This window comes from Ranitomeya variabilis, chromosome 3 (assembly GCF_051348905.1).
Source record: "Ranitomeya variabilis isolate aRanVar5 chromosome 3, aRanVar5.hap1, whole genome shotgun sequence".
In the NCBI taxonomy this organism is placed as follows: Eukaryota; Metazoa; Chordata; class Amphibia; order Anura; family Dendrobatidae; genus Ranitomeya; species Ranitomeya variabilis.
This window is the reverse complement of record NC_135234.1, coordinates 393,811,833-394,388,548: the sequence shown is the minus strand read 5'-3', so window position 1 is coordinate 394,388,548 and position 576,716 is coordinate 393,811,833. Positions and strand designations below refer to the sequence as shown.

General features: G+C 44.8%; 4 protein-coding genes, 3 long non-coding RNA genes and 5 other non-coding genes across 17 annotated transcripts; 11 read left to right on the top strand and 1 right to left on the bottom strand.

Annotated features, from left to right (window-relative positions):
- The first annotated feature begins 114,814 nt into the window (after nt 1–114,814).
- Nucleotides 114,815–248,308, top strand: LUZP1 (leucine zipper protein 1). Of its 2 annotated transcripts, XM_077296096.1 has the most exons (5): nt 114,815–115,371; nt 202,315–202,370; nt 229,867–232,937; nt 233,262–233,432; nt 247,573–248,308. In XM_077296096.1, exons 3-4 carry the CDS (start codon nt 230,007–230,009, stop codon nt 233,403–233,405), a joined length of 3,075 nt encoding a protein of 1,024 aa, XP_077152211.1. In that variant the 5' UTR covers nt 114,815–115,371; nt 202,315–202,370; nt 229,867–230,006; the 3' UTR covers nt 233,406–233,432; nt 247,573–248,308. The 2 variants fall into 2 exon arrangements, with proteins under 2 accessions (XP_077152211.1, XP_077152212.1); XM_077296097.1 differs by lacking the exon at nt 202,315–202,370 and having other exon boundaries at nt 115,181–115,371.
- On the top strand, nt 144,388–150,239 carry LOC143816105 (uncharacterized). Its single transcript, XR_013223888.1, has 3 exons — nt 144,388–144,557; nt 146,951–148,549; nt 149,040–150,239. It is a non-coding gene; the product is annotated as an uncharacterized LOC143816105 (long non-coding RNA).
- On the bottom strand, nt 244,361–336,493 carry LOC143816108 (uncharacterized). The gene is made up of 3 exons (XR_013223889.1): nt 336,374–336,493; nt 244,445–244,474; nt 244,361–244,380 (listed from the first exon to the last, which is right to left on the bottom strand). It is a non-coding gene; the product is annotated as an uncharacterized LOC143816108 (long non-coding RNA).
- KDM1A (lysine demethylase 1A) lies at nt 319,782–354,607 on the top strand. 4 transcript variants are annotated; one of them, XM_077296101.1, is made up of 19 exons: nt 319,782–320,273; nt 330,112–330,277; nt 332,229–332,362; nt 332,448–332,526; nt 332,939–333,031; nt 333,392–333,498; nt 333,671–333,752; nt 333,951–334,045; nt 341,669–341,811; nt 342,126–342,216; nt 342,969–343,103; nt 343,622–343,695; nt 343,886–343,997; nt 344,079–344,211; nt 349,280–349,467; nt 351,449–351,563; nt 351,768–351,895; nt 352,636–352,782; nt 354,070–354,607. In XM_077296101.1, exons 1-19 carry the CDS (start codon nt 319,983–319,985, stop codon nt 354,247–354,249), a joined length of 2,493 nt encoding a protein of 830 aa, XP_077152216.1. In that variant the 5' UTR covers nt 319,782–319,982; the 3' UTR covers nt 354,250–354,607. The 4 variants fall into 4 exon arrangements, with proteins under 4 accessions (XP_077152216.1, XP_077152214.1, XP_077152213.1 ...); XM_077296099.1 differs by having other exon boundaries at nt 319,812–320,273; nt 330,112–330,283; XM_077296098.1 differs by having other exon boundaries at nt 319,812–320,273; nt 330,112–330,283; nt 333,951–334,051.
- Nucleotides 354,608–398,935: 44,328 nt separating this feature from the next.
- On the top strand, nt 398,936–406,894 carry LOC143816104 (uncharacterized). Its single transcript, XR_013223887.1, has 6 exons — nt 398,936–399,068; nt 400,652–400,688; nt 401,696–401,744; nt 403,275–403,306; nt 405,210–405,251; nt 406,583–406,894. It is a non-coding gene; the product is annotated as an uncharacterized LOC143816104 (long non-coding RNA).
- Nucleotides 399,097–399,233, top strand: LOC143764104 (small nucleolar RNA SNORA16B/SNORA16A family). Its single transcript, XR_013213064.1, has one exon. It is a non-coding gene; the product is annotated as a small nucleolar RNA SNORA16B/SNORA16A family (small nucleolar RNA).
- LOC143818664 (small nucleolar RNA SNORA44) lies at nt 401,476–401,608 on the top strand. Its single transcript, XR_013224657.1, has one exon. It is a non-coding gene; the product is annotated as a small nucleolar RNA SNORA44 (small nucleolar RNA).
- On the top strand, nt 402,845–402,915 carry LOC143818679 (small nucleolar RNA SNORD99). The gene has a single exon (XR_013224670.1). It is a non-coding gene; the product is annotated as a small nucleolar RNA SNORD99 (small nucleolar RNA).
- Nucleotides 405,062–405,132, top strand: LOC143818678 (small nucleolar RNA SNORD65). The gene has a single exon (XR_013224669.1). It is a non-coding gene; the product is annotated as a small nucleolar RNA SNORD65 (small nucleolar RNA).
- LOC143818658 (small nucleolar RNA SNORD49) lies at nt 405,299–405,369 on the top strand. The gene has a single exon (XR_013224652.1). It is a non-coding gene; the product is annotated as a small nucleolar RNA SNORD49 (small nucleolar RNA).
- A 52,145-nt stretch (nt 406,895–459,039) lies between the features above and the next one.
- Nucleotides 459,040–525,735, top strand: LOC143816103 (cell cycle control protein 50B-like). Of its 2 annotated transcripts, none has more exons than XM_077296094.1 (8): nt 459,040–459,177; nt 469,799–470,025; nt 475,800–475,904; nt 483,753–483,860; nt 504,344–504,434; nt 508,835–508,978; nt 511,498–511,701; nt 523,929–525,296. In XM_077296094.1, exons 2-8 carry the CDS (start codon nt 469,813–469,815, stop codon nt 524,111–524,113), a joined length of 1,050 nt encoding a protein of 349 aa, XP_077152209.1. In that variant the 5' UTR covers nt 459,040–459,177; nt 469,799–469,812; the 3' UTR covers nt 524,114–525,296. The 2 variants fall into 2 exon arrangements, with proteins under 2 accessions (XP_077152209.1, XP_077152208.1); XM_077296093.1 differs by having other exon boundaries at nt 459,165–459,278; nt 523,929–525,735.
- A 23,585-nt stretch (nt 525,736–549,320) lies between these two features.
- ZMPSTE24 (zinc metallopeptidase STE24) lies at nt 549,321–576,312 on the top strand. The gene is made up of 10 exons (XM_077296092.1): nt 549,321–549,537; nt 562,658–562,804; nt 564,210–564,296; nt 567,233–567,349; nt 568,194–568,346; nt 568,430–568,571; nt 570,625–570,788; nt 571,400–571,510; nt 572,859–573,002; nt 575,702–576,312. The coding sequence occupies exons 1-10, from the start codon at nt 549,436–549,438 to the stop codon at nt 575,924–575,926; spliced, it is 1,392 nt and encodes a 463-aa protein (XP_077152207.1). The 5' UTR covers nt 549,321–549,435; the 3' UTR covers nt 575,927–576,312.
- Nucleotides 576,313–576,716: the final 404 nt, after the last annotated feature.

The following is a 576,716-nucleotide window of genomic DNA, read 5'->3' as shown; positions in this document are numbered from 1 at the left end:
AAGTCCCCTGTGGCTGTGGTGTTTTTGTAAAAAAAAAAAGATGGGGGTCTTAGGACGTGTCTGGATTTCAGGGAGATTAATAAGATCACTGTTCGCAATCCTTACCCCTTGCCGCTAATTCCGGATTTGTTTAACCAATTATTTGGAGCCAAGTGGTTCTCTAAGATCGATCTCCGTGGGGCATATAATTTGCTGCGGGTAGTGATGAGCGAACGTGTTCACTCGAACCTGGTGTTCGATCGGACATTAGGGCGTTCGAAGGTGTTCGGTATTCGGCCGAACATCTCGCGGTACTCGAGTGAAATCTCGTTTTTGTTTTTCTCATTTTTGGCGGTTTTTCAAGGAGCCAATCATGTTAGGTGAGCCTTCTAAGCTACTAGCATGACGTAGGGACATGTACAAGACGAGAGCAGTGAGTGGCTGGCCAGATCAGGTGACCTGACCAGCCAATAGACTGCTTTCATTATGTTCGGCGCTTTCAGCCATTTGCAGTGTGAAAGAGCATAGGGACAGACGTGCTGGGGGGACTGGGAATTGATAGGGACTAGAGCAGGGACAAAGACCAGAATTAATCAGGCAGGCAGGGTGCAGAAATCAACAGCCCTTGTCAGGGCTAATCTACGTTTACTACTACTAGTCCTCTCTTGTATTTGCTGGCTAGCTGTGTGGCAGCTGGGACCAGGAGTGCAGCGGCCGCCATCTTAGCTGCGCACTCACTGTCTCAGTGCCAAGTCTCAATCTCAGTCTCCAAGTCAATCTTTATAGGCATTAGGCAGGGATCGTGTGTGCATTAGGCTGGGCTTTATAGTGCGGCGTCCGCCATTTTGGGCGAACGCCGCACTATTAGAATATCGGCTGCTGGATGTTCCTCAGACTCCATTTAGCCTCCAGCACACGCTGTCTGTAACCTCATTTGTGCTGCTGTCTGGGACTTGTAGTGCCTCAGACTCCAGCACACGCTGTAACCTCATTTGTGCTGCTGTCTGGGACTTGTAGTGCCTCAGACTCCAGCACACGCTGTAACCTCATTTGTGCTGCTGTCTGGGACTTGTAGTGCCTCAGACTCCGTAGAGTGGTACAGCACACGCTGTCACCTCATTTAATAATAATAATATTAATTAATAACAATAATTAATAAATTAAAAAAGGAAATATTTGCGGCCTAAAAATAAAACCGCATAAGATATAAAAATGCATTTTTGAGTGATACAGATATACCACACCTGGCCCAAAAATATTTGTTTAGCGTACACATAAGCGCAGTGTACAGAATACGCAATTCTGCCACATATATAGTATATATATATAGTATAGAATACCCTACATTCTAATCCAAGGTTTTGTGTGTCCAAAAAAACGCATTAGATAAAAATTGCATTTTTATAGCACGCCATATCTAATAGTTAAAGAAATAAAGGGTATTTGATGTGAAGAAATACCACAAATATAAACACAGTTTTATATCTGTTACTGGTACCCAAGTTTTGTGGTTCAAAAATACGCTCTGTATTTAGTGACTAGGCCTGTTGCCAGATTTGTGCACGCCATATCTAATAGTTAAAGAAATAAAGGGTATTTGATGTGAAGAAATACCACAAATATAAACACAGTTTTATATCTGTTACTGGTACCCAAGTTTTGTGGTTCAAAAATACGCTCTGTATTTAGTGACTAGGCCTGTTGCCAGATTTGTGCACGCCATATCTAATAGTTAAAGAAATAAAGGGTATTTGATGTGAAGAAATACCACAAATATAAACACAGTTTTATATCTGTTACTGGTACCCAAGTTTTGTGGTTCAAAAATACGCTCTGTATTTAGTGACTAGGCCTGTTGCCAGATTTGTGCACGCCATATCTAATAGTTAAAGAAATAAAGGGTATTTGATGTGAAGAAATACCACAAATATAAACACAGTTTTATATCTGTTACTGGTACCCAAGTTTTGTGGTTCAAAAATACGCTCTGTATTTAGTGACTAGGCCTGTTGCCAGATTTGTGCACGCCATATCTAATAGTTAAAGAAATAAAGGGTATTTGATGTGAAGAAATACCACAAATATAAACACAGTTTTATATCTGTTACTGGTACCCAAGTTTTGTGGTCCAAAAATAAGCTCTGTATTTAGTGACTAGGCCTGTGGCCAGTTTTGTGCACGCCATATCTAATAGTTACATAAAGAAGGGGTATTTGATCTGAAGAAATACCACAAATATAAAACACAGTTTTATATCTGTTACTGATACACATCAGTTTGCTGTAAACCAAGGTTTGGTTGCATAAAATACGCTCTTTACCGAATAGTCCTTTTTGCAACACGCAATATATCCTCTGTTTGGACAAATAGAGTGTATTTCACCTTCATAACTAGCTTTTCTAGCATAACCTTTACAATGGTGAACCCCAGGGGTAAGGGACGAGGACGAGGACGTGGTCGTGGGCGTCAAAGTGAGGTTGCAGGCAGAGGCCGTAGTCCTGGGCAGGGTGACACAGTACCTGCTTCTGATGGAGCACTGGAACGCCGCAGAGTACCCTTTTCTAGCTTCCTGTCCCAATTTACAGTGTCACGTGGCACACCCCTATTGGATCCCCAGCAGTGCGAACAGGTGATCAACTGGATAGCGGATAATGCATCCAGTAGTTTATCCACCGCCCAGTCTTCCACGCAGTCCACCAACGCTAGCCAAGGGAGTGGACCTCAGGATCTTTCAGCTCAACCTCCTCCCGCCCAGCCTGGCCCCTCCTTGGAAATTAGTGATTCAAATCCTGCATACTCCCAGGAACTGTTTTCCCAACCCTTCCTAGATTCACAAAGCACTGCTGAGCAGCAACCTGACCAGTGGGTCTGTCCCGATGCCCAAAATAGAGAGCTTTCCCAGTCTGTGGGTGATGAAAGTGGGGATTTACAAATAGTCTGTGGAGAGGTGTCTGAGGATGAGACACGGGTGTCAGACAGTGAGGTGCTTGTCAGTGCAGTAATTCCCAGGGGGGAGCAGGCTGATGAATGGGAGGAGGAGGAGCCGGTGGATGATGAGGTGACTGACCCCAGCTGGGTTGTTAGGCCTAGTCAAGAGAGTGCTTCGGAGGGGGAGGCAAGTGTAACATCAGAAAACGTTGCAAGAGGTAGACGTGCGACCAGAGGGAGAGGCAGGGCCAGAGTAATTTCATCAGACAGAGGTTCAACAAGTGAACCAGTTTGGTCGAGGCCTCGGTGTTCTAAAGTCTGGAGCTTCTTTAAAGAAAGTGAGGAGGACCGACGGACTGTGTTGTGCAACCTGTGCCACACCAAGCTCAGTAGGGGAGCCACCACTAGCAACCTAAGCACTACCAGCATGCGCAGGCATATGAGTGCTAAACACCCAACTCATTGGAATCAAGGCCGTTCACCTCCTTCTGGTCGCACCGCTGCTCCTTCCCCTGTGTCACATGCTGGCTCTGCCAGTAACTCCCCAGCCCAGGAGCCCGGCACCAGCGACTCCCGCCATGCAACCACCCCTGCACCTTCACCATCCCCCCCACAATCCACCAATGTGTCCCAGCGCAGTGTTCAGCTGTCTTTGCATGAAACATTTGAGCGCAAGCGCAAATATGCCTCCACCCACCCACATGCACAGGCCTTAAATGTCCACGTCTCCAAACTCCTGAGTTTGGAGATGCTGCCCTACAGGCTGGTGGAGACGGAGGCATTCCGCAACCTGATGGCGGTGGCTGCCCCTCGCTACTCCGTCCCAAGCCGCCACTATTTTTCTCGATGTGCCGTCCCAGCACTACACCAGCACGTGTCTCAGAACATCAACCGTGCCCTGACCAACGCGGTTACAGAAAAGGTCCACTTAACCACGGACACGTGGACCAGTGCTGGGGGGCAGGGACACTATATCTCCCTGACGGCACATTGGATTAATTTGGTTGAGGCTGGGACAGAGTCTGAACCGGGGTCAGCTCATGTGTTGCCCACACCCAGGATTGCGGGGCCTACCTCGGTGACTGTTTCCCAGGATTACTATACTTCTCCCCCCTCCTCCTCCTCCTCCTCCTCCTCCACAAACACCACTTGTAAATTTCCATCCGTGGACACGCCACCTTCAGTCGGCAGCTGCAGTCGCAGCAGGACCGCAGTGGGCAAGCGCCAGCAGGCGGTGCTAAAACTGCTGAGCTTAGGTGACAAGAGGCACACTGCCCAGGAGCTGTTACAGGGCATGACGGCTCAGACGGATCTTTTGGCTGGCGCCGCTGAACCTGAAAGCAGGCATGGTCGTGTGTGACAACGGGCGTAATCTGGTGGCGGCTCTGCAACTGGGCAGACTCACACACGTTCCATGCCTTGCCCACGTGTTCAATCTGGTGGTTCAGCGGTTCCTCAAGACCTACCCCAATCTGTCAGATTTGCTCACCAAGGTGAGACGCATCTGTGCCCATTTCCGCAAATCCACCACTGATGCTGCCACCCTGAGGGCAGTGCAACGGCGCTTACAACTGCCAGCTCACCGACTGTTGTGCGACGTGCCAACGAGATGGAATTCCACCCTACACATGTTAAACAGGGTTTACCAGCAGCGCAGAGCCATTGTAGACTGTCAGATGACCACTTCCACCAGAACCGGTAGTCAAGTTAGTCAGCTTCCTCAAATCTACAATGAGGAGTGGACGTGGATGTCTGATATATGTAAGGTGTTAAGCCACTTTGACGAGTCAACACTGATGGTCAGCGGGGATGACGCCATAATCAGCGTCACCATCCCGCTGCTTTGTCTGCTGAAAAAATCATTGCTCAGCATGAAGTCTGAGGCGCATCGATTGTCACAGGAGATGGGGGAAGAAGAGTTGACTGAGAGCCAGAACACCAGCCAGTCTGTTTCTCAGAGTGTAACTGAGGAGGGGGAGGAGGAAGATGAGGATGAAGAGGAGGAGACTGTGGGCGAGACTGAAGACGGTACCCATTCCCTCTTCTCAGTTCAGCGTGTTTGGGCTGAGGAGGAGGAGTTGGAGGAGGAGGAGGAGGAGGAAATGGAGAGTCGGCCTGTTGCGGAGGGGGAATTCTTACGTGTTGGGACTCTGGCGCACATGGCTGACTTCATGTTAGGCTGCCTTTCCCGTGACCCTCGCGTGAGAAAAATATTTTCCACCAGCGATTACTGGGTGTTCACCCTCTTGGACCCCCGGTACAAGCACAACTTTTCCACTCTAATTCCTATAGAGGAAAGGAGTATGAGACTGCATCAATACCAACTGGCCCTGGTGCACAAGCTGAAAATAGCCTTCCCATCTGACACCGCTAGCGGCAGAGGACGTGGTTCTGAGGGCCAACAAGCGAGGGAGAGGAGGGGAGCAGGCAGCTTGTCAAGCGCTGGCAGAGGATCAATCTCCAAGGCCTTTGCCAGTTTTATGTCACCCATGCAAGAGTATGCCACCAATCCACAGTCTAGACAGAGTAGAGGCGAGATTTACAGAAAGATGGTGAAGGACTACCTAGGTGACCATACCAACGTCCTGCATGATCACTCTGCTCCATACAACTACTGGGTTTCAAAGCTGGACACGTGGCCAGAACTGGCACTGTACGCCTTGGAGGTGCTGGCTTGCCCTGCCGCTAGCGTGTTGTCAGAGCGGGTCTTCAGTGCAGCTGGTGGCATCATCACCGATAAGCGTACACGCCTGTCAACTGACAGCGCTGACAGGCTGACGCTTATCAAGATGAATAAAGCATGGATTTCTACAGATTTCCACTCGCCACCGTGTTAAAGCAGCTCAAACTGAAGTCTGTCATGTCACCGTGCCACTCTCCGTGCTGACGCTGCTGACGCCTCCACATGCTGGGTCTTCGCTACCTCCAAACTATGTAATTGTGCCACTCTGTGGCCTCAATGTGTAAGGAATGATGCTGCTGCCGCCTCCTCAAGGGTCCGTCACCGTGCCACTCTCCGTGCTGACGCCTCCACATGCTGGGTCTTCGCTACCTCCAAACTATGTAAATGTGCCACTCTGTGGCCTCAATGTGAAAGGAATGATGCTGCTGCCGCCTCCTCAAGGGTCCGTCACCGTGCCACTCTCCGTGCTGACGCCTCCACATGCTGGGTCTTCGCTACCTCCAAACTATGTAATTGTGCCACTCTGTGGCCTCAATGTGTAAGGATTAAGGAATGATGCTGCTGCCGCCTCCTCAAGGGTCCGTCACCGTGCCACTCTCCGTGCTGACGCCTCCACATGCTGGGTCTTCGCTACCTCCAAACTATGTAATTGTGCCACTCTGTGGCCTCAATGTGTAAGGAATGATGCTGCTGCCGCCTCCTCAAGGGTCCGTCACTGTGCCGCTCTCCGGCCTGATGCTGCCTCCGCATGCCGTGCCCATAGCTGCCATGCTGTGTCAGGCTCAATTTCGGTGTGTTTCACCTGCTACCTCATCAAAGTGGGTCACTCTGTCACCACAAAGCTGTTGGCCATAATTTGGCGTAATGGTGCATTTGGGCAGCCTCAGAGGCAACTATGCATGCTGCCCCTGCTGTTTCCTGTCCATTCCAGTGTTGTTTCCATCATTTTCTGAGCTTCCCAGGTTTTTAGGCGACCTTCCCTGTGCAGAGCTTTGGTCCCGCTGAAAAATGTTCGAGTCTCCCATTGACTACAATGGGGTTCGTTATTCGAAACGAACACTCGAACATCGGGAGATGTTCGACTCGAACAACGAGCACCCGAACATTTTAGTGTTCGCTCATCACTAGCTGCGGGTTAAAAAAGGCGATGAATGGAAGACAGCCTTTAATACCCCGGAAGGTCATTTTGAGTGTCTAGTTATGTCTTTCAGCCTTACAAATGCTCCGGCGTTCTTTCAAAATTTCATTAACGACATCCTGAGGCCATTGATCGGTAGGAGTGTGATTGTTTATTTCGATGATATTTTGATCTATTCGCCCGATCTGGAGTCGCATTGGCAGAGAGTCCGTAAGGTTCTGCAGATTCTGAGAGAAAACGCACGCTTTGCTATACTGGAGAAATGCGAGTTTGCGGTACAGAAAATTAGTTTTTTGGGGTACTTTGTTTCCAGTGATGGCTTTGAAATGGACCCGGTGTAGGTTCAGGCGGTATTGGAGTGGCCTAGACCTGAATGCTTGAAGTCGATTCAGAGATTTTTGGGGTTTGCTAATTATTATAAAAAATTCATAAAGAATATTTCTGTTATCGCAAAACCCCTTACTGATCTGACTAAGTCTACGTTCACATTTGCGGTCGGCGCCGCAGCGTCGGGCGCCGCAGCGACGCCGCATGCGTCATGCGCCCCTATATTTAACATGGGGGCGCATGGACATGCGTCGCACTTGCGTTTTGCGCCGCATGCGTCCCTGCGGCGCCCGCGTCCGGGCGCAGAGGACGCAGCAAGTTGCATTTTTGCTGCGTCCAAAATCAATCAAAAAAAGGACGCATGCGGCGCAAAACGCAGCGTTGTGCATGCGTTTTGCTGCGTTTTTGTTTGCGTTGTGCGTTGCGGCGCCGACGCTGCGGCGCACAACGCAAATGTGAACGTAGCCTAAGAAGGGTTCCAATACTGTCCAATGGTCCCCTGAGGCTGTTAAGGCTTTTAAGCATCTCAAGGAGAGGTTTAGCTCTGCTTCTGTTTTGATCTAGACAGATGAGACTAAGCCCTTTCTGGTAGAGGTGGACGCCTAATCAGTAGGAGTGGGGGCTGTTCTGTCCCAGGAGGGAAAGGATGGGGTGCATCCCTGTGCTTTCTTTTCTAAGAAATTTTAAGAAGCGGAGCTCAAATATGATGTTGGGAACCGAGAATTGCTGGCTATTAAGCTTGCGTTTGAGCATTGGCGACATTTTTTTGAGGGCGCTAGACATCCTATACAAGTCTTTACTGATCATAAGAACCTGATCTATCTGGATGCTGCAAAATGTTTGAATTCCCGTCAAGCTAGATGGGCATTGTTTTTTGCCCGGTTCCATTTCTCTGTGACATATATCCCTGGGACAAAAAATGTTAAAGCTGATGCTTTGTCTCGAAATTTCTCCCCAGTGGTTAATACTGAAAAGGAAGAATCTATTCTGCAGAGATGGGTGGTGGTGGCAGCACTAGGTTCTGAGTTGGAAAATAACATTCTTAAAGCCCAGGATGCGGCACCAACTAACACTCCGTATGGGAAATTATTTGTGCCTAAAGCCCTGAGGAGAGCTTTGTTTACGGAATGTTATGAGTCTTGTTTGGCGGGTCATCCAGGGATTGCCGAAACAAGAAAGTCGATCGGTCGGAGATTCTGGTGGCCGGGCTGACTAAGAGAAATTCTCAAGTGGGTGCGTCAGTGTACCGTGTGCGCTAGGTCTAAGGCTTCTCATGCTCCGGTGGCAGGGTTGCTTTGCCCTTTAGAGGTTCCTAGTTCTCCGTGGACACATCTTGCAATGGATTTTATCACCGACCTGCCGGTCTGAGGGCTTTTCTGTTATCTGGGTTGTTGAGGACCGGTTTAGTAAGATGTGTCATCTGGTCCCGTTCAATAAATTACCCTGCACTAAGACACTTGCCAGGGCATTTGTGAAGGAGATTGTCAGACTCCATGGTGATCCCACGGACATTGTCTCCGATAGGGGACCACAGTTTGTGGCTCGCTTTTGGCGTGCCTTTTGTGACAGTCTTAAGGTTCATTTGTCATTTTCGTCGGGCTATCATCCGCAGTCCAATGGACAGACCGAGAGGAAGAACCAGGATGTTGAGCAGTTTTTGAGATGTTTTGTAGTAGACAATCAGGAGATGTGGTCAGAATATCTACCATTAGCGGAGTTTGCTCTCAATAATCATGTCTTCTTCGGCTGGGTGTTCTCCTTTCTTTTGTTGTACTGGGAAGAATCCATCTTTCCGTCCTTTTTCTAGGATTGGGGAGGCGGTGCCTCAGGAGGAGAGTTTTTCTGGAAATTTGGAAAGGGTTTAGACCACTGTGCGACATAATCTTAAACAGGCTAATAAGAGGTCTAAGAAATATTTTGACAAAAGAAGAAGTGAGGCAAGGTTTGTTGTTGGGGACATGGTTTGGTTGTCCTCTATGAATCTGCGTTTGAAGATCCCTTCTAAAAGTTGGGGCCAAAGTTTGTAGGACCTTTCAAAGTGGTTCACATTGTCAACTCGGCAGCGGTGAGATTAGACATTCCTTCGTCCTGGAAAATTAATTCAGTTTTTCATGTATCTTTGCTGAAGAAGGTTGACACGCCAGATAAGGTGGCTATGCCGTCTGCTCATCCATTTGATGAGGACTGCGAGTTTGAGATTTCACGCATTCTTGATTCCAGGTAGCATAGGGTTTCGGTCCCGAGGACAATTCCTGGGTGAAAGCTGTGGACGTCTCAGCCTCAAGGTTAATTAAGGCTTTTCACAGGAGATTTCCGAATAAGGCCCGGCCTAGAGAATCCGGGGGATCCTTGTTAAAGGGGAGGTACTGTTAGAATCTGTTTAGTTTGCGACTATCTGCCATTTTCTTGCGGAATTCTGGCTGCTGGTCTTTTTCCTCTGGTGCTGGGTTTGTCTTGGGTCAGTTTTCCCCCTTCTACCTTAGTCCCGTGTTGCAGATCCGTAACAGTCACAGACAGGGATCGTCGAACGGTGTGCTGCCTACCTGGTGCTCGAGTCCGACACTGCTGATCGGGTTGACAGATTACTGGGAGGGGCTGGTGAGGACCCAGCGGTCATGGTGCACATTGGCACAAATGACAAAGTTAGAGGTAGGTGGAAGGTCCTTAAAAATGATTTCAGGGAATTAGGCTGCAAGCTTAAAGCAAGGACCTCCAAGGTGGTATTTTATGAAATACTGCCTGTACCACATGCCACACCAGAGAGGCAACAGGAGATTAGGGAGGTTAATAAGTTGCTCAAGAATTGGTGTAGGAAGGAAGAGTTTAGGTTCCTGGAGAACTGGGCCGGCTTCTCAGTTGGTTACAGGTTCTACGCTAGGGACGGGCTGCACCTCAATGGGGAAGGTGCATCTTTGTTGGGGGTGAAAATGGCTAGAAGGTTGGAGGAGTGTTTAAACTAGGGATTGGGGGGAGGGTATTCATTTTTTAGGAGGGGAAAATAGTGCAGATGGATACCTGGGCACAAATAATGAAATTGGGGGTGGCATGGGGGTGGGGTTAGAACAGTTAATAATTTAAGAAAGAATAGAGGTACAGAGAGATACATAGTGTATGTATACTTGTGCCAGAAGCCTCGCCAACAAAATGCAGGAATTAGAATACATTTTGATGGAACACAATTATGACATGGTGGGGATATCTGAAACATTGCTGGATGAGCGCCATTACTGGGCTGTTAACTTGCAGGGCTATAGTCTGTTCAGAAATGACCGTAGAGATAAACGAGGGGGAGGTGTGTGCCTATATGTACAATCATCCTTAAAACCCATCCTGTGTGATAATGTATGTGAATCTAATGAAAATGTAGAGTCCCTGTGGGTGGAGATAAGGGGAAGGGGAAGAAATAATAAATTACTAATAGGGGTTAGTTATAAGTCCCCAAAAATAATGGAAGCAACGAGAATATCCTCGTAAAGCAAATAGATGAAGCTGCGACTCAAGGAGAAGTCATTATTATGGGGGACTTCAACTACCCTGAAATAGATTGAGGAACAGAAACCTGCAGTTCCAGCAAAGGTAATAGGTTTTTGACAACTATGAGAGACAATTACCTTACACAACTGGTTCAGCACCCAACAAGAAGGAGGGCACTGCTAGACCTAATATTAACCACCAGGCCAGACCGCATATCAAATGTAAGGGTTGGGGGTCACTTGGCTAATAGTGATCACAAAATAATAAGTTTTCATGTATCTGTCACGGGGAGACTAGGTGAGCGAGAACCCCGGAACAGCTAGATAAAATCGCCATAAAAACGCCAATGAGCAAATAGTGGTCAAAAGCGGAATTACCGCTGTCTGTCGAACGACCTGGTCTGAACAGCGTCCGACATGACAGTACCCTGCCTTCTACGAGGGACCCCAGGGCCCTCACGGCTTATAGGACCCGGCTTGTCTGGATGGCGACGATGAAAAAACCTGACCAGCCGATCCGCATGAATGTCCGAGGCTGGTACCCAGGACCTCTCCTCAGGCCCATAACCACGCCAGTGTACCAAGTACTGTAAAGTGCTGCGCACTACATGAGAGTCAACCACCTTGGAGACTTCAAACTCCAAATTACCATCCACCAAGACTGGAGGTGGCATAGGCGCCGCGTCCACAGAACCCACCACCTTCTTTAGAAGAGACCTGTGGAACACGTTGTGTATCTTATACACTGTAGGGTTACTGGGTTAATGACGGCGGTGACCCTAAATGGACCAATAAACCGTGGACCCAATTTAAGGGACGGTATTTTGAGTCATGTTTTTTGTGGATAACCACACCCAGTCATCCACACTCAGGTCCGGACCTGGCACACGCCTACTGTCAGCCACACGTTTGTACCTAGCACCCACACTCAACAGGCGCTGTTTCACTCTCCTCCAGACTGATGACAATTGTGCTCCTAACTGGTCCTCCTCCGGAACGCCGGAAGAGCCCCTCTGACTCAAAGTACAAAATTGAGGATGTAGCCCATAAACACAAAAAAACGGAGACTCCCCAGACGACTCCTGGCAGTGATTATTGATGGCAAACTCAGCCAAAGGAAGAAAGGTAGACCACTCCTCCTGGTTATCAGATACAAAGCAGCGTAGGTACTGTTCCAAATTTTGGTTCATACGCTCCGTCTGACCATTTGACTGAGGATGAAACGCCGAAGAATGAGACAACTTGATCCCCAGCCGTGAGCAAAATGCTTTCCAAAATTTTGCCACAAACTGAGACCCCCTATCAGACACGATGTCAGACGGAACCCCATGAAGTCTGACCACCTCCTGCACAAATATCTGAGCCAGAGTCTTAGCGTTAGGCAGCGAAGGCAAAGACACAAAGTGCGACATTTTAGAAAACCGATCAACAATCACCAAGATGACCGTGTTCCCAGCTGATGAGGGCAAATCAGTGATGAAATCCATGGAGATTTCCGTCCACGGCTTACTAGGTACCTCAAGAGGAAGTAGTGTGCCAACAGGACGGGAGCGGGGCGTCTTAGCCCTAGCGCACGTGGTACAAGCTGACACGTATGAGACCACGTCCTGTTGGATCTTGGGCCACCAAAACCGACGTGACACCAACTCCAAGGTACCTCTAACCCCTGGGTGGCCAGCCAGGACAGCATCATGATGCTCCACCAAAACCTTTAAGCGGAGATGAAGCGGTACAAAAGATTTGTTGATGGGAAGCTCAGATGGTACCTCCTCCTGAGCCTCGGCAATCTCAGCCTCAACCTCGGTAGTGAAAGCCGAAACCACAACACCCTTTTGGAGGATGGGTACTGGATCCTCCCGAGGTTCTCCCGCCGGAAAACACCTGGAAAGAGCATCCGCCTTAGTGTTTTTAGACCCTGGTCTATAAGTGACAGCAAAATTGAACCGCGTGAAAAACAATGCCCAGCGAGCCTGCCTGGGGGACAGACGCTTGGCTGACTCCAAATACAGCAGATTCTTATGATCGGTAATAACAGTTACCTGATGTACCGACCCCTCCAAGAAGTGTCGCCAATCGCCATTCCTCAAAGGCCAACTTAATTGCCAACAACTCCCTGTTGCCGATATCGTAGTTACGTTCGGCGGACGACAGTTTCTTGGAGAAATAGGCGCACGGACGCAAACCACTCAAAGATGAGCCTTGAGATAGTACCGCCCCCACACCAACCTCAGACGCATCGACTTCCACAACAAAGGGTTTTGATACGTCTGGCTGCACAAGAATGGGGGCTGAAACAAAACTGTTCTTAAGAAATTCAAATGCGCGCACAGCAGCCTCAGGCCAAACGGAGAAATTGGTACCCTTTTTAGTAATGTCAGTTAGCGGCTTAGCAATGATGGAAAAATCCTTGATAAATTTCCTATAGTAGTTAGAGGAAAGAAATATATCTTTGTACCGTGTTAGCCAGTAGATAGAAAAATATTTAGAATTGAGAGTCCTCAGTGGTTGATACCTTTTAATGGCTAACTGAAAAGATGGTAACAAATTGCAAGCTTTCGAGACTACATACGTCTCTTCATCAGGCAAAGACTAAAACAAATTCTGAAGAATCACATATTTATGCACAACATAGTATAGAGAAAAAAAAAAAAAAAAGGGGGGGGGAAAACCATGGATAAGCCAGGTGACATGAAGCAGAATTACCATGGGTGATAAACAGTTACGTCCATAAATATTGGGCCAATTCTTAGATAAGGATTGTTTTATTGTCCTATGATTAGTGTTATGATCCTTAGTGACAGAGGATCACAGATAGGACTAGCTAAGTTACTGAACATAGAACGAGCTCTAGGGAGGTGGTAACTGGACTGACCGCAAAACCTGATCCTAACCAAACACACTAAAGGTAGCCGGTGAACGTGCCTAAATTCCTGGACGTCTCGACGCAGCCTGAGAAACTCGCTACCCCTATAGAGAAAGTAAGACCTCACTTGCCTCAGAGAAATGACCCCAAAGATATAGGAAGCCCCCAACAAATAATAACGGTGAGGTAAGGGGAAAATACAAAACGTAGAAATGAAAACAGATTCAGCAAATGAGGCCCACTAATACTAGATAGCAGAAGACAGGCAGGGAACTGTGCGGTCAGTAAAAAACCCTATACAAAATATCCACGCTGAGAATTCAAGAACCCCCACACCAACTAACGGTGTGAGGGGAGAAACTCAGCCCCCTAGAGCTACCAGCAAGCAAGGAAATCACATATTAGCAAGCTGGACAAGGACAAATAAATAACCAAGAAACATATTGAACACTGATGAGCAAAAAATAACCAAACAGAAACTTAGCTTCTCTTGGAGAGACTGATAGCGAAGGAATTCAGGAGTGATCAAAATAGCACTGAATACATCGACAGCAGGCAACAACTGATAGTCCAGGAGAGCTAAATAGGAAACCAGCTAACAGATAACGAGACAGCTGATCCAGCCTCAGACCTGCAGAATGACACAAAGAGCCACCAGAGGGAGCCCAAAGACAGCACTCACACAGTACCACTTGTGACCACAAGAGGGAGCCCAAAAACAGAGTTCGCAACAGATTAGGGTCTCTGTTGTGATGACCCCACATGGTCTGATGGGCAAGTTCCTTAGTTAATGTAAAAAGACATAAATCCATGTGACACATTCATTCCTGCAGTTAGAGTGTCAAAGGTCATCATCAGTTTATACTCCCAGACTCTTCTGTCTTTCTGCGATTTGAAGTTACCTTTCAATACAAGTAATTTCATGTCCATAATCTTATGATTTGGGAGACAGAAATGTATTGCCACAGGTAGATCCATTCTTTTTTCTCTTATTGTATGGCGGTGAGAGTTCATCCTTGTTCTCAGTTTCTGCCCTGTCTCCCCCACATACAGACCCCCAGTTGGACATTTAGTACATATTATTAAGTACACCACATTAGAAGTGACGCAGCTGAAAGTACCTGGTATCTTGTATTCCTGATGTGAATTGGGGATCTTTATCTTGTCCGTGGCAATTCTCCTGGCAGAACTCGCTCCACTGAATTATGTCCTGAGTTTTCCAGTCAATTACCGGGTTGTGCATAGACAACCAAGGAAAACCCAAAACCACCTGAGCAGGAAGATTCCTGAGCACCTTACATGTAACCCGCTCGGAATGTAGAACTCCAATGTGGAGTTTCACCTCAGCCACAAATTCAGTAATCTCCCCCTGAGAGAGAGGAGCAGCATTGATGGTGACCACGCGGATAGGATGAGACAGTTTTTCAATCCTAAAACCTGCTGTGCGCGCAAACTCCTCATCAATGAGATTTGTGGCTGAACCACTATCCACAAAAACAGTAATTGGCAGCTCACTGCCAGCGATGAAAACCTTAGCAGGGAGCATGCATTGAGAAACCACCATGGAGGATATACATAAGCTCAGATTGGTCTCCTCCACACCCTCTGAGCTCAGAAGTTTTCCGCCGTTGCGTTTTTCTTAGACAGCAGAGGACAGATGTTAATAAAATTACTAGTTTTACCACAGTAAAAACAGGCTCCCTGCTTCCTGAGCTCAGGGACTCGACGCTTCACATGTGACACCCCTGCGATTTGCATAGGCTCCGTGGGCTCACCTGCAGCAACCTCACGTGAACCTAAACCCTCTCCCATAGGCGGTGTCTCATGCTCCCCCTGACACAAACGGCGCTCAATGCGGACAACCAGACTCATAGCGGAATCTAGAGAAGTAGGAGTCTCGTACATCAGAAGGGCTTTTTTAACCCTTCCAGAAATCCCTAGTATAAACTGACTCCGCAATGCTGGATCATTCCATTGTGTATCGATCACCCAGCGATGAAATTCAGAACAGTAATCCTCTGCAACTCGCTCCCTCTGGCGAATAGTGCGTATCTTAGATTCTGCTAGAGCCATTCTGTCAGGTTCATCGTAGATTTTTCCAAGAGAGGAAAAAAAACTCTCCACAGAGTCAAATGCAGCAGAATCAGATGGCAAATAAAACGCCCATGCTTGGGGATCCCCGCTTAACAATGACAACACCAGGCCCACACGCTGAGCCTCATTACCCGAGGAGATTGGGCGCATGTGCAAATATAGTTTGCAAGCTTCACGAAAATAAACAAATTTACTGCGTTCCCCAGCAAATTTTTCAGGCAAAGGAAATTTAGGCTCAGCAACTCTTCCTGTCGCTCCAGCTTGCACATTAGATACTGCTAGTCCCTGTTGCTGTACTGCCCCCCTCAACTCAGTGACCTGTAGGGACAGCGCCTCCAACTGGCGGGTTATGGAAGTCATGGGATCCATGACAAACACACACAAAAAAAGAAACCCCTTTTTTTTTTTTGGGGCCGATTATAATGTCACGGGGAGACTAGGTGAGCGAGAGCTAATAACCCGGGCCCCTGCAATTTCCCTCAGACTAGGGAAATCCTGACTAACCCTCTACCTGGAGTTTACACTGATGGTGTGCATGTCCAGGCCTCGAACCTCACCCTGTCTCCTGTTTCAACCCTAGGCTGAAACCTCTGCCCACCACCCAGTGAAGAGGTAATTCACCAATACCCACAGTTAGCACAGACAAGGATAAAGGAAAATATACACCACGCCGCAGTCACTCAGGAATACACTATAAATGTGCAGGGCAAAATAAATACAAATATAGGAAGGAGTAAATAAGACAAAGGAAAATACACCACCAGCAACGAATCTCCAACAACCAGCTCTCCACTCCAGACCGAGATAACAACGCACAAGACAGAAGCTATAATCGGTGACGCCCAATGATCAGGAGAGCTATTTAAAGGCAATGGGCATGGCCCAGCTTCCAATCCGAGGATCAGGTAAATTAACCCCGGAACAGCTAGATAAAATCTAGCCGACGCCAATGAGCAAATAGTGGTCAAAAGCGGAATTACCGCTGTCTGTCGAACGACCTGGTCTGAACAGCGTCCGACATGACAGTATCCTTTAATAAGATGTGTAGTAGAGGGGTTACAAGGACACTAAACTTCAGGAAGCCAATGGATGAGAGATGTTCTTGGTGCAATTAACTGGGACGATATCCTGAGACATAACAATACACAAAGAAAATGTGAGACGTTTATTAGCATCCTGAATAGGACCTGTGCAAAATATATACCATATGGGAATAAACATGCTAGAAATAGGAGGAAACTAATATGGCTAAATAGAGCTGAAAGGGGCGCAATAAGTGACAAAAAGAAAGTGTGGCGCCCCAGGGTCCTGGTCATCACAGTAGCATTGCTTTCCTCACGAGGAGAGTGATGTTATGCTTGAAGGCAAGAAGGGATAACTGCAACCAGGTACCACAAACATGCAACACATTCACACTCCAGGCCACCAGGGGGAGCTTTTGATCCTACTTGCTAGGTGACTCCATATATATATGCAGCGCCCCAGAGTCCTGGTCGTTGCAGTACTGATGCCCTGCCGCTAAGGGGGTTATGGTACGTCTGATGGCACTGAAGGAGTTCACCTGACCAGGTATCACAGACACCAATACACTTCACAGTCTGGCCTCCAGGGGGAGCTAAGGGTACTATGTATTAGGCCACTCCTCACAATCTGGTAAAACTGGGGGTTGGATAGGAAGTTAGACAGAAGCTGACTGGGAATCGAACAGGCAACACCCTGTGGCAGAGGGTGTTGCGGGGAGAGACTCAGGGGGGTCCCTGTCAGGGGTGGGATCCTGGCAGAGACCTAGCGAACAGAGAGAACGTGGCAGTGCCCTAAGAAAGGACAAGAAGCGAGGTATATTGTGCTGAGTGAGAAACGAGATCAACGCAACAAGGAGAAATACCAGTAGGAGTCGTGCTGTAAGACGAGGCAACATCCTACTGAGGCGCGTAGCCGGTGGCCGGAACGCCGAGGAGGTACTAGGCTCCAAGCAGTACTTCAAACCTATGGCAGGACAGTCAGCTATAGGCGGGCTGTCTCACACCAATCACCTACGAAGACATAGGGGGCAACCAGTGGAGAGGGGCGACACTAGGGTCCCGGAAGAGCTCCGAGCCTACCCGTCATACGGGTGCGTCCTAGCCATATCATCTGGGGGACAAAGAAGAACATCAGAATCGAGTTGTGAGGGAACACGAGAAACAGACACAACAGTTGTGGGGACTATCCCGTGAGCACAGCAGGGGAGGACCGCAACACACAAGCGCTAGAAGGTAGGCACAGATTTCCACCTGCAAAGGGAACTCTGGAGGTGCCATTGGACCGGCCGGACTTGCGCAGCCTGGTTAACCGTATTCCGGACTGAGGATCCTGAAGCCTTCAGTAAAGAGGTAAAGAGACTGCAACCTGGTGTCCTCGTTATTTACTGTGACCAGCACTGCACCGCACTACCACCACCATCCACACCTTTCATTGGGCGCCCCTCAGCAGGGTCACGGACCGGGTCTAGCCACCATGACAACCCCAGAGCAGAGACCTAGAGGCCCGGTACCGGGTACCCCTCGGCCCTGCGGCAGTGGGGGCGCTACAACTCGGCGTCACGAACAGGATCTACTTAAGCCTGAAGAATCAGGTCATGTGTGCCTTGGAACTGTGCTTTATTATACTTGGACTGTGACTTATTGCAAAGACTGTGGATTGCCATTTGCTGCCAAAACCAGCCGCCATTACAGCGCTGAGGAGAGCGCAGGAGTAGAAGAGGGGCGTGGAGTAGGCATGGACCAGCTGAAGAGCGCGAAAGACAATGGCCGCCCAGTCTAAACATTTCTGCATCCTGAGGCCGTGTCCGTCAGCAGCCGAGGTCCGCCTTCTCATCCTCTTTGGAGGGTGGAGACCATGGAGACGGGGCCGCCCACGAAAGAGACCGCGGGAAGAAGACACTGGAGAAGGAGCAAAGATGGCGACGCCGGGAGTACCGCGTGGGAACGACCCGACCCAGCATGAGGCTGCACCACCCGACACAGCCCCAGATGCCCCATCGTTGCAGGGACTGGCCCTTACGGAGTTACCGACGGGCAGACCCAACTGGCCGCCGTCTGAGGAGTGTGTGGCCGCAGCCGAGGCCCGGCAGATAGCACGCCGCCTTGAGGCCGACGCTTGTGTGATCGCTCGGCTGGGTCAGCCTACAGAGGTCCGCATAACTCCGGTGTCCCCTGCTTCCCCCATCCCGGCAGCGGCAGAGTGTGAGCTGCAGGCACAGGGCCTGAGGATCCTGCCGGAGGCAGAACACCTGCGGTGCCTGATGACAGCATGGCGGAACAGACCCCAGCCTGCAGCCCAGGTCGATCTGACGAGCGTCGAAGAGACCCCGCCGTCACACTGGGGTGTTGTGGTGTCCTTCAACTCCCGGAAAGGAAGGGGAGTTATTCAAGAGATCGGGGAGCCACTACAGGTCCGTGTTGACCGAGAAGAAGTGGAGCCCTGCGGGGGAAAATACGATTGCGACCTGGAGCCTGGCGACGCAGTGATCTATACCCGGTGGAGGAGGGAGATCGGCTGGATGGCTCGGGGCGTCCAGCGGTGTGTTGCGCTCCAGGCCGCTGCCGGAACGTCCGAGGATGAGCCTCCTGCGGGAAAGGTGACGGAACCCGTCCCCGCGGAACCTCAGGAGGTCCGGGCCCACCGCGTGCCTCTGGGTCGCGCTCGCCCACAGGCAAAGAGGGCATCCCGACGAGGGATCCTGTCGTTGCTGGAGCCGGGACCGGTCTTTGTTACACCAACGCGACCCGTTGGCCGGGTGAGGCCCGGAAGGAGACCGTCCCCTGCGCAGCCAGAAACTGAGTAAGCAAGAATGCTTCATTATATGTAAATAGTTAACTGTTTGTCCTCTTGCTGCTATGACCCGACCAGGGTAACTCTTAAAGGGATCCCTTTGTTTACCCGGGATCCCTTCTTCTGCTTTTTTTTTGTTTCCTGTTTTATTATTGTTGAAAGAACTGCTGGATCATGAACACTGCATGATTACAAACTCCTTGTAAATAGTTTGCACCTTCTTAAAGGTGCCCTCTACTGGTTTTACAAAAGAAAGGACTCTTTGCGAAGAAACTGTTCCTGGAAACAGCATCGGAGTCCTTGCTGCATACGGACTTGCAGCTTGAGAAGTTGCACTACCTCATAGAGACTTGGTCCCTTCTTAAAGGGGACGTTCATCGATAGCACTTAAAGTATAATGATGCCTTAAGAGAAATAGTGATAATGCTTACATGTAAAGTTATATGTAGTCAGACAGTTGATAGTAAGAAATGTTTAATGATGTTGCTAGAAGAATGAGGACAGGAAGTGAACCCGTACGGGGTTAGTCGGTGAGTCCTCCTAGGAGCCATACAGAGATGGCTCGGTGATTCTGAACTGAGAGATGGAAGATAAGTTCTATACTGTGTATAGCAGCAGAAAGGCAGTAGGCCCGGGCGGAAAGGGGCGGTCCTGCAACAGAACAAGAGGCAGTAGGCCTGGGGCAGATAGACAGGCGGTCCTGCAGATGTAAAGGTGGAACGTGAAGAAAAAGTTGATTAGCCTTATAATGTTTTATAAGAAGGTCTTTAGTGGATTCAGCGTGTACGTCCTTAAAGGCAATGTTAAATTATTGTTCAGAAGTTTGCACTAAGTAGAATACCCGGTTGGTTAAGAAAAGTTATTTATAGTACGTTCTTTAAAGTATTTAACCATGTTTGAAACGTTCAAGTGTCCTCACCTCCCATAAAGAGAAGCTCTGTTCAAATTTGCTTATTGTTATCGCATTTCAAAATTGTATGTCTTTTTGCTGACATGTATTGTTGTTTTCTTCCCAGTCCAGGAGTACTGGATTTAACCGGGGGGAGTGCAGCGCCCCAGAGTCCTGGTCATTGCAGTACTGATGCCCTGCCGCTAAGGGGGGCTATGGTACGTCTGATGGCACTGAAGGAGTTCACCTGACCAGGTATCACAGACACCAATACACTTCACAGTCTGGCCTCCAGGGGGAGCTAAGGGTACTATGTATTAGGCCACTCCTCACAATCTGGTAAAACTGGGGGTTGGATAGGAAGTTAGACAGAAGCTGACTGGGAATCGAACAGGCAACACCCTGTGGCAGAGGGTGTTGCAGGGAGAGACTCAGGGGGGTCCCTGTCAGGGGTGGGATCCTGGCAGAGACCTAGCGAACAGAGAGAACGTTATGGGACCGCGCCTGCACTAGATAGCGGCGGTGCCCTAAGAAAGGACAAGAAGCGAGGTATATTGTGCTGAGTGAGAAACGAGATCAACGCAACAAGGAGAAATACCAGTAGGAGTCGTGCTGTAAGACGAGGCAACATCCTACTGAGGCGCGTAGCCGGTGGCCGGAACGCCGAGGAGGTACTAGGCTCCAAGCAGTACTTCAAACCTATGGCAGGACAGTCAGCTATAGGCGGGCTGTCTCACACCAATCACCTACGAAGACATAGGGGGCAACCAGTGGAGAGGGGCGACACTAGGGTCCCGGAAGAGCTCCGAGCCTACCCGTCATACGGGTGCGTCCTAGCCATATCATCTGGGGGACGAAGAAGAACATCAGAATCGAGTTGTGAGGGAACACGAGAAACAGACACAACAGTTGTGGGGACTATCCCGTGAGCACAGCAGGGGAGGACCGCAACACACAAGCGCTAGAAGGTAGGCACAGATTTCCACCTGCAAAGGGAACTCTGGAGGTGCCATTGGACCGGCCGGACTTGCGCAGCCTGGTTAACCGTATTCCGGACTGAGGATCCTGAAGCCTTCAGTAAAGAGGTAAAGAGACTGCAACCTGGTGTCCTCGTTATTTACTGTGACCAGCACTGCACCGCACTACCACCACCATCCACACCTTTCATTGGGCGCCCCTCAGCAGGGTCACGGACCGGGTCTAGCCACCGTGACAACCCCAGAGCAGAGACCTAGAGGCCCAGTACCGGGTACCCCTCGGCCCTGCGGCAGTGGGGGCGCTACATATATATATAACTGGCAGTCTGTAGGGAGAGTTAGTTGAGTCTTGCTAGGAAACAGACTCGATCAGTCTGAGGCAGAGGCAGAGGAAGGTTTAACGGAACTGTGCCGCCGCAGTGCAGCAGTTCCTTGAAAGAGACATTTAGAAGGCCGAATTGATTGCAGCGAACGTGCAGGAGAGCCAAGCACAGGAGAGAATACCAGGGGAGACCAGCCCCGAGCAGGCTGCCTCCTTCTGAGGCGCAGAGACCGGTAGCCAGAACACCAAGGTTGTAAGGACCTCTATGACTTGCATCAGAGACCGGCAGGACAGCTGAACTCCAAGTTACCTGTCCGACCTAACACCCAGGAGACACGGTGGCACCCCTCAGAGGCCGGGGTGTGCTAGAGTCCCTATAAACAGCCTCAAGCCACGAGCCATACAGGTTAGGTCCTATCCTATCCGGGGGACAGAGAGAGAGATAACATCTGTGAGGACCTTATGTGAAGCTTTAAGCAGTAAGGGACTACACCACCACGGCACTAGAGGAAGGATTTTGATTTCCACCTGGGTAAGGGGACTCCTAACTTGCCTTCAAGCTGGCCAGACCCTGCCTGCCCTGTGATTTGATGCTCTGGACTGTGGATGCTGAAGCCTTCAGTAAACCAACGTAAAGAGACTGCAACCTTGTGTCCTCGTTCTTTACTGCACTTCTCTCTTCCATCTACACTATGGGAGCCCTGGGGATACACTTCACCTGTGGTTAGTTATACCATCTAGCTGCCATAACATCACCCCAGAGGACCCCTTAAAGCAGCGTCGGTCCCCTTTGACCAAACACCACAGGTGGCGCCACGAACATAAACTTTATTCCCCTTAAAGAGCTTCCCCTTTAACGTTCATGCCCAGGGCCAAGGACCGGGTCACCACCCTGACATCCCCCTGTGATCCGCAGGACCTGGTACCGAGTACCCCACGGCCCTGTGGGCGCATCAACTTTTGGCGTCACGAACAAGATGGACTGACCCAGCAAATCGGGTTATGTGCGCCTAAAAGACTGAGTCTAACCATGCTATATTGAGAGACTGTTTACTGTGAAAGACCGCCAAAACTGCTGCCAAAATCGCCGCCATTACAGCACCATGTGGCGTGCAGGAGGAGTGGGGCATGGAAAAACGGCGCAAAAGTAGTAGCCGCCCCCCACAGATACTATTATGTTCGCGAGATATGCCCATCAACAAAAGAGATCGGCCTCCTAGTCTGGAATGGAGGGGGAAGGAGAAGAGACCGCCCAGAACAGGAAGACGCCGAAGCAGACCTGGTTGGCAATATGGCGAGCGGAGGTCACCCGGAGGAGGGGGAGAAATCCCGCAGCTACTTTGACCAACTAGAGGAGCAAAGGACCCCGTCGTCACCGATGGACCCAGAGGTTCTTGGCGTAGAGGTGGAGGAGCTATGCCGTCAGCTCCGGCGCTCGTGGTACCGCGAAACTGCAAACATCAATGAGCAGCAGCGCAGCCGACCCCAGGAGCCCAAACCTGCAGGCACCGGAGACACTGCGACGGCAGGTAGGAACACCTACCTGTTATGACCTGGTGGTTAAGGAGCAACATGGGACGAGCTCTGAGGAGGTGGTATCTGTACTGACCGCAGTTCCTAATCCTAACACCAACACTAGAAGTAGCCGTGGGATGTTCCTGTCACTCCCTAGACACCTCGTCACAGCCTGAGAACTAACTACCCCTAAAGATGGAAACAGAAAGCTATCTTGCCTCAGAGAAAACCCCAAAGGAAAGATAGCCCCCCACAAATATTGACTGTGAGTGGAGAGGGAAATGACATACACAGAATGAAAACAAGATTTAGCAAAGGAGGCCAATTCTAACTAAATAGACAGGATAGAAAAGGATACTGTGCAGTCAGTATTAAAAGCTAAAAATCCATGCAGAGTTTACAAAAAATCTCCACACCGACTCACGGTGTGGAGGGGCAAATCTGCTTCCCCAGAGCTTCCAGCTAAGCTGAATATATCATACAGACAAGCTGGACAAGAAAAAACACATGAGCTGAACGATTAAGTCCACAGCAAGTGGACAACCAAAAGAAAAGCAATGACTTATCTTTGCTGAAATGGACAGGCTATCAGAGAAATCCAAGGAGAGATCTGAATCCAACCAAGAAACATTGACAGCTGGCACTGGCTGAAGACTAGAGCCAGGCTAAATAGCAGAGCCAGGAGAGACGATCAGTGGAAGCAGCTGCAATGCTAAATCCAAGGAGCAGCAGTACCACTCAAAACCACCGGAGGGAGCCCAAGGGCAGAACTCACAAAAGTGCCATTTACAACCACCGGAGGGAGCCCAAGAACGGAATTCACAACAGTACCCCCCCTTGAGGAGGGGTCACCGAACCCTCACCAGAGCCCCCAGGCCGATCAGGACGAGCCAAGTGAAAAGCACGAACCAAATCGGCAGCATGGACATCGGAGGCAACAACCCAAGAATTATCCTCCTGGCCGTAACCCTTCCACTTGACCAGATACTGAAGCTTCCGCCTCGAAAAATGAGAATCCAATATCTTCTCCACCACATATTCCAACTCCCCCTCAACCAACACCGGAGCAGGAGGATCAACAGAGGGAACCACGGGCACCACATATCTCCGCAACAAAGATCTATGGAAAACATTATGGATGGAAAAAGAAGCTGGAAGGGCCAAACGAAAAGATACCGGATTGATAATTTCAGAAATATTATAAGGACCAATAAAGCGAGGCTTGAACTTAGGGGAAGAAACCTTCATAGGAACATGACGAGAAGATAACCAGACTAAATCCCCAACACGAAGCCGGGGACCAACACACCGACGACGGTTAGCAAAACGTTGAGCCTTTTCCTGAGACAACGTCAAATTGTCCACCACATGAGTCCAAATCTACTGTAACCTGTCCACCACAGAATCCACACCAGGACAGTCAGAAAGCTCAACCTGCCCTGAAGAAAAACGAGGATGAAAACCAAAATTACAAAAAAAAGGCGAAACTAAGGTAGCCGAACTAGCCCGATTATTAAGGGCAAACTCAGCCAACGGCAAGAAGGTCACCCAATCATCCTGATCAGCAGACACAAAGCATCTCAAATAGGTTTCCAAGGTCTGATTGGTTCGCTCCGTTTGGCCATTTGTCTGAGGATGAAATGCTGAAGAAAAAGACAAATCAATGCCCATTCTAGCACAAAAGGACTGCCAAAACCTAGAAACAAACTGGGGACCTCTGTCAGACACAATATTCTCCGGAATGCCATGCAAACGAACCACATGCTGAAAAAACAATGGAACCAAAATCAGAGGAGGAAGGCAACTTAGGCAAAGGTACCAAATGGACTATCTTAGAAAACCAGTCACAAACCACCCAGATAACAGACATCTTCTGGCAAACAGGAAGATCCGAAATAAAATCCATGGAAATATGCGTCCAGGGCCTCTCAGGGACCGGCAAAGGCAAAAGCAACCCACTAGCACGGGAACAGCAAGGCTTGGCCCGGGCACAAGTCCCACAGGACTGCACAAAAGAACGCACATCCCGCGACAAGGAAGGCCACGAAAAGGACCTAGCAACCAAATCTCTGGTACCAAAAATCCCAGGATGACCAGCCAACACCGAACAATGAACCTCAGAAATTACCTTACTAGTCCATCTATCAGGAACAAACAGTTTCCCCACTGGACAGCGGTCAGGTTTATCAGCCTGAAACTCCCGAAGCACCCGCCGTAAATCAGGGGAGATAGCAGAAAGAATCACCCCCTCCTTGAGAATACCAACCGGCTCAAGGACTCCCGGAGAATCAGGCAAAAAACTCCTAGAGAGGGCATCAGCCTTCACATTCTTAGATCCCGGAAGATACGAGACCACAAAATCAAAACGGGAGAAAAACAGGGACCATCGAGCTTGTCTAGGGTTCAACCGCTTGGCAGACTCGAGGTAAATCAGATTCTTATGATCGGTCAAGACCACAACGCGATGCTTGGCTCCCTCAAGCCAATGTCGCCACTCCTCAAATGCCCACTTCATAGCCAACAACTCCCGATTGCCGACATCATAATTACGCTCAGCAGGCAAAAACTTTCTGGAGAAGAAGGCACACGGTTTCATCAAAGAACCATCAGAACTTCTCTGAGACAAAACGGCCCCTGCCCCAATCTCAGAAGCGTCAACCTCAACCTGAAAAGGAAGAGAAACATCCGGCTGACGCAATACAGGGGCAGAAGTAAAACGACGTTTAAGTTCCTGAAAGGCCTCAACAGCCGCAGAGGACCAATTCATCACATCAGCGCCTTTCTTCGTCAAATCGGTCAGGGGCTTAACTACACTGGAAAAGTTAGCAATGAAACGGCGATAAAAATTAGCAAAGCCCAAAAATTTCTGAAGGCTCTTCCCAGATGTGGGTTGAATCCAATCATGAATGGTCTGGACCTTAACAGGATCCATTTCTATAGCCGAGGGAGAAAAAATGAAACCTAAAAAAGAAACCTTCTGAACTCCAAAAAGGCACTTAGACCCCTTCACAAACAAAGCAACAAAGCATTAGCACGAAGGATCTGAAATACCATCCTGACCTGTTTCACATGAGACTCCCAATCATCGGAAAAAAACAAAATATCATCCAAATATACAATCATGAATTTATCAAGATAATTCCGGAAGATATCATGCATAAAGGACTGAAACACAGATGGAGCATTAGAGAGCCCGAATGGCATCACAAGGTATTCAAAATGGCCTTCGGGCGTATTAAATGCTGTTTTCCATTCGTCACCCTGTTTAATACGAACAAGATTATACGCCCCTCGAAGGTCAATCTTAGTAAACCAACTAGCCCCCTTAATCCGAGCAATCAAATCAGAAAGCAAAGGTAAAGGGTATTGGAATTTGACCGTGATTTTATTGAGAAGGCGATAATCTATACAGGGTCTCAAGGAGCCATCCTTCTTGGCAACAAAGAAGAATCCAGCTCCCAACGGTGACGAAGACGGGCGAATATGCCCCTTCTCCAAAGACTCCTTTACATAACTCCGCATGGCTGCAGGCTCTGGCACAGACAGATTGAAAAGTCGGCCCTTAGGGAACTTACAGCCAGGAATCAAGTTAATAGCACAATCGCAGTCCATATGAGGAGGAAGGGAACTGGACTTGGGCTCATCAAATACATCCTGGAAATCCAACAAAAACTCAGGAACTTCAGAAGAGGGGGAAGAGGAAATTGACATTAAAGGAACATCACTATGTATCCCTTGACAACCCCAACTAGTCACAGACATAGATTTCCAATCCAGCACCGGATTATGCACCTGTAACCATGGAAAACCCAGCACAACAACATCATGCAAATTATGCAACACCAGAAAACGACAATCTTCCTGATGTGCTGGAGCCATGTACATGGTCAACTGTGTCCAGTACTGAGGTTTATTCTTGACCAATGGTGTAGCATCAATCCCCCTTAAGGGAATAGGGCTCTGCAAAGGCTGCAAGGAAAAACCACAGCGTCTGGCGAACTCTAAGTCCATTAAGTTCAGGGCAGCGCCTGAATCCACAAATGCCATAACAGAAAAGGATGATAATGAGCAAATCAGGGTAACAGACAAGAGAAATTTAGGCTGTACAGTACTAATGGTAACAGACCTAGCGACCCTCTTAGTACGCTTAGAGCACTCAGAAATAGCATGAGCAGAATCACCACAGTAAAAACAAAGCCTATTCTGACGTCTGAATTCCTGCCGTTCTGCTCTAGTCAAAATCCTATCACATTGCATAGGCTCAGGACTCTGCTCAGAGGACACTGCCATATGGTGCACCACCTTGCGCTCGCGCAGGCGCCGATCAATCTGAATGGCCAGAGACATTGATTCGTTCAAACCAGCAGGCGTGGGGAACCCCACCATAACATCTTTAAGGGCTTCAGAAAGACCCTTTCTGAAAATTGCTGCCAGGGCATACTCATTCCATTTTGTGAGCACAGACCACTTTCTAAATTTCTGGCAGTATACTTCTGCCGCTTCCTGACCCTGACACAGAGCCAGCAAGGTTTTTTCTGCCTGATCCACAGAATTAGGTTCATCATACAGCAATCCGAGCGCTTGAAAAAATGCGTCTACATTAAGTAATGCAGGATCCCCTGACTCAAGGGAGAATGCCCAGTCCTGAAGGTCTCCACGCAGCAGAGAAATGACAATCTTCACCTGCTGAATGGGGTCACCAGAGGAACGGGGTCTCAAAGCAAAAAACAATCTGCAGTTATTTTTAAAGTTCAAAAATTTGGATCTATCCCCAAAAAACAAATCAAGAGTAGGAATTCTAGGCTCTAAAACAGGAGTCTGAATGATATAATCCGAAATACCCTGTACTCTAGCAGCAAGGTGATCCACACGAGACATCAATCCCTGAATATCCATGCTAGCACCTAACCACTGAGCCACCCAGAGGTAAGGGGAAAAAAAAAGACAAAACAGGCTGCAAAGAAAAAAAAAAAAAAAATGGCTCAGAACTTTTTTTTTCCCTCTTTTGAGATGCATTCAACACATTGCCGGCCAGCTGTACTGTTATGACCTGGTGGGTAAGGAGCAACATGGGACGAGCTCTGAGGAGGTGGTATCTGTACTGACCGCAGTTCCTAATCCTAACACCAACACTAGAAGTAGCCGTGGGATGTTCCTGTCACTCCCTAGACACCTCGTCACAGCCTGAGAACTAACTACCCCTAAAGATGGAAACAGAAAGCTATCTTGTCTCAGAGAAAACCCCAAAGGAAAGATAGCCCCCCACAAATATTGACTGTGAGTGGAGAGGGAAATGACATACACAGAATGAAAACAAGATTTAGCAAAGGAGGCCAATTCTAACTAAATAGACAGGATAGAAAAGGATACTGTGCGGTCAGTATTAAAAGCTAAAAATCCATGCAGAGTTTACAAAAAATCTCCACACCGACTCACGGTGTGGAGGGGCAAATCTGCTTCCCCAGAGCTTCCAGCTAAGCTGAATATATCATACAGACAAGCTGGACAAGAAAAAACACAACATGAGCTGAACGATTAAGTCCACAGCAAGTGGACAACCAAAAGAAAAGCAATGACTTATCTTTGCTGAAATGGACAGGCTATCAGAGAAATCCAAGGAGAGATCTGAATCCAACCAAGAAACATTGACAGCTGGCACTGGCTGAAGACTAGAGCCAGGCTAAATAGCAGAGCCAGGAGAGACGATCAGTGGAAGCAGCTGCAATGCTAAATCCAAGGAGCAGCAGTACCACTCAAAACCACCGGAGGGAGCCCAAGGGCAGAACTCACAAAAGTGCCATTTACAACCACCGGAGGGACCCCAAGAACGGAATTCACAACACCTACCCTGCCCTGGTAGCTGAAGAAACCCTCCTAGTGCCCATAGACGCTCCCCCACCACCACCACCCGACCCGGTGTGTGACCGGCTAGAGTGCGAGCAACCCTGGGAGACCTTGCAGACCCCTGATGCCCCGCTGCAGCCGATGAAGAAGACACTAAACATCCAGGGAGAGTGGGTAACCTTCCGGTGGAAGCACACCAGCACCGACCTGATTACGTTCCCCGGAGAGGCCCAAGCGGAAGCGGAGCAGGTGGAGGTCATAAGCCAGGAGGAGTACCATTGGCAGCAGGCACTCCAACAGGAGCGGGAGGATAGGGAGCAGGAGCTCCGATGCCAGGTCGCGCTCAAGAGAGAGACTTACAGGCAAAGGTTGGGCCAGGAAGGTGGGACATGAGGACAGGGGCCCGCGGAGACAAGGTACCATGGTCACATTCCACCTTAAAGCCGGATGGGGTTTATTAAAGAAACTGATCTTTATCCGGAAGTATTTGTTACTAGACGGGATGTGGAGGCTCACCTAATGGAGGGACACCCGGACAGGGACCTCTACCCCGGTGACCATGTCACCTATACTAGACACTGGGGAGACAAAGGGTGGTACGCCCTACATGTGCACAGATGTGTACCAAAGGTTCTGAAATTGCCCTCTCACGACCTTGAGCCATCACCACCAATTGCTCCACGTTGTCCGCCAACGCCCGCACCTGGCAAGGTGACTTCCACATCCATTCCCCACAGAGCACCCATCATCCTGTGCTCAAGATGTACCAGAACAATTATTGAGCAAAAATCCGTGGGCACTCAGACTCCCATCCGGAGCCTGGATCCGCTCTATGTGGTACCCGGTAGCCGCCCATCTCCGCAGGGGCTACCTTGGACAATGCCACAGCTAAAGTAAAGTGAAAATTTAAGCCTAACTATGAATAGTTAAAAGTTAACTTTTTGCTGCAAGTTCCAAAAATGACTGTTATAAAAAAAAAGTTTGTTAAACCTGACCAGGGTTTCTACTTAAAGGGGTCCCACGTTTAAAGGGATCCTATGTTTATTAAAGTTGCATTTTTGCTTAAAGACACTTGAGTCATGGACAATGAATGGCTCACAAACTCTCCATTGTAAATAGTTTGCACCTTCTTAAAGGTGCTTCCTACTGGTTTTACAAAGGAGCTTTTAAAAAGAATGCTCTAACTTTACGGTGCAAGTTGCTTTGTTTTACAGAGACCTGAAGAAAAACCTGTTTGGCGCGCCAGGATTCCAGGTCCAGATACACGCCTTGTAGCCCGCCTAAGCACAACGTTGGGGATTAATGACGGGTCCCTCGCATCGTTGCTGCTGTTTTAAAGTTATTGATTGACTTGAGTATTTATTGCACTACCTCAGTATTGAAAGACTTGAATGTTGACTTGTCGCACTTTGCTAGTTAGAATTATATGTTGCATGATGGAAATTTAATATATTAAAGAGTTAATATAGTGAATAAAAATAAAATTGAGATTTGAACTTAGTATTGTATACAGATAGCTATGAAGATATCTCGTGATGCACTTTGAAATAAAATAGTGAGCTCGTGGGGGTTGGTTGAAAGTTTTGAACTTGAATAAAGAAAATGTTTGTTTTGCACTTGAAGCCTTAAGATAGTATACCTGTAGCGGGTAATAGCATTTCATAGTTAGTTAGTTATTATACTGTTTTCTATCCTCAAAAGTATGCATACCATGTAAATAAGTTATTGTAACGTTCAAATAACGTTCCCATAAAGGGAAGCTCTAGTTTATGTATTATTAATTTGTTTCATAAGTTCATAGCACTTGTATTGTATGTCTTTGTGCTTATCTGTATTGTTGTTCTACTTTTCGCAGTCCGGGAATACTGGATTTAATGGGGGGGGGGGGGGGGAGTGTGGCGCCCCAGGGTCCTGGTCGTCACAGTAGCATTGCTTTCCTCACGAGGAGAGTGATGTTATGCTTGAAGGCAAGAAGGGATAACTGCAACCAGGTACCACAAACATGCAACACATTCACAGTCCAGGCCACCAGGGGGAGCTTTTGATCCTACTTGATAGGTGACTCCCCATATATATATATTACTGGTAGTCTGTAGGGAGAGTTAGTTGAGTCTTGCTAGGAAACTGAGGCAGAGGAAAGTTTTACGGAGCTGTAACGCCGCAGTGCAGCAGTTCCTTGAAAGAGACATTTAGAAGGCAGAATTGATTGCAGTGAATGTGCAGGAGAGCAAAGCACAGGAGAGAATACCAGGGAAGACAAGCTCCGAGCAGGCTGCCTCCTTCTGAGGCGCAGAGACCGGTAGCCGGAACACCAAGGTTGTAAGGACCTCTATGACTTGCATCAGAGACCGGCAGGACAGCTGAACTCCAAGTTACCTGTCCGACCTAACACCCAGGAGACACGGTGGCACCCATCAGAGGCTGGGGTGTGCTAAAGTCCCTATAAACAGCCTCAAGCCACCAGTCATACAGGTTATGTCCTATCCTATCCGGGGGACAGAGAGAGAGATAACATCTGTGAGGACCTCATGTGAAGCTTTAAGCAGTAAGGGACTACACCACCACGGCGCTAGAGGAAGGCTTTTGATTTCCACCTGGGTAAGGGGACTCCTAACTTGCCTTCAAGCTGGCCAGACCCTGCCTGCCCTGTGATCTGATGCTCTGGACTGTGGATACTGAAGTCTTCAGTAAACCAAGGTAAAGAGACTGCAACCTTGTGTCCTCGTTCTTTACTGCACTCCTCACCATCTTCCATCTACACTACGGGAGCCCTGGGGATACACTTCACCTGTGGGAACTTATACCATCTAGCTGCCATAACATCACCCCAGAAGACCCCTTAAAGCAGCGTTGGTCCCCATTGACCCAACAGCACAGGTGGCGTCACGAACAGAAACTTTATTCCCTTTAAAAACCTTCCCCTTTAACGTTGATGCCCAGGGCCACGGACCAGGTCGCCACCGTGACATCCCCCTGTGAACCGTAGGACCCAGTACCGAGTACCCCACGGCCCTGTGGGCGCGTCTAAAGCATTAAGAGAATTAAAGCAAGAAGGTAGTGATGAGGCATTAAATAAATACAGAAAATTAAATAAATTCTGTGAAAACCAAATCAAGGCAGCAAAGATTAAGACAGAGAGACTCATTGCCAGAGACAGTAAAAATAACCCCAAAATATTCTTTAACTACATAAATAGTAAGAAACTAAAAAATGATAGTGTTGGCCCCCTGAAAAATAGTCTGGGTGAAATGGTGGATGAGGAAAAAGCCAATATGCTAAATGACATTTTTTCAACAGTTTTTACACAAGAAAATCCCATGGCAGACAATATGATCAGTAATAATAAAAAAATTCCCCATTAAATGTCACCTGCTTAACCCAGCAGGAAGTACGGAGGCGTCTAAAAATCACTAAAATTGACAAACCTCCAGGCCCAGATGGGATACACCCCCGAGTACTGGAGGAATTAATTACAGTCATTGATAGACCATTATATTTAATCTTTAAAGGCTCCAGAATAACAGGGTCTGTACCACAGGACTGGCGTATAGCAAATGTGGTGCCAATATTCAAAAAGGGGATAAAAACTGAACTAGGAAATTATAGACGAGTAAGCCTAACCTCTACTGTGGGTAAAATTCTAGAGGGTATTCTAAGAGATGCTATACTGGAGTATCTGAAGAGGAATAACCTCATGACCCAATACTAACAAGGGATTACGAAGGACCGTTCCTGTCAGACTAATCTGTTCAGTTTCTATGAAGAGGTAAGTTCTGGACTGGACCAAGGACACCAAGGACGTGGTGTATATGGATTTTTCAAAAGCTTTTGATATTGTGCCACGCAAAAGGTTGATACATAAAATGAGAACAATGAGGATAGGGGAAAATAAGTGTAAGTGGGTTAAGAGCTGGCTCAGGGATAGGAAACAAAGGGTGGTAATTAATGGAGCACACTCGGACTGGGTCACAGTTAGCAGTGGGGTACCACAGGGGTCAGTATTGGGCCCTCTTCTTTTTAACATATTTAGTAATGACCTTGTAGGGGGCAAACAGAGTAGAATTTCAATATTTGTAGATGACTCTAAACTCTGCAGTGTAATCAATACAGTGGGGGACAAATGTATATTACAGGAGGATTTATGTAAACTAGAAGCTTGGGCTGATAAATGGCAAATGAGCTTTAATGGGGATAAATGTAAGGTCATGCACTTGGGTAGAGCAAATAAGATGTATAATTATGTGCTTAATTGTAAAACACTGGGCAAAACCGTCAATGAAAAAGACCTGGGTGTAAGGGTGGATGACAAACTCACATTTAATGGCCAGTGTGAGGCAGCTGCTACAAAGGCAAATAAAATAATGGGATGCCTTAAAAGAGGCATAGATGCTCATGAGGAGAACATAATTTTACCTCTATACAAGTCACTTGTGCGACCACACTTAGAATACTGTGTACAGTTCTGGTCTCCGATGTACAAGAAAGACATAGCTGAACTAGAGCGGGTGCAGAGAAGAGCGACCAAGGTTATTAGAGGACTGGGGGGTCTGCAATACCAAGATAGGTTATTACACTTGGGGCTGTTTAGTTTGGAAAAATGAAGGCTAAGGGGTGATCTTATTTTAATGTATAAATATATGTGGGGACAGTACAGAGACTTTTCTAATGACCTTTTTACTCGTAGACCTGAGACTGGGACAAGAGGGCATCCTCTACGTCTGGAGGAAAGAAAGTTTAAGCATAATCACAGATGCGGTTTCTTTACTGTAAGAGCAGTGAGACTATGGAACTCTCTGCCGTATGATGTTGTAATGAGTGATTCATTACTAAAATTTAAGAGGGGACTGGATGCCTTTCTGGAAAAGCATAATGTTACAGGTTATATACACTAGTTTCCTGGACAGAGCGTTGATCCAGGGAACCAGTCTGATTGCCGTATGTGGAGTGGGGAAGGAATTTTTTCCCCAATGTGGAGCTTACTGTTTGTCACATGGTTTTTTTTTTTGTCTTCCTCTGGATCAACATGTTAGGGCATGTTAGGTTAGGCTATTGGTTGAACTAGATGGACTTAAAATCTTCCTTCAATCTTAATAACTATGTTACTATGTTACTTTGTAACTTAACATCAGCACAATTTTTAAAACATAATTTTTTTTTGTTAGGATGTTATAAGGCTTAAAAGTTGACCAGCGATTTCTCATTTTTCCAACAAAATTTACAAAACCAATATTTTCAGGGACCACCTCATATTTGAAGTGAGTTTTGGGGGGGTCAAATAACAGAAAATACGCAAAAGTGACACCATTCTAAAAACTGCACCCCCCAAAGTGCACAAAACCACATTCAAGAAGTTTATTAACCCTTCAGGTGCTTCACGAGATCTAAAGCAATGTGGAACAAAAAAAATGAACATTTTACTTTTTTCGCAAAAAATTTAGTTTGGAACCAAATTGTTTTATTTTCACAAGGATACCAGGAGAAAATGAGCCACAAAATTTGTTGTGCAATTTCACCTGAGTATGCCAATACCCTGTATGTGGGGGAAAGCCACTGTTTGGGTGCATGGCAGGGCTTAGACGAGAGGGAGCACCATTTGACTTTTTGAACGCAAGATTCCCTGGAATCAATGGTGGGGGCCATGTCACGTTTGGAGACCCCCTGAAGTACCTAAACTGTGGAAACCCCTCGATTCTAACTCCAACCCTAACCCCAACACACCCCTAACCCTAATCTCATCCCTAACTGTATTCCCAACCATAACCACAACCATAACCCTATCCACAACCCTAACCCCAATACAACCCTAACCCCAACCCTAATCCTAGCCCAACCCTAACCCTAGCCCCAACCCTAACCCTAGCCCAACCACAATCCTAGCCCAACGCTATCCCTAGCCCAACCCTAGCCCCAACACTAACCCAAGCCCCAACCCCAACCCTAAGCCTAGCCCCAACCCTAACTCTAACCCAACTCTAACGGAAAATTTGAAAGAAATACATTTTTTTATTCTATTATTTCTACCCAACTAAAGGGGGTTTGATTTACTATTTTTTTTTTATTAAATAGAACCAATACAAAAATTGCCTATTGTTGCTGGGTGACCGGCCTGCAGATCTCGGCGGGTGCACTTCTTCCCGGGAGAAGACGCCGGCGGCCAGGGGACAGGACCGAGGGAACGCAGAAGGGTCCAGAGACACTGAAGGTACCGAAATGGGCTCCAGGGACCCCATTTCTCTCTCCTCTGATGTGCTAGATCACATCAGAGGAAAAATTAAATGGGAAATCAGACTTTTTTTTTGCGGTCACCGTTATTCCATGAATAACGGTGAACTCAACACTGGGGTCGGTAAAAACAAACCCAAATCATGTTCTCCGGGGTCTCAGGTACCCTTGGTAGCCGAGACCACAGAGAATTTCTGACGCTTATACACTTATTTCTCGGCGCCGTTAAAAAGAGGCGCTGAGGAATAAATACCTTTAACTGCCGCCGTTAAAAGGCATATTGGCAGTTGTTAAGGAGTTAAAAACTGCATGTTGTGTTTACGTGTCTTATCGTTGTCTGGTGATCTGAAACATTTAAGTGTGAAAAACATATATACATGTATATAGATTTTCTGACCCTTCAAATCTCTTGTTTTGATAGTGGTGTGGTTCACACACACACTTGGCACTTCTTTTTGCTGGGAATACCATGGTGTTCAGATTTTTGGCTCCAAAATCTCTTTTTCCTGGCACATTACAAGGCCAGAAGGGATAGCTGCTGAGAAGCGGGGCGCCATTTGTGCATATTATAGGGTGACAACCTCCGCTGCAAGGCAGGGAGAGTATAGTAGCTGTGCAGTGTCATGCACTGTTCCCAGGCTCTTCTATGTGTGCTGATTATTTTGGTGGTGGTGGTTCTATTCTGGTTTATTCAGTTTTTGGTTGTTTGAGATTGTAATAAAACTATTAAAAGTTATATTTTGTTATATCTTTAAAGTACAGAGTTTTTTACGGTAAAATAATTTGTGATTAAATATTTGTATTATGGTATCCTGAGACTGTGAATTCCTGCTACCGTTGATCAAATTCTTTTGTTCCAAAAATTTGCTATTGTCATCCACATAGTTTAACCTGCTTTGGTTTCCAGAGACCTAGGAATTACAAAATAAGTAAGGAATGTGGTAAGGGACATGGAAGTGGAAGTGCTGATGGCAGTGCACACAGATAACAAGGACGTGGGACAGGTGCGACTGTGCCTGTTTGAGTACAAGCAACATTCCTATCCACAACACATAGTTTCCTGTCCCACTTTGCAGGGAGGCATAGGACACCACTTCTGAAGCCAAACCATTGCGAACAGGTGGTTGGTTGGATAGCTGATGATGCTTCCAGCATGCATGCCAGCACCACTCAGGCTTACACACGGTCCAGTCTCTCCACCCAAGAGTCTGGATCACTTAATTCTCATCCTGATCCTCCTTCCTCCCACCATGTCAAATCCCAGGAGACCAGTGACCCACACTAGGAGCTCTTTACATCATAATTTCTTGACTGTGGCCTCTCACCCTGCATGTGTAAACTAAGAGAAAGAAGGTAGGCCTTATGAATGGGAGTCACCACCAAATCAATATAAAAAACAGCTTTATTTAACATGTATATAAGAGACAGAACACTCTAAAAACATTTAAAAGAACAAAGGGATATGAAATACCCCCATACTTTCAATCAGCCCAAAATAGGGCAAACCGCACCTACCCTAAACAGAGTATAATACACATGCCCAGTAGCTAAATAGCAGCGTGGTAACATAGCATAAGTGACCCGACCAGCCCCATACAATCATTCATGTATTAATACCCTAGGGGCAATCATGGCCTAGTAAGCACCCTGTAGAAAATGTGCCATAGTTGCCACAAATGAAGCGATTAAGTGAGGAATATAAAGCCAGCCATGTAGGCGGTATAAGCCATGCAGTAAAGATGGATATGAAAATAAATATGCTGACCAATACCCACCACACATGAAACCGGCCACCTAGAGTACATAAATCAACAGTGGGATGCAAAAATAACCACATCCCATGGGTAACGGTATCAGGCAAAGTCAGGCAAGATCAATGGGGCATGTGTACTCTGAGAGAGGAAAAGGTGTGGGCAGCAGGCACCCAACGCGTGTCGCCACACACTGGTGGCTTCGTCAGTTCACCCCTGACGAAGCCACCAGCGTGTGGCAACATGTGTTGGTTGCCTGCTGCCCGCACCTTTTCCTCTCTCAGGGTACACATGCCCCATTGATCTTGCCTGACTTTGCCTGATACCGTTACCCATGGGATGTGGTTATTTTTGCATCCCACTGTTGATTTATGTACTCTAGGTGGGCGGTTTCATGTGTGGTGGGTATTGGTCAGCATATTTATTTTCATATCCATCTTTACTGCATGGCTTATACCGCCTACATGGCTGGCTTTATGTTCCTCACTTAATCGCTTCATTTGTGGCAACTATGGCACATTTTCTACAGGGTGCTTACTAGGCCATGTTTGCCCCTAGGGTATTAATACATGAATGATTGTATGGGGCTGGTCAGGTCACTTATGCTATGTTACCACACTGCTATTTAGCTACTGGGCATGTGTATTATACTCTGTTTAGGGTAGGTGCGGTTTGCCCTATTTTGAGCTGCTTGAAAGTATGGGGGTATTTCATATCCCTTTGTTGTTTTAGGCTACGTTCACATTTGCGTTGTGCGCCGCAGCGTCGGCGCCGCAGCGCACAACGCAAACAAAAACGCGGCAAAACGCACGCTAAAACGCTGCGTTTTGCGCCGCATGCGTCCTTTTTGGCCGAAAGTTGGACGCAAAAAAAATGCAACTTGAAGCGTTTCTTGCGTCCAACGCTTGCGGCCATGCGGCGCAAAACGCAGCACAACGCATGTCCATGCGTCCCCATGTTAAATATAGGGGCGCATGACGCATGCGGCGACGCTGCGGCGCCCGACGCTGCGGCGCTGACCGCAAATGTGAACGTAGCCTTAAATGTTTTTAGAGTGTTCTGTCTCTTACATACATGTTAAATAAAGCTGTTTTTTATATTGATTTGGTGGTGACTCCCATTCATAAGGCCTACCTTCTTCCTCTTAGTATACATTTGGCACTTGTTCAGGCCTTGGTTTGAGTCCCACCGACCGTGGTGCCCCCATTAACTTTTGTTTGGTATACTCTCACCCTGCATGTTACAAGAGGGAAAAGAGGACATGTTTAGTGATGCACAAAACGTACAGCAGCCATGGTCACTAGAAGATGATGGTGGGGAATAGAACATTTTTGTCTAAGGAGGTAGTTGATGATGAGACACAGATGCCCATAGGTTAGGTTGTTGTTAAGCCATCAAGTGTGGAGGACCAGGGTGCAGCGGTGGAAGATGAAGTGGCCGATGACGAAGTCATGCATGGCAAACCCAGAAGTGCTGAGGAGGAGGGATCGCCAGCCCCAAAACAGGCAGTGGGGTGATCAGAGGGAGAAGGCAGGCAACTGTTCCACAGAGCACCGACAATTTCTCCGTCAAAGAGTTAGGTGTTCCCCAGTCTGGGACTTTTTTAAAGAGAGTTCTGAGACAATAAAAAAGAATTTGCAACCTGTGCCATGCCACGATCAGCAGGGGCATTACCGCTTAAGAGCTTAACAACCTCCAGTATGATCAGGCACATGTCATCTAGGCACCCAACTTGGTGGGCTGAACGCCTGGTTTCACAATTGCTGCCATCAGGTGACACCACTGCTTCTTTCCCTGTGCCTGGTGCTTGCCGATCCCTGTCCAAGAAACTGGTGCAGATACCTCCTGCCCTGTACCTTTCCTTGAAAATTCTGAGGCACCATTATCGGGCACTTCCAAATCCTTGTTCCAGCACAGTGTTCAGCTGTCCCTACCCCAGGCCTTGGAACAAAAAATAAAGTTCCCAGCCAGCCACCCACAGGCCCAAACTCTAAACAGACACATTTCCAGGTTGCTTGCCTTGAAAATGTAGCCGTCTAGGCTTATAGACACAGTGAATTTCCCTCCGACTCATGGAGCCAGCCGTCCCTCAGACAACAATATTTCTCTTTGTGTGGTGTCCCCGCCTTGTACCAGAACATTACCCGTGCCCTTACCAAGGCACTTACTGTGATTGTCCACTTAACGACTGACATGTGGACAAGCACTTGTGACCAGGGACACTACATTTCCTTGATGACACACTATGTAAACATTGTGGAAGCCAGGACTGAGTCCCACCATGGCATGGCACATGTACTACCGTCACAGAGGATCAGGGTTCCGACAACTTCTACCCCATTTCCTGCACCCCCTCCTGTTGCTCCTCATCTTCATTATGTGTTATCTCAGGGCACATAGTCCACATTAGCCGGAAACTGGAAGCTCTGCAACACTTCCTCAGCGAAGAGGCAAGAGACTCTGCCGAAGCGAATTTGTCTAGGAGACACACAGATCTGTGGCTCATATCGCTAAACCTACAACCAGGCATGGTCGTGTGTGATAATGGGTGTAACCTGGTGGCGGCTGTGAAGCTTAGCAAGCTCACACATGTACCATGCTTGACCCCAAGTGCTCAACTTAGTAGTTCATCGGTTTCTGAAAATGTATCAAGATTTGCCAAAGCTTCTGATGAAGGTACACCACGTCAGCACCCATATCTGCAAAACAGCTACAGTTGCTCTGGCAGTGCTGCAGCAGCGCATGCAAGTGCCAGTTCACCAACTAGTGTGCACATGCTTGCAAGGCTTTGTGAGCAGCAGAAGCCAGTTGTTGAATACCAGATCAAATACACCCATCAGTATTCTGGTCAGCCTCCGCACATAACAACTGGAGAGTGGGCATGCATGTCTGACATTTTCACCAAGACTTTGAGGACTACGCAAAGAAAGTGAGCGGCGATTATGCCATAATCAGCACAACAATCCCACTTTTATGCCTACTTAAAGAGTCGCTGATGACAAATAAACATGAAGTTTTTAATGCGGACCAGGTGGAGAAGGAGAAAGACATGAGACAGGGAAATACTACCCAGCCCAACCTCATCTAATCTGCTCAACATGGATTGGGTAACAATGAGAAGGTGGAGACTGAGGAGGAGGAGGAACAGGAGCTGTTTTCTAGCACAACAAAGGCTAATATCCACACAAGATTTATCCCATCTCTCCTATGTGGATGGGCTGAGGAGGGGAATGAGGATGAAGAGAGAGAGGAGGAGGAGATGCAGAGTCGTCATCATGGTAGAGACAGGTAGGTGTTGGCTATAGGGAGCTTGGCACATGTGGCTGACCTTATGTACAGCTGCCTTTACCATGACCCTAATGCTATATTCATCTTTGCAAAAAAAAAACCTCTCCTTCCTGAGACGGAGAGGTCTACTAAAATGGTTCTATTACAGAGAGCCATTGTGGAAAATATGTTGAAAAAATTCCTCAGAAGAAAACCTCTCCTGCATCCTCACCATAAAATTCAATGTCAGAAATTTGCAAAAGGACAATTGAACAAGCCTGATGCATTTTTGAAACAAGTCCGGTGGACAGCAGATGTTAAAATAGAACTCTTTAGTCACAATATTCAAAGGTATGTGTGGAGAAATAAGGGCATAGAATTTCAGGAAAATAACATCTCGTTAACCATTAAGCATGGGGTCAAATCAGTCATTCTTTTGGGGTGTGTGGCAACAATGGCACAGGGATATTTCAAGGGTAGAGGCAAGAATGGATTCAATTAAATTTCAACAAATTCTTGATGCAAACAGAACACCATTTGTAAAAAAGTGGAAGTTGAAAAGAGGATGGTTTCTACAAATGGATAATAATTCTAGACACTAGTGATGAGCGAGCATGCTCGCCACTACTCAGTACTCACCCGAGCATCTCACTGCTCGAGATGCTCGGAGCTCGCCAAGTATTTCCAGGGTTGCTCGGCAGAAGCTCGGGTCCCCACCCTGCATGTTTGGCGCTCTTTAGAGAGCCAATGAACATGCAGGGATTGTCTACCACACACTGTAATGTTGCAGCCATGTTGGTTGTGGTATCACAGTGATTAGATGGCCGCACAGCCTCATCAGGTCTATATCAGACATGGCACCGCCATGCTTGTCACAGTCTACTATGGAATCAGGCAGTGTGGGGAGAGTTGTTGCTGAGCTAGGGAGAGATTTGCTTGGTTCTTACTTAGTGTGGGTATACCATATATTATACACATATCCATCTCAACTTACAGTCCTTCTGAGGACTAATAAAGCTGCATAGATATCAGGCAAGGTGCGTGGCAGGGGATGGGGAACTGGACGTGATGCTGCATGCAGAGGCTGAGGACGTAGGCAAGCAGAAATTGTGCCACAACACCCACATCTTCTCGCCCGACCTTCCTGTCCCAATTACTAGGGGACTGCAGCACACCACTATTGAACTCAGAGCAGTGTCAAAAGGTTGTTGGTTGGATAGCAGATAATGCTTCCAGTCACTTTGCCATCACCACCACCACCACCCTGTCTTCCGCACGGTCAAGTCTCAGTAGCTGTGAGTCTGGACTGCATATTCCACATCCTGATCCTCCTTCCTCCCAGCCGAGTGCCCGGAGACAATGGATCCCACACTTGGACACTCCGAAGAGCTGTTCACTTTTCCATTTATAGATTCAGGCCTCTCACCCGGTTCACTTGAAGCAGGGCAAGAGGAGATGGCATGTAGCGATGCCCAAATATTTGAGCAGCCATGGTCACACGAAGGCAACAGTGCGAAAGTGTCACAAGAGGTGGACGATGATGAGACACAATTGCGAGAAAGTCAGGGGAAGGACCAGGGTGCAGAAGTGGAAGACGAGGTGGTGGATGATATAGTAACTCACCCAAGCTGGCAGGAGGACATGCAGAGCGAGGACAGCAGCACACAGGGGGAGGGATGCGTAGCACCCCAACAGGCAGGAAGAAGCAGTGTGGTGGCCGCAGACAGAAGGCAGGCAACCATTCCCCATAACACCAACACAACAGAAGTTGCCAGTCCAGCTGTTAGCTCTTCCTGAGTCTGGTTGCTTTTTAAAGACTGTGCCAATAACCCCCAAAAGACTATTTGCACCACCTGTCAGGCCAGCATCAGCAGAGGTAGCAAAACTACCAGCCTGACCACCACTCAGCATGATAAGGCACATGGCAGCAATGCACCTGTCTTTGTGGGCCAAACCCCAGGGACCAGGAACAGTGTCTGCGGGTGACACCACTGCTTCTTCCTCTGTTGTGCGTGCAAGTCAATCCCCTTTCCATGGTGCATGCGAAGATGCCTCCTGCCCTGCACCTGTCATTGCACACAATCAACTAGCACCATCAGCAAGCACGTCCTTGTCCCAGCGCAGCGTTCAGTTGTCCATACGCCAGTCCTTGGAATGCAAGCGCAAATACACAGGCAACGCCCCACAAGCCACACTACTAAATTCACACATTTCTCGACTGCTTGCGCACAGAATGTTACATTTTAGGCTCATGGAGACGGAAGCTTTTCACAATCTGATGGCGGCGGCCATCCCTTGGTACAAGGTCCCCAGCCGCCACTATTTCTCCCGGTGTGCCATCCCCGCATTAAACAAGCACGTGTCCCACAACATTAGCCGTGCCCTCAACAATGCAGTTACTGGGAAAGTCCATCTAACCATGTACACGTGGACAAGTGCTTGTGGGCAGGGATGGTATATCTCGCTGATGGCACACTGGCTTAACATAGTGGAATACGGGACCCAGTTGGACCTTGGGATGGAACACGTCCTCCCCACGCCAAGGATTGCGGGACCTAGGTCAATCAGGGTTGCCCCCACAGTCTATAGCTCCTGCACCTCATCTTCCTCCTCTTCAGCCTCCATCTCCAAAATGACCACATCTTTCACAAGCTGGAAGCACTGCAGCACTGCCTCAGCCAAGCACCAACAGGCTGTGCTGAAGCTAATATGCTTAGGTGACAAACCGCACAATGCTGAAGAGTTGTGGACAGCTCTGAAAGAGCAGGCAGATCTGTGGCTGACACCACTGAACCTAGAGCCAGGTATGGTCGTGTGTGACAATGGACGGAATCTGGTCGCAGCTCTGAGGCGAGGCGAGCTCACACACGTACCATGCCTGGTCCATGTGCTTAACCTCATGGTTCAGCGGTTTCTCAAAACCTACCCGGAGCTGCTGGATCTGCTTGTCAAAGTGCGCCACCTGTGTGCCCATTTTAGAGTCAGCTACAGCTTCCGCCATCCTTGCCGTGCTTCAGCAGCATTTGGAGCTTCTGACTCACCGACTGGTGTGTGATGTCCCCAAGCATTGGAACTCTACACTGCAGATGTTGGAAAGGAATTGTGGGCAGAAGAGGGCAGTTGTTGACTACCAGCATCAACAAGGCCTTTGGTATTCAGTTCAGACTCCAAACATAAGACCTCAGGAGTGGACATGTATGTCAGACATATGTACCATCCTCCAAAACTTTGAGGACTCCACCAAGATGGTGAGCAGCAATGACGCCATAATTAGCATCACCATCCTGCTTCTCTGTGTTCTGAAATGCTCTCTGCTCACAATCAAAGAGAATGCATTGTAGGCAGAGCACGATGAGATGGAGCAAGGAACCATACAGGGTGATTACACACAGCCCAGCCTCATCTCATCCCAACGTGGGTCAGGTGACAATGAGGAAGAGGAGGAGGAGGAAGAAGAAGAGCTAGTTTCATGCGCTATAGACGGTACTACCTGCACAACAGTAATACCATCTGTTCAGGGTGGATGGCCTGAGGACAGAGAGGAGGAGGAGAGCATGGTCAGTCGTCCACTTGGTGAGAACACGGAAGTCTTGCCTGTTAGCAGTCTGGCACGCATGACTGAATTTATGTTACGCTGCCTTTCCAGTAACCCTCGCATTCTCAAAATTTTGGGTGACAGTCATTACTGATCAGTGACACTTCTAGACCCATGCTACAAGGAGAACTTTCTATCTGTTATTCCCGAGGCGGACATGTCTACTAAAATGGGACAGTACCAGATGGCCCTTGTTGCGGAATTATTAAAAAAATTCCCATCTGAAAATGCTGGCGGCAGAGGTCACAGTTCATTGGACAACCAAGGAGTACAGTCGAGAGCGACACAACTCCAATCCAGCAGAGGCAGGGGAACACTGGCAAAGTTCTGGGAGAGTTTTATCAGTCCCTCCCATCGCACAGGCCCTGAGGCGTGGGGTACTCTCACAAGGAGTGCAAAGTTTGGGAAAGTGCTGAGGGAGTACCTTGCTGACCGTACCAACGTCCTCCGTGATTCCTCTGTGCCTTATAATTATTGGGTATCCAAGCTGGACACGTGGCATGAACTGGCTCTCTACACCTTGGAGGTCATGGCCTGCCCTGCCGATAGCGTTTTGTCAGAGCGGGTTTTTAGTGCCACTGGTGGAATTATAACGGATAAACGCATCCGACTGTCAACTGAAAATGCTGACAGGCTGACTCTTATGAAAATGAACAAGGGCTGGATTGAGCCAGACTTCTCAACACCACCGAATGATAGCAGCGTACCATAAACTCAAATCCAGTCTCTTTTTTTGGAAGGTCTATTCCCATGCACCTCTTTACACCCACACATGGGTATACCCTTCCTGATTTTGGCTATTTGCTCTTGTCCTCCTTTTCCACATCCTCCACCATATCACCAGGGTGACCATTGTCTGTGATGCAACACCCACATAATTTTTTTAAAGGGTGCTTATGATGCCCGTAAAACAAAAAATAGGTATACAGTATGTTCATGTATACCCCCCAGGGGTAAATGTTTGTCAGCCCATACACTTTGTGCATGGGCATTACAAGTATAGGAGACCCTATGGGAACATTTTTTGATGAGGCCCTCCTCCATGTCTCTTCAATGGGGTATTGGAGTGCCTCCAAATTTTTGGCAGCCCTTGCATTCATTGCATAGGCAAACACTATGGGGGACCCACTTCCTAATAATGGGAACATTGTTTTCAGGAGGCCCTCCTGCACGACTCTTCAAAGGGGTATTGGGGTGCATCCAAATTTTGCATATGCAATTGGAGCGCCCCCACGTTAAGAGCAATGGGGTACTCGGCACCGGGTCCTTCGGTTCGGGGGATGTCACGGTGGCACGACCCGTTCCGTGGCCCATTGAGGGGCATCCAATAAAAGGAAAAGTTTATATGATGTTCGTGACGCCACCTGTGGTATTCGGTCAGGGTGACCGAAGCTGCTTAGGGGTCCGCTGGGGTGATGTTATGGCAGCTAGATGGTATACCTTCCCACAGGTGAAGTGTATCCCCAGGGCTTCCCAAAGTGTAGATGGTGGATGGTGAGAGGCGCAGTAAAGAATGAGGACACAGGTTGCAGTCTCTTTACCTTTACTGAAGGCTTCAGTGTCCACAGTCCAGGGCACCGGATCACAGGGTAGGCAGAGTCCTGCCGGTCTGAAGGCAAATCCAGAGTCTCCTTGTCCAGGTGGAATGCAATAGCCTTCCTATGCGCACAGTAACGCAGTAGGTCCTCATTTGCTTAAGCTCTAATAAGGTCCTCACTGTTATTACTCTTCTCTCTCTGTTCCCCGTGGTCGGATAGAACAAAACCCGTATGACTGATGGCCTGAGGCTTGTTTATAGGGACCCTAGAGATGCCCCAACCCCCACAAGTTGCCACCGTGTCGTCTTAGGTATTAAGGTCTGGCAGCCAACTTGGATTTGACTGTCCTGCCAGTCTCTGAAGCAATGGCGTAGAGCACTTTACTCCCTCGGTATTCTGGCTACCGGATCGCGCACCAGAAGGATGCAGCTCCTCTCGTCTACTATCCTCTCTGGTATCCACTTGTTGCTATGCCTTCGTTTCTCACTCACTGCAATACACTTCCTTTCAATGTCTCTTTCTTGGGATGCTGCCGCACGTGGGGCAGGCGCAGCTCCGTGGACCCTCGTCCTCCACAGACCATAGTCTGGATCTGACTGTCTGTAAGAAGCCCAGTCAGCTTTTGCCTAACTTCCTAACCAACCCACCAGTTTTACCCCACTGTGAGGAGTGGCCTAGTGGATAGAACCTTTGCTCCCCCTGGTGGACTGGAGTGTGAAGTGTGTTGTGTGTTTTTGTGATACCTGGACAGAAGATCTCCTTTATTGACTTCAGACGTAATATCACTCCCCCTGGTGGAAGAATGACATTACTGCAACGACCAGGACTCTAGGGCGCTGCACAATAACAGTGTTTAAAAATGGGAACAACAAAGCATAGCTGGCTGATGGCTCTCTATGAATAGTGAGGGCCGAGTGCTGGCCCTTTAAGAATACTAAAGGTTACCTGATGGCCCTATAAAAACAGGCTTTGTGACTTTCAGAGTCCCTCCTTCATAAATGAAAAAGGATGTGTGTCTGATGATGTGTTACACACCACATGGCCAGATAAGTTGTAAAATGTTAAACTGAACATTTCCCATTGAATGCATTTGTCTTGGTTCAAAGCAATGCTAAAGTTGAAAAACGCATCAAAAACGCTACGTGTGAACATAGCCCAAGGTGTGTTGGAGCATTTTTGTTTTTGGTTATTTATTTTGCCTTATATACAAGTCATTACCATGGAAAGGATGTTTCTTAACATATTTCCCAGGAAAATCCATTTTGGTTTTGTTTTTGTATGTTTTATTGTGAGTCTGTAAAAGTGGCGCAAGACTCTGACAACATTGTTCACAGCAGTGACCTGAGAGTCAGAAATGCTTCCAGGAGTCTTCCCGATGCTGTTCCCATGTCATTGAGCACTGTTACCATCGATTTCCGCTATTTGTTGTCCCTCTGAAGACTGCCAGGGGGGCCGCCGGAAAAATGCTTAAGTTTCCCATAGACTTACATTGGGCTCATTGCTCAGGTCAAGCACCCAAGCATTCCAATTTGCTCGACCCAAGCAACGAGCACCCGAGCATTTTAGTGCTCGCCCATCACTACTAGACACACGTTAAAATCCACAATACACTACCTCAAAAGGGTCAAGCTGAAGGTTTTACAATGGCTCTCAAAGTCCCCTGATCTGAACATGATTGAAAACCTGTGTCTCGGCCTCAAAATAGCAGTGCATGCAAGACAACACAGGAATTTCACAGAAATAGAAGAATTTTCCAAGGAAGAATGGAAGAAAATCCCTAAAAAAATAATTGATAGACTCTTAGAGGGCTACAAAAAGCATTTAAAAGCTGAAAGTTATACTGTTAAAAGGGGATGCTACTAAGTACTATAATTTCATCTTCATCTTGCTAAACTTTTCACAATAACAGTAATTTTGACTATTGGTGCCCAAACCTTTAAATGCCTCTGTAATGTTGCTTTGCATTTTGTTGTAGAATTCTGCAACTTTCAAATCATCTGAAGCAAATCTATTCAGATGAATGAAACCAATTGTTGATCAGAAATGTTTGCAAAAAAATAATTCATTATATAGCTACTGAGCAAGTAGCAATAACGGACCAAAATTAGTTCAGAAAAGAGAAAAATCTGAATATTGCCACTAGTTATCGCTTGATAAGTATTTGATTAGTACTGGCCCATGACTGGATCAAGAAAAGAAAGGTGATGTAAGAAGAATGTTATGGTGTTCCATGTGGACAGATATTGGCAATGATTTAACCCGTTAGTGACAGAGCCAATTTGGTACTTAAAGACGAAGCCAATTTTTACAATTCTTACCACTGTCACTTTATGAGGTTTTAGCTCTGGAACGCTTCAACGCATCCCACCGATTCTGAGACTGCTTTTCATAACATATGGTACTTCATGTTAGTGATAAAATTTCTTCTATATAACCTGTGGTTATTATGAAAAAAATGGAAATTTGGCAAAAATTTGGCAATTTTCAAACTTTTAATTTTTGTACCTTTAAATCAGAGAGTGGTGTCAGACAAAATAGTTAATAAATAACATTTCCCACATGTCAACTTTACATCAGCACTATTTTGGAATTTTTAAGGTTAAAAGTTGACCAGTGATCTCTAATTTTTCCAACAAAATTTACAAAACCATTTTTTTTTAGGGACCACCTCATATTTGAAGTGAGCTAGGGGGATTAATATAACACAAAATACCCAAAAGTATCACCATTCTAAAAACTGCACCCCTCAAGGTGCACAAAACCACATTCAAGAAAATGTGCAATTTCTCCTGAGTATGCCAATACCCCGTATGTGGGGGGAAGCCACTGCGAGGCTCAGAAGGGAGGGAGCACCATTTGACTTTTTGAACACAAAATTCCCTGGAATCTATGGTGGGGGACATGTCGCGTTTGGAGACCTCCTGAAGTACCTAAACAGTAGAAAACTCCCAATTCTAACTCCAAACCTAACCCCAACACACCTCTAATCCTTATCTCATTCCTGACCATAACCCTAACTACAACCCTAAACCAAACACACCCCTAACCCTAATCCCAACCCTAAGCATGACCCTAACCTCAAACCTAACATACCCCAAACCCTAATCCCAACCATAACCATAACCCTAACTCCAACACACCTAACCCTAATTCCAGCCCTAACCCTAACCACAACCTTAACCCCAACACACCTCTAACCCCAACCCTAAACATAACCTTAACCACAAACCTAACCCCAGCACACCCCTGACCCTAATCCAAACCCTAACCATAATTCCAACCCTAAACATAGCCCTATCCCTAACGCTAACCCTAGCTCTAATGCTAACCCTAACACTAACCCTACCTTTAGCCCAACTCTAACCCTGATGGAAAAATGGAAATAAATATATATTTTTTATTTTATTATTTTTCCCTAACTAAGGGGATGATAAAGGGTTTTTTTTTTATATTTTGCTCACTGTGATAGGGTCCATCACAGTGATCAAAATGAACCAATAGGAAAAATTGTAGCCAGGTGCCGGCCGGTAGATCTCGGTGGGCGCACTGCGCATGTGCCTGCCATTTTATCCCAGAAGAACACACCGCAGGCCCGGGAGACATCACGGGAGGATGCAGGGACTCCAGAGGTACAGGGGGAGCGATCGGGGAACCCTATTTCTCTCTCCTTTGATGTGCGATCACATCAGAGGAGAGAGAAATTAAATGGAAAATCTGACTTTTTTTTACGGTCGCCGTTATACTGTGAATAACGGCCATCGCAACACTGGGGTTGGTAAAAAACGACCCAAATCATGTTCTCTGGGGTCTCAGCTACCCCCCTTAGCTGAGACTCCTGGAAAGTTCCAACTCTGGGGGGCGCAATACACTTAAACCTCAGTGCTGTTAACCCCTTCCCGACCCATGACGCCACGTAGGCGTCATGAAAGTCGGTGCCAATCCGACCCATGACGCCTATGTGGCGTCATGGAATGATCGCGTCCCTGCAGATCGGGTGAAAGGGTTAACTCCAATTTCACCCGACATGCAGGGACAGGGGGAGTGGTACTTCAGCCCAGGGGGGGTGGCTTCACCTCCCCGTGGCTACGATCGCTCTGATTGGCTGTTGAAAGTGAAACAGCCAATCAGCGATTTGTAATATTTCACCTAAAAAAACTGGTGAAATATTACAATCCAGCCATGGCCGATGCTGCAATATCATCGGCCATGGCTGGAAACACTTATGTACCCCCCCACCACCACCGATCTCCTCCCCGGTCCTCCGTCTGGTGCTCCGCTCCCCTCCGTTGTCCTGTCTGCTCCCCCGTCCTCCTGCCCGCTCCCCCCTGTGCTCCGATGCCACCCCTGTCCTCCGGTCCACCTCCCATGCTCAGATCCCCCCCCCTCATACTTACCGGGCCTCCCGGTGTCCATCCGTCTTCTCCATGGGCGCCGCCATCTTCCAAAATTGCGGGCGCATGCGCAGTGCGCCCGCCGAATCTGCCGGCCGACAGATTCGTTCCAGGTATATTTTGATCACTGTGATATAACCTATCACAGCGATCAAAATAAAAAAAAATTGTAAATGACCCCCCCCCCTTTATCACCCCCATAGGTAGGGACAAGAATAAAAAAAAGAAAATATATTTTTTTCTTTTTCCACTAGGGTTAGGGTTAGAACTAGGGTTAGGGTTAGGGGTAGGGTTAGGGCATGTGCACACAGTGCGGATTTGGCTGCGGATCCGCAGCGGATTGGCCGCGAATCCGCAGCGGATTGGCCGCTGCTAATTCGTAGCAGTTTTCCATCAGGTTTACAGTACCATGTACACCTTTGGGAAACCAAATCCGCTGTGCCCATGGTGCGGAAAATACCGTGCGGAAACGCTGCGTTGTATTTTCCGCAGCATGCCAATTTTGTGCAATTTTTCAATAGGAATCCACAGGTGAAATCCGCACAAAAAAAACACTGGAAATCCGCTGTAAATCCGCAGGTAAACCTTTTACCTGCGGATTTTTCAAAAATCGTGCGGAAAAATCTCACACGAATCCGCAACGTGGGTACATAGCCTTAGGGTTAGGGTTGGAATTAGAGTTAGGGTTGGAATTAGGGCTAGGGTTGGAAATAGGGTTAAGATTAGGCTTGTGGTTAGGGTTACAGATAGGGTTAGGGGTGTGTTGGGGTTACAGTTGTGGTTAGGGTTGGGATTAGGGTTTGGGTTGGGATTAGGGTTAGGATTAGGGTTAGGGTTGGGATTAGGGTTAGGATTAGGAGTGTGTCAGGGTTAGGGTTGTGGTTAGGGGTGTGTTGGGGTTAGGGTTGTGATTAGGGTTATGGCTACAGTTGGGATTAGGGTTAGGGGTGTGTTGGGGTTAGTGTTGAAGTTAGAATTGAGGGGTTTCCACTGTTTAGGCACATCAGGGGTCTCCAAACGCAACATGGCGCCAACATTGATTCCAGCCAATCTTGCGTTCAAAAAGTCAAATGGTGCTCCCTCCCTTCCAAGCCCCGACGTGCGCCCAAACAGTGGTTTACCCCCACATATGGGGTATCAGCGTACTCACAACAAACTGGGCAACCAATATTGGGGTCCAATTTCTCCTGTTACCCTTGTGAAAATAAAAAATTGCTTGCTAAAACATCTTTTTTGAGGAAAGAAAAATGATTTTTTATTTTCACAGCTCTGCGTTATAAACTTCTGTGAAGCACTTGGGGGTTCAAAGTGCTCACCACACATCTAGATAAGTTCCCTTGGGGGTCTAGTTTCCAAAATGAGGTCACTTGTGGGGAGTTCCTACTGTTTAGGCACATCAGGGGCTCTGCAAACGCAACGTGACGCCCGCAGAGCATTCCATCAAAGTCTGCATTTCAAAACGTCACTACTTCCCTTCCGAACCCCGACGTGTGCCAAAACAGTGGTTTACCCCCACATATGGGGTATCAGCGTACTCAGGAGAAAATGGACAACAACTTTTGGGGTCCAATTTCTCCTGTTACCCTTGGGAAAATAAAAAATTGTGGGCTAAAAAATCATTTTTGATTAAAGAAAAATTATTTTTTATTTTCATGGCTCTGCGTTATAAACTTCTGTGAAGCACTTGGGGGTTCAAAGTGCTCACCACACATCTAGATTAGTTTCTTGGGAGGTCTAGTTTCCAAAATGGAGTCACTTGTGGGGGAGCTCCAATGTTTAGGCACACAGAGGCTCTCCAAACGCGACATGGTGTCCGCTAATGATTGGAGCTAATTTTCCATTCAAAAAGCCAAATGGCGTGCCTTCCCTTCCGAGCCCTGCCGTGCGCCCAAACAGTGGTTTACCCCCACATGTGAGGTATCGGTGTACTCAGGAGAAATTGTCCAACAAATTTTAGGATCCATTTTGTCCTGTTGCCCATGTGAAAATGAAAAAATTGAGGCTAAAATATTTTTTTTGTGAAAAAAAATACTTTTTCATTTTTACGGATCAATTTGTGAAGCACCTGGGGTTTTAAAGTGCTCACTATGCTTCTAGATAAGTTCCTTGGGGGGTCTAGTTTCCAAAATGGGGTCACTTGTGGGGGAGCTCCAATGTTTAGGCACATGGGAGCTCTCCAAACGCGACATGGTGTCCGCTAAAGATTGGAGCCAATTTTTCATTCAAAAAGTCAAATGGCGCTCCTTCCCTTCCGAGCCCTGCCGTGCGCCAAACAGTGGTTTTTACCCCCACATATGAGGTATCAGCGTACTCAGGACAAATTGGACAACAACGTTCGTGGTCCATTTTCTTCTTTTACCCTTGGGAAAATAAAAACATTGTTGCTAAAAGATCATTTTTGTGACTAAAAAGTTAAATGTTCATTTTTTACTTACATGTTGCTTCTGCTGCTGTGAAACACCTGAAGGGTTAATAAACTTCTTGAATGTGGTTTTGAGCACCTTGAGGGGTGAAGTTTTTAGAATGGTGTCACTTTTTGGGTATTTTCAGCCATATAGAACCCTCAAAATGACTTCAAATGTGAGGTGGTCCCTAAAAAAATGGTTTTGTAAATTTTGTTGTAAAAATGAGAAATCACTGGTCAAATTTTAACCCTTATAACTTCCTAGCAAAAAAAAAATTGGTTTCCAAAATTGTGCTGATGTAAAGTAGACATGTGGGAAATGTTATTTATTAACTATTTTGTGTCACATAACTCTCTGGTTTAACGGAATAAAAATTAAAAATGTGAAAATTGCGAAATTTTCAAAATTTTCGCCAAATTTCCATTTTTTTTTCACAAAAACTCAAATTATCGACCTAAATTTACCACTAACATGAAGCCCAATATGTCATGAAAAAACACTCTCAGAATCGCTAGGATCCGTTGAAGCGTTCCTGAGTTATTACCTCATAAAGGGACACTGGTCAGAATTGCAAAAAACGGCCAGGTCATTAAGGCCAAAATAGGCTGGGTCATGAAGGGGTTAAAAAGCGTCCCTGTGGTTTAAGTACCATTATCTGCCTGTTAGGACTGGCGGAACACACCAAGTTTAAGATGTAATGGTATTAGGTGCGTTCGCAGTCCGAGGTCCACCGTGCAAGTGAAAACCCTGCTGCTAGTAGAGACGGACGATATGGCGGTACAATATGAATACACACATGGGTTAACTTCACCCTGTGTGAAGGAAGCGAACCCTGTTGCGTCACAGGGCCGCGGTACCGCACCAAGAGCGCAAGCAAGGAGTCTCAGAACTCAATCCCAAGACTCAGGATTTGAGTTCATAAAGACCTCATGCGCTCGACACCGCTACTGGGGTGTCAGAGAGACAGAAATAATATTATTTAAGAAGCATGAGAATGCATGCGGTGCCGCACTGGCGTACGCCACTAACCACCCAGGCTTGGGTCAGGAAAGCGCAGAGAAAGCGCACGGCGCTGCACAGGCGGTCACAGCAATTAGACGCTGTAATGTGTGTAACGTGCTGATGGCTAAGTCGGGTGCTAGATAGCAATCATCCACCTTCCGCGAGCAGTCATACAATAGGGAGGGGATTTTAAAGAACGACTTTCACTCACAACACACACTCGTTTACAAAAAACAATACTAGCGCATGGCCGTGCGGCCATGCGAGCCTTAAATAGTTGCAGCACGTTTAGGACCTTCAGAGAAGGACCAATGGAGTTGCTGCAGTACCTGAGCATGTGACCCCAGATCTCCACTGAGAGATCTTGCCCTGGGCATGCTCAGAGTGCAAAGCAGGACTTAGTCCTAGCACCTACAAGGACCTTCAAAGAAGGACCAATGACCTAGCTGCAGTATCTGATCATGTGACCCTCGATCTCCACTGAGAGATCTTACTCTGGGCATGCTCAGAACGTGCAAAGCAGGACTTAGTCCCAGAAGCGTCTGCTCGCCGCTGCCCAGCACTGACTTCAATGGCAGAAGCAGGAAATGCAGCAGTAACTCTTAGCACAGAGTCAGACTGAGCGAGACGCTGGGATCGACGTCCCCGCTGAGCAGGTTCCACTGCGGCCGGAGAAGAATGGGAGACCGCAGCGGAGATGGCCCAAGATTCCCCCTGTGCAGAGGCAGGAACTCGACCCCTAACATTACCCCTCCTCCTTGGGCCTCGCTATGTTCGAAGGCAGCAATGAGCTGCGGAGCCTGAATGTGCTCAACAGGCTCCCAGGACCTGTCCTTAGGGCCATAACCCTTCCAATCCACCAAATAGAATTTTTTTACCACGTACCACCTTGTACCCCAAAATAGTGTTCACCTCGTAATCATCCGTAGACGAACCCGATGTCCCGGCAGATGACTCAGAAAACCGGGACATGTATACGGGTTTCAAGAGGGACACATGAAAAGGTGTTGGTGATACCCAAGTGTGGAGGAAGGGCCAGACGGTAGACCACAGGGTTAACCTGTTCGAGGACCTTGAAAGGCCCTAAGTAGCGAGGCGCAAACTTAGGCTACTTTCACACTAGCGTCGGGCTCGGCCCGTCGCAGTGCGTCGGACCGAGGTCACCGATGCTAGCGTTGTCTCCGCCGCACAACGGGGGGCAGCGGATGCATTTTTCCAGCACATCCGCTGCCCCATTGTGAGGTGCGGGGAAGTGCGGGGAGGTGGGGGCGAAGTTCCGGCCGCGCATGTGCGGTCGAAAAAAGCGGACCGTCGGGAGCAAAAAACGTTACATGTAACGTTTTTTGCTCCCGACGGTCCGCCACAACACGGCGCAACCGTCGCACGACGGTTGCGACGTGTGTCAATGCATCGCAAATGCGTTGCTAATGTTAGGCAATGCAGAAAAAAACATCCTGCAAGCACTTTTGCAGGATGCGTTTTTTTGGCAAAACGACGCATTGCGACGTATTGCAGTTAACGCCAGTGTGAAAGTAGCCTTAGTGGACTCAACTCGCAGCCTGATGTTACGGGCGGAGAGCCACACCAAGTCGCCAGGAGCAAAAGTCGGAGCGGGGCGCCGATGTGCATCGGCGGAGGACCTCATTCTCTCCTTGGAAGCCCGAATGGCATCCTGAGTTCGATCCCAAATGTCCCATGCCTCCACAGCCCAGTCTGCCACCCTGGAATCATCGGGAGACATGGGCATGGGCACAGGTACCCGCGGATGCTGACCATAGTTAAGGAGGAATGGAGTCTGCCCAGTGGAGTCAGCTACAGCGTTGTTCAGAGCAAACTCCGCCCACGATAGCAAAGATGCCCAGTCATCTTGCCTAGCAGAGACAAAATGTCGCAGATATATGACCAAGGTCTGGTTGGCTCTCTCTACCAACCCATTCGTCTCGGGATGATAGGCAGAAGAGAGATTTAACTCAATCCTGAGAAGATGACAAAGCTCTCTCCAGAACCGAGACGCAAACTGGGGACCAGGGTCACTGACAATTTTGTCCGGCATACCGTGAAGGCGGAAGATATGTCTAATAAACAACGTTGCCAAGGCCCGTGCAGAAGGTAGCCGAGGAAGCGGCACCAAATGCACCATTTTAGAAAAATGGTCGGAGATTACCCAAATGACTGTACAGCCACAAGACTTGGGCAAACCCACCACAAAGTCCATCCCGACTATCTCCCAGGGCCTGTCTGCCACCGGCAGAGGGTATAACAAACCAGCTGGCCGTTGTCGAGGAGACTTATTTTTGGCGCAGGAGACACACGCCAGAACGTAATCTCTGACATCTCGGAGCATATGCGGCCACCAGTATGTCCTCGCCAGCAGCTCAGATGTCCTTTTTGTCCCAAAGTGTCCACCCACCCCGGAGGAATGAGCCCAAGAGAGAACCTCCGGTCGCAGATTGATGGGAACAAAAGTCTTGCCCGAAGGCACTGACTCTAGCGAAACCGGAGCTACGGTTCTCAGACTCTCCGAAGGGACAATAAGCCGAGGCTCCTCCTCCTCCTCCTCCGTTGAAACAAGGGAGCGAGAGAGAGCGTCAGCACGAATATTCTTCTCCCCGGCGAGATAATGGAGAGTGAAATGGAACCAGGAGAAGAATAAGGACCATCTGGCCTGACGAGAATTCAGCCGCTGGGCTGTATGCAAATAGACCAAATTTTTGTGGTCCGTGAAGACTTGGAAGGGAAACCGCGCTCCTTCCAGAAGATGTCTCCACTCCGAAAAGGCCAATTTCATTGCTAGAAACTCCCTATCCCCGATGGAGTAATTTCTCTCCCCTGGTGTGAAGGTCTTAGAGAAGAAGAAGCATGGTGCTTCCGACCTTGAGCATCCTTTTGATAGAGGACTGCTCCAGCACCAACGGATGAGGCATCCACCTCCATTAGGAATGGCTTATCCACATCGGGACGATGTAAGATGGGAGCGCTAGCAAAATGAGACTTTATAGAAGTGAAGGCCTTGGAGACCTCTTCCGACCACAATTTGGGATTCGCTCCCTTCTTGGTGAGGGATACCAAGGGAGCTACCAGAGTTGAGAAGTGGGGAATGAACTGGCGGTAATAATAAAAGAACCCCATAAAGCGCTGCACTGCCTTAAGAGAATGGGGCTCTTGCCAGTCCATCACAGCCTGTAGTTTGGCAGGATCCATAGCCAATCCCTGGGCGGAGATGATATAGCCCAGGAAAGGTAAAGACTCCTGCTCAAACATACACTTCTCCAACTTTGCATAAAGAGAGTTTGCCCGTAGGAGGTCGAAGACTCTGCCAACATCTCTCCGGTCGGAGTCAATATCTGGAGAAAAAATGAGAATATCATCCAGATAGACTACAACCGAGGTGGAAAGCATATCCCGGAAGATGTCGTTGACAAAGTCTTGGAAAATGGCTGGGGCACTACAGAGCCCGAAGGGCATCACCAGATACTCATAGTGCCCATCTCTGGTGTTAAACGCCGTTCTCCATTTGTCCCCCTCACGGATGCGAATCAGGTTGTAATCACCCCGCAGATCTAGTTTAGTAAACACCCTTGCTCCCCGAAGCCTATCGAAGAGCTCAGATATCAAGGGCAAAGGATACTTATCCTTAACGGTGATAGCGTTAAGACCCAAGTAGTCTATGCATGGACGTAGTTCCCTATTCTTCTTCTGCACGAAAAAGAACCCTGCCCCAGCAGGTGACACTGACTTCCTGATGAACCCTCTTGCCAGATTCTCTTGAATGTACTGAGACATTGCCTCCGTCTCCGGTAGAGATAACGGATAGACTCGACCCTGGGGAGGCTCAGCACCAGGCAAGACATCAATAGAACAGTCCCGATGGGGCGGAAGGGTCTCCGCCGCCTTTTTGGAGAACACGTCTGCATAGGACCAATATTGCTTGGGGAGAGAGGATAGATCTGCGGGTACCTCTGTAGTAGCAACCTGAACGCACTCCCTCTGACACCTACCCCCACAAGATTCACCCCATCCCAGAATTCTGCCTGAGGACCACTCGATGTCAGGAGAGTGGTACCGTAGCCAAGGTATCCCCAACAGGACCTCATCAATTCCCTCAGGAATGACGGGCAGAGATATAATCTCCTGATGGGATGGCGACATGGACAGAGTAAAAGGGATGGTCTGGTGTGTTATCTGTGAGGGCAGTGTCGACCCATTCACCACTCGTACCGTTACTGGTTGAGGTAGCATAACCAGGGGTATTGCGTGATGTTGGGCGAAGGCAGAAGACATAAAATTGCCCTCCGCCCCAGAATCCACGCAGAGCTCTACCGAGTGGGAGGATGAGCCTAACGTTATTGTCCCCTTAAAGGACAATTTGGAGGCAAACGTCGCCGTGTCTAGTGTACCTCCACCTACTACCACTAGACGCTGACGTTTCCTCGACCGCTGGAGACATCTGGTGGCAAGATGTCCTGACTGCTGGCAAACATGACAAACCTGGAGTGCACGAGCGGTCCGGGACTTAGATCCCGCTCGTGACACTTCCATGGCCTCATGTGACTCAGGAGCCTGGACTGGAGATTCCAAAGGTTTGGCGAAGGTGGGAGCCAGCCGAAACCTTTGCCTACACTGGGCTCACTCTAACCTCCGCTCGTGAAAACGGAGGTCAATACGAGTGGATACTGCTATTAATTCCTCCAGTGTGGCGGGAATCTCCCTAGTGGCCAGGGAGTCCTTAACATGGTAAGCCAGCCCCCTCCAAAATATAGGAATAAGGGCTTTATCCGACCACTCCAGCTCAGATGCTAGGGTGCGGAAGTGGACGGCAAAATGGCTGACCAAGGACGAGCCCTGAGTCAATGCCAACAGTTGGAGCGCCGTATCATGGGTGACACGAGGTCCTAAAAAGACCTGTTTCAGAGTGCTCAGGAATAACGGAGCACTCTGCACCACATGATCGCCTCGCTCCCACAGCGGCGTAGCCCACTCCAACGCCCTGTCCGACAGGAGAGACACGATAAACCCCACCTTTGCCCGCTCTGTAGGGAAACCAGAGGCCAGAAGCTCGAGATGTATAGAGCACTGACTCACGAAACCCCTACAAGACTTACTATCACCAGAAAATTTTTCTGGTAGCGGGAGGCGAGATAGAGTCGGTACAGGGGTGCCAGTGGACAAGGTAGCTGCAGCCATGCTAGCAGCCTGAACAGCGACAGCAGTGACATCCACAGCTGAGGTTGAACGCTCTAGAGCCGCCAACCTTCCCTCCAGCTGCTGGATGTACTGCTGTAAACGCTGATCGTCCGCCATTTACTAGCCAGACCTTGGCGCTAGTATTATGTTAGGACTGGCAGAACGCACCAAGTTTAAGATGTAATGGTATTAGGTGCGTTCGCAGTCCGAGGTCCACCGTGCAAGTGAAAACCCTGCTGCTAGTAGAGACGGACGATATGGCGGTACAATATGAATACACACATGGGTTAACTTCACCCTGTGTGAAGGAAGCGAACCCTGGTGCGTCACAGGGCCGCGGTACCGCACCAAGAGCGCAAGCAAGGAGTCTCAGAACTCAATCCCAAGACTCAGGATTTGAGTTCATAAAGACCTCATGCGCTCGACACCGCTACTGGGGTGTCAGAGAGACAGAAATAATATTATTTAAGAAGCATGAGAGTGCATGCGGTGCCGCACTGGCGTACGCCACTAACCACCCAGGCTTGGGTCAGGAAAGCGCAGAGAAAGCGCATGGCGCTGCACAGGCGGTCACAGCAATTAGACGCTGTAATGTGTGTAACATGCTGATGGCTAAGTCGGGCGCTAGATAGCAATCATCCACCTTCCGCGAGCAGTCATACAATAGGGAGGGGATTTTAAAGAACGACTTTCACTCACAACACACACACGTTTACAAAAGACAATACTAGCGCATGGCCGTGCGGCCATGCGAGCCTTAAATAGTTGCAGCACGTTTAGGACCTTCAGAGAAGGACCAATGGAGTTGCTGCAGTACCTGAGCATGTGACCCCAGATCTCCACTGAGAGATCTTGCCCTGGGCATGCTCAGAGTGCAAAGCAGGACTTAGTCCTAGCACCTACAAGGACCTTCAAAGAAGGACCAATGACCTAGCTGCAGTATCTGATCATGTGACCCTCGATCTCCACTGAGAGATCTTACTCTGGGCATCCTCAGAACGTGCAAAGCAGGACTTAGTCCCAGAAGCGTCTGTTCGCCGCTGCCCAGCACTGACTTCAATGGCAGAAGCAGGAAATGCAGCAGTAACTCTTAGCACAGAGTCAGACTGAGCGAGACGCTGGGATCGATGTCCCCGCTGAGCAGGTTCCACTGCGGCCGAAGAAGAATGGGAGACCGCAGCGGAGATGGCCCGAGATTCCCCCTGTGCAGAGGCAGGAACTCGATCCTTAACACTGCCGCAGTTAAAAGGCATTAAGGGGTTAGGCGTGGCCTAAAAATGCATTTATTTAGACTGGCCTATCACCCAACCTCACGTACCTAACTATCCACATTTTGACCATACAACATTTTCTTCAAAATCATGACCATCATAGCATCAGTTCACTCACCCTCCATGCACTTAATAGCCACCTGTGTCTGTACTGTACACATACTGGTTGGTGACCGGTTCATGCAGCGTTATGTGCATACCTTATTTAGTATATTTTGGCTGTACCATACAATATAAGCACATTTTATCATTTACCTTTCCTGTCTCCCCTATTTCCTCATAGATTGTAAGCTTGCAAACAGCAGGGCCCTCACTCCTTTTGGTTTCTGAATTATGTGTTTTTTTTATAATTACAGGTAGTCCTCGACTTACGACGTTGATCCGTTCTTACACGGCGTCGTAAACCGAATTTCGATGTAAGTCGGACCATACATTCATACAGTACTGTACCATAATAACGGTACAGTACTGCAAACACTTAGCCTATCCAAATACCTATCCTATCACAGTACCCTACATAATTAGGGTGTTATTGCGTGCAGGAGACTAGTTTTCCTCGTGTAACCGGGTACAGTGTACAGTACCGGACTCTATTCTTCTGCCACTGCACGTAGTTGCATGTAGTTCGACTTACGACGCAAAACCGTGTAAGTCTGAATGAGGCGTCGTATAAAGCGTTGTAACCACGAAACGATGTAACTCGAGACCGTTGTAACCCGAGGACTAACTGTACTTTATTGTCTGTACAAGTCCCCTCTAAAATGTACAGTGCTGCGGAATATGTTGGCAATAGTGATGAGCGAATATACTCCTTACTCGAGATTTCTCGAGCATGCTCGGGGGTCCTCAGAGTATTTTTTAGTGCTCGGAGATTTAGTTTTTCTTGCCGAAGCTGAATGATTTACATCTGTTAGCCAGCATAAGTACATGTGGGGATTCCCTAGCAACCAGGCAACCCCCACATGTACTTATGCTGGCTAACAGATGTAAATCATTCAGCTGCGGCAAGAAAAACTAAATCTCCGAACACTAAAAAAATACTTGGAGGACCCCCGAGCATGTTCGAGAAATCTTGAGTAACGAGTATATTCGCTCATCACTAGTTGGCAACATAAAAATAAAAATTATTATTATTAGAGGATATTGCGGAATGGAAAAACATAGTCTACTACACCATTTGATATGTTATTTTAGGATTATACAGACTTATACTGGATGAGAAAGACCAAAAGAGAGTCCTTTTGGCCTGTCAAAAGAGCTCTATGGAACTTTGCAGATGTACACTCTAAAGTTGAAGATAGAACATGAAATGTGGAGGTCTTGCCTAGGTTTTGTGAGATAAAATTTTCAAAAAGAAATAAAATTAACGTTCAATGCAAATATTCTAAAATATTCTAAAACCAATACTTCTGTATGCATTACTTTTTAAAATTACTATTAATAAAAAAAAAATGTAAGGCCATAAAAGGTTCCTGTAGGGCTGTACAAACATGGCATAATAATCATTACAATCATTAGAGACAAAAGTAAAGTGATCTTTGCCCAAGCCAATTTCCTGAAATGCAGCATAATGTGCTCTTCATCTTTCCAGTCACGCCACCAACAGTGTTTACAACAATAAACAGATGCATTTAATTTATGGTGTCTGAATTTACTATATAACTGCACACAATACACCGCTAAGTGCAAAATTAAAATTTTAAGCTACCATCTATTATAATTACTGCATACTTGTGCAAAAGTAAATACAAAAATTCTTGGTTCTTTGCACAGACCTTTATCCCCTTTCCGACATTGGGCGTAATAGTATACCGATGTCGGACTCCCTTTGATGTGGGCTCCGCCGCTGAGCCCACATGTTTCCCGGTACATATCAGCTGTTCTGAACAGATGACATGTGCCCGGAATACCTGCGGCTATTAACCCGTAAAATGCCGCTGTCAAACGCTGACAGCGGCATTTAACTTGAGCTCCCGACCATCGGGTCCGAAATTCTCCCAACAGTGACCTCATCACGTGATCGCGGGTCAACGGTTCATTGGCATGACAACCAGAGGTCTCCTGGAGGCCTCTATGGTTGTCACTGCCGGATTGCTGTGAGCCCCACCCAGTGGTCGGCGCTCATAGCAAGTGAGTAATTCTACTACATAGAGGCGATCTGATCATCGCCTCTATGTAGCAGCAGATTCTAGTTTCCCATGGAGACTATTGAACCATGAAAAAAGTAAAAAAAACAGTTTAAAAAAAAAAAATGAATAAAAGTTCAAATCGCCCCCCTTTCGCCCCATTCAAAATAAAACCAAACATACACATTTGGTATTGCCGTGTTCAGAATCGCCAGATCTATCAATAAAAAAAGGATTAACCTGATCGCTAAAGGGCGTAGCAAGAAAAAAAGTCAAAACGCCAGAATTGCGTATTTTTGGTTGCCGTGACATTATATTGAAATGCAATATTGGGCGATCAAAAGATCATATCTGCACCAAAATGGTATCATTAAAAACGTCAGCTCGGCACGCAAAAAATAAGCCATCACCCAACCCGAGATCACGAAAAATGGAGACCCTACGGGTATTGGAAAATGGCACCATTCTTTGGGGGGAGTTCGGAGTTTTTTTTCACTACTTAGATAAAAAATAACCTACACATGTTTGGTGTCTATGAACTCGTAATGACCCGAAGAATCATAATGGCCGGTCAGCTTTAGCATTTAGTGAACCTAGTAAAAAAGACAGACAAAAAAATAAGTGTGGGATTGCACAAGATGACAACAAATTGAGACACTATGGATATCGGAAAAAAATATTTTTCTTAACAAAGTTTGGAATGTTTTTTCACCACTTAGATAAAAAAGAACCTAGACATGTTTGATGGCAATGAATTCAAAATGACCTGAAGAATCATAATAGCAGGTCAGTTTTAGCATTTAGTGAATCTAGCAAAAAAGCCAAACAAAAAAGAGGTGTGGGATTGCACTTTTTTTGCAATTTCACCGCACTTGGAATTTTTTTCCCATCTTCTAGTACATGACATGGTAAAACCAATGAAGTCGTTCAAAAGTACAACTCGTCCTGCAAAAAATAAGCCCTCATATGGCTATATTGACAGAAAAATAAAAAAAGTTATGGTCTGGGAAAAAGGGGAGCAAAAAATGAAAATACCTCCGATAATGAAGGGGTTAATGTCCTCTCTTCTTTTTCATGGCTTTCAGATTCTGTCCTCTGTTTTATGGCATTTATTTAATTAATGTAATGTTATCAGAGATTTGAATATACAGTTTCAATATAATTGTAATCTCAAAGTGTCTTACAAGCTTGGTCAATTATTCAAAGTTAGCGATGACAGTTTGATTCACAGCTATCGGCACCACCTTGATAGCCAAGATCCTGTCAAATCTTACGCACCTGGTTCCAACCAATAAAGAAAACGCAGGGACATGGCACCATTTACAGATTAACTGCATTAATATTCTTCATAATTTACTTTAATGTGACAAAACAAACTTGTAGATCAAAATAGTGAGGCATATACAGTGCCTTGCGAAAGTATTTGGCTCCCTGGAACTTTTCAACCTTTTCCCACATATCATGCTTCAAACATAAAGATACCAAATGTAAATTTTTGGTGAAGAATCAACAAGTGGAACACAATTGTGAAGTTGAACAAAATTTATTGGTTATTTTAAGTTTTTGTGGAAATTCAAAAACTGAAAAGTGGTGCGTGCAATATACATCACTGGTGGGGTCATATACATCACTGGGGCAATATACATGACAGGTGGGGGATATACAGCACTGGGGGCGATATACAGTACTCAGTGGGATATACAGCACTTCTGGGGCAAATGCAGCACTGGGGAATATACATATCACTTGGAGCACATACAGCACTTGGGGAGGGGGTGATATACAGCACTGGGGGGGGGGGGGCAGGCATCGCCGGGGAGGCACAGATCAATGGGTGGGGTTTATAGATCACCGGGGGGGACAGAGATCACTGGGAGAACAAGGAGATCACAGGGGGGCACAGAGATCAAGGGGAGAGAGCACAAGGATCACGGAGGGGCACATAGCTGGGGGCCACAGCGATCACCAGGGGTGGCATGAAGATCACAGGGGTGCACACAACTGGGGGTCACAGAGATCACAGGGGCATATAGCTGGTGGGCACAGAAATCACAGGGGGCATATAGCTGGGGGCAGAAATCACAGGGGGATCAGAGATCACAGGGGGTACATAGCTGGGGGCACCGAAATCACAGGGGCACATAGCTGGGGGCACAGGGATCACAGGGGCATATAGCAGGGGAGGGCACAAAGCTGGGGCCACAGAGATCACAGGAGGGCACAGAGATCACATGGGGCCACATAGCTGGGAGATACAGAGATTACAGGGAGGCATATAGTATGGGAGCACAGAGATTATATTGGGGCACATAGCTGGGGGGGCACAGAGATCACAGAGGAGCACATAGCTGAGAGGCACAGATCACCTGGCACAGAAATCACCAGCAGACAGGCACTGAGCTGCCTGCAAGGAGTTCACTCTGGACTCTCTATCAGCAGCTTCTCTTCTGGGACAGGAGGACAAAAGAGCATTGGGCGGTAACCCTGATGACAACATGATTCATGTGCAGGCAGCGTTCTGTAAAGAACGCTGCATGCAATTAAGGGTTAATGGGCCGGCAGCTGGCAGGATACGGTTGCCGCTCGAGCATTGTGGCCCGCGGGCAGGTCCCCCACCCCTGATTTAAAAGGACTACATAATTTAGATCCCTATAGCCAGAAAGTATGTTTGAATATTAATAATGTCCATACATAACCAATGCTCACTCTATTGTTGTAGAGGACTATCATACCATTTGTGGCCTCGTATTGAGATGGTAAATGTATTAAGACATCATTCATAAATGCGTATGTCAACTGTGAAAGAGGATTGATCTCACCCAATTAGTCAGGTATACATGCCCCGCCAGAGGATTAGAGGTGCAGTCAAGCCTCAGACTTATCTCCCATCTCCCGATGCGTTTCATCCGTGTGGACTCATCAGCGGTGTTTTTGCGCCAGATCTCCTGGTTGATGCCAGTTTTATTATTCTCATTCTGCTATATCGGATCTTTATTATTTGGGCTATTTATTCCCTGCAATTTAATATAATTATTCAGGAATCCCCTACATTTAGTCTTGTTGGGATCATGATACCCTTAGGGTATGTGCATACGTTGCGGATTTGCCTGTGGAATTTTCTGCGCAGATTCTGCATCTCTTGGCAGGAAACGCAGCTAAAAATCCGCTCGTTTTTGATGCGGATTTGTATGCGTTTTTGTAAGCTAAATAAACATCTATTATTTAACACAAAAAAATGATTTGTAAAGTCATTTCTTTGTCCAACCTCTTCTTTTACATACTCCATTGAATACTATATCATCACAAACCATGTTCACATATAATGTACACATAACAAATATAAGTGAACATCTATACATTGATAATAAAATGGTACATAAAGAGTTAAATAAAGACACACAAAATCTGCATTAAACGCAATATCTATTTAATTTTATTTTATTTTTTTTAAAATAGGGAAAAAAATTAGCCTGGGCTCCCGAGCAATTTTCAAAACCAGAGAGGAAAAACCAGCGACTGGGAGCCGATGTTTATTGCCTGGGAGGGGGTAATTCCCATGAAGCTTCCCAGGCTATTAAAGGGAATCTGTCACCTCATTTTGGCCTGATAAACTGCGGCCACCAAAATCAGGGGATTATCTATAGCATTCTGTAATGCTGTAGATAAGCCCCTGATGAAACCTGAATGATAAGAAAAACAAGTTAGATTATACTCACCCAGGGGCGGTCCCGTCCAATGGGCCTCACTGCAGTGTGCAGGCGCCGGGAAAGGTTAGAAAGGCCCGGCGCCTGCACACTGCAGTACTTTATGCTGCCCTCAACAGGGCAGATAAAGTATGCCTGCGCAGGAGCCGCGACAAAAAGCAAAAGAAGAGGATGTCATCGTATGAAGATGGGAGGCGCCGGACCTGACGCCCATCGGACCGCACCGCCCCTGAGTGAGAATAATCTAACTTGTTTTTCTTATCTTTCAAGTTACATCGGGGGCTTATCTACAGCATTACAGAATGCTGTAGATAAGCCCCTGATGGTGGTGGCCGCAGTTTATAGGGTGACAGTTTCCCTTTAATATCAGCTCACAGCTGTATACTTATCCTTTACTGGCTATTAAAATAGGGGAGTCCCCAAAGAAATGATGTTGGGTCCCCCTATAATTAATAGCCAGATAAGGCTATGCAGACTGCTGCAGGCTGATATTAATTAATAGCCTAGGAAGGGCCCATGGAAATTGCCCTCCCGGCTACAAACACCATCTCTCAGCCTCCCCAGAAATGGTGCATCTCTAAGTCTTACAAGCTTGGTCAATTAATCAAAGTTAGCGATGACAGTTTGATTCACAGCTATCGGCACCACCTTGATAGCCAAGATCCTGTCAAATCTTACGCACCTAGTTTCAATCAATAAAGAAAACGCAGGGACATGGCACCATTTACAGATTAACTGCATAAATATTCTTCATAATTTACTTTAATGTGACAAAACAAACTTGTAAATCAAAATAGTGAGGCATATACAGTGCCTTGCGAAAGTATTTGGCTCCCTGGAACTTTTCAACCTTTTCCCACATATCATGCTTCAAACATAAAGACACCAAATGTAAATTTTTGGTGAAGAATCAACAAGTGGAACACAATTGTGAAGTTGAACGAAATTTATTGGTTATTTTAAGTTTTTGTGGAAATTCAAAAACTGAAAAGTGGTGCGTGCAATATACATCACTGGTGGGGTCATATACATCACCGGGGCTATATACATGACAGGTGGGGGATATACAGCACTGGGAGCGATATACAGTACTCAGTGGGATATACAGCACTTCTGGGGCAAATGCAGCACTGGGGAATATACATATCACTTGGAGCACATACAGCACTTGGGGAAGGGGTGATGTACAGCACTGGGGGGGGGGGGGGGGGGCAGGCATCGCCGGGGAGGCACATAGATCAATGGGTGGGGTTCATAGATCACCGGGGGGGACAGAGATCACTGGGAGAACAAGGAGATCACAGGGGGGCACAGAGATCAAAGGGAGAGAGCACAAAGATCACAAAGGGGCACATAGCTGAGGGTCACAGCGATCACCAGGGGTGGCACGAAGATCACGGGGGGGGGCACAGAAATCACAGGAGGGCACATAGCTGGATGGCACAGATCATGGAGGGGTACATAGCTGGAGGGGACACAGATCACAGGGGGCACAGGGATCACATGGGATCACAAATATCACAGGGGGTACATAGCAGGGGAGCACAGGAATCACAGGGGGCACATAGATTACAGGGGGTAGAAAGCTGGGAGCCTCAGATCACAGGGGTGCATATAGCTGGGGGGCACAGAAATCACAGGGGGCATATAGCTGAGGGAAGAGAGATCACAGGGGGAACAAACATCACAGGGGGCAAAGAGATCACAGGGGTGCATATAGCTGGGGGGCAGAGATCACAGGGGGGCATATAGCTGGTGGGCACAGAAATCACAGGGAGCATATAGCTGAGGGAAGAGAGATCACAGGGGGAACAAACATCACAGGGGGCAAAGAGATCACAGGGGTGCATATAGCTGGGGGGCAGAGATCACAGGGGGGCATATAGCTGGTGGGCACAGAAATCACAGGGGGCATATAGCTGGGGGCAGAAATCACAGGGGGATCAGAGATCACAGGGGGTACATAGCTGGGGGCACCGAAATCACAGGGGCACATAGCTGGGGGCACAGGGATCACAGTGGCATATAGCGGGGGAGGGCACAAAGCTGGGGCCACAGAGATCACAGGAGGGCACAGAGATCACATGGGGGCACATAGCTGGGAGATAGAGATTACAGGGAGGCATATAGTATGGGAGCACAGAGATTATATTGGGGCACATAGCTGAGGGGGCACAGAGATCACAGGGGAGCACATAGCTGAGAGGCACAGATCACCTGGCACAGAAATCACCAGCAGACAGGCACTGAGCTGCCTGCAAGGTGTTCACTCTGGACTCTCTGTCAGCAGCTTCTCTTCTGGGACAGGAGGACAAAAGAGCATTTGGAGGTAACCCCGATGACATCATGATTCATGTGCAGGCAGCGTTCTGTAATGAATGCTGCATGCAATTAAGGGTTAATGGGCCGGCAGCTGGCAGGATACGGTTGCCGCTTGAGCATTGCGGCCCGCGGGCAGGTCCCCCACCCCTGATTTAAAAGGACTACATAATTTAGATCCCTATAGCCAGAAAGTATGTTTGAATATTAATAATGTCCATACATAACCAATGCTCACTCTATTGTTGTAGAGGACTATCATATGTGGTGATACGCTACCTGAGTGTGTTGGGGGACACTCGCTTGGCATGGGATTTAAGCACTCAGGCACAATTTCTCCACTTAAACAGTCTATTCCGGTTTATTAAACGTCAAACCATAACACAAACAGTTCATTATTTACATCAACGGAACACATTAACCATCGCTAGTCTGTTCCAATGGCAGATCCGAGTCTGACCGTAACCCCTTGTTACCTGGATTTACCTTACAGGAGCTCCGGCTCCATATACTGACTCCTGCCAGTGCTGGTACACAGGGGAAAGCTGCCTCACTGGGATCACCATCCTTGTGACCAGGGCACCTCGGGTAGTCCAGACCCACAGTAGGAACTGTAGCCTCCCCAATACAGAAGCCGTCACAGGTTCTGTAGTTGCAGCCTCTCCATGTGCTTTCAGGAAGTCCAGTCACAGGCACTTTCAACACACAGGCCATCAGTCCATGATCTTACCAGGTGCTTGCAGGACTCCAGTCCAACCCAGGACAATCCAACACCTCGTCCACTAAGTCCACGGTCTCAGGTGCTTCCAGGAAGACTCCACTCACAGGAGCTTCTAACACCGACCGTCCAGGACCTTGCATAGGAACCATGTGACCCACACCCTGGTCACATTACATACCTGTAACCACTCCCCCTGGGTGGGAGTGTGGGTGTGTGGCTAGTCTGACCCTCCCATCTCTCATAACTAGCCCTGCCAATCTCCCATTACAGTTCATTACATGCACACGTGGGACTACAGGTCCCAGCACACCAACTTAACTTCAGACTGACAGCGCAGAGTGACCTCCTCTGCGACACACATACCGGCCATTTATAATCCTGCCGGACTTTCTCTCATCACCATTATGCCTCCAAGCGCATCTTGAAACGCACACAGCGCGCCCCCTGGCTGTAACATTGGTCACTGCACCACATACCTCCCGGGGTTCCGATACCGGGAACCCACGTTGCCTTTGATAGGCCTCCCCTGCCCCCAGCAGTCAGTTTGCCGGCCTTGTGCTTCAACCCTTGAGTCACCACCTAACATTGGTCACTGCACCACACATACCATTTGTGGCCTTATATTCAGATGGTAAATGTATAAGACATCATTCATAAATGCGTATGTCAACTCTGAAAGAGGATTGATCTCACCCAATTAGTCAGGTATACATGCTCCGCCAGAGGATTAGAGGTGCAGTCAAGCCTCAGACTTATCTCCCATCTCCCGATGCGTTTCATCCGTGTGGACTCATCAGCGGTGTTTTTGCGCCAGATCTCCTGGTTGATGCCAGTTTTATTATTCTCATTCTGCTATATCGGATCTTTATTATTTGGGCTATTTATTCCCTGCAATTTAATATAATTATTCAGGAATCCCTTACATTTAGTCTTGTTGGGATCATGATACCCTTAGGGTATGTGCATACGTTGCGGATTTGCCTGTGGAATTTTCTGCGCAGATTCTGCATCTCTTGGCAGGAAACGCAGTTAAAAATCCGCTCGTTTTTGATGCGGATTTGTATGCATTTTTGTAAGCTAAATAAACATCTATTATTTAACACAAAAAAATTATTTGTAAAGTCATTTCTTTGTCCAACCTCTTCTTTTACATACTCCATTGAATACTATATCATCACATACCATGTTCACATATAATGTACACAAAACAAATATAAGTGAACATCTATACATTGATAATAAAATGGTACATAAAGAGTTAAATAAAGACACACACAAAATCTGCATTAAACGCAATATCTATTTAATTAAAAAAAAAAAAAAGGGAAAAAAATTAGCCTGGGCTCCCGAGCAATTTTCAAAACCAGAGAGCGAAAGCCAGCGACTGGGAGCCGATGTTTAAAGCCTGGGAGTGGGTAATTCCCATGGAGCTTCCCAGGCTATTAAAGGGAATCTGTCACCTCATTTTGGCCTGATAAACTGCGGCCACCAAAATCAGGGGATTATCTATAGCATTCTGTAATGCTGTAGATAAGCCCCCCATGAAACCTGAAAGACAAGAAAAACAAGTTAGATTATACTCACCCAGGGGCGGTCCCGTCCAATGGGCCTCACTGCAGTGTGCAGGCGCCGGGAAAGGTCAGAAAGGCCCGGTGCCTGCACACTGCAGTACTTTATGCTGCCCTCAACAGGGCAGATAAAGTATGCCTGCGCAGGAGCCGCGACAAGAAGCAAAAGAAGAGGATGTCATCGTATGAAGATGGGAGGCGCCGGACCTGATGCCCATCGGACCGGACCGCCCCTGAGTGAGAATAATCTAACTTGTTTTTCTTATCTTTTAAGTTACATCGGGGGCTTATCTACAGCATTACAGAATGCTGTAGATAAGCCCCTGATGGTGGTGGCCGCAGTTTATATGGTGACAGTTTCCCTTTAATATCAGCTCACAGCTGTATACATCCTTTACTGGCTATTAACCCCTTTACCCCCCAAGGGTGGTTTGCACGTTAATGACCAGGCCAATTTTTACAATTCTGACCACTGTCCCTTTATGAGGTTATAACTTTGGAACGCTTCAACGGATTCCGGTAATTCTGACATTATTTTCTCGTGACATATTGCACTTCATGGCAGTGGTAAAATTTCTTTGATATTACCTGCGTTTATTTGTGAAAAAAATGGAAATTTGGCGAAAATTTAGAAAATTTCGCAATTTTCCAACCTTGAATTGTTATGCCCTTAAATCACAGAGATATGTCATGCAAAATACTTAATAAGTAACATTTCCCACATGTCTACTTTACATCAGCACAATTTTGGAACCAAATTTTTTTTTTGTTAGAGAGTTATAACGGTTAAACGTTGACCAGAAATTTTACAACACCATTTTTTTTAGGGACCACATCTCATTTGAAGTCATTTTGAGGGGTCTATATGATAGAAAATACCCAAGTATGACACCATTCTAAAAACTGCACCCCTCAAGGTGCTCAAAACCACATTCAAGAAGTTTATTAACCCTTCAGGTGTTTCACAGGAATTTTTGGAATGTTTAAATAAAAATGAACATTTAACTTTTTTTCACACAAAATTTATTTCAGCTCCAATTTGTTTTATTTTACCAAGGGTAACAGGAAAAAATGGACCCCAAAAGTTGTTGTACAATTTGTCCTGAGTACTCTGATACCCCATATGTGGGGGTAAACCACTGTTTGGGCGCATGGCAGAGCTTGGAAGGAAAGGAGCGCCATTTGACTTTTCAATGCAAAATTGACTGAATTGAGATGGGACGCCATGTTGCGTTTGGAGAGCCCCTGATGTGCCTAAACATTGAAACTCCCCACAAGTGACACCATTTTGGAAAGTAGACCCCCTAAGGAACTTATCTAGATGTGTGGTGAGCACTTTGACCCACCAAGTGCTTCACAGAAGTTTATAATGCAGAGCCGTAAAAATAAAAAATCATATTTTTTCACAAAAATGATCTTTTTGCCCCCAATTTTTTATTTTCCCAAGGGTAAGAGAAGAAATTGGACCCCAAACGTTGTTGTGCAATTTGTCCTGAATACGGTGATACCCCATATGTGGGGGTAAACGACTGTTTGGATGCATGGCAGAGCTCGGAAGGGAAGGAGGGCCGTTTGACTTTTCAATGCAAAATTGAATGGAATTGAGATGGGACATCATGTCGCATTTGGAGAGCCCCTGATGTGCCTAAACATTAAACCCCCCCACAAGTGACACCATTTTGGAAAGTAGACCCCCTAAGGAACTTATCTAGATGTGTTTTGAGAGCTTTGAACCCCCAAGTGTTTCACTACAGTTTGTAACGCAGAGCCGTGAAAATATATATTTTTTTTCACAAAAATGATTTTTTAGCCCCCAGTTTTGTATTTTCACAAGGGTAACAGGATAAATTGGACCCCAATAGTTGTTGTCCAATTTGTCCTGAGTACGCTGATACTCCATATGTGGGGGGGAAAACCAATGTTTGGGCGCATGGCAGAGCTCGGAAGGAAAGGAGCGCCATTTGGAATGCAGACTTAGATGGATTGGTCTGCAGGCGTCACGTTGCATTTGCAGAGCCCCTGATGTACCCAAACAGTACAACCCCCCCACAAGTGACCCTATATTGGAAACTAGACATCCCAAGGAACTTATCTAGATGTGTTGTGAGATCTTTGAACCCCCAAGTGTTTCACTACAGTTTATAACGCAGAGCCGTGAAAATAAAAAATTTTTTTTTCACAAAAATGATTTTTTAGCTCCCAGTTTTGTATTTTCCCAAGGGTAACAGGAGAAACTGGACCCCAAAAGTTGTTGTCCAATTTGTCCTGAGTACGCTGATACCCCGTATGTGGGGGTAAACCACTGTTTGGGCACATGGCAGAGCTCGGAAGGGAAGGAGCGCCATTTGGAATGCAGACTTAGATGGATTGGTCTGCAGGCGTTATGTTGCATTTGCAGAGCCCCTAATGTACCCAAGCAGTAGAAACCCCCCACAAGTGACCCCATATTGGAAACTAGACCTGACAAGGAACTTATCTAGATGTATTGTGAGAACTTTGAACCCCCAAGTGTTTCACTACAGTTTACAACGCAGAGCAGTTAAAATAAAAAATCCTTTTTTTCCCACAAAAATGATTTTTAGCCCCCCAAATTTTTATTTTCCCAAGGATAACAAGAGAACTTGGACCCCAAAAGTTGTTGTCCAATTTGTCCCGAGTACACTGATACCCCATATGTTGGGGTAAACCCCTGTTTAAGCGCACGGGAGAGCTCGATAGGGAAGGAGCACTGTTTTACTTTTTCAACGCAGAATTGGCTGGAATTGAGATTGGACGCCATGTCGCGTTTGGAGAGCCCCTGATGTGCCTGAACAGTGGAAACTCCCCAATTCTACCTGAAACCCTAATCCAAACACACCCCTAACCCTAATCCCAACAGTAACCCTAACCACACCCCTAACCCTGACACACCCCTAACTCTAATCCCAACCGTAAATGTAATCCAAACCCTAACCCTAACTTTAGCCCCAACCCTAACCCTAACTTTAGCCCCAACCCTAACTTTAGCTCCAACCCTAGCTCCAACCCTAACCCTAGCCCTAACCCTAATGGGAAAATGGAAATAAATACATTTTTTTAATTTTATTATTTTTCCCTCACTAAGGAGGTGATGAAGGGGGGTTTGATTTACTTTTATAGCGTTTTTTATAGCGGATTTTTATGATTGGCAGCTGTCATACACTAAAAGACGCTTTTTATAGCAAAAAAGTTTTTGCGTCTCCACATTTTGAGACCTATAATTTTTCCATATTTTGGTCCACAGAGTCATGTGAGGTCTTGTTTTTTGCGAGACGAGTTGACGTTTTTATTGTTAACATTTTCGGACACATGACAGTTTTTAATCGCTTTTTATTCCGATTTTTGTGAGGCAGAATGACCAAAAACCAGCTATTCATGAATTTCTTTTGGGGGAGGCGTTTATGCCGTTCCACGTTTGGTAAAATTGATAAAGCAGTTTTATTCGTCGGGTCAGTACGATTACAGCGATATCTCATTTATATCATTTTTTATGTTTTGGCGCTTTTATACGATAAAAGATATTTTATAGAAAAAATAATTCGCTTTATTCTGAGGACTATAACTTTTTTATTTTTTGCTTCTGATGCTGTATGGTGGCTCGTTTTTTGCGGGACAAGATGACGTTTTCAGCGGTACCATGGTTATTTATATCCGTCTTTTTGATCGCGTGTTATTCCACTTTTTGTTCGGCGGTATGATAATAAAGCGTTGTTTTTTGCCTCGTTTCTTTTTTTTTCTTACGCTGTTCACTGAAGGGGTTAACTAGTGGGACAGTTTTATAGGTTGGGTCGTTACGGAGGCGGCGATAATAAATATGTGTACTTTTATTGTTTTTTTTTTATTTAGATAAAGAAATGTATTTATGGAAATAATATATACAGTGGGGCAAAAAAGTATTTAGTCAGTCAGCAATAGTGCAAGTTCCACCACTTAAAAAGATGAGAGGCGTCTGTAATTTACATCATAGGTAGACCTCAACTATGGGAGACAAACTGAGACAAAAAAATCCAGAAAATCACATTGTCTGTTTTTTTATCATTTTATTTGCATATTATGGTGGAAAATAAGTATTTGGTCAGAAAAAAACAATCAAGATTTCTGGCTCTCACAGACCTGTAACTTCTTCTTTAAGAGTCTCCTCTTTCCTCCACTCATTACCTGTAGTAATGGCACCTGTTTAAACTTGTTATCAGTATAAAAAGACACCTGTGCACACCCTCAAACAGTCTGACTCCAAACTCCACTATGGTGAAGACCAAAGAGCTGTCAAAGGACACCAGAAACAAAATTGTAGCCCTGCACCAGGCTGGGAAGACTGAATCTGCAATAGCCAACCAGCTTGGAGTGAAGAAATCAACAGTGGGAGCAATAATTAGAAAATGGAAGACATTCAAGACCACTGATAATCTCCCTCGATCTGGGGCTCCACGCAAAATCCCACCCCGTGGGGTCAGAATGATCACAAGAACGGTGAGCAAAAATCCCAGAACCACGCGGGGGGACCTAGTGAATGAACTGCAGAGAGCTGGGACCAATGTAACAAGGCCTACCATAAGTAACACACTACGCCACCATGGACTCAGATCATGCAGTGCCAGACGTGTCCCACTGCTTAAGCCAGTACATGTCCGGGCCCGTCTGAAGTTTGCTAGAGAGCATTTGGATGATCCAGAGGAGTTTTGGGAGAATGTCCTATGGTCTGATGAAACCAAACTGGAACTGTTTGGTAGAAACACAACTTGTCGTGTTTGGAGGAAAAAGAATACTGAGTTGCATCCATCAAACACCATACCTACTGTAAAGCATGGTGGTGGAAACATCATGCTTTGGGGCTGTTTCTCTGCAAAGGGGCCAGGACGACTGATCCGGGTACATGAAAGAATGAATGGGGCCATGTATCGTGAGATTTTGAGTGCAAACCTCCTTCCATCAGCAAGGGCATTGAAGATGAAACGTGGCTGGGTCTTTCAACATGACAATGATCCAAAGCACACCGCCAGGGCAACGAAGGAGTGGCTTCGTAAGAAGCATTTCAAGGTCCTGGAGTGGCCTAGCCAGTCTCCAGATCTCAACCCTATAGAAAACCTTTGGAGGGAGTTGAAAGTCCGTGTTGCCAAGCGAAAAGCCAAAAACATCACTGCTCTAGAGGAGATCTGCATGGAGGAATGGGCCAACATACCAACAACAGTGTGTGGCAACCTTGTGAAGACTTACAGAAAACGTTTGACCTCTGTCATTGCCAACAAAGGATATATTACAAAGTATTGAGATGAAATTTTGTTTCTGACCAAATACTTATTTTCCACCATAATATGCAAATAAAATGATAAAAAAACAGACAATGTCATTTTCTGGATTTTTTTGTCTCAGTTTGTCTCCCATAGTTGAGGTCTACCTATGATGTAAATTACAGACGCCTCTCATCATTTTAAGTGGTGGAACTTGCACTATTGCTGACTGACTAAATACTTTTTTGCCCCACTGTATATATTTTTTTACACATGTGGAATTTTTTCTTTTTTACTTTGTCCCAGGGGGGACATCACAGATCGCTGATCTGACAGTTTGCACAGCACTCTGTCAGATCAGCGAGCTGACTTACAGTGCTGCAGGCTTACCAGCGCCTGCTCTGGACCCGGAAGTAGTCTCTGCAGGACCCGGATGCAGCCCCACGGCCATTTTGGATCCGGGCCTGCAGGGATAGGAGGTAAGAGACGCTCGGAGCAATGCGATCACATTGTGTTGCTCCGGGGGTCTCAGGGAAGCACGCAGGGAGCCCCCTCCCTGCGCGATGCTTCCCTATACCGCCGGCACACTGCGATCATGTTTGATCGCAGTGTGCCGGGGTTTAATGTGCCGGGGGCGGTCCGTGACCGCTCCTGGCACATAGTGCCGGATGTCAGCTGCGATAGTCAGCTGACACCCGGCCGCGCTCCCCCCGTGAGCGTGGCCGATCGCGCTGGACGTACTATCCTGTCGGTGGTCATACGGGCCCACCCCACCTCGACGGGATAGTATGTCCGATGTCAGAAAGGGGTTAAAATAGGGGAGTCCCCAAAGAAATGACGTTGGGTCCCCCTATAATTAACAGACAGATAAGGCTATGCAGACAGCTGCAGGCTGATATTAATAGCCTAGGAAGGGGCCATGGAAATTGCCCTCCCGGTTACAAACACCATCTCTCAGCCTCCCCAGAAATGGCGCATCTCTAAGATGTGCCAATTCCGGCAGTTAGTCTCTCTCTTCCCACTGCCCTGTAGTGGTCGCATATGGGGTAATAGTTGTGGGGTTGATGTCACCTTTGCCTTGTGAGGTGACATAAAGCCCAGCTTAATAATGGAGAGGTGTCAATAAGACACCTACCCATTACTAGTCCAATAGTTGTTATAGGTTAAATAAAGACAAAGCCAGAAGTCTTTTAATTAACCCCTTAACGACCGCCGATACGCCTTTTAACGGCGGCCGCTAAGGGTACTTAAACCACAGCGCCGTTAATTAACGGCGCTGTGGAAAAAGTGAATAGCGCCCCCCAGAGTCGGATTTTCTCTGGGGTCTCGGTTACCTGGGGTAGCCGAGACCCCAGAGAACATGATTTGGGGTTTTTTTACCGACCCCGAGTTGCGATCGCCGGTAATTAACCGTTTACCGGCGGTCGCAATAAACCCCAAAAAACGCGATTTCCCATTTAATTTCTCTGTCCTCCGATGTGATCGCACATCAGAAGACAGAGAAATGGGGTCCCCGATCGCCCCCGATACTCACCTGTCTCCTCCGGTGCTCCTCGTGGCTCCCGATGGGCGCCGCCATCTTCTTCCGGCAAAAAAATGGCAGGCGCATGCGCAGTTCGCCCGCCGGCCGGCACCCGGGAGATCTTTGGGGTCTCGGCTGCCGGGGGTAGCCGAGACCCCAAAGAACATGATCGGGGTCGGTTTTTACCGACCCCTGTTTTGCGATCGCTGGTAATTAACTGCTTACCGGCGACCGCAAAAAAAAAAAAAAAAGCGATGTGTAATTGTGTAATTCTCTGTCCTCTGATGTGATCACACATCAGAGGACAGAGAAATAGGGGGATTCGGGGACCCTACCATACTTACCGGTGTCCCTAGGTCCTCATGTGTCCTCTTCTGGCCGCCGGCTTCTTCCTCCGGTAAGAAAATGGCGGGTGCATGCGCAGTGTGCCCGCCATGATCTCCGGCCGGCATCTAGAGGAGTTGGGGCTAAATTTAGGGTTAGGGTTAAATTTAGGGTTAGGGTTGGGGCTAAATTTAGGGTTAGGGCTGGGGCTAAATTTAGGGTTAGGGCTGGGGCTAAAGTTAGGACTAGGGTTGCGGCTAAAGTTAGGGTTAGAGTTGGGATTAGGGTTTGGATTAGGGATACGTTTGGGATTAGGGTTAGGTTTGGGATTAGGGTTAAGGTTAGGGTTGGGATTAGGGGTGTATTGGGATTAGGGTTAGGTTTGAGGTTAGGGTTGACATTAGGATTAGGGGTGTGTTGGATTTAGGGTTCTGATTAGGGTTATGGTTGTTTTGGGGTTAGGGTTGCGATTATCCTTAGGGTTGTGATTAGGATTATGGATCGGGTTGGCATTAGGGTTAGGCCTCTTTCACACTTCAGTCTTTTGGCATCAGTCTTAAACCGCCATTTTCGTCAAATAGCGGATCCGCCATTTTTTTTTTGGCGGATCCGCTATTTTCCCATAGACATGCATTAGCGACGGATTGTGGCGGATGGTCGTACGTTCCATCCGCCATGCGACGGATCCGTCGAGATTTGGCGGACGTCATCTAGACATTGACGGCCATTGTAACGTTTTTTGTCTGTGCCGAAATGGCGATTCGCGACATTCCAAAGAATGGCCGCCTATGGGTGACGGATCCGTTGTTACCGTCATTTCGGCGGATCCGTCGCCCCAATCTGCTTTTTCAATTGCACATGCTCCAAAAAGTAGATACTTTTCCCAGACAAGCCCCAAGTAACGGATCCGTCAAAAAAACGGATCCGTTAGAACCCTTTTCTCAACAATTGTGACGGATCCGTAGATCCGTCACTATGTCGGAGCTGACTGACCCCAAACAACTGAAATGTGAAAGAAGCCTTAAGGGTGTGTTGGGGTTAGGGTTGGAGTTAGATTTGGGGGGTTTCCACTGTTTAGGTACATCAGGGGGTCTCCAAACGCGTCATGGCGCCACCATTGATTCCAGCCAATTTTGCGCTCAAAAAGTCAAATGGTGCTCCCTCCCTTACGAGCTCTGCCGTGCACCCAAACAGTGGTTTACCCCCACATATGGGGCATCAGCGTACTCGGGATAAATTGGACAACAACTTTTGGTGTCCAATTTCTCCTGTTACCCTTGAGAAAATAAAAACTTGGGGGCTAAAAAATCTTTTTTGTGGAAAAATTTTTTTATTTTTATTTTCACAACTCTGCATTATAAACGTCTGTGAAGCACTTGGGCATTCAAAGTTCTCACCACACATCTAGATATGTTCCTTGGGGGCTCTAGTTTCCAAAATGGGGTCACTTGTGGGGGGTTTCTATTGTTTAGGTACATCAGGGTCTCTGCAAACGCAACATAATGCCCGCAGACCATTCTATAGCTACGTTCACACTTGCGTTGCGTCGGGCGCAGGTTCGGCGACGCATAGCGACCCATGCGTCATGCGCCCCTATATTTAACATGGGGGTGCATGGACATGCGTTGTCTTGCGTTTTGTGACGCATGCGTCTTTTTTGGCGCACGCGTCAGGGCGCAGAGGACGCAGCAAGTTGCATTTTTTGTGCGTCAAAAACTATGCCAAAAATGGATGCATGCGTCACAAAACAGTGCGTTTTGCATGCGTTTTGCATGCGTTGTGCATTGCGTCGCCGACGCAACGCCCAACAACGCAAATGTGAACGTAGCCTATGAAAGTCTGCATTCCAAAATGGCATTCCTTCCCTTTCAGCTCTACCATGCGCTCAAACAGTGGTCCCCCCCACACATGGGGTATCAGTGTACTCAGGACAAATTGGACAACAACTTTTGGGGTCCAATTTCTCTTGTTACCCTTGTGAAAATAAAAATTTGGGGGCTTAAAAATCTTTTTTCTGGAAAAAAATTTTTATTTTTATTCTGCATTTTTTTATTTTTATTTTCACAACTCTGCATTATAAACGTCTGTGAAGCACTTGGGCATTCAAAGTTCTCACCACACATCTAGATAAGTTCCTTGGGGGGTCTAGTTTCCAAAATGGGGTCACTTGTGGGGGGTTTCTACTGTTTAGGTACATCAGGAGCTCTGCAAACGCAACATAACGCCCACAGACCATTCTATCAAAGTCTGCATTCCAAAACGGCGCTCCTTCCCTTCCGAGCTCTGCCATGCGCCCAAACAGTGGTTTACCCCAACATATGGGGTATCAGCCTACTAAGCATAAATTGCACAATAAATTTTGGGGTCCAATTTCTCCTGTTACCCTTGAGAAAATAAAAAATTGCAGGCTAAAAAATCATTTTTGAGGAAAAAAAAAAGGATTTTTTATTTTCACGGCTCTACTTTATAAATTTCTGTGAAGCACTTGGGAGTTTAAAGTGCTCACCACACATCTAGATAAGTTCCTTAAGTGGTCTAGTTTCCAAAATGGGGTCACTTGTGGGGGGGTTCTACTGTTTAGGCACATCAGGGGCTCTCCAAACGCGACATGGTGTCCGATTTCAATTCCAGCCAATTCTACATGGAAAAAGTAAAACGGCACTCCTTCTCTTCCAAGCTCTGCAGTGCGCCCAAACAGTGGTTTACCCCCACATATGGGATATCGATGTACTCAGGAGAAATTGCACAACAACTTTTGTGGACTAATTTCTCCTGTTACCCTTGTGAAAATAAGAATTTGTGGGCGAAAAGATCATTTTTGTGTAAACAAATGCGATTTTTTATTTTCACGGCTCTACTTTATGAACTTCTGTGAAGCACTTGGGGGCTCAAAGTGCTCACCACACATCTAGATAAGTTCCTTGGGGAGTCTAGTTTAAAAAATGGGGTCACTTGTGGGGGGTTTCCACTGTTTAGGCACATCAGGGGCTCTCTAAACGTGACATGGCATCCGATCTCAATTCCAGCCAATTCTGCATTGAAAAAGTCAAACGGTGCTCCTTCTCTTCCAAGCTCTGCGGTGCGCCCAAACAGTGGTTTACCCCCACATATGGGGTATCGGCGTATTCAGGAGAAATTGCACAACAACATTTATGGTTAAATTTCTATTTTTACACTTGTGAAAATAAAAAAATTGGTTCTGAAGTAAAATGTTTGCAAAAAAAAGTTAAATGTTCATTTTTGCCTTCCACATTGTTTCAGTTCCTGTGAAGCACGTAAAGCGTTAATAAACTTCTTGAATGTGGTTTTGAGCAACTTGAGGGGTGCAGTTTTTAGAATGGTGTCACACTTGGTTATTTTCTATCATATAGACCCCTCAAAATGACTTCAAATGTGATGTGGTCCCTAAAAAAAAGGTGTTGTAAAAATGAGAAATTGCTGGTCAACTTTTAACCCTTATAATTCCCTAACAAAAAAAAATTTTGTTTCCAAAATTGTGCTGATGAAAAGTAGACATGTGGGAAATGTTATTTATTAACTATTTTTTGTGACATATCTCTCTGATTTAAGGGCATAAAAATACAAAGTTTGAAAATTGCTAAATTTTAATTTTTTTTGCCATATTTCTGTTTTTTTCATAAATAATCGCAAGTAATATCGAAGAAATGTTACCACTAACATGAAGTACAATATGTCATGAAAAAACAGTCTCAGAATCAGCAGGATCCGTTGAAGCGTTCCAGAGTTATAACCTCATAAAATGACACTGGTCAGAATTGTAAAAATTGGCCTGGTTATTAAGTACCAAATTGGCTCTGTCACTAAGGGGTTAAATAAAACACAACACAGTTTTCCCATATTTATTATACAGCTAATCTATGTGATGCCCTCGATCTCCAGTAATAAAAATAAAATAATAAACCAACACAAATAATCCCTGTTCCGATGTCATCCATTTCATAACGACTGTCCCACGTCGATCTCCCCTATACAGCAGTCACATAGGGAGATGTGACTGCTCTACAGGGCCTCCGGCGATGCACTGACAGGAGGTAATGGCTCCTGCAGTGCATCACTGAAGAGGTCACCGTAGTTCATGCTCTCACTTTACAGCATCTGTGAGAGAGAATTTTCTCACACAACGTAGCCGGTGACAGCATGAACTCAGGTGACCTCTCTCCCGGCGGCGGAGGGATACACCACGGGTGATTACCTCCGATCAGTATATCGCCGGAGCAATGTAAAGCGGTCACATCTCCCGATGTCACTGTTCTACATGGGAGATTGTCGTGGGACACTCGTTATTAAATGGACTATGGCAGAAAGGTTGGTTGGTTTATTATTTTTGTTACAGGAGAACAAGGGCGTCGGGGACTAGGTGTTTGGTGAGTATGTACTGTATGTTGGATATTGTACGTTTTCTTTTTTTTACTATTTAACACATGCATCATCTGATGGGACTACTGTGCCATCATCGGCTAATGCTGTCACTGTTCTATGTGACAGCAGACATAGCCTGATGGAGCAGTAGTCCCATCAGACGATGCCTGGTTACACAGACCCATACACACCAGCACACACAGAGACACACGCAGATAACTGCACACAGACACCCTCACACAGACACGCACACACACACACACACAGGGACACATGCACACACAGAGACAGACTCGCACACACACAGACACACACATCTTCTCCGCTCACACATAGTCTCTACCCACACACACAGTCTCCGCCCACACACTCTTCCTCCTCCCTATCTGCAGCGTTTCTCACACGCAACTCCACAGCAAAACCAGTCTTTTTACATCAGTGGTTTTGCTAAGGATTTGACTGACTCAATGGAAGTCAATGGGTGCATAAACGATGTTGATCTGCAAAAAGAATTGACATGCTGCGGAAAATAAAACGCTGCAAATCCGCATGTATTTTTCCGCAGCATGTGCACACCAATTCTGAATTTCACATTGACTAACATTGCTTGTGCACTACACTGGGGATTCCCATCAAAATCCGCAACGTGTGCACATAGCCTTAACTATTCAGTGTATCCACATTCGGATAATATATATATAAAACACTGATTATATTAAAACAGCGAAACACAGCTCAGTAAGTGACACATCACTATAATCAGGATCTCATCAGGATCTCTTCACTTACATCATGTTGATCTCAGATTACATAGCAAAAACTGGGTGACAGATTCCCTTTAACCCCTTCACTCCCCAAGCCAGTTTTCACTTTTATGACTAGGCCAAATTTTACAATTCTGATCAGTGTCACTTTATGTCGTAATAACTCTGGAACGCTTCAACGATTCCTAGTTATTCCTGTGACATACTGTACGTCATGATAGTGGTAAAATTTGTTCGATATGACTTGCGTTTATTTGTGAAAATATCAAAAATGTGGCAAAAAATTCATAATTTTCAAACTTTTAATTCATATGCCCTTAAACCAGAGAGTTATGTGACATAAAATAGTTATTAAATAACATTTTCCACGTGCATTTTATATATGCATAATTTTTTAAACATAATTTTTTTGTTAGAAAGTTAGAAGGTTTAAAAATTCATCAGCACTTTCTCATTTTTACATCAAAAATTACAAAAACTACTTTTTAAAGAACCACATCACATTTAAAGTGACTTTGGCCTATATGACAAAAAATACCCCAAAATGACACCATTCTAAAAATTGCGCCCCTCAAAGTGCTTAAAACCACGTTCAAAAAGTTTATCACCCCTTTAGGTGCTTCACAGGAATTATAGAATGTGGGGGGAACAAAATTAACATTTTACTTTTTCACAAAAATTTTATTGAGCTCCAAATTTTTTATTTCCACATGGGTAACAGGGTAAATAGATCCCAAAATTTGTTCTGCAATTTCTCTCGAGTATGCTGCTACCCTATTTGTGGGGGGAAACTACTATTTGGGCGTATAGCCGGGTTTGGAAGGGAAGGAGCACAGTATGACTATTTGAATGTAAAAATTGATGGAATTTAGAGAAGACACCAGTTTGCACTTGGAGAGCCCCTGATGTACCTAAACAGTGGAAACCCCTCTCAAGTGACCCCATTTTGGAAATTAGACCACTCAAGGAATTTATTTAGATGTGTGGTAAGCACACACAGAAGTTTATAACGTTGAGCCGAGAAAATTAAAATCATATTTTCCCACAAAAATGGTTTTTTTTCATCCACAATGCTTTCTCACAAGGATAACAGGAGAAAATGTGTCATACAATTTGTTCTGCAATTTCTCCTAAGTACGCGATACCCAACATATGGAGGAAAACAACTGTTTGGGTGCACTGTGGGGCACCGAAGGAAGTAGCGCCATTTATCATGTAACATGCATGTGGATAAGGGCTGAGAAGGACTGAGACCCAGCTAATGGACAACCAGGCATTGGGAACTACATGAATGTAATGTCCAGCTCAAAAAAGAGGGAGGCCACACTTTTATTTGCACAAAAAAATGAAACAAAAAAATCTATAGAGATAAACTGGAATATAAATTGGTATGCATGCAAGAAGTAGGCGCTTGTTCACACTGGCCACTAAACAGACAAAACCCAAGATGATAACATGATAAGCAAATTTGGGTTGGTCCTAACCTCTAGTATTAAAACCTTACCAGTTGTCAAGTGACATAGGATGTTATGCAGCATGTAAAGCTGACGAGGATGCAATGACTCCTTTCCATATTCAAAAGTATTCGCGTCTTTCAACACTGCAGCGCTGGGACTGGGGCAGTAAAAGTGATCATCTGCCTCCCGTCCCAACGTGCATCGGCTTGATGAGGTCAGCACGCTGTTGACATCATCACACTGCTGCCAGGGCAGCACAGGAGAGATGTCGGGTACTGGTAAGCGCTCCATGGAGGAGCCAAAGATTAAATGTTATGTTATTTTAGATGAGGGGCCAGGGGAGGGAAGGGTTGTGTTACTACGATGGCATTGTGTGCGAGGATATCATGTGGGGGAGATATTACATAGTAGGGTAGTGTGGGGGTATATTTTGGAGAGGGGCCATGTGGGAGGATATTATACAGATGGGCACAGCCATGAAATTTTATTATGGCATCTGCACTACATGGAGACAAAAAGGATGGGAATTATTCCAATCAGAGAAGATGTCACCTCTAAGGTATATTAATAATAATAATCTTTATTTTTATATAGCGCTAACATATTCCGCAGCGCTTTAGTTTGCACACATTATCATCACTGTCCCCGATGGGGCTCACAATCTAAATTATTAGTATAAATTCATCATTTTGGTCTTTGGTATGTGGGAGGAAACCGGAGTACCCAGAGGAAACCCATGCAAACACGGGGAGAACATACAAACTCCTTGCAGATGTTGTCCATGGTGGGATTAGAACCCAGGACCCCAGCGCTGCAAGGCTGCAGTGCTATCCACTGAGCCACCGTGCTGCCCTTAGGTATCTAGATGCAAATGTTTATTTGTGATACTGACTAGGTCTCATCAGTATTGTGGTTCCTGTATGGTCCGGAGTCTGATGATGGCTGGTAACAATAAGTCCCAGCATCTCTTGCCATTTTTAAGTACATACTGGGAATTGTAGGTTCATGTGATACAATTATACATGAATCTGACCTGACATTACAATTGATCACTGTACGAAGCTTGGTGCTGCATTCATGTACTGATAGAGGTTCTTTCGCTGCTTTCATGTACTAACAGTATTTCTGTTGCTGCATTCATATACTGACAGTGTTTCTTTTACTGCATTCATGTACTGATGGTGGTTCTGAGGCTGCATTCATGTATTGATGGTGGTTCTGACACATTCATTTACTGACAGTAGTTCTGGCATCACATTCATGTACTGATGGTTGTTCTGGTGCTGCAATCATGTGCTGATAATTTTTCTGATCTTGTACATGTGTAGCAATTGTAATGCAGAAGTGTTCACACAATGCAATAAAGAGGCAATGACCAAGATTAGTCCAACTTAAAAGTCTTTATTTTCAAAACTCAAAGTAAAGTTAAACGTTATCTTCAGGATTGCAGCCACGTCATCCAATACAGTCCGTACCAAACCTGTTGTCGTGGGCGACTGCACCACTGTATCACTCACAATTCCTCGCCCACCCCAGCACACGCATACCTACCACAATCAGAAATATACATGCCATTAACCCTCATACACTTTCAGACTCCCTACACTCATCATTGTCCCCATTCTCCTCTTTTTCCTGTCCTGATCTGGCTGTACACCACTACAATGACACTCTCAGAAGCACCCTTGACCAAGTAGCTCCCCTCACCCTCAGAACCTCTAAGCACAGTAAAACAGCCCTGGCTCACCTTGCAAACTCGTTTTCTCCAGCGATGCTCTAGCAGTGCTGAACGCTTATGGAGGAAAACTCGCACACCAGAAGACTTCATCCACTTCAAATTTATGTTAAGAACCTATAACTCTGACCTTCACCCCAAACAGACCTACTACACCACCCTGATCTCCTCACTATCCAACAACCCCAAGAAACTTTTTGACACCTTTCACTCAATTCCTCAGGCCAAAAGCACAAGCCCCTATCACAGACATTTGTGCTGAAGACCTGGCCTCCCACTTAATATAGAAAATAGATAATATCTGTCAGGAAATCTGCTCCCAGCCGCCAAGTACAGTGACTCCCATCCCTCCCTGCATGTCCCCTGGCTCACTCTCCACATTTGAGCCATCACAGAAGAAGTCTTCAGGCTCCTCTCTTCTTCTCATCTGACCCCATTCCCTCATATCTCCTCCAGTCTCTCTCCAGTCGTCACTACTCATCTAACTACAATCTTTAATCTCTCCCTCTCCTCTGGCATTTTCCCATCCTCCTTCAAACACTCGATCATTACTCCATTATTAAAGAAACCTGCCTCGACCCATCCTGCACAAACAACTACAGACCAGTCTCCAATCTCCCCTTCATCTCTAAACTCTTCGAGCACTTTGTCTACTCCAATGATTCTGACACTGTTTTCTCATGACATATTGTACTTCATGTTAGTGGTAAAACTTCCTTGACATTACTTGCGTTTATTTGTGGGAAAAAATGGAAATTTGGCGAAAATTTAGCAATTTTCCAACTTTGAATTTCCATGCCCTTAAATCACAGAGATATGTCACACAAAATACGTAATAAGTAACATTTCCCCCATGTCTACTTTACATAAGCACAATTTTGGAACCAAAATCACATTACCACATCACATTTGAAGTCACTTTGATGGGTCTATATGATAGAAAATACAAAAGTGTGACACCATTCTAAAAACTGCACCCCTCAAGGTGCTCAAAACCACATTCAAGAAGTTTATTAACCCTTCAGGTGTTTCACAGGAACTTTTGGAATGTTTGAAAAAAAAATGAACATTTAACTTTTTTTCTCAAAAAATTTACTTCAGATCCAATTTGTTTTATTTTACCAAGGGTAACAGGAGAAATTGGACCCCAATTGTTGTGCAATTTGTCCTGAGTATGCTGATACCCCATATGTAGGGGTAAACCACCGTTTGAGTGCATGGCAGAGCTCAGAAGGGAAGGAGCGCCATTTGACTTTTCAATGCAAAACTGGGTGGAATTGAGATAGGACGCCCTGTCTCGTTTGGAGAGCCCCTGGTGTGCCTAAACAGTGGAAACCTCCCAATTCTAACTCCAACCCTAACCCCAACACACCCCTAACCCTAATCCCAACCCTAACCACACCCCTAACCCCAACACACCCTTATCCCTAACCACACCCCTAACCCAAATACACCCCTAACCCCAAACCTAACACACCCCTAACCCCAACACACCCCTAACCCCAACACACCCCTAACCCTAATCCTAACCCTAACTATACTCCTAACCGACACACCCTTAAACCAACCGTAAACGTAATCCAAACCCTAACCCCAACTCTAGCCCCAACCCTAACTTTAGCCCCAACCCTAACCCTAACTTTAGCCCCAACCCTAACCCTAACTTTAGCCACAACCCTAACCCTAATGGGAAAATGGAAATAAATACTTTTTTTTATTTTATTATTTTTCCCTAACTAAGGCGGTGATAAAGGGGGGTTTGATTTACTATTTATGGCGGGTTTTTATGTTTGGCAGCTGTCACACACTAAAACGCTTTTTATTGCAAAAAAATATTTTTTGCGCTACCACATTCTGAGAGCTATAATTTTTCCATATTTTGGTCCACAGAGTCAGGTTAGGTCTTGTTTTTTGCGGGACGAGTTGACGTTTTTATTGGTACCATGATCAGGCATATGACATTTTTTGATCGCTTTTTATTTCGATTTTTATTAGGCAGAATGAACAAAAACCAGAAATTCATAAATTTCTTTTTTTTTTTTGGGAGGGGGCGTTTATATCGTTCCGAGTTTGGTAAAATTGATAAAGCAGTTTTATTCTTCGGCTCAGTACGATCACAGCGATACCTCATTTATATTTGTTTTATGTTTTGGCGCTTTTATACAAAACATTTTTTTATAGAAAAAATAATTATTTTTGCATCGCTTTATTCTGAAGGCTGTAACTTTTATTTTGCTGATGACGCTGTATGGCGGCTAGTTTTTTGTGGGACAAGATGACGTTTTTGGCGGTACCATGTTTATATGTGTTTTTGATCGCGTGTTATTCCACTTTTTGTTCGGCGGTATGATAATAAAGCATTGCTTTTTGCCTCGTTTGTTTTTTTACTGTGTTCACTGCAGGGGTTAACTAGTGGGACAGTTTTATAGGTCGGGTCGTTATGGACGTGGCGATACTAAATATATATTTACTTTTATTGTTTTTTTTTATTTACATAAAAAATGTATTTATTGGAACAATATTTTTTTTTTATTTATTTAGGATTTTTTTTTTTACTTTGCCCCAGGGTGGGACATCATGTTATAGTGTCAGATCACTGATCTGACACTTTGCACAGCACTGTGTCAGATCAGCGATCTGACAGGCTTGCCAGTGGCTGCTCTCAGCAGGCGCTTGCAAGCCACCTCCCTGCAGGACCCGAAGGCCCTCCGCGGCCATCTTGGATCCGGGGCCTGCAAGCAGGACGCAGGAAACGCTCCGAACGCGATCATATCGCGTTGTTTCGAGGGTCTCAGGGAAGCACGCAGGGAGCCCCCTCCCTGCGCGATGCTTCCTTATGCCGCCGAAACGCTGCGGTTTGATTGCAGTGTTCCGGTGGTTAATGTGCCAGGAGCGGTCCATGATCTGTAATAATCAGCAATCAGCTGACACCCGGCCGCGATCGGCCGCGCTCCCAGGTCACCTCGATGGGATAGTACGTCTAATGGCAGAAAAGGGTTAAGGACACTGCCCTCTCCTGGTTCTCTTCCTATCTTTCTGACAGCTCCTTCAGTGTTTTGTTCGCTGGCTCCACTTCATCCCCTCTTCCTCTCACTGTTGAGGTACCTCAGGGCTCAGTCCTTGGTCCCTTCTCTCTCTACATGGCCTCAATTGGACAGACCATCAGCAGATTTGGCTTTCAGCACCATCTTTATGCTGATGACACACAACTATACATGTCATCCCGATATTACCTCGCTGTACTACAGAATGCCAGTGACTGTCCGCAGTCTCCAACATCATGTCCGCCCTCTACCTGAAACTCAACCTCTCCAAAACTGAACTTCTCCTGCTCTCGCAGTCTACTAACCTCTCTAAATCTGACATTGCCCTCTCCGTGGGTGGCAATATAATAACACCATGGCAGCAGGCACGCTGTCTAGGTGTTACGTTTGGTACCAATCTCTCCTTCACCTCCCAAATACAATCTCTTGCCTGCTCTTGCCACTTACACCTAAAGAACATCTCTAAAATCCTCCCTTTTCTCAGCATGGAAACAAAAACCCTCACTGTTGCCTTGATCCACTCCCACCTGGACTACTGTAATGCCCTGTTAATTGGCCTCCCCCTTACTCCACTTTCCCCTCTCCAGTCCATCCTTAATGCAGCAGCCAGGGTCGTCCATCTGGCTAATCGGTACTCAGACATGTCCGCTCTTCGCCAGTCGTTACTATGGCTGCCCATTCACTACAGGATCCAATTCAAAGTACTTGTTCTCACCCACAAAGCTCTTCACAGTGAGGCACCCCCTTACATCTCCTCCCTCAATTCTATTTGCCTAGCCGATCGCTGCTCTCTGCTAACGACTTTCAACTAACCTCTGCACTAATCCGTACCTCCCACTCCCGACTCCAATACTTCTCCCGCGTTGCGCCAATCCTCTGGAATGCTCTACTGCAAGAAATTAGGACCATCCACAACTTGCAGTTTTAGGCGCTCCCTCAAAACACATTTGTTCAGAGCGGCCTATCACGTTCTCTACACATTCTCTAATCAGAGTAATTTTATGTGTGTGTGTGTGTGTAGCCCAGTCACTAACTCTGTCTATCCCCCACTCCCTCAAAATGGCTGGATCATCATTGTAAATACAACCTGTACTTTGTATCTCCCCACCTCATTGTAGATTGTAAGCTCTCACAAGCAGGGTCGTCCTGTTTTGCATTAATTATTGTATTGTTAACATTGTTACTTCTGACTGTTGTGTTTGAAACTGTTAAACTGTAAAGTGCTCCAGAATATGTTGGTGCTATATAAACAAAGATTATTATTATCACTCTTGAGTCAGTTGTGTTGCCTTCTCTGGCCTGTGTTCAGTCTTTACCCAGACCTGTACTACAGTTTCCTGCTCAGATGTTTGAAAACACACTGACACACCCAAAGCTAAACTAAAAGTTTAAATGGGATTCGTGAACATCAGCCATCAGACACATCCCACTACCAATCCTATAGGTCTCCAAAAATAAAAGTCCATGTCACGTTGTTGTCCCAGGAAATAGATCTGGATAAACATCCAGTCCTATACCTGAGTAGGAACTCTCCTCCTGTGAAAAGAACTATGCCATTGTAGAGAAAGAGTGCTTGGTTATCAAGCTGGCAATTGACACTCCGAGATACTACCTGTTAGGCCGGAAGTTCAGGCTAGTGTAAGATCAATTGCCCTTTAGATGGATAAAGGAAAAGAAGGGGAAAAATGCCCGGTGACTAGGTGGTTTCTAGCGCTCCTGGACTTTAGTTTTCATGTGGAGCACAGGCCCAGGAAGCTACATGGCAACGCAGATACCCTGTCCAGGTTTCACTGTCTAGAGAGTGAAGGTGCCAAAACCACCAGATTTGGGCGGGGGGGAATGTGTGACAAAGTCAATGGTAAGGTCAATGGAAGCTATTAGCTTCGGTGATTTCAACCCAGAAGTTTCCTCCAGCATATTATGTGTTGAGAGGGATTAATCGGCCATTTAAAGGGCTGGATTTTTGTGAACAATAATAGATGGGGATGTTTTCCACCTTATCTCCACGCCAGGATGTGGTCTTGGGTTTAAATAGTCATCCTCCTGAGGCATTCAGAGTTGAGTAGGGCTGGAGAGAGAACTCCAGTGCTTTTTGTCCTGTGAAAGAAGAGCTGAACCAGTGTGTGGTTGTTAGGGTACTGTCACACATTGAAATTTCGATCGCTACGACGGTACGATTCGTGACGTTCTAGCGATATCGTTACGATATCGCTGTGTCTGACACGCAGCAGCGATCAGACACCCTGCTGAGAATCGTACATCGAAGCAGATCGTTTGGAACTTTCTTTCGTCGCTTGATCACCCGCTGTCATCGCTGGATCGTTGTGTGTGACAGCGATCCAGCGATGTGTTCGCTGGTAACCAGGGTAAACATCGAGTAACTAAGCGCAGGACCACGCTTAGTAACCCGATGTTTACTGTGGTTACCAGCGTAAACGTAAAAAAAACAAACAGTACATACTCACATGCCGGTGTCTGTCCCTCGGCGAAAGCTTCTCTGCACTGTGTAAGCACCAGAGCCGGAAAGCGAGCACAGCGGTGACGTCACCGCTGTGCTTTCCGGCCGCTGTGCTTACACAGTGCAGAGAAGCACAGCGCCGAGGGACAGACACCGGCATGTAAGTATGTACTGTTTGTTTTTTTTACGTTTACGCTGGTAATCAGGGTAAACATCGGGTTACTAAGCGCGGCCCTGCGCTTAGCAACCCGATGTTTACCCTGGTTACCCGGGGACTTCGGCATCGCTCCAGCGCCGTGATTGCAACGTGTGACAGCAGTCTACGACGCTGGAGCGATAATAGTACGACGCTGCGACGTCACAAATCGTGCCGTCGTAGCGATCGAAATTTCAATGTGTGACAGTACCCTAACCCTGAGCAGGCGGATCTCCACAGATGCAGAGACTGTATACCATTTTGTTTTGCTCTCGTTTTTCCGGAAGGGCTGTATATTTTCACTTTGTGTTGGTCTATGCAACCTGTATAATAAAACAACAGAAGAGTTAAAGAGACAGTGTACCTGTGTATATCTCTGTGTGCAGCTGAGTGAGCCGATCTACCACACTAGTTACTACTCTGGTCAAGGGAATCTTTTTCAGTGAAGCTTGATGATTCCGTAAAGTCACCAGCTCCTACACCATCTGCTCTTTTTAGTTCCTGGAAGCAGATTTTCACAGACTTTGAAAACTATTCTTTGAGAGACCATAGGCTAGGCTGTCTCACAGGAGGCTGTTTACAAAGAGTACGGCAGTAGCTGGAGGGTTAGTCCTGCTGCAGCTGGTGACATTGGGGGAAAGGTGGTGGGTGGAGCAGGTGACAGAAGGGTAATTAAGGTAGAGTATGAATATAAAGATGGCAGACTCTTTGGGGGTGGCTGGGACAGGGTAGGGTGGGATCCTTCTTTTTATCCAATTTAAGTGCCGCTGGAGCTGGGATTACTTCCTGCTGGAGCTTTCTTCGACTCTTAAGCCAATGTCTTTTTCCTCTCTCTTTGGCTAGCTCTTTTACACATGGGATGGCTTGTACAATGTTCTGAAGAGGTTGCAGGTGGTCTTTTTCAGGGATCCTTGATTCCATGTTCTGTGACCCAGCAAACCTTGAAGGCATCCTATACAGTCCTATATCTCGTGCCCTTTGTTGCCACATTTCTTGCATTTTTGTGACATGTCTAGTTAGTAGATACGTCTATAAGAATTGCCCAAAGGAACGTGAGTGTGTGAGGGATTCACAAAGAAACATAAACTTTTTTTTCCCCACTGTGTAGAACAACTTCAAACAAAGTTAGTGGAAAGAAAATCGGGGCTCAAACCTTTCACCGCCTTCCAATACCTTCTACAGATATTCATTGACACCGCCATGTAGAAGATCTTCATGAAGCTTTGACTGATTGAGGGTTTTCAGGCTTGGAGAAGCCATGGTCCAGTAGCTTCTTCTTGCAGAATGTGTCATTATACATGTTTGGCAACCTTCCATCCATTTTCTTAGGCTTCAAGTCTGCTGCTTGGTAGAACCTCATATTGATCTTCAGTGGGTTGTGGGCTTTAGAGGAACCTTGAGAGGACATGTAAGTGTTGCCTGAACATTCCTGTTTAGCCATGGTGCGCCTAATGCCCCATTTTGCAGACTGATGTCAGGCCAGTAATGACCATGGATCAACTATATTAAAGTTGTTTGGAGCTCGTTTCTTGACTTGTGTAAATGGTTTAGAAAAAGCATTCCAATCCTGTTCTCACACACAGTACATGTTACAAGGAGCGATGTACTGGCGGTAAAGATGATTTTTATGCATGCATAAAAATCCAATAACCGTCCAGGTTCCACCACTGTTACATGTTTGTCAGGGAGACGCAACTCTGCTGCCTCCAATTGTCAGGGCAATTATGCAATTGACTGAAGAGTAATCATATAATGGTAGAGTTGGAAGGGATCTTCTGGGCCATCTGGTCCAACCCCCTGCTCAAAGCAGGATTCACTAAATCATCCCAGACAGATGTCTGTCCAACCTGTTTGAAGACTTCCATGGAAGGAGAACTCACCACCTCTCGTGGCAGCCTGTTCCACTCATTGATCACCCTGTCAAAAAGTTTTTTCTAATATCTAATCTGTCTCCTCCCTTTCAGTTTCATTCCATTGCTTCTAGTCTTTCCTTGTGCAAATGAGAATAAAGATGATCCTTCTACAATGTGACAGCCCTTGAGATATTTGTAGACAGCTATTAAATCTCCTCTCAGTCTTTTTTGCAAGCTAAACATTCCCAAATCCTGTAACCGTTCCTCATAGGACATGGTTTGCAGACCAGTCACCATTCTGGTTGCTCTTCTCTGAACTTGCTCAAGTTTGTTGATGTCTTTTTTAAAACGTGGTGCCCAAAATTGAACACAGGATTTTAGATGAGGTCTAACCAAAGAGAAGTAGAGGGCAATAAAGATTTCACATGATCTAGACTGTATGCTTCTGTTTATACCTCCCAGAATTGCATTTGCCTTTTTTGCTGGTGCAACACAATGTTGACTCATGTTCAGTTTACGATCTATTAGTATACGTAGCTCTTTTTCACATATGCTGTTGCTTAGCCCTATTCTTCCCATTATGTATATGCTATTTTTTTAATTTTTATTGACGTAGTACTTTGCATTTTTCTCTGTTAAAAACCATTCTGTTAGTTGCTGCCCACTGCTCCAGTTTATTTATATCTTTTTGAATTCTCTCTCTCTTCTCTAGTATTAGTTATCCCTCCTAGCTTTGTGTCATCAGCAAATTTAATCAATGTACCCTCAATTCCTTCATCTAAATCATTAATAACGATGTTGAACAATACAGGGCCCAGGACAGAACCCTGTGGTACCCCACTTGAGACATTCTTTCAACTGGACATGAGACATTCTTTCAACCAGTTATGAATACACCTAACAGTTGCCTTGTCCATTCCATATTTAGTCATTTTCTCAATAAGGATGGTGTTACTTTGTCAAATGCTTTGCTGAAGTCAAGATATATTATATCTACAGCATGTCCCTGATCCACCCAGTCAGTGATTCTGTCATAGAAGGAAATTAAGTTAGTCTGACATGACTTATTCGTTTCAAACCCAAGCTGACTCTAGTAAATCACTTCATTCTTATCCAGGTACTTACATACATGTTGTTTAATAATTTGTTCAAAGATCTTTCCTGGTATAGAAGTCAGACTCACCGGCCTATAGTTCCCTGGGTCCACCTTCTTCCCCTTTTTGAAAATAGGAACAACATTTCCTTTTCTCCAGTCTTCTGGGACTTCTCCTGTTCTCCAAGAATTTTCAAAGATTATGGAGAGTGGTTCAAAAATTTCATCTGCTATCTCCTTCAGTACTCTGGGGTGTAATTCATCTGGACCTGGAGACTTGAATTCATTTGTTAGCTAAGTGTTTCTTCACTTTCTGTTTATAGATATCCTGGATTCTTCTATTCCTTTAATAGGACAGTGAAGATCAGTTGATGTTACATTTCCTTTCTGAGAGAAAACATGCAAAATAGGAATTTAAAAATTCGGCCTTCTCAACATTCTTTCTTACCATTTCATCATTTTCATCCTGTAAAAATCCTATAGCATCTTTGACTTTTCTTTTACTTTTGACATATCCCCAAAATCCTTTTTTATTGCTTTTGATGTCTCTTGAGTCTTCGTGCCCTGCAGGTTCTGCAGACAGCATTATATTCTTCTTTAGATATGCCTCCCTCTTTCCATTTGATAAACATTTCTTTCTTCCATTTTAGCATGTGTTTAAGTTGGTGATGGATGGATGAGGCCGCAACTGCTTTCACTACTAAGCCAGTTATTAGGGAAGGCATAGTGAGCGAGGGGTATATACACCTCTGATTCCGAAGCATAGAATGTGTGTGAGTGTATGTACAAGCAGATTGGACACCTGGTATGGCTTCAGGGGTGCGGTTTACAGAGCAAGGGGAACAGAGCTATTACATTTTATATATTTAATCCAGAAAGGTAGGCAGCATTTATAAAAATTAAATACAAAGATGATGCAAAATGGGAACAAAACAACACAGTATATTCAATTACATAGAATAGAAAGATATAATGAAAGAAAATTACTAAACTGGATGTTGCAGGAATGGCTCATCTTTGTGGAGGTAAGCGCTCCAATTAGGAAAGTGAAACACTTTCTCAGCGAACTATGTCTTCCAGAATGAACAAATGACCAAACCCAAATTCTGCTTTTTATTAGATGAAGCTTAAGCCTTTATACCTCCCCTTGATGAGTTCATGTGGGGGCTAGTTGTGGGATGTTCTCGGTTGGTTAGAATTTTATGAGATCCTTAATTTTCAGGATATCTTTACCCCCTGAGGTCCTAGATGGTAGATATTGTCATCATGTTTGTTATGAAGATTTCTCTTGTACATAGAGATGAAACATGGCATGGATAACATTCAAACCAATATTAAGTTGGAGGGGGTTCTGCTGACCTTACAGTGATGTGAGCGAATGCGTTATGTACGTTCCATAGATGTGACGCTGAAAATACAGTTGTGTAAAAAAGTGCCCTCTTCCTGATTTCCTATTATTTTGCATGTTTGTCACACTTAAATGTTTCAGATCACCAAATAAATTTAAATATTTTTATATTATTATAACACAAGTAAATACAAAATGCAGTTTTTAAATGAAGGTCTTTATTATTAAAAAAAAAGAAATCCAAACCTACAGGGCCCTGTGTGAAAAAGTGATTGCCCAGCCACTCCTTAAAACATATATTAACTGTGGTTTATTAAATCTTTCAGAAGCCGAGTTAAATTTCCCTAGCCACATTCAGGTCTGATTAATGCCACACCTGTTCTCAATCAAGAAATCACTTAAATAGGAGCTGCCTAACAAAGTGAAGTAGACCAAAAGATCCTCAACACTTAGGGTATGTGTCCACGTTCAGGCTTGCTTCAGGCTTTGGTCAGGATTTTAAGCAGGTAAAATCCTGACTAAAAATGCACCTGAGGTCACTGGCAGGTCACCTGCGGTGTTCCTGCGTGTTTTGCTCATTGTAGCAACATGCTGCGTTCTGAAAAAACGCAACGCATGTGTTTTTGCGGGAAAAACGCATGCGTTTTTTAATGCACAGTGGAGATGGGATTTCATTAAATCCCCTCCACTATGCTGTAACATCTGGACGCTGCGTTTTTGACGCTGCGGCTTAGCGCTGCGTCAAAAACGCAATGTTTCCTGAACGTGGACACATAGCCTTAGATATCATGCTGTGATCCAAAGAAATTCTGAAACAAATGAGAAGCAAAGTAATTGAGATCTATCACTCTGGAAAAGTTAATAAAGCTATTTCTAAAGCTTTGGGACTCCAGTGAACCACAGTGAGAGCCATTATCCACAAATGGCAAAAACATGGAACAGTGGTGAACCTTCCCATGAGTTGCTGGCCGACCAAAACTACCCCAAAAGCGCAGCGACAACTCATCCAAGAGGTCACAAAAGATTCCACAACAACATTCTCACTTGCTTGAGTGCTCATGATTTCATCATAAAAAGAGACTGGGCAAAAAATGACCTGTACGGCAGAGTTTCAAGACAAAAACCACTGCTCAGCAATAAGAATTTGACACCAATCTCTCCTTCACCTCCCATATACAATCTCTTGCCACTTACACCTAAAGAACATCTCTAGAATCTGCCCTTTTCTCACCATGGAAACAAAACCCCTCATCATCACCCTGATCCACTCCCGCCTGGACTACTGTAACGCTCTATTAATTGGCCTCTCCTTTACTCGACTTTCCCCCCTCCAGTCCATCCTTAATGCAGCAGCCAGGGTCATACACCCGGCTAATAGTTACTCAGACGCGTCCACTCTTCGCCAGTCGTTACACTGGCTGCCCATTCATTATAGGATCCAATTCAAAGTAGTTGTTCTCACCCACAAAGCTCTCCACAGTGCGGCACCCCCTTACATCTCCTCCCTCATTTCTATTGGCCTAACCGACCACTGCGCTCTGAAACAACTTTCGACTAACCTCTGCACTAATCTGTACCTCCCACTCCTGACTCCAAGACTTCTCCCGCGTTGCGCCAATCCTCTGGAATGCTCTACTCCAAGAAATTAGGACCAGCCACAACTTGCACAGTTTTAGGTGCTCCTTCAAAACACTTTTGTTCAGAGCGGCCTATCAGGTTCCCTAATCAAAGTAATTTTATGTATCTCCCCCATCTCATTGTAGATTGTAAGCTCTCACAAGCAGGGTTGTTTTATCTTGCTTTAATCATTATATTTTTGTTAACACCGTTACTTATGACTGTTGTGTTTGAAACTGTTTAACTGTAAAGCGCTGCAGAATATATTGGGGCTATATAAACAAATATTATTATTATAATAACATAAAGGGTTGTCTCAGTTTTGCCAGAAAACATCTTGATCATCCCCAAAACTTTTGGGAGAATACTCTGTGGACTGATGAGACAAGAGTTGACAAGAGATGAGACAAGAGTTGAACTTTTTGGAAGATGTATGTTGCATTACATCTGGCGTAGAAGTAACATCGCATTTCAGAAAAGGAACACCATACCAACAGTAAAATATGGTGGTGGTAGTATGAGGGTCTAGGGTTGTTTTGCTTCAGGACCTGGAAGACTTGCCATGGTAAATGGAAACATGGATTCTGCTGTCTAACAAAAAAATCCTGAAGAATGTCCGGCCATCTGTTTGTGACCTCAAGCTGACGTGCACTTGGGTTATGCAGCAGGATAATGATCCAAAACTCAACAGCAAGTCCACCTCTGAATGGTTTAAGAAAAACAAAATTAAGACTTTGGAGTGGCCTAGTCAAAGTTCTGACCTTAATCCGATTGAGATGCTGTGACATGACCTTAAAAAGGCAGCTCATGCTCGGAAACCCTTGAATGTGGCTGAATTACAACAATTCTTCAAAGATTAGTGGGTCAAAATTTCTCCAGAGCATTGTAAAAGCCTCATTGCTAGTTATCGCAAATGCTTGATTGCAGTTGTTGCTGCTAAGGGTGGCTGTTGTGAATTCCGTTCTCGGGCTCCCTCCTGTGGTCATGAGTGGTACTTTGTGAGTTCTGTTCATGGGCTCCCTCTGGTGGCTTTGAGTGTTACGGCTGGTCTGTAGCTGGACTCCAGCTGCCTCGTTTCCTGCTAGGCTTGCTGCCTATTTAACTCCACCTGGACCTTTACTTGTTGCCTGCTGTCGTTGTATTCAGTACTGGTTCAGATCTCTCTGGGACTTCCCTTGTGACCTGTCTCCTCGTGGAGAAGCTAAGTTCATGCTAGTCTATTTTTGCTCATTGCTATTTGAAAATGTTTCTCAGTATATGATGAGTTCAGTCCAGCTTGCTTATATGCTATTTGATTGCTAGCTGGAAGCTCTGGGGTGTGGAGTTGTGACCCTCACATCGTGAGTCGGTGTGGGGGTCTTTTTGTATTCTCTGCGTGGATAATTTTTGTAGTATTTTATACTGACCGCACAGATTCCTTGCTATCTTCTGACTATTTAGTTATTAGCGGGCCTCATTTGCTAAAACCTGTTTTCATTTCTATGTTTGTGTTTTCCTCTTATCTCACCGTTATTATTTGTGGGGGGCTGCTCTCACTTTGGGGAAAATTTCTCTGAGGCAAGTGAGGCTTTGTTTCTCTCTAGGGGTAGCTAGTTTCTCAGGCTGTGAAGAGGCGTCTAGGCCGAGTCAGGTACGTTCCACGGCTGCCTATAGTGTGTGTTTGATAGGATCAGGATTGCGGTCAGTAAAGTTCCCACATTCCCAGAGCTTGTCCTTATTTTCGGTTACTTATCTGGTCAGTTCATGTGTTCCTAACCACCAGAACCATAACAGTACAGCAGGCCCGTAAAGTGTTAATGCATCGCAAAAGAGGGATAAGAGAAGCTCTGAGGTTTTTTTTTTTTCCTCTGCAGTGTGTTTAGCCTCTCTCCTCCCCTTAATCTCTGGGTGGTTCAGGACTCAGCTGCAGATATGGACATTCAAGGTCTGTCCTCTTGTGTGGATCAGCTCGCTACAAGGATACAAAGCATTCAGGATTATGTAGTTCACAGTCCTATGTCTGAACCTAAAATACCAATTCCTGAGCTGTTCTCTGGAGATAGATCTAGGTTTTTGAATTTCAAAAATAATTGCAAATTGTTTCTTTCTCTGAGACCTCGTTCCTCTGGTGACCCTGCTCAGCAAGTTAAAATTATTATTTCTTTGTTACGTGGTGACCCTCAAGATTGGGCATTCTCCCTGGCGCCAGGAGATCCTGCATTGCTAAATGTGGATGCGTTTTTTCTGGCGCTTGGATTGCTTTATAAGGAACCTAATCTAGTAGACCAGGCAGAAAAGATTTTGCTGGCTCTCTCTCAGGGTCAGGATGAAGCAGAGGTTTACTGTCAGAAGTTTAGGAAGTGGTCTGTGCTCACTCAATGGAATGAGTGTGCCCTGGCAGCGATTTTCAGAAAGGGTCTTTCTGAAGCCCTTAAGGATGTTATGGTGGGGTTCCCCACGCCTGCGGGTCTGAATGAGTCAATGTCTTTGGCCATTCAGATTGATCGGCGTTTGCGGGAGCGCAAACCTGTGCACCATCTGGCGGTGTTTTCTGAACAGAAGCATGAGTCTATGCAATGTGACAGGATTCTGACCAGAATTGAACGGCAAAATCACAGACGTCAGAATGGGTTGTGCTTTTACTGTGGTGACTCCACTCATGTAATCTCTGATTGTTCTAAGCGCACAAAGAGGTTCGCTAAGTCTGTCACCATTGGTACTGTACAGCCTAAATTCATTTTGTCTGTTACTTTGATTTGCTCTCTGTCATCCTACTCTGTTATGGCTTTTGTGGATTCAGGCGCTGCCCTGAATTTGATGGATTTGTCATTTGCCAGGCGCTGTGGTTTTATCTTGGAGCAATTGCAATTCCCTATTCCACTAAAGGGAATTGATGCTACGCCACTGGCCAAGAATAAGCCTCAGTACTGGACTCAAGTGACTATGTGCATGACTCCTGCACATCAGGAGGTTATTCGCTTTCTGGTGTTACATAATTTGCATGATGTTGTCGTGTTGGGTCTGCCATGGCTGCAGGTTCATAATCCAGTCCTGGATTGGAAAGCAATGTCTGTATCAAGTTGGGGTTGTCAAGGGGTACATGGCGATGTTCCTTTGGTGTCAATTGCTTCTTCTACTCCTTCTGAAGTCCCTGAATTTTTGTCGGATTACCAGGATGTATTTGATGAGCCCAAATCCAGTGCCCTACCTCCTCATAGGGATTGTGATTGTGCTATAAATTTGATTCCTGGTAGTAAGTTCCCTAAGGGTCGACTTTTTAATTTATCTGTACCAGAACATACCGCTATGCGGACTTATATAAAGGAGTCTTTGGAGAAAGGGCATATTCGTCCGTCCTCGTCACCTTTGGGTGCAGGGTTCTTTTTTGTGGCCAAGAAGCATGGTTCTCTGAGACCCTGTATAGATTATCGCCTTCTAAATAAAATCACGGTCAAATTTCAGTACCCTTTGCCTCTGCTGTCCGATCTGTTTGCTCGGATTAGGGGGGCTAGCTCGTTCACCTAGATAGATCTTCGAGGAGCTTATAATCTTGTGCGTATAAAGCAGGGCGATGAATGGAAAACAGCATTTAATACACCCGAAGGTCATTTTGAGTACTTGGTGATGCCTTTTGGGCTTTCTAATGCCCCTTCCGTGTTTCAGTCCTTCATGCACGACATCTTCCGAGAGTATCTGGATAGATTTATGATTGTGTACCTGGATGATATTTTGGTCTTTTCTGATGATTGGGAGTCTCATGTGAAGCAGGTCAGGATGGTGTTTCAGGTCCTGCGTGCCAATGCCTTGTTTGTGAAGGGCTCTAAATGTCTCTTTGGAGTCCAGAAGGCTTCCTTTTTGGGCTTTATTTTTTCCCCTTCTACTATCGAGATGGATCCAGTTAAAGTCCAGGCCATCTATGACTGGACTCAACCTACATCGGTGAAGAGTCTTCAGAAGTTCTTGGGCTTTGCTAATTTTTACCGTCGCTTCATCACTAATTTTTCTAGTGTGGTTAAACCTTTGACGGATTTGACTAGAAAGGGTGCTGATGTGACGAATTGGCCTTCTGCGGCCGTTGAGGCCTTTCAGGAGCTGAAACGTCGGTTTTCTTCGGCTCCTGTCTTGCGTCAGCCTGATGTCTCTCTTCCCTTTCAGGTCGAGGTTGATGAGATTGGAGCAGGGGCTGTCTTGCCACAGAGAAGCTCTGATGGCTCGGTGATGAGACCATGTGCTTTCTTTTCTCCCTTTCAGGTCGAGGTTGATGCTTCTGAGATTCGAGCAGGGGCTGTCTTGTCACAGAGAAGCTCTGATGGCTCGGTGATGAGACCATGTGCTTTCTTTTCTAGAAAGTTTTCGCCTGCCGAGCGGAATTATGATGTTGGTAATCGGGAGTTGTTGGCAATGAAGTGTGCATTCGAGGAGTGGCGACATTGGCTTGAGGGAGCCAAGCATCGCGTGGTGGTCTTGACGGATCACAAGAATTTGATTTATCTCGAGTCTGCCAAGCGGTTAAATCCTAGACAAGCTCGTTGGTCGCTGTTTTTCTCCCGTTTTGATTTCGTGGTTTCGTACCTTCCGGGCTCAAAGAATGTGAAGGCTGATGCCCTTTCTAGGAGTTTTGTGCCTGACTCTCCAGGAGTTTCTGAGCCGGCTGGTATCCTCAGAGAGGGGGTGATTTTGTCTGCCATCTCCCCTGATTCGCGGCGGGTGCTGCAGGAATTTCAGGCCGATAGACCTGACCGTTGTCCACCGGAGAGACTGTTTGTCCCGGATAGATGGACCAGTAGAGTTATTTCCGAGGTTCATTCTTCGGTGTTGGCGGGTCATCCTGGGATTTTTGGTACCAGGGATCTGGTGGCCAGGTCCTTTTGGTGGCCTTCCTTGTCGCGGGATGTGCGTTCCTTTGTGCAGTCCTGTGGGATTTGTGCTCGGGCCAAGCCTTGCTGTTCTCGTGCCAGTGGATTGCTTTTGCCTTTGCCTGTCCCGAAGAGGCCTTGGACGCATATTTCCATGGATTTTATTTCGGATCTTCCAGTCTCTCAGAGGATGTCTGTCATCTGGGTGGTTTGTGATCATTTTTCTAAAATGGTCCATTTAGTGCCCTTGCCTAAGTTGCCCTCCTCCTCTGATTTGGTTCCGCTGTTTTTCCAGAACGTGGTTCGTTTGCATGGTATTCCGGAGAACATTGTGTCTGACAGAGGATCCCAGTTTGTGTCCAGATTTTGGCGGTCCTTTTGTGCTAAGATGGGCATTGATTTGTCTTTTTCTTCGGCCTTCCATCCTCAGACGAATGGCCAAACCGAACGAACTAATCAGACCTTGGAAGCTTATCTGAGATGTTTTGTTTCTGCTGATCAGGATGATTGGGTGACTTTTTTGCCATTGGCTGAGTTCGCCCTTAATAATCGGGTTAGTTCTGCTACTTTGGTTTCGCCTTTTTTTTGTAATTCTGGTTTTCATCCTCGTTTTTCCTCAGGTCAGGTTGAGCCTTCTGACTGTCCTGGGGTGGATTCTGTGGTGGATAGGTTGCAGCAGATTTGGAACCACGTAGTGGACAATTTGATGTTGTCACAGGAGAAGGCTCAGCGCTTTGCTAATCACCGTCGCTGTGTGGGTCCCCGACTTTGTGTGGGGGATTTGGTATGGTTGTCATCTCGTTACGTTCCTATGAAGGTTTCCTCTCCTAAGTTTAAACCTCGTTTCATTGGTCCTTATAAGATTTCAGAAATCCTCAATCCTGTGTCATTTCGTTTGGACCTCCCAGCATCTTTTGCCATTCATAATGTGTTCCATAGGTCATTGTTGCGGAGGTATGTGGTGCCTGTGGTTCCTTCTGTTGATCCTCCTGCTCCGGTGTTGGTCGAGGGAGAATTGGAGTATGTGGTGGAGAAGATCTTGGATTCTCGTATTTCGAGACGGAAGCTTCAGTACTTCGTTAAATGGAAGGGCTATGGTCAGGAGGATAATTCCTGGGTTGTTGCCTCTGATGTCCATGCTGCCGATTTGGTTCGTGCCTTTCATTTGGCTCGTCCTGATCGGCCTGGGGGCTCTGGTGAGGGTTCGGTGACCCCTTCTCAAGGGGGGGGTACTGTTGTGAATTCCGTTCTCGGGCTCCCTCCTGTGGTCATGAGTGGTACTTTGTGAGTTCTGTTCATGGGCTCCCTCTGGTGGCTTTGAGTGTTACGGCTGGTCTGTAGCTGGACTCCAGCTGCCTCGTTTCCTGCTAGGCTTGCTGCCTATTTAACTCCACCTGGACCTTTACTTGTTGCCTGCTGTCGTTGTATTCAGTACTGATTCAGATCTCTCTGGGACTTCCCTTGTGACCTGTCTCCTCGTGGAGAAGCTAAGTTCATGCTAGTCTATTTTTGCTCATTGCTATTTGAAAATGTTTCTCAGTATATGATGAGTTCAGTCCAGCTTGTTTATATGCTATTTGATTGCTAGCTGGAAGCTCTGGGGTGCGGAGTTGCGCCCCTCACATCGTGAGTCGGTGTGGGGGTCTTTTTGTATTCTCTGCGTGGATAATTTTTGTAGTATTTTATACTGACCGCACAGATTCCTTGCTATCTTCTGACTATTTAGTTATTAGCGGGCCTCATTTGCTAAAACCTGTTTTCATTTCTATGTTTGTGTTTTCCTCTTATCTCACCGTTATTATTTGTGGGGGGCTGCTCTCACTTTGGGGAAAATTTCTCTGAGGCAAGTGAGGCTTTGTTTCTCTCTACGGGTAGCTAGTTTCTCAGGCTGTGAAGAGGCGTCTAGGCCGAGTCAGGTACGCTCCACGGCTGCCTATAGTGTGTGTTTGATAGGATCAGGATTGCGGTCAGTAAAGTTCCCACATTCCCAGAGCTTGTCCTTATTTTCGGTTTACTTATCTGGTCAGTTCATGTGTTCCTAACCACCAGAACCATAACAGGTGGCTCAACCAGTTATTAGTCTTAGGGGGCAATCATTTTTTCACACAGCTCAATGTAGCTTTGGATTTCATTTTCCTTTAATAACAAAGACCTTCATTTAAAAACTGCATTTTGTGTTTACTTGTGTTATTTTTGTCTATTATTTAAATTTGTTTGGTGATCTCACACATTTAAATGTGACAAACATGCAAAATAGGAAATCAGAAAGGGGGCAAAAACGTTTTACACAACTGTATATCTCCCACAAATATCAGATCGAGGCAAACCTCAATATTCATTGTCAGATCTTTTGGATCTCCTAAAAGTGAACCCGCAGAACCACGACAACGAACCTCCCAAGGGTGAGCTGGCCTGGTGGACCAACCCCAATACAGAGAGCATTAGGGGCAGGCCCAAGGGAGACTATTGCCGCAGCTGATACCGGGGAACAGGAAGTAGGAGAGAAGAGATGCGGAAGTGGCAAAGGCGGAGACACAGGACAGAGTGGCAGCGACTGAAACACAGAGTGGACTGGATATGGCGGACGCCCAGGACAGACAAGGTATGGCGGAGACACAGGACGGGCAGGATATGGCTGACAGACTGGATATGGCGGAAACACAGGACAAGCAGGATATGGCGGTGACACTGGACAAGCAGGATAAGGCGTAGACACAAGACGGACAGTATCGCACTGGAGAGAACAAAGCACAGAGGGACCTGGGTCAAGTGAGGACAAATGACAATCAGGCAAGGAGCAGAGGAAGGAGATACCTTAAATAGACCGAGTGCTGCAGAACTTCCGGGTTGAGATCCTCCAGAGTCATAGAGAGGAGGAAAGGAGCGTCTGCAGAGCAGAGGAAGTGCGCGTGCGCAGAAGGAGTTGGAGAGATGAGTGTGCACGCGCTCCCGACGGGAGCCAGGGAGCGGCGGCGAAACAGGAGGAGTAGAGACCGGAAGGCGCGCGCACACCGCAGGAGCGCGCCGGGTAAGTACGTCAGCAAACAGAAAGGTGAGTGGCAGGCGCGGCAGAAGGAGCAGCATCAGATGCGACGGCGCGTAGAGGCGCTGTGACAGTACTCCTCCCCTTACTCCCCCTCCCAGAAATAAATCTGGCTAAAATCTGAGGAGCCTGAATGTTTTCACGGGGCTCCCAGGACCTCTCCTCGGGACCAAAACCCTTCCAATCGACCAAAAAGAAAGTTTTACCTCTGGACCTTTTCATGGCAAGAATATCTTTAACCTCAAAGACATCTTGAGCGGAGATTGGTAGAGGTGATTGAGCAGAAGCATGGAATTGATTGAAAACAACAAGTTTCAGAAGAGAGACGTGAAAAGAATTGGGAATGCGAAGAGAAGCAGGAAGTTTCAGTTTGTAAGAAACATCGTTGATATGAGCCAGAACCTCAAATGGACCAATGTTTTGGGAACCTAATTTATACAAAGGAATCTTAAGACGAATAAACCTGGAAGCCACACCTTATCACCAGGCCGGCATAACGGAGAGTCCAAGCGTCTTTTGTCGGCATGTCTTAATTCTATCCTGCGCCTGCTCTAGGGCGGTTTTGGTCTCCAGCCAGACCCTAGAGAACTCCTCGGACAGAAGATCGGCTGCCGGCACACCCGAGGCAGGAAGTACCGGCAGAGGGATACCAGGATGTTGCCCATAAATGATGAAGAAGGGTGATTTGGAAGAAGAGTTATTAATGTGGCTATTGTACGCGAACTCGGCCCACGGAAGCAAATCAGACCAATCGTTGTGATGAACGTTGGAAAAATTACAGAGATAAGTCATTAGAATCTGGTTCGTGCGCTCAGTTTGTCCGTTGGTCTGAGGATGGTAGGCAGAGAAGTCCAAAGTAACATTCATCAGTTTGCAAAGAGCCCGCCAGAACCGAGAGGTGAATTAAACTCCTCTATCAGAAACTATGTGCAACGGAAAACCGTGAATCTGGAAGATATGAGCAATGAAGATTCTCGCCAATTCAGGAGCGGAAGGTAATCCTGGCAAAGGGACGAAATGAGCCATCTTGGAGAATCGATCCACGACTACAAAAATGACCGTATGACCAGAAGACCGAGGAAGGTCGGTAATTAAATCCATAGCGATATGCTGCCAGGAAGCCAAAGGAACTGGAAGCGGATGTAGAACACCGGAGGGCAGATGTCTGGGAATCTTGTTTCTTGCACAGGAAGGACAAGAGGCGACAACTTTGAACACCTGGAAAAGACGGCCACCAATAGTGGCGCGTGATGAGAGCCAGTGTCTTCTTGTATCCTACATGGCCTGCTAGTTTTGAGGCATGGCCCCAACGTAGGACTCGACACCTCTCGTTCTCCTGGACAAAGGTTTTACCTGGAGGTACGGAAGACATGCTGACCGGAGCCACAAGAATAATTTTGTTGGGGCCCACGATGTGTGCCGGCTCCTCCTCAACATCGGATGCGAGAAATGACCTGGACAAAGCATCGGCTTTGAAGTTCTTGTCCCCAGGACGAAAATGTAGTTCGAAGTCAAAACTGGCAAAGAACAACGACCATCTGGCTTGTCGAGGATTCAATCTTTGTGCCGAGCGGATATATTCCAAATTCTTATGATCTGTGAAGATCTTAAAAGGGTGAACAGCTCCTTCCAACAGGTAACGCCACTCCTCCAGCGCCAATTTTATGGCCAATAGTTCCTTGTCACCGATGACGTAGTTTCTCTCCGAGGCGAAGATTTTGGAAAAGAAGCCACAAGTAGCCAGATGTCCGGAAGAGGATCTTTGGGAAAGTACCGCACCAGCTCCAATGGCAGAAGTGTCTACCTCAAGAATGAAGGGCTTGTTCACCTTAGGCCGACGGAGTACAGGTGTAATAATTATAGGGGATAACTCAGGAGACTCTCTGCGTGGAACAAGACTACAGGACACAGTTTTATAAGTGGCAAAGTCTATATTATCACACGGTGATTCAAACAGGTGCAGAGAGAAACTCAAGTCCACAACACTTGGTGTAAATATTAAATGCAGCTTAGCAGTCTATAGGGAACTTCAGAGGAAAATGCATTCACGCAGAAAGTCTATGAAGCACAGTTATTCTTGAGGATACTTGACACGAATAAGGCTTCTTTCACACTAGCGTCGGGCTCGGCCCGTCGCAGTGCGTCGGGCCGAGGTTACCGACGCTAGCGTTCTCTGCGCCGCACAACGGGGGCAGCGGATGCATTTTTCCAGCGCATCCGCCGCCCCATTGTGAGGGCCTAAGGCTACTTTCACACTGGCGTTTTTTGTCCTCCGTCGTAATGCGTCGTTTTGGTCAAAAAACGCATCCTGCAAAAGTGCTTGCAGGATGCGTTTTTGGTCCATAGACTAACATTAACGACGCATTGCGACGAATTGACACACGTCGCAACCGTCGTGCGACGGTTGCACCGTGTTGTGGCGGACCGTCGGCTGCAAAAAACGTTACATGTAACGTTTTTTGCTGCCGAGGGTCCGCTTTTTCCGACCGCGCATGCGCGGCCGGAACTCGGCCCCCACCTCACAATGGGGCGGCGGATGCACTGGAAAAATGCATCCGCTGCCCCCGTTGTGCGGCGCAGAGAACGCTAGCGTCGGTTACCTCGGCCCGACGCACTGCGACGGGCCGAGCCCGACGCTAGTGTGAAAGTAGCCTTAAGGTACCGTCACATTTAGCGACGCTGCAGCGATCTAGACAACGATGCCGATCGCTGCAGCGTTGCTGTGTGGTCGCTGGAGAGCTGTCACACAGACAGCTCTCCAGCGACCAACGATGCCGAAGTCCCCGTGTAACCAGGGTAAACATCGGGTTACTAAGCGCAGGGCCGCGCTTAGTAACCCGATGTTTACCCTGGTTACCAGTGTAAATGTAAAAAAAACTAACACTACATACTTACATTCCGGTGTCTGTCGGGTCCCCCGGCGTTCTGCTTCCCTGCACTGTAAGCGCCGGCCGTAAAGCAGAGCGGTGACGTCACCGCTGTGTTCTGCTTTACGGCCAGCCGGCGCTGACACAGTGCAGGGAAGCAGAACGCCGGGGGACCCGACAGACACCGGAATGTAAGTATATAGTGTTTGGTTTTTTTTACATTTACACTGATAACCAGGGTAAACATCGGGTTACTAAGCGCAGCTCAGCGATGTCTGCGGGAGATCCAGCGACGAAATAAGGTGCTGGCCTTCTAGCTCCGACCAGCGATATCACAGCAGGATCCTGATCGCTGCTGCGTGTCAAACACAACGATATCGCTATCCAGGACGCTGCAACGTCACGGATCGCTAGCGATATTGTTGTTAAGTTGTTCAGTGTGAAGGTACCTTAAGTGCTTGTTTTAGTCCAAACACAGATAGATATGCTTATAAGGCAGTTCAAAAAATGTCTTAGCTCAACCAGGAAGGCCTGGGTGATAATCTCAGGTTTAAGCAGAGCAGCAACAGCTTACATGTCCAGCAAATGCAGATGGAAGTAAACACGAGCAGCAGATGAAGGTGGATTACTGGAAACTGGTGTATGCAGCAGGAACTCACAGCAGAGTAGCAGGATCACCACACAGGTTCATAGGAGCAGGTATATAGCCAGGGAGTCACCAGAGTCAGGGCTGGATGCAAGGCAGAATACTCTAGCACAGACTGAAGGCTGGGGTGGAGTTTTATAGCAGGAAGACAGTGCACATGAGACCAAAGACGCCATCTTGGAAAAGGGCAGTAATGCACGAAAGGTAATAAAAATGTTCAGAGTCCTGACAACAGGAGTCGAAGCAAAGGCTTGTTTTAGAGAGCGAAAAGCATCTTCAGCTTCAGAAGACCAGATGTGGGGGTTGGACCCCTTGCGAGTCAAATCAGAAATTGAGGCGACCAGAGTGGAGAAATGTGGGATAAACTGCCGGTAGTCATTTGTGAACCCAAGGAAGCGTTGGATAGCTTTTACTCCCTGAGGACGTGGCCAGTTAAGCACAGCAGACACTTTTTCCGGGTCCATTTGCAAGCCAGAGTCAGAAATTATATAGCCAAGCAATGGTAGCGAAGACTGCTCAAAAACGCACTTCTCGACTTTGGCATAAAGACGATTCTCTCTAAGACGAGACAGCACTTGGCGGACATCCCTTCTGTGGGAAGCAAGATCTGAGAACACCAAAATGTCGTCTAAATATACACCACCACACAGGAGTAGAGTAGATTGCGGAAAACATCATTCACAAACTCCTGAAACACCGCTGGAGCATTACACAAGCTGAAAGGCATGACTTAATACTCATAGTGGCCATCTCGAGTGTTAAAAGCGGTTTTCCATTCGTCTCCAGAACGAATACGGATAAGGTTGTACGCTCCGCGAAGATCCAATTTCGTGAAGACACAAGCTCCCCTAAGACGATCAAACAACTCCGGAATAAGAGGTAGCGGATACTTATTCTTTATCGTGAGATTGTTAAGGCCTCAGTAGTCAATACATGGACGAAGAGAGCCATCCTTCTTTTTGACGAAAAAAAACCTGCACCAGCTGGAGAGTAGGACTTGCGAATAAAGCCTCTGGCTAAATTCTCCCGAACATATTCAGACATAGCTTGCGTCTTGGTGGGAGACAACGGATAAATTCGGCCTCTGGGCGGTGTAGAGCCTGGAACAAGATCGATTGGGCAGTCATATGGACGATGCGGTGGCAAGATCTCTGCTTCTTTCTTGTCGAAGACATCCAAGAAGGACCAATAGGGGGAAGGTAAACTGGAGGACACTGAATTAGACGGGAAGAATTCTTCAGCAGAACTGGCCGCAGACAGTTACTCTGACAAAACAGTCCCCAATGCAGAATATCCCCAGACCGCCAGTCAAGATATGGCTCGTGAGGCCTCAACCAAGGAAGTCCAAGAAGAATTGTGTGGGACAACGAAAACAGCACATAAAAGACTATCTTCTCCCGCTGCAGGACTCCTATTTGAAGTTCCAGTTCTTTGGTATCCAAAGTAAAGAACTCCTGCAGGGGTTGGCCGTCGACCTACGCAATCTGCTGAGGAGTCTCCAGGGACCTGACCGGAATACAGAAGTCTCCTAACCGCCTCGAGTTGGATGAAATTCCCGGCCGCCCCAGAATCTATATAAGCTAAATCAGAAAAACGTTTAAAACCCAGATGCAAAAGAACAGAAAGAGTCAGGGGTTGAGAGGATTCAGGGACACCTAGGGAGACCTCTCTTACCTGTCCTAGGTGGAGGCCTTTCCCGGCCTTAAGGGACAGGAACGCAGAAGATGAGCTGCACTGCCACAATAGAAACAGAGACCTTGGGCAAGTCTTTCCTTTCGGCGCTGCTCCACCGGTTTGAGACGATCCACCTGCATGGGCTCCGGGACAGAAGTAGCAGAAGACGACACAGGACGAGGACGGGAAGGACTCATAGCTGAAGGAAGACGAGGAACTCTCCGATCTCTAGCGGACTCACGAGTACGCTCCTGGAAGCGTAGGTCTATGCGGGTTGCTAGAGATATAAGATCCTCCAAGGAAGTTGGAGTATCCTGGCCCGCCAATTCGTCCTTAATTCGAGACGAGAGCCCTCGCCAGAAAGCTCCCACCAAAGCCTCATTATTCCATTCTAATTCGGACGAAAGCGTGCGAAACCAAATGGCATACTGACCCACGGAGAGGGCCCCCTGGTGAAGGTTGAAAAGTGACTCGGTGATAGAAGCCAAACGACCCGGTTCATCGAATACTTTACGAAAAGTATCTAAAAAGATGGAGAGTTGAGAAACAATAGGGTCATCTCGCTCCCAGAGGGGGTTTACCCAGGCTAAGGCCTCTCCCTCTAAATGGGAAATCAGAAAGGCCACCTTAGCTCGGTCAGTAGGGTATTGCAAGGAGAGCAACTCAAAGTGGAGCTAGCATTGGTTCAAAAAACCTCTACATAACTTAGGATCCCCACTGTAACGTGGAGGTTTAGCCAAGCGAGGCGACGGATGAGGAGCTGAAGCCTGAGAAGGAACAGGAGCGGAAGACTGAAGGGCACGAAGACGATCATCCACAGATGCCATGAAATTTAGGATGTGGACTTGAGTGTCGCGCTGCTGAGCAAGCTTCTGTTGGAGACCTGCCAGCTGCGGAGCGCTTCCAGGATCGGAAACCTGCAGAGACGAGACTCCATGGATTTCAAAAAGGACAATCCTTGATTGATTCTCACGAAAGAACAGTAGCTCCTTTTGGGTAGGAGACGAGGTACCAGCGGGGTCCATGGCCTGATTGTACTGTCAGATCTTTTGGATCTCCTAAAAATGAACCCGCAGAACCATGACAACGAACTTCCCAAGGGTGAGCTGGGCTGGTGGACCACCCCCAATACAGGGAGCGTTAGGGGCAGGCCCAAGGGAGACTATTTCCGCAGAAGCTGATACTGAGGAACAGGAAGTAGGAGAGGAGAGACGTGGAAGTGGCAAAGGCGGAGACACAGGACAGAGTGGCAGTGACTGAAACACAGAGTGGACTGGATCTGGATATGGCGGAAGCCCAGGACAGACAAGGTATGGCGGAGACACAGGACGGGCAGGATATGGCGGACAGACTGGATATGGTGGAATCACAGGACAAGCAGGATATGCCGGAGACACTTGACAAGCAGGATAAGGCGTAGACACAAGACGGACAGAGTATCGCACTGGAGAGAACAAAGCACAGAGGGACCTGGGTCAAGGGAGGACAAATGACAATCAGGCAAGGAGCAGAGGGAGGAAATACCTTAAATAGACCGAGTGCTGCAGAACTTCCGGGTTGAGATCCTCCAGCGTCATAGAGAGGAGGAACGGAGCGTCTGCAGAGCAGAAGAGGGAATTGCGCATGCACAGAAGGAGTTGGAGAGAGTGCACACACGCACCCGACGGGAGCCAGGGACCGGCGGCGAGACTGGAGGAGAAGAGACCGGAAGGCGCGTGCACACCGCAGGAGCGCGCCAGGTCGGGTAAGTACGTCGGCGAACAGAAAGGTGAGTGGCAGGTGCGGCAGCAGGAGCAGCGGCAGATGCGACGGCGCCGTGACATTCATCACTGACCATTGGCTCCAAAAACTCTGGGGTCCAGTGCATCAGAGGAAGCTCTTCCCTTCTCAGCCTCTGAGAACAAATCAAATCCAGGTTTAGTGTATAGCTCCCAAGTATATATCATGTTGCAATTACCTGGTCACTGCAGGAGGCCACTACTCCTGTATATGGGACAGTCAGAACAGTGAGCGCTCCTGTATATGGGACAGTCAGAACAGTGAGCGCTCCTGTATATGGGACAGTCAGAACAGTTAGCGCCTGTATATGGGACAGTCAGAACAGTTAGCGCCTGTATATGGGACAGTCAGAACAGTTAGCGCCTGTATATGGGACAGTCAGAACAGTGAGCACTCCTGTATATGGAAGTCAGAACAGTGAGCGCTCCTGTATACGGGACAGTCAGAACAGTGAGCGCGCCTGTATATGGGACAGTCAGAACAGTGAGCGCTCCAGTATATGAGACAGTCAGAACAGTGAGCGCTCCTGTATACGCGACAGTCAGAACAGTGAGCGCTCCTGTATACGGGTCAGAACAGTGAGCGCGCCTGTGTATGGGACAGTCAGAACAGTGAGCACTCCTGTATATGGAACAGTCAGAACAGTGAGCGCTCCTGTATACGGGACAGTCAGAACAGTTAGCGCCTGTATATGGGACAGTCAGAACAGTGAGCACGCCTGTATACGGGACAGTCAGAACAGTGAGCATGCCTGTATACGGGACAGTCAGAATAGTGAGCACGCCTGTATATGGGACAGTCAGAACAGTGAGCACTCCTGTATATGGGAGTCAGAATAGTGAGCGCTCCAGTATATGGGAGTCAGAACAGTGAGCACGCCTGTATACGGGACAGTCAGAACAGTGAGCACTCCTGTATACGGGACAGTCAGAACAGTGAGCACCCCTGTATACGGGACAGTCAGAATAGTGAGCACGCCTGTATATGGGACAGTCAGAATAGTGAGCACGCCTGTATACGGGACAGTCAGAATAGTGAGCGCTCCAGTATATGGGACAGTCAGAACAGTTAGCGCCTGTATACGGGACAGTCAGTACAGTGAGCGCTCCTGTATACGGGACAGTCAGAACAGTTAGCGCCTGTATATGGGACAGTCAGAACAGTGAGCGCTCCTGTATACGGGACAGTCAGAACAGTTAGCGCCTGTATATGGGACAGTCAGAACAGTGAGCACTCCTGTATATGGGACAGTCAGAATAGTGAGCGCTCCAGTATATGGGACAGTCAGAACAGTGAGCACTCCTGTATACGGGACAGTCAGAACAGTGAGCACGCCTGTATATGGGACAGTCAGAATAGTGAGCACGCCTGTATATGGGACAGTCAGAACAGTGAGCACGCCTGTATATGGGACAGTCAGAACAGTGAGCACTCCTGTATATGGGACAGTCAGAACAGTGAGCACGCCTGTATATGGGACAGTCAGAACAGTGAGCGCTCCTGTATACGGGACAGTCAGAACAGTGAGCGCTCCTGTATACGGGACAGTCAGAACAGTGAGCGCTCCTGTATACGGGACAGTCAGAACAGTGAGCACTCCTGTATACGGGACAGTCAGAACAGTGAGCACTCCTGTATACGGGACAGTCAGAACAGTGAGCACTCCTGTATACAGGACAGTCAGAACAGTGAGCACGCCTGTATACGGGACAGTCAGAATAGTGAGCACGCCTGTATATGGGACAGTCAGAATAGTGAGCACGCCTGTATACGGGACAGTCAGAATAGTGAGCGCTCCAGTATATGGGACAGTCAGAACAGTGAGCACGCCTGTATACGGGACAGTGAGCACTCCTGTATACGGGACAGTCAGAACAGTGAGCACGCCTGTATATGGGACAGTCAGAATAGTGAGCACGCCTGTATATGGGACAGTCAGAACAGTGAGCACGCCTGTATATGGGACAGTCAGAACAGTGAGCACGCCTGTATACGGGACAGTCAGAATAGTGAGCACGCCTGTATACGGGACAGTCAGAACAGTGAGCACTCCTGTATACGGGACAGTCAGAATAGTGAGCACGCCTGTATACGGGACAGTCAGAATAGTGAGCGCTTCAGTATATGGGACAGTCAGAACAGTGAGCGCTCCAGTATATGGGACAGTCAGAACAGTGAGCACGCCTGTATACGGGACAGTCAGAACAGTGAGCCCTCCTGTATACGGGACAGTCAGAACAGTGAGCACGCCTGTATACGGGACAGTCAGAACAGTGAGCACGCCTGTATACGGGACAGTCAGAATAGTGAGCACGCCTGTATATGGGACAGTCAGAACAGTGAGCACTCCTGTATACGGGACAGTCAGAATAGTGAGCACGCCTGTATACGGGACAGTCAGAATAGTGAGCACGCCTGTATATGGGACAGTCAGAACAGTAAGCGCTCCAGTATATGGGACAGTCAGAACAGTGAGCGCTCCAGTATATGGGACAGTCAGAACAGTGAGCGCTCCAGTATATGGGACAGTCAGAACAGTGAGCACTCCTGTATACGGGACAGTCAGAACAGTGAGCACTCCTGTATACGGGACAGTCAGAATAGTGAGCACGCCTGTATATGGGACAGTCAGAATAGTGAGCACGCCTGTATATGGGACAGTCAGAACAGTAAGCGCTCCAGTATATGGGACAGTCAGAACAGTGAGCGCTCCAGTATATGGGACAGTCAGAACAGTGAGCGCTCCTGTATATGGGACAGTCAGAACAGTGAGCGCTCCTGTATATGGGACAGTCAGCACAGTGAGCACGCCTGTATATGGGACAGTCAGGAGACATCACTGTTAGCAGATCCACAAGACCCTCAGTCGGCTGACAGCTACCTAACGTGTATGGGGGTCTTTACACAAGTCTATAGATTTGTGAATTAGACTATTTGGGTCACCCTCGGCCTCCACTGCCACATCCCTCTTCTACCAAACAGGCGCCAAAAGTAAATGACTTCCAAATGTCACCTCAACTTCTTGCTGACTGGATCCCACCATGTTCTTCCTGATAACACGCCCCCCGGGAAGTCTCCCTGCGCTCTCCTCACGCCGCCCGCTCCCGCGCTTTTACCTCACACTCTCAGCCCTCCTAGTCCTTTTACTTCATCACCTCCACTTCTGCCTGTCCTCAGTCTCGTGTTTCTGCCCCTTCCTCCCTCCTGCCCCCCCAGCATCTCAGCTCATTTCCCTGTCTCCCCGGTCTATCCCTTCCCCTGTGTCTCCCCGGTCTATCCCTTCCCCGGTCTATCCCTTCCCCTGGGCGCTGCACGGCTCCGCCTTCGCCGAGTAAACCCGAGAGCTCGGCCCAGCCTCTCCTTATATGGCCGAGGACTGACGGCAGCAGTGTGGAGGCTGGTCTCCGGGAAGGGAAGCCCACCTTACATTGTTACTATCCCCTGCCTGGAATGTGATGTCTGTGCCCTGCACTGCAGGGAAGGGAAGAGAAGGGGGAGACTGAGGATCTGAGCAAAGGAAATCGCTGTACTAAGGGACTTTACTCTCTCCGGGCTGGGATTGCTGATCGCTCCATGGCGAGGTAAGGAGCTGGGATCTGCAAGGGATCTGGACGTGATCGCTCCAGTTTACTGGGTGGATCGCTAAGACTAAGTTGACTACTTCCTATGCCCTGCCACTCCGTGTCCCAGCTGCAGTCATTGCTGCACAGACTGGATCTCTTCGGATCCAGAGCAGCCACAATGGCAGAGCTCACTTTCTCAGCACCAGGCTTTATGAATGGTGAAGCCTTTGTGGTCGGTGTGCAGGAATGTGATGGATCGTGTGCTATGTGCAGAGGTTAGTGGGGGGGATGACTGCAGTAACCTCATCTGCAGTGGGGGAGATCAGGTGGCTGCTGGCAGCACTAAGATCCCTCGGAGCTGGGACTCCTCATTCTGGATGGAGGAATTCTAGGCATTCAATGGCAAATATCTAACCAGGCCATTTAATGTAACCATTAACTAATTAACCGCTGTGAGCCTTTGCGGTTCATCATTTCCTCTCCCTGGACCAGGAGGAGTTAATTCCCTAGAAGGGGCTTGGCTACCATTAGACCATTATGAATTCCTTATGCTGGCTTTGGCAACCTTCAGGGCTCTGATTATAAAAGTCACTTCCTTATTGATGTAATTTTTTTTTCCTCCCCATAATTTGTTTTATTTTTATGGCGAGGTTAGATAGGAAGTGTGGTCGTGTGTGGAAGCTACACGTAGCGTGTTTGTGGTGGATCGGTAGGGGACGTTTGCTGCATTAATCTGCACGCGCTCCTTGAATTATCTTTGCTCATAACCTGGAAGAAATGGTCAAGAATAAAGGTGCGCACCGATACATTCTCACCCATTATGCTGCATCTGAAGCATCTGACCCATATTCAATTATCCCACCCTAAGGATAGGCTATATGGTGAAACTATGTAAAAATGGGGGAAAAAAACCTCTAACCGGAGTCTGCATCAAGGTCATTTTCCGGTTCATCCCTGCAGTAAGATTCAGCAGAAATCTAGCAAATTACAAGTAATGGGTGTCCCTTTAAAGGTCGTCCTAGTGTCTCCATAGAAAGCCGAATAATCAAATAATTATTAATGCTTTCCACTGTAATTTGGATATTAATCCCACACATCAGCCTTAATCTCCTCCGCAGTGTAATGCTTACATGAATTCTGCCAGTGTGTTGCTCAGAGATTGCATTTTCTCTGCAGGCCGAAGATAATAGGTCCCTATGATGCCGCAGCGAAAATGTGATGTATGAGGAATCGGAAAGGCTTGATTTTTTTTTTTTTTATATATAACGCGCACATGTCATCTATGAAACGAAAACATGGCTGCTATTGATTCGTACACTATACCTTCTATTGACTCGTACACTATACCTACAAATATTGTATGTAAAGTTGTTCTCTACTGTCGAATTCTAATTACTCAGTACTGCAAAAGCTGATGGACACCCAGTGTCCCCATCATTTCTTCCAGAAGTGTTGTGGCCTGACTTTTATAGTCTCGCAAAGTAAATATGGCTATCCATTCATCAATAACGGGATCTAGGACTATATAACTAGGCAAGAAGTATGAGAAAACTGGAGAAGAAATCTTGTGTACAATCACACAAAGCTTTTTAATGTTGGAAAAAGAGAATCGGGTGTTGATTTGTCAGAATTCTGTCGAAATCTGAGTCTGACCCTTTAGGGTATGTGCACACGTTGCGGATTCTCTGCGGATCCGCAGCGTTTTTTGCAGTGCAGAAACGCTGCAGATCCGCTATTGATTTACAGTACAATGTAAATCAATAAGAAAAAAATGCTGTGCACACTTTGCGGAAAATCCGCTGTGGAAACGCTGTGGTTTAAAAGAAGTAGCATGTCACTTCTTTTTTGTGAATCTGCAGCGTTTTTGTACCCATTCCATTGTAGAAAACCGCAGGGGTAAAAACCGCAGGAAAACCGCAGCAAAAACGCACAAAAAAACGCTGCGGAAACGCACAAAAAACCACAGGTGCGTTTGCCAGGAGAGACAGAATCCGCACCAGAAATTCCTAAGCCTAATCCGCAACGTGTGCACATAGCCTTATTATCTCCCACAGATTTTGAGTTTGAGCTGCTGTAGGTTTGCATGTATCTGTAGGACATGGAGCATGTGGTAGCATGCTGCAGTTTCTGAGCAGAATCCACGTCAATGAAGGATGGGTAGCTTATTGACCCGGTTTTCAAGTGAGCGGTTAAAGAATCGACGCCTGTATAAATGGCAATTCGGCTCTTTGAAGATAATTTGAGTTATTCCGTCGGAGATCCACAAACTATGAAATCTGAGTTAGGCCGGAGACACACTAGCGTATCACAACCGATGCGAGATGCTAATGCTGTGCTGCGAGCGTGAGCCGAGTCTTGGTGCATTGTGCTCCAATCCTCTCGCATCACAGAATCACAGTACAGGTGCCAAGGTGACGGAGAAAGTAATTTCTCTATCTCCTCCATTGCCGGCCTCTGAAGGAATCGCACTGCACTCGGTTGATCTACCATTAACCATTTTTTTTTCGATTAGATTGCACTCGTCCGATTACATCGCAAGTGGGAGTGAGCCCTTAAACTTTAACATATTTACTTTGCGAGACTATAAAAGTCAGGCCACAACACTTCTGGAAGAAATGATGGGGACACTGGGTGTCCATCAGCTTAAAGGGTTAAGGCTTAAAGGGTTATTCCCCAAATCATAAGTTTTCCCCTGTTTATAGGATATAGTAATTGTGCACACTTCACCTCCACTCTATTAGGCTACGTTCACATATGCGTTGTGCGGTGCAGCGACGGCGACGCAACGCACAACGCAAATGTAAACGCATGCACAACGCAGCGTTTTGTGACGCATGCGTCCACTTTTGCATGTTTTTTGGCGCAGAAAAAACTGCATCATGCAGCGTCCTCTGCGCCCTGACGCATGCACCACAGTGACGCATGCGTCACAAAACGCAAGTGCAACGCATGTCCATGCGCCCCCCATGTTAAATATAGGGGCGCATGACGCATGCGTCGCCGCGGCTGCGCCTGACGCAGCGCTAATGTGAACGTAGCCTTAAAGGGACTCAGGTCAGTACAGTACTTGGTGTGAACACTCATTCTGTGCTGACAGCCCCTACCAAGACCTGTTCTCGGGATCAGTGGAGCTAGGTTTGAGTGTGGAACCCCAGGTATCAGCAAGCTCTCTCCTATCCCATTGATGGGAGCTAAACTTATGATGTTGGGAATATTTTGTAAATAAGTTTTTCTGCCCTTTTTTTATGGCACTTAGTGGCCAGTTGGCCACTATAATTTATCAGGGACATATTTCTCTACCAGCTCGTTCATATGACTGTATTTTTGGCCCTAGTGCTGTCCGTGGACCAATATTATTCAATGGGGCAGTACAGATGAGCATTATGTTGTTTTTTTTGTGGTTTTTTTTTTCCAAATATGTGTGTGAAAAGTGCAGCATATACTAGTTTTTTCAGTAAATCAAATGAGACCCTCCTATTCAAGTACATGGGTGTGTGTGTGAAAAAAAACCCACAGTATAGCATCTGATTTTTATGGATACATTGCAGTTCTCTAAGGCTACGTCCCCCCCCACGGTCAGTGATCGGCAGTGCTTTGGACACAGTACATGTCTAGTGTGTCCAAAGCGCTGCCGGCTTTTGAACGCAGGTGATTCTGCATATGTTCATTGAATCGTGCTGAATCACAGCGCCCAATACATTGTGTGGATGACATTTATCTTGTGGAGGCTCGTGTCTCCACAAGATAAATAGACATGCTGCAGTCTGGAAAGACACGGCGCATGTCTGTCTCAGCATGTAAGCCGCTGGTGTCTGTGCACACATAGTGGCCATGGGATTTCTTGAAATCCCATCCACTATGCTGTATCATTTGGACGCTGCTGATGTACGCAGCATCCAACTTGCAGCGTTTACTGACTGTGGGAATGTACCCTAACAGAGAAATGTAAATCATTTTGTAAGTGATTAATGGTTGCTGATGTACGAAACTGACTGTACATGGGTGACAAGTGAAAAAAAAATCAGTTTTCATAATGAAACTCTGATTTTTTTTTTCTTTTTTTTACATGCTTGTTTGAACCTGCCCTTTGAAAAGGAAAAACAAATGTGTGTTGCCACGTAACAAATCTGATTAATATTGTTAATAAAACTTAACGAAAAGGCTGTTTCATGCCAGTTCCCATACACATGCGCATAGTAGGCCAAACCTGTCAAGTTTGTGGGAATGTGCAGAGGATCTGTAAACGCTGCGGGTTGGACTCTGCGTACTTGTAAAGCGTCCAACCCGCAGCTTTCAGCTGTTACAGCATAATGGGTGGGATTTCAAGAAATCCCATGCCCACTATGCGTCCACAGATGCCCACGGCTCACCCGCAGAGATGTACATGCAGTGCGTCTCTGCAGACCGCAGCATGTCGGTTTCTCTTAGGGAGATGAGAAATTTCACCCATACAATGTATTTGACGCAGTGAATCAGCACAGTTCAGTGAACACATGCGGATTCACCCGTGTTCAATAGACGGCAGCGGTTTGGACGCTTCTGACATGCGCTACCAGTTTCGGATCATCAGCATATAACTTTTTAACTATTTTGTGTGTATGGGGAAGATATATATATATATATATATATATATATATATATATATATATATATATATATATATATATATATATATATATATATATATATATAGTACAAAAGTTTAGACACACCTTCTCATTTAAAGATTTTCCTGTATTTTCATGACTATGAAAATTGTAAATTCACACCGAAGGTATCAAAACTATGAATTAACACATGTGGAATTATATACTTAACAAAAAAGTGTGAAACAACTGAAAATATGTCTTATATTCTAGGTTCTTCAAAGTAGCCACCTTTTGCTTTGATGACTGCTTTGCACACTCTTGGCATTCTCTTGATGAGCTTCAAGAGGTAGTCACCGGTAATGGTTTTCACTTCACAGGTGTGTCCTGTGTGGTTTACTAAGTGGGATTTCTTGCCTTATAAATGGGAGTGGCCATCATTACTTTAAGAAATGAAGGTCAGTCAGTCCGAAAAATTGGGCAAACATTGAAAGTGTCCCCAAGTGCAGTTGCAAAAACCATCAAGCGCTTCAAAGAAACTGGCTCACATGAGGACCGCCCCAGGAAAGGAAGACCAAGAGTCACCTCTGCTTCTGAGGATAAGTTTATCCAAGTCACCAGCCTCAGAAATTGCAGGTTAACAGCAGCTCAGATTAGAGACCAGGTCAATGCCACACAGAGTTCTAGCAGCAGACACATCTCTACAACAACTGTTAAGAGGAGACTTTGTGCAGCAGGCCTTCATGGTAAAATAGCTGCTAGGAAACCACTGCTAAGGACAGGCAACAAGCAGAAGAGACTTTTTTTGGGCTAAAGAACACAAGGAATGGACATTAGACAAGTGGAAATCTGTGCTTTGCTCTGATAAGTCCAAATTTGAGATTTTTGGTTCCAACCACCGTGTCTTTGTGCGACGCAGAAAAGGTGAACGGATGGACTCTACATTGCCTGGTTCCCACCGTGAAGCATGGAGAAGGAGGTGTGGGGGTGCTTTGCTGGTGACACTGTTGGGGATTTATTCAAACTTGAAGGCATACTGAACCAGCATGGCTACCACAGCATCTTGCAGCGGCATGCTATTTCATCCGGTTTGCGTTTATTTGGACCATCGTTTTATTTTTCAACAGGACAATGACCCCAAACAGACCTCCAGGCTGTGTAAGGGCTATTTGACCAAGAAGGAGAGTGATGGGGTGCTACGCTAGATGACCTGGCCTCCATTCACCAGAACTGAACCCAATCGAGATGGTTTGGGGTGAGCTGGGCCGCAGAGTGAAGGCAAAAGTGCCAACAAGTGCTAAGCATCTCTGGGAACTCCTTCAAGATTGTTGGAAGACCATTTCCGGTGACTACCTCTTGAAGCTCATCAAGAGAATGCCAAGAGTGTGCAAAGCAGTCAACAAAGCAAAAGGCGGCTACTTTGAAGAACCTAGAATAGAAGACATATTTTCAGTTTTCACACTCTTTTGTTAAGTGTACAATTCCACATGTGTTAATTCATAGTTTTGATGCCTTCAGTGTGAATTTACAATTTTTATAGTCATGAAAATACAGGAAAATCTTTAAATGAGAAGGTGTGTCTAAACTTTTGGTCTGTACTGTATACATTATAATATATTTATTTTTGTTTAAATTTTATCCCAAAACAAATTTCAGGTGAGACAGGATCTGGCATATATGGCAGTTTAATTTCTTCCTGACTTCCTTTATTTCAATAATTATTGCTGGAGAGGCCATCAGTAGGAGACTGGTGGAGATCCAAAACTTTTAAAAACTGCTCAAACAGTGGCTGGAATTCACCGATGTATGGGACAGAGCACAGCAGATCTGTACAGTGCCGAATGGCCGCTGCCTGATCTTATATTCATGACCTATCCAGTGTATAGCTCCGCAATTGTTCTTGTCTTTTGACAACCCTTTAACTACATTTTACTAAAGCCATACATCTGTACTTTATTATGGCTATACAGGTGCTTCTCACAGATTAGAATATCATCAAAAAGTTAATTTATTTAAAGGGAATTAGAAGAATTTACAAAAAAACACCTGCAAAGGCTTCCTAGGCATGTAAAAAGGTCCTTTAGTCTGTTTCAGTAGGCTCCACAATCATAGGGAAGACTGCTGACTTGACTGATGTCCAGAAGGCAGTCATTGACACACTCCACAAGGAGGGTACGCCACAAAAGGTATTTGCGAAAGAAGCAGGCTGTGCATATTAATAGAAAGTTGAGTGGAAGGAAAAAGTATGGTAGGAAAAAGTGCACAAGTAAACGGGATAACCGCAGCCTTGAAATAGATCGCTCTGTTTGTAAAGTCTCTATAAAATGAGTTTCACTTTTTGTATTGAAGAACTGAAATAAATTAACTTTGATATTCTAATTTTGTGAGAAGCACCTGTATGTTCTTTCTTGAATTTAAGATGGAGATCTTATAGGGATTCTCTGGACTGAAAAGAAGTCTGCCGCCAAATCATAAATGCTAACACTGTTCATGACAACAATATATTAAGCAGCTCGAGAGGGTGGTCAATGGAACACTGAGCACAAAGTGGAGGTGAATGTAGTCAGCATGTGACTGCAGTTGAACATATCTCATACATGCTGTCATGTGACCGCCCACTCACTCTGCCAATACAGGGGAATTGTGTGTACATTGTACGCCGTTGCGATTTGCCATTCGCACAGAGTGACTGATGACTTTTTCAGTTTGGAAAGTCCCTTTAATGGAGCCAATTCTCATAACTTTCCTTTTATGAAAGCCCCTTCTACAGGCTCCATATGATCACAAGGAAGAGTAGCTCTATACAAGCGGCTTCTTATAGGGCATGCTTGTTTGTTTTGTTTTTTTTCTATACGAAATCTGAGTCATGTAGAAGCCCCTTGCACTCAATTAGGGGTCCAATTATAGCTTTGTGAAAATTAAAGCAATTATTACAGCTATGTGCATAAGACCTTATTTAATTATCTTTGAATAATATCAAGTCACTTATAATTCCACTTCTTGCAGGTTGCAACAAAAATGCCACCATGTATGTAAAGTTGCTGATTATCAGTGCCGATTTTAAACTTATGTGCTGATTCATCGTTCCCCTACTTTGGACCCTTTTCAAGGGGATTAGGTTTTCTTTTTCACTTATAGTACTTTATGGTTGGTGGTGTGCTACAAAGTCTTTGGAGAATCCTAAATAAGAATTGCTTTTTACCTTTAGCTGCCAGCGAGAAGCTGGGCACACTTGTAAATTTTCTCTAATAGAATGCTATGTTGGAAGGGACCTCTTTGGTCATCTGGTCCAACTCCCTTCCCTGCTCAAGGCAGGATTCACTAAACAATTCCAGACAGATGTCTGTTCAGCCTCTGTTTGAAGACTTCCATTGAAGGAGAACTCACCCCCTCAAGTGGCAGCCTGTTCCACTAGTTCAACCCCCTCACTGTCAATTTTTTTTCTTCTAATATCTAATCTGTATCTCCTCCCATTATTTCATCCCGTTGCTTCTAGACTTTCCTTGTGCTATTGAAAATAAAGCTGATCATTCTACAGTGTGACAGCCCTTGAGTGTTTTTCTTTTTTTTTTGTAGACAGACAGCTATTAAGTCTCCTTTCAGCTTTCTTTTTTGCAAGCTAAACATGCCCAAATTCTCTAACTGGTCCTCATAAGACATTGTTTGCAGACCAGTAACCATTCTGGTTGCTCTTCTCTGAATTTGCTCGTGTTTGTTGATGTCTTTATTAAAATGTGGTGCTCCGAACTGGACACAGTATTCCAGATGCGGTCTGACCAAAGAGGAGTAGAGGGGGATAATTACTTAATGTGATCTAGATTGTATGCTTCTGTTAATGCAACCCAGAATTGCTTTTTTTTTTTTTTTTGCTGCTGCATCCCACTGTTGACTCATGCTCCAGTCTATGATCTTTAAATATACCCAAGTCTTTTTCACATGTGCTGTTGCTTAGCTCTATACCTCCCATTCTGTATATGCATTTTTTTTTCTTTCTTGCTCAGATGTAGGACTTTCGTTTTTTAACAGGGAGAAATGCATTTAGTTGCTGCCCACAGTTCCAGTTTTTGATCCTTCTTGAATCTTCTCTAGTATTAGCTATCCCTCATAGCTTTGTGGCATCAGAAAAATGTAATAAGTTTACCCTCAATTCCTTCATCTAAATCACTGATAAAGATGTTGAACAATAATGGGGCCAGGGCAGAGCCCTGTGGTACCCCACTTGAGACATTCTTCCAACTGGATGTGCAGCTATTTTTTGACCACTCTTTGGGGCCGATCATTAAGCCTGTTATGAATCCACCTAACAGTTGCCTTGTCCATTCCATACTTGGTCATTTTTCCAATAAGGATGGTGTGAGATACTTTGTCATGCTTTTGTGAAGTCAAGATATACTATACTGTTTTTCCCTGATCCACCCAGTCAGTGACTCTGTCTTAGAAGGAAATTAAGTTAGTCTTGCTTGACTTATTAGTTACCAAACCATGTTGGCTCTGGTTAATAACTTCATTCTCCTCCAGGTACTTGCATACATGTTGTATAATCTGTTCAAAGATGTTTCCTTGTATAGTAGTCAGGCTCACTGGCCTATAGTTCCCTGGGTCCACCTTCTTCCCCTTTTTGAAGATGGGGACAATATTTGTTCTTCTCCAATTCTTAAAACTCTGGAAAGTACTAAGTGCTGTTCTAAGGCTACGTTCACATTTGCGGTCGGCGCCGCAGCGTCGCCGCATGCGTCATGCGCCCCTATATTTAACATGGGGGCGCATGGACATGCGTCGCACTTGCGTTTTGCGCCGCATGCGTCCCTGCGGCGCCCGCGTCCGGGCGCAGAGGACGCAGCAAGTTGCATTTTTGCTGCGTCCAAAATCAATGAAAAAAAGGACGCATGCGGCGCAAAACGCAGTGTTGTGCATGCGTTTTGCTGCGTTTTTGTTTGCGTTGTGCGTTGCGGCGCCGACGCTGCGGCGCACAACGCAAATGTGAACGTAGCCTAAAACTTTCATGGGGAAACCTCATTCACTCAGCAAAATTCTGGATCAATATTTGTAAACCAATACCAAGAAAAGAACCTACACATATTCCGTATATTATAAAGATTTGCACTGTGTTTATGTTCTGTTCTGGATTTGGGCTTATACTAGAGACCAGAATACTGCTATGTGAATAAGTTATTTTTAAGCTGGCCTTTTCTCATTATTTTAACCAAACATCTGTTTAAAAGTTTTCATGAATGCTCCAAGGATGTATTGGCTGTTTTCTTGATAAATAATCTTATGTATATGACCAGCTTAAAGGTTTTTTTCCAATTACAAAATATAGATGACCCATCCATATTATAGGCCATCACTATCAGATCGCAGGGGGTCCTACACCTGGCACCTCTAACTATCAGCTCTTATAATAAGCTTCAGAGGCTAAATGTAATCACATTGAACAGAGCTGCAATTCTCAGCTTCATTCAGTGTAATGCAGCTGCTAATAGGTAGCGATTATCAACTGTTCATCTTGAACGGAGCTACTTTCAATATGTTTACATCCGGCCACCTTTGGAACATATGAGCTGGTCGGTGGGGGTGACAGATATTGGACCCCTCAACATCTGTCTGATGACCTGGAGTAAGTCATCAATATCTTGTGATCAGTCAACCCTTTAAAAGCTTGATGTTGAATAACATTGTAATTGGTATCCCACATGAGCAGCATGGATGCCACCTGTGTCAGCATGTCAAGTCAAGAGAAACCGGAATATTGATTCCAAAGGTTTCGGACAGAACACTGCAGCCACAATTCAATATACAAACTGTGAGTGTGTTTAAAGGGAATCTGTCACCCCATTTTTGGCCTATAAGCTGCGGCCACCGCCATCAGGGGCTTATCTACACTGTGTTCCAAATTATTATGCACAAAGAGATTAGGAGTGATATGGTTAGAATTTTTTTGTTTGTCATTTAAACTCATTGATGGTGATGTGTGTCAGGGCTCTTTATATCACTGAAAGCAATTGCGGATACCTGTGCAAATTCGTTTGGCAGGTGTGTCCAAATAAAGGCAAGACTACTTAAGAAGGCTGTTCCACATTATTAAGCAGCCTACATTTTTTTGCCAAAATGGGAAAGAAAAAGGATGTGTTGGCTGCTGAAAAGCTACAAATTGTGGAGTATTTTGGTCAAGGCATGACTACAATCAACATTGCCAAGACACTTCATCGTTATCATCGCACAATCAAGAAGTATGTAGATGATTCCCAGCACACACGTGTGCGTGCTGATAAGGAAAAATTGAGGACTCTTTCCAACAGGCAATTGCGTAAGGTTAAAAGAGCAGCTGCAAAAATGCCTTGTCATAGCAGCAGACAAGTTTTTGAAGCTCCTGGTGCCTCCAACGTCCTCAGAACAACAAGATGCAAGGTCCTTCAGAGGTGCGTAAGCCATCCTGTTGACCACCTCTATCCACTGCACACAAGCAGAAACGGCTCCAGTGGGCCAAACGATACATGAAGACTGACTTCCAAACTGTTTTGTTCACCGATGAGTGCCGTGCAACGCTCGATGGTCCAGATGGATGGAGTGGAGGATGGCTGGTTGATGGACACCCCATGAAAACACGGCTAAGGCGCCAACAGGGAGGAGGTGGAGTAATGATTTGGGCTGGAATCATGGGGAGAGAGATTGTCGGCCCCTTTATGATCCCTGAAGGGGTAAAGATGAACTCCATAATCTACGTGGAGTTTCTAAAACAACACTTCCTGCCATGGTTCAAGAGGAAGAACCGTGCTTTCCGCAGCAAGATCATTTTCATGCATGATAATGCACCATCTCATGCAGCAAAAAACACATCTGCATCTCTGGCTGCTATGGGCATAAAAGAGGACAAACTTATGGTGTGGCCACCATCTTCCCCTGACCTCAACCCCATTGAGAACCTCTGGAGCATCATCAAAAGGAGTGTCTATGATGGCGGGAGGCAGTTCACATCTAAGCAACAGCTCTGGGAGGGTATTCTGTCCACATGCAAAATAATTGAAGCCGAAACCATCCAAAAACTGACAAATTCAAGGGACTAGAGAGTTCAGAAGCTTCTTTCGAACAAGGGGTCCTATGTGCAAATGTAATATCACCTAGAATAAAGTTTTCACTTGAAAACTGTTTGATTCCATTTTGTAATAAGCTGATAATGCTTATAACTTCACAATTGGCCATTTTTTTGTTCAAAATAAAATAAAAAAGGTTGAAAACTCTGCTGTGCATAATAATTTGGAACATGCATTTTGAGTGTTTATTTTTTTTTTTTAAAGATACTGTTTTCATAGGCAGTTTGTTCCAAAACATTGCAATTATACTAGAATAGTAGATGACTCGAAAATAACAATGACTGCAATTCAGATAGGTAATTTAGAGAAAATATGAGGAAATATTATTTGCATAATAATTTGGAACACAGTGTACAGCATTCTGTAATGCTGCAGATAAGCCCCCGATGTATCCTAAAAGATGAGAAAAAGAGGTTAAGAAAAACAAGTTAGATTATACTCACCCAGGTGCGGTCCGATGGGCGTCGTGGTCCGGGTCCGGCGCCTCCATCTTCATAAGATGACATCCTCTCTTCTTCCTGCCGCGGCTCCTGTGCAGACGCACTTTGTCTGCCCTGTTGAGAGCAGAGCAAAGTACTGCAGTGTACACTCGCCGGTCAGGCTGGAAAGGTCAGAGAGACCCTGCGCACTGCAGTACTTTGCTCTGCCCTCAACAGGGCAGATAAAGTGCGCAGGAGCCGCAACAGGAAGCAAGGAAGAGGACGTGACAAATTCCCTTTAATTAGGCAGACTAATTTATTCCCGTCAACCTGATGGTTTATATAAAATTAGCCTTAAAGGTGTATGTCAGTCTTTTAAAGCATGGACTGTTGATAAATGCTATATGCAATGGAGACAAGATATATAATATATATTATGGACTGCCAGTTTCAACCCAAATCTGATGATTCAACTGTCATTTGTCCTATGTGTATTGTCACAAATGCTAAGTTGAGGGTGCATAATTCTTCAATTAGAGCAGGAGCCAAATTGGTGGCTTGTTGAATTTCATATGTCCAATCTTTTGCTTTCAAAGAAGAGAAGTCGCTGCTAAGTGTTTGACAGTCTTATTCCTTTTCTCCATTGCATGTGTATGGGAAGGTCAGGAGATAAACCTGTCAGTGGAAGGAGTATTGGGCTGACCGCCATATAAGATGGATTACCACTTTCAGTCTTTTTTTTTTTTTTTTAATTTATTTGGCCTCATCTGTGACTGTGGAGCCATGGGCAGGTGCGTATAGCATCTATAGCAGGTGCCTGACCGTTCCCTTTTAGTTTAAACATAATACAGATCTTGTAGGATATATATGGTTCATATTTGCTTTTATATGCTGAGCTACAGTGAATGACGGTCTTTATATTGCATGCAGATTCACGCACACACGACTGATATAGTTAGGTATTCCACCTTTGTATACACACCCTGTGCCTTCAATAAAAAATGTGTATGTTTTAGGGTGTAACCATCATTGACTCAGGCGATGCAAGGCAATTGCTATGGAGTTTATTTGCTTCACTTATTTAGTTAATCAAACTTTCATTTTGTGGTGATGTAGGATACGGTAAAACTTATTACATAAAAAGACCATAAGTGATGGTGTTCAGATAAGTCAAAGAGGAAAGAGGGCTTCCGAAGACAGCAAGCTGGATCCCATGAAAATGGGAGGACTGCCTGTAAATTGCACACCTGGGGAAATAGGAGTCTCACATTTGATGAGACTCGAGTCATTATTCTAAAAATTTGTGTCACAATAACTATATAATCCTGATCCTAAATGCCTGAATACAGTAGGACTCATAAGCTTTCTCAATTTCCATCTACCCAGCCTTCCTGACTTTTGCAGCTTGTACAGAGCAGTGGGAGAACTCAGTAGCAGGAGATACTGAAAGCTTGTCAATCAGGCTAGTTGGGGAGAGATTCCATTCAAACATAAACGCACCACAGCCTCATCAGGTCTGAGATGTATTCAATAATAAATGCAGGGTTCATTCCATCAGATCTGCGTTAAGGGGTTTGCATACTCTCTAAACGTTGGCCAAACCCCCCATGTTTTAATCTGAAATTACTGACTGTACTTTTCTTTTAAAGCGGATCCGTCACCAGATTTCACAATACAAACTGCATACATTATTAAATAGAGCCATAAGAAATGATGAGACTGATGCACCTGTGTTGAAAATTCATGGCTGTATAATTCTGATAATAAAGTGAGAAGTCCAGATAAAATTTACTTTATAGTGTATGCCGTTTGTAATGTGAAATGTGCTGACTTTTTTTTTTTTCCGTTTTAACTGCAATTAGTTTTTCCAGCAGATGGTAAAAAGACTTCTAATATAGTGCCTCTTTGTGGTAGCCCGTCAGAAGACTGACAAGGTGTTCACTACATAACCCCAATGCCCATTTTGTAAAATTTCATTCACAAGCTGGAAAAAAAGTAATTTTTAAGACAATAGTGAGTGCCATATGATAATTACTGCATATTATTGTAGTCATTTATATGTGCCCTAAAATAATAGTAATGAAAACTTAAACCCGTTCCACAAAAAAGGTCTAAGCAACTACATTGCCTAAAGAACAAAAAAGGCCTCTGGACCCAGCCAAACTGTTCTCCTGCTTTGCACTGAGGGGCAAAAACCCTAAAACGATTGGTTGTAAATTTAGCTTCAGATTTTCGCTTCCTATACTAAGTTTATAAGAATTGCTGCTTCCAACAGGTAGCACTAAAGTTCCTGACCTCTTCCTCTGAAGTGGCTTGCATATTGAAAATGATGTACCATAATCTTAATATTTCTTCGGTATCTGTTTCCCAAGAGTTTCTAGCTCTTATATGTAACTACCCATAAAGTGTTAAAATGCTAATATACACTATACAGATTGACCAGTAGAATAAAGATAATGGGGCTTGCAATTTACTTGATATTAGAAATCCAGTGTTCTGAAAAATGTGTGTTTGTGATAAACATTTAAAAGTTTTTTTGTTACTGCTCATTGTCTGTTTTACCTGCCTCATAAGCAATTAGTGCAGTGCGTACAAGTTCTTTTCTATCGAGCTTGTAAGTGCTGCCCTGGAGCCTGCCAAGATCGACTGCTTTACTGTCCCTGCACTTCTCTGATGCCACAATTTTTGTTAGTGGCACAGCTTTTCTGGCCTAAATTTTTAAGGAGGAGTACAGTGCTCTCCTGTCAAGCAGAAAGCCAGCTGAAAGGAGTAGTGGGCTTCTGCTGAACAGGATGATGCAACCATTTAAGGTGTAAGACCTATGGTTTTGCAGGGTTTAGGTAGGTTTCAGACTGGAGCTGGGATCTGTTTCAAAGAAGAACTCAAATGTGCAGCATTGCCAATAGGTTCTCTCCTTTGACAGAGGCAGTTATGTATTTTTTGGGGTGGGGGAGGGAGCAATATTAAGCATTTAATTTTCACATTAAGAAAGTGCATGAAGACTTCTAATCTTGTCAAACTGGTTCCCACAATGACAGGAAAGGTTAGTTTCTTACAGCACAAACTTGATTGCTGGATTATTACTCATCACACTTTTTAAAGCCTGATTTGTCCTAGATGTTGATTGTAAATGAAAAGGGTGGAAATTTTTTTTTTTATTTGGGATTAAAAGGTGAACCTCGAGCCTTGGGCAGTTAGCTCAATCTTGATTACGTCTGAGTAGTAAAAAATACATCTAGAGACCTCCTAGAAATTTGCTTGCACTTCTGGTCCCACTCCACCTAGTAAACGTCACTTGTGCACCAATCTTCATTTCTTTAGATCATCATGTGTTGCTAACAAAATTGCCAAGTATCCCCCCCCCCCACACACACACACACATTTTACTAATTCCTAGTAAGTTGCATAGATATTTATACTTGATGAGTAATTACAGTATAAAATGCCACTTTACAACAGTTTTTTTCCTATTAGATGTCAGACAGGTCCAGTCACTGTTAATGTCATAGGCTGACTGCTAGCCATAAAACCTGGTGATTGAAGCAATAAGTTATAGAAATTCCTTATCTTGTCACCATTGTCAACGGAACAAAGTCCTCTCCGTGAATAATAAAAGCCATCCTGGGGTATCATTTGCAAGAAAATGTTAGGTCCATGCATTGGGTATTTATAGTTTATTACTGATGACTATGCATTCTACACTTATTAAACATAAAATAGACACTCACACCTCATAGTCCTTGGTGCGTACATACTTGAAGTTAAAGGGAACCTATCACCCCGTTTTTTTCGGTATGAGATAAAAATACTGTTAAATATGGCCTGAGCTGTGCATTACAATAGTGTAGTTTGTGGACCCCGATTCCCCACCTATGCTGCCGAAATACGTTACCAAAGTAGTCATTTTCGCCTGTCAATCAGGCTGGTCAGGTCGGATGGGCGTGGCTTCTTCCCCCAGATATTGCGTAGTTTTCCGTTGGTGGCGTAGTGGTGTGCGCATGTCCAACGTCCCCAATCCTGCACGGGGGGGTGAAAATAGCAGCGATGTCCGTTATTCCATTGGTGGTCGGTGGGCGCGGCCATCTTCCTTTGGCCGCGCGTGCGCAGAAGCGGCGCTCTGCTGGCCGCGGCTTCAGGAAAATGGCCGCCGCGATCTCCATCTGCGCACGCGCGGCATCCCGCGGCCATTTTCCTGAAGCCGCGGCCAGCAGAGCGCCGCTTCTGCGCACGCGCGGCCAAAGGAAGATGGCCGCGCCCACCGACCACCAATGGAATAACGGACATCGCTGCTATTTTCACCCCCCCGTGCAGGATTGGGGACCTTGGACATGCGCACACCACTACGCCACCAACGGAAAACTACGCAATATCTGGGGGAAGAAGCCACGCCCATCCGACCTGACCAGCCTGATTGACAGGCGAAAATGACTACTTTGGTAACGTATTTCGGCAGCATAGGTGGGGAATCGGGGTCCACAAACTACACTATTGTAATGCACAGCTCAGGCCCTATTTAACAGTATTTTTATCTCATACCGAAAAAAACGGGGTGATAGGTTCCCTTTAATAAGGATGATGTATAGTCAGCTGCAACTTTTGTTATTATTATTATTATTATTATTGTTTATTCAATAATAATACTTCAGGAAGGATAAAAAAAAATCCCATCTGTTTTGCTCTCCAATTGAAAACCCACAGTAATGTGAACAACATGCAAGGATTGTCATTTATAATGATTTCTTAAGGTGACTGTTACAGGATATCACAATACACATTGCAAGCTTTATTAAAGGGAACCGGTCACCCCCCAAAATGTAAGGTGCGCTAAGCCCTCGATGTAACCTGAAAGATGAGAAAAAGAGGTTAGATTATACTCACCTGGGCGGTCCGATCCGATGTGTGTCGCGAACCGGTCCAGGGCCTCCCATCTTCATATGATGACGTCCTCTTCTTGTTTTCACGCTGCGGCTCCGGCTCCAGCGTACTTTGTCTGCCCGGTTGAGGGCAGAGCAAAGTACTGCAGTGCGCAGGCGCCTGGAAAGGTCAGAGAGGCCCGGCGCCTGCGCACTGCAGTACTTTGCTCTGCCCTCAACAGGGCAGACAAAGTACGCTGGAGCTGGAGCCGCAGCATGAAGACAAGAAGAGGACGTCACTGTAAGAAGATGGGAGGCCCCGGACCGCGACGCCCATCGTACCGGGACCGCCCCTGGGTGAGTAAAATACAACCTCTTTTTCTCCTCTTTCAGGATACATCGGGGCTTATCTACAGCATTACAGAATGCTGTAGATAAGCCCCTGGTTCCGGTGGCCTTAGCTCATCTTCCATTTTGGGGGTGACAGGTTCCCTTTAAATGATCTTAGACTTGATGAGGCTGGTGTATTTAAAGACCAATGTCAGAATGACTACATAAGGTAGTCTCCTCACACTTAGCCTGATTGACAACTCCTTAGTGTACTTCCTCCATTCTGCTGAGATCAAATTCAGCAAAAGTGCTGGCGCTTCCTAAGGCAGAAATGTTACCCCAGTCCCCAACTAGAGTAGTATTTCTGGCGAGGCATATGCTACTGAGGAGGTGAGCCAAATTAATCAATTCAGAGCATTGTACTGCATCATGTGCTGTTCATTAAGACTGTTGTGTGCTACGCCAATCTTAATCAGTCTTAATCAGTATATCTTTTGCCTTGGCCCGTAGCAGGATTCAGATTCAAACAGTTCAGTAATGCTATATATTGTTCTCCACGATCCCCTTGTTTGAGAATAAAGAGCAGTATTCCATGCCTGTGTGCTGTGATGCATATGGGAGATCTAATAGCAGTTAGGCTGGGTTCACACTGCGTTGAATCCGTCCGTTAAACGGACTACGTTACACCGCGGCATAACGCGGTGTAACGTAGTCCGCTAGCGCCGCCATTGACTCCAATGTCGGACGCATCGCTAGCGCACGCCCACAATGGGCGTGCTTTCACCAGCTCAGAGCTAACTGTAAAACAAGTCATGGAAGGGGTCAATAACCATGGACCTTCCCAGTCTAATAATATCAGTCCGCAGCTGTCTGCTTAGTCTTTGCTGGTCAGTAAAAATAGGGGGAACCCACTTTTTTTTTTTTTCTTTTTTTTTTTTTTTTAGGGTCCCTCTTTTTATTAGCCAGTAAAGAATAAGTAGACTAACACCAGCTCACAGTGGTCTTATTTTCTTTAGCTGGTTATTAAAAATTGGAGGGACCCCATGCCAATTTTTTTTTAATATTTATTCCTTTAAAAGGTGCCTGCTAAGCTCCACAGAGCATATTAAATATCTGTATATAGACTAGCTTTATCAGTTAGAAAACTAGCTTTAAATTGGAGATTACAGTATGTAAAAGATGATGATGATGATGATAATAATGTCATACAGATGCTAATTGAGGAAAATTTGCATTGTAATCGCATGACACTGGTCCTACTTTTCTGGATCAACATCAGTCCAATATTTATTTATTTTTAATATACATACGCTTGCGTGACTCTAGCCTAAGGCCCAGATTCATCAAAGTGATTAGGCCAGAATTCTAGAGTAAATTGCTTTGAAAATTTACTAAATTCATGCCAATTTTGTCCACTTTGGCCAAAATAGATGGAGCTGGAGTAGGACAAGGGCACCTCCTAATACATGACGTGCTCTTCTAATTCATAGCTAGCTTTGGCGTTCCTTACACTCACTGCACATCTTCCTCCAGTCCCTCTTACTAGAGTAAAGGTACCTTCACATTAAGCGACGCTGCAGCGATAGCGACAACGATGCCGATCGCTGCAGCGTCGCTGTGTGGTCGCTGGAGAGCTGTCACACAGACCGCTCTCCAGCGACCAACGATGCCGAGGTCCCTGGGTAACCAGGGTAAACCTCGGGTTACTAAGCGCAGGGCCGCGCTTAGTAACCCGATGTTTACCCTGGTTACCAGCGTAAAATGTAAAAAAACCAAACAGTACATACTTACATTCGCGTCCCCCGGCGTCCGCTTCCTGCACTGACTGAGCACCGGCCCTAACAGCAGAGCGGTGACGTCACCGCTGTGCTGTACTTTCACTTTCACTTTACGGCGCTCAGTCAGTGTGGGAAGCGGACGCCGGGGGACCCGAAGGTGAGTATGTATTTTGTTTTTTTTTACATTTTACACTGGTAACCAGGGTAAACATCGGGTTACTAAGCGCGGCCCTGCGCTTAGTAACCCGATGTTTACCCTGGTTACCAGTGTAAAACATCGCTGGTATCGTTGCTTTTGGTGTCAAACACGACGATACACGCCGGTCTGACGACCAAATAAAGTTCTGAACTTTGTTCAACGACCAGCGATATCACAGCAGGATCCTGATCGCTGCTGCGTGTCAAACACAACGATATCGCTAGCCAGGACGCTGCAACGTCACGGATCGCTAGCGATATCGTTTAGTGTGAAGGTACCTTAAGAGGCATGAGCCTCAAACAAATCTGGGCCAATAGGTGCAATTGTTAGTTAACACCTGCAAGGCTGCTTAGGTGATATTGTTAATTTAGGCTGAAAGACTCCCTTTTATATGTGCTTTTAGGTATGTTTTTGCATGACTGTGCACATCCTAGGAGGTAGATGGCCAGTGCTTACACTAATATCTATAAAGGTCTTATTTCTGGCAATGTAGACCTTTCCTGATCCTAGAAATATAACATCTGACTGACTCATTTTAGCAGTGGTCAGTTTTATTTAGGGGTAGTCCAAAAATATCTGATGCCCACTGGCTAATGTACTAGAAATATGTTTCTAGTGTGACCTCTGGACGTGCGACCAGGTTTCTCTTGTGTGTGTTTTTTTTTTTTTTTTTTTGTTTTTCTTCCGAGTCTAAATGTTTTGTAATATAAAGGAAAATTTTAAGTTTCAAACCCCTATGCCACTAGCCAATAGCTGCAATGTCATCCTTCATATCTTTAGGTGGGAGAGCAACCTTTTATCATCCATTTTTATTTCTGTGTTTTCGTTTGTAAAATCTGCATTGCCTACTGCAGTGTAACGTTTCTTGCTGAGTTGCGTTTTTTTTTTTTTTCTGTTTCTCGTCACTGCAGTAATCATCTAGACTTTGCCTTTTGCATTAATTATGATCCCAGGGCTTAAGTTCACAGGGTAGCTGAGAGATCAAGCAGTGTTTTATGCTAGGTTTCAGTGACACTGGCAAATGATTTGGGCAAATTAGCATTGATGCTATATGTTAGATAATAAATCTTCCCTCAGTGTCATGTGTACTTGATTGGAGTCAGTTTGGATCTGACATCACTACAAAGTGATTCGGGTTATGTTTAAAGAGGATCTGTCACCATGTAAAAAGTGGTCCGATTATGCTCTCATCTCAAGGGCTTGCTAACTCGAGTGTACATCACTGTGGAGTGCTATGCGATAAAACATCACATAGAATAACTCTGGTCCGAGTTCTATGGGACAGCTCAGATGTGCAATTATTTTCTCATGCCGATTCGGGATGAGAACAATCTCGGCATGCGGTGTTTACATCCGAGGAACAGATTGCACTCACACACAAGTCTATGGGTGCATGTGAAACTTCGGACTGCACTCCAATGTTATCAGAGTGCAGTCCGATTACCGCGGATGAAGGCAATAGAGAAGCTGGAGAAATTATTTTGCTTCCTCCGCACCTGTGCTTCTATAATCACATGCAAGAGAGTTGGTGCACAGTGCATGGACGCTCAGCTCAAACTTTAACCAGAGTTTTTGAGCCTAGTGTCATTTGCATAATCTGCCCTGATTCTGCTGCAGGAGACAACTTGTGCTTGTGTGATTCCAGACTCATCCTGCTTCTCCCCTGAGTATACCCTTTAGCTGTATTGTGGAGGATTCGGCTTTCTAGTGGCTTTTCTGATACGTAAAGGCACAGGGTTTTTATATCAAAACAATAAAGTTTATTGTCCTTCATAAACTTTACAGCTGAAAAAAAAAATAAAAATGAAACTGCCTTTCTTCAGCACAAATTAACAAAATAGTCCTTTTCTCTGGGTAAGGCAAAGTAGATCAAATGGTTTCACCAACTTAGTATTACAAGCACTCCACCATGAACGGTCTTGCTCCAGCACAACACATGGTCTGCTGCATGTTACTAGGAATGTAAAACCCAGACTGGATGGCTTTGTATGCCATAGTTAGGGTTTTGAACTGGAGCCTCTGGACAATAGGAAGCCAGTGAAGGGCTTGGCATAGGGGAAGATGCTGGGGAATAGCGGGGAGACAGGTGGATTAGTCGGGTGGCAGAGTGTAGGATAGATTGGAGTGGTGCTAGAGGGGTGGCCAGAGAGTAGGAGGTTGCAGTAATTGAGGCGGGAGATGATTAGGGCTTGCACTAGTGTTTTTGTGGTTTCATGATCAAGGAATGCGTGGATCCGGGAAATATTTTTGAGTTTGAGATGGTAGGAGGAGGCGAGGTCTTGGGTATGTGGCTTGAAAGAGAGGGCAGAGTCGAGGATCACCCCGAGGCACCAAGCATGTGGGACTGGGGAAAGTAAACAGCCATTGAGCTTGAAGGATAGGTCTGGTGGAGGGGTAGAGTGAGATGGACAAAACAGAATTCATCATCTTTCCCCATGTTCAGTTTAAGAAAGCGAGCAAAAAAGAAGGCTGAAATAGCAGACAGACATTGTGGAATTTTGGTCACTAAGGAGGTGAGGTCAGGTCCAGATAGGTAGATTTGCATGTCATCGGCGTAGAGATGATACTGCAAACCATGAGATTCTATGAGCTCTCCCAGGCCAAAGTTGTAGATGGAGAAAAGTAGGGGTCCTAGAACTGAGCCCTGAGGAACACCGACAGACAGGGGGCGAGATGAGGAGGTGGTGTGAGAGAGGGAGACACTGAATGTTCGGTCTATTAGATATGACGAGATCCAGGATAGGGCCAAGTCTGTGATGCCAAGAGATGAGAGAATCTGTAGCAGGAGGGAATGGTCCACAGTGTCGAAGGCAGAAGACAGGTCCTGGAGAAGGAGGACAGAGTAGTGCCGCTTGCTCTTGGCGGTTAGGTCATTGGTGACTTTAGTTAGGGCAGTTTCAGTTGAGTGATGTTTTCGGAAGCCAGATTGTAACCTGTCAAAGAGGGAGCAGGAAGAGTGGTGGGAGGACAGTTCAAGATGGACATGCTGTTCTAGTAGTTTTGAGGCATAAGGGAGAAGAGATATCGGGTGATAGCTAGACACAGAGGATGGGTTGAGGATGGGTGTGATCGAGGCATGTTTGAAGGATGAGGGAAAGACACCATTTGTAAGTGAGAGGTTGGAGAGGTGTGTTAGAGCTCAGCGACCCTGGAAGCCCATCTTAGATCTCTGGTCAGCCAGGGCTGCCTGTTGATTGTACGAGTTTTGCGATGCGTGAGGGGGGGCGGCTGAATCAAGTGTTGCTGTTATTGCGGTGTTATAAAAAGTGGCAGCAGAATCTGTGTCATGAATTGAAGCTATGTCTGTAAGAGGGAGAAGGGACTCAGAGTGATTGTAAATTGAGGTGTTTGAGATTTCTGCAAGGGTGGGTGAGTTTGTGGAGCGGAGGTTGCGCACTAATAGAGGAGAGGAAAGAGAATGTCAGTAGGTTGTGGTCAGACAGGGGGAGGGGTGAGATTATTAAGGGAACAGGCGGGCGAAGATGAGGTTCAGCGTGTGGCATCTTTGTGAGTGGCCGCAGAGGACCATTGAGTGAGGCAGTGAGCGATAAAAAGTTAGAGGCAGCTGAGGTAGAAGTGTCAATGGGGATATTGAAGTCACCCATGATGATAGTGGGGATGTCAGCAGAGAGGAAATGAAGTAGCCAGGTGGTCAAGAAAGGAGGAGATGGCTAGTTATGAGGGGTGGTAGATGACCGCCAGCTGGAGGTTGGAGGGGGAATAAATGCGGACGTAGTGCACCACGAGGGAAGAATAGCGGAATTGGGGTAAAGGAGCAGGTATCGGACAGGAGCAAGCCCACTCCTCCATGTTTTTTGCTGGGGCGAGGGGTGTGAGAGATGGAATCCGCCACAAGAAAGTGCAGCTGGAGAGGCTGAGTCAGATGGGGTGAGCCAGGTTTCAGTGATGCCAAGGAAGGAGAGTTTGTTGGTGATGAAGAGGTCATGGATAAATGACAGTTTGTTGCTCACAGAGCATGCGTTCCATAGTGCTCCAGGTAGGGGGACCAGGGGAGTGAGGGTTAGATGAATGGGAATGAGGTCGTCATCATCATTTCGAAAACGTGTAGAGGATCATGGAAGAGGGTTGGAAATGAGTGTGGAGATCTGTTGAGGAGGGCCAGGATTTGGGGATATGTCGCTACCAATGAGGAGAGTAGCAGAGAGAGCGTTAGAAGGTGGGAGCAGGATAGGACATGATGCGGCCGTGTGTGTCTGGAGAAAAAGGATTGTATGTGGAGGAACAGTTTTGAGGAGGAGGTCAGATGGCTGGGGAGGATGGAGGGAGAAATGACTAGTTCCGTTCTAGGTGGGGGGATTACAGGATGTAGGAAAAAATAAGTATTATGAGGGTGAAAGTTAAAACAATCCGAAGCATTGTAGTGGTTTTATATTGTGTTACCTTTATAGACAATTCTAGTCTAATTCAGAGTAGTGTAGTTAGAAATCTGTTATTTGAAAGATGTCTGGAGCAGACGCATGGCTCTGAATATATCTGGAACTAAGACCACTCAGCTGTATTTGTTCACTCTCATGTCTCCCACTGCCATGAATGTACGTCACTGAATAAAGAATTGCACTAGGAATGGTGAGTGCTGCCTTTTTCTATTTTATGGACATGTATATAATCTATATCTCAGTATACGCGAGATATGTGCTTTTTTTTAAATTTTTTTTTAGTGTGGCTAATTTTTATGATCTGCGCCAGTGGCTGTTCCTCTCAAGTTACTGTAATTGTGCAGAGAAGCCTAAACACGCGAGAATCCTGTGAGCAACTCTCCTCGGTCGGAACCATAAAAAGCAACTGTAAATAAATAGACCTAGATCTAGAACAATATGGAAGATTTGAAAAAAATAAATAAATAAAAAAAATAATAAAATGGGCGAGCAGTGGGAATAAAAGCGTAAAATCTGACCATGTGCACTGACAATAGGCCTTCTTTAAAGGGAACCTGTCACTCCCAAAATCAAAGGTGAGTTAAGCCCACCAGCATCAGGGGCTTATCTACAGCATTCTGTAATGCTGTAGATAAGCCCCCGATGTAACCTGAGAGATGAGAAAAAGAGGTTAGATTATACTCACCCAGGGGCGGTCCGGTCCGATGGGCGTCGCGGTCCAGGGCCTCCTATCATCTTACGATGACGTCCTCTTCTTGTCTTAATGCTGCGGCGCAGGCGTACTTTGTCTGTCCTGTTGACGGCAGAGCAAAGTACAGCAGTGTGCAGGCGCCAGGAAAGGTCCGAGAGGCCCGGCGCCTGCACATTGCAGTACCTCAACAGGGCAGACAAAGTACGCCTGCGCCGGAGCCGCAGCGTGAAGATGAAGATTGGAGGTCCCGGACCGGGATCAGGACCGCCCCTGGGTGAGTATAATCTAAGCCCCTGAGGGCCCGGTGGGCTTAGCTCACCTTCGATTTTGGGGGTGACAGGTTCCCTTTAAAAAGGACCTGTCACCAGGTCAATATTGGCCAGTTTTTTCTCTCATTTTATTTCTGCTGGTCCCAGTTACTACTATTTTTGTATTTTGCTTTCTCATAAATTTACTTTTCGTTCTTTAGTACTACTGTTTTTTTTTTGTTTTTTTTTTTCCTTCCGTCTTTGCCAAGGAAGAATGGCTCAAAGGACAATCGTGCTGAACAGTCTAAAAACACACTCCTTTAACCCATTCACCCTGAGCCTGTTTTCGCCTTCATGACAAGGCCAAATTTTTCAACTGTCATTTTATGTGGTAATAACTCTGGATCCCACTGATTCTGACATTGTTTTTTTTTTTCGTGACATATTGTACTTCATGATGGTGGTAAAATTTCTTCAATATGACTTGTGAAAAAAGCATAAATCTGACAAATTTTGAAAATTTAGCAATTTTCAAACTTTTAATTTTAATGCCCTTAAATCAGTTATAAGGGTTAAAAGTTGACCATTGATTTCTCATTTTTACAACAAAATTTACAAAACCATTCATTTTAGGGACCACATCACATTTGAAGTGACTTTGAGGGGCCTATATAACTTTTTTTTTTTTTTTACACTATTCTAAAAAATTCACCCCTCAAGGTGCTCAAAACATTCAAGAAGTTTAACCCTTAAAGTGCTTCACAGGAATTAAGGGAATGTAGAAGAAAAAAACAAATCTTAATTTTTTAAATTAAAAAAACTGTACTTTAGACCAAATTATTATTATTTTTTTTTTTCACAAAGGTAACGGGAGAAACTGTAAACCAAATTTTGTTGTGCATTTTCTCCTGAGCATGCCGATACCCCACATGTGGAGAAAAAACACATGTCAGCGCTTAGAAGGGAAGGAGCTCCATTTGACTTTTGGAGGTTAAAATTGACTGGAATCATAAGCGGACAGCATGTCCCGTTTGGAGAGCCCCTGATGTGACTAAACAGTGAGAAAAAAAAAAGTCACCCCATTTTGGAATGTAGATTCCTCAAGGAATGTATCTAGATGTGTGGTGAGCACCTTGAAACCACAAGTGCTTGAAATAATTTTACAACTTAGATCTGTACAAATTTGAAATTGTTTCCCACAAAAAAAACCTTTCAATTTTCACAAGTATAGCTGAAGAAAGTGCCCCCAAAATTTGTTGTGCAATTTCTCTTGATTACAGATACCTCATATGTGCTTGACAACTTCTTTTGCGGCACAGTGCAAAGCTCAGAAGGGACAGAGCGCCACATTGGAGTTCAGATTTTGCAGGATTGGTTTAAGGCTGCCATGTCACTTTAGTAGAGGCCCTAAGGTGCCAGTACAGCCGAACCCACGCAACTCCACCTAAGGAACCCCATTTTGCAAAATACACCTCTCAATAAACTTCACTAGGGGTGCAGTCATCATATTGATACCACAGGTGGGTGACAGAATTTTATACCATTGCAGACTCCATATACAGAGCTCCTAAGTGCTAGAGGAGCAGAATCTCCCCCACCCCCTCAAGTGAGCCCATTTTGGAATTTATCTACAAGTGCAGTGACCATTTTGACTCTGTAGGTGTTTTCCAGAAACAAACAGCAGTGGATTTTGCTGAGTGAAAATTGCAATCTGCCATGAACATCTTAGTGCACAGCTCATGCTTCTGGCGACAAAAAACCCTGTCAATTAGGCAGGTTCTCATCACTACAGAAATGCCAAACGCAGACGCTAAATATGGTTTAGGCTCATGAGGGAGAGGGGCATTTTGGATTTGGTAGCACAGAATTTGCTGGATTTCTGGATAATGTAGGGGTGAGTTGCTTTCAACTTAAAGGACTTTGTGTTTTTAACTCCTTAGAGTTCTTTGACAAATGTATGCATGGAGCCGCTACACACAAGGCAGATGCCAGCTGTGTTCCATAGCCAGCATCTGCCTCTTAACAGCAGCCCATCTTTGCTGTTTTAACTCCTGAAATGCTGCAGTCAATCACTGATGGCAGCATTTTAAGTGCATGATCTGACCCTCGCATTTGTTTGGGTGCCCACCGTCCCCTTTATGTGACTGCAGACTCTTGAATACCCCCAGCACACGCACTGTGCTCTGCAAGGATTTGCCGATTTCTGAGCTATTGTAGAATTTATAATAAATATCACTCATATAATGTAAGTAGTAAGTGAAATCTTTGGCATCTTACTACCTATATTTCTCTGCCATATCTGTTCATCATGAATCGTGGCATTTGTTAAAGGGGCCCACTGAGACTTTCGCCTGGGGCCCACGAAAACCTGGAGCCGGCTCTGATGCTACCCTTCAGTTAGGTCATCTAATCACATGGTAACCTCGAGAGAATTACTTGACCTTGTGTTCTCTGAAGGAGATCACCATCTCAATCACCAGAATTGCCTTTGTGATGCAATTGCATGGACTGTTCCGCAGAGAGGGTAAATGGGCCTCTCAGAATGTCATATCAGATATAATGTGGGAGATCATAGATCAGCCGCCAGACTATATACTTATAATTAATAGCTTATTTAGAAGTATATACAGTTGTGTGAAAGTTTGCCCCTCCCTGATTTCCTATTTTTCTGCATGTTTGTCACACTTACTGTAAATGTTTCCGATCACCAAACAAATGTAAGTATTAGACAAAGATAATACAAGTAAACACAATACGCAGTTTTTAAATGATCTTTATTAAGGATAAAGAAATCCAAACCTATATAGCCCTATGTGAAAAAGTGATTTCCCTTTAAACCTAATAACTCGTTGGGCCACAGCAACAACTGCAGTCAAGCGTATGCGATAACTGGCATTAGTCTTTTACAACGCTCTTGAGGAAATTTGTCCCACTTATCTTTGCACAATTGTTGTAATTCAGTCACATTGTAGGACTTCCCAGCATGACCCACCTTTTTAAAGGGAACCTGTCACCCCCAAAATCGAAGTTGAGCTAAGCCCACCGGCATCAGGGGCTTATCTACAGCATAATATAATGCGGTAGATAAGCCCCCGATATACCCTGAAAGATGAGAAAAAGAGGTTAGATTATACTCACCCAGGGGCGGTCCCGCTGCTGGTCGGTCCGATGGGAGGCCCAGGACCGCGACACCCAATCTTCCTAGGATGACATCCTCTTCTTGTCTTCACGTTGCGGCGAGGGCAGAGCAAAGTACTGCAGTGTGCAGGCGCCGAGCCTCTCTGACCTTTCCCGGCGCCTGCGCACTGCAGCACTTTGCTCTGCCCTTAACCGGGCAGACAAAGTACACCTGCGCCTGAGCTGCCGCATGAAGGCAAGAGAAGGAGGATGTGATCGTAAAAAGATGGGAGGCCCCGGCCAGCGACGCCCACCGCAGCGTAACCGCCCCTGGGTGAGTATAATCTAACTTTTCTCATTTTTCAGGTTACATCGGGGGCTTATCTACAGCATTCCAGAATGCTGTAGATAAGCCCCTGATGCCGGTGGGCTTAGCTCAGCTTCCATTTTGGGGGTGACAGGTTCCCTTTAAAAAGGTGGTTCATGCTGGGAAGCCCTCCAATTTGACTGAATTACAACAATTCTGCAAAGATGAGTGGGCCAAATTTCCTCAAGTGTTGTAAAAGACTAATTGCCAGTTATCGCATACGCTTGATTGCAGTTGTTGCTGTGGCCCAACCAGTTATTAGGTTTAGGGGGAAATCACTTATTCGCATAGGGCCATGTTTAAGTTCATGCTACAACGTCTTAATTGGATTAAGGTCAGGACTTTGATTAGGCCACTCCAAAGTCTTAAGGTACCTTCACACTAAGCGACGCTGCAGCGATATCGACAACGATGCCGATCGCTGCAGCGTCGCTGTGTGGTCGCTGGAGAGCTGTCACACAGACAGCTCTCCAGCGACCAACGATGCCGAAGTCCCTGGGTAACCAGGGTAAACATCGGGTTGCTAAGCGCAGGGCCGCGCTTAGTAACCCAATGTTTACCCTGGTTACCAGTGTAAATGTAAAAAAACAAACACTACATACTTACATTCGCGTCCCCCGGCGTCCGCTTCCCTGCACTGTGTAAACGCCGGCAGTAGCAGGGCACAGCGGTGACGTCACCGCTGTGCTTTGCTTTCCGGCCGGCACTGACACACTCAGTGCAGGAAGCTCTGAGCAGCAGCGCGGACGCCGGGGGACGTGACAGACATCAGAAGATGAGTATGTAGTGGTTTTTTTTTTTACTTTTACAATGGTAACCATGGTAAATATCAGGTTACTAAGCGCGGCCCTGCACTTAGTAACCCGATATTTACCCTGGTTACCATTGTAAAACATCGCTGGCATCGTTGCTTTTGGTGTCAAACACGACGATACACGGCGATCTGACGGCCAAATAAAGTTCTGAACTTTCAGCAACGACCAGCGATATCACAGCAGGATCCAGATCGCTGCTGCGTGTCAAACACAACGATATCGCTATCCAGGACGCTGCAACATCACGGATCGCTATCGTTATCGTTGTAAAGTCGCTTAGTGTGAAGGTACCTTTAGTGTTGTTTTTCTTAGGGTATGTTCACACGATCCTGATTTCAATCCTTTTTTTTTTCAGGACAAAAACCGCAGCTCTTGGCAGAAAACGCAGGTGCGTTTTTGGTCCGTTTTTGGTGCGGTTTTTTATGCAGTTTTCTCTGCAGATTGTCTGTGTTTGACACAAATAAAGCTTTAACTGCAGTGGGGGAAAAAAAAAAGAAATGATGTCATTTCCTTGTCCAACCCTTTTCTTCTTCCATCCTCCATTTTGGGACTAAACACCAAAATGAGTGGACGTGTTTTGAATGACAGCGCTCCGCAGAGTGCTGAGCGTAGGCCAGATCACAGCCCGCGGATCCAGCTCTATCCAGCTATTTAAGTCTATGTTCACATTTGCGGTCTGCGCCGCAGCGTCGGGCGCCGCATGCGTCATGCGCCCCTATATTTAACATGGGGGCGCATGGACATGCGTCGCACTTGCGTTTTGCGCCGCATGCGTCACTGCAGCGCACGCATCCGGGCGCAGAGGACGCAGCAAGTTGCATTTTTGCTGCGTCCAAAATCAATCAAAAAAAGGACGCATGCGGCGCACAACGCAAATGTGAACATAGCCTAAGTGCCACGTATTTAAGTGCCACATATCACGTATTTAAGTGCCACGTATTTCAGTGCCACGTATTTCAGTGCCACGTATTTCAGTGCCACGTATTTAAGTGCCACGTATTTAAGTGCCACGTATTTCTTTGCCACGTATCACGTATTTCAGTGCCACGTATTTCAGTGCCACATATTTCAGTGCCACGTATTTAAGTGCCACGTGCCACGTATTTAAGTGCCACGTATTTAAGTGCCACGTGCCACGTATTTAAGTGCCACGTATCACGTATTTCAGTGCCACGTGCCACGTATTTAAGTGCCACGTATCAAAGTGCCACGTATCACGTATTTCGGTGCCACATATTTAAGTGCCACGTATCACGTATTTCAGTGCCACGTATTTCAGTGCCACGTGCCACGTATCAAAGTTCCACGTATCACGTAGTTCAGTGCCACGTATTTCAGTGCCACGTATTTAAGTGACACGTGCCACGTATCAAAGTGCCACGTATCACGTATTTCAGTGCCACGTATTTCAGTGCCACGTGCCACGTATTTAAGTGCCACGTATCACGTATTTCAGTGCCACGTATTTCAGTGCCACGTGCCACGTATCAAAGTGCCACGTATCAAAGTGCCACGTATCACGTATTTCAGTGCCACGTGTCACGTATTTAATTGCCACGTATTTAAGTGCCACGTATCCCACGAAGATTTTCCATGGAGAACAGACACATCCAGAGATATGTCTGCTCTCCACGGCTGCAGCAACACACTGACAGGAGCCATAGTTCCTGTCGGTGTGTCACTGCGCATGCGCGAGCGAGTTTACCGGCGGTCATTGACCCCGGCACTCTCACTTAACGGCAGTGCTGCGTGGGAAAGTTCAACGCAGCTGTACTGCTGTTAACCGAGACGCCGGAGCCATTGAACTCCGGGACAGTACGCGATACACTGCTAGGAGCTTCGCTCCTGGCAGTGTATCGCCGGAGAGCAGCCGATCGGCGTGGGACACTCGTTTTATGGATTCTGCGGACAGGGAGTATGGATTTGATTTTTTATTTTGTGATTTTTTTTCCTGGAGGATCGAGGGCTTCGCCTACAAGTGTGCTGTTGGTGAGTATATACTCTATGTTATGTGTTGTATGTACTGTACTGTGTGTCATGTATGTGTATTGTGTGTGTTTTGTGTAACTTTACAACTGTGCTAAGTCGCCGGACACAGGGACAACTCTCCCATCCTAATACCGGATGGGATTAGTAGTCCCATACGGCGACTTAGCACAGTGGTGGCACTAGCGTCGCATGGGGACACGCGCACACACACACACACACACACACACACACACACACACACACACACACACACACACACACACACACACACACACACACACACACACATACCAAATCAATCACGATCCCCATGCGACGGTATGCCTCCATGTCTCTCCGCCCAAGCACTTCCGCCCACGCACTTCCGGCCGCTTCCCCGCACTTCCGGCTGCAGCGGTTCTGCACCACAAACCGCAATAAAACCCGCAGATATATTTTTGATCTGCGGGTTTTACTGTGGGTTTGACCTCACAATGGAGGTCTATGGGTGCAGAACCGCTGCTGTTTCGGGCAAAGAAGTGACATGCTCCTTCTTTTTTCCCGCAGCTATTCAGCGCGGCTTTTTTTTTTTTTAATTCAGGATCATGTGCACAGCGGTTCCTGTTTTCCATAGGGTACAATGTACTGTACCCTGCATGGAAAACAGCTGCGGAACCGCAGCGGCAAAACCGCTGCGGTTCTGCAGTAAAAAACGCACTGTGTGAACATGGCCTTAAGCCGTTCAGAGGTGGACTTGATGTGTTTTGGATCGTTGTCCTGCTGCATAACTTAGGTGCGCTTCAGCTCGTGGTCAAGATCAGATGGCTTAAATTACCCCAAGAGCGCAACAATGACTCATTTTAGTAGGCTGGTCACTCCTGAAAAGGTTCACCCCTGATACATGTTTTCAACATTTGTGGATATTGCCTTGCGCTGGCGTGTACTCCGGAGGACCGAGAATGAACTTCAATCCAATATTGCGGCCAGCATGCAGCCAGCGGGTAAGGAAAGGGTGAATCAAACACCCGAAAACCCCGCCCATATGACCCAAAACTGGTCCCGCCAAATTGAGGTGACAGGTTCCCTTTAAGTGAAGGCAAACCCTTTCACTCAGGGCCCTGTAGGTTGTGGATTTCTTTTTTCCTTAATAATAAAGACCTTCGTTTAAAAAACTGCAGTTTGTGTATACTTGTGTTTTCTTTATATATTTAAATTTGTTTGGCGATCTGAAACACTTAAGTATGACAAACATGTAAAAGAATAGAAAATCAGGAAGGGGCAAAGGCTATGTGCACAAGTAGGAAAAGTGGTGCAGAATTTTCTGCACAAAATCCGCATCTCCTGGCAGAATCCGCAGCTGTGGATTTTGTGTGGTTTTTATGCGGAATTGATGCGGATTTTCAGCGGTTTTTGCCACTGTGGATTTTTATCATGGAGGGGTGCAGAAACGCTGCAGATCCGCACAAAAGACGTGACATGCACTTCTTTGAAATCCGCAGCAATTCACACTGATTTTTCCGCACCATCTGCACAGCTTTTTTTTAATCTCATTGATTTACATTGTACTGTACATCACAGTCTGCAGCGTTTCTGCGCGGAAAAATCCGCTGCGGATCCGCATTGTGTGCACATAGCCAAACACTTTTTCATACAACTGTATAGGGAAGAATAAGAGCACTGTCCTCCCCAGCATGCAGCTATGTTACTGTCTTTAGCTGGTCATGCGATGATGTACTGATGCAATATGGGACTTATAACCTAACATAGAGGAATAAAATGCAGGATGAATGCTAGCAATCAATATGGTGGCTGACTCACATGGATGTATACATACTGAAAATAAGTGAAGTGCAGATCGTCCCCATCAGGTGTAGTTAAACACTCATAATTTTATTTATTTTTTTTGTCCCTTCTACAAGTAGTCTTAGGACAGCTGGGTGACCTGGAAAGTGTAGTGGCAGCCATATCAGTTGTCACCCAGTTCTACAAATCAACATAGCTGTGCAGGATGACCCCCCCCCCCCCCCCCCTTTTCATTCTTTCAATGCCTATTATACATGTTTATGCTACTTTTCTTAACAGAACTAGGAGAGCTCAATTTTCCAATAAAGCCTGATTGCTTTCATTACGTAATATGGACTATTTTTGTCTTTGACAGCAGATTGTAAGGGCCAGAATATATAATCTTAAGCTGGAAAATGGTAATATGGCCAGCCTTGGTTTTCTTCTCCTAGGCTTTTGTAAAGGTGTAGTAATGATGCTATCTGCAAGGAATGTGCTATTTACAGTACCTGAGAAGGTGAAGATTCACTGGTGGTTACCAGATGGCTTGCTAAGGCTACGTTCACATTTGCGTTGTGCGCCGCAGCGTCGGCGCCGCAACGCACAACGCAAACAAAAACGCAGTTGCGTTATGAACAAAAAACGCAGCGTTTTGCGCCGCATGCGCCCCCCCAAAGTATAGACAATTTTTGCATTTTTTTTGGAAAACGCATGCGTCGTACAACGCACCACGACGCAAGTACTTGCGTCGTCTGCGTTGTCAATGCAAATCAATGGGAAAAAAGGCGCATCGACGACGCAAAAGCGACGCAAACACGACGCATGCGTTTTTTAAAAAGTCGGCGCCGCAAAAAAAATGCAACATGTTGCGTTTGCCGCGCCCTGACAGGTGCGCCCTAACGCCGCATGCGGCGTACGACGCACCAAAACGCATGTACATGCGGCGCCATGCGGCCCCAATGTTAAAGATAGGGCCGCACGACGCATGCGTTTTGGTGCGGCGACGACGCTGCGGCGCACAACGCAAATGTGAACGTAGCCTTAGCAATACACAGCTACAGACAAACCAGAAGATTCTTGTGGTTCGTAAAACAGTGAAATTCCCCCCCAGGCAGGTACTGTTTGTTTCTTTAGTTGACTCGAAGGAATGTCTCAATTATTTGAGTTGAAAGCAAGTCGTTTAAGAATTATGTTTTGGGTGTCTCGCACAGAATATCTTGCAGCCGTTAATTTCAAGTAAAATATGTAATAAGTACTTTGACTTCTCCTGTTTGGAGGCGTTGCTGCTATCATAGACAGTTTTATTCCTTTCTTATACCATCTGTATGTTATAAAACTCATTCTTCAGCAATCTTTTAATGTTTCTTGAGAACATTTCTTCCCAGATATTTGCGTGATACAAATAACAAAATCTGCTTTGCTACATTTCTTGGACTGGCAAATTACCGTACTTAATATCTGGCCATTGTTTTCCCATATAACGCAATTAAAGGAGTTTTCCCACAATCAAAAGTTCTTTAATCAATAGATCTTGGAATAATAATAACTTCCACAATGGGATGTGTTTAACCCCTTTCTGACATCAGATGTAATAATCAGTCCATGTGACCTGGGCCTGTTTGACCACGGATGGATTATTACATGTGCGCGATCGCCGCTGGTTGTTAGCTGATTCTGACCCCTGACACCCGGTACTAAGTGCGGACCAGTCACAGACCGCTCCAGGCACTTTAACACCTTCACGACATACGCCGTACTAGTACGGCGCATGTCGTGTCACCCCCTTTGATGTGGGCTCCGGCGGTGAGCCCACATCAAAGTCGCGACATGTCAGCTGTTTTGTACAGCTGACATGTGCGCGCAATAGCTACCGGAAGCGGTAGTTAAATGCTGCTGTCAGCATTTGACAGCAGCATTTAACTACCGCTTCCGGCTGCGCGGCCGGAAATGAGCTCATCGCCGACTCCCGTCACATGATCGGGGGTCGGCGATGCATCAGGATGGTAACCATAGAGGTCCTTGAGACCTCTATGGTTACTGATGCAGGCCTGCTGTGAGCGCCACCCTGTGGTCGGCGCTCATAGCAAGCCTGCAATTCAGCTACATAGCAATGATCATCAGATCGCTGCTATGTAGCTGAGCCGATCGAGTGGTGCCAGCTTCTAGCCTCCCATGGAGGCTATTGAAGCATGGCAAAGTTAAAAAAAAAAAAAAAAAAAAAAAAAATGTTTTTAAAAATATGAAATTTTTTTTTAAAAAAAAATATAAAAGTTTAAATCACCCTTTCGCCCCATCCAAAATAAAACAATAGAAAAATCAAACCTACACATATTTGGTATCGCCGCGTTCAGAATCGCCCGATCTATCAATAAAAAAAAAAATTAACCTGATCGCTTAACAGTGTAGCGAGAAAAAAATTAGGAACGCCAGAATTACGGTTTTTTGGTTCTCCGCGACATTGCATTAAAATGCAATAATGGGCGATCAAAAGAACGTATCTGCACAAACATAGTATCATTAAAAACGTCAGCTCGGCTCGCAAAAAATAAGCCCTCACCTGACCCCAGATCACGGAAAATGGAGACACTACGGGTATCAGAAAATGGCACTTTTTATTTATTTTTATTTTTTTTTAGCAAAGTTTTGATTTTTTTTTTTCACCACTTAGATAAAAAATAACCTAGACATGTTAGGTGTCTATGAACTCATAATGACATGGAGAATCATAATATCAGGTCAGTTTTATCATTTAGTGAAGCTAGCAGAAAAGCCAAACAAAAAACAAGTGTGGGATTGCACTTTTTTTGCAGTTTCACCACACTTGGATACTTTTTCTTGTTTTCTAGTACAAGACATGGTAAAACCAATGGTGTCGTTCAAAAGTACAACTTGACCCGCAAACAATAAGCCCTCACATGGCCATATTGACCAAAAATACAAAAGTTATGGCTCTGGGAAGGAGGGGAGCGAAAAACAAAAACAAAAAAGGGCTGCAGCGGAAGGGGTTAATCCCCAAAATGCTGCGATTGGACACAATTGCAGCATTCTCGGTGCCGGCAGAAGGCTGTCAGCCCCTCTGCCTTTAGATTGGACTTCTCCCGACTAAGCGGTCTTAGCAACCGCGATACGCGTTGAGTCCTCTTGCCATTTCGCCTTGTTCCCTCCACTGGCCGTTCAGGTTATTCTCTCATCATCAGGTCATACTTGGGCAATACTTTTGCTGTTTTGGCTGTGGTCACTTCAGGGTTTCCACGGCTGTGGGACCTTATTTACCCGCATCTTCATTTGCAGCATTATTGTACTTTGCATTCGGGCTGGTGCGACTTTGCGCTTGGGGCAGCAGGAACAGGAAAAGACCTAATGATGGAGTGTCTTTTGTATTGGTTTTAATTGTTTTTAGCATTGTTACCAATAAAGCTTGTCCTTTTTTCACATATCTTACTGGTGGTGTGCAGATTATGTAGTGGCTTCTTTTCTTCTTCTTTATGAGACCCCACAGCATGATGCGGGGTCCCGATCGTTGCCATGGTGACTGGATGTCGTCATGACTACATCCGGGTCACCAGAGCTAGGAAACATACTGATCATGCACAGTGCATGATGAACAAGTTTGTTAGTGCAGAGCTGACAAGTTTCTGCAGCATGGGGAGGCTGCTGCATCTCCATACTGTGGAAGCAATCAGTGTGCAAAAAAATGATTGTCCCACTATGGGACAAAGTTTAAAAAAAGAAAGAAAAAAAAAAAAAAATTTAAAATCAAAAGATATATTGATTAGATCTAGAAATAAATATTTGAATGAAAAAAAATATGTATAAAAACAATAAAAATTCACATATTTGGTACCACTGCATCCGCAACGACCCGGCCTATAGAACTATCCCACTAGTTAGCCCCTTTAGTGAACACCATAAAAAAAAATTTAAAAAAAGACAAAAAAAACAATGCTTTATCATCATACTGCCGAACAAAAAATGGAATAACACACAATCAAAACGACGGATATAAATAAACATGTTACCTCTGAAAGCGTCATCTTGTCCTGCAAAAAAACAAGCTGCCTTACAGCTCCATCAGCAAAAAGTTATAGCTCTCAAAATAAAGGGATACAAAAATATTTTTTTTCTCTAAAAGTTTTTGTGTAAAAGCGCCAAAACATAAGAAAACTATATAAATGAGGTATTGCTGTAATCTTACTGACCCGAAGAATGAGAGTATGTTTCCACCGTCAGGAATGGCTCAGTATTTGCTCAGGATTTGACGCAGATAAAATATGCATCTGAGGTCACTGGCAGGTCACAGGTGTTTTTGATGCAGGATGCGGATTTGTATGTGTATTCTCCTTCTGTACTTGTGTGTGCGCTTTTTTTTGCTCATGTTTATTGTACTTGTCTATATTTGCCCCTTTTCACATGTAAAGCGCCATAGAATAAATGGCGCTATAAAAAGGTCTACTAATCATAATAAAAAATACAGACTATGGATGTTTCGCACTGCGTGTGCTTCCACTGGCCTGTATTTGTTAACTTGCATGTCTCGGGAGCGGAGCATGCGATTGCATGTATTGCTCCGCTCCCGAGTGTCGGCGGCAGCGCCGGGTATTAAGATGCGAGACTCGTCCGAGTTTCTCGCATGTGTGATCCCGGCCTTAAATACAGAAACACGCACACACACAATCTGCGTTAGGCCGGGGTCATACTTGCAAGAAACTCGCATGAGTCTCGCAACTCAATACCCGGCACTGCCTCTGACACTCAGGAGCGGAGTGTGCAGCTGCATGTATTTCTATGCAGCTGAACGCTCCGGTCCGAGTGCCGGCGGCAGTGCCGGGTACTGAGGAGCAAGAGTTGTGCGAGTTTTTTGCAAGTGTGAGCCCGGTCTTAAATGCATTATCTGTTTAATTTCAAAAGAAGGGAAAAAAAAAAAAAAAAATGACGTGAGCTCCCGTGCAATTTTCTGTGCTAGAGAGGGAAAGCCAGGGACTGGGGCCAATGTTTATAGCCTGGGAAGCTGGTAATACTCATGGATCTTCCCAGGCTATGAATATCAGCCCGCAGCTGTATACTTGGCCTTTACTGGCTATTAAAATAGGGGAACACCCCCCCCACACACAAAAAAATGACGTGGGGTCCCCCTATAATTAATAGCCAAAAAAGGCTATGCAGACAGCTGCAGGCTGATATTCATAATCTAGGAAGGGGCCGTGGATATTGGCCGCCCCTTAGCTACAAACACCAGCTCACAGCCGCCCCAGAAATGGCGCATCTCTAAGATGCGCCAATTCCGGCTCTTAGCTTCTCTCTTCCCACTGGCCCTGTAGTGATGGCATATGGGGTAATAAGGGGTTAATGTCACCTTTTGTAAGGTGACATTAAGCTGGCTTAGTAATGGAGAGGTTTCAATAAGACACCTATCCGTTACTAATCCTATACTTTGTAAAGGGTTAAATAAACACACACATGCAGAATAAAGTATTTTAATGAAATAAAGCGCCACACATTTTTCCCATTTTTATTATACTGGTAATCCATGCGACGCCCTCGATCTCCTCCTGAAAAAAATAATAAACACAAATACTTCCTGTTCAGACGTAGTCCTTAATAACAAGTGTCCCACGACGAGTCCAGCTCTGCTACATCTGGATGCCTGACATCCAGACATAGCAGAGCTTGTAGATGAGCGCCGGAGAGTTATCTCCGGCGATCACCTACACTCTATTTCTCGCTTTCAGCTGACTGTGAGAACTAGCCTAGTGTGACCTGAGAATCCCCGGTCACGTGCACGGCAGTTCTCGCAGTAAGCTAAGTTATCGCGGGAACTGCTGTGGACACAGACTTCCGGTGGTGTGACAGGTAAGACATTATGTAAATTAGTAGACATGCAATGCATAGTAAGCTGCGTTTTTGCAGTTATTACGCATGTGAGTAATCATTAGATGCGGTTTTACCGCTTCTAATGATAGTCTATGGGAAATTTACCTTGTGGGGACAGAGCGTCTCCGCATTGTAAATAGACATGCTGCGGTCTATAAAGACACGCCGCATGTCCTAATACGCTGGTCTGCCGCCTGCATCTCCGAATGCATAGTATAGATGGGATTTCAGGAAATCCCCTCCACTATGCTGTAACATCTGGACGCTGCGGGTTTGACGCTGCGGATGTGCGCAGTGTCAAACCCGTGGTGTATACTGCCCGTGGAAACACAGCCTAAAGCTGCCTTATCATTTTTTACCACACACAGAACAGCATAACCCTCCCCCTCCCCCCCCCCCCAAAAAAAAATAAAAATAAATAAATAAAATTCTGAGTTGCTATTTTTTTATAATTCTGTCTCCCAAAAATCGGAATAGAAAGTGATCAAAAAGTCATGTGCCCGAAAATGGTACCAATAAAAAGTCAACTTGTCCCGCAAAAAAACAAGACCTCACATGACTGGGCCGAAATATGGAAAAATTCTAGCTCTCAAAATGTGGTCATGCAAAAAGTGTTTTGTTTTTTTTTTGTTTTTTTTTGCAATAAAAGGCGTCTTTTATTATGTGACAGCAGCCAAACATAAAAACCCAATATAAATCTGGTATCGCTGTAATTGACCCGACCCGAAGAATAGTTGCCTAATCGCTTATACCACACGAGAAACAGCGTAAAAAGTAAATAAAACCAATTCTTCACCTGCTGTGGATTTTTTTTTTTTTTTTTCATTCTGCCTCCCAAAGATCGCAGAGAGATAATCGTATACATGTGCCCCTGCTGTGCACTGTGTAATGGCTGTCTGACCATACAGGGACATGGTCTGATCATATCACATCAGGACATTAGCGCTGTAAAGCAAAAATGCTACCCACTGAGCCACCGTGCTGCCCACTTAGGCCAAATGGCTCATTTTAACATGGTTTAAAGCCTCCATCATCCATTCTGTCACATAGGATGGCAAAATTTTGATTATCATTGTTTGAATGTTAGCGGTCCAAAGGATTTTACAATCATGTAGTCTATGGCAAGCTGTAGTTGGTATGTGCGTTGCCTGTATTTTCTATCTGTATGGTATGCTCACAATGGTCCTAAAAGGCACAGTGTCACATCCTTCTGAAATGCAGACAGTCTTATTTTATCCCTGTTGGTATTTATGACCCTGTAAATGGCACACAGGCTGAAGTGCACCTAAGTCAATAATTCATCTGTCTGACCTGTGAATCTTGTGACTAAACCTCCTGTTTCCTACGGTGAGAGTGAGCGAGGACGTCATTGTAGAAATATAAATTGTATAAGGGCTCATGTCCACTTGCGAGACATACGTCCGCGTCTTGCAGGTTAAAACCCAGCTCTGGTGCCGGAACTTCGGAGCGGAGCGTGCAGCTCCATGTGTTGCTATGCGGCCGCCCGCTCCGCTCTGGAGTGCTGGCGCCAGAGCTGGGTTTTAACCTGCGAGACACGGACGTATGTCTCGCAAGTGGAAATGAGCCCTTAGTCTCATTTATTTGTTAGGGAGATTCTTATAAAAATATAACACACTGTTCCTTTAAAAAATAAAAAAAATAAAAATTCTTGCTCCCAACGTAACCACTGATCAGCCATAATATTAGAACTTCTGACAGGTAAGTGATTATTTCATAAATTGGAATGTATTTGTCAGCATATTAAGTCTGATGTGTTGGATGTCAAAAAAGTAGGCAAAAGCGAGGATCTGAGCGAATTCAGGGGCTAAATTGTGATGGCTGCGCACCCCCAACACCCACCCTTCCCCACAGCTCCATTTCCTCAGATTGTCTGCTGTGTACACACACTGGTCTATATGGGAGGCTGACCTGGAAGTTGGTGTAGGGCAGATTGCTATTTTGGCAATGGCAGAAAGATTATCTCTGGTAGTTTACTAATCTGTGCTTTATAAATGGTTGATTATTGGGTAATTCCTGCACATAAGCAGAGGAGAATGAGCCGTAAGTAAGTAGGTGACAGAATGGTCACTTTAGAAGGGATTTTCACAGTTCAGAAGTAACTATAAAGTACAGAAGTTTCTATAAATACCATCTGCTCTGCTAGAACTGTAAGGGTATGTGTCCACGTTCAGGACTACATCCGGACTGGCTGCAGATAGACCGCTGTGTACAACCGCAGCGTCCAGATGTTACAGCATAGTGGAGGGGATTTTATGAAATCCCGTCTCCACTATGCGTGCGAACACGCATCCGGCGGCCCTGCGTTTCCAGACATGCGGCGCGTCTTTTTAGAACGCAGCATGTCCGTTTACCTTGTGACGCTCCATCTCCGCAAGGTAAATCACAGGGCCCTATGCATAGGGTGCAGAGATTCCGGATGTGTGCAATGAACACATCCGGAATCACCGTGCGTACAGAAGGGGGCGGCGCTTTGGGCGGAGCGAGTTTTCCGCTCCGTCCAAAGCGCCAGCAATCGGAACGTGGAACCTTACCCTAAGGGCTGTCCCACACGTCCAGATAATTCCGGTACCGGAATAAATCGGTACCGGAGTTATCCGTGTCCGTGTGCCTGGGAACTCACGGAGGCCATACGTGCGGCACACGTGTGCCGCCCGTATGGCGAGTGGGTACCACACGGAGCGTGTGGTACCCACTCTGCATGGTGCTGAAGCTGCGATTCATATCTTCCCTGCAGCAACGTTTGCTGTAGAGAAAATATGAAGAATAGTGTTTAAAATAAAGATCTATGTGTCCGCCGCCCCCCCCCCACCCCCTGTGCGCCCCCCCCGCTGGTCAGAAAATACTTACCCGCTCCCTCGCTGCTTCCTGGTCTGGCCGCGGCTTCTCCTGCATGCGGTCACGTGGGCCCGATCATTTACAGTCATGAATATGTGGCTCCACCTCCCATAGGGGCGGAGCCGACTATTCATGATTGTAAATGATCGGCCCCACGTGACCGCATACAGTAGGAGGCGCGGCCAGACCAGGAAGGAGCGAGGGAGCGGGTAAGTATTTTCTGACCAGCGGGGGGGCGCACAGGGGGTGGGGGGGCGGCGGACACCTAAATCTTTATTTTTAACACTATTCTTCATATTTTCTCTATAGCAAACGCTGCTACAGGGAAGATATGAATACCGGCTTCAGCACCATGTGGGGGGGACAGCGCTTACTGTAGCGCTGTCTCCTGCACGCACACGGACCCCAGACGGAGAATGTCCGTGTGAGGTCCGTGTTTTACGCGGACCCATTGACTCTATTGGGTCCGTGTAAAACGTGCGCTCCCACGAACACTGACATGTCTCCGTGTTTGGCACACGGAGACACGGTCCGCAAAAAATCAATGACATCTGCACAGATGCATTGATTTTTATGGGTCTACGTGTGTCAGTGTCTCCGGTACGTGAGGAAACTGTCACCTCACGTACCGGAATCACTGACGTGTGAAACCGGCCGGTTACTGTAGCGCTGTCCCCCCCACATGGTGCTGAAGCCGGTATTCATATCTTCCCTGTAGCAGCGTTTGCTATAGAGAAAATATGAAGAATAGTGTTAAAAATAAAGATCCATGTGTCCGCCGCCCCCCCACCCCCTGTGCGCCCCCCCGCTGGTCAGAAAATACTTACCCGCTCCCTCGCTCCTTCCTGGTCTGGCCGCGCCTCCTACTGTATGCGGTCACGTGGGGCCGATCATTTACAATCATGAATAGTCGGCTCCGCCCCTATGGGAGGTGGAGCCACATATTCATGACTGTAAATGATCGGCCCCACGTGACCGCATGCAGGAGAAGCCGCGGCCAGACCAGGAAGCAGCGAGGGAGCGGGTAAGTATTTTCTGACCAGCGGGGGGGCGCACAGGGGGTGGGGGGGGCGGCGGACACATAGATCTTTATTTTAAACACTATTCTTCATATTTTCTCTACAGCAAACGTTGCTGCAGGGAAGATATGAATCGCAGCTTCAGCACCATGCAGAGTGGGTACCACACGCTCCGTGTGGTACCCACTCGCCATACGGGCGGCACACGTGTGCCGCACGTATGGCCTCCGTGAGTTCCCAGGCACACGGACACGGATAACTCCGGTACCGATTTATTCCGGTACCGGAATTATCTGGACGTGTGGGACAGCCCTAAGATGCTGCTTTTTTGATGCAGAAAAAAACGCACCAAAAGCTCATCATGGGAACATAGCCTATTCCTGATAAGTCTATTAATCCTCTGCAATATTCCTCACCTAGTGACAGCCCTATGTACCTGCATGATGTAACTAGTGCACTGCTGTGCCCAAAAATCCTTCAGCATTATTATGTGGCCATATCTCTAGCGACCCAACTATGAAATTGACTTGGTATTTATGCCGCTCACATAAAAAAAAAAAAAAAAAAAAAAAAATGAAATTAGAAGGCTTCAATTCACACATGGCACAAATGCAATTATGAATCAGTAGTATAAAAGCTAGAATTTGGCTATGTGAACACATTGTTTTTGCTGCGTTTATTTCTACAGGCAAAACCTGCTCTCTTGGCAGTAAAGAAGCTGCTTAAAAAAAAGCAGGTTTTGCCACCGTTTTGGTGGCTTTTTTGTTTCTGCATTTTTTCAGGTACATTTGGTCTCTTGTGCATGTTGATAACGTTTAGTGCCTGTTTTCTGCACCTAAAATGCAGCAAAGCCTGATACCTGCGTTTTTGTACTTGTTTTTGATGGGTGAAAAAACGCTGACAGAAGTGACATGCTGCAGATTTAAAAAACAGCAGGTTTCCAAATCAGTCAGGGAAAAAAAAGTGTGTGCATGAGATTTCTGAAATCTCACAGCTTTTGCTGGTACTGTAAAATGCAGCTTTTAATTTAACGTGTGAGCATGGCCTTACAGTATACAGCTCTGAACATTTTGCAGTGGTCTCTTAATTTTTGCCAGTTTGTCAGATTTTTCTCTTTATAGGCATATTTGACTAAAATGTAAATTGTTCTTTTATTCTATAAACTTCTGACAATGTCTCCGAATTTCCAAACATTAAATTTTGTTTTTATTTTCGAAAATGAGAAATGGTCAAAATAACAAAAAATGCATTGCTTTCAGACCTCAAATAATGCAGAAATCAATATTTTGTGGAATAACCATGATTTTTAATCACAGGTTTCATGCGTCTTGGCGTGCTTTACACCAGTCTTTCACACTGCTTTTGGGTGACCTTATGCCACTCCTGGTACTAAAATTTAAGCAGTTCTTCTTTGTTTGATGGCTTGTGACTATCCATCATCCTCTTGATTACATTCCAGAGGTTTTCAATGGGGTTCAGGTCTGGAGATTGGGCTGGCCATGACAGGAATTTGATATGGTGGTCCTTCATCCACACATTGATTGACCTAGCTGTGAGGCATGGTGCATTGTCCTGCTGGATAAACCAGTCTTCAGAGTTGGGGAACATTTGCCTGAGCAGAAGGAACCAACTGTTTTACCAGGATAACCTTGTATGCAGCTTGATTCATACGTCCTTCACAAAGAACAACCTGCCCAATTCCAGCCTTGCTGAAGCATCCCCAGGTCATCACCTATCCTAAACCAAATTTCACAGTGGGTGCAAGACACTGTGGCTTGTATAACTCTCCAGGTCTTTGTCTAACCATTAGATGACCAGGTGTTGGGCACAGCTGAAAATTAGACCCATCAGAGAAGATTAACTTACTCCAGTCCTCTATGGTCTTTGGCAAACTTCATCTACTGAAGAAAAAAAGGGTGTCACTCACCGTTTCTAAAATCCAATCTTTATTGTGACGATTTAAAACATCTTCCGCAGGGGGTTGCAGAAAAAAATCGGACGACGGCCGTTTTGCGCTCCCTTGCGCATCTATGGGTCCTGTTCAAGGGAGCGCAAAATGGCCGTCTTCCATTTTGTTTATTTTTTTTCTCCATTCTACACCCAACCGCTAATGTTTTTTAAATCCTCACAATAAAGATTGTATTTTAGAAACGGTGAGTGCCACCCTTTTTTTTTTTTTTCCTTCGGTATATGGATTTATGCAATTGCTTACAGGGTTCGGCACCCGTGAATCCGAAAGGGCAATGCATTTGAAGTGGTAATCGCTCACAGTGGATATTTGGGCTCAGGTGTTGCAGCGATGCAGAATTCTTTCTTCTATAGTATTGACTTTGGCAAACATCAGCCTGGCTCTCCTTTGCTTTTGATTGATGAAAGGCTTTTTTCTAGCTTTACATGACTTGAGCTCTGCCTCTAGGAGCCTGTTAAGAACTGTTCTTGCCGTGCACTTCACCCCAGCTGCCACTTGCCATTCCTTTTGTAGGTCACTTGATGTAAGCCTACGGTTGCTGAGTGAAATTCGAATAAGATGATGGTTATCCCTGTCAGTGGAGAGTCGTTTTTAAGGCCCAGTCTCACATAGCGAGATCGCTAGCGAGATCGCTGCTGAGTCACAAGTTTTGTGACGCAACAGCGACCTCAGTAGCGATCTCGCTATGTGTGACACGTACCAGCGATCAGGCCCCTGCTGTGAGATCGCTGGTCGTGTCGGAATGGCCTGGACCTTTTTTTGGTCGTTGAGGTCCCACTGACATCGCTGAATCGGTGTGTGTGACACCGATCCAGCGATGTCTTCACTGGTAACCAGGGTAAACATCGGGTTACTAAGCGCAGGGCCGCGCTTAGTAACCCGATGTTTACCCTGGTTACCAGCGTAAATGTAAAAAATAACAAACAGTACATACTCGCCTTCTGATGTCCGTCAGGTCCCTTGCCGTCTGCTTCCTGCTCTGAGTGCCGTACAGTGAGAGCAGAGCGCAGCGGTGACGTCACTGCTGTGCTGCGCTCTCACTGTACGGCACTCAGAGCAGGAAGCAGACGGCAAGGGACCTGACGGACATCAGATGGTGAGTATGTACCGTTTGTTATTTTTTACATTTACGCTGGTAACCAGGGTAAACATCGGGTTACTAAGCGCGGCCCTGCGCTTAGTAACCCGATGTTTACCCTGGTTACCCGGGTGCTGCAGGGGGACTTCGGCATCGTTGAAGACAGTTTCAACGATGCCGAAGTCGTTCCCCTGATCGTTGGTCGCTGGAGAGAGCTGTCTGTGTGACAGCTCCCCAGCGACCACACAACGACTTACCAACGATCACGGCCAGGTCGTATCGCTGGTCGTGATCGTTGGTAAATCGCTATGTGAGACGGGGCCTATACCCTCTGCCGGTCTGTTGATTTGTTGTCCCAATGTCTGCTGCTTGACCTTGTTGTAATGGACTGCCATCTCAGAAATGTTAAGGATGGAGGCAACATGACGTTCACTGTGTCCCTCTGCTAGTAAAGCCAGAATTGAGCCCTTCTTTCCCTCACTCAAGACTTTAATTTTCAACTCCTTTGGCATGGTTAAAAGTTATTTTTTCATTCCTATTAAGGTATGTTTCCACGTTCAGGAAACGCTGCGTGCTTGACGCTGCGTAGAGCTGTAGCGTCAAACACGCAGCGTCCACATGTTACAGCATAGTGGAGGGGATTTCATGAAATCCCATCTCCACTATGCGGTAAAACACGCAGGCGGCAGACCCGCGTAAACGGACATGCGGTGCGTCTTTTCAGAACGCAGCATGTCTGTTTACAATGCGACGACGCTCCGTCGCTGCGCCGTAAATTTTCCATAGACTATCATTAGATGGGATAAAATCGCATCTAATGATTAGTCACATGCGTAGAAACTGCATAAATGCAGCTTACTGCGCATGTCTGCCGGCACATCTGTCCCGCCACCAGAAGTCCCTCGTCCACTGCAGTTCTCGCGATAATTTGTTATTGCGAGAACTGCCGTGCACGTGACCGGGACTTATCTCCGGTCACTAGTCTGGTTCTCGCAAACAGCTGATCAGCTGTTTGCGAGAACGCTGTAGTGTAGGTGATCGCTGGAGAGTTATCTCTGGCGATCATCTACAGGTTCTGCTACATCTAGATGTCAGGCATCCTGATGTAGCAGAGCTGGACTTGTCTACACTGTGTGCACATACACCATACAACATAAACTATGCGAAAACATGTGGCATGCTACAACATGTGACATGCAACAACATGCGACATGCACCATGCAACATACACCATACAACACATACATACAGTACATACATATAGACATACAGTACATTAAACATAGATTACATACTCACCATCACTTGTCACTTTGATCCCCGAAGCCAGTGTCATCTGTAAAAAAATATTAAAATAATAAACAAACACTATACTCCCTGATCCGCAGAAATCCAATTAAAACGAGTGTCCCACGATGATCTCCCGTGGAGAGCAGCAGCATCAGCTGATGCGACCACTCTCCAGGGGCTCCAGGAATACAATGAAGGAAGGTATCCTTCCGCACTGTATTCCTCCGCCACTGTAAAAAATAGTCCCTAGTCTCACTTGTGGCATTGCTGTGTGAGAAAGTTCCCATGCAGCAATGCCATAAAGTGAGACCCTGAACTGAGGTAACCTCAGTGATGCACTGCAGGAGCCATTGTCTCCTGTCAGTGTGTCACTGGAGGGCCTGTAGAGCAGTCACCAGATGTCACTGTTCTATAAGGGAGATTGTCGTGAGACACTCATTATTAATTGAACTACGGCGGACAGGTAGTATACGGTTTATTTTATGTTTTTTGCAGGCGCTGAAGTATGGTAAGTATGGTTAAATGAAGAATATTAAAATACTTTTTTCTGGCTGTGTCTTTATTTTTTATTTTTTTAACTCTTTCACTACACTAGGATTAATAATCCATTATTAACCCGGCTTAATGTCACCTTACAATAGCAAGGTGACATTAACCCCTTATTATTCCATATCCCACCGCTACACGGGAGTGGGAAGAGAGGGGCTAAGTGCCGGAATTGGCGCATCTTACCGATGCGCCATTTCTGGGGCAGCTGGGGGCTGGTATTTGTAGCCGGGGGGGCAATATCCATGGCCCCTCTCTAGGCTATGAATATCAGCCCACAGCTGTCTGCGTAGCCTTTCTGGCTATAAAATATAGGGGGACCCCACGTCTTTTTTTGGGGGGGTCCCCCTATCTTTATAGCTAGTAAAGGTGACGCAGACAACTGCGGGCTGATATTCATAGCTTAGAGAGGGGCCATGGGTATTACCCCCTACCCAGGCTTCAAATATTGGCCCCCGGCCGTCTGCTTTTCCCCTCTGGCGCAGAAAATTGCAGGAGCCCATGCCATTTTTTTTCTCATGGTTGTTTTTTTTTTTTAAATTAAACGTTCATTCATAAACATTGGCCTTGCTATTACATATCTTACTATATTACTAGATGGTGGCCCGATTTTAACGCATCGGGTATTCTAGAATATGTATGTATGTATGTCGCACTGTGAGTGGGGGTTAAATTCCGTGCCATTATCACTGATGTAATATATAATGATGTAGTATATAGCACAGCCCACATAGTATATAGCACAGCCCATGCAGTAGATAGCACAGCCACGTAGTACATAACACAGCCATGTAGTATATAGCACAGCCAACGCAGTAGATAGCACAGCCACGTAGTAAATAACAGCCCACAAAAAGAATGAAAATTAAAAATAGTTACATACTCTCCTTCCGTCGTCCACCGAAGTTGTCCCGCGCCTCGCGATGCGGCCGGCAGCTTCCGTTCCCAGAGATGCATTGCGAAATTACCCAGATGACTTGGCAGTCTTTGCCAGAGACCGCTAAGTCCTCTGTGTAATTTCGCAGTGCATCTCTGGGAACGGAAGCTGCCGAGAGCATCGGGAGGAGCGGGAAAGCTGCGGATGCGACGGAATTTCAGAATAGCATGATTTTTTTATTTTTTTTATTACTGTTACCATTATATCTTTTTACTGTTGATGCTGCATAGCCAGCATCAATAGTAAAAAAGTTGGTCTGGGATGGGGAGCAGGGAGGGGCCAATTCGCAGCCGGACTGCCGGCCGCGACCAATCAGCGACTCGGGATTCCCGTTGCAGACAGAAAGACAGACAAACAGACAGAAGTACCCCTTAGATGATTATATAGATAGATGGATAATCTATCTATAGATATATTTATAGATGGATATATCTATAGATGCATAGATAGAACCAAGCCCGATGTTTAGTATTTCTATCTATCTATCTATCTATCTATCTATCTATCTATATATATATATATATATATATATATATATATATATATATATATATACTGTCTATAGATATATCTATCAATAGATAGATCTATCGTATCTATTATCTATAAATATATCTATTATCTATCCCATATCTATCATCAATCTATATCTATTATCTATCTATCGATCTATCTGTTATCTATCATCTACCTGTCTGTGTGTAAACATTCTTCAATGGAATATGTAAATGAAGAGGTTGGACAAGAAATGACATCACCCTCTTTTATATATATATATTTATATTTATATATATATATATATATATATATATATATATATATATATATATATATATATATATATATATATATATATATATATATATATATATATATATATATATATTATTGAGCTTACAAAAACACACACATCCGCATGAAAAAAACGCGTCAAAAAACGCAGGTTAACTGCCAGTGACCTCAGGTGCAGATTTGGTGGGGATTTTACCTGAGTCAAATCCTGATGCAATCCTGAACGTGGACACATACCCTTACTTTTGGGATATTACTAGCACTTGTCTTGCCATCCAGCTTGTCCTATTGCGAGAGGATTGTGAACACCACAGCAGGGTTTTTTTTTTATACTTTCCTTCGTTAAAGGGAACCTATCGCCACCCCAGGCGTTTGTAACTAAAAGAGCCATCTTGTGCAGCACTAATGCTGCATTCTGTCAAGGTGGCTCTTTTAGTTCGGGTCCCTGCAAATGCTGAAATAATCGCTTTTATAATGTGCCCCTCATACCTAAATTTGTCGGATTACACACGGACCATGCGTGTGCATTGCGAGAAATACGCACCGGTGTTAGAGAAAAGCCGGTAATTCAATTGCCGGCTTTTCATTTCTCCTTCCGAAACCCGACATGATATGAGACATGGTTTACATACACGTCCCACGATGTAAATCCATCTGAAGGGGTTAAATCATTTTACAGCCAGGAGCTGTGCTAATGCAGTGCTCGTGCCTGTAAAACCCCCGGGGAATGAATGGAGTGCAGGGGAATGTCCTATAGTTCCCTTGAGTCGCGGTGAGGCGCCCTCTGCTGGATGTCCTCATGAACTGGAGCCTTGGATTTTTCCCACGCTCGAGTTCATATGAGGACATCCAGCAGGGGGCGCCTCACCACGACTCAAGGTAACTCCAGGTCATTCCCCTGCAATCCATTCATTCCTGGGGGTTTTACAGGCACGAGCACTGCATTAGCACAGCTCCTGGCTGTAAAATGATTTAACCCCTTCAGATGGATTTACATCGTGGGACGTGACTGATCATCGGAAGGTATGGGATATTGTTGTTTTTTTATTTTTCCTTTGTTACAGAACGAGGGTCTTCAGCTGGATTAAGAGAATAATAAAATATTACAACACCCTGTGTCTTTATTTCATTAAAGGACTTTGTAATAATGTGTGTGTGTGTTTTATTAACCATTTCGTACTATTGGATTAATAATGGATAGGTGTCAGAATTGACGCCTCTCCATTATTAATCTGGCTTAATGTCACCTTACAATAGCAAGGTGACATGAACCCTTAATTAACCCATATCCCACCGCTACACGGGAGTGGGAAGAGAGTGGCCAAGTGCCAGAATAGGCGCATCTTCCATATGTGCCTTTTCTGGGGTGGCTGGGGGCAGTTGTTTGTAGCCAGGGGGGCCAATAACCATGGACCTTCTCTAGGCTATTAATATCTGCCCTCAGTCACTGGCTTTACCACTCTGGCGGAGAAAATTGCGCGGGAGCCCACGCCAATTTTTTCCGCCATTTAACCCTTTATTTTACAAGCTACAGTGCCCAAATTTTGCACATACACACTACTAACAGTAGTGTGGAATATGCAAAAAAAAAAAGGGATATTAGATGGTTTACTGTATGTCTCACATATCTCGCGCTGAATTAAATATAAATACGGCATATGTGTGTGTGTATATGTATATGTGTATGTATATATGTATGTATATATATATTAACGAACATTTGAGCACATAATTCCATTAGATGTCAGTTTTGCAAGCCTGCGAGAAAATATCGCAGTACGGATGCCACACGAATGTCAAAAGGATCATTTGATGCGAGGAAATTGCATCCTCGCACTGCACACGGATCACTGTTTTGGAAACATTTGTGCGATTCTCGTCTGTGAAAAACGGACCGTTTTTTTTTTACACGTTGTGTGTGTCCCCGGCCTAAGTAGAATAATGAGGTGTACTCTGGCTGGAATGCAACTGACACTGGAATGCAATCTCTGTCAGACATGTAGAGAAGCTGATCTTTATAAAACTGTGCAGCTGTCTCTCAATTTTTGCCAGATGTATGTGTGTGTAAAATGTGTGTGTAAAATGTGTGTGTGTGTGTATATGTATGTATGTATGTATATATATATATATATATATATATATATATATATATATATATATATATATATATATATATATATATAATATTATACACTAGCTGAAGAGCCCGGCGTTGCCTGGGCATAGTAAATATCTGTGTTTAGTTATAGCACCTCACTCATCTTATCTTATGAGGTCATTTCGACCTCACATCTGTCATTTTCCCTCACTCCTCTCATTTTGCACTCACACCTTTTCATTTTCACCTCAGTATATACATGTTTGTCATCTCCCTTATATATAGTATATACGTCTGTCATCTCCTCCTGTATATAGTATATACCTGTAAGTCATCTCCTCCTGTATATAGTATATACCTGTAAGTCATCTCCTCCTGTATATAGTATATACCTGTGTCATCTGCTCCTGTATATAGTATATACCTGTGTCATCTCCTGTATATAGTATATACCTGTGTCATCTGCTCCTGTATATAGTATATACCTGTCATCTCCTGTATATAGTATGTACCTGTATGTCATCTCCTGTATATAGTATATAGTATATACGTGTGTGTGTGTCATCTCCTGTATGTAGTATATACCTGTCATCTCCCCTGTATATAGTATGTACCTGTATGTCATCTCCCCTGTATATAGTATATGTCATCTCCTCCTGTATATAGTATATACGTGTGTCATCTCCCCTGTATATAGTATATGTGTGTGTCATCTCCTGTATATAGTATATATCTGTATTTCATCTCCTCCTGTATTAGACCTCGTTCACACGTTATTTGCTCAGTATTTTTACCTCAGTATTTGTAAGCTAAATTGGCAGCATGATAAATCCCCAGCCAACAGGAAGCCCTCCCCCCTAGCAGTATATATTAGCTCACACATACACATAATAGACAGGTCATGTGACTGACAGCTGCCGTATTTCCTATATGGTACATTTGTTGCTCTTGTAGTTTGTCTGCTTATTAATCAGATTTTTATTTTCGAAGGATAATACCAGACTTGTGTGTGTGTTAGGGCGAGTTTCATGTGTCAAGTTGTGTGTGTTGAGTTGCGTGTGGCGACATGCATGTAGCGACTTTTGTGAGAGGAGTTTTGTGTGGCGACATGCGTGAAGAAACTTTTTGTGTGTCGAGTTGCATGTGACAGGTTAGTGTAGCAAGTTGTGTGCAGCAAGTTTTGCGCATGGCGAGTTTTGCGCGCGGCGAGTTTTATGTGTGGTGCGTTTTGAGTATGTGCAAGTTTTGTGTGAGGCAACTTTTGCATGTGTTGCAACTTTTGTGCATGTGGCAATTTTTCCGCGTGTGTAAGTTTTGCGTGTGGCGAGTTTTCCATGAGGTGTTTTGCACGTGCGCCTAGTTTTGCATGTGGCGAGTTTTGAGCCGCGACTTTTGTGTTTCGACTTTTATGTGGCGAGATTGGTGAAATGTGTGCTGAGGGTGATATGTGTTCAAGCACGTGGTAGTGTGTGGCGCATTTTGTGTGTGTGTTCATATCCCTGTGTGTGGTGAGTATCCCATGTCGGGGCCCCGCCTTAGCAACTGTACGGTATATACTCTTTGGCGCCATCGCTCTCATTCTTTAAGTCCCTCTTGTTCACATCTGGCAGTTGTCAATTTGCCTCCAACACTTTTTTTCCTTTCACTTTTTCCCATTATGTAGATAGGGGAAAAATTGTTTGGTGAATTGGAACGCGCGGGGTTAAAATTTTGCCTCACAACATAGCCTATGACGCTCTCGGGGTCCAGATGTGTGACTGTGCAATTTTTTTGTGGCTGTAGCTGCGACGGTGCAGATGCCAATCCCGGACACACACACACACACACACACACACACACACACACACACACACACACACACACACACACACACACACACACACACACACACACACACACACACACACACACACACACACACACACACGCAGCTTTATATATTAGATATATATATCTCTATCTAATCGTCTAAGGGGCATTTCCGTCTTTCTGTCTGTCTGTCATGGAAATCTTGCGTCGCTGACCAATCAGCGACTGGCACACGAGACCGCTACGTTATCGTGTTGCGAGACCGCAATTCATTCTTGGGACCGGAGCATCTCGAGGAGCATCGGTAAACGCCTGGGCTGGATCCAGGGGCCGACGGAAGGAGAGTATATAACTTTTTTATTTGAATTCTTTTTCTTTTTAACAGGGATATGGTGCCCACATTGCTATATACTACGTGGGCTGTGCTATATACTGCATGGGCTGTGTTATATACAGTCATGGTCAAAAGTATTCACACCCCTGCAATTCTGTCAGATAATACTCAGTTTCTTCCTGAAAATGATTGCAAACACAAATTCTTTGGTATTATTATCTTCATTTAATTTGTCTTAAATTAAAAAACACAAAACGAATTGTCCTAAAGCCAAATTGGATAAAAGTCCACACCAAACATAAAAAAAGGGGGTGGACAAAAGTATTGGCACTGTTCGAAAAATCATGTGATGCTTCTCTAATTTGTGTAATTAACAGCACCTGTAACTTACCTGTGGCATCTAACAGGTGTTGGCAATAACTAAATCACACTTGCAGCCAGTTGACATGGATTAAAGTTGCCTCAACCTCTGTCCTGTGTCCTTGTGTGTACCACATTGAGCATGGGGAAAAGAAAGAAGACCAAAGAACTGTCTGAGGATTTGAGAAACCAAATTGTGAGGAAGCATGACCAATCTCAAGGCTACAAGTCCATCTCCAAAGACCTGAATGTTCCTGTGTCTACCGTGCGCAGTGTCATCAAGAAGTTTAAAGCCCATTGCACTGTGACCTCGACTAACATCCAAACAAGTTCAAGCTGCCCTGCAGTCCGAGGGTACAACAGTGTCAACCCGTACTATCTGTCGGCATCTGAATGGAAAGGGACTGTATGGTAGGAGACCCAGGAAGACCCCACTTCTTACCCCGAGACATAAAAAAGCCAGGCTGGAGTTTGCCAAAACTTACCTGAAAAAGCCTAAAACGTTTTGGAAGAATGTTCTCTGGTCAGATGAGACAAAAGTAGAGCTTTTTGGGCAAAGGCATCAACATAGAGTTTACAGGAGAAAAAAAGAGGCATTCAAAGAAAAGAACACTGTCCCTACAGTCAAACATGGCAGAGGTTCCCTGAGGTTTTGGGGTTGCTTTGCTGCCTCTGGCACTGGACTGCTTGACCGTGTGCATGGCATTATGAAGTCTGAAGACTACCAACAAATTTAGCAGCATAATGTAGGGCCCAGTGTGAGAAAGCTGGGTCTCCCTCAGAGGTCATGGGTCTTCCAGCAGGACAATGACCCAAAACACACTTCAAAAAGCACTTGAAAATGGTTTGAGAGAAAGCACTGGAGACTTCTAAGGTGGCCAGCAATGAGTCCAGACCTGAATCCCATAGAACACCTGTGGAGAGATCTAAAAATGGCAGTTTGGAGAAGGCACCCTTCAAATATCGGGGACCTGGAGCAGTTTGCCAAAGAAGAATGGTCTAAAATTCCAGCAGAGCATTGTAAGATACTCATTGATGGTTACCGGAAGCGGTTGGTCGCAGTTATTTTGGCTAAAGGTTGTGCAACCAAGTATTAGGCTGAGGGTGCCAATACTTTTGTATGGCCCATTTTTGGAGTTTTGTGTGAAATGATCAATGTTTTGCTTTTTGCTTCATTCTCTTTTGTGTTTTTTCATTTAAGACAAATTAAATGAAGATAATACCAAAGAATTTGTGTTTGCAATCATTTTCAGGAAGAAACTGAGTATTATCTGACAGAATTGCAGGGGTGTGAATACTTTTGGCCATGACTGTACTGCATGGGCTGTTATATACTACGTCTGTGTTATATACTACGTGGGCTGTATGCTACTTGGCTGTGCTATATTTCTCTGCTGTATCTGTGCATCATGAATCGTGGTATGTGCATATTTCTCTGCTGTATCTGTGCATCATGAATCGTGGTATGTGTTAAAAGAGGGGGGCCCACTGTGACTCTTTTGCCCGGGGCCCTCAAAAACCTGGAGCAGGCCCTTGCTTCACTGATTGGTCACGCCCGGCCGCGAACGATCAGTGACAGGTGCAGTCCGGCCGCGAATTGGCGCAGAATTTGAACCACGCTTCGCTAATTGCTCACTGCCGGCCGAATCCTGTGTATAAATTGCATTATTCTGGAAACTTCATAAATGAACTACATACACATTCTGCGTTAGAATCGGGCCACCATCTAATAAATATATATATTATATATATATATATATATATATATATATATATATATATATATATATATATATATATATATCTATTATAAAATCTTGGTTCCAGAATATGGAAGCCAATATTTTTTTTTCTTTTTTCCTTAAAAACATACTAAAACTTCTTTGAAACTATAAACACCTTCATCATACCAGCCTGCCTTCATCATACCAGCCTGCAGAATAAAATTTAAAGGGAACTTTTCGACAGGACTGTGCTCAGTAAACTACAGACAGTGTCAGGCTGTAGTTGGTGCTGTTAGTGATTAAGATGATACCTGGTGTGATGAAGCCTGTGGGGGTCTTCATGTGGTGCTCTGCTTAGGTATTCATCAGTATGGCTTCTGACAGGTCACTGATCCCTCACTGACCTGCCTCCTAGCTTACATAATGACTATAACACTGGTCAACGCAATTTTTCTGGCAAAAGGTTTTAAAACATATTTTAAGTCAATTTTGGCTGCTGATTACGAATATGAACTCCGTTTTTGGCTATCATATCAGGATTTCGGGATATTTTTAATTTTTGATGAAAATTACCCCTAATGTTTTATGATAAAAACAAATGATTTTTGGTACTACATTTTGTATATTTTTAATCAAGGAATAACAAAGATTACAAAGTTAATGTACAGCAAATCAAATATACTTACAGAATTAAACTACAAAATATAAAAACACATACCGTATATATATATGGCACACAGATGAATGACAAATGGCAGTTATTTGAACTTTCTTTTCTTGGGTGATCTGTGATGTACAGCTTCTGGGTTGTCTCTCATCAAGCTCCAGCAATAGTCAGCCATCATATGTGAGACCCACTGGCCTTGATACCGTTCTTCCATTGTTTTAATGTCCTGATGAAAACGCTCCTCTTGTTCCTCGCTCACATCCCCAAGGTTCTCTGGAAAAAAGTCCAAATGGCTGTATAAATTGTGAATCTTGATACTCCTTCTACGTCCAAGATTTCTCAGACTCATTAGTAGCTCTTCCACAATCTCTTCATAGTTGTCTGCTTTCTTATTCCCTAGAAAATTCTGCACTACATTACAAAATGCATTCCAAGCTCTTTCTTCTGTCTCATTCATTGATGTGCTAACATTTGGGTCTCTCATTAAGTGTTCTTATTTGAGGTCCATCAAATATTCCAGCCTTTTTCTTCTCTTCACTAAGACCAGGAAAAGTTGAACATATATAGTTAAAGCATTCTCCACTGTGATTGAGAGCTTTGACGAACTGCTTCATCAATCCAAGTTTTATGTTTAAGGGAGGAAAGACAATGTCCTTCCTATCCACTAGAGGATCATGGATGACATTCTTATCGCCAGATGCCAAACTGTCGCTGAGGCCATTAAGTTTTCACCCAATGCTCTGCTGTAGCTCTCCTGGCCCAGTAGCACAGAAAACAAGGGTGTTATCATAACAAATGGGAATTATGCATGTTCAAAGAAAACAAAGATATTCTCACATTTATTGGGAGACTAAATGAAAACTAAATTTACCTTAGTGAACCGTATAAACTGGCACTTTTCATACACTACTTATATTTATCATGGAATTCATGAAAATGGGCTATATACCTATAGCTCAAAAACGCGATGTGATAGAGAAATTATAAGATCAGATTTGAATTCAGCACCCTCAAATTAGTCTAAAACTGTTCTTAAAGTCCATGCCAGAAAAAAAAATTTTTGGGGCCAGTGTAATAAATACACCTACTGGAAAGGGGAACCAAAAAAAAAACCAAAACACACAAACCTTCTGCAGGGAGGCGCCAGCCTTGGCACCTGGGCTGCAGCATAATCGCATGGTGGTCGGTGCTCATAGAAGTCAGCAATTCTGCTACATACAGGCGATCTGATTGGATTGGACCGCCCCCAGGGTGAGTATAATCTAACCTCTTTTTTTTCTCATCTTTCAGGTTACATGGGGGGCTTATCTACAGCATTACAGAATGTTGTAGATAAGCCCCTGATGCTGGTGGGCTTAGCTCATCTTCGATGTTGGGGGTGACAGGTTCCCTTTAATTAGTGTCTTGAATATGGTTTTGCGCATCTTGAGGGGTGCAGTTTTTGGAATGGTGTCACTTTTGGGTATTTTTTGTTATATTGACCACCAAAGTCCCTTCAAATAGGAGGTGGTCCCTAAAAAAAAAATGGTTTTAAAAAATGAGAAATAGCTGGTCAACTTTTACCCTTTTTATATTTTTTTTTCTTCTTTTTTTTATTTTTTATTAGGATGTTATGTTTCCAAAATTGCGCTGATGTTAAGTAGACATGCGGGAAATGTTATTAATTAACTATTTTGTGCGATATGACTCTCTGATTTAAGGGCACAAAGACTAAAAGTTTGAAAATTGAAAAATTTTCAAAATTTTTGCCAAATTTCCATTTTTTTTTTTTTCATAAATAAACACATTTCATTTCGAAGAAATTTTACCACTAACATGAAGTACAATATGTCGCGAATAAAGAGTCTCAGAATAAGTAGGATCCGTTGAAGCGTTCTAGAGCTATCACGTCATAAAGTGACAGTGGTCAGAATTGTAAAGGTACCTTCACACTAAACGATATCGCTAGCGATCCGTGACGTTGCAGCGTCCTCGCTAGCGATATCGTTTAGTTTGACACGCAGCAGCGATCAGGATCCTGCTGTGATATCGCTGGTCGTTGAACAAAGTTCAGAACTTTATTTGGTCGTCAGACCGGCGTGTATCGTCGTGTTTGACACCAAAAGCAACGATACCAGCAATGTTTTACACTGGTAACCAGGGTAAACATCGGGTTACTAAGCGCAGGGCCGCGCTTAGTAACCTGATGTTTACCCTGGTTACCAGTGTAAAATGTAAAAAAAACAAACACTACATACTTACATTCGCGTCCCCCGGCGTCCGCTTCCCACACTGACTGAGCGCCGGCCCTAAAGTGAAAGTACAGCACAGCGGTGACGTCACCGCTCTGCTGTTAGGGCCGGCGCTCACACAGTGCAGGAAGCAGACGCCGGGGGACGCAAATGTAAGTATGTACTGTTTGGTTTTTTTTACATTTTACGCTGGTAACCAGGGTAAAAATTGGGTTACTAAGCGCGACCCTGCGCTTAGTAACCCGATGTTTACCCTGGTTACCCGGGGACCTCGGAATCGTTGGTCGCTGGAGAGCTGTCTGTGTGACAGCTCTCCAGCGATCAAACAGCGACGCTGCCGCGATCTGCATCGTTGTCGCTATCGCTGCAGCATCGCTTAAGGTGAAGGTACCTTTAGAATTGGCTCAGTCACTAAGAGGTTAATGATCTTCCGGAGCATTCTGAAATGTATACATCATTTTTTGTTTTATGGTTGTCTGGTTATAATATGTGTATAATTAATGTTCTCTTCTGCATTCTTGGGTGCATTACACAATCCAGTTTTTAATGAATTAAGTTTGAAACCAGCAGAAAGTCTTGTTTTAACATGTTTTGTTGGAAGTATTTCTACTGTTGACCTGTTAACAAGTAATTATTCAGAATATTGAAAGGAGTGTTGCATGTTCCAACACAGATTGCTCTGCTAACTGAAAGTAATTTGGTAAGTCTCTGTACATATTTGTTCAAAGTAATGGCTTTCTTTAAAAAAAAGATAGAGAGAGAGAGCGAGCGAGATACATATGTTAACAATTAGTAAAATGACCTTAATTCAATTTCTTTGTTAGGAAAACCCAGGTGATGCAAATTTCCCAGCTATATTATGAACCCAGCCTCCTCTAACCTTGTGCCAACAAACAGCAGCCTTTGGTTTTTCTCAGCAGCTGCTAGCACTCTGAAAATAAAAATGGTGGAGGCTAACAAAGCAGGAGAAGGCCATGACAAGATAGTAAAGTGTTTTCAAGTTGCCGTTTCCTTAAGTCACTGTGTCTCTGAAGGCATTTAAAGATGAGTATTTCATGTAGATGTGTTTTTTTTTTTGTTTGTTTTTTTTTTTTCTTCTCTTCATTCCTATGATTTAGCAACAAGAATCTGCTCAAAGCCATGAAATGCCATTTTTGTTTTTTATTTAAATTTCAGGAAAACAAATTCTTACTCATACGAACATCAGTGGATTTCTATACAAATGAGTGATGATCAATTCCAAGAGCCTCCTATATCTCCATGTGAATATAGCCTTATACACATTAGATGATAGCCCAGTCCTGCCGAGATTGGCACAATCTGATCTTCTAAACAGATGACTATATCAATCTGCTCATAGTATTGTAGGCTCCACACATACAATTCAATTATATAAGAATCTTACAAGACCCAGATACCACAAAACGTTGTCATAGAAATGGCTGTGACACTTCATTATTGGTAATCATTTTAATAACCAGACTTAATCGCTTCAATGAATCATTAGTTAATGACAAAATATGTACAGCAAATCAGCTTGGTAATTTTGCTCTAGCATGTTAATAAAAAATACAACAAAATATCCACACTACCTGACTTGCTGCACTATACGAACACTGATTAGCTATTTGTCTGCTGATCAGTTGTTTTATAGAATGTTTGCATCGGCAGACTGCACATATGTCTACAGCGATCAGAAGTAGCGATGGATGAACTCCAGAATACAGCATGAGCGCGCAGCTGTGATCGGAAGTGTCAGCTGATGGGACTACTGCACCCATCAGCCCATGCATCCTGCTGCTAATAACTGAGAGCAGGAGCCGCTGATGGGAGTATTCATTAGCTGGCCCCTGCATTGTAAATAATAAACAAAAAACCACAGCATGGGTTCTTCTGTATTTTTGATAACCAGCCAGGCAAAACTCACAGCTAGGGGCTGCAACCCTCAGCTGTCACCTTCAGCAAGGCAGGTTATCAAGAATAGAGGAGTCCCCACGCTGTATTTTTTAATTTAAATTAATGGGAAAAAAAGACAAGCTAAAGCTGACAGCTGGGGGCTGGTAAGGGGCCATGGATATTGCCTCCCCAGCCTAAAAATGGCAGCCCGCAGTTGCCCAAAAAAGGTGCTTCTTTTAAATTCGCCAATTCTGGTGCTTTGCCCCCCCCCCCTCCCCTCCCCACTTGCCTTGTAGAGGTGGCAAGTGGTCTGGATGTCGCCTTTTGTTTTGTCAGGTGGCATCAAGCATTACTAATTGAGAGGTGTCCATAAGACAACTATCCTTTACAAATCCTATGGTAAATAAAGACACAGCTAGAATAAAGTATTTTCGTTGAAATAAGTAAAAAGTGTTTTGTTTTAAAAATAACAAACAGTTGTACTCACCTAACGTCTATTTCCACTGAATAAAGCAAAAATTTAAAAAACGTATTCCTCACCTCTCCGTTTTGTCATATGCTGTAATTCCTGTTTGGGGTGATGAGCAGTTTTCAACCTAGACGGTGTCAAGATGCGACTGTCCAGGCTGAGAACCACTGGTCAAACAAAAATAGGAGAAAAAGGAGCAAACTGATTACGTCCGCTATATTGATGACATCATTTTGTTGTGGGACGGGCTGGCCTGTCAGCTCAAGGATTTTATGAGGATGTTAAATGACAATACCTTTAACATTCGTCTTACATACACTTTTGATGAGAGGAGGGTTGACTTTCTGGACGTCCGTCTTAAGGTTGATGGTGAAAGGTGCATCCAGACGGACGTATTCAGGAAGTCTACCTCTGTTAATTCTTTGCTACACGCTTCTTCAGCTCATCATCCGTCCACAGTGAGAGCCGTCCTGGTCGGACAGTTCCTTAGGATGCAACGAATATGTTCCACTGACTCCAAATTTGAGGTACAGGCCTCGGACCTTAAACAATGTTTTTTTGGCCCGTGGCTATAGTCACAGATGTGTCAAAACTGGGTATGATCGTGCAAGGAAAACCTCACGTAATATTTTGTTACATCCAGTGAAGAGGTGTAAGGATGTGGGTGGCGATGGACCAATCCGGTTCATCTCCACCTACAACCATGAATGGCACAGTATGCTTGCTATTCTTAATAAACACTGGCCCGTCTTGGGGGCTGATTCCACCCTGAGGGCCTCCCTGGATAACTCTCCCCTGATGACTCCCAAAAAATCCCAAAATCTTGGTGACTTACTGGTTAGGAGCCACTACGTTCCGGCTCCGTGCAATCCCTTTGGCACTAGTGGTCCTCAGGTTGGATCTTTTTCATGCGGGCACTGTCTTGCCTGCGCCAATTTTCTATGCTGCTCTTCCTTTGTCTCATCAGATGGGTCGAAGGAATTTAAAATCCGACAACCTATTTCTTGTGATACTTCTAATGTTGTAGATTACGCCACTTGTTCGTGCCCCAAGATGTACGTGGGTCTTACCACAAGAGAACTGAGAATACTGGTGCGTGAGCATGTGCGGGACATTGGCGCGGCCAAGACAGTGTCCGATATTTCGGAGTTGAAAACAATCCCCCGTCACTTTAAGTTATATCACAATAGTGACGCAAGAATTTTGAAGGTGAGGGGGATCGATGCCCTTCACTTGGGCATAAGTGGAGGTGACAATAAAAAAAACTCCTCGCACAAATTGAGACAAGGTGGATCGTCCAACTAGATACCATGACACCGAAAGGTCTCAATGAATCTTTGAGTTTTGCCCCTTTTTTATAGTGTTCCCAATACATATCTCTTGGCTCTTCAGCCTCCTGTTCCCACATTCCCCATGTCTATTAACCCCTCTGATGTGTTTTCGTGTTTTTAATTTTATTTTAATATGATTGTCTTTTTGTTTATCTAGTGGTTGTGACTCTGCTGATCTATAGCGCTTTCTTATACTTCTTTAGCCCTTCATTTGGACCAGAAAATTACCCTTGACTTCCATTACGTTATATGGGAAAAGCACAGCCACCACAGCGATTGCGGATGAACTGAATATTTGCCATCTGTTAATGTTATCTGTGATGCCATATCATGTGTGGTGGTTCCTCTGCCATTCTGGCTGTTGCTCACTTGCATGTTTGGATGGTTGTGTGCATCGCGCTGTGATCTGCCGTTTCCTGTCTGCGGGTGGGCGTCTTTATGGTGTGCGCATCGCTCCGTGGATTTTTCCCCGGCGCGTGTGCACTTTCCATGACTCCTTACCCGCACTCCAGAACCTGGCGGCCGCAGTACGCATGTGCCGACGAAAGCCATCCTGATTGGCCACATTTGGTCATGTGACCAAGTTCACCGGGTTATTTGAAGGTCCTGTAAGGGCCTGAGGTATACTCCCTTGAGAAAGCGGCCCCAAGTAGCCGCGAAACGTGCGTCAGGACCCTCCATCCGACCCCCACTTGTTCCCACTCATCTGCTGGTAAGCATTGCACCTTTTGCTAGTTACTTCCTCACTTTAAGGATAAAGTAACACCTGTCTATCTTTCATATAGTCACTTTATGGATGCATGCTGACCTCCAGGTGTCCACTTTTGGATGCACTGCTCCCTCAGGGTTATGGTTTTTGGACCTTTATATTATTTTTTCAGGGACTCATGTGCAATGTGAGGTGGTGATAGGTGGGGGGTGGGGTATATAGGAATCTGTATTGTTTATGGCTCTTTATGTACTGTTGAGATGTTTTATCTTTTCTACGAATTAATAAAGTTATATGACTATTTTTACCGGATGTAATCAGTTTGCTCCTTTTTCTCCTATTTTTGTCTGTTTATTGGAGCTGAGGTTGTTTGAACAGGGGATGCGGATAATTTGTGTCGCTACCCCTGTTCTCAAATATGTATATGGGATTTCTGTTGCTCCTTAGAACCACTGGTGACTGAACTGAGCAGTCTCCGTGACTATCGGTGACGTCATAAAGGTTACTGCCGGGCCCTGAGGCTGTGTTCCCAGCTGGGCTGAAGTGCAGTGACCTTGGTGAGATCCCCACTAGCACAGTGAGAGAGTCTATGGCTATGTGCACACGTTGCGGATTAGCCTCTGGAATTTTTTGTGCGGATTCTGCATCTCTTGGCAGAAAACGCAGGTGCGGATTTCTTGCGTTTTTACCCCTGCGGATTTCTATAATGGAATGGGTACAAAAGCGCTGCAGACCTGCACAAAAGAAGTGACATGCTACTTCTTTTAATCTGCAGCGTTTCCGCATGGAATTTTCCGCACCATTAGCACAGCGTTTTTTTTGTTTTTCATTAATTTTCATTGTACTGTAAATCACTTGCGGATCTGCAGCGTTTCTGCACTGTAAAAACCGCTGCGGATCTGCAGGAAATCCCTAACGTGTGCACATAGTCTCACGGTGCAGAGGCGAGTTCACTGGGAGAATTTAACTTCCGTGAATTTGAACTGCCTCAGCTGCAGCCTGTTACAGCCACGGTTCCCACGCTGTATTTTGACCTGTTGTGATTTTACTGCCGATCAGAAGGGGTGTTTGCTACACTGTCATGCACATGAGATCGTGGCAAACACTGGATGTTTGGGCCTCCCATTCAAGTAAATGGAGTTCTGGTCCCAGAACCCGAACTTTGTCTAACTATTTGGCCGGACCCGAATATCCAGGTGTCTGCCAATCTCTAATCAGAAGTAGATTGTTGTGTGAGCATAGGCTGTCATTGTGTAAAGTGGACGTGCTGCCGAGAACAATGATCTTTTAGGCCATGTGCACACGTTCAGGATTTTTCGCGTTTTTTTCGCGTTTTTTCGCTATAAAAACGTGATAAAAACGCGAAAAAAACGCTTACATATGCCTCCTATTATTTACAGGGTATTCCGCATTTTTTGTGCAAATGTTGCATTTTTTTCCGCGAAAAAATCGCATCGCGGAAAAAAAAGCAACATGTTCATTAAAAATGCGGAATTGCGGGGATTCCGCACACCTAGGAGTGCATTGATCTGCTTACTTCCCGCACGGGGCTATGCCCACCATGTGGGAAGTAAGCAGATTATGTGCGGTTGGTACCCAGGGTGGAGGAGAGGAGACTCTCCTCCACAGACTGGGCACCATATAATTGGTAAAAAAAAAAAGAATTAAAATAAAAAATAGTGATATACTCACCCTCTGATGGCCCCCGAAGTGTTCCCGCCTCTCCGGTGCATGCTCTCTCTTCCGTTCCTATAGATGGTGTGGTTCAGGACCTGTGATGACGTCGCTGTCTTGTGATTGGTCGCGTGACCGCTCATGTGACTCACGCGACCAATCACAAGCCGCGACGTCATCGAAGGTCCTGAACCACACCGGCATCTATAGCATCTATGGAAAAATCTAAGATAACTAGAGATCAGCGGACCTGTGGAAGTTCTAGTAATGGTACTCAGCTTAACTTTTGGTCAAAGTTCAGTTCAGGTACCAGAACTTTACCCGAGCTTGAACATTTGAAAACTAATCCCAATTAAATCTATGGTGACCCTAACTTTGGACCTGGGAAAAATTTCTCTGTGTCCCTTTCTTTCTCTCTTTCTTTTTCTTTCTTTTTCTTTCTTAATCTTTATCTCTTTTTTTTTTTTTTCTCTCGCTCTCTCGCTCTCGTGTTCGGAGTTCAGCATTGGACACTAAGACTATGTGCACACCTTACGGATTTGCCTGTGGAATTTTCTGTGCTGATTCTGCATCTCTTGGCAGAAGACTCAGGTCAAAATCTGCTCGTTTTTAATGCGGATTTTGTGCTTTCTTTCCTGCGGATTCTGTGCAGATTTCATGCTTTTTTTTTTTAACCCTGCGTTTTCCTATAATGGAATGGGTGCTGAAATGCACAAAGAATTGACATGCTCCTTTTTTTTAGTCCGCTGCAGATTCCGTGTGGAATTTTCCGCACGATTAGCACAGCATTTTTTTTTTTCCCATTGACTTACATTGTACTGTAAACCACTTGCAGTTATGCAGCGTTTCTGCGCGGGAAAAAACGCTGGGGATCCGCAGTAAATACGCAACGTGTGCATATAGCCTAAGTGGCTGGTATGAACCCCGAACTTTAAAGTTCGGGTTCTCTCATCTCTAGAGATAACTTCTTTAACTAATCCTGCTGATATTGGCAGTTTTGTCTGGTCTAATATGTATGGGGCTCTTTATTATATAGCCTAAACTCTGGCAGACTTAAACGCAGATCTGTAGAACCATTCTTCTTCTGTTAGCTGATTCGGCTACTTTGCAATGAAAGTATGTGAATCGTTATTTGTGGTTGTTGCTCCTGCGAGGTAAAAATGGTAAAATCCCTTAGTCTTCCAGCCCGCTCACCTGCCCCTTCCCCTTCCATATTCCCCAAAGCCAGATCATACAGTGGGTCCACACCTGACCATTGCGTATCATTTCTTAAATGTAAAATACAACTGTGGTATGTCTTATGATTGATATGTCTTCTGAAGATTGTGCATTGTTCCAGTGTTCTCTGCAATTTATTGTTCTTGCTTTTATTGGGACAGAATATGGCAATCCTAAGTGAGGCTTTACAATTAGATTTTTCCTCGCAGTCGCACAGTAAAGCAGTTTATTGAAAATGCAGCAGTAGTAGTTGTTCTTTTAAGGTAGAATCTCTTACATTCTCCGTGACAACAGTGGAACCCATTAAAAAGGGGGCGGTGTTGAGAAAAGTATTTGGCAAGAGTTTATGGTTTACATTTAACATGTGGCTTCAATGTTAACATTGTGGTAGGAAAGAACATATGAAAATGTACGGTGGATATTTATGCAGTTACAGATCTTTATCCCTTTACCAGGCTATTTCCCTTCATTGTCCATATCGCTTCTTGTCTTTTGATCTGGTATTCGTTGGGTTCTTTCGTGATCGTTGAATAGATTGAACAGTAATCGAGTGATTTATAAAACAAGTGCCCTTTTTGACGTGGATACTAGCCATACCTCACTGCTCACCATTTCAGTGAAAGAATCAGTGTCTATATTATAAGCCTCACGCTCTGGTTGGAATGGAAGGTATGCTTTGTACAGTATGTCTTAGATGTGGCCGCATTCTTGCATCCCTTAAAGGATCTCCGTTAAACAATGTGTAAAAATTCATTATACTTTGGTACTAAAGAGGACAGTGTGATGGGTTTGTAATTAAACTATAGCGGCTCTGTATGGGTTGGGCTGACTGTGCTTACCTTCTTTGTTTTAATAAAGAATCGCCAAGATTAAGATTGTCTACATCTTTTACATGGTCATTGCCTGAGTTGTTTTAAAAGCGCTCTAGTTCTGTCCAGTGACCACTTTTGTGAACTCAGTGGAGATTTGGGACCATGTAGATCATGCCATACATGTGTTGACAAATATCTATGGAGAATGATGTTTGTGCGCCAACCATGCTCAGATTATTACGTGCAGCTTGCTGATTCCATTGAATATACATCACTGCATAAATGGCAAGACTATCTAGCTTGAGTATGTATAAAAGCCGCGGAGACACCATCACGTGTTACTCAACGCAAGCAATGAATAGCCAGGTCTTTCACTGGGAAGGAACAACCACGGGAAGGGCAGCATCCAATAAAGGAAAACCACCTATGCCAAAACATGGTATCCATCCACAGACAGCTGTTTCGGGGTATTTAGCCAGTTTCCTACTCCACACTGATGAGGGGCAAATACCCCGAAACAGCCGTCTGTGGATGGATACCATGTTTTGGCATAGGTGGTTTTCCTTTATTGGATGCTGCCCTTCCCGTGGTTGTTCCTTCCCAGTGAGAGACCTGGCTATTCATTGCTTGCGTTGAGAAACACGTGATGGTGTCTCCGCGGCTTTTCTACATGCATTTGCATATTTCCCTTTAGGGATGGGGGCAGTGATCTGGATCACTGCGTTGAGAAACACGTGATGGTGTCTCCGCGGTGTTGGATGTTTTGATCTCCCCGAGGTCATTCATCCTTATGTTTATTATCTAGCTTGAGTGTCACAGGAAAAAATAGAGACTATAACTAACTCTCCTTCAATGTGTATAGGATACAAGTCTCAAATCAACAGAACCTGCAGTGATCATACATAATCTACAGTAAGATGGAAGTGAATAATGTGACTTACCTTTTTAGGGTAAAATCATCCACTTTATTCCAATGTTAAAGGGTTTATTATTTTTATTAGGGACTTTTATTTTGTAAATGGGGCTAAGAACTATCTGCCTGTTTTGCCCAGTGCCGATTTCTTCCGGCTCAGAGCTGTCACAGACAACTCCTGCCAGCTATTCAGTAGCTTGTATTGACATCACATCGACAGGGCAGCATCTTCCCTTCGGATCTGCTTTGTTGATAGGGCGTTCCTGTCTGTTAAGCTGACTGGCAGCGCAGGTCCACCTGTCAAACTGCAGTCATCCGGCAGTCAATCATCATGACGTTTGCAGTGTCGCACTGTCGTCAGAGCAGATCAGAAGAGACAGGTGAAGTGAAGCAGGGGAACCGCCGGCTGAGCCATGAGGGATCATCCCCGTGCAGAACAGGCAGGTAGTTAGCAACTACCTGCCTGTTTGTTAGTCCTTAGCCCAATACACAAATTTTAAGTCCTCGATAACCTGTTTAATCCAATTTATTCTGATATTATCAAGTTCTTGAACATCTTTCAATTTCTGTCTAGATCTAGTGTCTCACTGACGGATATGAACATGACCTTTCACATACCTGGTATAAATTAAATGAGCTTGATTTATATTCAGCAAAACACATTTGGTATTGATGTGGGCACTTTCTGCAGGCAGGATTCCCTTTTTTTTTTTTTTTTAAACTCCACAATACAGCAATTAAAGAGCATCTGTCAGAAGGATCAACCCGCCTAAGCCACCAATATCTGCATGTAGGTTGATGAAAATGATATCTGAGAAACTAGGTCTTATTACAGAGTAATCCACAGTTTTCTTAATATGTAAATTAGTTGAGAGGGCGGTACATGTGAGACATGTAATGACTGACAGTCTGCTCTCTCTGGTAGCACTCCTTCAATGAAAATAAGCTGTAGATTCTCAGGGAGCTCTGTGTCCAGCCCATGGATCTTATTGGATTGAAGATGTATCATTTTATTCAATTTTAGATTACCTGTGTGCCTATATAGACTGCTTAAGAGGGTTGATCCTAATGAGAGACTGACTTTTATGTGCTCATTCAGATGTGTTTCCAGTTCGACTTCTATCTATGTTTTCAGAATAATAATGGGTACAAGTTCTACAGGGTAGTTCACTTGTTTGTGTAGTTTTGAGGAACAAAGTGGTCTGTACAAAATTACGGAGACTTTCAATTTTGTTCTGAGCTTTGGAGCAATCTTGCAATTGCACGTTTGTGTCCACGAAAAAAAATTGAACTTCACACCGAGATTCGTGTGATGTTTGTTTTTCATGGACTACTTATTGGAAACAGCTTAAAAAACCTGTGTGTGTTTATATCTTATCGGTGATTTTTCTGGAATAGATAAAATGGTCTGAGTTTCAGCAGCATTTGTGGTCTTTAAAATCTTTGATTTGAGGGGAGGTTTCATTGAGGGATGTCCAGCTTGCACCGACTTTTATTTTCTGGTATATTTTTTCCTATTACTTCCTCTTTGACGCTTCATTTGAGAATTTTAGTGCATACTGGGATACTAAAGCCAAGCTTCATCAGGGGGGAGAAGGCTGCGGTCATTGTAGTGGCATCTGTCCCCTCTCTGAAATAAAGCCTCATAGGTGACCTCCATTTCAGGCTCTGGGCTAATGCTTTCTCTACTAAGCATGCGTCACTTGTCCATTCTTATGCATGCTCAGTAGATTCCTGTCACTGTACACTGTTCTTTCCAGTGCATAGTGACAATGCTCTCTCTCTCGTCAGAAGTGACAAGCTGGCAGAGTGCACTGTCATTGCACAGTTTAAGTAAAGGGCAAGCGAGTAGAGACCAGTGCCATGCCCGCAAGTTACATAATATTTGTCAGTTAGTGACCGGTAGGCAGTCATGACCGCAAGTATGCAATAAGCATACTCCTGGTCACAATCCAACTAGACTGTTTACCAGCATTGCTCAGTACACTTGCATTGAGACAGGCCGTACTCATCTAGTCGTACAGGAGGAGTATGCATACTGTCACATGACCGCTGTTTGCATCACTGACACCAGAGAATTCTTGCAATGCGCGATGTAAGGGTCACAAGTCTGCAGTCACAAGGTCACTGTAAACTTTTAGTTTTACACCGGACATCTGTGAAGATGGTGCTTTATTATGTCCTCCCTGTAGCGGGAATACATACATTTTGGCAATGGTCCATCTGAATAACTAAAATATTTGAGACCTACTCGGGACTCCATAGTTTCTAATGATGGATGGGAAAAAGAGTCCTTCTGGCGGTAAGGTGTAGAGTTGACACCTGCCACTATGAAATGTTTGCTTTTCTCAGTTGTGTTCGTGTCTGTTTGCTGTTACCGTCTGGTTGTGCTGCCACGTCACTCCTCATGGTATTGGAGCCCGTGTTTACTAAACAGTCTCCGTGATGTGTAGGGTCGGCACTACCGGCTCACCTCCACCGGGGACTCTTCTTACATTGCTCTAAAAATACATGACTTAACTCATTTATTATTGATGGAAAGCTGAACTTGAAGGCTGAGAACTTGCTTTTCCTTTTTAATAGACTCCTTCAGTGTTTGCTATGTATACTTCAGGCTCGCTCCGATATGGATTGATCTTCTCTTAGTTTTTATGTTCTTTAAATATGCAACAGATTGAAATACAATAGTTTTAAGTGTTTAATAACTGCCAATCTAAAAACCGTTCAATTATGGCTTTTTAGATTGTGTTTTCTGATCATATTGTTAATAATGTAAATTTATCATTGTGCATTGATTTTATTAAAACTTCCAATAACCCCGGGCCTCTCCTGAAACCTATAAATGTAGGTTTATTAACGTTTAGTGTTGGTTAGATCAGGAGCAGAATGAAGAACCTGCTACTGTTACATATAATTTGGGAGTACTTCTACACCGATGTGCACATAGGCTGTGATTCATCATTATTGGTGGTGGGGGTATTTCCAGTGTGGGTTTTTTTGGGGGGTGGGGGATTTTTGCGATGGTGCATCACATTAATTGCACAACATTTGATGAATTTGCACAAATTCTCACATGGTTATTTATTTTTTTTTTTTATAGAGTAAAATGTTGCATAATCCTTTCTATAAGCCAAAATCTTACATGCTAGCCTTCATCTATTCTTTTTTTTTTTTTTTATTTCTTCTAACATTTTTGCTACATGTTAAAAAGCATGAAGTGATAAATTGGATCCTGTCAGCGGGCGGATCCCCCAAAACATGTCCTTTAGGGGTTGTTTGTCCCTAGATCGACTTAAACTATTGGCACCTGAAACTATTAGGGATATTGTCAGCGCACCCCCACCCGCTAGTCAACTACTGTCCCTGGGTAACCCTAATTAACCCTAATAGATGATAGATGTAATAAAACAGTAAAAGATGACTATAAGGGTACGTGTCCACCTTCAGGATGGCCGGCGGTTTGGATGGAGCGGCATACCCGCTCCGCCCCCTTCTGTGACGCGATGATGCCGGATGTGTTCATTGCACACATCCGGCATCATCGCACCCCACACATAGGGCCCTGTGTTTTACCTTGCAGCAGAGCAGCGTCACCGCTAGGTAAACTGACATGCTGCGATCTTAAAAGACGCGCCGCATGTCCGGAATCGCAGGGTGGCCGGGTGCGTGTTACCACGCATAGTGGAGACGGGATTTCATAAAATCCCCTCCACTATGCTGTAACATCTGGACGCTGCGTGTTTGACGCTGCAGCTCTGCGCAGCGTCGAACACGCAGCATTTCCTGAACGTGGAAACATACCCTAATGGTAAGCATAAATGAAAAGGAAATGAAAAAGTACTTCTCTGATGTTTCTATTACCTATAGACTGCCTAAGCGGGACTGCCAAAATCACTAATAATTTTGGGTAAGGTAGGCAAAAAAATGCATACAAACGCATGCACACGCAGCTTTTTTTGCCGTCATGCGTAAGCTGATGCGGATGAGAAAAATTTGTTAAACTTGCGTTTGCACACGTTTTTGCATGCGTTTGCACATGCAGATGATGCCCTGCGCACATATACGCAAATGTGAACTTACCCCTTATATAGAGGGTTAACCCCAATTTGGTTTTGGTTTGATTTTTCATTTGTTCATAAATTTTAATGCATGTCTAATAATGTATTTTAATAAGGGTTTTTTTGTTGGTTCCCTGAGCTATAAGCAATTCTTGTTTTATGAAGTGATATTGGGCTAAAACATCTGAATGACCAAATTTAAAGTCCATAATTTTATTAAAGCACAAATTTGAATAAGCGGAAATAAAAATCACTATTCAGGCCGTAATGCCTGCAGGCGTTCCAACCAAAACTCTGATCAGGAGACCCATGGTCAGTCCGTGTATGGACTGTGAAAAACACCTGTGTGAACCTGATCTGATGCGTGATTACTTGGGGGACCACAAAAAAAAATAATACTGAACCTGCCCACTAGACTTCAAGACCAAACATGTGCTGGTAGGTGTAACAACTGGTAGGCAGAGATATATATGCTTCTCCTAATATTCAAAAGTGTGTGTGTGTGTGTGTAATAAATATAAATATATATATATATATATATGCTTTTGAGGCTATATGGACACGTCAGGATTCTTTGCATAAATTTCCTGTACAAAACCGGACTTTTTCTGCAGGATATCCGCATGTGTTTTTCTCAAGTTTTTTTGTGTGGATTTTTCACGTTTTTTTCCGGAGTTTTCCAATGCATTAAATAGTGGGAAATCCGTGAAATATCCGCAAAGTTAATGAACATGCTGCCTTTTTTACAGTGATGTGCTTTTTTTCGCGGAAAAAAACGCAACATGTGCGCAAAAATTGTGGATTGCATTCTATTAATAGGATGCTTAATGGATGTTTTTTCGCGGTTTTTATAGCAAAAAAAACAGAATGTGTGCACACAGCCTTAATATTTGGAATCCTGCAAAAAATGAGTTTCCCCTGAAGGTAGTATGAGCACAGCCAAAGAAAGATGGGTTAGTTGTGCTGCGGTATAGCTGTATATCCAGTATGCAGTGTCGGACTTGGGTGACAAGGGCCCACCAATAACATTGACTTTGGGGGGCCCACTTTTCACCTGCATGCAAATATTACACTACCTTCTTTCACAAATATACCTATCTAATATATAAAGCTGAATGTGTGTATGTCCGAGATTGGCATCTGCACCGTCGCAGCTACAGCCACAAAATTTTGCACAGTCACACATCTGGACCCCGAGAGCGTCATAGGCTATGTTGTGAGGCACAGTTTTAACCCAGCGCGTTCCAATTCACCAAACAATTTTGCCCCTATCTACATAATGGGGGGAAACAGTGAAAGGAAAAGTGTTGGAGGCAAATTGACTGCCAGGAGGAGATGGCATACAGGTATATACTATATACAGGGGAGATGATATACAGCTATATATTATATACAGGAGGAGATGACATACAGGTATATACTATATACAGGGGAGATGACATACACGTATATACTATATACAGGAGGAGATGACATGCAGCTATATATTATATACAGGAGGAGATGACATACAGGTACATACTATATACAGGGGAGATGACACACAGGTACATACTATATACAGGAGGAGATGACACACAGGTACATACTATATACAGGAGGAGATGACATACAGGTATATACTATATACAGGAGGAGATGACATACAGGTATATACTATATACAGGAGGAGATGACACACAGGTATATACTATATACAGGAGGAGATGACACACAGGTATATACTATATACAAGAGATGACACACAGGTATATACTATATACAGGAGGAGATGACATACAGGTATATACTATATAAAAGAGATGACACATAGGTATATAGAAGAGGAGATGACATACAGCAGGTATATACTATATACAGGTGAGATGACCAGTAGGTATATACTATATACAGGGGAGATGACATACAGGTATATACTATATATAGGAGGAGATGACATACAGGTATATAGTATATACAGAAGAGATGACATACAGGTATATACTATATACAGGAGATGACATACAGGTGTATACTATATATAAGGGAGATGGCAAACATGTATATACTGAGGGGAAAATGAGAGGTGTGAGGTGAAAATGAGGGGTGTGAGGTGAAAATGAAAAGGTGTGAGTGCAAAATGAGAGGAGTGAGGGAAAATAGTGGAGTGCTCGGAAAATGACAGATGTGAGGTCGAAATGACAAGTGTTAGGGGGGAATGAGAGGAGTGAGGGGGAAAATAAGAGGAGTGAGGGGACAAATGAGAGGTGTAAGGGAGAAAATGAGAGGCGTGATGGGAAAATAAGAGAAGTGAGGCGCTATAACTAACCAGATATTTACTATGCCCAGGCAACGCCGGGCTCTTCAGCTAGTATCTCTATATAATAATAAACTGGGTAGCGTGGTTAATGAATGATGAGATGCTGCTTTTTTCTGTACAGAGTGAATTATGCCAAGTACTGCCCACACCATTGGGTTGGGGGCCCAGATCTACACAGGGGCCCACCGGGGGATTCCCCTGTTACCCTGTGAGGCAGTCCGAGCCTGCGTATGCCCACCATTTTATTTTGCCCACTGTAAATGGTTGGCTTGCACTGGTTCACACGTGTATCCATATAATGGTTTTTAACATTTTTGCAGATCAGAAAAATTATTCACTTTGATGGTATTAAATCCAAATTTTGATCAAACTATTGGTTGACTGTCCAAATATTTTGAGAATAATTAATGTAATGTTGCTGCCCAGATATAGAACACTTAGTTTGGCTCATGTGCATTATAGTTTTAACGTTATGTAATGTACGTGTCCGCTTTTTACTGCACGGCTTTTCCTCTGTGTAATTTGCTTGTAAAGCATATACGCTGACATTATTTGTACCTTCCTCTGGTACTAGCAGCAGCTAAGCCACTAACTCTGTAAGCCCGCTGCCCGTAGTACCAGGTCCCCTAGTCTTCTCCAGCATTATTATCCGGATGGCCACCAAACCATATTGCTCGCTCGTTTGCTGTCTTATCGAAATTGCATAATGGAAAGAAAAGAACCAGGTTGTATTTTTTTTTTTCTCTTTGTAGAAATATATTAAATGAAGATCCTAAACCAAACCTTCAAAACACCGAGGTCTGGACTTTGTCTGGCTCCGTCTGAATATTCGCTTTGTTTTCATTTAGATAAACTGTTCTATTTTGGTCTGAGAAAAAGGAAATGTCTTGATTTGGTTGCAGACTTTGAGCACAGACTTAAATTTGCAGCCGTCCTTCGGCAGGCCAGTAAGTTTCAATCATTTTTCGCGTCTGTCTAAAAGCGAGGAAATGGACCTCTAACTTAAGGAGACTAAACTTCTCGGCGTTACTGTACTGATTACGTGGCCACAGATATGTCACACCTCGCAGCACATCCTATTGTCTGCTGAGTCACTGCCTTCTGTGCGTTAAAGATTAGCCGTTACCGCTGTCATATATGAAGACTTTTTTCTGGGTCCAAGTACACCTCTTGATAATGTGTCTGATTATGGCCATGCCATAAACCTGAAGGATTGTGCAGGGAACGATAACATGATGGAACTATGCTCACCACCTGGTCCTACTTCCTGGTGCCACATAAATGGCGCCTGCACTACATCGGCCTCCATGGTGGTCTTCTCTTAATGGTATACAGCTGCACCTATGCCCCAGAATTGCACCAGCTATTTCAGGCTGGCGCAATGACCTCTACCTACAGGTGACCGTTTCCTTCAGTCAGGCCTCATTGTGCTAGCTCCCAGTGGTCGTGCTCACTACAAGTTTTGTTCCTTCCAAGGCATAATGCACACAAGCGGATTATGGCTGTGTTCTAAAAAGCGGAGATATTGATAGTTTTCAAAGGAGGCATACTGTGCCTTGTGTCTAAAATTCCATGTTTTTTTTTGTCCATTCCACAGGGTTTGTGCTCTTTTTGCATTAAAGTGGCACCGTATCAAGCGTGAAACCCCCTTTTGAACAACCTTTTACTTGGGATAGTATAATGTTAGTTCTGGCCATAGACAGGGAATCTGCCCCACCATGGTACAACTAGCCACATTGAGGCCCTTACGTACGTACGTGATTTTTCTCATGTGTTACAAAAAGAAACGTCGTTCATCAATCTAAATTCCCTTTTGGGGACAGCGATGATAAAGTGTGCAAACTGTAAAGCGCTGCGGAATATGTTGGCACTATATATAAAAAAAAATTATCAGATTTTCATGGCTGTTTGGTGAGTGTCTTTACCATCAGTGGTTTTCATTCCCCATTCATCCCATAGAATATCATGGGTACGAGCACTATCCGTGAAAACCACAGATGCCTTTTGTCCGATATAATAGGCCATGTACACGATCCCTAATATATCCTTAACAGCCAATTCATTGATTCTCGTTCTTTGTTCTTCTACCCCTAAGCTTGTTAGAAAATCTGTTAGTAAAGCTCACGATGTCCGGAGACTTGATTGATCTATTTACTACATATCATTTCGGACCATATTTACCATAGGACTCACAATGCTGATTTACTTTACTGTAGCTGGTGTTTTGCAAGGACATTGAGCATAGAGTGGGCTAATATAAAAATAGTGAAGGGATACAAAGGATAGAGCGAGGGAACAATTATCCATTCAATGCCAAAGTCAGGTGAGTTGTCAGACTTTTGTTTTGAGATGAGCAGATGGTGCGGCATCACCCAAGGTATGCCTGGAGTCCTCCGCGCAGAGCGGAGAATGCTGCTGAAATGAAGGTGTGAGGAATGATTGCACTCATCATTGTCCTGTGACGCACTGTTTTCTAATGACTGTTACACAGTTACTTGTTTTTCACTTCATGTCTGTGCAAACAATGAGCCTTGGGAGTGGCCAGACTTCCTCTGGCCCACTGCCTCTACAGCTGATGTCTGCACACTGCTTTCAGTTGTAAAAACTCTTCTGCTTTGGGAGTCTTCACCATACTGGTCTGGTCATGTTGTCTTACCCAACACAATTGGGTTGTGATTTGTAACCCCTTAACGACCGCCAATATGCCTTTTAACGGCGGCAGTTAAGGGTACTTATTCTTCAGTGCCTCTTTTTAACGACGCTGAGAAAGAAGGGTATAGCGCCCCCCAGCTTCTGAAAATCTCCGGGGACTCTGCTAACCCCGATTCGGGTCGGTTTTTACCGTCCCCAGTGTTGCGATTGCCTTTATTCACCGAATAGCGGCGATCGAAAAAAAAAAAAAAGTCAGATTTTTTTTTTTTGTCCTCTGATATGATCTAGCACATCAGAGGAGAGAGAAATGGGGTTCCCCGGCACCTCCTGCATCCTCTGGTCCCGTCCCCCGGCCTTCGACCTCTTCCGGGAAGAAAATGGCAGGCGCATGAGCAGTGCGCCTGTCGAGATATGCCAGCATCCAGCAACAATAGGGTCTACCACAGTGATCAAAATTAAAAAAAAATAAATAAATAGTAAATCAAACCCCTCTTTATCACCCCCTTAGTTAGGTGGTAAGAATAAAATTTTGTATCTTGTTTCATTCTTCCGTTTTGGGGTTACAGCTAGAGTTAGGGTTGGGGCTAGGATTGCAGTTGTGGTTAGGGATATGGTAAGGGGTGTGTTGGGGTTAGGATTAGGGCTGTGTTAGGGTTGGAGTTAGAATTGGGGGGGTTTCCACTGTTTAGGTACATCAAGGGCTCTCCAAACGCAACATGGCGCCCACCATTGATTCCAGCCAATTTTGCTTTCAAAACGTCAAACGGTGCTCCCGCCCTACTGAGCCCTGCCATGCACCCAAACAGTGTCTTTCCCCCACATATGGGATATTGGTGTACTCTGGAGAAATTGCACAACAAATATTGTGGTCCGTTTTCTCCTGATACCCTTGTGAAAATAAAGTGTTCCAAAGTAAATTTTTGGTGAAAAAAAGTAAAATGCTCATTTTGTTCTTTCCACACTGCTTTAGTTCTCGTGAAGCACCTAAAGGGTTATTAAACTTATTGAATGTGGTTTTGCGCACCTTGAGGAGTGCAGTTTTTAGAATGGTGTTACTTTTGGGTATTTTCTGTTATAGGCCCCCCAAACTCACTTCAAATGTGAGGCGGTCCCTGAAAATAAAAAAAAATAAAAATGAGAAATGGCTGGTCAACTTTTAACCCTTCTCATGTACAGCACCATGGAATCAATGGTGCTATATAAATTAATAATAATAATGTCCTAACAAAAAAGTAATGTTTCCAAAATTGTGCTGATGTAAAGTAGACATGTGGGAAATGTTAGATATTAACTATTTTGTGCGATATGACTCTCTGATAAGACTCTGATATGACTCTGGCACAAAAATGTAAAAGTTTTTTTAAAATTGCAAAATTTGTCACAAACTTCCGTTTGTTTTTTTTTGTTTTTTTCATAAATGCAAGTTATATCAAAGAAATGTTATCACTAACATGAAGTACAATATGTCACGAAAAAAACACAATCTTGTAATCAGTGGGATCCGGTGATGCGTTCTAGAGCTATAACCTCCTAAAATGACAGTGGTCAGAATTGTAAAAATTGGCTTGGTCATGAAGTACCAAATTTGCTCTGTCACTAAAGGGTTAAAGGGTCCAACCTCCCAAACGGAGAATGTCTTGCTTTGTTGCATCATCTCACATGACGTCCAGGTGCTAAATGTAGATGTTATGTATGCAGGGGCATGTGCAGTACTCTTCAGAGACCGCAACACATTGAATGGAGGTTCACCGTATTGACTGTACTGCACACCGGGCAGAGGGGACACTTCTTAAGAGGTTGTCTTTACAGCAAAGAATAGTTTTTAGTTTTCAGAAATTTAATTGTGATATGAGATAGAGGATCAAAATAATGCAGGGGATTAAATGGGTTCTCCGGTCTTAATTTACAAGTCTGCAGTCACTCTGCAGTGAATGTGAGTCCTCCCATTGCACACACTACATGCTTGTGACCGTAATCTGCATACTACCGGCTACATTCCGACTAGACTCTTAACAGCCTTGATCAATACACTTTCATTGAGTGTGGAGACGCCCTAAGGTACCTTCACACTAAACGACTTTGCAGCGATAACGATCCGTGACGTTGCAGCATCCTGGATAGCGATATCGTTGTGTTTGACACGCAGCAGCGATCTGGATCCCGCTGTGATATCGCTGGTCGTTGCTGAAAGTCCAGAACTTTATTTGGTTGTCAGATTGGCGTGTATCGTCGTGTTTGACACCAAAAGCAACGATGCCAGCGATGTTTTACAATGGTAACCAGGGTAAATAGATATTTACCCTGGTTACCATTGTAAAAGTAAAAAAAAAAACAGTACATACTCACCCTCTGATGTCTGTCACGTCCCCCGGCGTCCGCGCTGCTGCTCAGAGCTTCCTGCACTGAATGTGTCAGTGCCGGCCGTAAAGCAAAGCACAGCGGTGATGTCACCGCTGTGCTTTCCGGCTGGCGCTTACACAGTGCAGAGAAGCAGAACGCCGGGGGACAGACACCGGAATGTAAGTATGTAGTGTTTTTTTTAACGTTTACACTGGTAACCAGGGTAAACATCGGGTTACTAAGCATGGCCCTGCGCTTAGTAACCCGATGTTTACCCTGGTTACCCGGGGACTTCGGCATCGTTGGTCGCTGGAGAGCTGTCTGTGTGACAGCTCTCCAGCGACCACACAGCGACGCTGCAGCGATCGGCATCGTTGTCGATATCGCTGCAGCGTCGCTTAATGTGACGGTACCTTTACAGCGCACAGTGTCTGAGATGTGAGGGATTCACAAGTCTGCAATCACAACGATAGGAGAATGGAAGTGTTCTAGTCCTATGGTATCGTCGGCAGAACAATCGTCCCATTTATTCTCATAGGTAACCATGCAATTTCAATGTCTTGTGACTACTACATTTTGTGATCTGACCTACAAAACCTAGGGTAACCCCCCCCCCCAGTTGGAACATAATCTGCACTAAATGACCCATTTGCCTGTCTAGTCTTGCAAGTGTTAACAAAATGCATGCAGTCCTTTAGAAGGAAATTAATCACTTCTAGAACAAAGCTTAGTAGCTAGAAAAGTATGCAGACAAATCGTTCAGAGCAGACCTCGAAACTTCCTGCGCTGCCAAGTCTCCTCTTAGATATTGAAATGGCTTGTTAACAAATGGACAAAAAAGGAATTGGGAAGTATGTAAATCACGAATGTGAAATTGTATGTCCCAAGATATAGTGCGACGTGTAGGGTATTTCTGCTACGTACGAATTCCATAAGGGCAGGTTCACACGAGAACATAAGAAATCGTTCAGAGCCTCATCCAGAAAAGTGGGATTGTTTTCTTTCTCACCTGGCAGTTGTGTGCAATTGTTTTATTACAGATATATATATATATATATATATATATATATATATATATATATATATATATATATATATATATATATATATATATATATATATATATATATATATATATATATACACTCACTGGCCACTTTATTAGGTACACCTGTCCAACTTCTTGTTAACACTTAATTTCTAATCAGCCAATCACATGGCGGCAACTCAGTGCATTTAGGCATGTAGACATGGTCAAGACAATCTCCTGCAGTTCAAACCGAGCATCAGTATGGGGAAGAAAGGTGATTTGAGTGCCTTTGAACGTGGCATGGTTGTTGGTGCCAGAAGGGCTGGTCTGAGTATTTCAGAAACTGCTGATCTACTGGGATTTTCACGCACAACCATCTCTAGGGTTTACAGAGAATGGTCCGAAAAAGAAAAAAAATCCAGTGAGCGGCAGTTCTGTGGGCGGAAATGCCTTGTTGATGCCAGAGGTCAGAGGAGAATGGGCAGACTGGTTCGAGCTGATAGAAAGGCAACAGTGACTCAAATCGCCACCCGTTACAACCAAGGTAGGCCTAAGAGCATCTCTGAACGCACAGTGCGTCGAACTTTGAGGCAGATGGGCTACAGCAGCAGAAGACCACACCGGGTACCACTCCTTTCAGCTAAGAACAGGAAACTGAGGCTACAATTTGTACAAGCTCATCGAAATTGGACAGTAGAAGATTGGAAAAACGTTGCTTGGTCTGATGAGTCTCGATTTCTGCTGCGACATTCGGATGGTAGGGTCAGAATTTGGCGTAAACAACATGAAAGCATGGATCCATCCTGCCTTGTATGGAGCATCTTTGGGATGTGCAGCCGACAAATCTGCGGCAACTGTGTGATGCCATCATGTCAATATGGACCAAAATCTCTGAGGAATGCTTCCAGCACCTTGTTGAATCTATGCCACGAAGAATTGAGGCAGTTCTGAAGGCAAAAGGGGGTCCAACCCGTTACTAGCATGGTGTACCTAATAAAGTGGCCGGTGAGTGTATATATATATATATATATATTATAATATAATATAATTTTCATCCCCACTTACTTGGTTACTTTATTTCACAGACACAATGTGGACTGAAAATACAATGGCGTGAAGGGGTTATAGTTTCATGTGATATTACAAATGAGTTCAAAGGGGTTATACATAGTTAGAAAACAGTGGTTGCTTTCATCCAAAAACCTGTACCTACCTATCCAGGGGTTGTACATCGTGGCTGGTTACTTCCGTGGGACTGGGCTGCAGTGACAGGCACGGCGCTGTTTCTGAAAGATGGGTTTTTGTAATTTTGGATCTTTTAAAGATAAGCAAAGTTAGGTATTTTGGTGGAGCCAAGTGCACAGACTATAGATTCCATAATTTCCTTATGGAGAAAGGACGTTGTTGCGGAAGAATCCTATGCCACTAGCGTTTCACCAGTTTGCCCGGTACACGTATGATTCCAATCAGGATTTCAACTCTGCAGTGACCAGTGACCCGGCATGTGTTGTGACTGCGTGTACAGAAACTATGAAGTGATTGAAAATTGTGTTAAAGATCGTTCTGTGCCCTGGTAATGTCTGAACAGGCCAATAATTATCTGCCGGTCGGCTGAGATTGGGCAGTGTAAATGGCCAAAATGCAGAGTTCCCATCTTACAGATGCCCATCCCGACTGTGGACCATTTCCTTCTGGCGTGCACTGGCAGTGGGGATGTGACCTCTTGGTGTGACTCACACTTTACATATGAACGGCTTCCACAGCTCCACCCGCATATACAATGGAATGACTGGTTGTGTCACAATGTTATGAAATCTGGGAGGTAAAAGGATGACGTAGTTAGCAGTAGAGGTGCTACTTGCCTAAGATGAGATAATGGAGTTCAAATGGGGGCAAACTTATTCTAACAGTCCTATGACTCTGGTGACTGCTACATATGCTTAACTCTGGACCAAGCCGCACGGGAGACTAGTGGACAGACGGGTCCTTTGCGGTCTCTCCCCTCCTGCAGCCTTGGGGTGACAGCCTTACATGCGTGCATAGTAAGAGAATTATCATTAAAGGGCAGCGGGCGGGGAAAAGCCACCAGGGACCCACCTGTCCAACTACTCTCCAATGTGACTTGGTTCCTGGCATCCTTTAAACAATGCAGGTTTTTTTAAAATTATTTTATTTTTCCTTATGAGTTAAAAGTACATGTCTGAAATCATGCAGCTGGCGTCTGATTCATGCTGCTCGTGTGTCGGGCAGCATGCATCCGCTGTCCAGTTCCCATTTAAAGGGGTTTCTTGGAAAACCTGTGTCCATCAGCTGTAGTTTGTTTTAAAATAAAACAAACTGTACTTTACACATCATTCCTGGGTCCAGAGCGGAATCTCTACTTCTGCTCCCACTGTCTGTTATTGTCTGCAGCAATGATGTAATGTCAACAAGGCTGTAGCCAACTATTGAGCTCAGTGGTTCATGCCATTAACTGGCAGAACTGTTGTGCCCAATTATTGCCTGCCGTGGTGTCACTATAACAATAGTGCTTCAGACAATAGTTCCCTGGAACTATAGCAGAGATTCTACCTTAGACCTGAAGAGGAGGAGTAAAGAGCAGTTTGCTTTATTTTAAACTGCAGCTGAGGAAAAGTGTCACGACTGTCAGGTGTCCCGGGACCAGGGGCCCCGTCACTGTCATTAAAACTAGGGAGAGCCCTAGCTTGCCCTGCTCCCCGGTTTACCTCTGATGGTGAAGATGCCGTGGCCACGTACTTTGCCTTAGGTCCTGAATCCTCCCTCAGTCTGTACCCTTCCCCCACCCAGGGAAGAGGGGAGCAGTAATGTACCGTATTATACCAACTAGACTTACAAGTTAATACAAACAGTGTTAACGAAAAATACCAAACATACTCACACATGTGACAGAGGTATTTATTGGGGAGTGGAGGATGGGGTTAAACCAAAGTAGGAGAAGAGCGATTTATCACACTCAAATCCTAGCAACAGTCACATCTTAATCTCCCAACTGCTTACTCGAATACCAACAACCGCAGCCTCTAGCCATGCAGAATAGCTAACTCTGACAATGAGTGCTAGCAAGGACCCAGTTTATATAGGAGATGGGAGCGGCTAACAGTGCAAATATGAGAGCCTTAGCTCCAGGACCTCAAAAGTGGGCAGATTAACTCCTGCACTGCCAAATGAAATTTACACCATTTAATGTGAAGGTGAAGTGCTTCTAATCCATGCAGGAGTAGGAAAATTTATATATTTACAATGTACTTTGACTTTTCTTAGTCGCCTAGTTATTATCCTTAGATTTGGCTTGGTTTTCAAATTTTAAGTTTCTCATGTAAAGCAGGAAGTTTATCTGTAGAGATATTCACTGTAACCCCCAGAAGTTGGAGTGCTTACATTGAATTTGTGTTCAACATAAATTCCATATTTATCATATTTTATTTTCTGCCAGTTTTTTTTGTATGAATTGTGTTTTGTTGTTGTCCAATGATATAAAAAAGAAAAGTTCTGTGAATATTTATTTATTATGCTTACTTATAAGTGTCTACATGCTCATGTAGGCAGAGGCTTGTCAGTCACTGTCAGGGGGCGAGGAGGTTCCCCCAGGGACCCGCCTGTCTGACTAATTACGCACATACCTTAGTCCCCACCAGCTATTAACAGTATGTTTTGTTTTTGTTTTTTTCTCTGAAACGCTGCAGCGTTTCAGAGACTAACCTACATGGCTGAGATCATACAGCCAGAGGCTGATACATGCTGTCCAAGCCATGGGCATCGTGTATCAGCTGTCAGGTTCCCTATAATTCCACAGCGATTTTAGACATCATCACTGTCCCTATTGGGGCTCACAATCTAGATTTCCTATCAGTATGCCTTTGGAGTGTGGGAAGAAACTCACGCAAGCACTGGGAGAACATACAAACTCATTGCAGATGTTGTCCTGGGTGGAATCTGTTACCAATCTGTTACCAGGACCCCAGCTCTGCAAAGTAACTGTGCTATCCAGTACTGGTGAATGCACAAACCCAGTGTGCTTCTGTCCTAATTGACTTGTACAAGTGGTCCAGATTTAATCCCTTCTTGACATATGATGTTTATTTACGTCATATGTTGTGTCACTGATGTTGATGTGGGCTCCAATGCTGAGCCCACAGCTTTCCCCACACATGATGGCTGAGTTAATCAGCTGTCATGTGCCTTTTAACAGCCGTGGATGGATCGGAGCTTCAACTGCATCTGTTAACCAGTTAAATCCCGCTGTCAGAGATTGACAGTAAGGGTATGTGCACACGTCCGGATTTCTTGCAGAAATTTCCTGAAGAAAACCGGAAATTTTCTGCAAGAAATCTGCATTTTTCTTTTTTCTTTTTTTTTTCCGTTTTTTTCGTGTTTTTTTTAGCATTGTGCAAGCGTAATTAGCTTGCAGGATGCTAAAGTTTTCCAAGCGATCTGTAGCATCGCTTGGAAAACTGACTGACAGGTTGGTCACACTTGTCAAACATAGCGTTTGACAAGTGTGACCAACTTTTTACTATAGATGCTGCTTTTGTAGCATCTATAGTAAAAGATAGAATGTTTAAAAATAATAAAAAAAAATACTTATACTCACCCGCAGACAGCTGATCTCCTCACCGGCGTCCGTTCCGTATAGATGGTGTGTGCGCGCAGGACCTTCCATGACGTCGCGGTCACGTGAGCGGTCACATGACCGATCTCGACCAATCACAAGACGGCGACGTCATCGGCAGGTCCTTCACCGCACACCAGCTACAGGAACCGAAGCGACAGCGTGCAGTGGAGAGGCGGGAAGACATCGAAGGTGAGTATAGGACTATTTTTTATTTTAATTCTTTTTTTTTTGACCAATTATATGGTGCCCAGTCCGTGGAGGAGAGTCTCCTCTCTTCCACCCTGGGTACCAACCGCACATAATCTGCTTACTTCACGCATGGTGGGCACAGCCCCATGCGGGAAGTAAGCAGATCAATGGACTCCTAGGTGTGCGGAATCCCCTGCAATTCCGCATTTTAATGAACATGTTGCTTTTTTTTCCGCGATGCGATTTTTTTCGCGGAAAAAAAGGCTACATTTGCACAAAAAATGCGGAATACACTGAAAATAATGGGAGGCATATGTAAGCGTTTTTTTCGCATTTTTATCACGTTTTTATAGCGAAAAAACGTGAAAAATACTGAACGTGTGCACATGGCCTTAGATTTAACACGTGGCAACCGGAAGTGCGTCATAAATCCCACCAATGGGTTGTTATGACAGCCAGGGGTCTGCAGAAGTTCCTCGTGACTGTGATTACAATACTCCTGTGAATGCTGACTCATGGCCAGTGTTAATATAGTGAATTATTATTTATTTTTAGGGCACCATTGATTTCATGGGGGTGTACATGAGAAGGGGTTACATACAAAATATTTTCATAAAATAACTAAACTATTCAAACTAACAATCACAGACTGATACAGAGGGGAGAGGACCCTGCCCCTTTTTTTTTTTTTTTTTTTTTTTTTTTTTTTTTTAAGCCCTTACAACATTGCAATAACATCAAACCATTATATGTACCCCAAATGGTATCCCTAAAAATGTCAGCTGAAGGCACAAAAATAAGCCCCCACCCAGATCTCAGGAAAAAAACAAAGTTGTGAAATTGCACTTTTTTTGTGTGCAATTTCATTGCACTTGGCATTGTTTTCCCCTTTTCCGGTACACTATAGGGTAAAATCAATGGTGTCATTGAAAGTACGGTACAACCCATCCCGCAAAAAAAGTCCTTATACAGCTATATTTTAGGGAAAAATAAAAAAATGCATGGCTCTGGGAAGAAGGGGAGAACATACCGTAGCTAAAGCAAAAAACTGACAATGGGCATGGTGTCAATGGGTTACAGGACCTGCCACCAGGACACGAGACCAGTTTCTGCTCTTTTTCTACTGCTTCCAGGAGTATTCTTTTGTTTGTCTTTTCAAATCTGCCATCATTTTCCAGAGATATGGGCCTTTTTTATTACCTTTAGCCTGCACGGTATAATTACTAAGGGGGCATTGCTCACAGGGTATTCCCCTCCCCCAAGGAATCCTGGGAGTAACGCCCCCCTTGGTAATCATGTAGAGAAAGCTACAGACCCATCTGGAGAATCCTGGGAGCAATGCCTCCTTTGTCAAGACCATTAAAATAAGCACTAAATAAAAAGGCCCACATCTCTGCAACCACATGGCTGATTGATTTAAAAACCGAAAAACATAAAGCTCAGGGAATAAGCGGAAATAAGGACAAACACTGTCCACTTTGACCTGATGGCAGCTTGTTTTTTTTAAAGATACAAAAAGAACACCATGGGCGCCAGAAAAATTACCTTATGTAATGGTAAGATGACTTGTATAATTCTGCACATATACATAGTGTAATCATTATTGACCGCAAAAGGAAATATTTAATAATTTAAAACACCGTATTTTAATCATGTGTAGAGCTGGGCGGACACTTGGATGTTTGGGTTCGGCCGAACAGTTACAGAAAGTTCGAGTTTAGGTACCAGAACCTGGATGAATACTCCCATCCGCCGTTCCTGCTCTCGCTGTTATTAGCGGCAGCAGGTGTCGGATGATGGTAGTAGTAGTCCCATCAGCTGACACCAGTGACTGGAGGTAAACTTTATACCTCCGATCACAGCTGAGCGCTCACGCTGTCTTCTGACAGTGTGGGAACCGCGGCTCTCTGACCGGCGCCGATCAGAAGCGTTGATTGCCGTGCTGCCATGTACATGAGTGTGACAAACACCCAATGTTCGGGCAGCCGAACTCAAACAGTAACACAGACTGCCTGGTGAAGTCCATGTTCGGTGTCCATGCCTGACCTGTAGGTGTCCGGTACAGACGCCAAACTTTCTTTTCGGGTTCGCCCATCTCTAATCATGGGACGATTATTTTATCTTTGGGAAATGTTAGACTTTATCGTTTACCTGCTGTGTGGTATAGAGAGGAATATAGCCCAATATATACCATAATTGTGATACGCTGGTAGTAATAAATGTGCCTCTTTTTCATTTTTGCCTAAGGGGCACCTGTCGGGTGATTCACTCTGCCCTGTCTTCTACTCTGAAGATCAGACTAGTTTTACAGAAGTGGTCGGCGTCAGTGGCAGAATCTTTCTCCGTAGTGAGATGCTGGTGTAATAATGCATGTGCAATAATTTACCTCTAGAGGAAATAATCATGCACTATGTAACTTGGTGCCTTTGTCTACATGGGTGTCACCGCCTGGTGCTGCATGTTTGACCTGTGCTCCAACCATTTCCTCTGTTATATGCTGCTTTTATCTTTTGCAGATAGAGATACTGATGTGCTGGCCCTGCTCATGACTGGAATGATTAACGCTTGACAGGTTTGTATACTTAGTTTTTCATTTGCTTTTTATTTGTTTGCTAACTTTTTTTTTTTATCCCATCCACATGTATTGTCACTTGGATTATGATTTCTGAACTTGTAAAATTTGTAGCTATTCATGTATTCAAGTATAAAGGGATTATAAGGTACTCATTTATTGGTTTTACCTGGGGACTAAAGGCCCCGTCTCACATAGCGAGATCGCTAGCGAGATCGCTGCTGAGTCACAAGTTTTGTGACGCAACAGCGACCTCCATAGCGATCTCGCTATGTGTGACACGTACCAGCGATCAGGCCCCTGCTGCGAGATCGCTGGTCGTGTCGGAATGGCCTGGACCTTTTTTTGGTCGTTGAGGCCCCGCTGACATTGCTGAATCGGTGTGTGTGACACCGATCCAGCGATGTCTTCACTGGTAACCAGGGTAAACATCGGGTTACTAAGCGCAGGGCCGCGCTTAGTAACCCGATGTTTACCCTGGTTACCAGCGTAAATGTAAAAAAAAACAAACAGTACATACTCGCCTTCTGATGTCCGTCAGGTCCCCCGGCGTCTGCTTCCTGCTCTCACTGACTGCCGGCCGTACAGTGAGAAGTGAGAGCACAGCAGTGACGTCACCGCTGCGCTCTGCTCTCAGTGTACGGCGGCTCAGTCAGAGCAGGAAGCAGACGGCAAGGGACCTGGACACCGAAAGGCGAGTATGTAGTGTTTGTTTTTTTTGGTAACCAGGGTAAACATCGGGTTACTAAGCGCGGCCCTGCGCTTAGTAACCCGATGTTTACCCTGGTTACCCGGGTGCTGCAGGGGGACTTCGGCATCGTTGAAGACAGTTTCAACGATGCCGAAGTCGTTCCCCTGATCGTTGGTCGCTGGGGAGAGCGGTCTGTGTGACAGCTCCCCAGCGACCACACAGCGACTTACCAACGATCACGGCCAGGTCATATCGCTGGTCGTGATCGTTGGTAAATCGCTTAGTGAGACGGGGCCTTTAGAACGAACAGACAGGTAGTTGTTAACTATGTGCCTGTTGTGTCTGCCGCCAATCTCTGCTGGCTCAGAACAGTCAAACTGCTTTTGCCGGTGATTCTGCAGCAACCGCTGACTTCATGTCGACAGAGCATCTGCTTCTCTTCCACTCTGCGCGGTTAACAAGGTGTGACTGCTGATGTCCTGCTGATAGCAGGGAGTCAGCTGTGAAACTGCCTGAATGCTGTTAATAAGGCTGACGCCTCTTCTGTAGAGCAGCCCGGAAGAGGTGCTATGTTGACGTGAAGCAGCAGAATCGCCGGTAGTAGAGGTCTGTGACTGAACTGAACCGGCGCCAGGTAGAACCGGTACGTAGGTAGGTAGTTAGTAACTGCCTGCCTGTTATTTCTTAGGCCCATGGTAAAGAATAAAAAAAAAAGGGTCTCTGAAGACCCAATGAATTGATACATTTGTTGATGACCACCACTATGGGAGAATGCTGTTCTGTGTATTGACCCTTCAGCTTTTTTTTAAGACCCAGTACTGCACTTAAGCCAGCTCTGTATTAGGAATTATATTATTTGGATAGGTTATCACTGGGGAGTACATCACATTGTATCCTAGCAGTAGCACCACTCATGGTCCGCTGTCCACCATGAGATCCGATTTAAAGGGAACCTGTCAGCAGGATTGTGCTCAGTAACCTACAGACACTGTCAGTTCAGTGCCGTTACACTGATTCCTGGGGTGATGAAATCCGTCTTGTGGTTGTTGTTTAATCTTTATTTTCAGTTAATAAGATTCTCGTTCTTCAGGGCGGCTTGTGGGGGGGACTTCATATCGTGCTCTGCTTACATAGCCATACTTATAGGCTTTTGACAGGTCACTGATCCCTCAGTGACCTGCCCCCTATATTTACATACTGAATATATTATTGTTTAGTTACAAAATATGTATCTATGCGCGAGAATCTCAGTAGCTGAAAACTACAAATTCAGACCAAACAACCACAAGACGGATTTCATCACCAGGTATCATGGGTGCATGATATTTATAAAATCTCCTGGCTTTTGCTGATACCACAGGAAAAAAAAAATCTGCAAAATGCTGCGTATTAGCCTATCCTAGCCTTAGGGGGACTGCAGAGCCATGAATCCTAAATGTGTGCTGTGCAGATTCTCCAGTGTCTATACATCACGTTCCCCACACAGACTTTGTTTCCACGAAGTGGGTAGCTGGTTTAGTTGCCACATTAACAATTCATTTAAAAGGCTTCTCTCCTCCCTGTCTTCTAAAAACCATAACTTTTTTTTTTTCCAAAGACCTTGCCGTATGAGAGCTTGTTTTTTGCAGCATGAGTTGTAGTTTTGAATGACCCCATTCACTTTATTATATAATGTTCTGGAAAACTGGGAAAAATCCAAATGTGTTAAATTGATGGGAAAAGCGAATTGCAGTGGTTATTGTGGTTTTGTTTTCTTTTTTTTTTCTTGAAATATATTTTACTGGTTAAAAAAACGGCAACAAGAAAAACATTTTTCTTTTGTCAGTGGAACTGTTAAAGCTTTTCTGACACACAGCAAACCTTCTTGCCACAGCTCGCATTGATGTGCCATCCTGGATGAGCTGCACTACCAGAGCCACTTGTGTGGGTTGTAGAGTCCGCCTCATGCTACCACGAGTGTGAAAGCACAACCAACATTCAAAAGTGACCCAAACAATCAGCCAGAAAGCATTGGCACTGAGATGTGGTCTGTGGTCCCCACCTGCAGAACCACTCCTTTTTTGAGGGTGTCTTGATAATTGCCAATAATTTCCATCTGTTGTCTATTCCATTTGCTGCACAACAGCATGTGAAATTGATTGTCAAACAGTGTTTCTTCCTAAGTGGACAGTTTGATTTCACAGAAGTTTGATTTACTTGGAGTTATATTCTGTTGTTTAAGTGTTCCCTTTATTTTTTTTGAGCAGTGTGTGTGTGTGTGTGTGTGTGTGTGTGTGTGTGTGTAGATAGATAGATAGATAGAGATATATTTTTTTTTAAGCCCCATTAAGAAACAAGAACCTGCATTTGATTGCTTGTACTAGATAATGCAACGCTGTGGTATTGCAGTATCTCGTGAAAGTGATTATTTCCTATGAAGGCCAAGACTGATTGGGGTTCATGGGAGTACAAAGATGGTGCTAAGAGGTCCCTTCAATAGGCCCCTCACTGTGCCACTTAAGTGCTGTTGTCAATCTTGATCAGCAGAAATTTTGTGATAAAATTGTAGCAATCTTTATATCTCTAGTCACTAATGGATTTGCTAAAATCACGGTTTTATCCGCAGATTATCACTAGAGGACCAGTAAATCTGCTGCCATGTAGCCCATATTCATGAGCTCTGTATAACCTCATCTTTACCACTGGTTGGCAAATGTCTGCCTATGCACATTGTACCCAGATAGCTGCCAATCAGTGGTGTGGGCGGGTTATACAGAGCTCCGCATTCAGAGCACTGCTAGATATGCAGCAGAGAAAACATTGATTTTGTCAGAATGGTAGTCAGCAACCAAGTAAGTGATACCACGCTGGAATCAGGGTCTCTGTTTCTACATTATCCTATTCTCAGATGGGGTAGTAAAAACCCAATGACCGGTTCTCTTTAAATTAATATCTCCTGGCCACTATGTCTATACTAGTCTTTGCCATATCTTGCCAGGCCTGCCTATGCATGTGCAGTGAAAAGAGGTGTACGAGGCTTGGCTTAACTGTTGCACGCCGCTTGATAAGGGAAGTCTGCCTAGCTATATTGTGCCTACACATAGATGAGGCTTCTGTAGGCTGCCATTTACTACCCATTTGCTATGCTCCTAATATTAAATGAGGGGTTGCACTGTACCTTCTAAGCACACCCCCACAAATTACTAACATCCCATACAAGAACCGTCCGAGCATCTTGCATGCATTTTTGCTTTCTGGATCTCTGTAAATATTGCCCTAGACATGGTGTCAGCTGAACGGATCTTGCCATAGTCATGACACATCGGCTATTACCTGTTCTCCAAATATTTAGGTAGATTGAGTTTACATGTCTGCTCACTTGCATCCATAAAATCATCCGTGACGGGAGCATCTGGTGACATCTGACTTGCCTCCTTTTTCTAAAGAGACTATCCAGCTCTAGATGGTATTTGGGTGCCATTGTGTAACCTTCTGCTTGTCGCCCTTCTGAGTCACATCTGCTCTTAAAGAAAGGTAAAGAGATATTCTTAGCTGAAGATTTTCATATTTCCAGAGAATATAGGTGTGCCTCTTGCCTGCAGGATCGTACAAGTCGCGTTTTTACTGTAAGATATTTTTGTGTGGGTGAGGTAGACTGAGATTAGTGTAAACCCTGCCCTCTTAGCCAGCCCTCCTCTAAACCATTACTACCTTGCTTGGGTGGTACTTGGCATACAATCCCATAGTCTATCACTTCGTTTCTTCGTTCATGTATTGAAAGGCAATAGTTTGGATAAGAAACCCTATTAGGAAAAAAAAACAATGATAATTGCATACTTTATTAGCACTCACTATTTATTTTAGACATTTCATATTGTTTTTCCTGTATCTTTTATGTGTTGCCACTTGCCAGACATGGTAGAGCCTAAATACTAATGACACCCTTTTATAAGTGCTTGTAAACCCACTGAAACACTTGTATCTTTATAGTTTCCATAAACTGTTGACTAGAGCAGTTGTGAAAATAGGCCTTGTTGAAGGCTCATGAGGTCTTTGAGATGCAGTAATTGATACCTCTGCTATGTCACAGCTAATTTCAGGAATGAATAAATCCAATTTTACAAGCCTTATATTGTTTGTAAGGAAAGCCAGCTGTTTTTATTAACCCCTTCTTGACCCATGACGCCACGTAGGTGTCATGAAAACCTGTGCCAATCCGACCCATGACGCCTATGTGGCGTCATGGAATGATCGCGTCCCTGCAGATCGGGTGAAAGGGTTATCTCCAATTCCACCCGATCTGCAGGGACAGGGGGAGTGGTACTTCAGCCCAGGGGGGGTGGCTTCACCCCCCCCCCCCCCCCCCCGTGGCTACGATCGCTCTGATTGGCTGTTGAAAGTGAAACTGCCAATCAGAGCGATTTGTAATATTTCACTATGAAAACTGGTGAAATATTACAATCCAGCCATGGCCGAAGCTGTAACATCATCAGCCATGGCTGGAAAACCTAATCTTCCCCACCCCCCCTCCCCACACCCACCGATCGCCTCCCCAGTCCTCGGTTCTGTCCCGTGCTCCCCTCCGTCCTCCTGCCCGATCCCCCCCCCGTGCTCCGATCCCCCCCCCGTGCTCCGATCCCCCCCCGTGCTCCGATCCCCCCCCCGTGCTCCGATCACCCCCCCCCCCCCCCCGTGCTCCGAACCCCCCCCCCCCCCCCCCCCTCATACTTACCGAGCCTCCCGGTGTCCGTCCGTCTTCTCCACGGGCGCCGCCATCTTCCAAAATGGCAGGCGCATACGCAGAATGGCAGATTCGTTCCAGCTACATTTTGATCACTGTGATAAAATCTATCACAGTGATCAAAATACAAAAAATAGTAAATGAACCCCCCCTTTATCACCCCCATAGGTAGGGACAATAATAAAATAAAGAGAATATTTTTTTTTTCCACTAGGGTTAGGGGTAGGGTTAGGGGTAGGGTTAGAACTAGGGTTAGCGTTAGAATTAGGATATGTGCACACGGTGCGGATTTGGCTGCGGATTCGTAGCAGTGTTCCATCAGGTTTACAGTACCATGTAAACCTATGGAAAACCAAATCCGCTGTGCCCATGGTGCGGAAAATACAGCACAGAAACGCTGCATTGTATTTTCCGCAGCATGTCAATTCTTTGTGCGGATTCCGCAGCGTTTTACACCTGCTCCATAATAGGAATCCGCAGGTGAAATCCACACAAAAAACACTGGAAATCCGCGGTAAATCCGCAGGTAAAACGCAGTGCCTTTTTACCTGCGGATTTTTCAAAAATGGTGCGGAAAAATCTCACACGAATCCGTAACGTGGGCACATAGCCTTAGGGTTGGAATTAGAGTTAGGGTTGGAATTAGGGCTAGGGTTGGAAATAGGGTTAAGATTAGGCTTGTGGTTAGGGTTATGGTTAGGGGTGTGTTGGGGTTAAAGTTGTGGTTAGGGTCATGGTTAGGGTTGGGATTAGAATTAGGGTTGGGATTAGGGTTAGGGGTGTGTTGGGGTTAGTGTTGGAGTTAGAATTGAGGGGTTTCCACTGTTTAGGCACATCAGGGGTCTCCAAACGCAACATGGCGCCACCATTGATTCCAGCCAATCTTGCGTTCAAAAAGTCAAATGGTGCTCCCTCCCTTCCGAGCCCTGACGTGCGCCCAAACAGTGGTTTACCCCCACATATCGGGTACCAGCATACTCAGGACAAACTGGGCAACACTTATTGGGGTCCAATTTCTCCTGTTACCCTTGCGAAAATAAAAAATTGCTTGCTAAAACATAATATTAGAGGAATGAAAAATTATTTTTTATTTTCACAGCTCTGCGTTATAAACTTCTGTGAAGCACTTGGGGGTTCAAAGTGCTCACCACACATCTAGAGAAGTTCCTTGGGGGGTCTAGTTTCCAAAATGGGGTCACTTGTGGGGGGTTTCTACTGTTTAGGCACATCAGGGGCTCTGCAAATGCAACGTGACACCCGCAGACCATTCCATCAAAATCTGCATTTCAAAAAGTCACTGCTTCCCTTCCGAGCTTTTTATTTTCACAGCTCTGCGTTGTAAACTTCTATGAAGCACTTGGGGGTTCAAAGTGCTCACTACACATCTAGATAAGTTCCTTGGGGGGTCTAGTTTCCAAAATGGGGTCACGTGTGGGGGGTTTCCACTGTTTAGACACATCAGGGGATCTGCAAACGTAACATGATGCCCGCAGACCATTCCATCAAAGTCTGCATTCCAAAACGTGACTACTCCACTTCCAAGCCCCAGAATGTGCCCAAACAGTGGTTTACCCCCACATGTGGGGTATCAGCGTACTCAGGAGAAACTGGACAACAACTTTTGGGGTCCAATTTCTCCAGTTACCCTTGGGAAAATAAAAAATTTTTGGCTAAAAATCATTTTTGAGAAAAGAAAAATTATTTTTTATTTTCATGGCTCTGCGTTATAAACTTCTGTGAAGCACTTGGGGGCTCAAAGTGCCCACCACACATCTAGATTAGTTCCTTGGGAGGTCTAGTTTCCAAAATGGGGTCACTTGTGGGGGAGCTCCAGTGTTTAGGCACACAGGGCCTCTCCAAACGCGACATGGTGTCCGCTAATGATTGGAGCTAATTTTCCATTCAAAAAGCGTGCCTTCCCTTCCGAGCCCTGCCGTGCTCACAAACAGTGGTTTACCCCCACATATGGGGTATCATCGTACTCAGGACAAACTGGACAACAACATTTGGGGTCCAATTTCTCCTGTTACCCTTGGGAAAATAAAAAATTCCGGGCTAAAAATCCTTTTTGAGGAAAGAAAAAAATTATTTTTTATTTTCACGGCTCTGCGTTATAAATTTATGTGAAACACCTGGGGGTTTAAAGTGCTCACTATGGCGCTCCTTCCCTTCCGAGCCTTACCATGTGCCCAAACAGTGGTTTACCCCCAAATGTGAGGTATCGGTGTACTCAGGAGAAATTGCCCAACAAATTTTAGGATCCATTTTATCCTTTTGCCCATGTGAAAATGAAAAAATTGAGGCTAAAATAATTTTTTTTGTGAAAAAAAAGTACTTTTTAATCTTTACAGATCAATTTGTGAAGCACCTGGGGGTTTAAAGTGCTCACTATGCTTCTAGATAAGTTCCGTGGGGGGTCTAGTTTCCAAAATGGGGTCACTTGTGGGGGAGCTCCAATGTTTAGGCACACGGGGGCTCTCCAAACGCGACATGGTGTCCGCTAAAGATTGGAGCCAATTTTTCATACAAAAAGTCAAATGGCGCTCCTTCCCTTCCGAGCCCTGCCGTGCACCCAAACAGTGGTTTACCCCCACATGTGAGGTATCAGCGTACTCAGGACAAATTGGACAACAACGTTCGTGGTCCAGTTTCTCCTTTTACCCTTGGGAAAGTAAAAAAATTGTTGCTAAAAGATCATTTTTGTGACTAAAAAGTTAAATGTTCATTTTTTCCTTCCATGTTTCTTCTGCTGCTGTGAAACACCTGAAGGGTTAATAAACTTCTTGAATGGGGTTTTTAGCACCTTGAGGGGTGCAGTTTTTAGAATGGTGTCACTTTTGGGTATTTTCAGCCATATAGAACCCTCAAACTGACTTCAAATGTGAGGTGGTCCCTAAAAAAAATGGTGTTGTAAATTTTGTTGTAAAAATGAGAAATCACTGGTCAAATTTTAACCCTCATAACTTCCTAGCAAAAAAAAAAATTTGTTTCCAAAATAGTGCTGATGTAAAGTAGACATGTGGGTAATGTTATTTATTAACTATTTTGTGTCACATAACTCTCTGGTTTAACAAAATAAAAATTAAAAATGTGAAAATTGCGAAATTTTCAAAATTTTCGCCAAATTTCCGTTTTTTTCACAAATAAACTCAGAAATTATCGACCTAAATTTACCACTAACATGAAGCCCAATATGTCACGAAAAAACAATCTCAGAATCGCTACGATACGTTGAAGCGTTCCTGAGTTATTACCTCATAAAGGGACACTGGTCAGAATTGCAAAAAACGGCCAGGTCATTAAGGTCAAAATAGGCTGGGTCATGAAGGGGTTAAGGATTTATTTATTCATAGTAATCTGCCACTATAACCTTATGAAGTTTGAAGTTATGAAGGATTTTCATACTTTTCTTTCTCTTGCTATCACTGTACTGAGCTTTATCTAAAAGCCAAGCCCACATTTTTGCGGCAGATGATGGTTGTGCGATCTACCCATCATCTGCCTCTAACAAATGCAGGTGGAGCAGAGTTGCACCCATGATTGCTAACCTTTTAAATGCTGCTGTCTATCTGTGACAGGTGCATTTGATGCCCGCCTCGGGGTATACCTCATTCTATGTGCCCCAATGTTCTGTCAAAATGGAAATCTCGGCTCGCTTTGCTTGTGTGTTTTTTTTTTTTTTTTTTTTTCTATAAATGTACTTAGCTTTAACTCACCTGTGGCTCATGTCTTTGAAGTCCACATCATGTCAATTTCTACGCAGAGTTTTAGTGCCAATTTTCACCATACAATTGCATTAGATACAGAGAATCTGCAGGTAAAAACCACACATGGGTTTTCAGTGTTCGTGTTAAACACGCCAAAAACGCATGTAATCCGCTGTGACTGTATTCTTAAGGCCATGTTCACACTTTGCGGTTTTTACCGCGGAACCGCGGCGATTTTGATGCTGCGGGTCCGCAGCAGTTTCCATAGCGTTTCCATTTACATGTAAACCCTATGGAAACCGCAATCCGCTGTGCACATGCTGCGGGAAAAACCGCGCAGAAACACAGCGGTTTAAAACCCGCAGCATGTCACTTCTTTGTGCAGAATCGCTGCGATTCTGCACACATAGGAATGCATTGAACCGCTTAATTCCCGCATGGGGCTGTGCCCACGTTGCGGGAAGTAAGCGGTTAATGTGCGGGTGGTACCCGGGGTGGAGGAGAGGAGACTCTCCTCCAGGCCCTGGGAACCATATTTGGGGTAAAAAAAAGAATAAAAATAAAAAATCATGTTATACTCACCTCTCAGCGCTGCACGCGGCCGGCCGGTCAGAGTTGCTGTGCGAACAGGACCTGCGGTGACGTCGCGGTCACATGACCGTGACGTCACGAAGGTCCTTCCCGGCACAGCATCTTTGGAACCGGAGTGCCACGTGCAGCGCCGAGGAGATCCGGACATCGGAGGGTGAGTATAACCAATTTTTATTATTTTTAACATTACTATTGATGCTGCATATTGCTGCATATGCAGCATCAATAGTATAGGAGTAATCCCGCAGCGGAAACCGCGGAACAAACCGCGATAAATCTGCAGGGATAACCGCAGCGGTTTTGTCCTGCAGATTTATCAATTCCGCTGCGGGAGAACCCGCAGAGGGACGCCGCAAAGTGTGCACATAGCCTAAAGTTTTCTGAAATACAGCCAGTAGCTGATACATGCTGCCCACAGTCTTTTCTAATGGTGTGCACTGGAATAAAATTATTTAATTGGCTATTACGGTAACTTCTCAGGGGCAGCACTGCCTTTTCCCCCACTGCTCTTTTGTTTCTGGTTTCAGCGGTGACATCAGGATTACCGTGCACATCACCACTGCAGCCAATCGCTAAGCTGAGCAGCTAATGGACAACTAGCTTTTGTGCTACTGCTTGACAACCCTATTGTCTGTGAATCCATATAGAAACCAAACTTCTTCATTCAGGGACTCTGTCGGTAGGATCAGCCCTCCTAAGCAGCCTATATGTAGGCTACCCCGACGAAGCGATGGTGGATGAGCCTTAATATGCCCTCAGTACTGAATAAATGAATTTGACTTTATCTGTTATATGAGACTTTAACATTGTTGATACCTTAATCTGTACCGCCACATCCTCCCTAGATTTGGACTAAGTATGTGCTTATTATGGATGCACCTCCATTGTAAAATAATAAATAAGTAGCAGATATATGTACAAACATTAAGATGTATGCATATTTTGCTAAGTTACCACTTTACATCGTCTTTTACCTTTTTGGGGTAACTCTTATTATTAGCTCACCCGCGTTTCATGTCTATTTTGTTATGTTGGATATTTATTTATTTATTTTAAAGATTTGTATACAAGGACTCATCGGTGTATGTGTGTGGGACATTCCAGTCGGACATGTAGGTTATAGAAGGCTAAATAAAATGATACATTGATATCTGTGATCCATCAGCTTAGGCTACTTTCATACTAGCGTCTGGCTCGGCCCGTCACGGTGCGTCGGGCCGAGGTTCCCGACGCTAGCGTTGTCTCCACCGCACAACGGGGGCAGCGGATGCATTTTTCCCACGCATCCGCTGCCCCATTGTGAGGTGCGGGGAAGTGCGGGGAGGTGGGGGTGGAGTTCCGGCCGCGCATGCGCGGTCGGAAAAAGCGGACCGTCGGGAGCAAAAAACGTTACATGTAACGTTTTTTGCTCCCGACGGTCCGCCACAGCACGGCGCAACCGTCGCACGACGGTTGCGACGTGTCATTGCGTCGCAAATGCGTCGCTAATGTTAGTCAATGCAGAAAAAATGCATCCTGCAAGCACTTTTGCAGGATGCGTTTTTTCGGCAAAACGACTCATTGCGACGTAATGCAGTTAACGCCAGTGTGAAAGTAGCCTTATCCCTGGGAAATCAAATTTTTCTTATATGTAAATGAGCTGGTAAGATCTGTGGGCCGGACATGAATATTTCTGAGAATCTGCCCCCAGAGCTTATTTTAAAAGGATCCTCTCATCAGAAAAAAAAAGATATTAACATGCAGATATGGGGTTAATCTGCAGGTTAAGGGGAACCTGTCAGCAGGATTGTGCATAGTAACCTACACACAGTGTCAGGTCAGCGCCGTTATACTGAATAAAATGATACTTGGGTTGATGAAATCCGTCTTGTGGTTGTTCTTTAACACAAAACTGAAAATAAAGATTAATGAGATTCTCGTGCCCTAAGGCGGGGTTGGGGTATGTGGTGCTCTGATTATATATTCATAATGCGACTGCTGACAGGTCACTGATCCCTCACTGACCTGCCCCCCTGATCCCTGACTGACCTGCGCCCCCGATCCCTGACTGACCTGCGCCCCCGATCCCTGACTGACCTGCGCCCCTGATCCCTGACTGACCTCTGCCCCTGATCTCTCACTGACCTGCCCCCCGATCCCTGACTGACCTGCCCCCCCGATCCCTGACTGACCTGCCCCCCGATCCCTGACTGACCTGCCCCCCGATCTCCCTCTCACCTGCGCCCGATCCCTCACTGACCTGCGCCCTAGTTAACATAATGAATACATAACATACTGAAGAAAAAATAAAAAAATGATTCTTCAGGCAGGTGCCGGCTGTGGCATGTGCGCTGCAGCATAATCACATGGTTACTGTGCACTTTTATCCCTTTTGCAGATTTACTTGAGCGAGGGGGGAAAAAACATTTTAGAAAATGGCGCCTGCGCAGTAGCAGCTAGCAGTTTGTGTAGATTGTATAAAGATCCGCTAGCTGCTGTTGCGCAGGTGTGGGTGGTGCCGTCTTGGTGGAAGACTTTTTTTTTTTTTTTTCCCCTCTCCAGCAAGATGGCACCACCTTTTTTTTATAGTCTTTGCTTGTTACAGCATTTTTTTGTGGTATTGCAATCTAAATTTCATATCTACTCAAAAACTGTATGAATAAACATTCTCACCCCACAAACAAGCTGCCGCACATCTCCATTTACTGCAGGCTTAAACTGTTACGGATCTATGGAAATAACGACGCAAACCCCCCCCTAGACCCCCCCCCCCCCCAACAATTTTTTTTTTCCTTCACCACTAAAATAATAAAATAACTGGAGATGTTGGGCATGGCCGTAATCGTATTGATGAGCAGAATCGTATTGCGAGGTCGTTTTTACCACACAATGTATGCTGTAAAAACAATTCCAAATGACGTCAGAATTGTGTGTGTGTGTGTGGGGGGGTTTTCACAATTTCACTGCACTTGGAACTGTCTTCCCGTTTTCCAATACACCATGTGGTAAAATTAATGGTGTCCTTCAAAAGTGCAACTTGCCCCACATGAAAAAAAAAAAACAAGCCCTATGGCTTGTCGACAGAAAAAAAAAAAAAAAAAGTGAAGGCTCTGGGTAAAGAAACGAAAACGGAAATTGGCTGCTTCGGTAAGGGGTTAAATCTGTGGTGAGGACAGCAAGACCAACATTTTCGTCGGTTTTTGTGTGAAATGACAGCAACACATTGACTGTCTACTGACATAGTGACTTTGTCATAAACTGTAATTTGTTAGGTTGGGAAGAAGGGGTTAAAGAACGGAGGGCGTAGCATTACCATATATCTGATATGGTTTTAGAAATTTTTTTTTCTCTAAAAATGTAAATCCATTTGTGTGTTACCGTACATGTTTCTCACAAATTCTAAATGTTAGAAGTCTGTTGCCTTTTGTGTAGAGAGGAAAAATCCTGGCAGTTCTCGGACTAGTTATTAAAAACAGGTTTGACTTCATGAATTCAATGTGTGATGCAAATCGCTAATAAGTGAAATACCGTAATTCATCTGGTGTTCTGACGAGTTAGCGCCGCTGCCAATCCCTGCTGGCCTTGAGGTTACTGCACATCTACAGGTACTTCCGCTTACTCACTGACCAATCACAGTGAGGAGTCCATCACAAAAACTTGGTGAAGCAAGTAGATGCCAAAGCGCAGCTGTTAATAGTTGTAATTTCCATAAATGCCCACAAAATGGGCAGTGCCCAGCGCAATGCATAATGAAGTTCAATCAAAGCTATTGTCTGCATGTTGTAGGTTAAACTATATTTGCTGAATGTTAATATAAAACCCACAAGCCTATTGGCCCAATTTCACTTCTAGATTATAGGGATAAAAATGCTGCGCTATGTAATTAGAAACATTTTTTTATATAGAAATTAATTCCAACTCAAGGAAATTGTGCTAAAATTAGATAGCATCTGTTTTGCCTCTTCCAACAAGAGCGAAAGGGCTCATATGTGTATTATACGCTGCTCAAAAAAATAAAAGGAACACTTAAACTACACAATGTAACTCCAAGTCAATCACACTTCTGTGAAATCAACCTGTCCAGTTCTGAAGCAACACAAATTGTGAATCAATTTATCCTGCTGTTGGGCAAATGGAACAGACAACAGGTAGAAATGATAGGCAATTAGCAAGACAACCCTTATAAAGGAGTGGTTCTGCAGGGGGTGACCACAGACCATTTGTCTGTTCTCATCCTTTTTTGCTGTTATTTGGTCACTTTTGCATTTTGTCATTGCTCTTACCCCTAGAGGTACTGTACAGTAGCATGAGACTGAGTCTACAACCCACAGAAGCTCCTCAGGTAGTTCAGCTCATCCAGGATGGTGCATCAATGCAAGCTGTGACAAGAAGGGTAGCTGTGTCTGTCAGCACAGTGTCCAGAGCATGGAGCAGATTCTAGGAGACAGGCCAGTACAGCAGGAGACATGGAGGGGGCCGTAGGAGGGCAACAACCCAGCGGCAGGACCACTACCTCCTCCTTTGTGCAAGGAGGAGCAGTGCCAGAGCCCTGAAAAATGACCTTCAGCAGGCTACTAATCTCCATGTGTCTGCTCAAAAGGTCAAACAGACTCCGTGGTATGAGGGCCCCATGTCCACAAGTGGGTGTTTGTGCTTACAGCCCAACACTATGCAGGGCGATTGGCATTTTCCATATGACCCCAATAGTGGCAGATTCTACATCGGCAGGCATCTACTCTTCACGGATCAGAGCATGTGACAGTCTGGAGATGCCATGGAGAGCGATCTGCTGCCTGCAACATCCTCCAGCATGACAGGTTTGGCAGTGGGTCAGTAATGGTATAGAGAGGCATTTCTTTGGAGGGCTGCACAACCCTCCATGTGCTAGCCAGAGGTACCCTGACTGCCATTATATACTGGGATGAGTTCCTCAGACCTACTGTGAGATCAGGTGCAGTAGGCCCTGGATTCTTTCTGATGCATAACAATGCTAGACCTCATGTGACTGAAGTGTCAGCAGTTCCTGCTTGATGATGGCAGTGATGCTATGGACTGACCTGCCTGTTCCCCAGAAGTGAATCCAATCAAGCACATCTGGGACATTATGTCTTGTTCCATCCTCCAACACCATGTTGCACCACAGAATGTCCAGGAGTTGACTGATGCTTTAATCCAGGTCTGTCAGGAGATCTCCCAGGAGAACGTCTGCCGGCTCATCAGGAGCATGCCCAGGCGTTGTAGGAAGATCATACAGCCACTTGGAGGCCACACACTACTGAGCATCATTTCCTTGTCTTGAGGCATTTCCACTGAAGTTGGATCAGCCTGTAATTTGATTTTCCACTTTGATTTTGAGTAACATTCCAAATCCAGACCTCCGTGGGAAATTAGTTTTGATTTACATTGATCATTTTTATATTTTATTGTTCACAACACATTCCACTATGTAATGAATAAAGATTTGCAACTGGAATATTTCATTTAGTAATATGTAGGATGTGATATTTTAGTGTTCCCTTTATTTTTTTGAGCAGTGTATAACAAAGCCCTATTTTTTTTAATTTTTTTTTTATTTCCAGAATGCACATGTTCTGTGAGGAAATTAACACAAAATAAGAATACAATGAAAGTCTGTGTGAAAATTGCAAGATTTCTTTTATTATTATTATTTTAAATACAGATCTTTTGTGGACAGACTTGCTCAAATCCTTGCTCAAGTCTTCATGTAATCCGAGACCTATCGATGTTGAGATCAGGGGATGATTTCATCACTTTCAGGACGCCTTGTTCTTTACACTGATGATAATTCTTAATGACTTTAATTGTTGTCCTGCTGCTGAATACATTTGGAGTCACACATCTTCCTGATGGTACTGTATAATGGATAAGTATCTGCCTGTATGTCTCACCACTGAAAACACCAAGAAATGGCCAGATCAAAGACACATCATGCTTACTTTTCATCGAAATTGGAAGATGCCCAGCAGTGCCATCAGCTGCAAAGTGGCAAAAACTAGTTGAACATTTACGCAAATCTACTGTTAGGGGGAGTCTTGCCCAATGGCGTGCCACTAATGGCAGCAGACAACATGGTCAATATGGGGCCCATGATTTGGGAGGTGTGGAGTGGAGCCAGCGCAAGCATCGGGCTTCCCACGCCAGGCATCACACTTATCTTCATACTGGATAAAAACACAGTAGAAAGCACTGACTGAACAGGGAGCAGTCCATTCCCTTCTCCGTCATTCTCGCTGTACATTTGAGCTATGACATCTCAGTGTAGTGGGTGTGAGGACGTCACTACTTTGCACCCATTGTGGAGAGAATCAGACCACACTCTATAGAGACTGGAGCAGCAGGGGAACGGGAACAGGTGAGGGTTTGTTTGTTTTTTTTTGTCTTAATGAGTACATTGTGGGCTCATCATACTATTCATGCAGAGGGTAGTGAGGGGGTATCATGCTGTTTTTGGGGTGCACTTTTGTTCGTACCATACCCATTTTATGGCCCTCTTAAAGTAGGAGCAAAACTGCATTGTAAGGGCTGCACTGTTGAGATGATCTTCTGTGACTCGTTGAATATTATTTGTTTTAGGGGACAGGCCCAATTAGGACTTCTTCTATATGCTCTCAATATTCCTATGTACACCCCTGGTCAGGTCAGAAGTGATCTCCATGGCAGAATTGCAACCAAAAACAATACTTTTCGACTTGGGAACAGGGCCAAATGACTCAACTATGTACAAAAACATAGGAACTAGAGTGCAAAAATATGGTGGCACATGTTCTGGACTAGTGAGTCAAAATTTTAAATATTTGACTGTAACAAAATGCAGTAAGTTTGCTGTAGGGCTGCACAATAATAAGTGTCAGCAGGGAATAGTGAAACATAGAGCTTTCTTGCAAATTTTCGAGTCTGGGTTTTGGCAAATGGTTTTGGATTTGGTCAAGACTAAGTGTCACCAATTCTGAAAAATGTAGACATCCATAATGCAATAATATCAGTGAGACATCTTATTGGTTTCAAGTTTATTTTGCAGCAGTGAAATGACCCCAGACATAACCAATGTAATTAAGTACTATTATCAGTATTAACGAGGACAGGGAGTCCTGAAACTGATGATACTGCTCCTACAGAGCCCGAAACTCATCATCATTGAGGCTGTGGTATATGAAGAGACAGAAGAATTTGCACAAGGCTACATCCTCAAAAAAGATCTGTGGTTTATTCCCTTGGATGTTTGGAACAACCTACCTGATGAGTTCCCTTAAAAAGTTTGCAAGTCTACCTAGAAGAATTAATGCAGATTTGAAGGAAAAGACTGATCAGACCAAATTATTGATTTGATTTAGCTTTTTGTTCACTTTGCATCTTGCTAATTCTTAAAAATAAACTGCTATTTTTTAAAGCATTCCTACTTTACAGCTTGCTTATCTTTTACACCTACCTAAAACTTTAGCAGAGATCTTGATGTTCCTTTGTCCAATATGTGTCAAATAATCAAGAAGTTTACAACCCATGGCACTGTAGCTAATCTACCTGGACATGAACGGCAGAGAAAAATTGATGAAAGGTTGCAACGCAGGACCGTCTGGATGGTGGATAAGCAGCTCCAATCAAGTTTTAAACAAATTCAAGCTGTCCTGCAGGCTCAGGGTGCATCAGTGTCAGCACAAACTATCCATCTACATTTGAATTAAATGGAACGCTATGACAGGAGACCCAAGAGAACCTCACTACTGACACTGAGGGGAAAAAAGCTAGACTGCAGTTTGCCAAATTGTACATCAATAAGCAAAAATCCTTTTGGTAAAGCATTGTGTGGACAGAGGAGGACAAGATGGATCTGTTTTGTAAAGCACATCATTCCACTGTTTGCCCAAAATGGAATGAGGCCTACAAAGAAAAGAACATTGAACCTCCACCATGTTTGACTACAGGTACTAAAATAATTGGGGGTTGTTTTGCCGCCTCTGGCACTGGATGCCTTAACTATGTGCAAGGCATCATGAAATCTGAAGGTTACAAAAGGATTTTGGGTCATAATGTAGTGCCCAGTGTCAGAAAGCTGGGTTTGCTTCCTAGGTCATAGGTTTTCCAGCAGTACAGTGTACCCAAACATACTTCAAGAAGCACCCAGAAATGAATGGAAACCAAGGACTGGAGAGTTCTGAAGTGGCCAGCAAGGAGTCCGGATCTAAATCCCATTTAACACCTATGGAGAGATCGAGATCTTATAATTGCGGTTGAGAGAAGGCACCCTTCAAGTACAAGAGACCTGGGGCAGTTTGAAAAAGAGTGGTCCAAAATTCCAGTTGAGAGATGTAAGAAGCTTCTTGGTTATAGGAAGTGATTGGTTGCAGTTATTTATTCCAAAGGGTGTGTAACCAAATATTAACCTCCTGTACGACCTTGGATGTATAGGTACGTCCAAGGTCACCGCCCCCTGTTTGCTGCGGTCTCCAGCAATGAGCCCACAACTTTTCCAGCACATGTCAGTTGACTTAATTAGCTGAGATGTGCCTCTAACAGCCGCAGGTGGGAGCCACCCACAGCTGTTAACAAGTTAAATGCTGCTGTCAATCTGACATTTAACATGATCTCACCGGAAGCCCCTCCAATCCGCGCCCGTGTCACATGACAGAGGGTTACCAATGGGTTGGCATGACAATCCAGGGTCTGCGTGAGACTCCTGTAGTTGTCGTTGGATAGCCATGAGCGCCACCCAGTGGCAGATGCTCATAGCGGATGAGTATTTCTGCTACATAGAGCTGGGCCGAAGTCCTGCTGTGTGTTACAGAAGCGATCAGAAGATTGCAGCTTCTAGTCTCCCATGGAGACTATTGAAGCTAGTAATAAGTGAGAAAATTTATACATTTTAAATATATATAATAAAAAAAGTTTAAATCCATCTCCCCCCCCCCCTTCCCCCATTCAAAATGACAGTTAAAAAATAATTGCACAAAATTTGGTATTGCCACGTTCAGAGACGCTTGATCTATCAATATATGAAAAGAATTAATCCGATCAGTAAAATGCGCAACAATGAAAAAAAAAAAACAAATCACACAGTTTACATAAATATGCTCCCTGTCGGGGGATCGAACCCCAGTCTGCTGCACGCCAGGCGAGGAATTCTTCCACTATCCTAGCACAAATGTATTACAGTTCATGTTTAATGTGTACATGTATTTTTTAGAAAGGGTCTAGGAGTTCAATGATATAAACAATCTAATGGTGCTAAAGCTTCCAATCTTATTGTGAAAGGAAGCATGACTAATTATAAGTTGTGTCTATAGGCCCCGTCTCACATAGCGAGATCGCTAGCGAGATCGCTGCTGAGTCACAAGTTTTGTGACGCAACAGCGACCTCCATAGCGATCTCGCTATGTGTGACACGTACCAGCGATCAGGCCCCTGCTGCGAGATCGCTGGTCGTGTCGGAATGGCCTGGACCTTTTTTTGGTCGTTGAGGCCCCGCTGACATCGCTGAATCGGTGTGTGTGACACCGATCCAGCGATGTCTTCACTGGTAACCAGGGTAAACATCGGGTTACTAAGCGCAGGGCCGCGCTTAGTAACCCGATGTTTACCCTGGTTACCAAAAAAAACAAACAGTACATACTCGCCTTTCGGTGTCCAGGTCCCTTGCCGTCTGCTTCCTGCTCTCACTGAGTGCCGCCGTACAGTGAGAGCGCAGCGGTGACGTCACTGCTGCTCTCACTTCTCACTGTACGGCCGGATCTCAGTCAGAGCAGGAAGCAGACGGCAAGGGACCTGGACACCGAAAGGCGAGTATGTACTGTTTGTTTTTTTTGGTAACCAGGGTAAACATCGGGTTACTAAGCGCGGCCCTGCGCTTAGTAACCCGATGTTTACCCTGGTTACCCGGGTGCTGCAGGGGGACTTCGGCATCGTTGAAGACAGTTTCAACGATGCCGAAGTCGTTCCCCTGATCGTTGGTCGCTGGAGAGAGCTGTCTGTGTGACAGCTCCCCAGCGACCACACAGCGACTTACCAACGATCACGGCCAGGTCGTATCGCTGGTCGTGATCGTTGGTAAATCGCTTAGTGAGACGGGGCCTTATCTCCCCCCCCCCCCCCCCCCCCAGATGGCAGAGGGTCGACCCGTGCTGTTCCAGCAAATCGCATTGCTCTTGGATTGCCTATATGAACTTGTTACATATTGTAACTCAGGAGAAAAAGGGAGCAAACCAGTTTTTTATAAAAATATGAAAAAAAGTTTTATTGGTAAATTTATAACACCATAACAAATGATCAATTACATGTAATAAATAGCAGGGGGAGACCCCAAGAGAGGAAACACAGGACTCCTGAAATAGATACCCGGCTACTAGATGCTGAGCACATCAGTTTCAAAGCATGGCATAAAGTGCACAGTGCTGATCAGAGCCGCATCTAGGCAGCATGTCAGTATAAAACCCCATAGGTCGCCGCAAAGTGCTGTAGTAATAAATAACCCCTTGGGGTGAAATGCTTACCGGGCAATCAGAGTTAGGGAGTCCTGGGTCAGGTGTGCGAGCCCTGCCGCGCGTTTCGCGGGTGACAAGCCCCGCTTTCTCAAGGGAATCAATATTTTAAGCACGGTGATCCCACACCTGTTTCCAAAGATCTCACAGCCTAGTTAAAACATTTGAGCATAGGGCGAATTGTTTTACCAATATAGCAAAAACCGCAGTCACAAATGACTATATAGACTGCCTAATTGGTTTTACAGGTCATGAATTGTTTTAAGTTTACCCACGAGCCTCCAATTTGCAGATGCTAATCAGTGATTAATACTTAAAATGACCACATTTGTGATTTTCCTGTTTTATTTAACCAATTTGTGTAAGTTTTTTAATGAAAATCTCTTTATTAAAATATCCCTTTAACCCCAAGGTTGGTTTGCATGTTAATGACGGGGCCAATTTTTACGATTCTGACCACTGTCCCCTTTATGAGGTAATAACTTTGGAGCGCTTCAATGGATCCTGGTGATTCTGAGATTTTCTCAAGACATATTGTACTTCATAATAGTGGTAACATTTCTTTGATATGACTTGCGTTTATTTGTGGGGAAAAAACAGAAATTTGTCAAAAATGTTGAAAATTTAGCAATTTTCCAATTTTGAAGTTTTATGCCCTTAAATCACATAGATGTCACACAAAATACTTAATAAGTAACATTCCCCACATGTCTACTTTACATCAGTACAATTTTGGAACCCAAGTTTTTGTTTTTTTGTTTGGAAGTTATAGGAGTTAAAAGTTGACCAGCGATTTCTCATTTTTACAAGCACCAAATGTGATGTAAAAAATTAAGTCACTTTGTGGTATTTTCCATCACATAGACCCCTCAGTGACACCATTCTAAAAACTGCACCCCTCAAGGTGCTTAAAACCACATTTAAGAGGTTTATTATAACCCTTCAGGTGCTTCACAGGAATTTTTGGAATGTTAAAAAAATTGGATTTGAGGAACATTTTTTGTGAAAAAAAAGTGTTAATGTTAATTTATTATTATTTTTTTTAATTTTATCAAGGGTAACAGGAGAAATTGGACCCCAAAGTTGTTGTGCAATTTGTCCTGAGTACGCTGATACCCCATATGTGGGGGTAAACCACTGTTTTGGCGCATAGCAGAGCTCGGAAGGGAAGGAGCGCCGTTTGACTTTTCAATGCAAAATTGGCTAGAATTGAGTTCAGACGCCGTGTCGAATTTGGAGAGCCCCTGATGTGCCTAAATAGTGGAAACCCCCACAAATGACACCATTTTGGAAACTAGACCCCCCCCCCCCAAGGAACTTATCTGATGTGTGGTAAGCACTTTGAACCCCCAAGTTCTTCACAGAGGTTCATAACGTAGAGCCATGAAAATAAAAAATCATATTTTTTCCACAAAAATAATCTTTTTGCCCCAAATTTTTTATTTTACCAAGTGTGACAGGAGAAATTGGACCCCAAAAGTTGTTGTCCACTTTATCCTGAGTACGCTGATATCCCATGTGTGGGGTAATACTACTTTTGAGGCACAGTGCAAAGCTCAGAAGGGAAGAGGTGCCATATTGGAGTTCAGATTTTGCTGGAGTGGTTTGAGGGTGCCATGTCACATTGGCAGAGCCCCTGAGGTGCCAGAACAACAGAAACCCACTCTATGTGAACACATTGTACAAACTACACTCCCCAAATAATTAATCTAGGGGTGCAGTGATCATATTGACACCACATGTACCTCACAGAATGTTATACCACTGAGCGGTGAAGAAAGAATAAATTACATTTTTACCAATAAAATGTTGTTTTAGCCTCAGATTTTTAATTTTTCTAAGGGCTAATAAGAATTTTTTTTTTTTTACAACAAACGGAGGTCCGTTTTTTTTCTTAGGTGTGCCCCCAATAAGTGACTCCATTTTACAAACTACACCTCACAATTAATTCATCTAGGGGTGCAGTGATCATATTGACACCACGGGTTTGTCACATAATTTTATAACATTGGGCAGTGAAGGTAAAATAAATACATTTTTTCCACCAAAATTTGGTTTTAGCCAAAGATTTTACATTTACAAGTATACAAGTGGGTAAAAATGGAGCCAAAATTTGTCCCACAATTTCTACTGAACGTGGCAATACCCCATATGTGGCTGTACAGTACTTCATAGCCATGCGGAGAGACTCTGGAAGAACAGAGTGCTATTTTCCTATTCAAGTGAATGGGTCTCTGCACATGTTAGTTTTTCCACAGACCGTGTGTCTGTGGGCAAAACACGCTGACATGTCTGTTTTTTAATGTCAGCACGGACCACAAAACATTCTGCACACATGCATACTCATAACACACGGATGTCATCTGTGTGACACGCATCAGCGCTGGGGAAGAAGCGTTACAGTAAGTGCTGTTCCCCGGCGCAGCGTCAGTGACCGGGGGTGACGTCATAGAGGTTACCTCCAATCACTGAGGCTCTGTTCACAGCCAGGCTAAACTGCGGTGACTTCGGTGAGATCCCCGCTAGTGTTTTTTTATGTTTTAGTAAGACCATTTTATAGGTCAGGTCGTTGCGGACGTGGCGATAACAAATATGTGTACTTACCTTATATTGTTTATATTTTTTCATTCAAATATTTATTTAGAGATAATATATTTTTTTTTTTTTTTACAATTTAAAAAAGTTAGAAAAAAGTACCGTATTTTTCGCTTTGTAAGACGCTCCGGATTATAAGACGCACCCCAAATTTTGAGGAGAAAAATAGGAAAAAACTTTTTTTAATAAATTGGTGGGGAGTCTTATAATCCATGCGTCTTATTACTTACCAGGGGTTGTGGCTGCGGTGGATCAGGGTCCCAGGGTCGTTGCTGGAGGCAGGAGTGGATCATTGCTGCAGGCTGGGATGAGGAGGTCTGCAGGGGGGCTCCTATGCAGCAGGCTGGGATGAGGGGGTCTGCAGGGGGGCTCCTGTGCTGCAGGGGGGCTCCTGTGCTGCAGGCTGGGATGAGGCAGTCTGCAGGGGGGCTCCTGTGCTGCAGGCTGGGATGAGGCGGTCTGCGGGGGGGGCTCCTGTGCTGCAGGGGGGCTTCGGGGCTGCAGGGCTGAAAGGCCAGAGCCCCCTGGCAGTTCGTCCATGTATTCCTGTATGACTGACTCCGGGAAAATGGCCGCCGGAATCTCGAGAGATGAGATCTCAGCGCTGAAATCTCATCTCCCGAGATTTCGGCGGCCATTTTCCCGGAGTCAGTCATACAGGAAGGAACGCATGGACGAACTGCCGGGGGGCTCTGGTCTTTCACAAAATGTCGCCAGAGCCCCCGCAGCACCGGAGTAGCAGCGGACAACCGCGGTGGCGGGCAGCAGCAGCGGTGGTGGGCGGCAGCAGCAGCGTGCGGCAGCGGACACCCCCTCATCCCAGCCTGTAACGGTAAGCGGTATATCTGCTTTGTAAGACGCACCCCCATTTCCCCCCCAAATTTGGGGGAAATAAAGTGCGTCTTACAAAGCGGAAAATACGGTAAATAAAATTTTTTACTTTGTCCCCACAATAGGGCAATGATATGTTGCAGGCTGATTGCTTCTATGGCTCGTAGATGAGGCAGCATTCAGTAATTTTTCTGTCAAGCATTTAGTTAAGGCTTCTTTCACACTTCAGTTGTTTGGCGTCAGTCACTTCCGACATAGTGACGGATCGACGGATCCGTCACAATTGTTGAGAAAACGGTTCCAACGGATCCGTTTTTTTGACGGATCCGTTACTTGGGGGTTGTCTGGGAAAAGTATCTACTTTTTGGAGCATGCGCAATTGAAAAAGCGGATTGGGGCGACGGATCCGCCGAAATGACGGTCGCGACGGATCCGTCGCCCATAGGCGGCCATTCTATGGAATGACGGATGCGACGGATCCGCCGCGAACCGTCATTTCGGCGTTGACAAAAAACGTTTCAATGTCCGTCTATGTCTAGACAACGTCCGCCAAATTTCGACGGATCCGTCGCATGACGGATGGAATGGACGACCATCCGTCACAATACGTCGCCAATGCAAATCTATGGGAAAATAACGGATCCGCCAAAAAAAAATGACGGATCCGTTATTTGAGGAAACTGGCGGTTTTAGACTGACGCCAAACAACTGAAGTGTGAAAGAGGCCTTATATAGCATTCTCAACTGCTGTCTTCAGAGTGAGGAGACTATTATTATTATTATTATTATTATTATTATTAATGTTATTTCTATAGCGGCAACATATTCCGCAGCGCTTTTAGAGGGGACTTGTACGACAATAGACATTAAGCATGACAATAAACACATAGATCAACAGATACTAAGAGGAATGAGGGCTTTTATAAGCCTTGCCCCACCCTGACATGCCAGACTTGGCTTGTCACTCTCCACAAGGACAAACATTACCCCTTAAGGCCCCGTCTCACTTAGCGACGCTAAAGCGATCCCGACAACGATACGACCTGTCAGGGATCGTTGCTGCGTCGCTATGTGGTCGCTGGTGAGATGTCAAACAGTGAGATCTTCCCAAGGATCCCTGCTGCGATCTCACTGTTTGACATCTCACCAGCGACCTGTAGCGACCTGTACAACGATGTCACATGGGAGCTATTATGACGATTCAGTGTCTGAGTCGTCAACGAGGTCGTTGGTAAGGTGTCAAACACAGCGATGTGTGCTACCCAGCGGGACCTCAACTATCAAAAAAAGGTCCAGGCCATTCCGACACGACCAGCGATCTCACAGCAGGGGCCTGGTCGCTGCTACGTGTCACACATAGCGAGATCGCTACTGAGGTCGCTGTTGCGTCACAAAACTTGTGACTCAGCAGCGATCTCGCTAGCGATCTCGCTTAGTGAGACGGGGGCTCTAGACCCCAGCCCAGAGCCTCTTGCCTTCCCAAAAAAGATATACTTTGCACTGATGAGGGAAACCTCCTGAAACAGTGTCTGCAAACTGAAATTCTTGTTAGGCTTTTATCACAAGTCATATTGCAAGGCTTGATGATAAAGAGTCGATATTCACTTTTAGGATCGCTGCTTCCAATAGGTAGTGCTAGAGTTTTAGTTCTCTTCCTTTCTGAAGAGGCAATTTTTTTTAATTAAAAATACATGAAAATCTTTTGAATTGTAATACATTTGTGTTGTGAACAATGGAGAGTTTCCGAGGCGTGAGAGACTGGGATTTGATCCCCCTATGGGTAGCTTATTTCTGTAAATTGTATTACTATGTAATTTGTTTTTCTATGTCTCCACCCACCAGGCAAAACATGATATAATGGGGGTTGGGTGGAGCTGATAACAACCTGGATGAAACTCTTGGCAACGTGAAACAGCATTCGATCTTTTCTTTTTTTTTTTTTTTCTGTATCCTCCACATGGTATGTAATAAAGGAATATCTTTTTCTCTTTAGCCACTTTGAGTGCCACAGTTTTTTTGTTCCTATTTTGGATATTGCTTTTCTCCTCTTGAGCACCACATGTGGCCACGTTATAAGTGACTCAGGACTTAAACAATGATATTTATCTCCATATGTCACTCTATTAATTTGATTGTAATTACTATTAGTGCCGACCTATACTTTTTATTTTTATTTTTTTATTTGATTACAGAAAGACATTCAGGTAGAAAAAAAGCAAGAGTGTAAAACGTGTTGCATTACAAGGTGGAAGTAAGCAGAAAAACTTACCTCTGACCCTACAACCACCCCATTCAATATAATGTTAGATACTCCTTCACTGAGGGTATTATTGGAAAAAAAACAACCACCCAGAGAGAACCACATGAAGAATTCCATATAGAAAAAAAGTGATGGAAATGAGAATGACTAGGGTGAAAAAGGACAAGGAGGGGACAGTTGGTCAACTCTTTGTACTTGGGACTCAGGCAAAAAGTGTTTGGAAATAAGAGTCCTGTAAAATCATCTAGGAGTGCCTCACGTGAACAAACCTATTTTGTGCCATGAAATTCGGCAGTCATGCCCTCCAGTCTACGAAGACTGGACATCTCGCCATACTATTCCAACAGGGCTGGAGCTTTCATACACTGAAGGCAAAATCGACTGTTAAATTGTTGAGCCCCAATACAGTCTATTGATAATTTTGTAGCTTTTATCCTGTTGCAGCACAAGCCTTGGGTAATTGGAGTGTGGATATGAAGGCATTCTCCCAATTTTTTAGTCTTTGTTTCCAATGTGTCTTGTTTTTACCAAGCCAATACAGTACACTTTAAGGAGATTGTCTCAACATTGTTAAAATTGCAAAGTGCTGTTAAAAATTAGCAACTTTGCCATTCTAATCCTTTAAAAAAAAAAAAAACCTGGGGTGGAGGGATTTTTAATTTTGCTCACTTTGATTTTTTAGCTTACCGACCATCACACGGGGAAGAGGTTTTCCACAATAAAGCCGGAGAGCAGCCCTTTTAAATCGATCCAGTTGCCTGTAAAATCATGGCGAAAGTCTTCCTATAATGGAAAAATTGTTTCTGTAGGAGCTTATATGGATTTCACAACTCTTTAATAGCAATAGACTGTATTGTAATTGCTGTAAAGTGGTAAAATGTTATTTTTGCTGGATTTGGTGTCCTTTTAAGTCTGTGTATGTTTTTGAATGTTTTTATTTTTGGCACTTTCATATACACTACTGACCTGTTTTTTTTAAACAATCCAGAAAAAAATATTTCACAAAGCAAAAGGTCTAGCAGAAAAAGCAATCCGATATTAATGTATTAATGCTTTTCCAAAATTGTAAGCTTGAGATATTTTTCCATTTTGCTTTTTTGTATCCTCAGCACCAGCTTAAACAGATGGGTTTACGGTGTCATATAATTGCTGATTCAGGTCATGCAGTCATCTGCTGTGTGTGCTTGAAAACTGAGAATTCTGATTACATGACAAAATGTTCATTCACAGGCAGAGGTGTGTGTGTGTGTGTGTGTGTGTGTGTGTGTGTGTGTGTGTACACCGTATACAATATATACACATAATACAATTACACAGTATATGCATATGAATTTTTATGCTTTTTAATTAGGTTTGTTGCAGTTTAAAGCATATCGGTTTGGGCCTGGTGAATATTTTGTAGAACATACTTGTTTGATTAGGCGTGTATAAGTCCCCAAGTAGGGAAACCCTTTTCATATAATCTTTTAGAAGTGGTGTAAAGGAACTTGGTACCCCTTTTCTCTCAACTGCAGAGAGTAGCTCCCACAATGGCAAACTCAACACTACTTGGTTACCACATTTTAACAAGCTGTTATGATAAATACATCTGATTTTGAATTAAATAAAGTAACCTAAACTTTTGTTTTGTAGGTTAAGATGGTCTCTGGATGTCTTATGAAGTGTGCTCATCAAGAAGAAAAAGGATAATTCTGAAACTAGTAAAATCTTAACGAAATAATTGAACTTTTAAGAACTATAGTCACAATTTTATTTTTTGTGCGGTTAAAAAAATGGAGCATTCAAGTCGTCATTTGCGTTTTAAACTACAAAGTCTTGGTCGACGTTTAGATGACTTGGAAGAAGCAACAAGAAATCTACAAAAAGCTGAAGATGAAGTCCTTGACCTTCAGGATAAAATTATACAGGCAGAAGGCAGTAATTCTAGCATGTTAGTAGAGGCAGAAGCTTTGAGAAAAAGAGTTCTCAAGATTGAGGGCAAAGATGAAGAAGTAAAGAAAGCAGAGGATTTGTGTAGACTAATAAAGGAGAAACTTGAAAATGCGGAAAATGTAGCCCAAGAACTTAGACTGGAAATTGAGCAGCTCCAAAAAAGAATGGGTGAGCTTGAGAAGCTAGAAGAGGCTTTCAACAAGAGCAAAAGCGACTGCACTCAGCTAAGTCTTAGTTTGAATGAAGAAAAAAATATGTCTAAAAAGTTATCGTCTGAACTGGAAATACTTAAAGCCAGAGTTAAAGAACTGGAATCATCTGAAAGTAAACTGGATAAAACCGAACAGTTTTTAACAAGTGAGCTGGAGAAAATTAAGTCTTTGACCCTTAGTTTTGCTAATGAAAAGAAAATGTTGCTAGAAAAAGAGAAGCAGAGTGAAAAAATAATTTTGGAACTTAAAGAAGAATTGGAAATGAAGGGAAATATCACAGGGGAGCGAAGTAGAAATGAGTCCAATGTTTTGGAGAGGTCCCCTGATCAGCATGTAGAGCATAACAAATTCAGGATTGAAGATGACCTAACTTCTAATTCATTGCAAAGAGTTGGATTTGATTACATTAAGCAGTCAGAAATTCAGACAAGCAGCAACAATGAAAATGAGAAAAACAACTACCAAGAAGACAACAAAATAAAAGAACTTAACCAAGAAATTGAAAAACTTAAGAATCGGCTAAAACACTATGAGGGGCTTGAGCAAGAATTAAAACAATTAAAAGAGAAACACAGTGAGCTACAAGAAAGCTATATAAGTGAACAGAATAAAAATAAACTTATTACTGAAGAATTACAGACTTTACAAAGACAAACTAGTCCGTATAAAGAAATTGAAAATGGGATTCTTGAAACTGAAGACCTCTCACGAGGTAGATATAAAAGTGATAGAACAAAAAGTAAAGTTGCATCTACGGAGTCTCCCATTTCAAAATATAGTGCACAAGATTTATCACCTCAGCCACTTAAAACTGAAAGATATAGAAATTCAGAATTTAAGAGACAATTTTCAAACTCTAGTTCAAGCAGTAGAAAAACTCCAAAGTCCAATCTTATTGATATAACTGGAAATCTTAAAAAAGAGGAAAAGTCTGTGCTCTCCTATTTTTCAAGTAGTAAAGATTTTGGCATTGTGCATAATGATGCTAAGAAATGTAAAGATCAGCCATCAGTTTTAAGTCGATATCCACCCGCTGTTAAAGACCAAACTCCACAAAAGTCCTGGAAAGGTTCTACATCAAAACAGACAGACAGATCTATGAAGTTTTTTGGTGAAGATTATTCCATTAAACTTTCTCCAAACAAGGAGATTTCATTGGAAAATGAAGATATTGAAAAGGGGACTTCTGGTGATATTTCAAAGACTATAGTTGACACTATTCCAAAAGAGAACAGCTTGTTAACCTCAGCTTTGCATTCTGAATTGAATAACCTCAGTCCAGTACTTAATGATGCTCCAACAAGCACAGATATTGTATTTGAATCAAAATTACAGATGAATGCAGGAGATATAGACCCAAAGTCCTCCTCTCAGGATAGACTGTCGCGATATGGAAGCATTTTTGACCGGGAAGATAGTGTCACTAGTGTTATTGAACAAAACGCTAAATCAGCAGCTTCAAGTCATGAAGAAATCAATCCACAAATAAGTCAGACCTCAAGTACACACAGATCTTCCTATAGTCGTGATAAAACAAGAACAAGAGCCTCAAAACCACAAATTCCTGAAAAGCCTATTCTTTTAGAGATGTCCGACCACAAAGATCCTGAGAAAAGGACTAGGCTTACAGGACTGCACACTAAGAGACAGTCAAATTCTAGAGAGAAAGTCTTAAATCTCGATAGTACTAGGCATTCCTCTTTTGAAAATCACAGTTATTCCAGTCGAAAGGAGACAGGACGTTCTAGGAAAATATCTTCTGAAAGTTTAGATAATGCAGAGACAAATTCTCACACTCCTCCAAGATCGTGCAGCCCGCGAGAATCCTTACAGTCAACTGTAGTTATTAAGCCTATTATAATTGAAAGAGATGTGAAAGAAATTATGAGTGACTACACGGCAAGGTCAAGCTCTGATGTAAGCAGAACATCTAACAAAGTGAGTAGTATAAAAATTTACCCATCTGAAACCATGTCTTCTCGCGCAAACACAGATGAGATCACAAGAGAAAGGCATACTTCCACAAGTAATATTAGACTGTCTGCAAATGATCAGCCGCTGTTAAAAAACAACATCAATATTCCACTTGAAATCTCTTTAATCAAAGATGACCTGATCTTAAAAGTGGCCGATAAGGATATGGCATGGAATCACCGGGAAGTAAGCAAAGTGGACCCAAGTACTGTCTCATGGAAAAGTCATGCTATAAGAGAAACAAATAATTTTGAAAGTAAATATGTGAAAAGTAAAAGCTCTTGGAGGAAAGGAGGTTTTGGTTCTACAGAGGAACTGGACAGACTTGGTAATGAAAAAGATGACCTGGATCCCAAGACTAGACGAAAATCCTGTTTTGATGACGACAATCCTTCAAGGTCACGTACTAGTGAATTATATTCAAGAAATAGAGTTTCGACTATAAACAGTTCAAGCGCTACACCAGACTATATCTCTAAAAGGAGCCAAAGCAGTTTAAGTACAGCAGAAATTTTAACAAAGCGAAACCCTTCAAGCAGATCTGTAACATCAGGACAATCATCTTGGACTCGTTCTAGTTTTGATGTAGGTATTCAATTTTTGTTTTATGCTTAGAAGGATTTGTCATATCTTTTTGCTAATGCATTTGCTTTCTGCTTTATCCGCATTGTTTTGAGTTCTCAAAATGAACAGGACTTTTTTGGTGCCAGTGTATGCATGAACCATCACCTCTGGAATGCAGAAATTACCTCATATTCCGTGATTTGTTTTAACATATAAAATATTATTGACTGCCACCTTATGTCTGGCAGGGCTTCTATGCCCAGGCTGTGTTTTCCATAAATATTTTAATTTATTATACCCTTTCCTTTCACTATTTCATCAATGATGATTTTTATTTCCTTCCAGGTTGATGATAATCTAAATTCTAGAAGAAAATATTCAAGTGAAAATTTGTACAGAACAGACTCCACAGGATGGAAGCAAAATCCAATAAACCAGAGGCATCAAAAGAGCATGGTGGGGGAACGAGTCCGGCAGCTGGAGCAATAAGGTGTCATCATATAAGCAAATTACAAGGTATAGACCTTGTGTGCAATTCCTACATGGTACATTTTAGGCTATTCTTTTGAGCTTTGGTTTTCCTACACTGCTAGAAGCTCTCATCAGAAACTCATTTTTTTTAACCTCTTCCTGCAGCAGCCAATTTTTATTTTTTCCTCCCCCTCTTTCTTTCTATTTTTATTTTTTTTTTATTTCAGCTTTCTGTCAACAGACTTATTCGGCAAAAAAAACAACATACAATTTACTGGAAAACAGGATCAAATTTCCAAGTGCTGTGAGATTGCACAAAAAAAATTCCATATATTTTTTTTTTTTTTTTTTTTGGGGGGGGGGGGGGGGGGTGTCTTTGTTTTTATGGCATTCATGGTTCGGTAAGAAATGATATGTCATGAAGAAGCTCTAGGCCAGTATGGTTAACAAGATAAACTCATCCAGGGTGTGTTTTTTGTTTTGATTTTTTTTAAGTGGTGAAAATGTGTTTTGTGATGGCTTCTTTTCTGTGGGGCGAGTTGACGTTTTAAATGATACCATTTTGGGATTACGTTTTGATGGCTTATTTCATTTTTTTGCTGTATTGCGGTAACCAAGAAAAATCACAATTTTGGTATTTAGAATTTTTTTTCTGTTTTACCAGTTGTTATTTTGATAGGTTGGATTTTTATTGACTCAGTGATACCAAGTATTTTATAAATACTTATTGGGGAAAAAGAGGGGGGGGGGGGGTTTGGAAATTTTTAAGCAATATAATTTTTTTTTAATTGACATTTGTGATATGTACAGCACTGTGCAAATATTTTGGCAGGTGTGAGAAAAAATGCTTTGAAAAGTATAAATAGTTTAATTTTTATCAACTACCGTATTTTCCGGCGTATAAGACGACATTTTAACTCCTGAAAATTATCTCAAAAGTCGGGGGTCGTCTTATACGTCGGGTATGGCGTGTGCAGGGAGCGGTCCTGTATGGTTCCCAGGATCTGGAGGAGAGGAGACTCTCCTTCAGGCCCTGGGATCCATATTCATGTAAAAAAAAAAAAGAATAAAAATAAAAAATATGGGATATACTTACCCTCCGACGGCCCGCAGCTCTCAGCGGTGCAAGCGGCGGCCTTCGATCCTAAGGATGCATTGAGTGAAGGACCTTCGATGACGTCACGTTCACGCAACCGCAATGTCATCGAAGGTCCTTCGCTCAATACTATTTTGGTGCATATACGTTCTTTTGGTCGCCCGTTATTGCATTTTAATGCAATGTCGCGGTGACCAAAAAAACTTAATTCTTGCGTTTTTACTTGTTTTTCCTTGCTACGCCATTTAGCGATCAGGTTAATCCTTTTTTTTTTATTGATCGGGTGATTTTGAACGTTGCGATACCAAATATGTGTATGTTTGATTTTTTTTTTATTGTTTTATTTTGAATGAGGTAAAAGGGGGGGTGATTTGAACATATATATATATATATATATATATATATATATATATATATATATATATACCGTATTTTCCGGCGTATAAGACGACTTTTTAACCCCCGAAAATCTTCTTAAAAGTCGGGGGTCGTCTTATACGCCGGGAATCGACTTGTACGCCGGTGTATATGGTGGGTGGGGAGGGGGAGTGATCCTGATGACGAGGGGGCGTCTCACAGGAAAGTGAGTAATCCCCATTACCTTATCCTAGCGGTGCAGCGTGGGGGTGTCAGTGCTGGGAGCGGCGGCGGCTGCTGTGTTCTGGTGCGGCGGCTCCTCTTCTGTGTGGGGCCTCTGTGCTGTGAGGTGGCGGCGGCAGCGGCGTATCTTTATCCAGTTGGGGCTCCTCCGGCATCTCCTTAGCCCTGGAGGCCCCGCCGCAACTCCATCGGTGCAATGTGGTGGCCTCCGGGAAAATGGCCGCTGCTCAGATTCAGATCTCGTGTCCCGAGATTTCGGGACGAGATCTGAATCTGAGCAGCGGCCATTTTCCCGGAGGCCACCGCATCGCACCTATTGAGCTGCCTCCGGGAAAATGGCCGCTGCATTGCACCGATGGAGTTGCGGCGGGGCCTCCAGGGCTAAGGAGATGCCGGAGGAGCCCCAACTGGATAAAGATATGCCGCCGCCACCGCCACCGCACAGCACAGAGGCCCCACACAGAAGAGGAGCCGCCGCACCAGAGCACAGCAACCGCCGCACCAGAGCACAGCAGCCGCCGCCGCCGCCACTCCCAGCACTGAGACCCCCACGCTGCACCGCTACGATAAGGTAATGGGGGATACTCACTTTCCTGTGAGACGCCCCCTCGGCATCAGGATCACTCCCCCCCCCCCCCCCCCCCCCAAAAGGCACATATTCCCCGGCCCTATAAGACGACATAGGGTGTATGAGAAGACCCCCGACTTTTAAGAAGATTTTATATTTTAACTGGTAAAGTTGGGGGGTCGTCTTATACGCCCAGTCGTCTTATACGCCGGAAAATACGGTACATATATATATACACATATATATATATACATATATATATATATATATATATATATATATATATATATATATATATATATATATATATATAAACTGTTTTGTTTTTTTTACTTTTGTCATGCTTCAATAATCTCCATCGGAGACTAGACGCTGCCACCACCCGATCGGCTCTGCTGCATACAGGCGATGATCAGATCGCCTCACTTGTTATGAGCGCCGACCACTGGGTGGCGCTCACAGCAGTCTGGCAGTGACAACCATAGAGGTCTCCAGGAGACCTCTGGTTGTCATGCCAATGAACTGGTGACCCGCAATCACGTGACGGGGGCCCGATGGCTGGAAGCGCTACTTAAATGCTGCTGTCAGCATTTGACAGCGGCATTTAACGGGTTAATAGCCACGGGTGGATTGCGATTTCACCTGTGGCTATTCTGGGCACATGTCAGCTGTTCAACACATCTGACATGTGCCGGGAAAGTCACCACCGGAGCCCACATCAAAGGGAGGTACTCCGACATTGGCGTACTATTACGCCCTATGTCAGAAAGGGGTTAATCTTAATCAGATTCTTCACTCCCATTTGATGAAATGCAGCCCCAAACTTTCAAAAAAACTTCATCATGCCTCTGTGTGACCTGCAGACATTCATTATTATTCAGTCATTGGGCTGTAACCTAAGGCAGTTTGTTTGCTAGATAGTTCACATTTTGACTCCCTAGTCCAGTGCACCTGCTGCCAGTTTTCTGCACCCCACTTCCTAAGATCCTACAAAAGAATTGTGCAGTGAAGACAAAATAATGAAATATATTTAAAAAAATGTTATTTGAAATATATATAATAAATAATAAAATGATAAACAGCTGAAATAAACGGATCGAAATAGAACAAAATAATCCGGTAAAGAAGCCACAATAATCAAAAGGAATATATCATGCCTATATACTGTGTGTGTGTATATGTACGTGTGTATGTATGTATATGTACGGGCACAGTCTCTGATTGGTCGATGCCAGCCGGCCACGACCAATCAGCGACGGGCATTGTCCTCCACTGCTGTCAAGTGCCGCCATTGTGTTGTCTAAGGGTCTAATTGTCTGTCTGTCTCGGAAATCCCGCCTTGCTGATTGGTCGAGGCCAGCCGGCCTCGACCAATCAGCGACGGGCACAGTCTGCCGCGAATTCTGGAATCATCATTGTCCTCCACTGCTGTCAAGTGCCGCCATTGTGTAGGGTGTGTGCCTGCGTCTCCCTGTATGGGCGGCATCTCCCTGTGTTTCTATCTTAGAATGGGTCGTAAACGAAAATACGCCAATGAGGATGACAGAAAAGCAGCAGCAGCAAGAAAACGACAACATCGGGAACAGGAGACACCACAACAAACTGCTGCTAGACAAGCCCAGGATGCGGAATCTCACAGACACTGTCGCCAACCGGAGACACCACAGCAAACTGTTGTACGACAGGAACAACATGATCGCCAAATTCATAAAAAACGAATGCTCTACCAACTAAGGCACGACCAGGACAATATTCAACAACTTGCACATTACGTAACAGACAATGAAAGTACAATTCATGAACACTACTGTGGGAATATGAATGCAGTTTGCTCTAAATGCGACTCTCTGAATTTCATTGATGAAAAACCATCTGACAATCAGTTTACTCAATTCTGCCAAAAAGGAAAAGTTATGCTATATGCTACCGAGACCTCACTACTCAGATCTGTTTTAGCAGTTAATGAAAGGAATGCATCAACACAGTAGAAATTTCATGGAAAATATCAGAAGCATCAACAGTTCTCATGCGTTTGCTTCATTCGGTGCCAACATTGCACCGCCCCCTGGATTCAGACCGTATTGTTTTAAAATTCACAGCCAGATCTACCACCGCACTGGAACACTTCACCCAGAAATAGGACAACCACCAAAATTTGCACAATTATACATCATTGATACAAATGAGGCTACAGAACAAAGGATGAACCTAAAAGAAAACGAAAAGTGTGATGCTGAACTGATTAACCAAATTGCTGTACATTTACAAAAAATAAGCCCATTTGCTGCCGCATATCGCATAAGACCAGAATACCAGAAGACATGTTGTGCACTGGCTGCATCGTTACTGATCTTTTTGGACAATGCATTGAAATTGATGTGAACGACCAAAGGAGTGTTGAGAGGGCCTCTTCTCGTGCAATTCTCTGTCCCAAGAATGATGACGTGGCTCTGCTAAATTCCCAGGTGATGGATAGAATGCCTGGTGAGTATATGTTGTATAAAACTGATGATTCAGTGGATGTAGACAATGAAGATGAACGAGAGCATTATCCAGTTGAATTTTTAAATAGTCTTACGCCATCAGGAATGCCATCCCACAGACTTCAACTGAAAGTTGGAACAATCATAATGTTGCTGCGGAATCTAAATACGAAAAATGGTCTATGTAATGGAACTCGCCTTATTGTTACTGAACTCTATTCTCACGTCATTCAAGCAAGAGTGATCACTGGATCAGCAAAAGGAGATGAAGTGTTCATTCCATGCATTGATTTCTGTCCTTCAGACACGGGTCTTCCATTTAGGTTTCGGTGTCGACAGTTTCCAATAAAACCAGCTTTTGCCATGACAATAAACAAGTCACAAGGTCAAACTCTACACCGTGTTGGCATATATCTACCCCAGCCCGTTTTTGGTCATGGACAACTCTACGTTGCATTTTCAAGAGTTAAAATGAGATCCAACGTCAAGGTGCAAGTTCTTCCTACCCCTTTACAAGGAAAGTTGCTTATAAGTAGTCAAAAGGTATTCACAAGAAATGTGGTGTACAAAAATATTTTGGCTTGATATTGTTAATAAATATATTATAGTGTCAATGTCCTTCTTTTGTCCGATTTATTTAAATACAGTTACAGTTCATGTAATGTGGTTTATATATTTTGATGACCTGTTTCATAATTTCATTCAATTGTATTAAGTTCTATGACTAATAAAATTTAATGATAATAAATATATTTTACCCATTATTGCATTATTCTTCAATCTTCATAAATAAACTACATACATATTCTAGAATACTACGCTATATACTACGTGGCCGGCTGCGAACAATCAGCGACAGGGATATGGTGCCCACACTGCTAAATACTGTGTAGGCTGTGTGATATACTGCAGGGGCTGCTATATACTACGTGGCCAGTGTTATATACTGCGTGGGCTGTGTGACATACTGCGGGGGCTGTGCTATATACCACATGGGCAGTGTTATATACTACGTGGGCTTTGTGATATACTGCAGGGGCTGTGCTATACTACATGGGCAGTGTTATATACTACGTGAGGTGTGTGATATACTACAGGGCTGTGCTATATACTACATGGGCAGTGTTATATACTTAGTATATAGGAGGCATGTAGTATATAGCAGACAAATAGTACGTGGCCTGTGCTATATACTATGTGGCTGCTATATACATACATACATATTCTAGAATACCAGATGCGTTAATACAGGCCACGCACTATATATAACACAGCCCACTTACTATATAACACAGCCCACGCAGTATATAGCAGCCACGCAGTATATAACACAGGCCACGCAGTATATAACACAGGGCACATAGTATATAGCACAGCCCACGCAGTATATAACTGCGCCGCCCTCTGCCTGAACAGTCAGTGCGGAGAGACGGGACGCTGAAGAGCAGCGACGAGAGGTGAGTATGTGATATTTTGTTTTTATTGCCTCAGCAGCAGCATTACATGTGGCACAATGCTGTATGGAGCTTCTATGGGGCCATAAAGAACTGCATGGAGCATTACATGGGGCATCTATGGGGCCATAACTGCATGGAGCATTATATGGGCCATCTATGGGGCCATAACTGCATGGAGCATTATATAGAGCATCTATGGGGCCATAACTGCATGGAGCAATATATGGGGCATTATATGGGGCCATAAAGAACTGCATGGAGCATTATATGGGGCATCTATGGGGCCATAACTGCATGGAGCATTATATGGGCCATCTATGGGGCCATAACTGCATGGAGCATTATATAGAGCATCTATGGGGCCATAACTGCATGGAGCAATATATGGGGCATTATATGGGGCCATAAAGAACTGCATGGAGCATTATATGGGGCATCTATGGGGCCATAACTGCATGGAGCATTATATGGGCCATCTATGGGGCCATAACTGCATGGAGCATTATATAGAGCATCTATGGGGCCATAACTGCATGGAGCAATATATGGGGCATTATATGGGGCCATAAAGAACTGCATGGAGCAATATATGGGGCATTATATGGGGCCATAAAGAACTGCATGGAGCATTATATGGGGCATCTATGGGGCCATAAAGAACTGCAGGGAGCATTATATGGGGCATCTATGGGGCCATAAAGAACTGCATGGAGCATTATATGGGGCATCTATGGGGCCATAACTGCATGAAGCATTATACTACGTGACTGGGCAAAATACTACGTGACTGGGCAATATACTACGTGGACATGCAATGTACTGCGTGGGCTGCGCAATGTACTGCGTGGGCTGCGCAATGTACTGCGTGGGCTGCGCAATGTACTGCGTGGGCTGCGCAATGTACTGCGTGGCTGTGCAATATACTGTGTGGGCTGTGCAATATACTACGCATACATATTCTAGAATACCCGATGCGGTAGAATCGGGCCACCATCTAGTGTGTGTATATATGTGTGTGTGTGTATAAAATATATATATATATATATATATATACACTCACTGGCCACTTTATTAGGTACACCTGTCCAACTTCTTGTTAACACTTAATTTCTAATCAGCCAATCACATGGCGGCAACTCAGTGCATTTAGGCATGTAGACATGGTCAAGACAATCTCCTGCAGTTCAAACCGAGCATCAGTATGGGGAAGAAAGGTGATTTGAGTGCCTTTGAACGTGGCATGGTTGTTGGTGCCAGAAGGGCTGGTGTGAGTATTTCAGAAACTGCTCATCTACTGGGATTTTCACGCACAACCATCTCTAGGGTTTACTGAGAATGGTCCGAAAAAGAAAAAAAATCCAGTGAGCGGCAGTTCTGTGGGCGGAAATGCCTTGTTGTTGCCAGAGGTCAGAGGAGAATGGGCAGACTGGTTCGAGCTGATAGAAAGGCAACAGTGACTCAAATCGCCACCCGTTACAACCAAGGTAGGCCTAAGAGCATCTCTGAACGCACAGTGCGTCGAACTTTGAGGCAGATGGGCTACAGCAGCAGAAGACCACACCGGGTACCACTCCTTTCAGCTAAGAACAGGAAACTGAGGCTACAATTTGTACAAGCTCATCGAAATTGGACAGTAGAAGATTGGAAAAACGTTGCTTGGTCTGATGAGTCTCGATTTCTGCTGCGACATTCGGATGGTAGGGTCAGAATTTGGCGTAAACAACATGAAAGCATGGATCCATTCTGCCTTGTATGGAGCATCTTTGGGATGTGCAGCCGACAAATCTGCGGCAACTGTGTGATGCCATCATGTCAATATGGACCAAAATCTCTGAGGAATGCTTCCAGCACCTTGTTGAATCTATGCCACGAAGAATTGAGGCAGTTCTGAAGGCAAAAGGGGGTCCAACCCGTTACTAGCATGGTGTACCTAATAAAGTGGCCGGTGAGTGTGTGTGTGTGTGTATATATATATATATATATATATATATATATATATATATATATATATATATATATATATATATATATATATATATATATATATATATATATAAAATTATTACATATACATACAGCTAAGGGATTCCTTTAAACATATATGTATAATCATATAGCACCTAAATGGAGGCGTAAGTGACAAAAATCCCTGTGGTGTTCATTTACTAAAATATCAAATAAAAAAATATATGCTGTGTGCAGCAGTGATATGCAATAAAGTGATTAAGTGCAAAGAAATTAATGCAAAATAGTGCATAAAAAGAGTATAAGCATAACCAAACGTCTATGCAACAAAAAATGTCTGCCACAAAAGTTGACAATGTGCTGAAATATATAACCCACTGGAAGTAAAATAGATGTGGAAAGTGCTGCAGTGCATACAAATAAGGTGCTACTATGAAAAACAGATAAACAGTTAATCCATTGGCATAGTTTACCTAAAACAAACGTGCTGCCAGGTCCCTACGCGCGTTTCGGTGCTAGCCTTCATCAGGGATTTTTGTCACTTACAGTATGTCTCCATTTAGGTGCTATATGAATTATACATATATGTTCAAAGGAATCATTTAGCCATATATATATACACGGTATTTAAAGAAAAATTGTATATTGGCATGATATTTCTTTTGATTATTGTTGCTTTTTTTATCGGATTATTTTGTTCTATTTGAATCTTATGTTAAAACTAGATGGAGGCCCGATGCTACCGCATCGGAAGGGCGTAGTGTCACGAGGGGGCAGGCTTTGCAGCGTTGAGAATCTCTCCCCCCATGTGCTCACCCACCTATCCACTCTGTCTTTCCCCATGTGCTGACTTCTCCCATCTGTGCTCTCTTCTTTGACCTGTCTACCCCATGTGCTATCCCCCTTGTCTGCTGTTTCTCCTTCTTGTGCTGTGTTCTCCCCTCATGTGCTGTCCTGTTTGAGCTGTCTCCCCCCTGTGCTCTGTCTTTCTTACCCTGTGCGCTTTCTCTCTCCCCCATCTGCTGTTTTCTCCTCTCATGTCATCTTTTCTTTGACCTGTGTAATACTGACATTACAGCAGGAGATCAGAGGATACATTTTGTGAGGTAAAAATATTGTTTAAAAACAGTCAGTGAAATATTTTACATGACAAAAGAAATCCTCTGTGATCCCCTGCTGTAATGCTGGTATTGTCTTTTGCTTCCTCCCCTGCCAAGGAGATGTGGTATGTTCTGTACACAGTCAGACACAGACAATTTTTACAATGAACTTTCGTTCTTTGGAAAACCCCTTTAATGTGACCGGCTTCCTCTGAGGCTGCGTACGATGTATACTGTGTGTGTGTGTGTTAGTGTTAGGTACGGCATATACAGTGTGTGTGTGTGTGTGTGTGTGCGACGGTGTTCCACTGGTGGTACCGTGCAAGAGGCTGGTATTACTAGTAGTTTCCATATTGAGACACCCATCACTTGGGTGTCCCAATATGGAGGTCGGTGAACTTCCGCCGCTTGGAATTCAGGGATCCGGACACATCTGGATGGAACAGGATGTGAAGACATTACAAGGTAAGTATATATTAAGATATTCATCAAACGTGCTCCGTTTATTTCAGCGGTTCATCATTATTTTATCTATTATATATTTCAAGTAATTTTTTTTATACATATTTCATTATTTTGTCCTCACTGCACAATACTTTTGTAGGATCTTATTTCAATCTTGTGCTTAACTTTTAATTTTATATACAATTTGTTCCATTTTTGATAATTGAACCCCACTTCCTAAGTTTAGTCCATAGTTGAGTCACTTGGTCTTGTTTTTTTATGTTGAAGTTATGGGTTTTGGCTGCAATTCTTCCATGAAGACCATTTCTGGCCAGTACGTGGGTATAGCTGGGCCCCACTGACTGGCTGCTACTAGTTCTAAGCTGATGGCACTGCTGGACATCTTCATGCTTACTACCTTATGAAATCAGATGTCTTTCATTTTATGTACTGTTTTTCCTTGAGTAACTACTGCTCAACAACTGCAGTACAACAACTACAGTACTCAACAATTGTCCATTCTTGGTGACCTCATTGCTGGGAAATAATTATCCATCATGCAGTACCATAAGGGAGGCATCTCATTCGCTCCAAATTAATTCTGCAACAGGATAAAACCCCCAAACATGCATCCAATGTCATTAAGGACCATCCTCATCATAGAGAAGATCAAGGAGTCCTGGCAGTGATAATATGGCCCCTCCAAAGCCCTAATCTGAACATTATCGAGCCTATGTGGGATTACATGAAGAGACAGAAGGATTTACACAATTCCTACATCCATAGATCTGTGGTTAGTTCTCTAAAATGTTTAGAACAACCTCACTGCCAAATTCTTTCAAATACTTTGTGGAAGTGTGTCTAGAAGATTTAACATTCCAATGCTGTTTTGTTCATTCACTTTGTTTCTTTTTAACAATTAACAAAATGCAAACACTTCTATTTTTGAAAGTATTCTTACCTTGCAGCATCTTTCCACACCTGCCTAAAACCTTTGCACGGTACTGACTATAAAAGCAAAAAATATAAGCATAACCCAAAAAACCTGATTTATAAGGGTACGTTCACACAGGACTTTTTTGCTGCTTTTTTTTGCTGCTTTTTTTTATGCTAATTTAGGTGCGTTTTTTTGGTGCGTATTTGGTGCGTTTTTTGGGTACGTTCACACAGGACTTTTTTGCTGCAGATTTTTGCTGCAGTTTTTTGCTGCAGATTTTTGCTGCAGTTTTTTTTTAAGCCAATTTTCACCTGCTAGGACACCTCACAATGGCTCTTCACACCTCACAATGCCTCTTCACACCTTACTACCAGGAACTCCCTCACAATAGATCACAATCAGGACACCTCACAATGGCTCACAATGGCTCTTCACACCTCACTAACCACACCCCTAAGCTCTTGGCTGTGAGATCCCTTCCTGCTGGCCATGATTTTCTGCACAAAAAACGCAGCAAATAATGCTACATGCGTTTTTGCAGCGTTTTTTTCATCACCCATTCAAGTCAATGGGTGAAAAAACGCAGCAAAAACGCTGAAAGAAGTGACATGCCCTATGTCCAAAAAAAGCAGCAAAGCAGAAAATACTGATCAAACAAAAAACCAACGTGTGTGCATGAGATTTCTGAAATCTCATAGGCTTTACTGGTACTGTAAAAAGCAGCTGAAAATTAGCATAAAAAAAAGCAGCAAAAAAAAGCAGCAAAAAAGTCCTGTGTGAACGTACCCTTAAACAGTAGGTTACTTTCTGATGCTGGCTTCCCTTTAAGTAGTTACTCCAGCCTACTTGTAAACGGTAATGTCAGCCAGGTGCTATTATTTATATGTTTTGGTGAACTGGCTGATCAGCATTTTTGCCATTGTGTTGTGAATAGAATGGAATTCTTATTTCTCTCTTATTTAATTGTTTTCAATGATGTTTCCTTTTACAAGAATAAATTTGATGGTAATGACCTGCAAGAAAACGTTTGTTTTTAAAACATTAACATTTGGATTCTCCTGAATCTGATTTTTTTGCAGTTAATTTCATAGAAATTCAGGACTCCATTTTGCTAAGTTGGGAAGGGCCAGGTAAAAGGTTAATCACAAAAAATAAAACTAAGTCTGTTTGCAGCTCATCTGTCCTTTGTCTTCCTCCACTCTGCACTGGGGCTTCCTGAGTTGAGAAGAACTCTGATGCCACGGCACGCTTTGTAACATGTCACTTTCTGTGCAGTGACATCAAAGACCTCCTCTGTGCCAGAAGCACAGTGTGAAAAAAGATGAAGGAAGATGTCGAGCAATAGGGCAGGCAGAGAGAAGGATGCAGTGGAGAGTACAGTTGACCATTGCATTGATTATTTATATTAATGACATTGTATTAATATGTGTATTATAACTTTATAACTAGATTATGCATTAGAGTCTGGAAAGACCCCACATCAGAAAAAAGGAACATTAACTTTGATGCGCTTTAAATTTCCTTGCCAAAATCAAACAATCTGTCAAATTCGAATCTTGAAAGATTTACTCATCTCGAATATGTACATGTTAGCGATAAAAATAACCTAGATTGCACATCACATGAATAATAATCTATGCTTTGAAGAGGTTAGCCAGTGCCTCCTTAACAAATGAAATAAAATCTGCCGGTGAAAATGGGCCATGACTGTAGTACAAAAGCACACTGACCTAAAAATGCAGTGCCCTTAAGTATGCATACATGGACACTTTAAATTAGATTACTTGATCAAATAGTTCCTCAAATTGCTAACTATTGTAATAATTTAACAAGTTGTGCGAGCCATTGACAAAGTGACTACACAAACTGGTAGCCAAACTTCTGAGTTGGCCCTGGTTACAGCTATACATCTCTATACCAAGACCAGAACTAATATTACCTCCATATAGTGGTAGATACAAGTCCTGCAGACCATACAAGTGATTACAACACATTTTATGTATTGGATGACTTACAGCTGATGTCCTTTCTGATGACGTTGTTCACTTTTTCCGTCTTTTCCATCTGGCCCAGACCGACATTATCACTTCTCCAGCCACGACTCATCTGCAGAGATTTGACTTTTCACATATTCAGTCTGTCCCCATCTATTCCCAACCTCCAAAAACTACTCATCCTGCTGTATGTCACCTTATTACTTGACTTGCTGTGTGGTACAATAATATTGCTCCTCTTAATGCCCACCACTGTGGCCGTTGCAACGTAAAATGCTTTTTTTGTGCCCTCTAGATGGTAAAATTGCCCCCTAGGAAATGGTAATACCCTGTTTATGTGCCCTAGAAAATGGTGGTCACATTTTCCTCTTAGAAAGTAATAATGCTCTCTATGTGCCCCATTGACGTCCCAATACCCAAAGTGCCACTATAACAATAATGCTTCTTAAGTGCCCAGTTAACATTTAATAATGTCCTCTGAGTCCCCCCAAGTACAGCTCCCCTATGCACAATATGGTTGACCCAGAGCTCTCCTCACATTATAACATGGACTGCCAGCTCCCCTATACACAGTATGGTTAACACAGAGCTCTCATGACATTATAACATGGACTCCCAGCTCCCCTATTCACAGTGTAGGGCCCACAGTGCCCCTAAACACAGTATGATGTTGTCACTGCTCCCTCAAATCCTATTGTAATGACCCCCACAGTAGTCCTCACATTGTATAATGGCCCCCACTCTATATAATGGCTCACAGTAGTGCCCACTGTATGATGGCCCCCACACTGTATGACAGCTCCCAGAGTAGTCCCCAAACTCTATAATGACTCTACATTGGCTCCTACACTGTAAAATGGAGCTTACACTATATGATAGACCTTTCAGTAGTCCCCACACTTTGGTGGCCTCCCACTTTATAATGACCTCCACAGTAGTTCCTACAATTTGAGGGCCACCACAATAGACCCCAACCTGTATAATAGCCCCCACATTAGCTGCCACTCTAGATCATGGCCCCCAGATTAGTACCTGAACAGTATAAAGGCCTCCAGACTGTGCCCCCCACTGTAGACCCTATAATGTATAAGGGGCCCCTCCCCCATTTTTTGATGGCCCCATGTCACATCACAAGTTTTAGTTAAAATAAAAAACATACTCACCTAATCCAGGATCCTGATGAGTGTTCTTGCAAAGCACAGGTTCAACGCACAGGATGTCACCGGCCCAGTGCGGCACTCTGATGTCACCGGCCCAGTGCGGCACGCTGATGTCACCGGCCCAGTGCGGCACGCTGATGTCACCGGCCCAGTGCGGCACGCTGATGTCACCGGCCCAGTGCGGCACGCTGATGTCACCGGCCCAGTGCGGCACGCTGATGTCACCAGCTCGGGACTCTGACGTAGTGCGCCGTCTGTAGACCGCAGATGTAAAGCAACCTGCTGTCTTAAGAACTACACAGTCATGCTGGAGCATTAGTAGTTTGCATAGTCCCATTCTTTTTAAGGTCTTTAACTTTTTTATGTTTGTTTTTATTTTAGGTCTGAGTTCTAGAAGAAAATGGACTTGACCGTAAAATCTGAAGATGACACTGTGTATAACCATTGGGTTTCCTAGTGATGTGCACTTCCTAGTACTAAAGAAAAGGACCTCAGCCATCTTGTTTGATTGTGCCCTTTCCCTTCTTATTTTTCTTAAAGCTTTATCAGTTCATTTGGAAAGGGAATAAATGCATGATCTCTCAGGGTAAAAAGAAGGGCACATTTACTGCAACTGTATATAATACTAAGTACTGAAATTAGCTTTTTTGCGGGATATATATATATATAAATAGCGCGAGAGAGATTTTTATATATTGCAATCCTGGCTTGCATGGCTACTGCTTCTAATTGTGTAGGTACTGAGTACAATGTTCTAAAAATCCACTTTAACTTATAAAATATGTGCAGGGCAAGTAGGAAATTGTGCGAGCATATTGTCTGTACAGTCTGGTTGTGTAAGTGAGCGCTAAGCATGCAACTTTTGTATAATTAACAGGTAAATGTAATGTTTCTTGCAGCACATTGTGTATGTATATAGGAGCAAGGGAACAGATCCTCACGAGCATGTGAAAACCCTTCTGTCTTCCACATCTCGAATTTCCACACTTGTCAGTAGATGTGGTCTTATTGTCTTTAAAGTGTTTTTTTTAAACTTTTTTTTTGTTTTTAAACCTGGCTTATTTTAATTAAAACCGAAGTTGTATACAAGACTACTAAATAAAATGTATTGTGTCTTATGTACTAATATTTAAGATGATCGCAGTGGGAAAAACCAAAGGAATTGCATGATTTGCATCATATGCATTTATAGATTGTCTTTTATTAAGTGATTTTTTTTTTTTTTAAACATTGGTCAATTGCACATATTCCATGTTGGCAGTTTTTTGGGATGGAAAAATGTCAAAGTTCCACTGGTTTCACTAGTTCTTAGAGAACTGGTTTGATATATCCTCATGGATATTAATTGAACCATTAAAGGAATATTTTTAATACATGTTGCTCATGGATGCGTCGCCTTGTACAGTGGGCAGTGAAGACTTTCTCCCTTAGGACATGTGCACATGATTTTTTTTTTACGCTGGAGTGTCCATTGCATTTGTGAAGCAAAAGTTACTTCAAGAAAACACGGGGTTTCTCCTGAAGTGTCGAATTTGGCATTTTCTGGTCTGGGCTTGCGGCAGTGTTGGCAGTAGCGGCATTGCCGCTTTTTTTTTGTTTTGTTTTGTTATATGTAAACTATTGAGTTGCCTTCAAGCAGACGTTGTCTGAAGAAAGATCAGACGATTAGGTAATTTCTATTAGCCGCTTCACAATTTTAAAGCTCTTAAAAGGCTCATGAAGATTGAACATGTGCACAGCAAGTCATTTTGACATTGCAGTTCATATGTTGCTTCGAATCTTCCTGAAAAAGCCACCGTCTGCACATACCATTACACCAGCACATAGTTTTTACTTAGTCTTTTTAATTAGAAAATATATGCAGTATTTATTTGTACAATATCAATTCTAATAACTGTATTAAAATAGATTGGCAAATTAAATTGGTATTTATTATTCCTCGTTTTTGTGGGTCCTACAGAAATTGCTTAGTTGATATTCATTTTTTTTTTTTCAAAACTTACATTTGGTAATACATTACCTGCAGATGTTAGGAAACTTGATATATTTCCCTCTTGTACTGCCACTAGCTGAACAGGTTTTTTCTTCATTATTCATAAGTTTTACTCCAAATTTAAAACTTATTTTTTTGCAATAATCTGATTAAAATGCAGGAACATCAAATACTGTTAAGGCTTTTTACCCGGTCTCCACACCGTATTATTGTATGTTAGACTGGTTACTAGGAATGCTTGGGCAATGTCTCCAGAATCCAAGTCATAAGGGACCGTGTGCTGATTGCAGAGAAGAGTCCCAATCTGTGCTGCTACTTGTATTCCTGAGCAGATAGCCAAGACATGCAGTTTTCCTGCATGCAGCGGTTTGTTTAGGAAGCCATATTGATGGTTAAAATCCCTTCTAGTATTTTTTTTTTCCCCCCCTTTTGGCAGGTGTTAAATTGCCCGCCAAAAATGTTAAGCATCACGTTAAGTATGATGATCAATCCCCATACAGCTAGATGAACTAAGCTTATGGTTATGTAGAGGGAAAGCATCCAATATAGCTTTGACAAATGGGCATCAAGTTTTGAAAACCTTCAGAGTATCTTGATAATTTGTGGCCAACACTTGATTTCCTATTATCCTTCTAAAGTCGCACACAATCTCTTGGCTGAATTTGTCAGCAGGATTTCACTCCCCAAACTATATGCGCAGGTAGTACTTTCAAATATTTCAAAGACCAGTCCAGCTATACCTTTACATGTTCAGTCTGCTCCTCCGTTACTCAGAAATCAGCGTCTAAATCGATACACAAATGAGACTGAAGTTCTGATGCCTCTGTCACTCCAGCTCTCTTCCCGCCCAGTACCGCCTCCTTCTGCTTGACAGACAGCTCCTTTGCCTGATCTTAGAGCCTGTCAGTTGAGTAGGAGGTGGTGCTAAGCCGGGAATAGAGCTGGAGTAACAGTGGTTTCAGAGTTCCAATAGATCTTCAGACTGATTGGCATATCCATTCAAACACTTGAGTTCTCAGTAATGGAGCAATGGATTGGCCATGTAAAGGTATTGCTGGACTTGTCTTTGAAAGAACTACATACCGGTATAATTCGTTTGGGGGTGAAATCTTGCTGACAGATTCTGTTCTTTACTAGTGTAGAGTGAACGTGCTCGGATAAGGTGTTCTCTGAGCATGGTTGGGTGTTATCAGAGTGTCTTGGGTGTCCTCAAATAAAATGCTATGTTCGAGTCCCCGTGGCTGCATGCTTCGCAGTTGTTAGGCAGTCCCCTGCATGTGGTGTTCCTGTCTAACAGCCGGAGGACCTGCAGCTGCGGGTACTCTAACATATTGTTCAAGCACAATACACTTGGGCAGCACTACTCTTTTACATAGGTGGTATATCTCCAATTTAAGGTTTGTTCACACGTGGCAGATATGCTGCGTAATAAAGTAGCAGCATTTTAGTTGAGATTTTATCATAATATAAACTGCCTTAAACATGTGCAGCGAAATCTATTTAGCAAATTTTTCCCTTCACATTTCCCCTGTTTCTCCGGTAATGGGGTGAAATCTGTGATTATTCTGTAACGCATTCAGATTTTGTCACTCTTGTTAGCTTCTGATTTATTTTTTTTAATCAATGTATGTATTTGTCATATGACTGACCACTCCCTGACGGCATATTGTCTAACAGACCCAGTCCTGTGCTACCCAACTATTGGCCCTTGTAGATGTAGCACCTGGCCCATAAAGGGCGCAGCTGAAAAATTCCATAGTTCAGGTGGTCTGCTTTTGAGTGGTCTTAGGCTATGTCACGCGTTGCGGATTGGTGTGCGGATTTTTCCGCAGTGTTTTTGCAAAATCCGCAGGTAAACCACACTGCGGATTACTGGTGGATTTACCCTGGTTTTTGTGCAGATTCCACCTGTGGTTTTACACCTGCGGATTCCTATTGAGGAGCAGGTGTAAACCGCTGCGGAATCCGCACAAAGAATTGACATGCTGCGAAAAAAACACCCCTGCATTTCTGCGCATTTTTTTCCGTAGCATGTGCACTGCGGATTTTGTTTTCCATACGTTTACATGGTACTGTACAACGCATGGAAAACAGCTGCAGATCTGCGGCGTAAAATCCGCTGCGGATCCGCAGCAAAATCCACAACGTGTGCACATAGCCTTAAGCTATTACTATCAAAGCTTTTATTGCATATCCGTGACTCATGGACCGCGCTCAGATTGAAAGACATAGCTAGAACGGACCTTCACTAGCTCCCACATAGGTATATACGAAGCAGTTCTGTGTCACAGATTTGTGAAAACAGCCTGAAAATGGAGTAAATTTTATAAAAAAAAAAATCAAAAAAAAAATCAGGCATTGGAGGGATAATGTAGCGTGCATGAAGCGTTGGGATTGCTTGTGTTTTCTGCATACTCACTGTTGCATATAATCTACTTGGGATAAAAATTGTGCATTCAGAATGATGTAATGTCTTAATGTATTAAAAAATATATCCCCACCTTCCTCTTTACATTGTATAGAAGTGTAAGTTATCTCTGGCTGTAACTAGAACTGTGGGTGGGGGGGTATTTCTGGGGTGCACAGCTTCAGATGACGGTGCTACGTGCTGTACCGCTGCTTTATACTGTCAGGGCAGGGTTTATTTTTGTCATTTTGGATATAGAATTGCTAATGTCTACTCTGTACATATAGAACAGTTGTATCCCCAATATATTTTTATAAGAACAATAGGATCTAGCGGATTTTTTTTTTTTTTTTAAAGGATGGAAAAACATGCAGCAGTGGAAGCTGCTACAAACCTGTGAAAGAAAGCAATCTGAAAAATATTGTTAATTTTAACATTTTACTTAAATTGCTTCCTAGTGAGTAAATCTAATCTGGACCAGGAAAAGGACTGCACAACAAACTTCTACGCCGGATATTGTTGCTAGTGCAGTCCATTTATTCTGCCACTATGTGGATGCGTTTTGTTTGTTTTATGCCTGCTTACATGTGATGTTACCGGTTAGCACACAGCAACACATGGGCAATGTAACCGTTCTTGCACATTATCTCTGATCCGTTAAAGTATTATGGACTAAACTGTATACAGCACACTTAATCTGTGACTTCCCACAAACCGTTACGGAAAGAAACCTAGAAGTTGCTACCTTGGACTTTATGCACAATATTTCTCATTATGCTTGATATGAATTGTTTGCCAACTGGTTTGTTTCTAAGCATCTACTAGGAATTGTATCTACATAAATAGTATATAAAAACCCTTTCATTACTTCACGTGCACTAATGGCTTCACCCAAGTGCGTCCTGGAGCTCGGTGTTGTGACAGCCATATGTATTCCATACAAAATAACAAAACTCTATTTTCATATGAGATCTCAATTAATGTCATTCCTCTACCGATTTGTTTTTCTTGCTTTTGCCTGTACAGATGTCCATTATCGATCTTTGATAATAAAAAATAGTTTTTACACTTGTTTGTCTTTTCTTTATAAAGAGGTTTCTGTAATCACAATGATCGTGGCTTATACTTTGGATCAGATACCAATGTCAGATCAGTTGGGGCCCCTTGGCAGATCAGGTTTTGGAGGGGCCAAGCAGGGCAGTGTTCCCATTGTTCAAACTTCCGTGTAACTGAATGCTAGTCTACTTAGCAACAGCTCCGTTGGATATCCGTGTTGGCCCTTTGTATTTGTTCTAATCACAACACATTACAAATCTTGCATTGTTTTCTAAAAAGACATCAGTTGGCCTCTGTTGGAAGTATTGTATTTTTAGTAATTTTTGTGCATGATAAAACTAGACCAGACATTCAGAAAATGCATCTAATTTATCACAATGGTACATCCTGCATCATAAATGTGGTGCAATTCATTAGTCGTTAGACACTTGCTGTATACCTATATTTTTCTGCTTAGTAACTTAGTTTTTTTTTATGTTAAATAGAGAATTTGTCAATGGAAGTATCTTTAACTCCTCTCCGACATCGAGCGTAATAATACGCTGATGTTGGACTCCCCCTGTTTGGTGCGGGCTGCGGCGCTAAGCCCGCACCTTTCCGGACACATGTCAGCTGTATAAATCAGCTGACATGTGCACGCAAAAGCTGCGGGTGGAATTGCTGTTAACTAGTTAATTGGCTCTGTCCATTTCTGACAGCAGCATTTAACTCGCCCTTACCAGATGCGTGTCACTAATCCCTCCCATCCGTGACCCCTGTCACATGATCGCAGGCACCGATGGGTCGGCATGACATCCAGAGGTCTCCAGCAGACCTCTATAGTTGCCATTGCTGGGTTGCTACGAGCGTGGTCGGCGCTCATAGCAAGGGAGCGTTTCTGCTACACACAGGCAATCTGATCATCGCCTGTATGTAGCAGAGGAGATCGAAGTACTGCAGCGTTTAGTCTCCCATGGAGACTATTGGAGTGTGTAAAAAGTTAAAAACTTTTATATGTAATTGTTTTTCTTTAAAAAAGTTCAAATCGCCCCGCTTTCACCATATTCAAAATAAAACAATCAAAAAAAAACACATACACATATTTGATATCGGCACGTTCAGAATTGCCAGATCTATCAATATAAAAAAAATTAACTCAATCGTTAAAGGGAACCTATCACCCCGTTTTTTAAAGATTAGATAAAAATAGTGTGAAATAGGGGCAGAGCTGGGCTTTACATTAGTGCCTTTTTGGTGCCTTTACACCCCCGTTAGGCTGCCGAAATACCTTTGTGAAGTGGCCGTTTTGTCCTGTCACTCAAGTTGGTCAGGTCGGATGGGCGTGGTCACAGCGCTGTTTCTCCCCCAGATCAGGCTCATCATTACGTTGGTGGCGTAGTGGTGTGCGCATGTCCAAAGAGAAGATCCACTGCCCAGGAGATTCAAAACAGCGCGGTCTACGCTATTCGCCGTTTACCGGTGGGCGCGGCCATCTTTCCTGTGGCCGCGCGTGCGCAGATGGAGCGCTCTGCTGCCCGGGGCTTTAACAGGCGATCAAAAGATCGTATCCACACCAAAATGCCATCAATAAAAAGTCACGCACAAAAATAAGTCCTCACCAAGCCCCTGATCACAAAAAATGAAGACGTTACAAGTCTCGGAAAATGGCGCTTTTTTTTTTTTTTACCAAACTTTGGATTTTTTTTGACCACTTAAATAAAAAAAGAACCTAGACATGTTTGTCTATGAACTTGTAATGATGAGGAGAGTCAGAGAGGCAGATCAATTTTAGCTTTTAATGAACATAGTAAAAAAACAACTGTGGACTTGCACTTTTTTTTGCAATTTTACTGCACTTAGAATTCCCATTTTCCAGTACACGATATGTTAAAACCATTTGTTCAAAGGTATAACTTGTCCCGCAAAAAACAAGCCCTCACATGGCCATCTTGACCAAAAAATAAAAAAGTTATGGCTCTGGGAAGGAAAGGAGCAAAAAACGAAAATGCAAAAACGAAAATACCTCGTTATGGGGTTAAAGCCTTCTTAAATTGACCATCAATGATAGATGTGTGCGTTTAGACTCTGCAGGTGATCTGTGGAGGTAGGCCTTTGGGGGTGATGGAGAGCACAGCAGCGTACACCAATGAGGAGACTGCGGTAGTCTGACATACCTTTTCACTCTAGGCACTAGCTATGCCATAGTCACAGTTCTGTCCTGATAGAGCTGAGCTCAGAAGAAGCTACATAAAAAATAGATTCGGTATGATAAAAAAAATTGCAGCATGCTATGATTTTGCATCTCAAATCAGTTACCACTCACCATTGAAGACTATGGGTGTGTGGAAATAATCCGCGTGCAATTCAAATTCCACAAACTCGCAGAATGGAGAAATTTTGTTAATCTTTTTTCCCTTGTGCTGTCTCTCATCTGAGAGAATCTGAGCACACCAAGCTGACACTCTACTCTGATCAAACTCTGATCAGAATTTGATCCGAGCGTCATTAAAGAGAATCTGTCACCCCCAAAATCGAAGGTGGGCTAAGCCCACCGGCATCAGGAGCTTATCTACAGCATTCTGTAATGCTGTAGATAAGCCCCCGATGTATCCTGAAAGATGAGAAAAAGAGGTTAGATTCTCATCCAGGGGCGGTCCCACTGCGGTCCGGTCCGATGGGTGTTGCGGTCTGGGGCCTCTCATCTTCTCACGGTGACATCCTGTAGTGCGCAGGCACCAGGAAAGGTCAAAGAGGCCTGCGCACTGCAGTACTTTGCTCTGCCCTCAACAGGGCAGACATAGTACTCCGGCGCCACAGTGTGAAGACAAGAAGAGGACATCAACCTATGAAGATGGGAGGCCCCGGACTGCGACGCCGATCGGACCGCCCGTCCAGGTGAGTATAATCTAACCTCTTTTTCTCATCTTCCAGGTTACATCGGGGGCTTATCTACAGCATTACAGAATGCTGTAGATAAGCCCCTGATGTCGGTGGGATTAGCTCACCTTCGATTTTGGGGATGACAGGTTCCCTTTAATAGAGATGAGCGAGTGTACTCGTTGCTCGGGTGACCTCCGAGTATTTATGACTGCTCGGAGATTGTTTTCATCCAGCTGAATGATTTACAGCTACTAGCCAGGCTGAGTACATGTGGGGGTTGCCTGGTTGCTAGGGAATCTCTACATGTGATCAAGCAGGCTAGTAGCTGTAAATCATTCAGCTGCCACTATGAAAACTAAATCTCCGAGCAGTCATAAATACTCACCCGAACATGCTCGGGAAAACCTGAGCAACTAGTACACTCGCTCATCACTAGTCATTAACTGAATCGGTCTGATTCTCTCACGTGAGCGAATGTACACCCGTGTGAGCAAGACCTAACACTGCTGGTGAAGCGGAGCTTTGTCCACCATTGGCCACCCTGTGATGTGGGTTGCTTTAGTAGCCATCACAGAATTCTGTTGAAACCCAGCCTGTGGTGCTTCAAAGAAGACAGTGATCCTTACTGTATACCTGCAATACAAGAGTATCAGATGATCACAAGTTCAAGTCCCCTAAGGGGACTAATAAATACAGTACAATGTAACAAAAAGTAAGAAAAAAAAAAAAAGGCAAACCACCCCATTTTTCCTTACTAGAAAAATATTAAAACACACAACACTGCAAAAAATGCAGTCAGAAGTGATCAAAATGCTATATCATGAATAAATACCCTAACATAAAAATACTTTTATTATTAAAACCAAGGCAAACTAACGTGACCAAAAAACACAAAACAAAACTCGTGCTCAAACAGAAAAATAACCAGAAAACTAATGGGGAAACCTAGACACCCCTAGCTTCAGCGTCTATACTCACCCCTACCTGGCTGCGGAGGTTGACGCCCTAGGGGGAAACGTTGTGGCGCCCCCGCTCCACGACGGCTGACCCTGAAGGCCCCGATACACCCTACTGCTGCTAGTGAGAGCCTCTACCCACAGCCTAGAGGGTCCTCTAACACTATACAGAGGGCTGCCTGTACTAGGGAAAAGCTGGGTCCCCAAATATGTAAAAACAATGTATGAACACTTGGCGCATATAAATTCAATAGATCACCGCACTGTAGGAGACCACTACTATTCCAACCTGAGTGATTTGCATATCACTCTTAAAAATCCCATATAGTAGAGCAAGGATCACCAAATGACCTGTATATTCCACAAAGATAGTTGCAGTGAGGATAACTCCTACATTTGGTTAGATAGATACATCATTAGTTTGATCCCCTGCACATCAATCCGGTGCTGGTAGTACAAACACCATGCATATATATCAAGATATGTGGGATTCAATTATACTCATCTCAAGATGTGTCTGCGGTGGTTTCCCATACGCCATTACTAATTACCGCCATCTTGAGATGAGTATAATTGAATCCCACATATCTTGATATATATGCATGGTGTTTGTACTACCAGCACCGGATTGATGTGCAGGGGATCAAACTAATGATGTATCTATCTAACCAAATGTAGGAGTTATCCTCACTGCAACTATCTTTGTGGAATATACAGGTCATTTGGTGATCCTTGCTCTACTATATGGGATTTTTAAGAGTGATATGCAAATCACTCAGGTTGGAATAGTAGTGGTCTCCTACAGTGCGGTGATCTATTGAATTTATATGCGCCAAGTGTTCATACATTGTTTTTACATATTTGGGGACCCAGCTTTTCCCTAGTACAGGCAGCCCTCTGTATAGTGTTAGAGGACCCTCTAGGCTGTGGGTAGAGGCTCTCACTAGCAGCAGTAGGGTGTATCGGGGCCTTCAGGGTCAGCCGTCGTGGAGCGGGGGCGCCACAACGTTTCCCCCTAGGGCGTCAACCTCTGCAGCCAGGTAGGGGCGAGTATAGACGCTGAAGCTAGGGGTGTCTAGGTTTCCCCATTAGTTTTCTGGTTATTTTTCTGTTTGAGCACGAGTTTTGTTTGGTGTTTTTTGGTCACGTTAGTTTGCCTTGGTTTTAATAAAAGTATTTTTATGTTAGGGTATTTATTCATGATTTCTACCTTTTTCCCTTGATAGTATATATTCCTTAAAGCATTACAAAATGCTATATCCCAAAACAGTATTAACAGAAAAAATGTTGGCAAAGAAAAGCCCTCACTCCGCTCCATTGACTGTCAAATGAAAACCTTATGGGTTCGATAAATGGTGATACAATCAAAAACAATTTTTTTTTTTATAGATTAAAATAAAATCTGGACAAGTTGTATTGCTGCAATTGTACTCACCTAGATCATCATGATTCCAGGTCATTTTTCCACCCAATGTATGGTATAAAAACCATCCCAAATAATCAATTGCATAATTGTAAGGGGGTGGGGGTTCGCAGTTTCACGGCATTTGGAATTTTTTTTTCCCAGTACACCATGTCGTAAAATTAATGGCTTTATTCAAAAGTACGTACATCTATTCCCACAAAAAAGTCCTCACGTGTATGTGCACGGAAAAGTAAACAAGTCATAGCTCTTGGAAGAATGAGAAAATACAAAAAGGGAAATTGGCCATGTCGGGAAGGGGATAGAATAGTCGTAGAACGTGATCCTGCAATGTGCTTTAATGAAACAATATTCTGATATCTCCTCCTGTCCTGGGTTTGGTCACTTGACATGAGCGGCCCTTCGGTTGGCACTTGGTCAGTGCTATGTGTGAAAGGGCTTTGCTAGTGAAATAAGCGGTTGGCTGACCTTCACACATAGTACTTATAACACACCCATAATAGAAATACACTCCTCAATTACCACTGAACATCAAGCAGGAAATGGGGGCCAACTGGACCAGAGTGGATATCTGAATATCGGTGACAGGGCTGGCTCCAGGTTTTCATGGGCCTCAGGCTAAAGAGTCTCAGTGGGACCCTAAAACACATACCACAATTAATGATGCACAGATACAACAGAGAAATATAGGGATAGTACAATGTAAAAGATTTCAGTTACAAGACATGAGTTATATCAATAGCTCAGAAACCGGACCGTATAATCCTCCACACAGTATTATGTGCACCACATAGCACTCCATACAGGATAATGGGCCCCATATATTGCTTCATACAGTATTATGGGCACTACATAGTGCTCCATACAGAATAACGAGCCCCATATATTGCGCCATACAGAATAAGCCCCATATGTTGCTCCATACACTATAATGAGCCCCATATAATGCTTCATTCAGTATATGATGAACACCATATAATGCTTCAGTATATGATGGGCCACACATATTACTCCCCATAAAATGCTCCATTTGTAATTGGCTCCATATGTAATTGGCCCCATAAATGCTCCATAAGTAATTGGCTCCATAAAATGCTCAATATGTAATTTGCCCCATATACTGCTTCATATGTAAATGACCCCATAAGATTTTCCAAACATTAACCCCTTCACCCCGAAGCCTGTTTTCACCTTCCTGAGCAGGCCAATTTTTTACAATTCTGACCACTGTCACTTTATGAGGTCATAACTCTGGAAAGCTTCAACGCATCCCAGTGATTCTGAGATTGTTTTTTTGTAACATATTTTACTTTATGATAGTGGTAAAATTTGTTAGATATGACTTGCGTTTATTTTTGAAAAAAACGGAAATTTGGTTAAAATTTTGAAAATTTTCAAAGTTTTAATTTTTTTTACCCTTAAGTCAGAGTCATAGCGTACAACATGGTTAATAAATAACATTTCCCACATGTCTAATTTACACAACACAGCACAATTTTGGAAACATAATTTTTTTTGCTAGGAAATTATAAGGGTTAAAAGTTGACCAGCAATTTCTTATTTTTACAGAATTTGCAAAACCATTTTTTTACGGACCACCTCACATTTGAAGTGACTTTGAGGGGCCTATATGACAAAAAATACCCAATGACACCATTCTAAAAACTGCACTGCTCAAGGTACTTAAAACCAGAGGTGTCAAACTGCATTCCTCGAGGGCCGCCAACAGGTCATGTTTTCAGGATTTCCTTAGCATTCCACAAGGTGCTGGAATCATTCTGTGCAAGTGATTAAATTATTACCTGTGCAATACAAGGAAAACCTGAAAACATGACCTGTTGGCGGCCCTCGAGGAATGCAGTTTGACACCTGCTCAAAACCATATTCAAGAAGTTTATTAACCTTTCAGGTGCTTCACAGGATTTTTTTTGAATGTGAAGGAAAAAAATAAACATTTACTTTTCTTTCACAAAAATTTTCCTTTAGACCTAATTATTTTTAATTTTGCAAGGGTAACAGGAGAAAATGGACCATACATTTTGTTGTGCAATTACTCCTGAGCATGCTGATACCCCATATGTGGGGAAAATCTACTGTTTGGGTGCACGGCAGGGCTCGGAAGGGAAGGAGCGCCATTTCACTTTTTGAATGTAAAATTTGCTGGCATAATTAGCGGACGCCATGTCGCATTTGGAACGGGAGGAATAGAACTAAGCAACAGCACATGTGAAAAAGACTTGGGTATTCTAACCGATCACAGACTGCACATAGTCAACAGTGTGATGCAGCAACAAAAAAGGCAAACACAGTTCTAGGACGTATTAAGAGAAGTATAGAGTCTAGATCACGTGAAGTAATTATCCCCCTCTACTCTTCCTTGGTCGGACATCATCTGGGATACTCTGTCCAGTTCTGGGCGCCACATTTTAAAAAAGACATTGAAAAACTGGAGCAAGTTCAGAGAAGAGCAACCAGGATGGTGAGCGGACTGCAAAGTATGTCCTACGAGGAACGGTAAAAGGATCTGGGAATGTTTAGCTTGCAAAAGAAGGCTAAGAGGAGACTTAATAGCTGTCAAATATCTGAAGGAATGTCACAGTGTAGAAGGATCATCATTTCCACATGGAAACACAAGAAGCAGTGGAATGAAATTGAAAGGGAGAAACTACAGGTTAGATATTAGAAAAACTATTTTGACAGTGAGGTTGATCAATGAATGGAACAGGCTGCCACGAGAGGTGATGAGTTCTCATTCAATGAAAATCTACAAACAGGCTGGACAGACATCTGTCTGAGATAATTTAGTGAATCCTGCATTGAGCAGGGGGTTGGACAAGATGACTCAGGAGGTCCCTTCCTACTCTAACATTCTATGATTCTATTATGCTGCTTTCAGACAGGGTAGCAAAAACCTGTTGACAGATTCCCTTTAACACCTTCACGACATATGAAGTAAACTTTGCCTTTGATGAACCACATAACTGATAGGGCACACTTCTTTCTACATGGAAATGGAGCTGAAACGTGTCGTTTAGAAAATCTTGAATGCAATCTATTTTTTTTTCTTCCTCCTATTTTAAATTCCACTTCAGCTCCAAGTTGCAATTTTAAGTTTCAGATGTTACTCAGCTGTAAGGAATGTCATGTTCAGGCAAAATCAAGCCTTCTGTCTGTAAGCATGTCTGAACAGGTAACCGAGAAGTCCGGCTGTACTAGATTACAGAAAATGCTAGATCTTGTGTTTTCCACATCTGCTATGTGGAAACCTCAGCAGAGTTCAGGCAATTGGATATTTAAAAAAAAAATGTTCAGCAGGATTTTAATTACTACCTATATAGAGGAGTTGGCAGAGATCTTGCGATTGTGGGTGAAAGCAATATAGCTTTAAAGAAACAGAGATCAACAGAGGAAGTTCTTCACATCCCGCTTCATCAAATCTAATCTGCTTATCACATACATTTAAGGATAAATTTGGTTTGAGTACTACATTTTTGAGCATGTTCACTAAAGCCTAAAATGCAGCAAGACTAGCTGTTTATTGGAAAATTATATGTTTTGATACTTAGAGTAACTGTCCATTTATTTTTTTAATTTCACATATCAATAGTACACATAAAAATAAGCAGATTTACAGGATATCTTAGAGAAATCTGCTTCTTTTTCCTCCCAAACTGATCTTTCACTCTCAATTCGTGGGTAAAATCTGTAAAGTTAATATTCAGTGAAGATACAGGTGCTTCTCACAAAATTAGAATATCATCAAAAAGTTATTATTTATTATTATAGAGCCATTTATTCCATGGCACTTTACATGTGAGGAGGGGTGTACATAATTAAAAAAAAAAGTACAGTAATCGATGGTACAGGAGGAGAGAGGACCCTGCCCACGAGGACTCACAATCTACAATAGGTGAGGGCAGAGCTAGTCGTGCAGTGGTTTGGTGGATTGGTGGTTACTGCAGGTTGTAGGCTTGTCGGAAAAGGTAGGTCTTCAGGTTCCTTTGAAAGGTTTCCACAGTAGGTGAGAGCCTGATATGTTGTGGTAGAGAGTTACAGAGTAGGGGTGATGCGCGGGAGAAATCTTGTATGCGATTGAGGGAAAAGGAGATGAGAGGGGAGTCGAGAAAGATCTTGTGAGGATCAGAGGTTGCATGCAGGTAAATACTGGGAGACGAGGTCACAGATGTATGGTGGGCACAGGTTGTGGATGGCTTTGTATGTCATGGTTAGGGTTTTGAACTGGAGTCTTTGGGTAATGGGGAGCCAGTGTAGGGATTGACAGAGAGGGGAGGCTGGGTAATAGCGAGGGGGACAGGTGGATTAGTTAGGCAGCGGAGTTTAGAATACATTGGAGGGGCGCAAGAGTGTTAGAGGGGAGTCCACAGAGCAGGGGGTTGCAGTAGTCAAGACCGAAGGTGTAAATAGAGAAGAGCTGGGGTCCTAGGACTGAACCTTGCGGGACTCCGACAGATAGGGGGCGAGGTGAGGAGGTGGTGTGTGAGTGGGAGACGCTGAATGTCTGGTCTGTTAAGTATGTTGAGATCCAAGATAGGGCCAAGTCTATGATGCCAAGAGATGAGAAGGTCTGTAGTAATAGGGAGTGGTCCACTGTGTCAAAGGCAGAGGACAGGTCCAGGAGGAAGAGGACAGAGTAGTGTCACTTGGCTTTGGCAGTTAGTAGGTCATTGGTGACTTTAGTTAGGGCAGTTTCAGTGGAATGATGCGGCCAGAAGCCAGAGTGTAAGGGGTCAAAGAGGGAGCAGGAAGAGAGGTGGGAGGACAGTTCAAGATGGACGTGTTGTTCCAGTAGGTATGAGGCATAGGGGATAAGTGATATGGGGCGATAGCTAGATACAGAGGATGAGTCAAGAAATGGCTTTTTGAGGATGGGTGTGATTGAGGCATGTTTGAAGCATGAGGGGAAAACACCAGTTGTTAGTGATAGGCTGAAGAGATGGGTTAGGGTTGAGATGAAGACTGTGGCGAGGTTTGGGATGAAGTGGGTCGAGTGCATAGGTAGTGAGATATGATCTTGAGAGTAGAGTGGAGAGTCAATCTTCTGTGATGATGGAGAAGTTGGTTTTGGAGGAGGGCTGAGCAGTTAGGAAGAGAGGTTGTGGGGGTTGAAGGCCAAAGCTTTCTTTGAATTTATCAATCTTCTGCTTGAAGAATGAGGCAAAGTCTTCAGCTGAGATGAGTGGAGAGGGAGGAGGTGCTGGGGATGAAGAAGAGAATTGAAAGTGTTGAATAGCTGTTTAAGGTTGCGAGACAGGGAGGATATGAGAGATGAGAAGTAGGTTTATTTTGCTGCAGCAAGTGTGGCCTTGAAAGTAATGAGGGACTGTTTGAATGCGATGAAGTGCTCGTTGGAGTGGGATCTTTTCCATCTCCACTCAGCATCCCTGGAAGCCCATCTTAGTTCTTTGGTCAGTCTGGTGTGCCAGGGCTGTCTTTTGATTTTGCAAGCTTTGGTATGTGTGAGAGGGGCAACCAATTCCAGAGCAGTAGCTATTGTGGTGTTATATAAAGCGGCAGCAGTGTCCGCATTGTGTAAGGAACTTATGTCTGTAAGAGGGAGGAGGGATTCAGAAACTGAGTGTAAGTCAAGGTGCTTAAGATTTCTGCGAGGGTGTGCAAGTTTGTGGAGTGGGAATTATGGACAAGGAGTGAAAGGGAAGAAAATGTAAGTAGGTTGTGGTCAGAAACAGGGAGAGGTGAGTTAAAGAGGTTAGAAAGGGAGCAGAGGCGAGTGAAGATGAGGTTCAGTGTGTGGCCATCTTTGTGAGTGGCTGCAGAAGTCGATTGAGTGAGGCCGAAGGAGAAAGTGAAAGATAAAAGTTTAGTGACAGCTGAGAGGGAAGTGTCAATGAGGATGTTGAAGTCAGCCATGATGATAGTGGGGATGTCAGCGGAGAGGAAATGAAGTAGCCAGGTGCTGAAGTGGTAGAATACAGTTCTTCAATACAAAAAGTGAAACTCCTTTATTATATAGTCATTACAAATAGAATGATCTATTTCAAGTGTTTATTTATGTTAATGTTGATGATTATGGCTTACAGCTAATGAAAACACACAAGTCATTATCTCAGTAAATTAGAATAATTAACAAAAAACACCTGTAAAGGCTTCCTAAGTGTTTAAAAAGGTCCCTTAATCTGTTTCAGTAGGCGCCACAATCATATTGCAGGAAGTTAGAATACTTTATAACACCAGCTTGAAAAATTATTTTAAAATCTGAAATGTTGGCCTACTGAAATGTATGTTCAGTAAATGTACTCAATACTTGGTCGGGGCTCCTTTTGCATCAATTACTGCACCCAGGAGTTGTGGCATGGAGGCAATCAACCTGTGGCACTGCTGAGGTGTTATGGAAGCCCAGGTTGCTTTGATAGCAGCCTTCAGCTCATCTGCAATGTTGGGTCTGGTGTCTCCCATCTTCCCTTGACAATACCCTATAGATTCTCTATTGGGTTAAGGTAAGTTTTCTGGCCAATCAAGCACAGTGATACTGTTGGTTTTAAACCAGGTATTGGTACTTTTGGCAGTATGGACAGGTGCCAAGTCCTGTTTCAGAATGAAATTTCTATCTCCAAAAATCTTGTCGGCAAAGAGAAGCATGAAGTGCTCTAAAATTTCCTGGTAGACGACTGTGCTGACTTTGGTCTTGATAAAACACAGTGGACCTACAGATGACATGGCTCCCTGAACCATCTTTGATTGTGGAAACTTCACACTAGACCTCAAGCAGCGTGGATTGTGTGCCTCTACACTCTTCCTCCAGACTCTGGGACCTTGATTTTCAAATTAAATGCAAAATTTACTTTTATCTGAAAACAACACCTTGGACCACTGAGCAACAGTCCAGTTCTTTTTCTCCTTGGACCAGGTAACACACTTCTGGCATTGTCTATTGGTCATGAGTGGTTTGACACATGGACTGTGACACTTGTAGCCCATGTCCTGGATACGTCTGTGTGTGATGGCTCTTGAAGCAATTACTCCAGCAGCCGTCCACTCCAGCAGCCGTATATCTCCTTCACATTTTTGAATGGCCTTTCCTTAACAATCCTTTCAAGGCTGCGGTTATCCTGTTTGCTTGTGCACCTTTTTCTAGCACACTTTTTCCTTCCATTCAATTTTCCATTAATGTACTTGGATGCAGCACTCTGTGAACAGCCATATTCTTTTGCAATGACCTTTTGTGGCTTACTCTCCTTGTGGAGTGTATCAATGACTGCCCTCTTGACAGAAACATACTAAGGGACCTTTTTAAACGCTTAGGAAACCTTTGCATGTGTTTTTTGTTAATTATTCTTATTCACTGAGATAATGACTTTTGGGTTTTCATTGGCTGTAAACCATAATCATCAACATTAACAGAAATCAACATTTGAAATAGATTACTCTGTTTGTAATGACTCTATATATGAGTTTCACTTTTTGTATTGAAGAACTGAAATAAATAAGCTTTTTGATGATATTCTAATTTTGTGTGAAGCACCTGTAGATTTTCCCATTATTACGATAGGAGATGACAGTTGGTGTTTTTAAAATTCTATGGTGGGAAGATAGAGGAGCTAGAGGCTAACACAGAAATTATGCTGAGGGATTCCTGAAACAAAGTTTATGTTCATGTGTATTATTGATTATTGAGTGTTATAGAAAAAAATTAAAATCCATGCAGATTAGTTTATTAGCTGCCACCACCAATCGTTTATATGGGCCAATTGGACCCCCGTTACAGGTAGCGTATGGCTTCAGGGGTGCGTTTTACTGAACAGAGCTATTACATTTTATATAATTGCCCATTCTGCAAATTCAGTGTGCCGATCTGGCATCAGTCGAACATCCCTTTGGCAGATAATAGCTACTCACAAATGGCACCCTTACAAATCCAGCTGCTGCAGCATCTCAATGAGGATGACCCAGATTGGGGCGCTGAATTTGCAGAATGGGCAAAACAAAATTGGAACAGGACCCTCAGTTTACATAGAACATTATGTTCAGTGATGAGGCAAACTTTTTGGGTGGCCCATTTATATGAATACATCTAAATAACATGGGAATGGTGACAGTTTTCTTGTGCAGGTTGTCTTGCATTGAAATCTGCTGCAATAACCCAGGAACTGCGTTCACCAGACATCAACACAATTTCTATCTGCTCCTCACGTGTTAACCTCTGCAACATGTCAATGGCTGTAAACAAAGAGAAACTTGTAAATAACTCATGAAAGAATAAAGTTACATTAAAACCAAGCACACCATTGTTTTTCTTGTGAAATTCTCAATATGTTTGCTGTGTCACATGACCCTTTTCCCAAAATAAAGTTGGATCCAAAATGGCTGACTTCAAAATGGTCACCACCCATCTTGAAAAGTTTTCCCCCTCCCATATGTTAATGTGCCACAAACAGGAAGTTGATATCACCAACCATTCCCATTTTATTTAGGTGTATCCATTTACATGGCCCACCCTGTACATTTTTCACATTGGATTGTCCTTCTGTTGCTGAGCACCAGCGGTGGAAATTCTGGGTCTAAGGGACTAATAGGTGTTGTTCTCCTGCACTGTCTGGATATATAATGAAACAAGGCTGCAGAATAACTGTCTCCTGGGATTTACGTTGGCACACAAGAACAGTCGCCCAAAGATAATGTTACGTCAGCAGTAATCAGGCAGACTTCCTTTCCACATGTCGCCAGGCACATCTAACTGAGAAAATGGATCAAAAGCAAGACTGAAAACATTGCACTTGATAATCTTCAAACAGGAGCAGGATTGAAGTCAATGCAAAATAGGTCTCCAGAAGGTAGAAAACGGTCTTTCAAGTGCCACCTTCTGGAAGAAATCCACTTTGCATACTTTTCCCAGGAAGAATAACCTTAAAATCTCTTAATTTATTTTTTTTTTGCTAATGGAAAATCAGTAAACTGGAGGAAATTAGGTCAATTTAATAAAAGCTGTTTAATTATTTTGCATGTGTTACTGCCACCTACTGGCAGAAATATGGCGACATCAGTATCAGTATGTAGAATAAGGTTTTTTTTTCTTGTATTTTAATACAATTATACTTTCTTCAAATGGATTTTACATTTAAAATCTATGTGAGAAATACATTAACTACCAAATAAAAAGCCCGACAACTGTGTACAGAGCTCATGTAGGTAAAATGTGACCATATGAAAAATATAATAACTCTTAATAAGGAAAAAAATATTATTATCGTCAATAAATTATTAAATGGTAACTGTCATTTCATAAACATTTTATATATTAGAGGCACTGCATAATGCTACTGATCAGTGGGGGTGGGGGTGCTGAGACTCATACCAATCGATCAAAACACCACTCTGAATCTGCATGCTCGGTGTACGGGTTCATAAGTACAGTACAGACCAAAAGTTTGAACACACCTTCTCATTTAAAGATTTTTCTGTATTTTCATGACTGTGAAAATTGTTCATTCACACTGAAGGCATCAAAACTATGAATTAACACATGTGGAATTATATACTTAAAAAATGTGAAACAACTGAAATTATGTCTTATATTCTAGGTTCTTCAAAGTAGACACCTTTTGCTTTGATGACTGCTTTGCACACTCTTGGCATTTTCTTGATGAGCTTCAAGAGGTAGTCACCAGGAATGATCTTCCAACAATCTTGAAGGAGTTCCCAGAGATGCTTAGCACTTGTTGGCCCTTTTGCCTTCACTCTGCGGTTTAGCTTACCCCAAACCATCTCGATTGGGTTCAGGTCTGGCGTAGCACCCCATCACTCGCCTTCTTGGTCAAATAGCCCTTACACAGCCTGGAGGTGTGTTTGGGGTCATTGTCCTGTTGAAAAATAAATGATGGTCCAAATAAATGCAAACCGGATGGAATAGCATGCCGCTGCAAGATGCTGTGGTAGCCATGCTGGTTCAGTATGCCTTTAATTTTGAATAAATCTCCAACAGTGTCACCAGCAAAGCACCCCCACACCATCACACCTCCTCCTCCATGCTTCATGGTGGGAACCAGGAATGTAGAGTCCATCCGTTCACCTTTTCTGCGTCGCACATAGACTCGGTGGTTGGAACCAAAGATCTCAAGTTTGGACTCATCAGACCAAAGCACAGATTTTCACTGGATTAATGTCCATTCCTTGTGTTCTTTAGCCCAAACAAGTCTCTTCTGCTTGTTGCCTGTCCTTAGCAGTGGTTTCCTAGCAACTATTTTACCATGAAGGCCTGTTGCACAAAGTTTCCTCTAAACAGTTGTTGAAGAGATGTGTCTGCTGCTAGAACTCTGTGTGGCATTGACCTGGTCTCTAATCTGAGCTGCTGTTAACCTGCGATTTCTGAGGCTGGTTACTCCAATAAACTTATCCTCAGAAGCAGAGGTGACTCTTGGTCTTCCTTTCCTGGGGCGGTCCTCATGTGAGCCAGTTTCTTTGTAGCGCTTGATGGTTTTTGCCACTGCACTTGGGGACACTTTCAAAGTTTTCCCAATTTTGTGGACTGACTGACCTTCATTTCTTAAAGTAATGATGGCCATTCGTTTTTCTTTACTTAGCGGCTTTTTTCTTGCCATAATACAAATTCTAATAGTTTATTCAGTAGGATTATCAGCTGTGTATCCACCAGACTTCTGCACAACACAACTGATGGTCCCAACCCCATTTATAAGGCAAGAAATCCCACTTAGTAAACCTGACAGGGCACACCTGTGAAGTGAAAACCATTTCCGGTGACTACCTCTTGAAGCTCATCAAGAGACTGCCAAGAGTGTGCAAAGCAGTCATCAAAGCAAAAGGTGGCTACTTTGAAGAACCTAGAATATAAGACATAATTTCAGTTGTTTCACACTTTTTTGTTAAGTATGTAATTCCACATGTGTTAATTCATAGTTTTGATGCCTTCAGTGTGAATGTACAATTTTCATAGTCATGAAAATACAGAAAAATATTTAAATGAGAAGGTGTGTCCAAACTTTTGGTCTGTACTGTATGTCTATTATTATTATTGTTTATTTATATAGCATCATTAATTCCATGGTGCTGTACATGAGATAAGGGGTTACGTACAGAGTTATAGATATCGTTTACATTAAACAAATTTGCAATGACAGACTGGTACAGAGGGGAGAGGACCCTGTCGTTGCGGACTTTCATTCTGCGGAATAATGGGGAAGAGACAGAAGGTCGGATGTACGGCAGCTCTGGTGGTTGTGAGGCGGCAGCTCTGGTGCTGTTGAGGCGGGACAACTCAGGTGGTTGGTGAGGCGACAGCTCGGGTGGTTGGTGAGGCGGCAGATTGGTTATTGCAGGCTGTAAGCTTTCCTGAAGAGATGGGTTTTCAGGTTCCGTCTGAAGGATCCGAGGGTGGTGGATAATTGGACGTGTTGAGGCGTGGAATTCCAGAGAATGGCGGATATTAGGGAGAAATCTTGGAGGCAGTTGTGCGAGGAATAAATAAGTGTGGAGGAGAGTAGGAGGTCTTGGGAGGATCGAAGATTACATGAGGGAAGATATTGGGAGATTAGTTCAGAGCTATAGGGAGAGGACAGGTTGTGGATGGCTTTGTGGATCAGTGTTAGTAGTTTGAATTGGATTTGTTGGGGAATAGGGAGCCAGTGGAGGGATTTGCAGAGGAGAGAAACAGGGGCGTTGCGAGGAGAGAGGTGGATTAGCCCGGCAGCAGAGTTGAGCACAGACTGGAGTGGTGCAAGAGAGTTAGTGGGGAGGCCACAGAGGAGGGTATTGCAGTAATCGAGGTGGGAGATGATGAGGGCATGCACAAGAGTTTTAGTAGATTGTGGGCAGAGGAAGGGACGGATTCTGGCAATATTTTTGAGTTGGAGGCGACAGGAGGTGGCAAGAGTTTGGACGTGCGGATTGAAGGACAGGGCAGAATGAGAGTTACCCTGAGGCAGCGGATTTTAGGTGCGGGAGAGAGCGTGATGCCATTTACCATAATAGATAGATCAGGTAGGGGGGGATACGCGAGATGGGGGTAAGATGATGATTTCGGTATTGTCTACATTGAGTTTTAGGAAGAGTTGAAGAAGGAGGATATGGCTGATAGACACTCTGGGATTCTGAGCAGCAGAGAGGTGACATCTGGGCCAGAGAGGTAGATCTGAGTGTCGTCCGCATACAAGTGATACTGGAAGCCATGAGACTTTACGAGTTGTCCTAGGCCAAGGGTATAGATGGAAAAAAATAGGGGCCCTAGGACAGAGCCTTGAGGGACTCCAATAGAGAGAGGGGTGATGAGGGGGTAGTATGGAAGTGGGAAACGCTAAATGTGCTGTCGGAAAGATATGAGGCAATCCAGGACAGGGCAAGGCCTTTGATGGCAAAGGAAGAAAGAATCTGTAACAGTAGGCAGTGATCGACTGTGTCGAAAGCAGAAGACTGGTCGAGAAGGAGGAGGATAGAGACCTGTCTGTTAGCTTTGGCTGTGAGTAAGTGTGGCGCCCCAGGGTCCTGGTCGCCACAGTAGCATTGCTTTCCTCACGGGGAGAGTGATGTTACGTTTGGAGGCAAGAAGGGATAACTGGAACCAGGTAAACACAAGCATGCAACACATTCACACTCCAGGCCACCAGGGGGAGCTTTTGATCCTATTTACTAAGTGACTCCCCATATATATGGTAGTTTTGGAGGGAAAGGTGAGAACAGTTCTTGCCAGGAAACAGACTGGATCAGTCTGAGGTAGAAGAGGGTTTACGGAGCTATATAGCCACAGTGCAGCAGCTCCTGGAAAGAGACTTACAGAAAGCCAAATATATTGCAGAGAGCGTGTAGGAGAGCGAAGCACAGGAGAGGATACCAGCGGGAGACCAGCCATGAGCAGGCTACCTCCTTCTGAGGCGCAGAGACTGGTAGCCGGAACACCAAGGTTGTAAGGCCCTCCACGACTTACATCAGAGACCGGCAGGACAGCTGAACTTCACGTTACCTGTCCTTCTAAATACCCAGGAGACATGGTGACACCTTTAGAGCTCGGGGCGTGCTAGAGTCCCTATAAACAGACTCAAGTCACCAGTCATACGGGTTAAGTCCTATCCTATTTGGGGAACAGAGAGAGAGAACATCTGTGAGGACCTTATCTGCAGCCATAGGCAGTAAGGGACTACAACACCACGGCGCTAGAGGAAGGCTTTGATTTCCACCTGGATAAGGGGACTCCTAACTTGCCTCCAAGCTGGCCAGACCCTGCCTGCCCTGTGATCTGGTGCCCTGGACTGTGGCTGCCTGAAGTCATCAGTAAACAAGGTAAAGAGACTGCAATGCAAACCTGTGTCCTCGTTCCTTACTGCGCCATTCACCATCTTCCATCTACACACCGGGAGCCCTGGGGATATACTTCACCTGTGGGAAGTTATACCATCTAGCTGCCATAACATCACCCCAGAGGACCCCTTAAAGCAGCGTCAGTCCCTACTGACCGAATACCACAGGTGGCGTCACAAACATATTTATTCCCTTTAAAGACCTTTCCCTTTTACATGGGCGCCCAGGGCGACGGACCGGGTCGCCACCATAACATCCCCCTGTGAAACACCGGACCCGGTACCGAGTACCCCATGGCCCTGGCAGGGCGACTCATAAGTCATTAGTAATTTTGGTCAGAGCAGTTTTGGTGGAGTGGTGGGGACGAAAGCCAGATTGGAGATTGTCAAGGAGCGAGTTAGATGAGAGGTGGGAGGAAAGTTGAGCATGGAGTTTGGAAACAAACGGGAGCACTGATATGGGGCGATAGCTGGGCTTAGCAGTTGGGTCTATGGGTCTGTACATTTACTCTCATATTATTAAGCCCATTCACAGATATGTGCACCCAGCTCATGCAAGAGCTATGGACTTCAAAGTGATGTTCTGAGTGATTGGTGGGGGGTCTTAGTACCTGCATCCCCACCACAATCAGAAACAATATGCAGCGCCTATAAAATATAAAAAGTATTATGAATGATAGTTAAAATGTAAATAGCATTAAATGGGATATATGGCTTGGAAAAGGGGTCAGTACATCAATACATTTACTTTTATATGCCCCTTTATTAGCTCTTTTGTGTGTCTTAAGAAAAATAGTTCCAGACATAAATCTGTAAGGTTCACTTTTTTGTGTAGCAAAGAGGTACAAAATAGCTTCTAATCAGTGGTGTAACTACAAAGTTATGGGCCCCGGTGCGAACTTTCAAATGGCTCCCCCCCCCACCATGCCAAAATATTTTCCACACAAATTCTCATTTTCCTTATTCATTTCGCACACTATAGCTTTATTGCAAAGTTGTATAGTGTGACCTCAGTGGCGTAACTATCCGGTGCCCCATCATGGTATGTATTTGTCCCCAGTACTGCCATTGTTATGTAATTTATAAAAGAAAATAAACCATTAGACTCATCAGAGGCTTACATAGAAGTCATGGGGATCCATATAAGAAGTATAATGCACCCCCATAGTCCTCCTTATAATATAATGTACCCCCATAGTCCTCTATATAATATACTGCACAGTTCATAGTCTTCTATATAGTATAATACACTCCCCATAGTCCTCCATATAGTATTGTACACTCCTCAGTCCTCCGTATAGTATAATACACTCCTCATAGTCCTCCGTATACTAAAATACACTCCTCATAGTGCTCCATATAGCATAATACACTCCTCCTAGTGCTCCATATAGTATAATACACTGCTCAATCCTCCATATAGTATAATACACTCATCAGTCCTCCATATAGTATAATACACTCCTCAGTCCTCCATATAGTATAATACACTGCTCATAGTGCCCCTTATAGTATAATGCACCCCTCACAGTCCTCCACATAGTATAATACACTCCTCAGTCATCCATATAGTATTATACTCTCCTCATAGTCCTCCATATATTAAAATACACTGCTCAGCCCTCCATATAGTACAATACACTCCTCATAGTGCTCCATATAGTATAATGCACCGTCACCATCATCCATGTCGTACAATTCACTTCTCATAGTATAATGCACCACATAGTTCTTCATATAGTATAATGTATTCCCCATAGTCCTCGATAAAGTATAATGCAGTCCACATGTAGTATAATGCAGCCACCCCACAGAGTATAATGCAGTCACCCCACAAAAGTATAATGCAGCCCCCATAGAATATAATGCAGCTCCCCTCATAGTAGAATGCAGCCCCTCCATACAGGGGCAGTGAGAAAGACATAGGCAAATTGTGACTAGGGGCAGGGGAGACAGGCATAAGGGTGACACAGGGGGGCTAGAGAGCAACGAAGACAGGCACAAGGGGACACATGGGGGCTAGGAAGCAGGGGACAAGGGGACTAGTGGGCAAGGGGGACTGACACAAGGGGACAAGGGAGACTGACACAAGGGGACACACAAGGACTAGGTGGAAAGGGAAATAGGCACGCGAGGACACAAGGGGACTCCGAGGGCAGAGTAGATAGGGACGCACGAGGAGACAGGGGGAGACTTGGAAGCAGGGAAGAAGGAGGCACAGAGATTACGAGGACAGGGTAGATGGGGAACACATAATGAGAAAGGGGACAGGGGAGACTTGAGAGCAGGGCAGACGGGTTACACGAGGACAAGGGGCAGGGAATGTATGGGGGGTGCAGGAGGACTCAGGGCTTGGGAGATGGGGAGCATTGGGGGACCAGGGGAGGAGTGACAAGGTGCGTAAGGGGGCCCGGAGGAGCAGAATGATCTGAACCTGGGGACCTATGAGGACATGGTGCACGGGAGAGCAGGGAGGAAACGGGGCTGGTGTCACAGGGGGCCGGGGACGCTGGGGGCCGAGGACGGTGACACACGAGCAGGAGACACACCTCTCTGCCGCCGTTTCCGTGCACCTCCATGTTCATCCACGGATCCTCCACATGGCTGAGCCTCTGCGGCATCCCCCTCCTGGGCGGTTCGGTCCACGCGCCCCCCGCCAGCTCCGGAGCCGCCTGTTGCCGATCCCAACAGCCGCCACAGGCTCTGCCAATATAGCGGCCGCCATCACCTGTGCAGATGCTGCACTGCCTGGGCCCCACACACAGCAGGTGCGTGATGAAGTGGCGTCATCCCACACCCTCAGTGTCAGAGGCAGAGGGGAATGATGGGAGAGGGAGCGTCAGCTGGCGCTCTCTCCTCCATCATTGCTTTGAACTGTACCGGCATCATAGACGCCAGTATAGTTCAATGCGGCGGTGGGGGGAGTCAGGTGCCTCTGACCTGCCGGGCCCCTGACCTGCCAGGCCCAGTCGCAGCGGTGACCTCTGTGACCATGGTAGTTACGCCCCTGCCTCACACAGACACACATACTACAGACCACGCACGCACACACACACACACACACCAGCTCATACATCTCACACTCTTCTCTCTGGTACTGGGGAGGCTGATATAAACGTGCACCCCCTCAGCTTCTAATGCTTACAGCAGCTCTGTCCCGCACCTCCCCCGCTCTCGCCTTCTGTCCCGGGGCTGCAGAGCAGGAGAAGCTGTCTCACCGTGATGACTGGAGCTGCGTCCTATCTCTCACAAGCCCCGACTGCTCCCCTCCCCCTACATACTCCTCTGACTGTTCCTGTTTGGGAGGAATCTCCTGCACTACAACATGGTGTCAGGTGCCTCTGATCTGCCATGCCCCTGACACGCCAGGCCCAGTCACAGCTGCGACCATGGTAGTTATGCCCCTGCTTCTAATAAAAATAATCTGTCACCAGGTCCCATCTGAGAGTAATAAAGTAGAGGAAGAGACCATGATTCCAGAGGTGTGACACTTTCTTGGCTTCTTGCTGACACCTTTTATCTGTTGCAGATCTGCTAGTCTTCTCAATGATGAGCTACTGTTATAGTCTTCATTGTTCAAGACCTCTGGTCATCACTGTTCTCCAAGCATTGACTTCAGCCTTTGTAGAGTGTAGGCTAGGTGCTGTCAATCAATGGTAGGGCCGGGTCAGTTAGAGCTCATCATTCAGAGGACTAGCAGAGCTGCAGCAGAGAAAATTGTGATTTAGCAAAACTACATCCAGAGGCCCAGGAAGAGGCACACTGCTGAAATTAGAGTTTCTATCCCCATTTTATGCTGCTTTCTAGATTATGTGCAATTCAAATAGCTGGACCTGTTGATCTTAGTGTTTTGTAGCCACTAGACGGGTGCTCTAAGAACCGCCTCTTATATGATGACATCCCTGGTTCCTTTTCTAGGGATTGCTAGTGACCTAACGGGGTTCACTGTTCTCACTACCACTGGTGTAGTGCACTCTCTTATGGCTACACTTCTGGTGAGTCTACGTACCACAGGTATACTCGACCTTCTGGGACTACTTCTACTCACTGTGGGCATGACAGATTCACCGATAGCAGAGGGTGGATTCTCTGGTTCCACTGCTAGTGTGACGTTTGTTGCTTGAGCCCGCTGTTGTAGAGTCTCTTCTGATTCAGGATGGTCTTGAATCACATTTTGTTCTGTTATTTCCAACTGGGGAAAAGTCAAGACAGGTATCACTATGGCCTGATGTACTTGAGTCCAAGACTGGGGAAAATCTCCAAGAACAGTGTGGATTTCTTTTTCTTCTTCCTCCATTGGGTGAGAAGTTCCTGGATCCTTTTCTTTTTCTCTCAGTTTATCAGGGCATACTTTAAGATGATCTCTGGATACCACAGTTGAAGTTTCTCCTCCGTCTTTACTTATAAGGCATACTTTTGTATTGTCAAAGTTGGATGGTAAGATGGTATATGGTTCTGCTTTCCACTGGTCATTGAGTTTGTGCATTCTTCTCTTACGCCTTAGCACTTGTTCACCTGGTGACAAGGGAATTGCTGGGGCACATTGGTTGTAGTCTCTCTCTTGTTTTTGTCTTGCCTGGGACAAGCTTCTCTCTACACACTCTTGTACTTGGCGGTAGTTCTGTTGTCGCTCATTATCCCAATCTGTATCTGGTGAGGTAGTTTCTGGAGTTAGGACTCCCATGTCCAGAGCAACAGGTAATTTGCTAGATCTTCCCCTCATCAGGTATGCTGGAGTGCAGTTGGTGGAATTCACTGGGATGTGATTGTACAAGTCTACCAAGTCTGGCAACTTTTCTGGCCATAAGTGTCTTTCGTGCAAAGGCAAAGTTTTTAACAGATCGATTACCATCTGGTTCATCTTTTCACACATACCATTGGTTTGTGGGTGGTACGGTGTTGTTCTGATTTTCTTGCATCTGTACAGGTTGCAGAACTTTTGAAACACTTCCGCTTCAAAGGCTGGGTCTTGGTCAGTTAGTACCTTCTCTGGGTATCCGTGTGGTCGGCAAAAGTGTTGCTGGAAGTCTTTGGCTGCTGTCCTCGCTGTCTGGTCCTTGACAGGCACGAATACAAGGAATCTGGAGTAATGATCCACAATGGTCAGAGCATAGACATAGCCTGACTGGCTTGGAGTTAACTTCACATGATCTAAGGCAACCAGTTCAAGTGGCTGTTTGGTGACTGTGGACTGTAGGGGAGCTGTTATGATCCGGTGACCTTGGAGCCGCATGAGACTTTCTCAGGAGTAGGTGGAACCTATACTGACCGCAAACCCTAAACTGTCACCGCAACTAGAAGTAGCCGTGGGGTGTACCTAACACATCCTAGACACCTCGACACAGCCGGAGGACTAAATACCCCTATAGATGGAAATGGGAATTCTATCTTGCCTCAGAGCAGAACCCCAAAGGATAGGCAGCCCCCCACAAATATTGACTGTGAGTATTAGAGGAAAGACACACGCAGGCAGAAATCAGGATTTAGCAAAAGAGGCCACGCTAGCTAAATAGAAAAGGATAGGACAGAATACTAAGCGGTCAGTATTAAAACCCTAAAAATATCCACAGCAGATAATACAAAAATTCCACCATCTAACTAAAGACATGGAATGTATATCTGCATCTCCTGAGAATCCAACTTGACAGAAATATCCAAACACAGTCTAAGCTGGACAAGAAAAAACATAGAATAGTACTGAATTGTAAAGCACACAGCATGTGCGCTGCAGAAACAAAACCAGACACTTATCTTTGCTGATTTGGCAGCAGGACAGGAGGAACCAGACAGAGATGCAAAACCTCCAAGAACAATGGACAACTGGCAAGGGCTAATGAATCCTGCACACCTAAATATCCCAGTCAGAGCTGCAATCAGCAGGGACACCTGCCCAGGATTGCAACCCAGGGACAACTGCATTACTACCAGCAACCACCGGAGGGAACCCAAGAGCAGAATTCACAACAGTACCCCCCCTTGAGGAGGGGTCACCGAACCCTCACCAGAGCCCCCAGGCCGATCAGGACGAGCCAGATGAAAGGCACGGACCAAATCAGCAGCATGGACATCAGAGGCAAAAACCCAAGAATTATCCTCCTGGCCATAACCCTTCCATTTGACAAGGTACTGAAGCCTCCGCCTCGAAAAGCGAGAATCCAAAATCTTCTCAACCACATACTCCAACTCCCCATCAACCAACACAGGGGCCGGAGGATCAACAGAGGGAACAACGGGCACCACATATTTCCGCAATAAAGATCTATGGAAGCCATTATGGATAGCAAAAGAAGCCGGAAGGGCCAATCGAAAAGACACCGGATTAATAATCTCAGAAATCCTATAAGGACCAATAAAGCGAGGCTTAAACTTAAGGGAAGAAACCTTCATAGGAACATGACGGGAAGACAACCAAACCAAATCCCCAACCCGAAGCCGGGAACCAACACACCGACGACGGTTAGCAAAACGTTGAGCCTCCTCCTGAGACAATACCAAATTGTCCACCACATGAGCCCAAATCTGCTGCAACCTGTCAACCACAGAATCCACACCAGGACAGTCAGAAGGCTCAACCTGCCCAGAAGAAAAACGAGGATGAAAACCAAAATTACAAAAAAAAGGCGAAACCAAAGTAGCCGAACTAGCCCGATTATTAAGGGCAAACTCGGCCAATGGCAAAAAGGCCACCCAATCATCCTGATCGGCAGACACAAAGCATCTCAAATAAGTCTCCAAAGTCTGATTAGTTCGCTCGGTCTGGCCATTTGTCTGAGGATGAAATGCGGAAGAAAAAGACAAATCAATGCCCAGCTTAGCACAAAAGGCCCACCAGAACCTAGAAACAAACTGGGAACCTCTGTCGGACACAATATTCTCCGGAATACCATGCAAGCGAACCACATGCTGAAAAAACAACGGAACCAACTCTGAAGAGGAAGGCAATTTAGGCAAAGGCACCAAATGAACCATCTTAGAAAACCGGTCACAAACAACCCAGATAACCGACATCCTCTGGGAAACCGGAAGATCAGAAATAAAATCCATAGAAATATGCGTCCAGGGCCTCTCAGGGACCGGCAATGGCAAAAGTAACCCACTAGCACGGGAACAACAAGGCTTGGCCCGCGCACAAGTCCCACAGGACTGCACAAAAGAACGCACATCACGTGACAACGAAGGCCACCAAAAGGACCTACCAACCAAATCTCTGGTACCAAAAATACCAGGATGACCAGCCAACACAGAACAGTGAACCTCAGAAATCACTCTACTAGTCCATCTGTCAGGAACAAACAATTTCCCCACAGGACAGCGGTCAGGTCTATCAGCCTGAAATTCCTGAAGAACCCGCCGTAAATCAGGGGAAATGGCAGAAAGGACCACCCCTTCTTTCAGAATGCCGACCGGTTCAAGGACCTCAGGAGAATCAGGCAAAAAACTCCTAGAAAGGGCATCAGCCTTAATATTCTTAGAACCCGGAAGATACGAAACCACGAAATCAAAACGGGAAAAAAACAAGGACCATCGAGCCTGTCTAGGACTCAGCCGTTTGGCAGACTCGAGGTAAATCAAATTCTTATGATCGGTCAGGACCACAATACGGTGCTTAGCTCCCTCAAGCCAATGTCGCCACTCCTCAAACACCCACTTCATAGCCAACAACTCCCGATTGCCGACATCATAATTGCTTTCAGCAGGCGAAAACTTGCGGGAGAAGAAGGCACACGGTTTCATAAAAGAACCAACAGAATCCCTCTGAGACAAAACGGCCACTGCCCCAATCTCAGAAGCATCAATCTCAACCTGAAACGGAAGAGAAACATCTGGTTGGCGCAACACCGGAGCAGAAGTAAATCGGCGTTTAAGCTCCTGAAAGGCAGAGACAGCCGCAGAGGACCAATTTGCCACATCAGCGCCTTTTTTCGTCAAATCAGTCAAGGGTTTAACCACGCTGGAGAAGTTAGCAATGAAACGGCGATAAAAATTTGCAAAACCCCAAAATTTCTGAAGGCTCTTCACGGATGTGGGTTGAATCCAATCATGAATGGCCTGAACCTTAACCGGATCCATCTCCATAGATGAGAGAGAAAAAATAAAGCCCAAAAAAGAAACCTTCTGCACCCCAAAGAGACACTAAGACCCCTTCACAAACAAAGCATTGTCACGAAGGATCTGAAATACCATCCTGACCTGTTCCACATGAGACTTCCAATCATCGGAAAAAATCAAAATATCATCCAAATATACAATCAAGAATTTATCAATATAAGTCCGGAAGATATCATACATGAAGGATTGAAAAACAGATGGAGCGTTAGTGAGCCCGAATTGCATCACAAGGTATTCAAAATGGCCTTCGGGCGTATTAAACGCAGTTTTCCATTCATCACCCTGCTTAATACGAACAAGATTATATGCCCCCCGAAGGTCAATCTTCGTAAACCAACTAGCCCCCTTAATCCTAGCAAACAAATCGGAAAGCAAAGGTAAAGGGTATTGAAACTTGACCGTGATCTTATTCAAGAGGCGATAATCAATACAAGGTCTCAAGGAGCCATCCTTCTTAGCAACAAAAAAAAAACCTGCTCCCACCGGTGAAGAAGATGGCCGAATATGCCCTTTCTCCAAAGACTCCTTAACATAACTCCGCATGGCGGTATGTTCAGGCACAGACAGGTTGAAAAGTCGGCCCTTGGGAAACTTACTGCCTGGAATCAAGTCAATCGCACAATCACAGTCCCTGTGCGGTGGAAGGGAACTGGACTTGAGCTCATCGAATACATCCTGAAAATCAGACAAAAACTCTGGAATTTCAGAAGAGGAAGAAGAGGAGATTGACATCAAAGGAACATCATTATGAACCCCCTGACAACCCCAACTAGTCACAGACATAGATTTCCATTCCAACACAGGATTATGTACCTGCAAACACGGGAAACCCAGCACGATAACATCATGCAAATTATGCAACACCAGAAATCGACAATCTTCCTGATGGGCTGGCGCCATGTGCATGGTCACCTGTGTCCAAAACTGGGGCTTATTTTTAACCAAAGGTGTAGCATCAATCCCCCTTAAAGGAATAGGGTTCTGCAAAGGCTGCAAGGGAAAACCACAACGCCTGGCAAACTCAAAATCCATTAAGTTCAAGGCGGCGCCTGAATCCACAAACGCCATGACAGAAAATGATGACAATGAGCAGATCAAGGACACCGATAACAGAAATTTAGGTTGTACAGTACTGATAGTAAATGAACTAGCGATCCTTTTTGTCCGCTTAGGGCAGACTGAAATGACATGAGAAGCGTCGCCACAATAATAACACAACCTATTCTGACGTCTGAATCCTTGTCGTTCCGTTCTTAACAAAATCCTATCACACTGCATTGGCTCAGGACTTTGCTCTAAGGAGGATGCCACAGCGTGCACAGTTTGACGCTCCCGCAAGCGCCGATCAATCTGAATGGCCAGAGACATAGAATCACTCAGACCGGAAGGCGTGGGAAACCCCACCATAACATCTTTAACGGATTCAGAAAGACCCTTTCTGAAAATTGCCGCCAAAGCATCATCATTCCATTTAGTCAACACAGACCATTTTCTAAATTTCTGACAATACAATTCTGCCGCCTCTTGACCCTGAAACAGGGCCAACAAGGTTTTCTCCGCTTGATCCACAGAATTCGGTTCATCATATAATAATCCTAAAGCCTGAAAAAAGGAATCTACATTAAGCAAGGCCGGATTCCCAGATTCCAGGGAAAATGCCCAATCCTGTGGATCGCCACGCAGCAGGGAGATGACAATTTTAACCTGCTGAATGGAATCACCGGAGGATCGCGGTTTCAGAGCAAAAAACAGTTTACAATTGTTTTTAAAACCCCAAAATTTGGACCTATCACCAAAAAACAAATCAGGAGTAGGAATCTTCGGCTCTAAAGCAGGAGTCTGAACAATATAATTAGAAATACCCTGTACCCTAGCAGCAAGCTGGTCTACACGAAAAGCTAATTCCTGAACATCCATGCTGGCACAAGACTCCTCAGCCACCCATAAATAAAGAGGGAAGAAAAGACAAAACAGACTACAGAAAAAAAAATGGCTCAACACCTTTCTTCCCTTCTTCTGAGATGCATTTAACTCATTATTGGCCAGTTGTACTGTTATGATCTGGTGACCTTGGAGCCGCATGAAACTTTCTCTGGAGTCGGTGGAACCTGTACTGACCGCAAATCCTGAACTAACACCGCAACTAGAAGTAGCCGTGGGGTGTGCCTAGCATACCCTAGACACCTCGACACAGCCGGAGGACTAAATACCCCTAAAGATGGAAATAGGAATGCTACCTTGCCTCAGAGCAGACCCCCAAAGGATAGGCAGCCCCCCACGAATAATGACTGTGAGTAGGAGTAGAATAGACACACGCAGGTAGAAAACAGGATTTAGCATAAGAGGCTACTCTAGCTAAATAGGAAAGGATAGGACAGATTACTAGGCGGTCAGTATTAAAACCCTTCCAAAAATATCCACAGCAGATAATACAAAAAGTTCCACAATCTAACTAAAGACATGGAATGTATATCTGCCACTCCAGAGAATCCAACAAGACTGAGAAAATACTGACACAATCTAAGCTGGACAAGAAAACACAAAGAATAGCACTGAATTGTGAAGCACACCGCATGTGTGCCACAGGAAAAAAAACAGACACTTATCTTTGCTGATTTGGCAGAAAGGGAGGAGGAACCAGGCAGAGGTCCACACCTCCCAACAACAATTGACAACTGGCAAGGACTAATGAATCCTGCACACCTAAATACCCCAGTCAGAACTGCAATCAGCAGACACACCTGACCAGGACTGCAACCCAGGGACAACTGCATTACCACCTACTACCACCGGAGGGAACCCAAAAGCAGAATTCACAACAGCGGCTGTACGCAGCATCCAATCCGCAGCAAATACACCACGTGGAAACAGAAATAATTGGAGTCTGGCTCAACAGGACTGGATTTTCCTTTTCTTTTTCAAAAGAAATTATAGTGCATACAAAACAAAAATTTACATGGTCGACATGACCCAGTCGATGCCAACCATGTACATTTTTCTTTTGTATGCACTATAATTTCTTTTGAAAAATAAAATAAATAAATAAAGTAAAATCCAGTCCTGTTGAGCCGGACACAAATTTTTCTATTTTCCTTCATGTGAGGCCAGAGCGAGGCCAGTGTCTGAACCCCAGGTGGATGAGCACAGAGCAAATGGGTGAGCTGGAATCAAGTTTCTATATAGAGTATGTGGAAACATACCCTTAAAGTTAATTGGGGAGAGTCACAAGGGCTAAATTATTTTTTTTTATTATTATTTATTATCATATCGCCATTTATCCATGGTGCCTTACATGTGAAAAGGGGTATACATAATAAAAATGATTTAGTCAAAACAATCTCAGAAACACGATACACAGATAAGATAATGGCAATGGTAATATACTTAGTAATTGGTAAAAAAAAATGTGTATGATTGCAATCACGTGTATAACATGGATATCATAAGGAGCATATCGGCAAGGTAAATCAAAGGCGAAGAAAAAAAGACAATTTTACAACTCAATTTAGTAAAGAAAAAACATAGTTTATTTATTAGTAAAATAATATTAAAATATACGTAGGTAAAGGTGGAAACAAATACTCAGGGGACAAAAAGGAAGCAATACCCTGGGAACAGTTAAAAACATGTGACAGAATAGTATTAATAACAGCAGAGAAGTACCAAGCAATTAATAACAAATACAGATCTGGCAAAAATTAAGAGACCACTGCAAAGTGTTCAGTTTGTCTGATTTTTCTCTTTAGGTATATGTTTGAGTAAAATGTAAATTGTTCTTTTATTCTATAAACTTCTGACAACATGTCTCCGAATTTCTAAGCAATACATTTTGTATTTTTTTCTTGAAAAGGAGAAATGGTCAAAATAATTAAAAAAAAGCTCTTTCAGACCTCAAATAGTGCAAAGAAAACAAGCTCATAATCATTTACAATCAACAATACTAATGTTTTAACTCATGAAGCGTTCAGAAATCAATATTTTGTGGAATAACCATTATTTTTAATCACAGCTTTCATGCATCTTGACATGCTTTCCATCAGTCTTTCACACTACTCCTGGCCCAAAAATTTAAGCAGTTCTTCTTTGCTTGATGGTTTGTGACTATCCATCATCCTCTTGATCCTCTTGATTACATTCCCGAGGTTTTCAATTGAGTTCAGGTCTGGAGATTGGGCTGCCCATGACAGGGTTTTGATGTGGTGGTCTCTTAATTTTTACCAGATCTGTATATTAAGCTGCAAATATATCAGAAAAATCAATAATAAATATACAAAAATGGACCCTCATAGAGAACTGATACAACATGTAGAAGGGAAAACAGATCTAATATGTGGCAGGGAAAGAAAAGTGCAATTATTATCAATGATTATGTGTATATCAGTGCATATACTGTCACCTTAAATCACTGGTGACCATGTGATCAGTGTCAAATCAATGTGTGTGCTAAGAGAGTTTAGAATCAAAATACTGACATACCATTAAATGGTTAAATACTTGATTAACAGATGAATACAGGGGTCCAAAAACTGTCCAAATGATGCGTCCACCCTGAAGCACGTTTCGGTGTCTGCCTTCGATGTTTCCTGTAGCTCTTGACCAAGTTTGCACACACTGCAACAGGAATTTTGGCCCACTCCTCCATACAAATTTTCTCCAGATCTTTCAGGTTTTGGGGCTGTCGCTAGGCAATATTGATTTTCAGCTCCCTCCAAAGATTTTCTATTGGTTTTAGGTCTGGAGACTGGCTCAAGGACCTTGAAATGCTTCTAACGGAGCCACTCCTTGGTTGTGCTGGCTGTGAGTTTCGGGTCATTTTCATGCTGGAAGACCCAACCACGACCCATCTTCAATACTCTCCCTGAGGGAAGAAGGTTGTTGGCCAAAATCTCACGATACATGACAATATCCGTGCTCCCTTCCATGAGCCTCCCATTTGGGTCAATTTAAAGCCCTGTTGACTCTGTGTATTGGCAGATGATGGGCAGATTGGCAGATGATGATGGGCAGAGGAGGTTATGCAGGAAAGCCAGGAAGGACAGGATTCAGTAGTGTAGCTACCGGGGGGGCAGATGGTGCGGTGGCCCTGGGCCCGTTGCTCAGAGGGGGCCCACCCGGAGCTACGCTACTGCAACTGTATTGGCGCGCGGAGACAGTTACGTTCTGCAGCAGAGCAAGGAGAATCGATCTCTCTGCACTGCAGCAATGGGGCCCCAGAGCAGGCGGGGCCCGGTGCCAGCAGTGGGCCCCCCACCCGTCATCGCAAGGTCAGCTGTTTCGGCATTTAGTCGATACAGCTGACCGCATTGATGAGGGAAGGAGAGCTGCGCTACACTACTTCTCCCATCATCCCCCTGTCAGCGTTTGACATCACTGACGCAGACACTGACAGCGGGCGCGATGACGTCACTACTCGGCGCCCGCTGTCAGGAGATGAGCGGGAGCTCGGAGCACCGCAGGAACAAGGAGGAAGAGAGGTGAGTATTTATTTACTGTTTTTTTTATGGGGGCTGCCTTATACTACAGGGTCTGCTTATGGGGGTGCTACCTTATACTACAAAATCTGCCTATGGAGTGCTGTCTTATACAAGGTCTGCCTATGGGGGTGATGCCTTATACTATAAGATCTGCCTATGGGGGCTGCCTTATCTGCAGGGTCTGCCTATGGGGGCTGCCTTATACTGCAGGGTCTGCCTATGGGGGGGCTGCCTTATACTGCAGGGTCTGCCTATGGGGGGCTGCCTTATACTGCAGGTCTGCCTATGGGGGGCTGCCTTATACTGCAGGGTATGCCTATGGGGGTGCTGCCTTATACTACAGGGCCTGCCTATGGGGGTGCTGCCTTATACTACAGGGTCTGCCTATGGGGTGCTGCCTTTTACTACAGGGTCTGCCTATGAGGGTGCTGCCTTTTACTACAGGGTCTGCCTATGGGGATGCTGCCTTATACAACAAGGTATGCCTATGGGGGTGCTGCCTTATACTAAAAGGTCTGCCTATGGGAATGCTGCCTTATACTACAAGGTCTGTCTATGAGGCGGCAGCCTTATACTATGAGGTCTGCCTATGAGGTGTTGTCTTATACTACAAGGTCTGCCTATCGTGGTGCTGCCTTATACTGCAGGGTCTGCCTATGGAGGCTGCCTTATACTCCAGGGTCTGCCTATGGGGGGCTGCCTTATACTGCAAGGTCTGCCTATGGGGGCTGCCTTAGACTGCAGGGTCTGCCTATGGGGGCTGCCTTATACTGCAGGGGCTGCCTATGGGGGTGCTTGCTGCCTTATACTACAGGGTCTGCCTATGGGGGTGCTGCCTTATACTACAGGGTCTGCCTATGGGGGTACTGCCTTATACTACAGGGTCTGCCTATGATGAGGGTGCTGCCGCATAATACAAGGTCTGCCTATGGGGGTGCTGCCGCATACTACAGGGTCTGCCTATGGGGTGCTGTCTTGTGCTATAGAGTCTACCTATGGGTGCTGCCTTGTGCTATAGAGTCTGCCTAAGGGGGTGCTGTCTTATACTACAGGGTCTGCCTATGGGGTGCTGCCTTATACTACAGAGTCTGCCTATGGGTGCTGCCTTGTGCAATAGAGTCTGCCTATGGGGGCTGCCTTGTGCTATAGAGTTTGTCTATGGGGGTGCATTATACAATAGAGTCTGCCTTTGGGGAGTGCATTATACTATATTTAGGACAATCTGGTGCATTATACTATATGGAGGCTATCTAGGAGGCCATAATACAGTGTGGAGATTACAGTGAGGGGGCCATCATACAGTGTTGGAGCCATCAAACAGTTTGGGGGCTACTAAGGGGTCAGTATACTGTGTGGGTGGTATTATACAGTGAGGGGGCATTACATTATAAGAGAGCATCATACTGTGTATAGGGGAGCTGTACAGGGGGGAGAGTCGGGGCATTATTAAATGAAAAGTGGGCACTTATTGTTATAGGGGATGTCAGGTTATTGTGACTGTCAAAGGGGCACACAGGGCATTATCACTTTCTAGGGAAAAAATGTGGGCACTGTTTTCTAGGGCACTTGCACCCGGCATTACTATATTATAGAGGGGTGCTTTAGAATTTAGAAGGCACAGAGAACCACACAGCAGGTGCAGTAATAGGGTCACATACATACATACATACATACAGCAGCAGCGGATCAGTATTTGGTGTATCAGCAGGATGAGGAGTTGATGAAGAAGTTGTCATGTTGGTCTGGGCCAGATGGAAAAGTGAACGATGCCATCAGAAAGATCGTCAGTAGTGTTGAGCATTCCGATACCGCAAGTATCGGGTATCGGCCGATACTTGCGGGTATCGGAATTCCGATACCGAGATCCGATACTTTTGTGGTATCGGGTATCGGTATCGAAACAACATTAATGTAAAAATGTGTAAAAGAGAGAATTAAAATAAAAAATATTGCTATACTCACCTCTCCGACGCAGCCTGGACCTCAGCGAGGGAAGCGGCAGCGTTGTTTGCTTAAAATTCGCGCGTTTACTTCCTTACGTGAAGTCCCGGCTTGTGATTGGTCGCGTGCCGCCCATGTGGCCGCAACGCGACCAATCACAGCAAGCCGTGACGTAATTTTAGGTCCTTCAGGATTTTAAAATTACGTTCTGGCTTGTGATTGGTCGCGTCGCGGTCACATGGGCGACGCGACCAATCACAAGCCGTGACGTCACGGGAGGCTGGACACGCGCGCATTTTAAAATGAGCGCGTGTCCTGCCTCCCGTGACGTCCCGGCTTGTGATTGGTCGCGTCGCCCATGTGGCCGCGACGCGACCAATCACAGCAAGCCGTGACGTAATTTTAGGTCCTTCAGGATTTTAAAATTACGTTCTGGCTTGTGATTGGTCGCGTCGCGGTCACATGGGCGACGCGACCAATCACAAGCCGTGACGTCACGGGAGGCAGGACACGCGCGCATTTTAAAATGCGCGCGTGTCCAGCCTCCCGTGACGTCACGGCTTGTGATTGGTCGCGTCGCCCATGTGACCGCGACGCGACCAATCACAAGCCAGAACGTAATTTTAAAATCCTGAAGGACCTAAAATTACGTCACGGCTTGCTGTGATTGGTCGCGTCGCGGCCACATGGGCGGCACGCGACAAATCACAAGCCGGGACTTCACGTAAGGAAGTAAACGCGCGAATTTTAAGCAAACAACGCTGCCGGTTCCCTCGGTGAGGTCCAGGCTGCGTCGGAGAGGTGAGTATAGCAATATTTTTTATTTTAATTCTTTCTTTTACACATTAATATGGATCCCAGGGCCTGAAGGAGAGTTTCCTCTCCTTCAGACCCTGGGAACCATCAGGAATACCGTCCGATACTTGAGTCCCATTGACTTGTATTGGTATCGGGTATCGGTATCGGATTGGATCCGATACTTTGCCGGTATCGGCCGATACTTTCCGATACCGATACTTTCAAGTATCGGATGGTATCGCTCAACACTAATCGTCAGCAGTAAGTCATTATCTGTAACTGTGCTGTGATCTCTTATATGTTCTGTAGGGCTGGTATCTACCACTGACCATATGGCGGTAATATCTATGTTGGTCTTTATATAGAGATTATCTTCAGTAATAGCGCGATCATCTGCTGAGGTTCTCCTCCACTATTAGGGTGCGTCATCCAGTTCTAATCAAGGTTACCTGGTTAGGGGCCCACTCAGAAGTTTCGCCCCCCTGAACCAAAACCCTAGCTATGCCTCTGAAAGAGTTAAAACCTAGCACTAGATGTCCTTATTAGAGAAACCTAGCTAGCTATGAGGCAGTGTTCACTGGAGGCAGTCAGATAAGGGGAGCTGAGCAGAGTGGGTTGTGTTAGAGCTGCAGAGCAGTAAGCCAGAATCTCTCTGAGAGAAGACTGAACAGTTTGTGTGTACCAAACTGCAAGTATTACTGGGTGCTATGGACCAGGCCACATTGCCATAATGAATCAATTCCAAGGGCCACAAACATTTTTAAAGGGGTATTTACATGAATACATCATCAGAACCATCATCAATACTTTAATACATCACCAGAACCAAGTTGAGTATTTGAGGAGGATTTGGAGAGTTTCTGCTAAAAAAAAATCAGTGTTAGCACATGCTAACATAAACTGAATTTTTGGAGCAGAAACTTGCCAAATTATATTTATAATCTCAAATTTCTAAGTTTTTAAGACTTTTAAGTTTTAACATAGCCATGAAACACGTTATGAATTGATTCATGTGTACAAGATCAGAATCACCATCTGCACATGAGTGCAGCACCAGAACCACTGTCAGTACATGAATGCCTCGCTAGAACCACCATTAGTACATGAATGCAACACTAGAATCTATTATTACGTGTATGTATGCAGTGCCAGAAACACCATTAGTACATGAATGCAGTGCCAAAAATGCCATCAATACATGCCAGAACCACCATCAGTACAGCAATCTATTCTAATGTCAGGTCAGCCCCATATACAATTGCATCGCGTGTCCTAATCTTAGTTTTAGGACTCGCAAGTGTGAGGACCTTTGACGTGGGTTGCAAACTTGCATATCTTGGCCAAAATATTTACCAATACCTCATATATTATGTATGTTTTCTACACGTCATTTATCAGGGTGCAGCCAAGCCCAGCATTTTTGGCTTTGTAAGCTGGGGTGTCTGTTTTCAAGAGGTGCACTTATGTTGTGCTGGGCAGCCAGCCTAATCAAATAGTTGTAGTGCAGCAAGGTTGGTGCAGTGCGACAGATAGGCAGGGACCACAGAAAGTTCAACATAAATGGTGTCTTTATTTTTATTACTCACACATAGGAGTGTTGTTCTTCGGATCACAGCCGGGTTTCCACAAACACAGTCCAGAACTCAGAACCCGTTGCCATGGACAATGACACCGCCGTGTCTCTTGGGTGCGTCAGCTGCCTGGAAGGCCCTGGCTCTGTGTTAGTGTAAGTGGGATGACCGCACCGCTGGTACCTGCTTGCCGGGGCCGGGGCCGGAACTGTCGAGGTTCCATCCCGTTTCCGGGAGGAAGCAATAGAAAGCCGGACCTTCCTCCTGACTGAGGGGGGCGGGGAGATAAAAGGAGAAAGTGCACACAGCAGAGTAGTTTGGCGCCAACCCAAGAAAGGGCGCAGGGAAGTAAGCGGCACGCTCTGCTTCCTGTTCCCCTACCGAGTACCGGTGCTGCGGCAGCCCCCATTGACTGCAAAGGGACCACACCAGAGAAAGAGAGAAGCCGGGAGTGCTGCAGCAATCCAAAGAGAGAGGGACTGCTGCGCTCAGGGAAGCTGTGTGTTCAGCAGTAGCCAGGGAGAGAAATGCTCCATCCTGGGAGCACCACCCATGTGCAGGTCAGCATACGTCGTCTCCTGCCGCCAGCCATGGGCACCAGAGAGGAGACGTGCAGTGTGAGCCCGGTGACTACCAGAGAACAAGGTGCCGTACGGCCCGTGTCTGCGAATACAGCACACGTGCCACATAAGAGTGACCGGAAACGGGACAGACACTTGCACCCTGACGTTGCCAGTGAATATTTGCCCAGACACTTGCACTTTGACTTTGCCAGTGTATATTTGCAGAGCCACTTTGGGCTCGCACTGTGGCCCATACCCTTGTCAGCCACTGCAGTATATGGACTAGGGGCTCAGCGGACGGTACCGGAGACCGACCACTGCCGCCAGGAGACGGGGCATTGTTGCCCACAGTACCCCATTGGAAAAGACACCACGCCAGCCATTGTCGGCGCTATTCACTTCATGGACTTAGGAACCACTGACTTTCATCAGAACTGCTGTTATCTGAACCGTTGTTCTTCAACTCATAATATCCTTTGCCATTTGAATTGTTTAATCCCCTGATTAACCCTTTACCTCCCTGCGTAGAGTATTCCCCTGTCATTAAACTTGTTAAGGCCAGGTTCACATTGCGTTAACAGCAGCCCGTTCAACACATGCGTTAGCAAGTGTTGATTTGATATAGCGCTAGCACAGATAAAGCTAGCAGATGCTCTATCTGCGCTAGCAGTGACGGACCCGGAAACGCTGCAGCCCGCGTCCCAGGGTCCGTCACTCAATGAGGGCACATCGCTAGTGCACGCCCATTGTGGGCGTGCGCTAGCGTCCGACATAGGGCATAATGGCGGCGTTAGCGGACTGCGTTACACCATGTTATGCCGCGGTGTAACGTAGTCCATCTAACGGACGCCATAGACGCAATGTGAACCTGGCCTAACCCTTGTTCTACCTCCTGTCCGTCACTGCATCCCGCAACCTGCTCACATTAGATCCACACAGACCTGGGTTGCGCAGAGCCACCTGCTCTGCAGCTTGCAAACTCCAACACCCACACACCCAAACCAAAACTGACAGATTTAAGTGGAATCGTGGCCATAGAACCACTTCCAAAACCCTGAGTGGACAGAGGGATTCGTCCCACTACCAAACCTGCAAATCCCTCTAAAAATAAAAGCCCTTAACAGGTTTTCCTAAACATCTGAGTCACTACTTGGACCCAATCCATACTTTCTTTTATTTTGCGTTGTGACTCACAGGTGTCCTGTTTTGCATATTTGTATGTCACTTTTTATTTCCATATTTCTATATCTTTTATTGTAAGCACTGTACCTTTTCAATTAAAGCTTAAACTTTAATAACAACAACTCAAGAGAAAAACAAAGCTGCACAGCCGCTATATGTATCAGCTTCAATAGCCTCGTGGTAAAAATGGAGAGCCTGATCCTCACAGCAGCGGTGCTCGCATGAAGACAAGTGAAAGTCCATAACAAATAGAAGAAAAAATATGCGGCAGCACTCACCGAAGATGTGTGGTCCAAGTCCTTTATTGAGAACGCTTACAGTGAAGATAACATGCTGACGGCACGGGGGAGCAGGAAAGACAAGGAGGTGAGCAGGGAAAAGACGACGGCCGTTTCACGCCTACTGTGGTGCTTCAACAGGTCTCTAAGGCGTGAAACGGCCGTCGTCTTTTCCCTGCTCACCTCCTTGTCTTTCCTGCTCCCCCGTGCCGTCAGCATGTTATCTTCACTGTAAGCGTTCTCAATAAAGGACTTGGACCACACATCTTCGGTGAGTGCTGCCGCATATGTTTTAAACTTTAATAAGTTTGAAACTTGTATGCTCTAAAGAATTCATAGCCTTAAAGTGTGTGATCCTGGTGATTGGCAGACAGTAGTAGTAGTACTTCCAGCACTCATCGCCCGTGTGTTCGGTGAGTGGTGGGATGCATGGTCTGTGTCGGGGTGTGATTTATGCTCACATTGCAGCATAGGACAGAGGTTGAATGCTGGATTCAGTGAGAGGAGATAGGTTAACCCTTGCAGGTGCAACCCCAAATCACGTGATGAGAAGTGGGTACGTGACAATAGGAAAAAAGGAAGTCGCCGTCTACCCTGTTCCTGCGGGCCGCAACAAACGCCCTGGTGGTCCGCATGCTGCTCGCATATTGCGCAGGCCTAAAGCACTAAACCCAAAGTTCTCATTTAACCATAGTGTCTTTTTTATGGGGATGGTTTGGGGTTTATTTGTTTTTCATGTGTATATATGTACATAGTAAATGTATGCATGTTTGTGTATGTACGTGCGTGTATATACATATATGTGTATGCATTTTTAACAAATTTTTAATTTTTTTTATAATTGTTCATTCACCTTAATTGGACATTTGACTTATGTTTTTTCATTTGTATAGATACCTACCATCATCATTTTTGCCTGGGTATGTGCAGAGAGCTATGCCTTTGCGGAGGTTACGGATGTTGCCAGAGTGCCCCCTGCTGCTTTCTTGGCTGCCTAGCCATTGAGGACTTTTTGTTGCTGTTCTTATGCACATGTGTGATTCTTGATGACCTTTGTACCCTCTGTAATAAGAAAGGTCATTTGATATGACCATCTTAATATGAGTTTACCTATATATATATGCTAATTGTTATATTTTATATAGCTCTCTAATATATGCAATGAAATGTGGTTTATTTCATTGTTTTTTTAACCCCTTCACCCCAAAGCCTGTTTTCACCTAAGTGACACGGCCAATTTTTACAATTTTGACCACTGTCACTTTATGAGGTCATAACTCTGAAACGCTTCAACGGATCCTGGTGATTCTGAGATTGTTTTCTCGTCGTGACATATTGTACTTTATGATAGTGGTAAAACTTCTTCGATATGACTTGCATTTATTTGTGAAAAAAACAGAAATTTGTCGAAAATTATGAAAATTTAGCAATTTTCAAATTTTTCGTTTTTATGCCCTTAAATTAGAGAGTTATATCACATAATATAGTTAATAAACAACATTTCCCACATGTCTGCTTTACATCAGCACAATTTTGGAAACATAATTTTTTTTTGTTAGGGAGTTATAAGGGTTAAAAGTTGACCAGCGATTTCTCATTTTTGCAACAAAATTTGCAAAACCATTTTTTTTACGGACCACCTCACACTTGAAGTGACTTTGAGGGGTCTATATGACAGAAAATGTCCAAAAGTGACACCATTCTAAAAACTGCACCCCTCAAGGTACTCTAAACCACATTCAAAAAGTTTATTAACCCTTCAGGTGCTTCACAGGAATTTTTGGAATGTTTAAAAAAAATTGAACATTTAACTTTTTTTTCACAAAATTTTTACTTCAGATCCAATTTGTTTTATTTTACCAAGGGTAACAGGAGAAATTGGACCAAAAAAGTCGTTGTACAATTTGTCCTGAGTACGCCGATACCCCACATGTTGGGGTAAACCATTGATTGGGCACATGGCAGAGCTCGGAAGGGAAGGAGCGCCATTTGACTTTTCAATGCAAAATTGGCTGGAATTGAGATCGGAACCCATGTCGTGTTTGGAGAGCCCCTGACGTGCCTAAACAGTGGAAACCCCCACAAGTGACACCATTTTGGAAAGTAGACCCTCTAAGGAACTAATCTAGATGTGTGGTGAGCACTTTGAACCTCCAAGTGCTTCACAGAAGTTTATAATGTGGAGCCGTAAAAAAAAATTAATATTAATTTTCACAAAAAATGATCTTTTTGCCCCAAAATTTTTATTTTCCCAAGGGTAGCAGGATAAATTGGACCCCAAAAGTTGTTGTGCAATTTGTCCTGAGTACGCTGATACTTCATATATGGGGATAAACCACTGTTTGGGCGCATGGCAGAGCTCGGAAGGGAAGGAGCGCCATTTGACTTTTCAATGCAAAATTGGCTGGAATTGAGATCGGAACCCATGTCGTGTTTGGAGAGCCCCTGACGTGCCTAAACAGTGGAAACCCCCACAAGTGACACCATTTTGGAAAGTAGACCCTCTAAGGAACTAATCTAGATGTGTGGTGAGCACTTTGAACCTCCAAGTGCTTCACAGAAGTTTATAATGTGGAGCCGTAAAAAAAAAAAATATTAATTTTCACAAAAAATGATCTTTTTGCCCCAAAATTTTTATTTTCCCAAGGGTAGCAGGATAAATTGGACCCCAAAAGTTGTTGTGCAATTTGTCCTGAGTACGCTGATACTTCATATATGGGGATAAACCACTGTTTGGGCGCATGGCAGAGCTCGGAAGGGAAGGAGCGCCATTTGACTTTTCAATGCAAAATTGGCTGGAATTGAGATCGGAACCCATGTCGTGTTTGGAGAGCCCCTGACGTGCCTAAACAGTGGAAACCCCAAGAAGTGACACCATTTTGGAAAGTAGACCCTCTAAGGAACTAATCTAGATGTGTGGTGAGCACTTTGAACCTCCAAGTGCTTCACAGAAGTTTATAATGTAGAGCTGTAAAAAAAAAATTAATATTAATTTTCACAAAAAATGATCTTTTTGCCCCAAACTTTTTATTTTCCCAAGGGTAGCAGGATAAATTGGACCCCAAAAGTTGTTGTGCAATTTGTCCTGAGTACGCTGATACTTCATATATGGGGATAAACCACTGTTTGGGCGCATGGCAGAGCTCGGAAGGGAAGGAGCGCCATTTGACTTTTCAATGCAAAATTGGCTGGAATTGAGATCGGAACCCATGTCGTGTTTGGAGAGCCCCTGACGTGCCTAAACAGTGGAAACCCCCACAAGTGACACCATTTTGGAAAGAAGACCCCCTAAGGAACTTATTTAGATGTGTGGTGAGCACTTTCAACCCCCAGTTGTTTCACTAAAGTTTAGAATGTAGCGCTGTGAAAATTAAAAAATCATTTTTCTTTCCACAAAATGATGTTTTAGCCCGCATTTTTTTCCCCCCACGGGTAACAGGAGAAATTGGACCACAAAAGTTATTGTCCAATTTGTCCTGAGTACGCTGATACCCCATACATTGGGGGGAACCACTGTTTGGGCGCACGGCAGAGCTCGGAAGGGAAGGAGCGCCGTTTGAAATGCAGACTTAGATGGATTGGTCTGCAGGTGTCATGTTGCATTTGCAGAGCCCCTGATGTACCTAAACAGTAGAAACCCCCCACAAGTGACCCCATATTGGAAACTAGACCCCCCACGGAACTTATCTAGATGTGTTGTGAGAACTTTGAACCAACAAGTGTTTCACTAGTTTATCACGCAGAGCCGCGAAAATAAAAAATATTTTTTTTTCCACGAAAATTATATTTTAGCCCCCACATTTTTATTTTCCCAAGGGTAACAGGAGAAATTGGACAACAAAAGTTGTTGTCCAATTTGTCCTGAGTACGCTGATACCCCATATATGGGGGGGAACCACTGTTTGGGCGCACGGCAGAGCTCGGAAGGGAAGGAGCGCCGTTTGAAATGCAGACTTAGATGGATTGGTCTGCAGGTGTCATGTTGCATTTGCAGAGCCCCTGATGTACCTGAACAGTAGAAACCCCCCACAAGTGATCCCATATTGGAAACTAGACCCCCCACGGAACTTATCTAGATGTGTTGTGAGAACTTTGAACCCCCAAGTGCTTCACTACAGTTTATAACGCAGAGCCGCAAAAATAAAAAAAAAATTTTTTTCCACGAAAATTATATTTTAGCCCCCATGTTTTTATTTTCCCAAGGGTAAGGCTGGTTTCACACTTGCGTTTTTATCTGCATGCGTTTTTTTAAAAAACGCATGTGTGAAAAAACGCATGTAAACGCGGTAAAACGCATGCGTTTTTTAGACACATGCGTTTTTATAGAAAAACACAAGAAAACAAGAAAAAAACAAAAAACCCTAACCCTAACCCTACCCCTAACCCTAACCTGAAATACGTGGCACTGAAATACGTGGCACTGAAATACGTTTATATACGTATATACGTATATAAGTGCCACGATATTTCAGTGGCCACGTATATAAGTGCCACGTATATAAGTGCCACGTATTTAAGTGCCACGTATTTAAGTGCCACGTATTTAAGTGCCACGTATTTCACGTAAATGCCACGATATTTCAGTGCCACGTATTTCACTGAAATATCGTGGCACTTAAATACGTGGCACTGAAATATCGTGGCACTGAAATATCGTGGCACTGAAATATCGTGGCACTGAAATGACGTGGCACTGAAAGACGTGGCACTGAAATACGTGGCACTGAAATACGTGGCACTGAAATACGTGGCACTATGACTGTCAGAAAATGTTCATTAAACGGTTAGGGATGAGTTTAGGGGTAGGGTTAGGGTTTGGATCCCTTTATCACCTTGATGGTGGTGGGTGACTTTTCAGTGTGTGTTCTGGTTTTTTTCTATAAAAACGCATGCGTTTTTAACGCAAACGCGTTGAGATCGTACGCCATGTCGCGTTTGGAGAGCCCCTGATGTGCCTAAACAGTGAAAACTCCCCAATTCTAACTGAAACCCTAACCCCAACCCTAACCCTAGTCCTAACCCTAGCGCTACTTTCACACTAGCGTTTTTTTGCATACGTCGCAATGCGTCGTTTTGGCGAAAAAACGCATCCTGCAAAGTCATCTGCAGGATGCGTTTTTTCCCCATAGACTAACATTAGCGACGTAATGACACACGTCGCAAGCGTCGTGCGACGGTTGCGTCGTGTTGTGGCGGACCGCCGGCAGCAAAAAACGTTACATGTAACTTTTTTTGTGCCGACGGTCCACCATTTCCGACCGTGCATGCGCGGCTGGAACTCCGCCCCCACCTCCCCGCACCTCGCAATGGGGCAGCGGATGCGTGGAAAAACAGCATCCGCTGCTCCCGTTGTGCGGCGCTTGCACAGCATGCGTCGGTACGTCGGGCCGACGCAGCGCGACGGCCCCGTACCGACGCTAGTGTGAAAGTAACCTAACGGGAAAATGGAAATAAATATATTTTTTTAAATTTTATTATTTTTCCCTAACTAAGGGGGTGATGAAGGGGGATTTGATTTACTTATATAGCGTTTTTTGGGCGGATTTTTATGGTTGGCAGCCATCACACACTAAAAGACGCTTTTTATTGCAAAAAATAGTTTTTGCATCACCACATTTTGAGAGCTATAATTTTTCCATATTTTGGTCCACAGAGTCATGTGAGATCTTGTTTTTTGCAGGACGAGTTGACGTTTTTACTGGTACCATTTTCGGGTACATGACATTTTTTGATCGCTTTTTATTCCGATTTTTGGGAGGCGGAATGAACAAAAACCAGCAATTCCTGAAATTCTTTTAGGGGGGGCGTTTATACCGTTCCGCGTTTGGTAAAAAGGATAAAGCAGTTTTATTCTTCGGGTCAGTACGATTACAGCGATACCTCATTTATGTAATTTTTTTATGTTTTGGCGCTTTTACACAATAAAAACTATTTTATATAAAAAAATAATTGTTTTTGCATCGCTTTATTCTGAGAGCTATAACTTTTTTATTTTTCTGCTGATGATGCTGTATGGTGGCTTTTTTTTTGCGGGACAAGATGACGTTTTCAGCGGTACCATGGTTATTTATATCCGTCTTTTTGATCGCGTGTTATTCCACTTTTTGTTTGGCAGTATGAGAATAAAGCGTTGTTTTTTGCCTCGTTTTTTTTTTTTTTTTTTTACGGTGTTTACTGAAGGGGTTAACTAGTGATATAGTTTTATAGGTGGGGTCGTTACGGACGCGGCGATACTAAATATGTGTACTTTTATTGTGTGGTGTTTTTTTTATTTAGATAAAGAAATGTATTTATGGGAATATATATATATTTTTTTCTTTATTTAGGAATTTAATTTTTTTTTTTTTTTTTTTTTTACACATGTGGAAAATTTTTTTTTTTACTTTTTTACTTTGTCCCAGGGGGGGACATCACAGATCGGTGATCTGATAGTGTGCACAGCACTCTATCAGATCATCAATCTGACAGGCACATTGCGGAGGCTTGCCGGCGCCTGCTATGAGGAATTCTCAGCAGACGCCGGCAAGCAGGGTCATCTTATGACCCGGAAGGAGTCCCGCGGCCATCTTGGATCCGGGGACTCCTTCCAGGTCACCGGAGCAGCGCGATCTCATCGCGCTGCTCCGGTGGGAGAGCGCAGGGAGCCCCCGTCCCTGCGCGATCCCCCTCTATGCCGCTGTCACTATTGACAGCGGCATCAGAGGGGTTAAATGCCCGCGATCGGCGACAGCACCGATCGTGGGCATTGCTGCGGGGTGTCAGCTGTCATATACAGCTGACACCCGCACCCGATCACCGCGGCGCTCAGCGTGAGACCGCGGTGATCGGGGCGCCGTACTAGTACTGCGGCTGGCACTAATGCAGTGCCGGCAGCGCCGTACTAGTACGGCGCATGTCACGAAGGGGTTAAACATAGATAGGGTTTATTTGTTTTGTTTTTAGATTATCTTACAGCACACGTCACTTTATTCTATAGATGTCAACTATCGGCCTCAACCAATCAGCGGCGGGCACAGTATCGACGTAGATGTCATAATGGTTGCCATGGCGACGATGATGTCATAAAGGTTGCCTCGACCAATCAGCGACGGGCACAGTCTGCCGCGAATTCTGGAATCATCATTGTCCATATACTACGGGGACATGCATATTCTAGAATACCCGATGCATTAGAATGGGCCACAATCTAGTCTATATAATAATAGATGATATTACAAATCCCAAAATCATATTAGTGGTCTGGAACAAACACATGTGTGTTATATATATAGCCAGACCCATCAATTCGCTCCAAAAAACATGTAAATGAAAATAGGAGAACCTGGAGCATAATATAAAAAAAGGTACTTTATTAATACAAAAGTTAAAACCAACATATATCAGCAATACTTAGAGGTGCATAGTAGTTACCAAGAATCACATATATCAGGGGAAACCCACTCCTCTAGAGTCCCCATACTATACAATAGCACTGGGAGGGGAATGGACAAGAACCCCTGCCATGCAATAAAGCCTGGTAAAGCGCCCAGCTAGTAACTAAGTAACAAGCCCAAAGGTCAATGTGCAAATATAAACAGATGGAAAATCAGCCTGGGTCAGCTTACCAAAATGCAAGGGGGGAGACAGAGGAGCGGGGTCCCGCCAGAATAACGACCCCGACACGTGTTTCGCGGCTAGAAAGCGCCGTTTCTTCAAGGAAGTGCAAAGTAAAAAGCGAAAAGGACCTGCTCTTAACCTGCCTGACCTCCGTCACATGTTTACAAATAGCCAATAGCGGTGGCACCAGCGGCGCATGCGCACGGCGACGGTAAGGTCCTCCATGGGGGCAGGGCGTCAGGCCCAGTGCGCACGCGCCGGGAAAACTTCCCGGAGCACCCGCACAGAGCACTAAGACGCCCGCCCACATGAAGGAGCCGCCCATCAGCCGGGCGATGCGCACAGCCACAGAATGGGGAAAATTATAAGAAGTAATGGCGGAGTCAGAGCGTAGTGACCTCTGGATAGTAAGGGAAATATGGCGCAGTTAAGCCCCAAGTATAAAGAGCTTTCAATGTGCATATATAAAAGGGACAAGGCGTCATATTGTGGAATATGCAGGGGATAACAAGAGATGAATTGCCATAATGAAATGGCAATTACTTATATAGTACAAAGTGATAATAAATATTTATCAGACATAATTGTGCATACATCTTTTCAATACTGAAATACATCTATACCCCACAGCAAAAAGAAAGATTATGGCCATGTTCACACGATCCTTTTTTTGATCCTTTTTTTGATCCTTTTTTTTTCAGGTCCTGATTTGGAAAACCCGCAGTGCAAAACTGCACTGCTGATTTTCCTGCAGTTTCTTCTGCAGATTCCTCTGCGGGTTTTCAACAGCACTTTCCTATTGGTGCCTGTTGAAAACAGGAGCTGAATCCGCAGAAAGAAGTGACATGGTACTTCTTTTTTTCTGCAGGCAAATCCGCGCGGATTTGCCTGAGAAAAAAAGGATAGTGGGCACAGCGGTTTTTGTTTTCCATAGAGTAACATTGGACTGTACCCTGCATGGAAAAAGGACCTGAAAAAAAAAGGATCAAAACAAGGATCGTGTGAACATAGCCTATATGTGTCCTGTTGGTAGTCCACAGATGACGTAATAGCCGGCTTTTATTCCCATAGATATTCGTATCCTGAGATGATGGAAATGCTGAACGATGGATCCAAACGGCCACAACGAGAGGGAGGCAATGGTCAGCAGAGGGCCCATAGGTAAGAGAAATTACTGATACTACAAAGACGAAAACGACAAAAGTTAAAAAATAAAAAGGAAAAAAATAAAAACAAAAAGAATTAAATCTGGCGAGATAATGATGGAAACCCGTATAAATCACACATAAAGCTAGTCAATAGCTAAAGAAACGGAGCAAAGCTTAAGGACTCATTGAGCCCCTTAGGAGTCATACAATCCAACAAAACAATCCATTTTGTTTCAATCTGTGCGAGTCGTTTTTTGTTATCCCCACCCCTCACGCCCAGGTGAAGTGCATCAATTCCCTGAACAGAAAGCAATTTTGAGTTGCAGTTATGATGCAGCCAAAAGTGTCGGGGGAGTGTTTTTAATTCTGTCTCTGTGGGCACTGTCTTGGCCGCGTCAATGTCCCACACATGTTCACGTACACGGACCCTAAACTCATGTGTAGTGAGGCCCACGTAGATCTTCGGGCACGGGCAGGTAGCATAATAAATGACATTAGATGTCCCACAGGAGATCCGATGTCTTATTTGGAAAGTCCTAGAACCATCACTAGATTTAAATTCGGAACAGCGCAGGACATTGGCGCAGGCAAGACAGTGCCCACACGAAATACACCCCGGGCGAGGGCCGGCAGTGCCAAATGGGTTGTTCAAATTGGGGACATAGTGGCTCCTGACTAGCATGTCACCAAGATTCATACCCCTTCTTGGTGTCATAAGAGGTAGATCACCCAGGGCAATACGCAGGGAAGGCTCGGTCCTAAGGACAGGCCAGTGTTTTTTAAGGATTGAACGCATGCTCTCCCACTCATGATTGAAGGTGGAGATGAATCTAATGTGGCCATCTCCACCTTCAGCACGACGTCGAGTGGTAGGGTGCAACAGATCACTCCTCTGGGTTCTACGAGCACGATCGTAACCGGCCTTAATGGATCTGCGGCTATAGCCACGATCCCTAAATCTTTGTTTTAAATCATTCGCCTGTGCTTCGAATCTCACTTCAGAGGAGCAAATTCGCCGCATCCTGAGGAACTGTCCGACCGGGACTGCCCTCACTGTTGATGGATAGTGAGCAGAGGTAGCATGCAGTAAGGAGTTAACTGAGGTGGACTTCCGAAAGACATCCGTCTGGATGCGCCGGTCCAAATCGTCCTCCAGATGGACATCCAGAAAGTCCACCGCAGCCTCACTAGAGATATATGTGAGCCGTATATTTTGCATGTTACTATTCAAAATCTCCATGAAATCCTTGAGCTGGCGGGCAGACCCCCCCCCACAAAAACAGAATGTCATCAATATAGCGATACCAGCACAGCACATGGGCAGCGGCAGGTGGGCCCCCGTCACCAAAAATCTCCCTCTCCCAGGCGCCAAGGAAGAGGTTAGTATACGAGGGCGCACAAGCCGCGCCCATGGCCGTGCCGCGCTTCTGTAGATAAAATCTGTCCTTGAAGACAAAAAAATTGTGGGTGAGGATATACTCCACCAGCTCGAGGATCAGCTCACACAGAGGGCCGCCCAGGTCGGAGGCCCCCAGGAAGCGGCGAACAGCATCCAACCCATGGGAGTGATCTATGCACGTATATAAACCCTCGAGGTCGGCTGTAACCAAAATTGAATCCTGATCCACAAGGATGCCATCAACCCTCGACAGGACGTCCGTAGTGTCTTTAATGTATGACGGTAAAGTTTCGACAAATGGTTTGAGATAAAAGTCGATGAATTGACATACTGGATCACAAATCCCATCAATACCTGACACAATCGGACGTCCCGGGGGGTCGAGGGCATCCTTGTGGATTTTGGGGAGCAGATAAAATGTGGGGACCCTAGGTGACTTGACAATGAGTCCGTCAAGTACCTGTTTGGTGATGATATTAGCCTCAAAAGCCCCCACCAATATATCATGTAGTTCCCGTGAGAAGGAGACCATGGGATTGGAAGAAAGCTTGAAATATGTATTAGAATCTTTGAGCTGTCGGAACACTTCCCGCTCATATTTCACACACGGCCAAACTACAACGTTCCCCCCCTTGTCCGCCGGCTTAAATACCACATCTTTCATTTCTTTCAGTTGTTTTATAGCATGACGTTGTTGTGACGTTAAATTATCATGCCTGCGCCGTGAGGACAGCCTTTTGAAATCCTCACCAACCAATTTGGTGAAGATCCCAATCGCCGGTGATAGGGCCAAGGGGGGGAACCTGGCGGACTTTGGACGGGTGGACGGTGGAAACTTACTTGAACTAGATGTTTGTTGTTCTTCAAGTAGATCCTCCAAATCCCGGAGGGTCTCTATATAATAATAGGACTATTATTATTTACTTGCACCTCTATTTATATGTGGCCCCAATATTTGTGTCACCCTTCCATAGGCACCACTAATAGTTTTCCTCAAGACATTTAATATGAATTGTCTCATACTAAACTGTTACACTTATGCATCTTATTGCATATTTGGCACTTATTTACATTCCTCACTTTCATTCATTCTGCTATATCCATCATTCATTATATTTTGTATATAGGTATACATTTCTATACATAGTTTACACCTCTATATATTTTGTCCGAGCGGAGTGCGCACCCGATCTGTGCACTGACTGTGGCCGCACTGACTTCCAGTTCTAGCTTCGTGCTGGAACGCACCCCCGTCTTTACCTTGACAGCGTTGCGGGCTTGCATTCCAACTACCGGAGGCCGCGGGTCACATGATGGTCATGTGCCCAGTAGGCGGCACGCCAATACTCATTCGGCCAAATAGGAGCTATTATAACATCATGCAGAGCCTACACATGATCGGCATCTTTGTTATTTCATTGGCTGACAGCAATATAAAAGAGCCAGCAGTTCCCCTTCCCCATACACACCCCTGAGGAACATTTTACGAAACATGCGTTGGGGTGGAGGGAAGCACTGCCAGACCCCGCAATAACATGCTGGACCCTATATTTGGATTCCCTTCTCAATAGGAAAATATTTAGAATTGAGAGTCCTCAGTGGTTCATACCTTTTAATGGCTAACTGAAAAGATGGTAATAAATTGCAAGCTTTCGAGACTACTCAGGCCTCTTCATCAGGCAAAGACTAATACAAAATTTGAAAAATCACATATTTATACACAATACAGCAGAAAGATAATGCAATGGATAAGACAAGTGACGTGAAGCTGAGATATCATTATGGGAGAGGGGGATAAACAGTTGTGTCTATAAATATTGGAACAGTTCATAGATAAGGAGTGTGAATGTTTTATTGTCCTCTGATTGGGGTCTGGTTCTGTGTTGTGATGCCCCCACACTGTATGAGGAGCATATTCCTTAATTAGAAAGGCATAAATCCATGTGACATGTGACACATTCATTCCTGCATTGAGAGTGTCAAAGGTCGTCATCAGCTTATACTCCCAGAGCCTTCTGTCTCTCTGAGATTTGAAATTACGCTTTAATACAAGTAATCGCACATCCATGGTGCTGTGCTCAGGGAGACAAAAATGTTTTGCCACAGGTACATCTATTCTTTTTTCTCTTATTGTGTGGCGATGAGAGTTCATTCTTGTTCTAAGCTTCTGCCCTGTCTCCCCCACATACAGACCCCCAGCTGGACATTTAGTACAAATAATTAGGTACATGACATTAGATGTGATGCAGCTGAAAGTACCTGGGATCTTGCAGTCCTGATGTGAATTGGGAATCTTTATCTTGTCCGTGGTCATTATAAATGGACAGGTTTTACATTTTTTCTGGTTGCAAGGAAAGGTTCATGCAGTTGTTTGAGGGGACAGGGAGCTTCTGACAATGATACTTCTTAGATTTGGGGGCTGCCTAAAACACAGTAGAAGGGGGGTCTGGAAAAATGGATTGCAAGCGGGCATCTTTTTGTAGTAAAGGTTGAAATTTTCATGCAGCTCCCCTTAGCACCTCCAGATTTGGATTGTAAGTGACTACTAGAGGCACCCGATTATTTTCTTCTTTAGCTTTGTAATGTAGGAGATGATTCTTTGAGGTTCTTTGATATTCTGGTTGCTCTTGTAATTTGGTTTGGAATTGTTCTTGGATGGTAGCCCTGATTCAAAAAGGTCTTTCTGAGATGACCAAGGTGTTCATCCCTATCCATGGGGTTGGAACATATACGATTGTATCTGATGGCTTGGCTGTAGACAATAGAGTTTTTTTATGTATGAACAAGAAAAGAGAGCAGTGCTGTACAGCCATCTGACCTAGAGCCAATCACAGTACATCCATGGTGTGAAAGGAGAGCCTGTCATCTGAGCGGAGGTGCTCGCATGGAAAAAAGTATGCATACCATGAAAATGAAGAAAAATGCGGCAGCACTCACCGACCTTTGTGTGGTCCAATTCCTTTATTAAGAAATGTTAAAACAACAGAAGCATCTTCACGGCTCAGGGGAGTGCAAACAAGGAGGAGGTGAGCAGGGAACGTGGAAGCGCTGCTGTTAGCGCGAAACGGCCGTCGTCGTTCCCTGCTCACCTCCTCCTTGTTTGCACTCCCCTGACCCGTGAAGATGCTTCTGTTGTTTTAACGTTTCTTAATAAAGGAATTGGACCACACAAAGGTCGGTGAGTGCTGCCGCTTTTTTCTTCATTTTCAGAGTTTTTTATGTGTTTTGGATGGAAACTGTCCCTTGTAAGGTATGTTGGACGGTCGATTGGCTTCTGATACAGGGATGTTTCTATTTCATTGTTCTGCAGCTTAATGATGGTGTCCAAAAAGTTAATTTCAGTGCAGGAGTAGTTGAGTGTTAAGTTGGTGGTGGGATGAAACTAATTAAACTGTTCATGGAACGTCTTTAGCTGATGAAGAGGCCTGAGTAGTCTTGAAAGCTTGCAATTTATTACCATATTTTCAGTTAGCCATGAAAAGGTGTCAACCACATATTTTTCTATCTACTGGCTAATACGGAACCAAGATATATCTTTCCCATCTCAATAGGTAAATTTATTTGATTTTTTCTATACTTGGTAAGAATTTCTTGGTAGGATCTCTGATATTTACAATATACATATTTGGGCACTTGTACCCTTTTTCTTTTCATTTCTTAAAAAGAGACTGTTGAATACAACAAATCAAGTTTGGGATTTTCTATTATATGGTGCATAAGCCTATTCATATGCAAATTGGATACTGTCCAGCATAGTCCACACGGACGTTTATGTCAAAATAATATTTATGCGTTTCTTTCTGGCAGTTCTTCTTCACACAAGAGGCATCTTGTTAATTTTTCTAATTAAGCTTATGTGATTTAAGAATGTTTAATAAAATAATGACATTTTTAAATGAACACATTTTTGTATATGGTTGTTTTTGTATGCCCATGGTAATGTATTGGATCTTGGTCATACTGTTGGATTTATTTGATGCTTTCATGTAACCACAATTTTTTGAACTTGGTTTGATATTCCATCTCCTAACCATGCAGCATGAAGCTACCTCTGGCAATGAGTCCTTGCCAGCGCCCAGAATATATAGGAGAGGGGAGTGGCCAACAGTGAACAGCTGGGAGCTTTAATGCAGGATAGTTTACAAGAGCTCTCAACTGACCAGATTAACCCCTTCACTGCTAAAAGAAACTGCACTGTTTAATATGAAGGTGAAGTACTTCTAAACAGTGCAAGAGTAGGAGGAATCAGATGCTGCGGTCTCCTGGTTTCCCTCTGTTGCGGTAAACCCATGACAGTACCCCTCCTCCCCTTCTACGAGAAACCTCCAGAGCCTCAGATCAGGGTTTATCAGGGTGTGCCACGTGAAAAGACCGAATCAACCATATCTCTTCCAGTGTACCAGGTACTGAAGCGACCGACGAACTAAGTGAGAATCAACGATCTTAGCTATTTGAAATTCCAAATTTACATCCACAATGACTGACTGGAGATGGCGGTAGAAGTGATCAATAGTGATCAATGAAACACATTATGAATCCTAAAGTAGGGTGGCAAAGCAAGGCGGGATGCTACGGGATTGAAAACGGTCACACTCTTATAAGGACCAATGAACCTGGGACCCAGTTTCCAAGAGGGAACTTTCAACTTAATGATCCTTAAAGGGAAGGTGCCATAAAAAAAAAATTTTTTACAGCAATTGTAAAAATGTAAAGAATTAATGTTTAAATTTTCTTAAAAAATATTTTCATTTGTTTATAATTTAGTAAAATATGAAAAATAATTTGAAAAGTTTTGGAATTTCCACTTTTAAACACTAGGGGGAGCAGCTGCTGAAATTTCAGAAAAACCTAGTGTACAACTAGCTCACATTACTGCACTGCAGTAATTATGGGCGGAGTCTGCTGACATGGGGTGTGATTCCTCCTCTCCTCTCCTTCCATGTGTTTGCTAAGGGATGAGAGGATTCAGGAACCCAGTGAGCAGCCATTTTGTTGGTGACTGCAGAGTAAGGCTGCGGTCACACTAGCAGGATTTGGTCAGTATTTTACCTCAGTATGTGTAAGCCAAAACCAGGAGTGGAACAATTAGAGGAAAAGTATAATAGAAACATATGCTCCACTTCTGCATTTATCACCCACTCCTGGTTTTGGCTTACAAATACTGAGGTAAAATACTGACCAAATACTGAATGTGTGACCGCAGCCTTATACTGACAAGTAGACAGTCACCGAGGATGGCAGGCAGCAAGGATTCTGGGAGATATGTGGTGGAGGGAGCAGGGTGACAGCAGCACAGAGTATTTCAGGAGAGCAGTGTGCTGGTCTATGGGGGGCACCCTGTTCAGTGCGCGGAGCAGCCAGGGATTGTACATAGAGCGCTGTCTTTTATACACGTGGATGGGCCGTCTACTCCACAGAAATCCAGGAAACATTTCTGCGGATTGATGGCCTGTTCTGATCCAGACTCTGCATGCAAAGACCCCAATCCCCTCCTCAGATCCTGTCTTCTCCATCCTGTCCTGGCAATGTGTGAAAGTGAGACGTCAGGCGAAGTACGGGGTGACGCTGGGAAGGAAATGTAGCCATATAGTAACGATAACATGAGACCCCTCTCTTCAGCTGCCTCACCAGCCCTGACTGCACCTAACTGGAGGTCATGCTGCCCCCTCTATCACCCCAGACCCGCGTGCAGGTGCTCAGCCAGAACCACCATAGAATGGGTCCGCTTTCTGAAGATAATACTGCCATAGTGTTCTCACATACATAATGCCACCATATAGATCACACATAATACCGCCATATACATCACACACAATACTATCAAATAGATCACACAATACTGTCATACAGTTCTCACATACCACCATATAGATCACACATAATACCGCCATATAATTCTCACCTAGTACTTCCACATAGATCACACATAATCCCACAATATAGTTCTCATATACCACCGTCATATAGTTTTTACATCATTCCACAACACTGATCAAACATAATATTGCCATATAGATCACATATAATACCGTCACATAGATCACACAATACTTGGTGGCATAATGTGTGATATTATATATATATTATAATATCCCGGCATAATGTGTGGTCTTTATGGGAGTATTGTGATTATATATATATATATATATATATATATATATACATTATACGTGATCCATATGGTATTGTGCTGCTCTAGGGAGGTGAGAGACGTATGGTGGAAGGAGCAGGGTGACAGGAGCACAGTATTTCAGAAGAGCAGTGTACTGGTCTGTGGGTGGGAGGGTGTGCTCACTCACACGCTCACAACTGTATACTTATAGCCTTTACTGGCTATTAAAATGGGGGACACCCCCCAAAAAAAGACGTGGGGCCCCCTATAATTAATAACCATGAAATATTATGCAGACAGCTGCGGGCTTACATTAATAGCCTAGGAAGGGGCCATGGATACTGTCCCCCCCCCCAGGCTAAAAACATCAGCTCTCAGCTGCCTTTTACATGCGCCTTTTCTGGCGCTTTGCCTGGCAATTTCCACTTGCCCTGTAGCGGTAGCAAGTGGGGTTCATATTTGTGGGGTTAATGTCACCTTCATATTGTCCGGTGACATCAAGCCCACGGCTTAGTAATGGAGAGGCGTCTATAAGGCACCCATCCATTACTAATCCTATAGTTGTATTGTAAATAAAGACTCGGCCAGAATAAAGTCCTTTATTAATCTTTTTCAAACCATACCGAACGCATAATCCTCGACTACCACAACAAAAATAATAAACCACAATGGGAAAAGACACGCAGGGGGGAGAGGAGTGCATAGGAGAGGATTAGATACTGACTGCTGAGCCGTGTATCTAATCCTGGCCTGTGTGATACCGACAGCTGAGCCATGTATCTAATCCTGGCCTGTGTGATACCGACAGCTGAGCCATGTATCTAATCCTGGCCTGTGTGATACCGACTGCTGAGCCGTGTATCTAATCCTGTCCTGTGTGATACTGACTGCTGAGAACACAGTACACGGGACAGGATTAGCTACCCAGGACTAGATTAGCTACACAGGACAGAGGTAGCAGTGGTATACAGAGGCAGGCAGGCGTATACAGAGGCAGGCAGGCAGTGGTATACAGAGGCAGGCAGGCAGTGGTATACAGAGGCAGGCAGGCAGTGGTATACAGAGGCAGGCAGGCAGGGGTATAGAGGCAGGCAGGCAGGGGTATACAGAGGCAGGCAGGCAGGGGTATACAGAGGCAGGCAGGCAGGGGTATACAGAGGCAGGCAGGCAGGGGTATACAGAGGCAGGCAGTGGTATACAGAGGCAGGCAGGCAGGGGTATACAGAGGCAGGCAGGCAGTGGTATACAGAGGCAGGCAGTGGTATACAGAGGCAGGCAGTGGTATACAGAGGCAGGCAGGGGTATACAGAGGCAGGCAGGCAGTGGTATACAGAGGCAGGCAGGCAGTGGTCTACAGAGGCAGGCAGGGGTATACAGAGGCAGGCAGGCAGTGGTATACAGAGGCAGGCAGGCAGTGGTATACAGAGGCAGGCAGGCAGGGGTATACAGAGGCAGGCAGTGGTATACAGAGGCAGGCAGTGGTATACAGAGGCAGGCAGGGGTATACAGAGGCAGGCAGGCAGTGGTATACAGAGGCAGGCAGGGGTATACAGAGGCAGGCAGGCAGTGGTATACAGAGGCAGGCAGGCAGTGGTATACAGAGGCAGGCAGGCAGTGCTAGGTGGTATATAGGGGCTGGTAGCAGTGGTAGATGCATAAGAAAATAAAAACCCTGTACTTACCTTCCATCCTCTCTCAGGAAATGCTGAGTCATGTTCAGGGCAGAGCAGTGCGACGATCTCCCTGCTCTGCTCTGAACAGGTCGGTAGTGAGCAGTGATTGCAGCCTGTACTGTAATACTAAGTACAGGCTGCAATCACAGCTCCTTGCTGCAGATACTCACCTCGGACCCTCGCTTCCCAGCAGCAGCTTCTGCCATCGCACGCACTGAGCTGTGTGTGCGATGGCAGAGGGAAATAAACAAAATGGCCGCGATCTCCTCTCACAGCTGTGACGCGGCAGCTCAGTGGGCGTGCCCAAGTCACAGCTGAGAGGCAGGAGATGCGGTCGGAGCCCGACCGTTGGCTCCTATGTCCATGGCTGCCGTAAGTGAGGAGTGCAAGTGTCGTGCCCAGACACTTACACCCACACTAATGAAAATGGCGGCCTCCAGTGGTGAAAGTAAAAGTGAATAAATAAAAAAGTATGAAAGAGGTACATTTACTTTTGTATTGAAAATAATTGATTATATAATCAATAATTATTAATACAAAAACTAAAATCACGGCACCCTCCCTTTAAGGACAACCACACTAAGTCACCAACATACAGATCCAGACCCACCAAAAATCTCCCATTAGCCAAACTCTTATATTTAGACACTATCTTCCTCAAATTTTCAAGAACCCCTTGGCACATAGACATAATTGATGATGAAAATCATTCTTCCTCAGGTATTCCTGAACAACGATTCCTATTAAATGAGCTAAACTGAGGATGAAACCCGCATGCCCGAAGAATGGGGACTTACCAGTAGACTCATGACTATGATTATTTACCGAAATTCAGCTAGAGGTAAGTATGTAACCCAATCCACCTGATTCTCAGACACAAAACACTTAAGATAAGTCTCAAAATTTTAGTTAACATATTCAGTTTCCCCATTAGACTGTGGGTGAAATGCTGAAGAGAACGACAGATGGATCCCCAAACAAGTGCAAATCGCACTCCAAAATTTGGAAATAAACTGCACTGTACTAATGCAATCTCTCTGATGAATATTTGCACCAAGGTCTTAGCGTTAGCGCATTTTACTGAACCTGTCCGCCACCACCATTACAGTATTATCTGCTGACATGGGTAGATCAGTGATAAATTCGACCGATAAATGAGTCCAAGGTCTACTGAGAATCATCAATAGTTGGAGAGACCCAGATGAACGAGTATGAGAGGTTTTAGAATGTGCACAGACACTGTAGGCGGCTACATACTCCTGAACATTCTGATGTACTAGACAACCAAAAACGCTGAGTAAGAAGATCTGTGGTGGCTTTATTACCAGGATGTCTGGCCAAGACCGATATATGATATTCACTAAGAACTCTCAGAGGAAGATTCACAGGTACAAACAGTTTACTCAACGAACAGGCAGCAGGGACGTCCCCCTGAGCATCAACAACCTGTTTTGCAAGATCGGAACATATAGACACAATAGCCACCCCTTTTTGTAGTCTAGGAACCGGTTCACTATTAACTCCACCCCCAGGAAAACAACAAGATAAGGCACCCGCCTTAATGTTCTTTTCAAAGGCCCACTTGATTGCCAAGAGTTCCCTGTTACCAATGTTATAATTTTTCTATGCAGATGAATTTTTTAGAAAAGTATGCACATGGACGCCATTTACCAGGAGATACACGTGTGACAATACAACCCCACCCCCACTTCAGAAGAGTCAACTTCTACAATAAATGGCTGAGTGACGTCAGGCTGTATGAGAATCGGCGCAGATGCAAAACACTCCTTCAAGGTATTGAATGCATCCGTGGCCGGACTGGTCCATTTGGAAAAGTCTGTCCCTTTCCTAGTTATGTAAACATACTGTTCAACGCTAGTCATTAAACTGTCATTGAATCAAAAAGTGTCTTTCTTTTTACTTAAAAATTAACCTTTATTAACATGTACAAACAAACAACATAATTAAAATAGTGCCTAAGGAACCAAACGTTAATGATGAAGAGGTAAGCTAAGGCATATACAGATAATCAAACACAATAAACATTGCAACCTCCTAGAGCTCATAGAATGCTTTGCCATAGACATTTAGAATATCAATTGTAAAAATATCCTCACTTATTACCTCCAAAGTCATATGGGAATTTCCCTATAAGTGGAGCGAATCATAACTATAAAGTGCAAATGCATAGATACTGTCGAGGCACATTTAATTGTGAAACATGGTCCACAATAACAACTAAAGGTGCAAATGCATATCATGTCAGTTTGAGGTTGCTACTCGCTGATCCATGTTGAGAGTATCCACACACACATCCCAAGCACCATTGCAGGGCAAATTGCCACCGCAAGATCCAAGGAGTTACAAGGCAAATTGCCGCGATACTATCATAAGGTATATACGCCGTATGTTTAAAATAAACCAGAATCAGTAGCCCCCAACAAACACATATTACCTGGATCTGTTATGCCACTTAATCAAAATCCAATGCCAAGTGGCATGCTATACGTCCAAGAACCCCGACGCGCGTTTCGCGACTGCTTCCTCCTAGTTATATGCGTCAGAGGTTTGGCCACTATCGAAATGTTTTTGATGAACTTATGGTAGTAGTTGGCGTAACCCAAAAACCTTTGTAATGCTTTCAAATCCTCAGGATGATACCAATCCACTACCACCCCAAACTTTCGCCGAATCTATGTGAAAATCGGTGGACAATAAAACATAGCCTAGAAAAGGGATCTCCTAAACCGAGAACATACATTTCTCTGGTTTGACAAATAATTTATTGTTTCTGAGTATCTGTAAGACCTGCCTGACATGTACCTGATGTGACTCAAGGTCAGGTGAATAAATTAATATGTCATCAAGATAGATCACAACAAATCTACCTAACAGGAGACTAAATATGTAATTTACAAAGCGCTGAAAGACTTACTTACGAAAAAAGAGACTAGGCCCTATAAATGGAGATCACCATAATACAGATGAGGCAAAAAATGTAAACACAACTTTATTGAGTGACACATAAAAAAGACAAACACAGTTAAAACCATTTAAAAACATGATATTACACAATAGCCCCTGATACGGCAAATAACCCACAAATCACTCCACAATATAACTCAATAGTGAAATACTCTGTCACTGGCCAAAACGGCCCAGCTAGAATATAACTGAACCCTATACAAGGCACTCCCCTGGACAAAATACAATCATGCAAGATGTTAATAACAGATGAAAATATAAAAAATGTGTATCACACTAGAATACCTGTGGGAATGACCCCAGCATGTGTAGCTCTGAACCGTGGTTCAAGATAAAGGACCCCACTGCACTTGTTATACCTGGTGATACAGGGCAGGTGAGCACAAGGACAACTGATTCATAGGGTCACTGGAGCCGTAAACAAGCAAAACGGTCACAGATGTAAAAACCACAGATAACCAATAAAGAAGCCCAGGAGAGTGACATGTGATCTGTAAACCACATAAAGGCAACAAATGGAGCAAAGGCAGTACAAATAAAAACTGCCCAAAGGCATGTGCTGCCTAGCCTGTTAACCTTCAAATGAGAGTCCTAATGCAGGCTATGAAAAACAAATGTAGACAACATGTAAAACAGAGGCAGTGAAAATATACTACCTAAGAACATGCAATGCCAGGACCGGTTTGGCCTCCAATGTGAGTCATAATGTGGGTAAAAGAGAGACCCAACGCGTGTCGCCACCTGCACAGGGCGGCTTCATCAGGGGTCTGAAAGCGCTGAAAGATGGCTGGAGCATTATTCAACCCAAATGGCAACACAAGGTTCTCATAGTGTGCCTAAGGTGTATTAAAGGCTGTTTTCCACTCATCCCCCTCTTTAGTACGAATGAGATTATATGCCCCCCTTCCCCCGAGATCCAGTTTAGAAAACCATTTTGCTTTTATGATCTGATTAAACAGGTCCAGGATGAGAGGGGGTGGATAAGGATCCCGGCCCTTAATCTGATTGAGTTTGCGGAAATCTAGGCAGGGGCATAACCCGCCATCTTTCTTCTTTATGAAGAAAAACCCTGAAGCAATGGGGCATAAGGATGGTTTGATATGACCCTTTGCCAAACATTCCGTTATATAGTCCTTCATGGCCTGACGCTCTGGACCAGATATACTATATAGTCTGCTCTTTGGCAGCTTGGCCCCAGGGATGATGGGGAGGACGTTCTTGGCACCACTGCTCCGAAAACACATCTCCAAAAACAGACAGCTATTTAGGCACATACTGGGTATCCACCCTTGCTAGACAGGTGCCCAGTGTCCTTAACAAAACTCAATCCACTTTACCACCTCCCAAGTCTGCCAATCTACCACAGGGTTGTGCAGCATAAGCCAATGTAGTCCAAGACCCACAGGAGACGGCATACCCTCTAGCACATAAGTCAATACCTTCTGAGTGCATGATCCCTAGCTGTAGATGAAACCATTAGGGTATGTGCACATGTTGCGGATTTCTTGCAGAAATTTCCTGAAGAAAACCGGAAATTTTCTGCAAGAAATCCGCATTTTTTTTTTTGCGGTTTTTTTCCGTTTTTTTCGCGTTTTTTTAGCATTCTGCAAGCGTAATTAGCTTGCAGAATGCTAAGGTTTTCCAAGCGATCTGTAGCATCGCTTGGAAAACTGACTGACAGGTTGGTCACACTTGTCAAACATAGCGTTTGACAAGTGTGACCAACTTTTTACTATAGATGCAGCTTTTGCAGCATCTATAGTAAAAGATAGAATGTTTAAAAATAATAACAAAAATAAAAAAATGCTTATACTCACCCAGACATCTCCTCACCGGCGTCCGTTCCTCTTCCTATAGCTGGTCTGTGCGCACAGGACCTTCCGTGACGTCACGGTCACGTGAGCGGTCACATGACCGCTCACGACCAATCACAGGACAGTGACGTCATCGGAAGGTCTTTTCACCGCACAACAGCTACAGGAACCGAAGCGACAGCGTGCAGTGGAGGCGGGAAGACATCGAGGGTGAGTATAGGACTATTTTTTATTTTAATTCTTATTTTTTGACCACTTATATGGTGCCCAGTGCGTGGAGGAGAGTCTCCTCTCCTCCACCCTGGGTACCAACCGCACATAATCTGCTTACTTCCCGCATCGTGGGCACAGCCCCGTGCGGGAAGTAAGCAGATCAATGGACCCCTAGGTGTGCGGAATCCCCTGCAATTCCGCATTTTAATGAACATGTTGCTTTTTTTTCCGCGATGCGATTTTTTCGCGGAAAAAAAGGCTACATTTGCACAAAAAATGCGGAATACACTTAAAATAATAGGAGGCATATGTAAGCGTTTTTTTCGCGTTTTTATCACGTTTTTATAGCGAAAAAACGCGAAAAAAACGCGAAAAATACTTAACGTGTGCACATGGCCTTAGACGACTTGAGTAAAATACCCCTGTATCAAGGGTGCTGAGTCAATGGCAATATGCCTGAACAGTGTATGTGGTTTGAGACCCTGGACGAACCTCACGTCGATCAAACTAAAACTCGCCCCACTGTCCAGAAAGGAAGAAATAACCACCTTATTTTTGCCTAGATAGATTTCAGCAGTTAGAAAACAATTGTGTACTACACACAGAGGAAATATTTACACCCGGGTTGCTAACCTCCCCGCACTCCGGGCTCCTTAGTTTTTTGGCTGTTTACAGTGAGATGGGAAACACAAGCACCCACGAAATGGCCCTTTCTCCTATAGTAAAAACACACTCCTCCTTCACGCTGAATGCCAGTTTGATTACCAGAACGAGTCACTCCACCGAACTGCATTAGTTCCTCGGATGACTCAGACCAGGGTTCCCTTGGCCCCAGACCTCCAGCACATCGGGGGGTCTCTTTATGTCTCTGGTGAAGACGGCGATTCACCCGGATAGCCAGAGACATGGCCGCCTGAAGAGAAACTGGAGTCTCAAACAAGGCTAAGGCATCCTTCACCCTTACTGATAGCCTTTGACAGAACTGGCTATGGAGCACGGGGTCATTCCACTTAGTGTCAGTGGACCACCTCTGAAACTCCGAGCAATTCTCCTTCACCTGCTGGTCTCCATGCCGAAGCTGACATAGTGTCGGGATCGTTGTATATATGACCTAACACCAGAAAAAAAATCTTTCAACATCAGAAGCCAATGGGAATCAGACAGGGGAAAGAATGAAAATGCTTGGGGGTCATCATGAAGGAGATTATTATCCCCCACCCGTTGGCCTCAGTTTCTGAGGAAAAAGGACATAACCTGAAGAAAAGCTTACAAGCCTCCCTTAAAACAACAAACTTGTCATGCCCTCAGAGAACCTGTCAACCTGTCAGGCAAACAATCTTGGGCTCCACTAAGGGTTGCCGTGGAGTCACGGTCTCCAAACCTGATGCGTTAGGGTGCTGTAAAACAACAGTGAATAGATCTGCCACCTCCAGGCTGATCTGCTACAGTTGCCCTGTCAAAGCAGTGATAGGATCCATAATGGATCAAAAAACGGTTTCGGCCAGAGCTAATGTAATGATTTTGTTGTCTGGTGTCTCGGGACCAGGCGCTCCTTCCCTTTCTCTAACACTAGGGGTGCCCTAGCTTGCCCAGTTCCCCGAATTATTTGTGGTGGTGAAGACGCTGGGGCCACGTACCTTGCCTAAGCTCCTGAATCTGCCCTCAGTCTGTACTCTTCCCACACCCAGGGAAGAGGGGATTAATAGTGTACTGTAATACAACAACAAGACTAAGGGCTCCTTCTCACTTGCGAGAAATACGTCCGAGTCTCGCAGGTTAAAACCCTGCTCTGGAGCCGGCACTCCAGAGAGGAGCGTGCAGCTGCACAGCAATACATGGAGCTGCACGCTCCGCTCTGGAGTGCCGGCGCCAGAGCAGGGTTTTAACCTGCGAGACTCGCACGTATTTCTCGCAAGTGAGCAGGAGCCCTAACAAGGTAATACAAACAGGGATAAAGGAAAATACTAATCATACAAATATACTCACACAAACAACAGAGGTAAACAGCGGGGAGTGGAGAATGGGGTAAAACCAAAGTTGGAGAAGGAAGGAACTTAGCACACAACTAAAATTTAGCAACAGTTTCAGATAAATCCACCAAACGTCTTCTCAAACAACAACAAACCACCATCTCCTAACCATGCAGAATGAAGATACTTTGGCAATAAGTGCTTGCTAGGGCCAAGAATATATAAGAGACAGGAGTGGCCAACAGTGAACAGCTGAGAGCCTTAATGCAGGAAAGCTTCCAAGAGCACTCAAATGAGCAGATTAACCACTGCTCTACTAAAAGAAACCTGCACCATTTAATATGAAGGTGAAGTGTTTCTATTCAGTGCAGGAGTAGGAAAAATCAGACACTGTGGTCTTCTGGTTCTTCTCTGTCATGGTAAACCCGTATATGTTTATTTTTAAATTATCTCAGGGGTGCAGTGTATATTATAACTCATTTAAGAGTGTAAGGCCATGTTCATACCCTCAGGATTTGATGCAGATATGTAGTGTGGATTAATCACCGTAAATCTGCAGCATGCTAATTCTAGTGTGAATTTTCACTGCAGATCTCAAACTAAACAAAGTAATGTCAAATCCACAGCAAAACATACATGTAACATATTCGGATTGTGTAGAGGATTCATAACTAAATTCACAGCGGAATGCTGCTGTAACATGTAAACATAGCCTCAATAATTGTTTTTTGGGGACACAGTTTAGATTAAAATGTATTATATTGGGTGCCGTTTTCAGGTGATAATGTTTGGTGCTATTTTCAGATCGTACAATATTTTGACATTATAATTTACAAGGGGCACTGTATGTAGAACTATTATTTACAGGGGGCACAGTGTACAGAGATATTACTTACAGGGGTCGCAATGTGCAGAAATATTATTTACAAGGAGCACAGTATGAAGATATTACTTACACGGGGCACAGGGTGCAGAGATATTGCTTACAGGGGGCACAGTGTGCTGTGATATTGCTTACAGGGGGCACAGTGTGCTGTGATACTGCTTACAGGGGGCATAGTGTGCAGAGATATTACTTACAGGGGGCACAGTGTGCAGAGAAATGACTTATAGGGGGCACAGTGTGCAGAGATATTGTTTACAGGGGCACAGTGTGCAGAAATATTACTTACAGGGGGCAGTGGGCAGAGATATTGCTTACAGGGGGCATAATGTGCAGAGATATTACTTATAAGGAGCAGTGTGCAGTGATATTGCTTACAGGGGGAAGTGTGCAGAAATATTACAGGGGGCACAGTGTGCAGAGATATTACGTACAGGTTTTCAAAAAGTACAGCATTGTGAAATTATTTACTGGGGGAACAGTGCAGAGCTATTATTTACAGGAAGGCTCAGTATGAGCAGCTACAGGGGCACATTGAGTGGAACACTTATTTACAGGGAGGCACAGTGTGGATCTATTATTTACATGGAGGCACAGTATATGGAGCTATTATTTACATGGAGGCACTGTATATGGAGCTATTATTTACCAAGGAGGCACAGTACGTGAAGCTACTACTTACAGGGAGATAAAGTATGTGGAGCAATTATTTACAGGGAGGCACAGTATGTGGAGCTGTCATTTACAGAGGCACAGTATGTGGAACTATTATTTACAGAGAGGCACAGTGTGTGGAGCTATTATTTACATGGAGGCACAGAATGTGGGTCTATTATTTACAGGGAGGCACAGTATGTGGCACTACTATTTACATGGAGGCACAGTATGTGGAGCTATTATTTACATGGAGACACAGAATGTGGAGGTATTATTTACAGGGAGGTACAGTGTGTGGAGCTATTATTTACAGAGAGGCACAGTGTGTGGAGCTATTATTTACATGGAGGCACAGAGTCTGGTGCTATTATTTACAGGGGGCACAATATGTGGAACTATTATATACAGAGAGGCACAGTATGTGGAGCTATTATTTACAGGTAGGCACAGTGTGTGGAGCTATTATTTAGAGGGAGGCACAGTACGTGGAGCTATTATATAGCGAGGCATGGTATGTACAGCTATTATTTACAAGGACACAGTGGGTGGAGCTATTATTTACAGGGAGGCACGGAGTCTGGTGCTATAATTTACAGGGGGCACAGTATGTGGAGCTATTATTTACAGGTAGGCACGGTGTGTGGAGCTATTATTTAGAGGGAGGCACAGTGTGTGGAGCTATTATTTACAGGGAGGCACAGAGTCTGGTGCTATTATTTACAGGGGGCACAGTATGTGGAGCTATTATTTACAGGTAGGCACGGTGTGTGGAGCTATTATTTAGAGGGAAGCACAGTGTGTGGAGCTATTATTTACAGGGAGGCACAGTATATGAAGCTATTATATACAGAGAGGCATAATATGCGGAGCTATTATTTACGGGGGGAACAGAATGTGGAGCTATTATTTACAGGGAGGCTCAGTGTGTGGAGCTATTATATACAGAGAGGCACAGTATGTGGAGCTATTATTTACAGGAAGGCACAGTATGTTGAGCTATTATTTACAGGGAGGCAGTGTGTGGAGTTATTATTTACAGAGGGCACACTGTGTGGAGGTATTATATATAAGAAAAGCACAATGTGTGCCAGTATTATTTGGAAGTGAGATCTGAAGATGTCTGGGTGCACCCTGAAGACATAGCGGATGACCTGAGATGCACAAAGGTCACGTCTACCTGGGAGTCACTGAATGTCACTGTGTTCTGCCTCTGACCGCCCATTATCAGTAGTTGTCTCTCAGGGTACAATGCTGCTATAAACAGTGAATACAACAGAACACCACAGGGCCGTACAGTAGATCCGTTCCTATTGATCAGTAGGGATGCCAGCTGTCGGACCTCCAATATTCTTATATTGATTACCTATCCTTGCGATTGTAGAGGAAAACCCCTCTAACCTAACAATAGCTATATGACATTAGAAATTATCATAATCCCAGCTCTGGGTGACACCATCATATTTGTTTGGAAAAGCATTGTAAGGCTCGGTTCACATTCATACAATGCGTCCAGCTGAATGTTCACGCCAGAATGGCAAAAACCTGTATTCAGCCGCATATAGTATCGTATTCATAGACCAAAATGGGCAGGGTCCGCTTTACGTCGAAATGTGTTTAAATTGGATGTACAGAGAAAAAAGCAACAAAATACTTGATCAGGTTTTCTTTCGCCAAAAAAACACACGTCAGTTTTAGTCACCAATAATGAAGAGATGTTTTTCCAGCGGTTTTTTTTTTCACTTTCTATGGTGGAAACCCGCTGAATGGAGACGTCGCAAGAAGCAGTTTCCAGTTCAGTCAGGAGACCCCAGTGTGTGCGGAGGGCTCGGACACCTCCCAGCTTACTGCTCCTGTAAAACCGCAGCATGTGCACATAGCCTTGTGGATGAATGACGAGAGTGTGGGGTCCTAGATGCCGGACCTCCAGGGGTCGGGAATACAGCCTAGGCAATGTGAGGGCACAGCTCCCCAACTGGGTGCCCCTTCCCAGCTTCCTGAGGGAGCCACAATGTAACCAGAGCAGCAGGTGCCCCTACAGGGCCAGTAATGGGGGTGAGGGGACCATGTGTGGGCGCCCCAGTCCCAGCACACTCAATGAGACCACTCCACTCACAGCACATGACGTACAAGGAAGTATTGGGATGTGTACTGTGGCCTAAGCCGACTCCAGGCCGGACGGGACGGGTGTGGGGACCTCCACCGCACCACTAGCAGGTGAGCCACCGGCGGAGCCCAATGTGGGGCGGACACCCGGCAGTGGGCGGACCTGGCTGCGCATGCGCGTTGCACAGACACGGTGGCCGCGGCTCCTGGTGTCGCCCTCGCTTAGACACTTAACACAAGGCTGCGACCGCCGGTGTATCAGTGTCCACTACTCCACCCAACATCCCCGCACAGGCTCCACCCACTCTCCAGCCCCTCCCCTCAATCCAACGCCGCCATCTCAACTCAATGCTTGCAGCAAAGAAGTCCGAGTCCGGCGGGGGTGGTGAGAACGGAGCAGAGTCTCAGCCCCCTGCATCCTCCTCTTCATCCTCATCCTCCTCCTCATCATCCTCTTCTAGCATGATGGCCTCCCCAGACACTGGGGCGCCCCTGGAAAGGACCCCCAGGAAGAAGGACAGGGCCTCTCCGGGGGCAGAACACGGCGGCTCCTCGGCTCCGGGAATCATGGCTGGAGCGGACGGGGGGCAGCCCGAGACCCCCGAAGGTCGGCGAACAAGTCGTAGGAAGAGGGCAAAGGTGAGTTTGAGTCGAAGCCCCTCGCCCGATCTTTATCGCAGTGCGCCATTGTGCTGTCCTCATGGCGATAACTGCATATCCGGGAGTGTAGGAGCCCGATGGCTCTGCTGGGACCACACATGGGGGTCGTGGGGTCGGCTCCCTGCGGGCTTCCTGTCCCCTAGCCCTATGGAAGAATCTTAGCCAGCCGTGGCTGATAACAGAGGAGAATAGCACACAGCAGCCTCTGATCAGTGTGAGGTGGCTGATAACAGGGGAGAATAGCACACAGCAGCCTCTGATCAGTATGAGGTGGCCGATAACGGGGGAGAATAGCACACAGCAGCCTCTGATCAGAGTGAGGTGGCTGATAACAGAGGAGAATAGCACACGGCAGCCTCTGATCTGTATGAGGTGGCTGATAACAGAGGAGAATAGCACACAGCAGCCTCTGATCAGTGTGAGGTGGCTGATAACAGAGGAGAATAGCACACAGCAGCCTCTGATCTGTATGAGGTGGCTGATAACAGAGGACAATAGCACACAGCAGCCTGTGATCTGTATGAGGTGGCTGATAACAGAGGAGAATAGCACACAGCAGCCTCTGATCAGTATGAGGTGGCTGATAACGGGAGAATAGCACACAGCAGCCTCTGATCAGTATGAGGTGGCTGATAACAGAGGAGAATAGCACACAACAGCCTCTGATCAGTATGAGGTGGCTGATAACGGGAGAATAGCACACGGCAGCCTCTGATCCGTGTGAGGTGGCTGATAACAGAGGAGAAAAGCACACAGCAGCCTCTGATCCGTGTGAGGTGGCTGATAACAGAGGAGAATAGCACACGGCAGCCTCTGATCAGTATGAGGTGGCTGATAACGGGAGAATAGCACACAGCAGCCTCTGATCCGTGTGAGGTGGCTGATAACAGAGGAGAATAGCACACAGCAGCCTCTGATCAGTATGAGGTGGCTGATAACGGGAGAATAGCACACAGCAGCCTCTGATCCGTGTGAGGTGGCTGATAACAGAGGAGAATAGCACACAGCAGCCTCTGATCCGTGTGAGGTGGCTGATAACAGAGGAGAATAGCACACAGCAGCCTCTGATCCGTGTGAGGTGGCTGATAACAGAGGAGAATAGCACACAGCAGCCTCTGATCAGTATGAGGTGGCTGATAACGGGAGAATAGCACACAGCAGCCTCTGATCTGCATGAGGTGGCTGATAACAGAGGAGAATAGCACACAGCAGCCTCTGATCAGTATGAGGTGGCCGATAACAGGGGAGAATAGCACACAGCAGCCTCTGATCAGTATGAGGTGGCTGATAACGGGAGAATAGCACACAGCAGCCTCTGATCAGTGTGAGGTGGCTGATAACAGAGGAGAATAGCACACAGCAGCCTCTGATTAGTATGAGGTGGCCGATAACAGGGGAGAATAGCACACAGCAGCCTCTGATCAGAGTAAGGTGGCTGATAACAGGGGAGACTAGCACACAGCAGCCTCTGATCAGAGTGAGGTGGCTGATAACAGAGGAGAATAGTACACAGCCTCTGATCCGTGTGAGGTGGCTGATAACAGAGGAGAATAGCACACAGCAGCCTCTGATCAGTGTGAGGTGGCTGATAACAGGGGAGAATAGCACACAGGAGCCTCTGATCAAAGTGAGGTGGCTGATAACGGGAGAATAGCACACAGCAGCCTCTGATCTGAGTGAGGTGGCTGATAACAGAGGAGAATAGCACACAGCAGCCTCTGATCAGAGTGAGGTGGCTGTTAACAGAGGAGAATAGCACACAGCAGCCTCTGATCTGAATGAGGTGGCTGATAACAGGGGAGAATAGCACACAGCAGCCTCTGATCTGAATGAGGTGGCTGATAACAGGGGAGAATAGCACACAGCAGCCTCTGATCAGTATGAGGTGGCTGATAACAGAGGAGAATAGCACACAGCAGCCTCTGATCAGTATGAGGTGGCTGATAACAGGGGAGAATAGCACACAGCAGCCTCTGATCTGAATGAGGTGGCTGATAACGGGAGAATAGCACACAGCAGCCTCTGATCAGAGTGAGGTGGCTGACAACAGAGGAGAATAGCACACGGCAGCCTCTGATCAGTGTGAGGTGGCTGATAACAGAGGAGAATAGCACACAGCAGCCTCTGATCAGTATGAGGTGGCTGATAACAGGGGAGAATAGCACACAGCAGCCTCTGATCTGAATGAGGTGGCTGATAACAGGGGAGAATAGCACACAGCAGCCTCTGATCAGTATGAGGTGGCTGATAACAGAGGACAATAGCACACAGCAGCCTCTGATCAGTGTGAGGTGGCTGATAACAGGGGAGAATAGCACACGGCAGCCTCTGATCTGTATGAGGTGGCTGATAACAGAGGAGAATAGCACACAGCAGCCTCTGATCAGTGTGAGGTGGCTGATAACAGAGGAGAATAGCACACAGCAGCCTCTGATCTGTATGAGGTGGCTGATAACAGAGGACAATAGCACACAGCAGCCTGTGATCTGTATGAGGTGGCTGATAACAGAGGAGAATAGCACACAGCAGCCTCTGATCAGTATGAGGTGGCTGATAACGGGAGAATAGCACACAGCAGCCTCTGATCAGTATGAGGTGGCTGATAACAGAGGAGAATAGCACACAACAGCCTCTGATCAGTATGAGGTGGCTGATAACGGGAGAATAGCACACGGCAGCCTCTGATCCGTGTGAGGTGGCTGATAACAGAGGAGAATAGCACACAGCAGCCTCTGATCCGTGTGAGGTGGCTGATAACAGAGGAGAATAGCACACGGCAGCCTCTGATCAGTATGAGGTGGCTGATAACGGGAGAATAGCACACAGCAGCCTCTGATCCGTGTGAGGTGGCTGATAACAGAGGAGAATAGCACACAGCAGCCTCTGATCAGTATGAGGTGGCTGATAACGGGAGAATAGCACACAGCAGCCTCTGATCCGTGTGAGGCGGCTGATAACAGAGGAGAATAGCACACAGCAGCCTCTGATCAGTATGAGGTGGCTGATAACGGGAGAATAGCACACAGCAGCCTCTGATCAGTATGAGGTGGCTGATAACGGGAGAATAGCACACAGCAGCCTCTGAGGTGGCTGATAACAGAGGAGAATAGCACACAGCAGCCTCTGATCAGTATGAGGTGGCTGATAACGGGAGAATAGCACACAGCAGCCTCTGATCCGTGTGAGGTGGCTGATAACAGAGGAGAATAGCACACAGCAGCCTCTGATCAGTGTGAGGTGGCCGATAACGGGAGAATAGCACACAGCAGCCTCTGATCCGTGTGAGGTGGCTGATAACAGAGGAGAATAGCACACAGCAGCCTCTGATCCGTGTGAGGTGGCTGATAACAGAGGAGAATAGCACACAGCAGCCTCTGATCCGTGTGAGGTGGCTGATAACAGAGGAGAATAGCACACAGCAGCCTCTGATCAGTATGAGGTGGCTGATAACGGGAGAATAGCACACAGCAGCCTCTGATCTGCATGAGGTGGCTGATAACAGAGGAGAATAGCACACAGCAGCCTCTGATCAGTATGAGGTGGCCGATAACAGGGGAGAATAGCACACAGCAGCCTCTGATCAGTATGAGGTGGCTGATAACAGAGGAGAATAGCACACAGCAGCCTCTGATCAGTATGAGGTGGCTGATAACAGGGGAGAATAGCACACAGCAGCCTTTGATCAGAGTAAGGTGGCTGATAACAGGGGAGACTAGCACACAGCAGCCTCTGATCAGAGTGAGGTGGCTGATAACAGAGGAGAATAGTACACAGCCTCTGATCCGTGTGAGGTGGCTGATAACAGAGGAGAATAGCACACAGCAGCCTCTGATCAGTGTGAGGTGGCTGATAACAGGGGAGAATAGCACACAGCAGCCTCTGATCAAAGTGAGGTGGCTGATAACGGGAGAATAGCACACAGCAGCCTCTGATCAGAGTGAGGTGGCTGATAACAGAGGAGAATAGCACACAGCAGCCTCTGATCTGAATGAGGTGGCTGATAACAGGGGAGAATAGCACACAGCAGCCTCTGATCTGAATGAGGTGGCTGATAACAGGGGAGAATAGCACACAGCAGCCTCTGATCAGTGTGAGGTGGCTGATAACAGGGGAGAATAGCACACAGCAGCCTCTGATCAAAGTGAGGTGGCTGATAACGGGAGAATAGCACACAGCAGCCTCTGATCAGTGTGAGGTGGCTGATAACAGAGGAGAATAGCACACAGCAGCCTCTGATCTGAATGAGGTGGCTGATAACAGGGGAGAATAGCACACAGCAGCCTCTGATCAGTATGAGGTGGCTGATAACAGAGGAGAATAGCACACAGCAGCCTCTGATCAGTATGAGGTGGCTGATAACAGGGGAGAATAGCACACAGCAGCCTCTGATCAGTATGAGGTGGCTGATAACAGGGGAGAATAGCACACAGCAGCCTCTGATCTGAATGAGGTGGCTGATAACGGGAGAATAGCACACAGCAGCCTCTGATCAGAGTGAGGTGGCTGACAACAGAGGAGAATAGCACACGGCAGCCTCTGATCAGTGTGAGGTGGCTGATAACAGAGGAGAATAGCACACAGCAGCCTCTGATCAGTATGAGGTGGCTGATAACGGGAGAATAGCACACAGCAGCCTCTGATCTGAATGAGGTGGCTGATAACGGGAGAATAGCACACAGCAGCCTCTGATCAGAGTGAGGTGGCTGACAACAGAGGAGAATAGCACACGGCAGCCTCTGATCAGTGTGAGGTGGCTGATAACAGGGGAGAATAGCACACAGCAGCCTCTGATCTGAATGAGGTGGCTGATAACAGGGGAGAATAGCACACAGCAGCCTCTGATCAGTATGAGGTGGCTGATAACAGAGGAGAATAGCACACAGCAGCCTCTGATCAGTATGAGGTGGCTGATAACAGAGGAGAATAGCACACAGCGGCCTCTGATCTGTATGAGGTGGCTGATAACAGAGGAGAATAGCACACAGCAGCCTCTGATCAGTATGAGGTGGCTGATAACAGAGGAGAATAGCACACAGCGGCCTCTGATCAGTATGAGGTGGCTGATAACAGGGGAGAATAGCACACAGCAGCCTCTGATCAGTATGAGGTGGCTGATAACAGAGGAGAATAGCACACAGCAGCCTCTGATCAGTATGAGGTGGCTGATAACGGGAGAATAGCACACAGCAGCCTCTGATCTGAATGAGGTGGCTGATAACAGAGGAGAATAGCACACAGCAGCCTCTGATTAGTATGAGGTGGCCGATAACGGGAGAATAGCACACAGCAGCCTCTGATCAGTATGAGGTGGCTGATAACAGAGGAGAATAGCACACAGCAGCCTCTGATCAGTATGAGGTGGCTGATAACAGGGGAGAATAGCACACAGCAGCCTCTGATCAGAGTAAGGTGGCTGATAACAGGGGAGAATAGCACACAGCAGCCTCTGATCAGAGTGAGGTGGCTGATAACAGAGGAGAATAGCACACAGCCTCTGATCCGTGTGAGGTGGCTGATAACAGAGGAGAATAGCACACAGCAGCCTCTGATCAGTGTGGTGGCTGATAACAGGGGAGAATAGCACACAGCAGCCTCTGATCAAAGTGAGGTGGCTGATAACGGGAGAATAGCACACAGCATCAGAGTGAGGTGGCTGATTACAGAGGAGAATAGCACACAGCGGCCTCTGATCAGTGTGAGGTGGCTGATAACAGAGGAGAATAGCACACGGCAGCCTCTGATCTGTATGAGGTGGCTGATAACAGAGGACAATAGCACACGGCGGCCTCTGATCAGTGTGAGGTGGCTGATAACGGGAGAATAGCACACGGCAGCCTCTGATCAGTATGAGGTGGCTGATAACAGAGGACAGTAGCACACAGCGGCCTCTGATCAGTATGAGGTGGCTGATAACTGGGGAGAATAGCACACAGCAGCCATCCTCTGATCAGTGAGGAGTGGTTGATAACGGGCCAATAGCATGCATGCTAAGGCCCCGATAAGCATGAGACTAACATCGGCCAGCCGGTATGGATGTGTGTGACAGGGCCGTCCTATGTATGAGGTGCTGCTGACAGAGGCTGTTGGGAGTTATTCGATCAGACTGCTGCTCCTTTTGTTCCCTAGAGATAAGACTCGTCTGGCAGCTGCTGTGTGTGGGAGAGTCGAGCCAAATGGTGGCTCCGGTGTGTAGGAGAGTCTGGCCAGATGGTGGCTCCGGTGTGTGGGAGAGTCGGGCCAGATGGTGGCTCCGGTGTGTGGGAGAGTCGGGCCAGATGGCGGCTCCGGTGTGTGGGAGAGTCGGGCCAGATGGTGGCTCCGGTGTGTGGGAGAGTCGGGCCAAATGGTGGCTCCGGTGTGTAGGAGAGTCGGGCCAGATGGTGGCTCCGGTGTGTGGGAGAGTCGGGCCAGATGGCGGCTCCGGTGTGTGGGAGAGTCGGGCCAGATGGTGGCTCTGGTGTGTGGGAGAGTCGGGCCAGATGGCGGCTCCGGTGTGTGGGAGAGTCGGGCCAGATGGCGGCTCCGGTGTGTGGGAGAGTCGAGCCAAATGGTGGCTCCGGTGTGTGGGAGAGTCGGGCCAGATGGTGGCTCCGGTGTGTGGGAGAGTCGGGCCAGATGGTGGCTCCGGTGTGCAGGAGAGTCGGGCCAGATGGTGGCTCCGGTGTGTGGGAGAGTCGGGCCAGATGGCGGCTCCGGTGTGTAGGAGAGTCGGGCCAGATGGCGGCTCCGGTGTGCGGGAGAGTCGGGCCAGATGGTGGCTCCGGTGTGTGGGAGAGTCGGGCCAGATGGTGGCTCCGGTGTGTGGGAGAGTCGGGCCAGATGGCGGCTCCGGTGTGTGGGAGAGTCGGGCCAGATGGCGGCTCCGGTGTGTGGGAGAGTCGGGCCAGATGGCGGCTCCGGTGTGCGGGAGAGTCGGGCCAGATGGCGGCTCCGGTGTGCGGGAGAGTCGGGCCAGATGGCGGCTCCGGTGTGCGGGAGAGTCGGGCCAGATGGCGGCTCCGGTGTGTGGGAGAGTCGGGCCAGATGGCGGCTCCGGTGTGTGGGAGAGTCGGGCCAGATGGCGGCTCCGGTGTGCGGGAGAGTAGGGCCAGATGGCGGCTCCGGTGTGCGGGAGAGTCGGGCCAGATGGCGGCTCCGGTGTGCGGGAGAGTCGGGCCAGATGACGGCTCCGGTGTGCGGGAGAGTCGGGCCAGATGGAGGCTCTGGTGATCAGGAAAGGCGGGCCAGATGGCGGCTCCGGTGTGCGGGAGGGTCAGGCCGGATGGTGGCTCTGGTGATCGGGAGGGTCGGGCCGGATGGTGGCATGATGTGGCTATGCTGTCATGGAAGCAGTCGGGAACAGTGAAACTAATTGTGTGCCTTGCAGTGTAGAGATTCCAACTCCCATCATTTCACACTGAGCAGTCTTTGACTGACCTGATGAGCATCGCACCTCATTAGACCGGGATCACACAGCTGTATATAGAATATACGGAATAATGGTCCAGTTATATGGGATACAGTGCGCAGTGCTGATCGCCCCTTTCTTTTTCTTTTTTTTCTTCCTTTAGATTTGTTTGGGATTTTTGACACCTAAATGACATCAGGATGGAAATGTAACTCTTTCTATGTAACTCAGTGCTTAGGACTAGGGCTTCGGAGTCGGGGTCCATTTTAGAGGACTGACTCCGACTCCTAAAATATATAATAAATTGGTACAGTAGTTTAGTGCAGGATGTGGTGTAAATTTTTCATAGTAATTTGGGAAAGTTATGAAATATCCTATAAATGTGTTCTGTTCCTGATCCAAGGATCTCGGCTTTTAGTTGAGATGAATCTGTGCTGCACTTTATGTACATGCTCAGTAGTGACCAGTGCTGTGGAGTCGGAGCTGAGATGAATCTGTTCTGCACTTTATGTACATGCTCAGTAGTGACCAGTGCTGTGGAGTCGGAGCTGAGATGAATCTGTGGTGCACTTTATGTACATGCTCAGTAGTGACCAGTGCTGTGGAGTCGGAGCTGAGATGAATCTGTGCTGCACTTTATGTACATGCTCAGTAGTGACCAGTGCTGTGGAGTCGGAGCTGAGATGAATCTGTGCTGCACTTTATGCATTTGCTCGGTAGTGACCAGTGCTGTGGAGTCGGAGCTGAGATGAATCTGTGCTGCACTTTATGCATTTGCTCGGTAGTGACCAGTGCTGTGGAGTCGGAGCTGAGATGAATCTGTGCTGCACTTTATGCACATGCTCAGTAGTGACTGGTACTGTGGGGTCGGAGTCAGGGAACTGTCGGAGGTTTGTCTTATCGATTCCACAGCCCTGATTAGGACATGCTACCCCAATCTGCAGAGCGCATGTACGATTATAGACTTGTGTGTGTTCCTTCTAGTGATGTACCAGGAGGTGGGTGCCAGTGCCTCCACAGCACCCAACCGACATTGTATGTGCCCAGGTACAGAGGCCGCACTTCCTGGCTTTGTGCAGATGAGCTGCAGTGTGTTGTGAGCCATCTGCTGCAGCTAACAATGAGCGTATTAGTGAGCAGGGCCCTCACAATGCCTGCCTGCTGCCTGCCTGGCATTCCTTCCAGTACAAAATGACTTCACAAAGTCCTATATAGGATTATTTCTTCTTGTCAGCCAGAGAATAATATGTATCGGTCAGGATTAGAAGATAAATGTTATTATTGGTGACTGTCCTGGGAGACCCTGATCATGAGAATTAAGGGGATGCAGGATGGATTTAGGGCTAATCCCTGTACCCCAGATCCCACCACAGTGTGACCCTATTCTAGTGAATCAAGCCAGTTATGACTCCCCCATACACAGGAATCCCGAAAGCTCCTGTGTTCTCACTGAGAGGGTCGGGGGGAGAAAGTAAGGAAATCCAGCAGGCCGTCCACTCGATCCAGCAGTCGGCCATCATCTTCTCCCAGCCGCTTCATGGTACTCGCTGCAGCACCACGGCCCCCATGTACTATTCCCTTGGGGACCGTCACTTCTCACAGTTTATGGAAGACAGTGATAATGTCATGCTGTATGTTCCTGCATTTCCAGGAGGAATAATGGAGGAATGCCATAAGAATGTTAAGATGCGCTGTCTAGCATTGTATGTATTTAGTAAAGCAGACATGGGAGCCTGCACATCTTATTTAGGCTGCGTTCACACAGCGCCTTTTCTTCTGCCATGGGTCCACGTGGAAGCGGAGATCCACATGAACGTTCTGCTCCATTACTGCCCTCACCCTCTGGCTGTCCCATGCCTTCTGCCCCGCAGTAGCTTCAGAGCCGGACCTTGGAGAAACACAAGCCGCCCTAACTTGTCAGTATGCCAGGGACTTTAACCACCCAGGTGTCGCCCTGTTGTGGCTGTGGAGACCCAGGGTGAAACGTGGCGACTGCCTCTCACATTGCTATCGGAGAGGAGCAGTAATGACAGCCGCTAGTGCACAGGCAGCTCCGACATCCCGAAAGTGACTGTCCGGCTTTACTATTACCCTCCTAGGCTTAGTCTGCATCATAGAAGAAGCTATAGCATCATTCTTCCTTCACTAATACCGTCATATCCTCGCAGCAAGTGTTGCCCTGGCACGTGCCCAGCTCCGATTCCCGACACCTCACGTAACACGTCTGCAGTATTCTGTAAGGGGGTGTCCGCAGGTACAAGGGTATCGCGTCACGCGGAGGGACGCTGATGTAAAATGCGTGCACCTATGGTGAGAAACAGTGATGATCCCATTCCGTGTTATAGGCTGGTCGGACCCTTCACATTGTCGCCCTACAGATCCCAAGTGTTGGAACCTTTTTCATCATCTTGTCCCTTTTCTATTTTTCAGGTAGAATATAGGGAGATGGATGAAAGCCTCGCCAACCTGTCCGAAGATGAGTACTATTCAGAAGAAGAGCGAAATGCTAAGGCAGAAAGGGAGAAGAAAGTGCCACCACCGCCTCCACAAGCTCCTCCAGAGGAAGAGGTGGACAGCGAGCCCGAGGAGCCATCGGGTACATGTAGTAATCTTCATGGCCTTTATCTTTTCCCCACATAACAATGCTCAATGCCCCTCCTAGGAATTAGGAATTTAGGCTATGTGCACACTTTGAGTAAAACTACGGCACCATTTCTGCCTCTAGCTGAAAAAAAACCTTCATTTTGGGTGTGTTTTTTTCCATGGGTTTTTGGTGCATTTTTCTCTGCTTTTTTGGTTGATTTGTGTGAAGTGAATGGTGAAAAATGCGCAGAGAACTGACATGCTCTAGATTATTTTCTGCACCAGATCTGCAAGTCAAAAATACTCAACGTGTGCATGACACTTCAGGTTTCTCCTTCACTTTGCTGGCATAAGGTTTTGTCACAAATCTGCACAAAAAACGCACCAAATCTGCAACGTGTGCACACAGCCTGAAGGCTTAGTTGTCCTGTGCCAAATAAAACTATGGCCTTGCTGCAGTCCATCAATGGTTATATAACCCCCTGACTCCCCCTGCATACGCCCAAAAAACCCTTTTGAAGTTCTCCTGTGATGTATGTTAATCCTGTCGGTCCGGTCTGATGGGCTTTGGTTTCTGCAGCCTCCATCCACCCTCCTGGCTGATGATGGCCGTGCTCCTGCTGTAACTGGTGTGGGTGACGCCTCCTGTGCCATCCACATATGACCATTGATTATTTGGGTGGTATACAGGGGGTTATCTAACCATTGTTTATTTGGGTGGTATACAGGGGGTTATATAACCATTGATTATTTAGGTGGTATACAGGGGGTTATATAACCATTATTTGGGTGGTATACAGGGGGTTATATAACCATTATTTGGGTGGCATACAGGGGGTTATATAACCATTATTTGGGTGGTATACAGGGGGTTATATAACCATTATTTGGGTGGCATACAGGGGGTTATATAACCATTATTTGGGTGGTATACAGAAGGTTATATCACCATTGATTATTTGGGTGGTATGCAGGGGGTTACCTAACCATTGATTATTTGGGTAGTATACAAGGGGCTATCTAACCATTCGTTATTTTGGTGGTATATAGGGGGTTATATAACCATTGATTATTTGGGTAGTATACAGGGGGTTACCTAACCATTGATTATTTGGGTGGTATACAGGGGGTAACCTAACCATTGATTATTTGGGTGGTATACAGGGGGCTATATAACCATTGATTATTTGGGTGGTATACAGGGGGTTACTTAACCATTGATTATTTGGGTGGTATACAGGGGGTTACTTAACAATTGATTATTTGGGTGGTATACAGGGGGTTACCTAACCATTGATGGACTGCAGCACAGGCGCTGATTGAGGTCATCGTTTTTCTTGACACAGGACAGAACTGGTGTTAGGTTCCCTTTAATGACTTATAGGTTGAAACAATAAGATTTTTTTTAAAGAATGTCTTATAAATTACAAAACTGCCTCCTGAAATTGTGGCTATGCAAAGGGTTCTGGGAGCCGCCGTGTACCGGTATCCTTCCATGCTCAATGTCAGACCAGGCAGAAGGCCGAGGTAATCGGGGGGGGGGGGGGGGGATAATTATATGGCAATGTCACCAACTAACACTAAAAAAGACCCTCCTACAATATATTTATTCAAAATTCACATAAAAAGGGGGACTTGGGTAATAAAGTCACAGGGGTGTGGGGTGGGGGAAATATATAGCTCTATATCAGCCTCCTGTACTGAGCCCCCTAGCAGGGGCACAACATTGCATTACTAGTGTGCCAACCTCGGCGGCAAGGTAGGGTCAATAAAGGAGGCCGATATAGAGCTAGGCCCAATTTTCCCTACCCCCTGTAACTTTATTACCTAAGTCCCCCTTTTTATATAAATTTTGAATAAATACGCTGTAAATAGTAGTTTGTAATTTTTGGGACCTTCGTCCATCTAGTTTAGTGTTCCCGCATACTGCAATGTCCCAGGACTATGGCTTCCTTTTTCTCCAGGTGTAGAGGGCGCAGCCTTCCAGAGCAGGCTTCCACATGACAGAATGACTTCCCAAGAGGCAGCATGCTTCCCTGACATTATTAGCGGCCCGCAGCCCACGCAGAAGGTCTTCCTGTACATCCGGAACCGGACGGTACGTAGGACTGCGCCACCCTTGTGTCCACTTACACAGGGCTGCTGTAAACTGGCTCTTACTCACATTGTCATTCTTCTCCTAGCTGCAGCTGTGGTTAGACAACCCGAAAGTCCAACTCACCTTCGAGGCGACCCTTCAGCAGCTAGAAGCACCTTATAATAGTAAGTTCTTGTGCATTAGAGGAATTGCCCATCCTTGGGAACCTTTTTTTCTTATATAAATGTATTCATTTTTGGCAATATATAATTTTTGTAATTGGGACTTTTTTCATCATTTGCTTTCTGTAGCCTCGATTACTGACTGCTTATTGTGAGTTAACTGAGACTCTGTCAGTGAGCACATTCTGATGGTCCAGCGGGAGAGCTTTTAACGCTTATCTATCTTTTTCTCGGCTAGTATATGAGCAATTTGCAGGGAAACTAAGAGCCTGTAAATCGCACTGCAAGCGTATTGCGAAAATGATTTTTAGCCGCAAATACATGTACTTAAACAACCTCTTTAATATGGCGATAGAATTATGCGAAAAATGAAGAAATGTGTGTATAATAATATTTTTTTCTGTCTCGTCTGTAGGCGACTCTGTGCTGGTTCACAGAATACACTGCTATCTTGAAAGACATGGATTAATTAACTTTGGTATCTACAAGAGACTGAAACCTTTACCAAGTAAGGAACCGGAAATATCCTTCCAGTTTTAAGTAGGATATTCTACGATTTGATAATCTTGTGTGCCAGTAAGTGTGGGCACAACAAGGGCACACGTCGTTTATAGCTCCTATCCAGTACATAATCAATCATCCCTTTGATTGAGGTTGCAGCAAGATTCTGGCTGTCGTTCTGCCAGTGATGAATAGGTGTTACCTGGTTGTCATGGGCAGATGCCTTTTTCGGTGTGGTAGACTTCATACCGATTTTATGTATGTAGAAATAAATCATCTCTGTCATTATTACACGGAATATCTCTATTTTACAATACAGAATTTCTATCCGTGTGTAGGTTACCATCTTATTTTCTTTCCCCTCTAGCCAAGAAAACGGGAAAGGTGATCATCATTGGCTCGGGAGTGTCTGGCTTGGCTGCTGCTCGCCAGTTGCAAAGTTTTGGAATGGATGTTACTCTCTTAGAAGCAAGGGTAAGTGAAGTTAACCCCTTCCTGGTGCTGACCGTTTTTATTACTCCCCCTGAACGACACTGGCCAACTTTTTAATTTAGCTATTTCTCCCTGGATTCTGGTTTTGCTTTTCTTACCCTTGCTGTAATGTGGGTTGTCGGGATGGCACAGTAACATTTGATTTGCCTTACAGGACCGTGTCGGGGGAAGAGTTGCTACCTTCCGAAAAGGAAATTATGTTGCTGACTTGGGTGCAATGGTTGTCACTGGACTTGGTGAGTTGCTTTCCCTTAGAGCAGTTTTCGTTTGATTCCATTGAGATCAGTTGCTTTGTGTATTCTTACCCTGCGTCTGGATAATTTAGTGGGATCGGTGATGCCAGCACGTCTTTCACAAATGTCTGGTTTTTCACTATGGCAGGATGCGGTGCGTACATTGATAAACTGAAGCCTGTACTTTGTGCTTTGTTGTAGGTGGCAATCCAATGGCTGTGATCAGCAAACAAGTCAATATGGAATTGGCAAAAATAAAGCAAAAATGCCCACTGTATGAAGCGAATGGACAAGCGGTACATGTATATATTGAGTCAAATTATCTATTTTTTTTTTATTTTTAATATATATTGCAATTTTTATTAGTGTACAGTTTGTTTCTAACAACATTTATTGCAGATCTTATGTGCATTTGCCGAATTCTGGTCCTCGACCTTCTTTCCCATTTGCTCCGATAAGTCTATGAGAAGCTCCTGACTTCTGCATGCAGTGTATAAACCATGTCACTGAGAATTTACGTTCACTATCTGCTTGCCTCTACACTGGTAACCAACTAGAGACAAGTATCGGCAGATTTCGAGAAACCATTAGAGTGGATACAGGAACCAAAGGCTGCCAGATTTAGTAGTCTACACAATGAGACATAGGAGGTTAAAGGGGTTGTCTGTTACTTTAATATTGAGAGCCTAACCTTAAGTCATCAACGCCAGATTGGTGGGGGAGTGACACCTGACATCCCCAACAGGTGGGATCAGTTGCGGAGTGGAGAAGAACAGCTCTATCAACTGCATAGTGGCCGCACCGGGGTACTGCGGATCCATCCCTGACCACATAAGGAACAGCTTCAGCTCCCTTGCCAATCTGGTATTGATGACCTATCCTAATAATAGCCATCAGTATCAAAGTACTGGACAACCCCTTTTAGTGAAGTAACGAGCAGATTTACCCTGTACCATGCCTTTCTGTGAGCTACCTACAGTAGCTCTGTGTGCTTCTATATTGGTAGAAGTGTGCTATGTATTGGCTGGAGGAAGCTTTTAGTCATTGGTGGAACTTTTGAGCATTGACTCTGAGTAAACCTGTATCAGTGTCTTGCTTCTGCCCACATCATCATCATAGGCATGGATGCTCCTATCTTACAATGCAATGTAAACTATTATTTATTTATATAGCACCATTGATTCCATGGTGCTGTACATGAGAAGGGGTTACATACAAATTACAGATATCACTTACAGTAGACAGACTAACAATGAGAGACTGATACAGAGGGGCGAGGACCCTGCCCTTGCCGGCTTACATTCTACAGGATGGTGGGGAAGGAGACAGTAGGTTGGGGATTGAAGAAGCTCTGGTGTTGGTGAGGCGGTAGCTCCAGTAGTGGGGAGGAGGCAGCGAGGTCAGTGCAGGTTGTAGGCTTTCCTGAAGAGGTGGGTTTCAGGTTCCGTCTGAAGGATCCGAATGTGGTTGATAGTCAGATGTGTTGGGGCAAATAATTCCTGAGGATGGGGGATATTCGGGAGAAGTCTTAGAGGCGGTTGGGTGAGGAGCGAATAAGTGTGGAGGAGAGAAGGAGGTCTTGGGAGGACCGGAGATTACGTGAGGGAAAATATCGGGAGATTAGTTCAGAGATATATGGAGGAGACAGGTTATGGATGGCTTTGTAAGTTAATATTAGTCATTTGAACTGGATAAGCTGAGGGAACGGGAGCCAGTGAAGAGATTTGCAGAGGGGGGAAGCGGAGGAGTAGCGAGGAGAGAAATGAACTAGTCTGGCAGCAGAGTTAAGGATGGACTGGAGAGGTGCAAGGGTGTTAGCAGGGAGGCCACAGAAAGGGATGTTGCAGTAGTCAAGGCGGGTGATAATGAGGGCATGCACAAGCATTTTAGTAGATTGACGGTTGAGGAAAGGACGGATTCTAGAGATATTTTTTAGGTGGAGTCGACACAAGGTGGAAAGCGCTTGGATGTGCGGTTTGAAGGACAGAGTCAAGGGTTACTCCGAGGCAGCGGACTTCCGGTACGGGGGAAAGCGTAATGTAGTTAATTGCGATAGATAGAATGTAAGTCCGCAAGGACAAGGTTCTCTCCCCTCTGCACCAGTCTGTCACTGTAAACCTGTTTACTGTAAACGATATCTATAACCCTGTATGTAACTCCTTTCTCATGTTCAGCACCATGGAATTAATGGTGCTATATAAATTAAAATAATAATAGATAGGTCAGGTAAGGAAAATCTATGAGATGGAGGAAAGATGAGGAGTTCAGATTTGTCCACATTGAGTTTGAGGAAGCGAGAGGAGAAGGAGGAGGATATGGCTGATAGACACTCCAGGATTTTGGACAGCAGGGAGGTGACGTCTGGGCCAGAAAGGTAGATCTGAGTCATCAGCATAAGGGTACGTTCACACAGGACTTTTTTGCTGCTTTTTTTTGCTGCTTTTTTTTATGCTAATTTTGGTGCGTTTTTTTGGTGCGTTTTTGGTGCGTTTTTTGGGTACGTTCACACAGGACTTTTTTGCTGCAGATTTATGCTGCAGATTTTTGCTGCTTTTTTTATGCCAATTTTCAGCTGCTAGGACACCTCACAATGGCTCTTCACACCTCACAATGGCTCTTCACACCTTACTACCAGGAACTCCCTCACAATAGATCACAATCAGGACACCTCACAATGGCTCTTCACACCTCACAATGGCTCACAATGGCTCTTCACACCTCACTACTAGGAACTCCCTCAGAATAGATCACAATCAGGACACCTCACAATGGCTCTTCACACCTCACAATGGCTCACAATGGCTCTTCACACCTCACTAACCACACCCTGAAGCTCTTGGCTGTGAGATCCCTTCCTGCTGGCCATGATTTTCTGCACAAAAAACGCAGCAAATAATGCTACATGCGTTTTTTCAGCGTTTTTTCAGCGTTTTTTTCATCACCCATTCAAGTCAATGGGTGAAAAAACGCTGCAAAAACGCAGCAAAAACGCTGAAAGAAGTGACATGCCCTATGTCCAAAAAAAGCAGCAAAGCAGAAAATACTGATCAAACAAAAAACCAACGTGTGTGCATGAGATTTCTGAAATCTCATAGGCTTTACTGGTACTGTAAAAAGCAGCTGAAAATTAGAATAAAAAAAAGCAGCAAAAAAAAGCAGCAAAAAAGTCCTGTGTGAACGTACCCTAAAGGTGGTACTGGAATCAATGGGACTTTGAGTTGTCCCAGGCCAAGTGTATAGAGTGAGAAGAGTAGGGGTCCTAGAACAGAGCCTTGGGGGACTCCAACAGAGAGCGGGTGGGATGAGGAGGTAGTGTGGGAGTGGGAGACACTGAATGTGTGGTTGGAAAGCTATGAGGAAATCCAGGATAGGGCGAGTTCGTTGATGCCAAAGGAGGAGAGGATCTTTAGTAGGACGCAGTGGTCAACTATGTCGAAAGCAGAGGACAGGTCTAGAAGGAGGAGTACAGAGTATTGTCCGTTAGCTTTGGCTATAAGTAGGTCGTTAGTAATTTTGGTCAGGCCTGTCTCAGTTGAGTGATGGGGGCAGAAACCAGATTGTAGATTGTCAAAGAGCAAGTTAGATGAGAGGTGGGAGGAAAGTTCAGCATGGACGTGCTGCTCCAGGAGTTTGGAAGCGAAAGGGAGCAGTGATATTGAGCGATAGCTGGACATAGCAGTTGGATCGAGGGTTGGCTTTTTAAGGATAGACGTGATTGTGGCATGTTTGGAAGCAGAAGGGAAGGTGCCAGAAGTTAGTGATAGGTTGAAGAGATGAGTTAGGGATGGGATAAGAGTGGTGGTGAGGTTGGGGAAGAGATGGGATGGGATAGGGTCGAGCGCACAGGTGGTGAGGTGCTATTTGGAGAGGAGACAGTTAAGCCCCCCTTCAATGATGTTGGATAGGGAGGTTATGGGGTTTGGGCATTTGTCTGGTATACAAAGGGGTTGTGGTGGTTGAACAATGAAGACTTGCCTTGTTTGGTCGATCTTATTTTTAAAGTGTGTGGCAAAGTCCTCAGCAGAGATGAGGGAGGTTGGAAGGGGCAGTGGGGGGCGGAGGAGTGAGTTAAAGGTTTTGAATAACTGTTTGGGGTTGTAGGATTGGGAAGATACGAAGGTTGTGAAGTAGGCCTGTTTAGCAGAGGTGAGAGCAGATTTAAAAGCGAGTGTTGCCTGTTTGAATGCAGTGAAGTCGTCTTGCGAATGTGTTTTTTTTCCATTGCCGCTCTGCAACCCTGGACACTTGCCGGAACTTTTTAGTGGTGTTATTGTGGCAGGGTTGTCTGTTGATACTTTGCACTCTGCCATGAACGAGAGGGGCAACCTTGTCAATAGGTGATGCAAGAGTTGCATTGTAGAAAGCAGTGGCACTGTCTGTGTCGTGGAGTGAGGATATGGATGCCAGTGGTAGAGTAGAGTCAGTGTGTGGGTGTCTAGATGTGCAAGGTTTCTGCAGGGGGTGCGCATGTTGCTGGACATGGGTGACCGGTGAGGAGGACAGGGATGAGAAAGTGAACAGATGTTGGTCGGATAGAGTGTGAGGGGAGGTAATGAAGTTAGATAGAGAGCAGAGATGGGTGAAGACCAGGTCTAGTGTATGTCCGTCTGTGTGGGTGGCTGCGGAGGACCACTGAGTAAGTCCAAAAGATGAAGTAAGGGACAGAAATTTGGAGGCTGTTGACTGAAGGGTATCAGTGGGGATGTTGAAGTCACCCATGATGATGGTGGGAATGTCAGCAGAGAGAAAGTGAAGTAACCAGGTGGAGAATTGGTCAATAAAGGTAGTGGCCGGGCCCAGAGGTCGGTATATGACGGCCACTTGGAGGTTGGAGGGAGAGTAGATGCGGACAGAGTGGACTTCAAAAGAGGGGAGGATAAGGGAGGGTAGAGGTGGGATTGGGTTAAAGGTGCAGCTTGAAGAAAGGAGAATACCCACTCCTCCACCATGTTTGTTGCCGAGGCGAGGGGTGTGGGTGAAGTGGAGGCCGCCGTAAGACAGCGCAGAAGGGGAGGCGGTGTCAGAGGGTGTTAGCCATGTTTCTGTGAGGCCGAGGAAGGCAAGCTTGTGAGAGAGAAAAAGGTCATGAATCACATGAAGCTTATTGCAGATTGAGCGGGAATTCCAGAGAGAGGGAGCAGGAGGATGGGCGTTAGAGGCACAGGTTTTATGTTGGAAAGATTGCGGTAGTTCTTATTAGATAGGGAGTGGTAGGAGGGGGTAGTGAAGGGAGGTATGAGCTGTGGGGGTCCAGGGTTGGGAGATATGTCGCAGGCAGTGAGGAGAAGCAGAGAAAGGGCGAGCAGGTGGGATAAGGAGAGTGGCCGGCTTGTTTTTTTTAGGACAGATTTGAGGTTGAGGAGCAGCTTAGCAGTGGAGGACAGATGGGTAGGTAAGAGCACTGTAAGGGCATATGTAAACATGGTGAAGGAGTAAGATGGGTTAATACAAAAGCTAGATCCAAGTAATAAGAAATGCTTATTCAGCAGACATACCCAAAAGAGACAGATACATAGAGTGGGGTCCTGACTCCTGTCGTGACTAACTGCCATTGAAATAACTGCACTTCACGATACTTTAGCTGCCGTGATACTTTGCTGCCGGGAGACGCGTGCCTGACCTGCACGCGTGCCCCCCTAGAATGCTACTAAATTTATAGGACTAAAGGTACCGTTACACTAAACGACTTACCAACGATCACGACCAGCGATACGACCTGGCCGTGATCGTTGGTAAGTCGTTGTGCGGTCGCTGGGCAGCTGTCACACAGACAGCTCTCTCCAGCGACCAACGATCAGGGGAACGACTTCGGCATAGTTGAAACTGTTTTCAACTATGCCGAAGTCCCCCTGCAGCACCCGGGTAACCAGGGTAAACATCGGGTTACTAAGTGCAGGGCCGCGCTTAGTAACCCGATATTTACCCTGGTTACCATTGTAAAAAAAAAAAAACACTACATATTCACATTCCGATGTCTGTCACGTCCCCCGCCGGCGTCCACAGGGTTAAAACTGCTTTCGGCAGTCAGTGCAGGGAAGCTCTCGGCAGCAGCGCGTGCAATAGCAGCGCTCCTGCCGAAAGCAGTTTTAACCCGGGGGACGTGACAGACATCAGAATGTGAATATGTACTGTTTTTTTTTTACTTTAACAATGGTAACCAGGGTAAATATCGGGTTACTAAGCGCGGCCCTGCGCTTAGTAACCCAATATTTACCCTGGTTACAAGTGAACACATCGCTGGATCAGCGTCACACACGCCGATCCAGCGATGACAGCGGGTGATCAGCGACCAAAAAATGGTCCTGATCATTCCCCAACGACCAACGATCTCCCAGCAGGGGCCTGATCGTTGGTCGCTGTCACACATAACGAGATCGTTAGCGGGATCGTTGCTACGTCACCAAAAGCGTGACGTTGCAACGATATCGTTAACGATATCGTTATGTGTGACTCAGCCTTTAGTAGAGGATCAGGTGAGAGGGATTGTGGGACCTTATTTGGGATAAATTAGCAATTGGCCAACACACCAGGGGAGGTTACATGATCAAAGGCACTGGCCTGGCTACACCCATATGCTGTAACACCTTGCACCAGGTAGTATCTCCTGTGACCCCGGCATGGATGTACAGCAGTAAGTATTGAATACAATGCAACAAATGAATTTAGCTACCATTCAGCAGGCACTGTTATATACCATTAAGGGGAATGTTGCAGGATGATAAGCAGCAGATGACTGCAAGCAGAGATTGCTATCCAGCATATTTTCTAAATGGCTGATAGGTGAGTGTCCAAGCCCTGCGGCCTCCACTTTGGGTGAAAGCATTGGTTATACTAGAAGGATCTGTGACATCCAGGCGGCGCTCGAATATACAGACTGCTGCACATGAGCATGGCCCTCTCCATTATCTTAGGAAATGTGTAGCGACAAGTTTGCAGAAGAAAAGGTTCAAAATGTCAAGTTTTGTTTGTTCCCCTTACATAGTAGTTAGATGCTCATGGGTTATCTCCTACTGGATCATCATTTTACTACTTGTCCTAGTAGTGGACAACCCCTTCTCAATCTGAGTGTTTGCCCCCATTAAAATAAAAACAATTATACTCCTCTCTAGTATCATTCTAGCGTTGTCGACACTCTCTCCAGGGCTCATGCAGTCTACTACGTCTCAGTGTCCGCCCCCAGTAGGTGTATACTCCCAAAAATGATGCACGACAGAGCACACGTTCGTTCTGTCGGCGCATACAGCTGAATCCTATTTTTCGGGGGGGGGGGGGTCGAAGGTAAACCCTGACGGGACCAAGGAACGTATGACGAGACGCAATATGAAAGCAGCCTATACAGCAAAGCTGTGCGTGTTCATATGCAGCAGAGTTGTGTGTATTTACTGTGCATGCAGCAGTGTCGTGGCATGTAAACCGTTGTAAGAGTAATGGAAATTCTGCTGGGAAACACAAACAGGAGCTGACTGTTAACTCCCTTGTAGAGAGGAACTCGTTCGGCCACGTTAACACATTCAGTGTTTGGTCAGTATTTTACCTCAGTATTTGTAAGCTAAAGCCAGGAGAGGAACAGTCAGAGGGAAAGTATAATAGAAACACGTCACCACTTCTGTATTTATCACCCACTCCTGGTTTTGGCTTACACATACTGAGGTAAAATACTGTCCTTGTGACCGTGGCCTTGGAGTACTTTACTGACCTCTGGTGATGCTGACCCTGATGCTTATTCACACTACCAGATACGTTTTAATTAGTAAGAAATCTATTTTCCCATTTTCTGATGTCTTAAACTGGGGTTTGTCTTATAGTAAGGTGCGTCTCATAGCCCAGGAAATATGGTATGTTGTTTTATTAGACTCTATATTGTTTTTGGTATTCCATTATTTGCTACTTCTTACAATCTGTAAACTCTAACAATCCAGGTACCAAAAGAAAAAGATGAGATGGTAGAGCAAGAGTTTAACCGTTTATTGGAAGCTACCTCCTACCTCAGCCATCAACTAGACTTCAATGTTCTTAATAACAAACCCGTCTCACTCGGACAAGCCCTGGAAGTTGTTATACAGTAAGTTGCCCGAATACAGTGGCATGTGAAAGTTTGGGCACCCCTGGTCAAAATTACTGTTATTGTGAACAGTTAAGCAAGTTGAAGATGAAATGACCTCTTAAAGGCCTGAAGTTAATGATGACACATTTCCTTTGTATTTTAGGCCCCAAAAATGTATATTTTCATCTTTTAAATGTTTTAACTGCCCAAACTTTTACATGCCGCTATGTTCTCCATTCAAATTTAGATGAAGGTGGTTGGACTTCATGGTATCCCCCTTTTTTCTGTCTTATTCTTGTGTAACTCTCATAACTTTTTTTTTTTAATTTAAGACTTCAAGAAAAACATGTAAAAGATGAACAAATTGAGCACTGGAAGAAAATTGTGAAAACACAGGAAGAATTGAAAGAACTGTTAAATAAGGTAGGCATTTTAAGCGTTAACGTGCCATCCTTAAGCATGTCACCATCTACACACTACTTAACAGTTGAATGGGAAAATGCATATATTTTTTGTGAATATGGCCCATTTTAGATTACAGAGGTCTCAGTCATATTTTGTACTCCGCTTGACTATTTTGTCAGTGTCTGCATACAGTTGTGTATGCAGAAAGAAGAATGTTGGCCCTGTTAACGTTACGTTTGTGTCACAAGTTCTTTGGGGGCTCAATCTCATCCCTTGAAAAATGAGATTCATATTTGACCCCAACAGTACCCTTCACTATAATGAGGCAGACTGAGTCACTTTGATCTCCATTCTCCCGGAATCTCATTTTTTTGGACTGACACAAAAACGCAGTCTATCATGCTTTTATGTCCGCCTAATGAAAGGCGTACACTATCAGAACGGAGGTTAGATCACCGACAACGTGAAGGGCTGTAGGCAGCTGTAGGTAAAGGTTTCTATACACAGCTGATGACACAGGATCCGATCTGATGACCCTGCTACTGCTCTTCACATTGACCCTTGCTTAGGCTCATTAGACAATTCAATATAAAAGATAGGGTTGGGATCTGACTAGTGTGGCTGTATACAGGTATTGTTTCCTGAATCAATAGGAAGAGGAAAATTGCAAGGTTTCTATGCTTTATTTTTTATACAATATTTTGAAATAAATTGTAATTGTATTTTGAATTGTGAATACCGGTTAGTTTTTACTTTGCTGCTTTTAACAGATGGTTAATTTAAAAGAGAAGATTAAGGAGCTTCATCAGCAGTATAAAGAGGCTTCTGATGTAAAGCCTCCCCGAGACATTACTGCGGAGTTCTTGGTAAAAAGCAAGCATAGAGATCTGACAGCACTTTGCAAGGTATTGACATTTTCATACATTACTTTATTATCTTTTATTATTCTAAAAGTGAAGTATAAGGGTCTGCTTACATGGACCTACGGGCAGCACTAAACCACTGCTGATCGGTATACATTTACCAGTTAACAGTCGTTTAATAGCATGTGCATTCAGCCAGACCACTGTAAACAATGGACAGTGATGGTATCTGGAGCATACCCAGATGACAAATGAAGCTGGGGACATACACCCAGATCCAATGCGTATGCCTTGCGGATTTGGCTGTCGGCACACAGGCACAATATTTCCAATGACATCGGGCCCGTCCGTCAAAATGCGGAGGGTGTGAATAGTGTCCCCCAATTGTCAAAACGAGGGGAAGGAAGCGCCCAGTTGAGCTCTGTGCCCCCTTGTTTCTTTTTTGACTGTCTTAAAAGAGTGGAGCCTCCGGTGCACAGATTTTCTAGGAAGTCCATTGACTGTTGTTGGTCCGCTATGTAATTGCTAACCCATTGTAATTACCATTTTGCTGACTACAGGAGTATGATCAGTTGGCAGAAGCCCAGGGAAAGCTGGAAGAGAAATTGCAAGAACTAGAAGCCAATCCCCCAAGGTACATGTTCTTTTTGTGTTCCACCTCTGTTTCTTACTGTTCTGAATTTGGGATGTGTACAAATAAAGTAATACTATATAGTCCCACATGCAGTGGGTAAATGAGATCTGCTATAGAACGTTGCTGAAAGAAATGCTGTACACTACCATATTACATATTCTCCCTTTTTGGTTTCCATCTTTTCCCTTAGCGATGTGTATTTATCGTCACGGGACAGACAGATACTTGACTGGCATTTTGCAAATTTAGAGTTTGCTAATGCAACCCCTCTTTCTACACTTTCCCTCAAGCATTGGGATCAGGTAATTGGTGTAACGGCTTTGTCCTACCATGTATTGGTTCTGTACATTTCCCTTTATAACATCATTCCTTATATATGGCAGGATGATGACTTCGAGTTCACCGGCAGCCATTTAACTGTTCGGAACGGTTATTCCTGTGTCCCCGTGGCTTTAGCAGAGGGTCTCGATATCAAGCTTAATACTGCCGTCCGACAAGTGCGCTACACAGCTTCTGGTAAGTCCTATGCAAATCTGGGCTTTGTACACTACTGTTGGACGATTCAGCGTCACGCTGGACGTGGATCGTTGTACTATTCCTACTGCGCCATCATTGTTCCTAGTGCTGCACACAACAAGGGCAAGTATCAGTAAAAAACACATTCATTAGGGCGAACCCCTTAGTGACGGACCCTATTTTGATATTAATGACAGCTGCATTTCTCAGATCCGACGTCACTTTGTGGTGATAATGCAGGAACACTTCTACATGTTTCAGTCATCTTGAGAGCTGTAAATTTTAGATTAACGTTATACATTCATCTATGAAATTATTTGGAACTTGATGGAAATTCTAAACGTAATCTGCAATTTTTTTTACACTTTGAGTGTTTATTCCCCCAAAACAGATAGTAATGCCACAGATAAAAATGAATAAACATTTGCCATATGTCTACTGTGTCTTGTTTCCATGTCTACTTTACGTAAAGTCCTTTATGTTGTTAGGAGGGATAAGGATTTAGCAGCAATGTTTTGTTGTTGTTTTTATTTCCCACTGAGACTCACACTTTTTTACAGACCTATTCATGTATCAGGTAGCTTTTAGTGGCCTGTATGTCAGAAAACCTCCAAAACTGTCAGAAATTTGATAACTCTTCAGATGTTTCACCAGAACAAATGCAAAATGGAATGAAAAATTAAAATTTTTTCCAGTAAAATGTTGTTTTAGTCGTACAGTTTTCAATCTCATGAATATTTAGAAAAAATAGACATAGGCTTTGTTACTGAAATTGTCCCTAATACAGCAATACCTCATACGTGGTCATAAACTACTGTTTGGCCACAAGCACTACCGTATATACTCGAGTATAAGCTGATCCGAGTATAAGCCGACCCTCCTAATTTTGCAACAAAAAACTGGGAAAACTTATTGACTCGAGTATAAGCCTAGGGTGGAAAATGCAGTAGCTACCGGTAAATGTCAAAAATAAAAATAGATACCAATAAAAGTAAAATTAATTGAGACATTAGTAGGTTGTGTTTTTGAATATCCATATTGAATCAGGAGCCCCATATAATGCTCCATACAGTTCATTATGGCCCCATAAGATGCTCCATATACAAATATGCCCCATATAATGCTCTATGCAGTTCTTTATGGCCCCATACGATACCCCATATAATGCTCCATTTAGTTCTTTATGGCCCCATAGATGCCCCATGTAATGCTCCATTCAGTTCTTTATGGCCCCATAGATGCCCCATATAATGCTCCATGCAGTTCTTTATGGCCCCATAAATGCTCCATGCAGTTCTTTATGGCTCCATAGATTATTATTATTATTATTTATTTATATAGCACCATTGATTCCATGGTGCTGTACATGAGAAGGGGTTACATCAAAATACAAATATCACTTACAGTAAACAAAACTAATAATGACAGACTGGTACAGAGGGAAGAGGATGCTCCATATAATGCTCCATGCAGTTCTTTATGGCCCCATATAATGCTCCATGCAGTTATGGCAACATAGATGCTCCCATAAAATGCTCCATGCGGTTATGGCCCCATAGATGCCCCATATAATGCTCCATGCAGTTCTTTATGGCCCCATAGACGCTCCATATAGCATTGTGCCACATGTAATGCTGCTGCACTAAAAAAAAAAATCACATACTCACCTCTCATCGCTGCTCCTCAGCGTCCCGTCTCCACGCACTGACTGTTCAGGCAGAGGGCGGCGCGCACACAAATATGTCATCGCGCCCTCTGACCTGAACAGTCACTGCAGAGGACGCGGAAGACGAGGCGGCGGTGGAACGCGGAAAGGTGAATGACATACTCACCTGCTCCTGGCGTGGTCACTGCATGTCCCACGGTCTCCGGGAGCCGGCAGCTTCTTCCTGTAGTGAGCGGTCACGTGGCACCGCTCATTACAGTAATGAATATGCGGCTCCACCCCTATGGGAGTGGAGTCCATATTCATAACTTTAATGAGTGGTACCAGTGACCGCTGAACAGGGGAAGAAGCTGCCGCGCCCGAAGACCGTGGGACATGCGGGGACAGCGCTGGGAGCAGGTGAGTATTTGACAGGCGTCGCTCCCCCCTCAACCGCCGACCCCCCCGCCTTCCATGACTCGAGTATAAGCCGAGAGGGGCACTTTCAGCCCATTTTTTGGGGCTGAAAATCTCGGCTTATACTCGAGAATATACGGTATTTGTTTTGTTTTTATTCTAAATTTGGCTGGAATAGATTGCGCACGCCATGTTGCATTTCCTAAGATTCCCCCTATCAACAGGTGACCACATTTTTGTAAAACTATACCCCTCAAAAGATTCATCTGAGGTTGTGGTGACGATCTTGAGACTACTGGTGCTTCACAGAATATTATTGGGTCGTGACAACAAAATTCTATTTTTTATGTATTTATTTTTACTAAAATGTTGTTTTAGCTGAAAACAGTGTTATTTTCACAGTGGGTAATTTAGACTGTTTTGACATAGAATGTTTTCCAGAGCAGCACACAATGTATGTTGTGGAGTGAAAATTGCAAATATGCCAGCTTAGTGCCCATGATTGTTCTTCTGGAGAAACGCACCCTATAAATTGTTCCGTGAGCTCTCCCCGATACAGTAATGACAAACCCATTGATGATAGTGGGGGCATTTTTTTCTTTGGGAGTGCAGTTTTCGTTGGATTGTTATTTTTGAAGCCATGTTTAATTTCCAGAGCCTTTGTGCTACCTATAATGTGGTAACCCCCTATATTTTCATTGATAGTAGACCCCCGCAGTGGGGACTTGTTTTTTACCAGGATGAGATGAATCTTTTTTTCCTGTCCTTTTTGGAGTACATATGATTTTTTATTGCTTTTAAAACTAATTTCCCATTAATTCTATTTTAATGGCAAAAAAAATAAATAAAATAAAATGGTGGTGCTTCTTGTCTTCTGATTTTACGGTGGCTTACCGTGATGGGGTGGAAAAAGGTCGCTACTGCAGGAAGCCGGCGGCAGGTGTGGGGTGATGCGGGCCCTGTGTCAGGATGAGGAGGTGTCCTGGCACCGCGATGTCACGAGCCCTGGACTTTCTTAAAATGTCAGCTTCCGAGATCTCAATCTGTACTTGCGCTACCACCGACGGCCATTTTTCCGAAGCTCACCTAGGGAAATAAATGAGAATGGGACTTCCTTAACTACTGACATCTTATGAAAGCCCAGGGCCCACACAATCAGAACACCCCCTCCTCCCAGCAAGGGGCCCGCAGCATTGCCCCTCTCCAGCCGCTGGCCTCCTGTAGCAGCGATCTTGCCTCCTGTGATGCTGCTACATCGCTGCTGTCTCTCACAAACACCCCCCCGTACGCTACATTCGGATTATAAAACTCATCCTCCATTTTCCTCCCAAACTTTGTGGAAAAAAGTATGTTATAATCTGAAAAATATGGTACTTTAATTAAAAAAAAGTCTCTTCTGTTGCCTGTGTACTGTCTACCTGCTTTATTTTATTTTTTACTTCCGGTTTGATGTTCTTTCATCTGATAATCGCCATTGCATGCTGCAGCCTCTGTCCCCAACCTGAAACAAAATGTCTTCCGTAATGTGTCTGTTGAAAATTCAATTATGCTCAGTACGAGCTCCCTTGTCACTGTGTGATATTACTTTCATTGCACAGTGACAGTGCGCTCCCTCACCGACTCTTAATGAAAAGTGATGAGCTGATAAGAGAGCATGCTATCAGTGCCCATTGTAAGGATGAAGAATGCAGAGAACAGGAAAAGCTAAGACCAGCCCTGCTTCCAAAAGCAATGTTACTTTTGGGAGCAGTGCTCATCTTTGCTATCTGCATTCCTTCCTTACAATGCACACTGACAGTGCACTCACGAACCAGTTCGTCACTTCTCAGAGCCAGCGAGGGAGAGCACTGTCTCTGTGCAATGAAAGCAATAACACACAGTGACGAGATGTCCTACTGCATTAACAACCAACGCATGCTCAGTAGAGCAGGGACTAACCCAGCTCCTCAAATGGGCGTCACTGATGATGCTTTGCTTCAGATAAGAAAAATAAGGCACTCCGTTTTTTTAAATGCTGTTGGTGCACAAGTAGGATGTCCGGCCTGTAATCGATAGTCTACAAAAACTTGGCACTCAAAAATTCTAAGAAAAAAGTGGTTCATTATTATGCATCCAGACAATAATAGTTCAACGTTTTTGGTCCTTACTTTGACCTTCTTCAGAACAAACTATTTCAGCGGTGTGGATATTGTCAAATCATCAGGGTGTTTAGATGTAGCAGAGTCAAGTTTAAGTTGTAGTCCTAGATGAACCCACAGGTGTAGTAGTGTTGAGTGTAATTCTTTACTATAAGTTACGTTAAGGTAAGTTAGTGGAAATTTAGTTGTGTATATATAAAGCCACAGATATCAGGCACATAATAGAGATGCAGCAGAGCTTAATTGGCACAGCACAATGGCCATGCTAAGTAGTTTTCCATAGAACTGCAGGTTGCTCTATCACAATAGTGCAGGCCCAGAATGAAATGTCAAGCGTAGCTCTGCTACAACAACTGTTCTTATGACCCCCATACACAATAGGTAAGTTGGCCAATTTTGGGCTGACCATCTAATGTGTATGGGGGTCTCCTGACACAGATGATGCTGGGTGACATAAGGATTCGGCACATTGAATTGCACTGGCTGATCCTTTAGAGCTGGAAGCGGAGGAGGCTGGGTTTTCCTGTGTATGGAGGATTCGGGAGACTGTTCTGCTGACTGCTATCTAATGCGTATGGCCAGGTTTATGTCAGACAGCAGCAACCGCGCGCAAAACCTGTATACTGGTGCAAGGCCGTGCCCCCGAAACAGCCACATACTCCTCAAAAAATGCCAAGAAGGGTATATTTATCTGCTGTAAAATATGTAGTGCGACCTGACTATTGCCTTTAATTATATTTTAACCCCATTTCCAATTTTAGACACCTCTGCTTTTATTAGAATGTTCATGTATTTTTTTTTTTTTTTTTGTGCAGTATATTTTAGTCTAGTTTTTCCGTCTATCAATAATGTGTATTTTTTTAACTAGGGTGTGAAGTCATAGCAGTGAACACCCGCTCCACCAGTCAGACGTTCATTTACAAGTGTGACGCCGTGCTTTGTACCTTGCCACTGGGCGTATTAAAGCAGCAGCCACCGGCTGTACAGTTTGTGCCTCCACTCCCGGAATGGAAAACCTCTGCTGTGCAAAGAATGGGCTTTGGAAACCTAAATAAGGTGATGTTCACATTACGTATTTACAGCACTGTGCAAAGATGAAAGATTGTTGCGCTAGGACAGGATTTTCGCATGTTCCACCTTTTGTTCTTCCGGCTAATATTTCTCTGTATGTTCACATTCAGACACAACAGAAAGCTATGGCTGTATGTAGCCTGTATGGCTGGCATGTAGGTCATTCTATGAAGCTCAGCCTGTGGCTCGACTTTATAGAAAGCATCATTTTGGCTATCCACTGCCTTATACTATACACTGCAAGTCATCAAATGACTGCATGTTCGAGATCAAAATTAAAAAAAAATTGTGTTTTTTTTAAGTTTGTTTGTTTTTTTATTTATTAACATTTTTACAAAGATTAAATTGATGCCCTTTTCCAGGTAAAAAAATAAAGAAAATCATATTTGGTATTGTCGTATCCATAAAAAAATGATGAAAATATAAAGCTATTGGTTAAACGATGTGAAATAATTTTTAGAAATTTCAGAATTGCTGGTTTTCGATTGCTGCAATGAGAAGCTCCTAACGCAATAGACGAGCCCTCAAAGAATGTCTGCTTCACTAGAAAACGAGTTATAGGTCTCAAACAAAAATGTCGACACGAACCACTAAAATATTAACCCCTTCAGCTCCTTGGATTTTCAATTTTTTTTGAGTTTCCGTTTTTCGCTCCCCTTCTTCTCAGAGCCATAACTTTTTTTTTTTTTTTTCCAGTTAATATGGCCTTATTCGAGATTGTTTTTTCTGAGACGTTTTTTCTGGGACTAGTTGTACTTTTGAATAACACCATTGATTTTACAATATAGGTTACTAGAAAACAGGAAACAAAATTCCAAGTGCTGTGAAATTGCAAAAAAAAAAAGTTCAATTCCACAGTTGTTTTGTTTTTTTGTTTTTTTTACTTAACGTGTTCACTAAATTCTAAAGCTGACCTGGTAATTAGATTCTCCAGGTCAGTACGAGTATGCAGATACCAAACATGAGTGGGTTATTGTTTTATTTGAGTGGTGAAAAAAAATCCAAAGTATGTATGAAAAAAAAAAAATTTATTATGTCCCCATTTTCCAGGACCCGTAGCATCTCCATTTTTCATGATCTGGGGCCGGGTGAGGGCTTATTTTTTTGCGCCCTGAGATGTTGTATTTAGTTGATACCATTTTGGAATAGATACGATGCCTGTACGATGCCTGTTATTGCATTATATTGCAATACTGTGGTGGCAAAAAAGACAGTGTTTCGATTTGTTTATTCTCGTTATGCCATTTGCTGATCTGATCGATTGACTTTATATTTTGATAGATCGGACATTTCTGGAGACAAGGATACCAAATATGTGTTGTTGGTTTTTTATTATTGTATTATTTAGAATGCGGCAAAAAGGGGTGATTGGAACTTTTTTTTATTTTATTTTATTTTTGTTTTATTTTTGCTGGCTTCAAGTGAGACTTGAAGCTGTGATGATCCAATCGCCTGTGCTACACATAGCAGGGCTTCAGAGCAGAAAATACCGATCTCCTATAGACATCGGCGTTCATAGGACATTCACAATGACAGGCACAGGGGTCTTCTGCAGACCCCAGGCTGTCATGATGACCCATCGGCGCCACGTGATCTCGTGACAGGCACTGATGGGCAGGTCTTGTGACGCACTTCGTCCCAGTGCATGATAAATGCCGCTGTCAGTGACTGACAGTGGCATTTAACTGGTTAACAGCTGTGGGTGGGTCTCTGCGCCATTCAAAACTACAACACTCCTTTGGAAAATAAGACCTCATTTGGCTATGTCAATAGAAAAATAGGAGTTATTGCACTTGGGAAAAGCTTAGGAAACCCCCCTGCAAAAATGGGAAATTGGTCATGAAAGGGTTAAGCCATTAGTGATAGATTTACTCTGGGGTAATTAAAGTAGCATAAAATTTCTTTTCTGTGCATAGAGAAGTGAAATTTGATATGTGGTTGTTTTTTTGTCTTTTTTTCGTTTTAGGTGGTCTTATGTTTTGACAGAGTATTTTGGGACCCAACGGTTAATTTATTTGGTCACGTTGGCAGCACCACTGCTAGCAGAGGGGAGCTGTTTCTGTTCTGGAATCTTTATAAAGGTAATTTATTTTCCCCGATTCTTTTTCAAAAGGATATTTATTTGCAGGGGTTGTCCAGAGTTAGGACACAAATCTGCAGTCACTGAGACTTTTGTCCGCAGCCTGGACAACCGCATTAACCCTGTCGTAATATTTTAAATGCAGTTAATGGGCATTAATATGTTAATTTAATATGATTTTTCTTTTTAATATGTTCCATAACAGCACCGATACTGCTGGCCCTAGTGGCAGGAGAAGCTGCAGGAATCATGGAAAACATCAGTGATGATGTTATAGTTGGACGTTGTCTGGCCATTCTGAAAGGGATATTTGGAAGTGGTGCCGTACCACAGGTAAGGGTTAATTCCACCCCCACCATTGATGTCTGGCTTGAGTCACATACAGTGGAATAGGAACCAGCCTACAAGTGTGTTGCATGCAGATTTTGTGGCGGAAATAGACATCTGTTCTACTGTCCGCATGGTATGAAATGTGTGGTTAAAGTCTGCGGCATCTGTTACAGATTGGGCATTGCTGTAGATGAAAAAATTCTCAGGATGCCTAAAATCTGCAAATACTGCAAAATTTGTGGTGTGGATGTTGCAACTTAAATTTCACAACAAAGCTTTGAGTCAAGCCTTGCAGCTAGGTATTGGGCTTCTACTATGGCATAATCTACTGCTAGATTGTCTTCGGCTGTGTACACAGATTCAGAGATCTGTTGTAAAATTCTAGTTTCACAGTTGACCTGTTGTATTGAGATAGAATGACATATTCAGATATAACAAAAGAGACATCGTGCTCTGTGAGCGCTATTCAGTGCAAATCAGTTTTCAGAAACCGGTCCAGTAATCTGTGGCTAGTAGGCGGTAGCCCTGAAAGCCGCCTCCTATCCCCCGCCATGGATTCGTTTGTCTGGCGCAACATCACATGTACATCATGCTCTAACGATGACGGTGCATCAGGCTGGCTAATCAAAAGAAGGGTCGCTGATGCCAACAAGTTATAGGGCACAGGGCTAGCAAATCAGTTGCCACTAAATCTGCTCTTTAGATACAATATCGATTAATTATTTTTCTTTCTATACATTCAGCCAAAAGAGACTGTGGTAAGCCGGTGGCGTGCTGACCCATGGGCTCGGGGATCCTACTCTTATGTAGCAGCTGGCTCCTCTGGAAATGACTATGATTTGATGGCTCAACCTATTACTCCAGGCCCTGCCATTCCTGGAGCACCACAAGTAAGTTTTCACTATCAAAAAGACTCCCTGTCAATTTTATTTTATTTAGCAATTCTTACTAATACAGGTCCAGATGTGTTCTTCACCTTTTCTCTTGGCGAGACATCTGATGAGATGACCAGCTTTGCTTGATATTGCGATACTAGATATGGTCCATGTGGCTAACCAGTGGTGGTGATGTGCACTGCAGCCGGTCAGGAGCTTTCATGGCATCTTTGTTGCTATCAAATTATTAATGATCAAAATGATCTTGTGTTGTGTCATGCGTTAAAAGATCTTACTGGTGAAATTACCATCTTGGAACTACCTCTGACATTCAGAATAGAAGGAACTGCGTGAAGCTATTAGGGCTCGGTATCAAAGGCTTTGTTGTGTAGCCAGAACATTTAGCTCAGGGGTCCCCAACTTGTTGTTCTTGGCGGCTTGCAATCTTGATGCTTTAGTGTCAGGTTTAGCAGAAAATTGAATATTTTTTTAATAAAGTGCATGGAAAGACAGTTCAGTGTTCACAAAGACTGTGGTCATTCCCGCAGTGTCGGCTCTTTTCACTCCTGGTCAATTCTAGGCTGTCTGCTTCCCATTACTCGCTCTTCACTCCCCACTTAGTATGTTTAAACTACACAATGTGCAAATGTTTAGAACTCCCCTTTAACTGCCTACATCCATGAGAGGACGGTAGGGCATAAAAATGGGTACTTTACATAACTATTGTCAAAAGCTAGTAATATAACTTTATTAAAGGTCTATTCCGTTTGGACAGTTCCTTAACGGCCAATAACTGACTTGTGTCATTGGTCGCATCCCTATGTGTAGAAAGCACTCGGAAGTTGAGCACTCTCCATACATGGTGGATGCCAGCTGTTTTACACAGTTGACACCCATAGTCAGCTGCTGAAACCAAAAATGGTCCTGATTTGGAAAAAAACTTGCAGTGCCAAACTCTACACTGAACTATTTAGTTGCTGTTCTCAAAGTACTACGTAGCTCTATTAGCAGCCGTTTCCTGATTTCTTTTGGTTTTATGGCTTCCACAATTTCTTTACATAGAGTTTGACTTGTGACCATGTCGCAGCTCTACTTTAGCTGTCAAAGGTAAGGAAGGTTGGAGACCATTGATGTAAGCGGTCTCTATTTAATGTCAAAATAAAGGAATTTTACAGTATTCTGTTGATCAACTAACGTCATAAGCAATTTGTTAGTTGTGTAATTTTCTAACTTACAGGGGGTCTAGTAGACCACCCCCCACCCTATTCATGGAGTAATGATTCTTTCTCCTTACCCCTGCAGCCCATTCCTCGTTTGTTCTTTGCCGGGGAGCACACGATCCGGAACTACCCTGCGACTGTTCATGGAGCCCTTTTGAGTGGTTTACGAGAAGCTGGACGTATTGCCGATCAGTTCCTTGGTGTCATGTATAATATACCTCGTCAGGCCACCCCTGGGGTACCAGCACCACCTATGCCATGAAAAGCACATTAGATGGATAAACTTTGAAATGGTTTTACAGTACTGAACTCTATACTTCTGACTGCTGAGCATTCGCATAAAAGAGTGACTATCGTATTCCATGGATTGGTTTCTTCCATTTTGTTTTTCTCTATCAAGACATTAAGTCCGGTGTCGAGCTGTTGTTGGGTAGATCGTAATTACTATTCTCTAGTACTACTAGATAAATTTTTGCGTCATGAGTTTTGCCACCTAATATTAAAATAAACATTACAATGGCATTAATTAATTTTATTTTTTTCATGTTGTTTTTTTAAATGTATGTTATTAAAGGTATGTTTCGTTAAGTATTTTTTTATTAAATAAATATGTGAAAATCCGCACAGATCTTTTGTTTGATTGTCATCTGAATTGTTAAGGAGCCTAAATAAACTCCTGAAGTGATCCATGTGACATTCACCCTCCATAGCTACCTTAATAGTCAGTACCTGGAGAAAATCCAAGAAGCCACATGGTACTAATCGGGTAAAATAATGGTGGTAATCATTCGGTAATCATCATTTGGCTCCTTCCTGGTGCTCCCTCTTCCATCAGTGATTTGACAGTTCACAATGCTGTACATGTAATGTAGAAATTTGTCACAATATTCCGTTACTATACTGTGGACAATGATCACACAAACTGCAGACAAAAACAGATCTTCTGTATTTGTTCTTACAAGTCTCATTGCCTCTCCATTGTCAATGTTCATGCACCTTACAGTGGGTACGGAAAGTATTCAGACCCCTTAAAATTTTTCACTCGTTGTTTCATTGCAGCCATTTGGTAAATTCAAAAAAGTTTTTTTTTTTCTAATTAATGTACACTCTGCATCCCATCTTGACTGAAAAAAAACAGAAATGTAGAAATTTTTGCAAATTTAAGGAAAAAGGAAAACTGAAATATCACATGGTCATAAGTATTCAGACCCTTTGCTCAGACACTCTTATTTAACGCACATGCTGTCCATTTCCTTGTGATCCTCCTTGAGATTGTTCTACTCCTTCATTGGAGTCCTGCTGTGTTTAATTAAACTGATAGGACTTGATTTGTCTATATAAGGCCTCACAGCTCACAGTGCATGTCAGACCAAATGAGAATCATGAGGTCAAAGTTACGGGCTAAGGAGCTCAGAGGCAGAATTGTGGCAAGGCACTAATCTGGACAAGGTTACAAAAGAATTTCTGCAGTACTTCAAGGTTCCTAAGATCACAGTGGCCTCCATAATCCTTAAATGAGAGAAGTTTGGGACCACCAGAAGTCTTCCTAGACCTGGCCGTCCATCCAAACTGAACAATCATGAGAGAAGAGCCTTGGTGAGAGAGGTAAAGAAGAGCCCCAAGATCACTGTGGCTGAGCTCCAGAGTTGCAGTAGGGAGATGGGAGAAAGTTCCACAAAGTCAACACTTACTGCAGCCCTCCACCAGTCGGGCCTTTATGGCAGAGTGGGCCAACGGAAGCTGTTCCTCAGTGCAAGACATATGAAAGCCCGCATAGAGTTTGCTAAAAAAAAAAACACATGAAGGACTCCCAGACAATGATAAATAAGATTCTCTGGTCTGACGAGATGAAGATAGACCTTTCTGGTTATTAATTCTAAGCGAATTAACAGTTTTGAATTTACCAAATGGCTGCAATGAAAAAAGAGTGACAAATTTAAAAGGGTCTGAATACTTTCTGTACCCACTGTAGAGTAGCATGTATTTAAATAGATTAACAACGGTTTAGTACATATAAAGCAATGTAAAGTGCCATAACAATCAATGAGCATAAAGGAATTACATCACCTTAAATAGTTAGAGGTAGCAGGACATGAGGGAAGACCAGGACAGCCGCAAATCCCCAACCCCAAGATATGTAAGCTCGCAACTCGTGCCAAGGGTCCTCACTAGGGTTGAGCGACTTTGACTTTTTTAGGGTCGAGTCGTGTTTCGCGAAACCCGACTATCTGAAAAGTCGAGTCGGGCGAAATCGGCCGATTACTGCGAAAAGTCGGGGATCGGCCGGAACACGAAACCCAATGCATCTCTCTCTCTCTCTCTCTCTCTCTCTCTCCTCTCTCCTCCATCCCAGCACAGGAAAATCTCGTGTTACACATTGCAAATCCCCACTGCGCACAAGCGATAAAATGGCGATAGTCGTGCATGCCCCTAACCCCTATGTCATCACTCTGCCCACGCTCCTTCATTGGCTGAAAAAATGGCGCTAAACGCGTCATACAAAACCAAAACGCGACTTTGGCGCCAAGATCGCGTTCCGCATGACCGATCCCACACTGGGATCGGGTCAGGTTTCATGAAACCCGACTTAGCCAAAAGTCGGCGACTTTTGAATTTGTCCGATCCGTTTCGCTCAACCCTAGTCCTCACACTTGCGAGTCCTAACACTAAACTTCATAGCAAAGCCACAAAAAGAGGTTTGCGAGCTTGCATATCTTGGCCAAAATATCGACCAATACCTCACCCATTTATATGTATTTTTTGCACTTTATTTTTCAGGGAGCAGCCAACCTGGTCTTGGAAACCGGTGTCCACATGGAATGCATTTAGAGATTGCTGGGCAGCCCTCCTGAGGGAATAGTATGGGTTTGACTAATGCATTACCTGCATGTGAACAGCACCCTATACAAGCCTCTTTTAGGCAATCATATACTGAGCAATCACCCCCCTCCATAAATTGGTAGGCTGTGAGTGGTTGTCTTATCAGTATTTTGCACCTGTGTTGCTGCCATCTTTATTACATGGGTTTGCTGCATCCTGATAGTTCATTTGTTCGGAGACCTGGGCAGGTAAGCACTGCTGCCCCTTTTCTGCTGTATTAACTAATACAAGACAACTGCCAAACAGGTACCTTCTACATGTTACTTAAAATACACAAAGAAGGTAATCCAGGGAGGCCAATCATCTTTGGTATTGAGACATTAAGGATATGTGTCCACGTTCAGGATTGCATCAGGATTTGGTCAGGATTTTATGTCCGTATTTGTAAGCCAAAACCAGGAGTGGGTGATAAATGCAGAAGTGGTGCATGTGTTTCTATTAGGGTATGTTTCCACGGTCAGGAAACGCTGCGCAGAGCTGCAGCGTCAAACAAGCAGCGTCCAGATGTTCCAGCATAGTGGAGGGGATTTTATGAAATCCCGTCTCCACTATGCGTGGAAACCCGCACGCGGCGGCCCTGCGACTCCGGACATGCGCGTCTTTTCAGATCGCAGCATGTCCGTACACCTTGCGGGGACGCAGCGTCCCCGCAAGGCATATCACAGGGCGCTATGGGAGCGAGCGATCATCCCGGATGTGAAGAGTTAACACATCCGGCATGATCGCGTCCCAGAAAGGGGGCGGGGCTTAGCGCCGAGCGGCTTCGCCGCTGCGGCGATACCGCCGGCCATCCTGACAGTGGAAACATACCCTTATACTTTTCCTCTAATTGTTCCACTCCTGGTTTTGGCTTCCAAATACTGATGGAAAATCCTGACCAAATCCTGATGCAATCCTGAACGTGGACACATACCCTAACTGAGAATATCTCAGGCTGCAGAACATGAAACCCTTGATGAGGCGCACACCTAGCTATATCCAGGACACCTCAGATATTCAGTGCAGATTGTCAGCCATGGATCCACTTCCAGAGGACACAATAATAGCCACCATGAATGTAATGTCTCTACTCCAACACTCCTCATGAGGATCGGATTTTGGCATGCAAATAGTTACTTCAAAAAAAAAAATCTAGCCACAAAACAAACTGCAATTGATCAGGTTTGTGCTCCATCACAACTATTTCTCCTTTGGGAACAATTTATGCCAACAGTCAATGGGCAGCGCCATGGGAAGCAAAATGTCCTAAGCAATATTCTCACCTATTTTTGGGTAAACTAGAGGAGGAGTTTGTCATCTTTCTCTATTAAACCTCTAGCATACTTCCGCTACATTGATGATTTACGAATAATGTTTGATCTGCTGCACCTCATCCAAAAGTGGTTGCAGCTGGAGTCCTTTACCCCAGTGCAGATTGTAGAGCAAGTTGTAATGGACAACTTCGTGCACTCCCTTCTGAGCCTGATGCAGAATTGGGGTGCATAGGGAGCTCCCTGGAATGCCAATGACTCGGTCGAAAGGTATCAGAGGGTCGACGGTTCCTTGGGGAGACAGCCGACTCCATACTGGGAATCCCTTCAGGGTGTGAGGCTAAAAATGGGGTGGGCCATCCAAAGTCCAAGGAGGTGGCAGAGGTCATGATGTGTATCGGGTGATATAATTTGCCAGATATATCACGGCCCAGGCCACATAGCTGCCCATTGCCCCCTGACCATCGAGCAAATGGGCTGTAGCATGGGACACTGGTGTTTTACACATATCCGGCTTGCAGTGTGGACTGTAAAAGTGAATGGTCTGCAAATGACTGGACTACTACACTCAGCAGTTTGCTGACCCTTCTGAGGGCCACACTCCCTCTCCAATTGAGCCCTTGGAAGGAGGTAGGCATCCTCTGCATTCATGGGGATGCTAAAGACTATACGGAGGACAAAGTGGTCAATGAATTGGCCCGATGTACTGAGTCCCATGAGGTCAACTTGGTCCACGATTTATTATACCCAATTATCATAGGCCGGGACTTTGTGTTATTTTGGGACTTGTGAGGTAGGAGTGGAGACCTCAATTGCTCAGGTAAGAGACAGGTTGGTGCTAAAGAAGTCTCACCAACCCCAGAGCCTGACGGGTTTCCCTTCTGTGTAATGGTGGGAGATGAGGAGGTTTTATCCCCGTAGGCCAACATTCCTGAGATACGTTTGACCAGAGAAAATTTTGGGTCTGCCCAACATAGGTAACTAACTCTAAAAGTGTTTAATAATATAACTGTTATAAAGAACATAACACAGGAGCCGGGTGCCGACACCAGATTTCCTTATTTTATGATTGTACTGGGTTACTAAAGTCAGAGAGAAAATAGTGGAGCAATTGTTGCTACCAGAACCCTATAGATCGAGGGCTCATACACATGTCTTGGGTAGCCAACTGGATGTCAACAAAACCCAAGAACGATTCAGGAGGAGGTTCTATTGGTTTGGATGTCAACGGGAAATCCTAAGGTATTACAAGTGCTGTCCCACCCGCCAGATAATCGCTCCCACCTCTCCCTTCTGTAATCCCTTCATGCCACTACCCATCAAGACATGGCATGAAAGGCATGGCAAACTCCATGTTTGCTGGTCAAGCCAGAAAGTGTAATTGAAGACGTCACAATAGCTGAGATGCTGTCGAAGGCCCAAAAGCAGCAATGCCTGGAATTGCTGCAGCAAAACCGAGACTTGTTCTCAGATTTGCCGAGGTGTACAGATGTCTTAGCACATGAAGTTCTGACAGAACCCCATGTGTGGGTGATTTCGAAGCCCTACCGAATTCCAGAGAACTGATCTCCAGGGAAGTGAAGCGTATGCTGAATCTCGGAGTCACTGAGGAATCTAAGAGCGGGTGGTCTAGCATGACTGTCCTTCATCCAAAACCCGATGGAGAATTGAGATTTTTTATTATCGGATGCTGAATGAAGTCTCTAATTTCTACGCATATCCGCATATGTCGATAAGCTGATTGAGAGACTTGGGCAGGCGAGGCACATAACCACCTTGGGCCTAACAAAGGGATGTTGCCAAATCCTCATGACAAAAAGAGAAGACGGCTTTTGCTTGCAATATGTCCAGATGCCGTTTGGACTGCAAGGAGCTCTGGCCACAGAGGGCCATAGTCCATACGCCGACGATATCGTAATCTTCAGCCCAGATTGTTAAAGTCATCTGGGAAAGGTCCAGGCGGTGTTTGATGCTGCCAGGAAGACGGGGTTCTCTATAAATCCAAAAAAATGTGCCATGGGGAAAAAGGCCAAATACCTTGGATATGTAGTAGCTTGAGGTGAAATCAAACCTAGAATCAATAAAGTGGTCACAATCCAGAACTAGCTAAAACCACTCTCAAAAAGCAAGTTAGGGTCTTCCTGGTATTGGTAGAGTACAACAGGAGGTTCATTCCAAACTTTGCCATATAGGCTGCACCCCTGACTGCCCTCCTTAACTAATATCTCCACTGATATGAACTAGCAGAGAATAGAGAAATGGGGTCCTCCATGTACCCCCCTCCCCCCCAGTACCTCCGCCATCCCCGGGCCCTCCTGATCTGTCACCCCGCCCTCCGTGTCATCTTCCTGGAAAAGAAATGGCAGGCGCATGTGCAGTGCGCCCGCTAAGATCTGCCAGCCGGTACCCGGCAAGGGAATTTTTTCTATTGCTTCCTTTTGATCACTGTGATAGACCCTATCACAGTGATCTAAATTAAAAAAATGTAAATCAAATCCCCCTTTGTTAGAAAAAAATTATAAAATAAAAAAATGTAATTTTTTCCATTCTTTGCAGTTAGTGTTGGGGTTAAGGCTGTGGTTAGGGTTGTGTTAGGCTTAGGCTATGTGCACACGTTGCAGAATTGCCACAGAAATTTCTGCGGCAATTCTGTAGCTCCCTGCTGCGGAAAATACGCATGCAGAATTGGCATGCATATTCCCGCTAAACACTAGCGTTTTGCAAGCGTAATTATCTTGCAGAATGCTAACGTTTTCCAAGCGATCTGTAGCATCGCTTGGAAAACTAATTGACAGGTGGGTCACACTTGTCAAACATAGTGTTTGACAAGTGTGACCAACTTTTTACTATTGATGCTGCCTATGCAGCATCAATAGTAAAAAGATATGTTAAAAATAATAAAAAAATAAAAAATCGTGATATTCTCACCTTCCAACGGCACCCGCAACCTTCCCGCTCCTCGCGATGCTCCCTTTCCCAGTAATGCCTTGCGGCAATGACCCCAGATGACGTAGCATCATGCGAGACCGCTACGTCATCACAGGTCATTGTTGCAAGGCATTACTGGGAATGGGAGCATTGCGAGGAGCGGGAAGGCTGCGGGGGCCGCCGGAAAGTGAGAATATCACGATTTTTTATTTTAATTATTTTTTTTTTACAGGTATATGGTTCCCAGGGCCTGGAGGAAAGTCTCCTCCACCCTGGGTACCATCCGCACGTGATCTGCTTACTTCCCGCATGGTGGGCATAGCCCCATGCGGGAAGTAAGCGGATCATTGCATTCCTATGTGTGCGGAATCGCCGCGATTCCGCACAAAGAGTGAACATGCTGCGTTTTTTTCTGGAATGCAATTCCGCCATGGAAAAACATGAAGCATGTGCACAAAAAATGCGGAATGCATTAAAATTGATGGGATGCTTATGTAAGCTTTTATTTTTGCGTAAAATGGCCGAAAAAACGCTAAAAAAACTAAAAATCATGAACGTGTGCACATAGCCTAAGGGTTTTTTATTATTATTTATTTATATAGCACCATTAATTTCATGGTGCTGTACAAGAGAAAGGGGTTATGTAGCGCCCCCACCGCCGCAGGGCCGAGGGGTACCCGGTACCGGGCCTCGGAGTCTCTGCTCTGGGGTTGTCACGGCGGCTAGGCCCCGGTCCGTGACCCTGCCGTGGGGCGCACAGTTCTATAACACGTGTAAACGACAGTGGTGATGGTGCGGTGCAGTAAATAACGAGGACACCAGGTTGCAGTCTCTTTACCTCTTTACTGAAGATCTCTGGGTCCTCAGTCCAGAATACGGTTCACCAGGCTGCGCAAGTCCGGCCGGTCCGATGGCACCTCCAGAGCTCACTTCACAGGTGGAAATCGGTGCCTTCCTTCTAGCGCTATGTGTTGCGGTCCTTCCCTGCTGTGCTTACGGAAAGTCCCCACAACCGTTGTGTCTGTTTCTTAAGTTCCCTCACAACTCGATTAAATGATGTTCTTCTAATCCTCCGTCCCTCCCTGTTGTTCTGGTTGGGACGGCACCCGTTTGACGGGTAGGCTCGGAGCTCTTCCGGGACCCTAGAGTCGCCCCTCTCCACAAGTTGCCCCCCAAGACTTCGTAGGTGATTTGTGTGAGACAGCCCACCTTAGACTGACTGTCCTGCCGCTGTTTAGAGTATTGCTTGAAGCTGAATGTTATGATACTCCCTCGGCGTTCCGGCCACCGGTAGTGCGCCTCAGTAGGGTGTTGCTCCGGTCTTACAGCACGACCCCTACTGGAATTCTCCTATCGCTTGATCTCGTTTCTCACTCAGCACAATCTATCTCGCTTCTAGTCCTTTCTTGGGCCCCGCCGCTTCCCGGAGCTGGCGCGGACCCGTTACGTTCTTTCCAATGCCAAGCCTCTGTCAGGATCCCACCCCTGACAGAGACCCTACTGTCTCTTCCTCCACAACACCCTCTGCCACCAGGTGTTGCTTCGTCCAATCCAGTCAGCTTTCTGATCTAACTTCCTGCCTGACCCCCAGTTTACCCACTATGGTGGGGAGTGGCCTAATGAATAGCACCCTTAGCTCCCCCCGGAGGCCCAGCTGTGAAACATATTGGTGTCTGTGATACCTGATCCGATGAGCTCCTTCAGTGCCATCAGACGCACCGTAGCTCCCCATAGTGGCGGAGCCACAGTACTGCAACGACCAGGACTCTGGGGCGCTGCACTCCCCCCTGGTTAAACACAGTACTCCGGGACTGGGAAGAAAACAACAATACAAGTTAGCAAAAAGACATACAATTTTGTTGAGTGCAATAACAATAAGTATACTTTGAACAGAGCTTCCCTTTATGGGAGGTGAGGACACTTAAACGTTACAAACATGGTTAACATTATAAATTACAGGTTATAAATAACTCCTGTTACCCAACCGGGTATTCTACTAAGTGCAAAATTGTTGAACAATAATTTAACTTTGCCTTTAAGGATATACACTCTTTATCCACTAAAGACCTTCCTATAATCACATTATAAGGTATTTTAACTTTTACATTCTCCTACTTTGGATCTGCAGGACCGCCTGTCCTATCGGCACCAGACCTACTGCCTCTCCTTTCTGTTACAGGACCGCCCCGTTCAGCCAGGGCCTTCTGCCTTTTCAACTACTATACACAGTATAGAACATAACATTACTTTCAGTTTGAGAGCACTGAGTCATCTCTACATGACTCCTATGAGGACTCAGGGTTTACCTTCTATCCTAACTATCTATCAACATTATCAAGCATTTTCTTTCAAACTTGAAGCCTTCTCATTATCTTTCTTTCTTTCTTGCATGCTGGACACCACATCTATCCCTACGGGTCCACTGCATCCTTCTTCTATCTTTCACCTTTTTCTTCTCAGACAACATCATTAACACTTTTTCACAATTAACCATTTGAACACATATAACTTTCTCGTACAAACATTATCATCACTTTTCTCTCATCAACATTATTGCTACTTGTCTTAAGCAATATTACTATCGAAGTGCGGCAAATGAACATCCCCTTTAAGAGGGGACCAAGTCTCTGTGAGGTAGCGTATCTTCTCAAGCTACCAGTCCATACTCAGCAAAGGCTCCAGTGCGGTATCTTCACAAAGAGTTCTTCTTTAAGTAAAACCAGTAGGGAGCGCCTTTAATAAGGTGCAAACTATATACAAGAAGTTCGGATCATGCACTGTTCATGATTTCAGCAGTTTTTTAAATAACGTACAAAAACAGAAACTAACCAAAAACAATAGGGATCCCGGGTCAACAAAGGGATCCCTTTAAGAGTTTACCCTGAACGGGTTTAGCAGAACACAGGAAGAAAACAGTTAACTATTTACATCTTCATGGTATCGAGGTTTATCCTCATAGCAAATCACAAGACATCAGCCGAAAGTGGACACCTTCCGACTGTGTAGGCCTCGATCCTTGGCCAGCAGCTGATGCCGCACCAGTGTCACTGGCGGACTTCCCCGGGGCAGTCAGACCTCCAGAGGTCTGAACCTGCAGGCGGACTCTAGCTGCCAGATCAGTTGCTGCAATGAGACGTACGGCGGCAATATTGGTAAGATCTGTCACGTCTGGTTCCATCATGGTTGGGGTAACAGATGACACCCTCCCCGGCCCACAGCGGCGCACATTCCGGGCATACCATCCGCATGCATTCCGATGACGGGTGTAGGTCACCTGATCCCCCTTTTGCAATGAGTCACCACTTCGGCCGCAGCAGGGAGTCTTTACATTGCAACTGGCAACAAAGACGTCAGTTGGTAGCCCCAGTTCCTGTATGGAGCCCCATCCCCTCCTCGGGTGGAAGGTCAATACAGTGCCCCGCTTCACCATGTCCCTGTTATCACACACAAGAGGTGATGGTTGCGCCCTCGGTGGGTCAGTCGGTACTACCTCTTTTTGCCGTTTCCAATGTAAGATCAAGCACTGTTTGTATTGTTCCCAGGTAAGTACAGCAAGGGTGAATCCTTCTTCCCGAACTCCATCTGGCCCAACCCGGGGGGTGTCCCACTGGAGGATCACCCCATCTGGCCCCACGTCTATGGGTTCTCCCATCCTAGTCGGCAGCGGCGGTACCAGCTTCCCCATTGCATCAGGAGGTAACACCATTAACTCTGCCGAGCGGAGACGGCTTTTACTGGGGTGAGGGCCGGTCGCGGGAGCGGGATCGAGCGGGGGGACAGGGGCGTCTTCCGTACCTGCGCCTGATGTGGTTCCACCGATGTCGATCCGGTCCATTAACGAGGACGCTAGAGTCGGCCGCAGCCCGGACCGCGGCTCCTCCAATGGGGTCCCCGGATGCGGCTCCGCCCACCATGGTTCCTCCTCCGCTGGCCCCGTTGACGGGATGGGTAGGCTCAGCTCCGCGGCCGGTTCCAAAGAATCCAGATTCTTCCGCTGCAGTGGACGTAGGTCCGCCTCTGGTGAAGGAGGGCAAGCCGGAATCACTTCTTCCTCGTTCAGGCACTTGCTGTTCGTCATCGCTGCCTGATAGTCGGTGGCAGTGCATGCACCTGACTCCGCCATTTCTCCGAGGTCGAGCTCCTCCTTCACCTCGTTCCCGCCATCGCAAGTCAGGGGGCGGTTCTCTGCTTTGAGGCAGGTCATCGCTTTGCAACAAGAGGCGCAGGGGGCGATCACCGTTTCTGGCGCCACTTTGGTAGTCTCCTCCCATGGCACGCCCTCCTGCTTCTCTGGCGTAGCAATGGCGGCGGTTTTTGGCGGGAACTTTTGGCGGTAAATGGCGCAGCACAGTCTTTGCAATAAAGTACAGTCCAAGCACGACAAATTACAGTTCCAAGGCACACATGACCTGATTCTTCAGGCTTAAGTAGATCCTGTTCGTGACGCCAAGTTGTAGCGCCCCCACCGCCGCAGGGCCGAGGGGTACCCGGTACCGGGCCTCGGAGTCTCTGCTCTGGGGTTGTCACGGCGGCTAGGCCCCGGTCCGTGACCCTGCCGTGGGGCGCACAGTTCTATAACACGTGTAAACGACAGTGGTGATGGTGCGGTGCAGTAAATAACGAGGACACCAGGTTGCAGTCTCTTTACCTCTTTACTGAAGATCTCTGGGTCCTCAGTCCAGAATACGGTTCACCAGGCTGCGCAAGTCCGGCCGGTCCGATGGCACCTCCAGAGCTCACTTCACAGGTGGAAATCGGTGCCTTCCTTCTAGCGCTATGTGTTGCGGTCCTTCCCTGCTGTGCTTACGGAAAGTCCCCACAACCGTTGTGTCTGTTTCTTAAGTTCCCTCACAACTCGATTAAATGATGTTCTTCTAATCCTCCGTCCCTCCCTGTTGTTCTGGTTGGGACGGCACCCGTTTGACGGGTAGGCTCGGAGCTCTTCCGGGACCCTAGAGTCGCCCCTCTCCACAAGTTGCCCCCCAAGACTTCGTAGGTGATTTGTGTGAGACAGCCCGCCTTAGACTGACTGTCCTGCCGCTGTTTAGAGTATTGCTTGAAGCTGAATGTTATGATACTCCCTCGGCGTTCCGGCCACCGGTAGTGCGCCTCAGTAGGGTGTTGCTCCGGTCTTACAGCACGACCCCTACTGGAATTCTCCTATCGCTTGATCTCGTTTCTCACTCAGCACAATCTATCTCGCTTCTAGTCCTTTCTTGGGCCCCGCCGCTTCCCGGAGCTGGCGCGGACCCGTTACGTTCTTTCCAATGCCAAGCCTCTGTCAGGATCCCACCCCTGACAGAGACCCTACTGTCTCTTCCTCCACAACACCCTCTGCCACCAGGTGTTGCTTCGTCCAATCCAGTCAGCTTTCTGATCTAACTTCCTGCCTGACCCCCAGTTTACCCACTATGGTGGGGAGTGGCCTAATGAATAGCACCCTTAGCTCCCCCCAGAGGCCCAGCTGTGAAACATATTGGTGTCTGTGATACCTGATCCGATGAGCTCCTTCAGTGCCATCAGACGCACCGTAGCTCCCCATAGTGGCGGAGCCACAGTACTGCAACGACCAGGACTCTGGGGCGCTGCAGTTACGTACAGAGTTATAGATATCATTTACAGTAAACAAATTTACAATGACTGACTGGTACAGAGGGGAGAGGATCCTGTCCTTGCCGACTTACATTCTGCAGGATAATGGGGAAGAGACAGAAGGTTAGGAGTGCGGCAGCTCCGAGGGTTTTGTTAGGGCTGTGTTAGTGTCAGGCTTAGGGTTGTGTTAGGGTTGGGGTTAGGGTTGGAATTAGAATTGTTTTTTTCAAAAGTAAAAAAAAAAAAATTATATGACAGCTAGTCTTGAGCGCAGGTGCTTGCTACTCGCATTTGCATCGGGTATGCATGGAGTATCATGGGGCAGAGGCATGTCACTCACGATATTCAGTGCGCACCCGATGCAAACTGGAGCAGAGAGCACTTGCACTTAACACTAATGACGACATATTCAGTATGACGACCTAATGTTATCAAATTCTGTGTCATACCTGTGGGTTTAAAATGCTCACTATACCCCTGGATAAAATCCTTGAGGGGTGTGGTTTCCAAAATGGGGTCACTTGTTGGGGTTCCACTGTTTAGGCACATCAGGGGCTCACCAAACCCGACAAAGCATCTGCTCTCGATTCCAGTCAATTTTGCATTCAAAAAGTCCCCTTCTGAGCCCTGCAGTGCTACCAAACAGTGGAATTCCCCCACATGTGGGGTAACAGTGTACTCAGGAGAAATTTTGGGGTCCATTTTATCCTGTTACTCTTGTGAAAATAAAAAAATTGGGTCTACAGTAAAAATTTTTGTGAAAAAAGTTACCGTAAATATTTTTTTTTTCCTTCCACATTGCTTCAGTTTTCGTGAAGCAACTGAAGGGTTAATAAACTTCTTGAATGTGGTTTTGAGCACCGTGAGGGGTGCAGATTTTATAATGGTGTACTTCCGGTCATATGGACCCCACAAAGTCACTTCAAATGTGATGTGGTCCCTAAAAAATGGTTTTGTAAATTTTCTTAAAAAAATTAGAAATTGCTGGTCAAATTTTGACCCTTCTAACTTTCGAACAAAAAATTTATGTTTCCAAAAGTGTGCTGATCTAAAGTAGGCATGTGGGAAATGTTATTTATTAACCCCTTAAGCCCCAAGGGTGGTTTGCACGTTAATGACTGGGCCAATTTTTACAATTCTGACCACTGTCCCTTTATGAGGTTATAACTCTGGAACGCTTCAACGGATCCCGGTGATTCTGACTTTGTTTTCTCGTGACATATTGGGCTTCATGATAGTGGTAACATTTCTTTGATATTACCTGCGTTTATTTGTGAAAAAAAAACGGAAATTTGGCAAAAATTTTGAAAATTTTGCAATTTTACAACTTTGAATGTTTATGCCCTTAAATCATAGATATATGTCAAGCAACATACTTAATAAGTAATATTTCCCACATGTCTACTTTACATCAGCACAATTTTGGAACCAAATTTTTTTTTGTTAGGGAGTTATAAGGGTTAAAAGTTGACCAGCAATTTCTCATTTTTACAACACCATTTTTTTTAGGGACCACATCACATTTGAAGTCATTTTGAGGGGTCTATATTATAGAAAATAACCAAGTGTGACACCATTCTAAAAACTGCACCCCTCAAGGTGCTCAAAACCACATTCAAGAAGTTTATTAACCCTTCAGGTGTTTCACAGGAATTTTTGGAATGTTTAAAAAAATTAACATTTAACTTTTTTTCACAAAAAATTTAATTCAGCTCAAATTTGTTTTATTTCACCAAGGGTAACAGAAGAAAATGGACCCCAAAAGTTGTTGAACAAATTGCCCTGAGTACGCCGATACCCCATATGTGGGGGTAAACCACTGTTTGGGCGCATGGCAGAGCTCGGAAGGGAAGGAGCGCCATTTGACTTTTCAATGCAATATTGACTGGAATTGAGATGGGATGCCATGTTGCATTTGGAGAGCCCCTGATGTGCCTAAACATTGAAACCCCCCACAAGTGACACCATTTTGGAAAGTAGACCCCCTAAGGAACTTATCTAGATGTGTGGTGAGCACTTTGACCAACCAAGTGCTTCACAGAAGTTTATAATGCAGAGCCATAAAAATAAAAAAATAATATTTTTTCAGAAAAATGATCTTTTCACCCCCAATTTTTTATTTTCCCAAGAGTAAGAGAAGAAATTGGACCCCAAACGTTTTTGTGCAATTTGTCCTGAGTACACTGATACTCCATATGTGGGGGTAAACCACTGTTTGGGCGCATGGCAGAGCTCGAAAGGGAAGGAGCGCCGTTTGACTTTTCAATGCAAAATTGTCAAGAATTGAGAAGGGACGCCATGTTGCGTTTGGAGAGCCACTGATGTGCCTAAACATTGAAACCCCCCACAAGTGACACCATTTTGGAAAGTAGACCCCCTAAGGAACTTATCTAGATGTGCGGTGAGCACTTTGAACCCCCAAGTGCTTCACAGAAGTTTATAACGCAGAGCCGTGAAAATAAAAAATCATTTTTTCCCCTCAAAAATAAGTTTTTAGCCCCCATTTTTTCATTTTCCCAAGGGTAACAGGAGAAATTAGACCCCCAAAGTTGTTGTGCAATTTTTTTTTTAGTACGCTTATGCCCCTTATGTTTGGGTAAACCACTGTTTGGGCGCACGTCGGGGCTCAGAAGGGGGGGTGCACCATTTGACTTTTTGAATGCAAGATTGGCTGGAATCAATGGTGGCGCCATGAAGACCCCTGATGTGCCTAAACAATAGAAACCCCTCAATTCTAACTCCAACACTAACCCCTACACACCCCTAACCCTAATCCCAACTCTATCCATAAACCTAATCACAACCCTAACCCCAACACACTTTTAACCACAACCCTAACCCCAACACACCCCTAACCCTAATCCCGACCCTAACCATAAGCCTAACCCAAACCCCAACACACCCCTAACCCTAATCTTAACCGTATTTCCAACCCTTACCCTAATTCCAACCCTAAGGCTATGTGCCCACGTTGCGGATTCGTGTGAGGATTTTTCCGCACCATTTTTTAAAAATCCGCAGATAAAACGCACTGCGTTTTACTTGCGGATTTAACACGGATTTCCAGTGTTTTTGTGTGGATTTCACATGCAGATTCCTTTTGAGGAACAGGTGTAAAACCCTGTGGAATCCACACAAAGAATTGACATGCTGCGGAAAATACAACGCGTTTCCGTGCTGTATTTTCCGCACCATGGGCACAGCGGATTGGCACCGACTTTCATGACGCATACGCAGTGTCACCGACCGGAAGGGGTTAAAGGGATGTGTCGCGGCGGCGACCTAGTCCGTGGCCCTGAGCGCCCATGTTAAAGGGACGGTCTTTAAAGGGGTTTTTGAAATAAAGGAATGTTCGTGACGCCACCTGTGGTCCTCTCGGGTGATGTTATGGCAGCCAGATGGTATAACTTCCCTCAGGTGAAGTAGGTCCCCAGGACTCCTGTGTGTAGATGGAGATGGTGTAATAAGAAACAGAGGACACAAGGTTGCAGTCTCTTTACCTCTTTACTGAAGCAATTCAGGCAGCCACAGTCCAGGGTACCGGATCACAGGTACTGGTGGTGGTCCGGCTGGCTTGGAAGCAAGTTAGGATTTCCCCCTTACCATCTTACCAGGTGGGGTTAGAAGCCTTCCCTTTAGCGCTGTGGTGTAGTTCCTTGCTGCCTATAGCTGTCCAACAAGGTCCTCAAGAGTTTTCTGTCCTTTGTGTAAGTGGGACACTAACCTGTGTGACAGGTGGCTCGAGCCTTTTCACAGGGTCTCTATCACGACCCGGGCACTATACGCCACTGTGTCTTCAGGTGTTAGGGCAGGCAAGTGACCTGTAGTTCAGTTGTCCTGCCAGTTTCTGCTGTGAATCTTAGAGCCCCTCACAACCTCGGTTTTCCGGCCATTTGTATCTGCGCTCTGTCAAGAGGTAGCTAAATTGCAACTATTCTCATCTGGTCTTAACTTCGCCTTTGCCTCTTTTCCCTTTCAGTCTCTTTATCAGTTGCTCTGTTCTGTGTTTCCTTCCTAAGAGCTGCAGAATCACTCGTCTGCCCGGCTCCAGCTTTCCTTCCTCACACATCGCTCTCCTCTCACCAACAACTACTAACTCTCCCTAACTGCCTAGCAACTGCCTAGCAACTGCCTAGCAACTGACTCCCCCTCCTGATCAGAGAGCAGCTCCCCTGAAGTTGTCTGTAGAGCTCCCCCTTCTGACCTGAAGTCAGAATGGTGTTGTATGTGCTGATTACCTGATAAACAGATTCTTCCCTTCTTCCAAGCGTGACATTACTCTCCCTGTGAGGAAAGCAATGCCACTGTAACAACCGGTTACCTGGGGTGTGACACATGCGTCCTTTGTCTTTAACATTGGGTACGCAGGACATGCGGATATATGCAGATGTATGTGGATGCATCGTTTTGGCGTGCCTGCCGAAAGCACAGAAACGCAACATGTACCTTTAACCCCTTCCCGACATGTGACGGAATAGTACGTCACATGTCGGGACCCCCGCTTTGATGTGCGCTCCGGCGGTGAGCGCACATCAAAGTCGCGACATGTCAGCTGTTTTTTACAGCTGACATGTGCGCGCAATAGCGGCGGGTGAAATCGCGATCACCCGCCGCTATTAACTAGTTAAATGCCGCTGTCAAACGCAGACAGCGGCATTTAACTACCGCATCCGGCCGTGCGGCCGGATATGAGCGCATCGCCGACCCCCGTCACATGATCGGGGGTCGGCGATGCTCCTCCATTGTAACCATAGAGGTCCTTGAGACCTCTATGGTTACTGATCGCCGGTGGCTGTGAGCGCCACCCTGTGGTCGGCGCTCACAGCACACCTGCAATTCTCCTACATAACAGCGATCTGATGATCGCTGTTATGTAGCAGAGCCGATCGGGCTGTGCCTGCTTCTAGCCTCCCATGGAGGCTATAGAAGCATGGCAAAAAAAAAAAAGTTTTTAAAAATGTGAAAAAAATAAAAAAAATATAAAAGTTTAAATCACCCCCCTTTCGCCCCAATCAAAATAAATCAATAAAAAAAACCTCCAACCTACACATATTTGGTATCGCCGCGTTCAGAATCGCCCGATCTATCAATAAAAAAAAAGCATTAACCTGATCGCTAAATGGCGTAATGAGAAAAAAATTCGAAACGCCAGATTTACGTTTTTTTGGTCGCCACGACATTGCATTAAAATGCAATAACGGGCGATCAAAAGAACGTATCTACACCAAAATGCTATCATTAAAAACGCCAGCTCGGCACGCAAAAAATAAGCCCTCACCTGACCCCAGATCACGAAAAATGGAGACGCTACGAGTATCGGAAAATGGCGCAATTTTGTTTTGTTTTGTTTTTTGCAAAGTTTGGAATTTTTTTTCACCACTTAGGTGAAAAATAACCTAGTCATGTTAGGTGTCTATGAACTCGTAGTGACCTGGAGAATCATAATGGCAGGTCAGTTTTAGCATTTAGTGAACCTAGCAAAATAGGCAAGCAAAAAACAAGTGTGGGATTGCACTTTTTTTGCAATTTCACTGCACTTGGAATTTTTTTCCCGTTTTCTAGTACATGACATGCTAAAACCAATGATGTCGTTCAAAAGTACAACTCGTCCCGCAAAAAATAAGCCCTCACATGGCCAAATTGACGGAAAAATAAAAAAGTTATGGCTCTGGGAAGGAGGGGAGCGAAAAACGAAAACGGAAAAACGGAAAAAGCTCCGGGGGTGAAGGGGTTAATGGTACAATCTCTGCTTGCTGTCATCGACTGCTTATCATCCTGTAACATTCCCTTTAATGTACCTGCTGAATCTTTGCTAAATTCATTTGTTGCATTGTACTCACTGCTGTGTATCCATGCTGGGGTCACAGGAGATGTTAACTGGTGCAAGGTGTTACATACAGCATATGGATGTAGCTAGGCCCAGTGCCTTTTGGTCATCTAACTTCCACTGGTGTGCTAGCCAATTGCTAATTTATCTCAAACCAGCTCCCACAATCCCTCTCACTTGATCCTCTACTCTGTTGTATAAATTTAGTAGCATCCTAAGGGGTGTACTCATGTGGGGTCTGCAGGGCTGCCACTAGGAATTTCGGGGCCCCATACTGGCAAAATTTTCAGGGCCCCCCTTGAGACTCTGCCCAGGCTTCACCCCAGCCCTGTCTCCACCCCTCGTACCATCCATAGTCCCACTGCCCTCTCTTGCAACTCCACTTCTGCACCACATCCTCACCAATCACACATTTATAGTTCCCATCACCACATACATGGCCAGCAGCTTTTGTTTTGGCCATAAGATTTTTTAATCCACCACCAAGACAAGGTAGACTCTTCTGGCCGCACCCTACTCTACTGTAACTTACTAAACATTTGTTAAAATATCTAATACAATTTAGGCATATTTTTATTTATTTTTCAATTTTTAAATGACCAATAATATCACAAACAAGGAAAAATACCGCCACACCATATTACTACCACATAGTGACCTATAATACCACATACAAGAAACAAATACCACCACACCATGTCCAGATCACATATTAGCACCACATGGTGACCAATAATACCACATACAAGGGACAACTACCACCACACCATGACCAGACCACATATTACCACCACAGTGACCAAATAATAGCAGATACAAGGGACAAATACCGCCACACCTTGGCCGGACAACATATTACCACCGCATAGTGACTGAATACTGCAATACTGATCATTAATAAAAAAAAACACAATACACCACCAAGGACAACATCTGCAAAGAGTTTGAATGTTCTCTCCGTGTTTGCGTGGGTTTCCTCCAGGTACTCCGGCTTCCTCCCACATTCCAAAGACATACTGATAGGGAATTTAGATTGTGAGCCCCATCGGGGACAGCGAGGATAATGTGTGTAAAGTGCTGCGGAATATATTAGAGCTATATAAAAATAAAGATTATTATTACCAGTGACATCTCTTTGTGAAGTCCTTCAGCCTCGCTTTCCATCTTCATCCAGCACAGACCGCCATCACTTCTTCCAGCCAGGGCTCGTCTCTGCAGGAAATAACAGTTATCTAGAGTTCTGCTTGCAGAACACATTGCTTAATTTTCTCCCGACTTCTATACTACACCAGATGAAGAAAAAAAAAGGTGACCTAGTGTCGCTCTGCACAGTAACAGGACCACCCCCCCCCCATTTAAAACAGTATCCTCAAAAAATAAAATAAATACATCACTGCAGTAATAATATCCCTTAATTAGCCCCTATGGTAATAATATCCGCATCCTGGCCCTGTGTATCTCATTCCTGGCCCCAGCCATATGTTCTCCCATCCTGCCCTCATGAGTATCCATTCTGCCCCCATATGATCTTCCCATCCTGCCCCATCTGTCCCATGATCCTGACCCATCTGTCCCATTATCCTGCCGCCCCATCTGTCTCCATCGTATCAATCCTGCCCCGTGATCCTGCACCATGATCCTGCCCCATCTGTCTCCATTCTGCCCCATCTGTCTCCATCCTGTCTCACATCCTGCCCCCCCTGTGTCTCACATTCTGCCCCGTGTCTCACATTCTGCCCCCGTGTCTCACATTCTGCCCCGTGTCTCACATTCTGCCCCGTGTCTCACATTCTGCCCCCTGTCTCACATCCTGCCCCGTCTCACATCAACTCCCGTCTCACATCCTGCCCCCTGTCTCACATCCTGCCCCCGTCTCACATCCTGCCCCGTGTCCTACATTCTGCCCCCGTGTCACAAATTCTGCCCCCGTGTCTCACATTCTGCCCCCGTGTCTCACATCCTGCCCCCGTGTCTCACATTCTGTCCCCGTCTCACATCCTGCCCGTGTCTCACATTCTGCCCCCTGTGTCTCACATTCTGCCCCGTGTCACAAATTCTGCCCCCTGTGTCACAAATTCTGCCCGTGTCTCACAGCCTGCCCCGTCACGAATTCTGCCCGTGTCTTACATCCTGCCACCTGTCACACATTCTGCCCCCCTGTGTAGTTTCCATACCTGCCCCCTGTGTCTCTCATTCTGCCCCGTGTCACACATTCTGTCCCCCTGTGTTGTTTTTATTCCTGCCCCCTGTTGTTTTCATTCCTGCCTCCCTGTGGTGTTTCCATTCCTGCCCCCAGTGTTTTCACTCCTGCCCCCTGTGGTGTTTCCATTCCTGCCCCCAGTGTTTTCATTCTTGCCCCCTGTGGTGTTTCCATTCCTGCCCCCTGTGGTGTTTTCATTCCTGCCCCCAGTGTTTTCATTCCTGCCCCCAGTGTTTTCATTCCTTGCCCCTGTGGTGTTTTCATTCCTGCCCCCAGTGTTTTCATTCCTGCCTCCTGTGTTTTTCATTCCTGCCCCCCTGATTTCATTCCTGCCCCCTGTGTTCTTTTCTTTCCTGCCCCTGTGTCCCCCATCCTTCCCTCCTGTCTTTATCATGCCTCGGACTTGTCGCATTCAGTAAAAAAAAAATAAATAAATAAATAAAAAAAATAAAAAAAAACTTACCTGGCCGCTGTCCAGCACCGACATCCATCCCGGGCATTTCAGCGCGGACTCGCCGGCGAATGACGATGACTTCATACGCCGGCAAATGACGATGACGTCATAGGCCGGCAACGTGTGCGCTGACGTCAGCTGCCAGCCTCCGATTGGCTGGCGGCTTTAACTGTTGCCTTGCGGGCCCGGACGGGCTTGCAAGGCAACAGAGGACACTGAACCTGCATCTCAGTGTACTGTCATAAGCCTGCGGCAGGGGCCTGGGCCCGATGGGCAGATGAGACGGGGCCCAATGCGGGCCCCCTCTGCCCACCGGGCCCCATAGGCCAGTCAGGGCAGTAATGCCCTGATGGTGGCCGTGGTGGTCTGGCACGCGTGTCCCTGCAGCAAAAGTATCACTGTAGCTAAAGTATCAAGAAGCTGTAGTTATTTTAATGGCAGTTAAGGCCCCGTCTCACATAGCGAGATCGCTAGCGAGATCGCTGCTGAGTCACAAGTTTTGTGACGCAACAGCGACCTCCATAGCGATCTCGCTATGTGTGACACGTACCAGCGATCAGGCCCCTGCTGCGAGATCGCTGGTCGTGTCGAAATGGCCTGGACCTTTTTTTGGTCGTTGAGGCCCCGCTGACATCGCTGAATCGGTGTGTGTGACACCGATCCAGCGATGTCTTCACTGGTAACCAGGGTAAACATCGGGTTACTAAGCGCAGGGCCGCGCTTAGTAACCCGATGTTTACCCTGGTTACCAAAAAAAACAAACAGTACATACTCGCCTTTCGGTGTCCAGGTCCCTTGCCGTCTGCTTCCTGCTCTGACTGAGCCGCCGTACAGTGAGAAGTGAGAGCACAGCAGTGACGTCACCGCTGCGCTCTGCTCTCACTGTACGGCCGGATCTCAGTCAGAGCAGGAAGCAGACGGCAAGGGACCTGACGGACATCAGATGGTGAGTATGTACTGTTTGTTTGTTTTTTACATTTACGCTGGTAACCAGGGTAAACATCGGGTTACTAAGCGCGGCCCTGCGCTTAGTAACCCGATGTTTACCCTGGTTACCCGGGTGCTGCAGGGGGACTTCGGCATCGTTGAAGACAGTTTCAACGATGCCGAAGTCGTTCCCCTGATCGTTGGTCGCTGGAGAGAGCTGTCTGTGTGACAGCTCCCCAGCGACCACACAACGACTTACCAACGATCACGGCCAGGTCGTATCGCTGGTCGTGATCGTTGGTAAATCGCTATGTGAGACGGGGCCTTTAGTCATGGCAGGAGTCAGGACCCCACACTATGTATCTGTCTCTTTTGGGTATGTCTGCTGAGTAAGCACATTGGATCTAGCCTTTATATTAACCCTCTTACTCCTTCACCATGTTTACATATGCCCTTACAGTGTTTGTTCCACTAATCCTCTCTCTCCTTCGCTATCCTCAAACCCCAGCACCAAATAATCATCTTCCCTTCCCTCTCCACCTGACCTACTCTGCTGACCTGCTCCTCAACCTCAAATCTGTCGTAATAAAACATAAAACAAGCCGCCCACTCTCCTTCTCCCACCTGCTCTCCCTTTCTCTGCTTCTCCTCACTGCTTGCAACATATCTCCCAATCCTGGACCCCCACAGCTCATACCTCCCATTACTACCCCCTCCTACCGCTCCTGTTATGACCCCAATGGCGAGGGTCTCAGAGGAACGTGGAAGTCTGCAGAATACAAAAATCCAGCTCATAGGGCAGTGGTAGCTGGGTTGACCATATATCTACTCCTAACGCCAACACTAGAAGTAGCCGGGGATCATTCCTACGTTGATTCTAGATGACACGCTCCAGCCGGAGAATCTAGCTACCCCTAGTAGAGGAAAACAAAAGACCTTTCTTGCCTCCAGAGAAGGGGACCCCAAATGTTGTGAATTTGCTTTTTGCTCCCTCTAGTGGTTACTAGTTTTTTGACTCTGGTTTTTCTGTCATTCCTTTTATCCGCACCTGGGTCGTTAGTTAGGGGTGTTGCTATATAAGCACCCTGGACCTTCAGTTCAATGCCTGGCAACGTAGTTATCAGAGCTAGTCTGCTGTGCTCTTGTCTACTGATCCTGGTTCCAGTTATATCAGCTAAGTCTGCCTTTTGCTTTTTTGCTTTTCGTTTTGGTTTTGTATTTTTGTCCAGCTTGTTCCAAATCTGTGTCCTGACCTTTGCTGGAAGCTCTAGGGGGGCTGGTGTTCTCCCCCCGGACCGTTAGACGGTTCGGGGGTTCTTGAATTTCCAGTGTGGATTTTGATAGGGTTTTTGTTGACCATATAAGTTACCTTTCTTTATTCTGCTATCAGTAAGCGGGCCTCTCTGTGCTAAACCTGGTTCATTTCTGTGTTTGTCATTTCCTCTTACCTCACCGTCATTATTTGTGGGGGGCTTCTATCCAGCTTTGGGGTCCCCTTCTCTGGAGGCAAGAAAGGTCTTTGTTTTCCTCTACTAGGGGTAGCTAGATTCTCCGGCTGGCGCGTGTCATCTAGAATCAACGTAGGAATGATCCCCGGCTACTTCTAGTGTTGGCGTTAGGAGTAGATATATGGTCAACCCAGTTACCACTGCCCTATGAGCTGGATTTTTGTATTCTGCAGACTTCCACGTTCCTCTGAGACCCTCGCCATTGGGGTCATAACAGTTTGCCAGGCCAGTATTAAATGTTTAATGCATTGCAGAAGAGGGATTATAAGAAAGAAGATTCTGAGTTTTTTTTTTCTCCTTCCCCTTTACCTCAGAGTGGCTATGCTTGCTGCAGACATGAATGTCCAGACCTTGATTACAAGTGTGGACCAGCTGGCTACTCGTGTGCAGGGCATACAAGACTATGTTATCAGAAATCCTAGGTCAGAACCTAAAATACCGATTCCTGAACTGTTTTCCGGAGACAGGTTTAAGTTTAGGAATTTCGTGAATAATTGTAAATTGTTTTTGTCCCTGAGACCCTGTTCATCTGGAGATTCTGCTCAGCAAGTAAAAATTGTGATTTCGTTCTTACGGGGCGACCCTCAGGATTGGGCTTTTTCGCTGGCGCCAGGAGATCCGGCATTGGCTGATATTGATGCGTTTTTTCTGGCGCTCGGTTTACTTTATGAGGAACCCAATCTTGAGATTCAGGCAGAAAAGGCCTTGCTGGCTATGTCTCAGGGCCAGGACGAGGCTGAAGTGTATTGCCAAAAATTTCGGAAATGGTCCGTGCTGACACATTGGAACGAGTGTGCACTGGCCGCTAATTTTAGAAATGGCCTTTCTGAAGCCATTAAGAATGTTATGGTGGGTTTTCCCATTCCCACAGGTCTGAATGATACTATGGCACTGGCTATTCAAATTGACCGGCGGTTGCGGGAGCGCAAAACCGCAAATTCCCTCATGGTGTTGTCTGAACAGACACCTGATTTAATGCAATGTGATAGAATCCTGACTAGAAATGAGCGGAAAATTCATAGACGCCGGAATGGCTTGTGCTACTACTGTGGTGATTCTACACATGTTATCTCAGCATGCTCTAAACGTATAGCTAAGGTTGTTAGTCCTGTCACCGTTGGTAATTTGCAACCTAAATTTATTCTGTCTGTAACTTTGATTTGCTCACTGTCATCTTATCCTGTCATGGCGTTTGTAGATTCAGGTGCTGCCCTGAGTCTCATGGATCTCTCATTTGCTAAGCGCTGTGGATTTACTCTTGAACCATTAGAAAATCCTATTCCTCTTAGGGGTATTGATGCTACACCATTGGCAGCAAATAAACCGCAGTATTGGACACAGGTTACCATGTGCATGACTCCTGAACACCGCGAGGTGATACGTTTCCTGGTTTTACATAAAATGCATGATTTGGTCGTTTTAGGGCTGCCATGGTTACAGACCCATAATCCAGTCCTGGACTGGAAGGCTATGTCAGTCTCAAGTTGGGGCTGTCGTGGTATTCATGAGGATTCCCTGCCTGTGTCTATTGCTTCTTCTACGCCTTCGGAAGTTCCGGAGTATTTGTCTGATTATCAGGATGTCTTCAGTGAGTCTGAGTCCAGTGCACTGCCTCCTCATAGGGACTGTGACTGTGCTATAGATTTGATCCCAGGCAGTAAATTTCCTAAGGGAAGACTGTTTAATCTGTCGGTACCTGAACATACCGCTATGCGTTCATATATCAAGGAGTCTCTGGAAAAAGGACATATTCGTCCGTCTTCTTCCCCTCTTGGTGCGGGATTCTTTTTTTGTGGCAAAAAAGGACGGATCTTTGAGACCTTGTATTGATTATCGGCTTTTGAATAAGATCACTGTCAAATTTCAGTATCCTTTACCGCTGTTGTCTGACTTGTTTGCCCGGATTAAGGGTGCCAAGTGGTTCACCAAGATAGACCTTCGTGGTGCGTACAACCTTGTGCGCATTAAGCAAGGTGATGAATGGAAAACCGCATTCAATACGCCCGAAGGTCATTTTGAGTACTTGGTGATGCCTTTTGGGCTCTCCAATGCGCCTTCAGTTTTTCAGTCCTTTATGCATGACATTTTCCGGAAGTATCTGGATAAATTTTTGATTGTTTATCTGGATGATATTTTGTTTTTTTCTGATAATTGGGATTCGCATGTGGAGCAGGTCAGGTTGGTCTTTAAAATTTTGCGTGAAAATTCTTTGTTTGTCAAGGGCTCAAAGTGTCTCTTTGGGGTACAGAAGGTTCCCTTTTTGGGGTTCATTTTTTCCCCTTCTGCTGTGGAGATGGACCCAGTCAAGGTCCGAGCTATTCTTGATTGGACTCAGCCCTCGTCAGTTAAGAGTCTTCAGAAGTTCTTGGGCTTCGCTAACTTCTACCGTCGTTTTATCGCTAATTTTTCTAGCATTGTGAAACCTTTGACGGATATGACCAAGAAGGGCTCCGATGTAGCTAACTGGGCTCCTGCTGCCGTGGAGGCTTTCCAGGAGTTGAAACGCCGGTTTACTTCGGCGCCTGTTTTGTGCCAGCCTGACGTCTCACTTCCCTTTCAGGTTGAGGTGGATGCTTCGGAGATTGGGGCAGGGGCCGTTTTGTCGCAGAGAGGCCCTGGTTGCTCTGTTATGAAACCTTGTGCCTTTTTCTCTAGGAAGTTTTCGCCTGCCGAGCGAAATTATGATGTGGGCAATCGGGAGTTGTTGGCCATGAAGTGGGCATTTGAGGAGTGGCGTCATTGGCTCGAGGGTGCTAAGCATCGTGTGGTGGTCTTGACTGATCACAAAAATCTGATGTATCTCGAGTCTGCTAAACGCCTTAATCCGAGACAGGCCCGCTGGTCATTGTTTTTCTCCCGCTTTGATTTTGTTGTCTCGTATTTACCAGGTTCAAAGAATGTGAAGGCCGATGCTCTTTCTAGGAGCTTTGTGCCTGATGCTCCTGGAGTCGCTGATCCTGTTGGTATTCTTAAAGATGGAGTTATCTTGTCAGCTATTTCTCCGGATCTGCGACGTGTGTTGCAGAGATTTCAGGCTGATAGGCCTGAGTCTTGTCCACCTGACAGACTGTTTGTCCCGGATAAGTGGACCAGCAGAGTCATTTCCGAGGTTCATTCCTCGGTGTTGGCAGGTCACCCGGGAATTTTTGGCACCAGAGATCTGGTGGCCAGGTCCTTTTGGTGGCCTTCCTTGTCAAGGGATGTGCGGTCATTTGTGCAGTCCTGTGGGACTTGTGCTCGAGCTAAGCCTTGCTGTTCTCGTGCCAGCGGTTTGCTCTTGCCCTTGCCTGTCCCGAAGAGACCTTGGACACATATCTCCATGGATTTCATTTCTGATCTTCCGCTATCTCAGGGCATGTCCGTTATCTGGGTGATATGTGATCGCTTCTCCAAGATGGTCCATTTGGTTCCTTTGCCTAAGCTGCCTTCCTCTTCCGATCTGGTTCCTGTGTTTTTCCAGAACGTGGTTCGTTTGCACGGCATCCCTGAGAATATTGTGTCAGACAGAGGATCCCAGTTCGTTTCCAGGTTCTGGCGATCCTTTTGTAGTAGGATGGGCATTGATTTGTCGTTTTCGTCTGCTTTCCATCCTCAGACTAATGGACAGACGGAGCGAACCAATCAGACTTTGGAGGCTTATTTGAGGTGTTTTGTCTCTGCTGATCAGGACGATTGGGTGACATTCTTGCCGTTGGCTGAGTTTGCCCTTAATAATCGGGCTAGTTCCGCCACCTTGGTTTCGCCTTTTTTCTGCAACTCTGGTTTCCATCCTCGCTTTTCTTCGGGTCATGTGGAGCCTTCTGACTGTCCTGGGGTGGATTCTGTGGTGGATAGGTTGCAGCAGATCTGGAATCATGTGGTGGACAACTTGAAGTTGTCACAGGAGAAGGCTCAGCGCTTTGCCAACCGCCGCCGCGGTATGGGTCCCCGACTACGCGTTGGGGATTTGGTGTGGCTTTCTTCCCGCTTTGTTCCTATGAAGGTCTCCTCTCCCAAATTTAAACCTCGTTTTATTGGGCCTTACAAGATATTGGAAATCCTTAATCCTGTATCTTTTCGTCTGGATCTTCCTGTGTCGTTTGCTATTCACAATGTATTTCATAGGTCCTTGTTGCGGCGGTACATTGTGCCTGTAGTTCCTTCTGCTGAGCCTCCTGCTCCGGTGTTGGTTGAGGGCGAGTTGGAGTACGTGGTGGAGAAGATCTTGGATTCTCGCCTCTCCAGGCGGAGGCTTCAGTACCTGGTTAAGTGGAAGGGCTATGGTCAGGAGGATAATTCCTGGGTGGTCGCCTCTGATGTTCATGCGGCCGATTTAGTTCGTGCCTTTCATGCCGCTCATCCTGATCGCCCTGGTGGTCGTGGTGAGGGTTCGGTGACCCCTCACTAAGGGGGGGGTACTGTTGTGAATTTGCTTTTTGCTCCCTCTAGTGGTTACTAGTTTTTTGACTCTGGTTTTTCTGTCATTCCTTTTATCCGCACCTGGGTCGTTAGTTAGGGGTGTTGCTATATAAGCACCCTGGACCTTCAGTTCAATGCCTGGCAACGTAGTTATCAGAGCTAGTCTGCTGTGCTCTTGTCTACTGATCCTGGTTCCAGTTATATCAGCTAAGTCTGCCTTTTGCTTTTTTGCTTTTCGTTTTGGTTTTGTATTTTTGTCCAGCTTGTTCCAAATCTGTGTCCTGACCTTTGCTGGAAGCTCTAGGGGGGCTGGTGTTCTCCCCCCGGACCGTTAGACGGTTCGGGGGTTCTTGAATTTCCAGTGTGGATTTTGATAGGGTTTTTGTTGACCATATAAGTTACCTTTCTTTATTCTGCTATCAGTAAGCGGGCCTCTCTGTGCTAAACCTGGTTCATTTCTGTGTTTGTCATTTCCTCTTACCTCACCGTCATTATTTGTGGGGGGCTTCTATCCAGCTTTGGGGTCCCCTTCTCTGGAGGCAAGAAAGGTCTTTGTTTTCCTCTACTAGGGGTAGCTAGATTCTCCGGCTGGCGCGTGTCATCTAGAATCAACGTAGGAATGATCCCCGGCTACTTCTAGTGTTGGCGTTAGGAGTAGATATATGGTCAACCCAGTTACCACTGCCCTATGAGCTGGATTTTTGTATTCTGCAGACTTCCACGTTCCTCTGAGACCCTCGCCATTGGGGTCATAACACCCAAAGCTGGATAGAAGCCCCCCACAAATAATAACGGTGAGGTAAGAGGAAATGACAAACACAGAAATGAACCAGGTTTAGCACAGAGAGGCCCGCTTACTGATAGCAGAATAAAGAAAGGTAACTTATATGGTCAACAAAAACCCTATCAAAATCCACACTGGAAATTCAAGAACCCCCGAACCGTCTTACGGTCCGGGGGGAGAACACCAGCCCCCTAGAGCTTCCAGCAAAGGTCAGGATATATATTTGGAACAAGCTGGACAAAAATACAAAACCAAAACAAAAAAGCAAAAAGCAAAAAGCGGACTTAGCTGATATAACTGGAACCAGGATCAGTAGACAAGAGCACAGCAGACTAGCTCTGATAACTACGTTGCCAGGCATTGAACTGAAGGTCCAGGGAGCTTAAATAGCAACACCCGTAACTAACGACCCAGGTGTGGATAAAAGGAATGACAGAAAAACCAGAGTCAAAAAACTAGTAACCACTAGAGGGAGCAAAAAGTAAATTCACAACAGTACCCCCCCCTTAGTGAGGGGTCACCGAACCCTCACCACGACCACCAGGGCGATCAGGATGAGCGGCATGAAAGGCACGAACTAAATCGGCCGCATGAACATCAGAGGCGACCACCCAGGAATTATCCTCCTGACCATAGCCCTTCCACTTGACCAGGTACTGAAGCCTCCGCCTGGAGAGGCGAGAATCCAAGATCTTCTCCACCACGTACTCCAACTCGCCCTCAACCAACACCGGAGCAGGAGGCTCAGCAGAAGGAACTATAGGCACAATGTACCGCCGCAACAAGGACCTATGAAATACATTGTGAATAGCAAACGACACAGGAAGATCCAGACGAAAAGATACAGGATTAAGGATTTCCAATATCTTGTAAGGCCCAATAAAACGAGGTTTAAATTTGGGAGAGGAGACCTTCATAGGAACAAAGCGGGAAGAAAGCCATACCAAATCCCCAACGCGTAGTCGGGGACCCACACCGCGGCGGCGGTTGGCAAAGCGCTGAGCCCTCTCCTGTGACAACTTCAAGTTGTCCACCACATGATTCCAGATCCGCTGCAACCTATCCACCACAGAATCCACCCCAGGACAGTCAGAAGGCTCCACATGACCCGAAGAAAAGCGAGGATGGAAACCAGAGTTGCAGAAAAAAGGCGAAACCAAGGTGGCGGAACTAGCCCGATTATTAAGGGCAAACTCAGCCAACGGCAAGAATGTCACCCAATCGTCCTGATCAGCAGAGACAAAACACCTCAAATAAGCCTCCAAAGTCTGATTGGTTCGCTCCGTCTGTCCATTAGTCTGAGGATGGAAAGCAGACGAAAACGACAAATCAATGCCCATCCTACTACAAAAGGATCGCCAGAATCTGGAAACGAACTGGGATCCTCTGTCTGACACAATATTCTCAGGGATGCCGTGCAAACGAACCACGTTCTGGAAAAACACAGGAACCAGATCGGAAGAGGAAGGCAGCTTAGGCAAAGGAACCAAATGGACCATCTTTGAGAAGCGATCACATATCACCCAGATAACGGACATGCCCTGGGATAGCGGAAGATCAGAAATGAAATCCATGGAGATATGTGTCCAAGGTCTCTTCGGGACAGGCAAGGGCAAGAGCAAACCGCTGGCACGAGAACAGCAAGGCTTAGCTCGAGCACAAGTCCCACAGGACTGCACAAATGACCGCACATCCCTTGACAAGGAAGGCCACCAAAAGGACCTGGCCACCAGATCTCTGGTGCCAAAAATTCCCGGGTGACCTGCCAACACCGAGGAATGAACCTCGGAAATGACTCTGCTGGTCCACTTATCCGGGACAAACAGTCTGTCAGGTGGACAAGACTCAGGCCTATCAGCCTGAAATCTCTGCAACACACGTCGCAGATCCGGAGAAATAGCTGACAAGATAACTCCATCTTTAAGAATACCAACAGGATCAGCGACTCCAGGAGCATCAGGCACAAAGCTCCTAGAAAGAGCATCGGCCTTCACATTCTTTGAACCTGGTAAATACGAGACAACAAAATCAAAGCGGGAGAAAAACAATGACCAGCGGGCCTGTCTCGGATTAAGGCGTTTAGCAGACTCGAGATACATCAGATTTTTGTGATCAGTCAAGACCACCACACGATGCTTAGCACCCTCGAGCCAATGACGCCACTCCTCAAATGCCCACTTCATGGCCAACAACTCCCGATTGCCCACATCATAATTTCGCTCGGCAGGCGAAAACTTCCTAGAGAAAAAGGCACAAGGTTTCATAACAGAGCAACCAGGGCCTCTCTGCGACAAAACGGCCCCTGCTCCAATCTCTGAAGCATCCACCTCAACCTGAAAGGGAAGTGAGACATCGGGCTGGCACAAAACAGGCGCCGAAGTAAACCGGCGTTTCAACTCCTGGAAAGCCTCCACGGCAGCAGGAGCCCAGTTAGCTACATCGGAGCCCTTCTTGGTCATATCCGTCAAAGGTTTCACAATGCTAGAAAAATTAGCGATAAAACGACGGTAGAAGTTAGCGAAACCCAAGAACTTCTGTAGACTCTTAACTGACGAGGGCTGAGTCCAATCAAGAATAGCTCGGACCTTGACTGGGTCCATCTCCACAGCAGAAGGGGAAAAAATGAACCCCAAAAAGGGAACCTTCTGTACACCAAAGAGACACTTTGAGCCCTTGACAAACAAAGAATTTTCACGCAAAATTTTAAAGACCAACCTGACCTGCTCCACATGCGAATCCCAATTATCAGAAAAAAACAAAATATCATCCAGATAAACAATCAAAAATTTATCCAGATACTTCCGGAAAATGTCATGCATAAAGGACTGAAAAACTGAAGGCGCATTGGAGAGCCCAAAAGGCATCACCAAGTACTCAAAATGACCTTCGGGCGTATTGAATGCGGTTTTCCATTCATCACCTTGCTTAATGCGCACAAGGTTGTACGCACCACGAAGATCTATCTTGGTGAACCACTTGGCACCTTTAATCCGGGCAAACAAGTCAGACAACAGCGGTAAAGGATACTGAAATTTGACAGTGATCTTATTTAAAAGCCGATAATCAATACAAGGTCTCAAAGATCCGTCCTTTTTTGCCACAAAAAAGAATCCCGCACCAAGAGGGGAAGAAGACGGACGAATATGTCCTTTCTCTAGAGACTCCTTGATATATGAACGCATAGCGGTATGTTCAGGTACCGACAGATTAAACAGTCTTCCCTTAGGAAATTTACTGCCTGGGATCAAATCTATAGCACAGTCACAGTCCCTATGAGGAGGCAGTGCACTGGACTCAGACTCACTGAAGACATCCTGATAATCAGACAAATACTCCGGAACTTCCGAAGGCGTAGAAGAAGCAATAGACACAGGCAGGGAATCCCCATGAATACCACGACAGCCCCAACTTGAGACTGACATAGCCTTCCAGTCCAGGACTGGATTATGGGTCTGTAACCATGGCAGCCCTAAAACAACCAAATCATGCATTTTATGTAAAACCAGGAAACGTATCACCTCGCGGTGTTCAGGAGTCATGCACATGGTAACCTGTGTCCAATACTGCGGTTTATTTGCTGCCAATGGCGTAGCATCAATACCCCTAAGAGGAATAGGATTTTCTAATGGTTCAAGAGTAAAACCACAGTGCTTAGCAAATGACAGATCCATAAGACTCAGGGCAGCACCTGAATCTACAAACGCCATGACAGGAAAAGACGACAGTGAGCAAATCAAAGTTACAGACAGAATAAATTTAGGTTGCAAATTACCAACGGTGACAGGACTAACAACCTTAGCTATACGTTTAGAGCATGCTGAGATAATATGTGTAGAATCACCACAGTAGTAGCACAAGCCATTCCGGCGTCTATGAATTTTCCGCTCATTTCTAGTCAGGATTCTATCACATTGCATTAAATCAGGTGTCTGTTCAGACAACACCATGAGGGAATTTGCGATTTTTCTATCACATTGCACCGAATTAGGTGTCTGTTTAGACAACACCATGAGGGAATTTGCGGTTTTGCGCTCCCGCAACCGCCGGTCAATTTGAATAGCCAGTGCCATAGTATCATTCAGACCTGTGGGAATGGGAAAACCCACCATAACATTCTTAATGGCTTCAGAAAGGCCATTTCTAAAATTAGCGGCCAGTGCACACTCGTTCCAATGTGTCAGCACGGACCATTTCCGAAATTTTTGGCAGTACACTTCAGCCTCGTCCTGCCCCTGAGACATAGCCAGCAAGGCCTTTTCTGCCTGAATCTCAAGATTGGGTTCCTCATAAAGTAAACCGAGCGCCAGAAAAAACGCATTAATATCAGCCAATGCCGGATCTCCTGGCGCCAGCGAAAAAGCCCAATCCTGAGGGTCGCCCCGTAAGAACGAAATAACAATTTTTACTTGCTGAGCAGAGTCTCCAGATGAACAGGGTCTCAGGGACAAAAACAATTTACAATTATTCACAAAATTCCTAAACTTAAACCTGTCTCCGGAAAACAGTTCAGGAATCGGTATTTTAGGTTCTGACCTAGGATTACTGATAACATAGTCTTGTATGCCCTGCACACGAGTAGCCAGCTGGTCCACACTTGTAATCAAGGTCTGGACATTCATGTCTGCAGCAAGCATAGCCACTCTGAGGTAAAGGGGAAGAAGAAAAAAAAAAAAAAAACTCAGAATCTTCTTTCTTATAATCCCTCTTCTGCAATGCATTAAACATTTAATACTGGCCTGGCAAACTGTTATGACCCCAATGGCGAGGGTCTCAGAGGAACGTGGAAGTCTGCAGAATACAAAAATCCAGCTCATAGGGCAGTGGTAGCTGGGTTGACCATATATCTACTCCTAACGCCAACACTAGAAGTAGCCGGGGATCATTCCTACGTTGATTCTAGATGACACGCTCCAGCCGGAGAATCTAGCTACCCCTAGTAGAGGAAAACAAAAGACCTTTCTTGCCTCCAGAGAAGGGGACCCCAAAGCTGGATAGAAGCCCCCCACAAATAATAACGGTGAGGTAAGAGGAAATGACAAACACAGAAATGAACCAGGTTTAGCACAGAGAGGCCCGCTTACTGATAGCAGAATAAAGAAAGGTAACTTATATGGTCAACAAAAACCCTATCAAAATCCACACTGGAAATTCAAGAACCCCCGAACCGTCTAACGGTCCGGGGGGAGAACACCAGCCCCCTAGAGCTTCCAGCAAAGGTCAGGATATATATTTGGAACAAGCTGGACAAAAATACAAAACCAAAACAAAAAAGCAAAAAGCAAAAAGCGGACTTAGCTGATATAACTGGAACCAGGATCAGTAGACAAGAGCACAGCAGACTAGCTCTGATAACTACGTTGCCAGGCATTGAACTGAAGGTCCAGGGAGCTTAAATAGCAACACCCTTAACTAACGACCCAGGTGCGGATAAAAGGAATGACAGAAAAACCAGAGTCAAAAAACTAGTAACCACTAGAGGGAGCAAAAAGTAAATTCACAACACGCTCCCTACCTAATGTGAACTACCACAATCTTTCCAACGTAAAACCCCTGCCCCTGACGCCCACCCCCCTGCTCCCTCTCTCTGGAGCACTGTGGAATGCCAGCTCAATCTGCAATAAGCTTCATGTGATTCATTCTCTCTCGCAATCTTACCTTCCTCTGCCTCACAGAAACATGGCTAACACCCTCTGACACCGCCTCCCCTGCTGCGCTGTGTTACGACGGACTCCAATTCACCCATACTCCTCGCCCCGGCAACAGACATGGTGGAGGAGTGGGTCTTCTCCTTTCTTCTAACTGCACCTTTAACCCAATCCCACCTCTACCCTTCCTTACCCTCCCCTCTTTTGAAGTCCACTCTGTCCGCATCTACTCTCCCTCCAACCTCCAAGTGATCGTCATATACCGATCTCCGGGCCCGGCCACGGCCTTTATGGACCAATTCTCCACCTGGCTTCTTCACTTTCTTTCCACTGACATTCCTACAATGATGATGGGTGACTTCAACATTCCTACTGATACCCATCAGTCAACAGCCTCCAAACTCCTGTCACTTACTTCATCTTTTGGACTTGCTCAGTGGTCCTCCGCAGCCACCCACACAGACGGACATACATTAGATCTGGTCTTCACACGTTTCTGCTCTCTAACTTCACCACCTCCCCTCTCCCTCTATCCGACCACCATCTACTCACTTTCTCATCCCTGTCCTTCTCACCTGTAACCCATGTCCAGCAACTTGCGCCCCCCCCACAGAAACCTCGCACACCTAGACACCCACAGGCTCTCTAACTCTGCTCTACCCCTGGCATCCATATCCTCACTCCACGACACAGACAGTGCCGCTGCTTTCTACAATGCCACTCTTGCATCAGCTATTGATGCGGTCACCCCTCTCATTTATGGCAGAGTGCGACATCAACAAACAACCCTGGCACAATAACACCACTAAAAAGCTTCGGCAAGTGTCCAGAGTTGCAGAGCGGCGTTGCAAGAAAACAAATTCGCAAGACAACTTCACTGCATTCAAACAGGCAACACTTGCTTTCAAATCTGCCCTTACCTCTGCTAAACATGCCTACTTCACAACCCTCATATCTTCCCTATCCTACAATCCTAAACAGCTATTCAAAACTTTTAACTCCCTCCTCCGCCCACCACTGCCCCCTCCAACCTCCCTCGACTCTGCTGAGGACTTTGCCACACACTTTAAAAATAAGATCGACCAAACAAGGCAAGTCTTCATTGTTCAACCACCACAACCTCTTTGTATACCAGACCAATGCCCAAACCCCATAACCTCCCTATCCAACATCACTGAAGGGGAGCTTAATTGTCTCCTCTCCAAATCGCACCTCACCACCTGTGCGCTCGACCCCATCCCACCTCCTCCCCAACCTCACCCCCACTCTTATCCCATCCCTAACCCATCTCTTCAACCTATCACTAACTTCTGGTACCTTCCCATCTGCTTTCAAACATGCCACAATCATGCCTATCCTTAAAAAGCCAACCCTCGACCCAACCGCTATGTCCAGCTATCTCCCAATATCTCTGCTCCCATTCGCTTCCAAACTTTTGGAGCAGCACGTCCACGCTGAACTTTCCTCCCACCTCTCATCTAACTTGCTCTTTGACAATCTACAATCTGGTTTCCGCCCCCATCACTCCACTGAGACAGCCCTGACCAAAATTACTAACGACCTACTTACAGCCGAAGCTAACAGACAATACTCTATAGTCCTCCTCCTAGACCTGTCCTCTGCTTTCCACACAGTTGACCACTACTACAAATCCTCTCCTCCTTTGGCATCAAAGACCTCGTCTTATCCTGGATCTCCTCATACCTTTCCAACCACACATTCAGCATCTCCCACACTACCTCCTCATCCCACTCTCCCTGTTGGCGTCCACAAGGCTTTGTTCTAGGACCCCTACTCTTCTCAATCTGTACACTTGGCCTGTGACAACTCATAAAGTCCCATGGAATCCAGTACCACCTTTATGCTGATGACACTCAGATCTACCTCTCTGGCCCAGACATCACTGCTCTGCTGTCCAGAATCCCGGAGTGTCTATCAGCCATATCCTCCTTCTTCTCCTCTCGCTTCCTCAAACTCAATGTGGACAAATCTGAACTCATCATCTTTCCTCCATCTCACAGATCTTCCTTACCTGACCTATCACAATTAACTACTTCACGCTTTCCACCGTACCAGAAGTCTGCTTTACCCTTGACACTGCCCTGTCCTTCAAACCGCACATGGAAACTCTTTCCACCTCCTGTCGCCTCCAGCTAAAACATATCTCCAGAATCTGTCCTTTCCTCAACCCTCAATCTATTAAAATGCTTGTGCATGCCTTCATCATCTCCCGCCTCGACTACTACAACATCCTTTTCTGTGGCCTCCCTGCTAACACCCTTACACCTCTCTAGTCCATCCTTAACTCTGCTTCCTGAATAATTCATCTCTCTCCTCGCTATTCCTCTGCTTCTCCCCTCTGCAAATCTCTTCACTGGCTCCCATTCCCTCGGCATATCCAATTCAAAGTACTAAAACTGACCTACAAAGGAATCCATAAGCTGTCTCCTCCATATATCTCTGAACTAATCTCCCGATATCTTCCCTCACGTAATCTCCGGTCCTCCCAAGACCTCCTTCGCTCCTCACCCAACCGCCTTCAAGACTTCTCCTGGAGCCCCCACTCCTTTACCCTTCATATCAGCCCACACAAACAAACAGCTCCTCATTACATCAGGAGGTCCATGGACAGAATAATACACAGGACACTGCCTATATTCAACCCCATCAGGGATACTACTCCTCTCATCATCCTGATTATTCAGTTAACTATCATCTTAACTCACAGCCTGATGGCAGCTTCAGGGGGCCTGCCCCTCCCTCCCAAGACTGGCAGTTTATTCTGGCAACTCTACCATCTAAAGAGGACTTTAAGATCCTCATTAGTGAGGTCAAAGACATATGCAGGGCAGAAATAGCCAACGTGAGACGAGATTTACAACACTTAAATGGGAGGATTGAGGCCCTGGAAGAGGAACATGACACCACAAGAAAACACATGACAGAAATTCACCAGCTAGTGTCCTCACAACAACAAGTGATGGAGGAAATGCAGTCCCACTTGGAGGATTTGGACAATAGGGGACGCAGATGCAACATACGTGTGAGAGGAGTGCCTGAGGTGGAGGTCTCTGAGTCTCCTGATCTGATCCTGCAGGACATCTTTAATAACATTCTGGGTGCACCTCCAACCAATATAACTAAGTTGGACAGAGCACACAGGGCGCTACAGCCTAAGAACAAGTCTACTCAACCTCGAGATATTATATGCTGTGTTCACGACTTTACTACTAAAGAATTGATCATGTCCAAAGCCAGGACCCGGAACCAGACCCCCTTATTTCGGGGAACAGAGGTTCAGCTCTTCCCTGATCTCTCCCGCATAACCCTGCAGAAGCGGAGACACCTCAGGCCCCTCTTGCTAATACTCCAGGAACACCAAATTAAGTATAGATGGGGGTTCCCATTTGCCCTGACAGCCAGGAAAGATGGAAAGTCCGCGACTCTGCGTACCCCTACTGATGTGACGGCCTTCTGTACAACCCTGGAGATCCCGGCAGTCAACATTCCACCATGGGTCCTGCATGTACCTGGGGCTCCCCCTCCACCGGTGTGGACCAAGTTGGGGGGAGGAAGGCGCGGGGCGCATGGGGGAGGTGGGGGGAGAGGCGGCCGTGCCCCGTCTTCCCTCCGTACCCGTTGACTTGACTTTTAGTTTAGGCTTGTTTAGAACAGGCCGCATATTCTCTTTTTCTCTAAGCCTCCCTTACTGATTGGCCCCTCTGCCTTCTGGCCTGTGACGCTGGAAATGGGACATCCAAACCCCACCGGGGGATGGACAAAATGCTGCCTCTGTGTGTCTGGAGCCACACCATTTACTGAAACAATTGAAACAATTGAAGCAGGTCACCCGGGAAGGCAGGTGGCGGGGGCTTCGCCAGGGCCACTTCGGTTGCTTCCCAGTTACCCCTTTCTTTACATTGGAGGGGCGGCTGGCTGGAGATAGACCGGCTCTCTCGGATTCGGAGACTTCCACCTATCCTAGGGCTTCCCTGGGATTGATATTGAGACCGACTTTTTCTACCACTCTGGCCCTCCGAGCCAAGAGTGGGTTTCCTCAGGGGATCTCTCTCCGGGTTAAAGCCCGGGTATTGTTCTCAATTGTTTTTCTATGTTTTTTCACTTTTTGGATATGCAATTTACTAACTGAGTGTCTATGTCTTCCCTTTTCCTTGTTGTTCTTACCCTACCCAACCACCCAAATTTTGTTTCCACCCTCGGTTCGATCCTTGACAGCCTTCATCTGGTGGACCAGCCGCGCTGAGACAACCTCTATGTTAACTTACACCTTCAAAGGTAACGGTCCCGACACCTGCACTACACTCCACTCAATGCAACTAAGATGACACGTATTGTATCTATTAACGTGCGGGGTCTTAATTCTCCCCGCAAGAGGAAATTGCTGTTACAGGAGCTGCGCTCCACTAGGGCAGACGTGGCTTTCATCCAAGAGACCCACTTTGACTCTACAGGCTCATTTAAGTTTGCAGCCCACTTATATCCCCAACAATATCTAGCAAGCACAAATACTAAGAAACCAGGATCGATTACTTCTTTGTAAACTCTGCTATTCTTAAGAGGCTGGGGGGGGGGGGTGGAACTGGGCTCCATTACCTGGTCAGATCATGCTCCTGTGATCATGGAACTTGAGGGAGCCCATTCTCGACCTAGATTTGGCCACTGGCGCTTAAATGAATCTTTACTCAAGGACCCCTGTCATGTTCTCAATGGCAAGAGAACATAGCATCAGCATATATAGGAACTAGCTCTTGGAAGATGGGAACTGAGCTGACCATGAACTAAACCTAACGCACAACTAGCAGTGGCCGGGTAGCATGCCTACGTTGATTCTAGATGCCCAGCACCAGCCGGAGGACTAAATAATGCTAGCAGAGGAAAATATTAGTCCTAGCTCACCTCTAGAGAAATACCCCGAAAGGAGACAGAGGCCCCCCACATGTATTGGCGGTGAATTAAGATGAAATAACAAACGTAGTATGAAAATAGGTTTAGCAAATTTGAGGTCCACTTACTACATAGCAGAAGACAGAAAGGACACTTTCATGGTCAGCTGAAAACCCTATCAAAACACCATCCAGGAATTACTTTAAAACTCTGGCATTAACTCATAACACCAGAGTGGCAATTCCTGTTCACAAGAGCTTTCCAGACACAGTAACGAAACTACAGCTGTGAACTGGAACAAAAATGCAAAAACAAACATGGACAAGAGTCCAACTTATCTAGTAGTTGTCTAGGAGCAGGAACAAGCACAGAGAGGCTTCTGATAACATTGATGACCGGCAAGAAACTAACAGAGCAGCAAGGTTATATAGCGACTCCCACATCTTGATGGGAACCGGTGAACAGAGAAGATGAAAACACCAGTTCAATTCCACCAGTAGCCACCGGGGGAGCCCAGAATCCAAATTCACAACAGACCCCGAAGTCAGGGCCTCACTGCATAAGCAACTGGAGGAATTCTTCCAGCTCAATACGGGCTCAGTCTCCTCCCTGGGAATTCTGTGGGAGGCACATAAGGCGGTGATGAGGGGCCATTTTATTAGGGAGGGCGCCAGGGCCAAGAGATCCGCGGGGGTCCAGAGGGCACATTTGACTTCTCAACTAAAGATTCATGAGAGGACACTCGCTGAATCTCCCTCTCTGGTCGCTTTGAAAGAGGTGGTCAGGCTAAGGGAAAAATTAAAAGATCTGGCGGTGGCGGGGGCGGAGAAGCTGCTAACTTTCTCTAGACAGAAATTCTATGAAAGGGGCAATAAGGCACACACCCTCCTGGCACGCCAGCTGAAGGAACGCTCCGCGGCTTCATCTCCTCAGGCCTTGCGGGACGCTGCAGGGGTGACTCATTATCACCCTGATGCCATAGCTGATATTTTTTATAATTTCTACAAAAAATTGTACAATCTTGGTCCCCCATCGGCTGATGGATCCCAGGGTTCAGGGACTATTGAAGACTATCTTGCTACCTTAGACCTCCCCTCCCTACCTAGTAAAGCGATTGAATCTCTAAATAGTGCAGTTTCCTCTGAAGAGGTAGAGGAGGTTTTGGAGTCCCTGCCCATGGGAAAATCACCTGGCCCTGATGGTCTGACATACTTTTACTATAAGACGTTCGCCAAAACACTTCTTCCTCACTTGGCCTCATTATTTAACTCCTTCTTGCAAGGCGACCCAATCTTGTCCACAATGCTACATTCCTACCTCATCCTCCTTCCAAAGCCGCCCAGGGACCCCTTGGACTGTGCAAACTACAGGCCAATAGCCCTTTTGAATACGGATTTGAAGGTGTTCACCAAGCTACTGGCCTCCAGACTTAATAAATGTCTACCCTCGATTATTCATAAAGACCAAGTAGGCTTTATTCCATGCCGTCAAGGGGGTGATAACACCAGGAGGGTTGTGGACTTGGTGGACATCTCAAACCGAAAGAAATTGCAAACACTAGTACTGAGCCTTGACGCCGAGAAGGCTTTCGATCGCCTCTCCTGGCCATTCCTTTTTAGTACGATGCGGGTCTTTGGCATCTCGGGCGGATTTTTGTCCGCGCTGAGATCCCTATACAATCACCCTACAACAGCCATAAAACTCCCTCTCTGTACATCCAAACCATTCACTTTATCGAATGGCACCAGGTAGGGGTGCCCTTTGTCACCTCTCCTGTTTGCCCTCTGCATAGAGCCCCTGTCAGCGTCCATACGACGGGACCCCAATATTTCTGGGTTGATGGTTGGGAGTAAATCTTTTAAGATCGCACTATTTGCTGATGATGTCCTATTGACGCTCACTAATCTCCACGTGTCTCTTCCGAACCTCATGAGGGCTTTGAGGAGATATGAGGACTTATCTGGATATAAAATCAATTCCAGCAAAACGGAGGCTATGCCGCTTAACATCCCCCCTGACGTATGGGACCACCTACGCCTGATTTTAAATTCAGGTGGAAACAGGATGCTGTCAAATATCTGGGGGTGAATATTATGTCCTCATATGAGACCCTCTACAAACTAAATTTCCCCTCCCTCTTTAAAGAATCAAAAGCCTGCCTGACTAAATGGCAATCACTCCCTCTCTCGTGGATGGGTCGGATAGCGGCGGTAAAAATTAGCCTTTTACCCAGATTGATCTACGCCTTTGAGACCCTCCCAGTTGGAGTTCCGGTCTCGGAATTGAAGTCCCTTCAGGCGGCTATTATTAGGTTCATATGGCAACAAAAGCGCCATAGAGTGGCTAAGGAGGTTCTCACAGCTCATAAGACCAGGGGAGGGCTTTCTGTGCCAAATATTCTTAATTACTACTGGGCTACTCACCTGAGAATCCCCTGCTGGACATCCCTATGGGCCTACAGAAAGTGGAATGAAATAGAGAAATTATGGCTTGCCCCAATACACCCTAACTCTCTTTTATGGTCGCCAGCACAATGTAAGTCCTTTCCGCCCCTTTTAGGCCCCATGCAGTTCACCCGTGACATTTGGAATACCTGCACACGGAGATTCGCCCTCATGTCACCTTGCATCCCCCTTATGTCCTTCATCTATCATCCACAGCTCCCAAGCAGTTTAGAGTCTCCTATGGTTCACCCTTGGCTTAAAGCGGGCCTATTTAGATTTGCGGATATTATAGATGGGGAGACCATGGAGATTCACTCCTTTGATTATCTTAAGCAACATTTCTCGATTTCCAACAGGGAATTCTTTCAATACCTACAAATCAGAGATTTTGCTAACTCCCTATATGGTAAAGCGGGAGCTTCGATCCCCAGGGATTTCGAGAAAATTTGCAGGAGGGGCGTGAACACCAGGGGTCTGATCTCAGAAATTTATAACCTTTTATCGGATCCACAGGATGGGTCTGGTGAATCTTTTCTATACATGTGCAAGTGGGAGGCCGCCCTGGAGCGGCGTATTTCTCCCCGAGAGTGGTCTGTCATTTGGAGGAATGCCGCAAAATCGTCAGTGTGTACTCTCTATAGAGATAATATCTATAAGATACTAATGCACTGGTATCACACTCCAGAGTTTCTGCATGGACTGAATCCCTCTGTCCCTCCCTCCTGTTGGAGATGTGGAGGAAGCACTGGGTCCCTCATGCACATATTCTGGTCATGCCCAAAAATTGTGCCTTTTTGGGGTCAAGCTAAGTCCCTCATTGACAAGGTATTGCATACAGATATAGAACTAAACCCGCTGGTGCTTCTCCTGGGTCACGGGCCGCCGGGTATGGGCAAACTTTCCAATAGATTATTGCAACATATCCTTACGGCGGCCAGATGCCTGATTGTGCGTTTTTGGAGGCAGCCGAGTCCCCCTTCGCTTCAGATCCTCATTAGACGGATCATGGATGTCAGAAGGATGGAACACCTTACAGCCTTACTAAATGACTCGGTGGTGCGCTTCCAGGCAATATGGTCCCCGTGGGATTATTATGCAGCGGGATCCGACCTGTAGTGCGGCTGAGTTTGGATTTGATTAGTCGATTTAACTGAGGTTTTTCCCTTTTTTTTTTTTTTTTTTTTTCTTCCCCTCCCCTCCTTCTACTCCTTACTGTCTTGTCTTGTCTTTGTCATTTACGTCTTTGTAAAATTAAGGTCATTTATAGCCTTACATCGTTTATATCGTTTATTATTCATGCACACTATACAGAAACTAAATACTTGTACGACCCTGTTTTGTTATGCCATGTTTAATAAAATAAAAATTTTATGGTTAAAAAAAAAAAAAAAAAAGACTTCTCATGGATATCCCCCATCCTCTGGAATTCTTTGCCCCAACACGTCCGACTAACAACCACATTCGGATCCTTCAGATGGAACCTGAAAACCCACCTCTTCAGGAAAGCCTACAGCCTGCACTGACCCCGCTGCCTCACCAACTCCGGAGCTGCTGCAACCCCCCAACCCGCTGTCTCTTTCCCCACCACCCTATAGAATGTAAGCCCGGAAGGGCAGGGTCCTCGCCCCTCTGTATCAGTCTGTCATTGTTAGTTTGTTTACTGTGATATCTGTAATTTGTATCCCTTCTCATGTACAGCACCATGGAATCAATGGTGCTATGTAAATAATAATAATAAGTGATTTTCACATGTTCACCATGTTAGATTGCAGAATCCACCATCCTGGGGCAATATATGCACAGAATGTCTGGCCTTTTTTGAGCATGCAGATACATTATACCAAGGGATTGGTTTGGTGGGTACTATTGGCTTGACACATTAAGTAAGACTAATAGATCAATGACCCTGTGCCCATGCTAGTTCTTATTTCTTTTATTCGATAGGGTGAGTACTATATCATACACTTGTGTATATGGCTTACCCCAGTTGAATGTTTTTTGGGTACAGTAACATAGCGTCCCATGACGGGGTCCGATAGGGCCAGCCTGGGAGGGCTGACGATGAGGCGCCATTTGCGTATTGTGTAGGGTGCAACTTCCAGGGTAAGGCAGGGACACTATACTTATTATAGCCCCTATGAATGTTTATTGGGAGCTTCCAGACAAATATTTGCGTATTCGCCAGATTTATTTGCTTTTTTATCCACTTTTAGGTGTTTAGAGGTTTAAAATAATATTGATGCTTTAAACACTCTTCTCTAAATGGAATTTAACCATACCCAGAAAACACCCGTAAAACCCCCTAAGGCCAGTCTCACACGTTCAGATAATTCCGGTACCGGAGAAAACGGTACCGGAGTTATCCATGTCTGTGTGTCCGTGTGCTCACGTAGGCTATCCGTGTGGGATCCGTGTGATGTCCGTGAGTATGTTTTTAGGGTCCGAGTGCTGTCCATGTATTACAATTTTAATCCTATGACAGGAAAAACGCACATGGATGGCACATGGACAGCATCCGTGTGCGGTGCGTGTTTACAAGGACCCATTGACTTTAATGGGTCTGTGTGATCCGTGCGCTCTCACGAACACAGACATGTGAACAGACAGACACACGGTCCGTGAAAACACGCTGACATGTGCAGAGACACATTGATTTTAATGTGTCTACGTGAGTCAGTGTCTCCGGTACGTGAGAAAACTGTCACCACACGTACCGGAGCCACTGACGTGTGAAACCGGCCTAAAGGGTAGGCCGAAACATCAGAAAGAATTTTCTTGAAGAGTCTTCTGCTCCAAAGATGGCAGAAAAACCGTGTGTCCCAAGGGTCTAGCATTGTCATTCCAACACTGGTGGGATTCTCTGCTCTACTGTGGACGCCAGATCCAAAGCCCAGAGCTGGTGCCACAAGGAGTAAATGGCAGAAGTGATGGCTCTGCCCCTGCAGGCTGTTTACAATCTAAATCGACCTTGTAAGGGAAGAGCCGTCATGTCAGCCATTTACTCCTTGTGGGACCACGTGACATCACCACGAGGACAACGTACAAGGATTTAACCGCGAATTTTACCTAGAACTACACATCCCATGAATCTTTGCGCTTTTTTCTGTACCATATCCCATCAAGCATTGCGCTTTTAATCTCTACCAATCAGAGGGTTCAGTATGTCAGCAGCCAGAGCCCTATAAAAGGCTGACGCACGGTCTCCTCGCTCTCTTTCTGCCGTGCGGTCTGGTGTGATGGTGGGTGGTCGCTGGTGTTACGAGGGCCGGACAGGCCACACATGCGCCATGGAGCTCCCCATCCCGCAGTCGCCACATAGCTTTACATGGAGGTGACCAGGTGAGGATTAGCCGGGTTCCTTCAGCTTACAGGCCCTGATCGAAGCTGCGGTAGAACTTCACGTGTCTAACGCGGTCAAACAGAGGCCGACATGAATGTTTCCTTCCGACGGTCGCTGCTCTGGCCTCTGTGCCGGTGATGGCAACATTATGGGGGAATACAGCTGTGAGTGCTCAGTACGCGGCGCCCTGCAGGACGGTAGTGAGCGCGGTACCGGCCATACAGGCGCAGGACAGGACGGTAGTGAGCGCGGTACCGGCCATACAGGCGCAGGACAGGACGGTAGTGAGCGCGGTACCGGCCATACAGGCGCAGGACAGGACGGTAGTGAGCGCGGTACCGGCCATACAGGCGCAGGACAGGACGGTAGTGAGCGCGGTACCGGCCATACAGGCGCAGGACAGGACGGTAGTGAGCGCGGTACCGGCCATACAGGCGCAGGACAGGACGGTAGTGAGCGCGGTACCGGCCATACAGGCGCAGGACAGGACGGTAGTGAGCGCGGTACCGGCCATACAGGCGCAGGACAGGACGGTAGTGAGCGCGGTACCGGCCATACAGGCGCAGGACAGGACGGTAGTGAGCGCGGTACCGGCCATACAGGCGCAGGACAGGACGGTAGTGAGCGCGGTACCGGCCATACAGGCGCAGGACAGGACGGTAGTGAGCGCGGTACCGGCCATACAGGCGCAGGACAGGACGGTAGTGAGCGCGGTACCGGCCATACAGGCGCAGGACAGGACGGTAGTGAGCGCGGTACCGGCCATACAGGCGCAGGACAGGACGGTAGTGAGCGCGGTACCGGCCATACAGGCGCAGGACAGGACGGTAGTGAGCGCGGTACCGGCCATACAGGCGCAGGACAGGACGGTAGTGAGCGCGGTACCGGCCATACAGGCGCAGGACAGGACGGTAGTGAGCGCGGTGCCGGCCATACAGATGCAGTACCGGGGAGCGGTAACGTTGTGTGCTCTATTTGCGGGAAATGCAAGTGTTGGGTTTTTATCTAGTCTTTTGACGGGCTATATAGTAATGGCGGCTGGCCCCCTCCCCAGTCCAGCTTGCACGTGAGGCGAGAGCTGACTCCTGCACTTCCTCCATAGAGCCGTCTGAGGGCGCCAGTGTTCTCTGCTGTGTACAGTGTTCCCGTTACTGATTCTTGTAGTGCACCATGCCACCTTACAGCCTATTGATGGCATCATTAGATAGTGTGGTGCCTGGCACTGAGATGAGAACTAAATGGGGTATTCTATGCACGGGCTTGGGTACCTACAGCTCTCTACACTAAAGGTGAGGGGGGTTATTGATTGCACTATAATGCACTGGTTAGTGATTGTGTCCTAGAGCAGCTGATTTCTGCTTTGGGAGTGGTAACATTACAATATGTGCAGTCTGCAGATATTTCATGTAATGTCCAGTTAATCGGAGTAGCCCCTGTGCCCAATGCCTGCTCAGTCACCCTGGACCCCGCTGTAGACTCCTAATGTGTGTTCATCTGCAGTATGAAGTGTTGCACAAATGTGCTTATCAGCCTGTACTTATTGTCATCTTGTACTTGGTATCTAACACTCTTCTCTTTTTAGATGAAGTTCCCTTTGGAGATGAAGCCACCCTTTAAAGGTAATTGTTCTTCGTCTCAATAGAATTGATCATGCTCATGGCTGTCCTTAGACTTGAATTGACATCTTGGGAGTAACCAACGCTTACAAATGCCCCTAAACACTGGCAGTGGTTCCTGAGCCACCCCTACTGATGGCTTAGGCAGGGAGGAAGCCCCTGGATTGTCTGAGCTTGTGTGCAGCAGTATAGAACGATTCCTGCTGGTGTCCCATACATGTACTGCTTCTGGTTTTGTCATAGTCCGCTAAATGTTAGATTAACTGTATAAAAAGGACAATGGGTCATTAACAGCACTATTTGCAGGCAGACAGCCTGTATCAGTTGCTCATCATGTCTACATGGGGCAAGTGCTGATAAGACAATTTTACATGTTGTCATCTGCAAGGAGTTTGTTCTCTCCTTGTTTGGGCGGGTTTCCTCTGGGTTCTCCAGTTTCCTCCCACATTCCAAAGACATACTGATAGGGAATTTAGATTGTGAGCCCCATCGGGGACAGTGATGATGATGTGTGCAAACTGTAAAGCGCTGCAGAATGTTAGCGCTATATAAAAATAAAGATTATTATTATAAGATGGCATTCTGCAATGAGCACTTCTAGAGACAATCATCTAAAGGGGCAATGAGCACCTTGGCCCTACTGATCAGTGCTTTTAAAAGTTTAGATGCCTTCAGCCTTGGAAGTTCCCTGCTGACCTGAGGTCTATAGCAAGGTTTACTACACTGGATCTGTTAATCTACAGTACTGTAGCCTGTTTAGGGCCACTATAATCTTTGTTTTTGTTGACTAATGCATGTTTACCGAGGGCTGCAGCTAGCATGTAGCAGCAGCTTTTCCAACGACATGCTAGATAAATGGTGGGGCTTTGACTGGTTGGGTCTTCATCTGGTGCCTGAAGCGGTCACTCTACCCACCTACAAAGCTGACCGCTAACATCACTGTCAAACGTGATTTGAGCTTAATCTTTAACCCTTTCCAATGAGTAATCTAATCTGTCCTTTATTTTCAGGTGTGCAGCTAGAAGCATTAATACCCAGTGGCTGAAGGTCACTTGAGTGGTAAGTGCTTCTCAGATTGTTACTCAATAGTAATGAGCGAGTTCGGGGAAGGTTTTATCTGAGCATGCTTGTCTGCTAATGGTGTATCTTCGGAGTGCTTGAGTGCAATGTCCAAGTCTTTGTTGGTGTTTTGACAGCTGCAACACATGCTGGGAATATGTATCGCAATCCCTGTGTTGTGGCTGTCAAATAGCTGTGAGACATGCAGCCAAGGCAACTCGAACATGGTATCTGAGCATGCCAAAGATTGGTGCACAAGTGTGCATGATTACTACTTACCTGGTTGGTAGTTCTTGGCTACCAGATACATGTCCTGTGAACAGATGCCTCTTCAGATTAGTAGGTCTGGCACAACATCTGCATCACTGCAACAACTGTTGCACCAGGCGTATAAACCAGACGAGTAATTGGGATCCCAGCTGTAACTGCAGCATTTCTGTCCACTGGTCACAAACTACTGAAGCAGCTGCTGGACAAGGCTTTTGTGAATTTGCTCACTTGTAATTTGACTATAAAATCCCTGAAATGTGTAGGTACCTGGGACCACTGATACTCCAAATAAAGGTTCCTCTGACTGGGAGGAGGGGTGTATGGAACTGTGATCTTGCGTTCACAACTAGAACTGATGGCTGTGCATTAAACTGAGGGAAGTGAATGGACTAATGGTCCCACTTGCACACCTCTGCTCTAGCCACATGGCCTTTAAGACCCCCATTAGGAGTATTGGTAGTTGGTGGTTGAGTTTACTCCCGTTGCTCAGCACGCTTGGGTGGTCTCCAAGTATGTTGGTGCTCAGAGATTTAGTTTTTGTCAAAGCAGCTGCATAATTTACAGCTGCTAGCCAGCCTGAGTACATGTGGGGGTTGCATGGCTGCTGGGGAATCCCCACATGTATTCAGGCTGTCCAGCAGCCATAAATCAACAAATGAAATCTCAGAGCACTAACAAATACTTTTGAGACCACCCGAGTGCTCAGGGAAAACCTGAGTAACGAGTATACGCATAACTAGTATTGTCCCAATGGTGTGATCTAGTCAGTCAGACTTGTCACCACTTCACATATTTAACATCTATACAAAGTGGTGACATGGTGGGCATTGTCTGGTCTGTGATGACCAATTACTTTGGAGACTGTTGGATGACTCCTGCGGATATGGGACTGAGGCCGGCAATGTCCAATAAGATGTTGAAGTTATGTCAACTATAATTTGTGGTCTTTCACAACTTGTTGAACCACAATCTGTAGTTTTAGGGAGATACATGAAGGTAGTTATACAAGAATAGAAGTGATTACAAATGCCTTTCAATTGGCATTTTAGTGTTGTCTATGTAGGTAACTGTTGTATGAATGCACAAAGCTTGTTTATATAGTTCTTAAATGGAACTGTTTCTCTGTACAAATACTGAATGGGGGCAACATGGCCATAAAGTTCAGGGCTGGTTCTTTATACTGTAGAAGTTCAATACTTATATATAAAGGAAGACTAATACGACTGCTTGCTGACTTTTTTTTTTTTTTCAACCTTTCAGGTAAACCTGATATTCAGACTTCAGAATGGATGGTGAGTTACAAAATATATTTATGCTTTCCATTAAAAAATGCTATATCCAGCAGACTAATTCACAAATTTGTACAAAGTTCAAGGATGTCTTGTATGTATGCTTATTCTGCAACATTCAGTTGTTTTCTTAAAGCGAACATGTCAGCAGGATTGTGCTCATAAACTAGTCAGGTTGGTGCTGTAAGACTAAGTTCACACTGGTTTTGCTGCAGATTTTCTGCAGCAAAACCTGAGTGTTTGGCAGGAAACAAGTTGCAGCAAAAAAGTTTTGGCACATGTTTGTCACTTTCCTTTTAATTCAATTAGTGAAAAATGCTGCAAGTGACATGCTATAAACAAAACCTTGCGAAGAAGTGTGCATGAGATTTGTGAAGTATCATAGGCTTTGCTGGTACTGTGAAAAGCAGCTGAAAATTGGCATAAACACCCAGTATGAACTTTGCCTTATACTGATTACAATGATACCTGGTTGATGAAATCTGTATTTGCTGTTTTCAGATACTGCATCAGTGCCATTTTACTACAGCACATTTTTTTTTTTTTCCTAGCAAAATGGCACCAGCAGTGCTTGTGCAGTAACCTTTCAAACTTAATAGATGCTACAACACATGTGCCTCTGCTGGCACCATTTTGAAGGTGATTTTTTTTTTTTTTTTTAACCCAGTAATAGAGGCATAATGCTATACATGCTACTGTGCAATTGCACGATTTTGCTCAATGCTTTTTTTTTTTCTCTAAAGCCACCACAGTATGCAAAATAGGGGGAGGTTGATCACTGAGGGACACTGATTAAGTTGTAAGCAGTGCACCACAGGCTGCCCAGAGTTCAAATCTAACTGAAACCTACAAATGATGATTAAACAACCACAAGACTCATTTCATGAACCCAGGTATCATTTTAATCGGTATTAACAGTGCCGACCTGACACTGTTATAGACTGCTGAAAAGCCCTACCTGTGTTTTTTTTTGTTTTTTTTTTCAGATGCCCTGTTGATAAATGATGGCTTGGAGGGGGGGAGGGTGCTTCCTAGAAGAACTGCTTACATGAAGGTGTTACCAGTGTGATTTGTATGTCACTCCCGGAGCTCCTGATCTCACTGCAGAGCTTTGTGATTGGAACTAACATGCAGGTTCCTTGTGGCTCCAGCTCACAGGCAGACATGGGTGTAATATTGCTACAATACAGCAGAGCTCAGAGCAGCAAAAAAAGTTGGCAAGACAAATTTCATTTCTCAAGTTCTGTTAGTTCTCACACTGGTAACTGCACCTTCATATAAAATAAGCTCTATATAGACTGACAAATATTTCTCAACAAGGCATTTGATATGAGCCATACAGTAAGGGCCCTTTTAGCAGTCTAAAACAAGAGATGCAGCGAACTGTTCTCAAACTACAGCAGGAAGCTCATGCTATATTGCTGAAATTGGGATTTCACCCTTTGTATACTGGACTCCGATTTGGCAGCAAGAACCCAATGACTAGTATATTTGCTTTATAATCCTCAGTTTAACACTTTGCCTACCTAGCCTTACTGACTGCTCACATGCTCCTGCAGCGGTTGGTCTTGGTGGCTGGTGTAAATTCTGTTTAGCTGTCAAGTTATTGCTGGACTCATAAAATTATCTTAGTATGAGAACATCAGTAGTCTGAAAAGTAAATTACCCATTAGGTCTAAGATCTAAATAGTAATGATGTTATTGTCTATTGTCAGACCTACTTTGACTACTTGCTATTAAGATGTGGACAACTAAGATACATGATGAAAACAAAACAATATAGCTGGAATTACCGGCAGAAACTTCCTGTTGATGACTGTTTTCTGACTATGTCCTGGTTGTCTTATTATGGTGTGGCATAATTACAAACCTGCCCAACTAACCTGTAATTATTTTACTTCTCCAGGGACATGCTTTGGATGGAAGTCAGCTGTTCTGTAAAGATGAGGTATGTTACTATCCATCTGATGAATGGGTGGGAGTGCTACAAAAGACTGATATGATGAGACTCTGGAATAGGAAGTGCCGTCAGATGCGATAACTGACGATGATTTTCCACTCTGACTTGCAGTCTTTAATCAACTTCTGCTTCTGTAGGGATGAGCTTGAGGTGCTGGGCTTGGTTACTGCTGTCCATCTAGTAGCCAGAGAATTCCTCACCAGCTAAGCTGAAGAACATGTATACAACTATACTCCATACAACTGTTAATCGCTGGTCTGTCACTGCAATACCTCAAATTATACAATGTGATTTAAATAGGTTGTCCATTACTTTTACATTGGCCAAGCAGCCCCACTGACCAGCTGTTGGTAGCAGTGGTTGCCAGTGAGAAGTGCCCACTTGCCAAGCTGACAATCTACTTGTAGTGACTCAACTTGGTGCTGCACATCTGCCTCCTATTCAAATAGGTTGATGTGTGCAGTACCCTGTGGCCACCACAAGTAAAAAGAGCAGATGGCAAGTGAGCACTTCTAGCCAATCTGACATTCGTGACCTATCCTGAGGATGGGTCATCAATGTAAGTCAAGAACCTCATAATATCTAGAGGTTCCTTAAAATTACTGACTGTACACTTACAGTGGTTCTGGTTTTCTGGATTCATTTATCAAAAAGGTTTATCCTGATCTCATGCACAGTTGGGAATTTTAATGGAAACGTTGGCATAAATCGGTGTGCACCCATCCTAGTTGAGACATGCTGCATAAAGAACATCTGCTTGAGACATCAGGTCAGAGCAGCATCCTGTCTGGCATCATGAACTTGCATTCCTCTTTGGTCAACCTGACACAAGACTTTAGCTAACTGTATGAACATCAGTCAGCCTGACAGTTTGCAGGGAGTACTGGTCTCTTCATGCAGCCCATTCTAGGATGGCTGCACAATGCTGGCTGTTGCCATCTTTAAAATCCTATCAAAGTGCACTGCAAACTTGCTGATTTTTTTTTTTTGTGCTAAATAAAGGTATTTTGAAAAATGTTTAAAGGGGTTCTGTTCCAGATCAGTGTGCAGGGAGAGTGGGGCTGTGCACACTGGCTGGGAGTGAGTCTCTGACTACAGACTTGTTAATTCCCCAGTGCATGCACTGCAGACTGTAGACTTGAGGGGGCTGCGCAGTCCAAACCATTAAGAATGACATTTCTCAAATCCTTAAATGCTATTTACAGTTGATCAGTGATAAGTAGGTTGCTGGTGGACCCCCATGATGCAATGTGAATGTTTAAACATTTCTTTAATGTCAGCTACAGAGTACTTAACATGAATTTTTATTTCTTGTGTAGGTTTGAAACCAAAAAACAACTGAGATGGAAGCTGGTCAATGATGGCCTTATAACTGATGGACAGACTGAATGAGATGCATAGTGGAATGAGCATCCCTTTGCCTTGACATGTAATTGATTCTTGGAAATAACTGGTTAATTTTCTTAGTCTGTATGGAAGATGAGGCTCCAGCACATTTTGGTCTACAAGAGGAAAGCTGAAGTAACACTAATGAGGATTTTTTTTTTTTAAACTGAATTTCAGAAATTGTAAATTCCTCTTGCTAGTGGGAGTCTCCTGTATATTCACTAATAAATTTATCTTGGAGCACATACTGTCCTTTGTCTAGATTCTAAACTGTGGCACTAACCAAATTTCAGGTATAGGGAAGCAGATGTAGATTATCATTCACTTGTAAAGTGTATACCCATCCAATCTGGCTCTTCTCCTGAATCTACTAAGGGTTTATGGCAGTTTGTGGTGTCTGAAGCTCTTCCTGTAACTTGCTAGTTTGGGTATAAAGGCATTTAGAATCACTGTTGCCAAATGTGATGTGTATTAAAGGGAACCTGTCACCCCCAAAATCAAAGGTGAGCTAAGGCCCCTAATGTATCCTGAAAGATGAGAAAAAGGTTAGATTACTCACCAAGGGGTGGTCCTGCTGCAGTTCTGGTCCGATGAACATCCTGGTCCAGGGCCTCCCATCTTCTTACGATGACGTCCTCTTGTCTCTGGTGCAGGCATACTTTGCCCTGTTGAGGGCAGAGCAAAGTAATGCAGTGCGCAGGTGCTGGGAAAGGTCAGAGGCCTGGCGCCTGTGCACTGCAGTACTTTGCTGCCTCAACAGGGCAGATAAGTATGCCTGCGCCAGAGCCGCAACATGAAGACAAAAGGACATCATCATAAGATGGGAGGGACCAGACCGCGACACCCATCGGACCCAGACTGCAGCGGGACCGCTCGTGGGTGAGTATAATCTAACCTTTCTCATCTGTCAGGATACATTGGGGCTTATCTACAGCATTTACAGAATGCTGTAGATAAGCCCCTGATGCCAGTGGGCTTAGCTCACCTTGGACTCTGGGGTTGACAGGTTCCCTTTAACATCACAATACCCACATACCTGCCAGGACATGTGCAGACTTTTTTTATTTATTTTTTTTTATATACACTGCATCAAGTATTTAAAGCTGACATGGTGGGACAAACTGCCTTTTACTACTGTAGGTACCATTGTTCTGATTGACCTTAATCGGACAAATACATCTTGTATTATGGCCTGAATCACCCATAGCTCATGTGAAACATGCACTAGCACAAGGTATACAATTAAGTGTAAGACCTTACAGTGTAAAAAAAAAAAAAAAAAGCACCACAAACAATTCCTTTATGCAAAGATCTTCTGTCTAGTTTCTAATAGTGGTGAGTGAATGTGCTCTAGTATGTGGGGAAAAAAAAAGAAAGGCCTACTCACCATCCCAAAAAAATATCCCTTCGAAGACCCCATGTGTTCATTCTGGGAAAGCACTAAAATTAGATGCTATCGCCAAAGCCTCCAAAAATTCACTTTCAAGGATATGGGGATGTTAAAAGATCCCATGGATAAGAAGGCGGATTCATTCTTAAAGGGTTCCTGGGAGGCTGCTGGGGAGGACTAAAGCAGGCAATTGCCGCCACTTGTATGGCTAGGGCTCTAATAATCTGGCGAGATTAAGTGAAAACACAGCTAAAAGACAAGACCCCTAGACACAATTTTGATCACTTCCTATAATGAGGGGGGCAGCGGTGGATTTTTTTTTTTTTTGGCAGACGCATCCACAGATTGTCAGACTAGCCTCTAGATCGGCTTTTCTCAAATGCAACTAGGCGGGCATTGTGGGTTAAGACTTGGCCGAGGGATCTTCAAACCAAATCAAAATTGAGTTCTATCCCCTGCGAAGGCAGGTTTGGTTATTTTTTTTTTGTTTGTTTTTTTTTGTTTTAAATCTGGCCCACCCTGGACAATTTAGATTAATGGAGATGAAAATAAATCTTTCCCTAATCTCTCTGGTTACTCCTATAAACGGCCCTTTTGGAGTAGGTTTGTTAAGAAGCCTCCCCAAAATCCCCAGGATGGATGGGGGATAAGAACAGAAGTAAGGGGTTTATGTTTAATAAGCCCAGCACCTCCAAAAAGACAATCCCAATGACTGTGATCCCTGGGTGGGGGGAGGTTATCTTTTATTCTCCTGGCCTGGGAAGAAATATCCAGCAGCACATGAATTGTAATAGGTCTAAAACAAAGGTTCCTTTACCTCCCTCAAAAGAACAGCTGGCCCCTCAACAAGAAATTCTGGTCCTAGTGGAAAATGTTCTTCAAGAAGTTCCCAGTCAAGAAAAAGGCAAAGGGTTTTACCCTTTCCTTGAGGAAACCAGACGGGACTTTCAGGACAATTGTGAACTTAATTTTGAAGGACTGTGTAAACAACATTTGTTCAATTTTCTTAAGACAATAAAATCAGAAGTAAAAATGCTTTCCTTCCTGTTTTGATGGTGTTAGACCTAAAGGACGCGTACGATCACGTCCCCATCCACAAGGATTATCGCAAATTCCTCAGGTTAGTGGTCACGATTCAGGGGCAGATAAGCATTTTCAATTCACAGCTCTTCTACTTGGTTTAGCTATCGCCCTGAGTGTTCACCAAGATAGTGGCAGAGGTGATGGCCCACTTAAGGAAACAAAATATTTTGATAGTCCCGTATCTAGACTATCTTCTAATAGGCAGGTCTCCTCATCACTGCAGCAACCAACTAGACAGTCACGGGGGGGGCTCTGACCATCTTAGGTTGGCTTCTAAATTTGTCAAAATCCAGAATCGTGCCAAGTACAGGAGTATCTAGGCATATTACTGGACTCAATCAAACAGGAATGCCATCTCCCAGATCAGAAGATCCAAAACATTGCAGAGCTGGCATCTCGAGCGATAGCTTTCCCCTCTACCACTCTGCGGAAAGCTATGTTGCTCCTAGGAACAATAACTTTGTGTATACCGGCTGTCCAGTGGGCTCGGGTTCATTCCAGAAAATTGCAGTGGGAAATATTGTCAGAAGAAAATTCCCTAAAAGGGAATTTAGAAGGGCGTTTAAACATGTAATCAGAAACAGTCCTCTCGCTGCAATGGTGGACGAACAGAGGCTACATAATTCGGGGAGTTCCTAGGCATTACCAGTTTCACAAATCTTGACTACAGACACGTCCCTGGGGGTGGGGGAGCAAACCTGAACGACCAGTTAGCCCAAGGAGTTTGGAAAGGGGAGTTAAGATCGGTATCCTCAAATATGAAAGAACTCCTAGCTGTAAAGTTAGCCCTGGTACATTTTCTGAACTCTCCAGTCTTGCCATGTGAGAATATTCTTGGACAATCAAGTAGTAGCCTATCTAAATCATCAGGGGGGCACCAGATCCCACTCTGACGGAAGTAACATTCAATTTTTCAGGTTGCTGAAAACCACTTGAGCTGTCAGCACTCCATGTAATGGGAACAGAAAGTCAGACAGTAGATTTCCTGAGCCAAACCCAGCTAAGACAGGGCGAGTGGGAGTTGAAGCAAGTCAGTGTTCAATCAGATTGTAAAGGCATGGGGTTACCGCCATAGACTTGTTTGCTAATAGCAGGAACCGGAAAGTAGACACCTTTTGTTCAATAGATCACCTGGGGAACCCGGTTGCTCTAGACCAGAGGTGTCAAACTGCATTCCTGGAGGGCCGCCAACAGGTCATATTTTCAGGATTTCCTTAGCATTCCACAAGGTGCTGGAATCATTCTGTGCAGGTGATTAAATTATCACCTGTGCAATCCAAGGAAATCCTGAAAACATGACCTGTTGGCGGCCCTCGAGGAATGCAGTTTGACACCTCTGCTCTAGAGCAGAGGTCCCCAACCTTTTTTGCACCAGGGACCGGCTTTAAGCAAGACCAGTTTTCCATGGCCCGGTGGGGGTGGGGCAGGGGCGGGGCTTTGGTCATATGGGGGTGGGGTTATGGAGGGATGGAGCTTAGTGCATACTTATCATATAATTATGACATTTATAATGAGAATGTGATTCAACTTACCATAGGTTCAGAATGAGTGGGAGCACCATGCTTGTTTCCCTGGTGCTCTGCACCATTATTGCCCCATAGCTGTGCCATACAGTGCTCTGCACCATTATTGCCCCATAGCTGTGCCATACAGTGCTCTGCACCATTATTGCCCCATAGCTGTGCCATATAGTGCTCTGCACCGTTCATTATTGCCCCATAGCTGTGCCATATAGTGCTCTGCACCATTATTGCCCCATAGCTGTGCCATATAGTGCTCTGCACCATTATTGCCCCATAGCTGTGCCATATAGTGCTCTGCACCATTATTGCCCCATAGCTGTGCCATACAGTGCTCTGCACTGTTTATTATTGCCCCATAGCTGTGCCATACAGTGCTCTGCACTGTTCATAATTGCCCCATAGCTGTGCCATATAGTGCTCTGCACCATTATTGCCCCATAGCTGTACCATATAGTGCTCTGCACCATTATTGCCCCATAGCTGTGCCATACAGTGCTCTGCACCATTATTGCCCCATAGCTGTGCCATATAGTGCTCTGCACCATTATTGCCCCATAGCTGTGCCATATAGTGCTCTGCACCATTATTGCCCCATAGCTGTGCCATATAGTGCTCTGCACCATTATTGCCCCATAGCTGTGCCATACAGTGCTCTGCACCATTATTGCCCCATAGCTGTGCCATATAGTGCTCTGCACCGTTCATTATTGCCCCATAGCTGTGCTGCTGCTGCTGCAATAAAAATAATAAAACACATACTCACCTGTCTTGCTTGCAGCTCCTCGGCGCCATCTTTCCGGCGTCTCTCTGCACTGACTGATCAGGCAGAGGGCGGCGCGCACACTATATGCGTCATCGCGCCCTCTGCCTGCACAGTCAGTGAGGAGAGAGAGACGCCGGGAAGATGGAGACAGCGCCCGGCGTGTGGGAACGAGGAGAGGTGAATATGACATACTTACCTGCTCCCGGCGTCCCGCTCCTTCCCCCTGCCTGTCTTCGGTGCCGCCGCAGCCTCTTTCTCTATCAGCGGTCACCGGCACCGCTTCATTAGAGAAATGAATAGGCGGCTCCGCCCCTATGGGAGGTGGAGCAGCCTATTCATTTCTCTAATGAGCGGTCCCACGTGACCGCTGAACAGGGGCGCCGCGGACCGGCTGAAAAACCCCAACGGCCCGGTCCCGGTCCGTGGACCGGCGGTTGGGGACCTCTGCTCTAGAGGCCCTCATGATACCTTGAGATTACCATCTAGTATATGCCTTTCCGCCTATGGCCCTGATTCCAGCAGTACTGAGGAAGATTCAGGAGGCGAGGGTAATTTTGATAGCCCCCTTCTGGCCGAGGAGGTTTTCATGGCTGAGGATGTTGTCCATCTCAGACTCTTGGGTCCTTCCGGATCTTCTGGACCTTCTTTCCCAAGGGCCTGTGATCCATCCGCAAGTAAAAAAAAAAACTTGCACTTGACAGCATGGAACTTGAGAGGTCACTTTTGAGCAATAGGGGGTTCTCCCAAACTTAATTTTCACCCTCCTTACAGAGTAGGAAACCTGTAACTACCAGAACATATGGTTGAATTTGGAAAAAAAGTGTATCTGTCAGGCGTTTCTTGGGGCTGGGAGGTTCCACTCACGGCCATATTAGAATTTTTATAGAAAGGCCTAGAACGGGTTGGTCACAAGTACCTTAAAAGTTCAGGTCGCGGCACTAGGAGCCTTGTACAATTATGACCTGGCTGGGTATCGCTGGATAGCTAGATTCATCAAGGATGCAAGTAGGTCCAAACCCATCCTCTCTCGGGGTGCCTCCCTTGGGATCTGAATCTGGTCCTCTCGGCTCTAACTAAGGCTCCTTTTGAACCTCTATCAAAAGCCCCGCTGAAAGTGTTGTTCCTTAAAACTTCCCTTCACGTGGCCTTAACTTCGGCGCCCAGGATCAACTATATCCAGGCACTATCGGCATACCCGCCCTTCACTCATGTTTTAGAGCAGAGGTCCCCAACCGCCGGTCCGCAGACCAGGACCGGGCCGTTGGGGTTTTTCAGCCGGTCCGCGGCACCGCTGACAGCTAGCTTCATTTCTCTAATCAGCGGTGCCGGTGACCGCTGACAGAGGAAGAGGCTGCGGCACCGAAGAACAGCTGTCCGGGGGAAGGAGCGGGACGCCGGGAGCAGGTAAGTATTACATATTCACCTGTCCTCGTTCCACCCGCCGGGCGTCGCGCCATCTTCCCGGCGTCTCTCCGCTCGGACTGTGCTGGTCGGCGCGATGACGCATATAGTGTGTGCGCCGCCCTCTGCCTGATCAGTCAGTGCAGAGAGACGCCGGGACGCTGAGGAGCTGCAAGCAAGACAGGTGAGTATGTGTTGTTTTTTTTATTGCAGCAGCAGCAATGGCACAGCTTTATGTGGAGTATCTATGGGGCAACGGTGCAGAGCACTATATATGAGGCACAGCTTTATGTGGAGCATCTATGGGGCAACGGTGCAGAGCACTATATATAAGGCACAGCTTTATGTGGAGCATCTATGGGGCAACGGTGCAGAGCACTATACAGGTCCTTCTCAAAAAATTAGCATATAGTGTTAAATTTCATTATTTACCATAATGTAATGATTACAATTAAACTTTCATATACTATAGATTCATTATCCACCAACTGAAATTTGTCAGGTCTTTTATTGTTTTAATACTGATGATTTTGGCATACAACTCCTGATAACCCAAAAAACCTGTCTCAATAAATTAGCATATCAAGAAAAGGTTCTCTAAATGACCTATTACCCTAATCTTCTGAATCAACTAATTAACTCTAAACACATGCAAAAGATACCTGAGGCTTTTAAAAACTCCCTGCCTGGTTCATTACTCAAAACCCCCATCATGGGTAAGACTAGCGACCTGACAGATGTCAAGAAGGCCATCATTGACACCCTCAAGCAAGAGGGTAAGACCCAGAAAGAAATTTCTCAACAAATAGGCTGTTCCCAGAGTGCTGTATCAAGGCACCTCAATGGTAAGTCTGTTGGAAGGAAACAATGTGGCAGAAAACGCTGTACAACGAGAAGAGGTGACCGGAACCTGAGGAAGCAGTGGACTGAGTCTGGTGTGGAAACATCCAGAGCCACCGTGCACAGGCGTGTGCAGGAAATGGGCTACAGGTGCAGCATTCCCCAGGTAAAGCCACTTTTGAACCATAAACAGCGGCAGAAGCGCCTGACCTGGGCTACAGAGAAGCAGCACTGGACTGTTGCTAAGTGGTCCCAAGTACTTTTTTCTGATGAAAGCAAATTTTGCATGTCATTCGGAAATCAAGGTGCCAGAGTCTGGAGGAAGACTGGGGAGAAGGAAATGCCAAAATGCCTGAAGTCCAGTGTCAAGTACCCACAGTCAGTGATGGTGTGGGGTGCCATGTCAGCTGCTGGTGTTGGTCCACTGTGTTTCATCAAGGGCAGGGTCAATGCAGCTAGCTATCAGGAGATTTTGGAGCACTTCATGCTTCCATCGGCTGAAATGCTTTATGGAGATGAAGATTTCATTTTTCAGCACGACCTGGCACCTGCTCACAGTGCCAAAACCACTGGTAAATGGTTTACTGACCATGGTATTACTGTGCTCAATTGGCCTGCCAACTCTCCTGACCTGAACCCCATAGAGAATCTGTGGGATATTGTGAAGAGAAAGTTGAGAGACGCAAGACCCAACACTCTGGATGAGCTTAAGGCCGCTATGGAAGCATCCTGGGCCTCCATAACATCTCAGCAGTGTCACAGGCTGATTGCCTCCATGCCACGCCGCATTGAAGCAGTCATTTCTGCCAAAGGATTCCCGACCAAGTATTGAGTGCATAACTGAACATTATTATTTGATGGTTTTTTTGTTTGGTATTAAAAAACACTTTTATTTGATTGGTCGGGTGAAATATGCTAATTTATTGAGACAGGTTTTTTGGGTTATCAGGAGTTGTATGCCAAAATCATCAGTATTAAAACAATAAAAGACCTGACAAATTTCAGTTGGTGGATAATGAATCTATAGTATATGAAAGTTTAATTGTAATCATTACATTATGGTAAATAATGAAATTTAACACTATATGCTAATTTTTTGAGAAGGACCTGTATATAAGGCACAGCTTTATGTGGAGCATCTATGGGGCAACGGTGCAGAGCACTATATATAAGGCACAGCTTTATGTGGAGCATCTATGGGGCAACGGTGCAGAGCACTATATATAAGGCACAGCTTTATGTGGAGCATCTATGGGGCAACGGTGCAGAGCACTATATATAAGGCACAGCTTTATGTGGAGCATCTATGGGGCAACGGTGCAGAGCACTATATATAAGGCACAGCTTTATGTGGAGCATCTATGGGGCAACGGTGCAGAGCACTATATATATAAGGCACAGCTTTATGTGGAGTATCTATGGGGCAACGGTGCAGAGCACTATATATAAGGCACAGCTTTATATGGCACATCTATGGGGCAACGGTGCAGAGCACTATATATAAGGCACAGCTTTATGTGGAGCATCTATGGGGCAACGGTGCAGAGCACTATATATATAAGGCACAGCTTTATGTGGAGTATCTATGGGGCAACGGTGCAGAGCACTATATATAAGGCACAGCTTTATGTGGAGCATCTATGGGGCAACGGTGCAGAGCACTATATATAAGGCACAGCTTTATGTGCAGCATCTATGGGGCAACGGTGCAGAGCATTATATATAAGGCACAGCTTTATAGGTTTGAATCACATTGAATCAGTTTGAATCACATTCTCATTATAAATGTCATAATTATATGATAAGTATGCACTAAGCTCCATCGCTCCATAACCCCACCCCCATATGACCAAAGCCCTGCCTCTGCCCCACCCCCACCGGGCCATGGAAAACTGGTCTTGCTTAAAGCCGGTCCCTGGTGCAAAAAAGGTTGGGGACCTCTGTTTTAGAGGATAGAGTTGTCCTTAAAACAGATCCGGACTACCTTCCAAAAGTGGCATCACGTTTTCACAGGTCTCAGGAGATAACCCTCCCTGCTTTATGTCCCAATCCCAAAAATAGTAGGGAGGAAGCCTTACACATCATAGACATCAGGAGATGCATAATCCAATACCTAGCGGCAACACGGGAGTGTAGGAAGGATAGGTCCCTCTGTGTGCTTTCAGGGACCACAAAAGGGGCAGAAAGCATCCAAAAGTACACTCGCAAGGTGGATAAGAGACGCTATCACACTCTCGTACTCCTCTCTCAGGGCAGCTATTCCGGAGAAAATTAAGGCTCACTCAACAAGATCAGTGGCAACTTCCTGGGCGGAGAAAGCTGGAGCCTTAATAGAACAGATATATAGAGCCGCTACTTGGTCTTCTCCCTCTAAATTCTTCAACCACTATCGGCTGGACCTAGCCTCCTATTCAGACCTTACCTTTGGGAAAAGGGTTCTTGAGGCAGTGGTCCCACCCTAATCTGCATACCTCTGCAATTCTCTCCATGGTGCAGTCATGGGGGGAGAGAGAAAAATATAGTTACTTACCGATAACGGTATTTCTCTGACCCCATGACGGCACCCATATATTCCCTCACTTCACGTGTGTGTGTGTGCACAATTAGTTATTTAGAAAATATTGTCGCACGGTGCTTTCTTTGAGTAATAAATCGTGATATTAATCTGAAAGTTCCTTTAGTGCTCTGTAAAACAACTGATGCGGAAGAGAGGTACCGCCTTTTTATCTGTAGGTTTCCTGTCCCTGGGGGCGGATCCCCTCTCTCTGTGGTGCCGTCATGGGGGTCAGAGAAATACCGTTATCGGTAAGTAACTATATTTTTCTTGTCATACCATTTTGCATTAATTCCTGGAAAGCACAGGTTAAACTACCTGAAAGCAGTTTTTAATCTGGTTTAACTTTTAGGGGTTTTCATTCATAGTTTAACCCCTTCACGTCACAGCCCACTTTCATTTTTGCATTTGTTTTTCGCTCCCCTTCTTCCCAGAGCCATAACTTTTTTATTTTTCCATCAATATAGCCATGTGAGGGCTTGTTTTTTTTGCGGGGCAAGTTGTAATTATAATCAATGGTGTGTCATTTAAACCATATCATGTACTTAAAAACGGGAAAAAATTCCCAAGTGCGGTGAAATTGCAAAGAGTGCAATTACACAACGGTTTTTGGATTTTTTTTTTTACCATGTTCACGATGCTAAAAAGGACCTGACATTGTGATTCTCCAGGTCATTACAAGTTCATAGACACCAAACATGTCTAGGTTTTTTTCTATTTGTGGTGAAAAAAATCTAAAGTTTGTCAAAAGGAATTGCATAATTTTCCAAGACCTGTAGCGTCTCCATTGTTCGTGATCTCAATTTGGGTGAGGGTTTAAGTTTTGCGTTCCAAGCTGACATTATTAATACCATTTTGGTGCAGATATGATATTTTGATCGCTCATTATTGCATTTTAATGCAATGTTGCGGCAACCAAAAAAAATGTAATTCTGGTATTCTGAATTTTTTTTTACACCATTTAGAGAATTGGGTTAATTTTTTTTATATTGATCGGGTGATTCTGAACGTGGCGATACCAAATGTTTGTGGTTTTTTTTGTTTTTTTTGAATGGTACAAAAGGGGGTGATTTTAACTTTTATATTTAATTTGAAAAACCTTTTTTTTTTTTACTTTTGGCATGCTTCAATAGTCTCCCTGGGAGACTAGAAGCTGCCATAACCTGATCGCCTCTGCTACATACAGGTGGTCAGATCACCTGTATGTAGCAGAATTGCTGACTTGCTATGAGCACCAACCTCTGGGCAGTGCTCATAGCAATCCAGCAGTGACAACCAGAGGTCTGGTTGTCATGCCAACCCATCAGTGACCTGCAATTATGTGACAGGTGGCACCTATGGGCAGATTTCCGGCACAAATGCCAGAAGAGCATGTTAAATGCCACTGTCACTTTGACAGCAGCATTTAACAGGTTAGAGCCACGGGTGGATCGCGATTCCTCCCGTGGCTGTTCTGGGCACAAAAACAGCTGATGTGTCGGGAAAGATGTGGGCTCCGGCGCTGAGCGAGAGAAGCAACATACAAAGTACTAGTACGGCACATGTTGTGAAGGGGTTAAAGGTTACTAGTTTTAAGAAATTTGTCAAACTTAATGATTCTTATAAACTGAGAACATCAACCTAAATTTACCATGTGCCGGGGGAGTAGGGGGTCTCAATCACTAAAACATGTAGAAACTGATATACAGTATTGTGCTAATAATTTCCTGGCCATAAACAGCATAAGAAACACTGCAGTCTGGCCATGATCATCCATACATAAATCCTCAACATACCCCCAATACACATACAAAAGGTAAAAACAAATTGAGCTTGATTTAAGCTGGTATACATGCGTGTTCACTTTGGCCATAAAGCGCACAAAACCTACAAGAAACAAAATGAACATAAACACTGCTGTAACAAAATAAGTAAAAAGCAAAAGTGTATTTAAATAACATAGGGTTCATAGTAACTCTGTTTTTGATTTAAAAAAAAGGCATAAAAGCTATCCCATTGGCAAGGTGACCCTGATCGGGACAGTCCTACGCTGTCTAAAATTAAAAACCTAATATCTGGTAAATCACACTTTAACTCCGAAAAGTTTTATTGTCCTGCCCAACAGTACAGTTTAAACCCGAAAAACACAATTTATTAGCAATATTAGGATCTGCAAAACATTTAATCCCCCTGCACTGGAAACACCAAGTTCCTCCAACCCATTCAGAATGGGTGAAAAAGTTAAATATGATTCAACGTCTTGAGGAACTCACTTAGCTGGGAATTCTGTATACACCCTCAATTTCTTAAAATCTGGGTGAGATGGAAATCTAGCCTAACAAATTAAGACAGGTTTTTAACCCGTCTTTCGATGTCAGATTCCAGGTTCTCTGTTCTCTTCTCTGTGGTTATATGCACTATTGATTGAAGTCTTAAGGCCCCGTCTCACATAGCGAGATCGCTAGCGAGATCGCTGCTGAGTCACAAGTTTTGTGACGCAACAGCGACCTCAGTAGCGATCTCGCTATGTGTGACACGTACCAGCGACCAGGCCCCTGCTGCGAGATCGCTGGTCGTGTCGGAATGGCCTGGACCTTTTTTTGGTCGTTGAGGCCCTGCTGACAGCGCTGAATCGGTGTGTGTGACACCGATCCAGCGATGTCTTCACTGGTAACCAGGGTAAACATCGGGTTACTAAGCGCAAGGCCGCGCTTAGTAACCCGATGTTTACCCTGGTTACCAAAAAAAACAAACACTACATACTCACCATCTGTTGCCCGTCAGGTCCCTTGGCGTCTGCTTCCTGCTCTGACTGCCGCCGTAAAGTGAGAGCACAGCAGTGACGTCCCCGCTGCGCTCTGCTCTCACTGTACGGCGGCACACAGTCAGAGCAGGAAGCAGACGGCAAGGGACCTGACGGGCAACAGATGGTGAGTATGTAGTGTTTGTTTTTTTTGGTAACCAGGGTAAACATCGGGTTACTAAGCGCGGCCCTGTGCTTAGTAACCCGATGTTTACCCTGGTTACCCGGGTGCTGCAGGGGGACTTCGGCATCGTTGAAGACAGTTTCAACGATGCCGAAGTCGTTCCCCTGATCGTTGGTCGCTGGAGAGAGCTGTCTGTGTGACAGCTCCCCAGCGACCACACAGCGACAAAACAGCGACGCTGCAGCGATCAGCATCGTTGTCTGTATCGCTGCAGCGTCGCTGTGTGAGACGGGGCCTTTACACTGATCTCATTTGATACTACTTTTCTGTTCTGATGCAGCCTACTATATCCTGAATATGTTAGGTTCCTTTTCTAGGTACTGTTTTTTTTTTTTTTTGTTTAGTAGTCATGGTTGTCTGTATCCTTGTCTCAACGTTTTAAGCACCTTAGGGTGCCTCTTGTGACATCACATGTTATTAATCCATTGCATCTCATGACTTGTCATAGTTGTGTAATTTTGTTTAAACATTTTAGTAAACAAAGAATTCTTTAAAAAAACTAATGCAAAAGGTGTATTATCGGTGCTGACTGAATAAACCCTATTAATTTCTAACATGCCTTTCCAAATTGTGACAGGACCACATCATATGCAGCAGCTTAGCGATATGAACCTTAGATCTAGCACAAAGGATTTGGTCTAAGCACTGTCAAATAGGAATTGAGTTCTGTAAGCCTGATACAACATGTACACATGAGAGAATCTAGGTTTCACTTAGGGATAGTTGGGGAACTCGTTCGAAAAATTTCTTGCCAATGGCCTTCTTCTATGGGACCGATTATACCCTCCCATTTTTCTGTTGAACGAATTGGATATGTAGCTGAAACCATGTCCAGTAGGCACTATATAATTGAGATCAGACTACCAGAGCAATGTGAGGATGCTATCCTCTGTATTAAGTTCTTGGGTACACAAACATCAAGAATGAGTCCCTCTGCCTAATATGCATGCCGTAGCTGAAGGTATATATAAAATTAAAGGGAACCTGTCACCATGTTTTTGGAAGATGGGATAAAAATAGCGTTAAATAGGGGCAGAGGTGGGCGTTACATTAGTGTGTTTGTTATGCGTTTATTACCCACCTAAGTTGCCGAAATACCTTTGCAAAGTCTCCGTTTTCGCCTGTCAATCAGGCTAGTCTGGTCAGATGGGCGTTGTCTTCCCCCAGATTTTGCGTAGTTTTCCGTTGGTGGCGTAGTGGTGTGCGCATGCCCAAGGTCCCGAATCCTCTGCCAGGGGATTTCAAAGAGCGCGGTGTCCGTTATTGCATTGGTGATCGGTGGGCGCGGCCATCTTCCTTTGGCCGCGCGTGCGCAGAAGCGGCGCTCTGCTGGCCGCGGCATCAGGAAAATGGCCGCGGGATGCCGCGCGTGCGCAGATGGATATCGCGGCGGCCATTTTCCTGAAGCCGCGGCCAGCAGAGCGCCGCGGCAAGCAGAGCGCCGCTTCTGCGCACGCGCGGCCAAAGGAAGATGGCCGCGCCCACCGATCACCAATGCAATAACGGACACCGCGCTCTTTGAAATCCCCTGGCAGAGGATTCGGGACCTTGGGCATGCGCACACCACTACGCCACCAACGGAAAACTAAACAAGATCTGGGGGAAGACACCACGCCCATCTGACCAGACCAGCCTGATTGACAGGCGAAAACGGAGACTTTGCAAAGGTATTTCGGCAACTTAGGTGGGTAATAAACGCATAATAACAAACACTCTAATGTAACGCCCACCTCTGCCCCTATTTAACGCTATTTTTATCCCATCTTCCAAAAACGTGGTGACAGGTTCCCTTTAAGAGTGAGGTATTCCAAATTCGCATCGTAATAAGTCCTAAATTGAATCGCCCATTAAAATATGAGAAAACCTAATCATCCCCCTTAGGCTTCAGCTTTTAAACCCCTTCAATTGATATAATTTAGAGAACCATGAGGTTTCTCACAGGTGAATTGTGTGACACCATCCAGGCCCTGCAAGTCTCTCACATTCCACCAAAGATGGTGTATTAGTAGTAAAGTTTGGTGTTTTCCCAGACGAAGCCCTAAACCTGTGTGCTTCCAGTGCCTCATATAACCTAGATGACTTAAGATAAAGTTGGAGTAACAAATGCTGTGCACCCTCACCCCCAGGATCATCCCAGCCATGAATATGTTGACGTTGAGCTACCACTACCATATAGTAGATCCACAGGGTTTAGACTACCCAACCACCCTCACTTGTCTCTTTGTAGAGCTTCCAGCTTAAAGGGAACCTGTCACCCCCAAAATCGAAGGTGAGCCAAGCCCTCCGGCATCAGGGGCTTATCTACAGCATTCTGTAATGCTGTAGATAAGCCTCTGATGTATCCTGAAAGATGAGAAAAAGAGGTTAGATTATACTCACCCAGGGGCGGTCCCGGTTCTGTTCTGGTCCGATGGGTGTCGCGGTCCAGTCGGGGGCCTCCCATCTTCTTACGATGACGTCCTCTTCTTGTCTTCACGCTGCGGCTATGGCGCAGGCGTACCTTGTCTGCCCTGTTGAGGGCAGAGCAAAGTACTTAAAAAGAAGGAATATAAACCAGCTCACCCGTGATGCATAAACCAATCTTCGGGAGCACGGACCCGCTGTGTCCAGGCGTATAGAATCCAAAAAAGAAAAGAATGTCCAGCTTCACTGAATCCGTAAAAAAGTGTTTTCTTTATTCACGTCATGATTAAGGGAGCTTAGTCTCCAGAAACGCGTTGAGATTCTTACCCATATGGCTCGTGCTGAAGTCTGTATCCTCTATGCTTAAAGTTTGTGAATAAAGAAAACTCTTTTTTACGGATTCGGTGAAACTGGACATTCTTTTCTTTTTTAGAGCAAAGTACTGCAGTGCGCAGGCGCCGGGAAAGGTCAGAGAGGCCCTATATACTATAACTACTATAACTGCTTCTTGCATTGAGTGAGCTAGAGCCGTCCCCTTTAACACCTTCACGACATGCGCTGTGCTAGTACTGCTCTGCAGGAGGTGAGTTTGCGCAAACCGCAGTACTAGTACAGCGGCACAACTGTGCGGCCTCAGGCTGAATGCCGTGGCAATTGCATGCTAGCACCGATCACAGGCATTTAACCCCACTGATACCGCTGTCATTAGTAAGGGGCTCCCTGCGCGCTTCCATCAGGACAACGCGATGCGATCGCGTTGTCCTAATGGCCTCCATGGAGACTCCTGGCCCCAAGATGGCTGCGGGGTCCTGCAGGGAAGGTGGATTGTGAGCGACTGCTGAGAGGAGGCACTGGCATGCCTCCTTCCCTGCATGTCAGATCACTGATCTTATACTCTGCGTTGCAGAGTGTGAGATCAGCGATCTGATATAATGCAGTGATGTCCCATACTGGGACAATATAAAAAGGTTTAACATTTTTTTTTTTTTACAAAGTAATATTTTTAAAAAATTCCTAAATAAAGAAAAATAAATATTTTTCCCATAAATACATTTATGTAAATAAAAAAAACAATAAAAGTACACATTTGATATTGCCGCGTCCTTAACGACCTGATCTATAAAAGCTATGCAAAAATAATTAGTTCAGATGGAACCTCTGGCAGAAGATTCCCTATAATGAGACAGATGGAGGCACTGTGGACGCCATCTGACCTGTGATCCGGCGGTGTCCGTCTTTTTAGGATTGCATAAAAGTGCCATTGGCCATAGTTTTGTGCACTTCAGAAAAGGACACCGCTGAACAGAGGCCAGATGGAGTCCAGAGTAACTCTGCTGCCTCATTATAGTGAATGGGATCCCTTGGGGTTTCATTTGTCACGTCACTCGGAGATTTAGATGGCAACCCCAAAGTAAGTGCTCAGCGTAGAGCGCCAGATAACTGATCCCAAACGTTATGTAAAATGTTCCCAATAAAAGCTTCAACTTAATCCACGAAAAAAGCAAGTCCCCACTCAGATCTGTCATCTGTTAATGGAAATATAGGGGGCTTCCACGTTACTAGTAGTACGAAGGCTCTGTAAAAGCTAAATGCCTGCTCGCTCCCCAAAAGAAATTCAGCAAATTCTCGGCTCCCAAATCCAAATGCCCCCCTCTCTTCTGAGTCCCAGTGTGCCTAAACGACATATAGCCCACATGTTTGGCATTTCTGTAGTGATGAGAGCCCACCTAATTTATGGGTGCATGTCTCCAGAAGCATGGGCTGAGTATAACGTACTGGTGATTGCAATGTATCGGTCACTACAGCGTACTGGTCACTACAATGGCAGTTTGCAATTTTCGCTCAGCAACATCCACTGCTGCCTGTTTCTAGAAAACACCCATGGAGTCAAAATCGTCACTACATCTGTAGATAAATTCCCAAAGGGTTATAATTTCCAAAATGGGGTCCTTTAAGGAGGGTACATCTGCACTGTAATATGGAGCTACTTCCCTTCTGAGCTTTGCACTGTGCCTCAAAAGTAGTTTTCGACCACATATCGGGTTTCAGTAAACTCAGGAGGAATTGCACAACAAACTTTGGGGTCCATTTTTGTAGCTAAAAAAGATTTTTGTGGGAAAAATGTTATTTTTTTTATTTTCACGGCTTAACGTTAGAAACTTCTGTGAAGCACTTGGGGGTTCAAGGTGCTCAATACACATCTAGATAAGTTCCATAAGGGGTCTAGTTTCCAAAATGGTGTCCCTTGTGGGGGGTTTCCACTGTTTAGGCACATCAGGGGCTCTCCAAACGTGACAAGGCAACTGCTAATTATTCCAGCATATTTTACATTCAAAAAGTCAAAGGGCTCTCCTTCCCTTCCAAGCCCTGCTGTGCATCCAAACAGTTATTTTCCTCCATATATTGGGTATCTGTGTAAGAAGGGGGGACCAGGGCTGTAGTCATGACAGATAGCAATCCAATTATTACTCTCTGGCCTTTCCCCTCCATACAAACATGTGTACCTTTCTGAGTACCTCGCTGCTGTTCTTCAGCACCATCTGAACTTGCCCGGTACGGGGATGTATTCCTCACAGATTGTTTCACAAAATAAGAGTCACAGTCCGGTTCCAACTTTTCATCATCAACTCTTTCACTCAGCACTTCATCCAGAGCATATTCAATACACACATGAATTCTTATCAGGCATTGCTTCCACTTTCACTTGCCTTCTCTCACGTACTGTCCTGTACTCTTGCTTACTGTGTGTGTGTGTGTGTGTGTGTGTGTGTGTGTGTGGGGGGGGGGGGGGTGTTGTGAACTCTATTTTTGGGCTCCCTCTAGTGGTCACAAGCGGTACTGTGTAGTGTTGTCTTCTGCAGGTTGGCTGCACCAGCTGGTTCGTTATCCTTGGTTCGTTTCCTATTTAACTCACCTGGATACTCAGTTCCTTGCCTGCTATCAATGTATTCAGTGCTCTTCAGATTCCTTGTGATTACCTTGCTCCCAGCCTCTCCAAGACAAGCTAAGTTTTTGTCCGTTCATTTTTTGATTATCAGCATTCATCATGTTTCTTGTCCAGCTTGCTAAGATGTGATCTCCTCGCTTGCTGGTTGCTCTAGGGGACTGAGTTTCTCCCCCCACACCGTTAGTTGGTGCGGGGGTTCTTGAAATCTCAGTGTGGATATTTTGTTAGGGTTTTTTACTAACCGCACAGACCCCTTGCTATTTTCTGCTATCTAGTATTAGTGGGCCTCATTTGCTGAATCTGTTTTCACCCCTGTGTATGTGCCTTCCTCTTACCTCACCGTTATTATTTGTTCTATATCTTTGGGGATTATTTCTCTGGAGGCAAGAGAGGTCTTTCTTTCTCTCTAGGGGTAGTTAGTTCCTCAGGCTGGCTCGAGACGTCTAGGATTTTTTAGGCACGTTCACCGGCTACTTCTAGTGTGTTTGGATAGGTTCAGATTTGCAGTTAGTCCAGTTTGCCACCTCCCTAGAGCTTGTCCTATGTTTGTTACTTAGCTGGAGTAATTTGTGATCCTCAACCACTAAGGATCATAACAGGGGGGGTTCTCCACCGTTTCGCCCTAGATCTGAAAACCACTGCCCGCGCAAAGATCTGCCACATTTCATGTGACCTGGTCCAATGCTGCTTAGCTTCTCCTTCTGATGACAACTGCAGACCCATTAATTCTGCACCGTAAATGTTGCTGATGTGTGTGCTGTAGCTCTTTGGCCCCCTGGATTCTGTAAGCTGGGCTCACACTTCTGGGGAATGTTACGGGACACGATGTGCTCTAGGCTAGACCTAATAGGCGCCCTAGCCCCGACTCAGCTAAAACAGGAAGCCCTCACTACCTTATTCCCACCGTGCCCCTCCTATGCTAACTATTTACAATGATGCCCCATCTTGTGGCCAACTAGGGGTATTACTCCTCTAACACTAAACTGACCCCGAGGTGCTTACTTTCCCTGACAAACATAGGCATGACACATATTATACATTAAGACAGAGCAATACACATGAGGTGTAGGAGTACTCTTATACACAGTGGTAATACACTTTATGTGTAGCAGTACCACCGTGTATGAACACATTAATATTATGCAGTATAATTATCACATCCCCTATATCTGCGCACTCAGGAGAAATTGCACAACAGATTGTATGGAGCAATTTATTTTGTTACCTTATAAAAATGCAAAATGTGATTTTTTTTTTTTATTTTCACGGCTTAACATGATAAATTTCTGTGAAGCACCTGTGGGTTCAAGGTGCTCAATACACATCTAGATAATTTCCCTAAGGCTGGGGCCAGACGAGCGTATGGCATCGGATGCGATATGCTGATGACCCTCGGCTCCTGCTCTGCTGCAAGCAGGAGCCGAGTGTCATGCGTCTGTGCTCCGAGCCTCTCGCACTGAGAGGATCGGAGCACAGCTGTGGAGGCGGCAGAGAAATTAATTTCTCCATATCCTCCATTGCCAGGATCAGCGTATATTGCACATCACTCGGATGATATCTGAGTGATGTGCGTTGTCTCACTCGCACCCATAGGCTTATATATGGGTGCGAGTGAGCCGAGACTCGGCCGAGTATCTGTGACAATTATAGCATGCTACAATTTCACTTGCATGTTGAAAACGGCCGAGAAAAAATGCGCAGATGGGAGCTGCCCCATAGAAGAATACTGGTCTGAGTCCTATGCGATGTGTTATCGCATAGCACTCATCCGTATTCGTTAGTGAGACCCTTGCCTAAGGGGTCTAATTCCAAAATGGAGTCACTTGTTGGGGGTTTCCACTGTTTAGGCACATCGGAGGCTCTCCAAAAGCGACATGGCAACCGCTAATTATTCCAGCATATTTTACATTCAAAAAGTCAAATGGCGCTCCTTCATTTCCAAGCTCTGCCGTGCGCCCAAACAGTAGACTTCCCCCACATATGGGGTATCAGCATGCTCAGGAGTAATTGCACAACAAAGTGTATCATCCATTGTCTCCTGATACCCTTGCAAAAGTAAAATAATTAGGTCTAAAGGAACATTTTTGTGAAAGAAAAGTAAATGTTTATTTTTTTCTTCTACATTCCAAAAATTCCTGTGAAGCACCTGAAGGGTTAATAAACTTCTTGAATGTGGTTTTGAGTACCTGGATGGGTGCAGTGTTTAGATTGATGTCATTTTGGGGTATTTTCTGTCATATTGGCCCCTAAAACTTCAAATGTGTTGTGGTCCCTAAAAAAATGGTTTTGAAAATTTTGTTGGAAAAATGAGAAATCACTGGTCAACTTTTAACCCTTATAACTTCCTGACAAAAAAATTATGTTTACAAAATTGTTCTGATGTAAAATAGACATGTGGGAAATGTTATTCAGTAACTATTTTGTGCGATATGACTCTGATTTAAGGGCATAAAAATAAAAAATTTGAAAATTGCAAAATTTTCGCCAAATTTCCAATTTTTTCACAAATCAATGCAAGTCATATCAAAAATTTTTTACCACTATCATTAAATACAAAATGTCACGAGAAAACAGTCTCAGAATCACCAGGATCTGTTGAAGCGTTCCAGAGTTATAACCTCATAAAGTGACAGTGATCAGAATTGTAAGGGTATGTGCACACGTTGCAGATTTGCCTGTGGATTTTTCTGCACTAAATCCGCACCTCTTGGCAGAAAACGCAGGTGCGTTTTTGATGCATTTTTGCACGTTTTTTGATGCGGTTTTGTATGCGTTTTTGGAAGCTAAATAAAGATGTATTATTGAACAAAAAAAAAAAAGATTTGTGATGTCATGTCTTGTCCAACCTCCTCTTTCACATTTGTCCAACCCACACTCCATTACACACAGATAGACAGACAGATAGATAGATGGAATGAGATAGATAGATAGATAGATAGATAGATAGATAGATAGATAGATAGATAGATAGATGTAGAAAGATAGATACAGTTAGGTCCATATATATTTGGACAGAGACAACATTTTTCTAATTTTGGTTATAGACATTACCACAATGAATTTTAAGCAAAACAGTTCAGATGCAGTTGAAGTTCAGACTTTCAGCTTTCATTTGAGGGTATCCACATTAAAATTGGATGAAGGGTTTAGGCGTTTCAGCTCTTTAACATGTGCCACCCTGTTTTTAAAGGGACCAAAAGTAATTGGACAATTGACTCCAAGGCTATTTCATGGACAGTTGTGGGCAATCCCTTTGTTATGTAATTCTCAATTAAGCAGATAAAAGGCCTGGAGTTGATTTGAGGTGTGGTGCTTGCATTTGGAAGGTTTTGCTGTGAAGTAAACATGCGGTCAAAAGAGCTCTCCGTGCAGGTGAAACAAGCCATCCTTAAGCTGTGAAAACAGAAAAAACCCATCCGAGAAATTGCTACCATATTAGGAGTGGCAAAATCTACAGTTTGGTACATCCTGAGAAAGAAAGAAAGCACTGGTGAACTCATCAATGCAAAAAGACCTGGGCGCCCACGGAAGACAACAGTGGTGGATGATCGCAGAATAATCTTCATGGTGAAGAGAAACCCCTTCACAACAGCCAACCAAGTGAACAACACTCTCCAGGAGGTCGGCGTATCAATATCCAAATCTACCATAAAGAGAAGACTGCATGAAAGTAAATACAGAGGGTTCACTGCACGGTGCAAGCCACTCATGAGCATCAAGAATAAAAAGGCTAGACTGGACTTTTCTAAAAAAAACATCTAAAAAAGCCAGCACAGTTCTGGAAGAACATTCTTTGGACAGATGAAACCAAGATCAACCTCTACCAGAATGATGGAAAGAGAAAAGTATGGCAAAGGCGTGGTACAGCTCATGGTCCAAAGCATACCACATCATCTGTAAAACACTGCAGAGGCAATGTGATGGCTTGGGCATGCATGGCTGCCAGTGGCACTGGGTCACTAGTGTTTATTGATGATGTGACACGGGACAGAAGCAGCCAAATGAATTCTGAGGTATTCAGAGACATACTGTGTGCTCAGATCCAGCCAAATGCAGCCAAACTGATTGGTCGTCGTTTCATACTACAGACGGACAATGACCCAAAACATAAAGCCAAAGCAACCCAGGAGTTTATTAAAGCAAAGAAGTGGAATATTCTTGAATGGCCAAGTCAGTCACCTGATCTCAACCCAATTGAGCATGCATTTCACTTGTTAAAGACTAAACTTCAGACAGAAAGGCCCACAAACAGCAACTGAAAACCACCGCAGTGAAGGCCTGGCAGAGCATCAAAAAGGAGGAAACACAGCGTCTGGTGATGTCCATGAGTTCAAGACTTCCGGCAGTTATTGCCAACAAAGGGTTTTCAACCAAGTACTAAAAATGAACATTTTATTTTTAATTATTGAATCTGTCCAATTACTTTTGGTCCCTTTAAAAACAGGGTGGCACATGTTAAGGAGCTGAAACTCCTAAAATCTTCATCCAATTTTAATGTGGATACCCTCAAATGAAAGCTGAAAGTCTGAACTTCAACTGCATCTGAATTGTTTTGTTTAAAATTCATTGTGGTAATGTCTATAATCAAAATTAGAAATATGTTGTCTCTGTCCAAATATACAGGTCCTTCTCAAAAAATTAGCATATAGTGTTAAATTTCATTATTTACCATAATGTAATGATTACAATTAAACTTTCATATATTATAGATTCATTATCCACCAACTGAAATTTGTCAGGTCTTTTATTGTTTTAATACTGATGATTTTGGCCTACAACTCCTGATAACCCAAAAAACCTGTCTCAATAAATTAGCATATCAAGAAAAGGTCCTCTAAACGACCTATTACCCTAATCTTCTGAATCAACTAATTAACTCTAAACACATGCAAAAGATACCTGAGGCTTTTAAAAACTCCCTGCCTGGTTCATTACTCAAAACCCCCATCATGGGTAAAGGCCCCGTCTCACATAGCGAGATCGCTAGCGAGATCGCTGCTGAGTCACAAGTTTTGTGACGCAACAGCGACCTCCATAGCGATCTCGCTATGTGTGACACGTACCAGCGATCAGGCCCCTGCTGCGAGATCGCTGGTCGTGTCGGAATGGCCTGGACCTTTTTTTGGTCGTTGAGGCCCCGCTGACATCGCTGAATCGGTGTGTGTGACACCGATCCAGCGATGTCTTCACTGGTAACCAGGGTAAACATCGGGTTACTAAGCGCAGGGCCGCGCTTAGTAACCCGATGTTTACCCTGGTTACCAGCGTAAATGTAAAAAAAAACAAACAATACATACTCGCCTTCTGATGTCCGTCAGGTCCCTTGCCGTCCGCTTCCTGCTCTCACTGACTGCCGGCCGTACAGTGAGAAGTGAGAGCACAGCAGTGACGTCACCGCTGCGCTCTCACTGTACGGCGGCTCAGTCAGAGCAGGAAGCAGACGGCAAGGGACCTGGACACCGAAAGGCGAGTATGTACTGTTTGTTTTTTTTGGTAACCAGGGTAAACATCGGGTTACTAAGCGCGGCCCTGCGCTTAGTAACCCGATGTTTACCCTGGTTACCCGGGTGCTGCAGGGGGACTTCGGCATCGTTGAAGACAGTTTCAACGATGCCGAAGTCGTTCCCCTGATCGTTGGTCGCTGGAGAGAGCTGTCTGTGTGACAGCTCCCCAGCGACCACACAGCGACTTACCAACGATCACGGCCAGGTCGTATCGCTGGTCGTGATCGTTGGTAAATCGCTTAGTGAGACGGGGCCTTAAGACTAGCGACCTGACAGATGTCAAGAAGGCCATCATTGACACCCTCAAGCAAGAGGGTAAGACCCAGAAAGAAATTTCTCAACAAATAGGCTGTTCCCAGAGTGCTGTATCAAGGCACCTCAATGGTAAGTCTGTTGGAAGGAAACAATGTGGCAGAAAACGCTGTACAACGAGAAGAGGTGACCGGACCCTGAGGAAGATTGTGGAGAAGGACCAATTCCAGACCTTGGGGAACCTGAGGAAGCAGTGGACTGAGTCTGGTGTGGAAACATCCAGAGCCACCGTGCACAGGCGTGTGCAGGAAATGGGCTACAGGTGCCGCATTCCCCAGGTAAAGCCACTTTTGAACCATAAACAGCGGCAGAAGCGCCTGACCTGGGCTACAGAGAAGCAGCACTGGACTGTTGCTAAGTGGTCCCAAGTACTTTTTTCTGATGAAAGCAAATTTTGCATGTCATTCGGAAATCAAGGTGCCAGAGTCTGGAGGAAGACTGGGGAGAAGGAAATGCCAAAATGCCTGAAGTCCAGTGTCAAGTACCCACAGTCAGTGATGGTGTGGGGTGCCATGTCAGCTGCTGGTGTTGGTCCACTGTGTTTCATCAAGGGCAGGGTCAATGCAGCTAGCTATCAGGAGATTTTGGAGCACTTCATGCTTCCATCGGCTGAAATGCTTTATGGAGATGAAGATTTCATTTTTCAGCACGACCTGGCACCTGCTCACAGTGCCAAAACCACTGGTAAATGGTTTACTGACCATGGTATTACTGTGCTCAATTGGCCTGCCAACTCTCCTGACCTGAACCCCATAGAGAATCTGTGGGGTATTGTGAAGAGAAAGTTGAGAGACGCAAGACCCAACACTCTGGATGAGCTTAAGGCCGCTATTGAAGCATCCTGGGCCTCCATAACATCTCAGCAGTGTCACAGGCTGATTGCCTCCATGCCACGCCGCATTGAAGCAGTCATTTCTGCCAAAGGATTCCCGACCAAGTATTGAGTGCATAACTGAACATTATTATTTGATGGTTTTTTTGTTTGTTATTAAAAAACACTTTTATTTGATTGGACGGGTGAAATATGCTAATTTATTGAGACAGGTTTTTTGGGTTATCAGGAGTTGTATGCCAAAATCATCAGTATTAAAACAATAAAAGACCTGACAAATTTCAGTTGGTGGATAATGAATCTATAATATATGAAAGTTTAATTGTAATCATTACATTATGGTAAATAATGAAATTTAACACTATATGCTAATTTTTTGAGAAGGACCTGTATATGGACCTAAGTTAGATAGATGTAGATAGATATATGGATAGTTAGGCCACTTTCACACATCAGATTTTTGCCGTCAGGCATAATTCGGCGAGTTTTTTAAAAAACGGATCCTTTATTTTTTTCGCCGGATTCGCTTTTTTTCTCAGAGTTGTATTAGCGCCGGATTGCGTCTGATGACCTCACGTTTCATCCGTTTTTATGCCGGATCCGTAAAAAAAAAAACTTTCCGGCGGACGGAGAAAACGTACAGAGGAACGTTTTTTCTGTCTGGCGAAAAAAATCCCGGCGACTCATCTGGTGAAAAATGTATGAATCTGAGATGTGAAATCATGAATCCGGCCTCCGAATCCGGTTTTTCATGCATTTTTTCCATTGAAATCATGCACATTTTCCGTTCTCTCTCTCTATAAAAAAAAAACAAAAACGGATCAGTTGCATCAGTTTTTCACTATTTGCAACGTATCCGTTTTTTCAAAAATTCGCCTGATCCTGCCTGACGGAAACAAACTGATGTGTGAAAGTAACCTAACTATCCATATATCTATCTACGTCTATCCATCTGTTATATGTTATTTGTTGTATGTTCTGTTATATGTTGTATGTTTATGTTATATGTTGTATGTTCTGTTATATGTTGTATGTTCTGTTATATGTTGAATGTTCTATGTTCTGTTATATGTTGTATGTTATATGTTCTGTTATGTTATGTTGTATGTTCTGTTATATGTTGTATGTTTTATGTTCTGTTATATGTTGTAGGTTCTGTTATATGTTGTATGTTTGTGTTTTTGTTTTTTTTACACTCAACACATTAGTCGGATGATGGGACTACTACTGTCCCATCATTGGCTAATGTGTCAATCACTGTCATTGTAGCAGGCATAGACTTGTAGTCCCATCGGACGAAGCCTGCACACACCCGCACAGACCCCCGGCAACCCGTCAATGCGTACAGAAACGCAAATCCGCACAAAGAATTGACATGCTGCGGAAAAAACAACGCTGCATTTCCGCACGTTTTTTTCCGCAGCATGTGCACTGCGGATTTGCGGTAAAAAACGCAACGTGTGAACATGGCCTAAAAATTGGCCTGGTCAGGAAGTTGAAAACAAGCTTTGGGGCGAAGGGGTTAACAGCATTTTGAAAAGTACTCAATAGTTGAGGCAGTATGATATCCCCAAGTTTCTTATATATCTTGGTGGGAAGCCCATTCAAGCCCAGCAATTTGTCCCTAACCATAGAGGCCACCGCTATCAGCAGTTCTTCCAAATGGAGTGATCTGTTCAAATATTTTTGGTCAGCCTGTGGAGAATCTGGTACTTACCAACCTTGGACGCATGGATGCACCATGGTGATTTTGCGCTCACAGAGGTTGTGTGCGTGCGATCGCCGCCGGGTGTCAGCTGATTCTGACATCTGACACCTGCCTCTCAGTGCCAGGAGTAATGTCCGCACTGCCCCCGGCACATTAACCCCTAAATGCTGCGATGTATATCGATAGCAGCATTTAGCAGGCATGCAGAGAGAGCCACCTGTGCACCCCGATTGGCGCCCCCGTGACGTCATCACGAGGGGCCGATCATTGCCATGGTGACCTGATGTTGCCATGATGACATCCAGGTCACCAGTTCTAGCAAACTTTCTACACCATGCTCAGAGCCAAATAAAAATATATTGTACCCATAAATATTTGTTTATGAAAAAAAACAAGCAAAAATAAAAAAGTACATATATTTAGTATCGTCACGTCTGAAACGACCAGACCTATAAAAATGTTCCACTAGTTAGCCCCTTTAGAGAAATCCATGAAAAAATAAATACTATGTAAAAAAAACCTTTGCTTTATCAATACACCACCGAACAAAAAGTGGAATAAAACTCGATCAAACAGACGACTTTAAATAAATATGATATCTGTGAAAATGTCATCTTGTCCCGCAAAACACAAACCGCCATATAGCTCCATCAACGGAAAATAAAACGTTATAGCTCTCAGAGTAATGCAATGCAAAAATAATAAATAATCTTTTCTATAAAATAGTTTTTATTGTGTAAAAGCACCAAAACATTAAAAAAAAAAAAAAAAAAAAAAAAATGTGGTATTGCTGTAACCTGAAAAATACAGCTGCCTTGTCAATTTTACCCCACGCAGAAAGACATAAACAAAAAAACATTCCTGAATTGCAGGTTTTTGTTCATTTTGCCTCCCAAAAATCAGAATAGAAAGTGATCAAAAAATGTCATGTGTCCGAAAATGATACCAATAAAAATATCCCGCAAAAAACCAAGCCATTACATGACTCTGTGGAAATATGGAAAAATTATAGTTCTCAAAATATGGCAATGCAAAAACTAGTTAGTGCAAAAAAAAGCGTCTTTTAGTGTGTGACAGCAGCCAAACATAAAAACCCAATATAAATCTGGTATCGCTGTAATCGCACCGACCCAAATAATAATAAAGTCATCTAATCTCTTATACCAGAGATATAATCAAACCAATTATTATTCTACTGTTGTTAATTCTGCCTCTTAAGAGCTCTTTCACACGACCTGATATGGGAAGCACCAGTACTGTTAGCGCTGTTCCCCAATGCCTGGTGCTTAAGACAACTATCATCATTCTATCAGCTGCCAGCTTGAGCATGGTTGTACAGCGCCCCAGAGCCCTGGTCGTTGCAGTAATGTTATTCTTCCACCAGGGGGAGTGATATTACGTCTGAGGGCAAGAAAGGAGATCTCTTTACCAGGTATCACAAGCCACACAACACACTTCACACTCCAGACCGCCAGGGGGAGCTACGCTTCTATCTATTAGGGCACTCCTCACAGTTGGGTAAAACTGGTGGTTTGGATAGGAAGTTAGTCAGAGTCAGAAATCAGAAGCAGAGAGAAGCTGGCTGGAGTGAGCTCCAGTCAGATCCAGACTGCGGTCTGAGGAGGACGAGGGTCCACTGAGCTGCGCCTGCCCCACGTGCGTCAGCATCCAAAGAAAGAGACATTGAAGGGATTTGCGTTGCAGTGAGTGAGAAACGAAGTCATAGCAAAAGGAGAGGAAACCAGAAGGAGTTCTGCCCTGCAAAAGGCTGCCTCCTTCTGAGGCGCAGTAATCCGGTATCCAGAACACCGAGGGAGTAAGGATCTCTACGCTTTACTTCAGAGACTGGCAGGACAGTTAATTGCACGTTAGCTGCCCGACCTTATACCCAGGAGGCACGGTGGCAACTTGTGGGGGCCAGGGCGTGGTAGAGTCCCTGTAAAAAGCCTCAGGCCACCAGTCATACGGCTTTGTCCTATCCTATCCATCAGGGGGACAGAGAGAAAGAGACTTAACATCCAGAATAGTTGTGAGGACCTTACCGAGAAGCTCAGCAGGGAGGTACTACAACACCCAGGCGCTAGAGGAAGGCTATTGAATTCCACCTGGATAAGGGGACTCTGGATTTGCCATCAGACCAGCTGGACTCTGCCTGCCCTGTGGTCTGTACCCTGGACTGTGGACGCTGAAGCCTCCAGTAAAGGTAAAGAGACTGCAACCTGGTGTCCTCGTTATTCAATGCGCCTCACACCATTCGCCATCTACACTCTGGGAAGCCCTGGGGAAACACTTCACCTGTGGGAAGGTATACCATCTAGCTGCCATAACTTCACCCCAGCGGTCCCCTAAGCAGCGTCGGTCGCCCTGACCGAATACCACAGGTGGCGTCATGAACACTATTCTCATAGAACTATTCCTTTTATTGGACTCCCCTCAAAAGGGCCACGGACCGGGTCTGGCCACCGTGACATCCCCGTTGAGAACCGAAGGACCCGGTACCGAGTACCTCATTGCCCTTACGTGGGGGCGCTCCAGTTGGTCTTGAAGAATAGAGGGGTCCCCATGCTGGTTTTTTTTTTTTTTAAATCATCTAAATAAATAATTTAAAATGGTGTAGGGTCCCCCCCATTTTTGACAATCAGTCTTGCTAATGCAGACAATTGGAGTTTGGGATGATCAGACTGGTATGGTGCCATCGATATTGCCCCCCCAGCATAAAAATAGTAGCTTGCAGACACCCAGAAAAGGCGCACCTGGTAGATTCAGAATTGTGGCACTTTGCCCCGGCTCTTCCCACTTGCCCTCTGGCGGTGGCAAGTGGAATTCATATTTGTGGGGTTGATGTCACCTTTGTATTGTCTGGTGACATCAAGCCCATGTGTTAGTAATGGAGAGGCATCTATAAGACACCTATCCATTACTAATCGTATAGTTGTATTGTAAAAAACACACAGCAAGAATAAAGTATTTTATTTGAAATAAAAACTAAACACACTTTTTTATTTAAAAATAACAAACACAGTAATATTCACCTAACACCCATTCCATTGAGGCCCTTGTCTCCTGTAATAAAACAAAAATAAAAAAACAACACTATCCCTCACCTGTCTGTCATTCTGTCTCACGCCGTAATCCATGTCTGGGAATAAATAATTTTCAACCTGGATGGTGCCAAGATGCGACCATCCAGGCTGAGAACCACTGGTGAATGAGCTGTTGTTATTGCAGCATCAGTGAGCAGTGGTCACTGAGGCTGCATTCACAGCCGGGCTGAGCTGTGGAGACCTCAGCACTGGGAGAAAAAACTGAGTTCACTGCAGATCACCATGAGAAATCAGCACATGGTGATCTGCTGTGAATTCACTGACTTTTACCTCGATAAGACCACTACTGCTCACTGATGCGGCACTAGCAGCAGCTCATTCATCAGTGGTTCTCAGCCTGGATGGTCATATCTTGGCACCGTCCAGGTTGAAAACCATTTATCCCCAGACATGGGGCAGAGAGGTGAGGGATATGGTTGTTTTTTATTTTTGTTTTATTACAGGAGAGGAGGGCTTCAATGGAATGGGCGGTAGGTGAGTATAACTGAGTTTGTTATTTTTAAATAAAAATGGAAACGTGTGTTTTCTTTTTATTTAAGATAAAATACTTTATACTTGCTATGTGTTTATTTACCATACAAATAGGATTAGTAATGGATAGGTCTTATAGATGCCTCTCCATTACTAATCCGTGGGCTTGATGTCACCGGACAATACAAAGGTGACATCAACCCTACAAATATGAACCCCACTTTCCAATGCCACAGGGCCAGTGGGAAGAACCAGGCAAAACTCTAGAATTAACTCATCTAATAGACGTGCCTTTTATGGGCAGCTGCGGGCTGCTACTTTTAGGCTGGGAGTGCAATATCCATGGCTTCTTACCAGCCTGAGAATACCAGTCCACAGCTGTCTACTTTAACAAGGCTGACTGTCAAAAATGAGTGGGACCCCACACCGCTTTTTTAAAATATATATTTAAATAATTTAAAAAAGCAGTTTGGGGACCCCTCTATTCTTGATAAACAAACCTTGCTAAAACTGACTGCTGAGGGTTGCATCCCGCAGCTGTCAGTTTTGCCTGGCTGGTTATCAAAAATTCTGGGGAACCCATGCCATGTAAAAAAAATGTATTTGTTCATAGCGCAGGCGCCGGCTGTTGAATACTCCTGTAACAGGGTCTACTGTGCTGGAGTACCTCTTGAGCCGTGTTACAGAACCCCCCAGCACCCAGAATATGTTGTGCTGTCATATGTATGTATAATAGGTTCCATGTGAGATTCATGTCCCTAATGCATCAGCCCACAGGCTGCGCCCCTAGGCAGAGGGGACAAGGTATTCTCCTTCTGACCTCCCCCACCTTTGTAATTCCCACAGTAAATATCGGCAGGCTCCGGCCACCTGCGGCTATTGTAATGTATGTCTTGCCTGCCACTTTTGAATTGGTCTGCCCTCTGTATCTGTTGTGATATATATTCTGTGTCCTGTGAGTAAAGAGTTGTCACACTGGAAATACGTGGAGAAGCAGTGATTTTTTATATGCGCCCATGTATTGAAGCCATTCCAGTCAGCGTCCTTCATTCAGAATCCAGCCAAAGCAGAGTGGACCTCCTAAAACACAGGGTGGTGCTGAAAGAGGTACTCCAGCACAGTAGACCCCTTTACACTGGTGGCAGACAGTGGGATGTGATACCCCATCTACAGGAGGAAAGGAATGAATGGAAAACAACTACCAGAAGTTAAAGAGGACTACATTAAAAGAACTGGTGGAAGCTCGAGGGTTAATCGCCAGCAACAAAACAAAAGCGGATTTGATAGCAGCCATCATGGAACACGACAGTGCAGCGCCCCCCAATGTGAACGTGGAGGAGACTCAATTCCAGAGGGAGGTAAAGAACAGACTGGCGTTCTATGGCCCAAACCCTGCAATAGAGCTCATACGAGAGGTGATGGCTGATGTGCGTACGGATCTGAAGGAAAAGATGGCAGAGCAGACCAGGATAGAGCTAGCCAAGATGGAGATGGCAGAGCGGACCAAAATAGAGCTGGCCAAGGTGGAGATGGCAGAGCGGAGAGAGGAGAGTCAGCGAGCAGGGGGAGCTCTGGCCTCCGCCCAGGTACCTTCAACAGTAAGCCACAAAAAGATCCAGTATAATGCCTTCCAACAGTTGGGGGAGGCAGAGGAAGACATTGATGGCTTTCTGCAGGACTTTGAGCGGCAGTGTGCCCTGCATCAAGTGAAGCCGGAGGAACAGGTTGAGATTCTGGCCAGCAAGCTGACAGGCCGGGCAGCGGACGCCTATCGCACGGTACCTGATGAGGACTGTATGGACTATGAGCGGATCAAAGAAGTGAACTTGGCCCGGTATGCGCTGAAACCAGAGGCATACCGCCAAAAGTTCCGCGGACTTATAAAACGGGTAACCGATACCCACGCTGAATGGGCCTGTAAATGATGGCGGTCACTGCTACAGTGGGTACAAGGGAGCCAAGCAACCACTAAGGAGGACGTCCTCCAGCTCTTCTTGTTAGAGCGATTCGTTAATGGACTAACCCCCGAGACACAGGAATGGCTTCAGGACAGACGACCAACGACTCTTGAGGAGGCCGCTCATCTGGCCGACGAACACCATGATGCCAGGCGGTCTCAGTCGGCCGGATCAAAGATGGTCACTAGGGGTCCTCCCATGGCTCTGGAAGCCCCCAAACCACAGAAGATTGTCGGGGGACCAGCTCAAAACCCGACCTACCACCATCCCCCTGGGGCGCGATGCCACACCTGCCTTCAGCTGGGCCACCTGCAAAGACAATGTCCCAACCGGACTCAGCGTACCCAGTGGCCAAAGGCGGGAACAGCTACCTTCAGCCGGGCCACTGTACACTGATACCAAGGTGAAGCTGATCCAGCATTGGGGGCTACGACTAACCAGGGGATGGAAGAGATGGAGGAAGTGCTGCATGAAGTAGACCCCGTGCAGGCGGCCCGGGCAGATAATCGACAACAGCATCGACAGGTTGTGTGAGTTAATGGGAAACGTATGCAGGGACTAAGAGATTCTGGAGCAACTTTGACCCTTGTGAAGCCTCATCTTGTCTGTTACCAAGAGAAGACGGACCGGTCAGTGGCAGTCCGTGTAGCAGGGGGAGCCATACATCGACTGCCCACTGCCAGGATTCACCTGAACTGGGGAGTCGGGGATGGCCTGGTTGAGGTCGGCTTGATGGAGGAATTGACTGCAGATGCCTTGCTGGGAAATGACTTGGGGCCTATGTTGTCTGCCTTCTCGGTCGGCCCTCTGGCTCAGAAATATCCTGTGACCACCCAGAGACAAGCTCAAGCTGCAGAGGCGGAATCACACTCAGAGGAGGCCCAGGTAAGACACCCCAGCTCTACACGAATTCCCATAGCCAGACACATTTCTTGGGCCACCCCAGCTGAGTTTAAGAAGGAGTTACTTGAGGATCCTTCATTAGAGGGATATCGTGGGAAGGCACAGGAGGGGAGAGGAGGACTGGAAGGGGAGCAGTTTGTATGGCAGCAGGGACTCCTCTACCGGGTTACCGAGCAGCACCACACAGGGACGAGCCCCACTATAAAATGACAGCTGGTAGTTCCCAAGAAGTACAGACAGGAGTTACTGCGAATCTCTCATGACATACCCTTGGCCGGGTACTTCGGCGTCAGTCGCACCAGGCATCGTCTGACACAAAACTTCTTTTGGCCGGGGGTAACCTATGATGTTCGTCAGTACTGCCAGACCTGTGACAGTTGCCAGCGCATTGGCAAGGGAGGAGATCGCTGCCAGGCCAAATTACGCCCCCTCCCCATTTTGGAGGAGCCATTTAGCCGAGTAGCGGTCGATCTGATAGGGCCTGTTAGCCAAACCCAGTCCGTCAGTGAAAAGGTATATATTGACAGTGGTAGATTATGCCACACGGTATCCAGAGGCGGTTGCGTTACCTAACATATTGGCAGAGACGGTGGCGGCTGCCCTGCTCCAGGTTTTCTCACGGGTTGGATTTCCCCGGGAGATTATCTCGGACCAGGGTACCCAGTTTACAGCAGAAGTGACCAACCAACTGTGGAAGCTGTGCGGCGTAAAAGTCCATTAGGAGCGCCCCGTACCACCCGCAAACCAATGGGTTGTGTGAACGCTTTAACGGAACGTTGAAACAACTCATTAGGACTTTTACCAGGACCTATAGGGACTGGGAGAAATTCTTGCCACACCTCCTGTTTGCCTATCGGGAGGTACCCCAAGAATCCACGGGGTTCTCCCCGTTTGAACTGGTATACGGGAGGTGGGTAAGGGGACCCCTAGACTTAGTGCTAGAACACTCGGAAGGGGAGGGCACCATAGAAGGGGTACCTATTGTACCCTATGTGCTGAAATTCCGGGACCGCCTGCAGGAGCTGACCCAGGCTGTACGTGGGAACCTGCAGGTGGCCTAATGGCGCCAGCGCGTATGGTACGATCGGAGGGCCAGAGAACGCACCTTTGAGATTGGACAGAAGGTCCTGGTGTTAGAACCCACTAGGCAGAACAAGTTCCAAGCTGCATGGCAGGGGCCCTACCAGGTAGTGGGGAAAATAGCCACCTATAATGTCGCCGATTGTGATGACCCCAGGGTTATCCGCATGTTCCACGTGAACATGCTGAAAGCCTATCGGGAGCGCCCTGAAGAGGTAGTGGCCATCTGTGCACCTGAAGCAGAGGATTTAGCCGGACTCCCCTTGCCTGATGTCTTAGGGGAGAGGACTCAGTCTAAAACATGGGACCAAGTACACTGGGGTGAAGACCTAGGTCCCCGGGAGAGACAGCAGGCAGAGGAGTTGTTGAGGCAGCGACAGGATGTTTTTAGGGAGACCTGGGTACACCCACCTGGCACAACACAAGGTTGAGACCCAGGATCAGACCCCCCTGAGATAACCCCCCTTCCACGTCCCTGAGTCTGTACGAGAAGGGATGCGACAAGAGATACGAGAGATGTTGCGCTTAGGGGTCATTGAAGAATCAGATAGTCCCTGGGCATCCCCCGTAGTGTTAGTGCCCAAGAAGGATGGGACTACACGGTTTTGTATAGACTATCGCAGGCTCAATGAGAAAACGGTGATGGATGCGTATCCCATGCAGCGCGTGGATGAGCTGTTAGACCGGTTGGCGGGGGCAAAGTATTTGACCACCACCGATCTATGCAAAGGCTACTGGCAGATTCCCCTTAGTCCTGATTCTATTCCCAAGTCTGCATTTGTCACCCCGTTTGGCTTATTCCAGTTTCGAGTTATGCCATTCGGGATGAAGAATGCCCCTGCGACCTTCCAGAGGCTGGCTGACCGGCTTCTGGATGGTTTCCAGGACTATGCGTGTGCCTACCTGGATGACATCGCCATCTACAGCGCGACATGGGAAGAGCATCACCTAGAGACAGTATTAGACAGGATCCACAAGGCCGGAATCACCCTGAACCCAAACAAGTGTCACGTGGGCAAAGCGGAGGTTCAGTATTTAGGACATTGGGTGGAAAGTGGGAAACAGCGACCAGAACCAGCCAAGATTGAAGCCATAGCCAAATGGCCCACCCCACTCACGAAAACCCAGGTCATGGCGTTTCTAGGGACAGCAGGGTATTACAGGAAATTCATCCCCAATTACAGCAGCGTAGCCAAGCCCCTCACTGATCTGACCCGTAAGAACCAACCCCGCCAGGTAACCTGGACCCCAGAGTGTGAGGAAGCCTTCCGCCAGCTAAAGGACGCCCTCACCAATACCCCTGTATTGGCCGCACCCGATCCAACTAAACGTTTCCTTGTTCACACGGACGCTTCTATGTTTGGATTGGGGGCAGTACTGAGCCAAGTCACGCCGGACGGCCAATAACCCCCGGTAGCTTACCTGAGTCGGAAACTACTGCCCCGTGAAGTAAGCTATGCGGCCATCGAGAAGGAGTGCCTGGCAGTAGTATGGGCATTCAAAAAGTTACAACCATATTTGTATGGATGACAGTTTTCCCTCCTAACGGACCATAATCCCCTAGTCTGGCTTAATCGGGTCTCCGGAGACAACGCCAGATTACTGCGGTGGAGTTTAGCCCTACAACGTCTGGACTTCACCATCCACTACAGACCCGGCAAGCAAAACGGTAACGCCGATGGACTGAGTAGACAAACGGAACTTGTACCAACCCCATAAACTTCGGTCATCCCCAAACCGATCCGTTAAGGATCAGACTGTGTATGCCGATCGTGTCGCTGAAAGGGGGAGCCGTGTTACAGAACCCCCCAGCACCCAGAATATGTTGTGCAGTCATATGTATGTATAATAGGTTCCATGTGAGATTCATGTCCCTAATGCATCAGCCCACAGGCTGCGCCCCTGGGCAGAGGGGACAAGATATTCTCCTTCTGACTTCCCCCACCTTTGTAATTCTCACAGTAAATATCGGCAGGCTCCGGCCACCTGCGGCTATTGTAATGTATGTCTGGCCTGCCACTTTTGAATTGGCCTGCCCTCTGTATCTGTTATGATATACAGGTCCTTCTCAAAAAATTAGCATATAGTGTTAAATTTCATTATTTACCATAATGTAATGATTACAATTAAACTTTCATATATTATAGATTCATTATCCACCAACTGAAATTTGTCAGGTCTTTTATTGTTTTAATACTGATGATTTTGGCCTACAACTCCTGATAACCCAAAAAACCTGTCTCAATAAATTAGCATATTTCACCCGTCCAATCAAATAAAAGTGTTTTTTAATAACAAACAAAAAAAACATCAAATAATAATGTTCAGTTATGCACTCAATACTTTGTCGGGAATCCTTTGGCAGAAATGACTGCTTCAATGCGGCGTGGCATGGAGGCAATCAGCCTGTGACACTGCTGAGATGTTATGGAGGCCCAGGATGCTTCAATAGCGGCCTTAAGCTCATCCAGAGTGTTGGGTCTTGCGTCTCTCAACTTTCTCTTCACAATATCCCACAGATTCTCTATGGGGTTCAGGTCAGGAGAGTTGGCTGGCCAATTGAGCACAGTAATACCATGGTCAGTAAACCATTTACCAGTGGTTTTCTCACTGTGAGCAGGTGCCAGGTCATGCTGAAAAATGAAATCTTCATCTCCATAAAGCATTTCAGCCGATGGAAGCATGAAGTGCTCCAAAATCTCCTGATAGCTAGCTGCATTGACCCTGCCCTTGATGAAACACAGTGGACCAACACCAGCAGCTGACATGGCACCCCACACCATTACTGACTGTGGGTACTTGACACTGGACTTCAGGCATTTTGGCATTTCCTTCTCCCCAGTCTTCCTCCAGACTCTGGCACCTTGATTTCCGAATGACATGCAAAATTTGCTTTCATCAGAAAAAAGTACTTGGGACCACTTAGCAACAGTCCAGTGCTGCTTCTCTGTAGCCCAGGTCAGGCGCTTCTGCCGCTGTTTATGGTTCAAAAGTGGCTTTACCTGGGGAATGCGGCACCTGTAGCCCATTTCCTGCACACGCCTTTCCACACCAGACTCAGTCCACTGCTTCCTCAGGTTCCCCAAGGTCTGGAATCGGTCCTTCTCCACAATCTTCCTCAGGGGCCAGTCACCTCTTCTCGTTGTACAGCGTTTTCTGCCACATTGTTTCCTTCCAACAGACTTACCATTGAGGTGCCTTGATACAGCACTCTGGGAACAGCCTATTTGTTGAGAAATTTCTTTCTGGGTCTTACCCTCTTGCTTGAGGGTGTCAGATGGCCTTCTTGACATCTGTCAGGTCGCTAGTCTTACCCATGATGGGGGTTTTGAGTAATGAACCAGGCAGGGAGTTTTTAAAAGCCTCAGGTATCTTTTGCATGTGTTTAGAGTTAATTAGTTGATTCAGAAGATTAGGGTAATAGGTCATTTAGAGAACCTTTTCTTGATATGCTAATTTATTGAGACAGGTTTTTTGGGTTATCAGGAGTTGTAGGCCAAAATCATCAGTATTAAAACAATAAAAGACCTGACAAATTTCAGTTGGTGGATAATGAATCTATAATATATGAAAGTTTAATTGTAATCATTACATTATGGTAAATAATGAAATTTAACACTATATGCTAATTTTTTGAGAAGGACCTGTATATTCTGTGTCCTGTGAGTAAAGAGTTGTCACAACTCCCATTAGACACCGTCTGCTCTCACTGTTATTTGCAGCAGCAGTTGTAGGCTGATGGGAATAGTAGACTCATCATCAGCCTGCACTTGCTGTTATCAGTTGAATATAATTCTCAACATAATAATAATAATCTTTATTTTTATACAGCACTAACATATTCCGCAGCGCTTTACAGTTTGCACATATTATCATTGCTGTCCCCAATGGGGCTCACAATCTAAATTTCCTATCAGTATGTCTTTAGAGTGTGGGAGGAAACTGGAGTACCCGGAGGAAACCCACGCAAACACGGGAAGAACATACAAACTCCTTGCAGATGTTGTCCTTGGTGGGATTTGAACCCAGGACCCACAGAGCCACCGTGCCACCGCTGATCATAGAGCAAGCAGGGGAGAATGATGAGAGCTGTCTTCAGTATCCAGCACCAGAGACAGCACTAACAGTAACGCTGCTTCCTAGGGATCGATACATGCCACTGTGTCTCATTGGTGTGCACATGTGTGGGACGTTTTGCGGCCTTTGCTGCTGTTAAAAAACGAACATGTCAGAGTATTTTGCCCTTGGACACACGGTCCTTGGAGATGCACTAACCTGCACAGATCCATTCACTTGAATGGGTATATGTGTTGTAACAGAGTCACTTTCTTTGTAGAGTAACGGAGGTACTTGTGGAACGCCCGCCAGGGCCTAGGGGTACTCGGCACCGGGTCCGGTCATTGTTAAAGGGGTGGTCACGGTGGCGGCAACCCGGTCCGTGGCCCTGGGCACCTAAGTAAAAGGGACGGTCTTTAAAGGGGTTGTGAAAATAACAAAAATTTGTGACGCCACCTGTGGTACTCGGTCAGGGGTGACCGACGCTGCCTAAAGGGGTCCTCTGGGGGTGATGGTGCTGCAGCATAGATAGTGTCGTTTCCCACAGGTGAAGCGGGGTCCCCAGAGCTCCTGGTTTGTTTGGGCCAAGATGGTGTGGTGCCGCAAATAAACAGAGGACACAGGAATACAGTCTCTTTACCTGGTTTACTGGTTGTAGTAAGCCACAGTCCAGGGTACCAGCAACAGGTGTGGTGATGTGTAATCCGTATGGTGGGCAATGCGAGCCTTTTTACAGGGTCTCTATCATGACCAGGGCTCTCTGTGTACTGCTGCACCTGCGGGTGTGGATGTGGACAGATGACTTGCAATCCTCTGTCATTCCGGTTCTGCTGTGAGACTTGAAGTACGACACAGCCTCGGGCTCCCGATACCCAGTTCCTGCGCTCTAGCTCAGAGGGTGCCCAGTCACAGTTCCCCTCCAAGCTCCTTGCTTCTCCTTTGCTTCTCCCCTCAAATGCTCACTATCACTGGAACCCTTTCTGGTTCTCTTCAGTCCTGGAGCTGCAGCACACTCGTAACTGCACGGCCCTACTCTCTCCTCACACTCCTCTCTCCTCCAACTCCTCTCTCCAACTCCCTCCAACAGACTAACTAACTCCTCCTCCAGACCAGAATACATATATCTGGGGGAAGCTCCCCTGAATCCGGGTTCAGAGCTCCCCCTTCTGGACTGGATTCAGAATGTGTGGCATGTAGGTGCTTTACCTGGTAAAGGGAATCCTCCTTACCTCCAAGCATGACATTACCCTCCCCGAAAGGAAGGCAACATCACTGTAACAACCGGTTACTTGGAGTGTTACACATGTCACTGCACATGCAGAGGTCAGTGAGGTGAAACCGGAGTGTTTTGGTGTTTCCAGCACACAAGGTGCTGAGAGGCCATGTACAAAGTTCAATGGACTGGTTTCATGTGAGCACACGCAGTGTGGGAGGGAGTGTGCTCACCATTCTCCTTTCCCTGCAGGTGTTTGAGGACCTGTAGTGAGGTCATGATCACATGACCAGTACATGTGATATATACCTGGACCTGTGGTTCAGTCTGTGTGGTGTATTGGGAGAGAGGTGGAACTCCCACGTGGCTCCCATTGGAGCTAAGGAAACCTGCAGGACAAGGACTCTGATAGACTTTATCTTTGTTTTACCGTTATGCCAGAAAGGCTCTGTTTATTTTTTAAACACTGCTAAGGTTTATACCGTCTACAATAAACCAGCAGGTGAATTACTACCAGAACTGTTCCTGTGACTACTTTGTGAGGCAGCGGAGTGAGTCAACCCCTCACAGTGTGTAAGTTTCTCCGGTACGTGCAAAAACTGTCAGCACACTGACATTTGAAAGATCCCTAAAGGTAAGGCTCGGTTCACATTTATCCTGTGCTCTACGCTGAGTGCTAACACCGGGTTTCCATATAAATCTCTGAAATACGTGATTCAGACTGAACCCCCGGCGGAAGATTCCTTATAATCAGGCAGATGGAGGCACTGTGGATGCCAGCTGGCTTATGATCTGGCGGTGTCTGTCTTGTCAGGTGTGCATAGAAGCATGGTTCGCCACAATTTTGTGCTTTTTTTAAAAAAAGGACAATGCTGAACAGAGGCCGGACGATGTCCAGAGTGACACTGCTGCCTCATTATAGTGAATGGATCCTTCATGGGTTTCATCTAAATTATGTAACTTGGAGATTTAGATGTAAACCCTGATGTAAGTGCTCAGCGTAGGGCACAGGATAAACGTGATCTCAAAATGTTATATTAAATGTTCCCAATAAAATCTTAAAATAAATCCATGAAAAAAGCCCTCACTCAGATCCATCATCTGTCAATGGAAATATAGGAAGCTTCCACGTTACTGATGGTACAAAGGCTCTGGAAAAGCGAAATGGCTCCTCGTCTCCCAAAAGAAATTCAGAAAATTCTGCGCCCACAGATCCAAATGCCTCCCTCTTTCTGAGCCCCAGTGTGCCTAAACCACATTTAGCGTCCAGGTTTGGCATTTCTGTAGCGATGAGAGCCCACCTAATTTCCAGGTGCATGTCTCCATAAGCATAAGCTGGGCACAATGTACGGACACTACAACGTACTGGTCACTACAACGTACTGGTCACTACAACGTACTGGTCACTACAGCAGCAGTATGAAATTTTCACTCAGCAACATCCCCGCAGCTTGTTCTTTGAAAACACCCATGGAATCAAAATTGTCACTACACCTGTAGATAAATTTCCAAAGGATTTCCAAAGTGGGGTCACTTGAAGGGAAATTCTGCTCTTTTAGCACTTAGTGGCTCTGTATATGGAGTCCGCAAACTGTTCTAGGAACATCAGCGCTCCAGGAGGCAAATAGAACTCCTTCCCTCCAGAGTTTCATCATGTTGCTAAGTAGTACTGTACAGCCACATGTAGGGTATTTCTACATTCAAATTTTGTTGCCATTTTTACTCATCTCTCAGTGTGAAAATGTAAAATATGGAGCTAAAACAACATTTTGGTGGTAAAAATGTAATTTTTTTTTCACCGCCCAATAATATAAAATTTTGTGACCCACCTGTGGCATTAATAATATCACTGCACTCCTAGATGAATTCATTTAGAGGTGTAGTTTGTAAAATGAGGTCACTTATGGGGTTACTGCTGTTCTGGCACCTCAGGGGCTCATGTGATATGGTATGGCAGCCTCAAACAAGCCCAGCAAAATCTGAACTCCATTATGGCGCTTCTTCCCTTCTGAGCTAAGCACTGAGCCTCAAAAGTAGTTTTCAACCACATATGGGGTATCAACGTACTCAGGAGAAATTGCACAACAAATCACTGGGTCAATTTTCTCCTGTTGTCCCCTTGAAAATAAAAAATTGGAGGCTAAATTACCATTTTTGTGGGGAAAATGTGATTTTTTTTTCACGGCTCTATATTATGAACTTCTGTGAAGCACCTGAGGGTTCAAGGTGCTCACCACACATTTAGATACATTCCTTGAGGGGTCTAGTTTCCAAAATTGGGTCACATGGGGGGTGTTCGCTGTTTAGGCACATCAGGGGCTCTCCAAGTGCGACATGGCGTCCGATAATTATGCCAGCAAATTTTTCATTCAAAAAGTGAAATGACGCTCCTTCCCTTCTGAGCCCTACCGTGTGCTAGAACAGTGGTTTCCTCCCAAGGCCATCAGCATGCTCAAGAGAAACTGCACAACAAATTTTGTGGTCCATTTTTTCCTGTTACCATTGTGAAAAAAAAAAAATGGGTCTAAAATTTTTGCGAAAAGAAAGTTAAATGTTCTTTTTTTACACATTCCAAAAATTCCTGTGAGGCACCTGAAGGGTTAATAAACTTCTTGAATGTGGTTTTGAGCATGTTGTGGGGTACGGTTTTTAGAATGGTGTCACTTTTAGGCACTTTCTGTTACCTAGACCGTCAAAGTCACTTCAAATATAACGTGGTCCCTAAAAAAAATGGTTTTGTAAAAATGAGAAATCGCTGGTCAACTTTTAACCATTATAACTTCCTAAAAAAAAAAAATTTTCAAAAGTTGAGCTGATGTAAAGTAGACATGTGTGAAATGTTATTTATTATTAGTATTATTATTGTGTGTGACATAGCTCTCTGATTTAAGGGCTGAAAAAATAAAAGTTTAAAAATTGCAAGATTTTTCCAAATCTTTGCCAAATATCCTTTTTTCTTCACAAATAAATGCAAGAGATATTGAAGAAATTTTATCACTATCATGAAGTACAATATGTCACGAAAAAAACATCTCAGAATCAGAGGGATCCATTGAAACGTTCCAGAGTTATAACCTCATAAAGTGACAGTGGTCAGAATTGTAAAACCCCTAATTGCTAGAAGAGCAGAATCCCACCTCAAGTGAACCCATTTTGAAAATTATACTCCTTTGGGAATCAGGGCCGGTTTTAGACAAAGTAGGGCCCTAGGCAAAAGTTTAAAATGGGGCCCCAAATGCTAATATATTGCACATCACACAGAAGCATTTCTGTTGTGTTTACATGCGCTGAGTTCAGGCCGCTAAACGTGCCAAAAGATATGGGGTGCACTACTATCACAATTATATCAATAAATATATTTGAAAAGTGGAGTGCAACACCTAGTCTGTATAGAAACGAGCAAACAGAAGAAAAAGACTAGACTTAGGCTATGTTCACACGCTGCGGTTTTTGCTGCGGATCCGCAGCGGATTTGCAGCTGCGGATCCGCATCCGTTTTCCATGCAGGGTACAGTACAATGTTACCCTATGGAAAACAAAAACCGCTGTGCCCACTTTGCTTTTTTCCACTAGAAAATCAGCGCGGATTTTCTGCGGAAAAAAAGAAGTAGCATGTCAATTCTTTCTGCGGATTCCGCAACGGTTTTCCACCTGCACCAATAGGAAACTGCAGTTGGAAAACCGCAATGGAATCCGCAGAAAAAAACGCACAAAAAACCGCAGGGAAAACCACCGCGGTTTTCAACTGCGGGTTTTCCAAACCCGCAGCTGAAAAATCCGCAGCAAAAAAAGGATAGTGTGAACAAGGCCTAATAATGGTGTGCACATCCACTAGGTAAAATATGAAAAAACCTTTATTCCACCTCAAAAACAAACATTAAAAACACATAAAATACATGTTTTTGACATGACCAATAAACCAACACCCCCGAATAATGCAGAAAAAAAAATCACAACATGCGTTTGTAGAGAGTTCAATGACCCTGTTATCCCATTCTAATGAACCTAAATGGTGCACGCAAACAAGTGTGAATGGCGACATGCACAAACAAAAAGGAGGGAGTGGTGTGTCAATGAGATATGGAAAATAGACACACTACGCCCTGTTTATTATGCTGAAGGATAACAGCATGAGTATATATGTGCCACCACGAGGACCCCTGTCAGTGTAGCCAGGGTCGGTTTTAGGCCTGTCCCACACGTCCAGATAATTCCGGTACCGGAAAAAATCGGTACCGGAGTTATCCGTGTCCGTGTGTCCGTGAGCTCACGTAGGCCATCCGTGTGGCACACGTGCGGCAGCCGTGTGCCGCCTGGGTACCACACGGACCGTGCAGGAGAGACAGCGCTACAGTAAGCGCTGTCCCCCCAGCATGGTGCTGAAGCCGCCATTCATCCGTTCTCTCCAGCGCTCGCTGGGGAGAAGGGATGAAAAATCTTTTTTTTTTTTTGTTTTTATGTGTTTAAAATAAACTTTAGGGCATCCTCCCCCCTCCCACCCCCTGTGCGCCCGGCCGCCGGCATTAAAATACTCACCCGCCTCCCTTGACGCTTGCTCTCCGCCCCGCAGCTTCTCCTGCACTGAGCGGTCACGTGGTGCCGCCCATTACAGTTGATGAATATGCGGCTCCACCTCCCATAGGGGTGGAGCCACATATTCATCACTGTAATGGGCGGCACCACGTGACCACTCATACAGGAGAAGCTGCGGGGCGGAGAGCAAGCGTCGAGGGAGGCGGGTGAGTATTTTAATGCCGGCGGCCGGGCGCACAGGGGGTGGGAGGGGGGAGGATGCCCTAAAGTTTATTTTAAACACATAAAAACAAAACAAAAAAAAGATTTTTCATCCCTTCTCCCCATCGAGCGCTGGAGAGAACGGATGAATGGAGGCTTCAGCACCATGCTGGGGGGACAGCGCTTACTGTAAGCGCTGTCTCCAGCACGGCACACGGACTGCACACGGAAAACATCTGTGTGCGTTACGTGTTTTACACGGACCCATTGACTTTAATGGGTCCGTGTAATACGTGCGCTCCCACGAACACTGACATGTCTCCGTATTTGGCACACGGAGACACGGTCCGCAAAAAATCAATGACATCTGCACAGATGCATTGATTTCAATGTGTCTACGTGTGTCAGTGGCTCTGAGGAAACTGTCACCTCACGTACCGGACCCAAATACTAACATATTGCACATCACACAGAAATAGTAAAAAGATCTAATGTTAAAAATAATAAAAAAACAAAAAGACCGCTAAGTCATCTGGGTAATTTTGCAATGCATCTCTGGGAACGGAAGCTGGCGGCAGCAGGGCGTGCATTGGGACAGCTTCGCTGGACGCCGGAGGTGAGTATAAAACTATTTTTTATTTTAATTATTTTTTTTAACATGGATATGGTGCTCACACTGCTATATACTACGTGGGCTATGTTATATACTGTGTGGCTGCTATATACTACGAGGGCAGTGTTATATACAACGTGAACAGTGTTATATACTTCGTGGGCTGTGTTATACACTGCGTGGCCACTGTTATATACTGCGTGGCCTGTATTATACACTGAGTGGGCTGTGTTATATACTGCGTGGGCTGTGTTATATACTGCGTGGGCTGTGTTATATACTGCGTGGGCTGTGTTATATACTGCGTGTCTGCTATATACTATGTGGCTGCTATATACACACATACATACAGTACATATTCTAGAATACCCGATGCATTAGAATCGGGCCACCATCTAGTAGATTACATAACCACAATATGTCTGGTATCTGCTCTACATATACCGTACATACATACAGATACACATATAAATACAGTATATGCAAACACATACATATACCATACATACACACAGATACACATACATATACATACACATACCGTACATACACACATGCATATACCGTACATTCACACACATACCGTACATACACCCAGATACACATACATATACCGTACATACATATACATGCATATACCTTACATACATACACACATACCGTACATACATATACACATACACATACACGTACTGTACATACACACACATACTGTACATACACACATACAGTTATATACACATATTGTATACACATACCGTACATACATATACCATACATACACACAAATACACATAAATACAGTGTACCAGACATACATACACATACCGTACATAGATATACTGTGCATACACACAGATACACACATATGCTGTATATACAGATACACATACATGTACCGTACATACACACAGTATATACACATAGTATAAACATACCGCACACACATATACATACACATACTGTATGTACATGCACATAAACATACATATATGCTATTTACATACAAATTTATTGCACATACACAGATACACATACATATACTGTACATACACATACTGTACATGCATACACACAGCCATACAAATATACCATACATACACACATATACCGTACACATATATACACAGATACACACACAGATAGAAACATACACATAGATACACACACATACACAGATGCACACATACATACATACACATACAAGCATATACATACACACATACTAATCTGTGATATCAGCTCACAGGTGATCAGAGGAGCCCTGGATGAGGTCACATAGTTCAGCTGGAGAGGGCTGGAGAACCCACTACTGTGGGGGATGGGGCACAGAGCAGGCAGGACTGATATCAGCCCCCTGGTGCTGCCGTGTTGTCCCGTGCAGTGAGCTCCTCTCCCATCTCTTCTCTGTGAGGAGACGCTGCAGCCTGCTTTGATTAGAACAGTGGAGGGAGCAGAAGACCCCCTGTAAGTCCTGCTCTGCCTCCACTGCTGTCTATGTGCTGTGCCCTGGGGCCCCTGACTGTAGGCGAGCACTCACCATTGGGACGCTCCATGCAGCAGGGCAGACGGCAGCCAGTGAGCGCTCTCCTCAGTCTGGTGAGGAAAGCGTTCATTGGCCATCGTCTCTCCCTGCATGACACACCCCTTTTTGATCTCCTGCACTTCGCGCCCCGCTCTCTCCCCGGCACCCGGTGTTCCATGATTACAGGAGGGAGTGAGAGGGGCCCGATCCTGCATGATACCGGGCCTGCCTGCAGGGGCCCCCCTCCACCTCTGGGCCCTGGGACAGTGCCATCAGCAGTATGTCCACCACTGGCTGGGGGCCCCTAGGGCAGCGGGGGCCTTAGGCAGCTGTCTAGTCTGCCTGCCCCTAACGCCTGCCCTGAGTGTAGCAAACATATGCTAGTACATATAATAATGTGTATCAGCTCCCATGTCCCTGGTGGATGGAGCACCTGGGGGAAATGTAGGCAAAACCCTATGAGATTGGAGCACCCCCAGTAGGGCTATGGGGTACTCGGAGCCGGGCCCTTCGGTTCTCGGCGGGGATGTCACAGTGGCTGACCCGGTCCGTGGCCCTAGGGACGTCCGTTGTAAATTAAGGGAAAGGTCTTTAAAGGGGGAAATGTTCGTGACGCCACCTGTGGTATTCGGTCAGGGTGACCGACGCTGCTTAGGGGTCCACTGGGGTGATGTGATGGCAGCTAGATGGTATACCTTCCCACAGGTGAAGTGTATCCCCAGGGCTTCCCAGAGTGTAGATGGTGGATGGTGGATGATGTAAGGCATAGTGAATAATGAGGACACAAGGTTGCAGACTCTTTACCTTTACTGAAGGCTTCAGCATCCACAGTCCAGGGTACAGACCACAGGGTAGGCAGAGTCTGGCCGGTCCGAAGGCAAATCCAGAGTCCCCTTATCCAGGTGGAAATCAGTAGCCTTCCTCTAGCGCCTGGGTGTTGTAGTACCTCCCTGCTGAGCTTCTCAGTAAGGTCCTCACAACTGATGTTGGTGATCTAGATGTTATGTCTTCCTCTCTGTCCCCCTGATGGAATGGATAGAATAAACCCTTATGACTGGTGGCCTGAGGCTTTTTACAGGGACTCTATCACGCCCCGGCCCCCACAAGTTGCCACCGTGCCTCCTGGGTATGGGTCGGGCAGCTAACGTGGAATTAACTGTCCTGCCGGTCTCTGGAGCTAGGCTTGGAGACGTGTACTCCCTCGGTATTCCGGCTACCAGATTCTGCACCTAAGAAATGAGGCAGCCTTTTGCAGAGCAGAACTCCTTCTGGATTCCTCTCCTTGTGCTATGACTTCGTTTCTCACCCTCTACAATACAGTTCTCTTTTGTGTCCTTCCTTAAGATGCTGCCGCACGATAGTAGCACTTCTCATAGTATAATGCACCCCATAGTTCTTCAGATAGTATAATGTATTCCCATAGTCCTCGATACAGTATAATGCAGCCCACATATAGTATAATGCTGGCACCCTACAGAGTATAATGCAGCTATCCCGCAGAATATAATGAAGCCCCGAGTATAATGTAGCCCTGCCATACAATATAATGTAACACCCCATAGAAAATAATGCAGCCCCCTCATATAGTATAATGTAGCCCCTCCATAGAATACAATGTAGCCCTCCTCATATAGTATAATGCAGCCCCCCATAGAATATAATGGAGCCCCCTCATAGAGTATGATGCAATCACCCCTCATAGAATATAATACATTTAATACATAAAATAAATTTAATACATAGAATATAATGTACCCCCATAGAATATAATACAGCCCACCTCTCCATAGAGTAAAATGTAGCCCCATACATGAGTATGATGCAATCCTCCCTCATAGAATGTAATACAGCCCCCAGAGAATATAATACAGCCTCCACAGAATATAATGTAGCCCCAGATAATATAATACAGCCCCCATAGAATATAATACAGCCCCCCATAGAATATAATACAGCCTCCTCATAGAATATAATACAGCCTCCTCATAGAATATAATACAGCACAGCACCCCATAGAATTTAATACAGCCCCCATAGAATATAATACAGCCCCCTCATAGAATTTAATTCAGCCCCCTCATAGAATGTAATTCAGCCCCCTCATAGAATGTAATACGCCCCCCATAGAATATATAGAATATAATACAGCACTCCATAGAATGTAATACAGCCCCCATAGAATATAATATAGCCCCCCCATAGAATGTAATACAGCCTTCATAGAATGTAATACAGCCCCACAGAATGTAATACAGCCACCCATAGAATATAATACAGCCCCCTCATAGAATCTAATACAACACAGCACTCCATAGAATCTAATACAGCCCCCTCATAGAATATAATACAGCCCCCATAGAATATAATACAGCACCCCATAGAATATAATACAGCACCCCATAGAATGTATGACACCCCCATAGAATGTAATACAGCACCCCCATAGAATGTAATACAACCCCCCATAGAATGTAATACAGCCCCTCATGGAATATAATACAGCCCCCACTCCCGAGAATGGCCCCACAGTCCAGTACTGACTCATTGATAGATTAAAAAAAACACAATCCTTACCTCTCCTTGTGCCCCGCGCTGCTCCCGGCACGGCTCCAATCTCAGCGGCTGCAGTCTGCCTGGCACACAACAGGTACACGATGATGTGATGTCATCGCGCATCCACAGTGTCAGAGGCAGAGGGGAATGATGGAAGAGGGAGCATCAGCTGATGCTCTCTCCTCCATCATTGCATTAATCTGTACCGGCGTCATAGATGCCGGTATAGTTCAATGCGGCGGCGCTGGTGGGGGGAGTTGGCGCTGGCGGCAATTGACTGGCTGGGGGCCCCTGGGGGAGCGGGGAGGCCCTAGGCAGCTGCCTGGTCTGCCTGCTGCTAACGCCGGCCCTGTTGGGAATTTATCTACAGGTGTAGTGCCGATTTTGACTCCATGGATATTTTCCAGAAACAAGCAGCAATGAATGTTGGCAAGTGAAAATTGCAAACTGCCACTGTAATGAGCAGTACACAGTAGTGACCAGTATGTTGCTGTCACCAGTACGTTATGCCCAGCCTGTGCTTCTGGAGACATGAACCCATGAGTTAGGCCGGAGACACACTGGTGCGAGAGACGGCCGAGTCTCGCTGGTTAAAAGCAAGCTGTGGCACCTGCACTCCGGAGCGGAGCGTGCGGCTCCATAGCAATACATGGAGCTGCACGCTCAGCTCCGGAGTGCAGGTGCCACAGCTTGCTTTTAACCAGCGAGACTCGGCCGTCTCTCGCACCAGTGTGTCTCCGGCCTTAGGCGGGCTCTCATAGCTTCAGAAATGCCAAATGTGTGAACACTATATGTGGTTTAGGTACACTGTGAGGCTCAGAAGGGAGTGGCCATTTGGATTTGGGATCAGAGTGTTGAATTTCTTTGGAGGGTGAGGAGACAGACCTGAGTATGGGCTTGCTTTTTTGTGGATTGAGTTGAAGCTTTTATTGGGAACATTTTACACAATGGGATCACATTTATCTGGTGCGCTAACCTGAGCACTTACTTTGGGGTCTCCATCTAAATCTCTGAGTGACGTGATTCAGATGAAACCCCGATAGACCCATTCACTATAATGAGGCAGCAGTTACTCTGGACTCCGTCTGGCCTCTCTTCAGCGGTGTCCTTTTCAGAAGTGCACAAAACTGTGGCCGATGGAACTTTTATGCAATCCTAAAAAGACGGACACCGCCGGATCACAGGTCAGACAGCATCCACAGTGCCTCCATCTGCCTCATAGGGAATCTTCCGCCAGAGGTCCCGTCTGAATGGCGTATTTCACAGATTTAGAAGGAAACTCCGGTGTAAGCGCTCAGCGCAGAGTGAAGGATAAATGTGTGCCGAGCCTTACTGCGATCTTTGGGAGGCAGAATGAAAAAAAAATCAACAGCAGGTGAAGAATTGGTTTTATTTATTTTTTACGCCGTTCCTCGTGTGGTATAAGTGATTAGTTGACTTTATTCTTTGGGTCAGTGCGATTACAGCGGTACCAGATTTATATTGGGTTTTTATGTTTGGTTGCTGTGAAACACAATAAAAGATGCTTTGTATTGCAAAAACTAGTTTTGCATCATCATATTTTGAGAACTATAATTTTTCCATATTTTGGCTCACAGAGTCATGTGAGGGCTTGCACTTTTTTTGCAATTTCACGGCACTTGGATTTTTTTTCCCGTTTTCTAGTACATGACATGGTAAAACCAACGATGTTGTTCAAAAGTACAACTTGTCCTGCAAAAAACCCTCACACGGACATTTTGACAAAAAAAAAGTTATGGCTCTGAGAAGAAGGGGAGCAAAAAACAAAAATGCAGAATAAAAAATACCTCTGTTCGTTAAGGGGTTAAAGACATTTCCTGAATTGCTGTTTATTGTTCATTCTGTTTCCCAAAAACCAGAATAAAAAGCTATTAAAAATATATATCCCCACAAAAGGCGCCAATAAAAACTATCTCATCCTGCAAAAAAAAAAAATTCACTACTCAGGTCTGTTGACTAGCAATGGAAAAATGGAGGTTCCTAGTATTTCAAAGGCGCTGAAAAAGCAACATGGCACCCAACAACAATCCAGTAACATCCAAGCCCCGGAAGTCAAATGGCTCCATCTGAGCAATTCAGTGTGAAACCACAGTTAGGTGTTGCACGCACTGCCGTATAACTTAGACAAGTGCTATGAGATGTTTTATCGGGTAGCACTTGCCCCAATGGTTTACTACGGGGAAGTGCAGACCTGTGATTTTTCCTACAAACTGTGTAGAAAATCCCAACATGCTGCGAGTGGCTCCGCAAATCAGAGTGGTGTCCGATTTACGTGGACATAGACAATGGAGAAGGTGTAGAAATTAGGTTCTCCATCTTCTCCGCAGCTGCGATATGATTCTCTTATTCAAGAGAATCGGATCACGGTAAACTGACTCTCTGATCAAACTCACATCAGAGTTAAAGCCTAGTATCATTACCATAATCGAGTTGATTCTCTCGAAAGAGAAAATCATCAATCGAGTGAGCGAGCGAGCTCTTACTCATGAAAAAAAATATATTAAAAATTTGTGAATAAAAAAATTAATGGCCTTTTGCACAATCCAAAAAAAACGGAAAATACAAAAAGTGTTTAAAGTCATGAAAGGCAGTTTTTTAATGCAAATTTCCACAGTATATTTAGCCCATGATTTGAAATACATGACTATTTTCTATCAGAAACAGCACCACCCCTGACCATGGGTTGTTTGTGGTACTGCAGCTCAGTTCCATTCAGTTCAACCAGGCTGAGATATTATGCCAAACACAACCCATGGTCAGAGTTGATGCTGTATTTGAATGAAGGTAGCCATGTTTTTATAATCCTGGACAACCACTTTAGTAAATCTTCCTCCAATGAGTTTTCAATTGTGGCAATTTAGACGAAGTTCACACATCCACAGATTGTGAATGCGACTGACTCAGTGTGTGCGGACATATAACGGATCGTTGCTGTAGGTGCCTGATATTTACATGCGCTATTCTGGTCCATTAATCGGACCACACCAGAGCATGCTTCAGACCTGAGGTCCATGTGAGAAGCCCCCTTGTGCACTAGCCCATAGGATAATATTGGTATGACTGCTGTCCGTGTGAAATCCTTTTTTTACACTGATATCACTCAGACCAAAAATACGCACCATTAGGGTATGTTTCCACGTTCAGGAAACGCTGCTTGTTTGACGCTGCGCAGCGCTGCAGCGTCAAACAAGCAGCGTCCAGATGTTCCTGCATAGTGGAGGGGATTTGATGAAATCCTGTCTCCACTATGCGTGGAAACCCGCACGCGGCGGCCCTGCGACTCCGGACATGCTGCACGTCTTTTCAGATCGCAGCATGTGCTGTCCGTATAAAAAAATAGACTGATGTTAGCCTGTATGCTGGCGCTCACAGGATATTTTTCACACGGACCTCAGGCGAATTTGCAAAACAAAAACACAGCATATTCTAGTCTGGTCTGAATTCTGCACGAGACTAGCGCATGGAGCTGACTGGTCCGATAAATTCAGCGCCCACGTGAAACGTAGCCTTAGGACTCGTTCACACCACCATATTTTCGGTCTGAGTGCTGTCTGTGGAAAAAATGTACCACCCTCGGACCAATGATATACACTGGGGCAGTGCAGATGAGTGACTTTATTCACTGACCCAATGTGAGTGAAAAAAATCGCAACATGCACCAGTTTCTTCCCTAAATTAGAGGAGACTCACTTATTCAAGTCAATGGGTGCGTAAAAAAAAATTGGATGCCTTACAGAGCCAGTGTGTAGTCCCATAGCAATCTTTATAGGTTGCCACCAAAAACGCTTGTGGAATTTTTTTTTTTTTTTGGGTGGGATGATGTGGCCTTCCACTGAATTGTAAAATTGGTGGGGTCACTAAACCACAAAGAGTCTGCCGTGTCCATCCTGGTGGTGGACTGGTATTCCATTGGGCACATTGCAGCTGTCCACCATGCTTCATTTGATCAGTATTCCAAGGATGTGTGGAGTCCAGCTTGTCATAATCATAGTCACGGCCGCCTAATGTGATGAGGGGTGGAGTCAGGTGAATGTGTTTAGGTCCTGACAGAAAAGTGTAGCATGAGCAAAGGTAAGACAATGTTGGTAGTGGGATAACTGGTTTATCTAGATCTCTCCAGAGGAGTGGCGTGACAAGAGTTTGCGCCCTCGGCTGCTGTGTTTGTGTCTCTGGTAAGTTGTGTCTTTTTACATCCACTTTTTTTTTTTTATGAATCTTTACATTTTGGATACTGGCTCATACGAAAGGCTGGGAATGATGTGACTTTACATTTGTTAATTGCCTTTATTATTCCATTAGTAACGTATAATGCAATAGTCAGCCTTCCTTAGGATCCACAATGAGCTACGTGTCTCCATGTGTTGATTGCATACTGAAGGAGGAAGAAGATGAGATAAACATTTTCTCAATAGTAAAGGCCTCTCAGATATATTTCCAGGCGCTTTATTCAATAGGTCTTTGGGCCAGAGAATTAAGGTACCGTCACACTAAACGACTTTATAACGATATCGCTAGCGATCCGTGACGTTGCAGCGTCCTCGCTAGCGATATCGTTTAGTTTGACACGCAGCAGCGATCAGGATCCTGCTGTGATGTCGCTGGTCGCTGAATAAAGTCCAGAACTTTATTTGGTCGTTTGATCGCTGTGTATCGTTGTGTTTGACACCAAATGCAACGATACCAGCGATATTTTACACTGGTAACCAGGGTAAACATCGGGTAACTAAGCGCGGGGCCGCGCTTAGTAACCCGATGTTTACCCTGGTTACCAGCGTAAAATGTAAAAAAAACAAACAGCACATACTCACATTGCGTCCCCCTGCAGTCTGCTTCCTCCTCTGACTCAGCGCCGCAAAGTGAAAGTGAAAGCAGCACAGCGGTGACGTCACCGCTCTGCTCTCACTGTACGGCGCTCAGTCAGTCAGGAAGTGGACGCAGGGGGACGTGAATGTAAGTATGTGCTGTTTGTTTTTTTTACATTTTACGCTGGTAACCAGGGTAAACATCGGGTTACTAAGCGCGGCCCTGCGCTTAGTTACCCGATGTTTACCCTGGTTACCAGGGGACCTCGGCATCGTTGATCGCTGGAGAGCGGTCTGTGTGACAGCTCTCCAGCGATCAAACAGCGACGCTGCAGCGATCGGCATCGTTGTCGTTATCGCTGCAGCGTCGCTTAATGTGACGGTACCTTTAGTGTACATCTAAATCCTAAATTCAGCTTAGGTCGGGGCTGGAATATGTAGGTGACATTTTATCAAGTCTGTAATCTCCATACAGCGGCTCTAGAGCAGCTCCAAATTACCGGTGAGAATTCCTAGTGACTATCTAGGTCAGGTTCCCAATTTCAGACAATTTTAAAACTGTTGTTCAAAAGAATATGGACACTTGTAGTAATATCTGTGGGTCTAAAACTGAGGACGCCATTTGCTTAATGGGAAACTGTGGGCATGTTTTTACATATAGACGTAGTGGAAATGCTGTGTAGGCGTCTGTGACTCAATAAAAATGTAGAGATCTGATGCCAGTCATGAAAAATCTAGAGTAGAAACCATATGCAAGTCAGGCGGTAAGTGCACTGGGGGAGTTTCTGTGCACTTGGAAGAAGAGGTCCATGTGCATTGACCCGCCCCTAGTGCGCTTCTAGCCTGATTTGCATATAGCTTCCATACTAGATTTCTCATGGCACATCTGATCTCTAGAAAAAAAAGTGATACCAATACAATCTGTAAAAATGTGCTGTCAGGTTCCCTTTCAATTTTAGCCTGAGTTTTTCTGTAAGGCCATGTTCAGTATTTGGTCAGTATTTTACCTCAGTATTTGTAAGCCAAAATCAGAAGTGGTGACGTGTTTCTATTATATTTTACCTCTGATTGTAAGCCAAAATCAGGAGGGGAACAAATACTGATGTCAAATACTGAAAGTGTGAACGTGGCCAAAGACCCAAAATTTCAACACTTCAACATAGAACCAGGTTATGTAATGTCACTGAAGATGAATAAATATTAAAGGTAATAATCTGTCACCAGGCTTTTGCTAGCCCATCTGAGTGCAGCATGATGTAGAGGCACAGACCCTGATTTCTGTGATGTCATTTAATGGGCAGCTTTCTGTCATTTTGATAACATTAGTTTAATCTGCTGCAGATCTACCAGTGCTCTGTATATCCCTACACACAACAATGATTGACAGCTTTCTGCTAATGTACAGTATACAGAACGCTGCCAATCAGTGGAGGGCGGGGTTATACAAAGCTCATGAATATGCTTGACTACCTGGCGGCAGCAGAGTTACTAGTCCTGTAATGATTTGATCAAAACTACAAAGGGTTCTCCTAAAAATGTATTATGTTATTTACAAAAGGATCCAAGGGGTGAGCATCCAAATGTAGCTGCATAACACAGGTCTACAGTATATGAGCTGATTTTTTGTTGCAGAGCCTTGTGGGTCTTGTGGTCTTTATCATCCATATATGTTTTATGGCATCAAAAAGTTCTGAAAATGCCTCTTGCACCAAATTTTTATATCTTGTGACCATTTTGTAATTTTGAGGAGGCTCAATTACTTTTCAAAATATTTGGCAGGGCTTTGCAAAAGGGATGTTACCAACAGCCACACAGCACATTTATTATGACCATAGCTGGTGCAGATATCTGTCCTGATTCATCAAGCTGTTTTCGCTAGAATTCTGGTGTAAAACCGCTTGAAATGTTGCCAAACTTCTGCGCAACTCAAATTTGCAACAGAAATGGCATACATTTCTGGTGTTGGCATAAGGCAGTTGACTGAGGGACCAAATTCAATGTAGACAAAAACCTCTTCCTGAATTTGGCATAGCTCCCTCCATCCTAACCTTTATTAACCCATCCTGACACCCGCCTTAGGGCTCTTTCACACATCAGTATCTGGTGACAGTTTTCACACGTACCGGAGACACACACTTAGAATGGGTCTGTGCACACGTCAGTGTGTTTCCAAGAACTATTTAAATGCGTGACCCACACATAGAAATGTCCGATTTTACCAGCAACACGGGCTGCAAAATTTCCTTCACACGTGCACACAATGACACACTGTGAGGTCATCCATGTGACACGTACTGGCGCCTGAGAAGCAGCAGTACAGTAAGCGCTGTTCCCCGGCACCGGATGCTGAAGACTGCTCTCATCATTCTTTCCTGCTCTGCACAGCACAAGCAGGGGAGAATGATGAGTGGTATTCAAGTGAGAACAATTACAGCAGGCGGTGGCTGATGGGACTACTGCTCCCATAGCCTACACCTGCTGCCTCTAATAACAGTGGCAGCAGGAGCAGCTGATGGGAGTATTCATCAGCCGCCACCTGCGCTATAAATAAATAAATCCGGCGTGGGTTCCCCTGTATTTTCTGTAACCAGTTAGGCAAAACTGACAGCTGGGGGCTGCTACCCTCAGCTGTCAGCTTCAGCAAGGTTGGTTATCAAGAATAAGGGGATTCCCATGCTGTTTTATTTATATAAAAAAAAAAACAAAAAAACACATGGGGACTCCCCCATTTTTGACAACCAGCCTTGCTAAAGTTGACAATAGAAAGGCGACATGAGCCCCACTTGCCACTGCTACAGGGCAAGTGGAAAGAGCAGGGCAAAATGCCAGAATTGGCGCATCTAATAGATGCGCCTTTTCTAGGAGGCTGCAGACTGCTATTTTTAGGCTGGGGGGGCAATATCCATGGCCCCTTACCAGTCTGAGAATACCAGTACTCAGCTGTCAGCTGTAGCAAGGCTGGTTGTCAAAAATGCGGGGGGACCCCACAGTGGTTTTTTTTTTTTTTTTTTAAATTATTTATTTAAATAATTAAAAAAAACAAAAAAAAAAAACAGCATGGAGCCCCCTCTATTCTTGATAATCAGCCTTGCTAACACTGACAGCTGAGGGTTGCAGCTGTCAGTTTTGCCTGGCTGATCATAGAAAATACAGGGCAACTGACTGCTAGGGGTCTGTTGAAGACTTCAGTGCCGGTTGTCAAGGAGCTCTGGTGAAATCCAGCATGTGGCTCCAGAGGACACCATGATTTTCGCTATATATAGTCCAAGTCCTCTAAGGCTACTTTCACACTAGCGTCGGGCCCGGCCCGTCGCAGTGCGTCGGGCCGAGGTTACCGACGCTAGCGTTCTCTGCGCCGCACAATGGGGGCAGCGGATGCATTTTTCCAGCGCATCCGCCGCCCCATTGTGAGGTGCGGGGAGGTGGGGGCGGAGTTCCGGGCGCGCATGAGCGGTCGGAAAAAGCGGACCGTCGGGAGCAAAAAACCTTACATGTAACGTTTTTTGCTCCCGGCGGACCGCCACAACACGGCGCAACCGTCTCACGATGGTTGCGACGTGTCAATGCGTCGCAAATGCGTCGCTAATGTTAGTCAATGGTTAAAAAAAACGCATCCTGCAAGCACTTTTGCAGGATGCTTTTTTTGCCAAAACGACGCATTGCGACGTATTGCAGTTAACGCTAGTGTGAAAGTAGCCTAAGTTGACTATAACAAAGTGGGGGGGAAAAACAAACAACCAAAAAACATCGAATCGCTCCTTTCCCTTATTAAAAATAAATGTTAAAAAAATACATGTTTTTTTGCATTCCTGCACTCATAAATGGTCTGATCTATCAAAGTATAAAATAACCAGATCAGTAAATACTATTAACAGAAAAAAATAAAAAATGCCAAAATTGCAGATTATTTCGAGTTTATAGACACCAAACCTGTCTAGGTTCTTTTATCATCTAAGTGGTAAAAAAAAAAGTCAAACTTTGTTAAAAAAAAAAAAAAAAAAAAATTGCACCACTTTCCAATACCCGTAGCGTCTCCATTTTTCGTGTTCTGGGGTCCGGTGAGGGCTTATTTTTTTGCGTACTGAGCTGACAATTTCTATGATACCATTTTGGTGCAGATATGATCTTTTGATTGCCCGTTATTGCATTTTAATGCAATGTCATGGCGACCAAAAACACGTAATTCTGGTGTTTTTACTTTTTTTTCTCGCTATGCCGTTTAGCGATCAGGTTAATGTTGTTTTTTTTCTGATCGGGTGATTCTGAACGCGGCGATACATATATATATATATATATATATAATCACGTCTGTCTGTTACGGAAATCCTATGTCGCTGATCGGGCAACGCGAATTCGCCCCTTCCTACTCTGTCAGTGCCCCCTCCATACTCCCCTCCAGTCAGCGCTCACACAGGGTTAATGGCTGCGTTACACCGTTACAGTCATCAAACCCTAAGGGTGTGTGTCCACGGTCAGTAAACGCTGCTTGTTTGACGCTGCGCAGAGCTGCAGCGTCAAACACGCAGCGTCCAGATGTTCCAGCATAGTGGAGGGGATTTTTTGAAATCCCGTCTCCACTATGCGTGGAAACCCGCACGCGGCGGCCCTGCGACTCCGGACATGCTGCGCGTCTTTTCAGATCGCAGCATGTCCGTACACCTTGCATAACACAGGGCCCTATGGGAGGGGGGGCGATGATCCCGGATGTGTACAGTTAACACATCCGGCATCATCGCGTCCAAAAAGGGGGCGGGACTTAGCGCTGAGTGGCTTCGCCGCTCCGGCGATCCTGAACGTGGACACGCAGCCTTAGGCTATATGCACACGCTGGGGATTTTGCTGCGGATTCGCAGCAGTTTTCCATGAGTTTACGGTACCATGTAAACCTATGGAAAACAAAATCCGCAGTGCACATGCTATGGGAAAAAAAACGCACGGAAATGCTGTGTTGTTTATTCCGCAGCATGTCAATTCTTTGTGCAGATTCTGCAGTGGTTTACACCTGCTCCATAATAGGAATCCACAGGTGTAAAACTGCAGGTGGAATCTGCACAAAACCCGCAGTAAATCCGCAGGTAATCCGCAGTGCGGTTTACCTGTGGATTTACAAAAACTGGTGTGGAAAAATCCGCAGTGATACAACCTACGTGTGCACATACCCTAAGGCTATGTTCCCATGATGAGCTTTTGGTGCATTTTTCCTGCTTCAAAAATGCAGCGTCTCTCAGTTCTAGCAAAGCGGATGGGATTTATAGAAATCTCCCACCCACAGTGATTTTATTTTGCACAGCGTAAACTTGCCTGCGGTGCGGGTTTCAAATCTACAGCATGTCAATTTCTCTTGCGGATACGTGGCATTTTCTTTGCAGATTTTCCCCATAGACTTGCATCATATGCAGGGCCGTATTTAGAGTTTCTGCTGCCCTAGGCACTTTTTGTGGTGCTTCCCCCTTTGGTTAGTATGACACTATCGGCAGTGACTTTGGCAAGAATCGCTGATGTGAAAGTCGCCTTTTGCAGCAGATCGGGCAGTTTTTCTGCATCTGCAGCTGTTGTGAATTTGGATTCTGGGCTCCCCCGGTGGCTACTGGTGGAATTGAACTGGTGTCTTCATCTTCTCTGTTCACCTGTTCCCATCAAGATGTGGGAGTCGCTATATAACCTTGCTGCTCTGTTAGTTGCTTGCCGGTCAACAATGTTATCAGAAGCCTCTCTGTGCTTGTTCCTGCTCCTAGACAACTACTAGATAAGTTGGACTCTTGTCCATGTTTGTTTTTGCATTTTTGTTCCAGTTCACAGCTGTAGTTTCGTTACTGTGTCTGGAAAGCTCTTGTGAACAGGAATTGCCACTCTGGTGTTATGAGTTAATGCCAGAGTTTTAAAGTAATTTCTGGATGGTGTTTTGATAGGGTTTTTAGCTGACCATGAAAGTGTCCTTTCTGTCTTCTGCTATGTAGTAAGTGGACCTCAAATTTGCTAAACCTATTTTCATACTACGTTTGTTATTTCATCTTGATTCACCGCCAATACATGTGGGGGGCCTCTGTCTCCTTTCGGGGTATTTCTCTAGAGGTGAGCTAGGACTAATATTTTCCTCTGCTAGCTTTATTTAGTCCTCCGGCTGGTGCTGGGCATCTAGAATCAACGTAGGCATGCTACCCGGCCACTGCTAGTTGTGCGTTAGGTTTAGTTCATGGTCAGCTCAGTTTCCATCTTCCAAGAGCTAGTTCCTATATATGCTGATGCTATGATCTCTTGCCATTGAGATCATGACATGCAGCGTAACGGATCACTTACGGCCTCATTCATTCCCTATGGGATTTGCGGCACTTGCCATGATCGGGCAAATGCGGTACCATACCTCCCAACTTTTGAAGAAGGGAAGGAGGTATAAAGTTTGTGGCGCGCGTAGTGCGCAGCGGCAAATTTTAGGCCACGCCTATGACCACACCCATTTCACAACTAGTCACACCCATATCCACGTCCCAACCACAGCCATTTAGCACTGCTGATCACACTGTATCATATACAATAATTATAAACAAAAAAAATGGCCACACAGTGCTCAATACTGTATAATGGCCACACATGATGCTCAATACTGTATAATGGCCACACATGATGCTCAATACTGTATAATGGCCACACATGATGTTCAATACTGTATAACGGCCACCATACATGATTCTCCATACTGTATAATGGCCACACAGTTCTCCATACTGTATAATGATCCCACATGATGCTCCATACTGTATAATGACCACACAGTTCTCCATACTGTATAATGATCCCACATGATGCTCAATACTGTATAATGACCCCCCCTCCTGTATGCATGGCTCATCTCCCTCCCATCCCATATGCATGGCTCATATCCCCCCCCCCTGTATGCATGGCTCATATTTCCCCCCCTGTATGCATGGCTCATATTCCCCCCCCTCCTGTATGCATGGCTCATATTCCCCCCCCCCTCCTGTATGCATGGCTCATATTCTCCCCCCCCTCCTGTATGCATGGCTCATATTCTCCCCCCCCTCCTGTATGCATGGCTCATATTCCCCCCCCTCCTGTATGCATGGCTCATATTCCCCCCCCTCCTGTATGCATGGCTCATATTCCCCCCCCTCCTGTATGCATGGCTCATATTCCCCCCCCCTCCTGTATGCATGGCTCATATTCCCCCCCCTCCTGTATGCATGGCTCATATTCCCCCCCCTCCTGTATGCATGGCTCATATTTCCCCCCCCCTCCTGTATGCATGGCTCATATTTCCCCCCCCCTCTCCTGTATGCATGGCTCATATTTCCCCCCCCCCTCCTGTATGCATGGCTCATATTTCCCCCCCCCCTCCTGTATGCATGGCTCATATTCCCCCCCCCCTCCTGTATGCATGGCTCATATTTCCCCCCCCCTCCTGTATGCATGGCTCATATTCTCCCCCCCCCCTCCTGTATGCATGGCTCATATTCCCCCCCCTCCTGTATGCATGGCTCGTATTCCCCCTCCTGTATGCATGGCTCGTATCCCCCCTCCTGTATGCATGGCTCGTATCCCCCCTCCTGTATGCATGGCTCGTATCCCCCCTCCTGTATGCATGGCTCGTATCCCCCCTCCTGTATGCATGGCTCGTATCCCCCCTCCTGTATGCATGGCTCGTATTCCCCCCTCCTGTATGCATGGCTCGTATTCCCCCCTCCTGTATGCATGGCTCATATTCCCCCCCCCTGTATGCATGGCTCATATTCCCCCCCCCCTCCTGTATGCATGGCTCATATTTTCCCCCCCCCTCCTGTATGCATGGCTCATATTCTCCCCCCCCCCTCCTGTATGCATGGCTCATATTCCCCCCCCTCCTGTATGCATGGCTCGTATTCCCCCTCCTGTATGCATGGCTCGTATCCCCCCTCCTGTATGCATGGCTCGTATCCCCCCTCCTGTATGCATGGCTCGTATCCCCCCTCCTGTATGCATGGCTCGTATCCCCCCTCCTGTATGCATGGCTCGTATTCCCCCCTCCTGTATGCATGGCTCGTATTCCCCCCTCCTGTATGCATGGCTCATATTCCCCCCCCCTGTATGCATGGCTCATATTCCCCCCCCCCCTGTATGCATGGCTCATATTCCCCCCCCCCCTGTATGCATGGCTCATATTCCCCCCCCCCCTGTATGCATGGCTCATATCCCCCCTGTATGCATGGCTCATCTCTCAAGCCCCCCGCTCCCATCTTGCATGGCGCGGCTTCCAGTCATCCTTCATTCCCCCCCCGTCCCCTGTCCCCCATTCCTCATACTCACCTTTCACACACCGCCCGGCTGCGCTGACATCCCTCTCGCTCTGTCCCGACTCCCGATGCAGCACCTTCTTCCTGCGTGAGCGGTCATGTGATACCGCTCATTAAGGTCATAAATATGCGCATATTCATGACCTTAATGAGCGGTACCACGTGACCGCTCACTCAGGACGAGCTGCAGACGCTGAGACCAGGCATCGCTGGAGCAGGGTGAGTATCGTCTTCAAGGTGGGTGGGAGACAGGTGGGCGGGGGGGCGGCCAGAGGGTGGGGGTCGGTCAGTCGGGAGGTGACCCAGGACTTAAATTAAAAAAAAAAAAAAAACCTTGCTCAGGTGTCGCCCCCTGCATTGTCCCGCCCTAGGCACGTGCCCTCAAGTGCCTAGTGGCAAATACGGCCCTGATTATATGCATAAAATCAGCAGGTAAAAAATGCACATGTGCTTTTAACCGTGTTTCCGTGGCGGAAACGCATATAATCCGAATCTAAGTATATTAATAAAGCTTTTTGTCAAGGCAAAAAACAATAAGTATCAAAAAGAAAGTGGCTTTATGTAAAGCATTACACACCAAATAGGGGCAAAAAGAACGCACACAAAAATGCTATGTAAAACCACAAATAACCTAATTTAAATAATAGGTGAAAAAATTCAATAGCGTCAAAAACTAACCAAAACCTCATTGTGTGAAAGTAGTCTAAGAGCCGCAAAATTTTAGCACAGTCTCAACTTCCACATTAATTGTGAGACTTATAAACGCTTTTTACACCAGAATACTAGCGCAAAACATTTGATGAATTGGGCCCTGTACACATTTTTCTGGCGTTGAACACCATCGCTACTGTAATAATCTGACATACTCTACCAATTCCAATTAACTAAAGCGGCCATAAAAAGTACTGTTTACACAGACCATGCGGGAAGGGTGTGCTAATGATTTAACCAACCCATTGAAATGTTTAAAAATGTAGATACAACATTAAAGAAAAAAAGTTTTATTCTACAAACTACTAATAAAATGCATAAGCTGTTACTGACCTGAAAAGCCAGTATATTCTTACATTCCCAACATAAGTGCTTGAAGGTTGTGCTTTTTTTTTATCCTAGAAATATATTAATAAACTGTCAACTGCTTATTATTGTTCTTCTTGACGGTAAGGATTATCCCTTATGTTGTGAGCACTAATCTGGCTATAGACCAGATACATGTCACCAGAAGAGATACTCGTTGGCAGAAGATTCTTTAAATTGTTCCTAGCTTTTTTTTTTTTTTTACCAGTGACTGACCAAATTATTGCACGTAAGGCCTCCTTTTAGACATGTTTTTTAATTTGATGTTCTCTATCCATGATTTTCATGGATTTGTAATGGATACATGTTCTGTCTGTGCGCTTGTTCCTGTATCTATGGTATTCCACACTTTTCTGCCTACTTTCCACAATTCAATTGTGCGCATGAATGAGCCATAACTCTCACATATATGGCCAGGAATACTATGGCGTGATTTAAGAATCGGTCAGAACAGGATGCCACTACATATCAAGTAATGATAATCTGACACCTTGTACTACCTTCTATTCTGTGTTTTTGTTTTTCAAGAAATCTGAAGCAGAATGAGGCCGTCATCCAGGAACTTTGCAAATGATCATGAACCCCTCCCATCTCAGAGACCTGACAATACGGCATTTACACAGCAGAGACTTCCAGCCTGGCAACCTCTCCTCTCTGCCAGTATCATTCTACCATTTTTCTTTCTTATAGGCTTATCTTTTATTGGAATTGGTATTGGATTATATTATTCTTCCAACAGCATAAAAGAATTTGAAGTAAGTGTTTCAGAAACCGTTATTTTTCAATAACCTCCATTAAACTCCAAATGCCTTTAATTCCCTTTTTAGAGTTCATACCACATTTTAAACCGTTATTCCCCCAAAAAATCAAGTTATCTCCTACTCTTAAAGGGAACCTGTCACCTGAATTTGGCGGGACCAGTTTTGGGTCATATGGGCGATATTGCCTTGTGCTGGCGTGTACTCCGGAGGACAGAGAATGAACTTCAATCCAATATTGCGGCCAGCATGCAGTCAGCGGGTAAGGAAAGGGTGAATCAAACACCCGAAAACCCCGCCCATATGACCCAAAACTGGTCCCGCCAAATTCAGGTGACAGGTTCCCTTTAACCCCTTTCTGCCAGCTGACGGAATAGTACGTCAGCTGGCAGATCCCCTGCTTTGAGGTGGGCTCCGGCGGTGAGCCCACCTCAAAGCCGCGGCATGTCAGCTGTTTTGTACAGCTGACATGTGCGCGCAATGAGCGCGAGCGGAATCGCGATCCGCCCGCGCCCATTAACTAGTTAAATGCCGCCGTCAAGCACTGACAGCGGCATTTAACTAGCGCTCCCGGCCGTGCGGCCGGAAGTGCTCGCACCGCTGACCCCCGTCACATGATCGGGGGCCATCGGTGCATTGCCATAACAACCAGAGGTCTCCTTGAGACCTCTATGGTTGTTGATGGCCGATTGCTTTGAGCGCCACCCTGTGGTTGGCGTTCAAAGTACACCTGCATTTCTGCTACATAGAGGTGATCTGTACTTCACCTCTATGTAGCAGAGGCGATCGAGTTGTGCATGCTTCTAGCCTCCTATGGAGGCTATTGAAGCATGCCAAAATTTAAAAAAAAAAAGTATTTAAAAATATAAAAGAAATAAAAAATATATAAAAGTTCAAATCACCCCCCCTTTCGCCCCAATCAAAATAAAACAATTAAAAAAATCAACATACACATATTTGGTATCGCCGCTTTCAGAATCGCCCGATTTATCAATAAAAACAAAGCATTAACCTGATCGCTAAATGGCGTAGCGAGAAAAAAAATCAAAACGCCAAAATTACGTTTTTTTTGGTCGCCGCGACATTGCATTAAAATGCAATAACGGGCGATCAAAAGAACGTATCTGCACCAAAATGGTATCATTAAAAACGCCAGCTTGGCACGCAAAAAATAAGCCCTCACCTGACCCCTGATCACGAAAATTGGAGACGCTACGGGTATCGGAAAATCGCGCAATTTTTTTTTTTTTTTTTTTTAGCAAATTTTGGAATTTTTTTTCACCACTTAGATAAAAAATAACTTGGACATGGTAGGTGTCTATGAACTCCTAGTCACCTGGAGAATCATAATGGCAGGTTAGTTTTAGCATTTGGAGAACCTAGAAAAAAAGCCAAACAAAAAACAAGTGTAAGATTGCACTTTTTTAGCAAATTTCATCACACTTGGAATTTTTTTCCCGTTTTCTGTTACAAGGCATGGTAAAACCAATGGTATCGTTCAAAAGTACATCTCGTCCCGCAAAAAATAAGCCCTCACATGGCCATATTGACGGAAAAATAAAAAAGTTATGGCTCTGGGAAAGAGGGGAGCAAAAAACAGAAAAAGCTCCGGGGGTGAAGGTAGCAGATGACTTGCTGATCACTTGCGATCCCAACTCTGTCTTCCAGTGATCATGAGATGGAGGCTTTGAAGCTGCAAAAAATGGGCTCTGCGGCCTCCTGAATGGAGAAGAGGCATGCATATGCAGCCTCTGCTCCATTCCTTGTCCTTGGGACTGAAGAGTAAGGCCATGTTCACACTTTGCGGTTTTTACCGCGGAACCGCCGCGATTTTGATGCTGCGGGTCCGCAGCAGTTTCCATAGCGTTTCCATTTACATGTAAACCCTATGGAAACCGCAAACCGCTGTGCACATGCTGCGGGAAAAACCGCGCAGAAACGCAGCGGTTTAAAACCCGCAGCATGTCACTTCTTTGTGCAGAATCGCTGCGATTCTGCACACATAGGAATGCATTGAACCGCTTACTTCCTGCATGGGGCTGTGCCCACGTTGCAGGAAGTAAGCGGATAATGTGCGGGTGGTACCCGGGGTGGAGGAGAGGAGACTCTCCTCCAGGCCCTGGGAACCATATTTGGGGTAAAAAAAAGAATAAAAATAAAAAATCATGTTCTACTCACCTCTCAGCGCTGCACGCGGCCAGCCGGTCAGAGTTGCTGTGCGAACAGGACCTGCGGTGACGTCGCGGTCACATGACCGTGACGTCACGAAGGGTCCTTCTCGCACATCATCTTTGGAACCGGACCGCCGGGTGCAGCGCCGAGGAGATCCGGACATCAGAGGGTGAGTATAACCAATTTTTATTATTTTTAACATTACTATTGATGCTGCATATGCAGCATCAATAGTATAGGCGGAAACCCGCCGCGGAACAAACCGCAATAAATCTGCACGGATAACCGCAGCGGTTTTGCCCTGCAGATTTATCAAATCTGCTGCGGGAGAACCCGCAGAGGTCACCCGCAAAGTGTGAACATGGCCTAAAGCTCTGAGCTTTTGTCCAGAAGCCCCATAGACAATGAATGAAGCATAGGCCACACATGCACATCTCTGCTGCATTTAGGACGGGGCTGCAGCACCCTGCTTTTAAGGCTCCAATCTTAGGATAGCTGTGGTTCCAAGCAATCTGCAAATTATCCCCTTTCCTGGGGAGGTGGGTTAATGTGTTTTTTTTTTTTTTTGGGGGGGGGGTGGGGAAACTTCTACAGCGAGATGTGAATGCTGCAGGACAACTATTTAAAAGAACATTTTGCCATATGTAATTTTGTTAAACACAACATTAATATTTCCTCTTGTTTGATATAATAAAAGCAAGTCTATCATCAGGTCTAATAATAGGTTTCTATAGTATTAGCTTATAAGGCTGGTGTGTGTGTATATATACAACCCCTGACAAATTATGGAATCACTCAATGCTGAGGAAAAAATTATGGAATTATGAAAAACCAACAAACAAAAAAACACTCCAAAACATCACTAGTATTTTGTTGCAGTCTCTGAGGCATGGACTTAATGAGTGTCAAACAGTACTCTTCATCAATCTGCTCCAATTTTCTCTGATTGCTGTTGCCAGATCAGCTTTGCAGGTTGGAGCCTTGTCATGGACCATTTTCATCAACTTCCACCAAAGATTTCCAGTTGGATTGAGATCCGGACTATTTGCTGGCCATGACATTGACCTTATGTGTCTTTTTTCAAGGAATGTTTTCACAATTTTTGCTCTATGGTAGGGTGCATTATCATCTTGAAAAATGATCATCCCCAAACATCCTTTCAATTGATGGGATAATAAGTGTCCAAAATATCAACATAAACTTGTGCATTTATTGAAGATGTAATGACAGCCATCTCCCCAGTGCCTTTACCTGACATGCAGCCCCAATATCATCAATGACTGTGGAAATTTGCATGTTCTCTTCAGGCAGTCATCTTCATAAATCTCATTGGAACGGCACCAAACAAAAGTTCCAGCATCATCACCTTGCACAATGCAGATTCGCGATTCATCACTGAATATGACTTTCATCCAATCATCCACAGTCCACGATTGCTTTTCCTTAGCCCATTGTAACCTTGTTTTTTTCTGTTTAGGTGTTAATGATGGCTTTTGTTTAGCTTTTCTGTATGTAAATCCCATTTCCTTTAGGCGGTTTCTTAAGGTACCTTCACACGAAACGACTTTGTAACGATATCGCTAGTGATCCGTGACGTTGCAGCGTCCTGGCTAGCGATATTGTTTAGTTTGACACACAGCAGCGATCAGGATCCTGCTGTGATGTCGCTGGTCGCTGAATAAAGTTCAGAACTTTATTTGGTCGTCCGATCGCCGTGTATTGTTGTGTTTGACAGCAAAAGCAACGATACCAGTGATATTTTACACTGCTAACCAGGGTAAACATCGGGTTACTAAGTGCAGGGCCGCGCTTAGTAACCCGATGTTTACCCTGGTTACCAGTGTAAAATGTAAAAAAAACAAACAGTACATACTTACATTCGCATCCCCCGCCGTCTGCTTCCCACACTGACTGAGCGCCGCAAAGTGAAAGTGAAAGCACAGCGGTGACGTCACCGCTGTGCCCTGCTACTGCCGGCGCTCAGTCAGTCAGTCAGTGCAGGAAGCGGACGCCGGGGGACGCGAATGTAAGTATGTACTGTTTGTTTTTTTTACATTTTACGCTGGTAACCAGGGTAAACATTGGGTTACTAAGCGCGGCTCTGCGCTTAGTAACCCGATGTTTACCCTGGTTACCCGGGGACCTCGGCATCGTTGGTCGCTGGAGAGCGGTCTGTGTGACAGCTCTCCAGCGATCAAACAGCGACGCTGCAGCGATCGGCATCGTTGTCGCTATCGCTGCAGCGTCGTTTCGTGTGAAGGTACCTTTACAGTTCGGTCACAGACTTGACTCCAGTTTCCACCCATTCATTCCTCATTTGTTTTGTTGTGCATTTCCTGTATTGGAGACATATTGCTTTAAGTTTCCGGTCTTGATGCTTTGATGTCTTCCTTGGTCTACCAATATGTTTGCCTTTAACAACCTTCCCATGTTGTTTGTATTTGGTCCAGATTTTAGACACAGCTGACTGTGAACAACCAACATCTTTTGCAACATTGCATGATGATTTACCCTCTTTTAAGAGTTTGATAATCCTCTCCTTTGTTTCAATTGATCTCTCGTGTTGGAGCCATGATTCATGTCAGTCCACTTGGTGCAACAGCTCTCCAAGGTGTGATCACTCCTTTTTAGATGCAGACTAACGAGCAGATCTAATTTGATGCAGGTGATATTTTTGGGTATGAAAATTTACAGGGTGATTCCATAATTTTTTCCTCAGATTTGAGTGATTCCATAATTTTTCCCTGTGTTTGTTTAAAAAAAGTAACCATTACTGACTATTACATTTTTGTTCTTGATTTCTTTGTGTTTCTTAAAGCCAGAAAGTTGCCATTTGAAATGACCTTAGTTTTGTGCCATGTCTGTGATCTGCTTTTTTTTTTTTTTCTAAAAAATTAAACTGAATGAACATCCTCCAAGGATGATGATTCCATAATTGTTGCCAGGGGTGGTTTGTGTGTGTGTGTGTGTGTGTGTGTATATATATATATAAATATAATATACCCCTCCCGGAAAAAAAACAAACAATGAAAGCAGTCTGCAAAGCTTCTAAAGGGAATCTGTCTCCTCAGATTGGCGGGCTATGTAAATGCCCTGTGACCGGTCTGATGGGCAGTGTTTCGTCTTCTTTCCTCCACCCCATCCTACCCTGTTGTCCGTAATATTTCTGGGAATTTGAGTAGGTGTCCTCCATAGTTTGCACATGCGCAATGCAATCTTGCCTCGCGCACGCGCAGTATGCTTTGCCCAACTGCGGGCAAAGCCGAAAAGCATTACTGCGCATGCGCCGGCGCACTATGTTATGGAGCACAGCGAAATACTTCCAGGATGTTTACCCATTGATGGTAGCATTCTTATTTTAATATGTATTTATGTAAAAAAATATAATTTTTTTCCCCCCAAAAAAATTGTACCAAAAAGTTTTGACATGTTGTTTATTTGCCATGAACATTGCAAAAATGATAATTGCAGAATAACAAATTCCACAAATACCTTAACAGGGACATTTGTTAACCAATAAGCTACACTTATCTTTGCTTGGCACCTTTATGGCCTTCCATACAGTAATTTATAATTATATATATTTTTTTTCTGCTTAGTACGATTACACCGGTGCCCAGCCAGGAGAACCTTGCAATAATTGTGTTAATGCCTCCGACCGCTGCCTCTGTGACTTTACCTTTAATATAACAGAATTCTTTCCGGTAAGTTCCATTGTGTTGACTTTATTATAATGACAATTTTAGTATACACCACAATTCTCATCTCCACATGGTCGTGGACTTCTTTTAGCGTATTTTCTTTCTAAGCTCTATGTAGAAACAGGAGGTCAATTTTTCCTCTGAGTCATCAGTCACTGCAAAAGGCAATGGGAGGAGGGAGCAGCTGATGGGTCAAGAGTTGAAGAAGGGAATGATAAATGCAGGGAAAAGAGACTTCCTGTTTCTCCATAGAGCAGAGAAAAGAGAAGAATTAGCTGTGTAGAAAGGCAAAATGAGCAATCGTAAGTACACAATGCTATAGAATATGATTGATTGCAGTATATTAAGAGGCTATAAACCTTCATGGGAGAGCTTCTTTAAGAAAACGGTACGTTGGATTCATCCAATCAAAAGTTGTCTTGGACTAGGTATAAACCGTGCCCCTGTTATGGTGGACTACCATTTTTTGCCAAAACCAGGGCAAGTGATATTTTAAGCCTTTTACATGGTGGTATGTTAAAACCTTTGGTATATATTTGTTTTTCCTGGAAAAATTAAAGCTGATGCCGAAAATCAGCAAACCCAGTGTACTACTGTATATGTCATATCTCGGTAGAAGAAAAATAAGAAAAGTCAGTTCACCTGCATCTAGACTCTTCCACATCTATTCCTGCACAGAATGGGTAGAGCAACCGGTTGTAAGACATGAAAAAGAAGAGTAATCCAGCGGGAAATAATCTTGAATAAAGTGTCACATGTTTATTAGTCCAAAAATATAAAAAAGGAATTAAAGGGTAAACCTCTACAGCACTTTACAGCATTATGCACAAACCATAGCATTTAGCCAACGCGTTTCGACATCCGTCTTATTCATGGCCTAGTCCGATGAAGAGTTCTTATAGTTTCTCTTGTTCCATTGCACAGCTGTTTCGAATAGTGTCCATTAATTTAGAAAAACCTATCTGCTGGCTATTGGGATATATAAGGGAACAGATCTTGAGAATACAAATACAAAGCAAGATAAAACATTGTGAAAACCTCACACAAGAGGGATTAAAAAGAATAATGAAGGAAAAATACCCAAAGAATACAAAATTAATATCTTAATATTGTAGGATGAGATCCTGTCTATGGCTTAAGCCATGTGGTACTCTTGTTTCCAGTGTGAAAATCCAAAAGGACTCGCTGTTCAGGAGATTCCTTCTGTGATCTCCGCCTCTGTAAGGTCTGTAGACCTTTTCTATACCACAGAAAACAAAACCAGAAGAATCTCCTTTATGGACATTCAAAAAGTGTCTAGATACAGCTGACGAGGAAATAGCTGCAGGGTTAACCACATCAGATAAGTGAAGTCTAATTCTCGTTTTTAATGGGCATGTAGTGCATCCCACATATTGTAATTTACAAAGAGTACATTCAATAAGGTAGACTACATAGTTATCATTACAATTAATAAAATCATCATTAATATGAAATTCTCTGAAATTAACCCGTGATTGATATATATTTGTTTTCCATACATACTGACACACTAAGCAGCGTTGGGCACCACATAAAAAAAAAAAAAAGAAAAAAAAAAAAAAAAGTTGAAATCCAACCATGATTTCTTTCCTTGTTTCTTAGATGAAGATTGATTACTATTATATAGACTTATAGACTAGGTGACAATATAGAACTTAATGTTGGTGCATTTTTTGCTGTATAGCATATTTATTCGGACTCCCATGACAGCACTACGAGAGAGGGGATCCGCCCTTAAGGAACAGGAAACCTACAGATACAAAAAGGGCGGCACCTCTCCCATGCATCAGTTGGTTTCCTGTTCCTGAAGGGACTGGATCCTACAGAAGATTCCCTATGAGGATTTCCAGGCCGGCCGGCCCGATTCTGGTAGCGAGGGGGTCTTCTACCTCGGCCGGTGCGGAGTACCTGTAGTAGTCACGGTGGCCCTGGCAGGGCTGCACGGCGGTGGCTATTCAGTGAGGAGCGGCCACCGGGGGGTGTCCTGTCTCCGGAGCCGGCGCGTCGTGAGTATGACGGTTCCCCTCCCTAAAATGCTGTGGGCGCCTCTGTGGGATCGGCGGCATCGTGGTGGTGCCGCTCGGAGTCTCCTGGCGAAGTCTCGGCGTCCCACGCTGTTCACAGCGCTGACAGGAAGCGCTGTGGACTCAGGGTGACGTCGGGGGGCGGAGCCGGCGGTGACTTACGGGTCGCGGAGCTTCTGCGCATGCGCAGGGGCTCCAAGATGGCGGCGCCCACCGGAAAGTGTGCGCCGATCACCCTCAGGTGTTGGCTGATCCCCTGCAGCTGCAGGGGGGAGGAGAGCAACCGGAAAGGGCGGCACGAGTACGCTGACCAAAGGAGGGGCTATATATCGGTCGCCAAACGTGCATTCCTTGCTTCTGGCCTCCAAATCAGGATGGAGTCCGATCAGGATCAGCAGCCTCTGCTGCTGGACGAAGCACCTCAGATGTCTGTGGAGAAGGAGCATGGAATAAAGAGCGATGGATCTGGCCACAGAAGCTCCTCCAGACAGGGGTCTGGAGCATCAGCCAGGAAAAATCCCCCTCGTACTTCGGTAGCTTTCTGGGTATGGGCATCCACTGGTAAGTGATCTTCGAGAATGTTCACTCAGTGATTAGTCTCCCCTCATATATGTTTTCACAGGGGAAGAAAAACACCAGTAAAACAAAGCATAGGGAATGTGCCATCTGCGGGGTTCCCTTGCCTGACTCATACCCTAAAAAGCTATGTGACCCCTGTATCCAGCAGATGGTGAGGTCTGGGAAGAGGGGGAGGGGGTCATGGCTTTAGTTCATTAGACTAGTTTGCCTTACTTGCCCCCTCAGGTAGCAGAAGAATCCTCTTCTATTGCGGCCAGTCTGAAGGAAATGGTTAGGATGGAGGTTAAGCAGTCCATTAAGGGCCTTTCACAGTCAGTAGGCCCTAAACGAAAAACTCAGTGGTCATCTGATTCGTCGGTGGAGGAAAAGAGCGTAGAATCGGACGATTCAGCAGCATCATCCTCCTCCTCGGAAGAAGACGCTGCTCGGTTTTGTTTACCCTTGGAAAGAATAGACAAGTTAATAAAAGCGGTCAGAGGCACAATGGGTATAACAGAACCCAAGCCTCAACTGTCTAAAGAACAGATGATGTTCAGTGGGTTAGAACAAAGAAAGCGTACAGTTTTCCCTCTGAATGAAAAGATACAAGAACTTATCAACAGAGAGTGGAAAAAACAGAGAGGAAAGGTTTCTTACCACCTGCACAGAAGCGAAGGTATCCCTTTGACGACCCAGCAGTAGGTAGCTGGGAAAAAGCCCCAAAACTGGATGCAGCGATTGCCAAAGTAGCGAAGCGATCCTCTCTCCCGTTTGAAGATATGGGAACGCTTAAAGACCCCCTAGATAGGAAGGTGGATACCTTCTTAAAGGGAACCTGGGAAATGGCAGCCGGCTCCTTAAGACCTGCGGTGGCGTCAACATGCACGGCGAGGTCAATGATGGTCTGGCTAGACCAGTTAGAGACCCAATTAAAACAAGGGGCCTCTAGAGACTCTATTATCGCGGCTTTACCAGTAATCCAGGAGGGGGCGGCGTTTTTATCAGACGCCTCAATTGACTCCGTTAAGGTGGCAGCTAGAGCAGCGGGGCTGTCTAATGCTGCAAGGAGAGCCCTATGGTTGAAATGCTGGCCTGGGGATATGCAGGCGAAAGCAAAGCTCTGCGCTATCCCTTGTAAAGGCGAGTATTTATTCGGGCCTACCCTGGATGAACTCCTGGAGAAGGCAGGAGACAATAAGAAAAAGTTTCCCAATACCTTCAATGCATACCGTTGTCCCTTCAACAAAAGAAGGTTCAATCGGGGAGGGAAACGCGCCTTCTCACCGGGCAGAGATCGATCCAGATAGGACGATAAGCGAAAAAGAGGTACAGGTCTCATGTTTCGCCATAACCCGACGGAAAACAAGAAACAAGAACAATGACTAGCAATCCCAGTGGGAGGGAGACTGTTGCATTTCTCAGCAGCATGGTCAGAAATCACAAACAGCATTTGAATAAAAGACACTGTTTCCCATGGTCTCAAACTTGAATTTGTCCAGGCTCCACGGGACAAGTTCAAGCTTACACCCTGGCGCTCATCTCCCACTGAACAATTTGCCCTGGAAGAGGAAGTGAGGACTCTTTGTTCTAAAAATGTGTTGGTGGAAGTACCATATTCTCAGACAGGAAAGGGGTTTTACTCCCCCCCTCTTCCTAATTCAAAAACCAGATAATACTTATAGAACCATTATTAATCTTAAGGGTCTCAATAAGTTTCTGGTAAAGCATACTTTCAAAATGGAGTCCATCAATTCTACAATAAAAATGCTCTTTGTTTTATGGTAGTGGTGGATTTGAAAGATGCCTACTATCATGTACCCATTCATACTGATTTTCAACAATACCTGAGAGTAGCACTGATAATGGAGGGTAGGATTCTACATTTTCAGTTTAGGGCACTCCCCTTTGGGATAACCTCGGCTCCTAGAGTGTTCACTAAAATAATCGCAGAGGTCATGGCGCATTTAAGGGAGTCAAATGTCCTTATAATCCCCTACTTAGACGATTTTCTCATTGTCGGGAACTCAGTGGATCACTGTCTGTCACAATGGGAAATTACTAAAGCTAAACTAGAACGTCTAGGTTGGATCATAAACTTTGAAAAATCTAAGTTACAGCCTCTAAATATGCAAAAATTCCTGGGGTTAATTTTGAATTCAGTAACACAGCAGTGTCTTCTCCCCGGGGAAAAAATAGCGCTAATCCAGAGTTATGTGTTAAAAGCAATTAAAACACCCTCCATGACACTTAGGCAAGCAACGTCCCTACTGGGGTCACTCACATCTTGCATCCCCGCTGTTAAGTGGGCTCAGTTACACACCAGATCCCTGCAAAAAGAAGTTTTATTCCATGACAGAGCCCTAAATGGCGTATTAAATGGGAAATTAACGTTGGGGCCTATAACACTGAACTCCCTCAGGTGGTGGTTAGACATACAGAATTTGTCAGCAGGGGTGCCCTGGATAGTAAATGTCACCCAAGTAATAACCACAGATGCCAGCTCTTCGGGGTGGGGAGCTTATATGGGGGACATGGTGGTTCAGGGACAATGGGAACCCTTCACAACATTCTCATCCAATCAGAGGGAATTGTTGGCAATTGAATTGGCTGTTAAAGAATTCCTCATATATCTACCGGGCCAGCACGTCAGAATTCTGTCGGACAACAGAGTGGCAGTCGCCTACATAAACCGGCAAGGGGGAACACGTTCCGAGACTTTAATGCAGATCACGGATCGCTTGTTCCAGGTGGCAGAGCTCAATTTTCAATCTTTGATGGCTCTCCACATCAAAGGAAAGGAAAATATAACAGCAGATTTCCTAAGTCGAAACACGCTAAGACAAGGAGAATGGTCTCTCAACAAGGATATTTTCAACTGTATCAGCCACAGATGGGGTCAACCAGTGGTGGACCTGTTCGCCACCAGAGACAACAGGAAAGTAAAACCCTTTTGCTCTCTGAATCCCAGGGAAAATCCCCTGGCGGTGGACGCTTTTCTAATAAAATGGGATTTTCCGCTGGCTTATGCCTTCCCACCACTGAATCTGATTCCTCTAGTGGTGAGAAAAATCAGAGAGGATCGAGCAAAAGTTATCCTTATTGCCCCCTTTTGGCCCAGAAGAACCTGGTTTGCCTGGCTCAGGACGATGTCTGTATCGGATCCCTGGGTACTGCCAGACATCCCGAATTTACTCTCTCAGGGACCAATCTCCCATCCACAAGTGGCAGCACTCCGTTTAACGGCGTGGAGTTTGAACGGTCACTGTTAATAGATAAAGGCTTCTCTCCGAACCTGGTAGAAACGCTCCTAAAGAGTAGAAAGCAAATAACTACAAAAATCTACTCTATGACTTGGAGGAAGTTCTTGTCCGTTTCTAAATTTAATATCCAAGAAGGGGTGCCAATACAACAAATCTTAGAGTTTCTACAAAAGGGATTTGAGCTAAAACTCTCTACTAGTACCCTTAGAGTACAGGTCTCAGCTCTGGGTGCCCTGTTTTCCTGTAATGTAGCTAACAACTATTGGATAGCGAGGTTTATGAAGGCGGTCTGTAGAACTAGACCAGTGTATAAAGATAGATCAGTTCCATGGGATTTAAATTTAGTTCTATCCTCACTAACAAAACCCCCCTTTGAACCTCTACACGAGGCCTCGATTAAAATGTTGACACTTAAAACAGCCTTCCTAATTGCCATAACCTCAGCTCGCAGGGTAGGGGATATCCAGGCACTTTCCAGGCTTCCCCCATATACAGAGTTCCTGTCTGACAGAGTAGTCCTTAGACCAGACCCAGCATATCTACCGAAGGTAGCAACAAGGTTTCATAGGTCGCAGGAAATAGTTTTACCATCTTTTGTTCCTAATCCATCCAATCCTAAAGAGCAGGAGCTTCATACGCTAGACGTTAGGAGATCTCTCCTACAGTATATTTCAGTCACCAATAGTTGGAAGAAGGATGAGGAACTGCTTCTTTACATCCTTTGTTTGGACCTTGGAAGGAGAGTGTCAAAATATTTACTGGCTAGATGGATTAGGGAAACTATTTCTATGGCTTATACAGCGGGTGGGGGACCAGCTCCGCAGAATCTAAAGGCACATTCCACCCGAGCCATGGCGTCATCCTCGGCAGAAAGATCTGGAGTGTCGGTGGAACAAATATGTAAGGCGGCCACTTGGTCATCCCCTTCCACGTTCTTTAAGCACTATCGGTTGGATTTGGGGTCCTCCTCTGATCTCACCTTCGGGTTAAGGGTGCTGGAGGCTATAGTCCCTCCCTAAGGTAGTTTTACATCTCTGTAAATCTCTCGTAGTGCTGTCATGGGAGTCCGAATAAAGCATTAAGCTACTTACGGTAGCGGCATTTTTCGGAGGCCCATGACAGCACCCTTAGTTCCCTCCCTATTTCACGTGGGGGTTGCACTTCCTAATTTGTATATAGTGTGAAGTATGTAGATTTCACGTATGGTGTCTAGCTACAATTTAATAAAATATTTTTCGTTTTCAAAATGTATATAATGTATATTTGTATGCCACTAACCGCAGTAGTCCTCTCAAGGCTCTGAAATACAACTGATGCATGGGAGAGGTGCCGCCCTTTTTGTATCTGTAGGTTTCCTGTTCCTTAAGGGCGGATCCCCTCTCTCGTAGTGCTGTCATGGGCCTCCGAAAAATGCCACTACCGTAAGTAGCTTAATGCTTTTGTTGTTGATTATCTGTGTCAGTTTTAAGTCCTGATTTAATATAGGAATATATATTTTAATAATACTGTCTCCAAATTGTGGACTGTAATCAGTTGTGAATATAATGTATTCCGATGTTGCTTCTACATTTATTTTCTTTTTTTGTCGTTCTATAAAAGAATTTACCCTTTAATTCCCTTTTTTATATTTTTGGACTAATGAACATGTGAAATTTTATTCAAGATTATTTCTCGCTGGATTACTCTTCTTTTCATATGTAAATCTCTCCATCAATACATGAACACCATCCTTTTATATTAGAGAGTTAAAAGGTTTACTTATGTAAGTTCTACCATGCCATAAAATGTGAGCTTTATGAATCTATGGAAATCCCAGCAACTATACATGCCATGAAGCGTCATTCTAGTGTGTCTTTGACATGCAATTAGCCTATTTCTGGGTAGCTTTTTTTTTTTTTTTGTAGTTTCAATTTCAAATTTCCAATTGATGCTATATCTATTCTAGTATCTTGGTTTATATTCATGGTTGTAAAATCCTCTCATTCTAGGCCCCTGTTTTTATGTACTATGAATTATCTGACTTTTACCAAAATCATTACCGCTATATGATATCAAGGGATGAGAATCAGTTAAGTGGAGACCTCGATAGCCTAAAGGTAAGAACAAACTTTGATAATCATGATGAATATAGATTTTGTATTACTTACAAACATTTGGCTATGATGAGAATAGACATAAGCATGTATAGTCCATGAGCCGGGCCAGATATCGGTACCACCCGGAGTGACTAATTTTCTTTGGTATTTTTAGGTAGATGCATGTCTGTAGTTTATTTTTTGATATGATAGCCCTTACATATACGTAGCTTATTAACCCCTTCAGCCCTAGGCCTATTTGTACCCAAGTGCCTAAGCCAATCTGACCTGTGCCACTTCATGGGCTAATAACTTTGGAACGCTTTCACCTATCCAAGCCATTCTGAGATTGTTTTCTCGTGACATATTGTACTTCACGTCAGTGCTAAATGGGAGTCAATATATTTTACCTTTCTATATAAAAAAATGCTAAATATTCGGAAATTTTGGAAAAATCGGCAATTTTTTAACTTTGAAATTCTCTGCTTTTTACAAAAATACTGATACCCCCCATAATAGTTATTAATTTACACTCCCCACATGTTTACTTCATATTGGCATCATTTTGAAAATGAAACCTTATTGTTTTACGACGTAATAGGGCTTATAGTTTTATGCGCAATTTTTCACATTTACAGCAAAACCCACTTTTCAAAGGACCAAGTCACTTCTGAAGTCACTTTAAGGGGCTTACATAACAGAAACCACCCATAAATTACCCCATTTTGCAAACTACACCCCTCAAGCTGTTCAAAACTCATTTTTAAAAACTGTTAACCCTTTAGGTGTTCCACAGGAATTTTAGCAGAATGAAGGCGAAATTTCAAAATTTCATTTTTTTTCCAGATATTACATTGTAATCCAATTTTACCTGCAACCTAGCAAGGGTTAACGGCAAACCCAAACTTGGTTACCCTAATTCTGCAGTTTATAGAAACACCCCACATGTACTCGTAAACTAAAGTATGGGCACACAGCACAGCTCAACACGGAAGGAGCGCTATGTGGTTTTTGGGTGGCGTATTCACTGGAAGAAATCTAGGGGGCCATGTCACATTTGAAGGCTGCCTGAGGTACCCCCACAGTGGAAACCCCAAAAAGTGACCCTATTTTGGAAACTACACCCCCAAGGAATCTTTTAGGGGGTATAGTGACCACTTTGACCCAACCAGTGTTTCACAGTAGTTGGAAACACTTGGTTGAGAAAATGGAAAAAGTGCATTTTTTACATGAAGGTGTCATTTTAGGCTCATTTTTTTATTTTTAAGAGGTGTACCAGCAAAAAATGCACCCCACTATTTGTTCACCAATCTCTCCCGAACACAACAACACCCGATATGTTGTCGTACACTGCAGTATTGGGGAACGGCAGGCCTCGGAAGGGAAGGAGCGCCAAATGACTTTTGGAGTGCAAATTTTACTGGAAGAAATCTAGGGGGCTATGTCACATTTGAAGACACCCTGAGGTGCCCCAACACACGCACACACACTGACACATACACGTTCTGTGCTGAACAGGACTCTCCGGTCTTCTCTGCAGAGCTCCTATCTCCCTCTGTAGAGGCTGACACCTCCCAGGCTTGTGACTGATCACATGGCCGTAACATCACCACAGGTCCTGTAGTCCTGTACTGTGTGCTGCTGCTGGTAAGGAACTTGTGGAGAGAGGGGGAACAGTCACCTAGCACCAGCGCTCCCAGCTCTAAGAACGAGCGCCTCATGAAGGTGGGCCCCTGCCTCCTCCTTCCCTGCGCGGCGGCCTTTCCCCCCGGCGGCTGTATTCGGCGTATAAGACAACCGCCCTCTTGGAGCCATGTTTTTCATGGCTAAAAAGTCGTCTTATACGCCAGGAAATACGGTAAATAAAATTTTAATGTTTTTCTTTGTGTTTGCAGGTGTTTACTGACTATCTAACGGCATGATGGAAGTACCAGCAAGGAAGAAATCACGGATCGACTGTATCATACACTGCTCTAATGATGACAGCGATGATCTGGCGTCCCTTAAGGATTTGGACTCCTGGAAAACATTGCTTAGGGCTGCAGAGATCAGGCAGCATGAATCAGTCCTGGTAGCAGCTAAGGGCCTTGAAGAAGGAGAAATACCACACATACAATATCACCGTAAATGTCGTAGTATCTTTACAATGAAGAAGTCACTGGATTCTATCCTTGGCAAGGGTGTCAATGTCGAAACAGCAAGCAAAATCTCCATGAGGAAGCTACCGAGGGGTGCCCCCAGTGATAGCAGGGTGTATGCCAAAGTATGTATCTTCTGTGAGAAGTCAAGCAAGTACCTAAAAGGAAAACAAACAAGGGAGCCAATTGTCCAGTGTGTTGAGCTACGAGCAGATGAGACGATCCGCAGAGCAGCGATAAGGAAAGGCACACAGAGAATACTTGGTTTACTTAGCAGAGACCTTGTTGCTGCAGAGGGGCACTACCACAAGTCGTGCTACAAACTATTCACAAAAGATGATTCCCAAGTGGCCTGTAGGTCTAGTGCAGCTGAAAATCAGGTCGAAAGCGAGGAAGTACGCTACGAAGAGGCAGAGAAAGAGGCCCTTGAAGAACTCTTCTTGTATATAAGGACTAAATTGTTCCCAAACCCAGAAGTACTGCCTATGATAAACCTCACATCTAGGCTTGAGAGATTAATGATATCCCGTGGTATCATCCAACTGAAACCATCGACAAAGAAACATGTTCGACGAAAACTTGAAACAGAGATTGGGGAATCACTCCGCTTTCTCTCAGATGAGAAAGGTAAGCTTCTAGTCTATCCATGTAGCCTATCCATGGACGACCTTGTCCGGCAAGTACACAGCATGACAAAAGATCTGCAAGAAGCAAGAGCTGCTAACTCTGGAGATATCGTAACCAAAGCAGCAATGCAGCTAAGGAATGAGATCAAGAAGCAAGATGTGAGTCAGCCATGGCCTCCCAATACAGATCAGAATGTCGTTCCTGCATTAGTCACTCAATTCCTGCAAACCCTGCTTACAGGAGATTGTGAGTGCCAAACTACCTGTGAAAGAGCTCAACGTCTTGCCACATCCTTCGGCAGTGACTTGGTTTTTGCTGTTACCAATGGAAAGACAAAGCCACCAAAGCACGTACTGCTATCCTTTGCAGTTAAGTCTTTGACCGGCAATACAGAACTGATTCGAACTCTGAATCGTCTTGGCCACTGTGTGTCATATTCAATGGCTGAGGAGATCGATACAGCCCTTTGTATCCAGAAGTTGGAATGTTCAAAGGATGACATCCCAATGCCAGCAAGTATCTACCCAGGTGTGTTCACAACCCTGGCCTGGGATAACATTGACAGACTTGAGGAGACACTAAGTGGAGCAGGTACATCTCATAGAGTCAATGGCATTGCTGTTCAGTCCAATGTTGCATGCTCTGTGACAAAGAAAGTCCTGCCAGATGTAACCAAGTCGAAGAAAAGAAGCATAACTCTGACAGAATTAATGCTACCGATATACAATGTTGGGCAGCGGGGAGAGCCACCCAGGATTGAGACTTCGAATGTTAACACTACCAAGGAGGTCCAGGATTCAAAAACCAAAAACCATATCTGGCTTCTGGCTAGAATGTCAGACCATGAGGATCAGACCACCAGCAGTTGGACTGGGTTCAACATAAAAATCCGCAGCGACATTGTAGTGGCCCAGGACACTGTAAGCTACCTGCCCACTATCAATGCTCCTGCAACAGCCATGTCCACTGTGAATGAAGTCTTGGAGCAAACACATGCCATCATGCAGACCCTGAAGCTTAACAGAATTGTGTGTGTGTTTGATCAAGCACTCTATGCCAAAGCTGCCGAGGTTATCTGGAAACAGGAGAAGTTCAAGAACATTATAATTAGAATGGGTGTCTTCCACACAATCTGTAATCTCCTCTCTATCATAGGGAACAGATTTCAGGATGCAGGCCTTAGAGATCTGTGTGTTGAATCCGGTGTAATCGCTGAAGGATCAGTGTCTGGAGTGATGGACGGCCGGAGGTACAACAGAGCAGTGAGACTACACAAGCTGGTCTATGAAGCACTTATGAGGCTTGCATGGAAAAACTTCCTTCCATGGCTAGAAGAAAACCATGCAAGGGACCTTCACCATCTGGATGAAACACTGAAGAACATCACAAACTTTCGCATCAGTGTGTCGCAGGGATCCTTCGAAAAGCTCTTGGATAATGAATCTTGCACACTTACCCTGAAGCTCTTTCAAGTTTATCTTGAGACCCTCAGAAATGAACAACTCTCAGCATTCTGGATGTCATACTTGGACATGGTCGAGACCATGCTGGCCCTGGTTCGAGCTTCAAGAGAAGGCAACTGGATGCTTCACCTAGGAGCAATCCGACAGATGATACCATGGTGTTTTGCCTATGACAAGGTCAACTATGCCCGATACCTAACCTATTACTATGCCACAATGTCTCGGCTGCCCATAGAACACCCAGAGGTCCATGAATACTTCATGCAAGGTGGCTTTTCGGTCCAGATCGGTAGCAAGAATCCTTTTGGACGAATTCCTGTGGACCAGACCATTGAAGAGACAATCAACAAAGACACCCAGACACCAGGGGGCACAAAAGGCTTCAGCCTCAAAGTTGGAGCTGTTTCCAGGTTCTACCTGACATCAGAGTACCGCAGTATGTACTTGAGGCAGCTGAGGGCCCTGGTAGGCCAACAATATACTGACTTCAGCCATTCAGACCTACAGGTGTCTAGGATTAGAAGAGATGAAGCCGATGTCCAATCTTTCGTTCAACTGCTGGAGACAGGTTGGGTGAACCCCTTCAACAAAGAGCATGTGTGCGGTCATGTGAACTTCCTCAGTGTACTTGCCTCAGCAATGGCCTGAAGTGCACAGACATGTGCAGATTACAGACATGCCAGAACAAGGGTACTGAAGACGAGCCAGTAGAACAACAGTCAGATTCAGAGTCCGATGTTGAAGATATTATGGAGTAACATATATATATATATATATATATATATATATATATATATATATATATATATATATATATATATATATATATATATATATATATATATATATATATATATATATATATATGCACATGACATGTTCAGTGTGTATTTACATAACTTGGATTAAATTTTGTTACAAATACTACATCTAGTCACTCCGGGTGGTACCGATATCGTCATATTTGGTTCTTGGCTCATGCTAAAATTCCTGTGGAACACCTAAAGGGTTAACAGTTTTTAAAAATGAGTTTTGAACAGCTTGAGGGGTGTAGTTTGCAAAATGGGGTAATTTATGGGTGGTTTCTGTTATGTAAGCCCCTTAAAGTGACTTCAGAAGTGACTTGGTCCTTTGAAAAGTGGGTTTTGCTGTAAATGTGAAAAATTGCGCATAAAACTATAAGCCCTATTACGTCGTAAAACAATAAGGTTTCATTTTCAAAATGATGCCAATATGAAGTAAACATGTGGGGAGTGTAAATTAATAACTATTATGGGGGGTATCAGTATTTTTGTAAAAAGCAGAGAATTTCAAAGTTAAAAAATTGCCGATTTTTCCAAAATTTCCGAATATTTAGCATTTTTTTATATAGAAAGGTAAAATATATTGACTCCCATTTAGCACTGACGTGAAGTACAATATGTCACGAGAAAACAATCTCAGAATGGCTTGGATAGGTGAAAGCGTTCCAAAGTTATTAGCCCATGAAGTGGCACAGGTCAGATTGGCTTAGGCACTTGGGTACAAATAGGCCTAGGGCTGAAGGGGTTAATAAGCTACGTATATGTAAGGGCTATCATATCAAAAAATAAACTACAGACATGCATCTACCTAAAAATACCAAAGAGAATTAGTCACTCCGCTTGGTACCGATATCGTCAAATTTGGTTCTTGGCTCATGGACTAGTAAACCAAGATGGGTAACAGGCGTATTAAGTGCACATATCCCAATGTAGGTTGGTGTAAATCAACCAAGTGGCTATAGATATCTCCACCAAAAGCATCGTGTAGTGAATACTGTTATTACTTATTACTACTTATTCACTTTGCTGGCAGGCTAGAACACAGAGCCTGCCTCACTGCCAGAAGCTTTACTATACCAGCACTTTTTCCCATTTTTTGGCACTAGTTCTCCAAGATGTTTGGTACAACATCACTGCCAAGTTCTTTCAAAAAGTGTGTGCAAGTGTACCTAGAAGAACTGATGCTTTGCTGCTGATTTGAAGGCAAAGGGTGGATACACTGAAATATTGATTTGACTTCATTTCTCTTTTCGTTAAATTTCCATTTTAATAGTTTATTTTTCTCAATCAACACGCAAAATAAAAAAAAATCTTACTTTGCATTGTTTTTCCATAACAAACTAAATATAACAGACACGTGTATCCAAAAGATAGAGATGTATATCACTCCTCAACATTGCAATTGTAACACCAAGAAGGGAAAGGCAAGATATTATGGAAATTACAGAATCAATAGAATTGTTAAAGATATTCAAATAATAAAGAAAAATGAAAACTCCATTTTTAAAACACTATGATTTATTCAGTATCAAGTGTGAGCTCCACAATCTGAAATACGCACACTTATAAACATTGACATGCTATCAATAAGGTTATTAACCCCTTTCTGCCATTGGACGTACTATTCCGTCCATGTGGGGCGGGCCCTAATTCCCAAGGATGGAATAGTACGTCCAGCGCGATTGGCCGCGCTCACGGGGGGAGCGCGGCCGATCGCGGCCGGGTGTCAGCTGCCTATCGCAGCTGACATCCGGCACTATGTGCCAGGAGCGGTCACGGACCGCCCCCGGCACATTAACCCCCGGCACACCGCGATTAAACATGATCGCGGTGTGCCGGCGGTACAGGGAAGCATCGCGCAGGGAGGGGGCTCCCTGCGTGCTTCCCTGAGACTCCTGGAGCAACGCGATGTGATCGCGTTGCTGCGAGGGTCTCTTACCTCCTCCTCGCTGTAGGTGCCTGGATCCAAGATGGCCACGGCATCCGGGTCCTGCAGGGAGGGAGGTGGCTTACCAAGTGCCTGCTCAGAGCAGGCGCTTGGTAAGCCTGCAGTGCTGTAAGTCAGATCGGTGATCTGACAGAGTGCTGTGCAAACTGTCAGATCACCGATCTGTGATGTCCCCCCCTGGGGCAAAGTAAACAAGTAAAAAAAAAAAAAATTCCACATGTGTGGGGAAAAAAAAAAAAAAATCCTAAATAAAAAAATACAATATTCCCATAAATACATTTCTTTATCTAAATAAAAAAATCAAACAATAAAAGTACACATTTAGTATCGCCGCGTCCGAAACGACCCCACCTATAAAACTATATCACTAGTTAACCCCTTCAGTGAACACCGTAAAAAAAACAAACAAACAAACAAAAAAACGCTTTATTCTCATACAGCCAAACAAAAAGTGGAATAACACGCGATCAAAAAGACGGATAAAAATAACCATGGTATCGCTGAAAACGTCATCTTGTCCCGCAAAAAACGAGCTGCCATACAGCATCATCAGCAAAAAAATAAAAAAGTTATAGTCCTCAGAATAAAGCGATGCAAAAATAATTATATTTTCTATAAAATATTTTTTATCGTATAAAAGCGCCAAAACATAAAAAAATGATATAAATGAGGTATCGCTGTTATCGTACTGACCCGAAGAATAAAACTGCTTTAGAAATTTTACCAAACGCGGAACGGTATAAACGCCTCCCCCAAAAGAAATTCATGAATAGCTGGTTTTTGGTCATTCTGCCTCACAAAAATCGGAATAAAAAGCGATCAAAAAAATCTCCCGTGCCCGAACATGTTACCAATAAAAACGTCAACTCGTCCCGCAAAAAACAAGACCTCACATGACTCTGTGGACTCAAATATGGAAAAATTATAGCTCTCAAAATATGGTAACGCAAAAAATAGTTTTTGCAATAAAAAGCGTCTTTCAGTGTGTGACGGCTGCCAATCATAAAAATCCGCTAAAAAAACCGCTATAAAAGTAAATCAAACCCCCCCTTCATCACCCCTTTAGTTAGGGAAAAATTAAAAAATTTATTTATTTCCATTTTCCAGCTAGGGTTAGGGTTGGGGCTAGGGTTAAGGCTACAGTTAGGGTTGGGGCTAAAGTTAGGGTTAGGGTTTGGATTACATTTACGGTTGGGAATAGGGTTGGGATTAGGGTTAGGGGTGTGTCTGGGTTAGAGGTGTGGTTAGGGTTACCATTGGGATTAGGGTTAGGGGTGTGTTTGGATTAGGGTTTCAGTCATAATTGGGGGGTTTCCACTGTTTAGGCACATCAGGGGCTCTCCAAACGCGACATGGCGTCCGATCTCAATTACAGCCAATTCTGCGTTGAAAAAGTAAAACAGTGCTCCTTCCCTTCCGAGCTCTCCCGTGCGCCCAAACAGGGGTTTACCCCAACATATGGGGTATCAGCGTACTCAGGACACATTGCAGAACAACTTTTGGCAACTTTTGGGGTCCAATTTCTCATGTTACCCTTGGGAAAATACAAAACTGGGGGCTAAAAAAATTTTGTGGAAAAAAAAATATTTTTTATTTGCAGGGCTCTGCGTTATAAACTGTTGTGAAACACTTGGGGTTCAAAGTTCTCACAACACATCTAGATAAGTTCCTTGGGGGGTCTAGTTTCCAATATTGGGTCACTTGTGGGGGGTTTCTACTGTTTAGGTACATTAGGGGCTCTGCAAACACAATGTGACGCCTGCAGACCAATCCATCTAAGTCTGCATTCCAAATGATGCTCCTTCCCTTCCGAGCTAGCTCTGCCATGCACTCAAATGGTGGTTCCCCCCCACATATGGGGTATCAGCGCACTCAGGACACATTGCAGAACAACTTTTGGGGTCCAATTTCTCCTGTTACCCTTGGAAAAATACAAAACTGGGGGCTAAAAAATAATTTTTGTGGGAAAACATTTTTGTTTTACTTTTACAGCTCTGCATTATAAACTTCTGTGAAGCATTTGGTGGGTCAAAGTGCTCACCACCCCTCTAGATAAGTTCCTTAGGGGGTCTACTTTCCAAAATGGTGTCACTTGTGGGGGGTTTCAATGTTTAGGTACATCAGGGGCTCTCCAAACGCAACATGGCGTCCCTTCTCAATTCTAGTCAATTTTGCATTGAAAAGTCAAATGGCGCTCCTTCGCTTCCGAGCTCTGTCATGCGCCTAAACAGTGGTTTACCCCCACATATGGGGTATCAGCGTACTCAGCACAAATTGTAAAACATCTTTTGGGGTCCATTTTCTCCTGTTACCCTTGGTTAAATAAAACAAGTTGGAGCTGAAGTAAATTTTTTGTGAAAAAAGTTAAATGTTCATTTTTATTTAAACATTACAAAAATTCCTGTGAAACACCTGAAGGGTTAATAAACAAACTTCTTGAATGTGGTTTTGAGCACCTTGAGGGGTGCAGTTTTTAGAATGGTGTCACACTTGGTTATTTTCTATAATATAGACCCCTCAAAATGACTGGTCTAACTGACCAGGGACAGATTATTATGTCTATGCGATCGCCTGTGCACACTGGGGATATGGGGGCGATTGCCACGGGTGTTAGCTGATTCTGACAGCGGACACCCGGCACTAAAAAAAATCTAAACAATAAAAGTACACGTATTTAGTATCACCACGTCCGAAACGACTCGACCTATAAAACTGTCCCACTAGTTAACCCCTTTAGTGAACACCATTTAAAAAAAAAAAAAAAAAAGGCAAAAAACCAATCCTTTACCATCCTACCGCCGAACAAAAAGTGTAATAACACTTGATCAAAAAGACGGATACAAATAAACGTGATACTGCTGAAAACGTCATCTTGTCCTACAAAAAAAACAAGTACACATACAGCTCCATCACTGGAAAAATAAGTTATAGCTCTCAGAATCAAGCGATGCAAAAATTATTTTTTATATAAAAGTTTTTATTGTATAAAAGCGCCAAAACATAAAAAAAATATAAATGAGGTATCGCTGTCATCGTACTGACCCAAGAATAAAACTGCTTTATCAATTTTACCACACGCGGAACTGTATAAACACCCCCCCCCTCCAAAAGAAATTCATTAATTGCTGGTTTTTGTTCATTCTGCCTCACAAAAATCGGAATAAAAAGCGATCAAATAATGTCATGTGCCCGAAAATGGTACAAAAAAAAATCAACGCGTTCCACAAAAAACAAGACCTCGCATGACTCTGTGGACCAAAAGTATAGAAAAATTATAGCTCTCAAAATGTGGTGATGCAAAAACTATTTATTTTTTCCAATAAAAAGCGTCTTTTAGTGTGTGACAGTTGCCAAACATAACAACCCGCTATAAATAGTAAATCAAACCCCCCTTAGTTAGGGAAAAATAGTAAAATAAAGTATTTATTTTAATTTTCAGGTTAGGGTTACTGCTAAAGTTAGGGTTGGGGTTAAAGCTAGGCTTACGGCTAACGTTAGGGTTGGGGCTAAAGTTAGGGTTTGGATTACATTTATGGTTGGGGTTAGGGTTGGGATTAGGGTTAGGGGTGTGTTGGGGTTAGGGTTGGAGTTAGAATTGGGGGGTTTCCACTGTTTAGGCACATCAGGGGCTCTCCAAATGCGAAATGGCGTCCGATCTCAATTCCATCCAATTCTGCATTGGGAAAAAGTCAAACGGTTCTACTTCCCTTCCGAGCTCTGCAGTGCACCCAAACAGTGGTTTACCCCCACATATGGGGTATCGGTGTACTCAGGACAAATTGGACAGCACCTTTTTGGGGTCCAATTTCTCCTGTTACCCTTGTGAAAGCTAAAAAATCATTTTTGTGGGGAAAAAATTGTTTATTTTCACTGCTCTGCCTTATAAACTTGGTGGTTCAAAGTTCTCACAACACATCTAGATAAGTTCCTTAGGGGGTCTACTTTCCAAAATAGTGTCACTTGTGGGGGGTTTCCACTGTTTAGGCACATCAGCGGCTCTCCAAACGCGACATGGTGGACGATCTCAATTCCAGCCAATTTTGCATTGAAAAGTCAAATGGCGCTCCTTCCCTTCCGAGCTCTGCCATGGGCCCAAACAGTGGTTTACCCCCACATATGGGGTAAATGTGTACTCAGGATAAATTGTATGACAACTTTTGGGGTACAATTTCTCCTGTTACCCTTGTTAAAATAATACAAATTGGATCTGAAGTGATTTTTTTTTTTTTTTTGTGAAAAAAAAAAAAAAATGTAAATGTTTATTTTCTTTTTTTTTAAACATTCCAAAAATTCCTGTGAAGCACCTGAAAGGTTAATAAACTTCTTGAATATGGTTTAGAGCACCTTGAGGGGTGCAGTTTTTAAAATGGTGTCACTTTTGGGTATTTTCTGCCATATGGACCCCTCAAAGTGACTTCAAATGTGATGTGGTCCCTTTAAAAACAATAAATAAAAAAATAAATGGTGTTGTAAAAATGAGAAATCGCTGGTCAACTTTTAACCCTTAACTCCCTAACAAAAAAATTTTGGCTCCAAAATTGTGCTGATGTAAAGTAGACATGTGGGAAATGTTACTTAATATTTTGTGTGACATTTGTGTGATTTAAGGGCATGAAAATTCAAAGTTGGAAAATTGCGAAATTTTCTAAATTATCACCAAATTCCTGATTTTTTTTCACAAATAGACGCAAGTCATATCAAAGAAATTTGACCACTATCATGAAGTACAATATGTCACGAGAAAACAATGTCAGAATCACCGGGATCCGTTGAAGCATTCCAGAGTTATAACCTCTTAAAGGGACAGTGGTCAGAATTGTAAAAATTGGCCCGGTCATTAACATGCAAGCCACCCTTGGGGGTAAAGGGGTTAAAGCCAAATGCTAAAAACAAAAAAAAAATCAAGATACTGTATCCATAAATAAATGTTTGAATCGACAAAATATAAATAATAAAGTACACATTTGGTATTGCCGCGTCCGCAACAACCCGACCTATAAAACTGTCCCACTAGTTAGCCCCTTTAGTGAACCCCCAAAAAAATAAAAAAATAAGACCAAAAACAATGCTTTATCATCATACTGCCAAACAAAGTGGAATAAAACGTGATAAAAAAGGATATAAATGTCATCTTGTCCCGCCAAAAACAATCCCACCATATGGCTTCATCAGTGAAAAAATAAAAGTTATAGCTCTCAGAATAAAGCGATGCAAAAATAATTATTTTGTCTATAAAATTTTTATTGTGTAAAAGCCCCAAAACAAACACAAAAAAATATAAGTAGGGTATGGCTGTAATTGCCTTATCAATTTTACCACACACGGAACAGCATAAACCCCCCCCCCCCAACCCCCTCCCAAAAAAAAATTTCCTGAATTGCTGGTTTTTGGTCATTCTCCCTCCCAAAAATCGGAATAGAAAGCGATCAAAAAATGTCATATGCCCGAAAATGGTACGAATAAAAAGTCAACTCGTCCCGCGAAAAACAAGATCTCACATGACTCTGTTCCAAAATATGGAAAAATTATAGCCTCAAAATCTGGTGATGCAAAAACTATTTTTTTTTACAATAAAAAGCGTATTTTAGTGTGTGACAGCAGCCAAACATAAAAACCCGATATAAACCTGGTATTGCACTGACCCAAAGAATAAAGTTGCCTGGTTACTTATACTGCACGAGGAACGGCGTAAAAAATAAAACCATTTCTTCAGCTGCTGTTTTTTTTTTTTTTTTTTTTTTTTCTTCATTTTGTCTCCCAAAGATTGCAGTAAGGCTCGGCGCACAATTATCCTGTGCTGAGCGATTGCATTGGGGTTTCTGTGAAAATCTCTGAAATACGTGATTCAGACGGAATCTCTGGCAGAAGATTCCCTATAATGAGGCAGATGGAGGCACTGTGGACGCTGACTGATCTGTGATTTGGCAGTGTCCGTCTTTATCGGATTGCATGAAAGTGCTGTCGGCCACAGTTTTGTGCACTTCTGTAAAGGACACCGCTGAAGTGAGGCCAGACGGAGTCCAGAATAACTCTGCTGCCTCATTATAGTGAATGGATCCCTTAATGGTTTCATCTGTCACGTCACTCGGAGATTTAGATGGAAACGCTAAAGTAAGTGGTCAGCGTAGAGCACCGGATAAATGTGATCCCAAATCGTTATGTAAAATATTCCCAATAAAAGCTTCAATTCAATCCACAAAAAAAGCAAGCCCTTACTCTGGTCTGTCATATGTTAATGGAAATATAGGGGTCTTCCACATTACTGGTAGCACAAAGGCTCTGAAAAAGCGAAATGGCTCCTCACCCGCCAAAAGAACTGCAGCAAATTCTGCGCTCAAATCCAAAATGCCCCCCTCCCTTCTAAGCCCCACAGAGTACCTAAACCACATATTTCCACGTTTGGCATTTCTGAAGTGATAAGAGCCTGCCTAACTTATGTGTGCATGCCTCCAGAAACGTAGGCTGGGCATAACTTACTGGTGACTGCAACTACAGCGTACTGGTCACTACTAGTGTTGAGCGATACCGTCCGATACTTGAAAGTATCGGTATCGGAAAGTATCGGCCGATACCGGCAAAGTATCGGATCCAATCCGATACCGATACCCGATACCAATACAAGTCAATGGGACTCAAGTATCGGACGGTATTCCTGATGGTTCCCAGGGTCTGAAGGAGAGGAAACTCTCCTTCAGGCCCTGGGATCCATATAAATGTGTAAAAGAAAGAATTAAAATAAAAAATATCGCTATACTCACCCTCCGACGCAGCCTGGACCTCAGCGAGGGAACTGGCAGCATTGTTTGTTTAAAATTCGCGCTTTTACTTGGTTACGTGAAGTCCCGGCTTGTGATTGGTCAGGGCGGCTATGTTGCCGGGACGCGGACCAATCACAGCAAGCCGTGACGAAATTACGTCACGGCTTGCTGTGATTGGTCCGCGTCCCGGCAACATGGCCGCCATTAACCAATCACAAGCCGTGACGTCACGGGAGGCTGGACACGCGCGCTTTTTAAAATGGGCGCGTGTCCAGCCTCCCGTGACGTCCCGGCTTGTGATTGGTTGCGCCGCGGTCAACCAATCACAAGCCGGGAGGCTGGACACGCGCGCATTTTAAAATTTTAAAATGCGCGCGTGTCCAGCCTCCCGTGACGTCACGGCTTGTGATTGGTTGCGTCTCCCATGTGACTGCGACGCAACCAATCACAAAGCCGGGACGTAATTTTAAAATCCTTAAGGACCTGAAATTACGTCACGGCTTGCTGTGATTGGTTGCGTCGCCCATGTGACTGCGACGCAACCAATCACAACGCCGGAACGTAATTTTAAAATCCTGAAGGACCTGAAATTACGTCACGGCTTGCTGTGATTGGTTGCGTCCCGGTCACATGGGCGGCACGCAACCAATCACAAGCCGGGACTCACGTAAAGGAAAGAAAAGCGCGAATTTTAAACAAAGAACGCTGCCGCTTCCCTCGGTAAGGTGCAGGCTGCGTCGGAGAGGTGAGTATAGCAATATTTTTTATTTTAATTCTCTCTTTTACACATTTTTACATTAATGTTGTTTCGATACCGATACCCGATATCACAAAAATATCGGATCTCGGTATCGGAATTCCGATACAGCAAGTATCGGCCGATACTGCAAGGTATCGGAATGCTCAACACTAGTCACTACAGCAGCAGTTTGCAATTTTCACTCGGCAACATTCATTGCTGCTTGTTTCTGGAAAATATCCATGGAGTCAAAATCGTCACTACACCTGTAGACAGGTTCGGACTGTGGCTGAAATTCAGTCCTGGCATTTGAAATCACACAGGCCCATGTTGTCCCCGTCCACATGAACCAGATGGGATATATTACAAATATTACTCTGGATGGAGGAAAGCAAGATTCTCTACCAGACCAATATTTCTAATGATACCCGTGGCCTGCTGGGGTAAGTGATGGAGTCAGTGACTTTGTGCTCCATCACAACTCTTAACAGTATGGGTGTCTTGAGAACACTGATTCTGTTAACAACGTAGCAGACAAGGCAGCCCATGACCTGCAAGCCCTTCTGGCATTTGCCAGATGGCCAGTCTGGCCCTGCCTGTAGATAAATTCACAAAGGGGTATAGTTTCCAAAATGGGGTCACATGAGAGGAGATTCTGCTCTTCTAGCAATTAGGGGCTCTGTATATTGAGTCTGCAAACTGTTCTAGGAAAATCTGTGCTCCATGAGGCAAACAGCACTCCATTCCTCCGGAGTCACTCTGTATGGCTCAGTAGTATAGTACAGCCATATATGTGGTATTGCCACGTCCAGTAGAAATTGTGGAACACATTTAGTGCCATTTTTACCCCCCTTGTGTGAAAATGTAAAATCTTTGGCTAAAACTAAATTTCTGTGGTAAAAATGTAGTTAATTTTTCTTCACTGCCCAATGGTATAAAATTCTGTGACACACCCGTGGTGTCAATATGATCGATGCACCCCTAGATGAATTCATTAAGAGGTGTAGGTTGTAAAATGGGGTTACTTCTGATGAGCTCTGTTGTTCTGGCACCTCATGGCCTCTCCCAGTGGGTCATGGCACCTGCAAACCATAACCGTAAAATCTGGTGCTCCTTGCCTTCTGAGTTTTTTGCCCTGTGCCTGAAAAATATTTCCCAATTACATATAGGGTATTGGCGCACTCAGGAAAAAATGGACCTCAGTTTGTTGTAAAAAAAAAAAAAATCCTATTAGCCCTTAGAAAAATTAAAACTTGAGGCTAAAACAACATTTTAGTGTTAAAAATGTAATTATCCTTTCTTCACTGCTCAGTGGTCTAAAATTCTGTTTTGACGTGGTGTCAATATGATCACTGCACCACTAGATTAATTCATTGGGGAGTGTAGTTTGGAAACTTAGTTCACATAGGGGTTTCTGTAGTTCTGGCACCTCCAGGGGTTCTGCCAATGTGACATGGCACCCTCAAACCATTACAGCAAAATCTGAAATCCAATATGGTGCCTCTTACCTTCTGTGGTGCAATTTCTCCTGTTACCCTTATGAAGATGTAAAACTTGGAGGAAAAATACATTTTTGTGGCTTTTTTTTAATGTTACCTTAAATGTGAAAAGTATACACTGGATATGTATACTGATGCGCGCTGGGTTATAGTATAAAAATGGAAATAGTAACCGATGGCCGCTGCAAGTATAAGCAACTCTAAATCCCACCAAATGTATTGTTAAACTTTATACAGGTGAAAGATAACAAGGGAGGTTCTAAAACAAGTGAAAACAGTTCTGCCTACCTCCCCTGTTAGATTGTTCCAAGCCGAAGACGTGCTGCTGTATTTCTCAAAATCCTTCTGATAGAGCAAAGAGTTCCAGAACAGTGGCTGCTCCGGCCGGTAGCAACCACTTGCAATCACTCTCCTCCGGGTAAGGTCAAGATTCTGTGATCGGACGCCGCGTGCGAGAAAGCGGTGAGTCCGTGCTGTGTGTAGGACCTGCGCAACGTCACAGGTCACGTGACCGCCCGAGAGTGAGATACGTACGGAGTGCAGTGAGGACCATTCAATCCTACGCGTTTCGGAGACGCCTGTCTCCTTCCTCAGGGATGATCCTTGCTCCGTACTAGCGGTCTTTAAATAGTAAATCTCTGCAGCATCTACATCCTTCATTGAAATCCAAACAGTTCAGTGCCCATGTTCAGGCCTCTTGGTGCAATAGTGTCCAGGAGAAAAATCCATTTTGTCTCCATTCTGGACATAGCTTTAATATAATTTCCACCCCTCCAATGTCTCTGTACCGTGGCTATGCCCGAAACTTTCATATGTTGCACCTGTCCATTGTGATATTCCGTGAAATGTTGGGAAAGTGGATGACCCAGAAAAAGATTTTTAATATTCCTATTCCAGAAAAAGATTTTTAAGATTTTTTTAATGTTAAACTTCTGTGATTCACCTGAGGGTTCAAAGTTCTCACCACACAACAAAATACATTCCTTGAAGGGTCTAGTTTCCAAAATGGGGTCATGTGGGGGGTTTCCATTGTTTAGGCACATCAAGGGCTCTCCAAATGGGACATGATGTCCGGTAATGTTTCCAGGAAAGTTTACATTCAAAATTTCAAAGGACGCTCCTTCCCTGATGAGCCCTGCTGTGCACCCAAACAGTAATTTTCTCCCTCATATTGGGTATATGTGTACTCAGGAGAAATTGCACAAAAAATTGTATGGTGCAATTTCCTGTTACCCTTATGAAAATGCAATATTTTGTGCTAAAAACACTTGTGGGGAAATTTTTTATTTTTACGGCTCAACGTTATAAAGTTCTGTGAAGCACCTGAGGGTTCAATGTGCTCACCACACATCTAGATCCATTCCCTTTGGGGTCTAGTTTCCAAAATGGTGTCACTTGTGGGAGATTTTCACTGTTTAGGCACATCAGGGGCTCGCCAATTGTTCCAGCAAATTTTGCATTCAAAAAGTCAAATGGCGTTCCTTCCTTTCTGAACTCTGCCGCGTGGCCAAACAGTGGTTTTCTCCCTCATGTGGAGTATAGTCATGCTAAGGAGAAATTACACAACAAACTTGGGGGTCCATTTTTTTTCCTGTTACCCTTGTCAAAATAAAAAAATTGGATCTGAAGTAAATTTTATTGGGGGGGGGGAGATCATTTATTATTATTATTATTATTATTATTATTATTATTATTATTATTATATTCTTTTTTTTTTTAATCCTCTGAAGCACCTGAAGGGTTAATAAACTTCTTGAATGTGGTTTTGAGCAGTTTGAGGGGTGAGGTTTTTAGAATGGTGTCGCTTTTGGGTATTTTCTGTCATATAGGCCCCTCAAAGTCTTTTCAAATATGATGTAACCCTTAAAAAATAAAAATAAAATAGTTTTGTAAATTTTGCTGGAAAAATGAAAAATCGCTGGTGAACTTGTTGTAACCTTTATAACTTCCTAACAAATTTTGTTCCAAAATTGTGCTGATGTAAAGTAGACATATGGGGAAATGCTATTTATTATCTATTTTGTGTGACATATCTCTGTGATTTAAGGGCATGACAATTCAAAGTTGGAAAATTGTGAAAATTTTCAAAATTTTTGCCCATTTTCCGTTTTTTTTTTTCACAAATAAAAGCAAGTTATACTGAATAAACTTTACAACTATCATGAATTATAATATATCATGAAAAAACAATCTCAGAATCACCAAGATCCGTTGACGTGTTCCAGAGTTATTACGTTGCACACTAAAATAAGATCAGTTGAACAAAAGTAATGGGGAGAAAGTTTGCATTGCTATAAAGATTTGCTATTCAGGAGTCTGGAAAACATAGTGGTAACAAGTGGTATGAGAGCAGCAGTTTAAAGGGAACTTGTCAAGTCCAAAAACTCTAATTACCAGCAGATATAGGGTTGATCTGCAGGTAAATGGTAAGATCATGCTAGGCTACATAAGTAGGGCAGCGGCTACAGAGAGAAAATTAACTTATATCCTCCCTGTAGCCACTCTCTTGCAGTCATTGGGGTGGTGCATGGAGCGTTACGGTAAGGGTATGTTTCCACGTTCAGGAAACGCTGCGTTTTTCCGCAGCGTCAAAAATGCAGCGTCCAGATGTTACAGCATAGTGGAGGGGATTTCATGAAATCCAGACTCCACTATGCGTTAAAAAACGCATGCGTTTTTGCCGCGAAAACGCATGCGTGGTGCTTTTTTTCAAAACGCAGCATGTTGCTACTATGAGCAAAACACGCAGGTACACCGCAGGTGACCTGCCAGTGACCTCAGGTGCAGTTTTGGTCAGGATTTTACCTGCATAAAATCCTGACCAAAGCCTGAAGCAAAACTGAACGTGGAAACATACCCTAACTGCTCATTATACAGTGAGCGTGCTGTAATCACTCCCTGGCACTTGTACAGCCAGCTCTGCAAGTGTGTGTGCAGCACAGGCTGTTAACTTGCTGGAGAGTGATTACAGCATGCTCACTGTATAGTGATCAGTAACCGTAACTGCTCCATGCATGTAAATTTTCTCCTTTTACAGCCGCTGTTCCAGAAGCCGAACGTTATTTTTAATGCTATTTACATGCAGATTAACCCTATACCTAAATGTAAATGGCGTTTCTGCACATGACAAATTTCTTTTAACTTGCATTTAGGGTATGTGCACACGCTTCGGATTTTGCTGCAGAACCGCAGCGGTTTCCCATGAGTTTACAGTACAATGTAAACCTATGGGAAACGAAATCCGCAGTGCACATGCTGCGGAAAAAAACGCGCGGAAACGCAGCGGTTTATATTCCACAGCATGTCAATTCTTTGTGCGGATTCCTCTGCAGGTTTACACCTGCTCCAATAGAAATCTGCAGGTGTAAACCCGCAGCGGAAACCACAATAGAAACCACAATAAATCCGCAGGAAAAACCGCAGGGGTTTTGCACTGCGGATTTATCAAATCTGCTGCGGAAAATTCCGCAATGGAATCCGCAGCGTGTGCACATGGTCTTAAAGTTCTCAGCTGTAGTGGTTGGTGCAGCACTAGAAATGCATGCAGGTTTCTAGCAAATTCTCATAGCTTTTGGACTTTGTGCTTAACCCCTTAACGTCCAATGACTGACACAGTCCATCATTGGACACCTCCCCTGTTTGGTGTGGACTCTGGCGGTGAGCCTGACGTGTTTGGAACCCGCGGTTGTTAACATGTTAAATGCCGCTGTCAAACTCTGACAGCAGCATTTATTATGCATGCGCAGGAAGCGCGTCTTTACCTCCTCCCATCGGCGCCCGTGTTGTTTATGGGTTGGCATGCCTACCCGAGGTCAGCAGGAGACTCTTGTGGTTGTGTTTGCTGGATGGCTATGAGCACCGCCTGGTGGTTGGCGCTCATAGAAAGTGAGCATATTTGCTACATAGATTAGGGCTGTTGCCCTGCTCTATGTAGCAGAGGCGATCAGACAACTGTACCTTTAGTCTCTCATGGAGACTATTGAAGCAAGTAAAAAAAAAAAAAAAAAAGTTTAAAAAATAAAAGTTCAAATCCCCCCACCCCTTTGCCCTATTCAAAATAAAATCATAAAAGTTAAATATATATATATATAATTTATTTATTTTTAACAAACTTTGGAATTTGGTTACTGACCTGGAGAATCATAATACCAGGTTAGTTCTAGCATTTAGTGATCCTAGTGAAAAAGCCAAATAAAAAGTGTGGGATTGCACTTTTTTTTGCAATTTCACAGCACTTTAAATTTTTATCCAGTTTTCTATTACATGGCATGGTTAAAACCAATGGTGTCGTTCAAAAGTACATCTCGTCCCACAAAAAACAAGCCCTCACATGGCCATTTTGATTGGCCATTTATGGATCTGGGATGAAGGGGAGCAAAACCAAAATTACCCCTGGACGTTAAGGAGTTAAAACTGCATGTTTATAGGCATCCTTGATCCACGCGATGTGTTTATATACCTTTACAGGGATATATGCCTTATTTGTGCTGAACCACGCATTTTTTTTTTCCCCCTGATTTTTATTTTAGAATCCAGCCAATGAATGTGCCCCGTATAGAGTGGATTCTGGACAAAAGCCAATTGCTCCATGTGGGGCTGTTGCAAACAGCATGTTTAATGGTAAGTGTAATGCAATCTTACTCATGCAGTTGGAAATAAGATTTTTACCTTTTGGTATGTGTAACTTCTGTTTAACATTTTTTCTTTTTTTTTTCAATGTACTGAAATGGATATTTTCAGAACAGAATATGCACCATGTAGTAGGTCATCTTATTGTATTTCTATGCAAGATTAGATTTAATTTTCAATAAAATTGTCAAATTGAACTCAAGTGTTGCTCATTGCCATTGCTTCTGAAATTATTTGTGTCCCAGGTTTTATACTTGGACCCACTCCCCCCTTGCTCATTCCTGAGGAGTGCCATACAGTGGCACGTGAAAGTTTGGGCACCCCTGCTCAAAATTACTGTTATTGTGAACAGTTAAGCAAGTTGAAGACCTGTCCTGCCTCCTCACCATAAAATTCAGTGACAGAAGTATACAAAAGAACATCTAGAAAAGCCTGATGTATTTTGGAAACAAGTTCTGTGGACCGATGAGGTTAAAATAAAACTCTTTGGCCACAATGAGCAAAGGTATGTGTGGAGGAAAAAGGGCACAGAATTTCAGGAGAAGAACATCTCTCCAACCATTAAGCATAGGAGTGAATCAATCATGCTTTGGGGTTATGTTGCAGCCTATGGCACGGGGAACTATTCACTGGTAGAGGGAAGAAAGGATTCAATTAAATTTCAACATATTCTTGATGCAAACATAACACCATCTATAAAAGAACTGAAATTGAAAAAAGGATGGCTTCTACGAATGGCTAATGATTAGTGATGAGCAAATATTCTCGTTACTCGAGATTTCTCGAGCATGCTCGGGTGTCCTCCCTAGTATTTTTTAGTGCTCGGAGATTTCGTTTTTCTTGCGGCAGCTGAATGATTTACATCTGTTAGGGTACTTTCACATTTGCGTTTCCCTGATCTGCGGACGGCTGCGGACTTCCTCCGTGAAGCCCCGCCCTCGGCCGCACCTCCGCCTACTTCTGCATGCCGCCCGCATGCGGCCTGCGTACCTATCTTTAAAATTAGGTACACAGGTCGTGCGGCTATATGCGGAGGCTGCCGCATGCGTCGTTTTGACGCTGCGGCGACCAGCGTAGGACGCAGCCTGTAGCATTTTTTTTTTTATCCGCAGCGTCAAAACGACGCATGCGGCAGCCTCCGCATACAGCCGCACGACCTGCGTACCTAATGTTAAAGATAGGTACGCAGGCCGCATGCGGGCGGCATGCAGAAGTAGGCGGAGCTAGCGGCGGAGCTAGCGGCCGAGGGCGGGGCTTCACAGAGGAAGTCCGCAGATCAGGGAAACGCAAATGTGAAAGTACCCTTAGCCAGCATAGGTACATGTGGGGATTCCCTAGCAACCAGGCAACCCCCACATGTACTTATGCTGGCTAACAGATGTAAATCATTCAGCTGCGGCACAGAAAACTAAATCTCCGAGCACTAAAAAATACTCGGAGGACCCCCGAGCATGCTCGAGAAATCTCGAGTAACGAGTATATTTGCTCATCACTACTAATGATCCTAAACACACATCAAAATTTAACACTTTATTTTATTTAAAATTTAAATATTTCCACAATCCGTCCTTTCCTCAACCCTCACTTTACCAAAATGCTCGTGCATGCCCTAATCATCTCCCGCCTCTACTACTGCAACATCCTCCTCTGTGGCCTACCTTCTAAGGGTACTGTCACACTAAACGATTTACCAACGATCACGACCAGCGATACGACCTGGCCGTGATCGTTGGTAAGTGGTTGTGTGGTCGCTGGGGAGCTGTCACACAGTCAGCTCTCCAGCGACCAACGATGCCGAAGTCCCCGGGTAACCAGGGTAAAGATCGAGTTACTAAGCGCAGGGCCGCGCTTAGTAACCCGATGTTTACCGTGGTTACCAGCGTAAAAGTAAAAAAAACCAAACAGTACATACTTACATTCCGGTGTCTGTCCCCCGGCGTTCTGCTTCTCTGCACTGTGTCTGCGCCAGCCGGAAAGCACAGCGGTGACGTCACCGCTGTGCTCGCTTTCCGGCCGGCCGGCGCTCACAGTGCAGAGAAGCAGAACGCCGGGGGACAGACATCGGAATGTAAGTACGTACTGTTTTGTTTTTTTTTACTTTTACGCTGGTAACCACGGTAAATATCGGGTTACTAAGCGCGGCCCTGCGCTTAGTAACCCGATGTTTACCCTGGTTACAAGCGAACGCATCGCTGGATCGCTGTCACACACAACGATCCAGCGATGACAGCGGGAGATCCAGCGATGAAATAAAGTTCCAAACGATCTGCTACGACGTACGATTCTCAGCAGGGTCCCTGATCGCTGCTGCGTGTCAGACACAGCGATATCGTATGGATATCGCTGGAACGTCACGGATCGTACCGTCGTAGCGACCAAAGTGCCACTGTGTGACAGTACCCTAACACTCTCGCACCCCTCCAGTCCATCCTTAACTCTGCAGCCCGACTAATTAATCTCTCTCCTCGTTACACTCCTGCTTCCCCTCTTTGCAAATCCCTTCACTGGCTCCCAATTTCCCAGCATATCCAGTTTAAACTACTAATGCTGACCTACAAAGCCATCCATAACCTTTCTCCTCCATATGTTTCCAAACTAGTCTCTCAATATCTTCCCTTACGTAATCTCCGAATCTCCCAAGACATCCTTCTCTCCTCCCATGCTTATTCGCTCCTCATCCAATCGCCTCTAAGACTTCTCCCGAGTATCCCCATCCCCTGGAATTCTGTGCCCCAACACGTCCTGTTATCCACCACATTTGGATCCTTCAAAAGAAACCTGAAAACCCACCTCTTCAAAGAAGCTTACAGTCCCTAATGACCACACGGCCACCTCAACACCATTGGAGCTACTGCAACCTTCGACCTACTGTCTCCTTCCCCATAATCCTGTAGCATGTAAGCCTGCAAGGGCAGGGTCCTCTTCCCTCTGTACCAGTCTGTCGGTGTTAGTTTTGTTTACTGTAAGTGATTTATTTGTATTTTGATGTAACCCCTTCTCATGTACAACACCATGGAATTAATGGTGCTATATAAATAAAAAAAAAAAATTAATAATAATCCACAATAGACTACCTCAAAAAGCACAAGCTGAAGGTTTTACAATAGCCCTCACAGTCCCCTGATCTGAACATTATTGAAAATCTGTGGCTAGACCTCAAAATAGCAGTGCATGCAAGACAACCCAGGAATGTCACAGAACTGGAAGAATTTTCCAAGGAAGAATGGAAGAAAATCCCTCAAACAAGAGCTGAAAGACTCTTGGCTGGCTACAAAAAAGGGGTGTTACTAGGTACTAACCATGCAGGGTGCCCAAACGTTTGCGTTGGCCCATTTTCCTTTTTTAAGGTTTTCTTCATCTATTACATTTTACATGGATTTATTGTGTCTAAAATACAAAGGAAATGTAATTTTTAAGGGGGTTGTCCGGTCAAAAACACTGTGTGCTTCAGGGATTCCCTGGTTTCAGACCGGTGGGTATAAATGAGTTATACATACCCTTGGCCAGTGGGCGCGGCCTTGCTTCATACACTTGTATGGAGTGAGGCGGCACCCACTTGCCGGGAGTATGTATAATGCATACATACCTTCCAGGTCTGAAAATGGCGAGTCCACACAGTGCATGCGGGTCACACAGAGTGACTGCAGATTTATTGGTTTTGACAGGACAACCCCTTTTAACTTTAGGCCATTTAGAGATCATTTCATCTTAAACTTGCTTAACTGTTCACAATAAGTCATTTTGACCAGGGGTGCCCAAACTTTTACATGTAAATGTGCAGCATTGTCATGGTATACAATTGTGTGCTAAGAATGCACAGTCTCCTGCCTACTCTAATCCTGACAATTTAACTCCTTAAATGCTGTAGTAAATTGTGTGGTTAAAGAAGAAAAATATTTAAAAGAAAAAATAAATCTTTTTGCTTACACACTGCATTATTATGGGAAAGAAGAAAAACTACACTACTTATATCTTTACTATAAAACTGGGAAAGTGGACAGCAATTCTACCATAGTTTTTTGGGGGCTGTAATGTTATAGCAATTAAATGACTTATCTTTATTTTGTGAGTCATTATGTTCACAGAAATACTAAAGTTGGTGTGTAACTACAATTTTTAATATTAAGTCATTTTGCAAAAAAAAACCAGACCTTTTGTAGACAGGAAATTAAATGTCTTTCAGAAATTGTAGATAAAAAAATATATATAAATTTGTGGGGTCTTTTTAAGAGTTGTCTGATACATATAATGGCCTTTTTATAAAGATTTTTAATTCCCAAATACTTTAGCAATTTGCTTTATCAGAAATCCCCATTCTCCCTATCCTACTAGTCCCTATATGTGTTCTCGTCTGTATATAGTCCTCTTTTCTTTTTTTTTTTTTTTTCCAGACGTCCTGACTCTATTTTACAATGAAAATGGCACATTTGTTGAAGTTCCGCTTAATGGAAAAGGGATATCCTGGTGGACGGATTACAACATTAAGTTCCGGAACCCAGAAAATGGTAATCAGAGCTTAACTGACCTCTTTAAAGGTAATTATCAAACATGGTATACAAGTAATACAAAAGTATATAGCTGCTGCACATGTTAATATAAATATGCAGTGCAGACCAAAAGTTTGGACACACCTTCTCATTTAAAGATTTTTCTGTATTTTCATGACTATGAAAATTGTACATTCACACCGAAGGCATCAAAACTAAGAATTAACACATGAGGAAACATATACTTAATTTCAGTTGTTTCACACTTTTTTTATGTCTTATATTCTAGGTTCTTCAAAGTAGCCACCTTTTGCTTTGATGACTGCTTTGCACACTCTTGGCATTCTCTTGATGAGCTTCAAGAGGTAGTCATCGGGAATGGTCTTCCAACAATCTTGAAGGAGTTCCCAGAAATGCTTAGCACTTGTTGGCCCTTTTGCCTTCACTCTGAGGTCTAGCTCACCCCAAACCATCTCGATTGGGTTCAGGTCTGGTGACTGTGGAGGCCAGGTCATCTGGCGTAGCACCCCATCACTCTCCTTCTTGGTCAAATAGCCCTTACGCAGCCTGGAGGTGTGTTTGGGGTCATTGTCCTGTTGAAAAATAAATGATGGTCCAACTAAACGCAAACCGGATGGAATAGCATGCCGCTGCAAGATGCTGTGGTAGCCATACTGGTTCAGTATGCCTTCAATTTTGAATAAATCCCCAACAGTGTCACCAGCAAAGCACCCCCACACCATCACACCACCTCCTCCATGCTCCACTTTGGGAACCAGGCATGTAGAGTCCATCCGTTCACCTTTTCTGCGTCGCACAAAGACACGGTCGTTGGAACCAAAGCTCTCAAATTTGGACTCATCAGACCAAAGCACAGATTTCCACTGGTCTAATGTTCATTCCTTGTGTTCTTTAGCCTAAACAAGTCTCTTCTGCTTGTTGCCTGTCCTTAGCAGTGGTTTCCTAGCAGCTATTTTACCATGAAGGCCTGCTGCACAAAGTCTCCTCTTAACAGTTGTTGTAGAGATGTGTCTGCTGCTAGAACTCTGTGTGGCATTGACCTGGTCTCTAATCTGAGCTGCTGTTATCCTGCAATTTCTGAGGCTGGTGACTCGGATAAACTTATCCTCAGAAGCAGAGGTGACTCTTGGTCTTCCTTTCCTGGGGCGGTCCTCATATGAACCAGTTTCTTTGTAGCGCTTGATGGTTTTTGCAACTGCACTTGGGGACACTTTCAAAGTTTTCGGACTGACTGACCTTCATTTCTTAAAGTAATGATAGCTGCTTTTTTCTTGCCATAATACAAATTCTAACAGTCTATTCAGTAGGACTATCAGCTTCTGCGCAACACAACTTCTGCGCAACACAACTGATGGTCCCAACCCCATTTATAAGGCAAGAAATCCCACTTATTAAACCTGACAGGGCACACCTGTGAAGTGAAAACCATTCCCAGTGACAACCTCTTGAAGCTCATCAAGAGAATGCCAAGAGTGTGCAAAGCAGTCATCAAAGCAAAAGGTGGCTACTTTGAAGAACTTAGAATATAAGACATATATTTTCAGTTGTTTCACACTTTAAGTATATAATTCCACATGTGTTAATTCATAGCTTTGATGCCTTCAGTGTGAATGTACAATTTTCATAGTCCTGAAAATACAGAAAAATCTTTAAATGAGGTGTGTCCAAACATTTGGTGTGTGTATGTATATGTGTGTATGTATGTATGTATATATGTGTGTGTGTGTGTATATATATATATATATGTATATATATATATATATATATATATATATATATATATATATATATATATATATATATATATAATATTTTTATATTTTATGATAAATAGCCTGGGGTAGTAAAACGGAGGAGGGGAACGCACAAAAACAACTTTCATACACTCTCTTAGGACCTACAGAAAGAGCAGCAAAGTTTTACTTTTGTGCAGACTGATTATTGCAGTCCACTAATGGGATGTAATTGACTTAAGGTGTGTGTAAAGGAGGAATAGGGAACGGGAAAAGTAAGCTCACCATTTGCAGTCTCTTTCTAAGAATAAGTTCCACGCATGGAGCTGCCTGGGCTTGGGCATGCAAGTTGCAAAGAATGAAGAAAAAAAAAGTACTCCAGTGTAGAAAAATATAAAACTTTGTCTTTAATGGAAAAAATTCACAAAAACAGGCACAATGTGGACAACCGATAGATCCCAGAGAGCTACCAACCGATGCATTTCGAAACTCCGGTCTTAATCATGGTTCCCCACAACTGGGTCCTCACTGATGCCCAGGGCCTGCTGCTGTTATGCATAACTGTTCTTTTTAACTTTACTGACACCGGACTCCTTCTGATTGGTGCTGTGTGAAATAAAAGCCAAAGGGGCCACAATGCTTCATGGATCAGTCAGTTCTCCAGAACGTATGCCTTACTGATATCCAGGCTTTCAGCTGCGTAGTCCAATCATGTAGGACTGTGTCCTGTGCATTGTCATGAGATTTATCTGTACGGCATAAACATAAGTGATCATCTATTCTGTCCATAATGTTTTTTTCTCATACCAACAGGGACATCAAAACCTCCGAACTGGCTAACAGAAGTATGGAACCTGTCAAGTGACCCATTCAATACAGGATTTATAAATGAGGACTTCATTGTATGGATGAGAAGTGCAGCATTACCTACATTTCGGAAACTATACAGGCGAATTGAGAGTGGAAATTTCACAGATGGTCTTCGTGCTGGAGAATATCAACTAAGAATTCAATACAGTATCCTTTTACAAAAAAAAAAAGACTCCCCCGCCCCCTTCATATCAGTTTCCTTGTTAGTACTGATGCAAACCTACAAAACAGCCTACTTACTAATCATGGGTGTGACTTTTGCAAAATTACTCAATGAATAGGAAATCCTAGTATATACTGGCTCATACATTATAAAAATAGTTCACTTTATTAATATATACAAATTGGAAGTAGCAATCCCACAAGCCACTATCAACCAGTTAAAGGAAAGGTGAAATGAATTATTTTTATTTCTAACCCCCTTAACGACCACCGATGCGCCTTTTAACGGCGGTAGTTAAGGGTACTTATTCCTCAGTGCTGTTTTTTAACTGCGCTGAGAAATAAGGGCGCCCCCCAATGTCGGATAATCTCTGGGGTCTCGGCTACCGGGGCATAGTTGAGACCCTGGAGAACATGATTCGGGTCAGTTTTTACTGTCCCCAGTCTTGTGATCGCTGTTCTTCACCGAACAACGGCGATCGCAAAAAAAAAAAAAAAAAAGTCATATTTTCCCTTCCATTTCTCTTCTCTGATATGATCTAGAATACCAGAGGGGATAGAGATATGGGGTCCCCCAACCCCACGTACATCCGCCATCCCTGGACTCTCCGGCTCTGTCCCCCCAGTGTCGTCTTCTTGGAAGAACATGGCGGGCACATACGCAGTGCACCCGCAGAAATCTGCTGGCCAGTACCCAGCAAAAGTTGATTTTTTTTTCCTATTGGTTCATTTTGATCACTGTGATAGACCCTATCAGAGTGATCGCAATAATAAAAAATTGTAAATCAAACCCCCCTTTGTCACCCGCTTAGTTAGGTAAAAGTAATAAAAATAGAATAGCCTTACCGGTAATTCGGTTTATAGGAACTTTCCACGACGGCATACGGAGGTTGCCTCGTTGTGATCGGGAACAGGAAATACAGAGAGGTTAAAAGGCCCTCCCACCTCCCACTTGCCAGTGACTTTTAACTGAGACCATAGCACTGGTTTACCTTCTGAATACCAGATTTTATCCAGGAGTATAGAGGGAGGAATTAGCGCCATTGTGGAAGGTTCCTAGAGACCGAATTACCGGTAAGTCTAATTCTATTTTCTCTAGTCACCTTCCACGACGGCATAAGGAGGAATACCAACTAATTTAGCACTAAGAAGGGACAACGGCCTGTAGTACTTTTCGGCCGAAAACTAGGTCCCTATTGGACAAAACATCCAGTCTATAATGTTTGGAAAACGTATGCAGCAAAGACCACGTTGCTGCCCTGCAGATCTGCTCTGCAGATGCGCCTTCTTTTTCTGCCCAGGAAACTGAAGTGGATCTAGTTGAGTGTGCTTTGAGCCCCATTGGGGGCGACTTATTTTGAGCTAGATATGCTTCCATTATAGCCCTTTTAATCCAGTTAGAGCTGGTGCTTTTAGCCACCTTCTTCCCTTTATTTTGTCCAAAGAGGTGGACAGATTCTGATCGATTCTGTAAGAACGGGTTTGTTCTAAGTAATGAAGGACAATGCGCCGCACATTGAGAGTGTGGAATTTTTCTTCTTTCGAGTTTGCAGGATTTTGGCAAAACTATGGCAGAATTATCTCTTGGGAATGATGGAACTCAGAGACTACCTTTGGAAGGAAAGATTGGTCGAGACGTAGAACTATTGAGTCGTCTCTAACTAGTAGATAAGGTTCCCTTATTGATAAAGCTTGCAATTCTCCTACTCTTCTAGCCGTAGTTACGGCCACCAGGAAGACCGTCCTGTATGTAAGGTTTTGAGGAGAACAAGAAGACAAGGGTTCTAAGGGTAGACCTGAGAGACCTTGGAAAACTACATTAAGGTCCCATGGGGAAACCATAATTTGTCTCCTAGGATACATCCTGATGGCAGATATCATGAATCTCTTGATCCAGCAATGACTCGCTAGATTCTGGTCAAAAACAGGGCTTAGAGCAGAAGCGTGGACTTTCAAGGTGCTAGGTTTAAGGCCGATCTCTAAACCTTTTTGTAAAAAGTCCAGAACTCTCGACATATTTGGTCTAAGAGGATCTGGTAAATCAGGTAGACTGAAGGATGAAAATCTTTTCCAGATTTTATTGTAGATGGCGTTGGTTACTGGTTTCCTAGATTTTTGTAGAGTAGCTATCACTGGGTCTGACAACCCTTTCGCTTTCAGTACCTGGGATTCAGTAACCACGCCGCTAAACTCCATGTTTGAGGATCTGAGTGGAGAACGGGCCCCTCGGAGAGGAGGTCATCTGTTATTGGTAAAGGAATCGGACCTTCTGCTTGTACTTGGATGATAAAGTTGAACCAACTTCTTTTGGGCCATAACGGGGCTGCTAAGATCGTTGGGTTTCGGTCTTCTCGAACTTTCCGTAGAAACTTCGCCAGAATCGGGATCGGCGGAAACGCATAGGCCAGATGAAAGTTCCAACTCTGGGCTAGGGAATCTACTTCCCTGAAATTGTCTCTGGGGTTTAAGGAGAAGAAGGCTTCGACCTTCACATTTTGGCGAGAAGCAAAAAGATTTCCGGTAGACCCCACCTGTCTACCAGTATTTTGAAGCTTTGATTATTTAGACTCCATTCCCCCGGGTGGATGTCCTGGCGACTTAGATAATCCGCCTGAATGTTGGAAGAGCCTTTTAGGTGAACTGCTATCAGTGACAGTAGATGTTTCTCGGCCCAACAGAATATTCGGGCAGAAACCCTTTTTAGGTTTCTGAACCTTGTGCTTCCCTGGTGTTTGATATGAGCAACTGTGGTCATGTTGTCCAAGTATATTCGGATGTGCTGACCAGAAATCTGGGAACGTGCTGCCAGAAGGGTTTCTTCCACAGCTTTCAGTTCTCTGAAATTCGATGACTTCTTGCTTATCGTCTGGTCCCAGAGTCCTTGGAACAGGACATGATTTACCATGGCTCCCCATCCTCTCCTGCTGGCATCTGACATGATGGTAGTCAGCGGAATTTGAGTCCAGCTTATGCCTTTGCAGAGATTTCTGGAATTTACCCACCATGCCAAGGAGGCCTTCACTCGACCTGGAGTGTGTATTCTTCTATTCAGGGTGCTAGGATGTGATCTTGGAGGACCCTGGAGTGGGCTTGTGCCCAGGCTACTGATTGTATGCAGGCTGTCATGGAGCCTGAGACTGACATGCCTTCCCGAATTTTAGGAGATTTCATCTCTCTGAATCTTTCGACCTTTGTTATCAATGTTAGACGGTAGTCGTCTGGTAGAAAAGACATGTGTCTTGCATAATTTAAAAGTACTCCCAGAAATTTCCTGGTCTTGGAAGGTTGTAGCTGAGATTTTTCCAGGTTTGGGATCCATCCTAGGGACCTTAGTATCTCTAGGGTGAGTGACACATGAGATTTCAGGATTGTCTCGGTGGAGGCTACTATCAGTAGGTCGTCCAGATAGGGCACTATGCAGACACCTTGTCTCCTCCAAAATAATGGCAGAGGTAACGTCATTTAACCGAAGAATCTCTCGGCGCTGAAGAGATGCCAAACGGAAGAACTCTGAACTGATAGTGCTCTACCTGAGAACTCCCCTGTACCGCAAATCTGAGATATTTCCTGTGTTTCGGGTGGATTGGAACATGGAAGTAGGCATCCTTCAAGTCGATGCTCGACATGAAGAAGTGATGCTCGACTAGAATCTTACAGATTCCATCTTGAATTTGTGATATTTCACATGTTGGTTTAACTCCTTAAGGTTTATAATGATAGGGCTTCGCCTGATGGTTTGGACACCAGGAACAACCGAGAGTAATGGCCCAGACCCCATTCCGATTGTGGAACCCGGGAGATCACATTTGATTTTATAAGGTTCCTGAGGCCCGCTAGAAGAGTGGCATGATCTTTTGGTGTTGGAAGGGAAGTAATTTTCAGACCCTGTTGAGAGGAGATGAGCTCTATCAAAAGGCCCTCTGATAACGTTGAGTTGGTGATATTTTCCCACTGATGCACAACTTTTGAGTCCCCCCCCCCCCACCCCACACCGTGTCGGAGTCATTGTTCCTCTTGTTGAGACTGCAGCTGCTGTGGGAAGAGGATATTTCTTCCCTTACCCCCTTCGCATAGCTCCATCTCCCGGTCTTGCCCTTTCCTCTCGTTTGGGGGGTTTGAGACTGTGGGCCACAAAAAACAACAACATTTTTTAGGAGGTTTTGATTCCGGGAGTGCTTTTTTCTTGTCTGTGGCCTTATCTAGTATGTCCTCTAGAGCTGGTCCAAGGACGTACTCTCCTTCAAAGGTTATAGCACACAATTTAACCTTGGAGGTAATGTCTCCACTCCACATCTTGAGCCAGAGAGCTCTACTTGCAGAGTTGGATTGTACTAAGGATCTGACAATAACTCTAATGGTCTCCATGGAATCATCTGCCAGAAACCCTGTAGCTTTAAGAAGGATGGGTACTGAGCAGGGCCAGACTGGCCATCTGGCAATTCTGGCAAATGCCAGAAGGGCCTGACTGGTCATGGGCTGCCTTGTCTGCTACGTTAACAGAATCGATATTCTCAAGATCCCATACTGTTAAGAGTTGTGATGGAGCACAAAGTTGCTGACTTCCTCACTTACCCCAGCAGGCTACGAGTATCATTAGAAATATTTTTGTCTTGTAGAAAATATTCCTTTCCTCCATCCAGGGTAATATCTAATATATAAAGCTGAATGTGTGTGTATCTGTGTATGTGTGTATGTCCGGGATTGGCATCTGCACCGTCGTAGCTACAGCCACAAAATTTTGCACAGTCACACGTCTGGACCCTGAGACCATCATAGGCTATGTTGTGAGTCGAAATTTTAACCCCACGCGTTCCAATTCACCAAACAATTTTGCCACTATCTACATAATGGGGAAAAAGTGAAAGGAAAAGTGTTGGAGGCAAATTGACAGCTGCCAGATGTGAACAAGGGGGACTTAAAGAGTGAGAGTGATGGCGCCAAAGAGTATACTCACCACACACGGGGATATGAACACACACACACAAAATGCGCCATACACTACCACGTGCTTGAACACATATATCACCCTCAGCACACATTTCACCACACATACACCAACCTCGCCACATAAAAGTCGAAACACAAAAGTCACCACTCAGAACTCGCCACATGCAAAACTAGGCTCACGCAAAACTCGCCACACGTGCAAAACTCACCTCATGGAAAACTCGCCACACGCAAAACTTGCACACGTGGAAAAATTGCCACATGCACAAAAGTTGCAACACATGCAAAAGTTGCCTCACACAAAACTTGCACATACTCAAAACGCACCACACATAAAACTCGCCATGCGCAAAACTTGCTGCACACAACTTGCTACACTAGCCTGTCACATGCAACTCGACACACAAAAAGTTGCTACACGCATGTCGCCATACAAAACTCCTCTCACAAAAGTCGCTACATGCATGTCGCCACACGCAACTCAACACACACAACTTGACACATGAAACTCGCCCTAAAACACACACAAGTCTGGTATTATCCTTCAAAAATAAAAATCTGATTAATAAGCAGACAAACTACAAGAGCAACAAATGTACCATATAGGAAATACGGCAGCTGTCAGTCACATGACCAGTCTATTATGTGTATGTGTGAGCTAATATATACTGCCAGGGGGGAGGGCTTCCTGTTGGCTGGGGATTTATCAGGCTGCCAATTTAGGTTACAAATACTGAGGTAAAAATACTGAGCAAATAACGTGTGAATGAGGTCTAATACAGGAGGAGATGACACACAGATAAATACACTATGTTCCAAATTACATTTTTATCAGATTTTCCTAAATGGTTGGTGCAAATGACAGTCAGTCTAATAAAAGTCATCACCCATTAGAGTATACATCGAATTTTATTGAAGAAACCTCCCAATGATAACAGTATAATCTCCAAAATGAATAAAAACTCAAAATGCACTGTTCCAAATTATTATGCACAGTAGAATTTCTAAACATTTGATATGTTTTAAAGAACTGAAAATGCTCATTTGTGGAATTTGCAGCATTAGGAGGTCACATTCACTGAACAAGAAAGCTATTTAACGCCAAAACATCCCAACAGGCCAAGTTACATGTTAACATAGGACCCCTTCTTTGATGTCACCTTCACAATTCTTGCATCCATTGAACTTGTGAGTTTTTGGAGAGTTTCTGCTTGTATTTCTTTGCATGAAGTCAGAATAGCCTCCCAGAGCTGCTGTTTGGATGTGAACTGCCTCCCACCCTCATAGATCTTTTGCTTGATGATCCTCTAAAGGTTCTCTATAGGGTTGAGGTCAGGGGAAGATGGTGGCCATACCATGAGTTTATCTCCTTTTATGCCCATAGCAGCCAATGACTCAGAGGGATTCTTTGCAGCATGAGATGGGGCATTGTCATGCATGAAGATGATTTTGCTCCTGAAGGCACGTTTCTGCTTTTTAGACTATAGAAGAAAGTTGACAGTCAGAAACTCTATATACTTTGCAGAGGTCATTTTCACACCTTCAGGAACCTTTAAAGGGCACTACATGATTCTGGCCCAAAACATGACTCCTCCACCCCCTTGCTGACGTCGCAGCCTTGTTGGGACATGGTGGCCATCCACCAACCATCCACTACTCCATCCATCTGGACCATCCAGGGTTGCTCAACACTTATCAGTAAACAAGACTGTTTGGAAATTAGTCTTCATGTATGTGTGGGCCCAATACAACCATTTCTGCTTGTGAACACTGTTTAAGGGTGGCCGAATAGTAGGTTTATGCACCACAGCAAGCCTTTGAAGGAGCCTACACCTTGAGGTTCGAGGGACTCCAGAGGCACCGGCACCTTCAAATATCTGTTTGCTGCTTTGTAATGGCTTTTTAGCAGCTGCTCTCTTAATCCGATGAACTTGCCTGGCAGAAATCTTCCTCATTATGGCTTTATCAGCACAAACACATTTGTGCTCAGATACAGCCACAAATCTCTTAACAGTACGATGATCACGCTTATGTTTTTGGAAAATGTCTAATGTTTTCATCCCTTCACCAAGGCATTGCACTATTTGATGCTTTTCATCAGCAGAGAGATCCTTTTTGTTTCCCATGTTACTTGAAAACTGTGACCTGCTTAATAATGTGGAACATCATTTTTAAGTAGTTTTCCTTTAATTAGAATCACCTGGAAAACCAATTATCACATGTGTTTAAGATTGATTTCAGTGATCCATTGAGCCCTGAGACACAACACCATCCACGAGTTTATTTGAAAAACAAAACCATTAAATCTTTGACACTGAAATCCAATTTGCATAATAATTTGAAACACAGTGTACTATATACAGGGGAGATGTCACAGGTATATACTATATACAGGAGATGACATACAGGTATATACTATATACAGGAGGAGATGACATGGGTATATACTATATACAGGGGAGATGACACACAGGTATATACTATATACAGGAGGAGATGACACACTGGTATATATTATATACAGGAGGAGATGACACACTGGTATATACTATATACAGGGGAGATGACATACAGGTACATACTATATACAGATGACACACAGGTATATACTATATACAGGAGCAGATGACACACAGGTATATACTATATACAGGAGGAGATGACACACGTATATACTATATACAGGAGGAGATGACATACAGGTATATACTATATACAGGAGGAGATGACACACGTATATACTATATACAGGAGGAGATGACATACAGGTATATAATCTATAAAAGAGGAGATGACACATAGGTATATAGAGGAGGAGATGACATACAGCAGGTATATACTATATACAGGGGAGATGACGTACAGGTATATACTATATACAGGAGATGACATACAGGTATATACTATATATAGGAGGAGATGACATACAGGTATATACAGAAGAGATGATATACAGGTATATACTATATACAGAAGGAGATGACACATAGGTATATACAATATACAGGAGGAGATGACACACAGCAGGTATATACTATTTACAGGGGAGATGACATACATACTGGTGTATACTATATATAAGGGAGATGACAAACATGTATATACTGAGGGGAAAATGAGGTGTGAGGTGAAAATGAGGGGTGTGAGGTGAAAATGAAAAGGTGTGAGTGCAAAATGAGAGGAGTGAGGGAAAATAGTGGAGTGATCAGAACATGACAGATGTGAGGTCGAAATGACGTGAGGGGGGAAAATGAGGAGTGAGGGGGGAAAATGAGAGGAGTGAGGTATTATAACTAACCACAGATATTTACTATGCCCAGGCAATGCTGGGCTCTTCAGCTGGTTAGTAATATATCCCATCTGGTTCATGGGGACGGGGACAACATGAGCCTGTGTGATTTCAAATGCCAGGGTTGAATTTCAGCCCCGTCTGTACCTGGTACTGAGTCCAGTAATTCTCCCCTGGAGGTAACCTGAGCAATATGGGTTTCCAATTTACCCAGCCAGATAGAGAGGGCCCTAGCTACGCAGGTAGAGGCAATATTAGCTTTTAAGGCAGATGTAGATGTCTCCCAAAAATTATTTTTTAAGGAGACATTCTATTTTTCTGTCCATGGGATCCTTCAATTGTGAAGAATCTTCAAATGGAAGCGCAGTTCTTTTTGCTAGTCTAGCCACCTCAACATCAACTTTAGGAATGTCCCATTTGACCAAATCACCCTCCAGGGGAAATCTGTTTTTTTTCCAAGGGGATGCTGAGGCGTTTTTCCGGTAGTTCCCATTCCTGGGTAATCATACTAAGAATATTAGGATGCACCGGGAACCCCAACTTTCTTTCCGATTTTAGCCCGCCAAACATTTGATCCTGAATGGACTGAGGCTCAGGTTCCTCCTCTAGACCCATGGTGTTGCGTACTGCGGACACCAGCTCCTCAATATAAAAGTATGTCATAGGTTCAGCTCTGGGTGATATAGGATCTTCCCAACTACTCATGGAGTAAGTATAAGACCGGTCGCACTCAGACTCAGAATCCTCGACCTGGATTTTCCTCTTCTTCCCTGGGGAATGTGGAGGTGGGAGTGGAGGTGGAGGAGTAAACGCTGCCAGAGAATATTGCACCTCATGTTTAACTAGAGCGTGAATTTCTTCTAAAAGGGATGGTTGCTCCGCTTTGACTACTCTGTCCGTACATGACTGACAGAGCTTTTTATCCCACAGAGGTGGGAATTTTGCATTACAAATAGGGCATTTCTTCTTAATGGCGGATTTGGGGGCAGACTTGTCTCCCTAAAATAAGAGGGAGAAAGGTGTCAGGAAAGGGGGACCCCCTGAAACAATCGCCACCCGGACCCATTCACTGCATACACCCACTGCAGCAGGGGCAGTGCTGGGCTCTGCAGACGCAGGGCATGAAGCAGCTTCCATACTGAGGAATAGTTTTCCTCAGCTGAGACTTCTTGCAGGATTTTATCCGTTAAGTGGCAGCACCTGCATCCAGCAACAATACACTCCCCTTCTCCTCCTGAGTCCAAGCGATTACCATGTGCAGCGCCATCATGCCGGCGCCCGGAAGATGATGCACTCCAGCTAGAACACAAAATTCCAGTAGTGACACGCGAGAGCTGCTGACGTCACTTTCGGGACCCCGAGCACTGCTCATGGAGAAGGAGAAGACCGGGGAGCTCAGAGAGGCCCCAGGCCAGGGAGCCCTGGTCTGCTTTGCCCTCTTGGGGGCGTGGAAAGACCAGGTGGGGTCCCAAGGTCACCCCAGAGGGGGTGACGGGAGCAGCTCCGGAGGAGGCTGGAAGCCACCACCGCTGCCCGGCTGGAGAGGCAAAAGCCTCCAAAAAAGGTACTGAAGTCGCCGGCCACCACAGCATACAAAACCTCTCCCTGTCCCATGGGGAACAGGAAAGACACTGGCAAGTGGGAGGGCCTTTTAACTTCTCTGTATTTCCTGTTCCCCATCAGGACAACTAGGCAACCTCCGTATGCAGTCTGGAAGGTGACTAGAGCAAAAAAATTTATTTTTTTCCATTCTTTCAGGCTAGGGTTGGTGTTGTGGTTGGAGTTAGAATTGGGCTTTTTTCACTGTTTAAGTACTTCAGGGTTCTCCAAATGCGACATGATGCCCACAATTGATTCCAGACAATTTTGCGTTTAAAAAGTCAAACGGTGCTCCCTTTCTTCTGAGCCCTGCCATGCGCCCACACAGTAGCTTTCCTCCACATATGGGGTATCATTGTACTCTGGAGAAATTGCACAACAAATTTTGTGGCCCATTTACTTCCGTTACCCTTGTGAAAATAAAGCTTGGGTCTAAAGTTAAATTTGTTTTGTGAAAAAAAGGAAAATGTTCATTTTTTTTTTCCTTTCCACATTGCTTTAGTTCTTATGAAGCACCTGAAGGGTTAATAAACTTCTCGAATTGAGCACCTTGAGGGGTGCAGATTTTAGAATGGTGTCACTTTTGAGTATTTTCTATCATACTGACCACTCAAAGTGACTTCAAATGTGATGTGGTCCCTTAAAAATTGCTGGTCAACTTTTTAACCCTAATAACTTCCTAACAAAAAAAAATTGTTTCCAAAATTGTTGATGTAAAGCAGACATGTAGGAAATGTTATTTATTAACTACCGTATTTAGAGGATTATAAGATGCACTGGATTATAAGACGGACCCCAAATTTTGAGGAGAAAAATAGGAATAAAAATCTTTTTTTTAATAAAATGTTGGTGCTTCTTATAATCCATGTGTCTCATTGCTTACCGGGGGTGGTGGCTGCGGTAAAGCGGGGTTCCAGGGTTGCCGCTGGAAGAGGCAAAAGTGGAGCATTGCTGCAGGCTGGGATGAGGGGGTGTCTGGATGTGTGGCGCGCCGCTGCGGGTGTTCGGTGCTGCGGGGGCTCTGCTGAGATCTTGTTAAAGCCCAGAGCCCTGCAGTTACATAGTTTCCTATATGGTGGACTGGACTCTGGGAAAATGGCTGCCGGCCTGGGATTGCGCATGCGCGGCACATACGCAGATGGAGATCTCGGTACCAAGATCTCGGGAGACGAGATCTCGGCACTGAGCGGCTGTCTGGAAAGATGCGGACTCGCAAGCCAAAGTATGGGATCCGGCATATGATGTAACGGTACATCATGTTGGGAAAGGGTTAAAAGCAAAAACCTTCTGTCCTCTTGTTTTCTAGGCACTGCACCTTTATGTATAATATGCCAAAATGACTTAAGCACAAAAAGGAATTTGTATTAAGTACATTAATATACCGTGGTGTGTAATTCTATTTTGATACCTGCTTACTACATTATGACCCAATGCCAGGTAATAATTACACAATATTATCCTGTATTGATTATATGCACTAAAGATTATTAAAGAGATGAAAAAATCGGATCACATGAAAGGGAAATGGTGTGACCTCACTAGAGGGAAAATATCAGGGCATGTAAACATGATTGGGTATAACAATTCTAAGAGGATGCAGTATAAATACAGGGCAGCATAACTAATAAGAATTGTGGATATAGAAATATACCAGTATGTGTTCACATTCACAGCAACAGTAATCCCAGAGTTCTGCATCCCACTGAGACAGCACAGTCAGGTTTCTGAGCCTTGGACCTCTTCCATGATGTATTTAATCAATCAATCAATCAAACACACCTCATGAAAGCAAGAAAAAAATCACAATAACTGTATAGAATCAATCAAATTTCTAAATATACGGTGATGTTTCTATACCCAGGACAATAGTCGCAAAGACTATAATAAATCAAAGAAAAAACACGACGAAAAATTCCCTTTTATAATTTTAAATAATCAATGATAGTTTGTCATAAGACAAAGGTAAGATGACAAACAGGAGGGTAAAGAAGGGGTTATACCCACTAGCACATGTCTGCAAGTTAGCGCGCTCACTGGACAGAGATTATATTAATAATATAGGCATACAGGAACAGTATGGTACTATCACCATAGGATCACATATAAATATTCAGCAATATTGCACATTTCCCATAAGGCCATAATCAAATGCTAAAGCTGACGCATACGGTCGATATTACAAACAGTAAAAGCCAATTGAGATAGCTACCATAATTACCCATATAGTGCCAGAATGTGTCCACGAGCGTCCACCCCGACGCGCGTTTCGGCGGTGCAGCCTTTCTCAAGGGGTATTTAATCAATTGTAAAGTCCTGGATGACCCCATGTAGAAAATAAAGCTTATATTCATGTTCAGCCTTAACTGTTGCTCAACAGACTTTCACGTTTTAAGTTTTAATGGAAGAAAAAAAATTGTTTTTAGCACTGTGTCCTGGATGGGAGGAAAGAATCCATTCCTGGGAATTGCTTATCTTGTTTTTGGCTCCTTGTGTACTGTTTTTGCTATTATTATGCTCATTGTATTTATAAAATACCAAGGAAAAATGGATGAAGACATATAGCATTGGTTTCAAAATGATTATTCAAAAAGTTTCCAGATATAGCATATTGCGTAAGGTTTACATTAAAGATTAAGTTAGCTTTTGTGTTTGTTTTTTTTTATATGTTTTAGGCCCTCAACAGATCGGTGGGGGTCTGGGTCCTCTAACACCCCTGATCACTCAAAAGGCCTTTTAGAAGTGCGCAGTTTGAGACAGGAGTCACAGAGCTCTAGTCTGAAAATGCACACATAGCAAAGTATGGATGCAGTAAAAAGTAATGGGCTTTCTGCCGCGTGAGCACTGGGCTTTCTGTTGCATCCATATTTGTGTGTGTGTGTGTGTGCGCACACGCACATGTTCAGGCAGGAACTGTGTGTTTCTACCTCCTGATCTGCTCACTGCTAAGGGGTCTTTTGAAAAATCAGTGGGATTTTCAGGACCTGGAGTCCCAACAATCTGCTCAGAGTTAAAAGCCTAACAGATATTACAGTCTAAGTTTACTTTTAAATAGGAATATTGGTAGCAAGAAAACTATGATTTTTGTCACATACAGATACTACTTCACAAAATGTACTAATTTTACAAAACATTGCTTCGTGAGACTGAGATGTCTCATACTGCATTGATGTGCACAGTTGTTAAAGCCAAAACCATGTGTTGGTCTAAATGTATAAAGGAAAGGATGCATATTGTTTCCTTTTGTCTCTAAAAACTGCATTTAATGTGTGAATCCAGCCTTAAGATAATCGTAGACATTAGAACAGCTATTTCTTCCAACTCCCTTCCATGAATATTTGGCTCGTCACAACGTTCATGTGTTTTCAAAGGAAGAGTGGAGCAGAAAAAGCCTGTAATAAAAAAAAAAAAAAAAAACCTCAGGAGTTAAAATTCAAACTGCTCGACCCTTCTCTCCCCGACAATCGAAATGCCGCCACAATACACAAGTCAGAAAGTCAGACCATAGTCTAATGTGAATTAAGGCCTTACATTTTTGATGACTTGTTCAGCCTATTGCTCTTTTTTGATTCCCTAATACACTTGGACTTTCAGCTTGGACGATTGTTAATGTTGTTTTTTAAATGAGGAGAGGGGAGAGCAATGCTGCTACATACTCGTCGGGCAGACCTGCAGAAAGCTCCAGGTTGTCACCATCTTTAATCGGTGTATGAGAGCTTTAGATTAAAAACTTTATTAAAAAAAAAAAGGAGAGAGATCTAGATTACAAATTGTTTAACTCTTCAGAACTAAAGGTGGGAGGGTAAAATCACAAAGTCAAGTCCATCAGCCAGGTCAGATATATGTGACCACTTGATGGGAGAAAAGAAACCTCCTTACCTCCCAGCTATCATGACATCTCTTTTGATTCGCCATGCTGGTGCAACATCATCTTTCCGGTGTGTGTGACTTACACGGATGATGTCTCACCAGTATGTCTAATCAAAAAACGAGCCAGGAGGTGAAAAGATTCACAGGTCTCCCGTCCAGGATTCACAGATTACTGACCCGGCCAATTGACTCCCTATTGCCTTACATATACATAGGTTTACGTATTTGTGTGTAATTATGTACCAATATTTTTTTCTTTGGTAATAAAACTTGCATATGTTCTGATTTGGCTCAATAAAATGTTTACATTTCTGATATTTGGGCATGTGTGGTGTAATTCTTCACCTGGTACAATAGTTATTTGTACTACACCCTAACCTAGGTACACTGAGAACTTACTCTGGGCACAATGGGCTCACCAGTGTTTTGCAAGGCCAGATTAGAGGTGTTGTGATGAACAAGCTCAGAGAATCAACAGACTGCACACAGTGTCCAGAAAGAGATTCCATTGTAATGAAATGCAGGTTGGGTTTGTATACACCCGACAGAAAGGGCTTTAAACCAAGAAGAAAGCAATTGCTTTGTGGGACTTAGGGCTGTCCCACACGTCCAGATAATTCCGGTACAGGAAACAATCGGTACCGGAATTATCCGTGTCCGTGTGCCCCTACGTTTCTTGTGTACATCAGTGTGGCACACTTGCGGCACACGTGTGCCGCCCGTGTGCCCACTGGGTACCACACGCACCGTGCTGGGTACCACACGTACGAGCATCTGGTGCTGAAGCCGCACGTGTGCCACACTGATGTTCACCAGAAACGCAGGGGCACACGGACACGGATAATTCCGGTACCGATTGTTTCCGGTACCGGAATTATCTGGACGTGTGGGACAGCCCTTAGACATAGATGTGTCTACTTTTATTCAGTTTCTCAGGCTTTCGGAATGTGTACGGGGTTTTCTGTGTTAAAGGTGCTACATGATAGATTGGGTATAAAATGAGAACTGAAAAGACAAAATGGATTTTCATTTCCCACAATTCCCTCCTATTTGTGACTCTAGAAGCCCAGAAATGTTCCTGTGCTCATACTTCAGGGGCTAATCCGTCCTACCGAATTTATAAACTCTTCACCGGATTCCGAACATCGGATATCTTTGAGTTTTTGAACCTATAATACTCTTGCCTCCCACAGGAGGGGTCTTCTCGAAAACGAAGCCTTAACTTATAAAAGGAAAACACATTAAGAACTATCATAGGAAAGAAGCATACAAATAACAGTACTAATGGTTGGAAAAGGTAACTGACTATTTGAGTTCTTGAACGGCTAAATCCTATAAAAATATCATGCCAATGATTTTTTAGTAAGGTGACCTATAGATGAATACAATTGCACTAGTTTAGCTTTAACAAAAACATACCAAAGCTTCTTGTAAAGTGAAATTATGATCCTTTCCATGAAAATTGTAATCATGTGTTTTCTACAAGTTTTATCTTTGAAGCAGACACAGAGGGCACTAAAGATTCAGTAATGCAATCTATGTGCCCAATATAGCTCATGGAATGATCACGGTTCAGTACAACAAAGAATGTAATCCAAGAGAAAAAATGACAATGAACCATAATCTAAAACATGAAATGTTATTAAATATACAAAATACGAGTCTAATAATAATAAAGTGGGAAAATCAGTAATTGGCACCACACTCAAATTAAATAGTAGGGGCAATCACAATATATACCGTATTTTTGCATCATAAGACGCACCTGATTGTAAGACACACCTAGATTTCAGATAGGAAAGTTAGAAAAAAAATATTTTGAACTAATTAGTGTGCAAAAACATTTAATAAATACAAAAATATCTGTTGATGATGCTCTGTTATGGGGGATCTGTGAATTACAGTACAGTGCCTGCAGTACCATATATTGTGACTGTCACCTCCCATCCTCAGGAATACACCCACTTACTGTATACATGGATGTATTCGGAAAGAAGAGGGAGGTGGTAGTCACATTTGCTCTAAACACTTTGGACACTACAATACAGTGTGTACAATAAATATGGCTAGAACCCCCATCATCCTTCAGAATATACCCATTGATACAGTATATTCTGAAGGATGATGGGGGTTGTTTGCTCACCTTTCCTAAAAGGATCTCGCACTTGTGAGTACTGTAGTTACAGCATTAAATAGTGTGCAGGGACAGATATGAGATTGGTGGAGGCAGCTCAGCAACAGTTCCCTCCACCAATCACTATCCATCCCTGCAGAGGAGGAGGGGAATCGCTCTTCTCTCCCTCCTCAGCTTTAGGCCTCTTTCACACATCTGTGTCACTGGTACGTGTGGTGACAGTTTTCACACGTACTGGAGACACTGACACACTTATCTGTGCACGTCAGTGTGTTTCCATGGACCACGTGTCCATTTTTTACCGTCAGCATGGACAGCACACGTTCACATGAAGAACACATGGATGTCTTCCATGTGACACGTGTTGGCACTGGGGAAGAAGCGCTACAGTAAGCGCTGTTCCCAGGTGCTGAAGATGGCTCTCATCATTCTCCCCTGCTCTGCCGGCGATTGGCGCGAGCAGAGAATGATGAGAGTTATACTGAAGTCAGAACAATGACAGCAGGTGGGGGCTTTTTGGACTATTACTCCCATCAACCTAAACCTGCTGCCGCTAATAAGTGACAGCAGGAGCGGATGATGGGGGTATTCCTCACCCACCACCTGCGATATAACTAAATAAATGAATGAAAAACCCAGCGTGGGTTCCCCCGCATTTTCTATAACCAGCCAGGCAAAACTCACAGCTGGGGGCTGCAACCCTCAGCTGTCAGCTTCAGCAAGGCTGGCTAACAAGAATATAGGGGTCCCCACGCCATATTTTTAATTATTTAAAAAGAACGATGTGGGGTCCCCCCCATTTTTGACATCCAGCCTTGCTAAAGCTCACAGCTGGGGGCTGGTATTCTCAGGTCAGTAAGAGGCCATTGATATAGCCCCCCAGCCTAAAAATAGCAGCCAGCAGCTGTCCAGAAAAGGCGCATCTATTAGATGCGCCAATTCTGGTGCTTTGCAAAGCTCTTCCCACTTGCCCTGTAGCGGTAGCAAGTGGGGTTCATATTTGTGGGGTTGATGTTACCTTTGCATTGTCAGGTGACCTCAAGCCCACGGCTTAGTAATGGAGAGGGGTCTATAAGACATCTATCCATTACTAATCCTATAGTTGTATTGTAAATACACAGCCAGAACAAAGTCCTTTATTATAAATAAGACTAAACACAGCTTTTTTTATTTTATTTAGAAATTACAAACACAGTTATACTCACCTAACGCCTAATTTCACTGCAGCCCTTGTTCTCCTGTAATAAAACTAAAATAAAAAAACAACAATATACCATACCTCTCCGTTGTGCTGTCCCACGCCGTAATCCATTTCTGGGGTAGAAACCGTTTTTAATCTGGACGGTGCCAAGATGTGACCGTCCAGGCTGAGAACCACTGGAGAATGAGCTGAGGCGAGTGCAGCATCATTGACCAGCGGCGATATCATCGCGGCCGGGCCGAGAGCTCCATCTGCATCGCATCCGCTACCATTTCCTTACAGACATTGCGTAGAGGAAGGCGTGGTTTGAGATCTCGGCTTTCCTCCATCTGCGCCCGTGCCTAGTGAGAAGCTGGAGGCAGGATCCAAGAAAAATGGTGGCCGCCGCAGGACCACCACTGCACACCACAGGACTGCTGCAACACTCCCAGCTCTGGGCCCGCAGCATTGACCCCTCAGTAACAACCGTATTTGGGTTATAAGACGCACCCCCATTGTCCCACTAATTTTGGGGATCAAAAAAATACGTCTTTTAATCTGAAAAATATGGTATTTCTCCCATAAGTACACACAATATCTATCCATTCCTTATTGTACATATATACAGAGGGTACGGAAAGTATTCAGACCCCTTTAAATTTTTCACTCTTTGCTTCATTGCAGGTATTTGGTAAATTCAAAAAAGTTCATTATTTTTTTCATTAATGTACACTCTGCACCCCATCTTGACTGAAAGAAAACAGAAATGTAGTAATTTTTGCAAATTTATTAAAAAAGAAAAACTGAAATATCACATGGTCATAAGTATTCAGACCCTTTGATCAGTATTGAGTAGAAGCACCCTTTTGAGCTAGTACAGCTTCTTGGGAATGATGCAACAAGTTTTTCACACCTGGATTTGGGGATCCTCTGCCATTCTTCCTTGCAGATCCTCTTCAGTTCCGTCAGGTTGGATAGTGAACATTGGTGGACAGCCATTTTCCGGTCTCTCCAGAGATGCTCAATTGGGTTTAGATCAGGGCTCTGGCTGAGCCACTTAAGAATGGTCACAGAGTTGTTCTGAAGCCACTCCTTTGTTATTTTAACTGTGTGCTTAGGGTAATTGTCTTGTTGGAAGGTGAACCTTCGGCCAAGTCTGAGGTCCAGAGCACTATGGAAGAAGTTTTCATCCAGGATATCCCTGTACTTGGCTGCATTCATGTTTCCTTCAATGACAACCAGTCATCCTGTCCCTGCAGCTGAAAGACACCCCCATAGCATGTTGCTGCCACCACCATGTTTCACTGTTGGGATTGTGTTGGGCAGGTGATGAACAGTGCCTGGTTTTCTCCACACATACTGCTTAGAATTATCACCAAAAAGGTCTATCTTCGTCTCATCAGACCAGAGAATCTTATTTCTCATAGTCTAGGAGTCCTTCATGTGTTTTATAGCAAACTCTATTTGGGCTTTCATATGTCTTGCACTGAGGAGAGGCTTCTGTGGGGCCACTCTGCCGTAAAGGCCTGACTGGTGGAGGGCTGCAGTGATAGTTGACGTTGTGGAACTTTCTCCCATCTCCCTACTGCATCTCTGGAGCTTGGCCACAGTGATCTTGGGGTTTTTCTTTTCCTCTCTCACCAAGGCTCTTCTCCCATGATTGCTCAGTTTGGCTGGACGGCCAGGTCTAGGAAGCCTTCTGGTGGTCCCAAACTTCTTCCATTCAAGGATTATGGAGGCCACTGTGCTCTTAGGAACCTTGAGTACTGCAGAAATTCTGTTGTAACCTTGGCCAGATCTGTGCCTTGTCACAATTCTGCCTCTGAGCTCCTTGGCCAGTTCCTTTGACCTCATGTTTCTCACTTGGTCTGACATTCACTGTGAGGTCTTATATCGACAGGTGTGTGCCTTTCTAAATCGAGTCCTATTAGTTTAATTAAACACATCTGGACTCCAATGAAGAAGTAGAACCATCAGAAGTAGGATCACAAGGAAATGGACAGTTTTTTTCTTTTTTATTAAATTTGCAAAAATTTCTACATTTCTGGGTTTTTTTCAGTCAAGATGGGGTACAGAGTGTACATTAATGTGAAAAAAAAAAACTTTTTGAATTTATCAAATGGCTGCAATGAAACAAAGAGTGAAAAATGTAAAGGGGTCTGAATACTTTCCATACCCACTGTATTGTGCAGACTTCACTACTTCACAGATAAGGAAGATATGGTTGGTTGGCCAACTCAAAAACTATGGAAGGTGCAGAGGTCAAACTCTTACCGGATGTTGTCTCTGGCCGTATCCTCTACATGAGATGTCTCCTGCAGCCTCTACTTTCAAAGATATGATAAATTGGAGCCACCTACAGATGGGGACACCCCTTTCATCTCATTGTCAAAAAGGAAAGAACAGTTTGGTTGGAGTCCGAGACATTAACTGAAAACATAGAGTTTTAAAGGTTATACAGATTTCCATTAGGAGAAAGGGATAGCAGAGGATATGGAGGGGATATATAAGGAGGAAAAGAGGGTGGAGGGAAACACTGAATACTATGTATATGTGTGGTTAATTTCTATGTTTTTCGGTATTTACCCTACATGTAATATTAATGCTGTTTCGTTTTAGTTTTCAAGACTGTTAACGAGTTAAATAATCATACCTCCCCTCACCCCGTTGGGACTCCCCTGAGTGGCGGGTGGGTGAGATGTGGTTTTGGCTCAGTGTTTTAACTAAGATGTCCGGTGACGATCGGCACTCTTTTCCCCTGGTGGTTGTCTAACCGCAGTTTGCCCCCTCCGATTCCTTCCGAGAGATTGGAGGCTACCCAGGATTTTTACCTGGGTAATTAGCGATAGCTTTGTTATTTTCTTTGTTCATCTTTCTATTTGTATAATCTACCCCATAGTTGGTGGGGCATCTATTCTAATATCTGTTATTTTCTTACTCTCTCTTCTTTCCCTCACTCCTACTCACTCAACTTCTGACTTAGTGTCTCTCCCTTGTGTTTATACCTTACCCCCTTCTGTAATCTAATACGTGTCCCAACCCTATATAATAATGCAGCCACAGCATCAATTGGAACGTACAATCAGCTCCTTAAATGTCAAAGACCTACATAGCCCTGAGAAAAGGTCTTACGGAATCTTTTATATAAACAAAAGATAGATGTAGTGTTTCCAGGAGCCCAGGATCCACAGACCTATTGTGAGTGAACATTTATACTGATATCCAATCCTTCCTCCTTCACTATCACTTATTGTCTTTCACTACAGTTATATTCCTTGTCACTCTGTGAACATGGAATACACCTAAATGTTATTATGTTTTGATTGATGGCGGTTTCACGATTTTGATAGACACTGGTCATCTCACACAGTATATACTTTTGTTGCTGTCTGGCTATATTTGTTTGAGGTTGACACTCACCTTTATTTGTAGGATTTTTCCATATGTTTTTTTTGCATTGGATTGTTTACCAGTGAGACACAATGGTTTGATATCTTGCTGTTCACTCACATAACTAAGTGTGATCCCTTAACAGTTTTCACATTTTTGTGGTGTATTTAATTTTATTTACAATACTTGCCTCCTGGATATACAACCCTGTTTTTCCTATGTATGCAATATTTTTATACCATGTAGATTAAAGCACTGTGACCTACAAATTATATTTGCACTGTTTTTTTCCCCCCCAAATACTGTTGTTTTTACTAGAAATTTTATATGAATAAAAACTATTTCATACTGGACTTATGGTCGGTTCTGTGGTTCTCTTTCGGTTTCCCCTTCTGTAACCGAATACGTGTCCCAACCCTATATAATAATGCAGCCACAGCATCAATTGGAACGTACAATCAGCTCCTTAAATGTGAAAGACCTACATAGCCCTGAGAAAAGGTCTTACGGAATCTTTTATATAAACAAAAGATAGATGTAGTGTTTCTACAGGAAACCCATTTCTGTCAAAACAAACCCTACAAGATCTGGAGTCAAAGGTTCCCCACAGGTTACCACAGCCCATCACCCGATTCTAAATCCAGATGTTCTTGTATCCTCATCTAATGGTCAGTTCCATGGACATTCACTGAGTCTCACACTGATGGAGAGGGCTGTCTGCTAATGGTAAAAGGTCTGTTCGGTTCTATTAGGGCCACGTTTGCCTCCCTATATCTACCCAATGTTGGTCAGGACAAAGCACTCTACACTGATCTAGAACAACTAGCAGAATTCACTGAGGGTATTCAGATTATAAGGGGTGACTTTAACACAGCCCTTGACCCATCTATAGATAATTCCAAGGGAGTGTATTCCCACTTATGTCCCACGCAAAGACGCATACAGAAATGTTTGCAGGGCCACCAATTAGTAGACTCTTGGCAATTACTTCACCCAGCAGACAGGGATTATTCCTTTTACTCAAATGCCCACAATGTTTACACAAGAATTGACAATTTTCTGCTGAGACATCGGGACTTAAGGTACCTTCACATTAAGCGAAGCTGCAGCGATAGCGACAACGATGCCGATCGCTGCAGCGTCGCTGTTTGATCGCTGGAGAGCTGTCACACAGACCGCTCTCCAGCGACCAACGATGCCGAGGTCCCCGGGTAACCAGGGTAAACATCGGGTTGCTAAGCGCAGGGCCGCGCTTAGTAACCGGATGTTTACCCTGGTTACCAACCTAAAAGTAAAAAAAACAAACAGTACATACTCACCTGCGCGTCCCCGGGCGTCCGCTTCCCTGTACTGTGTGAGCGCCGGCCCTATAACAGCAGAGCGGTGACGTCACCGCTGTGCTTTTACTTTCACTTTAGGGCCGGCGCTCAGTCAGAGCAGGAAGCGGACGGCAGGGGACGCGCAGGTGAGTATGTACTGTTTGTTTTTTTTACTTTTACGCTGGTAACCAGGGTAAACATCGGGTTACTAAGCGCGGCCCTGCGCTTAGTAACCCGATATTTACCCTGGTTACCAGCGTAAAACATCGCTGGTATCGTTGCTTTTGGTGTCAAACCTGACGATATACGCCGATCGGACGACCAAATAAAGTTCTGAACTTTATTCAACGACCAGCGATATCACAGCAGGATCCTGATCGCTGCTGCGTGTCAAACTAAACGATATCGCTAGCCAGGACGCTGCATCGTCACGGATCGCTAGCGATATCGTTTAGTGTGAAGGTACCTTTACCCCTGCTTCAAAAAGCAAACATAGATAATATCTTCTTTTCAGATCACATGTTGGTAAGTGTTACAGTCGCTATTCCAGCCTTTAGAGTAAAACAGAACAGTGCTATTGGCATCTGAATGCTTCTCTCCTAGAAGACCCTATTGCTAACATGAATGAATACAAGTCTCCAGGTCCAGATGAATTACACCCCAGAGTACTGAAGGAGATAGCAGAAGAAATTTTTGAACCACTCTCCATAATTTGTGAAAATTTTTGGAGAACCGGAGAAGTCCCAGAAGACTGGAGAAGAGCAAATGTTGTTCCATTCTTAAAAAAAAAGGGGAAGAAGATGGACCTAGGGAACTATATGCCGGTGAGTCTGACGTCTATACCAGGAAAGATCTTTGAACAAATTATTAAACAACATGTATGTAAGTACCTGGATAAGAATGAAGTGATTAACCAGAGTCAGCATGGGTTTGTAACTAATAAGTCATGTCAGACTAACTTAATTTCCTTCTATGACAATCACTGACTGGGTGGATCAGGGAAATGCTGTAGATATACTGTAGTATATCTTGACTTCAGCAAAGCATTTGACAAAGTATCTCACACAATCCTTATTGAAAAAAATGACTAAGTATGGAATGGACAAGGCAACTGTTAGGTGGATTCATAACTGGCTTAGTGATCGGACCCAAAGAGTGGTTGTAAATGGCTGCACATCCAGTTGGAAGAATGTCTCAAGTGGGGTACCACAGGGCTCTGTCCTGGGCCCTGTATTGTTCACATCTTTATCAATGATTTACACTCCCTGACAGAAGTTATGTCGCTTATCCATCTTATGTAAATAAAAGCTTATAACCTGACGTTAAATTCATCCATTGGTTGTAAAAATTATTCTTTTGAAAGATGAAACCCTCCGAAATGTGGTTTCGGTTAAGAAAATAAATTGGCATCAATGCAGAAATATTGATCAATTAATGGACACAGAGCAGTCAGATTTTGGCAAGACAAAAGTTCTGTCGCCCACAGAAAGTAATGTGACATTCAAACAAATAATTAACTTAAAATACAAATATATGTTGCATAACATTGGTGAATGAAGTTGTGGTGCTATTAGAGTCATATTTAATATTTTATGTGACTTCCATGAGCTTAAGGACTACATCCATGCGGTTCAACAATGATTCATACAATTTATTAATGAAGTCATCAGGAATAGCAAAGAATGCAGTCTTACATGCCTCCCAGAATTCATCTAGATTCCTTGGTTTTGCCTTCCAAGCTTCCTTTTTCATCCTACCCCAAACATGCTCAATGATGTTCATGTCTGGTGACTGGGCTGGCCAGTCCTTGAGCACCTTGATCTTTTTTTGCCAGGAGGAACTTTATTGTAGAGATGGAGCACCATCCTGCTACAGAATTTGACTCCTTTTATGATTTGGAATATAAGAGGTAGCTAATACTTCTTGATATTTTAGGCTATTGATATTGCCTTTCACCTTGCAAATGTTTTGCACACCCCCATACTGAATGTAACCCCAGACCATGATCTTTCCACCACCAAATTTAACTGTTTTCTGGGTGTATGTTGGATCCATACAGGCTCCAGTAGGTCTCCTGCAGTATTTGCTGCGGCTGTGGTGTAATTCTACTGAAGATTCATCAGAGAAATCCACCTTCTGCCACTTTTCCAGCGTCCATCTGTTTAGCAGGCTGTTGGACTTTGCAAATGAATCCAAAAACGTTCATCACAACAGAAAATGAAGAGCATGCACAGCTGCTGAACTTCGGGATAAAAAGGCCATAAACACACACCCCAAAGGATACGGGTGCCGTTATCCAAAAAGCATCAAAAGAAATCATAAGTCGATGTGAAGAGAGCGTACAGGAACTAACCGTTCCATACAAAATAATCCTGTATTGTGGAAACATAAAAGCCACAGCAGGCTGGTAAAACAGTGGAACTCGAGTGAGACCCTTCTTCCTTATTTGCCTTTTGTTTAGTGCTGGCTACTGGGCACTGATTCGACCATGGAGGCCATTTCGAGACAGAATGCTACAAACTGTTCTAGTTGACACAAGGACTTGAGGTGACCAGGCCGGTTGGAGCTCTGCGGCAGTGGAAGAGGGTCTTGCTTTGGATTTTCTATCCAAAAACGTTCCTCCTGAGCAGTTGTCTTGCGGGGTCTGCCAGACCTGGGCTTGTCAAACATATCTCCAGTCTCTTCAAATCCTTGTTTAATTCTTTTTACTTGACTCTGAGACACATTAAAGGTGCCAGCCACCTCTGCAGTGGATCTTGTCTTCAGCCTCTTGATAATCCAGGCTTTGGTTGCAGGGTGGATTTTTGGCATGTTGTCAGAGCTCAAGTTGCAGTTCAAGTGAAGGTCTGGAGTGCTGGGTTTCTTTTTATACACAAACACTAATTAACCAATCATTTACTGAGCACAGGTGAGGATGTAAACTAGGATTGGGTGCATTATATGACCAGGCGACAAAACTTTTGTCTTGCCAAAATCTGACCATTCTGTGTCCATTAACTGATCAATATTTCTGCATTGATGCCAACTTATTTTCCTAACGTAAACCACATTTCGGAGGGTTTCAGCTTTCAAAAGAATAATTTATACAACCAATCGATGAATTTAACGTCAGGTTATAAGCTTTTATTTACATAACATGGTGTGAGGATTAGACGTGGAATCTATGAGGTGAACCCACAGGGAGCATTAGGGGCAGGCCCGAGGGAGACTATCGCCATGGCAGCTGGTAGAAAGGACTGACGGGTAGACAGAAACGGGGAGAGCGTGGGTTAGCGGAGAGGATGGAGGAGACGAACAATAGGACTAAGCACGAGAGCAAGGACCGGAGGAGGGACACGGAAGACAGGCTGGAGACTGGAACACGGATAGAACTCCGGAGAACAAACTGGCAGGCAGGCAGGGAAACTGGAACGCAGGCTGGAAGGAAGACACAGGAGGAAATGCTGGCAGGAACACAGGAACTAGGAGGAAACAAGGAGAAGACCCAGATTAGATATGGAAGTGAGCGGTGAGCAACCAGACAGGGCAGAACACCGAGCAGCCGGAATCACTTGACGGAGGCAAATGACAATCAGGCACCGCCGATAGGAAGAGGCGGCCTGATAAAGAGAGTACAGGCATACCTTCCGGGTCAGAGTGCAAAAGGCGGCGCAGAGGACACGGCCAGGCTTCAATGAAAGCGGTGTGCGCCGAGGAATCCAGAGCGCGCGCGCACCCGAGGAGGAGTGAAAGACGAGCGCGCAGGGAGCGAGGACCGGAAGCAAGCAGGGACGCACCGGGACGCCGCAACGAGGTGAGTATGAGGTACATGCGGCGAGGAAGGCGGGACTGTGACAGTACCCCCTCCCTTATGCCCCTCCCTCCGAAGAGCCGAAAGAAACTTTGCCAGAATTTGAGGAGCCTGAATGTTCTCCCGAGGCTCCCAAGATCTCTCCTCAGGTCCAAAACCTTTCCAATCAACCAGGAAGAAGGACCTCCCTCTAATCTTTTTCATAGCAAGAATGTCTTTAACTTCAAAGACATCATTACAAAAACTAGGCTGAGAACGATTGAATGTGGAATGGAACCGATTGAGGACCACAGGCTTCAGGAGGGAAACATGAAAAGAATTGGGGATGCGAAGAGAAGCAGGAAGCTTTAACTTATAAGAGACATTATTGATACGAGACAAGACCTCAAAGGGCCCAATATAGTGGGGACCCAGTTTGTGCGAGGGCATCTTTAAGCGGACAAACTTGGAAGATAACCACACCTTATCACCAGGCTGAAAAAGAGGAGAATCCAAGCGCCTCTTGTCAGCATGTTTTTTCATTCTGGCGCAGGCCAGTTCAAGAGCGGTCCTGGTCTCCTGCCAAATCCTAGAGAACTCCCCGGACAAAAGATCGGCCGCTGGGACACCTGAGACCGGAGGAACCGTAAGTGGAACACCAGGATGTTGCCCGTAGACGATGAAAAAAGGAGACTTGGAGGTAGATTCGCTGGTATGATTGTTGTAAGCAAATTCAGCCCATGGAAGCAAATCTACCCAGTCATTCTGATGAGAGTTGGAAAAGTGACGAAGATAAGACACCAGAGTTTGATTCGTACGTTCCACTTGACCATTGGTTTGTGGGTGGTAGGCAGAAGAAAAATCAAGCGAGATGTCCATGAACTTGCAGAGAGACCTCCAAAAACGAGAGGTGAACTGTACCCCTCTGTCCGAAACAATATGTTGAGGAAGACCGTGAATGCGAAAAATAAGATGTATAAAAGCTCTCGCCAACTCAGGCGCAGAAGGTAATCCAGGAAGAGATATGAAGTGAGCCATCTTGGAGAACCTATCTACGATGACTAGGATGACGGTGCAACCGGAAGATCGAGGCAGATCGGTGATAAAATCCATTGCAATGTGTTGCCAGGGAGCAGAAGGAATATGGAGCGGATGAAGTAAACCAGAGGGTAAATGCCAAGTCTTATTCTTGGCACAGGATGGACAGGAAACAATGAAGCTTCGGATATCCTGAAGAAGTGTCGGCCACCAATAAAAGCGGGAGACAAAGGAGAGTGTCTTCTTGAAACCGACATGACCTGCCAATTTGGAAGCATGTCCCCATTGAAGAACCTGTTTTCTGTTGCACACAGGAACAAAAGTTTTACCAGGAGGTAGAGAAGACAAGCTAATAGGTGCCACCATGATGACTTTAGATGGATCCAGGATATGCGAGGGCTCCTCCTCAGAGTCAGAAGACAAGAAGGACCTGGACAAAGCGTCAGCTTGTCCAGATCAGTCAAAACGGGCAAAAAACAAAGACCATCTAGCTTGCCGAGGATTAAGTCTCTGAGCAGAACGAATGTATGCCAGGTTCTTGTGATCTGTGAAGACTTTAAATGGATGAACAGCACCCTCCAAGAGGTATCTCCACTCCTCAAAAGCCAACTTGATGGCTAAGAGCTCCCTGTCACCGATGGAATAGTTCCGTTCTGAGGAAGAGAATGTCTTGGAGAAAAAACCGCAGGGAACCAGCTTTCCGGAAGATGACCTTTGAGAAAGTACGGCTCCGGCACCAGCGGCAGATGCATCAACCTCCAGAACAAAGGGTTTATTCACCTCTGGACGATGTAGTACTGGAGCGGAGGCAAAGGCTTGTTTCAGAGACGAGAAAGCATCTAAGGCTTCAAACAACCAGATGTGAGGATTGGACCCCTTACGAATCAGAGCGGTAATAGGACCAGACAAGGAGGAGAAATAAAGGATGAACTGACGATAGTAATTTGCGAAACCAAGGAATCGCTGGATAGCCTTGACTCCATTAGGACGTGGCCAGTTGAGTACGGCAGACACCTTCTCCGGATCCATGCGAAGACCTGAGTCAGAGATAATGTAACCTAAGAAGGGAAGAGACGGCTGTTCAAAGGCACATTTCTCCAGCTTGGCATAAAGGTGATTCTCTCTCAAGCGTAGTAGAACCAGACGAACATGTTTTCTGTGGGCGACCAGATCCGAAGAAAAAATAAGGATATCATCCAAGTAAACCACCACACAGGTGTACAGAAGATCTCGGAAAATTTCGTTCACGAATTCCTGGAACACAGCAGGAGCATTGCATAAACCAAAGGGCATGACTAAATACTCGTAGTGCCCGTCCCTGGTGTTAAAGGTGGTCTTCCATTCGTCGCCTGAACGAATACGGACTAAATTGTAGGCCCCTCGGAGATCTAATTTCGTAAAAATGCGTGCTCCTCATAGTCGATCAAAAAGTTCCGGAATAAGAGGAAGTGGGTATTTGTTCTTAATGGTGATATTGTTAAGACCCCGGTAATCGATGCAGGGACGGAGAGACCCATCCTTCTTCTTGACAAAAAAGAAACCCGCGCTTGCGGGTGAAGATGACTTCCAGATAAAACCTCTGGCTAGATTCTCCTGGACATACTCAGCCATAGCTAGAGACTCAAGAGGATTCAGTGGGTAAATTCGCCCCCTGGGTGGAGTTGTGCCGGGTACTAGGTCGATCGGGCAATCAAACGGACGATGCGGGGGCAAGATCTCAGCCTCTTTTTTGTCAAAGACGTCCGAGAAGGACCAGTAGGCAGAAGGCAAACCTAAACTCCCAGCATAGAGACCCGAACCAATAAGAACATGACAGGGAATATTGATAATATTATTTTATTAATTCATTTATTAGTAGCAATAGTGACAACCATTAAAAAAGATACTTATTTTTAAAAAATTAAAAATACATATATAAATAGATTCCAAAGTATGTGCACAATTAAAACCGCAAAATTATAGGGCAAGCCAAATCCTCATCATATATTACAAATGGCAATTTATCCCATATGCACACTAGATTTAAATATATATATATAAACAAAAATCAATATGTGCCAGTGATAAAAATCACAAAAGATATATATCAAAAAGTAAAAGATCAATCTCAAAAAATCATGGTGACAATGTGGAACAATATATAAAGTGCCAAGTGCAACAAGTTAATTACCACCCAAAAGACATCTAGTGCAGAGAAAAAAACAGCCAAGAGGGCCAAATAATTGAAAAGTGCTATGTGCCAATGCAATGGGAATGCCAATTACTTACTATAGTAAATCGGGTGAATGAACCCAGGCTGCCAGCGGCTAAATAATGTGCACCCCGACGCGCGTTTCAGACCCGCAGTCCTTCGTCAGGGGGAATGTATATTGGCATGACCGAAGATGTTTATATACTATCCATATCAGGGGACGCTGATGTAAATCCCCGCCGCTATTGCGGCGCATGCGCCGCTCGTACAGACCGGAAGTCCGGGACGCCGCGTCACGTGACCGGACGCACATGGTGAGATCATGGCGTTACCAAGGACACAGTGACGCCGCGGCCCCGACACCAGACCGCCGAACGCTCATGCGCACAACAGCAAGAACTACATGAGCGAAAAAAGAAGAGGATCTCTAATAGTGCTTGTGAAATAAGGCTAAGTGATAAAATGTAATAATAATTAGATACTGCAGTGCCATTATAAAAATGCCATTGATGTATAATATAATGCCACGACATTTTGTCTGAATATTCATGGCATATAATGGCAATTGGCTATGTGCTATATAATAAATAGTGATAGTTTATAATATAACAAAATAATTTTCCACAGCAAGGAAGTATTTATATAAAATGTGGATATAGGGTGTAAGGTAGATTTTTAGTAAAAGATGTGAAAATAATAATAATAATAAAAATAATAAAATAAAAAATAAAAAATAAAGAAAAAATAATAATAAATAAGAAAAATAAGTTGATATTTACGGATCAAATCAGTGAAAATATGACATCAAAAAACTATAATAAGGAGAAATATATAACATATCAATAATAATACTCCAATACAATAGTATGGAGTCTATAATATTTAGAACAATATATACATTGTAGTTTATCGCAAACCCACACTAAGTCCCCTGAGGGGAAGCTGAATACAGCTTATACAGAGGAGATAAACAGCATATAGCAAAGAATAGTTCTAATATATATAATGTTATTTCTTTATCTAGTCCTCCTGGATCCAATGTGGGCAAATGTTCACTTCGATAAAACCGAAACAAGGGAGGAACCCCAAATGAAGAAGGCTGGTCCCTGGTTCCTGACTTCACGTGAAAATCCAACACGCAGTATACATCCACAAAGGTACGTTATCAAAAAATGCCTAAAATGGTATAAGCACAATAATTAATACAAAATAACTACATAATTTATCAATATTGGTCATGTTACAATCACATATTAAATAAATATATGTAACTATCTATAAAAGCAAGATATATTTAATATTATATAAATAGCCCTACCAATGATAAAAATAATTGATTAAAAAAAAATTTTTGATTAAAATTTTTTTTTAATTAATTTAAAAGGTATACAATATTAGGAGAATTAAGTAAAAGTTTGTTTAAAAATAATATCATAAAAATGGAGCAAAACTTAGATTTTCATTAAGGCCATTGGGTGACACTGTATCCAATAGCCAAATCCATTTTGTTTCTAGCTGTGCTAGGGGTATACTTACCTTCCCACTTCTCTCATTGTGTTTTATCATGTCTATTCCTACCACTTTTAGGAGAGAGGCGTCACTATTATGATGTGTTTTGAAGTGTTTGGGGAGAGTTTTTAACATTGTGACGTCCTCAATCTCCCTAGCTGCTTGTATTCCCAATATATGTTCCCTTGTGCGTACTTTTAGCTGACGAGTCGTCATTCCTATGTAAATAAGTGAACATGGACATACAGCATAGTATATTACGGCTCGAGACGTACATGTAATTGGGTGTTTGATCTGGTATGTTATAGTACCTTTACTGTTTTTAAATGATTGTGACCTCGTAATGTTGGGACAGGCCACACATTTTCCACAAGGTTTGCAGCCAGGTTGTGGTTTAGTCCCATTCAAAAATGTGGAACCCACTGATGGATCGCTCACATAGTGGCTTTTAACAAGAGAGTTACCGAGATTCTGTGAACGCCTAAATGTAATATCTGGTTGTTTGCCAATGTATTTAGATAGTATCGGATCACTCTGGAGTATTGGCCATGATTTTGCCAGATAATGGCGCATCAAATCAGTCTGGCCATGGAATTGAGTAATGTACCTGATGGGCTGTTTTTTAGTCGGGAGTTTTGCAGTATATAGGGCCTCATGTCTTGTGGTATATTTAGCCCGATTATACGCTTTTTTAACTGATCTATGACTGTAGCCACGTTCAAAGAATCTCCCCTTCAGAATACTTGCCTGTTTTTCAAAGTCCTCCTCTTCTGAGCATACCCTCCGAAGGCGTAAGAACTGCCCTATTGGTATGGAATTTATCATAGCCTTCGGGTGTGACGATGAGGCATGTAAAAATGAATTAACCGCTGTCGGTTTCCGATATAAATCGGTCAGAAGGACATTATCTACACCTCTCTTTACTATAACATCAAGGAATTCGATTTGGTTCAGATCCCATTTATAGGTTAAGTGTATATTGAGTGGGTTTTGATTCAACTGGGACATAAAAGATTTGGTTTTTCTCTTTAGTGTTCCCCCCACTAAAACTGTTGCACAGGTGGTGATCTATTAACTATAGTGTATACTTCATTTTATTAATTTTCTCCAATATTATCATTCTAGTATCACTACTGTGTTTCTTTACTAAGAAGGCAAACCTGCAGGTACCAGATTAGACTGAAGAGACTTTACAGGTCGCACGGAGAGAAGACACCTGGTCTGACAGGCGTGAACCCAACGTAGAACATCACCCGATCGCCAATCCAGGACAGGTTCATGAGTTCTTAACCACGGAAGACCCAATAGGAACGTATGGGACAGTGAAGGCAGCACGTAGAAGGCAATCTTCTCCCGATGCAGGGCTCCGATCTGTAACTCCACTTCATCAGTGACGAGGGTAACGGTCTCCAGTAAGGGCCTACCATTGACCGAAGCTAACTGCCGGGGAGTCTCCAAAGACTTGACAGGAATGTGGAGCCTCTTAACTGCCTCTAACTGAATAAAGTTCCCTGCAGCACCAGAATCAACATAAGCCACTTCAGAAAAACGAGTGGAACCAAGACAAACTAAAACGGAAAGAGTTAAAGGTAGAGAGGATTCACAAATACCTAGGGAGACCTCTCTTACCTGGCCTAGGCGGAAGCGTTTCCCGGTCTCACCGGACAGGAATGCAGAAGGTGAGACGAGCTGCCGCAGTAGAAACAAAGACCCTGAGCAATTCTTTCTTTGCGGCGTAGTTCGGCTGGGCGAACACGATCCACCTGCATGGGTTCAGGAGGCGAAACCGGAGGCGAAGAAGGCATTCGTGAAGAAGAACTGGAAGAAACCGAAGATGGGCGAGAAGACCTTCTCTCTCTAGTAGTTTCACGAAGCCGTTCCTGGAAACGAAGGTCGATGCGAGTAGCCAAGGATATGAGATCCTCCAAAGATTTTGGTGTATCTCGACCCGCCAACTCGTCCTTGATTCGAGATGACAAACCTCGCCAAAAGGCTCCCACCAAGGCCTCATTGTTCCATCCTAACTCAGATGACAAAGTACGAAACTGAATGGCGTACTGGCCGACAGAAAGAGAACCTTGGCGGAGATTAAAAAGGGACTCGGTAATGGAGGCCAAGCGTCCGGGTTCATCGAAGACTTTATGGAAAGTCTCCAAAAAGTTGGCGAGTTGGGAAACCAGAGGGTCATCCCGCTCCCAAAGTGGATTAACCCAGGCCAAAGCCTCTCCCTCCAGGTGAGACACAACAAAAGCCACCTTGGCCCGATCGGTGGGGTATAGTTGCGGCAGAAGCTCAAAGTGTAACTGGCACTGGTTTAAAAAAACCACGGCACAACTTGGGATCTCCACTATAACGTGGAGGTTTGGCCAGGCGAGGTGATGGATGCGGAGCGGGAGCAGGAGCCGACTGCATGGAAAGCAGTCGATTATCCAGCGAAGCAATATAATTTAGAATGTGACCCTGGGTGTCGCGTTGCTGAGCGAGCTCCTGCTGAAGACTCGCCATCTGGGAGGCGTTCCCGGGATCGGAGGGCTGTAACGCCGATAAGCGGGACTCCATGGCTTTTAAAAAGGCCATGATCCTATTCTGATTCTCTCGAATAACCCCAAGCTCTTTCTGCGCGGAAAAAGGAGTACCAGCGGGGTCCATGGCCTGATTGTACTGTGAGGATTAGACGTGGAATCTATGAGGCGAACCCACTGGACCGTGACAACGAACCCCCCACAGGCGAGCTGACCAAGTGCACCACCCCCTATACAGGGAGCGTTAGGGGCAGGTCCGAGGGAGACTATCGCCACGGCAGCTGGTAGAAAGGACTGACGGGTAGACAGAAACGGGGAGAGCGTGGGTTAGCGGAGAGGATGGAGGAGACGAACAATAGGACTAACCACGAGAGCAAGGACCGGAGGAGGGACACGGAAGACAGGCTGGAGACTGGAACACGGATAGGAGAACGCCGGAGAACAAACTGGCAGGCAGGCAGGGAAACTGGAACGCAGGCTGGAAGGAAGACAGGAAATGCTGGCAGAAACACAGGAACACAGGAACTAGGAGGAAACAAGGAGAAGACCCAGATTAGATACGGAAGTGAGCGGTGAGCAACCAGACAGGGTAGAACACCGAGCAGCCGGAATCACTTGACGGAGGCAAATGACAATCAGGCACCGTCAATAGGAAGAGGTGGCCTGATAAGGAGAGTACAGGCATACCTTCCGGGTCAGAGTGCAAAAGGCGGCGCAGAGGACACGGCCAGGCTTCAATGAAAGCGGTGTGCGCGTGCGCCGAGGAATCCAGAGCGCGTGCGCACCCGAGGAGGAGTGGGAGCCGAGCGCGCAGGGAGCGAGGACCGGAAGCAAGCAGGGACGCGCCGGGACGCCGCAACGAGGTGAGTATGAGGTACATGCGGCGAGGAAGGCGGGACTGTGACACATGGATAAGCGACATAACTTCTGTCAGGGAGTGTAGATGAAGGAATTGAGGCTAAACTGATTAAATTTGCTGATGACACAAACTAGGAGGGATAGCTAATACTAGGGAAGAGAGAGATAGGATTCAAAAAGATATAAATAAACTGGAGCAGTGGGCAGCAACTAACAGAATGGTTTTTAACCGGGAAAAATGCAAAGTACTACATCTGGGCAATAAAAATGAAAAAAGCATATACAGAATGGGAGGAATAGGGCTAAGCAACAGCATATGTAAAAAGGACTAGGGTATACTAATAGATCACAGCCTGAACATGAGTCAATAGTGTGATGTAGCAGCAAAAAAGGCAAATACAATTCTGGGATGTATTAACAGAAGCATATAGTCTAGATCACGTGAAGTCATTATTGCCCTCTACTCCTCTTTGGTCAGATCTCATCTGGAATACTGTGTCCAGTTTTGGGCACCACATTTAAAAAGAAAGACATCAACAAACTGGAGCAAGTTCAGAGAAGAGTGACCAGAATGGTGACTGGTCTGCAAACTATGTCCTATGTGGAATGTTTACAGGATTTGGGAATGTTTAGCTTGCAAAAAAGAAGACTGAGAGGAGACTTGGGCTGTCACATTGTAGAGGGATCATCTTTATTCTCATTTGCACAAGGAAAGACTAGAAGCAATGGGATGAAACTGAATGGGAGGAGACACAGATTAGATGTTAGAAAAAAACTTTTCGAAAGTTTGGGTGATCAATGAGTGGAACAGGCTGCCACGAGAGGTGGCAAGTTCTCCTTCAATGGAAGTTTTCAAACAGAGGCTGGACAGACATCTGATTTAGTGAATCCTGCATTGAGCAGGGGGTTGGACCAGATGACCCAGGAGGTCCCTTCCAACTCTACCATTCTGATTCTATGATTGTGAGAACCGAACTACAGGAGTCCCTTGACACATACTTTGCCCTTAACCCCTTCATGACCGTGGGATTTTTCGTTTTTCCGTGTTCGTTTTTCACTCCCCTCCTTCCCAGAGCCATAACTTTTTTATTTTTCTGTCAATTTGGCCATGTGAGGGCTTATTTTTTGCGGGACGAGTTGTACTTTTGAACGACATCATTGGTTTTACCATGTCGTGTACTAGAAAACGGGAAAAAAATTCCAAGTGCGGTGAAATTGCAAAAAAAGTGCATTCCACACTTGTTTTTTGCTTGGCTTTTTTGCTAGGTTCACTAAATGCTAAAACTGACCTGCCATTATGTTTCTCCAGGTCATTACGAGTTCATAGACACCTAACATGACTAGGTTATTTTTTACCTAAGTGGTGAAAAAAAATTCCAAACTTTGCTAAAAAAAAAAAAATTGCGCCATTTTCCGATACTCGTAGCGTTTCCATTTTTCATGATCTGGGGTCGGTTGAGGGCTTATTTTTTGCGTGCCGAGCTGGCGTTTTTAATGATTCCAATTCGGTGCAGATACGTTCTTTTGATCGCCCGTTATTGCATTTTAAATGCAATGTCGCGGCGACCAAAAAACCCGTAATTCTGGCGTTTCGATTTTTTTTCTCGTTACGCCGTTTAGCGATCAGGTTAATGCTTTTTTTTATTGATAGATCGGGCGATTCTGAACATGGCGATACCAAATATGTGTAGATTTGATATTTTTTTAATTGATTTATTTTGATTGGGGCGAAAGGGGGGGTGATTTAAACTTTTATTTTTTTCACATTTTTTTTTTTTTACTTTTGCCATGCTTCAATAGCCTCCATGGGAGGCTAGAAGCAGGCACAGCACGATCGCCTCTGCTACATAGCAGCAATCTGCTGTTCGCTGCTATGTAGTAGAAAATCAGGTGTGCTGTGAGCGCCGACCACAGGGTGGCGCTCACAGCTACCGGCGATCAGTAACCATAGAGGTCTCAAGGACCTCTATGGTTACAATGGAGAAGCATCGCCGACCTCCGATCATGTGACGGGGGTCGGCGATGCCGTCATTTCCGGCCGCCCGGCCGGATGCGGTAGTTAAATGCCGTTGTCTGCGTTTGACAGCGGCATTTAACTAGTTAATAGCGGTGGGTGAATCGCGATTTCACCCGCCGCTATTGCGGGCACATGTCAGCTGTTCAAAACAGCTGACATGTCCCGGCTTTGATGCGGGCTCACCGCGGAGCCCTGCATCAAAGCAGGGGAGCTGACATCGGACGTACTATCCTGTCCGATGTCAGTAAGGGGTTAATGCTGTGGAAGGGGCGGACCCTTGTATCGTGTGAGAGGCGCACAAGTGTATGATTAGGGGAATCCTCATTAAGCATGGCACTCGTAAAAAGCGAGAACGTGCTCAGGAGTCTTTTGGGAGAGACTGAAAACCTAGAAAGATCACATAAACATCAAACGTCAGACGATATCAGAAAATCATTACTAATAAAACGTGAATTGTTACGCTCCCTATTCATACATAAAGCAAAAGCCGATCTCACCAGATGCTGGCGTCATTATTATGAACATGGCAACAAAAGTGGGTAGGACTTAGCCAGAGCCCTGAGAACACAGAAAGCTAACATCTATATCCCATCCATCATCAATCAATGATGATGTCTGTACTGCTACATATTTAGGCAGTTAACTGGTTCATGCAGCTTTACATGAACACCCGAGCCTTACACTATGGCTGGTCCAAATAACTAAAGCAATTGTTACCATCCACCTCTCGTGTCTCCCTTTTTCCTCATAGATTGTAAGCTTGCGAGCAGGGCCCTCATTCCTCCTGGTATCTATTTTGAACTGTGATTTCTGTTATGCTGTAATGTCTATTGTCTGTACAAGTCCCCTCTATAAGTTGTAAAGCGCTGTGGAATATGTTGGCGCTATATAAATAAAATTATTATTATTATAATCAGTCATAACGCAAATACCTGCTACCCGACATTGCGGATACGTTTAAAACCTTCTACGCTTCTCTGTAGACTCAACTAACCCCGCCACACAAAATGCTAGCTTCAAATTGCGTATCCAGAAATACATAAGAGTCTGGCCTTTACTCCCTGTCTGGCACTGACATAGCTTCCTTAGAGTTGCCCTTTACTATAGAGGAACTGCGGGCCGCTGTAAAAGAAACCAAGTCAGGAAAGGCCCCGGGCCCAGACGGATTTTCACTGGTCTATCATAAATTGGGATCTCTCTCTCCTCTTCTGATCACCTAGCCTTAATGTGTTATCTTAAGGCTCTGCTCTCCCAGGAGCCCACATATCAGTGATGCATGAGGAGGGGAAAGACCCAGCACAATGTGCAAGTTATAGGCCTATATTCATTAAGCGGTTTGCAAAAATGCTTGCAGCCAGATTATCTCCACTCCTGGCAGGGATTATCCACCCAGATCAGGTGGGTTTCATGAGGGGGAGAGAAGCCAGGGACAACACAACTAAGGCACTGAACCTAATACATAGAGCCAGAAATAAATGTCAACCTCACTGCTACCTGCATGTGATAAAGAACTGCGAAAGGATGGAGACAACCCTGTGAACTGCATTCCCCCCGCAGGGTTCAGGTGTCAGTAGGAGCAGAAGCTCTTCGTATACAGCAGCACAATGCTCCTCAGAGGTTTCACGGGGAAACTAATCTATTCAATGTATTCCTCCCCCTAGCTCCGCTATGCTGAGGGCCCGGCTATGCCGAGAGCTGCTTATGCTGCGAGTTCCACTATGCAGAGAGAGCCCGGCTATGCTGACTGAGAGCTCGGCTATGCTGACTGAGAGCTCGGCTATGCTGCGAGCTCCCCTCACATGAGCCCACGTAGATTGGCAGCATCTGCTACTGACACACCTCCTTGTCAGAATTATGCCGCAGTCAGGTCGTGACGTCACTGGAGGCGCACACTAAATAACCGGAAGTGAGCTGCACCAATCATAGTCCTGGAACGCTGAGAAGTCGGCCAATCAGAAGTCAGCGAGCTGGGGCGGAAGAGACCTTTCTTTACAGGAGGCGGAGCTAGTCCGGCTGTTAACCAATCAGAGCTCAGCAGATTTGGTTTCGCTTGCAGACCGGTGTCTGCTCACTTTCCGGTTGCCGTGACCATGGTGCTGGCCGATATGTCTGTGGAGCGGCAGATCTTCTACTCGGTGCTGCTATTCTCATGGGTCGTTTACATATGGGAGGCTTATCTGGCCAGAAGGCAGGTGAGTGACGCTGCGGCTGTGTGCTCTGTCACTCTGTAAGGCCCTGTTACGGGAATGAAAGGGTGCTTGTGTTGGTACGGCGTTAACCCCTTCACGGCCGTGCTGGTCTGTCCATTAGCAAGGTCCAGGAGTCTCCTTCCTTGTGGTAGGAGGAGAGGGGTCCTGACTGCATGCTGTGGGGTCTCCCAGGGCATGGGGGGCTGCTGTCAGAGGGCACCCCTCATTATTTGTGCTCAGGTGTCGCTAGCAGAGGGTCACTCGCCTCTTAGGTGGCAGGCACATCCCCACTAGTGGGTGTACGGGGGAGAGGACACCATACATGCTCCCTGCGGGGGTGCTGAGTGCCATTATGCATTTACCGTAGAAATGTCTGGACTCGGTACATAAAGCCCTGGTGGTCCGAGTCCGCTCACCTGTGCCGAGGCTCGGGGTGTAAATTCAGGATGGATATTTACTCCATTAATGGGAATCTGTCACCCCTGGGATGTATATGAACTATCAATATGGGCATACAGGTGCTAGAAATGTTACACTAGTCGTAAGAAATAATGATAAATCACCTGCGCTTATGGAGTATTACTGATGGTGCATGCACTACGGTACCATGGTACTACATGGCAGTGTATGCACCATCAGTAATACTCCATAAGCGCAGGTGATTTATCATTATTTCTTATATTGTTTTATTGTAGACAGGGTGTAGCACAGACCCTGCCAGTCACCAGCAGCTCCGTTTCCCCTTCTCCCCCCTCCCCCTTTTTTATCCAGTTTTTTTCTCTCCTCTCCACTGTCCCGTCAGTGCAGCGCCAGTGTATACTATTCTTTTTTATGTTACACTAGTCCTTCCTGTCTGCCTCATATTCATGACCATGGTGCTGAGAAATATTAAGAGGAGAGGAGGCAGAGATTTCTTGCAGCACCGCACACCCCGGAGCCTGAAGAAATCATTATCATAAACACAGAGTATAACATATGGGACATACAGGTAGAACCAGTGTAATATGTCTATTACCTGTATGCCCATATTAATAGATTCTCTCTCTCTCTCTCCCTCTCTCCCTCCCTTTAAATGGGTATGAATGGGCGTTGGGGGAAACCCTTTTGTTTCTCCCTGACCCAGAGAATAACCCAAACCATTTTTTAATTCCTATAGAGAAGTGCTTCTGGCGGTATTCATAGCGAACTTATCACAGGTCAGAAGTGGCCACTGTTCGCTCTTATTTTATTCCCACTGCTCCCCTGAATATTCCTTATTTTCTCATAAATCCATAATGGGTCCCAAAGATATGGACCGTTCAATGCAGTGCAGATTTTTATGGTCTTTACAAGGAGCTGTTGCTTTAGTCCACTTTGTATGATTACCACTCTTGGTAAAAACCATAACAATTGGCACTAAATAAAAAGGCTCCTATCTGAAATCTTATGGAACATTTAGCAGAAAAAACCCCTGAATAATCGGGAGTTACAGTAATGAATTGGAAGCTAAAACTGCCCACTATGGCCTGGTCTTTAAGTGACTTTTCATACTAGCATTTTGGCCTATTCATTATCAAGATGGGTGGGGGTGTTATCCGTCTGATCCCTCACCGGTCATGAAGAGCTGGCATAAAATAATCATGTGAACAATGTGACCGTATCTCATGGCCAGCAATGTCAGACAAGTATTTCTATAGGATTGGAATCGTAAATGGAATGGTTGAATAGCGGTTGTTACATCGTAACATCATGCACTGTGCTCAGATCTGAAGTGTATCAGTGTTCAGCTCTCAAATCCCATAACTGATAATATTTATTAAGTGCATGAATTCATAAAGGATTGTGCAAGCATTTCCAACGCTCCAACTGCTTCTGAAGTATGTTTTACCTTGGAGCACAATCCTATTTAGGACTTGAATTTCCACTCCTTCTTTTCCGGTCAAATCTTGAATGAGCGAACAATCTCCATTTACATGGCACAATTCTCAAAGTTCAGTGGGAACGTTCTTCACTCGCCTAAGCTATTTCATACACAATGAAAGAGCGTTTTTGGACACATCATTCAGTCGCTTAACCGATTCACATTACGCAATTATCAAGAACGATGGGTCATTAACTCCTTCATGACCTATCATAGGTACGCCATAAGTCGTGTATCCCCCGTTGATGCGGGGTCAGGCCCTGAGCCTGCATCTTTTCAGGCACATGACTGCTGATCTGATCCACTGTCATGTGCCCTTAACAGCCACAGGTGGCATCGCAATCCACACGTGGCTGTTAACATATTCAATGCCGCTGTCAAACCCTGCGGCATTTAACATGAGCATGCCGGAAGCCTGTCACTAACGCAGCCCATGGGCGCCCCTGTCACATGATCACAGGAGGTGGATGGGTTGCCATGCCAACGGGGGTCTGCAGTAGACTTTTATGCTTGTCATTGAAGCATATTATAATGCTGTATATAAGTCTCTGATCCTCTGCAAGGCATAAAAATAGCTTTTATTAAACTTACAGACTGTGCGGTCTGATGGGCGTCTCTGATCTTGATCCTCCACATCTTCACTTATGATCAGTCCTCATTTCTTCCTTTGTGTTGATGACGTGTCTAATGTCATCCATACAGTGTCCCCATCGCACTTCTCTGCCCTTCCTAGGGCAGAGCAAAGTACTGTAATACTAGCAAAGTACTGTAGTTTCCATTACTGAGCACGGTGCCCCTCAGACCAAATATATTTTGAATACCTTTTACAAGTGCTTTACTTGAAGAGGAGACCGTTGAGTGCTGGGGTTTCATTCTTTTTAGGGAAGGAACTATACAGTACAGACCAAAAGTTTGGACACACCTCATTCAAAGATTTTTCTGTATTTTCATGACTATGAAAATTGTACATTCACACTGAAGGCATCAAAACTATGAATTAACACATGTGGAATTATATACTTAACAAAAAAGTGTGAAACAACTGAAATTATGTCTTATATTCTAGGTTCTTCAAAGTAGCCACCTTTTTCTTTGATGACTGCTTTGCACACTCTTGGCATTCTCTTGATGAGCTTCAAGAGGTAGTCAGCAGGAATGGTTTTCACTTCACAGGTGTGCCCTGTCAGGTTTAACCCCTTCACCCCCAAGGGTGGTTTGCACGTTAATGACCGGGCCAATTTTTACAATTCTGACCACTGTCCCTTTATGAGGCTATAACTCTGGAACGCTTCAACGGATCTTGGCGATTCTGACATTGTTTTCTCGTGACATATTGTACTTCATGATAGTGGTAAAATTTATTCGATATAAGTTGCGTTTATTTGTGAAAAAAAATGAATATTTGGCGAAAATTTTGAAAATTTCGCAATTTTCCAACTTTTAATTTTTATGCCCTTAAATCACAGACATATGTCACGCAAAATACTTCATAAGTAACATTTCCCACATGTCTACTTTACATCAGCACAATTTTGGAACCAAAATTTTTTTTTGTGACGGAGTTATAAGGGTTAAAAGTTGACCAGCAATTTCTCATTTTTACAACACCATTTTTTTTTAGGGACCACATCTCATTTGAAGTCATTTTGAGGGGTCTATATGATAGAAAATACCCAAGTGTGACACCATTCTAAAAACTGCACCCCTCAAGGTACTCAAAACCACTTTCAAGAAGTTTATTAACCCTTCAGGTGTTTCACAGGAATTTTTGGAATGTTTAAATAAAAATGAACATTTAACTTTTTTTCACACAAAATTTATTTCAGATCCAATTTGTTTTATTTTACCAAGGGTAACAGGAGAAAATAGACCCCAAAATTTGTTGTACAATTTGTCCTGAGTATGCTGATACCCCATATGTGGGGGTAATCCACTGTTTGGGCGCATGGCAGAGCTCGGAAGGAAAGGAGCGCCATTTGACTTTTCAATGCAAAATTGACTGGAATTGAGATGGGACGCCATGTTGCATTTGGAGAGCCCCTGATGTGCCTAAACATTGAAACCCCCCACAAGTGACAACATTTTGGAAAGTAGACCCCCTAAGGAACTTATCTAGATGTGTGGTGAGCACTTTGACCCAACAAGTGCTTCAGAGAAGTTTATAATGCAGAGCGGTAAAAATAAAAAATCATATTTTTTCACAAAAATGATCTTTTCGCCCCCAATTTTTTATTTTCCCAAGGGTAAGAGAAGAAATTTGGCCCCAAAAATTGTTGTGCAATTTGTCCTGAGTACGCTGATACCCCATATGTGGGTGTAAACCATTGTTTGGGCGCAGGGCAGAGCTCGGAAGGGAAGGAGCGCCATTTGACTTTTCAATGCAAAATTGACTGGAATTGAGATGGGACGCCATGTTGCATTTGGAGAGCCCCTGATGTGCCTAAGCATTGAAACCCCCCACAAGTGACACCATTTTGGAAAGTAGACCCCCTAAGGAACTTATCTAGATGTGTGGTGAGCACTTTGACCCAACAAGTGCTTCACAGAAGTTTATAATGCAGAGCCGTAAAAATAAAAAATCATATTTTTTCACAAAAATGATCTTTTCGCCCCCATTTTTTTATTTCCCCAAGGGTAAGAAGAAATTAGAGCACAAAAGTTGTTGTGCAATTTGTCCTGAGTACGACGATACCCCATATGTGGGGGTAAACCACTGTTTGGGCGCATAGCAGAGCTCGGAAGGGAAGGAGCGCTATTTTACTTTTCAATGCAAAATTGACTGGAATTAAGATGGGATGCTATGTTGCGTTTGCAGAGCCCCTGATGTGCCTAAACATTAAAAACCCCCACAAGTTACACCATTTTGGAAAGTAGACCCCCTAAGGAACTTATCTAGATGTGTTTTGAGAGCTTTGAACCCCCAAGTGTTTCACTACAGTTTATAACGCAGAGCCGTGAAAATAAATTCTTTTTTTTTTTTCACAAAAATGATTTTTTAGCCCCCAGTTTTGTATTTTCACAAGGGTAACAGGATAAATTGGACCCCAAAATTTGTTGTCCAATTTGTCCTGAGTATGCTGATACCCGATATGTGGGGGGGAACCACTGTTTGGGCGCATGACAGAGCTCGGAAGGGAAGGAGCGCCATTTGGAATGCAGACTTAAATGGATTGGTCTGCAGGCGTCACGTTGCATTTGCAGAGCCCCTGATGTACGCAAACAGTACAAACCCCCCACAAGTGACCCCATATCGGAAATTAGACCCCCCAAAGAACTAATCTAGATGTGTTGTGAGAACTTTGAACCCCCAAGTGTTTCACTACAGTTTACAACGCAGAGCCGTGAAAATAAAAAATCTTTTTTTTCCCACAAAACTTATTTTTTGGCCCCCAGTTTTGTATTTTCCCAAGGGTAGCAGGAGAAATTGGACCCCAAAAGATGATGTCCAATTTGTCCTGAGTACGCTGATACCCCATATGTTGGGGTAAACCCCTGTTTGGGCACACGGGAGAGCTCGGAAGGGAAGGAGCACTGTTTTCCTTTTTCAACGCAGAATTGGCTGGAATTCAGATCGGATGCCATATCCCGTTTGGAAAGCCCCTGATGTGCCCGAACAGTGGAAACCCCCCAATTATAACTGAAACCCTAATCCAAACACACCCCTTACCCTAATCCCAACAGTAACCCTAACCACTCCTCTAACCCAGACACACCCAACCCTATTCCCAACCGTAAATGTAATCCAAACCCTAACCCTATCTTTAGCCCCAACCCTAACTGTAGCCCCAACCCTAGCCCCAACGCTAGCCCTAACCCTAGCAATAACCCTAGCCCTGACCCTAGCCCTGACCCTAGCCCTGACCCTAGCCCCGACCCTAGCCCCGACCCTAGCCCCAACCCTAGCCCCAACCCTAGCCCCAACCCTAGCCCCAACCCTAGCCCCAACCCTAGCCCCAACCCTAGCCCCAACCCTAGCCCCAACCCTAACCTTAGCCCTAACCCTAGCCCTAACCCTAGCCCTAACCCTAGTCCTAACCCTAGCAATAACCCTAGCCCTAACTCTAGTCCTAACCCTAGTCCTAACCCTAGCAATAACCCTAGCCCTAACCCTAGCCCTAACCCTAGTCCTAACCCTAGTCCTAACCCTAGCAATAACCCTAGCCCTAACTCTAGTCCTAACTCTAGCCCTAACCCTAATGGGAAAATGGAAATAAATACATTTTTTAATTTTTTTATTTTTCCCTAACTAAGGGGGTGATGAAGGGGGGTTTGATTTACTTTTATAGCGGGTTATTTGGCGGATTTTTATGATTGGCAGCTGTCACACACTGAAAGACGCTTTTCATTGCAAAAAATATTTTTTGCGTTACCACATTTTGAGAGCTGTAATTTTTCCATATTTGAGTCCACAGAGTCATGTGAGATCTTGTTTTTTGCGGGATGCGTTGACGTTTTTATTGGTAACATTTTCGGACACGTGACATTTTTTGATCGCTTTTTATTCCGATTTTTGTGAGGCAGAGTGATCAAAAACCAGCTATTCATGAACTTCTTTTTGGGGAGGCGTTTATACCGTTCCGCGTTTGGTAAAATTGATAAAGCAGTTTTATTCGTTGGGTCAGTACGATTACAGCGATATCTCATTTATATCATTTTTTTTATGTTTTGGCGCTTTTATACGATAAAAACTATTTTATAGAAAAAATAATTATTTTGGTATCGCTTTATTCTCAGGACTATAACTTTTTTATTTTTTTGCTGATGATGCTGTATGGCGGCTCTTTTTTTGCGGGACAAGATGACGTTTTCAGCGGTACCATGGTTATTTATATCAGTCTTTTTGATCGCGTGTTATTCCACTTTTTGTTCGGCGGTATGATAATAAAGCGTTGTTTTTTGCCTCGTTTTTTTTTTTTTTTCTTACGGTGTTTACTGAAGGGGTTAACTAGTGGGCCAGTTTTATAGGTCGGGTCGTTACGGACGCGGCGATACTAAATATGTGTACTTTTATTGTTTTTTTTATTTTATTTAGATAAAGAAATGTATTTATGGGAATAATATTTTTTTTTTTTTTTTTCATTATTTTGGAATATTTTTTTTTTATTTTTTTTACACATTTGGAAATTTTTTTTTTTTACTTTTTTACTTTGCCCCAGGGGGGGACAATACAGATCGGTGATCTGCCAGTTTGCATAGCACTCTGACAGATTACCGATCTGCGAGAAGTGCAGGCTGCTTCACAGTGCCTGCTCTGAGCAGGCTTCTGTGAAGCCACCTCCCTCCCTGCAGGACCCGGATCCGCGGCCATCTTGGATCCGGGTCTGGAGCAGGCAGGGAGGGAGGTAAGACCCTCGCAGCAACGCGATCACATCGCGTTGCTGCGGGGGGCTCAGGGAAGCCCGCAGGGAGCCCCCTCCCTGCGCGATGCTTCCCTGCACCGCCGGCACATCGCGATCATGTTTGATCGCGGTGTGCCGGGGGTTAATGTGCCGGGGGCGGTCCGTGACCGCTCCTGGCACATAGTGCCGGATGTCAGCTGCGATATGCAGCTGACACCCGGCCGCGATCGGCCGCGCTCCCCCCGTGAGCGCGGCCGATCGCGTATGACGTACTATTCCGTCCTTGGGAAGTAGGGCCCACCCCACATGGACGGAATAGTACGTCTAATGACAGAAAGGGGTTAATAAGTGGGATTTCTTGCCTTATAAATGGGGTTGGGACCATCAGTTGTGTTGTGCAGAAGTCTGGTGGATACACAGCTGATAATCCTACTGAATAAACTATTAGAATTTGTATTATGGCAAGAAAAAAGCAGCAAAGTAAAGAAAAACGAGTGGCCATCATTACTTTAAGAAATGAAGGTCAGTCAGTCCGAAAAACTGGGAAAACTTTGAAAGTGTCCCCAAATGCAGTTGCAAAAAACATCAAGCGCTACAAAGAAACTGGCTCACATGAGGACCGCCCCAGGAAAGGAAGACCAAGAGTCACCTCTGCTTCTGAGGATAAGTTTATCCGAGTCACCAGCCTCAGAAATCGCTGGTTAACAGCAGCTCAGATTAGAGACCAGGTCAATGCCACACAGAGTTCTAGCAGCAGACACATCTCTACAACAGCCACCACGGCAGCATCAGAGACGGAGGGTGAAGGATCCTTCACACAGACACAGCAGCAACCGTGCAGGCTCTCAACATAGTAAAAGCCCTAGCACGGTCGTTAGCGGGAAAGAAAATCCGTGTAAAGAGTCTTCACATCCGGTACCCTTCCGTTCTCTGCTGGGTGGTAAGTGGACTTTGTGAAAGTCACCTTTTATAATTAGGGCCTATTCCTCTTCTTTTATAGGGGAAGAAATGTGTCCGCAAGACCAAATACAGTGCATGCGCGTTATGCGCAGGGGATCTAGCCACTACTTGGGTGAAGAGACTATGTAAATCTTGCATCCAGCAAACCGTTTCGGAAGAAGCACCAAATTTTGCTTAAAGTCTCAGGTCCCTTATTAAAGATCAGGTGGAGGATTCACTTAAATCCTTAAAGACGTCGAAAAAAGTAACAAAACTAAATCCATTTCCCCCGTTTCTGAATCCAGCAGTTCAGATAGCAGGAGCGAGTCAGAGTCCGATAATTCTCAAACTTCTGCTTTCTCAAACTTCTGCTTCCTCATCCTCTTCGGAGGACGGTCGGGGTTGTTTCCCAATAACTGAAATAGATAACTTAATAAAAATAGTTAGATCCACTATGGGCCTCGTAGACTCCCTACCAAATAAATCTATTCAAGATATAATGTTTAGCGGGCTCAAACAAAAATCCAGAAGATCTTTCCCAGTAAACAATAAAGTTCAAGAACTAATTAAGAAAGAATGGAAAAAACAAGAGGAAAAAGGCCACCTCACCCCCAAAAGAAAATACCCCTTTGAGGATCCTAGGTGCTCCTGGGGAAAGCGCCAAAATTAGACGTAGCTATCACTAAAGCCTCCCAAAAATTTGCTCTCCCATTCGAAGACATGGGAACATTAAAATATCCCATGGGCAAAAAAGCAGACTTTTTCTTAAAAGGTGCCTGGGAAGTTGCGGGGGGTGGCAGCCTTTTTAGCAGACGCCTCCGCAGATTCCGTTAGATTGGCCGCCAGGGCTGGTTCTTTTTCAAATGAAGCCAGACGGGCCTTATAGCTTAAAACTTGGTCAGGAGACCTTCAAACTAAGTCAAAGTTGTGTTCTATCCCCTGCGAAGGCGAATTTCTGTTCGGGCCCACCCTAGATGATATATTACATAAAGCAACGGATAAAAAGAAGTCCTTTCCTAATCTATTTGGGTACCCATACAAACGGCCCTTTTGAGGTAGAAAATTTGGAAACAGAAAGCCCCCCCAAAAATGGGGAGGAAGTTCCCAGGAAAGATGGGAGGATAAAAGAAACAAAACCAAGGGGTTCATGTTTAACAAACCTAACGCCCCAAAACTCAATCCCAATGAGGGTGTTTCCCAGGTGGGGGGGAGGTTACGTTTCTTTCTACCAGCCTGGGAAAAGATATCCAACAGGGCTTGGATAAAAAACATAATAAATTCGGGACTAAAGCTAAAATTCCTTTACCATCCCCACCATCCCTCATAGTGACCCCCCAAAGACCTGTAAGAGAAGAACAGCTGGCCCTTCAACAGGAAATTCTAGGGCTAGTGGGGAAAAATGTTCTCCAGGAGGTTCCTCATCAAGAAGAAGGCGAGGGATTTTATTCTCCTATATTTTTTTTATTTTTTCTAAGGAAAAAGCCAGACTGGACTCTAAGGACAATCGGAAAAGTAAAAAAAATTAAACAAATGCTTACACATTGTCTTTCAAAATGGAGATAATAAAATCTGCAGTAAAAATGCTGTTTCCTCCTGTTTTATGATAGTACTAAACCTAAAAGATGCGTATTATCACGTCCCCATCCACAAAGATTATCGAAAATTCCTCAGGATAGCAGTCATAATTCAGGGGGAGATAAGGCACTTTCAATGTACGGCCCTTCCATTCGGATTAGCTATCGCCCCGAGAGTCTTCACCAAAATAATGGCAGAGGTAATGGCTCATTTAAGAGAACAAAATATTTTGATTGTACTGTATCTGGACGACCTCCTTATAATAGGCAATTCCCCACGCCACTGCAAAGACCAACTAACCAATGTTATGTCGGGTCTCACAAATCTAGGTTGGATGCTAAACTTGTCAAAATCCCAAACCGTGCCTTGCCAAATACAGGAGTATTTGGGTACACTGCTGGACTCAAACACTCAGGAATGCAGTCTCCCGGATCGTAAGGTCAAGAATATGACGGAGCTATCATCCCGAGCAATAGCTTTTCCCTCCACTACCCTACGAAAGGCTATGTCACTCCTAGGCACTATGACTTCTTGCATCCCGGCTTTCCAGTGGGCTCAGGGCCATTCCAGGAAATTACAGTGGAAATATTGGCAGCAGAAGATTCCCTAAAAGGGAATTTAGAAGGGCGGTTGGACATTTCAACCTGAAACAGCCCTTTCACTACAGTGGTGGACAAATACAGACAATATAATTTGTGGGGTTCCCTGGACACTATCAATTTCAAAAACTTTGACAACCGATGCGAGTCCCAGAGGGTGGGGGGCTCACCTATCCGGACAGTTAGCCCAAGAGGTTTGGGAAGAAGGGGTGAGTCTAGCATCCTCAAACTTGAAGGAGCTTCTAGCTGTGAAATTTGACCTGGTCCATTTTCTGAGTTCTCTAAGATCCCACCATGTAAGAATATTTTCGGACAATCAAGCAGTGGTGGCATATTTGAACCACCAGGGGGGCACTAGATCCCACTCTTTGATGAAGGTAACAAGATCAAATTTTCAGATTGCTGAATACAACCTGAGTTCCTTGTCGACACTACACATAAAGGGGTCAGAAAATCAAACAGCAGACTACCTGAGTCAAGCCCAACTAAGACGGGGTGAATGGGAACTGAAACAGTCGGTATTCGACCAAATCACGAGGGCATGGGGTCATCCAGCCATAGACTTGTTTGCAAACCACAAGAACCGAAAACTCAATCACCTGCTCCATAGATCCCCAGGGAAACCCTGTTGCTCTCGATGCCCTCATGATACCCTGGGATTCCCACTTAGTCTACGCCTTTCCACCCATAGTCCTCATACCAACAGTCCTGAGGAGAAGGCGAGGGTAATTCTAATAGCTCCATTCTGGCCAAAGAGGCCGTGGTTTTCATGGTTAAAAATGCTGTCCACCTCTGATCCTTGGGTTCTTCCGGACCTCCTTTCCCAAGGGCCTGTGATTCATCCACAAGTAAAAAACTTACACTTGACAGCATGGAACTTGAAAGGTCACTTTTAAGCGATAAAGGGTTTGCCCCAAATTTAATTGCCACCCTTCAAAAAAGTAGGAAACTGGTAACTACAAAAACATATGGTAGAATCTGGAAAAAATTCATATCGGTGTCAGGTGCTTCCTGGGGTGGGGAGGTTCCAGTAACCTCTATATTAGAGTTTTTACAGAAGGGTCTAGAGAAAGGACTAGCCACAAATGCTTTAAAAGTTCAGGTTGCTGCACTAGGTGCCCTGTATAATTATAACTTGGCTGGGAACCAGTGGGTAATCTAGATTTATCTAGGCTGCAAGTAGATCCGAACCCTTCTTATCCCGAGGGGTTCCCTTTCCTGGGATCTGAATTTGGTTCTCTCAGGCTATGTGCACACGTTTAGGAAAATTCTGCAGAAAATCCTGAACAAAACCAGACTTTTTCTGCAGGAAACCCGCATGGGTTTTTTTCCGTGTTTTTGACGCTTTCTTTGTGCGTTTTTTGCGCGTTTTTTTTCCGGAGCTTCCAAATGCATTAAACAGCAGGAAAAACGTGAAAAATCTGCAAAATTAATGAACATGCTGCCTTTTTTACCGCACAAAAATTGCAGAATGCATTAAAAATGATGGGATGCTTAATGTATGCATTTTTAAGCATTTTTATAGCGAAAAAACGCAAATGATCCTGAACGTGTGCACACAGCCTCAGCCATAACGAAATACCCTTTTGAACCTCTATCAGACGTCTCGCTGAAACTATTGTCCCTTAAAATCTCCTTGCTAGTAGCTTTAACTTCAGCACGCAGGGTCAGCAATATTCAGGCTCTTTCGGCATAGCTGCCCTTCACCCAGGTTCTGGAGGATAGAGTGGTCTTTAAAGTGGCATCTCTTTTCATAGGGCCCAGGAGATATCACTCCCTGCTTTCTGTCCTAACCCTAAAAATGATAGGGAGGAAGCTTTACACACCCTAGACGTGAGGAGATGCATAGTCCAGTATCTAGCAGCATCACAGGAGTGTAGGAAGGACAAGTCTCTTTTTATCTGCTTTCAGGGACCACGCAAAGGGCGGAAAGCATCCAAGAGTACACTTGCAAGGTGGATAAGGGATGCTATCGCACTGTCGTACTCTTCTCATGGAGCGGACGTTCCGGAGAAAGTTATGGCTCACTCAACAAGATCAGTGGCAACTTCCTTGGCGAAAAGAGCCGGAGCCCCGATAGAACAGATATGTAGAGCCCCTACTTGGTCTTCTCCCTCTACATTTTTCAACCACTATTGATTGGATCTAGTCTCCTCTTCAGATCTTACTTTTGGCAAAAGGTTTCTGGAGGCGGTGATCCCACCCTAGTCTGTATACCTCTGCAATTCTCTCCATGGTGCAGTCATGGGGGGAGAGAGAAAAATATAGTTACTTACCGATAACGGTATTTCTCTGACCCCATGACGGCACCCGTACATTCCCTCCCTTCACGCGTGGGTGTGCACATCCAATGTGTTTGTTTTAGTTATACAGTTAGAAAATCGTCACGCGGTGCTTCCGTTCAGTAATAATATAAATATTTAATATAATAAATGATGACTTCAATCTGACTGGTTCCTTTAGTGCTCTGTAAACAACTGATGCGGAAGAGAGGTACCGCCTTTTATCAGTAGGTTTCCTGTCCCTGGGGGCGGATCCCCTCTCTCCGTGGTGCCGTCATGGGGGTCAGAGAAATACCGTTATCGGTAAGTAACTATATTTTTCTCAAACTTGATTTTTGTTTGCCCAGAACTAGCCAAATAGTTACCTGCTTTGTATAACCCACATTCCTATAGCATTTAGGGCTTCAATAGCAGCTGTTACTTGAATGTCACTTTGCCTGTGAATGTACAAAGGTATTTAGTAACTTCTTTGACTCCTATTTATTTCAGCGTCAGATTTATCAAGCCACAAGACATGTACCAGCAGAACTTGGTAATATTATGGATCCTGAAACCTTTGAGAAGTCTCGATTGTATCAGCTTGATAAAAGTACATTCAGTTTCTGGTCTGGATTATACTCTGAGGCAGAAGGCACAGTAAGTTCTCTAGAATGCTGCATCTATTCAGTTCATAGTCTGTGTATATGGTGCAGGAGTGTGAGCAAATAATCTTTCTAATTGACTTAGATTGCAGATTGTGACTTTAAAAAAGGCAGTGTTGTGCTTTCTCTCCTAGGCTACTGTGTCCAGTTCAGGAGCCATCACATAGTATACAGTGTGATCTCTGCCGATCTGGCATCCCTGCTGGATACAGGTGTCTAGATGACAGATCAAGACTTTGACCCCAATTTATCTAGATTGGTGTTAACACTGAAAGTCTAGATTGAGGGGACGTGTTGGAGTCAAAAGCTTCTGATTTCTTTAAAATGCTCATGCCTCTTGATGAGTCAGGCGCATCTGACAAGTGGCTTACTCCACACTCTGACTTTGTGGCATAGGATAAGCCACAGATCATCGTGAATTGGATAGTGTGTGGCGTCAGGCCCATCCCAGCTCCATCCCTTTTGGTGGCGCTGGTGAAAGTTGTCGTGAAAAATGCCAAAAGTTGCAGAATAACTCAGAATTCTGGCATAAACAGTTTAAAAGGAACCTGTCAACAGTTTTTTTAATATCCCAGCAAAAGCCACCACGTTTTCTGCTGACTCCCCCCATACACTTCAAAAATGCCATATGATTTGGTTCTGCGCTGTGTTTATATCCGGCTCATCCAGTCCGTTGGGCTTCCTCTCTGCTAGTAAAAGCCATCCTCCGGCTCTGTTTGATGTGGATGACATGTCCTGCGTCATCCACATGGCTGAATGAAGTCTCGCGCCTGTGCAGTAGGATCGCGGGCCATGCAGGCACACTTTGCTCTGCCCTGCTGCCAGAGTAAAGGACATCAATGCGCATGTCCTGATATCTTGGGACAGAATCTGCGGCGAAACTAGGAAAGGTAATATTTTTTCACTTTCCTGCATCACAATAATTTTGTTTATTGGGAATGCACTTCAGAGGGGTGTCTCATGACAGATATATATTGCATGTCTGCAGTATGTTCCATGAATGTACCAATGATGTGGGCACCATCTCAGGGAGCCAAATCTCCAGAACAGAGATTCCTCTGATCCTCTGTTCCCACTGATGGGAAATATGGTTGCACATGTGTCATTCTCTCCATTCATTGAAGAGAGCGATCCCAATACAGCAAATTCAATTCTGCTACATCACTAAATAGTAAGTTGACTTTTCCACTAAACAATCACACTGGACAAACTGCAAAGGGATAATCTAGTATTCACCCCTCTATAGCACCTTGTGAGAAAAAAAGTGCAGACTTGTGGTTTTTTCCCCCCCCATAAGGGGATTTTCTGAGGCAAACCCTTGTAAGATGCAGATGTATCTTCAGTGTTTTTTTTCTTTGTTTGTTAGACTTCTATTTGTAATAATTGTCATCTGTGTACAGCTCATCCTTGTTCTCGGTGGTATTCCTTTCCTTTGGAATGTATCTGAGCAACTTCTGGATCGTGCAGGCTACAGTCCCGAATATGAGGTGAGCGATTGTTTTTTTTATTTTTTTTTAATGAAGATTGTGTTAAGTTACCTTTTTGATATAGTTGTGTGAAGTACTGAACACTTTAACCCATAGAAAAAGATCAAGTCCACACGGAAGGGAGCACCACAACCATATGTAAAAAATACAAAATCTTTTATTAGTAAGCTTTTGCAAAAAATAATGCAACACACAAAAAGATACATCACACAGAAAAACGGATAAAAACATTAAAAGTGCAGCAACAGCACAAATCTTGTACACAAGTCATATCCTAAGATTTTGTATTTTTTACATATGGCTGTGGTGCTCCCTTCCGTGTGGATTAAGTTGCTCTGTTTCCAAGTCCACGGTGAGCCCCAACAGTTATATATTCAGCGGTGCCCTCCGCCCTCACGAATTTAAGTACTGAACACTTGGCACTGGTATCTGAAGACAGATTTGTACATTACTGAAATAGAAGATGATAGTAGCTTCTGAATATATTCTAAGTACCGTATTTTTCCGACTATAAGACGCACTTTTTTCCCTCCAAATTTGGGAGGAAAGTGTGGGTGCGTCTTATAGTACGGATATAGCATGTGGGGAGGGGGGCAGCAGTGAGTGGGATCGCAATGATATCCCACTTCAGGATGTCCCCGCTGCTGGAATCAGCTGCTGGGGAAACCACATGGCCCCGCTGATTAAGTGCAGTGAATATTCATTAGCGGCTCCCCGCCCACCGATCAGCTGAGCGGGGAGCAGCAAATGAATACTGCACTTAAGCAGCGACGCACAGTTTCCCCAGCACTGATTCCGGGGAGAATCTGTGTGTCCGGGGGAGGAGGAGGCAGCAGCAGGGGCCAGGAGATCGCTGTCTACCTGCCTGTGCTGGACGCTGAGCTGTCCGGTGCACAGGGAGGACCTGTGTGATGTCAGAAGTGGGCGGGCTGGAGCATCACATGGCAGCTCAGAGCCCTCCCTCTTCTGACATCATCATAGGTCCTTCAGACTCCCACCTAGAATCTGCAGCTTCCGTGCGCTGTGGAAAGGCTACAAGAGAGAGGCCTCTGTGTGTGCAGCCATGGGATGCTCCAGCTTTTACCTCACCACAGGCTGGCTCCCACAATTAAGAGGTCAGTCTTTACAAAACACAATAAAGCACTCTGCCACTCCTTTGGTGAACTATAACTCCCAGCATGTCATAGGGTCTGCAGGACATGCTGGGAGTTATAGTTCTCCCATGGGATTTTAAAGCAGCACGCCAGTGTTATTTTGCAGTGCTGGAGTGGTGCTTTCACTATAAGCCCTGTGCCCCCATTCTTATACTCACCCTCCAGTGTCTTCATATAGTACTTCACAGACACCACACTGGTCCCGCAGCTTCCAACATAATAACGTACTATTATATATAATAACACCACATATAATAGTATGTTATTTATTATTATTATTATTATTTATTTATATAGCACCATTAATTCCATGGTGCTGTACATGAGAAAGGGGTTACATACAGAGTTATAGATATCATTTACAGTAAACAGGTTTACAATGACAGACTGGTACAGAGGGGAGGGGACCCTGTCCTTGCGGACTTACATTCTATGGGATAGTGGGGAAGAGACAGAAGGTAGGGGTGAGGCGGCGGCTCTGGCGGTGGTGAGGCGGCGGCTCGGTTATTGTAGGCTGTAGGCTTTCCTGAAGAGATGGGTTTTCAGGTTCCGTCTGAAGGATCCGAGGGTGGTTGATAATTGGACGTGTTGAGGCATGGAATTCCAGAGGATGGGGGATATTCGGGAGAAATCTTGGAGGCGATTGTGTGAGGAACGAATAAGTGTGGAGGAGAGTAGGAGGTCTTGGGATGAACGAAGATTACGTGAGGGAAGATAGTGGGAGATTAGTTCAGAGATATAGGGAGGGGACAGGTTGTGGATGGCTTTGTAGATCAGTGTTAGTAGTTTGAACTGGATTCGTTGGGGGATTGGGAGCCAGTGGAGGGATTTGCAGAGGGGAGAAGCAGGGGAGTAGCGAGGAGAGAGGTGGATTAGCCGGGCAGCAGAGTTGAGGACAGACTGGAGTGGTGCAAGAGAGTTAGCGGGGAGGCCACAGAGGAGGGTGTTGCAGTAATCGAGGCGGGAGATGATGAGGGCATGCACAAGAGTTTTGGTAGATTGTGGACTGAGGAAGGAACGGATTCTGGCAATATTTTTGAGTTGGAGGCGACAGGAGGTGGCAAGAGCTTGGACGTACAGTTTGAAGGACAGGGCAGAGTCAAGAGTTACTCCGAGGCAGCGGATTTCAGGAGAGGGAGAGAGCGTGATGCCGTTCACCATAATATATGTTATTTATGTTATTAAATATTTTACCACATTTTTTTTGCTTCAAATATTTTTTTCCCTATTTTCCACCTCTAAAACCTGGGTGCGCCTTATAGTCCGGTGCGTCCTATAGTCTGAAAAATACGGTAGATGGGAGGAGGAGGCAAGAGCTTTGTCTCTAGCTCCTTTCTCCTGCACCCGCACTTTCACTCCATAGAATTTCATCAGTAGCAACAGTCATATTTTACATTGCTGATATAGGAGATGACAATTGCTGCTGATGAGATTCTATGGAGAGTAAATGCTGGAGGAGAAAGGAGATACAGACAGAACTCTTGCCTTCTCCTCTCCCATCTACATAGAATCTCATCAGCAGCAGCTATCATCTCCTGTCTCAGTAATGCAAAAATCTTGTCTGCACCAAATCCTGATTTTACACATGAATTGAAAATTTTGGGAATGAACGATTAGTCTAGGAGGAGAAAGCAGCAGATTTCTGATTAGAGGTCCTCCTTTCCATGTGTACTATTGATTTATAAAATGAAAATTTTAAACTACTTTACTCTTTAAATATAAAATCCGAAATGGAACGTTCTGCATAGACAGCAGGTTTAGTCTTTATCCTTTTCTTTTTAGATAGTTCATTCCTTGGTGTTCCTACTCCTTGCCACCCTTTTCAGCTCCCTGACCGGCCTCCCGTGGAGCTTATATAATACTTTTGTGATTGAAGAAAAGCATGGCTTCAACCAGCAGGTAAGACTTATTCTTTTGAATACTTCAGCCATTGTCTGTAACATTTTAGCTTTATCTTCTGTATCACGGTACTGATTTGTGTGAGCGGTCTTTCTATGGAAAACTAACTTGTAAGTTTACACCATTGATAAATCTTTTATATTCTTATTATACAAATATATTCTGATAGCACAATTTTGATCAAGTATGCTTTCAGGTATACTTGTAATACTTACAAGGACCCTTGGCGTGTTTCACATAATTTAGGGATTCTTGTGCGGGGTGAGAGATGCATCTATACTAGTTATGGTTGAACTTGCTCAGATAAGGTGTTATCTGAGTATCTTGGGCGTGCTCGTATATTATGTTCGAGTCCCCGCAGCTGCATGTCTTGCGGCTTTTAGACAGCCTTAACACGTGGGGGTTGCCTGTTTGTTAACCAATCCCCGCATGTGTTGAGGCTAAAGGCGGCAAATCGTGCAGCTGTGGGGACTCGAACATGGTATTCCCATCTCCAAGAGCCTATCCCAAAAAGTAGTGGTAGTAGCGCAGCGGTTACAAGCTCTATCCAGTAGCTCTGCAGCTGGCTTGATCTGCATTTCGGAATCTTCGGCGTATCTTCTCCAATGCTACATAGTCGAAGCCTTCCTCAGATTGCAGCAATGGAGAGAGTACAAATTGGGCCAACAGAGTAACACTACTGAAGGTCCAAACTGTTAATCGGGAGTGCACCCCCCCTAGGCAAGCCGGGAGCTGGAACGCAGGGGAGCGAAGATGAGACCATTCCTATAAGCAAGATCAGGAATTCAGTTGAGAGAAGTTGTTTGAATTTGTCAGGTATCTTCTAAACCGTCTTTCTTTGCAGACCCTTGGATTCTTTTTTAAGGATATGGTTAAGAAGTTCTTAGTTACTCAGTGCATTCTTCTCCCCGTCACCTCTCTCTTACTGTACATCATTAAGATCGGCGGAGATTACTTCTTCATCTATGCATGGCTGTTCACTCTGGTGGTGTCCTTGGTAAGACCACTTGTTTGTTGCTCTCTATGGATATACTAAGGTCACAGTAAGCAAGGATGCATAATGGATTTCCTGTTTCCTAGGTACTGGTAACAATATATGCAGATTATATTGCTCCATTATTTGATAAGTTTATCCCCCTTCCTGAGGGAGAATTAAAAGAAGGTATAGAAGCAATGGCAAAAAGTATTGACTTTCCACTCACCAAAGTGTATGTTGTTGAAGGTAAGCGTTTGTGGCTTGTCTTTTTAAAGTTGATGAAGGTCAATGGTTCAATGCAGGATGCATTACTTTTTTATTTTATGAACTATTGTCTCCTAATCATTCACTTTTTTTTTTTCTTCATGTGTAGTACAGGCTCAGGAGCTAAGCTCCCTTTAAGCGTGGCTGATATCGGCTATATTGCATAGCCGGCATCTGTCTCTAACAGCCGGAGCAGAGCTCTCGCTACGACTGTTATCCATTTTAACACTGCTGTCGATCTCTGATGGAGTCATTTAAATAGATCAAGCTCCTCTCCATTGAGATACAATTGCTGGGTGATGTATTACAATGGCAGCCTGCTAAAAGCCCCTGTTGCTGTCATTTGGATACTAATGTAAAGCTTGGCCACAGGCTGAGCTCTATAGGGGATGAAGATTTTCCTTCTATATTGCAATATTGCGGTATATAGTACAAGCTGTCAAATAACTGCAGGTTGAAAAAAAAAAAAATTACTGGTGTCATCCGGAAGTGCTCGCTTGCTGAGCTGTTCCGTCTACTTGTGACGGCCGCAGAGTACTACACATCCACCTCCTATTGAATTGAATATGAGACGGATGTGTAGTACCAAGCCCCAGCCACTACATGTAGACCGGTACTCCTGGCCGTCCGACACTGATAACTGATCAGGGGGGTGCTTGGTGTCAGACCCCGGTCGATCAGACATAGATGACCTATCCTAAGGATAGGCCATCAATGTAAAAGTAGTGGACAACCCATGGCTGGTATCTCTGTAATCAAACTAACCTGGACAATATTGTTTCCTGGTCAATTTTTTTGGGAAATTTAAATACAAAAGCGAAAAAAGCGCATATGATTATTTTTGCCATTTCATTTCTCTTGAATTTTTTTTTTCTCTCCTTTTCAGTACAATGTTTAACAAAATGAATGGTGTCATTCAAAACTACAGCTTTTCCGTTAAAGGGAACCTGTCACCCCCAAAATCGAAGGTGAGCTAAGCCCACCAGCATCAAGGGCTTATCTACAGCATTCTGGAATGCATTCTGGAATGCTGTAGATAAGCCCCGATGTAACCTGAAAGATGGGAAAAAGAGGTTAGATTATACTCACCCAGGGGCGGTCCCGCTGCGGTCCGGTCCGATAGGCGTCGCGGTCCGGGGCCTCCCATCTTCTTACGGTGACGTCCTCTTCTTGTCTTCATGCTCCCGCGCAGGCGTACTTTGTCTGACCTGTTGAGGGCAGAGCAAAGTACTGCAGTGCGCAGGCGCTGGGCCTCTCTGACCTTTCCCTGCGCACTGCAGTACTTTGCTCTGCCCTCAACAAGTCAGACAAAGTACGCCTGCGCCGGAGCATGAAGACAAGAAGGACGTCACCGTAAGAAGATGGGAGGCCCCGGACCGTGACGCCTATCGGACCGGACCGCAGCGGGACCGCCCCTGGATGAGTATAATCTAACCTCTTTTTCCCATCTTTCGGGATACATCGGGGCTTATCTACAGCATTACAGAATGCTGTAGATAAGCCCCTGATGCTGGTGGGCTTAGCTCATCTTCGATTTTGGGGGTGACAGGTCTCTTTAAATAGTATCAGTCACCAGGTTCTTGCTCTATAATCTGAGGACAGCGTGACATAGGGGCAGAGACCCTAATTCCAGCGACATGTCATTTGCTGGTCTGCATACTGTCATTTTGATACAACCACTGTTTTCTCTGGTGCAGATCTAGCAGTGCTCTGAATGCTGAGCTCAGTATAACCCCGTCCACACCACTGATTGGCGGCTTCCTGTGTACATTGACAGTCAGCTGCTAATCAGTGTAATTTTCTGTACATGTTTGGAAAAAGGGGCATACTGTGCAATTGTAACCCCTCAAGAGCAGGGATTTCAGTGTTCCTCATGAATCTCGGTAATCTCATGAAGTACTGAAAGATTGAAATACATAAAGTGAGTACAATAAACATGTACTGGGATTAATGAGTCTCCAAATCATAATACTAATGCATGTACCTTTTACCTGTACTGTGTGCCTTATTCGATGCTTCTAATGTCTCTGCCTAGGTTCCAAAAGGTCCTCTCACAGCAATGCATACTTTTATGGGTTCTTTAAAAACAAGCGTATTGTTTTGTTTGACACCCTTTTGGAGGACCACTCTCCTCTGAACAAAGCGAACAGTGAGGAATCCTCCGAAAATGAGAACGTGGACCTGAAGGCTAAAGTTAAAGTAAGTTGAAAATTACCATACAAGGGCCCAAATTGTGACACCTCGAGGCTAAACCAATACAGTTGCCTTCTTGGGCCGTGCAGAAGTTTAACCATTCCCATGTCATGAGCTTCCACTTTTTTTTTTTTTTTTTTACTTCACCATGGTTTGAGGTGACAGAGGACTTTAAAAACACAAAATGTGCTTGTGTGTTAAAAAGAAAATGTATATAATTTCCTGCTTTTTCTTTGGCTTGCAGTATGGAATATGTTCCGGTTATCTTAGAGAATTTTCTTCCATATATTTCACTAGGATATTAGCATAAAATTGTAGAAAGGCATTCCAAGTACACTCTCAATTATTAAGAGATTATTCCCAAAATTGTAAGTTATAATCCTACTGACTTTCTGATTGCTGGGAACCCCAGACATTGCCTGTGTGCACCTCCACACCATTCAAGATGGGGCTTTGCAGGGTTCTGGTCTAGGCAAGCAGTAAGTTGTATCTTATCCTACTGATGGGGGCCGGGGACTTTTTAATTTGGGAATAACCATTTAATGTTGCTGTTTGTTGAAACATTTTTTTGTCATTCTTTTTCTAATGCAAATTGATAAACTCTTTTCTAAACCTAGAATGCAAATAAGAAGCAAGGTTGCAACAACCCAGAGGTCCTCGCTGTTTTGGGTCATGAGCTGGGCCACTGGAAGTTGGGTCACACTGTAAAGAACATTGTCATTAGCCAGGTGTGTATACAGCGCTGCTCTTCTGTCTAGCTGGGCATGTAATGTCGTACCCAGAAGGGCTTGACTTGATTCCTTTCTTAGAGGGAACCTGTCAGCAGGAATTGTGCTCAGTAACCTACAGACAGTGTCAGGTCGGCGCCGTTATACTGATTACAATGATACCTTGGGGTGATGAAATCCGTCTTGTGGTTGTTTAATCTTTATTTTCAATTTCAGTTAATGATATGTTTGTGCTCCGGGGCGGCCTGTGGGAGGGTGGAGTGGATGTTCATGTGGTGCTTCGCTTAGCTAGCTATTCATCTGTATGGCTTATAACCGCTCACTGATCGCTTATATAATGTGCATTTAATTCTCTTATTTGATGCTATAAATTCATTAAAAAAGCTGAGGTCAAGCATGTGTACTGCCTTTCTATTCATTCTATTAGGAGTGCTGGTACTCGGGATTGGTTGGGGCCACGGCAGTAGGACCCCCAGCGATTGGGAAGTTATCCCCTATCCACCAAATACTTTTAAACTTGGAAACAGCCCTTTAAAGTTAATCTGTCACCCCCAGGACGTATGTGACCTCCCCCTCCCATCAGCGTCAGTCATGGCTCTGGAATCCTGCTCCCAGCACTCCCTCAGAAATATGTATCTCATCCTCCGTCCTGCGGGCACTGCATTCCGTGATCTTCTGCCCAGGCACCGGCGAGCCACTGTGACCTCTGATGTGCGCGCCAATAATATCCCCCCCATTTCCTCCCTGCATAGTCATCACTAGGAACTATGTGTACATGGAGATGGCTATGCAGGGATGAAGTGGGGTGGAGCACCTTATTGTTGCACACGCCCAAAGTCACTGGAGCGGAAGTCGCTGGCGCCTGCACAGAAGATTCCTGAATGCAGTGCCCTCAGAAGGGAGGATGAGGTATGTATTATGGAGTTATTGCAGGTGCAGGATTCCGGGACTTTAACTGACGCTGATGGGAGAAGGGTGATATTATAATGAAGACAGGAGGCAGGGATTTCATCCACGCACCGCACGCCCCGGAGCCTGGAAGAAATAATTAACATAAGGAAAGAGTATAATGTTTCTCAGCAACAATACCAGTAAAATAAGGCATACAGGTAGGACTAGTGTAACATTTCTATCACCTGTATGCCCATATTAATGGGTCATATACGTCCCAGGGTGACTGATTCCCTTTAACAAGTACTACAATAAGATTTGTTGATAGGCATGCTATGCTAAGTTAATTTTTTTGTGAATGGAGAGGTACATTGTGGTATGGGAGTGAAACTTTACTCGTTTGTTGTAAAGAATTAAAAATGGTTTCCTTTCCTTCCTTTCCTTCCTTTTTCTTCAGATGAACTCCTTTCTCTGTTTCTTCTTATTTGCCGCCCTTATTGGACGTAAAGAACTCTTCGCTGCTTTTGGATTTCATTCAACACAACCCACTCTCATTGGTCTGATGATTATATTTCAGTTTATCTTCTCACCATACAATGAGGTAAGAATTCCTGATGGCAGTGATTCCGCCAGGTTTGCCAAATCTCCTCAAAGGCAGCGATCTCTGCAGTTTAACCATTTAATTGCTGCTGTCAATCTCTTAACTAAATGGTCCTTAAATTGAAAAGACAAGAAAACATCTGAGCTGCATGGATCCAAAATGATTTCATAGAATATACTGTATATGTATAGAGAACGATTTTTCATTTGCAAGTAGCCCTAAAATGCGTCATGTTAGACTGTACAATATGTACTATATATATATATATATATATATATATATATATATATATATATATATATATATATATATATATATATATATATATATATATATAATATTATACACAGTACAGACCAAAAGTTTGGACACACCTTCTCTATTACAGAAAAAATCTTTATCTCCATGACTATGAAAGTTGTAAATTCACACTGAAGGCATCAAAACTATCAATTAAGAGATGTGGAATTATATACTTAACAGAAAAGTGTGAAACAACTGAAAATATGTCTTATATTCTAGGTTCTTCAAAGTAGCCACCTTTTGCCTTGATGACTGCTTTGCACACTCTTGGCATTCTCTTGATGAGCTTCAAGAGGTAGTCACCGGAAATGGTTTTCACTTCACAGGTGTGCCCTGTCAGGTTTAATAAGTGGGATTTCTTGCCTTATAAATGGGGTTGGGACCATCAGTTCTGTTGAACAGAAGTCTGGTGGATACACAGCTGATAGTCCTACTGAATAGACTGTTAGAATTTGTATTATGGCAAGAAAAAAGCAGCTAAGTAAAGAAAAACGAGTGGCCATCATTGCTTTAAGAAATAAAGGTCAGTCAGTCCGAAAAATTGGGAAAACTTTGAAAGTGTCCCCAAGTGCAGTTGCAAAATCCATCAAGCGCTACAAAGAAACTGGCTCACATGAGGACCGCCCAAGGAAAGGAAGACCAAGAGTCACCTCTGCTTCTGAGGATAAGTTTATCCGAGTCACCAGCCTTAGAAATCGCAGGTTAACAGCAGCTCAGATTAGAGACCAGGTCAATGCCACACAAGTTCTAGCAGCAGACACATCTCTACAACAACTGTTAAGAGGAGACTTTGTGCAGCAGGCCTTCATGGTAAAATAGCTGCTAGGAAACCACTGCTAAGGACAGACCACAAGCAGAAGAGACTTGTTTGGGCTAAAGAACACAAGGAATGGACATTAGACCAGTGGAAATCGGTGCTTTGGTCTGATGAGTCCAAATTTGAGATCTTTGGTTCCAACCACCGTGTCTTTGTGCGGTGCAGAAAAGGTGAACGGATGGACTCTACATGCCTGGTTCCCACCGTGAAGCATGGAGGAGGAGGCGTGATGGTGTGGGGGTGCTTTGCTGGTGACACTGTTGGGGATTTATTCAAAATTGAAGGCATACTGAACCAGCATGGCTACCACAGCATCTTGCAGCGGCATGCTATTCCATTCGGTTTACGTTTAGTTGGACCATCATTTATTTTTCAACAGGACAATGACCCCAAACACACCTCCAGGCTGTGTAAAGGCTATTTGACCAGGAAGGAGAGTGATGTGGTGCTACGCCAGATGACCTGGCCTCCACACTCACCAGACTTGAACCCAATCGAGATGGTTTGGGGTGAGCTGGACCACAGAGTGAAGGCAAAAGGGCCAACAAGTGCTAAGCATCTCTGGGAACTCCTTCAAGACTGTTGGAAGACCATTTCCGAGTGTGCAAAGCAGTCATCAAAGCAAAGGGTGGGTACTTTGAAGAACCTAGAATATAAGACATATTTTCAGTTGTTTCACACTTTTGCGCTAAGTATATAATTCCACATGTGTTAATTCATAGTTTTGATGCCTTCAATGTGAATTTACAATTTTCATAGTCCGGAAAATACAGAAAAATCTTTAAATGAGAAGGTGTCCAAACTTTTGGTCTGTACTGTGTGTATATGATAAGGTACCAAACTCCTTCACTTGTTTCAGTGACCTGACGCTCAGGTAGTAGGCACATCCTGGCCCAGTGGTCACATCAGTATTCCATGAATGCTGGACGGCAGCGTTGTGGACTGACTCCTACATGCTGTCATTCCCCGACTTCTCTTTAGATTAGCCAGTGTGACACGACTTTTTGTTGGGATGCAGACCGAAGATGGTTCACAGGGTTTCTGTCAGGCAGTCCTGACATTCATTGATGTGGCCACTGGACCAGAATCCTGTGAATTAATTCGCTCATCTCTATCTAATTCATGCTGCCCGAACCCTCAAGGAGAGACCTATCAGTTTAGTGCAGTGAGGCGGGGAGAAGCTATCAGGAAACTTCCTCAGACACAGTCCTTTCAATGGCACACTCAGGTTCCGATTCATATTGCCCACAGTTTGACCAGTATGAATCAAATGGTCCCAATTAAATGGGTTGTCCTACCAATGAGGCACCGTTACTGTCGGCTGGAGCCAATGACAGGCCTTGGCAGTCACGTGATCAAAAATGGAACATAATTGATCTGTCTTGGTGAAGACCTCGAGGGCGTCCTAGGGGCAGTTAAAACTAGTGAGTATACCTGATTTTCTAATTGGTTGTAAATTTAGTTTAGAAACCAGAAAACCTCTCTAATTGCTGCTGTCTGCCCTATGACTTTATATTCTGTCCTTGGTGTGTTTCAAATATAAGACTCTACATTTATTTTTTTACATTTTTCTTTCCAGGTTCTATCCTTCTGTCTTACTGTCCTTAGCCGGAGATTTGAATTTCAGGCTGATGCATTCGCCAGGAATCTTGGAAAAGCAAAAGACTTGTACTCTGCTCTGATTAAACTAAATAAGGATAATTTAGGATTTCCGGTATCAGACTGGATGTTTTCAATGTGGCACTATTCTCACCCTCCTTTACTTGAAAGACTGCAAGCTTTAAAAGTTGACAAGCAGAACTGATAAAGACCTTTACTGAAGGAAAATGAACTTCACTCGAGAGTTGATATTTTTGTTTCTCGCTTCAATGGTGCTGCATATGAAACTGCAGACGGTGTATTATAAAGGCTGTGTTGATCCATACTATGAGGACCTTTTTAATTATGTGAAAATGTATAAATTGTACAGCACAAGTTTTCATAAAAGAGCAAATACTCTGGATTTTAATTGAAGTGTACTTTTCCATTGAGCCTTATTTTGTCTTTTATTTTTTGAACTAATGTGTTTTTGGCTCGTGGTGAATAACAGGACCTTTTTTTTCCTCCCTTAATTTTATGTTTAAAACGGATCACATCAAACAAACATGTATGGATGGATGACATTGATTAAATGTATGTTGCCTATGAAAAGGTTCAAGTATAATGTGTTTTTATTTCTTTTTGCTGTTTCTACCTCCCTCAAGCAACAATGCCCATAAATTTAACATGTAACGTTCCCACGCCCATTGATGGGGCACGTTGTATCCCCCTGTACACTTTTTATGCTGCTGCAGTACAAATCCATTCATTTATTCTCATAGAGCAGATGTTTTATTTTTTTTCTGTCTATATTAATACTTTGTAGCCCCATAGATTTTTATTTTGGTGTAATACTATGGTTCCTTACAACTCAAAGGTTACACTGAGCTGTATGTTCAGTATGTCAACATAGAAAGATGGAAACAAAGCGTTGACTATGCACGGTGTTAATTTTAACCCCTTAGTGACAGAGCCAATTTGGTACTTAATGACCGAGCCAATTTTTACAATTCTGA

Coding starts and splice junctions, on each gene's coding strand:
- LUZP1 (XM_077296096.1), top strand. CDS start 230,007: ATGGAGCATTCAAGTCGTCATTTGCGTTTTAAACTACAAAGTCTTGGT. Junction 232,938..233,261: donor GGACTCGTTCTAGTTTTGAT/GTAGGTATTCAA, acceptor ATTTCCTTCCAG/GTTGATGATAATCTAAATTC.
- KDM1A (XM_077296098.1), top strand. CDS start 319,983: ATGCTTGCAGCAAAGAAGTCCGAGTCCGGCGGGGGTGGTGAGAACGGA. Junction 330,284..332,228: donor CGAGGAGCCATCGGGTACAT/GTAGTAATCTTC, acceptor CTTTTTCTCCAG/GTGTAGAGGGCGCAGCCTTC. Junction 332,363..332,447: donor TGTACATCCGGAACCGGACG/GTACGTAGGACT, acceptor TTCTTCTCCTAG/CTGCAGCTGTGGTTAGACAA.
- LOC143816103 (XM_077296093.1), top strand. CDS start 469,813: ATGAGGCCGTCATCCAGGAACTTTGCAAATGATCATGAACCCCTCCCA. Junction 475,905..483,752: donor ATATAACAGAATTCTTTCCG/GTAAGTTCCATT, acceptor CTCTCATTCTAG/GCCCCTGTTTTTATGTACTA. Junction 504,435..508,834: donor TGCAAACAGCATGTTTAATG/GTAAGTGTAATG, acceptor TTTTTTTTCCAG/ACGTCCTGACTCTATTTTAC.
- ZMPSTE24 (XM_077296092.1), top strand. CDS start 549,436: ATGGTGCTGGCCGATATGTCTGTGGAGCGGCAGATCTTCTACTCGGTG. Junction 568,572..570,624: donor CAAAGTGTATGTTGTTGAAG/GTAAGCGTTTGT, acceptor GTCTCTGCCTAG/GTTCCAAAAGGTCCTCTCAC. Junction 573,003..575,701: donor TCTTCTCACCATACAATGAG/GTAAGAATTCCT, acceptor TTTTCTTTCCAG/GTTCTATCCTTCTGTCTTAC.